General features: G+C 38.5%; 2 protein-coding genes and 4 pseudogenes across 7 annotated transcripts; 2 read left to right on the forward strand and 4 right to left on the reverse strand.

Annotated features, from left to right (window-relative positions):
• The first annotated feature begins 8,741 nt into the window (after nt 1-8,741).
• SMAP1 (small ArfGAP 1) lies at nt 8,742-259,781 on the forward strand. 6 transcript variants are annotated; one of them, XM_086707184.1, is made up of 15 exons: nt 8,742-9,289; nt 29,987-30,070; nt 31,645-31,930; nt 34,966-35,069; nt 37,378-37,490; nt 106,588-106,721; nt 130,380-130,465; nt 137,998-138,073; nt 150,265-150,345; nt 176,380-176,460; nt 226,489-226,579; nt 250,571-250,698; nt 255,429-255,600; nt 256,435-256,748; nt 258,824-259,781. In XM_086707184.1, exons 5-15 carry the CDS (start codon nt 37,394-37,396, stop codon nt 258,956-258,958), a joined length of 1,395 nt encoding a protein of 464 aa, XP_086563310.1. In that variant the 5' UTR covers nt 8,742-9,289; nt 29,987-30,070; nt 31,645-31,930; nt 34,966-35,069; nt 37,378-37,393; the 3' UTR covers nt 258,959-259,781. The 6 variants fall into 6 exon arrangements, with proteins under 6 accessions (XP_086563310.1, XP_086563314.1, XP_025781182.1 ...); XM_025925397.2 differs by lacking the exons at nt 8,742-9,289; nt 29,987-30,070; nt 31,645-31,930; nt 34,966-35,069; nt 37,378-37,490 and adding an exon at nt 57,546-57,913; XM_086707186.1 differs by lacking the exons at nt 8,742-9,289; nt 29,987-30,070; nt 31,645-31,930; nt 34,966-35,069; nt 37,378-37,490 and adding an exon at nt 122,146-122,266 and having other exon boundaries at nt 106,587-106,721.
• On the reverse strand, nt 88,689-89,055 carry LOC112862152 (elongin-C pseudogene; annotated as a pseudogene).
• LOC147581020 (heterogeneous nuclear ribonucleoprotein A1-like) lies at nt 95,366-96,707 on the reverse strand (annotated as a pseudogene).
• Nucleotides 122,275-122,448, reverse strand: LOC112863030 (U2 spliceosomal RNA; annotated as a pseudogene).
• Nucleotides 255,764-351,956, reverse strand: B3GAT2 (beta-1,3-glucuronyltransferase 2). Its single transcript, XM_025925755.2, has 4 exons — nt 351,101-351,956; nt 286,596-286,740; nt 260,440-260,588; nt 255,764-260,354 (listed from the first exon to the last, which is right to left on the reverse strand). Exons 1-4 carry the CDS (start codon nt 351,707-351,709, stop codon nt 260,268-260,270), a joined length of 990 nt encoding a protein of 329 aa, XP_025781540.1. The 5' UTR covers nt 351,710-351,956; the 3' UTR covers nt 255,764-260,267.
• Nucleotides 351,957-397,637: 45,681 nt separating this feature from the next.
• On the forward strand, nt 397,638-423,686 carry LOC112862201 (large ribosomal subunit protein uL1 pseudogene; annotated as a pseudogene).
• Nucleotides 423,687-576,716: the final 153,030 nt, after the last annotated feature.

The following is a 576,716-nucleotide window of genomic DNA, read 5'->3' on the forward strand; positions in this document are numbered from 1 at the left end:
CAAAGTGTTGTATTAAGATAACAGAATCCTTAACCTCTGTTAATAGTAACATGTTTCATGACAGCTGTCAAATATATAGGTAAGATTTGATGGCATGAAAACATTTATGGTCTTTATGTCCATCAAACATTAAATGGAAAAACCTGAAGTCTTCAAAAAATGATACAGCAGCAATGGATATGCATCACTCACATCTCCTATGAGAAGCAGAGTTGACTGAGAACCCCAGCTACTACCCCATGGAATCCAACACTGTGTTCCTACTGAGGACACACTTTCCCCAGGCTGTTCTCAGCCAATGAATGAGTATGCTGGCCCACGCCCCTGGTGGGTGGCATTGACTCAAACACTCCCCATTAACCTGCCCAGTACTTTGTTCAGACCATGCTTTCTTCAGACCATCTGAGACTCTTCCTACCCAATCCTCCTTTCCTTCTCTCTCCCCTTCACAAGAGTCAGACTCTGCCTACTTTTCCCCTTTATAATTCAAAACATCTCCCCAATAAATCTCTCACATCTAATCCCATCTTATCATTTGTTTCTCAGAGAACCCAAACTAACATGGATGATTTTAAAAGAACAGCTTATAGAAGAGCAATTTATAGGCAGGATTTTTTTTCTAGTACAATCATAGTCTAATCACTTAAATTTTACATTGTAGATTTCTGGGAAATTATAGGTTGTATTTTTATATAGAAGGCACCATGGAGCCTTGTACCTATTAGGTGTTTTGGTAGAATTAAGTTATGCCCATCCTTTTTTCTTATTTTGATGTCAGTTGCTGTGACCTACTAGTCAAAATATAATATTGCCTATTATTAAACTTGAAGAACCAGGGGCACCTGGGTGGCTCAGTCAGTTAAGTGTCTGACGTTGGCTCGGGTCATGATCTCATGGTCTGTGGGTTCCAGCCCCACATTGGGCTCTGTGCTGACAGCTCAGAGCCTGGAGCCTGCTTTGGATTCTGTGTCTCTCTCTCTGCCCCTCCCCTGCTAACACTCTTTCTCTCTCTCACAAAAATAAAATAACTTTTAAAATGTTTGGAAGCCATAAAAAAAAAAAACAGACTGTAAACTGGGGGCTAATACTCAATTTCACAGAAAAATAAAACAAACTTTTAATTAAAAAAATAAAATAATTTTTAAAAAAATGAAAATAAAAAAATAAACTTGAAGAACCAGCCTAAAGCCATTTTCTGCAAGTAAATAACAAATGTTCATTAGATGGATAGAATAGTTTACAATGAGAGAACTTAGTAAAAGTAATTGTTAGTGTTGTATCAAGAATTTTAATGATAATTTCAGAACAGGACAGTAATTTTTATAAGTACAAGATAAGAATGGCAATGGAGTGTTAGTTAACCAATACGGATTGATCAATTTGGGAAGAAAAGCAAAATGAAGAATGCCCGAGTTCATTCCTTCATTCTGTTGATTGTCTCATTTAATCAGTGATTATTTGTCTACCATGTTCCAGATACTCTGCTAGGCTCTGTATATTTGGTGACGAATGAAACAGAGCCCTTGCCATCCTGGCATAAAATCTGATGGATTTGATCTGCACATGAGAACAGTTCCAAAAGACAACTGATTGAAGACCGTGCATTGCAAGTGACTGTATTTCACCCCAACAAAGCCAAAGGGAACTTCCTGTGTTTGATGAAGATACCACTTTCTGGATTTTGTTACTAGACGACTGTTTAGAGACCTAAGTTTTCACCTTTTTAACTCTAAACTGATTCTGTGAGCTATGAATCAAGTCAGATATCCATTCTGTGATCAGTTGTGCTCTGACCTTGCCAAATATCAGACATTGACGTAGACACTGACCAAGAAGATGTGGAGTGAACAGAGTGATATAATTAAAATTCCTGGACATGTAAAGATTCTTCAAGCCATTTCTGGCTCCAGAAAAGCATTTTTGGTAGGCATCCCTCTGCACAACCACTGGCACTAAAGCTGTCTCTGACTTCCCTAAGCTAGGACTGGCTGCTATGAATGAATTATAAAGATTATTGAATGATCCATACAAATGAGGGTATGTGTGAATATTAGGAAATATTTATGATTATTAGTATTCGGTGTTCTGTGTCCTCTGGGGACCGTGTTCTAAGTCTGTCTCCTTCAGAGCTTTCATTTCTAGAAATAGATAACTCTCTTCTGACCCTCCCATTGACTTTGGTCTTGGTCTAACATATGCTGCTTTTCATCTCCCTCTCCTTAGTGGGAGCAGTACTGTGTATTCTCTCTAAACCACCTTTTCTCTTATGATCACCCAAATCTGGATGGAAAATTTAAAAGGCAGCCTTCTGGGGGTCAGTCAGTTAAGCGTCTGACTTCAGCTCAGGTCATGATCTCGCAGTTCATGGGTTCGAGCCACAACTCAGGCTCTGTGCTGACAGCTCAGATCATGGAGCCCATTTCAGATTCTGTGTCTCCCTGTCTGCCACTCCCCCACTCACACTCTGTCTCTCTCTCATAAATAAATAAACATTAAAAAAATGTATAAAAGGCAGGCTTCTCTGTTATTCAAAGTTTTCAGATAACGTAAGAGAACCTACTGTGTTTCTGTGACGGTTGAACTTTTTGTTCTTAAAACCCTCAAAAGGTCTTTGGAGGCCCCTAAGTTGTTTAGGACCCCAAGGAACTTTTGTTTATGTTTGTAACATATATTGATATTTACTATATTAGGAATGAAAACTGAGCAGTCCTTAAAATATTTAATTAGTTTTGAAATAACCCCACAATTGGGGCACCTGACTGGCTCAGTGGAGCATGTGACTCTTGATCTCAAAGTCATGAGTTCCAGCCCCACATGGGGTATAGAGATTACTTAAAAATAAAAAATAAATTAAAAAAAAAACATAATAAACTCATTACATGTTAGCATATAATAGCATTTTTTTGGAAAAATAAAATTTTTACAAAACCAAAAAAAATTAAGAAGGATGGTATTGTTTCCTATTTTTGTAATTCTCTTTAATGTCTAACAGTAGAAGGCAGCTGTATTTTCATATCATCTTCTGCATTCAATCTGTTGGGGTATTGGTTTTTTGTTTTTTAATTTTAACAATTATTTATTATTGAGAGACAGAGAGACACAGAGCATGAGCAGAGGAGGGGTAGAGAGAGGGCAAGACACAGAATCTGAAGTAGGCTCCAGGCTCTGAGCTGTCAGCACAGAGCCCAGCCGACACGGGGCTCAAACTCACAAACTGAGATCATGACCTGAGCCGAAAGCGGTCGCTTAACCGACTGAGCCACCCAGGTGCTCCTGGGGTATTGTTTTGATTGAGGTCTATCTAAGAAAAAAGCTGGCTTCACACAGGTACATAGTTAGAAAAGGGAGGATCTCGCAGATCCCCTAAAAGGGTCTTGGGGACCCCTAGAGTCCTTGGACCACACACTTTGAAGAGCTGCTGAACCAATTTAAGTAGAAAGAAGGTACTAAATGCAGACTCTTTGGAAGGACGAGCAGAATAGGCCAAGCCTCTAAAACCAATATCAGAACCACACAATAGCACTGGCTGGAGAAAGGAACTGCTGTCTGAAATCCAGGTCAACTGCACATCTTGCAGGCAGCAACCTGCCACCACCACTGCTACGGACCTTGGAACCCCTGAGGCTGCTGCTGACCACACTGGCAAACCAAAGTCCTAGTAGAGTTTTTTCCCCCTCATCTAACCTATATCTGCATCACTGTCTTATGTGAGTGGACACTAAAGTCAGATGTTTACCCTAGTGGAGGATAGGACATGTACTTTTATCGAATTCTGTGTGGGTAAGGGAGGCTCCACATGGGGAACTATCAGGTGTAGAGATGATGTTCAAAAAATTTTGTACAGATGTTATTGTTGACCACTATCCTCTGAGAAAACTAGTTAGGAATCAGTTTTATTGGGGTATAGAAGTGTAAAATACTTAAAGTATAATGTAGATGTGTAAACATAAGGTTTGAGTGATCCCTAAAACATGCTGAATGGCTATTCCTGTTCATTTGAAGAATGTTTCCATAAAGTTTGGTCATTTGAGCCTATTAATTTCTTTTTATGCCACTTATATAGTCTTTGTTTAATGAAATGAACATTAGTTATGTGAAAGTTGCTTAAAATTCAGTAACAGCCCATATTCATTTAAAATACAGTCTAGGGGCACCTGAATGGCTCAGTCGGTTAAGCGTCCAGCTTCGGTTCAGGTCATGATCTCGCGGTTCTTGGGTTCGAGCCCTGCGTTGGTTACAGTCCTGTGCTGTACAGCTCGAAGCCTGGAGCCTGCTTTGGATTCTGTGTCTCCCTCTCTTTCTACCCCTCCCCTGCTCACACTCGGTCTCTTTGTGTCTCTCAAAAATGAATAAACATTAAGAAAGAAAGAAAGAAAGAAAGAAAGAAAGAAAGAAAGGGAAAATAAATAGAGAATTTGGGGTGCCTGGGTGGCTCAGTCGGTTAAGCATCCAACTCTTGATTTCAGCTCAGGTCACAATCTCATGGTTCATGGTTTCAAACCTCACGCCGAGCTCTGTGCTGACAGTGAGGGGCCTGCTTGGGATTCTCTCTCTCTCCCCCTTTCTCTCCCCCTCCCCTCAAAATAAATAAATAAAAACTTAAAACACAGTCTAGATATATTTAGGCCCTGTATTTCTAACTTAGACGTGGAATGTGAATCTTGTCTACCTACAGCCTTGAAACCGCAAGTACTCCTAATTAGGTGTTGCCAGTACAAAGGAATCATGGACAGATTGAGAAGGGAATTTTTGTTATGCAGGTGTGAGAAGGGGATGAAAATCAAAGGAGCTTGTGGAAGCACCTTAGAATATTGGAAGCTGAAAACATACAATGGAGAAAACTAGGAGAGTGTCTGCAGGGTTGTCTGTCTTTGGACCATTTGGAAAAATCTGAATTTATAAACTGAGATATTATAGACTGGACTGTAACCATTATCTTAAAACATTGCCTATTTCTAAGCACAGAAGATCAGTGTAGTTAAGTTGGCACCTACAACTTTACAGATAATTAAAAGTTTGGATTCTTTGGGTTTATCAGAAGAGCTATTTTTTTTCAACGTTTATTTATTTTTGGGACAGGGAGAGACAGAGCATGAACGGGGGAGGGTCAGAGAGAGAGGGAGACAGAGAATCGGAAACAGGCTCCAGGCTCTGAGCCATCAGCCCAGAGCCTGACGCGGGGCTCGAACTCACGGACCGCAAGATCGTGACCTGGCTGAAGTCGGACGCTTAACCGACTGCGCCACCCAGGCGCCCCAGAAGAGCTCCTCTTTTGTCTCTTCCCTAAGTCAATGACTCAGGTGGATCCCTTATTTTTAAAAAAGCTTATATAAGATTTTATTGTGATAGTATCCTCTCATTTTCTGCTGGTCAGAAATGTCAGAACTTCTGAGTGGGTTGTCTCCCATCAAATCCGAACACTTGATTACATGACCCTCTGCCATTGTCCACACCCACACACTAAATGTTTCAACTGGGCAAAACAACCCTGATCTTTTTACTTCACAGTTTTATATAGATAGGTTAACGCTGATTAGAATGCCCCCTGCCTTTCTCTACAAACACATACCTTTTCTCTCTTCCTCTGGTCCTTTGCTGGAATGAGGCAAGGTATAAATTACATAAGTGAAATGACCTTCTCTACTTCAAAAAAAAAAAAAAAAAGATTCCTGTCAGACCTTAATGTTTTTCCATGTGATGAATCCCAGCCACCTCTCATCAAGCCTGCCCCTGCAGCAGCTCCTCATCCCTACTGTAGATGCCACTGGGGGCACACACAACACTGCCCTGCAGGTATGGACTGTAGTGTTTGTGGTGACTTGGCCCTTGTCCTCCTTCCCAATCTGTGTTTTTCTGTTCTGAAGGTTCTGAGAGTAAGTTAAATTCTGCCAATTAGATGCACTTGATGAGATTTGAAAGGGCATGTGAGGCAGGGCTGTCATCCCGTTGCTAGCTTTTTAGGTGGCAGGCTCAGCCACTCAGACTTCAGATTGTCCTGGAGTGCTGCTGCACTAGGCCCTAGCCTTGTAAGTTCAAGAGGCATCGCAACATCTGTGACTCCGGATTCCTGGGTCACTACTACGTTGGCGTATTGTACTGAACAGTTCCAGATAGAGACTTCTCATTCCCCACCTTCCCCACTGTGGCTGAGGTGATGGCCACCCCCTGCCATAAGCCATTTTGGCCACCTTTTTCTTGAAATTGTTCCTAGAAATTCGTTCTGGAGTCTACCCACCTAGCCCTTCCACTGTCCTCACTTGAATACCTTCCCACTTAGAGTAACTGGAGAGGTTTCTGTTTCCTAAGTTGAATCCTGACTGTCAAGCTGTTTATCTGTCAATAGACCACTTATGTCCTGTTTTGTTCCTAGATTCTGTACTTCCTTTTCTCTATATATCTGAAGCTACTTGACCGCCACCCACATGGCAATCCCTACTGCAGCTGACTAATAGGAGTTCCAGAATGACAGAGAAACAAGGTAGAAATTATTAAAGAGGCAATACAAGACTATTTAGCAGAATCAAAGAATATATTACCAGACTAAAGAGGCCCACCAATACTAATTCCAAGTCATAATGAAATTATAGACTACTAAGGATGGTCAAAAATCTTCCAAAGAAGAGGTGGGGTGAGGGGGGGGGGGAGTCCAAAGAAAAGAACAAATGGTACCAAACTTTCCAGCAGGACACTGGAAAATAGTGAAGCAATCTGATCCAATTTTTTTGAGGGTAAAGTTTTTTCATTTAGAATTCAGTACAGAATTTCATTTAGAATTCAAATGTGAGCATAAAATATATACAATTAAGTATGAATAGACTAAAAATAGTTTCAGACAGCAAAGTCTAGGGAAAAAAGCTTTACTCCCATATACCCCATCTTAGGAAGCTGCTGGTGGATGTGTTTTAGCAAAAGATGGTATAAAAATTGAATAAAATAGATGGGATCCAGGAAGCAAGGCATTCAACACAAGTGGTTCAGTAAAGGAAGATTCCAGGGCACAGCTGAGTAATAGCCCAGAGAACAACCAGCCTGGACAAGAGTAAGAGGTGGGAGGTGTGTGGAAGGAAGATATGGGAGAGAGAGGGAAGTGGAAAGATGTATTATTTAATGTGCTTGAGCATTAGAAAACTCATTGATAAGCATTTGACAAATGTTGGAGAATTTAGGAAACATCAACAGGAACATAGGAAACTATGCAAACAAAAAAAAATGAGATAATTTTTAAATTATCAACTCTAGGGAAAACAAAACTTTGTACAAGAAAAAATGTGTACCTGCAGTAGTACACTGCCTGTTTCAGAAGGTAGCTCAGAATGTATATGATTATTACATAATCACAACAGTTTTTAAAACATTATTTGTTGAATTTTTTCAAGTCATGACTTACCTGTAAGGAGAGGAGCAGGGAGAAGTGGGCAAAAGATGGTAGTGTTAGAGAACTCAATCTACAACTCTGTATTAAGAAGCCATTATCAAGAGGTAATGGCTAAAATCGATTACTCCAGAAATAACAGTGTATGTATATCATTTAGAAATATGGAGGTAAACACCAGGAGAACCAACTGAAAGAGCTGAAAGTGGTAGCCCTAGGAGGTGAATTGGCTAGGCAGGAACTGCTGTTTTTCATTAGAAGCTCTACTTCATTAGAAGCTCTATTTTGTAAAATAAATGAATATATTAGTTATTATTCTAAGAATGTATATGGGTTTATTGGGAAAATTTAGAAAACAAAGTATGAAGAAGAAAACAAAATGATCTATGAAACCTCTATACCTGCTTAACCTTTGGTGAATTGTCCTTCAATTGTCTTAAGTATGTAGATATGTTTTTTATGTAGGCGTTATTCTAACAATTTCATAGCCAAAATTATATTTCACTATTTTAATCTTCACTCTCTTAGTCACAAGTGATATTAAACACTTCTCCCTATGTTTATCAGCCTTTTGCATTTCCTCTATTAATTGCTTTTACTTGTCTCTTGTTCATTTTCTTTTGGATATTGGTCTTTCTATTATCAATTTGTATGAGACTTTTGCTTTTCAATTCTGCTTGGTTAGGCTGAAATTTTTATTTTTATGGGGTCACTTAAAAAAAATTTTTTTGGTATAATTTGGCCTCTATGATCTTAACTTATTAATATCCCTTAACAAATTCCTTTGGCGGTTCTTGCCTATGATGAAGTTCCAAGTTCTGTGTCCTTCCTGGTCTGGCCTTTGACATCTGTTCAGGCCTGTCTTCCACAAGCCCCTTCCATTCCAGTCAAGACCTACCACTCAAAGCCTCTCAAACAGGCTTTTCAATATCTCTACACCTTGACTGATAAACATGCTTTCTGCCTGAAATGACTTTTCTTTCCTCAAAAACATCTTTTGAGCTATACCTCACCTTCTTGACTATCTTTTCTGCGTTATTTCCACATTCAACTATTACAGACATACTAACTTGTTTTAGAATTAATTTTCAATTCTGTCTCCTCCATTAGTCTGTGGGCTTCCTTACCTATCTTTGTTTAGCTTTGAACCCCAGTTGCAGTACAGTGCTAGGTATTTAATAAACAATAAATGCCAGCTCAGTGTTGAATAATTCATTATTTGTGGTAGGCAGAATTCCATAATGACCTCAAGATTCCCTCCCCGTGGTGTATGTGAACTGTATAATCCCCTCCCCTTCCAGTGCAGGTAGGACCTGTGAATATGATGAGATAGTCATTCTCTTTTTGTTTTTGTTTTGTTTTAGAAAGAGAAAGAGAGAGCATGAGCCGGGGAGAGGGGCAGAGGGAGAAAGAATCTCAAGCAGGCTCCAAGCTCAGCACAGAGCCTGACACAGGGCTCAGTCCCAACCATGACCCTTGGATCATGACCTGAGCCAAAATGAAAAGTCAGACACTCAACCAACTGAGCCACTCAGGTCCCCCAAGATAGTCATTCTCTTGGTTAGTTTACATTATAGGACAAAGGTGTTGGAATAGTTGTTCTAGTGGTCGTGTTGCCTTTGTAAGACTCCACTGTAGCCAACTTGAGGAAGATTCTCCTGCTGGCTGTGAAGAAGATGCTCTGTTGTGAAAGTGCCATGAGCTAGAACCTGAAGGCAGCTTTTAGGAGCTGAGAGTGATCCCAGTTGACAGCCAGCAAGAAAACACGGACCTGAGTTCTGCCACCATAGGCTCTGAATTCTGCCAACCACCTGAATGAGGATGGAAGAGGATTCTGAGACTCTGATAAGATCCCAGCCCCAGCAGACAACTTGATTTCAGTCCGATGAGACCCTGAGGACAGGGCCTAACTGACAGGTAGGTGCCCAGCCTAGTCCAAGGAAGCTGTAGATAAGTTTGTGCTGCTTTAAGTGACTAAATTTGTTGTAATTTCTTATGCACCAGTAGAAAACTGATAGAGCCTTCAAGCTGCTATTACTAGGGCATTGGCCTTGAATTGCAGGAGAAATGACTGAGTGGGCTTTAAGACCTTATAGTTTGGACAACCTGGATCCTTATTTTGATTGTTTGTACACAAAATCCTTCTGAAAGACCTGCCCTGCCAAACTCTCACCATTGCGTCTCTTAAGAGAAACAAAGCCCTATGACCAGCAGGCATTTTTCTCTGTGCCAACCTCCTATTGATCAACAACAAAATTTACTTACTGCTCTTGGGTTCCTTCTTGCCATGCTCTGTCTACATATAATATCATTCCTGTTATTTTGCAGTGAATCTCCCTTCACTATGGAACCACATATGTGTGAACTACCACCTGCTGTTTTTTGTGACAACTTTTGTATGCTGCATTAAGCCCGCTTGACTGAATCCTCAATAGCCCACAGCCTGGTTCTTGTTCATGGCCCAGAAGATAGATCTGATTCTTTTGCAGACTCCCCTCTAATAACAGTTAACCTGGCCCAATATTCTAGATTTGGGCTGGGTGGGTCCCTCAGGTGTGATAAAATGATTAATCTAAGTCATTGAAAGAACATTTAAATATATAATGCTATTTGCTTTAATTTAGAAAATATAATGAGAAGCATCTTTATAACTTTGAATTGCTATAAAAAGTGTCCACAATTCTTTTAGGTATTGATTTATTAAATAAAAATGCACTTATGAAAGATGAAGTTAGGGCAGGCCAAGTTAATGTGCTGCTTGAGGGAAGACAGAAGGGCTGGAAGGGCTGGGAAGGGCCAAGTTGTGAGGAATTTAACCTAGTAACAGACTTGGTCTCAAAATATCTGAGACTGGGCCTGGTGTTAACATCATTTTTATAAGGATATAAGCTGAGCCACAAGGCAATTGCCCTCTGTTTTCTGTAAATGAACCAAGAACTTCAGGCTATATAAGAGACCTCATTTACCTTTCAGAAACACTAAATTCACTTAAACTACCCATGTTATTTGTGTTTAATTTTTTAAGGAAATCTAAAAATAGTGTACTAGAAATGGGAATCTATAGGGGTGCCTGGGTGGCTCAGTCAAGTAACAGATGACTCTTAATATCAGCTCAGGTCATACTGTCATGGTTCATGAGATGGAATCCCATACAGAGCCTGCTTGGGATTCTCTCTCCCTCTCTCTGCCCCTCCCCCTGCTTAAATAAATAAACATTAAAAAAAGAAAAAATATAGGAATCTATAAGTACAGCAAGTGCCAAAACAACAGAATAAAGTTTCTTTACCATGTTCAGATGCTTTCCAAAATTTTAGAATAATTAAAATGTAAAAGGCAAAAATAGTTTTAGAAGAGAATAATGCTGACATTTTCAGATACCCTGCCAAAGCAAAGCTCCTCTTCTGGCGTGTAACAGCCTGACTTCAGCGATCACCAGTGGGGGATTGAGCTCCTGCTGACTTCCTGCCAGGCCCCTCCACCCCCACATGCCATCCCCACTGCAGGCAACCGAGCAGGCCTTGTCACCACACCAGGGTCAAGTCACTAAAAAGATGCTTAGGCGAGAAATGTCATAGCTATTTCAGTAATTGAAATATGAAGTATTTCCTGTTTTCCCCTTCACAAGGTGAGTACTAGGGAAGTTTTTCAGGACACGTGCAGAACCAATTCAAGACCTACATATCATGATTTAATTTAAACCCCCTTAGAGAACCTGCTTTTCTCCAAACTTTTTCATCCTACACTTAGTAACATTCCTACACTAGAATCACTCCCAAAAGGCTCTCTGAATACATACTTGTCACAGTTAAAGATAATAAGTGCACGTTAAGATGTGTATAACTCATTAGAATGTGTTAATTACTTTTGGTATATTCATTGCCACTTGGCATTAAGCAATCTCCTGTGGAAAGATACCAGCTATCATCTTTATTATTGTGGCTTAAGCTTTTATTATGGAAATTTAAAAAATACACAAAAGTAGAAAGAATGATACAATGTGTCCCCCATGTATGTACCCATCACCCAAGTTTAACAATTATTAATATTTATCAACAGTTATTAATTTTGTTTCATTATCCCCTTATCCACACTTTTTCTCTCCTCAGATATTTTATGGCAAACAACTTTCGACTAGATGTGTAATATTTTGTAGAGTGAAGTTAAGCAAATTTCAGAGAATAAGTCCCTTACTGGACAGCCTGTCTAGCTGTTGGTGGGTGACGTTAGCAGAGGTTGTCAGCGGGAAGGAGGTACTAACTAGTCGAGGAGTAGGGTACTGAAAGGTCAATGAGGTTTTTTAAATTGATATTTTCTGAGAAAGAAACAATTGATCTTTTTTTTTTTTAATTTTTTTTTTTTTCAACGTTTATTTATTTTTGGGACAGAGAGAGACAGAGCATGAACGGGGGAGGGGCAGAGAGAGAGGGAGACACAGAATCGGAAACAGGCTCCAGGCTCTGAGCCATCAGCCCAGAGCCTGACGCGGGGCTCGAACTCACGGACCGCGAGATCGTGACCTGGCTGAAGTCGGACGCTTAACCGACTGCGCCACCCAGGCGCCCCACAACCTATTCTTAAAGACCAAGGACAGTGATTTCACAAATTTTAGGAAATATTAAAAAGTTTCACCATCTTTTACATTCAGGAAAATTATTGTTTCAGTTCTCTTTGATTATATAGTATATTTCCATTTCTTTTCCTTTGGAGAAGTGGCAGTTAAACTCTTTGGAACTGTTAACTATTCCTTAAACAAATCTCTATTTCCAAATATTCACCGTACAGTCAGTCCTTCAAATAGTCCCTTGTCTATCTTTAAATGTAAATGTAACCCAAGTGACTAAGTCCTCCTTATACTAGCATGTTTGGGAAAGGGGGGCTATTCCAGGACATTGTGTTCCTAACTGCAGAGGTGACCTCCTTGCCACTTGGCCACTCAGTGCCTGTCTGTGGCTCATAGTCCTGCCCATACCTCCATCACCCATGCTTCCTCTCAGAGGGATGCTGATGTTGCCAGTCATGACATGATGCAGGGTGCAAGGAGAGGGCCATACTTCCCTGTACTTCTGACACAGAGGTACACACTTTCTCACACCATCCTCTCAAGGTTTGAGGGGACTGAGATTGTGTTGCGGGCAGCACAAGACAGGGTACACTAACATGATAAGGTAAGCTATTATGGAAAAATCCACTGGTTTGTTTTTTTTTTTTTTTTTTTTTTTTATGTTATTGGTTTCCTTCAATCCTTGTACCCTCAACAGAGAAGTATACATTCTCTATCCCTTTCATCAATCCAGTAAGAAAAGGCCAGTCTTGTGTTTTAAGGCCCAAGTTCTTTTTACTCTCTGACTCCACCAGGGAATCTATTGTGATTCGGATTCTTTGAGGGAGGCTAAACTAGGCTGCCTCTGAAGGAAAGGGGAGGAGGGCTCAGGCTTTGGCCTAAGGAGGGAGTGTGGCCCATTTGTACCCTACCCCAAGCAGCACCCCTGCTGGAAACACCTTTGAGGGGATGGAGTGGAGATATCTGGGGACCAAATGCCAAGTGCCCCAGCCTGGAGAGCTGTATTCATTTCCTAGGGCTGCCACATCAAAGTATCACAAACTGCCTTGCCTGGCTTAAAACAGCAGGAATTTATGCTCTCACCATTGTGGAGGCCAGAAGTCTGAAAATCAAGGTGTCAGCAGAGTCATGCTCCCTCTGAAACCTGTAGAGGCGAATCCTTCCTTGCCTCTTTCTAGCTTCTGATGGAATGCGGGCAGTCCATGGCATTCCTTGGTTTGCAGGCACACAACTGCAATCTCTGCCGTTGTAGTCACATGGCATTCTCATTGTGTGTCTCTGTTTTCACATGACCATCTTCTCATAAGGACACCAGTCATATTGGAGTAGGGGCTCACCCTACTTCAGTATGACCTCATCTTAACAAATTACATCTGCAATGACCCTCTTTCCAAATAAGGTCATATTTTGAGGTATTGGTCTTAGGACCTCAACATATCTTTTTTGGGGAGAGACACAATTCAACCCATAACAAGAACCATGGTACAAGATACCTGTACGAAGCCTGCTATGGAGGAGGCAGCCACCAGCCCTTGAATAGGCCAAGCAAGCTTGAATAATGAGTGTTTTCAGCATCGACCAACCAAAGACCAGAGGCCATCCCCACATTTTCTAAGTTGTGTAAGCATTTAGAGACTCTTACACAACCTGAAGAGGGTAAGGAAAACTCCCTCGCTCCACCTCCACCATCCCAAATAATATGACTGCTTGTACTCCCTGGGAGGACAGATACACTGATTCTGCACTTCAGTTCATGGAAACATATTCAGATGATTGCACTTGACATCATGGTTCTTAATGCTCCCTGGGCTATCCCTACCTCCAGCCATTTCTCACTGGCTGCTTTTTCTCTCCTAATGCCTCACTCTTTCATTTTCTGTCCACAGTTGCTATTGTTCTACCTTTAGAATACTCTTTTATTTTCCATTTGAAACCTTTGTGGACCGTACACACATAAGCAAAAAAAACAAAGGTCATTTCCTAGTCAAAAGGAACCACCTACTCCTAGTTGGCAGGCTTAATAATAAAACATTTTGCAGTGACAATTTCTCTTCAATACATCCTATATAAAATTTGTAAAAAGATCTTATTACCCTGGCTGACCCTATAAGCAGCAGGGAAGAGACAGAAAAACATGTTCCTCTCCTCATAGAGTCAGTCCCTAGGTGTTGAGAATATGAGAGGCTGGATTTTTTTCTTCCAGTTATAAAAATCAAACAAATTTCTGCTCAAGTTCATTTGAGATATCACCACTCTGATTTTTCCTTAGTTTTAAAACTAGAATCTGTCTACAATTTAAGTCCCATAAATAGCAACCTCCTACTCAGAGACAAAATGGAAACCTCTGTACACTGCTCTGTAATCAAAGCATCTTCACACAATTGCGCATAGAAGTCCAAGAAATAAGGCAACGACAGGCAAACTATATTTATAAAAGCATTTAAATGTTATGTAAAAGCATTTTAGTTATATTTGATAATATAAGTAATTATCAATAAAATTGCCAAACCACTGTATTTATTGAATACTTTTTAAAAATTCCCCTTTGAAACAATGAAAAGGTGGGGCTGTAGTTAACTGCCCTCACCTTCCCTTAATAGAATATCATTAAGACAGTTCTAACAGTCTGAATACAGGATCATTTTACAAAGAAGAATTAAATTTGTTTTTTTAAATACATATATGTAGGGCACCTGGGTGGTTCAGTCGAATGAGCTTCCAACTTTGTCTCAGTTCACGATCTCAGGGTTCATGAATTCAAGCCCCACATCCAGCTCTCTGCTGTCCACACAGAGCCCGCTTCAGATCCTCTGTCTCCCTCTCTCTCTCTCTCTCTCTCTGCCCCGCTTGTGCTATCTCTCTCTCAAAAAAAATATTTAAAATACATATATGTACATATAATTTTTCTTCATGGCTGTGCATATTTGTGATCCAATGCCTGAATATACCCACAGCCAGCCCAGGGAAAATTACTGCATTTCACTGACTTATTTACCTAAAGCTTTGTTAGCCATAACCTATTAAAATGTAAAAGAGGGAAGAGGGGTGGTGGGGACCAGAGAATGCTGCCTGGATTCTATTGTTTAAGAACCGAGAGCAGTGCCTGGAGTGTACTGTTGCAGGGTAGAACGAGAGTGGGGCAGATGCATTTGAGGAAGGGTGTTGGGATGAGGGTAAGATGTTTATCTTAGAATCATGGCTTCTAGACCCTGACCACAGGTCTTAGATCTTGGAAGTACGTAGAGGTATCTAATGTTCAGCCGAGTAAACAAGTGCAGAGACTAATAAGTGACCTAGATGAGCTCACCCTCTCACTAGCTCTAGGGCCAGTACTTAGCTTTCTAGACCTCCAAGTCAGTGCTTGCAACCCTCCCTTCTACCCTCCTCCCATCCCACCCTTCTACTTCATTGCTTCTTTTAAAACTAAATTTAAAATGACTTAGAAAAGGAAGTTTCCAGTTTGAATTCGTTTTGAGGTTTATATGTTAGATCACTAATGTATTTTCCTCTGTATTAAGCCATTTCAAAGTATGATGTATAATGTAGATGAAACTGATAGTCCAGCAAATATCTTTTTAACTTTAGAAACAGTTGCATTTGCAGAGATTCTCAGCAAGCCTATTTGCCTCTTAACTGCTTCTAGAATTTAAAGGGGCACAGTCAAGAACAGCGTTATATGATTACTTGCCTAAATATGTTATCCTGGCCTCTGGCATCTGGGTAACACTATTAGTATTTCAACTCCCTCTTTGCCCCGGCAGCTATCAGCTTGAATTCATTTCCCCACACAATCCATTACCCTCTGAAAGACATTTAGCAATACATCATACTCTCACACCAAGAAATACGAGCATTGACAGTTTAATAGCCAGTTACAAATCATTTCCATAAAGTTTATGAGTTATTTCTTGGGTTTAAAAGTATTGATACAAACTAAATTACATACTGGTAATTTTTTTTTTTTTATGAAACCATCCATTTTCCTTTATTTACTCCCAAGCAAAGCAAAACAAAGCAAAACAAAACAAAACAGCATACTTGTTACATTTTTCTTAAGTCAAACCAGGGTGTTAACAGGGTGAAGAGTCAATATACAAGGTATTCAATGAAAATTAATCGAGGCCACTCTAAAAAATATCACTTGTGCAAACCAAACCCATTTGTCATTCATATTCTTGAGAATAAGTAACGTGAAACTCAATGATCAACTCTTTACCACCTGAAATTTTTATAGTGACTAGTGCAGTCATTTTGACTCCTCACTTTCAGCTTCCCAGCATCCATACTAAGGTTAGAATTATTCAGAACTGGCGGATGATCATGTGGTGTAATAATATGGTTGGTTTTTAGAGTGGCACATTCATCACCTTTCCCATAATGGCTGCTTTTCCTTGAAACTGTTCTCTCACCTGGGACAAGCCCATCACCTGTATATAGAGAGCACCCTGGTGTCTCCTGTCAACATCAAGGTGGTGATATTAAAGATGGACAAACCTCCCTCCAACTCACTCTCACAAAGGCCCTTGGCCATTGTATCGATTGTCCTTGTGAACCCGACATCATGTCTGTATCATGGGACAACACCCCTTGTACGCTGAGCCCAGGGCCTGGAGCAAAGCCAAAGCCAGACTGGGGTCCCCTTCAGCAGAGGTGTCTGGATGGTGGGAAGCTCCACACCTTCTCACAGAGCCTGTGGCTACCCTTCCACCTTTCCTGGAGCTACCACCAGCTCTAGTTAAATTGATCAGAAGTTAAAACTGGACACTGCCTATGTATTACAAATCCCAGATGTTATCCAGAGCAGAGGAGAATAATTAGGAAATTAAACAATTTATGAACTAATTGCTTCAGAGGCTCTTGAGAAGTAGCTGTAGCTAAATAAGAACGTGGACAGTGCATGAATTCTCCATTCAGTTCCTGCAAGCTAGGAATTCAGGTTCATCAAGTCCTTTTGGAAGGTAAGATTTCTGGTCAAGGTGGAAAATCTTACTTAAGGAAATGAATAATCCCAATTATAGAAGAATCAAAGAACTTGGAATAAACCAAAGAATTACTGTCTCCAGTCCTCTTATCTCATGGATAAGAAAACTCAAGCTTAGAGAGAGTAAGTGTGGGAAACACAAGATCACATGGTCTCCTACCCTCTCATGTAAGACTAAAGTAACTCAACCAACCAAAGCAGCCTCTCTTGATTCAACCTCCTTCATCAGGGTACCCATTGCCAAGGGCACCTGAGAGGTGGCAAATAGTTATCCACCAAGAAACTGTCTGGCCCATGTCCCAGGAATCTTTCAGAAATTGTACTGGGTTCTAGTTTACTGACTTTCTCCCTATTATGAAATAGCCCTTTCCATTTCTTTTTTATTTTTTTTAAAATAATTTATTGTCAAGTTAGCTAACATACAGTGTATACAGTGTAGTCTTGGCTTCAGGAGTAGATTCCCATGATTCATCACTTACATACAATACCCATTGCTCATCCCAACAAGTGCCCTGCTCAATTCCCATCACCCACTTTCCCTGCCTCCCCTCCTACCCACCCCCACTCCACTCCCCATCAACCCTCAGTTTTTTCTGTATTTAGGAGTCTCTTAGGGTTTGTCTCCCTCTCCTTAACTTATTGTTTCTTCCCTTCCCCTATGGTCTTCTGTTAGGTTTCCCAAATTCCACAGATGAGTAAAAACATATGATATCTGTTTTTCTCTGACTGACTTATTTCACTTAGCATGATACCGTCCAATTCCATCCATGTTGTTGCAAATGGCAAGATTTCATTCTTTTTCATCACTGAGGAGTATTCCATTGTATATATACATACCACATCTTCTTTATCCATTCATCAGTTGATGGACATTTGGTCTCTTTCCATAATTTGGCTATTGTTGATAGCACTGCTATAAACATTGGGGTACATGTGTCCCTAAGAATCAGCACTCCTGTATGCTTTGAATAAATTCCTAGTTGTGAGAAATAGCCATTTTCAAATGAAATATGGATATATATATTTATGTGCCAAACTATACATAGAATGGCTTACTGTTTCTGCACATAGCATTCTGCAGAATGCTTTCACTGCCATTCATTAATATGTTTGGTAGGATCATATCAAATTTGAAAAGAAAATTACCAGTCTGAACCAACACCTTGATTAACTCCAAGCAGAATTAAATGTCAATTTGTGAGAGTGCTAACATTATCTTGAAAACAAAATACACTAAAATTATTATAAAAATAAAAATAGACCACTACTTTTACTTGGTTTGTACCCACTTTTGTTCTTGGAATTACAAAAATGAACACATTTGATAATTTCCCCCTAATAGGAGTATGTATATGTATGCATATATAATACATTCAAACAGATAAATACACACATTTACACATATACACACATTAGGTAAAGAAAAGTTAGATTTTTTTTAATGTTTATTTTTGAGAGAGAGAGTATGAATGGGGAAGGGGCAGAGAGAGGGGGAGATACAGAATCCAAAGCTGTTTTCAGGCTTTGAGCTGTCAGCACAGAACCTGATGCAGGGCTCGAACTCAAGGACTGCAAGATCATGACCTGAGCCAAAGTTGGACACTCAACCAACTGAGCCACCCAGGCGTCCCCCAGAAAACTTAGATTCTTAAAGCTGAGCAGGGAATTACTCCTAGGAAATAGTACCCCCAACATTCCCACCCCACTCCCATGCATTGACTCCTATATCCATCAGCATACACTGGGATCTGCTGAGGTAATAAATAACCCTTGGGTTGGGGGCCCAAGGGTCTTTTTAAGATGTGAACAATCACAAACATTTTTAGCCAGGATTATTTCTTTGATAGTATAACTGCCTCAAAAACTTAGTTGGTCCCTTCCCTCTTCCTTTGGTTGGGATAGGGACACTCAGCTGATGTGGTTCAAGTGCTCAGCAGGGTAAAGGAAACTTGGTCATTGTGGTCTGTGTGTTCAGAAGAGGTAGAGCCAAAGATCTTGCCTGAATGTTTGGAAAGCTGATTACATATGGAGGGATTGAGCAGATAAGTAAATATATTGAGGATAATAGGAGCCATGTTTCTTACTGTTAGAGAAAAGAGGTGCAAATATGGTACAGGGGAAGACCAGAATAAATGCTAGAGTATCAAACTGGAATTGGAGATAGAGGTACCAGTATGAACATTTGATTTTCAAGGTAGGTGTGTAGATAGTTGATAGGTATTTGTGTACATGTTTTCTTCTGTGTGTATATTCATGCATATATCACTTAGCTTTTTCTGCTGAGAAGGCCTAGAAGTATTGATATTTCTGTAGAAATGAGCATATGAAACTCCCAGATTTTGGTTTCTCAATACTATTTTCAATTCAAGAAACTAGGGTTGTTAAATAAGTGACCGATAGGGCTGGAGCAAGGAAAGTACAAAATAAGCCTAGAATATCTAGTTTTGTCATAAAGTAAGTATGTGTTCAAAGAATAATAAGCAGAAGGCCATAGGAGCCAGCTTCAAAGATCTCCCAATGGTCAAATATGAAAGATTTTGAGGCTAAATGGTGATCCATTTATACTATGGCAATGTATACTACTGCCTCTAATAATTTGGAAGGCAAATGATGTGCCTCTAGACTTGCAGTTTTAGGGGAGGGGATGAGTTAATATTTGCTGCATTTCACAAATTATTTCAAGATAGATGAGTTCAGACATAACTTTGTTAGTTTACAGGCAGGAACAAAAGGGAATAGAGAATCTAGAAATTTGGAACTTGCAGCATTGAAAGAGGCACCTGCAGCTTAACTCCAAGTAATAAAAGATGAAAACTAAGAAGTGGCTTGAGTTTGCAGCAAGGATCAAACCAAGAATATGGCTGTCAAATTCATGGTTTGCATCAATGAATGGATGAGGTACCCAGTAAGTCCTTTCAGTTGGAAAGAGAGCTCAGGGAAAACACACTAGAGAATGTGTCACTCTAGAATTCTTCAGTCCTTATCAACCACATTGACCTTATTACATTCACCATCTCTCTGTTCTCTCTCACCACAACACACACACACACAAACACACGCACACACACAAACACACACCGTTACTTTTTCTGTACCCCTTGAGAAAGTAAATGGCAGACATGATGCCTGTTATCCCTAATACTTTGTTAATCTATGTGAATTCCACGGCTAACATCATACTTAATGGTGAAAGGCTGAATGCTTTCCCTCTAAGATCAGGAATAAGACAAGGATGTCTGCTCTTGCCACTTCTATTCAGCATTGCTCTGGAAGTTCCAGACAGAACAACTAAACAGGAAAAAAAAAAAAAAGATAAAGTAAAAAAAAAAAAGTCATCCAAATTGGAAAGTAAGACATAAAATAATCTCTACTTGCTGATAATATGATCATGTACATAGAAAAGATGAAGGGATCTACTAAAAAGATATGAGAATTAATAAATGAGTTTGGCAAAGTTGAAGGATAAAAGATCAATATACAGAAATCAATTGTATTTTTATATATTAGCAATGAAAAAATCAAGATGACAATAAAAAACAATTTAATTTATAATATCATCAAAGAGAATGTGATACCTATGAAGAAATTTCTTAAAGGAGATGAAAACTGTATTCTGAGAACTACAAAACATTGTTGATAGAAATTAAGGAAGACCGAAATAAATGGAAAGACATTCCCTGTTTATGCATTGGAAGACTATGTTGTTAAAGTGGCAATACTCCCCAAATCGATCTATAAATTCAATACAAACTCTTCAAAACATCATCTTCCTTTTCTGAATAAATTGACAAGCTGATTCCAAAATTCCAATGGAAATGCAAGAGACCCAGACAAGCCAAAAAATTAAACAAAACAAACTTGGAGGATTCATGCTTCCCCTCCTGATTTTAAAACTGACTCAAGCTACAGGAATCAAGACTGTGGTAGTGGCATAAGAATAGACATATAGATCAAAGAAATAGCACTGAGAGTCCAAAAAAAAAAACCCTTCACATGGTCAATTGATTTTTTGATAATGGTAGCAAGGCAATTCAATGGAGAAAGATAATCTTTTCAACAAATGCTGCTGGGGGAACTGGGTGTTCACATGCAAAGGAATAAAGTTGCACCTGTCCTGGGGCACCTGGGTAGCTCAGTCGGTTGAACGTTGGACTTCACCTCAGGTCCTGATCTGGCGGTTTGTGAGTTTGAGCCCTGTGTCAGGCTCTGTGCTGACAGCTCGGAGTCTGGAGCCTGCTTCAGATTCTGTGTCTCCCTCTCTCTCTTCCCCTCCCCTGCTCATGCTCTCTCTCTGTCTCTCAAAAACAAATAAATGTTAAAAAAATTTTTTAAGTTGCACCTGTCCCTTACACCATAAACAAAAAATTAACTAAAATTGATCATAGACCTAAATGTAAGAGCTAAAACCATAAGTCTCCTAGGAGAGAGCATAGGCATACATTTTCATGATCCAGAGTTAGGCAATGAATGTTTTCTTAGATATGATACCAAAAGCACATGTGATAAAAGAAAAAATAAACTGGTCTTCATCCAAATTAAAAATCCTTGTGTTTCCAAGGACAACACCATGAAAGTGAAAGACATCCCACAGAATGGGAGAAAATATTCACAATTCACATATCTGACAAGGGACTTATGTCTAGAATATATGAAGAACACATACTACTTAATAATAAAAATGCAAATAGGTGCAAAGGATCTGAATCTATACAAATGATGAATGAGTATGTCAGAAGATGCTCAATGTTATTAGCCATTAAGGAAATGCACATCAAAACCACATGCAATGCTGCTTCACATACAGTCTGATAGCTATAATGAAAAAGAAAAAAGAAAAAAAGGGAAAAGACCATTGCAACTGTCGGTGAGTATGTAGAGAAATCAGAGCCCTCATTCAGTGCTTTGGGAATAGATAGCCACTTTGAGAGAATGTTTGGCAGTTCCCCAAAATGTTGAACATAAAGGTACCATATGACTGAGCAATTCCATTCCTAGGTGCATAGCCAAGAGAAATGAAAACATGCCCACACAAAAACTTGTACATAAATAGTCATAGCAGCATTATTCATAAATTTGTTACGTTTGGGATTTCTGCTAATTAGACTAACATATGTGGTGCTTTGGTTTGCTTTAACTGATTTCCAGGTAGGTAGACTATTTCTGTATATGTTTACCACTTTTTTGGTTTGTTTTCTCATTTATGTCTTTGACCACTTTTCCATTTTATTTCTTTTGGAGGCTATTTTTCTTACTGACCTGTATGTAAAGCAAGTCTTACCAAAAACAAGTTGCATTTGACAGGAGGGGTGAGGAGGTCTGAGGTTTAGGGATCCACTGTAGAACTTGGCCCAGAGTGAATAGTGAACAATTAGGAACAAATAAGAATGTCTGCTCTCACCACTTGTATTTTACAATATAAATATTGGGAACAATGCTTCTTCTCAAAAGAGTGGGAACAACCCAAATTCCAATTTGATGAATGGATAAATAAACTGTGGTATATGCACACAATGCAATATTATTACACAGCAATAAAAGGAATGAAATATTGATACTTGCTACAGTATGGGTGAACCCTGAAAACATTATAAACACTACATGAAAGAAGCCGATAACATGAAAGAAGCTGATAACAAAAGATCACTTATTGTAGAGTTCCATTTATATGAAATGTCTAGAAAAAATGTACAGAGATAAAATGTGTATCAGTGTTTGCCTAAGGGTAGGAGGGAGAAAGGTGGATGGGGTGTGTTGTTAACATCTTGGGGCAATGAAAATGCTCTAAATTGATCATGGTGATGGTTGCACAACTCTTAATATACTAAACACCGTTGAATTGCATACATTAAATGTGTAAATTGTGTGGTTGTAAATTACATCTTCATAAGCAGTTTTTTTAGTGTGCATGTATTAAAGTGGAAGACTAAAAAACTGAAATTTCCAACCAATTAGGGTTTAAGACGTGGCATTTCTTTTCTGTTTTTACATTGAGGGTAGATGAAGTACTGTGTTCAGAATTACCTAGATTATTTTTTCTGTCTAAAGTTATGTTCATTTGAAATACAAATAGGTTCATTTGTTTCTGTTTATATTCAATTTTAGAGTTATACCTACATTTAATTTTATTTTTTAATAATTAAAACATTTATGTTTCCAAAATAAAAACTATACATGTTATGCTTAGACAAGCATTGATCCTTCCCTTATTCTTCCCATTTTGTTCCCACCCAAGCCCCATATATGACCAATTTCATTAGTTTCTTATTATCTTTCCTAAGGTTCTTTTTTTCTTTAAGATTTTATTATTTTTTAAAGATTTTTTTAGGTTTATTTGCCTATCTTCAGAGAGAGAGGGAGGGAGGGAGGGCCAGCGAGAGAGGGAGAGAGAATCCAAAGCAAGCTCCACCCCATCAGTGCAGAGCCCACCCTGGGGCTCGAATTCACGAACGCTGAGATCACAACCTGAGCTGAAGTCAAGAGTCAGATGCTCAACCAACTGAGCCACCCGGGTGCCCCAAAGATTTTATTTTTAAATAATCTCCACACCCAGATAAAGGGCTCAAATCCAGAATCCCGAGATGAAGAGTTGCACGCTCTACCGACTGAGCCAGCCAGGAGCCCCTGGCAGAAGATTTTTGAGAAAAACCAAGTAAAAAATGAAGCATTAAAAACTTAAAACAGGGGCGCCTGTGTGGCGCAGTCGGTTAAGCGTCCGACTTCAGCCAGGTCACGATCTCGCGGTCCGTGAGTTCGAGCCCCGCGTCGGGCTCTGGGCTGATGGCTCCGAGCCTGGAGCCTGTTTCCGATTCTGTGTCTCCCTCTCTCTCTCTGCCCCTCCCCCGTTCATGCTCTGTCTCTCTCTGTCCCAAAAATAAATAAACGTTGAAAAAAAAAAATTAAAAAAAAAAAAAAAAACTTAAAACATAACAGCATTAGGTGATATAACTAATGTAAAATGGATTGACTTGCTTATTAAAAGATAAAAATCTCAGTTTGGATTACAAAGCAAACCTAAATATAATCACCAAAAGGAGATACACATAAAAAAGTGACTCAGAGCTTTAAGGTAAAAGAATGGTGAGAGATATATCAAATTCACACAAAAAGAAAATAGAAGCCCCACTATTAATATCAGACAAGGTTGAATTTTATAGGAAAAAGCATTTAAACTAGACAAGGAAGATCATTTTACAATAAATAAAAGGGTTCAATAGAAATGCACTATGGATTGGCCAAGGAATTTCACTTTTAGTTAAGATGTATGTGAAGGTTATGACTACAGTATTGTTTATAATAACAAAAGACAAGAATACAGCTCCCCCACACCGACAATTTCTATCATTAGGATTGGTTGAATAAATTATAGTATAGAATATTATCTAACCCTGGAAAATAGTGCATTTCTAAGGAACAGCATCAAAGATATATTGTTAAGTAAAAAAAAAGCAAGATACAGAACAGTATGTACAACATGCTTTCATTTGAAGTTATATTGTGTATGCCTAGACAACTTCTGGGAGATCTATTTATTGCCTTTGGGGAGGATGATTAGGGAATTGGAGCTGATTTGAGATGTAAATATATATAATATATATATAATATATATAATATATGAATATTTAAATATTCAAGTAGGGTAAGAAGGTATGTAGGTACATCTATATATTAGAAGGTTTATACCTACATATCTTCTTACACTACTTGATTTTTCCTGTATGTATTATCTTTTTACTTAAAAAAAGAGCTAATTTTAAAAGTTTTAAGAGATGAAAATCATTTCCAGGCCCCAAATTCTATTGTATCATCATACTGCATAACACTGTTCAATAGAGAATCTCCAAGAATACAGTATAAATTGAAGTATTAATGGTAGAAAATGGTTGTTTATGTTATTTGGAACTTACATACTGCTGAATATTTTGTAAACCATGTGTTTAATTTTGTCACGAGAGGATTGTATGTCGTAGAATGTGCCATAGAATAAGTCTGGTTATTTCTTTCCACAATGAAATGAATAGTCTACAAAGTCCAGTTTCTTGAAATAAGTGGAAAAGTTTTAGGTGAATTCTACCTTCCCTAAGGTAGAGAAGGCATCATGGTAAAAAAGTACATTGCTGTTTTTTTTATTGGACTAAGGTTTGAATCCTTCTTACCACTTATTTTCTGTGTGACCTTGAGTGAATCATGTTGTCTCTTGCAATCTAAGATTCCTCTTACATAAAAGGGGGATCACTTCTTCTCCGCTGATCTTATGAGGGATTGCAGGGATCCAGGAAGATAATGGGTATGAGGAAATTAATCAAGCCTAAGGGATTATTAATAATTTCACTACTCAGCATACGTAGACCATGTATTGAAAACATCCTAAAAGGAGTAGCCAGGTATTCAACTGTCAGTTTACTAGAGTTTTCTGAGAAGACAGATTAACTGAAACAGCCACAGTGTGCTGGCTCGGAACACAGGAGGCTACAGTGCTCACTGAAGTGTGGAAACTGATACCATAATGAAACATGAGAGAGGAAGCTGTTGATCAGATACCTGATTTTTAGGACCATGGAGTGGTACAGAAATACTCAGGGTAAGATTTGAAGTACTTGAGTTACTGGGACCTCAGTGACTCACAGTTGCGGCGAATATACCACTACATCTTGCTTTAGGAAAATTGTTATTTCCAAGTGTGATACAAGAAGAGTAGGGAGAGATGGCCTAAATCAAAAGACAATTCTAGGGGTGCCTGGGAGGCTCAGTCGGTTGAGCATCTGACTTTGGCTCAGGTCATGATCTCAGGGTTTGTGAATTTCAGCCCTGCATCAGGCTTGTTGCTGTCAACCGGAGCCTGGGTTGGATCCTCTGGCCTCCTTTCTTTCTTCCCCTCCCCAGCTTGTGCATGCACTCCTGCATGTGCGCTGTCACTCTCTCTCAAGAATAAATTAAAAAAACATTAAAAATTTTCAAAAGGTAACTTTAATAATTCAGATTAATGATTAGGAATGCTCTTTCCACATGTGATCCCACACAAAAGGAACAAAGGGCATTTTACTTTAATAAGGTCAAGGCTGCAGGTGGATCAGCTCTGGGTGTTTAGTGCAGGTGTCATTCAGAGGCAGGACGAGGAGCACAGTGTATGCATTCCCCTGCAATTTGCAGCTGTACAGTCACACATAAACCTGTATCTCCAAAGATTAACTAAAATTCTTATGCATTAAAAAGGTATTAGTATGGGGGCGCCTGGGTGGCGCAGTCGGTTAAGCGTCCGACTTCAGCCAGGTCACGATCTCGCGGTCCGTGAGTTCGAGCCCCGCGTCGGGCTCTGGGCTGATGGCTCAGAGCCTGGAGCCTGTTTCCGATTCTGTGTCTCCCTCTCTCTCTGCCCCTCCCCCGTTCATGCTCTGTCTCTCTCTGTCCCAAAAATAAATAAACGTTGAAAAAAAAAAAAAAAAAAAAAAAAGGTATTAGTATGGCGAAAAGGTATTGCTTAATAATTCAGTGCATACATTAACCTAAGAAGGGTTTAAAAGTCATTTATTGGTATGAACAATTCACTGCCAGCCCATTTTCAACTGGCAATTTTATTACCATTTTATGTCAAAGGTTATCATTTCTCTCTTTCATATTTTCTTTTATATCTGCTTTAATATTTTTTATGGGACAGATTTAATAATAAATTGTGAGATATTTCTTAATTACGTCTTTACCTCTGAGTTTTTTCACTCTTCTGCTGCTCCTTGTCCCTGGAGCACATAACAGATTTCATCAACAACAAGAAATTAGAGGTCTTAAAATAAAAAGTACTTGTCTGATATAGGCATAGTGATACTACAACAGGAATGTATGTTAAATAGAAAGTGGGGACTGGATATTAGTAACCAATGAGCTTAAAATGCACAATAGATTGAGAGATGCTTTAAAAAAACCCAAGAGGCAAAATAGGTTTAGGTTCCATATGTGAAAATAAAGTTCTTGGAGCCCAGGAAAGTAGTAATTCTGTTTTCTGCTGATCAAACCACAGCTGAGATAAAGAGTTCAATTTGGGAAAACATAATCTAGAAAAAATATGGAGGAGGGCCACCAGAATAGAAGGAATCTGGAAATAGGCATGCGAGGAAGCACAGAAGGTATTTGGGAGGATTGGCCTGAGGAAGAGAACAAAAGAAGGACACAGGACAATGCTCTGAAAATAGACAAAGAGCTACTAAGTGAAAGAAAGTGTGAATTTATTATATTTATCCACAGAACTAGAATTCTTATGCAGAAACCAGAGGGAAGTGCATTATGGGTTAAATTATTTAAAGTTATGTTTTAACAGATAGACCTATTTAAAAATGGAATATGCTCTTAGGACATAGCTATTTCCCCACCATTCAAGTAGAAGATAAACAGGCACCAATTAGGGACACTATAGAGCAGTGCTATCCAATGGAACATTGTACAGGATTACAAATGTCCTAGATATGTCCTATCAAAACAGTAGTACTAGACCACATGGGCCAAAGAGCCCTTGAAATATGACTAGTGTGACCAAGGAACTGAATTATTTTAAGTAATTATATAACTCAAATTTAAACAGCCATATGGGCATAGTGGCTACCATATTGGAAGATACAGATATAGAGTCTAGAAGAAATTCCTGCATCAGGCTGCAATTTGGAATATACCACCTCTAAGAGTTCTAAACTTACCTCCTAATGCCTCCTCTCATCCTGCTTCCTTCCCCCCACTCCTCATACCCCACTCAAATAATACTAACTTGCTTATATTTCCTTGAATATATGGTGCTATTTCATGTTTGTGAATGGTATATTTTTATGGAATGCTCTCCTCCAACATAATCTGCTTTTCCTTATTCTTCCTTACATTATCAGTTATTCTTCTTTTGTAGAATTTTCCTGATACCCCAAAACTTCTGTCCTCTGATATTGGCATGTATATCTTTTTAAGTGCATCAGACAATATTCCAATTGTATTTCTTTTTTTTTTTTTTTTTTTTTGAGATTTTATTTTTAAAATCCAACGTGGGCTCAAACTCATGACCCTGAGATCAAGAGTCACATGCTCTACCGACTGAGCCAACCAGGTGCCCTGACTCTGAGTTTCTAAGGTTTAGGGCAATTTTGGGTCTCCAACATGTAGCATAACTGGCTTCCATTAGTAGTTCCACAGAAATGGAGGATGCGCATGCCTGATACTCCAACTGACACATGTATTTACAAAATGATACCTAAGAAATCTCCATACAACGGGAGATGTTACAACTTAAAATTCATAGCTAAGAATAAAGAAGTCAAGGTTTTAAGATAATTTGTCCAGTATAACACACAAAAAGTAGAACAAATTGGCAAATGATTGCATATTAAACTCACCTCACTGCTCCATTCCTGAATATCACTGTGTCAAGTTAAATTCAGTTACTTTGGAAGAATTTTAATTAAAGCTCTTAGATTCGCAAGGGATCTCAAGATATATCCTGCCTTTTAGCAGGAGATCCAAAAAGGCTAAATAAATTTCCCAAATTTACTCAGCTAGGAAGTATCAGAGTTGGCTTTAAAACGAGTTCTCCTATTTATTAAGAATTTATATCTCTGAGATATAATACTAATTGTTATTTTAAAATTAAATATATGATCAAATTTTCCTGATTCCAAAATAATACTTGTTCTTCATAGAAACATTAGAGAGTACAGAAAAAAAAATAGCAAAGTATGGAGACTAAAGATCATCCATAATCTCCAAATGCAAAGACTGATTCATTCATTCATTCTGTCAATGTTCACTACAAAAGACCACCAGGAACACAGCTGGAATTGAGTAAGTTGGACTTATTACTCATTGCAGTCAGGGAGAATACACATCATGGAGAATCATGGGGTCTCTCAGTAAGACAGTGTCTCAGAGAGAAGATATTACAAGATTTGTGCCTTGGTTAAGTGATTCAGGGAAGGGTCTAAGGAATAAGAGAAGGAGTTTCCTTCTAAACTGGTTCATGTTAGAAAACAAGACAGTTCTGTGATTGGGTATGTCAAATTTTAGTTACAAGAAGGGTACACCCAAATGAGAATGAAATTTATAAAGAAGCAGTCACTTATTTTGTCCAAGAGAGAAAGCATCTGGGAGTAGAACATTGACCTTGTTTTTGTTTTGCCTGTTCTTAGACAAAATTATGAAGTGGCCTTACTTGTCTCATTTCATCATGGTCTCAGGATAAGCTTGAAGTTGTTGATCTCTGAGATGGTTTATGTCTAATGGGAATATAATGTGCCCTACTGTGTCAAGGCCAGCTCTGAATGTCAGGGGCTGCCACTTTTTGTCTTTCTTCTCTATGCATTTATTCAGTCAATAAATATTTATTGAGCACCTACTTAAAATGCAGATAAAGAAGTTAGAATATAGTGGATAAAATATAGCCCACGTTTTCCTGGAGATTATATTCTAATGTGGGCATTTAACTAAGGAAACAAATAAGTATATAACACAAGGTCATGTAATGCTGACTGTCACAGTCAATGCTATGAAGAAACATAAAGCAAGGACAAAATCCCGAGTGGCAGGGTTTCTGTTTTTTTTAAATTTTTTACTAAAAAAAATTTTTTTAGGGGCGCCTGGGTGGCTCAGTTGGTTAAGCGTCCAACTTTGGCCTAGGTCATGATCTCGCGATTTGTGAGTTCAAGCCCCGTGTTGGGCTCTGTGCTTAACCCACTGAGCCACCCAGCCACCTCAGGGGTCCTGTTTTAGATAGCGCGGGCAGAGCAGGCCACTTTTGAAGTGGTCTGATCAAAAGTCTAAACAAAGTGAGGGAATAAACCATGAGATATCTGAGGGAAAAGAATTCCAAGTAGAAGGAATAGCAATTGAAAGTTCCTGGTGGGGAGGGGTATGTTTGCTATGTTTGAGGAGCAGCTGGGAAGCCAGTGGGGTGGTAAAGGAGTGACAATGGGGTCTGTGGGGAGGCGAAAGTTGGGGAAGGAAGTCAGATCCTGTAGGGCTTTGTAAGCAATGATGAAATATTTGGACTTTAAGTGTGATCATTGGAGGATTTTGAGCAGGGAATAACATGATCTTGCCTATATTTGTAAAGGATCACTCTGGCTGTGGGAGGACAGCAGGCGAGAAGCATGATATAAGGCAGGAGACCAACTAAAATACAACTTTATTAGTCCAGGTAAGAGATGATGCACTGTTCAATATGACAGCCACATGTTACATGTAACTACTGAGCACCTGAAATGTCCAGGGTCACCTGGGTGGCTCAGTCAGTTGAGCATTGGACTCTTGGTTTCAGTTCAGATCATGATCTCACGGTTCATGGGTTTGAGCCCCAGAAATTCTCTCTCCCTCTCTCTCTCTCTGCCCCTCCCCTCACCAAATAAATAAATAAAACTTTAAAAAAATATCGCTAGTTCAGATTGGAGGTGCTATAAGTGTAAAATACACATGGGATTAGGAAGACAGCTGAAAAAACAATGTAATATCTCATAACTTTTGTTTATTACACACTGAAATAATAACATTTTGGATATATTTGGTTAGATAAAGTATATAATTAAAACTGATTTCACTTTATTCTTTTCACCCTTTTTTTAAAATAAATTTTTTATGTGAACTCTACACTCCATGTGGGGCTCAAACTCATGACCCCAAGACCAAGAGTTGCATGCTGTACCGACTGAGCCAGCCAGGTGCCCCTCTTTTTACCCTTTTTAATATAACTACTAGAAAATTCAGAATTATTCTTGTGGCTTCCACTATATTTCTATTAAATAGCACTGGTCTGGAGGCGAGGGTGAAGGTGATGTATTTCCAGGGTGATGTTGGCATTGCTTGCTGATAGATTGGAAGAGGGGTATGAGAGAAAGAAAGGAATCAAGGATGATTCTATGGCTTGAACTTGAGTATCTGGGTTAATGGAGATGCCATTTGCTGAGCTAGGGAACACTGGAGCAGAATCACATTTGGGGGATAGGAGATTGAGAGTTCAATTTTGGATATGCTAAGTTTAGTGTGTCTATTAGGAATCCATGTGGAGGTATCTAGTTGGCAGTTTAAAGGAAAGGACAGGACTGAGGATATAAATATGGGAGACATAAACGTTTGGATGCTATTTAGTCTTGGGACTGGATGAGATCACCTTAGAAATAAGAATGGTGGAGAAAAGAAGCAACCCAAGAACTGTGCCTAGGAGCACTAGGGGGAAAAAAAGAATCTGTTGGGGAAAAAGTCCATGAGAGTGTAATATCTCAGAAGTCAAATTGTGGGGGGCCGGGCCCCGGTGCCAGGCTGAGACCGGGTCGAGCAATGTTCCCCGTTGACTCAAGCCAACCCGGTGGTTCCCCCTCCCATTCCCCCACTTTCAAGGGCATACGAAAGCCTTGTCAAGGCTGAGAGAGTTAATTCCTGAAGCCTGTGGTCTGCAGGTGTTGGCAGTAATGCTACCTCCCTTTTTCTACCCCGAGTCAGATAGAAACAAACATGGGAATTGTGTTTTGCTAGCAATCTTATCAACAAGGTCTTGTGACCCGTCTAGAAAATGCACAAGAAACACAGAACTAAATGTTTTGGTTGGCAGCGATTATGTGAAACCTGTTTATTCTTAGAATGACCTAACCCATAAGAGTCTGGTTATAAAAGACTGTGTACAGCAACAATAAAGCCATCACTTGGGCCATCAGCCCAGGGGACCCTCCTGTTCCCAAACTTTCTCTTCTCTCTTTTTTTCTTGCATTCCCCTACCCTCAGGACCCTGACCTCGGTGTTTGTCGCGCCGGTCGCAACATCAAATGAAGAAAGTGTTTCAAGAATTTGGAAGTGATCGGTTCTATCAAATGCAGCTAAGAGATTCAATTTGTGAAGGACTCAGGATTGACCATTGGATTTTAAAATGTGGATCAGAACATTGTCAGTACTGTGGTAGAGATGAGTCCTAATATGAATGAGTACATGAGAGATGGGACTTGGAGAAGAAGACATAGTGATTCAAGTCCATCCTTGAGTTTTGCTGCAAAGAGGAACAAAGAAATTAGAGGTAACTGTAGGGCAATGTGGAGTCTAGTAGAGACAGGGATGGGATCTGGTAACAAGTGGAGAGGTTGCCTTAGGTAGGAACCCACATTGTACTTCCATTTCCAACAGAAGGGAAATCAAAGAACACAGCATGGAGGCAGGTGAGTTGAAAACAGTTTGGTGAGGGCATTTGGAAGTTCTCTTCTGATTGATTTAACTTTCTTTTTTTTTTTTTTTTAATTTTTTTCAACGTTTTTTATTTATTTTTGGGACAGAGAGAGACAGAGCATGAACGGGGGAGGGGCAGAGAGAGAGGGAGACACAGAATCGGAAACAGGCTCCAGGCTCTGAGCCATCAGCCCAGAGCCTGACGCGGGGCTCAAACCCACAGACCGCGAGATCGTGACCTGGCTGAAGTCAGACGCTTAACCGACTGCGCCACCCAGGCGCCCCGATTTAACTTTCTTAGTGAAGTAAGAAACAAGCTATCTTCTGACAAGGGCAGGGAGACTGTTGAAAGAATGAGGAAAGAAAATGTGTAAAATAGTCACCTTGAAGAGTTGGAGAGTGGATATTACTAAAGAAAATTATAGCTCTTGGGTCACTATGACTTTCCCAAACTTTCATAAGATGCAATGATTTCAGTATCCATGTACATAATTCTTCCAATACTCTGGCCTTGCTCTGGCCTTGTTCCTTGCTCTCTTCTCTTCCAATGATCTTCTCCTCTAGCACTCTATCTTTTCCTCCACTTACTCCCATGATACCCTAGACCTTATCATTTACATGAAAGGGCCACCCTCCCATAATTTCAATTTCAAGCTCTCCACTTTCTGACCACCACTTTCCAACTTTCTAGCTTATTTCCTTTAGTACCCCAATCCCAGCAATCCTCCACTCCATCCCTACCTTTTCACTATCCTTCTTTTATCTATCCTTCACTGCCCTCCTATTCCAACTCCCTCATTTGGCTCAGGTACCTTTGTCAATCATACGCATCCCCTTGACTATTGCTTCCAGTCCCTTGCCCTGAATGTGCCTTGTCACTGCTCAGGAACAGCGCTCTAGCAATTCTACCCACCTCCACCCCCAGTTCCCTCAAATTGTCTTTCTCTTCTTTTCTTTTATTATACAATACATGCTGTGATTTCTCCCATCTTAAACAACACCATTTTTAAAATCCCACATTTTCCATTAACTACTATGCTTTCTCTCTTTCCTGTATAGAAAAAAAAAAAAGTTCTTAAAAGAGTTACCTCTATCACTGATTTCACATCGTTCCTTCCATTTTCTCTTAGAACCTCCCTGGCCTAACTTTACCACCACCCCACTAAAACTCTTTTTTGCAAAGTCTAGTTATTTATTCTCAGTTCTTATTTTACTCTGTCAGAGATTTCATCTTCTTTCATCCTTTTCTTCACCTGGCTTCAGGAGATCAGAGTTTTCTGATTTTTTTTTTCTATATCACTGGCTAGCCCTTCTGAATACCAAAATGCTCAGACCTTGGACTTCTCTTTTCTATCTCCATTCACTCCATTCGTCATCTGATTCAGCCTCATGGCATTAAATGCCACACGTATGCTTATGACTCCCAGATCAATATTGTCTTTGGCCAAGATCTGTTTCTGAATTCTAAGCTTGTATATAACTGCCTACACAACATACCCACTTGAGTGTCTAACTGGCATCTCATATCTAGAATATCCCAAACTGACATTTTATCATCTCTGCTAAACTTAAACCACCCTGTCTTCTTCGTCTATGGTTAATGGCAACTCCACTTTTCCAGTTGTTCAGGCCAAAAGCCTTGAAGTGATCCTTGACTTTTCTCTGTCTTGCATCTCACAATCAATGTGTTAGAAAATGTGCCCATTTCTTACCATCTTAGGCCACCCTAGGTCTCCCCTGACTGCTGCTAACTGAGTGGTTTCATATGTCGTTCACTTTTGGTCTGCAACACAGTATTTGCAAAGCCATAAGTATGTGGAAGAGAATGGTGGATGTAAGAGGATAAGGAGAAGTTTCCTAAGCAAAAGAAAATAAAACCAGGGAAGAATAAAATGACTGGTAGCCATTTTTGAAGGACTACTAGTAGTTCATCATAGCTAAAGCAAAGGATATAAGAGATAGGCCTGGAAAAATACACAGGGGCCAGATTATGAAAGGCCTTCTATTATTTACTAGGCAGTGTGGACCTTATTTTGCAGGCAATGAGGAGTCAATGAAAAGTCTTAAGTAGGAGGGAGCATAAGCTGATTTGTGTTGCAAAGATCACTATTACAGCAAAGGGGAAGAGAAGGTAGACAGGACATAGCTGGGGTAAGGGGTGGAGGGTAGACAGTCAAAAAGAAGAACTTATGGAATAGCCTAGGAGAAAGATGACAAGGACCTGAAATAAGGTAGGTTTTGTGGAGATTGAGAAAGAGAAGACAAAGCTGAGAAACCTTAAACATATAGAATCTTTTAGATCTGGTATATGATTGAATATGGGGAATGGAGGGAATCAAAGGCCATGCCCAGTTTTCTGCCTTGAGTGTATTTGGATGGTGGTGCCATCATCTGAGAGAGGAGACCAGAGCAACAAGTATAGAGGAAAAATGATGAATTTCTGTTGGACCAGGTGCTAGGTCCAGGGACATCTCACTGAAAACATTCAGGAAGTTGTAAGTTTTATAGGTCAGGAGCTCTGGAGAGAGGTTTGGGCAGTAGATGTGAATTTAGGAGTTATTTGAACACAGCACTTTGTTCTAGTCTGAGCATTGTGAATTGCTCAGTGATGGTACACTATGGGAGAAGAAAAATAATCTAAGGATAATATTAAGTATGTGCACAGAAAAAGAAGCCCCTGAACATTCAGAATGGTTGGAAGTAGATGAGAAACAAGAGGGGGTGGTGTCTCAGAAATTCAGGGAGAAAAAGAAAAAAAATCAGGGAGGGATTTCAAGAAGGGGAGTTATCATTAAGAAGTAAGATGAGGACTGTCTTAGTCAGTCCAGACTGCTAAAACAAAATACCACAGACTGGGCGTCTTTAACAACTGATTTTTATTTCTTACAGTTTTGGAGGCTGGGAAGTCCAAGATCAAGGTGCTGGCTGATTCAGTTCCTGATGAGGATGCTTTTACTTACTTGCTGTCTTCTTGCTGTGTTTTTATATTTGAGGTGGGTTGGGGGAGAGTGAGAGAGAGAGGGTGAATGAGTGAGCTCTGGTCTCTCCTCTGCTTCTCATAAGAACACTAGTCCTATCATAGAGGACCCAACCTCATGACCTCATCTTAACCTAATTACCTCCCAAAGGCCCCACCTCTAAAAAACATCACATTGAGGGGTAGGGCTTAAACATATGAATTTGGGGGAGACACAAACATTAAGTCCATAACAAGAATTAAAGGAGTCCCTTAGAGCCAATACTATACTGTCTTAATGATTACAGTTTTGTAGTAGAGGCTAAAGTTGGGATTGTGATGCCTCCCACTTTGGTTTTCTTTTTCAATATTACTTTGGCTATTCAGGGTCTTTTGTGGCTCCATACAAATTTTAGGATTGTTTGTTTAGCTTTGAGAAGAATGCTGGTGCAATTTTCATAGTGATTGCATTGAATATGTAGGTTGCTTTGGGTAGTATTGACATTTTAACAATATTTATTCTTCCAATCCATGAGCATGGAATGTTTTTCCATATCTTTGTGTCCTCTTCAATTTCCTTCATAAGTTTTCTATAGTTTTCAGCATACAGATCTCTTATATGTTTGGTTAGGTTTATTCCTAGGTATTTTATGATTCTTGCATGTCTGGCCTGGTGGAGGACAAATATCAGGAGGCCTGTGTGGCCGGAATGGAGCACATGTTGGGCACAGCAGCTTGTGAGGAGTTCAGAGAAGTAACAAAATTTGTACAGCAACAAAAGGAGAAATGGTGGTGGTGGAGACCAGCCTGACAACAGTAGAGATACTGACAATTGGCCAGAATCTGGACATATTTTTAAAGTACACTGATTGTTGATGGGAGTGATGTACGAGGAGTGTGTGAAGATGGGAGGTGGGAAAGAAAGAGAAGATCAGGAATGACTCCAAAGTTTTGGCTTGAGGAACCAGAAGCATGAAGTTGCCACCAATGGACAGGAGAAAAACTGCAGGAAGGGAAGGGGTGTGTTAATGGGTATGTGGGTGGAGATCAGGGATCTGGCTTTGGACATGTCCACTTTGGGGACTCTACTAAACAATCCCACAGTGAAGCTGAGTAAACAACTGGATATGTGAGTCTGGGCACTGGGATGAAGATCTACATTTGGGAGTTTTCAGCATATAGATGGTATTTGAAGCCACAAAGCTAGCTTAAACTATCAAGGGAGTAAGTGTGGCCAGAGAAGAGAGGATGGCCAAGAACTAAGCCTTCTAACGTAAAGAAGTCAGAGAAAAAGGAGAAACCAGTTAAAGGATTCAGAAGGATAAAAACAAGGACTATCTGGTGTCCTACAGGTGAGGAAAGTACATCAAGGAAAAGCATGATTACCTGTGCCAGGTGGTGCTGCTGGATCAATAAAACGACTGGATTTACTTGTCATTTGCAATGACATGGTTGGAGCTAGAAAGTATTACGCTTAGTGAAATAAGTCAGTCAGGGAAAGACAAATACCACATGATTTCACCCAAATATGGAATTTAAGATATAAAACAAAAGAGCAAAGGGAAAAAGAGAGAGAGAGAGAGAGAGAGGAAAACCAAGGAACAGACTCTTAACTATAGAGAACAAGTTGATGGTTACAAGAGGGGAGGTAAGTGTGGGGATGGGTGAAATAGGTGATGAGGAGTAAGAGTGCACTTGTGATGGACATTGAGTAATGTATAGAATTGTTGAATCACTATGTTGTACACCTGAAACTAATATAACACTGTATGTTAACTAACTGGAATTTAAGTAAAAACTGAAAAAATTTAAAAAACATTAAGGAGTCCCTTAGAGAGGTGCCTGGGTGGCTCAGTCAATTGAGCGTCGATCCCAGGGTCATAGGATTGAGCCCCACCCACGTCAGGTGCTGCACTGAGCATGGAGCCTGCTTGGGATTTATTCTCTCTCTCTCTCTCTCTCTCTCTGTCTCTCTCCCTCTGCCCCCTATTCGTGTGCTCTCTCTCTCTCTCTCTAAAATAAAAAATAATTAAACTAAACTAAACTAAACTAAACTAAACTAAACTAAACTAAAAAGGAGTCCCTTAGATTTGACAGTCAAGAAGCACTTGCTGGCCTTCATCAGAACAAAAGTTGGTGAAGCTGTGAGTGTAGAAGTCTGAGAGCAGATAAAGGGAAAAGTCTGAAAGCCAAGACAATGATCTCATTCTAATTTCCCAGTAACTGACTTCAAAGGGAAGGAGAAAAAGAGGAATGTTTTTGGAGAGGGGTGCAGAACTGTTTTAACATGGAGAGATTTGAGCATGCTCAGTAAAGAATAATTTGATACTTTTAAAATACTGCAGAGAAAGGAGATGACAAATGGAGCAAAGTCGTTCAGGGAATGGAAGAGGATTGCACCAAGAGAAAGAAGAGTTGGACAGGAAGCAAGACTTCTGCTGGGATTACAGAAGAGGAAGTAAGTTTGGGGGCAGATAAAGTAACATGCAAATGTTAGCAGGGTCAGCTTCCTGGGTGTGTGACCTGAGCAGTTGCCTAGAGCTCGCTCTCAGAAGGAACCCTGTTCTTCATTTAATCTCTGCCTTGAGCACTTTGAAATTCTTAATAGTGTTCTCTTTGAACTTGTATGTCATATGTGAAATTCAGTGGTACAAAGAAGCATGAGAAGATCTGCCTGGCGACCGTGTGCACACACTCAAGTTTAAGCCCACAGATGTGGGAGGCAGCAGGCAAGTCACAGGCATACCTGACACAGACCTGGAGAACTACTGAAGGGTGTCTGGGGCTGAGAACTGGGTCCAAATTCGGTGGTGATTGTGGCAGTAGCAGCAGAAGCAACTGTAGCCCAGGAAAAGAGGAGGGCATGGAGGCAGCATCCGTGCCTGCAGTAGGAGGCAGGCTTGCATCTGTCCCAGGACCCCAGCTCCACAGGATCTACACAAATATGAACTTTTTACATGAGCAGTGGGACAGGAGCTGTTGGTGTGCAGGCAGCAAACTTGGTAAAATTATGTCAATTCAAAATGGAAGTTTAGGGGCGCCTGGGTGGCGCAGTCGGTTAAGCGTCCGACTTCAGCCAGGTCACGATCTCGCGGTCCGTGAGTTCGAGCCCCGCGTCGCGTCGGACTCTGGGCTGATGGCTCGGAGCCTGTTTCCGATTCTGTGTCTCCCTCTCTCTCTACCCCTCGCCCGTTCATGCTCTGTCTCTCTCTGTCCCAAAAATAAATAAACATTGAAAAAAAACAAAAAACAAAATGGAAGTTTACACATGGGCATTGCAATCATGCATGTCAGAGAGTTATTAGACTATTTCAGAGTTCAGAAATCCTGGTATTGAAAACTACTCAACACAGTCAAGCAAAGGCCTGTTAAATTGCCATTGTATAAATTTACATTTATAATTAAATTCAGACTTGACAGGAAACTGATTTGTATGAAGAGTTAAATCTTTTTAGAAAAGTTGTTTAGAACATCATGTAGCTGTACTAAAATTTATACTTCAGAATAATTTATCGGAAATTTATCTCAAATGTTGTCATAACCTATAAAACACTCTTAAGAGCTCCAATAATAGTTGCTTCAGCAGAAAGATCCTTCTCAAAATTAAAAATTATCAAAAATTATTTTCAATCTTGCATTTGAAAAGAGCTACTGATGTTGCTTCCAGTTAATATCAATTGAAAATGAAGTTGTTAAAAGTAAAAAGTGTGCCAACCTAATAAATGAACTTGAAGAAAAGTGAGCCAGAATAGTCTTGTGATTAGGATGTCATGTTAATAAAATACTGTTATTTATTGTATTATATAAAAGTATGAAACCAAAAGTTTTTTTTTTCAATTTGAAAGTTTATGTTTTATTCATATATCACTATGGATAAAGCTTTATATTTTAGTACCCATAACTGCACTTTTTTCTTTTTTCTTGCTTTTTAAAATAAGGGGCCCCAGGGCACCTGGGTGGCTCAGTCTGTTACGCATCTGACTTCAGCTCAGGTCATGAGCTCACGGTTCACGAGTTCGAGCCCTGCATTGGGCTGTCTGCCATCAGTATGGAGCCCACTTTGGATCCTGTTTTCCCTTCTGTCTCTGACACTCCCTGGCTTGTGTGCTCCCTCTTTCTGTCTCAAAAGTACATAAACATTAAAAAAATAAAATAAAATAAGGGGTCCTGTTTTTCACTTGGCATTAAGCTCTGCAAAACATGTAGCTGAACCTGGGTGTAAGGATGGGATGTTGAGGAAGCCTAGGCCTGATATACTCAGTTTCTTTTTTTTTTTTTTTTTTTCCTTCTAGAAAGTTGGAGGCAAGAAAATGAAAACTGTAGGGAATAGGAAGTTGTGTTCTGAGGGTTGCCTTCGAGGAAGAGTTTAAAGATCTAAAATGTGGTATAATTAAGCTCTTAATTTCAGCTCAGGTCATAATCTCACAGTTTGTGAGTTCAAGCTCTGCATCAGGCTCTGCGCTGACATTGTGGAGCCTGCTTGGGATTCTCTCTCTCTCCCTCACTCTTTTCCTCTCCCCCACTCTCTCTCTCTCTCTCTCAAAAAATAAATAAATAAATAAATAAATAAATAAATAAATAAATAAACAAACAAACATTAAAGAATATAAAGATTTAAGATGTAATGGGGGAATCAGTAAGGGAATATAGCATATTGTCTGGGGGTTTTAAAATACTTTCAACATAATAAGTTCTATAAGCTTTTGAAAATTACTACATCTATAATATGCATTTTATGACAAATCATAAAGAAAATTACGTTGGTGGATTATCCTATTTCTGCCAAAACATTTGTTAGGTTTAATATCATGTTGTGAAGAAAAGTCAAATACAGTTAGCCTGACTTGATATGAAATAAATGGTGTGCTAAGGTCTCAACTGCTATAGATGATAGAGAATGAATGTAAAAATGTCATATAAACTGTAAAGCGTTATAAGTACTATAGTTGTTAAATTTAGTTCTAGTAAATGATCTATAAAATGTGAATTTTTAAAAATGTAGTTTTGTTTATAAAAGTGTAATTTTCCATATTAGAAAACCTGGCATATGGCCTCTGTGGAAAATGTGAAAACTTTGTTATATGGAGAAAAAAATTACGGGTCCTTCTTTCAAAGTCTATTACTGTTATCATTTTGATATTTTTTTTCCAGATTTTTTTCTCAGCAATAATTAGAATCTAAGTGTGATCATATAGTTACATGTTATATAAATTTTTCATAAAAATTGTTTTGATATTTGCATGATTGTCCATTATGTGGCTCTGTCATATGTGACTTATCCATTTACTTATTGTTGGACATTTAGGTAGTTTCCAATGTTTTTGTAATTTTATATAACTACATGAAGATTCTTCACTGAACTCCTTTCCAGTTAAAATATTTCTAAAATTAAATGAACATCTTCCATTTCTCTGCCTGTACCCCCCCCCTTCTTAACAAACACAAATATGTGAGTCATTGATGTATTTGAATCTTGTTACTAAGGCCATTCATTGTGCATTAAGAAAGTATCCTTAGAAGGTGAAAAAACACTAAGCTTAACCCCATAGGAAATTATCTTTATGAATTTATTCTCTGTTTTATGGCCACACAATAGCAATGCTTGAGAATTTCTTAGCAGGGAGGAAAGGCAAAAATTCAGATATTGTGTGATAGTTGGGTTAATTATTGCAGAAGAGAACACAGGCTGGAAACAGGATGAGGATCCCTGCCAGGTGTAATTAGCTGTTTTCTATCACCTCTAAACTATTTAAATGGAAATGGGTTATTTGGAATCACATTTAGATTTTCTCCAAAATGACTATTCTAACTAGGAATATTTCACTTGTCCTCTGTTCAGTTCAGTCTGTTTATTTTGTGGTCAGGAGACTTGAAGGAGTTAAAGCACTTTGCAAATGCCTTCCTGTGTTTGGGATTATTTTCCTCCCCCAACAGGATCTGGCTTATTAGAGCCTCAGATATGTCTAAAGAAAATTCTATGTTAGATGCATCGCTGAAATGCTTGCTGTCTCACTAGGAGCCCCCATGAAAATGGCATGGTGGAGTAAACTTATTTTTGTCTCTTCTCATGAGTTTTCCACAAAACAGCTGGCCTTTTCTAAAAGGAGGTTGACAAACAATTTACGAGGTTTGAGAAGGGACTAATTAGTATTGTAGGTTGATTAGGGATCACATCTATTTTTATTTAAAAAGTCACACACAGAGAAGCATTTGTTAGGTGGCTTGCTATAAAATTACTTTTCACTAACCACAGCATTACTGTGTGGCTATTGCATTGGAACAAAGCCCATGATTCTTGATCACTGTTTGAAATTGGGCTTATTCGTAATCGGTGTCCCTCAACTACATGATTTTACACAGCTTTACGGGTTGAAGCAAGAGGTAGCAGGAACCCTGACTTCGGTCTTAATTAATTTTTCAAAGTAGAGACTAGGACTAATGTGCCTTTGCAGGCCTTTCCCATGGGGGTGAACAGAGATGACCGGTACAACACAAGAGTCCTGCATTTGAGGGAACAGTGACCAAAGGGGCCCCTCCCCACCACCCTGTCCCATCCTGACCTCTGAAGAGGAGGCCCTTTCAATGCCAGGCCAACACTGGGCCAATCCGTACCTCACAAAACATGCATAATGAATAACACAAAAGAACGCCGAGAGATGGCCTTTTTAGGGTTGAACTCTCTAACTTTAAATCTCATTACTATGCTTCTCTCACTGTCCTCCAGCTAGATTAAGTCTTCTGGTTAGTCTGAATTAACTTGGAATTCCTAAAGAATCAGGATCTCTCTTTTCTCTTTACACTTGTCAAACCTCAGACTCAGGCTACTTTTCCCTACACCACTCTCCTTTCTCTGGCTCTTTTCACCGCCCCCCCCCCAGCGCCTCACCCCCCCCAATGCGGTTTTGGTTTGGATGTCAGCTTCCCTGACCACACCTCGCCTCACTAGAGCCCAACAAACAAACAAGCAAACAAACAAACAGAAGACCACAAATATAATAGCAGCAATGACAAACAAATTTAGAGACTGTTGACTGTTTTCCCACAGCATTCTGCTCCTAAGCTTTAAATGATTCCTATACTTTGTTAGAATCACCTATTTACTGGGGGGTGTCTCCTCTGTTAACTGGTAGCATTCTTATTTGTTTATTTATTTATTTACTTACTTACTTATTTAAATTCAAGTTAGTTAAAATAAGTATAGTATTGGTTTGAGGAGTAGAACCAAGTGATTCATCACTTCCATATAACACCTAGTGCTCATCTCAACAAGTGCCCTCCTTAACGCCCATCACCCATTTTGCCCATCCCCCCACCCAACACTCTACCAGCAACCCTCAGTTTGTTCTCTGTATTTAAGAGTCTCTTATGGTTTGCCTCTCTCTCTGTCTTTATCTTATTTTCATTCCCTTCCCCTATGTTCATCTGTTTTGTCTCTTAAATTCCACATATGAGTGAAATCATATGGTATTTGTCTTTCTGTGACTGACTTGTTTCGCTTAGTGTAATATACTCTAGCGCCATCCATGTTGTTGCAAATGGCAACATTTCATTAGTTTTGATTGCTGAGTAATATTCCATATATGTATACATACCACATCTTCTTTATCCATTCTTCAATCAAAGGACATTTGGGCTCTTCCCAAAATTTGGCAATTGTCGATAGCAGTACTATAAACATTGGGGTGCATGTGCCTCTTCAAATCAGCATTTTTGTATCCTGTGGATAAATACCTAGTAGTGCAATTGCTGGGTCATAGGGTAGCTCTATCTTTAATTTTTTGAGGAATGTACATACTGTTCTCCAGAGTGGCTCTACCAGTTTGCTCTCCCACCAACAGTGCAAAAGCATTACCCTTTCTCTGCATGCTTGCCAACATCTGTTTCTTCCTGAGTTGTTAATTTTAGCCATTCTGACAGGTGTGAGGTGGTATCTCATTGTGGTTTTGACTTGTATTTCCCTGTGATGAGTGACGTGAGCATCTTTTCATGTGTTTATTAGCCATCTGGATGTGTTCTTTGGAAAAGTGTCTGTTCATGTCTTTTGCCCATTTCTTCACTGGATTATTTGAGTTTTGGGTGTTGAGTTTGATAAGTTCTTTATAGATTTTGGACACTAACCCATTATCCTATATCCATTTGCAAATATCTTCTCCCATTCCATTGGTTGCCTTTTAGTTTTGTTGATTGTTTCCTTTGCTGTTCAGAAGATTTTTATCTTGATAAGGTCCCAATAGTTCATTCTGGCTTTTGTTTCCCTTGCCTCCAAAGACATGTCTAGTAAGAAGTTGCTGCAGCCAAGGTCAAAGAGGTTGTTGCCTGTGTTCTCCTGTAGGATTTTTATGGTTTCCTGTCTCACATTTAGGTCTTTCATCCACTTTGAGTTTATTTTTGTGTATGGTGTAAGCAAGTGGTCCAGGTTCATTCTTCTGCATGTCACCCTCCATTTTTTCCATCACCATTTGCTGAAGAGACTGTCTTTTTTCCATTGGATAGTCTTTCCTGCTTTGTCAAAGATTAGTTGGCCCTACACTTATAGGTCCATTTCTGGGTTCTCTATTCTGTTCCATAGATCTATGTGTCTGTTTTTGTGCCAGTACCATACTGTCTTGATGATAACAGCTTTGTAACACAGCTTGAATCTGGAACTGTGATACCTCCAGCTTTGGTTTTCTTTTCCTACATTACTTTGGTTATTCAGGGTTTTTTCTGATTCCATACAAATTTTAGAATTGTTTTTTCTAGCTCTTTGAAGAATGGTGTTTGTTTGTTTGTTTGTTTGTTTTTCTGTTTTTTTGTTTTTTGTTTTTGACAGGGATTGCATTGAATGAGTAGATTGCTTTGGATAGTATAAACATTTTAACAATATTTGTTCTTCCAATCCATAAGCATGGGATGTTTTTTCATTTCTTTGTGTAGTCTTCAATTTCTTTCATAAGCTTTCTGTAGTTTTCAGCATACAGATATTTTACCATGTTTGTTAGGTTTATTCCTAGGTATCATATGGGTTTTGGTGCAATTGTAAATGTGATCAATTTCTTGATTTCTTCTTCTGTTGCTTCATTATTGGTGTATAGAAATTCAAGTGATTTCTGTACATTGATTCTGTATCTTGCAATTTTGCTAAATTCATGGGTCAGTTCTCGAAGTTTTTTGGTGGAGTCTCTCACATTTTCCACATAGTGTGTCATGTCCTCTGCAAAGAGTGAGAGTTTGACTTCTTCCTTGCTGATTTGGATGCCTTTTATTTCTTTTTGTTGTCTGATTGCTGCGGCTAGGACTTCCATTACTATGTTGAACAGTAGTGGTAAGAGTGGACATCCCTGCCGTATTCCTGACTTTAGGAGGAAAGCTCTCAGGTTTTTCCCATTAAGGCTGATATTAGCTGTGGGTCTTTCATATATGGCTTTTATGATCTTGAGGTATGTTCTTTCTAGCCCTATCTTTCTTTTTATCAAGAAAGGATGTTGTATATTGTCAAATGTTTTTTCTGCATCTAATGAAGGGATCATGTGGTTCTTATCCTTTCTTTTGTTAATGTGATGTATCATGTTGATTGATTTGCAAATATTGAACCAGCCGTGCAGCCCAGGAATAAATCTGACTTGATCATGGTGAATTATTCTTTCAGTGTATTGTTGGATTAAATTTGCTAGTATCTTCTTGAGAATTTTACATCCATGTTCTTCAGGAAAATTGGTCTGTAATTCTCTTTTATACTGGGGTCTTTGTCTGGTTTTGGAATCAGTGTAATTCTGGCTTCATAGAATGAATTTGGAAGTTTTCCTTCCATTTCTATTTTTTGGAAAATCTTCAATAGAATAGGTATTAACTCTTCCTTAAATGTTTGGCAGAATTCCTTTGGGAAGCCATCTGGCCCTGGAGATTTTTGATTACTTATTCAATTTCTTAACTGATTATGGGTCTGTTCAAGTTTTTGTTTCTTCCTGTTTCAGTTTCGGTATTTTATATGTTTCTAGGGATTTATCCATTTCTTCCAGATTGCCCAATTTGTTGGCATATAATTGCTGATAATATTCTCTTATTATTATTTGTATTTCTTTGCTGTTGGTTGTGATCTCTCCTCTTTCATTCCTGATTTTATTTATTTAGGTCCTTTCTTTTTTCCTTTTGCTAAATCTGGTTAGGGGGTTATCAATTTCATTAATTCTTTCAAAGAACCAGCTACTGGTTTCATTGATCTGTTCTACTTTTTTTTTGGTTTTGATAGCGTTGATTTCTGCTCTAATCTTTATTATTTCCTGTCTTCTGCTGGTTTGGGCTTTATTTGCTGTTCTTTTTTCCAGCTCCTTTATTTTATTTATTTATTTTTTAATTTTTTTTAATGTTTATTTATTTTAAGAGAGATAAAGAGAGACTGAGTGCAAGCGAGGGAGGGGCAGAGAGAGGGGGAGACACAGAATCCAAAGCAGGCTCCAGGCTCCAAGCTGTCAGCACAGAGCCTGATGCGGGGCTCGAACTCACGAACCCATAAGATTATGACCTGAGCTGAAGTCGGATGCTCAACCGACCGAGCCACCCAGGCGCCCCTTTCCAGCTCCTTTAGATTTAAAGTTAGGATGTGTATTTGAGACATTTCTTCCTTTGTTAGGAAGGCCTGCGTTGCTATATTCTTCTCTCTTATGACCACTGTTGCTGTATCCCAAAGGTTTTAGATTGTCATATTTTCATTTTCATTGGGTTTCCATGTACTTTTTAATTTCCTCTTTAATTTCATCCTTAACTCATACATTCTTTAGTAAAGATGTTCTTTAATCTCCAAGTATTTGTGGTTTTTCCAAGTTTTTTCTTGTGGTTGATTTCAAGTTTCATTGCATTGTGGTCTGAAAATATGTATGGTACGATATCGATCTCTTTGTACTTGTTGAGGCCTGATACATGACCCGGTATGTGATCTATTCTGGAGAATGTTCCATGTGCACTGGAGAAGAATGTGTATTCTGTCGCTTTAGTATGAAATGTTCTGAGTATATCTGTTCGGCCCATCTGGTCCAGTGTGTCATTCAAAGCCATTGTTTCCTTGTTGATTTTCTGCTTAGATGACCTGTCCATTGTTGTAAGTGAGGTGTTAAAGTCCCCTACTATTATTGTATTATTATCAGGGTCTTTCTTTGTGTTTGTGATTGAGTTTTATATTTGGATTCTCTCAAGCTGGGGGCATAAATATTTACAATTCTTAGATCTTTGGTGGATAGACTGATTACTTATGATATAATACCCTTCTTCATCTCTTGTTACAGTCTTTGTTTTAAAATCTATATTGTCCGATATAAATATGGCTACTCCAGGCTTCTCTTGATGTCCATTAGAATGATAGATGGTTCTCCATCCCTTTACTTTCAATCTGGAAGTGAGTTTGAGTCTAAAATGAGTCTCTTTTAGGCACATAGAGATGGGTCTTGTTTTTATTTTTGTTTTTGTTTTTAATCCATTCTGATACCCTATATCTTTTTATTGGAGCATTTAGTCCATGATTGAAAGATATTTAGAGTGATTATTGAAAGATATGAATTTAGTTCCATTGTGCTGCCTGTAGAGTTGGTGTTTCTGGTGATGTTCTCTGATCCTTTCTAGTCTTTGTTGCTTTTGGTCTTTTTTGTTTTGTATTGTTTTCAATCTACTCAAAGAGTTGCCCTTAAAATTTCTTGCAAGTCTAGTTTAGTGGCCACTAACTCTGTTAGTTTTTGTTTATCTGGGAAACTCTTTATTTCCCTTTCTATTCTGAATGACAGCCTTGCTGGATAAAGAATTCTTGGCTACATATTTTTTCAATTCAGCACATTGAATATATCTTGCCGCTTCTTTCCGGCCTGCCAAATTTCCTCAGACAGATCTGCTACAAACCTGATCTATCTTCCCTTGTAGGTTAAGGATGTTTTTCTGTTGCTGCTTTCATGATTTCTTTCCTTGTCTGTCTATTTTGTGAATTTAACTAGGATATGACTTGGTGATGGTTGGTTTTTGTTGAATCTAATGAGAGTTCTCTGTGCTTCTTGGATTTTGATGTCTGTGTCCTTCCTCAGATTAGGAAAGTTTTCAGCTATAATTTGCTCACATAGGGGCGCCTGGGTGGCACAGTCGGTTGAGCGTCCGACTTCAGCCAGGTCACGATCTTGTGGTCCGTGAGTTCAAGCCCCGCGTCAGGCTCTGGGCTGATGGCTCAGAGCCTGGAGCCTGTTTCCGATTCTGTGTCTCCCTCTCTCTCTGCCCCTCTCCCGTTCATGCTTTGTCTCTCTCTGTCCCAAAAATAAATAAATGTTGAAAAAAAAATTTAAAAAAAAAATAATAATTTGCTCACATAAACCTTCCACCCCTTTTTTCTCTCTTCATCTTCTGGGACTCCTTTATATGAATGTTATTCCTCTTTAATAAGTTGCTGAGTTCTCTAAGTCTTGTATCATGATCCTTTGCCTTTGTTTCCCTCCTTTTTTTCTGCTGCATTATTTTCCATAATTTTATCTTCTATCTCACTGATTTGCTGCTCTGCTTCCTCCGTCCTTGCCATTATAGAGATTGCATCTCATTTATAGCATTTCTAATTTTGGCCTGACTAGATTTTAGTTCTTTTGTGTCTGCAGAAAGGAATTCTCTGGTGTCTTCTATGCTTTTTTTCAACCCCAGCAGTCATACTTATCATTGTGGTTTTAATTTTTTTTTAACATTTATTCCTTTTTTGAGAGACAGAGAGAGACAGTGTGAGTGGAGGAAGGACAGAGAGAGGGAGATACAGAATCCAAAGAAGGCTCCCAGGCTCCTAGCTGTCAGCATAGAGCCTGATGTAGGGCTTGAACTCACGAACCGTGAGATCATGACCTGAGCCGAAGTTGGATGCTTAACTAACTGAGTCACTCAGGCGCCCCTATAATCGTGATTTTAAATTCTAGTTCAAACATCTTACTTCTATCTATGTCAATTAAATCTCTGGCCATCATTTTGAAGATGCAGATTTCTAAATGAAGCCAGGTTCTCCCAATGGAAATGGCCAGTGAGGCACTGGAGATATAGACTTGAAGCTGATGTGAGAGATCTGAAGTCCATTGGGTGTCTCCTCCTAGGGGCCTGACATGGCTGCTGAATCCCAGGGTCTTGGCAGTCTGGGTTCAGTGAACCTGCATGGGGAGGAAAATAGGCAGATAACCTGAGAGGCAAAGGACAAAAGGAAAGTGTTGCTTCAGAACCTCTAGGCAAAGGAGTTAGTGGAACTCCCAGTACAAAGTGTCAAGGCAGAGATATGGAATCTCTGGGGAGCTGATTGAATGGAAAATGAGGCTCCAGGAGAGATGGGAGTTTTGAAGAGCATGACAGAAATTAGAACTTGGAAAAGATTCCCTGATCCAAGGGGAAAGCAGCTGTCAAGGCTGTCAAGGCTGTCAAGGCCTGTAGAGTGGCAGGCACAAGGATGGACCCTCCACAGTTCCTTGCAGTAGAAATGATAGTGAAGTTGTGAGATGCAGAGCCCCTGACACAAACACATGTGCTTTAGGAGAGAACAGCAAGGGGCTGAGGACTCAACACTGCCAAAGAAGGAAAGGACCAAAATGGAGTTTTCTTAAGGCTTAACAAGGAGAGTTTGGATGTAGTTATACAGAAGTGCCAAGAGTGATGTTTCCAGAAAGAAGGGGAAGTCCTCAGCAGAGAATGAGGAATAATGGGAACAAATGAAACCAAATTATGCTCAACTTCCCAGTGGACCTATATTATATAATGTTACCCAATTCCTTTTCTCCATCTTCTTTCTATTGAGGTATAATTTATTTACAATAAAATGCAGAGGTTTTAGGGACATAGTTCAATGAATTTTGACAACTGTATATATCTGTATAAAATCATCACCCCGGTTAAGATACCAAACATTTATATCACCCTAGAAAGTTCCCCTGTGCACCTTTTCAGTAAATCTCCACCCTACTCCCTTCCCACACAAATATGGTTCTGCTTTCTATGATCATATATTGGTTTTGTGTCTCCTCTAGAACTTCATATAAATAGAATCATACAGTCTGTATTTTTTTGTATCAGGCTTCTTTTACTCCACATAATATTTTTAGATTTATCCAGTTTGTTTTGTAGATAGTAGTTTCTTTTAATTGCTGAGTAGTTTTACACTATGTAAATACACAATTATTTGTCTATCCATTTTCTTGTTTATGGACAGTTGGGTTGATTCCAGGTTTTGGATATCATGAATTAAGCTGTTATGAACATTCTTAGGTGAGTTTTTTTGTGACTGTATTTTTTTTCATTTTTCCTGGAGTGGAACTGCTGGGTCATAGGAGAAATGTATGTTTAACTTCATAGAACAAATAGGTTTGTAAAATGATTATAACATTCCATATTCCCACCAGCAATAAAGTAATATTAAGTGTCAGTTGCTCTTTAATATTTGGTATTGGTATTGTTGATCTTTTTAATTTTAGTCATTCTAATGGGTGTGAAGTGGTATCTCATTGGTTTTTTTTTACATTCCCCAATAACAAATGATAATGAGCATCTTTTTTTATCTCATTGGTTATTTATGTATCTTCTTTTTGCCATTTTATTTTATTATTTAAAAAAATAAATGTTTTACTTTGGAGTGATTTTAGGTTTATAGAGAAGTTGCAGAGGGTCTTTTGCCATTTTAAATGAGTTGTCTTTTTATCATTGATTTGTAGGAGTTCCTTATATATTCTCTAGGTCTTTTGTATTTATCATGTATTACAAATATTTTCTCCAAATCTATAGTTTGCTTTTTATTTTCTTCTTAAAATATATTTTCTAAATTTTATATTTTCTCCAGGTTTTTGAGATATAATTGATATATAACATTGTGTAAGTTTAAAGTTTACAATGCTTTTTCATATGGATAGTGTATCTTGTGTCCTACGAAATCTCTGTCTACCCTAAGGTAGTAAAGGATAAATAATATTTTTAAATGATTTATAATAAATCTATCCTTATTTCCTTTCCCTTTTTTTCCTAAAATGATGCTACTTTTGGTTTAAAATTACTAAGATAATACACACTGTTTTGGTAAGAAGGTCAAGAATGAGAACAGCAGAAAATTCCACATAAAAAGTGTCTCATCCCAGCAAAGTTACAAAACCTCAAAGGCCTAGAAGAAAAGGACTAAGTTCCTTTAAAGGGTAGCGAAGTTCTTTGAGAACATATTCCTTCCACTTCTATCAAATGGCACACGACTCATTATCAATAATTTTGGTGCTCTACATAAATCAGTTTTAGTTTGACTTTTTATATCTAACAAACAAAAGAGTAATGCGTTAGAAGACTTCCTGGTGGTTAAAGTATCTAAAGGGAAACTAAAGAGGCAGCTTCAGAAAGACAGCAGCTGAAGTAGCTGTGAGGATCAAGGGAGCAGGATCCAATAGATGAACAGATCTCAGTAGGGATGAACCATCTCCAACTGTTCTTGTCTTTGTGCCACTCAGTTCAAGCTCAACTTTCTAGGGGAAAGTATCTGAATGGCCTAATTTGGGCACACGCCCAGGGGACCTTGGCTAAAAGTCCCTCCTTCAAAACTGGATTCAATAGAGGAAGGAGATAGTTCCCCAGAGAAAAAATGGGGCACTGCTACTAAAGAAGGCGAATGGATTCTAGGAGGACAAAAACAATACATGCCCACAACATGCCTTAAAAAGGCAGAACATATATCTTTCAATTTGTGTTTGTGTCTTCTGCTTTAAGCAGGATGAAACTGCCTTTATTCGCTCATCTTTGAGTCTTCCCTCAAATAACTGGGCTTGGTTGAGTTAAAATATATTACTGCCAACGCCAAATTTGTGAAAGCAAAGCCCATCCCAGGTTAGTTTTGTTGTGGTGTTGTTTTAAATCTTGAAGTGCAATGTGTACTTCTGATGACTTAGAATTTTTCTTTCTAAATTGAGATGCAGAAACTCTGTGGACTCTAAAATTAAGTGGGGGAAAAGGGATAACACTAAATAAGATATAACTTGGTCAAGATTGGAAGTGAGTTAGGATTGAAAGTGATACAAACAATTTTTATGCATCAGATTCCATTTTTAAAAAATCACTTAAAAAGTTACGTTTCTTAATTTTGCTCTTAGACATTATATGTTTTTACAGACAAGTTCCTACATTCACTCTTTTTGCTCATTCATGCATTCTGCAAACTTAATTAAGGTCTTGCCGTGTGCATTAGCAGCAGAGGCTCTGGAGATCGGTGATGAGATTGTGAAAGAACCTGATTTATGAAGATACATGATAAACTATGATAGGATTGAGGGATGGGATTGGCTGTTTTGTTCACTAATTTTTATCTTTAGTACCTAGCACAGTGCCTGAAAAATAGAAGGAACTTAAAAGTATGCTGCTGAATGGAAGACTAAATGAATGGAGGGAACAGTCAACTGGTGGTGTTGGAAGTACAGAAGATAATAGGATGGTACAAGTTCAGGCAGATTTTCTTAGAGTTGTTTAACTCTGCTTCAACAAAATTTTGCTTCAACAAAACTCTTAGAAGAATGAAGGCTTGAGTTGCCAAAGTCCAAACTTGAGGACTGGCTATCCCTCTATGTTTCCATCAGGCTCTGCATTTAGTTACAGATGGAAGTTGGTTATCTTATCTCCAACAAAGACTGCAAGAGTGGGATGTGTCCTTCTGGCTCTTTGTAATCAGGCTTTTTGTGACTGGGGATGCTGGTTGCCCATATGACATTAAAATTTTTTCAGTTTCTCTGTACTGGGGGTAAAAATATGAGCAGAATTTGAATTTGAAAATTACTTCTTCCTACATTGAGTGGTGTGATGTTGTATGTTCTTCTATAATAGACACTCGCTCAACACTGTATATTTGAAATAACTCCCTTCTGGAGGAAGGTAGAGAAGAAGTGTGTGGAAGTTATATATCTTTGACAGAAACCACACTCTCCCTACACTGAGGAGAGTCCACTGGTACCTAAGCATTGATCACGAGTACTTCACACAGCAGTTGGGCAGGGTTTTTAGGAACCACAAACCTATTAACATTCCCTGATCTAACTTTTGAAAACAAACGAAAATAAAATCTATGTCTGTCCTGGGTTTCCTCTCTTTGCATGTTGTAAGTTGTATTTGTTTATATATCTCCATGTTTGTGTATTCTCTTGCTTTAACATACTTGGTCTCTCTTTAACTCTCACCATTTAACTTGTCCTACTCAGTTTTCCATCCCAGGGGGGTAGCATGGCTTATGAAAAGAGCAGGGCCTTAATGCCAAAAAGCAAAAAGACCTAGCCTCAAATGCCAGTTATGCTCTTTCATATCTAGGAAACTTTCAACAAAGTATTCAACATCTTTGAGCCACAGTTTCTGTGCTGTTCAGTTATATTTCCGTTTCCTCTTTCTGGGTGCATGGTAGGATTATACTTCTGGTTCCCTTAATATTAGCACATGTCATGTACTTGTCAGTGGATTGAGAATAGAAGTAGACATGTGTTATTCCTGGGGAGAAGGCCGTAAGAAACTAATCTTGTTGCCTTTCTGCTGAAACATGACAGAGACTCTATCAGTCTGATCCTTGAGTGAGGGCCACATGGAGTAGAACACCAACCCAATGGATACATAGCATGACCAAGAAATAAACTTCTATTGATTGAGGTCATTAAAATTTGGGGGTTGTTTGTTACTCAACATGAATTATCCCATCTGGCTGATGTCTCCTAATATGAATAATGATTATAAGATTTACCTCAAAGAGAATTACCAACCCACATTAGAGGATTAAAATGCAGTGGCTTGGGGCGCCTGGGTGGCTCAGTTGTTTATGTGTCCAACTTTGGCTCAGGTTGTGATACAGCTTGGAGCCTGGACCATGCTTCGGATTCTGTGTCTCCCTCTCTCTGCCCCTCCTCCGCTTGTGCTTTGTCTCTCTCCCTCTCAAAAATAAACATTAAAAAAAATTAAAATAAAAAAAGCAGTAGCTCTTATTACTATTACCCCCCCTTCTGCCAGCTGTCTGTATCTACCATTCTTATCAGACATTCCACTTACACACTCATACATGGCTCACTCTTGTCCATTTCGCTCCACCCCCATAATTCTCTTTCACTCTACCCATAATTGTCCTTCATTGCCCTCTGCCCACCCCTCTACCCCCCCACCCCCGCTTACCAACTCCTTCTCTTAGTCTTCTGTGGAATACCAGCTCCAATTTGGTCAAACTCTCTAAACCTGTTTCTTGTCTTTTTTTCTCCAAATGGGACAGATTTTTTAATTTAATTTTTAAAATTTTTTAATTTATTGTGTGAGAGAGAGAAATCGTGAGCAGGGGAGGGGCAGAGAAGGGGGGAAAGAGAGAGAATTCCAAGCAGGCTCTGAACTGTCAGCACAGAGCCGACATGGCACTTGAACCCATGAACTGTGAGATCATGACCTGAGCCAAAACCAAGAGTCAGACGCTTAAAACACTGAGCCATCCAGGCACCCCTGGAAACAGAATTTTAGAGTTAAAAGGGACTTCACTTCTCTAAGAATCTGTAGAAACAGACATTCAACCTCACTCTTCAGCCATCAAACATCCATAAACACCTTACCATCTGGAGTTCATTGATAGAAGTTACTTCTTCCCGAAGAGCTAGGTACTCTAGGTCACTAGGTACTCTGCCCCCCTCTTTTTTTTTTTTTTTTTTTTTTTTTTTTTTTTAGCTCTTAGCATTCATTTCCTAAGGGCACCAAATTATCTTTGGCCTCAAAGGAACCTGTAGTCATTTAGCTGTTCTGACTTCACCTCTCCCACACACAGTTTGGACATTTACCTTACACTATACAGTTAACTGTAGCCATGCTTTCTATCCCTGTACCTATATTTTCTTCTCTCTGGCCTTTCTAACCATCCTCATCCCTCCCTCAACATTTTACTGAAACACCAGATAGTTGCAGTCCCTGGGAAGTATCACCAGCTGATTTCTCTTCTCTTGCTCCTGGGCTAAAGGAAAACAATGAACTGTACAGACCCATGACTGTGTGTTATCTAAAACTGAAATAATTGACTTTTCTGGACATTTGGCTTTAGTGCTCATGCTTACTTCTCAGAAACCTCTCCTACCATGGCCTCTGGTTCTCTTCCTGGCCACACTTTACCTCTCTTTTCAAAGGTTCACCTTTCTCTGTCCACTCATCGTTTAGCTGGAAATCCCCAGAGTTTTGTCCTCGGGACTCTTTGTTTTTGTCTACATGTCTACATGTCTCTAAAGGAGTCTCATTTTTACCCTATGGCTTCTATGACCATTTAAATGTAGGTGATTTTCAAATGACTTTCACTAGCACTAACTTCTCTCTAGAGCTTTAGAAGTAGATATGCAATGTCGTATTAGACATATGGAGGTGGATATCACATGGACATGTCCTTAAGTAAACACCTTTCCCCCTCTAACCACAAAAGTGTACTATCCCTTCTGTCTTGGTCTGAGTTAATGGCATCACCATTTACCTGTCTCCCAACTTAGAAACCTTGGTGTTATTCTCACCTCCTTTCTCTCAACCCCCACATGCAGTCAGCTGCCAAATCTTGCTGCTTCTAATTTTAAAACATCATTTGACTTTGTCTCTTCTAAACTCTATGCTACTGGCTTAAAATAGGCCTTTGGCATGTCTTCTTTGGACTTACTGCAACAGCCCTGTCTATAATTTGTTTCCCTGATCCCTGACAGTATTTCTCCCCTCCCATATCCTCCAGCCTGCCATTATAGTTATAGAAAACAAAGCTAACCAAGTCTTTTCTCTGTGTCAAAGCTTCTTCTGGCTCCATATGCCCACAGGGTAAAGTTCAAACTAGATAGCCTGGCTGTAAATTTCTTAACCTCCTGACTCCATTCTACCTCTCCTCCTTGTTTCCTTTCCTGTCTTCATGTTCTCTGTGCACATCCTATTCTCACTGCTTCCAGCACAAAACCATGCTTTCAGAAGTCTATGTTTAAACGCATATATGTATTACATTTATGTAATATATGTGTACATATACACATACATATATGTAAGTATATTTAAATACACGTAATATATTTATATGTAAATGTATGAATATTTATATGTAAATACATGTGATATATATTACATATAGAAAATATATGTAATATATATATATTTCAAGATATTTCTTTTCCTCCTCTTCATCTGTATTCACTTGAAAAATTCCTACATGTGTTAACATCTAGTTTAAGCATCATGTACTCTGTGAAGTCCTTCTCAGTTCTTCCAGGCTATTGGTGCTCTTCCCAGAGCATTTTATATTTGCTGCAGACTTTACTTTGCGGCTTTTAATTTTTCTATTTACGTGTTTGCATCTTACATTAGACTGTAATCTTCTGATTGTCAGAGAACTTTACAGAAGTTGCTCAGTAAATATTGATGAATTAATGCAACATTGTTTTTCTCCCAAGGTGTTTTTGGTATCAGTGTCTTCTTTTTCATTCTTTCTATTACATATTTAATAAATAGTCAACTCAAACTTAGATTTTTAATAGCCTCCAGGATGACCATCTAGACAAGCACTGTTTAGTGATGTAGCCACTAGCTACATGTGGTGATTGAGCACTTGAAATGTAGTTAGTTCAAGTTGAAGCAAACTGTAAGTGTAGGATACACATTGGATTTTGAAAACAGTAGGAAAACAAGAATGTAAAGTATCTCAGTAATAATTTTTAATTTTATTTTGACAATTACTCATATGTTGAAATGATAGTATTTTGGATATATTGGATTAAATAAAATATACCATTAAAGTAAAAATTTCCTGTTTCTTTTTTTTTCTATTTTTAAATGTGGCTACTAGAAAACTTAAAAGTATATATATGTGGTGTGCATTATATTTCCATTAGACATTGCTGTGCCCCTTTAATCATGTGAATCATTTCTTGGTGATAAGCCTGTGTCTGTTTTTTTTTGTTTGTTTGTTTTTGTTTTTTCCTTAATCCTTGCAGTGGTAAGCAGAATTTCCAGGCAGGAGAAAAATGGTGTCTGTTAACTGGTATTGTTGGACTAACCTTCCCCAAACATCCCTTTTTTTAATGCTACCATCCTACTTGAAGAATCTGCAGGTTTTCTGTTGTCAGCGGCATCAAGGCCATATTGCTTTGTCTGGTTCCCCAAACAATTAATTCTGTTGCACCTCACTCACCCAGACTTCTCTCTCACTCATCTTAAGTAGTACCCTTGACCTTTAGTCTGTGTTCCAAGATCCTTGAAGTCTGTGCTTTTGTGCATGCTTCTCTTGCTCAGTATTTTCTTCCTTGGCCCCCATTTAAATCAAGCCAGACTTTAAGATATGACTTAAAAGTTCTACCTCCCACATAATGTTTTTTCTGTTTATTGGAACTGACTCTGATATCCTACTAGTTATTATTTGTCAGAGACACACAGTTTAAGTTCTAATTTGTTCAGTTACTCAGCATCTTCACTGATATCACCATTCAATTGAATTACACAAGAATTTTTGAGATCTTGTGCCAAGAACAGGGATAAGTGAGTATGAGGGTCACCTTTATGCAGGGCCTATGGTAGGAATTGGCCCTGTGGAAAACTATAGGACACAGGCCCCATCTCATTGCCTTTCTTAGCATCTGTTCCTCCATAGGCAAGAGCCACGTTTATTCTGATTGCAAAAGCTTCATATTAGAAATTGGTCATATGCCATGATATGCCAAAATAGTCAAATAGCCTCACACAGGGTTCAAATCCCATGAGTCAGTCCTGATTGGGGAGCTCCGGGTTCTAATTAAGTGTCTTCTTTCCCTAGTTTTTCACACATTAAAGAACACTGTTTATACAGCTTCTTGTTAAAGTAATATCGCCCAGTGTTTGCCTCCTTGTGAAAGGCCTTTACTTTCCTTATGAAAGGCCTTGTTTTCACGTGTTTTAGACTCTGGATCCAGACTGCTTTGGATTTGAATCTCAACTCCTCCACTGGGTAGCTCTGTAACCCGGGCAAGTTATTTAACTCTTCCATACCTCATTTTCCACATCTGTATAATGAGAATAACGTTATCACAGGGTTGTGATAAGGGTTAGAGTTCATAGTTCTTGGCACAGAGTAACCACTCAATGTCAGCCCTTAACATATGTCACTACCAAACTATTTCTCTGGGACTGTTTTCACTATTTTATTCCACTAGTGTCTCCAATTTCTAGGATAGTGCCTGTTTCAAAACTGCAGGTGAATAAACATGGAATGAATAAATGAATGCACTCAATCACTTTTATTTATGCATTTCCAACGTTGCGCCAGCAAGCGCAAAGGCAAGAAAGCAAGTCAAAGTCACCTCCTTGTAAAGGTCTTCCTTCACCGGGTTTCACCTGAGGGCACTCTGGTACAGTGTGATCTCCAAGGTGGGGAAGCCCACAGCGGGCAGCACTAAATACCTTCCCGCAATCACCTTTGGCGAAGGGCCCAGCGCAGAGATCCCCTCCCGGCCAGTTTCCCGGGGAAGTTCGGCGCATGCGCAGCTCGCCCGGCGCCTGGGTTCCTTCCTGCGGCGCCACCCGGAAGCTTCAGCTCCGTCTCCCCCCTCCCCCTCCCCCTCCTTGTGCCTCGCCGGCTCTGGCTGTGCGTGCGGGGCTGGCCCGGCGAGGAGGCGGGACACGTCGGCGCTGCCACCCGCCGCCGCCGCTCCTCCTTCTGTTCCAGCTGCCGCTGCCGCCGCTTCCTTGGCTGAGTCCGCCCGCGGTCCGGTGGCTCCAGGTGTGTTCACCCCGCCCAGCTGCCAGAGCCCGCCGCCGCCGTAGCTGCCCCGGCTCCTCGCCCCGCTTCCGAGATGGCGACGCGCTCCTGCCGGGAGAAGGCTCAGAAGCTGAATGAGCAGCACCAGCTCATCTTGTCCAAGCTGCTGAGGGAGGAGGACAACAAGTACTGCGCCGACTGCGAGGCCAAAGGTAGCGCGGACGTCGCCGCCCCTAGTCGGGGCCTCCTGCGGCCGGTGACCTTCCCCGTCGCCACGGCGCCCGGGGCCCGAGCGGACGCCGCGGCTGCGCCCGGCCGGCCCCGGCCCTGAAGGGAGGGCGGGCGCAGGCTGGAGTCGCCCCTCACCTCCGCCAGAGGCGGTGGCGAGGTCAGGCCCGTGGGCGCCGGCACTGGCCCCAACCCCTTCTCCTCCCTGGCCCCGGGGCAGAGCCGTGCCCGTGTCGCGATGCTCAGACCCCCCCCCAGAGGGCCGGGGCCAGAGCCGGGCTGGGAGCGCGGAACGGGGCGACGGCCTGGCCAGGGCTTAGGGTTAAAGGGTTGCCCTCCACCCGCCTCAGCTCGCAGGTACATCCGTGGGTGGGGCCACCCTTAGTCTCGGTCCCCGCCTCGACCCTTCCCCCGTGACCACGTCGTGCCTCCCGGGGCTCCGAGGCTCGGTATCTCAGGTGGAGCCCTACCTGCCTGTCCACCTGACAGCTTTGTACCGGGCTTTTGCTTCTTCACGAGAAAGAGTATGGTGGTCCTTTTTTGCTGGTTTGGAGTTTTACTGAGTGAAACCATTGCGGAGGGGTCTTTAGTAGTAGTAGTAGTGATAACTGTTTTTTTAAATCTAGATATTAGCCAGAATGAAGAGGAATTTCATTACGTGAGTCCCGTGGACAGTGTGCTTATTATGTTCCTGAAGCTTTTAATAATTATATGGTGTCTGACCAGTTGCTTTGGGAGAACATGTGGACATTGGTTTGTGTGACCCATAGACGTTGAAGGTGCATTTTTTAAAGATCCAGAGGTGAAAAAAACCCCCTAATTTTAGTTTGTTCCGTTGGAGGGCTTCTGCCTCAGCTTTTGAAATAGATACACTATTTTTAGCCTATATGTTTGGGTTTGGCGATCTGATTTATATTTAATGTCTTCTAAGTAATCTCATGAGAAAAAGGTTTCAGATTTTTAAAAGGAAACCTGTCATGTGTTCAGGAAAAGATCTTGCTTATTTGTAAATTGGTTTATTTGGTGAGAAATAGGTAGTTCTCCAAAGCAGAAGTCAGACTTTGAGAATGTCATTTAAGATTTCTGTTATTTGACTTAGACTTTTCCTGAAGCTTTACTGTTCTTACTCAATATTGTGTAAATGAGGCACGTCTCAGTGGGCTGATAATGTTTGATTAGACTAAGCCACATGGCATCAGGAAGTCACTTCACTACCATACTATCATAACAGGTACTGGATCACTGGAAGGTCATGTGGGAATACTGTAACTGACCATGTGTTGAAGCACTTTTCATATAGTACCTTGACTCACCCAAGCTGATATTTATTCTGTGTAACTTTTCAGGTGATGAATTAAAAATGCCTGATTATTGTAGTAAAACTTGTTTACCTCATATTGATTATGTGTGTGGATTTTTGGGGAATACTCTTTTGTATTGAGGCTCAATTACTCATCACTGCACTAGTAAAACGCTGAAAAATGGGGCCTTTAAAAGGCCAGAAAAAGAAATGAGCTGCATTTTGGGTAGTAAGTTACATGCTTAAAAAGAGATCCTAGTATATTTTAAAATCTATTCATTAAATATTAAATAGTAACAGTTTTAGTAAGTACCTTCATTAGGTATAGAAATAATTGAAAAATAATGTTTGTTTAAATTTTTGTCCCCCAAAAAGTACTTTATAAAATCAGGTATTCACTAATGCTTCCCAAAATAATTTATAGGTTTTTAAAAAGCCATTATTTGCCACATGGTAACATTTCCATTTCCATCTTTTGAAGTAAGGAGAGGAGAATCATGTACTTTTAAAATTAGGGCAAAAATTTTATTTTAATCTGAGGAAAAGGGAGCATTAGTTTTGCTTGCTATTTGTATTGCCACTGAGGTCCATAGATATATATTGCATGAATGTTTTATTTTGGTTTTGTTTGGTCTTCTGTTTCTGGGTTTGTTTTTGAGAAATGGAGAAGATTGGAGAGAAGAGAATAGTATCAAGAGTTTGAGGATGCAATGTGAAGGGCATGAATTCCAGTCATGATTTAGAAAGACCATTACTCTTTCCATGTTGTTACTAAATCTTGAATGATACTAAATTGATCTTCTAAAAATTTATTTTATTTTATTTTAAATGTTTATTTATTTATGAGAGAGACAGAGTGTGAGCGGGGGAGGGGCAGAGAGAGAGGGAGACACAGAATCCGAAGCAGACTCCAGGCTCTGAGCTGTCAGCACAGAGCCCGAAGGGGAGCTTGAACTCAGGAACCGTGAGATCATGACCTGAGCCAAAGTCAGACGCTTAACCGACTGAGCCACCCAGGCGCCCCAACTTCTAAAATTTTTTTTAATGTTTATTCATTTTTGAGGGAGAGAGAGAGACAGAGCGAGACAGAGCGTGAGCAGTGGAGGGGCAGAGAGAGAGAGAGGGAGACACACAACTGAAAGCGGGCTGCAGGCTGTCAGCACAGAGCCTGACACGGGGCTTGAACTCACGAACTGTGAGATCATGACCTGAGTGGAAGTTGGAGACTTATCCGACAGAGCCACCCAGACACCTCTTAAATTGATCTTCTGAATTATTTCACTGTTTTATCTTGATCTTCCAGGAAAAAACATCACAGTTAAGTTTAATTAGTTTAATTAGATTTGATCTCATAGTTGTATTACTTGAAAAATTTGACATGATTGGACCACTGATATAATTAAATATATTTTGTACAAGTTTTGAGTCTTTGGTATGGTTGAACCCCATTAAAGAGCTCTTTAGTAGGGTTCTTGGCTTGTTAAATGATTTTGGATTCATTATTATACATGCCAGACAACATAGTAAATGCAGATAGTGAAATTCTGGTTAAGTGTATTTTTAAAAGATATGCTAAGGGTCTTATTCTACACCTTAGCTATTATACAGAGTTCCATACTGTATGTATATATATATATATGTGTGTGTGTGTGTGTGTATATGTATATATATATGTGTATATATATATATATATATATATATATAAATGTTTTCCTCACTAATAAACTACATCAAGCTTTTCATGTATTTTGAAGCTATTTCCTAGTTAACTCAGTTTTCTTTCAAAAAATACTTCCTCCACTGCTCTTTGAGAACAAGTACCAAAGGCTAAATTTAAAGTGTAGGGCTAAAGATTACCCCATTCTGTTGACTTGTAATAGTTGGCAGAGTTATATCAATTGGATTTTGACATTTTCTTATTGAGTCACCAGTGTGTGTTTCCTGAGTTGACATTATTTAAGAAGTAAGGAGGGAGAGAAGGATGGCATAGGTGCCAGTTTCCTGCTCTTGATTCTACACTTACTAGATCTGTTGAGCAACTAGAAAAAAAAACCAGGCAGGGGCTGGACTTCCTCTCCCTGGCCTCATTGGTGACTCTCTGGGAGTTTTAATACAGTTCTATTGGTTATTAGTTGGTGGCGATTTATGGAGCAGTGAGGATTTAGAGCCTCTTGCCAATCTAAAGTTTAGTTTTTAGTATTAGTTTCATCCACGGTTAGTACTAGTTTTGATTCTGAACGTGTATCAATTGGCATGAATATGTTGCCTCTTGCCCAGTAAGTTTTGGGGTAGTAAGAAACAAGCTTTTTTGAACACTTAGAGATTGTTTTGTTTCATCTGTCTGGTATTAAGAGGTTAAGTTCCTTGCCCAGATCAAGCACTTATTTCTTCATTCCACAGATCGTGACTTGAGGGGACACTGCTAAACACTGTATCGGATTATGGAGCTAAAATATTTGTGAGACCTAAGGAGACCTAAGGAGTTTGTTCAGAGAGGACTGCATTTTTGCAAATGAGTAATTCCAAAACAGTGTACTAAGTGTTATAATAGTGGTTATAAGAGGTGCCTCCCTCTCTACTTATTTTGGGCTGCTGTCCCATCTCATGTGACTTTTGGTTGTCTTCACGGTTCCTAGAATGCTGCCTCAAGGCCCTTGCACATGCTGTTCTTTCTGCCTGTGAAGTTCTCTAACAGTTTTTTGCTTGATCAGTTTTACATATCATCCCCTTTCTGCTTAAATGTTTCTTGAAGGGAAGTGCTTCTCTCTGATTTTCTATATTAGATTAGACTTTCCTTTATACGTGTAAGACACATCCTGAATGTTTTATTACACTTAAGTACAGTTGTAATTAAACATTATTTGGGTATTTATTGGGTAATCTATATCCCTGTTGGATTATAACTATAAGAGAGAAGAGACCTTGTTTATCTTGTTTAGGCTTGTATCCCCTGCCCTCTACACAATGGGTGACATGTGGTAGGTCTAGTGTAACTCAACAAGTATCTTTTGAATGAATGAATGTGAATGAGTACAGAGCCAAGGGCAGGCAGCAGGGTATGTGGAAATAGTTCACATATAGGCAGAGTGACCCTGTTGGAAAATATTTACAGGAGTCTTGTTTGAGCTAGGTTCAGAAGATGGAGTGGGATTTTAGCAGATGGAGAAGGAATTAAAGGAGACAGCTGCACACACAAGGTGCATAAGATGTATTTAAAATAACATAAGAGGTTTCCATGTGGACTTTTTTGGGTAAGCTTTCTTTAAGCATGGTCAGATTTGATGGTCGCGGGTCAGGAAGAACTGAAATGGTGAGAGATTCCAGGCATGTCACTTAATTATCACAGTAGTCCAAGCAAGAGTGTAAGGACCTGAACTCACTTAATGTTGGGGTATAGGGCAGGAAACAGAACAGCTGTAGCTATTTTAAGGAATAGGGTGTTTACATTGGAGAGGCTGAAGGAGCAAAAATTGGGAACCACTACTGGACTTCTGGCTTCAAGGCTACACACTATTACCACTGCTACTGTTACCACCACTGCCATGGCTTCTCACCCGTGGAGCTGGTGAGCCAGCGGATGGGGGAATACGACTGTGGTTACTGCAACCCTTCAATGTCTTGTTAGACATTTTTTCACTTGCCCTTACTATAGGAAGATGGTCTTTGCTGAACTTGTGCCTTCCACGTGCAAATAACTGGCAGACTAATGTCCAACACTTTGCCTTCAAGGGAGTCTTCTAGCTTTCTAACCTTTTCAAAAAGTAGAAACATGAAGTGAAGGTTGTGAGACCCAGTCCAAGAGTCTACTACAGGCAGTGAGGATGGAGAACATTTTTCATTAAGTGTGTAATGTTTAAGAGTTCTTATGTAAACTTATTTTAAAGTAATTCATATTAAAAAGTAAAATTCACTTGAGAAACTGATGTTTATAATGATGTTGATGCTTATAGGATAAATTCATACAAACAAAATCTTTGATTGTAATTCACCTAAAGAGACCTGCAAATCTGAAAGTTCCCTCAAAATGCTAACCTTCAGGTTTGATTGGTCCGTTGTTGTCATAATTCTGCTGATCTTGAGATTTTCTCTGATGATTATGTGTAGAGCCTGGTGTCAGAGCCAGGATAGAAACCACTGGTCTCTCTCTGACTCATCAGAGCACAAGCAGGGAAGGAGCAGAGAGAGATGGAGACACAGAATCAGAAACAGGCTCCAGGCTCTGAGCTGTCAGCACAGAGCCTGATGCGGTCTCCAACTTGGAACTGCGAGATCATGACCTGAGCCGAAGTTGGACGTTTAACCGACTGAGCCACCCAGGTGCCCCTATCTTGGTGTTTTAAACCACAGAAACAGGGGCGCCTGGGTGGCGCAGTCGGTTAAGCGTCCGACTTCAGCCAGGTCACGATCTCGCGGTCCGGGAGTTCGAGCCCCGCGTCGGGCTCTGGGCTGATGGCTCAGAGCCTGGAGCCTGTTTCCGATTCTGTGTCTCCCTCTCTCTCTGCCCCTCCCCCGTTCATGCTCTGTCTCTCTCTGTCCCAAAAATAAATAAACGTTGAAAAAAAAAAATTAAAAAAAATAAATAAATAAATAAACCACAGAAACAACTTGATGGACTTGAAAGAGCACTGACCTGGATTAAGTTAGTAAAGCTAGGTTTGAGTCCAGCTTTTGCCTCTTGACTTACTTGGTGACCAGTTGTCCCTGTTCTCATTGAACCTTACTACAAAGATTTATTTCAGCTCTGATGTGATCTGTGTTCTTTTTTGAAACCTATGTTTCATATCACTTCTAAGTCAGTATTTACTATTGATGATTTCAAAAAAATTGTTTTTTTTAAAATTAATTAATAATTTAATTTTGGATCTTACAGAACTTTGGATCTTGATCAAACCTGTATACTTTTAAAGCTTTTCACTGATGATTTAGGTCTTTCTGAGCCAATTACCTGGTATTATCTTTAATTATCTCAAGCTGTATCATATAACCCACAGGAATATTCCTCACAGATTGAGGAATCCTTTTGTTTGGAACTTTTTCCCTAATGCTTTCATGGATTAGAGTAAGATCAAAGAAACTATCACCTGTTCTAGTCATCTACTACAGCCATACTTTAGGACTGTATAGCCATACATAACCATACATTTAGTCATACATAGTACCATATGGAAATGATTTAAAAAATTTCACTAAAAAGAGCTTAGAGGCATGTGGGTAGCTCAGTTGATTGAGTGTCTGACTCTTGATTTCAGCTCCGGTCATGATTCCAGGGTGGTGGGATTGAGCCCCACATTGGGCTCTGTGCTGTTGGAAATATGTACTAATTTCATGCTCGTGTCCATTTTGAGTGGTAAATATGAGGACTTTGAGAGTCTAAAGGGCAGAGAATTATAAGCCTTCCAGTAATTCTCCATTCTCTGTGCATCCTCCCCTTTCCCCCAACAATTTTTCTTTTTTTTGCCTCCATTTCACAAGAGATCCAGGTGATTGCTTTTAGGAGTGATTGATGATAGACTTTCATATGTCTATCACTGATCTTTTGTAAAGAGTGCATTTCAAGGACCAATGATCAGCTAAACCCAAATCTTAAAAAGAAAATAAAGGGAATTTAAAACTTCTCTGGGAAATTATATTTAGGATAACTTTATCTTCCAATACAGGAACATTCATTAAAAATTATGGTTTAGTCTGGATGTTTTTTAATTGATGTATTTCTACTCTTGAAAGCTGCTTTTAATGTAGGGTGGTGATGGTGCATCATGCCAAAAAACTAGCAGAAGTATGATTTTTGAAGTGAAATGATCATTACTAGTATATTAATTTCCTAATGCTGCTATCAAAAATTATCACAAACCTGGTGGCTTAAACAACACAAATTATCATTTTACAGTTCTGGAGGTTAGAATCCAAAATGAGTCTTCTTGAGCTAAGATCAAATGTGTTCCTTTTGAGGCACTAGGGGAGAATCTGTTTCCTTATCTTTTCTAGCTTCTGGAAGTCACCTGTGATGTTTGCCTCATGGCCCCTTCTGCCATCTTCAGTGTGTCATCTTCAGATCTCTTTCTGCCTTTTTGTGTTTGCATCAATACATCTTCTCTGGCTTTTGTAAGGACCCTTATGATTACATTGGGTTTATCTGGATAATCTAGGATAATACTATCTCAGTGTCCTTAACTTAAACACACCTGCAAAGTCTGCTAGGCATTATGATAATTTATAAGGAGCAAATAAAATACAGTCTAAAGTTTGTCATATTATTAGCCAAAAGAATGCCCCATAAGTACTTTTAGCTCCAAGGAGCTGTACAACTTTTTGATTCTGTGACATTGGAATTTTTTGTTGTGAGACCTGTGGCTCACTTCCTAGGACTTGAAAATCATTGTTTGGGGGAAATCCCTGATTTTAATGGCTTCCTATTGTGCCAAAATGAGTTATTGCTCTATTAATATGCCCTTTATAAACAAAGAAGGGTTTTCTCGAGTTTATGTCTTCTCTTTTTTTTTTTTTTTAATGTTTTTATTTATTTTTGAGACAGAGAGAGACAGATTATGAACAGGGGAGGGGCAGAGAGAGAGAGGGAGACACAGAATCTGAAGCAGGCTCCAGGCTCTGAGCTGTCAGCACAGAGCCCGACGTGGGGCTCGAACTCACGGAGTGTGAGATCATGACCTGGGCCGAAGTCGGACGCCCAACCGACTGAGCCACCCAGGCGCCCCTATGTCTTCTCTTAATAATTCTTTTGTTTTTGACCTCAGGAGAGTGATCCTTTTACTGAGATTAGCTTGCTCCAATCTAGGGTTCATGATAGTAGGATATATATTTGAATAGCTAAATCAGAACAAAACTGTGGATTATTTTTAATGGCAAACAGTGGAGCATGAACTTGATCAGGAGCCTTCACCACTACACCATATCTTTGTCAAAAACCAAAACACTGCACACGGGGTAAAACAAAGGAGAAAGATGAGTTTATTATAAGGCTTTTTACCTGCAAGTCAGGAAACTCAAGGCTGTGGGAGCAGTGAGTTCGGAGTTGCTCACGGACTAAGGGATTTTTATGGGATAAATACAGAAGTTACTTGGTTGCCTAGTGGTCTTGTTTCTTATTTGGATTTGGGTAGCTTGGTTAGGAACAAGGAAGTTCATAGATGGCCTGAACAGACTTGGTGTTTGATGATTGGCTGGTGTCCTTTACTTATTTCTGAGAGAAGAGCTGTAAGTTTCTGTAACATTAGGTTAAGTTTCCTTTATGCATTGGTGTTGACTGTGTCCAATTTGTCCTTGACATAAGTGACTTCATTTTGGTTTGGTTCTACACCTTCTAGAGTTAAGAGTATGAAATCATATCTTATATAGATAAAATTTAAAATCAGATTTGACTGGGCTTTAAAACGCCTTAATAGTTTATATGATTTTTATGTCTTCAACTGTGTATAATTATTCTTATGGAAACAAGAATTTCATTACTTCAAAATAATTGGGCTTCATTAAAGAAAAGAAACAGGAAAGTTTCTGCATTTCAAACTGTTCTACTTAAAGTTAAATATTGTCCCTAGTGGCGAATGGCCATAGGTGAATACTCAGGTTATTTCTCCTTGACAGCATTCCTTTTTATAATTTTAATATTAAATTTGTGTAATCTTAATAAATGTTGATATATTTATTAATAGAGCTATATATGATGACTATTATATGATAATAATGTATATGAAGCATTTATAGAGTTTGATATATAGTAGGTAGTCAATAAATGTTGCATTTGTATCTTAAGTCTTGTATAAGACCTATAAACATTTTTGTTTTCTTTTTTCCTCCAATTATTTTATTATTATTATTATTTTTTTAATGTAAGTATTTTTTTTCTTTTTTCTAAGTGTTTTAGTTCTGGTTTAGTTAACATACAGTGTTATGTTAGTTTCAAGTGTACAGTGTAGTGATTCAGTAATTCTGTACATTACTTGGTGTTCACCATGATAAAGGTATTCTTTAATTCCCATCACCTATTTTCACCCTCCTGTAACCATCAGTTTGTTCTCTATAGTTAAGTGACTGTTTCTTAGTTTGTTCTTTTTCCATTTGCTTGTTTGTTTTGTTTCTTAAATTCCACACATGAGTGAAATCATATGCTGTTTTTCTTTCTCTGACTTATTTCCCTTAGCATTATAGCATGTATAACATATATCTAGCTCCTCCAATTACTTTTTAAGAGAATTGTTCAAGGTTTCAGATGTAAGAAAACTCCTTCCTCCTCCATATTTTCCCTAAGTTTTATTGTTGTGAAATTTTTCTGAATTTTGTGTTTTGTTTTTTTTTTTAACTTAGAAGTTGTAATTGACTATGAGGGTTAACTTTTGGTTGTAATTATTGTAGGAAGTAAAAACAAACAAACAGCTATCCAAATATTTGATAGAGACACATTCTGTTCTTTGTAATGTGGTTTCCTTTTCTATTTGCATTAAATTGTTATTTTTTACAAGCAAAGGTTACTAGTCTCTTGTTGTAATTACTCTCTCCATATTGTGAGATTACAAATGATTTTTTTCATTGTGGAAATTTTGCTCAGCTATTGTGCAGAAGCAGCTTCCCTTCTATTGTTTATTTACTGAAAATTAGTTGTTACTTGGGATTTGTTTTTTAGCAGGGACAGTGATTTTACTTCCGTAGATGAGACAAGGCTATCAGGTGACTGCCTTCTTTTTTGGCCTTTTATCACTTGTCCCAAATTTATGGCAATTATACTTTGACTGGTTTTAACTTAGTTGGTAAAATATGCCTGTAAACAACAGGAAACAATAGTTTTTGCCTAAAATAAATGTTTGTCTAGCTTTCAAAAAAATAGTTGAGGGGACTTCCAGTTTCTAGTCTGGCTTTAAGACTGGAAGGAGCTTCAAGTCTCCACTCCATCCTAACAAGTAAAAAGCTCAGCAAACTGCAAAATCAGCATCTCTTCTTAGATCTTAAGTGAAGTCACAGGGCAAACTGCTGTCCCCAAAATAGGAGAGACAGGCGAATATAGAGAATCACAATTCAATTATAACTCTGTGGAAACCAGTACTGAGGTAGGAAAACTATTGACAAATTGCTGGAGTCTCACTGTGGACAAATATAAGAGTCAGAAACTCCAGGAGGACACAGTTACGGGTAAGGTCCCACACTTTGGTGAGTTTTACCACCAGGAGCTCAACACAGTGAATATGGGATAAAAACCTATGCTTCTGGCAGGGGAAGGAGAAAAGGAACCATCTTGAAATACACCAGAGCATTCAGTTCTTACTTAGCAAGGTCTGCCTTCTGGAGAAACTGTTTAACTAGAGCTTAACCGACTTGGGGAAGGGAAATATCTAACTCCAGCCACCTGTAGCCTTTCTCAGGAGAGAAGGGAAATGCCAGTTTCAGTCTACTCTAGCCATCCTGTCCCATGGGGGAAGGGGACAGCTGTGGTAGGGGGGCTGAGATTTGTGAAGCTCACAGTACAGACAGAGGCTCACTGAAAGAGTGAGATGTAATCATAGAACTATGGAATGCTTCCCACCACATTACTAAAACTGTCTACAGCAGTTAATTTTATCTAGCACATCATATCCAGCTGTCAAGAAAAAATTACAAGGCAGGGTGCCTGGATGGCTCAGTTGGTTGAGTGTCCGACTTTGGCCCAGGTCATGATCTCAAGGTTCATGAGTTTGAGCCCCATGTTGGGCTTTGTGCTGACAGCTCAGAGCCTGGAGCCTGCTTCAGATTCTGTGTCTCCCTCTTTGTGCCCCTCCCCAGCTTGTGCTCTGTCTCTTTATCTCTCAAAAATAAATAAAAACATGAAAAAAATAAAAAAAAATTACAAGGTGTACTAGGAGGCACAAAAAATAGTTGAGGTTCTTAAATTTCACAGTGAAATTGTTTCACATATCAGAAGTATGGTTACAGGCTACGAGCTCACCTTGTGACACCTAAATATAGTTGGAAAAACATGTAAAAATACTTTCATACATTAAATGAATGTGTAAAGCATATGTAAATGGCTAAAGTTACACTATGTTCAGTTTGAATAAACTTGTTCACATCAAATCTATTCCAACCTCTTCCAGTTTAAAAGGTTCTGAAGTTTTGTAGACGAGAGTATCAGTCCCAAATAATACTGTTACCCAGAGCTAAGGGACAGATCTGTAAACTTTTGCTGCTCAACTGAACTATAATCTTTATAGTAGATCTCAAATACTCACATTCAAATTATTTTTAGAATTCACATGAATTAAGGAGCATTATACTCATCAGTGACATTTCATATATATATGTGTCCCTTGAAAATAGTTTACATGGAGGTTGTAATTACTCTTTATATTAAACCTTGGCTTAATATTTCTTTACCAAATCAATGATTTGAAAAAGTTGGGAGGGGGATCCTTCTAAGTTAAAAGAAACAAGAGATACAGCTAATCACAGTCTATGGTCCTCGAGAGGATGTTTTTGGAAAAAGATATTTACAAGAAAATTTTGTGGTGAAGCACTGTTGTGGGAAATAGAACACATTATTAGATGGCATTGAAAACTTATTGTTAATTTGGTAGGTGTGATAATATTGTGGTTATGGGGAGAAAATTTATATTTTTTAGAGATTCATACTGAAAAAGATAGAGGTGGTATCTTGATGTCTGAAATTACTTTCCTGTACCTCAACATAAAAAATGAAAATATGGCTAAAATGGCAAAATCTTAACAATTGTTGAATCTGGGCAGTGGATATGTGGGTGTTTGCCGTGCTATTCTTGTTTTCTGTTCTCTGTTTGAAAATTTTTGATAATAAATATTAAAACAAGATTTTAGTTTTTAAGAAATAAACTCAAGGTACCAAATAAGTACATAAAAAATGTTCAGCTCTCCTTGGTTGCAGGTTTTTCTTTTTTTCCATTTGGAAGGATAGCACTAATTAACTAGTCTTGACTGATAGTATGTTTCTAGATATTTATATAATTCTGTATCAAATGATATCAACATATATCAAGTATTCTGAACATGCTCAGAGTCTGCATAAACACACCAAGAGAATAAAAGAAGTTAAAAAAAAATCAAACTATGATTACAAAAACAGTGTGATTAAGGAATAATTACATAAACTTTTGGCTCTTCATGGTAGACCCTTAGTGATTTTAGGTTGCTGGTCAGAAAAAGGATTATCATGGAGCTGTTTTAGTGCTGTGTAGCTGTTAAAAAAGCATTTGAAAATGCAGTAGTGAATGCTCTAATTTTACTTCTCCATCATCCTGTTTTTTAAGAATATGTTAAAGAGAACTGCCACAAACCATCACAGTACACCAGAACTTCTAATGCTAATCACTATCTTGGATTTTATCCAGGGGTTACTTAAAGAAGTATTCATTTCACAGGTACTTTATGAACACCTATTATGTGTAAGGCACAACTGCTAATTGCTGTATTAATTGAAGCAGTGTAAGGTATGTGAATCCTTACAAGGCTTCTGTTTAGGACTTTCCATTGTAGGACATAGAAACAGAAGTAGAATCAGGTGCTTATGAAAGCCCTAGAAGGGGTAGAAAAGTAGGCTCCATGCTGATGGAGCCTCTAGGACTGACTCCCAGATCACAGCAGAACTGACCTTCCAGGGAACCATTAACTCAGAGCCTGTCACTGAACTGTTGAGTCTAAGAAAACACCAAATTAGCTGTAGCCCAGGGATTAGAAAGCTACATCTGCCTTACAATACCGGTAAACTGGTAAGTAGGTACTGGAATGTGGGTCTGTCATCATCTGTGTCAAAATTGCTTCACACCCACGAAGTGGGAGACTAGACATTCTATGATCTTGTCTTCCTGCAGAAAATAGCTAAAAAGGGCAGGAGAGTAGTTACCGCACTTTTGCTTTCAAATATTGCATAAGTGCATCTAATTGATGGAAACGTTCTCAGTCAGAACTTTATAAAAGAATCTGAGAAATAGAGTTTTTTAGCTTTTCATCCTCTGAAACCAGGAAGGCACACCAGAAATAGGGTGGAATAGAGGTTGTGTGAGCAAATCAGCAATATCTACCATGGTTTCTGTCTTAGCTAGTTGCATCAGAATGAATAGAATGTATGTAGCTTGAGAAGGAAAGAACTAGAAAGTCCTCCAGCAGCCATTTATTTTTTCTTTGTCTTTGGCTCTGTCTCTGGGTCTATAACACATGATTCTTTTTGCCTGCTTCATTCTTTACTAACTGCTTTCCCTTATTCATATGCTTGCCTATACCTCATTAGTTCCTAAGTCTATATGACCTGTTATTTGGCTTCCTAGAGGCGGTTGTCTTTTTCTTTGGGTCATATACCATATTCCTGGGTGAGATGAACGGGCCCAGCCTGGGCCATGTGCCTACCTCTGATCATTGTAACATGGAGGTGATGTGGTTTGAAGTAGTGGGGTTCAGAGCTAATGGGCAAGAAAGAATTCTTGAGACATCTTTGGGAAAAGGTGGTTTTATTAAAGCATGGGGACAGGACCTATGGGCAGAAAGAGCAATACTGGGGTTGTGAGGAGTGACTGATTATACAAGATTTTCTATCCTGTGGACAGGAGGGTGATATTAGGGCTTTAGGAAATTGAGTCTATAGGTTTCTGGAGATGGCATTTTTTCTTTCAAATCATTAAGACAGTTGCAAACTGATGGAGACTCTGCCCTGCATGATCTTGATCTCTATCAGTTAACCATTTGTTTTTCCTTTTGTTCTTGGGCAGCCTGAGGAATGCCTGAGGAATGGGGGGTAGTGATTGTGGGGTGTTAGCTTGTGCTTTGCCCTCAGCTTGCCTTTTGCTCCCTCATCATTTCCCCCCTGAACAATTTTGACCCTTAAATCTCTAAGGTTGTTGAAGGCAGAAGGTCTCATGTTCTGTGTAGCTTCTTTCTGCTGAGTAGGGGCGTAGAGATGTCCCTACTTTTGGCTTGACATTGATCATCTGGGGAGTTTATATATATGAGTTACCAAAGGCAGAGGCAGCTGAATCCATTGTGGACAGTAAGTATCTCTGTGGGTGGTAAGGATCATCGATGTGAAATCATTGTAGTGATGGAGTCTTGGCACCAAGTAGAGACATTGAAAAAGCCAGCATACTAGGTAGGATTAATATGGCTATAAGGAATAAGTCCAACAGAGAGACCCCTAACAGTTGACCATAACCCCCCCTCCCCCCAAACCAGTAACTTAACCAATCATTTAAAGAGAGAGAAGGATTTTATAGAGCCTCAGTTTGGGTATCTGGACATTTTTGTGATAATCTGGAGTATATATACATCACTCTCTTAATAATGGCATATGTACCACCTTGTGGTGCTGTTAAAACATCTAATGCCATTCTATTTTGTAGAACTGTTTCATGCATTTGAGTTTATTTTTGAGAGAGAGGGAGGGAGGGAAGGAACGTGTGTGTGCATGTGAATAGGGAAGGGACAGAGGCAGAGGGAGAGAGAGAATCTTAAGCAGGCTCCATGCCCAGGTTGGAGCCCGATGCAGGGCTTGATCTAATGGCTGTGAGATCATGACCTGAGCCGAAATCAAGAGTCAGATGCTTAACTGACTGAGTGACCCAATTGCCCCTGCATTTATTTCAGTGTTTAATAATGTAATGCTGTTTTGAGAGTCATTTGAGGCCTTAATTGTGTAACAGGTGTTATTAGCCATCATATAGACTCTGTCTATATGATGTAAGCGTCAGATAATTAATAGGAGACACTTTTATAGAAACAAAAGAAAAATATACATTAATGGTTAGAGCAAATTATAAACCCAGTGTTTGAGTCTCGAATGCTGCCCATGAAAAGATTTTTGGGTGTCAGGCTTGAAGGATCCTCAGATGGAGTGGGAACAGGCAGCTGGAATCAGATGGGTTTTTCTGGTTTGTAATTCAAATGTATCTGGTGATCCTTTTGAAAGGCCCATTGTAAGAAGGAACTGTCAGTATAAATTGGGGAAAAAAGAATGAAAAAGTACTACCATCACTTTCCTTTGAAGAGAAATTTGAGGTCTTCCATAGGTTCACAGAACAAGAAGGGCTGTTAGTTTGCTTATTGGTTTCCTGTGAATGACTTGCAGGTTTTATTCTAGATATATGAGCCTGTGAAGAGTGTCCCTCTAATGTTATTGCAGTGGGTATACATAATATGACCTGGTAGAGGCCTTTCCTTTTGGAGTAAATCCCCTGCTGTATTAGACTTTCAATCCTTTAAATAAACCATGTCTTCTGGGTTTTTATAGGGTGGGTTGCCAGTAGCTGTCACATTAGGTATAGGGAGGATATGGTTTACATATTCATTTAGAGATTTATGAATTAACCCACCCTCAAGTTAATAATTTAATAAAGAACTATAGTCTTTATTGATTGGTCTACAGTGAGAAAAGACATTTCATATACAGTTGTTGGGAATCCATCCCACTTTCCACTTATTCAAATAATCATATGCTGGTGGGGTCTTATTATTATCCCCACAGAATAACAAGCAAGAAGATTGTCAGTACATGAGCTGTTTCTCTCAAGTTTACCTCAAGTTGTCCAGCATCAGTTTTTAGAGCTTCTAGGAAAAAGCAGTTTTAGTTTTTAATGACTTTAAAAGTTAAGAGAATGGAAGAAGATTGGAAACCTTAGTTGGAGAGCTATAGCCAAATACTTGAGGAAACGAGAAGAATTTAGGTTATACTGTAGTTTATAATAAATAGTATTAAAATTTAGTATCTACAAAGATGTGTTATTGAAACATAGTTTTCCCCTATAATTACCCTCATTTCCAGAGATACCCAAATCAAGACTAATTTGTTTATAAAACACGTCCAGTTTAATTGCTTAGATAAGCTCAGGAAGAATAGCGATTGACCATGTAGATCTTTTAAAATTTGTTTTGCTGCACCTTTTCATAAGGAATCTATATTGAACTTTAGTAGCCTATCTAGGCCAGAAGCCAAGCCAGATACTTGCCATCACACATGCCTACAGTACCTGTAGACTTGGGCAAATTTCTCTTCTTGAGGTCTCCCAAATATCTTGAGCTTCCTGCACTTGCCAGGAAGTGACATTCTTTACTCACCTGGGAACTCTGTAAGCAAGGTATTAGGCCAACATTTCCAAGGGGCTTTATGCTTCCATGTGTCATAAAGTCAGCTTCAGTTCCTTAAAGCTGTTTGGTCATATCCAAGTCTATGCATGTCTCTCAAAAATGACATTCCAGTCAAAGCCTAGGTAAAATAACCAATGTTTCCAATGGTGTCCTGTTGCAAGGAGAACAGATTCTTCTTGAACTTCTGCAAATGACTATGATTGCCATAGAAGAAAGAATACTCACTGAGAGTTTTCTGAATTTCAGGGGGCTTAGGTAGACAGAAAAGTTAAATGCTTCAGTTTGTTTACAAATGAATACTTTATCACATTTCTGTAAATCATAGATATTTTAAGAGAAAATGTCCTTAATCCAGAAGAGCAAACATTAGAGAACCAGCAGTGTTTCAGACAAGAGTCACAGAAGTTATAATCATCTTCAGTTCATTTAATTTCATGTTAGTAATTCTTGTTCAGTTTGAACACAGCTTTTAATTAGTTCTGGAAATTATTACCCATTTCAGTTTTATGATTTTAAAAATATAAAAAACCTGTATTTGTTCAAAAAAAGACCTTTTTATGAGTTTCCTTGAAGATGAAACTTATTTTGAAATGACAAATGATAATTGATAAGGAAATTCATTTATTTCTGTGACACAGAAAATTTCAGTAATCAAAATGTTAAGCGATGGTCTTACACCAGAACACATTAAAACTCAGGAATTTCATTTATGAATGTATGTATGTATGTATGTATCTATCTATTTATGTATCTATTTGTATAGTTATAGCATTTACCCAAGCAATACAACCTAGGGCTTGTCATGATTTGTTTGATAGTTCTTTCCAAGTAACTTAACATACCAAATAAAAAGTCCTAATTGGTCAAAAAGATTTTATTTACAATTTAAATCTTGAGGAAATTTGTTGAAGAACCTGAGAAAGTTTAAAGCACATGCCTGAGTAGGATTATAGATCATTACCAAACTTTAAAAGTTCAAATTATTTAATCAAGTGACAATAAGAGATTCCAAAGGCAAATATGTAGGGTTATATAGTTGTTAGCAAAACTTAGCCCCTTTAATATTGAGAAGTTTAAACCTTAATAAATCAAAGACCTCATAAAAACAAAACATAGAAACTGGGTTTTTTTGTTTTTTATTTTTGGCAGATAAAGACGAAGAGAAAAAAAATCTTTGTTTACATTTTCTTATCAAGAGCAGACCAACAATCCAAGAAAAATGTCTTTTCAACCAAGAGAAAGCAAGCAGACTTTCGGTCTAATGCCAATACTTGTAAAATCCATTCATTTCAACCTTAGTCCATCCTTACCACAAGTGAAATTCCTTTCCAAAGATTTCCCTTCACAAACCTTCTAGAAATTTCCTTTACATTAGTTTTCATCCTAAGCCTTTTCCCTCCAAACAACCAGTCTCATTTGAGGACAAAATTATTTTCTTTTACCTTCAACAAAAATGTATTCCCGTTTCTTAGATCTTTCTTACACATACAGAGTTGCTTCCCTTATTTCCATCAGTCTTACATTTTGCAGAATTTTAAGTCTTAGAAACCTTAGTCTCCAGTGAAAACTAAGCAGTAACCAACCAGTTCTGAACTGTTATACTGTAATTCTTGAGATGGTAAATTTCTGAATCAGTTAAGCACAAAGCATGTTTTTTCCGACTGATTTAAATATCTTTAGTTTCTCTGCAGTAAGAAGCCAAAAACACAAACCTATGTTCATTTAGTATTTTATCTTATTTAGAAAAGACCTAGATGTCCAATGAATTCAATACAATTTATCATCTAAGCAAAACGTTAAAGTTTCAGGTTAGCAAAGACTTTGATAGCTATCTTCATAATTATCCACAAAAACTTTGAGACAGACAAAATTAACCATCATTTTAAGTCATCCTTTTGCTAACAAATTGCAGCAGAGATATCACAAGCTTATTTGACATTCAGTAAACCTAGGTAGAATAAAAGTTTCAACTAGTTTAAATACAAATAATATTCTACCTGGGTCTACTTAAAAGTCAATCCATTTTTTCCCCTTTCTTGATTTTTATCTGGAGTACTGGTGGGGAATTCTGAAGTGGGCGATGTTAAGTCCAAAAGTGTGCTCTTTGCTCCTTGACATTGAGGGTGGGAGGAAGACCCAATGGTGCTGGAAGCACAAGGATGGTCAAGGAGCCATTTATGCAAGCTGCATCCAAGGTGGTTCAGAAACAGGAGGAGGAGGAGGGGAAGGCTGAAGGAGGTGAGGTGCTCCCATGAAGGCTGGAGGCCGATGAAAGTCCAGAGGGCAGAGAAGGGGGTTTCCCAGTCTTCCCAGGCAGATAAGCAGATGCAAGTTTTTTCCAGCAACAAATGGAATTTAGGGCAGACCATGTCAGGCCTGAGAAGACAGGGAACTTCCCTGAAACAAAAGGAGTTTCGGTAGCTGCTTGGGAATATTCCTTAAAGTCCCTGTCCCAAGGTAGACTAACCACAGTTGGCTCCAATTTTAGCTATTAGCCTCAGAAATGAATGAGGGAGAAGCCCCCCATATACCGCTAATTTAATCTGGGTCTATTCGGTGGAGCAGTGAGAGATAGTGTCCCCTTCCTTAGGGATGGCCTGTGTTTCCTGCAGCAACCTGGGTTTTATTAGGAGGAGGCCTGTTTAGACAATTGTAATCCAGTATGTCAGGATGGAGTTTATCAGCTTGGTTCTGCAAGAGTTCCTTAGGTCTGGGCCCTGATTTAGAACCCTAAAGCCCTGGACCTAGGGTACCTCTGTCTATTTGCCCTGTTTCCTGCAGGAGAGATATAATTGATAGATCCTACTGAGGCCATGCAGTGTTACAGGAGATCAGTCCTTTCTTAAATTTTGCAATCTGAATTGTTTCCAGTGGGTTAAAAGGCATTCCAAGGGGGAGTCCTTAGGAACGGAAGAAGCCTAGAGAAGGTCTGTTACCAAAAATCCCCACTGACTCCCTGGTGGCGTCCCATGCAGGATATGTCAGAGGTTGCCGGTGTCACGAGCCACCGGAGGTGTCCCTTGAATAACAAATCATTATTGGTCATTGTTCCACTGTAAAGGCCCTGTAGGTGGAATTACTGGTGTCCCTTCACTTCTCCATTGCATTGTAGAATACAAGTGGGTACTGGTGAATGGACCAAAATACCATGCTGTGCCGTACCATTCAGGCTGTGCCAGGAAGGCTGTGAAGAACCCATCGTTTTTAACCTATGGAAAACTTTAGAAAAGTTTTACAAGGGGGAGTTACCTAATTTTATAATTTAAGTAGTCAGTAGGGGACATTCATGGAAAACAGTAAAGATAAGTAGTCTTTTCCAGCCAACTCCTCTAGGAACTGGTGCCTGATTTGGCTTTAATTCAGTTGGGTACTGGTTTTGGCCATTTTCAAGTGGAGGTCTTGCAGCCAGAAGTGGCTAGACCAGGGATGTGGAAGGGATCACATTAGACCAATGAGGATGTAACCTCACACGGGAGTCTGAAGATTGCCAGTTGTTCTGGTGACTTAGGTGGCTGTCCTGTTCTCAAGACAGGAATAAGGACAGGAATAAAGAGAGGACATCAATGTTCTGGGTCTTATTTCCATTCTGGCCAAGGTACTAACTTCCAGCCAAAAAACAGACTTCCTCGTCCCTGTATAGTAGCCGTGGGCTAAGAAGATTGCAGCCTGAATAATCGACATGAAATGTTCCAATAAGATGATACTCCTTGGCATGCCTGGATGGCTCAGTTGGTTAAGTGGCCGACTCTTGATTTTGGCTCAGCTCACGATCTCACAGGTCTTGATTTTGAACCCCACCCTGGGCTTTGCACTGACAGCACGGAGCCTGCTTGGGATTCTCTCTCTCTGCCCCTCCCCTGCTTGTGTTCTATCTTTCTGTCTGTCATAAATATGTAAATAAATAAACAGTAAAAGAGAAAAAAAAAAAAAAAAGGCCATACTCCTTGAAAAGCCCCTGAAATGAAAGTAAAGGGAGAGGAAAGGAAGTACTCACTAAGTTCGCACCGAGGCTCAGAGTCCAGATGAAAAGACTCAAAGCCTCACTTTGGGTGCCAAAATGATGTGGTTTGAAGTGTTGGGGTTTGGATCTAATGGTTAAGAAAGAATTGAGATGTCTTTGGTGCAGAAAGGTGGTTTTATTAAACAATGGCAACAACACCATGAACAGAAAGAGCTGCACTGGGTTTGTGAGGAGTGACTGATTATATAAGAATCTATCCCGTGGAGGGGAGGGTGATGTTAGGGCTCCAGGAAATTGAGTCTGTAGGTTTCTGGAGATTGCTTTTTTCTTTTAAATCATTAAGACAGTTGTAAACTGATGGAGTCTCTGGCCTGCATAATCTTGATCACTATCAGTTAACCATTTGTTTTTCCCTTTCCTTTGTTCTTGGCCATCCAGGAGTGCCTGAGGAATATCATAGATACCCACCTTGGTGGGTAGTGGTTGTAAAGTGTTAGCTTGTGCTTTGCCCTCAGGTTGCCTTTTGCTCCCTCATCAGAGGCAGGAGAGCTGCAGGAACAGCAAGTAGGAGTTCCTTTTCCGTGGCTAAGAGCAGACGAGTTCTCTAAGAAGGAAGAGTAGTTTATATAGTTAAAATATTTATGCACAATTTAGAGGGAATTTTGATTCAAAACACAGATGAAATGGTTAGTTTGGGACAGGAGAAAAAAATCAGGAAAAATACAGATCAGTTTATATGGAAGGAGAGTAAGAGGGATCTGGAATCTAAGGGACAGTTAGGTGGTGAAGTCATTTGCTGAGAATAAGGATAGTGGGACTTTGTAGGGGGATTTAAATCTATTCTCTGCATAGAAAACTTGCTAATAGTATGAATTTTAAAATAATTTAAAAGTATTTTAAACTAATCTGTTCCCTTATTGATGGGCATTTGCTTTCTAACATGGTTATGAAGAGTCCTGTTGTCAAAACTTTGTGTACACAAAATTATTTCTTCACAATAAGATCTTCTGTGTAAAAAGTGTATGTTAGAGTATGCTGATTAAAGTGTGTTTGAGTTGTATTGCCAGGAATCTTGGGGCTAGTTTACCTTCCCACCAGTAGTGTACAAAGACTGGCTGACCCTGTACACACAACCTGTCACTGGGTGTTCATGTTTTTGAAAAGTTTTCTTAACATGATTGGTGAAAATTTTATGACACTTTAATTTCTTAAAATTAATCATTTTAATGGGCTTATTGGTCATTTTTATTTTATGATTTGTCCCCTTCATTTTGGGAGCAGGGGTTGACTGCCTTTTCCAGATTTTTCTCTTGATCAGTCATTAGGCCACAACACAAAATTCGCGGCAACATTCATACCTGTGAGTATAGTGGTAGGCCACACCATTCACTCCTAGATTCTATAAGCAATGAATGAATCTTAAGATTCATTAAGTGATGGTGGAGTACTTTGGGAAGATTTTCAGGCCCGTATCTACGTTTTTTTCTTTTTGGTAACCATAAAATTATAGACAGTTTAGAGATAGAAGAGACCTGTCATGTGCCTAGTCTGATCTCCTAGTAGAGCAATGAAACCTATCATGAGAGATTAGAGGACTTGCTCAAAACTTTGCAACAATGAGAGAACTTGGGAGTGAACCTGTTCCTGGGCTATTGCCTTCTGAATCCATAAATGAATGTGTTACTCTTCAGTTTTATAAAAGGTAACTCTCAGCTTTTTAATTTTTTCATTTTCTTTACATTCACAATCTATACAGTGAGAAGGGTTGTAAGTTATGCATTTTTATGCTTAACCAAACCCTATCTGTGTAATAATAGGATGTTAAGAAAAAAATTTGGACATCACAGAAACAGTTACATATTAATTATTTAGCCATTTTTTTTAAACAGTGATTTGGCAATAAATATAAACATATTTCAAAACTTAGAATGTTGGTTGGTGTCTGCAGTGTTATCTAAAAGCAAATACTATCTCGTGAGATAAATCTGTAAATAGTGCTGAGAATAAGCTTAAAAAAGAGGGATTTTTGTAAATATTGGATATCTTTGTGCTTGAGAGGGAAATTTTGCAAATACAAAGTACTAGAATATTTGTGAAAGAGCAAACAAAATAATGGAAAGCTGTAATATGCTTGCTCAAACTTGAATTTTTAAGCTGAATTTTTTAATGATGCCATATCGCCTGAATAAAGTAAGAAATAGGTTTGACAAGGCTTAAACTTTAGTAGGACAGTCAGGTGAAGCATGGATTGTTCTTAAAATTAAGCTTCATTTCATTTTTCCCTTTTATTTTATACCATCCTGATGACTAGTGAATCCTTAAATTATTACCACCATTTAATTTCTTTGCCACAGTAAATTAACATTTGAAAAATGGCAGGGGAATGCTTTTTTGTTTTTGTAGTTTTTGTGGATTTTAAAGTTTTCCAGTGTCCTTGTAATATTTTGAACTAATGTACATATTCTTTCTTCGAAAGTTTTAAGATAAAAACAGTTATATACTATATAATAACGTTTCCTCCACAGTATTCTTCCTCTAGTTGACTGTGGGTTGGCAGATTCCTTGCTCTGCTGTTATCCTTGAAAGGACATTACTTTGGTAGCTAAAAAGCATGGGCTTTGAAGGCTCAGTGTTTTGGGTTAAAATCTCAGCTCTCCCATTGCTGCCTCTGTGATTTCATTTTTTTCTTTATCTCCCTCCCTCTCCTCTCTTTCTCCCCTGTCTCCGTCGTTCCTTATAGTGGGAGTGTGGTATTTAAACTTTCTAAGCTTCAGTGTCATTATGTGTAAAATGGCCATACCTGTTGTCACAGGATTATGAGAGTTAACTGAATTTATGAAGTAACGTCTGGCCAAAATAAGGGTTGATAAATGATAAGGGTATGATAATTATGTCAGGTCTTGTTTTTTTAAAGCAGTTATAGTCATTTATTCATTTTATTACTTTGCAGGAAACATTTGTGAATTATATTTTGTTTGGTAAATAATGTAATTGAGCAGATTCTGAGCACAAGAGTACTTCATGGAAAGTTCAGGAAAAGAAGGTAGTTATCTTTATCTTTTTTAACCCTTTATGTGCTGGTCCACTAGAGCAGACATTAGAGGTATACAACAGAAGCCCAGCCCTGCCCTGCCATTTAGGAGTCTTTACTTTGAGGAGAAAGGCAGGCCATAAGCACAAATACTATAAATATAAATACATATGTAATGTGTATTTATACTATATATATGTATATAGTCTGGATATCTGAGTGGAGGGGGTAGTGCAAACATTGAGTGTTATAGAGGTTCAGAGAAAGTAAAAATCACCAAGAGCAGGAATTGGGGAAGGCTTTTAACAAAAAAGGTAGTTCTTGAAAAGGATAAGCGTGGCTAAGTTATTCTAGGTAGGAAGAAGCTGGAAGCAGGCTTGTCCATATACTTACTTAGTGCACATGCTTTTTATGTTCCTAGAAGCAGGTATAGGTACCAGGCAGAAATGTAGGAGAGTGGATAGACAAGGGAGTGATTATTGTTTTGGGAGTCATTTGCCTGGAAATGTTTACCACAGCCATGAATGGATTAGACACAGATCAGAGGGTCAGTGACCAAGACATGGGGAGGCAGCAGTCAGAAGTGGAATCACTGAGGGAACTCAATAGTGGCCTGCAAGACTGCAAGGAAAACCAGAACAGAGAAGCTTCAGGACAAGGGGGCTTTCAGAAGTTGGTACGTAACAGGGAGAAAGGAAAAATTAATTGTAATAGGCATGTAAAGGGGCTAGAAAAGGTCTCTTTCTCTCTCTTTTTTGTTGTTTCTGGATATTTTCTTTGTTCTTAGAAAAGGGCATTTAATTTTGGTAGACATTAAAACTATTTCCGAAGCACTTTATGAAAGTGTGTGTTGTGAAACTCTTCAGAGCTTGTTTTCCACCCTTTGTACAGTAAGAGTCGAGAAAAGTGAATCTTCAGTATGTTGGCACTGTTTCTCAAGTTTTTCTCAGGAAACAGTTACCTTTTTTTTTTTTAAACATTGATGAGGGAGCAAAAGGCAAGCTGATGGCAGAGCATAAGCTAACCTCCCACTCCCACAGGTGGGGATATGTGTGACGTTCCTTAGGGACTCGTGGACGCCCAAGAACAAAGGAAAAGGAAAATCAAATGGTTAGAGATCACAATCATGCAGGACAGAGTCTCCATCAGTTTGCAACTGTCTTAATGATTTAAAAGAAAAAAGTAGTCTCCAGAAACCTAGACTCAATTTTCTGGAGCCCTAACATCACCTTCCCTTCCACAGGATAGAAAATCTTACATAATCAGTCACTTTTCACAACCCCAGTGCAGCTCTTTCTGCCCACGGGTCCTGTTCCCATTGTTTAATAAAACTATCTTTTTGTCCCGAAGAAGTCTCAAGAATTCTTAGCTGGTGACTCTGAACCCCACTACTTAAAAATTACATCAGCACCGTTGCCACATTTCATTGTTTGTTTTGGTTTTGGCATTTAGTTTACTTTTGAAACAAATGCTTTGTTTTTTTCATGGAATTTTGATAACTTTTATATTCTATGAAGAAAATTCTTTAGAATTTATTTTGTGGCCTAAGGAATATTGTAGTATATATGTAAATGGCCTTGAAAATGAGGCTTGACTGACATTTTGTCACGGTTATTTTGTTTTATTTGAAGGATTATAGTTAACTCTTGGATCAACTGATAAAATTGACAAAAACTTGTTTCTGGGGTGACCTCTCAGTTTCTTTTTGAAAAATATGTTTATTTTTAGCAGATTTTCTCCCTTACCTCCAAGAAGTACAATTCCTTTTGTGTAAGTTAATATACTAATGTCTTTTGATTCAGTGCTATTGGACTTTTGGAACATTTGAAATTGGTGTTGAGGTGTTTATTATGTATATCTGCCCTCTGCTGGTGAAAATGCATTATTGCTCTTAATAGCTTCAGTAATTTATTTGAATGAAGCAATACTCTATATCAACAGTGACCATAAAATTACATTTGGAAAAAAATACATTTATCATTTGAAAGGAATATTTTTTTTTAGGATAGTCCTATGTAATGAATTATTCTGCCTAAAAGGCCAGTAGTGTCGTGGGTGAGAAATGCATACCCACTACACTAATGATTATTTTTACATCGTTTGCGTTTGTATTCTTTTTTGAAATTTTTTGAAAGTTCTAGACCTATTCTGTCTAATGTGGTAGCCAATAGCCATATTTGGCTATTTAACTGAGGTTACATTTTCAGTTCCTTATTCCCACTAGCCACATTCAAGGCTTAATAGCCACCTGTGGCTAGTAGCTACCATGTTGGACAGTGCAGATTAAAGAATGTTTCCATATCACAGTTCAATCAACAGTGTATTCTAATGTTTTAAATTTAAATAACAAGGATTATTATTTTAATGAAGTAGTTCTTACAGTTGCAATGAATTTCTTTCTTTGCCATGTACCTTTGGATGTGTAATGATAGTGATACTGGTTTTGATTTGCATTTCCCTAATAGCTAATGCTTTCAAACATCTTCTCACATGCTTATTTTGCCATCTGTATGTTCTCTTCAGTGAAATAAATCTATGTTTTTTATTTCTAATAGAGTTTTTTTTTACTGTTGAGTTTTTTTATACACTTAAGACTTTTTTTTTAAATTTTTTTTTTTAACGTTTATTTATTTTTGAGACAGAGACAGAGCATGAACGGGGGAGGGTCAGAGAGAGGGAGACACAGAATCTGAAACAGGCTCCAGGCTGTCAGCACAGAGCCCGACACGGGGCTCAAACCCACAGACCGCGAAATCATGACCTGAGCTGAAGTTTGCCGCTTAACCGACTGAGCCACCCAGGCGCCCCAAGACTTTTTTTTTTAAGTTTATTTATTTTGAGAGAGATAGAGACAGCGCGAGTGGGGGAAGAGCAGAGAGGGAGGGAGAATCCCACACAGGCTTCAAGCTGGCAGCACAGAGCTGTACAGGGGGCTTGAACTCAGGAAACCCCAAAATGATGACTTGAGCTGAAACCCAAGAGTGGGATGCTTAACCTACTGAACCACCCACATGCCCTTCCCCCCCCATTGTCAAGATACTATTGAGTTTTGAAAGTTCTTTATATATTTTAGATACTAGTTTATTGTTAGATATGCATATATTTTCTCATATTCTGTAGCATGTGTTTACATCCTTTTCACATGGTCTGTTACAGTTTTGATAAGGTCCAGTTTATTAATTTTCCCTTTTATGGATTATGTTTTATGGCAAGTCTGAGTACTATTAACCCAAATTCTGAAGCTTTCCTCCTATGCTGTTTCCTAAAAATTTTACGATTTTATATTTATGGCCATGATTCATTTTGAGTTGTTTTTGTATATGATTCAAGTTATGAATCAAAGTTAATTTTTTTGCATATGGGTTTTCAGCTGTTCCAGCACCATTTCTTGAAAAGATTATCTTTGAATCTCCTTTGCACCTTTCTCAAAAAACTGTATGTCTCTGGGAGTAATTCTGGATTTTGTTATGCTCCATTGATTTGTTTACTTTTATGCTAATATTACAATATCCATGTTACTGTAACTTTATAATAAGTCTTGAAGTCAGATAGTGTAAGTCTCTAACTTTGTTATTCTTTTTCAAAGTTGTTGTTGCTATTCTAGGTTCCCTGAATTAACATATGAATTTTAAAACCAGTTTGTCAGTTTCTAGAAAGTAATCATCTGGGCTTTTAATTGGAATTGCTTTGAATATGTAAATTCATTTGGGAGAAAATTGACATCTCTAACAGTATAGAGGCTTTCAGTCCATGAGCATATATATCTCTCCATTTATTTAGATTTTATTTCTTTCAGCAATATTTTGAAAATTTCAGGATACAGGTCTTTTCTCAGATTTATTTATTTTTATAAATTAAAAAATTTTTACTGTTTATTTAGTGTTTAGACAAAGAGACAGAGTGCCAGTGGGGGAGGAGCAGAGAGAGACAGAGACACAGAATCTGAAGCTGTCCACACAGAACCCAACACAGGGCTCAAACTCACTAGCTGTGACATCATGACCTGAGCCGAAGTTGGACGCTTAACTAAGCCACCCAGGTGCCCCTTGTCAGATTTATTTTTAAGTAGTTTTTATTTTTAAATGTTATTGTAAATGGATTTTTTAGCATTTCAATTTTTGATTATTGTTGGAATATAGAAATACAGTAGGTTTTTGCATTTTTATGTTGTATTCTGCAACCTTGCTAACCTCATGTATTTGTTTTAGTAACTTTAAAAAAAAAATAGATTCAGATCTCCTACCTAGCTGATTTGTTATCCTCAAATAAAGACAATTTTTACTTCCTCTCCAATTTGGATGCCTTTACTTTTCTTTTTCCTACCTTATTTCACTAGCTAGAATTTTTAGTAAAGTAGGAGTGGTGACAGTGGACTGACTTCCTTGTCTTGTTCATGATGTTAAAGGAGAAAGCATGCGCACTTTCGCCCTTAAATATGTGTTGACCAAAGGTTTTTCACAGATTTTCTTTTGTGGAATTGAGGAAGTTCCCCTCTATTTTTAGTTGTCAAGACTTTTGAATATCAGAAAGGGATGTTGAATATTATCAATACTTTATCTGCATATATTGAGATCATAGTTTTGTTGTTCTTTAGTATAGGGAATTACGTTTAATTTTGATTGAATGTTAAACTAACCTGCATTCCTGGGACAAACCACACTTGGTCATGATGTATTATCTTTTTCATATATTCCTGGATTTGGTTTGCTAAAACTTTATTAAGAATTTTTGCAAATATCTGTGAAGGGTATTGATCTTTAAGTTTCATTTCTTATGATGTCCTTGTCTGGTTTTGGTATCAGGGTTATGTTGGCCTCATAGAATGGATTGGGAATTACCTCCTACCATTTTATCCCCCCGCCCCCCCCACCCGCCCAGTTTCCTGAATACTTGTGTAGAATTTGTATCATTCCTTAATTGTTTGGTAGATTTCCCTAGTGAAACCATCTGGGCCTAGAAGTTTTGCTGGAAGGTTTTTAACTATAGATTCAATTTCTTTAATAGATACTGGGTTATTCAGGTTTTTTCTTGTGGAAGGAGCTCATTTGTGTCTTTCAAAGAATTGGTGAATTTCTTAGCATAAAGTTGTTCATAATATTTACTTGTTATCTTTCTAGTATCTGTAGAATCTGTAGTGATGCCACTTCTCTTATTCCTGTTATTGGTCATTTGTGTTTTATCTCTTTTTCCTAATCATTTGGGTTAAAAGATTTATCAATTTTAATAATATTCTCAAGGAATCAACTTGTATTTTCATTGACCTTGGTTTCCTTTTTTGTTTCATTGATTGCTGTTGTCTTTAAGTCACCTTTGCTTTTGAAAGGTATTTTAGCAGGTAAACAGTTCTCAGTGGACAATATTTTACTTTCAGTACTTTTAAGATATTGTTTCACTGTCTTCTAGCTAGCATTATTTCTGATGAGAAAATTGTCATCATTGTATTTGTTCCTTTGTACATTATGCATTTCTTTCCCCCAGTTGCTTTTAAGATGTTTCTATTCATTTGTAGTTTTAAGCATTTGTTTTAATGTACCTTGGGTGATTTTCATGTTTATTGTCTTTAGGTTTTTTTGAGGTTTATGGTTTTCAAATAATTTGGAAACATTTTTGCAACAAATTAAACGAAAATTAAAACATTTGATTATAATTTTTCATGCTATAAAATATTTCATGTTTCAAAGATAATCTAATTCTGTTTTCTCTTGTTGAACACATGTTAATTATAGCTTTCTATTCTCAAAGTGATAAAGAATTTGGCTTAATATTTGCATTTTTTCTTTATGCTAAACATGCAACCAAGAATAATATATACCACAGTGTTATTTGTTAAAAATCTTAATATATCAATGTTTTATTGTTTTATTACTGATATCAAAGATAATGGGATTCCTGGGTGGCTCAGTTGGTTAAGCATCTGACTCGATTTCAGCTCAGGTTGTGATCTCAGGATCATGAGTTCAAGCCCTGCATTGGGCTCTGTGCTGGGTGTGGAGCCTACTTAAAAAAACCAAAGAAATAGGGCACCTGGGTGGCTCAGTCGGTTAAGCATCTGACTTTGGCTCAGATCATGATCTCACAGTTCGTGGGTTCAAGCCCCTTGTTGGGCTCTGTGCTGACATCTCAGAGCCTGGAGCCTGCTTCCGATTCTGTGTTTCCCACTTTCTCTGCCTGCCCCCCTCCTCCCCCCCCCCCCCGCTCTCACTCTGTCTTTCTCAAAAATAAATAACATTAAAAAATTAAAAAAAGACAAAAGAAACCAAACCACCTCCCCCCACAAAGATATTAAATGGGCTTATTTAGCCATCTTTATTATTTGTGAACTTGAAAGAAAGTAATTGAACTCTGTAGCTAATTCAGAATATCATTTTAGCCAATAGTTTCTGCCTTCACCATATCAAAGGCTTTTTAAAAGTAACAGTTCTGTATAGAGTCACTAGTTATTTAAATTATTTTTTCCACATTAAGCTGAAAATTGGTATTAATTGAGCCAGCATCTAAAGAAAGTGAAGAGGAAACAAGTTACTTTTCTTTTTTCTTCTTTCAAGTTTATTTATTTATTTTTGAGAGAAAGCACACATGCAGGGAAGGGACAGAGAGAGGGGGAGAGAGAGAATCCCAAACAGGCTCTGCACTATCACTGTAGAACCCAAGGTGGGGCTCCAACTCACAAACTGTGAGATCATGACTTGAGTGGAAACCAAGAGTCGGATGCTTACCTGACTGAGTCACCCAGACACCCCACAAGTTACTTATTTTTTTAATTATTTATTTATTTTGAGAGGGAGAGAGAGAGTGTGCAAGGAGGTGAGAAACAGAGGGAGAGAGACACAATCCCAAACGGCCTCAGCACTGTCAGTGCAGAGCCTGACTCCTGGCTTGAACTCATTATCCGTGAGATCATGACCTGAGCTGAAATCGAGTAGGATGCTTAACTGACTGAGCCACATGGGTTCCCCCAAATAACTTTTTGTACAAAAAGTAGTTTTGTGTAGTTAGCAATAAGCACAAACTCTGAATAAGTTGAGTATTGATTGTATGTTTTTTCTTAAGCTGTGATTTCATTCATTTCACTGGGCTGTTCAAAACTGTTTAGCGGCTCTTCTTGCTAATAGTATAAAATCAAATTTAGAAGTCAAGTGTCTCTGCAATGTCTTCAGGCTGTATTTTCACTTATGCTGTCCTCCCTTGTTTTCTGTTAGGTACTGTTGATCAAAGATACTGTGAGTTCCCACCTCTACATGTGTGCTTGGTTTTTGTTGTCAGGGCCTTTGCACTTACACAAAGAAAACTTTGCTGTTTTCTTTCTAACTGGCTCCTTGCTTTAGGAATTTATTTGTTATTTACTTATCTATCTATGTATGTGTTTGTTAATTAATTATAACTTATTTAACAATTTGGGAGGTTCACAGCCATCAGCAGTTCCAGTAAAATTTCAGTTGGGAATTTTGGAATCTCCATGGAGTTGTCAGTGTAGTGAACCTTGTAGGTAAAATACATGCATACTTTTGATAGCACATGTGAAAGAATCTGTCTAAAATTGTCTTAATTACTTTTGTTCTCTGCAAACTGAGCTGGGTCACTCAACATGGCTTTACTGTTTCAGATGTTAGTGCATGCTCTCTTTTGACAATAAATTCATGACCACCTGAAGATACCAATTTGACACTCATGGCATCCGTCAGGCCTTCACAGCCACCATAGGTTTTCTCTTCTCCATCCATTATGTTCTTATGAAATTCTACTTTACTTCCACAGGAACCTGGTGAGGCGGGGATGCACAGTCTGTTGCCCGCTTTCGCCTATAGAAAGTGCCTAGGGCTCTGTTTAAATGCCACTTTATCAGTGTTGTCTTCCCTGACCACTGTACTTAAAATAGTATCCATTCTTTTTTTTAAGCACTTCTTATCCTCCTTACCCACTTAATTTTTTTCCTCCATAGACTTTATCTTAAAATCTGACATCTTATACATTTTATAACTTGTTTGTTTCTCTGTCTTGCTCCACTGGGATATATAGTTCTTGAAGGAAGAGACTAAATCTGCTTTAGTTCCCAGCTCGATCCCTAGCATCTAGAAAGTTCTTGGCACATAGTAAGCATTCAGCACATATTTGATGGCAGTAACTCAGTGAATGAGTGAATGAACAATTAACCTTCTGAGTCTTTTCTGCTCATCCAAATCTCATCTATATTTCCAGGCCCATTTCCAAGTTACACTTCATTCACGAAACTGTCTTTGAATGAAGCTGCCTCCCAACTACTTCAGCTCATCATGATATTTTCCTCCTTTAAACTCATGGCATTTTCATATCACTGTAAGAATTTTCTAATAGATATAGTTGCACATGATTGGAGTAGTCTCTAAAATTGGGACAATTTTATTACTTGAAATGTTTACAGAGTGACAGACTGGCCTTGTTGGTGGGGGGGGGACAGGAATTCATATATATAGTTCTCTTTGTGCTAAGTGCTTGTTTAATTTTGAGGGACCCTAAGAGATAGATGAATTCACCCTATTTTGTAGTTATGGAAACTGATATTTAGAGACGTCATATGTTTTGTCTATAGTTCCATAGTCATAAATGTCTGATAGGTGTTTCAAAACCAGGTCTTTTTTTGTAAAAGAGCTTTTATGCTGCCTCATTGAGTAACTTCTTCATGAACTCAAGGTCTATTATAATTGTGTGAAGTTTGGTATTTTTACTATTGAATGAAGGCCTGAATGGCATAGAATTACAGCATTTGGTTAGGAAGAGAAAATGTTTGAATAATTGTATAATTAGAAACAGAGAAGGGAACCAAAAGGGAAACACAGGCACCAAACTTTATCATTCTGTTCATATCTTGGCTTGGTGATTGGTCAAGAATTTGACAACAAAGTTGGTTGATCTTATTTTGATTTAAGACTCATTTATTGCTATGGCTTATTCTTCGATTTTTGTTTTTAGATGATCTAAGTGATCTTACTTAAAAATTAAAATGAGGGGCGCCTGGGTGGCGCAGTCGGTTAAGCGTCCGACTTCAGCCAGGTCACGATCTCGCGGTCCGTGAGTTCGAGCCCCGCGTCGGGCTCTGGGCTGATGGCTCAGAGCCTGGAGCCTGTTTCCGATTCTGTGTCTCCCTCTCTCTCTGCCCCTCGCCTGTTCATGCTCTGTCTCTCTCTGTCCCAAAAATAAAAATAAAAACGTTGAAAAAAAAATTTAAAAAAAAAAAAAATTAAAATTAAAAATCTATTAAGCCAAAATCTAGAGGGTAATAACTACCATGTATAATTGGGAGGTATGTTAATTAAAGTTAATACTTATCAAGAACTTATCTGTGTCAGATACTGTTATTTTGTGTACATTACCTCATTTAATGTTTTCTGTGACCATTGTCAAATATCTGTTTTCTGCACCATTTCACAAATAAAGAAGCTAAAAGCTTAGGAAGTGTGTCCCAGCCCACAGTGAAATGGTGGAGTCAGCAGTGGCCTCAAACTTTTTGTCTCTGAGACACATTGAGGAAAAAGCATTTTGCATGGTGCCTCAATATATATATACATACATACAACTGAAAGAAATGTTTCTTGAATAACATTTATTCTTACTATAGTATTGCACATTCTGTTTTGTTATGTTTACTTCAGAATAGCTATAACATATATATGGTCATTATCTGCAGTCTGAAAATCTCTGCTATGTTCACTTCCTGACTGTACAATAGTAACCCACTTTTGGTTTCTTTACTTGCTTGTATCCTCTTTATTATAACTACCAACTTATATTTTGATAGCAGAAACAAAAAAAATTAAGTCTTGTAGTGAAAAAAGGTTACTTCCCCCCACTTAGGCTTTTCATTTTAAGCTAAAACTGATGAACTAATTTCTTGTTTTTAGTGGAGATCGTGTTTATTGATATTGCATTTTTTGAACTTGCCTTTTCTCACGGTTTCATGTGGACCAGATATATACCATAGTAAACTGTTTCTGAAAGAAACTTTTATCTAGCTGCACAGAGGGTGATTTGGTAAACTACTATAGGATCTGTGTAAAATAGAGATTAAAGTGGGTTCATATTATTGTTTAGATTGTACTGTCATTCCATTTATTTTCTGGACACTTGAAATATTCACATATTTTTAAAAAATTATGTAACCCTACTTGTATTTAATAAGTGCTTTTGTATTAATGAACAAATGGAAATAAATTAACTCTTTCTCATACTGCCATATGGTACCCCCATTAATCAAAATTAAGATACCTATCCACGATTTTCTGAATTATTTTATGTGATGAGTATTTCTAGAATTTTGGCATGAATGTGTATCTAATAATAATGGGACCTAGAATTCAGGAATGAAAGAAAAAAATAGAATAATTGAGTTGCTAATAAATAGGCCTAGGGTATATTAAATAAACCAGTGTTTAATATAGTTTCTAGAATTTAACATTGGGAATTAGAATAATATTAGAATAAAATGTAGGATTAAGAATTGTTGGGGAGGAAACATTTTCTTTACCCTTCAGAATTCTTCTGGCTGGTCTAAGAATTAAATTGACATGAGAGATAGATTAACAGGAGAAAATAAAATTTAATTCATATGTGTGGAAGCCATTGAGAGTATGGTCTTATTTTCTTCTTACTTTTGCCTTGACCAGAAGAAAATAAAACACTTATTTTTAAAAGTGAATTATTTTGGCATTTAAAACAGACATTTAAAACTTAGTATTAAAAATGCATAAATCTAACACATTTTCAAGTGGTACTTTTAGGTGAATTTGTTTCTAGTTACACTGTTTAATAGAACTATGGCATTTTTTTCTTTAGTATATTGGGGAGACATATTTGGGCATTAATTCTCATTTTTCTTAGGTATTTTTACCTAAAGGTCTTTTTTTTTTCTTTGTTTTTAGAGAGTGCATATGTGCATGCACGCGTGCGTGCACATGCACACAAGTTGGGGAGGGGCAGAAGAAGAGGGAGAGAGAGAATTTAAACAGGTTCCATGCCCAGCATGGAGCCTGATGTAGGGTTCCATCTCACCACTGACCATGAAATCATGACCTGAGCCAAAATCAAGAGTCAGACAATTAACTAACTGAGCCACCCAGGTGCTCCTACCTAAAGGTCTTAGAAGACTATAAATGCATGAGGATTCCAGAAAAAATATGTTAAATTTTAAGTTTAATGTATTATTTTCGTGCTGTTGATTGGGAAATAAAAAGTTATATGACTTGCTGATTTTTCTCAGAGCAGATTTTGTTAAATGACAAAAACAGAATATTTTATTAATTGTTCCCTTCTCCACACAAGCTGTGTTTCCTGTATTTTTATTTTTTTCTTGGTCATTGGTACTAGGGTAAATATATATAAAGTTTTCTCCCATTTCAACTTAAAGACTTTCTTTGTTCAGTGGTCATTAGGCATATCATTATATACAGCCCTACTTCAGTCTTAACTTGTAAGGAAATTCTTGAGTATAAGTTGATTCCCTTTGCCGCATTTACTTTTTGCCCACAAGCCTAGACTAATCTTGTATTTCTGATAACCATGATCCATTTTTCTAGTGGCATTTTTCTCACAAGGCTCAGAATTAGAAAATTTCCTTTTTGTCTTGGCTGTGGAATATATGTGAAAATCTCTTTTTGAGATTTGCAAAAACTTATACTGCTAGAAACTTTAGAAAGAAACGGACAAATTAACAAAACAAGACAATAAAATCCAAAATGTAATAATTCTTCTTAAGTGGTTAGGAGAAATCTTAAAAAAAATTTCAGTATTACTAGAAGTTGGGCTAGGGAAGTAGGTGAAGCTGACCATGAAGGGCCTTGTTAAGTGATGCTTAGGGGAGTTAAACTTTATCTGATGGTTTGTAAGTCTGAAAAGCAGTGTTTATATCCAGGAGGTTATTTCAGAGGACATTGTAGTAGTCTAGGACTCTAGATGTTGAGATCTTGAACTGGGGCAGAGGCCCAGCTGGAATGAGATTAGTCATGGATTTGAAAAAAATTCAAAAAATAAAATGATTAGGGTGTTTGCTTGATGGAATGGTTATGGATGATGCAAGAAAGAGGAGTTAAGAATGACTTCTTTATTTCTCTCCTTAAGTCATTAGCTGGGTAGTGTTATTACCAGCTGAGTTGGAGGAATCAGGAAGAGCTGTGTGAAAAGGAGGGTAAGAGGGAAGAGTTAAGTGGAGAGGTGAATTTCATCTTGGGCATGTTTAATTGGTGATGGTGTGGTGTCCAGATTGGTTATTAAGAATTTGATGCTTAGCGGGGTGCCTGGGTGGCTTAGTTGGTTGAACACCTGACAATGTCAGCTCAGGTCATGATCTCACAGTTCGTGAGTTCAGTTTGTGAGTTCGAGCCATGCATCAGTCTCTGTGCTGACAGCTTGGAGCCTGTCTGCCTCTCTCTGCTCCTCCCCCACTCACGCTCCATGTCTCCCTCTCAAAAATGAATAAGCATTAAAAAAAAAAATAAAAGAATGTGATGTTTAGAGAAGAGATATGCCACATTTTCTCAATTATAAAAAATACTTTCTTGTATTTCTGATATTGAGAAGTCCCATAATCTATGTACCTTTAATGTGTTATTTCTCCTTAAAAACTATTATTTTATATCATATATAATCAGTGGAATGGGAAGTGCAGATTTTGGCCTTTTAATAATAGTAGGTGATATTAGCAGGAAAAGTGTGGGATACAGGGAAAAGGCCATACTAGTCTTACAAAAATGATTTGAAAGTACAGAGTGCTTTCATGTGGATTTTGTCATTTGAGGTTCATAGTGGTCATTTGATTATGGAAGATGGTGGTATTTTCACTTTCAGATGAAGAACCTGACGTTCAAAGAAGTGTAAATACATGGGGCGCCTGGGTGGCGCAGTCGGTTAAGCGTCCGACTTCAGCCAGGTCACGATCTCGCGGTCCGTGAGTTCGAGCCCCGCGTCAGGCTCTGGGCTGATGGCTCAGAGCCTGGAGCCTGTTTCCGATTCTGTGTCTCCCTCTCTCTCTGCCCCTCCCCCGTTCATGCTCTGTCTCTCTCTGTCCCAAAAATAAATAAACGTTGAAAAAAAAAATTAAAAAAAAAAAAAAAAGAAGTGTAAATACAGAGATAATTTTTTCTTAATTATTTTTATTATAGTTGTCTATGGAATGATAATTTATTATTCATTTCTACAAATGAAAGCATATAATAAGATGAAGGAAACTATTCATGCAGTACTCTCCCTCACCCTTTTTCCACTCTTCAAATGTTAACATTTTACCACATTTGTTTTCTTTTTCCTGTATGTATACTTTAATTTTTTTCCTAGACTCTTTGAGATATGCTCCTGTATTCCTAAATACATCAGTGTTTATCTTCTAAAAACAAGGACTTTCTTACATAACGACAGTACAGTTACCAAAATGGGAAATTACCTTGATACTATTATCTGATCTATAGATATTACTCTGATTTCACCAGTTGTCCCAATAATGCGAGGAATAACTTTTTGATTTGTCAGATTCAACAAATACGAATGAAAAGAGTGTTAGGAAAATAAGCAAGCTTTTAGATTGATGTTAGAGCATTTGTAAACAGTCTGCTTTCCTAAGATAATTAATGGACATAAGTCTTTGAGTATAGTTCCCTCCTCTGTATCCTGCAGTTAGACTTTGAAGTTTGGAGAGATTAGGGGGTAGACTACTTTTTGTTTTTGCCTTACAACCTCTTCCCATGCCTGATGGAATAGTAGCCCATGCTCCAAACTTTCTTTGGTGGAATCTTAGCAGTATTTTTCTTATTTAGCTTTATCTATTTCTCTCTTGTCTTTGTTTCATACTTACTAAGCATGTGCTGGGCACTGAATTAAAGTGCTGGAAGTCTGTAGATGTAGTGATTATGATGGTTTATTCTCAAATAGTTTGAGCAACAGCCATTTACAAATATTTCATAGTAAATGTTTTATTACTATATTTGATGTAGGGGTGTAAAAGTAGCCCTTCATAGACCCTAAAAAACAAACAAAACCTCATTGGTAATTCTTTTTTTTTTTTTTTTTTTTTTTTTTTTTAAAAAAGACACATTTATTCAGCGTCATGATCAGACTATTACATTTAGCAATCAACAGCATGGGTGCAAAAAAAAAAATCTACATTAAAACCCTTTGTTGGAATGCTTTACACTTTCCACAGAACAGAAACTAAAATAACCTGTTATACAATTAGTCACAAATACAGTCCTCGAGTTTTTTGCCCATACACATGAGTATTGTCTAAAACATGTCTTCTTTGTAGCAGCTAGGCCCTGCCACCACTGTGCTTGGCTGAGTTCACAAATCTGTTGTAACCTGTAGTTTCCCTGTCACTTCTCTGGCTCTCCTCTCCTGCTAAGCTTTGTTTCCTGGCAGTAATTAAAACCTTCTGCCACTGCCATAGCTACTGCTGCTGCTGGAACCGCCATAGCCACCTTGGTTTCGTGGTTTGGCAAAGTATTGGCCTCCACCACCATAGGGGCCAGATCTTCTGCCTCCAAAATTTCCTCCTTTCATGGGTCCAAAATTTGAAGATTGATTGTTGTAATTGCCAAAATCATTATAGCTTCCACCACCTCCAAAGTTGCTTCCATCGTTACCAAATCCGTTATAGCCATCCCCACTGCCACCATATCCACCACCACCTCGACTGCCGCCAAAGCCACCTCGCCCACTGAAGTTTCCTCCACGGCCAGAGTTGTCATTCCCACCAAAACCACCTCCACGACCACCACCGAAGTTCCCAGAACCACTTCGACCTCTTTGGCTGGAAGAAGCACTAGCCATCTCTTGCTTAGATAAAGCTTTCCTTACTTCACAGTTGTGGCCGTTCACAGTATGGTATTTTTGAATGACAATCTTGTCTACAGAGTCATGGTCATCAAAGGTCACAAAAGCAAAGCCTCTGTTTTTGCCACTGCCTCGGTCAGTCATGATTTCAATCACTTCAATTTTCCCATACTGTTCAAAATAATCTCTTAGATGATGTTCTTCAGTGTCTTCTTTAATGCCACCGACAAAAATCTTTTTCGCAGTTAAGTGGGCACCAGGTCTTTGAGAATCTTCTCTCGAGACAGCCCTCTTTGGTTCCACAACTCTTCCATCCACCTTGTGTGGCCTTGCATTCATGGCTGCATCCACCTCTTCCACAGTGGCATAGGTGACAAACCCAAAGCCTCTGGAGCGCTTGGTGTTTGGATCTCTCATTACCACACAGTCCGTAAGCGTTCCCCATTGCTCAAAATGGCTCCTCAGACTCTCATCGGTTGTTTCAAAGCTCAAACCTCCAATGAAAAGCTTCCGCAGCTGTTCAGGCTCTTTGGGAGACTCTGACTTAGACATGACGGCGGTGGGAGGGGAGACTTTCACGATGCTTACTCGGCGGCGTCCACGGGCAGAAAGGAGTAATCTCAAACCTCATTGGTAATTCTTAAAAAAAAATTTTTTTTAAATGTTTACTTATTTTTGAGGGGCACCTGAGTAGCTCCGTCAGTTAAGCATCCAACTCTTGATTTCAGGTCAGGTCAGGTCATGATCCCACAGTTAATGGGTTTCAGCCCCGCATCGGGCTTTGTGCTGGCAGTGCAGAGCCTGCTTGGAATTCTCTCTTTTCTTCTTTCTCTTGCCTCTCCCCTGTTCTTCCATGCTCTCTTAAATAAACTAAATAAATAAATAAGAATAAATGTTTATTTATTTTTGAGAGAGAGACAGAGTGTGAGCAGGGGAGGGGCAGAGAGAGAGGGAGACACAGAATCTGAAACAAGCTCCAGGCTCTGAGCTGTCAGCACAGAGCCCAACGCGACTTGAACTCATGAACGGTGAGATCATGACCTGAGTCAAAGTGGGAAACTTAACATACTGAGCCACCCAGAAACCCTTCATTGGTAATTCTTAAACATGTCTTAAACATTTCTTAAGGTATGCCTAAACGTGAGGAAGGCATATCCACTTCCTCAGGTCCTTTGTATTTATTGTTCCTATTGCCTTAATTCCTCTTGCCCAGATAGCTGCATGGTGTGTTCCCCTACTTTCTTCAGATCTGTGGTGAAATACAAATTTTCCTGACCAAATAACAATTACCTTTCCCTTCCTTCTTTCCATTTTTCCTTTATTTTTCTCCATAATACTCACTGCCATTGACATACTGTTACTTTTACATGTTTGTGTACAGCTTTCTGTTAGAATATAAGCTCCATGAGGGCAGGAGCTTATCGGTTTTATCACTGAATCTCCAGAGTCTTAAACAGTAGTGCCTTGAAATAGTAAGCATTCAGTAAATATTTGTTGGTTAAATACATGTGCTGCTATTCTGACTGTAACAGACTTAAGGAAAAAAAAACATTTCTGAGGGAATTAAATGTTATAACTTTTTTAAAAAAATTTTTTTTTTCAACGTTTTTTATTTATTTTTGGGACAGAGAGAGACAGAGCATGAACGGGGAAGGGGCAGAGAGAGAGGGAGACACAGAATGGGAAGCAGGCTCCAGGCTCTGAGCCATCAGCCCAGAGCCCCACGCGGGGCTCGAACTCACGGACCGCAAGATCGTGACCTGGCTGAAGTCGGACGCTTAACCGACTGCGCCACCCAGGCGCCCCGATTTTTTTTTTTAATAAAACAAAAATATTCTTTTCTTACCATTTAATGTCAGTTTTGTTTCAGACGAATTGTAGAAGAAATTAATTACCTCTGTTGTTGCAGGTGATCTTTGCACTTACAGGGCTTTTTTTGTTTGAGGTTGTTTTTTGTTTTGTTTCCGTTTTTGTTTTTGTTTTGTTTTTAAGATAGGAAATTTCTGTGAGCTCAGTTTTTAGTAATCATAATCGCTTGGCCGCTATCAATGCTTCATATTCCAGCTTCCAGGAAGTGATTGATTAAAACAGCATGATCCTTCTAATCAGCATTGTAGTGATTCTTTGAAGCTTGTAAAGCCACTTAGGAACTGTGATTATCAAATGTCATCCCTACATGTCATCTTTAACAGTACTGATGCTACTTTATAGGAAAACATGAATTTGAGGTAGGTTAACCATAGGTGACTAGGTCATACCAAAATATGTTACTTTCAGATTTTAATAAAAGGAATATTTTAAAGAACATTTTATTTCCTTCTTAGTAAAACATTGTATGTTAAATAGTTAATATTTAAAAAAAATTATTCTGTTGAGTGTATTTGCTGAAAGAAATGGTTTGACACTTGTTGAAATACTACTTATGGAACTTCTCTTTAAACTTTTTGGTTTTATGCTGAAACCTTTTTAATAGCACCTGCATCCATGACTTCTTGCCTGACATTTCTGTGTTTCTGCCAGGGCTCTATATCCTGAGATCATCAACTAGTATATTCTCAACTTCAACTTCTACTTCTACTACTGGCTGCCATTCTTTTTTTCTGGTAAAGTAAGGGAAAAGCAATAAAAATAATGTGTGATGTTCATGTCTACATTTAAAGAAATGTACACAGGATTTTTAAAAAAAATTTTTAATGTTTATTTTTGAGAGAGAGAGAGAGAGACAGAGAGATACAGAGCACAAGTGGCAGACGGGCAGAGAGGGAGACACAGAAACCAGAACCAAAGCAGACTTCAGGTTTTGAGCTGTCAGCACAGAGCCTGTCGTGGGGTTCGAACTCATGAACTGTGAGATCATTACCTGAGCCAAAATCAGACATCCAACCGACTGAGTCATGCAGGCACCCCTACACAGGTTTTTTTTTTTTTTTAAAACAGCCTTATTGTGATATAATTTGCATACTATAAAGTTCACTTATTTTAAGTGTCTAATTCAGTGATTTTTTTAATGTTTTAACAGAGTTCTGCAACTATCACCATAATAAAATTTTAGAACATACCGTTATTCCCAAAAGATCCCTCTTCATGCTTATTTGTAGTGATTCCCCTCCCTGCAACATACATGTACAGGTTCTTTTGCAAGGTTGTAGTTCACCTGTTTACAAGGTAGAAAACATGTTTTCATGGGCTGTTGCTTGGTTTTCTTTCTGATCAGCAAGACCTAGCTGACCATGAACAATGAAAGGCTAATCAGAACTTTTGGGTAAAGAACAAAAGGCCTTGTGATAGCAAAAGAGAGAGCTTCTTCCTTGTTTCATGTTTGATTGTGGACAATATTTTGATGCAGGCTATTCTCTTTAATATCTTTTTTCTTTTATTTTTTAAAGTTTTATTTATTTATTTTGAGAGAGAGAGAGAGCAAGCAAGCAGGGGAGGGGTAAAGAGAGGGAGAGAGAATCCCACGATGTGGTGCTGAAACTCAGGAACCATGAGATCATGACCTGAGCCGAAGTCAAGAATCAGGTGCTTAACCCTCTGAGCCACGTCACCCTGGAGCCTCTCCTTTTTTTTTTTTTTTTTTTCTTTTCCAGTTTATTTATTTATTTTGAGAGAGAGATACAGAGAGTGAGAGAGTGGGGGAGGAGAAGAGAGAGGGAGAGACAGAATCCCAAGCAGGCTCTGCCTTGTCAGGGCAGAGCCCAGCGCGGGCGGGGCTCAAACTCAAAAACTATGAGATCCTGACCTGAGCTAAGATCAAGAGTCAGACTCTTAACCAGCTGAGCCACCCAGGCATCCCATCTTTAGGATCCTTTTTTTATTATTAAAAAAAAATTTTTTTTAATGTTTTACTTATTTTTGACAGAGAGAGAGACAGAGCATGAGCAGGGGAGGGGAGGGTCAGAGAGAGAGGGAGACACAGAATCTGAAGCAGGCTCCAGGCTCTGAGCTGTCAGCACAGAAGCCGATGCAGGGCTCGAACTCACAGACCGCAAGATCATGACCTGAGCCAAAGTCGGACGCTCAACTGACTGAGCCACCCAGGTGCCCGTAGGATCCTTTTATTGTGTGTCCCTTTCCCTAGGCATCCACTACTGTGATAGTGTGTTATGAAAATACTCTTTACAGCTCAGTTGATTTTTGCCCTCCCTCTCCCCTGTCTTCCCCCTTGATCAAAATTCTCTGTCCTTTGCAATTTCCTTCTTCAACAGATCAAACCAAACCCAGTTCTACTGCCTGTAATCTTGGGGATCATGGGGAAAGAAATAAAGTTAATTATAATAATGTGGGAAGCATTGATACTTCTGGAGAGTTGAAAAGATTATTTGCATCTTTAGTCTATATTATTGGCCTCCACAGTAAGTGAGTTGGCATTTCAAAAAGTTGACACAATGAAGTAAAAGCAGTCTGCCAGTGTAAAGGAGTTTTGTTTGGAAGGTTGGAAATATCATAGTAGGAGATGGAGAGTTTCCATAGTTGCATATTGAGATATGTCCGTGGCATCGTCTTGGCTCTTTCTCCCCCCTTTCTAGCATTTAAAACCCTAAACTTCTTACTTCTGAAAATGGTGTGGTAATATTTCCTACCTCACATTTATTAGGATTTCGTCAGACAGTATATTTGGAAATATGGTGAACGATGTCTTGAATATTCAGTATGGTGGTGGTTTCCTTTAAAAGAACCTTCTAGCAATTTTGGCAGCAGTAACTCAGGTGGCTCAAGGCCTTAGCTATCATTTGTAAGCTAGAGGCTGCCTACATTTTTATACCAGATGTTGTGCTGCATCCAGAAATCAATAAAATGATCCTTTTCTTAAAGAGATCACGGTTTCTCAGAAAAGATAGCTAAAACAATTAACTGCAAAACATTGTGATAAATGTTAAAAAATTTGGGGGGGGAGTTGGAGAAGGCTTTATAGAAGAACCAGTCTTAGAAAGAAATTACATTTAGCAGTTAATGTTGTACTCTCCGTTCCTTATCTTGTTTTATTTTCTATTTATATAAAGAAAATTCAAAGTAGTTTTTCTGTTTGCTAGTCTATCATGGTAATCAGAAACTTAAGAGAAGTTCCTTCTCAGATGAGAATGCAGTTTCATCTTATTTCTCAAATGGTACAAAAGCTACAAGACAAGTTTATTCAGTATATTCACTGATGATGGATATGAGTTAAGGTGCTAATATTAGTGAGGCCAAATAACATCTTCTGTTTACTGGAGCTTTTAGTGTGATTGTGGTTATGAGATGAATAATATTAGTTTAGTTGATGCTAGCTTATTTGTGTTGCTTTTAGTGAGATAGTGATATGGATAACTCAAAATAACCCAATATTTGAATTTTAAATAAACTTTTGATTTTTTTCTCAGCAGATTTGATTCCTAGTATGTTAAAATAAATTTTCACAATTTGAGTCATATTCTCAGTAAGAGTAGTGAAAACAGATAAAGAAATATGCTGAATGCTTGAGTTAAAGCCTTGTCAAGAATATTCTAAAATCTTGCTATTCTAAATGTGCTTTGTGTATGGCAACATGGGCATCACTGGTTGTTTCTTAGGAATGCAGGATGTCAGATGCCATTCCAGGGCTACAGAATTAGAATCTGCATTTTCATAATATCCCTAGGTTTGTGTATGCACATTAGAGTCTGAGAGATACTGATCTAGAACTGACTTTGCCTTTCCTTAGCTTAGTTTGAGATACAGCTGTTACAATAATTAAACCTTCCAGGTAATTACCTATTTTTATTTCTCTATTTATCTTAGATTTTTGTGTAAACTTCAGAACAAATAGCTGGAAGTATTGTAAGTGATGGAGAATGGGGAGGCAACTCTAGCTAGAACAGTCATGAGAGTCCTCTGTAAGCAGGTAGTGTGTGAATTGAGGCCTGTACAGCAAAGTGGGCCAGACGTGTGAAGACCCAAGGAAGAAACATTTGGGCAGAAGCAACAACAAATGCGCAAGCATGAAGGCCAGACAGGGCATGTATAAATAGTATGTGAGTAGGAGTGCTATGGTGAACTTGAAAGTGCTATTAGAAGCCTTCTTCAGAGTCAGGGTAAACCACTGAGCCTGCCATATAAGGCCTCCTGCTATCATCTCCTGAAGCTGTCCCCAAATACTTTTAATACTCTAGTCTCCAGTCATACCAAAGTCTTCTACCATACCTCACCTTTGTTAACCTTTGCCAAGAATGTGTCTTGGTATATTCTGTGCCTCCTGCCTACTAGTCAGCGTTTAAATTTTTAGATCAGGCTTTGTCACGTATGTGAGACCTGCATGCCTTCCAGCAGACTTTGTCTCCTTAGTTGGAGACATTGCCCCTTATGTATATCGCCTTATGCTAAAATTGATACTCCATGTTATAATTAAGATTTATCCATGTTGAGGGGCGCCTGGGTGGCGCAGTCGGTTAAGCGTCCGACTTCAGCCAGGTCACGATCTCGCGGTCCGTGAGTTCGAGCCCCGCGTCAGGCTCTGGGCTGATGGCTCAGAGCCTGGAGCCTGTTTCCGATTCTGTGTCTCCCTCTCTCTCTGCCCCTCCCCCGTTCATGCTCTGTCTCTCTCTGTCCCAAAAATAAATAAACGTTGAAAAAAAAAAATTAAAAAAAAAAAAAGATTTATCCATGTTGATACATGCAGGTTATTCATTTTCAAATTGTATGGTGAGATAATCATACTAGTGAACATATAAGTTATTTCCAGTTATTTAGAAACCATGCTGCTATAAATTTTTTGGTACAAGCTTCTTAAATATACATGTATTAGTTTCTTTGTGTGTTTTTCAAACATATTCAGCCATGACCCAGAGAAACATTTTACAGCATGACTTGATTTATGTGTGTACGTGTGTCTGTATACACATATATGTAATCGATTTTTTTTTTTTTAATTTTTTTTTTTCCAACGTTTTTATTTATTTTTGGGATAGAGAGAGACAGAGCATGAACGGGGGAGGGGCAGAGAGAGAGGGAGACACAGAACCGGAAACAGGCTCCAGGCTCTGAGCCATCAGCCCAGAGCCCGACGCGGGCCTTGAACTCACGGACCGCGAGACCATGACCTGGCTGAAGTCGGACGCTTAACCGACTGCGCCACCCAGGCGCCCCTGTAATCGATTTTTTAAAAAAGTTGAACAAAACTATATTTACCCTTTGTGTGATGAACTTAAATCTTTCTTCCTTCTCTTCTAAAAATAAGTACTTATTGAGATTAATGAGTTGTGACGTGCCATATAAAATAGCTGCTGTAGGGTATGTTATATGTGAGTGTGTATGTGTACTAAATATGCCATATTACATATATAGCTTGGTAAACCTATGTGTATGTGTATCTAAGCATGTGTGAATAGATTGCCTTGTAGAAGGGTTTATTCATCTAGAACTTTTATTGGATTTCACCAAATTGTTTTTTAAGTGGTTATACCTATTTATACTTGGCTTGGCCTCCTCACTCTGGGAACTTAGCTTTTTCCCTTTGTGTCTATGGTCTTACAATAGCATTTACTTGGCAGAGTTGGTAAGTACTCATTGAATAGTTTGGTGAATGAAAATTAGGATTTCATACCAGTACTTGAATGACTGCCATGCTGAACAGTTATTATTTTATCAATTTTAGGTAAATTTTACAAGTCCAGTGTTATAGAGTGAATAACCCAATTGTAATTTTGGTTAGGCTTTTAAAAGTCTATTTTTGGTAGTCCCTGGGTGGCTCAGTCAGTTAAGCTTCTGACTTCAGCTCAAGTCATGATCTCACAGCTCAGAGTTCGAACCCCATGTTGGGCTCTGTGCTGATAGCTCAGAGCCTGGAGCCTGCTTTGGTTTCTGTGTCTCTCTCTTTTTCTGCCCCTCCCCCACCCACTGTTGCTCTCTCTCTCTCTCTCAAAAATTAATAAACATTAAAAAATTTTTAAAAAGTCTATTTTTGAAGGTCCCTGACTATATTAGTTAAAATGTGATAACTGTATTCCAAAGAAAGATGCATTGACAAAATTGCATTATTATTTCAATTGGTAAAAAACGATTGGGGCTAACATTTCCAGTAAGTGATAGCTGTTTATTTTTTCCTTGCAGGAATCAATAAAATGGTTTTTTATAGTTGTATGAAGCTGTGTAAAACCTGAACATCAGTTAACATTTAATTATATCTCGCTTTTTGTTCAATAGTAAATGGCCATTTTTTTCTATTACTGCTAGCATGATTCTTGTACAGTGCTTTTATACATTTGATCCCTTTGTCATCTTTGGTTATTGTAGAATGCACCACTCTGTTTGGTGCTACAACTTTTTACCTGTATGGACAGTTACTATCACATTGTGCAATTGATGCTTTCTAATTCATTCAGTCATAACATTTGCTGCATCAAAAAAAATTGTGCTATAGAGAAAAGTCTCCATTTATATTTGGCTGTGAGTCTAACATATTCTGAGGGGAATCATTCTATTTTAAGAACAAAAATGAACGAAGCCACACTTGGAGAGTGTTGAAAATCTTTTCCCATCAGCTCTGGACTCACTGCAGTTTTGGGAGTTGTCTTTTTCTAGAGGAGGAAAGTATTGCATTTTGATTTTCAAAGTTTCTTAGTATGACAATAACTTGCACTTCAGTAGTGCTTTAAAACTTTCAAAGTATTTTCCATACAAGACTCACCTAAGAATGAGGCAGCCAATGTTGACTATACTTAACATATGAGAACCTTGTTGAGAACCTTGTTACTAGTCCAGGAAAGTTTATGCAGTTCACTGGTGGCAGAGTAGGTTGAATACGGGTCTTTTGGTTTCTAATTCATTTCGATGCTGTTAGCCATCAAACATTTAAATAGAATATATCCTAGATGTTTCTCAGGTTATAGGTATCATTTCTGAAATTTAAAAGCAGGATATTTTGGCATAAATTGTACATGCGTAAACTACCTCTTAAGGAATTTTCGAGAGGAATGTGTGTAGTTTTACTGCATTGTAATTACTGAGTTTGGTGTTATTTTGTAGATTTAACTTTCACCTTTAGATAAAAAGTATGCACTTAAAACAGAAGTCTAGGGGCGCCTGGGTGGCGCAGTCGGTTAAGCGTCCGACTTTAGCCAGGTCACGATCTCGCGGTCCGTGAGTTCGAGCCCCGCGTCAGGCTCTGGGCTGATGGCTCGGAGCCTGGAGCCTGTTTCCGATTCTGTGTCTCCCTCTCTCTCTGCCCCTCCCCCGTTCATGCTCTGTCTCTCTCTGTCCCAAAGATAATAAACGTTAAAAAAAAAAAAAAAAAAAAAATTAAAAAAAAAAAAAAAACAGAAGTCTAACGTTTTAAAAAGCTTGGTTTTTATTGATACCTCTTACTGTATATAGTTTTTTCATAATCAAGTGATTTATAAAAATCAATTAAGTATATGTTTCTGAATAGTTGACATAATTGCCAGATACTACTTTTATTTTTCCATTTTTACTTTAATTATATAAGCAATATATGAAAATAATCATAAGTATATTTAAAATTATTGAGAAAATACATTCAAAGATATAAAGAATAGTATAGCTAGGGCTTTGTATTCTTGTATCCTTAATGTAAATTTCTGTACAATTTTTTTCAGAATTTTTTAACCATGATCCAAAGAACTGATATTTCATAACATACCTTAGTTCATATATAACCTTTCTTAAATCAGGGTTATATTTGGGATTTATCCATTTATAGACTTCTTGAGGCAGATGTTATTGTCCCTCATTCTTTCTAACAGTTGATTAAAAAGTTTTCCCAATGTGTTGAATGTAAAATGGGGGTTGTTGTAGTTTTAAAGGGCATTTTCCCTAACTGCTAGTGAGATCATGCATATTTTTATACGTTTATTGTCCATATATTTCTTCTTATGTGAATTACCCATTCATATCTTTTTGTATGTTTTTCTTTTATGTTGGTTGTCTATTTCTTACTAATTTCTACATTTCATTGAAAACTCCTTAATTTATATTTGTTGGCAGTCTTTTTTTTTTTTTTTTTTTTATTGAGAGAGAGAGAGAGAGAGAGAGAGAGAGAGAGAGAACAAGTTGGGAGGGCCAGAGAGAGAGTAAAAACAAGCTGGGAGGGCCAGAGAGAGAGGGGGACAAAGGATCTGAAGCAGGCTCTGTGCTGACAGCAGAGAGCCTAGTGTGGGCTTGAACTCACAAACTGTGAGATCATGACCTGAGCAATACTTTACACACTTAATAAAGAACTTACTTTATACTGTGGGACATTACTGGTCCTGGTTTAACTATGCTAGTGAAAACACTATTCACATAAATTAGTTTTAAATTCTTAGGTTTGGGAAAGTTTCTAGAAAAGCAAAATTAGTAAACTCATTAAGGTTCTTGAAGGTTGATTTATAACCTTGCAGCCAGTGCCATTGTAAACTTTGAGCATGTAGAATTTTGTAAGGCTCCATTGTAATTGTATAAAAATCAGAGTGTCTCACTTAAATGCTGTCATAATATTTATTTTAGTTTTTAATATTTATCTTTGTTTTTTCTCCTTAATTAGGTCCTCGATGGGCTTCCTGGAATATTGGTGTGTTTATTTGCATCAGATGTGCTGGAATCCATAGAAATCTTGGGGTTCATATATCCAGGGTCAAGTCAGTCAACTTAGACCAATGGACACCAGAACAGATACAGGTAAACATTTCCTTCCTGAGAGATTATTTAAAATATTTAAAATGAGGGGTGCCTGAGTGACTCAGTTGGTTAAGTGTCAGACTTCGGCTCAGGTCATGATCTCCAGGTTCTGTGCTGACAGCTCAGAGCCTGGAGCCTGCTTCAGATTCTGTGTCTCCCTCTCTCTCTGCCCCTCCTCTGCTTGCACTGTCTCTCTCTCTCTCAACAATAAATAAGCATTAAAATTTTTTTAAAAAAATATTTAAAATGAATTTAAAATCTTTAATCCTTCTTATATCCAAGGGTTAACATTGCAAAGTAGTATATTAAAATGATATGTGCCACATATACAATTTGGATGTTACTTGAATTGTCCACTCACAAATGTTTATTTCTTTTTGGGTATGTAGTGAACTCAGTTTTTAGTCTATTCTTACCTAAAATGTTGATTTTGAAGTCTTTAAAAAATGAATTCCTTTTCTTTGTGTTGATGAAATTAGCTGGTATAATTCCATACTCTGTTTTGTTATTCTGTCAGTAGAGGGAGCCTGGGTAAAGATAAAGAATAAACCACCTCTTGCCTAAGAACTAACTTGAAAGATTTCCCTTCTGTACAGAAATGTTCTTGATTTTCAAACAGGGCCCAATAGTTGGAAGATAGCCCAGTTAGCAAATGTTCTAATGACTGATTTGGATTGTTTTGAGTGGTTTAGCATTGTTAGAGATAAATCTGTAATTTGAAGGGCTTGCCATTTTTATAGTGTGACAGTCTTAAATTCTCAAAATCTTTCTAATACTTAAGGATAACTGCTAAAATAAAAATATTTATTTCTACTGGTTTTAATTTGTAATTCACAGTGAATTTATACTACTTTTTCTTATACCCTTTTTGAACTAGCCAAATATACAAATATATATTGTTGAACTTCAGTGATCTCCTACATGCCTCCAATCAGAAAACACCAAAAAGAACACAAAAATTGGCACGGATAGGGTGAGGTAAGGGTGAAAGAATAGAATACAATACTGAGGGGAGTAGATCATATAAAAAAATAAAGATTTGGTTAAAAAAAGTAAAACTTTTGTACTAAAGACCTGTTTATGCCAAAGTATATTCTAGATAGAACCAAGATTTAAATATTTAAAAGAAATTAAATCTTAGAAGTATTTGGAAAAAATAACAGATCTTTAGGCTGTAAAGTCAAACAGAATTCATTTAGTTCACTCTTAAGGTTTTGAGGTTTTTGCTGGCTAGGGCATAAAGGAAATATGACACTTTATGTATTTTCATGATCCTTGAGGAGAAAAATTATTTGTTCTATCAAGGAAGCATAGCTTTTTGAACATTGCATATAAGGCACTGTTCTTGATAGCATGTCTATAGTAACTTTGGTAACAGATTTCAAATGTTTTTTCTTAAGTTGTCTTCAAGAAAATGTGAAGTGTAGCTTGAAAATGCAACTTGGTGTTTGTATTGGGTTATGGAGGTACAAAACATTCAAGACCCAAGGTATATTGCCTTTTAATGGTTCATTTCACACTAAGGATAAAACATGAAATCCATGGACAATTCAGTTCTCCAGAAATAATATTTGTCTCAAGTAAGCTGTTAAAAGGGGTTGAATGGCAGTTTATTTGAGGTAGACAGCTGTTCTTTTCCTGTAGCTTAGAGCAGAACTTCCCAGTCAGAGGGCTACAGTTCACTCATTTTCTGTGGAATAAGTTACCGTTAACAACAGCAAGATACTGAATTATTAAAAATGGAAGGCTTTTGAAAACAATTATTAAGTAATACACAATTTTTGAAATTGTATTTGGACACAATTTGAATGATTTTCAACTGTCAGTTTCTTGAAATAAGAATTATTCTTTTGGAATGCAAGACTTTCGATGAGTATCACCAGAGAATGCTCTGTATGACTTCATATACCACACTGCTCCTCTTAAAGATCAGATCTTCTGTGATAAGAAATAAGGTTAGGATGCGCTCAATTAAAAATTAAATAAGTAGACAATGAAGTTTTAGTTTTAAAAAAAAGTATGGAGAAAAAAGTATAGAGAAGGTTAATCACACAGACAAATGAGCATGACATCTAATATTCTTGTGGTGGGCCTTGTAAGTACTTGTTCTTTAAAAATCATTCTGGGACTGCTGTTCTATAAAAATCCCCCAAGGTTCCATTCTAAAGAGCACAACCTTTATCTTAACCTAGAAAATTTTAAGGCAACTGATTCTAAAAAGGCAGTAGAACAAAGTGATTTAGAAAGTTGTCTCTAGATAGTTAGGTTGCCACAGTTAGACCTGGATGAGCTTGACAGGATACTTCACCTCAGGGTGCCTCAATTTCTTCATTTATGAAATGGGATAGTGAGAGTATCTACTTCTGTAGGTTGTTGTGAGGATCAAATAAGTTAATATGAGGAAAGCATTTAGAACAGCACTTGATACATTTTAAATACTCGATGTTAGCTTATCAGTTATTAGTAGTATTCATTCATTTGTTCATTAGGTAAAACCCTCAGTACTGCTGCCTTGAGTATCTTTCTGATCCACGCAACATAGCTTCTTAGTAAATCCACTGTGATGAATTGGCTGTTAAATGTACTACTGAGTAAATAAATAAATTGACTCGTGTGGTATTATTGAGTATAAATTACTTTTTTGAGAATATTTGTGAAGTATAATTAATTCATTTTTAGTAATATTGCATGTTAAGGCATTTTGAGATGATTAGGTGATCATATTGGTTGTCTGTTGAGGTTGCTCCTATTCAAATTTAAGTTTATCCTTTTGCCTGTAATGGTAGGTATGTTCCATTTAATCCACTTCTATTTATACCTATGCATTTTATTTTTTTTACTTAAAACATTGAAGTATAATTATAGAGACAATAATTTACAGATATAAGTGAGTTTTATGTGTCTTGGCAAACGTCTATACTGTGTCACCAACACCCCAATGAAGATATACAGAGCATTTCCATTATCCTAGAGAATTTACTTGTGCCAATTTAGGGGCAACTACTGCATTGACGTCTGTACCTTTAGGTTGCTACACGCTGAGATTTTTATCTTTTGGATAAGGAAGAGTGAAGATCACAGTGTGTTTTAGTTTTCCTTATTCATATGACATTTTATAAGAATTTCTTTGATTTAAAAAAGAAACAAAACTTAAGAGATTATTATTTGTAGAGAGAATTACTCTACTGCATATAGTTCTACCCTGTGTCTTCCCTTACCACCCCCCTGCCCCGCCAACATTTCATGAAAATTATACTTCTAGTTTTCAAAGATGGTACTTAGTTTTGGGTAGTTATATATATTTTTAGATCTTTAATAGTAAATGTGGAAACATGATTTAATCTCTGAGCCCAGTCAGACTATAAGTAAAAATGTTCTTTTTTGTATCTCTGTAAAATGTAACTATGTAATAAGTTTTACTTCAAAGCTTCTTATCAACTGATATTATACGTATACCATATTTATGTCAGTTTTTTATATACATGTTGTGAGTGTGTGAACCAAGTTTTAGGACATCTGTCATATATCATAGCTGTGTTAAAATAGCTATATGCTTATTTTTGAAAGAAAATAATTTATCTACCAAAACTTATTTTGATTTTTATTAGTATGGAAATAGAGTTACTCACCTTACATTTTAATCAAAATTCTTTTTTGAAATGTGGTTCATGGTCAGATTAAATGTCTTTAATTTTGAGTTTATTGTCAGGCACTTTTCAAATTTTTGGAAAGGACTATGTACTTTTATAAATACCTTTAAAAAAATTTTTTTTAATGTTTATTTATTTTTGACAGAGAGAGAGAGAGAGACAGAACATGAGCAGGGGAGGGGCAGAGAGAGAGGGAGACACAGAATCCAAAGCAGGCTGTAGGCTCTGAGCTGTCAGCACAGAGCCTGACGCAGGGCTCGAACTCACAGACTGTGAAATCATGACCTGAGCCGAAGTCGGATGCTCAACCGACTGAGCCACCCAGACACCCTTATAGCCTTTACTTTTTATTATGTACTGGTTTGTTAACCCCAAGTATTACCATTTTCCTACATTATTTAAATTTTTTAATTATTCATTTTTCAGTGCCTTATTGAAGGAGTTAAAATGAAGAATACCTTATTTTTATTACAGAGGAACATTACTTGTGCTCTTGTTTCTTAGCTTTGTGCAGAGTCTTGTAAATGGTACTAATGAAACATCTTAGTGAGATTTTGTCCCTATGGCAAAGTATACTCCATATATTTGGTATTTATCGTGATAACATTTGGACCACTTTTAATACTTTATCTGTAAATCTTTTAGTAATATTCTCTCTCAGGTTGTTTACTACTGACTAGTGTCATTTATTGGTATGGTACTTAGTATTTTCTTGGGAACACCAAGGCCACATAACTGAAATTTATCGTTTATAAAGTATATCATGGGGAACTTCACATTTGAAATTGCCAGTCTCCATAGATACATGATTTATCCTTAGTGAACTTGCCTTCGACATTTGTAGGCATTTTTACCCCATCTTAATATCTTTACCATTTTTACTTTAGCTTTGACTATATTTTGGCTGGAAGGAAAGGTCTTTATTTTTTAAATGTTTTATTTATTTTTGAGAGAGAGAGAGCGAGCAATCGCAGAGTGTGAGGGGGGAAGGGCAGAGAGAGAGGGAAACAGAATCTGTAGCAGGCTCCAGGCTCCATGCTGTCAGCACAGAGCCTGACCTGGGCTCGAACCCATGGACAGTGAGATCGTGACTTGGGCTGAAGTGGGAGGCTTAACCGATTAAGCCACTCACGGGCCCTGAAGGAAAGGTCTTTAAATCCAACTGTTTTCACATCGTTGTTTCCGATTGTAACAAAAGAATAGAAGCTTTCTTTCCTCTCATTCCATCCACCCCTAGTGTTTTTGCTTTAACTTGCAGCTTTTTGTTTTCTTGTTTTAGGGACAGAATAGTAGGGGGTTGGCTGCTAGTTTCTCTGCCTTTATTTTCATTTGCAGCTTTCCTTCCTGCTTTTCCACCTAAGAATTATACTTATTTGGAGGCATATTTAAATTCTTTCTTTTTCTTTGAAATGTATTACTCACACCCTTCTGCCGTAAAAAAGTCTTCCTAAAATACCATCTTCCCCTCAACACACAGCTCTTGGCTTGTTCAGCCACTGAACATTTATTAAGTACTCACAGTGTGCCAGGCACTGTATTCTAGTGACTAGCTCTAATCTTCCTTTAGCAGTTGAATTTCTCAAGCAAGATCTTTACCCACTATTTCATTTCTTTACCTTACTTCTGCTTCTTTTAACTCATTTCTAGTCCCATCATTCTGCTAAGTATGTACTCCTAGAGAATACTAGTTTACCCCTAATGGCCAAATCCAACTCTCCTCCCTACTCCTTGGTCTTCCTGCTTCACTTGATACTACCCCCTGCCTTCTTGAACCTTTTTCTTTGTAAAAGAAGTTGAAGTTACTATTCTACATCTTTTATTTGGTTTATTTAGTCTCCTTTTTTTTTTATTTTTTATTTTTTTTTTTTTACTATTTCTTTTTCTGTTTTTTTCCCCCTTTTGGACATTTTCTACAGTTTTGTCTTTAGCCCTATTGTTCTTTAGTCTTTCTCCATAGGATAACCCATTTACTCTCACGGATTCACCTGTTATTTTTTTATGCAGATGGTTCTCCCCTGTCTTTCCAGTAGTGACTTCTATAGTGAATGTCAGTTATTTTTTACATTGCCTGTTAGAGACCTTTGGTATTCATGGATTTATCATTCTTAAGAAGCCTTGGATATCTTTGATATGAAGTGATTGGTAACTTTCCCAGGCATCCATTTTAATTGTATTAATTGTATATTCTATGAGGCTGGAGTTGGCCAATTCAGTTGATTCCATAGCACTGGAATTTCACATGGCTTTACATATCTGTTCATCTTTGTGTATTAAGTAATTCTTGTGACATAATTAACAATTTTGTTGCTTTATGAAAAATGCTTTGCTATGAAACAAAGGAAGCTGGCTATTAATGCGATGATAGAAATGAAGAGAAATGAATAGATATGACCAGGCATTTTTTTTTTTTGTCAGATAACATTATGTGTTTGAGTAGAATAAAGAACAGAATATCAAAATTAACTGTTGCTCTATAGCAGTATCAATAAAACCTCTATATGTTTCATATGGAAACAGGAAAAAAAGATTTATGAAATTGTTTCAGTGTTTCAATGTAGGAAATTTTGGCTACAGTCATAGTTATTAATGGGTAGCATTTATAAATGTTAAGATTGGAAGATGCCTACTAATCAGCAGCTTGACACATTTAAAATTTAAATAATAATCTGATTGTTCAGACTGGTTTCTTAGTTAATGTCATTATTCTGATTAATCTTAAAAGCTTGTGGTGTCCTTTGATTCTTACTTCTCTCTTTTGTGTGCCTCTGTATTCCATCAGTTCTTAATTCTTTTGTTGGCTTCTGTTGCTTTCCATTCTCATTTCTCCTGCAATGTCCACAGCTCTAGCTTATTCCTGATCTTCCTATTCACTGTCACCTCCCCATCAGTTTTACCTACCACATTCAGAATAATCTTTCTGGAACATTGCTTTGGTCGTTTGACTTCTCTTCTGAGAGATTTGTATTGGTTCTCCTCTGAGAATCATAAAAGTTTTATTTTCCTTAAATTGGTAATCATATACTTCTGCCATCTGGCTTCATTGTGTGTCTGTGACCTTTCTCCAGATGCTCAACAGCAGATCTCTTTGGCTGTGTAGAGACAGCTGTTCCAGTTGAATTCTTCTGGTGGTGTGTATGTTTCTTTTTTGTTTTGGTTCTGCTGTTGTTGGAAATGTTTTTTGCATATTCCTTTTTTCAAACCAAATCTCCATTCTTTAAAACCCAATAAATCCCTACTGTAATAAAGCTTCTACTAAATATGACTTGTGCCTAATTATCTACTACCATATATTGTTATTTACCTTTGTGCATGTCTGTTGGGTTAATTGTAACCTTCCAGTAGTTAGAAACTGTATCGTATGTGTATTTGTAGTCCTTGTGATGGCCTCCAGAATGCTGGGAACACAGTATGTGCTTAATTTTTGTAATAGCACACTGAGAACAATCTTTGGTTTGATATAATTCTGTGAGATAATGTTTGCTATAGTTAGCACTGAATGGGGTAAATGGAGAAAATGAAAAAAAAATCAAGCATATGCTCTCAATTTGTCCTATATTATTTATACAGTCTCTCTTTTTTTTTTTTTCATTACCTCTGTCCTTTTCTTCCCATGTTCCTATATACTTTTAAATTCTCCACATACAGTAGCTGTAGGGAGTATAACTTAAGCTAGTGTGTGGAAGTTCCAAGGTAATATATGCAGGTACTTGAAAGGCAGTACTTTCTAGTATTTCAGGCCATCCAAAACTGAAACTGATTGCCTTGAAAAGTAATGATTTTGCCATTATTGGAATGGTTTGTGCAGAGGCTGGGCAACCACTTGGAAATCTGTAGCTGGGATTCAAGCACTGAATGGGCAAATGAGAAATAATTTAGATGACTCTGAAGTCTCTTCCATTCTTGATCTTGAGATTCTTTGATTGTATGTTCAGTCTCTTTGGTTACCACAGAAATTGAAATAACACTTTAATTATTTGCGTTTGAATAAGAATGGTATATTACAGTTAGAGATGTGATTCAACTTTTTCCTAAAAGTCAAATTCTACCTTCGAGGATAAAAATTCCTGCACTCTGGGATAAATCATAAGAAGGTGGAATGATTCTCAGATTAAGTCAGAAAGACAAGTTCTAGAAGTGTTTTGAACAAACAGTTTTGTTCTTTATGCTTTCATAAGAAAAAAATCACTAGCTAAATGGATATAGATTTCTATTTTAACCTTGTTATTCTTAGAAATACCTGCTGTCAGGTAACTTGGTAGCTTTTAGTTTAATTTAGTAATAGATGTGTGATAGTATTGACCTGCTTGTCTTAATTAATTAATTAATTAATATTTTATTTTTTAATCTTTATTTTTTTTACATTGTAATATCATTTATTTTTTTCAATATGAAGTTTATTGTCAAATTGGTTTCCATACAACACCCAGTGCTCATCCCAAAAGGTGCCCTCCTCACTACCCATCACCCACTCTCTCCTACCTCCCACCCCCCATCAACCCTCAGTTTGTTTCAGTTTTTAAGAGTCTCTTATGCTTTGGCTCTCTCCCACTCTAACCTCATTTTTTTTTTCTTCCCCTCCCCCATGGGTTTCTGTTAAGTTTCTAAGGATCCACATAAGAGTGAAAACATATGGTATTTGTCTTTCTCTGTATGGCTTATTTCACTTACCATAACACTCTCCAGTTCCATCCACGTTGCTACAAAGGGCCATGTTTCATTCTTTCTCATTGCCACGTAGTACTCCATTGTGTATATAAACCACAATTTCTTTATCCATTCATCAGTTGATGGACATATAGGCTTTTTCCACAATTTGGCTATTGTTGAGAGTGCTGCTATAAACATTGGGGTACAAGTGCCCCTATGCATCAGTACTCCTGTATCCCTTGGGTAAATTCCTAGCAGTGCTATTGCTGTGTCATAGGGTAGGTCTACTTTTAATTTTTTGAGGAACCTCCACACTGTTTTCCAGAGCGGCTGCACCAGTTTGCATTCCCACCAACAGTGCAAGAGGGTTCCCGTTTCTCCACATCCTCTCCAACATCTATAGTCTCCTGATTTGTTCATTTTAGCCACTCTGACTGGTGTGAGGTGATATCTGAGTGTGGTTTTGATTTGTATTTCCCTGATGAGGAGCGACATTGAGCATCTTTTCATGTGCCTGTTGGCCATCTGGATGTCTTCTTTAGAGAAGTGTCTATTCATGTTTTCTGCCCATTTCTTCACTGGATTACTTGTTTTTTGGGTGTGGAGTTTGGTGAGCTCTTTATAGATTTTGGATACTAGCCCTTTGTCTGATATGTCATTTGCAAATATCTTTTCCCATTCCGTCGGTTGCCCTTTAGTTTTGTTGGTTGTTTGCTGTGCAGAAGGTTTTTATCTTCATGAAGTTCCAATAGTTCATGTTTGCTTTTAATTCCCTTGCCTTTGGGGATGGGTCAAGTAAGAAATTGCTGCGGCTGAGGTCAGAGAGGTTTTTTCCTGCTTTCTCCTCTAGGGTTTTGATGGTTTCCTGTCTCACATTCAGGTCCTTTATCCATTTTGAGTTTGTTTTTGTGAATGGTGTAAGAAAGTGGTCTAGTTTCATTCTTCTGCATGGTGCTGTCCAGTTCTCCCAGCAGCATTTGTTAAAGAGACTGTCTTTTTTCCATTGGATGTTCTTTCCTGCTTTGTCAAAGATTAGTTGGCCATACGTTTGTGGGTCCAGTTCTGGGGTTTCTATTCTGTTCCATTGGTCTATGTGTCTGTTTTTGTGCCAATACCATTCTGTCTTGATGATTACAGCTTTATAGTAGAGGCTAAAGTCTGGGATTGTGATGCCTTCTGCTTTGGTCTTCTTCAAAATTACTTGGCTATTCGGGGCCTTTTGTGGTTCCATAAGAATTTTAGGATTGCTTGATCTAGCTTCGAGAAGAATGCTGGTGCAATTTTGATTGGGATTGCATTGAATGTGTAGATAGCTTTAAGTAGTATTGACATTTTAACAATATTTATTCTTCCAACCCATGAGCACAGAATGTTTTTCCATTTCTTTATATCTTCTTCAATTTCCTTCATAAGCTTTCTATAGTTTTCATCATACAGATCTTTTACATCTTTGGTTAGGTTTATTCCTAGGTATTTTATGCTTCTTGGTGCAATTGTGAATGGGATCAGTTTTCTTTATTTGTCATTCTGTTGCTTCATTGTTAGTGTATAAGAATACAACTGATTTCTGTACATTGATTTTGTATCCTGCAACTTTGCTGAATTCATGTATCAGTTCTAGCAGACTTTTGGTGGAGTCTATCGGATTTTCCATGTATAATATCATGTCATATTTTATTTATTTTTGATAGAGGGAGACAGAGCACAAGTTGGGGAGGGGCAGAGAGAGAAGGAGACACAGAATCTGAAGCAGGCTCCAGGCTCCGAGCTGTCAGCACAGAGCCCCACACAGGGCTCGAACTCACAACCTGGGAGATCATGACCTGATCAACTGACTGAGCCACCCAGGCGCCCTTGCTTGTGTTAATTTAAACTTTTGATCTTTCTTAGAAAAAAATTGTCCTTAGTAAGTTAAAATTACAGATTTTCCGTAATACTCATCAGTAAGCTTTATTGTGTTCTGTGGCCTCAGGTTGAATTCCTAATCAGTCTAAATACAGTGACAATAGGTGAAAGAGAATTGGTAGGTATTTAAATATTTCTCTGTATCTAAAAAAGTAATTAAAATTACAGGTACTTCCTTTGTTTTGTTTTTTAAATTTATTTGTTTTGAGAGACATAATGAGCATGGGAGGGGCAGAAGGAGAGGGAGAGAGAGAATCCCAAGCAGGCTCTGCACTTGATATGGAAAAATTATAAGATGGCCGACAGGACTGATGGGGGAATTCCAGTCCCCACCCAAAGACTCTCCTTCTTGGTTCTTTTCCTGCCCCTGCTTGCCTCGGGTACCAAAATGTGCCACTAATGCGGGAAGTAACAGACTATAAATTAATTGCCCGCCATGCTTATGCTCTGGGGTCAGACCTCTGGAGAGTGATCTCCTCTCAGCTGGCTGCTGTGAAATAAACCCCCTGCCTTCCAGGATCAACGAGTGCCTTGGTTCTTCCGCGGGGTGATCCAGACTAGGTTCCATAACACTCTGACAACACAAGTCCAACTTGAGACTTGATTTCACCAACTGAACCTTGAGATCATAACCCGAGCTGAAATCAAGAGACGGATGCTTAACCAACTGAGCTACCAAGGCACACATAAAATTATAGGCACTTGTTATATTGGTCATATTGTGCTCATGTTCAACAGTAAAATTGGGATGTAAAGGATTATAAAGAGTAGGGGATGAAAGTGGCCAAATAGATTGAAGAAGTTTTCTCCTTTTTGACCCTCTGACACAGTATATTTCATTTAATGTTATGATACATTTTATACTTTAAAAGCATGTTTGTGTAATAAGATTGCAGTTGATAGAAGTACAGCATTCCTGTGAGGTATCTCTGCCATCCTTAAAAAAGAAAACTGGAGCTAGAATATTGATAGGCAGTTGAATATTGATAGGCAGCAAATTCAACTTGAATTGTGCAGTTGTGCAGGTTTGTTTTAATTTATAACACCATTTTTAAGTCAGTAAAGGAAGGTGAGATAAGTTACTATGTTTTCCATGGGAATTCTGCAGAGGAACAAGATGCATTACATAAAATATAATATTATGATTAATTTTACCTGTTTTTATTTTTGTTAATGAGACTAAATGAAAATTTAAAAGGATAAGACTTACTTGCTCAGATTATCTTTTTGTTGCACAGCGGTGGTATACATGTAAGATAGTTGTTATGCATTGGTGTGTAGCCACTGCAGCCTTCCTGTGCTTAATGTTTGCGTGGTATGTCGTCTTTTGTGCTTTTATGTTTAACTGATCTATATTGTTAAATATAAATAGGTTTCCTTTAGACAAGAAATGCCCTGGGGTATGCTCTTCCAGTATGCAGTTTCACCTTTTTTTTTTTATTTCAATGACTTAAAAAAATTTTTTTTTTAACATTTATTTACTTTTGAGAGACAGAACACGAGTGGGAGAGGGGCAGAGAGAGAATGAGACACAGAATCTGAAGCAGGCTCTAGGCTCTGAGCTGTCAGCACAGAGCCAGAAGAGGGGCTCAAACTCACAAACCATGAGATCATGACCTGAACCGAAGTTGGACACTTAACCCACTGAGCCACCCAGGGGCCCCTTACAGTGACTTTTTAAAATTAGTTTTTCAGTGTTCTGTCTCCTTGTTTGAGTATTTTTCTTTAGTGACTCTCTTACATGTATGTTGCATCAGGGTGCCTAGGTGGCTCAGTCGGTTGAGCGTCCGACTTTGGCTCCGGTCATGATCTCCAGGTTCTGTGCTGACAGCTCAGAGCCTGGAGCCTGCTTCAGATTCTGTCCCTCTTTCTCTCTCTGCCCCTCCCCCCAACTCGTGGTCTGTCTGTCTCTCTCTCTCTCAAAAAATAAATAAAACATTTAAAAAAAAAGTTAACATGTGTGTCAGATCTTGATTGCTTAACTCCAGTATTCATCACTTTCTCTTGGATTCTTCTCATTACTTTTTTTTTTATTAAACTTTTTTTCCTTTTTCCTCTCTAGTTTTTATCGGCCATTATTTTATTGTGTTTATTTGTTCTCATGTTCCATTTATTTCATATTTATTTCTGAAATATTTTCCTTTTATTTCTAATTCCTGTTTTTATTTTAATTCTGATATTTTGAATTTCTGATTTAGTTGTTCTTTCATAACTTCATATGTCTTTTAACTCATTTTACATGTTCTTTCATATCTTGCATATGTTTTTTGGCTTGTTTTGAATTAGTAGGTGTACAGTGTTGATCTGTTTTCTGAGTGTATTTGTTCTAGTGTGGATTCGTTGTAGAGATGTTATTCTGCTTCTTATTCTCTTTTTCTTCTGATACCTGTATGAGATTTGACCTTGATTCTTTTCTGTTGATCATTTTTATGTAGTATTGGTTTTCTTTACTTTTAAAAGGAATTTAATTTTTTTTTTAAATGTCTTTATTTTTGAGACAGAGACAGAGCATGAGCACAGGAGGGGCAGAGAGAGAGGGAGACACAGAATCTGAAGCAGACTCCAAGCTCTGAGCTGTCAGCACAGAGCCCGATGTGGGGCTCGAACTCACGGACTGTGAGATCATGACCTGAGCTGAAGTCGGACGCTTAACCGACTGAGACACTCAGGCGCTCCACTTTTAAAAGGAATTGAGATTCAAGATAGCTTTTCTAACTGCACGGACCTCTCTTCATTGGTTTTTGTGTAATGTTTAAAAATAAGGCTACTTGTTTTCTGAGATTTTTTTTTTGCTCTGTTCCCTTTTCCCACTTTTATCTCAAGCTTTTCTTCTTTTATTTCCATTTTTTTAGTCCATTTCAATTTTGAATCCTTTCCCAGGACTTTCTCCTCAGGGTGGGGCTTTCTTCTAGAAGGGAAATTTGGTGGTTATGTCATGAGAATTCATAGGGGCTAGATTGTTTCCCCCCATTTCAAGCTTATTGTAGACCTTTTGCACATATTTGCTATTGGATTGGGTAAAACTTTTCAGTTTCATGTGCATTCTTCAGACTGGTTCACTGTAATTTCCAGTTTGTATGTCTTCACTGTTTTAGTGTTCTGTTTCCAGATCCACTCAGCTCCCCATTAGTGGCAGACATCTTGCAGGGCAGTGGTTGTTAGTGCCTTGTCTCTACCAGATAGTGTTATCGGGTTTGTGGTGATACTCTATCACCAGGTTTTGTTGTAAATATTTTCCATGGGTTTTTGGTTTTTCTGTCTAGTTATTCTTTTTTTGTTGTTTGTTTTTGGTGAGAAGTTTCTGGGAGCTTTAAAACTGTGAGAATTACAGAATTCCTATGACAAGCAATATTTTATAGAATAAAATTCCAGGTTAATAAAGCTAATTTGAAGAGCTCCATGATTTCACTACATCTGACCTGCTATGTATTAGAACATTATTTAATCTCTCCACGTTTTGACCCATGGCCTCATGTGCATTCTTTTAAAGTTGATTGAGATTCACTTGTATTGATTCCCTGCCAGGATCATGAAATGTGTCCTCAAAGAAGAGCCGAGCAAGGGGGCAGCTTACAGTGTTCGGTTTATGTGTTTCCTGTATGTGCAAAGTGAGATGAAGAAAGAAATGTGATACTGTCTGCAACAAAATTTAATCTGTGAAGTTTAATAAGAGGTTTGCATTTTTAAACAGTACATTTGAGAAAAAGTCACATGTATTCTGAATTTGTGCAAGATTATGCCCTGTATTTTCCTCTTGATTTTTACATTGATTTTGAGGTTTTAAGCTTAAAAAGTCAGTAGTAGTTTTTAGAATTATCTTCCTAGTAACTGTCTGTAGTTCTTTGGGTCGAAGCAGTGAACAAGATGTTACTTAGATATTAGACATTACTAAGATATTACTTAGTGCAAGTCTTCATCAATTCAACTCTATTCATTTTACAGTGCCTAGTCTAGATAGAACTGAGAGAATAAAACTAAAGGAATACTAAACTATTTGAAGAAAAAGGCTTGTATCTCCATATAGAGTGCTATATTTGGTAGGAAATTGTTATGTGGCAGTGAATGAATATCTGTATGAATAGATCATTTTAAAACATTGTTATTCATTGCATATAATATTTTAGAGGTGTAGTCACTGCTCTTCCTTGCTTTGTGTGACTATAATAATGATAGAAGATGGCACACATAGTCAGGCTGGGACTCTGTAGATGTGGGTTCTAGTTTTGGCTTTGTTAACTAAATGGTGGGTAATCTTTAGAAAATCACTTAGTAGTGACTCCTTTCTCTTTAAAAAAAAAAATCATCAGTATCCAGTGCTATGCTAAGTTCTAAACATATTTTAAGGATGTCTCATTACTATTTTTATAGTGACCTTTATTTGTTTATGAATTTCTGGAAGCATACTACAGAGTACACAGGGTCTCCTGGGCAGAAAGATGGAGAAAGCATATTGTATTTGAGAAAGTGAAGTAGTTTCCTGTGACCAGAGTATTGGGTGCTGTTATATATGTCATAGGAGATGAATGCAAAAGTTTCAGTGGGGAGTTAGTTGGTTTGGTCTTGATCCTATCACTGATAGGGGGAGGGGATAGGGATACATCAGGGAATTCTTAAAATATAAATTGAAGAGTGATGTTTAATGGTATGTTCCATTTAAGAACCTACATCTGATGGACTTGTTCCTGCAATGGCCAAGGCAGTGAGTGACTAGATCTTGAACTAAATTGGTGGTAATGGGGGAGGGAGGGGAAGGCTGTAACAAATAAAAAAGAGTTAGAGTCACTAAGGCTTCTGACAGAAGAGGGGAGAGTCCAGGATGATTCTTGAGCTGGGCCTTAAGTACCTAGGATGAAAGTAGTGGTTTATTCCTAGACTTCAAATGGTATGGATTTCATAGTAAGTACAGATTACTAAAGACTGTGATGTGAAGCTTTTCCAACTTTGTTATAATGGTGTTTAATTTTATTGCTTTAAAAAATACATTCTCTGAATTTGTAAGAACTAGCAAATGAAAATTGGTACCTCTAATTCAACATCATCATTTAAAATTTTTAATTTTTAAATATGTGTGGTTTACTTACTTTGTACCTAGAAACAACAATTAAAACAGAAAGAGAACAATTCCCCTAAAACACAATTTTATGAAACCTGGAGGAATGGACTCTGTATTAAATATTTACAAAGAGTTCCTGAGACCAAAAATGGTGGCCCTTCTTTTCCAGCAGCTGGAATCCAAAAGATCTTGAAACCAGTCCTGAAAAGCTTGCTCCTATGCAAGAAATCCTGGTGGCTTTTGAGAGGAAGATAGAGAACTATTCTGGAAAATTTCAAGTGGTAGTAGAGGTGAGTCACTGACATGAAGAATTTATCCAGGGACTACAAATACTCATTTCCTCTTTTTTTATTAACATTAAGAAAAATATATACATTCAGATAAGGCAGTTTGAAAATCTTAGTCTTTGTGTTCTGAAAACTTTAATGAATAGAATATACACTTGATCTTAGCCAAAAGGCCGAGAAGCGATTTAATGAATAGAATATAGAACAAGTAGTATTCCCTTGCTCACATAAAGTTATATGTTGAAATTTTAAGAAGCAAAAGCAGATACATTCAATGATTTTAATCTTTAGCAACAGTTCTGTTTCTTTAAGAAGATGATACTGAGAAAAGGTATCATAAGTAAATCATAAGTAAATCACAAGTATATTTATACTTGGAGCGTAGGATATACTTGCATGGGATTCTTAAAAATGTATTAATTTCATTTGGTTCATAACCTCTTTGATCACTAGAACACTTTGTTTTCCTAGTAGGAGTGGATGCTCTCATTCATGCTGCTTGGATACCCTAGCTAAGCTTCTCTGAATAATATTTTATTTAGAAACAATGCAGGATTAATGTAGCCCCCTTCAAATTATTCATTGTTTTGGGGAATGAGAATTATATGGACATGGCACAAACTTCAAAGGGTACAAAGGGTGTAAAAGTAGTTTTCCTCTCGTTTCTATTCCTCAGTCATCCAATTTTCCTCTGTAGGAACAACCGTATTTATTAGTTTGTTGTGTAGTTTTCCTGAAGTATTTTATGCATCTATATAAACATCTAGGTAGTACACATTTTTAGCTGTTTTCATATCTTACACAATAACCTTTAATCTTGTAGGTGAGACTCTTCCCCACCCCTCAGACAATTCAGAAGAGTTTTAATTTATATCGCTTTACCTTTCTTCCTCTAGATTTGGTGTAATGTAGCACCTTTCCATTACACACTAACTTTTAAGATTGTATTGATTATTTTAATATTTTGCATTTTGGCCATTGGGAATTTAGAAGATCCAGTTGACACATTGTAACCTTATCATTTGAAATAGAGCAATTAGCAATCTTAGTCTTTTGTTTTGTAGCTGCTGTTCTTTTCTCCACTTATTCCATTTTTTTTAAAGTAGCCAGTAAACTCCAAAAGGTCAGTCAGTACACACATAAACATTTATGAAAACTATGCAGAGAGCTTCCTGTATTAATACATTAGTGTGAATTCTAGCTTAACTATAAATGGCTTTTGACCTGGTAATTCTTAGTATCTGAGGGAGAAAGTCCAGGAAGCATAGGGACAGATAGGAGGTAGGTTGAGAAAAGAGAAAGAATGCACAAGGTGAAAGAGAGGGGACGTCCAAAGAGCTATAGTTCTTAAACACAGCCACTGAACCTGGACTTGACTGTATTTGGTTTTGCTGAGCTAACAACAGATAGAAGTCATACCCTGAAGTAGTTGTATCACTTAGTTGGATTCCAGAGTGCTCTGCTTTCCAATATTTTGGAAGACTGAAGAAAGGAAAAAAATTAGCAAGTTTTATTCTTTTTTTTTTTTTTTTTTTAAATTTTTTTTTGAACGTTTATTTATTTTTGGGACAGAGAGAGACAGAGCATGAACGGGGGAGGGGCAGAGAGAGAGGGAGACACAGAATCGAAACAGGCTCCAGGCTCCGAGCCATCAGCCCAGAGCCCGACGCGGGGCTCGAACTCGCGGACCGCGAGATCGTGACCTGGCTGAAGTCGGACGCTTAACCGACTGCACCACCCAGGCGCCCCTAGCAAGTTTTATTCTTAGGAGAATGAATCATTAACTTGGAATTTTAGGTGGCCTGTCATTTATCTTGCCATTTACTATTATTTCCTGATATTGATAAAGATGTGGAGGCACATTTTGTTTCTGTCTGTTCCTGTTACTTCTTACCTTCACACTTATTTCAAGGCTCTTTTTTTCACTAAAACTGATTTTGTGGGGGGCTTAATTTTTTTTTTTCCATTGGAGATACCCCTGTTGACATGAAATAGTGATTTTTTAAAAATATAATTTATTGTCAAGGTAGCTAAGATACAGTGTATATAGTGTGCTCTTGGGTTTCAGTGATAGATTCCCATGATTCATCGCTTACAAGCAACACCCAGTGCTCATCCCAACAAGTGCCCTCCTCAGTGCCTATCACCCGTTTTCCCCTCTCCCCCACTCCTCCTCATCAACTGTCAGTTTGTTCTCTGTATTTAAGAGTCTCTTATGGTTTGTCTCCCTCTCTGTTTGAAACTATTTTTTCTCCTTCCCTTCCCCCATGATCTTCTGTTAAGTTTCTCAAGTTCCACATATGAATGAAAACGTATGATATCTGTCTTTCTCTAACTTATGTCACTGAGTGTAATACCCTCCATTTCGATCCACCTTGTTGCAAATGGCAAGAGTTTATTCTTTCTCATTGCCAAGTGTGTGTGTGTATGTGTATACACACCACATCTTCTTTATTCATTCATCAGTTGATGGACATTTGGGCTCTTTCCATAATTTGGCTGTTGTTGATAGCGCTGCTATAAACATTGGGGTACATGTGCCCCTATGAATCAGCACCCCTGTATCCTTTGGATAAATTCCTATTAGTGCTATTGCTGGGTCATAGGGTAGTTCTATTTTTAATTTTTTGAGGAACCTCCACACTGTATCTAGAGTGGCTGCACCAGTTTGCATTCCCACCAGCAGTGCAAGAGGGTTCTCATTTCTCCACATCCTTGCCAGCATCTGTTGTTTCCTGAGTTGTTAAGTTTAGCCACTCTGATGGTGTGAGGTGGTATCTCAATGTGGTTCTGATTTGTAAGAAATAGTGATTTTTTTAAAAAAAACGTTTTTACAGTAGTGTTACATAAAAATAAAATTTCCTAGTACATTTGTTTGCCTACTCCTTGACTCTGCTTATTGTCCTTATATCTGTTCCTGCTTGTTGTATTTGTTAACTTTTTTCAGTTATTTTTATTTTTTATCAAAGTACAGTTGACATATAATGTTACATTAATTTCAGGGGTATAGCATAGTGATTTGACAGCTCTGTAAGTTATGCAGTGCTCACTGCAAACGGAGATACCATATGTTACAAGTTTACTTTTTGTATGTTTTAGTTTACTAAATTATACAAATCCCATAAGTAAATGCCAATTTAAACTTTAAATTGACAACCTCAGTTTACTTCAGTCTCTGTAAAACATTAAAAAACTTAGAACTCTTTGGAATATAGATTTTTATTGTTTTTAGTGCAAAAACTAGGATTGGGTGAAATGTTTTCTACTTAGAAAGTTTCAGAAATAGAAATATTTTATCTATGTTAGATTGTGAAGAAGTATGTTAGCCTGTAGATGTTTTTCAGCATTCCAGTTCAAACAGTAATTTTTGAAATTGAATCTCAGATAACTTGTGAGTCTTTGGGTAGGTGGTGTTCTTTGTATTGGCTTATATGGAGAAACTGAAAACAAAGATTATGGATTGACAAAGACAAAATACTTTTAACAGTAGGTTTTGAGTTTTAAGTTTATTTATTTTAGGGGGGGGAGGGACAGAGAGAGAGGGAAAGAGAATCGCAACCAGGCTCTGCACTGTAAGTGCGGAGCCTGATGCGGGGTTTGAACTCGTGAACTGTTAAGATCATGACCTGAGCTGAAATCAAGAGTTGGACGCTTAACCAACTGAGCCACCCAGGAGCCCCTGAGATTCTTATGTGGGATTTATTATACTATTTTCAGGTGAAACCTTCCTTTGCAATGATAATGGTAGTGATTTTGAATGAAGATTATTTAAGCAAAAAGTACAATATAAAATTCATCTTTCTAGAAACATACAGTGTATAAAATGAGGACATATTGAATTTCAAATGAATAGGAAATAACATTAATTTTTAAATATATACTACCTAAATGGCGTTTATTATAACTGAAAAACACATTTAACTTACTCTTCAATATATATATTTTTAAAAGTAATAATGCATATTGACTTTTTATTTAATATATTCTTATAATCATTTCTTTGTCAATAATTTCAGTATATTTTCTGCCCCTTGGCTATTTGACTTTTTTAAAAATCAATTTTGAGGCAAAAAATGGTTTATTAAGTAAATACCTACTTAAAAATATTTTTAAGGCACCTGAGTGGCTCAGTTGTTAAGCATCTGACATCAGCTCAGGTCATGATCTCACAGTTCATGGGTTTGAGTCCCACATCAGGTGAGCAGAGCCCCGCTTCTGGTGAGCTTGAGCCCTGCTTTGGATAAAACGTGAGCCCCGGGTGAGCCTCACTTCTCTCTGTCTCTGTTTCTGTCTCTGTCCTCCCTTTCCCCCACCTCTCTCTCCCCCCTTTCCTCTCTCTCTCCCCCCTTTTCTCTCTCTCTTCCCCCTTTCCTCTCTCTCTCTCTCTGTCTTTCTCTCTCTCTCTCTCTCCCCCTTCTCCCCCCCCTCCTTCTCCTTCTCTCCCTCTCTCTTTCCCTCCCTTCCTCCCTCCCTCCCTCTTTCTCTCTCCCTCTCTCTGCCCCTCGCTCACTTGCTCCCTCTCTCTCTCAAAAAACTTTTTTTAACCAAACTTGTAGAAAATTTGATTTAAATAATTAAGAGTCCTCTTCTTCCATTTTTCATGTTTGAAATGTGCGAGAGAGAGAGAAGGAATGACAGAATTACATGCTTTCTGTAAAGCCAAAGAATTTTCAAATTTGGTAAATTTAAAATTTTTTAATGGTCTATTTGACATCCTTACAAGTATTCCTCCTTTTGGAGAAGTGAAAGTAAGTTTGGAAGTTTAAGTTTTTCAGGATGGTGTATAGTATTAGATCTGGCTTGATTGGAAACTACATGGTAGAAGTTAAGGTAGCTAGTTCATTAACCATAACTTAATTCTCATTGTAGTTAAATAATAAAATATTATTATTATTATTTATTATTTTTTTAAAGAAGTGTATGCCCTTTATCATCCCTCCTTTCCCCTTTTTTGCAACCAGTCCACTCATTTGAGCTCTGGGATACTGAATCATAAATTGCCAAAGAATAAGCAACTAAAATTTTGCTTTCTACCAGTACATTTTGCTAAAGCTTTTTGGTTGAGAGAACCCAAAAGAAAAGCAGTAATATTTTAATAACAGGAATGATGTTTTAATAATGGAGGCAATACCTAAAGTATTTTTCTATCTTGTGGTGAAATTTCCTGGACACTTATTTCGATTAGCTGGTGCCTGGTGGTAAGGATTTTCAGCCTTGTAACTGATTCATTGTATTACTCAGTAGAGAAATCATATAACCTCTTTGTGCCTCAGTTTCTTTATCTGTAAAATGAAAACTGAGCTCTAAAGCAAAGAGCTTGGTGTTTGTAAGTCTTGCAGGATGTAGTCCCCAGTTCCATTGGATATAGCCTGAGATATCAAAACTACTACTGATGGCTGATGTTTCTATCAGGAGTTGAATACTCGTGGCGACTAATAATCTTGGGTCTGTTACTTAACATCTTGCCACTTCTGTTTCCTTTCCTGCCAAAGTAGGGTAATAATGTCTAAATCAGGGTTTTTTGAAATTTAAAATGGCGTATATATGTATATATATGCAATTTCTATAATATATATGCAATTTATAGTAATATATATAATTTATGTATAAAAATAAAGTATTGAGGCTAAAGCTCGTTATTGTAGTTGTTAGGCTATTTTCATTATTTTCTTCTGATTACTAGACACAGTTTGCTCTGTAGGACCAATAGAATAAATTTTCATAAGTGCTCTATATGGCCCTTAAATGTAGTGTTTTGAAACTGAAGACAGCTAGTTTGTACCATATTCCTATCAACTCCCCCAATGCCAGCTCCTGTTGTTTTTTTCCCCTTGCTTTAACCATCTCCAAATTGCTTAACCTTTTCATTTTCACTGATCCTTTTGTTGCTGACCTTCCTTTCTCACTACTCTGTTCTACTTTTTAGAAACCTAGAAACTATCTGAGCCACTAATATCATCTTACAAAATGATCTTTCTACATCTGTGACGTCATTGAATCCTTGTTTCTTCTAATCCCAACTAACATATACACCACATGCACCTGTACCCTTTCACACTTTTGGCCGTGGTCTTCTATAGAAATGGCTCATTATTTCACATTACTTGTCCTTTTCAGATTTTTATACCTTGTTTTTTCTCACCTGCATCCCTAGAACAACATTAAATAATTTGGTGTAATATACATATATATACACCTTGTTCCTAATTACTTTTTATTTTGTCAAAATTTTAATAACCTACATTAAATAAAGAGAATATTTTATATAAAATGTGTACAATCATATTCATTGAAAGTAAGATATTTCTATAAAAAGCATCTCTGTTTTATGGACTAATAAGAAAAAACTATAATTTACAAGATACCATCAGTTTTAAGATGTATTTCATTTCATTAATGTTGAAATATGAAGAAAAATGTAACTTAGGATCAATGAGATACGACATATATAGTAGATACTGTTTTTAATCTTACTAAATTTTTTGTTAGAATTTCCATGTATTCTTGTTTGCTTGATGGAAACTTTTAAATTTTCTTACTTTTATAGTTTCTGTGAGTTACTTTTTGCTTTATTGCAGATATTGTGAAAAGTATGAGACAATTTTTCTTGCTTTAGTTCTTCCTAAATGTTTAATGCTTTTATGATTACATAACTTGGATCACCTTTACTTAATAAATTCCCACCATGACACAAAGATGAAACATCATTTGAATACTTGAGAGGGCAAACATTTTTTCTTTCAAGAAGAGAGAGCTATACGAAAAGTTTCTAAGCTTTTCTCCCCACACACAGAATTTACATGTTAGCTCTCCTCATATTCATGCTAGTATATGTCATGATGTAATAGAGCCTCTGACCTTGTACTGTCAGTTCACTTTACACAGTTTTCCCCCTTACCTTATATACCTTTGGTTTTATTTTGTCTTAGCTATGTAAAAAAAACCTCATTTCTTTTTCAGTTTTTCTATCCATTATATTTCCCAGCCCCCTATTAATTACTTCACTTTCTTATGATCTCTCTTATTATCTTGTTTACTCTGAGAGAGTATGTTGAGGTGGGTGGGATAGGTATCCAGAAATGAGTGTATATTAGTATTTTGCATACCTTACAACTCAGTTGGGATAAAAAAGTCACTGTATTTTTTTATTTGAAGGAAGATGGTTCTGTGTCCACTTGAGGGCTACAACTCAAGGTCGATGTCTGGAAATCTGTTAGACCTGGCTGTCTTCTTGGAGCTGTGGAGTGTGTCTAGGAGATCAGAAGGAAAAAGAAGGGATTATACAAACTGATCTTTCTACCAATTAAAACATTTTAAGGAACCCAAGCTCTATGTAAATGATGTAAAATAGTAATAGAATAGTATTTTGTTTGTAAATGTTAATTTAGTTTCTAATGTAATAGAATGTCCAGGAAGTATTGTTTGGCTAATCCTTACTCACAGAAGATACTGAAACTTAGTTAAACTGGTTGAAGTGATTGTCAGATTATTTTATGCCTCCTGAGTAGTTCTTATTTTTGGGGCTTGTAGATTTTAGGGAGACTTTGGGCCATCACGTGCAGGTTTTTTGTAGGGAGGGGATCCATAGCTTTCAGCAGAATCTTAAAGAGTTTAACCCCAAGGAAATAAACCCTCTTTAGAGTTTTAGGTTAGCACTATTTCTTTTTTATCTACTCTCCATTGTGATTTTGATTGTAAATCATGAAAACCCAGGAGTATTTTGAAACTCAAAACAAAGAAAATTTGGTCTTGAGCTGTTACCGTTGGAAATGGCAGTATTGTTCAAGTGGTGTATTTAAAACAATAATAAAACTGCCCATGAACTACCAGGAAATTACTTTTAGGAAGATGGTATTATTTTCACAGAAAAAGACATTAGAAAACTATGGGTCCACATAAGTTGAGTAAATGTGAGGAATTAAACATATATTTTGAACTTTAGTAATTTCATAGTTGTGATTTAAATTATTTTCCTTAGAAAATATATCTTGCAAATAATAAATGTTACCTGGTATTTGTTTGTATATATGTGTGTAGGTATGTATATGTATGTGTATATGGGAATTACTTTTTTTATATGAGTAATGAAAATACTTGATTTTTCTTTTTATTTTAGTGCATGCAAGATATGGGAAATACTAAAGCAAGACTACTCTATGAAGCCAATCTTCCAGAGAATTTTCGAAGACCACAGACAGATCAGTATCCTTTAAACTTTATTTATTGTGGGTTTAAAAAAAAATTAACTGATTTTTATACTTCATATTTTAACTGTATTTAGAAAGTTGTGAACTTTACCATGATGTTATTTCTTTAATTAATTAATTAATTTATTTATTTATTTAAAATATTTTGTTACGTATTTTGAAAGAGAGAAAGAGTGTGCACGCATGAGTTGGGGAGAGGGCAGAGAGGGAGAGAATTCCAAGTAGGCTCTGTACTGTCAGATCCTGGAGATCAGAGAGACCATGTAGAATAATACTAGTATAGCCTTGAAATGAGCAATGATGAAGTTATAAATTAGTGCATTAAGAATGGACAAGAAGGAATTGGGAAGATTGCAAAGAAATTGGGAAAGCAGGAGCAATTGGATTAGATGAAAACTGGCTCTGTTTCTGAAGAAGATACTGGGATGACCCCAGATATTAAAGCTTGCCTGAGGTTCTATGGTGAAGTAAAACATATTCCCAGACAGAAAGTATTCAGTACCAGATGAAGGTTGAAGGGTCAGAAAGGAAAGGTGATAAGCCATGCTTCATGGCTTTGGACAGGTTGAGGTGTCTGTTGGACATATACATGGAGATCCCCATTTAGTAGCTGGAAACATGGGTCTGGACCTTAGAAGAAAGCAGGAAATTCAGTGCAGATTATAGAGTAATTTAGCATGTAGGTAATACGAAAGTGTTGAGTGAAGTTGTGTTTACCCAGGGCAGTGGTCCTATATTCTTTTTTGTGTGTTTTATTAAAAATCTTGGGAATGCTGTTTTCTTTCTCCTCTGAAAAATGGAGGCCTAGGGCAGAACCCTGGAATAGAGCATGGCAGAAGGAAATAGAGTAGAGCAAAGAAGTAATGTCCTGGGTTTTTACCAGTTGCTTGCTAGTTGTATTTATTTCTCTTCTCTTTGGTTCTCACCCCACAGGCTGAGTTGACGCTCAAATGGAAGAATTTTCTTTCTGTGGAAGTTTGTTTGTGTGTGTGTTGGGGTCAGTTTGGTTTGAGTTGGTTTTTTTGGACTTCTCTTGAAGATTACAGGGTAAATTCTTGAAGTTCTTGAAGTTTTTGATAGTATCCTTTATTTGGTATCTTGTGGGTGAAAGTGGCTTCCAAGTTATTTAATATATCATCATGATTCTGTATTGTTTTCAAAGAAGTCTTGAAGGTATTTCAGAAAGGACTGGATGTAGTTTTTTGGTATTCTCTTACATTGAACTGTTTTTTTTTTTAATTAATTTATTTTGAGAGTGAGAGAGAGGAGGGTAGGGGCAGAAAGAGAGGAGAGAGATGTGCAGAACCCAGTGTGGGGCTCATTCTCACGCACTGTGACATCGTGACTTGAACCAAAATCAAGAGTTGGATGCCAACTCCTGAGCCACCCAGGCACACCTCACATTGAAATGTTCCATCCACTGTTTCATATATGTTGGTAGCAATACTATTTCTTCTCAAATAATTACCATCAATTTTATGATGAACCTTATAGAAATAAAGGATTAATGAGGTAGTGAGTTATTAATTCTGTTATTATTTTTGCTGATATATTTTTAAATGTTTGGTACTTACCTAAAAATTTCAGGAGAGATAAGATTTTTACAGTGAATTGATTGATGTTTGGTATCATTACATCCTCGACCTTTGACACACTGAAGATACAATGTTGTGAACAGCAGCTGATGTAGCTTTACTGCTTAAAAAATGTTAGCGGTGTGCTAGGCACTAGCTTGGCATTTTATGTACATTATCTTTTTTTTAATTCTGAAAATAACTCAGTGAACTAGAGCATAGTATTTTCCTTTTTGAGGGTGTGGAAAGGTGGGATGCTCAAAGAGTTATTAAGAAATTTCTCAAAGCTTCCAGACTTTTCCTCCTGTAGACGGGCACTTGAATATTTTTAAATGATGATAGTCTAAGTAAAATCAGTGTTGCCACTTTTGAGTCTTGATGGCCTTCAACAATAGATAGGCTTATGGTTTGGGACTCTTTGCAGCTAGATCATAAGATTTAGATAATAGATTTTAACTTCTAAGTAGCTGGTGTGATTCATTTCGGGCTTTTGGATTATGTATATTTTTGCTAACGTGTGCTCAAGCATGCTTATATGATTTTTCAAACTAAATTTACTTCTTCTAAAGCATTTAAAAATTATGGTCATATTTATATGAGGTGTTGACTTACTGTTCACAAAAAGATAATCTAATGGTGTCAGAAACTACTTAAAGAGGGATTTTGTCGAAACAGATTTGATGACACAAAGATGACCACTACGAGTTTAAGATGACATGCCCTGGGCCATGAGACCAGTCCCTATATCCAATATAATACTGTGGCCTTAAAATTGTTTTTACCTTAAATATTATAGCAACATCACTTTATTCCCTTTTTTAAATTATGAAACATTGTGATTTTATTAGGGATACTAGTAACAAAACTAGTCCCTGTTCTTTATTTCACGAATCATTCTAAATTTCATTGTTCTTAGAAAAGCCTAAAATTGCTGCATTTTTATTGATTTAAACATTGTTGCCTTACCCCTAGAGGCAAATGGAACCAAACTGAGTAAAACTCACATAATATGGGCCTTACTGAATTCTTACAAACTTTGTCACTTTTTAAAAGCTTTACAATTTACAAAGTTATGCAAAAGCTGCTGTGAAAGTACAATTTCTCATGTGGGATGTGGTTAATTATAGGCTGCATGTACCAGTGCATGACAAATGATAAAGCTTTACATTAAGCTTTTCATTATTAGGATATTTCATCTTATCTAAAAACTTTAATTACTTCAGTTCCATGAGGTCTATTGTGCACCAAAGCTAATCAGCAGTTCTTCTCCTTTGAGCATTTCAAGATTTTACTGCTGTCAGTGGGAATGTGTCTGGAATTGGAAGATTTTGTTCTTGGGAGTAAATATTAATTTGTCTTTTAAAATGGTATCTTTAAGAAAAGGAAAACAATCTCAAATTACAAATAAATACATGTTAAAATACAAAGTAATGTTAAACTTCTGTGGGGCTTGTATAGTATCATTTGTTAGTTTCGAGGACAGGAACAATTAAGGGTGCTGTACTGAATGTTTTGTAACTATAGGCATGGGGAAGACTCTGGGGTATTTGTTTTTGTTTGTTTATTAAATCCGAAGTCAACCACTTAAACTTGAATTGTTAATATATTCCTTTCCCTGATTTCCTGAAAATATTGTTGTTCTATTTCTATTTTTTTTTGGTTATATTATTGATCTGTCAGTATAACTAAATCCTTATGTCTCAAATGACACGTAGAGAATAGAAAATGAAGATGAGTATTGATTGTTCTCCAAATTCATTTGTCCTTTTATTGTTTCTCAGTTCATCTATTTAAACTTGATGACGTGCAAATCATCTTAGCCCTGAACGTGGTAGTTGTTGTTCATTTCTTCCTCAACTGTGATAATAAGAGCTAAAAATTAAATAGCACTCACTATGTGCCATACACTGTGCTTAGTTCTCTATACACACTAGCTTGTTTAATTCTTATAATAATCCTGTGAGATGAGACTTTAGTGTTATCTCCAGTTTAAAGGTGAGGAAACTGAGATACAAAGTTATATAACAACAAAACCTAACTTCATTTATTGAATTCTTACTGTCTTTTAGGTGCTGCAAAATGCTTTATATATATTATTCCCATAACTCTCAACAACTTTGTGAGTTGAGTATTATTATCTGTTTTTTTTTTTTTTTTTTTTTATTATACCTAGGTATGGGTTCAGCAGATTAGCTGACTTCAAGGTAACAATAACAAGTGCCTACTGGTACCAGAAATGAGGGTGTATGTTGGAGACCATCTTCTTTGAGCCTTAGTACTAGAGTCCACATATAAGGCAAAACTATTGTCAAAATGTCCACTGAAAATTCCTTAAGATGTCTGTAATGATAATTTGTAGACACAGAGACTCTCTATAACTCCAACTTGTTTTGCCCTCATGGGCAAAATTGGGATACAATTCAGGAATCAGTAACTGCAGGCTTATGAGCCAACTCCTCTTTCTGTAAGTAAAGTTTTATTCTCATGCCCATTAATCTATGTATTTTCAAGGCTGCTTTGGAGCTACAAAGGCAGAGTTGAATAATTGGAGCATAGACCAACTATCCTTCAAAGCCTAAAATATTTACTGTCTGGCCCTCTAAGAAAAAGTTTGCTGATCCTGGGAATAAATCATTGTTTCTTTAGGTGAATTAACAATGAAGAATTGGCATACATTTGGGACCTTGTACAAATATACATAAAGACCCTATGATATGTTCTTGCTTTAAGAGGTACATAGGAATGGATAGCAACTGAGGACATAAAAATCATGTTTCTTAAATCATGGTCCTTTCTCAGATGACTCCCAAGGAAGTTAAAAAATGCACTTTGTGGTGGGCTTTGATTGGTTTCTGAAAAGTAATATTTAAGGGGTGCCTGGTTGAGTATCCAACTTCAGCTCAGGTCATGATCTCGTGGTTTATGGGTTCGAGCCCTGCGTTGGGCTCTGTGCTGACAGCTCAGAGCTTGGAACCTGCTTCAGATTCCATGTCTCCATCTCTCTGCCCCTCCCCTGCTCATACTCTGTCTGTCTCTCTCTCAAAAATAAATAAATGTTAAAAGAAAGTAGTATTTAATAATAGGAAGACCCAAGTGAGTTCTTCTGCTCTAGTGATTATTTTAACTTAATTAATTTAATCTTAATATCCTTGGAAAACAACTCAACTTTCATCTCAGAATTTTAGGAATTGCTTACTTTTTAGATAATTTGTGAGAAGGTTTCTTATAAGCAGAACCAGATTCACCTAAGTTTGCATTATTTATATAAAATATATTAAATATAAATTAAGATTTCACTGATATCTGTTATTTCTGCAAATTTACAGCAACATGTATTTTCACTAGATGTTTGTATTGTTTTTCACTCCAAAAAATTGTAAACTTAAAATATTTGTCTTTTTCAAATTTAGTATTTATAAAACCATCATAGTTTTCAGTATTTTAGTTTTACTGTTGGTTAAACTATTTTATAAGCTCTGTTTCTAACCTTAATGAGTTTTCTCTCTAATAGTAATTTTTAAAATCATAAACAGTGATCTTTGTCACTGACATTTCATAGATAAGAGTACTAAATCTTTTCAAGCTTTAAGTTAGTATACTCTAAACAATATCTAAAATGAGTGTTGTTTCTGTCTTTAAGAAGGAAAAATATTAGTATTATCCTCCTCTCTGATATTTAAATATAAACATTTTAATATAAGAATTTAGATTTCTAAAAATTTTCTGTAGTTAAAAGAATAGCTGGATATATATACTGTATTGTATGCTATATAATACATATTTAACTGTAAATATAATTGCTGCTAAAATATTTATACAAATTTATAAATATATATATGAATAATAAATATATTCCATATCATCTGAAATGAAAATGACCTCAGTCTAAGTGAAGTCTATTTTCTCTTTTTGTGGAGGTAAGTAGTTGTCACTAACAGTGAAAATTGCTCAGTATATCCACATTCATACACCTAATCCAAAGGGCCAGATTTTTGATTGTTTCATTTTTTCCTGTTAGATAAACAGAAAAATGTAATATTGAACTTGTATTTACAGTCATGAGCTAACTTAACATTTAGCTGACTTACATGTGAAATAGTTGGAGTAAAATAACATTGCATTTTATGAAAATCTTGGCATATTGGCTGCTAAAATTTTCACATAGCTAAATAAGCAGCCCGATCACATCTTTTACTTAAAAGGGTCTCCCAGGCTACTTTGAAAATACCATCAGGGCACCTGGGTGACTCAGTCGGCTGAGCGTCCTCGGCTCAGGTCATGATCTCACAGTTCGTGAGTTCGAGCCCCGCATCGAGCTCTGTGCTCTCAGCTCAGAGCCTGGAGCCTGTTTTGGATTCTGTGTCTGCCTCTCTCTCTGCTGCTCCCCTGCTCACGCTCTGTCTCTCCCTCTCTCTCAAAAATAAGTAAACATAAAAAAAGTTTAAAAGAAAATACCATCCAAATTTGACAGTCTCTAGATTTTAAAAGTATTTATTAGCATTAACACAAACTAACTGAATGGTTCACAGATGAACTGGTAATGATCAGGAACATTCTGAAAGGTAAATGCCAGATATTCCTGGTTTTGAATCACAGCTCTCTCTTGTACTATAAGAATCCCAGAGAACTTTTTAAACTTTCTACGCCACACTTGTAGTTGTGGAATGGCACCTACCTTACAGGTTGCGAAGAGGAGAAGCAGAGATAAAGATCACATAAAGTGCCCTTCACAAACTGTCTTTAAAAATGGCTTTCAGTCATTCAGTTTACTTAATAAATTAAATGTTTAGATCTCCTGTCTTGCCTTCCCTGGCCCTCTTTGAGTGCTTTCATAATGCCTCAACTTTTTAATATCCACTGTATATTGGTCTGTCATCTATTATCTGTTGCCTCAACTGTCAATTTAAAAGGCGTTTATTAACTTCAAATAAGGAGTTATTGACTGAAAATGTATTGTTTTACTGCTTCAGGTAACTTATCTTTTGAATAGAAGGATGTCTTACTGGGGATCTACAGAGAGATTGTATTTCAGTGTAATTCATTTCCTTTGTAATTCTGTGTATTTTATTTTATACAATTAAAAGCACCGTCCCAGAAAGAGTTCGCAGGCTTTGCCTGACGACCATAGGGGTTCGTGGTACTAAAAAGGTTATGAATCTCTGTCTGATGGAAGAATTCCCATTTTAGTGAAATTCAGTAAAGCAGTGATTGAGAGGTAAGAGAAGTCATCAATATCAGATAACTCAAAACTCTCAAATCCCACTAGAAGTGGATCACTCTATGTATAAGGCTAGTCCAGCCAACTTCAGAAAATTAAACAGTACTAACTTTGGTTGTAGTTTCTTGACTTCCCCATTCCTCAGCTTTGAAAGAAAAAAAATGGCCCCCATTCTTCTAATATACAGGGAATCCTCTATAATGCAACTAGGAGAAGCCTGTGGGAAAGAACAGAAGTATTGAAATCACAGTTGTTTAGTTTTTCCCAGTTGCTAATTATTCATCTGTGATGCAGAAATAATGTACACACGACTGGCTTATGGAAGGATTGAAGGAAACAAAGTAGGGACAATACATAGCACAGTGTCTGGTAGGTTATGGGCACCACATGGCTATTAGTTTCCTTATACTGAGAGTTTAAAATGAACTTTAATTGAGTTTGGTTGAAGGTGGAGGTTTGGGGAGTGTGGTGGTATTGAGAAATGTAGTTACTTTTTTCCCTAGAATTGGGTTGGGTGGTTTTGTTGAATGGAGAAAACTTCCTGAAAGGGATAGACTTTGGTTGGCAGAAAGAAAAGTAGGTTACAGAGTTTAGTTGCAGAAACAGTGTGAGAGGAAGGCATGGACTGGGGAGGAGGAAAATTGAATTTAGTGTGTAGGCTTTGTGGAAAGGAATGAATAAGGGGATTGTACGTGCCACTGAACTCATGCTTTTCCTTAAGTTATCTGTTTTCAGAGCAGTGGAATTTTTCATCAGAGATAAATATGAAAAGAAGAAATACTACGATAAAAATGCAATAGCTATTACAAATGTAAGTAAAATCTTCATCTCTATTACCAATTGATGTTTGTTGAATGGATCTCAAACTTTTTAACATACAATGCAGCTTAATTTTTTTTATTGTAAAAATATACTTACAGACTTTTAAAAATTTGAATATTGGAATTTTTTGTCACATGTTTATGAACTCTCACAAAGCAGAACTCTTGATTCAGAAAAGAACACATTCTAAGTCTAGTAACTGTTAAATGTCATTTATTAAGTTAATTTATGAAATTTTTAAAAAGATAAGATCACTAACTGAAAAAGAGGGGAGAGAAAATTATTTCACTCAATTCTGGAAATAAATGAAAAAGAAACAAGGCACTTTATCCTCCCTTTACACCTTTAGTGAATGTGTCCAGACATATGTATATTATGACATGGCATTTTAATTGATTACTATCAAGTATTTTGATACCTAATAGTTGAAACCTTACTGTAATGATCAAAGTATTGTATCATTGTTTCTTTTTAGTTTTTTTCTGATTAATTTTTCTCATTCCAGTTAATTACAGTTTAAGGCTAATTGTCTTTATTGTTATAGACATTTTTTGGCCTTTAATTCCTAGATTAATAAGCAAGCTATAAAAGATTAATCTTGTGGTTAAGTCATCTATGTATCAAACAATTTGGAGACAATAATTTCATTTTGTATACAAACTGGGTTTTTCTTTTCAGTCCATACAGAGAAGCAATATACTAAAAAATTAATCAAATACTAACAAAATAAGGATATTTTGATCATGAAAAAGTCTTGTTAAAAATGTTTAAAATATCATTAATGTGTATTTTGAAACAAAGACACCCTTGTGTAAGAGTTTGGGCTGCATTGAATACAGGAGAGGAAGTCTTTTGAAAGAATGGTAAAAAATTGACAGTATTGAGAATGATATTTATAATGTCCATAAAACAGTCTAATTGTAGCACTATGGGGGAAGGAAAATGGGCTAAGTTTAAGACATAAGTAATATACGTTCATATGAAATTTTAAGAAATCATTTTAGTTTATTTTATAAAACATGGCTTTACATTAAATACCCTTTTAAAAAAACTAAACAGTTTTGTTCTTTTTTATTATATCTATATTGATAGTATTTTTTTTTATTTTTATTTTTTCAACGTTTATTTATTTTTGGGACAGAGAGAGACAGAGCATGAATGGGGGAGGGGCAGAGAGAGAGGGAGACACAGAATCGGAAACAGGATCCAGGCTCCGAGCCATCGGCCCAGAGCCCGACGCGGGGCTCGAACTCACGGACCGCGAGATCGTGACCTGGCTGAAGTCGGACGCTTAACCGACTGCGCCACCCAGGCGCCCCGATAGTATTTTTTTATCTTGACAACAGTTTGGAAAAGAGTTTTATGTAGTAGTGTATAGGAAAATAGTTTTATCTTTGGATGATAGCTGTTGCTGTGGAATTCTGCCCCCCCCACCCCCAAGTGTGATAATGGTATTATGTTCAGTTAAGAGGATTTCTTCATTCATTAACAGATATGTACTGGGATAAAATATTTAGGAATTGAGTGCCAGGATATCTATAATTCTTTTTTTTTAATATATACTTTTTAATGTTTATTTTTGAGAGAGAGAGACATCGTGAACGGGGAGGGGCAGAAAGAGAGAGAGGGGGAGACATAGAATCTGAAACAGGCTCCAGGCTCTGAGCTGTCAGCACAGATCCTGACGCGGGGCTCGAATTCTGAACAGCAAGATCATAACCTGAGTCGAAGTTCGATGCTTAACCGAATGAGCCACCCAGGTGCCCCTCTGTAATTCTTTTTTAAAAGTTTGTTAAAATTTCCTGCACCTGAGAACACTATTGTATTAAAAAGGGGTCATACACAGTCCAAAGCTTGGCACTTCAGGTGTATGCTGTGTGTGCTCTTCTGTTGTGTTTTGGCTGCTCTTTCCCACTGGTCAGTCCTCTGCAGAACTCCTTGCCTGCAGTGAGGGAGTGTTTGGACATTTAACTAAGTGTGCTTTGATTTGTTTGTTGAAGTAACCTTGGATAAAAAAAGGAGTGGGGAAGCCTGATCCCAAAAAAAGAAAAAAGGAAAAGGGAACAACAAAAAAACCCAAATACATAGAGAATCAAAAAACTAAGTCTGATTCCAAGTAAAGAGAAAGAAAAAATAGAAAAAAAAAAAAAAAGCAGAAGAGAAAAAAGAAAAGAATGCAAAAGCCTGATTCCAAAAGAGAGAGAGAGAGAAGGAAATGAAACAAAGTAAACAAATGAGGAACTATGAGCCTGATTTCAAACAAAAAAAGAAGCAGGAAAACAACAACAAAAAGAGTTGTCTGTGGGTGCTTGAGGTTGCTGGCTGTGCTGGACTGGAGAAGAGGCCGGCTGCATTGGCTACGAGTCATCTCGCCCTAATACATAAGCAGTTGCCAGGCACAGAGGGCGGGGTTTGGTGTAAGTGGGTCCTGCCTCCACTGGGGGCTGCTGTGTTGTTTTCTGAAGTACCACTGTGTTGGTGTTGAGGGGAATGTGGTGCCACCCCAATGTCTCATGCTGAGACCAGGGGTTTCAACCTCCACTGTTCAGGCAGCCTTCACAGAATAGAGAGGGAAGTCAGCTTGCCCTGTGTCAAAAAACTCCTGTGCGTTTTTTTTCTTTGGCATGCGGCTGGGATTCAAATCCCAAAGTATTGAAGGACCCCCAGCATGGTGTGGATCTGTTCCCCTCTTCTGGAGTAGAGCCTCTCTGCCCTGTTGATGAAAGGCCTTTGGCTGGCACCTACAGGGTCTTTTGTCTTGGGGAGGTAATAAACTCTCTTCCATAAGTAGTCCAGGAAGGGGACTATTCTCTCCCAGTGCATCCCAGAGATCGGAAATCACTATACTATGCTATTCACTCTGGGGCCAGCTCCCTCCTCCCCAGGAAGACAAACCACAGCTTCTCTCCAGAGAAAGTCATGGACTTGCAAAACATCAGAGTTTCAGTTCCAAAGGCTATTTGCAAAAAAGAACTTGGATCCTATTTCTCGCTCTCCATCCAGTCCATGGTCCAGAGAGGTTTTCCTCTTCTGCTAACTCGAAGCCACACTATCTCCTATCTCAACCCCTGTCTCTTTCTCTCCCTTTGTCTCTTCATAGAAAGTGTTCTCTCCCCTCTGTGGCACTGCTGTCTTTCTCTCCCCCAATTCACATCTACATACCTTATACCTGCCAAGTGTCTCCCTCAAACTGTGGAGACCCTTCTGCCACTCTGCAGACCAATTTCCTGGATGTTCCAAGTAATTTGACCTCAATACAGCTGTGTTTGAGGGACAAGTAAAGCCCAGGATCCTCCTACTTCTCCACCGTCTTAACTTCTCTCTCTCTTAACTCATTTTTTAAATGGTTCATTGAAACCTGGCAGCTGAGTGTATGTGTGCCTTTCTGTGGAGAGAGAGAACAAGCATGACATAATGTTAACATTTGATAAATATTGGCAAAGTTTATAGAGATATTCATTCCCTATTTTTTATATTTTTTGTAGGCTTCAGAATGAAAAATTTAAGGTGAAGGATTGTGTATTCTTGAGTTTATATTATTCATGTAGTGAAAATTTAGAAAAGTTTACAAAATTCACATTCAACCCAAGGGTTGAATCTATTCATTTATATGCAAAATGATAATTTTTTAAAAGTTTATATTCTAGTAAGTTTAAAATATTCCTGTTTCACAGTAATCAATCTGTAAGTAACTAATCTTATATGTCACTAAGAATTACATTACATATTTATATCCATTGTCTTTAGGTAATGGATTAAACATTCATTCAAATAGTTTCTTATCACTTGTGGTCACAGTCTCCTAGTATACTAAACCAAAAGAGCATGTACCTTTGCTTTTAGAGAGAGTTAATTTCATAGTGAGGATGAGATTAGGTTAAAAAAACACAAGACAAAGTATAAGTTATCTTATATCTAAGGTACTTGAGCATTAGTGCATTTAAGGAATATCTAAGGAAGGACAGTTTGAATACTAACTGTGCTAGTTATACTCTTATAAAGAGATGTCATGAGTGACTATGAAGCTTGATATGACTGTTACCCTGATATTAAGTGGCTCCAAATTGCTTTACCTTTACAGCTTTTGTGTCTGATTTTTATAGTTTTTTGGTCTTCTCTTGTTTTAGCTGGTATTTTTTAGTGTTGCTGTTATTATTTTCTTATTTTAAACAAGAGTAAGGGCCTGAAGATTGATGCTGGTTCTCTGTGTAAGGCAGTCATTTAATTTCTTAACCCTTTTAAAAAAAAAAATTTATTTTTTAATTAAAAAAAATATTTTTTAAATATTCATTTTTTGAGATAGAGCAAGCTGGGGAGGGGCAGAGAGAGAAGGAGAGAGAAATCCCAAGGAGGTTCCTCCCTGCTAGCACATAGCCAGATGTGGGGCTTGAACTCAGACTGTGAGATCATGACCTGAGCTGAAACAAAGAGTCAGATGTTTAACCAACTTAAGCCACCCAAGCACACCATTTCTTAACTCTTAAAAAAATAAACTGATACATTTCTTGCCCTTCTGAAACATAAATATTTTAGAGCATTGTGGCAAAATACAGTACAATAAACTATAGGAAAACAGTGCCAAAGGGTTTTGTCATTATTCTATGATACTGCCCCCTCTGCCTGCCAGGCTATTTAATGAGTCTGTGAACTAAGCCCCATAGGAATCCATCATGTAGAGTATGAGAAGCTAAGATGGTACTTCCTTCATACCCAGAGATTTATTTGTAGTCGTAAAAACTGGCTTCAGCTAGCTGTTAATAAATGTGGCATCTGGTCATATATACATGGTGCTTCTGAGAAAGCAGGAAGGGATATATGTGCTGCTTTGTGGAGGGAGCTTATGGTAATTAGGGTATATGGTTTGAGTGCTGTTTGGTACCATAAGTGTGAATTAAGGAAGGAAGGTTAAAGGGAAAATGCAAAGTTTAGATAAGACAAAAACAAAGGAAAATATGTCCCAAGTAGAAATTTTTTGGTACTACAGTCAGTATTGTTTTGTAGCCTTAAAGAGAAAAAAATATATTTTATTTTACTTTATTTTGTACCTTTTTTTATTAAAAAATTTTTTTTAATGTTTATTTATTTTTGAGAGAGAGAGACAGACCGTGAGCAGGGGAGGAGCAGAGAGAGAGGGAGATGCAGAATTCGAAGCAGGCTCCAGGCTCTGAGCTGTCCGTACAGAGCCTGACACGGGACTCAAAACTCACGAACTGTGAGATCATGACCTGAGCTGAAGTCATATGCTTAACTGACTGAGCCACCCAGGTGCCCTATTTTTAAAGTAACTGCATGGTGCTGGGCACCAGTGTGGGTGGGCATAGCATAGCAACCCTCACTCATATCGACCCTCAGTACTTCCCTTCCTCACTCCTGAGATCTGTGCTAGCCTCTCATTTTGAAACTAGTTATAGAATTCAGAGATTGGCTATTGAAGTTCCCTTGGATTGTTCTTCCTTTATTTGTTCATTTCATCATTCAACAAACAAGCATTGAATGTATACTATCTGCAAGGCACTGAGATTGAAATGACAATCTTTGTATAATGCTAGCTTACTCTCAAATATTATCCATATGTAATGTACCCGTACAATGAGCTATATTCTAAAGCACAAAGTAGTATCTGTTATAATAGAAGAATAAAAGTGCTATGGGAACACAAAACTTAGGTAGCATTAGTTAATTTTCACTGGGAGAATTTTTAAAGGAGGTATGTTTGAAATTATCCTGCACAGAAAAGTAGGATTTCAGCAAAGAGAAAATGGGCTGAGTGTTAATGCAGAAAGGATATCTCAGGTTGAAGGGACATTTTATCTCATCTGTGCCAAAGTAAGATAAGGAGGAAAGTGAGTTCAGGTATATTATTTGGTATTTGGGTTTGGTGAGTAGTCCATGAAACTGTCTTGTCTAGTGAGTGTAAAAGGGGACTATACAGCATGGGTAGATGACGAGAAAATAAATGTATGAGGAAATAACTCTTGAAAGGCAAATAGTGATTGTATGGAAGATTTGAGTGCCAGACTTCTGTTTTTGAGTAAGACATGGTTATTGTATTAATTTTCTCTTGTTACTTAACAGATTTCTGGAAATTTAGTGACTTCAAACAGTACAGATTTGTTTTCATACAGTTTTCTGTTAGCTTAGAGTCTGGGCATGGGTTAGCTCAATTCTCAGCTCAGGATGTCACCAAGCTGAAATTAAAGAGTTGGCCAGGGTTGTGGTCTTGTTTGAGGCTCATTGTCTTCCAAGCCCACTATTGTTGTCAGAATTCATTTCTTTGTGGTTGTATGACTAAGGTCCTATGTTCTTGCTGTCAGATGGGGACCACTCTCTGTTCCTGGGGGCCATCCTCTGATTCTTAACAGTTAACCCCATATTATGCATAGCAGCTTATTTCTTCAAGACCATTGAAGAATTTCTCTCACACTTCAATTCTCCTATTTTAGGAAGGGCCCTGCCCCCTTTTAGTGGCTCACCTGATCAGGCTAGGCACACCCAGAATAGTCTCCCCTTTGATTAATCCATCATTAACTATTGGGATCTTAATTACCTCTGCAAATTTCTAACCTTTGTTATGTAACATTCTAGTCAAAAGAGTCCATCATAATCACAGTCCTGCCCATACTTAAGAGAAGGGCATTATATAAGGTATGTATACCAGGGGGTAGGAGTTGGGGTGGCCATCCTAGAATTCTTACCACAGTGGTACACAATGAATCTGACCTCCATGCTTGTTACTTAATTGATTGAGTGATAGGAGAATTTGAAAAACTTTGAGTAAAGAAATCTGTTCTTTCTTCCTCTCCCCTTCTCCTCCCTAACCAGTAGTGAATCACAACTGGAAGCACAGTGATTGAGTTGCTAGAAGATCTAGCAGGTCTTGAGTAGATGGGGCTGAACTCTGCCATATTAATTGCTCTTTTTCATCAGCTTTTCTCTCTCCCTCCTGCCTCTCCCTCACTCTCTTCCCCTCCCTTTTCCACCCTCCCTCTCACTCCCCCACATATATTTTTATATTCACATTATTTATTTGCCATCATAATGATCAGAAACAAAAAGAAAGTCTAGTAGAGCAGTAAAATGTGTAGATAACTGTAGCTATTTAATACTGACTGCTTGACTTCCTTGGTTTTGTCTTGGAGAATAGTTAATAATCTTTGGGAGTTGGTGACTTTAAGATGAGCACTTGCTTGTTGTCATTTCAGTTTATCTTACATATTGCTCACCTCCTTTACCACTTCTTATCTCTCGGAAGCAATCTCTTGAACTCAATTTGAATTTGAATTTGTAGCACACAAAGATTTTAATTCTCCTGTCTGAATTTCACATGAAGTTACTTTTGTAATCAATTGCCATATAATTGAATATTATATAAGAGTTTAAAAACAAAAGTTCACTTGTTTTGTTATGTATGTGTATGTATATAAAGACTAATAGTTAATACAACAGAAGTAAAATTAAATTCATTATTTCAACTTAGAAATTATTATAGAAGTAATGTTTCTCTATTACTATAAAAGTGAGTTAGCACTAGTAATTTTTTAAGCTCTGTTTGTAATTGATGATTATATAGTTATTTAAGATACATGAGTAATTTCAAGGCTGTGAGTTGCAATGAATTTTAGATGTTTTCTATTAGGGATGAGAAACTTAGGTGAATAATAAGGTAGTGAATTAGTATTAGTATAAAATAGCAGTTTCAAGTTGGCTTTCTTTGTTAATTCTTTTCATTATAATTTTAGTTTCCTCATCTGTGGAATAGAAACGATCATGGTCTCTGTATTTCATAGTACTGTAAGAGTTAAATAAGATAAGGCATGCTGCATTTTTAAAAGGGTACCTGGCACACAAATTTAGGATGCTTAATAAATATAACCTATTGTAATGATTATATTGGAGGAAGGTGATAGGAGGTTGGAAGTGACAAATGACTTGAAGCAGGTAGATAATTAAGAAATTTGAATGCGAAAACTTAACTATAAGACTTTAGATCACTGGCACAATTTTGACTTAGAGTTCTTTGATTAATCCCTCCATGCTTTAGTCCGCCCTTTAATTATGGTCTGCCAGTGACTTGATGTGGCAATTAAAGGACTTGTATTTTGAAAGTTTTCCAAAATCGACATTTCAAGTTAGTGTATTTCAAGTTAGTATATTAAAATTTTCAAGTTAGTATATTATGCAAAGATTTTCAAGTTAGTATATTAAAATTTAGGCTGCTTCTACATATTTGGTGGCTATCATTACTTAGTTAAGTTTTATCAAAATCTCTTAAGTGGCCTATTGATGAGTTTAATTGATGTTGTCTTTTGTATGATTTATTTATTGGTTCAATAAGTGTATTTTCAGGTTTTGTGTCAATTATATGGACATTGGGAATCATACTTTTAAGATGATTTCTGGACTCCTGAAACACCTGAGCTTTGCAGTATATTGAGAGCTCATGAGATAGCCATTTGAGAATTGTTATGATAAAATCTCCACTTGGAAAATATATCCAAGAGTTTCCAACGTGAGTTTGAAACAGTATATTGCTAGTGATTAAGCCATAGGGCATTTCCCAGTGGTCTTATGCTTTTCAGTATTTTGGAACACTGGATTTTATTTTATTTTGTTGAAAGAGGTGGTAAGTGTAAAAAAATGGATCAAGAAAATAATGTGATCTTTTCTTGAAAAGGTAAACATTTTGCCTTATGGCCTTCAAATATCATATTGGCATTTTTATAATACTTCATACCTTTCCAAATGTATTTGCTCACCTTATTCTGACAGGTGGGAGTTGGAAACCTGTTTTGCCTGATCAGTTTTTCTTTTGTAGGAGGTGAGTTTATGCAGTTGTATTGCTTTAGGAGTTTCTTCACATACAGCTTACTTTGGTGGTGGCCTAGAGAGAACCTCTGGGCTTAAGAATAATTAAAAGAAAGACTCTAAATCATTTATTCCTGAAGGATATTTTTACTAGGTTCCCACTGTGTATTCTCTCATGGATGGAGGGATTGAACAGGAGAAGGGTAAGGAATAGAGGGACATTCAGTCATAACAACTGAATTTACTGACACTGCCAATTTCCAGCAAAATTTTCTAAGGTCCAAGTCTTGTTCATTCTCTCTATAAAAATACCACAATCCAGTGAAATGGTGCTAATGTGTAGTTAAAAAATAAATTCTGTTTTGACAGTAAATGTAGATAACTTAATATGAGATTTCAGAATAGTATGTTAGCAAGCAGCAAACTTACAAAGGACAACAATAACTGCTGAGATCGAGCCTCTTTTTGGTTCATCCTCTGAGATGCTCCCTTTCTCTTTTTTTGGTTTCCTTTAACATTCAGAAATATTTATATAATGTAATGTGTAGGAACTATATAAAGCTTCTAATTAAGGATATTGAGTGATCCGATTTGCATTTGAGAATGTCATAGTTTGGAGAAGAGTAAGACTTGGGACAAGGAGGCCAGTTAGGACTAATCTAGGTGACAGATGATGCTACTTTCCTATTAGGGTGCTTAGTGATGATGGCAAGAAGTAGTTTTAAGAGATTTGGAACACTTGAGAATATCTAGTTTTCTTTGCCTCTGTATTTCCCCCCCCTGACACTCCCCCCCCCCTTTTTTTTGTTCTCCCTCATCTATCTCTATGTTCTTTGGTGTCTCTTGCTTCTGATTGTCAATATTTGACCTCTGTTTCCTCATTCCTTGCTCATATAATGTATTTTAACCCTGCTCATTGAAGAGAAAAGAAAAGAAAAAAAAAAAGAGAGAGAGAGAGAGCCAAACCATAAAAGACCCTTAAAAACTGAGAATAAACTGAGGATTGATGGGGGGGGGGGGGTGGGAGGGAGGGGAAGATGGGTGATTGGGCATTGAGGAGGGCACCTGTTGGGATGAGCACTGGGTGTTGTATGGAAACCAATTTGACAATAAATTTCATTAAAAAATTTTTTAAAAAGTGAACTTTATTGAAGATAAAATTTATGTGTAGTAAAAGACAGATAATTTAAGATAGAGTTCATTGACTTTTGAAATATATATACCTTTCTGTAACCACCATAGAGGGCATATGTAATCTTTCCTTTCTAAAAGGTTCCTTACTGCCTCTTATTTCCCACCCCTGGCCCAGGTAACCATTGATGTACTTTTTTTCACTTTACATTATATTTGTCTTTGCTGGAGTTTCATATGAATGGTATCATATGTATGTACTCTTTGGTGTGTGATGTCTTTCTTTTGGTATATTTCTGAAATTCATCCCTGTTTTTGTGAGTACTATTAGACCATTCTTTTTTTATTGGCAAATAATAATTCATTTTATGGGTATACCACAGTTTGTTTATTTGTTTACCTGTTAATTTGTCCATTGATATTTCAAGTGTCTTTCCTACTGAAAAACTCTCTCTGTGTCTTTCTAGCTGAAACATAGTATTAAAGCTTTTTTAGGAGGGAGCATTAAAATGCTTTCTTAAGTTACTGCTATTTATTTTAATGTTTTATTTTTGAGAGAGAGATTGAGAGAGAGAGAGAGTGCAAGTGGGGTAGGGGCAGAGAGAGAAGGAGACACAGAATCTGAAGCAGGCTCCAGGCTCCAAGCTGTCAGCAGAGAGCCCAATGCAGGGCTCAAGTTCAGGAACTGTGAAATTGTGACCTAAGCAGAAGTCGGGTACTTAGCCGACTGAGCCACCCAAGTGCCCCTAATTACTGTTATTTATTAAATAGTTTTATATTCCTACTTCTGAGTTTTAAAAGTGGCCAAATCAGTCAGAAGGAGAACAAACACTTTTATAACGAATTACCTTGAATTAGTAACCCTTGACATGCTAAATATATACTATTTCTCTTTTATATTTTTGTATTTAGCTATTACAGGAGTTTGGGGGCAAAGAGGTCTTTATGGTACAGGCTATCATCTTAAGTGCATTTGTGTGCTTTTTTATCTGTTATTTTCTACATAAAGTGGCAATTAAAGATATCTAGCAAGTAAATGTCCAATAGGATAAAGTAGCTTTGAAGCCAGGGTTTAAGGTGCCTTTTATCTTTTAAAATCTTTTCTTCTGTGTGTAATTTCCATTAGTAGTTACTAAATGGTTAGTTTGCACAATTACAACAGAGCCAACAAGCAGTGTTCAAGGAAAAAAAAACCCTAAAGTTTATGGTCTTGGGTTGTGATTCAAGAATTACAACCGTAACTTAATAACAAGCAAATTGAATGAGGACTTATCTCCCAATGTTATTTTGACATTATGTAATAACCTTTCTGTAATAGCACCTTTTATTTTAAACAGTTCCTTAGAGGCACTGTTGATATGATAGGGCAATATATACAGATGTCAGTTTTATGGCTCCAGAGATCTACTATGCATTTGGTAAACATATTTCAGTTACATTTTGGCAGTAAAGAGAGCAGGAAGATAATGCTTCCATTAAAGTGATCAACTATGCATGTAGAAATTGGGTAGGAAGATGTGTGAAAAGGCTTTCAGATGAAATGCATTTTCATATATAAATTGCCTCTGCTGCATATGTAACTGTCTCATAATGCTTTAGGGTAATTCAGCAAATACAGCACTGGAAATGGTGTTTGTACATACTGATCTTAAAGAAGGAAGTGTATAAATTGCTTTATGATAAGTCCTGCTGCTGCTTAGCTGTTATATTGCATTAACCCACTCTTTTATCCCAGACTTTTTTCTTTTCTTAAACAGCTGATTAAAACTAATTAACTTACTATTTCAGCACTGTTTTATTTTCCATTCTTAAAATAGTTATTACAAGTAAAAGCAGAAGTTCATTTGTGTTTTTCTGCTACGTGAAACAATGTGTCTTCATCCTCAGAGCATTAGTATTTCAAAAGTAATGTTGAGTAAAAGTTTACTATCTGAGAAGCTTAATTATTTTTCAGATACTTATGGTATGATCATACCTGAGTACATATTAAATTTTGTATCATAGCGAACTCTGTTTTAAATCACACATTATTCTGTAATAAATACTTACATTTTTAGAAACTTCACATGGGAATTTTAAAAAAAGCAAAAATATTCTCTTCTTGATGCATTATTTCTCTTGGTTAACATACTTCTAAGTGCTTTTATATCTCAGAAATAGGTAGGTTTTGTTTTTTCCTGTGCCTGTCAGTTCTATTACCTTCTTTTCATTTTGTTCTTCTGACTTTTCATCTGCATTCCACAGATTTCCTCCTCTGATGCTCCTCTTCAGCCTTTGGTGTCCTCTCCTTCTCTACAATCTGCTGTTGAGAAAAACAAATTGGAGGTATGGTAGTGTTCTAGCCAGCTGCATTATGTAGTGTTCAGTGGTAAATAAGCTTTCTTTTGCTGTGTGTCATAATTTGGGAGTGGTGTAATAGTTGTTTATATTTTGAGTGGTCTCCAGTATTAAATATATTAAATATAACAATTTCTAGAATATTTTCCTATGCCACCAGTAGGATTAAAGAAGTTTGATCCGTTTCATTTCAAAATGACAGATTTATTGGTACTATAGATATAGCTCAACATTTAAGAACTAATTTTTTTGTTGTTGTTTGCATTACTACTTTATACTTCTAGGATTTTTTTTATAGTTGCTGTTGAATTCTTTGATCTATTAAAAAAGTCTTTCATTGAAAATGTTTTCTTTAGAAGATTCTATTGTTTTAAGCATTTGAAGAAAGTGTCAAGTTTCTTTTTTTAAGCAATAGTAGCCATCATTCAGATACAGTAATGTAGATAATATAGAGTTATGACTATGGAATCATCAGTGATAAACGTTAGAATATGTTTGTGGTAGGCATGGTTAGAGTGAATGGTAATGATTCCTAATGAGGAAAACATAACTTTACAGAAGTTTCTTATGCAGTATCATTTTTGTGCTGTGATTGACATTCACTCACTATGCTCTTTAATACAGGAGGCATACTTTTGAAATATCTTTAATTCTTAATAAACATTAGCTATAAGGATTAGGATGCATTCTAAGTAGAGAAAGCATCTTGTGAAAAAAACCCTGTGGGCAGAGTGGGTTGTTTAGAGATTTGTAAGTAGATGGCATAGCTAGAACATGCATAGGATAGGGAGAGAAGTGAGAGAGCAGCTCACTTCTGAGCCTTCTGAATGATTTTGGTCTTCACTCTGAAGGCCCTGATACTACAATGATGAACTTTAAGGGTGGAAAAGGTAACAGGATCTGATTTTCTTGTCTTCACATTGTTCCTCATATCTGTGGAGAATAAATTATGTGTTGATGGGTGTGGAAAAAGCTTGAGAACTTGCTTTAATCCATGAATAAAATGATGATGGGAGCATGTGCTAAAATGGAGGGAAAGAGAATAAAAAGGCGAGTGTAGTTTTAAGAGATTCTGAGAAGATGGAATCCATGGGATTTAGTAATGAATAGATTGTGACGGTACTTTGGGAAGCCTTGATGGCTTCCAGTTTCTGGCTTGAGTATCTCAGTACATGATGGTTCTATCCGGGGAGAAAGGGATACAAGCTGAGGGTGAGGAACAGGTTTGTGGAGAACAGAGGCAAGGGGATGAATTAGAAGTTGGATATGACTGTGGGACATCCAGGTATCTAGTAGGTAGTTGAATATATAGGTCTATAGCCCAGAGGAAAGATCTAGGCTGGGGGAAGTGGGAATAGATAGAGAGGGATTGAGAGGATGATTAAGATTATAAAGCAGCCCAGGGAGAGTGTGTTGAGTGATAAGAGGAAAGTTCTGAGAATAGAAAGCTGGGTACACTTGAACTTAAGAGTTAGCAAAGGGAATTCACAAGGAGTCTGTAGGGGACAGTTTTAGAGCATGAAGTACATGGTTGGAGTGTTGTAGGTACTTACTAGGTCAGCACACAGACCCAGGAAAGAAGCACTCTAGGAGTATGGATGTTACCATGAGAAAGTGGAAGAATGTCAGAGGCAAATTTTGCCTTTTCAAAATTTGCTCTGAAACTATGCTTTCATGTAAGAAAAAGAGTGGAAATCCTGAATATACCTTTGTACTGTGGTTCCTACCTGCAAGTCTTAGAAAGCAGTGGACATTGGTGTTTCAAGATGGTGGCATAGGAAGACCTGGAACTCCCCTTTTCCCACGACACAACAAATCTACAACTACACATAGAACAATTTTCTCCAAAAAAGACACTAAAACTAGCTGAACAGCTCCTTCACAACAAAGGACAAAAAGGCCGCATTGAGATAGGTAGGTGAGGCAGAGACATGGAGCCACCCCTGGTGCTGTGATCCACAGGTGAAAGGGATCTCACAAATATGAAGAACATCCCTGAGGAGTGAGGAGTGAGTCCTATATCAGACACCCCAACCCTTAGGACCTGCACTGGGGAGATGAGTCCGCAAAACATCTGGCTTTGGAAACCAACAGGTCTTATGTCCAGGATACCCAGAAAACTGTAGGAAAGTATGACTCTACTCTTAAAGGGCATATGAACAGTGACTCACTTGTCCTAGAACCCAGTGCAAAAGGAGCAAGTTGAAAAAGAAGCTCCTAGACCATATGTGAAAGAGATTTATTGCCTAATTTTAAAGTGTCTGTTAGAAGGACAGGGGTCAGTTGGATCTCTCTTTGAAGACAGGTACTAGGCAGAACCATTTTTGTACTACCTCTACCTTGCCAGTGCTGCTCGCCCTGCTCTTCTACACCCCCACAGTCCCACCCTACCAAATTGGATGGGTTGGTTCTTCCTGGGCTGGTGCTGTCCTGTGACCCTGCTAAAGCCAAGAAACGCATGCATTTCACACAGGGGTCACCCCTTGAATGCCTGGCTCTGGTGGCCAGTGGGCCTTGCATTTTTGATCCTTACGGAACTGAAACAAATTGGAGGCACAATTTGTGGCAGGCTATCCCCCGCCCACCCCCCCCACCCCCCCATACATAGGGCACTACACAAACAGCTGACTGAAACATGCTCTCGGTCTTCCTATGACCACTCCTTCAATACTAGGAGAGGTCACTATTTTTCCTAATAGAAACGAACTGAGAATTAGGCAAATGAGGAAATGGGAATATGCTCCAAAAAAAGAATATGGTAACATTTTAGGGGGAAAAAAATCTTAATGGCGATAAGTAATTTACCTGATAAAGAATTCAAAGTAATAGTCATAAAGATGTTCATTGATATTGGGAGAATAATGGATGAAGGCAGAGAATTTCAACAAAGAGATAGAAAATATTAGAAAATACCAAATGGAAGTCACAGAGCTGAGCCAAGGAATTAACATGACAGAATAGTAGGGGGACCCAGTGCTTGCTTTGTCCCTCGAAAGCTAGATAAATATCAAATCAATCTGAACACCCGGGAAACCGATCTGAGGAATCACAAAACAAACTGCACAACTAGAGGGAGAGAAGAGTTCATATCATGGAAGGTAGTAGGTGTAGAGACTTGATGTGGTGGAGAAAAGAATTGCCAGTACTGTGGAGGTGAGGGAGCCCTGATCGGGGAAAAAGGGGAGAGAGAGCAAGAGTGCAAGCAGGGTTCAGGGCATTGCACAAGAAAAACACTTCCCCGAAACTATTGACAGGGAAAATGAGAAGGGCTGATTACTGCAAGTTTTTACAAGCAGCAGAGCTCAAACTCTGAAGTTTTAGAAATCCGAGCCATCACTGGGGTGGAGCCTGACAGGTGTACAGGGGCTCCTGTGTAGAAGGAGGGCAGAAGCCCAAGAGCAGGCAGTGTGGTCTGAGGATCCCCTGGGTTGCTCTGGGAGAGTATAGTTCCCCTTCTTGGAGTGCACTTGGGAAAGGTGGCACTGCCTGTCAGGGGACAAAATAGCCGGTGGGTGCCATTGATCTGCTCCATTTATTAGCATAGAACAGAGGCATCTGCTGAGGGCAGCTAACCTGGATGCTGACTTTTTCTGTGCTATACGATGAATTCCAAGCCCCTGCACGTTGTTGGGACTGCCCTTTTGGGACAAACTGGCACCAGCCACAGGGTGATAAGACCCTCCCCCAGATGATGCATGGGTCTGTGCCATCCCAGGTTACTAAAATCTGGAGTTTTGAAACTCAGCTCATGTACCAGAGATAAAACACAGGAGCACTGCACCACTGGGTGGGCAGATGGCTAGAGTGAAAGCAGGAATCTGAGGGATGCTTGGGACACACAAGGGGAGATTGTTCACTCATCTGTGAAGGCTTCCTAAACAGCAGCGGGCATAAACTTCCCTCTCTGGGGACAAGAGAGTTGGCTGACACCATTTTTACCCCTGCCCATGAGCACAGATGGATTTCAGTGAGCAGGACAGCGCCCATAGTGGAGGCTTGAGCCGCTTACACCAAACCTTGTCCCCCTGAGCTGTGTAGGTGCTTTTTTAACCTGAGCAAGTATGCCTGAGACTCAGAGCAGCAGGCCTCTCCCCCAGAAGACTAGCATAACTGCCTTCCTCTGCCCCCCCACTGCACACACCCAGTCTACTGACCATGGAGTGCTGCAAAGCTTTAGCTCTAGGCAAAATAGAACCTAGCCTCTTTTAACAAGCAGACCAAAACACACCTACTTAAAAATCACCACACACACAGTGGACAAGGTCCAAACACTCCCCATTGTAAGCAAGGAGAAACTCTGCAGAGGACTGACCCAAAGGAAAGAATAGCCAAAACACAATAGCACGGTGTACACAGCATACACCAGAACAACTTCCTGAAGCACCAGGCCCTGGACAGTATATGACCTCTTCTTAACATAGCCATTACTCTCAGGAACAGGAAGCATAACAGGCTTTCCTAAAACACAGAAGACAGAGACCTGGACAAAATGTCATGATGGAGGAATTCATCCCCAAAGAAAGAACAAGAAGAACAAGATCATGGCCAGGGATCTAATCAAAATAGATATAAGTAATATGCCTAAACTAGAATTTAAAACAACAATCATAAGGATAGTAGCTGGGCCAGAGGAAAGCATAAAAGACAGAGATAAAAGACTTATAAACTAGTCTGGCCGAAATAAAAAAAAAATGCTATAGCCAAGAAACAGAGGAATCAAAGAGTTATATAGAAGATAAAAATATGGAAAATAAATGAAGATGAAAAGAAGGAAGGAAAAATACTGGATAACATTCATATCATAGGAGTCCCAGAAGAAGAAGAGGGGGGAAAAAAGAGAAAGTGTATTTGAGGAAATTATAGCTGAAAATTTCCCTAATCTGGGGAAGGAAACAGATTTCCAAATCCAGGAGGCACAGACAACTCCCATAAAAATCAATAAAAGGAGACTAAGACCAAGAAATATCGTAGTAAAATTTACAAAATACAGAGATAAGGAAAGAATTCTGAAAGCAGTAAAGGGAAAGCAATCCCTAAACTACAAGGGAAGACAAATAAGGTTAGCAGCAGATCTCTTCATAGAAACTTGGCAGGCCAGAAGGGAGTGGCATGACATATTCAGCATACTGAATGGGAAAAATATGCAGCCAAAAAGACTTTATCCAGCAAGCCTGTCATTCAGAATAGAGGAGAGATAAAGAATTTTCCGGACAAACAAAAACTGAAGGAGTTTGTGAGCACTAAACCAGCACTGTAAGAAATATTAAAGGGGACTCTTTGAGTGGGAAAGTCCAAAAGCAACAAAGACTAGGAAAGAACACAGAAAATATCCAGAAACACTGACTTTACATGTACTACAATGACACTGAATTCATATGTATCAGGAGTCAATCTGAATGTAAATGGACTAAATGCTCCAATCAAAAGACATAAGAATGGATAAAAAAATAAGACCCATCTATATGCTGCCTACAGGAGATTCATTTTAGACCCAAAGACACCTCCAGATTGAAAGTGAGGGGATGGACAATCATTTATCATGCTAATGGACCTCAAAAGAAAGCCGGATTAGACATACATATAGAAGACAAACTAGAATTTATTTTTTTTATTAAATTAAAATTTAATAATTTAAAATTATTAATGACCGAGCCATCAGCCCAGAGCCTGACGCGGGGCTCGAACTCCCGGACCGCGAGATCGTGACCTGGCTGAAGTCGGACGCTCAACAGACTGCGCCACCCAGGCGCCCCTAGAATTTAAACCAAAGACTGTAATAAGATGAAGAAAGGCACTATATCATAATAAAGGGGTCTATCCAACAAGAATTAAATCTAATTACAACTAATCTAATTGTAGATATTTATGCCCCCAACTTGGAAGCACCCAAATATATGTCATTTAATAACAAACATAAAGAAACTCACTGATAATAATACAATAATAGTAGGACACTTTATCACCTCACAGTAATGGACAAATAATCTAAGCAGAAAATCAGCAAGGAAACAATGCCTTTAAATGACACACTGGATCAGATGGCCTCAATAGATATATCAAGAACATTACATTAGCAGCAGGATACACATTCTTCTTGAGTGCGCATTCACCAGAGTAGATCACATACTGGGTTACAAATCAGACCTCAATAAGGACAAAAAGATTGAGATCATACCATGCGTATTTTCAGAACACAATACTATCAAACATGAAGACACCCACAAGAAAACACTTGGAAAAACCACAAATACATGGAGGTTAAAGAATATTCTACTAAAGAATGAATGTGTTAACCATGAAATTAAAGAAGAAAATTTTAAAAGTACATGGAAACAAATGAAAATGAAAACATAAGAGTCCAAAACCTTTGAGATGAAGTAAAAGCAGTCATAAGAGAGAAGTATATGGCAACATAAGTTTTTATGTCAAAAAACAAGAAAAGTCTCAAATACACAATCTAACCTTACACCTTTAAAAGAGCTAGAAAAAGAAAAGCAAGTAAAGCCTAAAGCCAGCAGAAGAAAGGAAATAATATAGATTAGAGCAGAAATAAATGTTGTAGAAACAACAAAACAGTAGAACAGATCAACAAAACTAGGAGCTGGTTTTTTGAAAAAAATTAATAGAATTCAAAAAGAAAAGAGAAAGGACCCCAAAAAATAAAATCACAAATGAAAGAGAGCTCACAACCAACACCACAGTAATACAAACAATATTAAGAGAATATTATAAAAAATGATATGCCAATAAATTGGGCAATCTGAATGAAATGGATAAATTCCTAGAAACATAAAAACTGTCAATACTGAAACAGGAAGAAATAGAAAATTTGAACAGACTCATACCCAGCAAAGAAATGGAATCTGTGATCAAAAATCTCCCAGCAAACAAAAGTCCAGGGCCAGATGGCTTCCCAGGGGAATTCTCCCAAACATTTAAAGAAGAGTTAATACCTATTCTTCTCAAATTGTTCCAAAAAATTAAAATGGAAGGAAAACTTCCAAACTCATTCTACAAGGCCAGCATTACCTTGATTCCAAAACCAGACAAAGACCCCAATAAAAAGGAAAATTACAGGTCAATTTCCCTGATGCATGGTGCAGAAATTCTCAACAAGCTACTAGGAAAATCGAATCCAGTAGTACATTAAAAGAATTATTCACCACAACCAAGTGTGATTTATTCCTGGTCTGCAAGGATGGTTCAGTATTCACAAATCAGTCAGTATGGTACACCACATTAGTAAAAAAAAAAAAGAGTAAGAACCATATGATCCTCTCAATAGATACAGAAAAAGCATTTGACAAAATACAGCATTGATTCTTGATAAAAACTCTCAACAAAGTAGGGATAGAGGAAACATACCTCAATATCATAAAGGCTATATACAAAAGACCCACAGCTAATATCATTCTCAATGGGGAAAAACTGAGAACTTTTCTCCTGTGGTCAGGAACAAGACAGGGATTTCCACTGTCACCATTGTCATTTAACTTGGTATTGGAAGTGCTAGCCGCAGCAGTTAGACAACAGAAAGAAAGAAAATCCATCCACATCGTCAAGGAAGAAGTCAAACTTTCACTATTCACAGATGACATGATACTCTATGTAAAAATTCTGAAAGGCCACCAAAAAGTTGCTAGAACTAATACATGAAGTCTGCAAAGACACAAGGATACAAAATCAACATACAGAAATTGGTTGCATTTCTATATACCAATAATGAAGCAGTAGAAAGAGAAATCAAGGAATCAGTCCCATTTACAATTGCACCAAAAACCATAAGATACCTAACAATAAACCTAATCAAAGAGGTAAAAAGATCTGTACTCTGAAAACTGTAGAACACTTATGAATGAAATTGAAGAAGACACGAAGAAATGGAAAAACATTCCATGCTCATGGATTAGAAGAACAAACATTGTTAAAATGTCTGTATTACCCAAAGCAATCTGCACATTTAATGCAATCCCCATCAAAATACCACCAACATTTTTCACAGAGATGGAACACACAATCCTAAAATTTGTATGGGACTACAGGAGACCCCAAATAGACAAAATCAATCTTGAAAAAGAAAAGCAGAGCTGGAGGCATTACAATTCCGACTTCAAGCTATATTACAAAGCTATAGTCATCAAGACAGTATGGACTGGCACAAAAAATAGACACATAGATCAGTGGAGTAGAATAGAAAACCCAGAAATGGACCCACAACTATCTGGCCAACTCATTTTCAACAAAGCAGGAAAGAATATCCAATGGAAAAAACACAGTTTGTTCAACAAAGGGTGTTGGGAAAACTGGACAGTGACATGCAGAAAAATGAAACTGGACCACTTTCTTACACCATTCACAAAAATAAACTCAAAATGGATGAAAGACCTACATGTGAGACAGGAAACCATCAAACTCCTAGAAGAGAACACAGGCAGCAACCTCTTTGACCTCAGCTGCAGCAGTTTCTTAATAGACATGTTGCTGAAGGCAAGGGAAACAAAAGCAAACATGAACTCTTGGCGTTTTATCAAGATAAAAAGCTTCACACAACGAAGGAAACAGTCAAATAAAAGGTAGCCTACAGAATGGGAGAAGATATTTGCAAATGACGTATCTGATAAAGGGTTAGTATTCAAAATGTATAAAGAACTTACCAAACTCAACACCAAAGAAACAGACAATCCAGTTAAGAAATGGGCAGAAGACACGAGTCAACTTTTTTCCAAAGATATCCAGGAAGGTGTTGTTAACAACACAGGAAGCAACAGATGTTGTCAAGGATTCAGAGAAAGGGGAACCATCTTGCATTGTTGGTGGGAATGCAAACTGGTGCAGCCCCTTTGGAAAACATTATGAAGGTTCCTCAGAAAGTTAAAAATAGAACTGTCATACAACCCAGCAATTGCAGTAGTAGGTATTTACCCAAAGGATACAAAAATACAGATTTGAAGGAGCGCGTGCACCCTGATGTGTATAGCAACATACCAACAATAACCTAATTATGGACAGAGCCCAAATGTCCATCAACTGTTGAATGGATAAAGAAGGTATCTTGTGTATACACACACACACACACACACACACACACACACACACACACACACACACTGGAATATTACTCAGCCATCAAAATGAATAAAATCTTGCCATTTGCAATGATGTAAATGGAGCTAGAATGTATTATGCTAAGTGAAACAAGTCTGTCAGAGAAAGACAAATACCATATGATTCCAGTCATATGTAGAATGTAAGAAACAAGACAGATGAACATAGGGGAAAGAGGGGAAAAAAAGAGAGCGAGGCAAACCATAAGAGACTCTTAATGGTTTATAGAGAACATACTTAGGGTTGATAGAAGGGAAGTCAGGGGATGGGCTAGATGGGTGATGGGTATTAAGGAATATAGTTGTTGTGATGAGCACTGCATGTTATATATAAGTGATGAAATAATAAATTCTACTCACTAAGCCAATTACACTGTATGTTAACTAACTAGAATTTTAATTAAAACTTGAAGTAAGTAGGAAAAAAGGAAGTCACAAAGCTGAAGAGTACAATAACAACTAAAAAATATACTAGAGGGAATCAACAACAGAATAGGGTAAAGCAGAAGAATGGATCAAGGATCAGTGACCTGGCAGACAAGAGAGTGGAACTTGGCCAAAAGCAGCAAAAAGAAATGTTTTTTTAAATGAAAATAACTTAAAGGCCTTATGGGACAACATCAGTTACCCTCACCACCGAATAACAGTCACATTTTGAAGGTCACAGAAAGAGGAGAGCTAAAGGGACAGAAAACTTATTTGGAGAAATAATGGCTGAAAACCTTGCTAAACCTGGGAGGAAAACTACCCATACAGATTCAGGAAGCCCAGGGAGTTCCAAGTAAAAGTCTAAGCCCAAGAGATCTCTGGCAACACATAGGAATTAAAATGTTAAATTAAACTGTTAAAACCTAAAGAAAGACTCATGGGAAGATGGTGGAGTAGGAAGATCCTGAGCTCATCTCCCATGGAAACACGAAGGCTGGATGTACGTATAAAGCAACTCTCTGAGAATGACCTGAATACTAGCATAATGGCTATTATACAACTAAAGATATCTGTAAAAGACTTGTCAAAAGAGTAAGAAAGACAGGGACATAGTTAGATTGGAAAACAAACTCCCCCCCGCCCTCAGTGCAGTAATGCAGAAGTTGGGGGGGATATCAAGGTACCAGGGTTCTCACTGATATGTGAGGGGGGAGGGAGGGGTTAAGCCCCATATTGGGCATCCTTTGCCCCAGGGATCAGCACCAGGAAGTTGAATCCCGATAATATCTAGCTTTTCAAATCACTGGGGCTTAACTGTGTGAGGGCTAGAGGGCTATGGAGAATGGAAACTCTGTTTTTAAAGGGCCTGTGAACAGTTTCACTTATTTGGAGACCCAGCATAGAGACAGCAGTTTGAAAAGTGCCTGGAACATACATGAAGGAGATTGACTAATTTTAGCGCCTGTGCCAGAGGGGCAGGGATCTGTAGGAAATTTCTGCAGCCAGAGAAGCACTGGAGGGCACCATTTTCTTGCTTTCCTTTAGGTGTCAGATACTTATTCTGACACTCTCCATCACCCTTGCTAGCAAACACTCATTTCACCTTCAGGTTCCCCTGTAGCCTGACATATATATCCCTGCAGGCATCCTTCCAGTGGTTACCATCCTACCACATCTTGGCAGGCAGCCTCAGTCAGGACCAGTGCCCCACTAGAAGCACCTTCAACCCTCCCACTCCCACCCAGGGGGAAGCCTTGGCTGGGATTGACACTACTCCATAGTGACTCATGCCCCATAGAATAGGGGACGGCCCTGCCCACCAGCATGGCTGCAACAGTTGTCGCTAGGCTTTACAGCAGCCACCCTGGGGATTAACTGCACCTACCAGCATGCCTGCAGCAACCACAGCCAGGCCTCTTAGCCAACCAGGCTGGAGGCTGACTCTACCCCTCCACTGTGCCCATAGCAGTAACAGCCAGGCATTACAGCCAGTCCCACCCACCAGTGTGCTCCTAGCATTCATGACCCAGGCACAACAGGGGGGTACATGCAGCCACACAGAGGATACCCCTGAACCACCTGGTTCTAGTGACTGGGAAGCTTGTGTTTCTGGGCCCCAAAAGATACTTTCTACATAAGGCCACCACCTTCAAGACAGAAATGTAGCTGACCTTACTAATATATAAAAACAGACACAGAGAATCAGACAAATTGAACAGAGGAATATGTTCTGAATGAAAGAATAAGACAAAACCTCAAAAAGAGCTAAACAAAAAGGAGTTAAGCAGTCTGCCTAATGGAGTTCAAAGTAATAATCATAAAGATGATCACTAAACTGGAAAGAAAAATGCATGAACTCACTGAGAAATTTCATTAAAAAGATAGAACTACAAAAAAGATTTAGAACTGAAGAATACTGTACTGGGGAATCAGCAGCAGATTAGAGGATGCAGAACAGATCAGTAAGCTGCAGGACAGGGTAGTGGAAATCATTCAAGCTGAATGGCAAGAAGAAAAAAGAATTTAAAATATGAGGATACATGGGGGTGTCTGGGTGGCTCAATGAGTTAAGCATCTGGCTTTGCCTTAGGTCATGATCTCACAGTTTATGAGTTCAAGCCCCACATTGGGCTCTCTGCTGTCAGCACAGAGCCTGCTTCAGATCCACTGTCTCCCTCTCTCTCTGCTCCTCCCCTGCACTCATGTATGCGTTCTCTCTCAAAACTAAATAAACATTAAAAAAAAACAAAAAAAAAAACACCCAGGATAAGTGAAGGAGCCTCTAGGACAACATCAAGCATACTAAATTCAAAGGAGAAGAGAGAGAAGAGGCAGAAAACTTATTTGAAGAAATAATAGCTGAAAACTTAACAAATCTGGGGAAGCAAACAGACATCCAGGTCCATGGAACACAGAGAGCCCCAAGGAAGATGAACCTGAAGAGGTTCACACCAAAACACAAAGTAATTAAAATGGCAAATGTTAGGTAGGAACTTCAAACCACCAAGAGAAAAGCAGTTAGTTATATACAACAGAATACCCATAAGACTGTCAACTAATTTCTCAGCAGAAAGTTTGTAGACCAGAAGGGAGTGACATGATATATTCAAGCATGAAAGAAAACAACTTACAGCTAAGAATACTCTACCCAGCTAGGTTATTACTCAGAATTGAAGGAAACCCTAAAGAGTTTCCCAGATAAACAAAGGTTAAAGGAGTTTACCACCACTGAATCAGCCTTATGAGAAATGATAAAGGGAACTCCTTAAGTGGAAGGAAAAGGCCATAACTAGAAGAAAATTAGGAAAACATTTCACAGGTAAAACAAACATAGTAAAAAGTAGTGAGTTAATCACTTATAAAGCAAGTATAGAGATTAAAACAGAAAAGGATTATAATCAGTTATATTTATAAAAATTAGCCAAGGGATACACAAAATAAAAAGATGTAAAACATGACATCATATTTGTAAAATGTGTAGGTGGGAGAAAAATTTAGTGCTTTTAGAATGTGCTCACATGTAAGTGACCATCAATGTAATATAGACTGCTATATATGTAAGATTGTTATATATGAACTCATTGGTAACCAGAAATCAAAAACTAATACTGACAAAATAGAAAAGAATCCAAGTATAACACTAAAAAATGCCTTCAAACCACAAGTAGAGAGAGCAAGAGGAGAAGAAGAAAGGAACAGAGAATTGCAAAAACAACCAGGAAGCAGTTAACAAAATGGGAATAAGAATATGCCTATTAATAATAAATGTAAATGTAAGTGGACTAAATGTTGCAATCAAAAGTCCCATTCAAGGTGGCTGAATGGATGAAAAATCAAGATCTGTCTATATGCAACCTACAAGAGATTCATTTTAGATATAGGGATACATAGTGAAAGGATGGAAAAAGATGTTTCGTACAAATGGAAACCAAAAGAAAGCAGAGAGGGCTATACTCAGACAAAACAGACTTTAAAACAGAATGAAAAAAGACAAAGGCATTAAATAATGGTAAATGGAACAGTGTAGCAGGAAGTTACAATATTTGTAAATATTTATGCATGCAACATAGGAGCACCTAAGTATATAAAATAAATATTAACAGACCTAAAAGTAGAGATTGACAGCAATACAATAATAGTAGTGGACTTTGATACCTTACTTATATCATTACATGGATCATCCAGAAAAAAAGTCCATAAGGAAGCATTGTCCTTAAACAGCACATTAGACCAGATATATTTATTAGATAAACACAGAACATTCCATCCAAAAGTAGCAGAATACACATTCTTCTCAAGAGCATGTGGAACATATTTCAGTATAGATCATATCTCAGACCATGAAAAAGTCTCAGTTTAAGAAGATTGAAGTAATACCAAGCATTTTTTATACCACAATGGTATGAAACTAGAAATAAATCACAAAATGAAAATTGAGAAAAGCATAAATATATGGAGATTAGAGAACACACTACTGAACAGCCAGTGAATCTGTGAGGAAATCAAAAGATAAATTAAAAAATACCTTGAGAGAAATGAAAATGAAGCATAGCAAAATCTGTGGGATTCAGGAAAAGCTGTTCTTTTTTTTTTTTTTTAATGAAATTTATTGTCAAATTGGTTTCCATACAACACCCAGTGCTCATCCCTGGAAAAGCAGTTCTAAGAGGGAAGTTCATAGTGATACAAGCCTACCTTAAGAAGTAAGAAAAATCCCAAATAAACAATCTAACTTTATACCCAAAGGAACTAGATAAAGGGGAACAAATGAAGCTCAGAGTTGGTAGAAGGAATGGAATAATAAAGATTGGACTGCAAAAAAGAAAATATAGACTGAAAGGAAAAGGAAAAGATCAATGAAACTAAGAACTGGTTATTTCAAAAAATAAATGAAATTGATAATCCTTTAGCCAGACTCATCAAGGAAGAAAAAAAGAGAAATAAATAAAATCAGAAATGAAAGAAGGGAAGTAACAACTGATACCAAAGATAATACAAAAGATTATAAGAGACTGCTATGAACAATTCTGTTCCAACAGATTGGACATCCTGAAAGAAATGGATAAAATTCCTAGAAATATAGAATCTATTAGGAATGAATCATGAAGAAATAGAAAATCCGAATAGACCATTTAGTAACAAGGAGTTTGGATCCATAATCAAAAACCTCCCAACCAACAAAATTCCAGGACGAGATGGCTTCACTGGTAAATTGTACCTCAAACTCTTCCAAAAAAATTGAAGAGTGGAGAATGTTTCCCGGTTAATTTCATGAAGCCAGTATTACCCTAATACCAAAACCAGAGAAGCATACCACAAAAAAAAAAAAAAAAAAAAAAAAAAAGAAAAGAAAATTACAGGCCAATACCCTAATGAACACATATGAAAAAAAAACTTCAACAAAATGTTAGCAAACCTAATTCAACAAAGCATTAAAAAGATCATACACCATGATCAAATGGTGTTTATTGAAGGGATATAAGGATGGTTCAACATCCTCAAATCAGTCAATATGATCTACCATGTGTAACAAATTAAGGATAAAAATCATGATCATCTCAACAGATGCAGAAAAAGGATTTAACAGATTTCAAACTCCATTTATGGTAAAAACTCTCAACAAAGCAAGTATGGCGGGAATGTACCTCAACATAATAAAGGCCATGTATGACAAACCAAAAGGTAACATCATACTCAACAATGAGAAGCTAAGAGTTTTTTCTCTAATATCAGGGAGAAGACAAGAGTGCCCACTCTCACCACTTCTACCCAGCATAGTATTAGTTAGGTAGTTAGGCAAGAAAAAGATATAAAAGGCATCCAAATTAGAAGTAAAGTTGTCATTATTTGTGGATAAAATTTTATATATAGAAAACCCTAAAGATTCCACCAAAAAGCTGTCAGAACTAAGAAACAACTTCAGTAAACTTGGCAGGATGCAAAATCAGTATACAAAAATCTGTTGTTTTTGTGCACTAACAAAAAGAAATTAAGAAACCAATCTCATTTACAGTTGCATCAAAAATGATAAAATACCTGGGAATAAATTTAACTGAGGCAGTGGAAGACCTTTACATTGGAAAGTACAAGATACTGATGAAAGAAACAGAAGAAGACACAAGTAAATGGAAAGGATTATATGTTCATAGATTGAAAGAATTAGTATTGTTTAAATGTCTGTATTATCCAAAGCAATTTATAGGTTTCAGTGCAATCCTTATCAAAATCGCAGTCACATTTTTCATAGAAATAGAATGAACATTTCTGAAATTTGGTTTTTTTTCTTAATATATGAAGTTTATTGTCAAAGTGGTTTCCATACAACACCCAGTGCTCATCCCAAAAGATGCCCTCTTCAATACCCATCACCCACCCTCACCTCCCTCCCACCCCCCATCAACCCTCAGTTTATTCTCAGTTTTTAAGAGTCTCTTATGCTTTGGCTTTCTCCCACTCTAACCTCCTTTTTTTTTTTTTCCTTCCCCTCCCCCATGGGTTTCTCAGGATTCACATAAGAGTGAAACATATGGTATCTGTCTTTCTCTGTGTGGCTTATTTCACTTAGCATCACACTCTCCAGGTCCATCCACATTGCTACAAAGGGCCATATTTCATTCTTTCTCATTGCCACGTACTACTCCATTGTGTATATAAACCACAATTTCTTTATCCATTCATCAGTTGATGGACATTTAGGCTCTTTCCATAATTTGGCTTTTGTTGAGAGTGCTGCTATAAACATTGGGGTACAGGTGCCCCTATGCATCAGTACTCCTGTATTCCTTGAGTAAATTCCTAGCAGTGCTACTGCTGTGTCATAGGGTAGGTCTACTTTTAATTTTTTGAGGAACCTCCACACTGTTTTCCAGAGCGGCTGCACCAATTTGCATTCCCACCAACAGTGCAAGAGGGTTCCCGTTTCTCCACATCCTCTCCAGCATCTATAGTCTCCTGATTTGTTCATTTTAGCCACTCTGACTGGCGTGAGGTGATATCTGAGTGTGGTTTTGATTTGTATTTCCCTGAGGAGGAGCGACATTGAGCATCTTTTCATGTGCCTGTTGGCCATCTGGATGTCTTCTTTAGAGAAGTGTCTGTTCATGTTTTCTGCCCATTTCTTCCCTGGGTTACTTGTTTTTTGGGTGTGGAGTTTGGTGAGCTCTTTATAGATTTTGGATACTAGCCCTTTGTCTGATATGTCATTTGCAAATATCTTTTCCCATTCCGTTGGTTGCTTTTTAGTTTTGTGGATTGTTTCCTTTGCTGTGCAGAAGGTTTTTATCTACATGAGGTCCCAATAGTTCATTTTTTGCTTTTAATTCCCTTGACTTTGGGGATGGGTCAAGTAAGAAATTGCTGCGGCTGAGGTGAGAGAGGTCTTTTCCTGCTTTCTCCTCTAGGGTTTTGATGGTCCTGTCTCACATTCAGGTCCTTTATCCATTTTGAGTTTGTTTTTGTGAATGGTGTAAGAAAGTGGTCTAGTTTCATTCTTCTGCATGTTGCTGTCCAGTTCTCCCAGCACCATTTGTTAAAGAGGCTGTCTTTTTTACATTGGATATTCTTTCCTGCTTTGTCAAAGATTAGTGGACCGTACTTTTGTGGGTCTAGTTCTGGGGTTTCTATTCTATTCCATTGGTCTATGTGTCTGTTTTTGTGCCAATACCATGCTGTCTTGATGATTACAGCTTTGTAGTAGAGGCTAAAGTCTGGGATTGTGATGCCTCCTGCTGTAGTCTTCTTCAAAATTACTTTGGCTATTCGGGGCCTTTTGTGGTTCCATAAGAATTTTAGGATTGCTTGATCTAGCTTCGAGAAGAATGATGGTGCAATTTTGATTAGGATTGCATTGAATGTGTAGCTAGCTTTGGGCAGTATTGACATTTTAACAATATTTATTCTTCCAACCCATGAGCACGGAATGTTTTTCCATTTCTTTATATCTTCTTCAATTTCCTTCATAAGTTTTCTATAGTTTTCATCATACAGATCTTTTACATCTTTGGTTAGGTTTATTCCTAGGTATTTTATGCTTCTTGGTGCAGTTGTGAATGGGATCAGTTTTCTTTATTTGTCTTTCTGTTGCTTCATTATTATTCATTATTATTCTGTTATTCATTATTCATTATTATTCTGTTCTTCATTATTATAAGAATGCAGCTGATTTCTATACATTGATTTTGTATCCTGCAACTTTGCTGAATTCATGTATCAGTTCTAGCAGACTTTTGGTGGAGTCTATCGGATTTTCCACGTATAATATGTCATCTGCAAAAAGTGAAAGCTTAACTTCATCTTTGCCAATTTTGATGGCTTTGATTTCCTTTTGTTGTCTGATTGCTGATGCTAGAACTTCCAAGACTATGTTAAACAACAGCGGTGAGAGTGGACATCCCTGTCGTGTTCCTGATCTCAGGGAAAGAGCCCTCAGTTTTTCCCCATTGAGGATGATATTAGCTGTGGGCTTTTCATAAATGGCTTTTATGATGCTTAAGTATGTTCCTTCTATCCCGACTTTCTCGAGGGTTTTTATTAAGAAAGGATGCTGAATTTTGTCAAATGCTTTTTCTGCATCGATTGACAGGATCATATGGTTCTTTTCTTTTATTAATGTGATGTATCACATTGATTGATTTGCGAATGTTGAACCAGCCCTGCAGCCCAGGAATGAATCCCAATTGATCATGGTGAATAATTCTTTTTATATGCTGTTGAATTCGACTTGCTAGTATGTTATTGAGAATTTTTGCATCCATATTCATCAGGGATATTGGCCTCTGGTTCTCTTTTTTTACTGGGTCTCTGTCTGGTTTAGGAATCAAAGTAATACTGGCTTCATAGAATGAGTCTGGAAGTTTTCCTTCTCTTTCTATTTTTTGGAACAGCTTGAGAAGGATGGGTATTATCTCTGCTTTAAATGTCTGGTAGAACTCCCCTGGGAAGCCATCTGGTCCTGGACTCTTATTTGTTGGGAGATTTTTGATAACTGATTCATTTTCTTCACTGGTTATGGGTCTATTCAAGCTTTCTATTTCCTCCTGTTTGAGTTTTGGAATTGTGTGGGTGTTTAGGAATTTGTCCATTTCTTCCAGGTTGTCCAGTTTGTTGGCATATAATTTTTCATAGTATTCCCTGATAATTGCTTGTATTTCTGAGGGATTGGTTGTAATAATTCCATTTTCATTCATGATTTTATCTATTTGGGTCATCTCCCTTTTCTTTTTGAGAAGCATGGCTAGAGGTTTATCAATTTTGTGTATTTTTACAAAAAAAATAACTGTTGGTTTCATTGATCTGCTCTATAGTATTTTTAGATTCTATATTGTTTATTTCTGCTCTGATCTTTATTATTTCTCTTCTGCTGGGTTTGGGGTGTCTTTGCTGTTCTGCTTCTATTTCCTTCAGGTGTGCTGTTAGATTTTGTATTTGGGATTTTTCATGTTTCTTGAGATAGGCCTGGATGCAATGTATTTTCCTCTCAGGACTGCCTTCACTGCATCCCAAAGCATTTGGATTGTTGTATTTTCATTTTCCTTTGTTTCCATATATTTTTTAATTTCTTCTCTAATTGTCTGGTAGACCCATTCATTCTTTAGTAGGGTGTTCTTTAACCTCCAGTGCTTTTGGAAGTTTTCCAGACTTTTTCCTGTGGTTGATTTCAAGCTTCATAGCATTGTGGTCTGAAAGTATGCATGGTATGATCTCAATTCTTGTATACTTATGAAGGACTGTTTTGTGACCCAGTATATGATCTATCTTGGAGAATGTTCCATGTGCACTCGAGAAGAAAGTATATTCTGTTGCTTTGGGATGCAGAGTTCTAAATATATCTGTCAAGTCCATCTGATCCAATATGTCATTCAGGGCCCTTGTTTCTTTATTGACCGTATGTCTAGATGATCTATCCATTGTTGTAAGTGGAGTATTAAAGTCCCCTGCAGTTACCACATTCTTATCAATAAGGTTGCTTATGTTTGTGAGTAATTGTTTTCTATATTTGGGGGCTCCCGTATTTGGTGCATAGACATTTATAATTGTTAGCTCTTCCTGATGGATAGACCCTGTCATTATGTTATAATGCCCTTCTTCATCTCTTGTTACAGCCTTTAATTTAAAGTCTAGTTTGTCTGATATAAGTATGGCTACTCCAGCTTTCTTTTGACTTCCAGTAGCATGATGGATAGTTCTCCATCCCCTCACTTTCAATCTGAAGGTGTCCTCAGGTCTAAAATGAGTCTCTTGTAGACAGCAAATAGATGGGTCTTGTTTTTTTTATCCATTGTGATACCCTGTGTCTTTTGGTTGGCGCATTTAGTCCATTTACATTCAGTGTTATTATAGAAAGATAGGGGTTTAGAGTCATTGTGATGTCTGTAGGTTTCATGCTTGTAGTGGTGTCTCTGGTACTTGGTCTCACAGGATCCCCCTTAGGATCTCTTCTACGGCTGGTTTAGTGGTGATGAATTCCTTCAGTTTTTGTTTGTTTGGGAAGACCTTTATCTCTCCTTCTATTCTGAATGACAGTTTTGCTGGATAAAGGATTCTCGGCTGCATATTTTTTCTGTTCAGCACATTGAAGATTTCCTGCCATTCCTTTCTGGCCTGCCAAGTTTCAGTAGAGAGATCCATCATGAGTCTTATTGGTCTCCCTTTATATGTTAGAGCGTGTTCATTCCTAGCTGCTTTCAGAATTTTCTCTTTATCCTTGTATTTTGCCATTTTCACTATGATATGTCATGCAGAAGATCGATTCAAGTTATGTCTGAAGGGAGTTCTCTGTGCCTCTTGGATTTCCTCTTGGAAATCCAAGGCACTCTTGGAGTGCCTTTTTCCTTCCCCAGATCAGGGAAGTTCTCAGCTATGATTTCTTCCAGTACACCTTCAGCACCTTTCCCTCTCTCTTCCTCCTCTGGAATACCAATTATGCATAGATTATTTCTGTTTAGTGTATCACTTAGTTCTCTAATTTTCCCCTCATACTCCTGGATTTTTTTTATCTCTCTTTTGTTTTCTCAGCTTCCTCATTTTCCATAATTTTATCTTCTAGTTCACCTATTCTCTCCTCTGTCTCTTCAATCTGAGTTGTGGTCACCTCCATTTTATTTTGCTGCTTATTTATAGCATTTTTTAGCTCCTCCTGGCTGTTTCTTTGTCCCTTGATCTCTGTAGCAATAGATTCTCTGCTGTCCTTTATACTGTTTTAAAGCCCAGCAATTAATTTTATGACTATTATTTTAAATTCACTTTCTGTTATAGTGTTTAAATAGTTTCTGGTCAGTTCGTTAGCTGTCGCTACTTCCTGGAGTTTCTTTTGAGGGGAATTCTTCTGTTTCATCATTTTGGATAGTCTCTGGAGTGGTGTGGAACTGCAGGGCACTTCCCCTGTGCTGTGTTGAATAACTTGCGTTGGTGGGCGGGGCCACAGTCAGACCTGATGTCTGCCCCCAGCCCACCGCTGGGGCCACAGTCAGACTGGTGTGTACCTTCTCTTCCCCTCTCCCCTCTTCCTTAGTGCGGGATTCACTGTGGGGTGGTGTGGCCCCTGCCTGGGCTACTTGCACAGTGCCAGGCTTGTGGGTCTGGGGATCTGGCATATTAGCTGCGGTGGATCGGCAAGGTGTACAGGGGCGGGAGGGGCAGGCTCAGCTCGCTTTTCCTTCGAGATCCACTTGGGGAGGGGCCCTGTGGCACCGGGAGGGAGGCAGACCTGTTGGAAGGATGGATCCACAGAAGCACAGTGTTGGGTGTTTGTGCATTGCCAGCAAGTTCCCTGACAGGAACTGGTTCCCTTTGGGATTTTGGCTGGGGATGGGCGAGGGAGATGGCACTGGCGAATGCCTTTGTTCCCCGCCAAGCTGAGTCTGTCATCTGAGGTTCAACAACTCTCCCTCCCGTTGTCCTGTAGTCCTCCCGCTCTCCGAGCAGAGCTGTTAACTTAAAAACTTCCAGATGGTAAGTCCCGCTTGTTGTCAAAACACATTCCGTCTGGCCCCTCTGCTTTTGCAAGGCAGACTCGGGGGCTCTGCTTTGCCAGCAGGCTGCCCCTCTGCCCCGGCTCCCTCCCTCCAGTCCGTGGGGCGCGCACCGCCTCTCTGCCCTTCCTACCCTCCTCCATGGGCCTGTTGTCTACACTTGGCTCCGGAGAATCCGTTCTGCTAGTCTTCTGGTGGTTTTCTAGGTTATTTAGGCAGGTGTGGGTGGAACCTAAGTGATCAGCAGGACGTGGTGAGCTCAGAGTCCTCCTACGCCGCCATCTTCTCCGAATATTTCTGAAATTTGTATGGAACCACAAAAAATCCTGAGTAGCCAAAGGAATCTTGAGAAACAGGAACAAAGCTGAAGGCCTCACATTTCAAACTATATTACAAAGGTATGACCATCAAAACAGTATGATATTGGCATAAAAGCAGATACCTAGATTGCTGCAACGGAATAGACAGCACAGAAATAAACCTGCATATATATGGTCAATTAATTTATCCCCAAGGACGCGAGAATATCAATGGAGAAAGCACAGTGCCTTCAATAAATGGTTTGGAAAAACTGGACCAGTATCTTATTCTGTATACAAAAATTAATTCAGTATGGATTAAAGGCTTGAATGCAAGATTTGAAATCATAAAACTACTAGAAGAAAACATAGGCAGTTAAGTTCCCTGAGATCAGTCTTAGTGATGGTTTTTGTTTTTTTGTTTTTGTTTTTTTTTTTTTTTTTGCATCTTCAAAAGGTAGGGCAACAAATCAAAAATAAAGGGTACTACATCTAACTAAGAAGGTGTTGAACAAGAAAGGAAACTGTCAGTGAAAGGAAAAGGCAGCCTATTGGATGTGAGAAGATATTTGGAAACCATATATGTAATAAGGGGTTAATATTCAAAGTATGTAAGGAACTCACACAATTCAATAACAAGAAAAAAATCCCATAAAAATGTACATTTTTCCAAAGAAAACATACACATGACCCACTAGCCCATGAAAAGATGTCCAGCATCACTAATCATCAGGGAACTGCAAATCAAAACCACAGTGAGATAGCATTGTTAGAATGGCTATTATCAAAAAGGCAAAAAATTTACAAATGTTAGGGCATAGAGAAAAAGGATCTTTTATGCCCTGTTAGTAAGAATGTAAATTTGTGTAGCCATTCTGGAAAATAGTGTGTCGGTTCCTCAAAAAACTAAAAATAAAACTGTCGTATAATCTAGCAGTTCTACTTCTGGATATCTGAAGAAACTGAAAACACTAATTTGAAAAGATATGATTATTGCATTATTATTGACAATAACCAAGATATGGAAACAACCAAAGTGTCCATCTGTGGATGAATGGTTAAAGAAGATGTTGTTAAGGGGTGCCTGAGTGGATCAGTTGGTTGAGTGTCCCAATTCTTGATTTTGGCTCTTGTCCTGATCCCAGGATTTTAGTATTGAGCCCTGTGTTGGGCTCCACACTGAGTGTGGAGCCTGCTTAAGATTCTCTCTCTCTCTGCTCTTTCCCTGATCTGCATATGCTCTTCAAAATAAAAAAAAAAAAAGAAAAATGTGGTTTATATATATATAACAGACACAATTCAGGCATATGAAAAATGAAATCTTGCCATTTGTGACAACATGGATGAATCTTTATGGTATTATGCTAAGTAAAATAAGTCAGGCAGAGTAAGATGAATACCTTATAATTTCATCTGTATGTGAAATCTAAAAAGCAAAAGAAAGAACAAAAACAAAACTTATAGATGGAACGAGTATATTGGTGGTTGCCAGCGTTGGGGTTGGGGGGGCATTGGAGAAGATCAAGAGATATAAACTTTCAGTTATAAAGTAAGTAATTTATGGGTAGCAATGTATAGAATGGTAACTAGAGCAACAGTACTGTATTTCATTTATGTAACTTTATGTGGTGACAGGAGGAAACTAGACTTCTAGTAATGATCAATTCACAGTGCATGTAAATATTGAATCATTATGTTGTACACCAGAAATTAATGTTATATGTAAATTGTACCTCAATTTTAAAAAAGGGCATTGGTCTAATTCAGTAGTTTCCAAAGTCTAATGTCAATAGCATTAGATATTAGAGAGAACCCCAGGGCAGTTTATTTATGCCTATTTGTGCTTTTTTTGTTATACTTTCAACATTTTTTTTATGTGTGTTTTATAATGTGCATAATATAGTGCTATATATACTTTGTAAATAAATATATACATATGGTAGAGTATATATGCTTGCAACTTTTTAAGGTAGGAGTACATAATAAAAGTTTTTGAAGACCGTATCTTTGATTAAATCACTCAAGTGTCATTTGAGTATAATGAACCCACTGTGTGCTTATCTTTACCTTCTAGGAACTGAACATTTATTTCAGTTATTTTTACACAGAAAGTGTTTCACTGTATCATTTGTACATATAGCAACCAAGTTTCAGGAACTATTTTATAATACCAAACACTGCGGTACTTTGTTCTTGCTGAGAAAATAGTTTAAAACAAATTAGGTTTTCACAGTACTCTTTGATCTTTTAGCAGCTTTTGATTCTAGAGATGGGAGTCATTTGTGGATCAAACTATATGATCTGAATTTAGAGCCCATGTTTTTAATGTTGCTTCAAAGCTTGTGTCATAATACCCCTGCTGGAATCAGATTGGATAACAGCCATATTTTAGCAGCTGAAATTCCAGGGTTAAAGAGAACTGAATTGTGCTCTCTCTTTATTAAACATAGGTAAATAATCTAATTCAGTTTTGGTGATTTCGTATGTGCTTACCAGTCATAGTGATTAGAAAGACAAGCTGCTTCTCCACTCTTTTGATTGTACCTTCCTTGAGAAATTAACAATCTTGTGAATTTATAGAATAATTCATTCCCAACATATTAGTGACAATCACTGATTGCTTTCTTCACCAAACATTTCATAATAGATAAAGGATTTTTGCATATTTCATTTATTCTTCACTTATTAACGGGAATAAGGTTACTCACCTCATAGAATTGTTGGAAGGATTAAATGAGTAAAAACACTGTCTCACACATAGTAAGGGTTCAGGAAATATTAACCATTGTTCTATGGAAGAATAGTACTAAGTACCAGTGCTCACTGGATGGCAATGAACAGTGACTTGAGAGTTGGGGTCTTCCCTAGGTCCTCCTGCTGATGAGCTGTGTGGCTTTATCCCTTTCCTAATTTTTGTTCTTCATTTGTAAAATGATTATAATGACATTCTTTTCAGACACTTATTGATTAAATTAAATTAGAAAATAAGGTGCTTATCACAGTGTCTGGCCCATAGGAACTTTTATTAAACCCTTATGTTATAGCCTAGGAATTGCCAGTATTTTCTCAATTACAAATAGTAAAAATTCTGCTGTTGAGAGAGGTGGTTCAAATACCATTTTAAAGGCACAGGTACAAACAGGCCCATAGGCATTTTGACTAAATGTGCTTATGTGCTTCTTACTCTGCCTTTCTTGAGGTTCATCAGTGTATCTTTAACCATTTACTGAAAGGAAACTCAGATACTAACTAATACTCATTTGTTGTGATTCAGTTACAGGTTTCTAGATATCTCTTCCCTTTAAATGCCTTATGAACGCTCATTGTTTGATCATTATTTTAAAGTTTATTTATTTATTTTGAGAGAGTGCTCGAGAGTTGGGGAGGGGCAGAGAGAGAGGGAGAGAGGGAATCCCAAGCAGGCTGTGTACTGTCAGCACAGAGCCAGACTTGGGGCTCAAACCCATGAACCGTGAGATCATGCCATGAGTCGAAATCAAGAGTCAGACTCTTAACTGACTGACCCAGGCACCCCGAATCACTGTTTATTCTTTTATTTCATTTTCCTTTTTTGGCGGGTTTGGGGCCCTTAAGTTTTAATATTATATCCTGTTTTATCCTTCTTGGAATTGCAGATTGTGTACATCATAGTAGCATTACATTTTACCTAGACTGGATTGGGTTAAATACACTAACTGGTCAGTTTGCTCTGTTATCAGGGATATCCTTAACATTTTTTTAAATGAGAAAATTATTATTGTATTTGTCTTTTTAAAAATCACATTATGTAATGGACTAAACATATTTTGTCATAATTTTATTTATTTATTTTTAATGTTTATTTTATTTTTGAGAGAGAGAGAGAGAGAGAGAGAGAGAGAGAGAGAGAGAGAGAGAGACAGAGCATGAGCAGGCGAAGGGCAGGGAGAGAGGGAGACACAGAATCTGAAGCAGGCTCCAGGCTCTGAGTGGTTAGCACAGAGCCTGACTTGGAGCTTGAACTCACTGACTGTGAGGTCTTGACCTGAGCTGAAGTTGGACCCTTAACCAACTGAGCCACCCAAGCGCTCCTGTTTTGTGATAGTTTTAAATAGGTGCCTGGGTAGCTCAGTTGGTTAAGCGTCTGACTTCAGCTCAGGTTATGATCTCACAGTTTGTGGATTTGAGCCCCACATCGGGCTCTATGCTGACAGCTCAGAGCCTGGAGCCTGCTTCAGATTCCGTGTCTCCCTCTCTCTCTGCCCCTTCTCTGCTTGCGCTCAGTCTCTCTTTCTCTCATAAATAAAGATTAAAAAAAATTTTTTTAAATTATTTTTTCCCTTTTTGCCTCACATTTACATGTTGTAATGTCTTCATCTGTGTGAAGATCTGTGATCTTGCTCAAAGTTCAACATTATGGTTGGTATTAGGAAGCCTAATCTCTAAGATGGAGTGAGAATTTATTGAAAAAAAGTCTCATTTGTTTAAAACAAACTGAAATTTTGAAGAAGTTCTAAATACTTTCACCTCTGTCTTAAATTTCTTAAAACATGTTGTATTATCAACATGTAATCTCAATGAGAGTATGTAGTTGCTGTGTTTACTTTTATATTTCAGTATCACTGGATATTGTCATTTTTGAATCCTTCCTTAAATAATTACTGAAACGAATAAAATAAAAATGTGTTAACAGCTGACATTTCCTTAAAAGTGAACTTATCAAAACTTTGGTCTATGTTTTAGAAAGAAAAGGAAAAAAAAAAGGAAGAGAAAAAGAAAGAAAAGGAACCAGAAAAGCCTGCAAAACCTCTTACAACTGAAAAGGTAAAATTCCTTTAAAAAAAAACCTATTAAGATAACCATCCTATTTTTGTATTCTTACGTGAATGTCTTTGGGATATTTACAATATGTGAATTATCATTCTGTCAGTAAGTATGTTTTGAATGAATATGTGTGCTAAGCATGTCCTTCTAGATTGTCCTATATAAGTTTTAGTTATATATGTACGAGTATAGATCATGTGAGGTCCTCAAGGTCATTCTCTTTTAATGACATAAAGAATGGTGTTTTTAGTTTTCATGCACAGACTTCAGTGAAAGTTTAGAGAATGAAGAGTTCATACCTGAAGGGGCCTTCAGAAAATACTCCATTCATAGGGGTAAGCATTTGAGGTAGATTTTGAATTGTAGGTAGAATTAAAGTGGAAGGCAAGAATATATCCTTTGGAGAGAACACCTGAGGACAGGCATAGAAAATGAAAGTAGACAAAATATATTTAGAAAAAACGTAGTGGAGTTTGAAGAAAGATGATGTTTATGTAAAGAAAGTAGTGAAAAATAAGACCAGTGTGGTAGGTTGAGCTCAAATTGTAGAAGACTTTAAAGTCTAGGTTGATTATTTCTTAGAGGAAAGGCTGTGGGCATCATTTCCAAGTTTGTAAAGCAGAGATAAACCTAATTCAGAACGGTTCTTTTGGAACATTATTTTGGCAGCAGTGTACAAGATAGATGTGACTAGGCAAGGTAGAGGTAAAGAGAACATTAGCTTTTTATTATTACTTTTTTTTTTTTTTTTGGAGAGAGAACATGCATGCTTGCGTGCATGCAAGTAGTGGAGGAACAGAGGGAGAGAGAATCTTAAGCAGGCTTCGTGCCCATTGCGGAGCCCAACTTGGGGGTTGATCTCATGATCTAAGCTGATACCAAGAATTGGATGCTTAACTGACTTAGCTGACTTAACTGACTTAGCTGATACCAAGAATTGGATGCTTAACATCCAGGCACCCCAGAACATTAGCTTTTTTTTTTTTTTAATTTTTTAAATCTTTTTTATTTTAGAGAAAGAGAGAGTGTGAGCAGGGAAGGAACAGAGAGAGAGGGAGACACAGAATCCCAAGCAGGGTCCAGTCTCTGAGCTGTCAGCATAGAGTCTGACATGGGACTCAAACTCACGAACTGTGAGTTCATGACCTGAGCCGAAGTCTGAAGCTTAACTGACTGAGCCACCCAGGTGCCCCCAGAGCATTATCTTTTTAAAAGGCTTTGGTTACATAATTATGGTAGCTTGACTTTGAATGTGTTTGATCATGAAAATATGGAAGCATGGTAAAGGAGTTGTCAGTAGAGGGAACATCCTTGATAGTAGTTGAAATTTTAAAAATTGACCTAATGCATGCATAAATTACATATACAAGATGCATGCATTTAAAGCATACAATGCAGATACATACTGGTTCTTTCTCTGCTATTTATTTATTTATTTATTTATTTATTTATTTATTTATAATTTTATTTATTTTTGAGAGAGAGAGAGAGTGTGTATGAGGGAAAGAATCACAAGCAGGCTCCGCGCTGTCAGCATGGAACCAAATGTGATGCTCAAACCCGTGGACCTCAAGATTATGACCTGAACCAAAATCAAAGAGTTGGTTGCTTAACTGACTAAGCCACCCAGGCACCCCTCATTTATTAAAGCAATCTCTACCTTCAAAGGGTTGCAAACATGACTTTAGCACTTAAAATGTACCAAATATCCCAAGACTCTTCAGTCCTTCATATAGCAAACTCTCCACTATCTAACCCCTTCCTAGAGGTCTCCATTCTTTATACCAGTTAAGACTTGTCCATTGTTGCCTAAACATACTTTCCATTTCTGTTCACTAAGTTTCTCTGCCAAGAATGTCCTTTCCTTTCCCCACCTTTTACCTAAAGTTTACTCATTCTACCTTTTCCATGAAGCTCCTCCAAATATCTCAACTAGACAGCATTTTTTCCTTCCTCAAAATACTGGCAACGTCATACATTTGATTTTATTACTTCCTATTTATATTATTGTTTAATCGTATTTTCAGATAACTTTTCTTATATAGCACAGATGCATAGATGTTTCTTGAGATTATGCATCATTCAGGTGGGGACCAAGTCTTATGTTTCTTTGTTTTTTAACAGTTCTTGTGTGTAGTAGATATTTAGGATAAATATATGTACATTGATTCGTTGATGTTTTTCATCTTTTAGTGTCTTGATTGCAAGGTCATGCAGAACAGTTAATAAACTGCAGCTTATTACTAAAATTAATTTATTAAATACTAAGATTGTAAGAACTTTGCTAAATGGAATTCTTTGCAATAATTATTTGGAATACTTTTCAGTTAAAGTTAATTTTTTTTAATATCACTTTGTTTTAATGATAGTTTAATGAATTAAAATCTTACCTTTCATCAAATTAAGTTTAGATGTTAAATATTACATTTTTTTGAAAGTTGTAATTAAGTTGGTAATTATAACTTGGTTACTTAAGTAGCTTTAATTCTCCTCTGGTAACTTTCTCTATAGCATGCATCAGTAAGCCCTAAGTGAAATGTCTTACAATTTCCTGTTTCATTAGAAAGGAATTTTAAAATCACTAGTAGATGTTATCTTTTGTTTCCAGAAATTGGAAATTATCAAATAGTTTTTGTGATACTTGACAAGATATATCTACTTTTAAAATACCATATATTTATTTTCTCTCTTAAAAAAAAAACCTTACCATTGAAATATAGTGAGCATTTTGATGTAGTAAACTTACATGTTTCATAGGCTTGTTTGTAAATATTTGCCTTCTGTTGCTTCCTGTGAAAAACGGTCACAGCAGTTACCTAAGAACTGAGTCTGTGGGTTGGGAGCTTGAGAAGAGCAGTTCAGAGTGTGTGAACAGTGAGAATCTAGGGTGATTCCTATATTATTTCCTTTTGATACTTAGGTTTTATTAAACTCAGTTCACACATCTTCTGTTATTCTTACTCAACCTACATTAGGACTTCTGCTGTTGATGATGGGAGCCTTGCTGAAAGAATAATCACGTAGAGGGAAACACTATAGTTCCTATCAAAATTTTGCAGTTAAGATAATGCAGAGTGTATAGGAAGGAAGATATATTTTGTTTTTTAATGTTTATTTATTTTTTTGAGTGAGTGCAAACAGGGGAGGACACAGGAAGAAAAGGGGACAGAGTATCTGAAGCGGGCTCCGTGCTGACAGCAGAGAGCCCGATGTGGGTCACAAACTCATGAATTGTGAGATCATAACCTGAGCTGAAGCTGGGCGCTGAATCACCTGAGCCACCCAGGTGCCCCAAGGAAGATACATTGAGAAGTGTTACTATTTGGAAGGGTGTCTGAGTGCTCAGTCAGTTAAGCCTCTGACTCTTGGTTTCAGCTCAGGTCATGATCTCACAGTTCGTGAGTTTGAGCCCCATGGCAAACTTGGGGTTTGCCTCCTCTGCTCCTGTGCTCTCTGTCTCTCTCTTTTTCTGTCTCTCTCAAAATAAATAAATGAAACTTAAAAAAAAAGAAACCAGTGTAACAGTGAGGGAACTGAAAGGAAAATAGTACAAATAAAGAAGATTTATAGCATCTAGGCATTTTCATATGTGTATTTTCATATGTAATAGCATTTTTCTTTGTATTCTCTGTGAACTGATATTTTAAGCAGGCATATATAATCTGCAGAGGAGAAATTAGTAGTAATATTGATGAAAGTAATAGCAATAGTGGAATAAAATCATCAATATAAAGTAATAGTTGGCTTTATTAACTATCTCCTATATTCCAGGAACTTACAGGTGTACAATTTATGTGTACAGTGTGTGTGTAAAGTGACCACCCATGTATTCATGGTATAAATCAGGAAGTAGATCATGGCCAGCACCCCAGAAACTGCCCCACTCAATACCATTCCCAATAAAAAAAAAAACTTCCCTTCTCCACAGAGGTGGTAATTTCTTTGCATTTTAGAAATAGTTTTTTACCTTCTCTGCATGTATTTCTAAATAGTGTGGTTTTTTATTTTTTAAACATATGAATGAAGTGATATCACAAATACTCTTTTGTATTTTCCTTTTTTTAATTAGCATTTTATTTATAAGGGTCAGTCATATTGTATTTAGTTACAGTTTGTTCAGTTAATTGTTTTAGTATTTACATATATATTTATATATATAAGTGTTTATATATATTATTTATATATATAAAGTATGTATATATACTTATACTTTATATATATATATAAATACTTTATAAAGTATATAAAGTATTTATATATATATAATATATATAAATACTAAAACAACTGAACTGAATATATATATATATATATATTACTTGTTTTATTTATCCATTCCACTGTTGATAAACATTTGGATTATATCCAGGCTTTAGCTGTTACAAATAGTGCTGCTGTGAACACTTTTGTACTTGGATCCAAGCATACATTTCTTTAGGATATTCTTAGGAATACAATTGTTGGGTCGTGACCTATCTTGAACTTTTCTATAGGATTAAATGGTTTTTCAAATTGTATACCAAATGTTTTCTGGTCTTGCCACATTTTTTTTTTTTTTAATTTTATTTATTATTCAGAGACAGAGACAGAGTATGAGGTTGGGAGGGGCAGAGAGGGAGACACAGAATCTGAAGCAGGCTCCAGGCTCTGAGCTATCAACACAGAACCCGATGTGGGGCTCGAACCCACAAACTGTGAGATCATGACCTGAGCTGAAGTTGGAAGGTTAACCGACTGAGCCACCCAGGTGCCCACCACATTCTTTACAATGTGTGGTGTTTTCAGAGATTTTACAATTTGCAGTCTGGTGAGAATGTAATCGTCTCCCATTGTATTTTTAATGTCAGTCCATGTGTATGTATCACATGTAGAGGATACTCATCTTTTTCCAGTTAGATGTTTGTAAATATCTTATCTTTGTAACTTTACAATGGACTGGTACAAATGAATGAGAAAAAGGTAAGCAATCCAACTGAAAAATAGGCAAAAGATCTGAACCAGAGCCCCCAACAAAAGAGGAAATCCAAACAAGATAATTAACATATGAAAAAGGCCATTGTATAATGTATGAGCTCTTCTTTATCCATTCATCAGTCAGTGTACATTTCAGCACTTTCCATAGTTTGGCTATTGTTGAGTGTTTTGCTGTAAACACTGACGTGCATGTAACTCCGAATCTGTATTTTTTTATCCTTTGGGTAAATACCTAACAGTGCAGTTGCTGGATCACAGGGTAGTTCTATTTTTAGTTTCTTGAGGAACCTCCATACTGTTTTCTAGAGTGGCTGTTCCAGTTTGTATTCCCACCGACAATGCAAGGGAGTTCCTCTTTATCCACATCCTTGCCAACACCTGCTGTTTCTTGTTTTGTTTAATTTTAGATTTTCTGACTGGTGTGAGGTAGTATCTCATCCTAGTTTTGATTTGTATTTCCCTGATGATAAGGGATGTTGAGCATCTTTTCAAGTGTCTGTTAGACAGCTGGATGTCTTCTCTAGAAAAGGGACTGTTCATATCTACTGCCCATCTATTTACTAAGTTACTTGTTTTTTTGTGGTTGAGTTTAATAAGTTCTTCATAGGTTTTAGATATATATTAACCCTTTATCAGAAATGTCATTTGCAAATACCTTCTCCCATTCTGTAGGCTGTCTTTTAGTTTTGTTGATTGTTTCCTTCCCTGTGCAGAGCTTTTTATCTTGATGAAATCCCAGTAGTTTCTGTTTGCTTTTGTATCCCTTGCCTTTAGCAACATGTCTAGTAAGAAGTTGCACTGCCTGAGGCCAGAGAGGTTTTTGCCTGTGTTCTCCTCTAGGATTTTGATGGTGTCCTGTCTCACATTTAGGTCTTTCATTCATTTTGAATTTATTTTTGTGTATGGTGTAAGAAAATGGTCCCGTTTCATTCTTCTGCATGTCTCTGTCCAGTTTTCCCAACGCCCTTTGTTGAACAGACTGTCTTTTCCATTGGATATTCTTTCTTGCTTTGTCAAAGATTAGTTGACTGTATAGTTGTGGGTCCATTTCTGGGTTCTCTATTCTGTTCTATTGATCTCTGTGTCTGTTTTTGTGCCAGTACCATACTGTCTTGATCTCTACAGCTTTGTAATATAGCTTGAAATCCAGAATCACGATGCCTCCAGTGTTTTCATTTTCAGGATTGATTTGGCTATTCAGTGTCTTCTGTGGTTCCATACAAATTTTAGGATTGTTTTTCTAGCTCTGCGAAAAATGCTGGTGGTATTTTGATAGGGATTGCATTAAATGTGTAGATTGCTTTGGGTAGCATAGACATTTTATCAATGTTCTTCCAGTCCTTGACGATGGAATGTTTTACCATTTCTTTGTGTCCTCTTTAATTTCTTACATCATTGTTTTATAGTTTTCAGAGTATAGATCTTTTATCTGTTTAGTTTTATTCCTAGGTGTCTTCCTGTTTTTGGTGCAGTTTAAATGGGATCGATTACTTTATTTCTTTTTCTGCTCTTTGTTATTGGTGTATAGAAATGCAACACATTTCTGCACATTGATTTTATATCCTGTGACTTTTCTGAATTCATGTATTAGTTCTAGCAATTTTTTGGCGGAGTCTTTCAGACTTTTAGAGTGTCACGTCATCTGCAAATAGTGAAAGTTTGACTTCTTCCTTGACAATTTGGATGGCTTTTATTCCTTTTTGTTTGACTGCTGAGGCTAAGACTTCCAGTTCTGTGTTAAATAGTAATGGTGAGAGTGGACACCCTTGTGTTGTTCCTGACCATGTGGGAAAGGCTCTCAGTTTTTCCCCATTGAGGATGATATTAGTTGTGGGTCTTTCATATATGGCCTTTATGATGCTGAGGTATGTTCCATGTATCCCTACTTTGTTGAGAATTTTTATCCAGAATGGATGCTGTATTTTGTAATATGCTTTTCCTGCATCTATTGAGGGGATCATATGGTTCTTATCCTTTCTTTTATTAATGTGGTATATCACACTGATTGATTTGTGAATATAGAACTAGATCCACAGCCCAGAAATAAATCTCACTTGATCATGATGAATAATTCTTTTGAGGTACTGCTGGGTTTGATTTGCTAGTATCTTGTTGAGAAATTTTGCATCCATGTTCATCAGGGATGTTGGTCTGTAATTCTCCTTTTTAGTGGGGTCTTTGGTTTTGAAATCAAGGTATGCTGGTTTTGTAGAATGAGTTTGGAAGTTTTCTTCTATTTCTGTTTTTTGGAACAGTTCGAGAAGAATAGGCATTAAGTCTTCTTTAAATGTCTAGTAGAATTACCCTGGAAATCATCTGGCCCAGGACTCTTGATTTTTGGGAGATATTTGATTACTGATTAAATTTTTTTTGCTGGTTATGGGTCCTTTATTAAAATTACTTTATTTTTATTTTATGTATTAATTTATCTAATTTTTATTGGAGAGTATAAGTTGGGGAGAAGGGAAGAGGGAGTGGGCAGAGAGAGAGAGTTAGAGTGAGTCTTAAGGAGGCTCCACATGGGGCTTATTCCTATGACCCTGGAATCATGACCTGAGCTGAAATCAGGAGTCAGACACTCAACCCACTGACCCACTCAGGCACCACTATTTCTTTATTAAGTACAGTATTACCTATTCAGTAGAAAAAAAAATATGCAAACAAGCAAAACATTTAAATAATATGTAATTTCTCATAGACCCTCTATCTAAAGATGACTGTTGTAAACAACTTGTGTGATAATTTTTTTTTTTAATGTTCATTTATTTTTGAGAGAGAGAGCAAGAGCAAGCAGGGGAGGGGCAGAGAGAGGGGGGGACAGAGTATTGGAAGCGTGCTCACTGCTGACAGCAGAGAACCTCACATGAGGCTTGAACTCATGAACCCCGAGATCATGACCTGAGCCGAAGTCAGACATTTAACTGACTGAGCCATCCTGGCACCCCCAATTTGTGTTACAGTTTTCTATGCTTGTGTGCATATTACTTATTGGTGTATCCCTTGGTGGGGTACTTTAGTTTAAAAGACATTATTGGCAATGGCATGTGGTCCCCAAAATATGTTATAATTTTTTTTTAATGTCTTTTTATTTTTTTATTCTTTTAATTTACATCCAAGTTAGTATATAGTGCAACAATGATTTCAGGAGTAAATTGCTTAATGCCCCTTACCCATTTAGCCCATCCCCCCTCCCACAACTCCTCCAGTAACCCTCTGTTTGTTCTCCAGAACTCACGAACTGTAAGATCATGACCTGAGCCGAAGTTGATGCTTAACCAACTGAGCCACCCACGTGCCCCTTGAGTTTATTTTTGTGTATGGTGTAAGAAAGTGGTTCAGGTTCATTTTTCTGCATGTTGCTGTCCAGTTTCCCCAGCACCACTTGCTGAAGAGACTGTCTTTATTCCATTGGATATTCTTTCCCACTTTGTCAAAGATCAGTTGGCCATAAGTTTGTGAGTCCATTTCTGGGTTCTCTATTCTGTTCCATTGATCTGAGCGTCTGTTTTTGTGCCAGTACCATACTGTCTTGATGATTACAACTTTTTAATACAGCTTGAAGTCTGGGATTGTGATGCGTCCTGCTTTGGTTTTCTTTTTCAAGATTGCTTTGGCTGTTTGGGGTCTTTTCTGGTTCCATACATATTTTAGGATTGTTTGTTCTAGCTCTGTGAAGAATGCTGGTGTTATTTTGATAGGGATTGCATTGAATGTGTAGATTGCTTTGGGTAGTATTGACATTTTAACAGTATTTGTTCTTCCTATCCAGGAGCATGGAATCTTTTTCCATTTTTTTGTGTCCTCTTCAATTTCCTTCATAAACTTTCTATAGTTTTCAGCATATAGATTTTTCACCTCTTTGGTTAGGTTTATTCCTAAATATTTTATGTTTTTTGGTGCAATTGTAAATGGGATCGATTCCTTGATTTCTATTTCTGTCGCTTCATTGTTGGTGTATAGGAATGCAACCGATTTCTGTGCATTGATTTTATATCCTGCAACTTTGCTGAATTCATGGATCAGTTCTAGTAGGTTTTTGGTGGAATCCTTTGGGTTTTCCATATAAAGTATCATGTCATCTGTGAAGAGTGAAAGTTTGACCTCCACGTGGCCAGTTTGGATGCCTTTTATTTCTTTGTGTTGTCTGATTGCTGAGGCTAAGACTTCCGATACTATGTTGCATAACAGTGGTGAGAGTGGACATCCCTGTCATGTTCCTGACCTTAGGGGGAAATCTCTCAGTTTTTCCCCATTGAGATGATGTTAGCATTGGGTCTTTCATATATGACTTTAATGATCTTGAGGTATGCTCCTTCTATCCCTACTTTCTTGAGGGTTTTTATAAAGAAAGGATGTTGTATTTTTTCAAATGCTTTCTCTGCATCTATTGAGAGGATCATGTGGTTCTTGTCCTTTCTTTTATTGATGTGATGAATCACATTGATTGTTTTGTGGATATTGAACCAGCCTTGCATCCCAGGCATACATCCCACTTGGTCGTGTTGAATAATTTTTTTAATGTATTGTTGAATCTGATTGGCTAATACCTTGTTGAGGATTTTTGCATCCATGTTCATCAGGGAAATTGGTCTATAGTTCTCCTTTTTAGTGGGGACTCTGTCTGGTTTTGGAATCAAGGTAATGCTGGCTTCATAGAAAGAGTTTGGAAGTTTTCCTTCCATTTCTATTTTTTTTTTTTTAATTTTTTTTTTTTCAACGTTTATTTATTTTTGGGACAGAGAGAGACAGAGCATGAACGGGGGAGGGGCAGAGAGAGAGGGAGACACAGAATCGGAAACAGGCTCCAGGCTCTGAGCCATCAGCCCAGAAGCCCGACGCGGGGCTCGAACTCACGGACCGCGAGATCGTGACCTGGCTGAAGTCGGACGCTTAACCGACTGTGCCACCCAGGCGCCCCTCCATTTCTATTTTTTGCAACAGCTTCAAGAGAATAGATGTTAACACTTCCTTAAATGGTAGAATTCCCCTGGAAAGCCATCTGGCCTTGGGCTCTTGTTTTTTGGGAGATTATTGATTACTAATTTAATTTCTTTACTGGTTATGGGTCTGTTCAAATTTTCTGTTTCTTCCTGTTTCAGTTTTGGTAGTTTATATGTTTCTAGGAATTTGTCCATTTCTTCCAGATTGCCCATTTATTGGCATATAATTGTTCATAATATTCTCTTATTTTTATCTCTGTTGTGTTGGTTGTGATCTCTCCTCTTTCATTTGTGATTTTATTGGATCCTTTCCTTTTTCTTTTTGATCAAACTGGCTAGTGGTGTATCAATTTTGTTAATTCTTTCAAAGAACCAACTCTTGGTTTCATTGATCTGTTCTGCTGGTTTTTGGGGTTTTTTGTTTGTTTGTTTGTTTGTTTTGGTTTTGGTTTTGATAGCATTGATTTCTGCTCTAATCTTATTATTTTCTGTCTGCTGTTTTTGGGTTTTGTTTTCTGTTTTCTCCAGCTCTTTAAGGTGTAAGGTTAGGTTGTGTATCTGAGATCTTTCTTCCTTCTTTAGGAAGGCCTGGATTGCTATATACTTTCCTCTTATGACTGCCTTTGCTGTGTTCCAGAGGTTTTGGGCTGTGGTGTTATCATTTTCATTGGCTTCCATGCACTTTTTAATTTCCTCCTTAACTTCTTGGTCCAGTGTGTCATTCAAAATCATTGTTTCCTTGTTTATTTTCTGATTAGATGATCTGTCCATTGCTGCAAGGGGGGTGTTGAAGTCCCCTACTATTATGGTATTACTACCAATGAATTGATTTATGTTTGTTATCAACTGATTTATGTATTTGGGTGTTGCCACATTTGGAGCATAAATATTTACAATTGTTAAGTCTTCTTGGTGGATAGACCCCTTGATTATGATATAATGCCCTTCTTCATCTCTTGTTAGTCTTTATTTTGAAGTCTAGATTGTCTGATACAAGTATGGCTACTCTGGCTTTCTTTTGTTGACCATTAGCATGATAGATGGTTCTCCATCCCCTTTCTTTCAATCTGAAGGTGTCTCTAGGTCTAAAGTGGGTCTCTTGTAAACAGCATATAGATGGATCTTGTTTTCTTATCCATTCTGCTACTCTGTGTCTTTTGATTGGAGCTTTTAGTCCATTGACATTTAGAGTACTGAAAGACATGAATTTATTGCCATTATGTTGCTTGTAGAGTTGGAGTTTCTGGTGGTATTTCTGGTCCTTTCTAGTCTGTGTTGCTTTTGGTATGTATGTATGTATGTATGTATGTATGTATGTATGTATGTATGTATTTTCTTTCTTTTCTTTCTTTCATTCTCTTTCTTTTTCTTTCTCTTTCTTCCTTCCTTCCTTTCTTCCTGCCTTCCTTCTTCCTTCCTTCCTTCCTTCCTTCCTTCCTTCCTTCCTTCCTTCTTCCTTCCTCTCTTTCTTTCTTTCTTTCTTTCTTTCTTTCTTTCTTTCTTTCTTTCTTTCTTTCTTTCTTTCCCCCCTCCCTTCTCCTCCCCTCTCCTTTCCTCTTTTCTCCCCTCAGAGAGTCCCCCTTAAAATTTCTTGCAGGGCTGGTTTAGTGGTCACAAATTCCTTTACTTTTTGTTTGTCTGGGAAACTTTTAATCTCTCCTTCTATTTTGAATGACAGCCTTGCTGGATAAAGAATTCTTGGCTGCATATTTTTCTGTTTCAGCAGATTGAATATATCCTGCCATCTCTTTCTGGCCTGCCAAATTTCTGTGGGTAGATCTGCTGCAAACCTGATCTGACTTCCCTTATAGGTTAAGGACTTCTTTTCCTTTGCTGCTTTCATGATTCTTTCCTTGCCTGAGTATTTTGTGTATTTGACTATGATATGCCTTGTTGATGGTTGGTTTTTGTTGAATCTACTGGGAGTCCTTTGTGCTTCCTGGATTTTGATGTCTGTGTCTTTCCCCAGTTTAGGAAAGTTTTCTGCTATGATTTACTCACATAGCCCTTCTACCCCTTTTTTTCTCTCTTCCTCTTCTGGGACCCCAATGATTCTGATGTTACTTTTTAATGAGTCACTGATTTCTCTAATTCTTCAGTCATGCTCTTTTACTTTGTCTCCCTTTTTTTTTTCTGCTTCATTATTCTCCATAAGTTTGCCCTTTGTATCGCTCGTTTGCTGCTCTGCCTCATCTATCCTTGCTGCTGTGGCATCCATTAGAGATTGCAGCTCAGTTATAGCATTTTTTATTTCATCCTGACTAGTTTTTACTTCTTTTATCTCTGCAGAAAGGGATTCTAATCTGTTTTCGAAACCAGCTAGTATTCTCATTATCGTCATTCTAAATTCTTGTTTAGACATCTTGCTTATAGCTTGTTGGTTAAGTCCCTGGCTGTCATTTCTCCCTGCTCTTTCTTTTGGGGTGAATTCCTTCGTTTTGTCATTTTGAAGGAAGAAAAGGAATTAATGAGATTAATTAATTAAATTAATTAATTAATTAATTAATTAATTAAAATTAATTAAAAAATTTTTTTAATTAAAATTAAAAAGTCATAAACAGCATACACACAAAAAAATCAAATAAAGGATTTATTAGAGAAAAAGGGGGGGAGGAAAATGTTTGAAAATTTGAAAAAATGAATACAATGAAATAAATTAAATACAATTAAATTAAAATTAATTAAAAAAATTTTTTAATTAAAATTAAAAAGTCATAAACAGCATACACACAAAAAAAATCAAATAAAGGATTTATTAGAGAAAAAGGGGGGGAGGAAAATGTTTGAAAATTTGAAAAAATGAATACAATGAAATAGAATAAAATGAAATGATGGAAGTAAAATAGAATTTGAAAAATTTACAAAAACTAAAAAGTATAGTAGAAAAAAATTAAATTTTTAAAATAAAAATTGAAAGTAAAAATAAACTTTTTCTCTTTCTGTATTCAAGAAAAAGAAATGAGGGGCGCCTGGGTGGCTCAGTCGATTAAGCAGCCGACTTCTGCTCGGGTCATGATCTCGCGGTCTGTGAGTTCGAGCCCCGCGTCGGGCTCTGTGCAGACAGCTCAGAGCCTGGAGCCTGTTTCAGATTCTGTGTCTCCCTCTCTCTGACCCTGCCCCGTTCATGCTCTGTCTCTCTCTGTCTCAAAAATAAATAAACGTTAAAAAAAATTTTTTTTAAAAAAGAAAAAGAAATGAAAAAGAACAAAAAAAGAAAATTGAATAGATGGACCAGCGAACAGACTGAAATACGATTGAAATTACATCGTTTTCCCCTAGAAGTCAAACTATGAAGCATTTGTAGTCCATAAACTAAGCAGGCATAAAGACTTGTGGTGTTCCTGAAGAGCTAGGTTGGCGCAGTTGGGTGGGGCTTAGTGCAGCATCTCTGTTCTCCATTAGATGGCACCACTTAGCTTACTGGGGTGAATTGTTGTGGTGCTTGTCGGTGTATATGTACCTGAGCAGGAGGGGTGAAAATGGCATCACCCAGCTACTACTAGTCTCTAGTATCGCAACTCTGTTCTCCCCAGTCTGTAATCGCACACCTGTCCTTTGTCTCCGGCTTCCATCCACTGCCTGCTTTTATACTGTCTGTGACCAAGCCGTCAAATTGCCAGGCAGCACCTCCCTCCTGAGTTTTATCCCAGATGCGGCTGTTTTTCCCGACTCCTTATGTCTGAGGGACTGCTACTTTGACCTGTTCTGCCCCCCTGTGGGAGGGTCTCACCGAGCAATGGCCGGGTGCTGGCAGCACCCAGGAACGTTCGTGGGACCATGCTGCTCCCTATGCCCAGAGACTGAGGCTGGGTGCCAGCCCACCCCAGAAAAAGTTCATGTGATCTTGTAGCAGCAGTGTTTCAGGGATTATGGAAAATCACAACACTCATCTGTCACCAGACTTCACCCTTAACGACCTTGTCCCAGCACCAGTGAATTTGGTTATTCTCTTGGGTCCCCTGGAGCCTTTGCCCATGGGGGTGCTACACAGCCTCTACTAAATGTCCCCCACCCGCCCCAGCAGGGGAACCACCTTTCACTGTGTGGCCTGAGGACCCCTGGACTTCACTCAGCTCCTGGTATTTTGTCCTTCTCACCAGAGCACCGCCAGGTATGGAGCTGTGGAGTTTCAGACTCTGCGCTCCCCTGGTTTATAGAGTCTTAATGGAATGTAAACCCTCTCCTTTCTCCTTTCTCCCTTTTTAGTTCAGTCCCTGTGGCTGTTTCCACTTTTCCACTTTGTCTCCAGCTGCTTTTGGGGAGAGGTGCTTTTCCCATATTTCCCCTCCATCTCCGTCCTCTCTCTGCCTGCAGAAGCAGCTCCCTGCCCTCTGCGGCTTCTCTCTCCCCAAGTTCACCTCTCTGCACTGTGTACCTGCTGAATTCTGTGGTTCAGGTTGTGCAGATTGTTGTGTTAATCCTCAGATCAGCTTTCTAGGTATGCAGGATGGTTTAGTGTTGGTCTGGCTGTATGTCTTGGACACGAGACACACAAAAAACTTCCATGCTCTTCCACCATCTTGGCTCCTCCTACCTATAATTTTTTAATATTAGACTTAAAAAATATTTCTTGTGCAGATATTTGCCACTGGTTTCTTGAAAATCATGAAAGAAAAGTCTGTTCACACTGTTTGTCAATGTAGAATTAAAAAATCTCAGGAAGGAAAGTTCTCTAGAGAAGCAGTAATATGGGAAAGAGAAGGCTCCTGCTTTTGGTAATACTAGCATTAAAAAGTTTATCTCAAGATATGAGAAGTATTTGACTCTTAAGAAGATGATACAGATGAATAGTTATTTTTTAAATTAGTTGGTAAAGGAACAAACCAGCAAAGTTGCTTCTTTGGACCACATCTTTTGTGTTAATAAAACTTAAAAATACATTTTTACTTGCTCAATAGAAGTGATTTAATCTTCCAATATATGCAAAAACTACAGTTGCAAATCTGTTTTACTTGAAATTTCAATACAGCTATGTAAAAGTAAGCAACAGTTGTAAATCAAATAAATTGTTCTTAGTAAAACATTAAAGCTAAATTAAGTGGCTCATTGCCAGATGCTATATTGATAGGTTATGTTTTTAGCAATCTAACAGAGGCATTTACACAGCCACCAAGCTCTCAAATGTAATTTAGGCTAAATAAACCTTTAATGTGATACATGAGTGCATTTGAGAATAAGATATTTCCAATAATTAATGCTTTTATGGAAATCATGGATACATATGGTGTAGGTGAATAAGCATAGCAGATGTCTCACAAAGCATTATTATGAGTGGGTTTGGAAGATTCCTTTTATTTTCCACAGATCATTTTATTCCCTGCTTAAAGCTCAACATTAAAGAGTAGTTTGATGGTAATATTTTGTTTGTAGATTTAAAAAACAGTAATAGGTGCAGTATCACTATACATTAGGCTTAGGAAGCATTACAGTGCAGTTTCTACTGTAAGTTTTATTAAAGTATAGATTGCTAGTTGCTATTGACAACTTCCTATATTTCTTTAGCTATTAAGTACCTTTTTAAAAATTAATATTTTTTCATTGAAAAAGAAAAGATCACGGTGCTGTGCCTAAGTAAAAAGAAATCATATTTTCTGTGTAATAAATTTATAGTTACTATTCTTTAACCAAGAGACAGGGTAGATAAAAAACTTACTGGATTTTTAATAGCCTCTCCCTTCTTCTTCCCCGTAGTATCCATACCATTTATATTTTTAATAAGTTAAAAAACATGCATAAGGATAAAGAAGAAAATAATATCACCACACATCTGACTATTTAGAAAAAATTATCACTAATGTTTTGATGTTTATCCTTCCTGTTTCCCTTGGAATATATGTGTATCTACATAACATCATACTGTACATATTATTTTGTAATCTACTCTGTTCCTCTTTCATTTAACAGTGTCTTGTTAAATCTTGAATATCCTTTTTTCTTGACAAATACACTTTTTTTTTTTATCTTTAATAACATTTCATTGAACGGATACATCGTAATTCCTTTGAGTACAGTAAGATTCTTTTAAAAATGTATCTCTTGGGTGCCTGAGTGGCTCAGTCAATATAGCGTCTGACTTTGGCTTAGGTCATGATCTCACAGTTCGTGGGTTCGAGCCCTGCGTCAGGCACTGTGCTGACAGCTCAGAGCCTGGAGCCTGTTTCGGATTCTGTGTCTCCCTCTCTTTCTCTGCCCCTCCCCTGCTTGTACTCTGTCTGTCTCTCTCAAAAATAAATAAACATTAAAAATATATATATTAAAAAAGAATGTATCTCTTGAGTTGGGGCACCTGGGTGGCACAGTCTGTTAAGCATCCGACTTCAGCTCAGGTCATGATCTCATGGTTTGTGAGTTCAAGCCCTGTGTCAGGTTCTGTACTGATAGCTCAGAACCTGGAGCCCACCTTGGATTCTGTGTCTCCCTTTCTGTCTCCTCTTCCCCTGCCCATTGCTGTCTCTCTCCTTCAAAAATAAATAAATATTAGAAAAGAATGTATCTCTATAGTAATGGAAATATGTATATATAATCAATGTACAACTATGTGATAACTTCTTAAGATCAATTTTTAAAACTGGAATTGCTAAATCAAGGAATATGGACTTGTAAAAAGTCTTTTGAAAAATATTAACAAACCCCTTGAAAACAAAGGTGGAAGAATCTAGTCTTGGTTAGAAGACTTTAATTTGATTCTCATTTCTGCTGTTTTCTAAATATCTGAACATTCTGAGCTCAGTTTCCTCAAATGTATCCATTAATTCAATGGACAGTTTATTTTATTTTATTAAAAATTTTTTTTAATGTTTTTATTTATTTTTGAGAGACAGAGGCAGGACATGAACAGGGGAGGGACATAGAGAGAGAAACAGAGAGACAGAATCCGAAGCAGGCTCGAGGCTCTGAGCTGTCAGCACAGAGCCTGATGTGGGGCATTAACCCACAAGCTATGAAATCATTTCCTGAGCCAAAGTGGGGCACTTAACCGACTGAGCCACCCAGGCGTTCCAATTTACTGTGTGATTTTTAGTACCTACCACATACCAAACACTATTTTAGGAACTGGAGATAAAGTGGTAAGTGGATGTCCTGTGTCTTATAGAATTGTCCTAACAATCCAGAATGTCTTTAGACATTGCTGGATGTCCCCTGAGGACAAATTGCTCCTCCTTTCAGAATCACTAATTCACATTCTGGATCCATGAAACTGGGTCTTGATGCCATTTGTCATCTTCTGGAATATTACTTTTGTAGTAGTTGTAATTATTTGTCTAGTACAAGATCTAAACTTGTAATGCCCTGGATATACTAGTGCATACTTTCTCTGGTATACTTTTTTTTTTCAATTAAAAAATAGTTGTATAAGTATATATTTCTTACTTAATTTGAAGATCATTTCTTTACATTCATTTTTTTTCTTCTTTACCTTATTTGTTTTTAAACATTCTTAGATTGCAAGCTTTTTTTTTTTTTAGTTTTTTTAATGTTTATTTATTTATGAGAGAGAGACAGAGCACAAGCAGGGGAGGGCAAAGGGAGAGGGAGACACAGAATCTGAAGTAGGCTCCAGGCTCCAAGCTGTCAGCACAGAGTCCACAGAGTCCAGTGTAGGGCTTGAACTCACAAACCATGAGATCTACCTGAGCCGAAGTTGGATGCTCAACCGACTGAGCCACCCAGGTCCCCCTTCTTTGCCTTATTTATTCCTTAATTCATCTGGCATTTGACTTAAAGCAGTATAGTCTGGCTAGAAAGTAAAAAATGTGCAATGATGAAGGGACAAGGTATTTCTCCACTCACATGGGAGGCATTCATGTACTAATTTTTAAAGGGTATCCACTTATAATATAGTAAAGGAACCCCTGGCGTTGGGGTTTCCTGCTTTCCCTGTTTTGTGGCCTGTCAAAAGATGGCTGTTCTATATTCACATCTCTTTTAGAGTTCATTCCTGCCTTGGTTTATGGCCTTCTCCTACCAGCCTGGCTCCCATTATTATTATTACTACTACTATTATTATATTTAATATTATTAGCTGTGGATCTAGAGAAATAGATACTTTTTTCTGGTAGCAATGGTAAACAATCTTGAGGTATTACTCCACAAATACCCTGAGTGGTTTTTATTTGTAGTTTACGAAAACAAGTCTCATCATTTCATAGTTCCTACATGGTATGAACATCTTTAGGATCTGATGAGGACATTGGCAACAGTGAATATTAATAACCTTATAGAGATGACTATGCAGTCTTTGTTTATTCCCTCTGTACCCAGTACTCTCCAGACCTTTCATCATTTGAAACTACGTTTTAGCGTGATAGGCTGTACAGCTTTGATCAAATATCATTAGAACCTTGAGGTGTGCACTGTATTTTACATCCTGTTTCTTCATTTCACCTGAATTCCTGTTCTCTGGGTGTGCCATCTGACTTCTTAATCCCACCCACAGTCAGCCCCTCTCTCTTGTAAAGCATGCCAGCCAAGTGGCAGTTCTGTTCTGGCTACTGTGATATTCTATGTGATTTATGTGTAAGGTTGATAAAAAATAATCTTACAAGGGATTTGGGGTGACAGTTTGGTTACTTTCAAGTATATTAAATGCTATCACTATTTTGCATCCAGATATTTGTGTGTGTGTGTGTGTGTGTGTGTGTGTGTGTGTGTGTGTGTGCGCGCGCACGTGTGGTGAGGGGTGGAGGGAGGGAGAGATTTAGAAAGTTATCTTGAAAAATTTCTGGGAGGAACTATTTGGATTGAAGGTGTAGCAACTATCACTAGGATCCCTGCAGTGTATAGTCACACTGAAGGGTTGGAAGAAATATAAAAATGATGAAAGCTGAGTTTACCATCAAGAATTTTAAAATTGAGAAAGAGCAAGTGATTGAAAGGGGAATGATATGAAAAATAACATTAGCAAAAGGTTGATACAGTGCAACAGGAGAGGTGTCGAGTTACAGAAGTGAGAGGTAACATGTTGGGATTAGTAGGAAAGTCTTCATGGCAGTGTTTACATTTGACATGCGCTTTGGAAGATTCTTAAGAAAGAAGAGGAAAGGGTAATAAGCAGAGGGAATAGCATGAAAAAAATTACAAATTGTAAGGCATATTTTGGCAATAATAAATAATCCGGTTTAAGTAGAGCGTAGGCCAATAATGGAGTATAAGACAAAGATAATATTGAGAAAACCTTAAGTTTCTTGATAAACAGGATAAACAGTGGATCACTTTTGATTTTGAATTGGAAAGTATATTGATTTGAGCAATTATTTAATAAGATGATATCCTGGCTGCAGATTGTAAGATGTACTGAAGGAAGGAACAGCAAATCTGATCTGCATTTTGATACAAACTAGCAAACCGAGGAAAAAACTTTTGACCTGTAGGAGATAATTAGAAATCTGAACACTATAAGGTATTTAGTGTATAATAGAGAATGACTCTTGTTTTTTAGTATAGGTGATGGCATTTGATTGTTTTTTTTAAAAGACTACCTTTTAGAGATATATAATCAGGTTAATCTACTTTTATAAAGAAAACACTCCACATTCAAACCTCAATAATCTCTGGCTATTTCTCCTCTTGAGATGTTAGCCCATTTACCTTAATAACGATTTCCCGGAATTTATTAGGGGCTGCAAAATGGTGATATCCTAATTCTGTTATTTCTTTTTCATTTAGTAGTTGAAATACTTCTACTGGTTTTGGTTACCTGGTAGTATAATTCATACAGGAAAGGAAGCTTCATTCTTTCCCTTAATCTAACAGTTTTCAAAATAATGAGTTGATTCATTATTATCCTTCAGTTGTGCACAACTGAACAATTATGTATTCATTAATTAAACATATAGGGTGTGGTCTATCCATTGACGTTATTATCCTTTGATGAGAAGCCTTCAAGTTGGCTCTTGAACTTTTTTTGTGTGTGATGCTACTGTAAGTAGTATGATATTTTCCTTGATATTTGGTATGATAATTGTTTTAAGCTCATTGTGTACATTGCCTACCCCAGACCTGTAATCAACAGTTTTACTAGGGAGTCCTGGTTCCCTTTAGTGGAAAGGGTATTTAATTACCACACTGTAGGTCCTAGAGGTGTTCGTTGTCAGTGTGTGTGTGTGTGTGTGTGTGTGTGTGTGTGTGTGTATGTGTGTGTACATACAGTTTCTCAAATTTAAATTGTTTACTCTCTCCACTTATCATGTTTCTCAAATTTAAATTGTTTACTCTCTCCACTTATCATTTTATAGAAAAAAAGTTGTGACTAGTGATAGCAAATGAAGAATAGATTGTGGATTTGAATTCAGAACTCCATAGTTTACTGTTTTCTTAGTTTAAAAAAAAAAATGGGTCCCCAAACTGAATAGCCAACACTGACTTTGTTAGATTTGTGACCTGTTGCTTAAGAACCATAGGCAGCAGGTATTTATTTCCATTAACATTTCTCCATTATTTTCACTTTCCTCCCTTTGTAAATCCTATTTTTAAATATGCTAGTACATTAAAAATTGATAGGGTATACTCAAATCTTTTTATAATGAAAGCCTATTGCTGTGGTTTTCATTTTATGATGTTTTGCCACATACAAACATATTTGCAGGGGCGCCTGGGTGGCGCAGTCGGTTAAGCGGCCGACTTCAGCCAGGTCACAATCTCGCGTTCCGTGAGTTCGAGCCCCGCGTCAGGCTCTGGGCTGATGGCTCAGAGCCTGGAGCCTGTTTCCGATTCTGTGTCTCCCTCTCTCTCTGCCCCTCCCCCGTTCATGCTCTGTCTCTCTCTGTCCCAAAAATAAATAAACGTTGAAAAAAAAAAATTAAAAAAACAAAAAACAAACATATTTGCAAACAAAACAGTATACAAGAAGGTGTTACAATAGAGATTTCTTTTAGGAATTGGCATCCAGGGGATATTCTTGGCTTTTGGGGTAAGATGTTGAGGTAGAGGTTTGTTTATCAGACCTGCTTTCTCCAGTTTTCTCTTTCTTCCTGCCTTTAAGAGGAAGAAGAAAAGCTGGGCTGGAGGATACTAGATCTGTGGTAGTGGAAGTGTGTCCCCAAAGAATGTTGGCATTCTTCAAACTGTGTTGGAATATTTACTACTGAAGTATAATACGTGATAGTCTTTTATTTTCCAGTTTGTGGAAGAACCATGCTAATAACATTTTCCACTTACAAATTTTTCTACCATGTTATTTTTTAAAATAGTTTTATTGAGATATAATTTACATATTATAAAATTCTTCTATTCATATGTATAATTAAGTGGTATTTACTATATTATTAGAGTTGCACAGCCATAACCATTGTCCAGTTTTAGAACACCTTCATCACCCCCAAACACCCCTTAGCTATTAGCGGTCATCTATGGCAACCACTAATCTTTCTGTCTCTGTGGATTTCTATTATGGATATTTTATATAAATGATATAACATGTGGTATTTTGTGTCTGGCTTCTTTCATTAGCATCTTGTTTTTAATGTCATAGCATGTGACAGTAGCTTATTTTCTTGCAGTGTATTTTGTTGCAATTATGGAGCAAAGAAGTGGTTGTTCTCTCATCAACAAAATTATGAGCTGTCAGAGGTATAAAAAATACCATGTTTTATTTATTTTGTTTTGTTTTGTTTTGTTTTTATTTTTAATATGAAATTTATTGTCATATGGGTTTCCATACAACACCCAGTGCTCATCCCAACAGGTGCTCTGCTCAATACCCATCACCCACCCTCCCCTCCCTCCCACCCCCCATCAACCCTCAGTTTATTCTCAGTTTTTAAGAGTCTCTTATGGTTTGGCTCCCTCCCTCTCTAACCTCTTTTTTTTTTTCCCCCTTCCCCTCCCCCATAGTCTTCTGTTAAGTTTCTCAGGATCCACATAAGAGTGAAAACATATGGTATCTGTCTTTCTCTGTATGACTTATTTCACTTAACACTCTCCAGTGCCATCCACGTTGCTACAAAAGGCCATATTTCATTCTTTCTCATTGCCACACAGTATTCCATTGTGTATATAAACCACAATTTCTTTATCCATTCATCAGCTGATGGACACTTAGGCTCTTTCCATAATGTGGCTATTGTTGAAAGTGCTGCTATAAACATTGGGGTACAAGTGCTCTTATGCCTCAGCACTCCTGTATCCCTTAGGTAAATTCCTAGCAGTGCTATTGCTGGCTCATAGGGTAGATCTGTTTTTAAATTTTTTGAGGAACCTCCACACTGTTTTCCAGAGCAGCTGCACCAGTTTGCATTCCCACCAACAGTGCAAGAGGGTTCCCATTTCTCCACATCCTCTCCAGCATTTATAGTCTCCTGATTTGTTCATTTTAGCTACTCTGACTGGCATGAGGTGATATCTGAGTGTGGTTTTGATTTGTATTTCCCTGATGAGGAGCGATGTTGAGCATCTTTTCATGTGCCCGTTGGCCATCTGGATGTCTTCTTTAGAGAAGTGTCTATTCATGTTTTCTGCCCATTTCTTCACTGGATTACTTGTTTTTTGGGTGTGGAGTTTGGTGAGCTCTTTATAGATTTTGGATACTAGCCCTTTGTCTGATATGTCATTTGCAAATATCTTTTCCCATTCTGTCAGTTGCCGTTTAGTTTTGTTGACTGTTTCCTTTGCAGTGCAGAAGCTTTTTATCTTGATGAGGTCCCAATAGTTCATGTTTGCTTTTAATTCCCTTGCCTTTGGAGATGTGTCAAGTAAGAAATTGCTGCAGCTGAGGTCAGAGAGGTTTTTTTCCTGCTTTCTCCTCTAGGGTTTTGATGGTTTCCTGTCTCACATTCAGGTCGTTTATCCATTTTGAGTTTATTTTTGTGAATGGTGTAAGAAAGTGGTCTAGTTTCATTCTTCTGCATGTTGCTGTCCAGTTCTCCCAGCAGCATTTGTTAAAGAGGCTGTCTTTTTTCCATTGGATATTCCTTCCTGCTTTGTCAAAGATTAGTTGGCCATACTTTTGTGGGTCCAATTCTGGAGTCTCTATTCCATCGGCCTGTGTGTCTGTTTTTGTGCGAAAAAATACCATGTTTTAATGATGCAAGAGGAGCAAGAACCAGAAGTAGCCATTTATTAGGGAGCCATTTGAAATCTGGAATCAGTATTTACAAGACCCATAAGTTCCATGTCCATAGATGTTTCATTCAAAGAATATTGCCCATTTAAGGTCTGTATACTGTCAAAACCAGAATCATGTGGACTGTGTTTCAATTCGTACTGAAATTTTTAATGTAGCTTTGTATTCTCTCTTTATATGTCTCTAAAGAAAGCATAAAATGACTTGAAAAATATAAAAAAATTAAAAGGGTTGCTTAGAGCCAGATGGTAAATGATGGGAACTGTTTATCCTGAAAAACTGATAATTAAGTTGATTGTTAAATGGACGTATCTGTGATTCAATCTTTATTGGAACAGAATATATTGAAGCCTATCAGAATAATAGTAATATTTCTAAGATTTTGAAATAGGGTACCACATAATTATTTTTTAAAACTGAATTTTGCTAATAAGAAAGGAACATTCTGCTGAGTTGGCATTAGTATGCCTCTACTTAAGATCATTTTAGAAAGACTTGTCTTAGCTCCTGGTTTCAGGCATGGGGCTGGTTGTAGAAACCCCTGTTGTTCTGTATTCCCTACCCATAGGGCTTTGTGTGGGGCAGTGACCTCAGTTTGTCTCTCTGCTTTGTCTTTACATTTGATTTCTGTTCCAGGAAAAGATGTTCACCTCAGTCCTGAGCCTGACTAATCTGTGGGTTTTCTCACATAATACTTTTTCATGTGTTTGAAGCTGAAGAGATGTGATTAAGGATGAAATTTTGGAGCCATGTTAGCTACAGAATGTTATAAGTGAAAACATAAAAAACTAAGAATGTCTTCCTTTGATTAAGTAAATGTGATATACTAAGATATACACCAAATTTTCATTTACCATAGACAAGCAGTATCTACTGGATATATCAATAGGAAGAAAAAAAGTATATATCAACAGAGATATTGTTTATAAATTTTCATATCCTGTTTCTATACAGTAAAATGTAAGGAAATAGTCATAATTGATGTTATGAGAACTATAAAGAGGAAGAAGGGAGAAAAAACGATTTGATTTGATTGTGATAGGTATGGTATGTCTTGGTACAGAGACTAGAGAAAGATTGTGAAACTTTATGTATTATTCAAAGTAATTTTGAGCCAGTGAGAGAACTTCTGTCTAGGACAGTGGTGTGTGTGTGTGTGTGTGTGTGTGTGTGTTCACCCTTTCAGATATATATTCCTTTCACATACATATATATACATACATTTTCCCCATTTAATTTTACAGAGTTAGTTTACTTTTTTATAAATAGGTATTATTTAGAAGCCTGTTTTCACCACTATAGCAGAATTCTTAAGCAGTTAAATCACTAGGCTCTTCTTTTTATTTAAAAAAAATTTTTTTTAATATTAATTTATTTTTGAAAGAGAGACAGAGCTGAGTGGGGGAGGGGCAGAGAGAGGGAGACACAGAATCCAAAGCAGGCTCCAGGCTCCAAGCTGTCAGCAACAGAGCCCACCGCGGGGCTTGAACTCACACACCCAGAGATCATGACCTGAGCCAAAGTCAGATGCTTAATCGACTGAGCCACCCAGGCTCCCCTAGACTCTCATTCTTTTTAATAGGCTAAACTATCACACTTAGGAGAGCTAATCAATACAACCAGAAACTGTGGTTCAGTGGAGTAATCAATAGCTGCTGAAGTTGGTCTTTGTAGATTCTAAAGTTTGACTTCTTCCTCTCAGTAAAACTGGTGTTAGAAAATGTCACTCCAGGTAGCACTTGAAGTTGCTGTTGGGATTTTTTTTTTTCATTTGTTTTCAAGGTGTTCAATTTTTTATTTTATTTATTTTTTTAAAGTTTGTTTTTTTACAGAGAGAGAGTGAGCGAGCATGAGTGGGGGAGGGGCAGAGAGAGGGAGACATAGAATCTGAAGCAGGCTCCAGGCTCTGAGCTGTCAGTACAGAGCCTGATGTGGGGCTCGAACTCATGGACCGAGATCATGACCTGAACCGAAGTCGGACATTCAACTGACTGAGCCACCCAGGCGCCCCTCAAGGTGTCCTATTTTTTAAAGAGAAATTTAAGAGAATTTTTCAAAACTTCTGTTGTTATGTTATTATGTTCTTATATTATGTATCTGAAAGGGATATTTTGTAACTTCATAGAGATTTTATTTTAGAAGTTAGTTTTTAAAAGTTTCCTAACCCTTTTATAACCTTTGAAATATAACATGTAGATCTTAAATTTATAGCTTAAAAGTTTATACACTTGTGTAACCAGTGCACAGATCACTATGCAAAACATTACTAATACTTTTGTACTCTCTAATCATCACTTTCCCAAAGTTAATCACTATTTAGATTTCTGAATATAGGTACGTTTTGTATCCTTTTCTGGTTCATGTAAATAATCATACAGCATCTTTCTGTGTCTGGTTTCTTTTGATTATGGTTGTGTCTGTGAGTTTCATCCATGATACTGTATGTTCTTTTCTTACTGCTAAGTATTAATTGTCTACATTTGCCATACTTAATTTTTCCATTCTGCTGATGGTTGACATGGGTAGTTTTTGGTTTAGGACTTTGATAAATAAAGCTGCTGTGAACATTCTTGTACATGCCTTTGGTAAACATATACGTAAAGCTTATTGGGTGTATACCTGAGAGTGGAAATGCTGGATCATAGGGTATGTATATGTCTAGTTTTAAAAGTTTTCCAAAGTTATTGTATCAATTTATATCATCTTCAACATCGTGTAACAGTTACAATTGCTTTGCATTCTTCACAAAATTTGGTATTGTCATTTAAAAAGAATCTGATGGATATGGAAACTAGTATTTTTATTATTGGTGCTAATTAAGTATATATAATGCCCTGGCAGTTGAGAGGTTATCTTTAAATTAGTAAATAATTTAACTAGCTTGAGACAGTTGTGACTACTACATGTCTACGACTACATTTGCTCTCTTCTTACTGTTTTACCTAGTTGAAAAAAGAAAGAATTGAGGCATGAAAATAAGAATCACTGTCTTACAGAAAGCATTAACAAGATGGTAGTGACCTTATTTTGTTAGTTAAAAACTGTAGAAGAAAATGCCCTCAAGCCTAAAAGAAAAAGGAACCAGCTGAAGTTATAATAGCTTTTTAATACTTACTCATTATTAAAGTAACTGTGATGATAAGGAGTGTATAACTTGTTGCAGAAAACCATATTTTAGGTTCTATTACAGGCTTATAGTAAATTGGCAACATTTTTTTTTCTTTCATGGAATTTCTAAAATGTTTGTGCAGTCATTTAAAGCTTTATTGCAAGTGAGGCAATAAAAGGGGAAGAAATCCAATTACTTTATGTGCAAAGCTTTCATTTCCTATTTAATGAAAGAAAGAAAGACTTCTGTTCAGTAAGCATGTGAGCTTTACAGTCCCTCACAGTAAATTAGAAATTTCCTTAAATAGATGATAAGAAAAATATTTCCTAAGTAAATGCTTTGATGAAAGGTAGTTTCACTAAGTTAAAGACTTTACTTAAGAATGTCGGAGCCAAGGTGAAAAGGGTCAGCAATTAGATTTGATTGGTCATGAAATTAATAAAAATAGGAAGTGCTTACTTGATGATTAACTATTACAGGCACTGTTTTAAGCTCTTTATATATATATTATTTCATAGGCTTCACTACAACTCCATAAGATTGATACTATTACTGTCCTCATTTAGTGATGAGAACCTGAGAGACTTAGTAATTTATTTATGGTCACACAGCTATTAAGTAGCCAAGGCAATATTTGAATCTGGACATTCTGCCTTCAGAATATGTACTCTTACTCAGTATGCCTTAATCAATATATACTCCTAATCAATATGTACCCTTAACCAATATGGTCTCTCAGTATATTAGTATTATAGCCAAAAGTGAAGCTAGAAAGAAGGGAGAAAGTCCAGGGGTTAAGTAATTTCCTACTAAGTGGCAAGCACTGTGTTGGGCATTTATGTGGGCTAATTAATTGTCACAGTAGCCCTAGGTAGCTTTAACATAGTTATCACACAAAATAGAAACATAAGATTCAGAGAGTGAAATTTACCCATGGGCCCATATCTCATAATTGGTAGAACAGATCTTTCTAAAATAGAGACCACTGATAGGAATTCATATTTTCACATGAATGTCTGCTGTGGATTAATTTAAACAGCTGCTAATATCTATTGGGAAGTAGCAAGCTGTTTATATCTTTAGCACAAAATATTTAACATGAGTGTTCTTGAAGTGAGTCAACACACCATCTATGCTAAATAATGGCAGCATGGTATACTAAAAAGAAGATGGCCTTTGGAGTCAGAAGGACCTTAGTGTTTATGATTAAAAGTTTAGTTTTAAAATGGCAATTCAAAGTCATAATTTTTTTTGAGAGAGAGGGGGTGTAAGTGAGTGAGGGGCAGAGAGAGAGGAGGAGAGAGAGAATCCCACGAGGGGCAGAGAGAGAGAGAGAGAGAGAGAGAGAGGAGTGGGGCTCACCTGAAGCAGGGCTTGTGCTCATCTGAAGCAGAGCTTGGGCTCACCTGACTCAGGGCTCAAGCTCACAGGATGCGGGGCTTGAACTCACGAACCATGAGATTATGACCTGAGCCAAAGTCTGATGCTTACCTGACTGAGCCACCCAGGTGCCCCAAGGTCATAATTTATAAGCATTTTTGGATGGGCCACTCATCTACCTATTCCTGAAGATATACCCAGATTATTCAACAAATGTATTGAGTGATATGTGACAGAAACAGTAATAGGCTCTTGGTATATAGCATTGAACAAATATTAGACATAAATCCCTGCCCTTTGGAACTTACAGTCCAGTCATGTTTATGTAGTTGTGATTTGCTCTTGGAAAATTGTGATCTTTTTGATATTGTCTCCTTGCTCTCCATCTGGTAACCTGATAGGTTAGGGCCTGTCTGCCTGATAAATTTCATTTCTGAGAGCCTCTAGGAACACAGGCATTGGTTCCCATTTGCACTAGCTTTCTCCAGGACCATCAATCTTCTTTATCTTTGCGTGGGTGTTCTAGGTTGAATATGCATTTATTGACCATCTTTTATGGGGGTGCAAATTGGGGGTGCAAAGGTGACATCAGGAAAAAATATGTATACTCTGGGAGTTTATAGTTTGGGAGAAAGACAAGGAGCAGAGAGAGAAGAGAGAACCCTTAGTGTCCTTCATGTGGTTCCTCCCCAAGCCCTCCCTTTGTTCTTTTCCTCCATAGAAACTAGTCAGAACCTACAAGCAGGAGTATAAAGCTTCATTGTGTTAAGTTCCTTAACTTCACTCATTCCCTTTTCTAGACCCATGGCGATCCCTCAAGTATTCATTGAAGGGATAAAAGAAAGAAGGTGTATTTCCAGATATATGTATATTTTGTTTTCTGGTTCATCTGGTTTTAGTTGATCTTTCAATGATGTTTTCATATCTTCCCTCTTTTCTGATGTTTTGACATGCACACTAGTATGTAGGAAGTTCTTATTGAAAAATTTTCACTATCCAGTCATTGCAGTTGAGTCATCATATGTGAAGATCTCAAATAGATGATGTTGGAAAACTGGTTTAATTATATTCAGAGCCACTATCAAATGAGAATTTGATAGAGGTGAGCTGGTTAACAATCAAAGAGGAGAAAATTGCTAAAGAGGTGCCTCAAAATAGAATTATTCAAAAAGTCCTCCTGACTTCACAACTTCCACAGTCTCATTCTACTCACTTCCTTGTGATCTCCCTACTTTTCCCTTAGGAAGAGGTACTCTTGTACCTAAATCAAGTACTGATTCAATCCAATTATTGTCTCATTCCATGCCCTCCATTGAGCAAAAATAACTGCTGACTGGTCTCACTTTCAGTTCCTGGCTACAAATCTCAAAAGGGCATTGAATGTTGCCTTGCAGTGCAATTACCCTTTCCTTTTTTCTAGTATGTTTGCTCTGTGGTTTTCCAGAGTTTTTTCATGCTTTCTCTTCTCTTTATAAACATAACACACAGTCCTTTTCAGTAACGTTTTTGTTTCATGTTTGATCAAGAAAATAGTCCCTCATTTTCTCACCACTGAAACAGTCAGCTTGCATCTGTGCCCTGCCTTTTCTGAAGTGAACAGGTCCTACCCCTCTAAGAGATCAACTATTCCAACTGGGGTCTAGATATTTTACTACAACTTCATTTTTATGTATCCCCCCTCCCTATTTCCTTGGTGTTTTCCTTTTTTACTGTATCTTATTATCTCCATTATTATGGCCTCTATTTATCACTGTTTTTGAAAGGGTCATTTCTGGTATTTGTTTACATTTTCTTACTCAAGGTTTTCTTCTCATTGCATTCTACTCCAGTTTTTGTTTGTTCTCTCTCCTGATACTCCCCCAGTTAAGCTCACCAGTTACCTTCATGTTATCACATCCAGTGGATTTTTCTCTTATCTTTCTTCTTATTAGTTTTCTGTACAGATGGCCATTCCCTATTTCTTGAAGCATTTTCTTGTCTTAATTTCATGAACCCCATTCCCTTGGGTTTATTCTCATTTCACTGCCTGTTCCTACTAAGTGTCTTCTATTGGCTTCATCTCCTTTGCTAGACCCCGAAATGTAAGTCCCAAGTTTTGTACTGGGCTCCCTTCATTTGTACTTTCTTTGCCTAAATGCCCTCAATCATTCCCATGATGTTAATGGTCAAGAATACACTGATGTCCTCCAAATCCAAATCTAAGCTTGACCCAGCCTCAGAACTCTAGACTTGTATATTCAGCAGCCTTCCTATCATCCCTGCATATAAATGCCTTAGACTGATGATGTCCAAAACAGATTTTGTTTATTAAAAAAATTTTTTTGGTGTTTATTTATTTATTTTGAGACAGAGAGCAAGCAGGGCAGGGGCAGAGAGAGAATCCCAAGCAGACTCTGCACTGTCAGCACAGAGCCCAATGTGGGGCTCAATCTCCTAGCTGTAAGATCATGACCAGAGCTAATATCAAGAGTCTGATGCTCAACCCCCTGAGTCACCCAGCGACCCCCAAAATAGAATTCTTGATCCTCTATCTGCTCCCTCCCCATCTCAGGAAACCACATCACTAGTCAGCTCACTGAGTTGCTTTAAGGCAAAAATCTGCATTGACTTGGTTTCTTCTTTCCCTTATCACCTCTGACACATCACTTCCAGCAGTAAATCCTAATAACTATACCTCTCCCCATCTTCCCTGTTACTATCCTACATCAAGCCACAATTATCTTTCCTCTGCAATAGTGTCCTAAATATTTTCTCTTTTTCTCTGATTTGTTTTTTTAGAGGTTAAATCAGTCATGTTACTTCATTGCTTCACATCTTCCAATGACTTCCTGTTGCACTTAGAGTGACATTGAGCTCCATAGACCTTGTTCTACAGTCATACAGTGAAGTCTGATGCCCCTGCCTGTGTGTCTAGATTTACCTCTTTATACTCTCTCCCTTATTTACTTTGCTCTAGCCATCTCTTTTTGTATGTGTTTCCGGAACAAATCAGACTTATTGTGACCTGAAGACCTTTGCACTATTTGTGCTGCCTACAGTGCTTTTCCCCCATCTTCTCAAGGGTGCCTTCCTTGTTCTTGTCTTTACTTCAATAGCGCCAGAGAGAGGCCCACCCTGCACAACTGATTTAAAGTAGCCTTCAGTTGTTCTTCATTACAACACCCTATTTTAAGTTGCCCAGTGGCACTTAACACTTCCGTTTTGAGATGATGTGTTTTATTGTATATTTCTCCCCTGTACACCCCCCCAACCCCTGACTTCCCCAAAATGCCAAGTGTAGAATGTCAGAACCTGCAACATTGCTGAGCATGTAGAGGCTTAATTATTGAATAAATGACTGTCAGTGGAGTAAGCAGTCCATGTAGAAAATGATGATTGGCAAAAATGATCCTCTTTATGATTGTGCTGTTAGGAAAGTTGAACGTGAAGACTGACAAAATTTAGGGGAGTAGAAACTGAAGGGTAATTGCTACATAAGACCAAATTCTTGGCTGTTTACTTTGCTTGTAATGCATACAGCTCTATCAGGTCACTTTACTCTATGGAGTGAGTATTGAATGAATACAGGCCAGAGGTGATGAATCATCCTTAAGAGGTTTAAAACAAGTAATACAACCACTGAGCCTGTAGTAGGATGTATAAACAGCTTAGTATTCAGGGTATTTTTTTCCCCTCCAGCTGGTACTTTTAATAACCTATTTTAAGGAAGTTTTTTAAAAATAAGGAAAGAACAGGGGCACCTGGTGGCTCAGTCAGTTGAGCATCTGACTCTTGATTTTGGCTCAGGTCACAACCCCAGGGTTGTGGGATTGAGCCCCATGTTGGGCTCCACATTGAGTGAAGAACCTGCTTAAGATTCTCTCTCTCTCCTTCTGCCTCTCTCCCCTGCTTGCATGCTCTCTCTCTAAAATAAAAAAAAAATTAGGAGCATCCGGGTGGCTCAGTCGGTTAAGTGTCCAGCTTCGGCTCAGGTCATGATCTCACAGTTGGTGAGTTTAAGCCTGGCGTTGGGCTCTGTGCTGACAACTCAGAGCCTGGAGCATGCTTCAGATTCTGTGTCTCTTTCTGTCTCTGCCTCTTCCCCGCCCCTGCTCACACACACTGTCTCTCAAAAATAAATAAACATTAAAAAATTTTTTTAATTTTAAATAAAAATTTTTTAATTTTAAAAATCAAAATATAGAAGGTATTTTTATTTATTTTTATTTTTTTTAACATTTATTTATTTTTGAGACGGGGAGAGACAGCATGAACGGGGGAGGGTCAGAGAGAGAGAGAGGGAGACACAGAATCCAAAGCAGGCTCCAGGCTCTGAGCTGTCAGCACAGAGCCTGACGCGGGGCTCGAACTCACGGACCGTGAGATCATGACCTGAGCCGAAGTCGGATGTCCAACCGACTGAGCCACCCAGGCGCCCCTAGAAGGTATTTTTAAAGTCAACATCTATTGCTTTTATAGCAAAAGTTCTTGGTGGATGAATTATTAATAAATCTTTGTAATTCTAAGAGCATTAGTTAATACAGTGCTGATAGCTAAACTGATTAATACTTTCATGATATATCTTAGAATATCTGTATGGGCCTTGCCATTTAGAAAGATATTTCTCTGCACTAAAGATTCTGGTGCAGTAGCTGATAGGCTGTATGAAAATGTATACACTTGCCCTTGGTGAGGCCCAATAGCACCCATACTCATACAGGCAGTTATATAGAGAGGAGTTATTTAGGGCTCACTTCAGACATTATTTATAGTCTCTTAATGTTTTAGAGCTGGTAAGGACATAAGCAATCTAATCCAACCACCTTATTCTTCAGATGAAGAAATGGGGACAGAGTGTGATTATACAGTGTGTAAGTGATGGCAGGATTCAAATCCCATAGCTCCTGTCCTGAATCTTTGCCAGTGATAATGTTAGCAGTGGGAGTGTCTGCATTGTGTGAATGGATGCTTCAGTCTTCGGATTCCCCATGAGAAGATATACATGGGGATCTGTGCTCTAATAAGACAACCAGAAGGAAAGTAGCAAATACAAAGCAGTTTATAAAAGCAAAAGTACACTCTCGAGGTGGGGGAGTGGGTAGGTTCCAAGAGGAAGGACAAGCCCCTGGTTGTTTTGGGATTGGATATTATTGGGTCTTTCTGCACGGTGAGGAGCTGTGACATACAGTAGGGTGGTCTCTAATGGAGGCTGCTTCCAGTCTTTTGGGGAACTCCTCCCACAGGTTGGGATGGGGAGTTTTGACCCTACAAGCTTCCTACCAAAACCTCCTGGTAGCCTTTTTCTTTTGGGGAGAAGGTGGGGGGTGGGGGTGGGGGCTGTACCTGCATTGCAAATGTATTATAATGACTGTAGGGATTACCTTGGGCAGAGTGGAAGAGGAGAGCACAAACTATGCACCTGTGGCTCTTGATCTGTTAGCCCCAGGTCTTGGAAGCCACCACGTCAAGATGTTGTGCCCTGGGGCTTTTACCATCCCTGCCTCCAGCTCATGTCTCTGTCATTTCCCTGATGGACTTGGACTTTGCCTTCTTTCCATTGCTTATTCTGCCTAACAATAACTTCTTTTTAATAGTTGTCTTTAATCAATAATAATGCACCTGGAACAAGCAGTAAGTATGCATATCCAGTGATGGGTGCAGTCAGTTGGCTATTTGTGATTACCCAAATCCTGCAGGAAATACTTTGCAGCTTTCATTTTTGTCTTTGACTTTAGAAATTAATAATTTTTCATATAAGTAGTCTGTTCTTTAGTTGTTGGTAAAATATCTGATAACTTGTGTAATACATTCAGTTGTCTTGAAAATTTTTCATTGTGCTCTTCCCTCTCTGGTATCACTAAGCTGAGGGCCCATATTTCTCTGGCAGAACCAGAAGATATAAGCTTGGAGTTACATACCTTTTCTTTAGTTTAAAAAGAAGCCATGAAGCTAGAAGTAAAGTATTGGAAGATAGCACTGTATTATTCTGAAATAGCTACAACTAAGTGCCAGAGAGAGAATTTCTGTTCAAAAGAGAGAGACCAGGTTGGGTTGGAAACTAATGCAGGGGAGAGGAAGGAGATAGGTAATTAATAGTAGTAGTGTTTGTAGCGGGGGTGCTAGTTAGTAGTCGTAACTATAGTAGCAGTACAGCATGTTAATTCACTGTGCTTTTTCTGAAAGCGCACAGTCTCCAAACCTGTATATGTTAACATGACTCTTAGATTGATTATTATTAGCTAATAACAGTCAAAAAGAAAAACATGGATTAACTACATGTGAACTCCTGAATGCAAGTTGTTGTTGTGGTTGTGTTGGTTGTAGTAACACCAAATTACATCTTTGGATGGAATTCCTACCAAATTACTAGAATAATTAAAACACGAGTTTAGACGTATTAAGTATCAAATAATGTTACCTTGCTCATAACTATATAAAATGGCATTGTGAAATAAAGTAGCTATAAAGTATTTGTTCTGCAAACTGAGGATTGATGGGGGGTGGGAGGGAGGGAAGGGTGGGTGATGGGTATTGAGGAGGGCACCTTTTGGGATGAGCACTGGGTGTTGTATGGAAACCAATTTGACAATAAATTTCATATTTAAAAAAATAAAAAAATGAAAAGTTCATATAAAAAAATAAAGTGTTCTTTTACTAAGAATGATTTCATTTATTAGATATTTTACTTTATGAAAACCAAGAACTTTAAATAAGCATCCTCTGTGTTTGAGAATTGAGTGAGTGTGTTTTCACTGTAGACTTATTGCACCATATTAATGCAAACAGTGAAAGAATGAAATTTTCTACGAGGTTTCTTGTGATCTAGTAATAAGTTGCTGTGATTTCTAGAGTTCACAGCTGGCTATGAAGAAAACCTTGAAACAGTATAAGGTGTCTGATCAAGCAAGCTGACAATGCATAGTAGCACTCAAATATGTTTGGCAATGCTGTGTTCTACACTTGATCTTAGTCAAAAGGCCGAGAAGCAATGGCAATGCTGTGTTCTGATCATAGAACCTGATAAGATGGTATGTAGAGCCTTCAGCTTCTGAGATAATAGGAAGGAAGGAGAGAGAGAAGAATTAAATTGTAATAGTAACATTAAAACTTCAAATGTTTATATTTTTTTATTTTTACAGTTTGCAAAGCACTTTTGTAGTTTTTATCTTATTTTACCTTCACCTTTCATCCTTTTATGTTTTTTCTTTCTTTATGTAGTTTTGAGTTTCTGACCTATATCATTTCCTTTCACTCTACAGAACTTCTTTTGACATTTCTGGAAAGGCAGGTGTATTGGTAACAAATTCCCTCCATTCTTGTTTGTCTTAGAGTCTTTATGTCTCCTTTTCTTTGGAAGGGTAGTTTTGTAGGCTGCAGAATTCTAGGTTTGTGAGTTTTTTTCTTTCAACATTATTCTGATCTTTTGTTGTTTGCATGGTTTCACAAAGAAATTGGGTGTAATTCTTATTTTGTTCTTCAGTAGGTAAATTTCTGCCGCCCCCCCCCCCCCCCCCGCCCCGCAGCTGGCTTCTTTCAGAATTTTTTGTTTCTCTTTGATTTTCTGTAGTTTGGAAATTGTATGATAGGTGGAGGGTTTTTTGTTGTTTGTTAGCATTTATCCTACTTAGTTCTCTGACCTTCCAGGATCTGTGGTTTGGTGTTCAACATTAATTTGAGTAAATTTTCAGTGATTATGGCTTCAGACATTTTTTCTGTTCCTTTTTCTCTTTCTTCCCCTTCTGATATTCCAAACATATCTTACACTTTTTATATTTGTCCCACTGGGATATTGTTTCCTTTTTCTTTTTCAGTCTTTTTCTCTTTGTTTTTCCACTTTGGAAATGTCTATTAACATATCCTTGAGCTCAGAGATTCTTTCGTAAGCCATGTCCAGTCTACTAATGAGTCCATCAGAGGCATTCTTCATTTATATTATAGTGGTTTTGATCTATAGCACTGATTCTTTGTTGGAATTTCCTGTTCTCTGCTTACATTACCCATCTGTTCTTGCGTGTTGTCTACTTTTTCTGTTAGAGCCCTTAGCATATTAATCATAGTTGTTTTAAATTCAGTCTGATAATTTCAACATCTCTGCTGTATCTGAGTCTGGTTCTGATGCTTGGTCTGTCTTTTCAAACTCTTTTGTGCCTTTTTGTATGCTTTGTAATTTTTTTGTTGAAAGATGAGTATAATGTACACATGGGGTGAAAGGAACTTTGGCAAAAAGGGCTTTAGTAATGTGGTGGTGAAGTGTGCAAAGAAGGGAAGCATTCAGTAGTCCTGTGATTAGGTCTTGTCTTTTAGTGAGCCTGTGTCCCTAGGCAATGAACTTTCCAAATGCCCATTTCCCTCTACTTCAGATGGAACAGGATGGCTGGTAGGGGCTGAATTTGAGTATTTCCCTATCTCCTGGCCAAGCTATGTTCTAATAAAACTACAATTGGTTGAGGTCTCCATTTCCCCACCCTGTGACAAAACCAAAGGGAGTTTTTCTCCAGTCTTCACTAAGAGAATCTTGGTAGTGCTTTTGTTGTTGTTATTGTTGTTTAATTTTTTTAATGTTTATTTATTTTTGAGAGAGAGACAGAGTGTAAGCAGGGGAGGGGCGGAGAGCGAGAGGGAAACACAGAATGTGAAGCAGGTTCCACGCTCTGAGCTGTCAGCACAGAGCCCCATGCGGGGCTCAAATTCGTGAACTGTGAGATTGTAACCTGACCCGAAGTCGGACACTTAACCTACTGAGCCACCCAGGTGCCCCTTGGTAGTGCTTTTGAACCTAAAACTCACAAAAATGTGAGGGCCTCCATATAACTGGATCCCTCTGCAGTTTTTGACTCTCAGATTGTGAGTCTTTAGCACTTGGTCAATTACATAGGATTCAGGTTTTTCTACCCTGAATAGTGCTGGGTTTCTGCTCCAGTAAATTGAAATTCTCTTCATTCTCTTGTCTGTCTCTCCAGTTTTAGGAGCTGCTGTTTGCCTTGCGATATCACTTCTCTGATGTAATCTAAAAAGTTGTTAATTTTTCAGTTTCAGCTTTTTATTTGTTAGGGTCAAATAGTGACACTCAGGCTGCTTATTTGTCAGATCAGAAATTTCCTGAAACTGTTGTTTTATTTACCTTAATTATTATTTTAGCAGTCATAAGGTGAATTTAATGGTTGTTATTATTATTATTTTACAAATCAGAAACTGAGGCTCAGAGACAGGTCCAGCTGTATAACTTGCAGGGCCTTGTTAAAAAAAAAAAAAAGAAAAAAGTACCATTTACTAAATAAAATACAAGGCTTTTTTTCTTCCACATTCTCTCAACTTGTCAGCATGTCTTTTATTTGTTAAATAACAACTCATGTTAAATAACATGAGTTCAACATGAGTTTGAGCCCCACATCAGGGATGTAATTTACCTTAAAAAATAATTAATAAAATAGTGTTGCTCTAAGTAAATAAAAATTAAAAATTTACATCATTAACATGAATTTTATCATTCATCTTTATATTGTAATGCACATTTTTACTGCATTCATAAGAGCATTTACTTCATATGTGGAATCATCAAATTTCCACACTTTGTATTTCTTAGCTTGTGCACACATGTGTATTTTGTTCTTACCAGAATAATGAGAATACTGAACAAAACTATACTGTTTTTATTTTACTTCTCAATAATGCACATATTCCATGAACATTCTCTATTTTTATTTTTTAATTTTTATTTATTTTTATTTTATTTTTTTAATGTTTATCTTTGAAAGAGAGAGACAGAGTGCGAGTGGGGAGGGGCAGAGAGAGAGGGAGACACAGAATCCGAAGCAGGCTCCACACACTGAGCTATCAGCACAGAGCCTGACATGGGGCTGGAACTCACGAACTGCAAGATCATGACCTGAGCTGAAGTCTGACGCTCAACCGACTGAGCCACCCAAGTGCTCTGAACATTCTCTATTTTTAATTAACTGATAAATGAGGAAAGAGTGAAGGAAGAATACTATCCATTGTTCTGCCCTTCTCTTTACTTCTTTGTCATCATTTTCACTATAAATGGTTGGTTGGTACAGGGAAGTGACATAAGTAAGAAAGACTAGGAGATTTTGGTCTTTATTATTTCCTTTTTTTTTTTTAAGTTTATTTGTTTTGATAGAAAGTGGGGGTGGGGGGCACAGGCAGATAGAGGGAGAGAGAAAGAATCCCAAGCAGGCTCTGTGCTGCCAGTGTGGAGCCTGATGTTGGGTTCAAACGCATAAATCATGGGATACATGACCTGAGCTGAAACCAAGGGTCAGATATTTAACCAACTGAGCCACCCAGGCACCTCCCCCCCCCCCCCCCCGGCCTTTCTTATTTCTTATAATATGTTGCCGCCTTCTACTTTCTAAGTTCTTGTTGAAACAGAAAGCATGGCTTCTTAGGGCTGGCGATACCCTGCTGACCCGGTTGTAGACCTAATATGCTTATGTTAGGAAATCTGTGCTCATGGAACATCATGACCACTGTATGAAAATGGGCAGCAAGGGCACATATTGCACATATCTGCTGTGCTTATGCTTATGTTTCATTGTCTCATTGGATTTACAAAATCAAGTTAAAGATAAAATGAAGAAGTTCAAGGTGCAATAGCTATTAAACCCTTTGTGGGGCTCTGTGGGACTGCACATGTTACACCCATGAAGCTGACCCTGTTCAGAGATAATGTGACTTGTTCAAAGTCACACAGCTGGGAAGTGTCCAAGCTAGGTTTAAACTTAGATATTTGGCCAGTGTTCTTCTTTCCTTTTTCTGTATTCGTTGTTGTTGTTATGATTATTTTATTATTATTTTTATTTATTTATGTATTTATTTATTCATTTATTTATTTATTTATTTTACAAATTCTTATTTTGAGGGCTGACTTTCAGTGAGTTGCTACAAGGGAGCTGCTCAGCTACATATAAAACCCTGGCCTAGAAGCAGGTTGTCTGTGAATGGTTTAGCACCAGGTTCCTCACGAATGTGTGTTGTGTGATGGGCAAGGGGGTGGCCTCTTTCCAACTGTACCCCAATTTTTTTCTTTCAGTTATAGTTTGCTAATAAGTAGTAGTTTTAAAAACCTACCCTTTTTCCTTCTCTGTAAACCTCCAGATTGTATAAGGCAAAAATAACAATAGTAAGATGAATGTTAAAGACATAGATACAGATACAGCCTGCTCCTTCTGTTGGGTTAACCGACTGTTTTTCCAGCCCTGCTAATTCATTACTGAGAGGCTGACTGGACATTTGCATGCAGTCCACAGTCTTATAGAACTTTGATAGTTCATTCTGTCCTCAAGGAATTTATCACTGCTAGAAGGAGAGGAACCCCTTTACACCTGAGTCCAGCAGTACTGTAGCTAATTCCTGTCTCCAGACAAAGGCTCTAAGTAGAATTGTGATGAGTATTTCAAACTAGATACCTCTAAGAGTGAAACCAGGCACTGTTAACAGTTAAATTGGAATAACTGGCATTAACTGCAGTTGTCCTGAGCAAACTGAAACATATAATCACCCATCTCATAATGCATTATTCAGACACATGCTGAGCTGAGCCTAAGCATGACATTCCTGTGAGATTCTAGAAGACTTCCTTTATTTCTTTTTAACACCATCATTGTGCTAATCCACATTGAACCACATTGTTGAACCAGTTATGTTTGAGTCTTTTTGCTTGTCTAGAATATAAGCCTCTGAAGATTAGGAACTAAGTCTTACTCATCTTTGTATCTCCAGTGCTTTACAGATCCTGGCACATAACTGTAAAAGCTACCACCATAATCACCATCAGCTGCCATTTATAAAGCACATATTATGTGTCCCCCACTATGACAGGGACTCTGTCTATATTATTTTACTTAATCCTCACAAAAATCCTTCAAAATAACTATCATTTTGCCAATGTAGGCATTCAATCTTTGTGTTTAAATAATGGGAAATCTTGCAGACCTAATGTATAAAGCACTATAGCTCATTTTTGGAGAAACTGTACAAACTAAGATAGGAACTAGAAGATTAGAGATAGGCAAATGTCCAGGTTCTTAGAAGGAAAATGTGTGTGGATTATGAATGCTTACTTATATCATTGAGCTTGACATGAATTCTATTCAAAATTCAATGGGATTTTATTTATTTTGAGAAAGAGAGGGAGGGAAGAGGGCGGGGCAGAGAGAGGAGAGAGAGAATCCCAAGCTGACTCTGCCCTGTCAGCCCAGAGCCCAGTGTGGGGTTTGGACCCATGAACTATGAGACCATAACCTGAGCCGAAATCAAGAGGACACTCAACTGACTGAGCCACCCAGGCACCCTCAAATGGGATTGTTTTTTAATGCCTTCCTTCTTTTTTCAGAGTGTTAACATCACTTACTGGGTGCTTACATGGGTTTCCTAAGAATAGCTTATTGTTTGAGATTCTTAGATATCTTTCTGGGAATGATATAGACAGGTAGGCCTGACAAGCAGATTGTACATAGATTGTGAGCTGGATGGACAGCTTTACCAGAGAAATCGAGTTAATAGAATTGATGTCAGTGTCAAGGGAGTTAGCTGCATTCTTCAGGGCTCAGTCCTGGGCTTTGTTCTTTTCAGCATTTTTATTAACTGAGCACATCAATGTGATGTTCAAATTTTCAAATAACCAAGCGACAAAGATTAGTTAAGACACTGCTTGACAGAACAATTCCTCAGATAAACGCAAAAATTCCAACAAGTTGGACAAAAGTATAATTCTGAAATAAGTGCATCCAGACCTCAACTGTCCTAAATATAATAGCACAGAGGAAAATATCAGGGAATTTTAGATGTATGAGGGCTTGGTGTGAATTCGTGGTCTGCTGTGGCTGCCGAGAGGGTCCAGGCTGCACTTAGAGTCATTTCTCACTTGTTTTCTGCATGACTGTGTCATGGAAAATAGAGATAAATAAGTAGATGTTACAAGCCACTTGAAGAGGAAACTTTCTGATATACCATTGTCTGAATATGGAGTATGCTGTATTACAGTATCCAGTGATTCCCTGATACTGGAAAACTTTCTTACAGAGACTGGCCATGTAAGATAAATGTTACAGTGGTGTTTTAGACATCACATAATGAACTGACCAAATGTCTTTTAAGTCCCCATCCTATTCTGAAATTTATATAAATCTTTGGTATTTCTCCAGCTCAGTCAGATATTGTTTGGGATCGTGATGTCCCTAGACTATATAGAGAGCCATTTACCAGAAGATGTCCATATGATTCGGGAAGTAAAATGTACATTACAGTTCTAAATTGAACCCCAAAAATACAACTTAAGAAAGAGTATTAAATTCAGAAACAGAATATACTAAGTATTGATAAGTTTAATGTGAAAAAAATTTATAAGTACATTATAAAGAATGATAAGAAAAAAGGAAACTTTAACAAGATTCTGAGTAAGGACAACAAAATGAGACACTGGAAATAAATAGATTATGTACAAGATTATTTCCTGCACAAAAGAATTTTAAACAGATTGTATATAATTTGGTTGTGATAGCATGCACATATAAACACATATGTAGTCATTATTACAATATCTCCTAGGAATTAAGACTGAGTGATTTTTATTAATGTATTGATTTTAGACAATTGAATGACTACTGGGTAAACAACAAAGATGATTCAATCTTTGCATTTTTTGCCAACTTTATAGTAGAATATATGATGATGTACAACCCAATAGCTTTCAAGTAACTTGTCATTCATAGATTTTTACTAGAAATTTAGTAAAAGTGAAATTCTACTATAAAGATTTCAACAGGCACCCAGATGAGAGTACTGTTCTCAGAATTGTATGTTATTGAGTAACTTGTTAGAAAATCTATCTCAGATTTCAAGTTGTAATGAGGGAGTAGATTAATGTTAATCCTCCTGTCAGCACCAAAAGCATTGTCTTGGCTCTTGACACTTAGGCAGTAAAGACTTAGAGATTGGTGCCCTAAGTGAAAGTAGAGAGCAGTTTCATTAAAGCACAGTATGCTCTCTAAGGGAAAGCATGCAGGTTCTGTGAGGTGGAACCAGCCCCTTGGTTGTTTTGGGGTTGGATATGTATTACGTTTTTCTGGACTGGGAGGACCTGTGACTTATAGTGGGGTGGTGCTGAGTGCTCCTTAATTGACAGCTAAGATTATATAACCACTTTCTTACTACACATGCCCATTCTCATAATGTATCTAAAAAGCCCATAAGGGCGGAGTCTTAACCACAAAACACATGTATGTAAATGGATTTATCACTAGCTAAAGGTCAAGCTGGGGACACGTTTTTCCTGAACTATGCATGTACTTTCTTAGGGACAGTTTTTCTAGGCTGTTATATCCTATTCTGTGGGGAACATGACCCCATAGACCATAAAGGTTTTCTTGACCGTAAAGGCGTTTCTCAGGGGGTTTCTTCTCATTATCTGGCTTCTACCGAACACTCCTAAAACCATGCTCTGATCGTGGCATAGCCAACACACCCCTATGCTTACAATGGTAGTGATCAAATTTTCTTTCTCAGTACAGTTCATATGCATAACACATTTCCCTAGGAGTAATTGCTTTGGCTACCGTCTTTGAAAATTGGTGGCCTATCTAATTACTAGAGCTAGTTGGTTGTTCGGTAATTCCTACCTATTGGACTCCTTCCCATCTTTCCTACAGACTTCAGAGTAAATACTACTTCCTTTTTAAAGTGCTAATCATCCCATGACCACCATCATGAGCATAAGACACATCTTACACCTTTCATATGCTCTTTATACTCTACCTTGTGTTGAAGTTATTTGTGTACTTGCCTTGTCCCTTCTATTAGATTGTGGTTCCTTTCTTTGTAGCTTCTCTTTGTGTCATTGGAAAAATAGTATCCATGTACAATAAGCATTGGGTAATTTTGAATCTAATTTGTGATACATAGAAATTATTAAGGAAAAGGCATCATGGTATGGGGGAAGGAGCCCTATCACGATTTTAGCCCCTGCCACTCTGGTGACTATGGAGTCTTTGGGCAAATCATATCACTTTAATATCCTTAACTTTAAAATGAGAGAGTTGGGGCGCCTGGGTGGCGCAGTCGGTTAAGCGTCCGACTTCAGCCAGGTCACGATCTCGCGGTCCGTGAGTTCGAGCCCCGCATCAGGCTCTGGGCTGATGGCTCGGAGCCTGGAGCCTGTTTCCGATTCTGTGTCTCCCTCTCTCTCTGCCCCTCCCCCGTTCATGCTCTGTTTCTCTCTGTCCCACAAATAAATAAACGTTGAAAAAAAAAATTAAAAAAATAAAAAATAAAAAAATAAAATGAGAGAGTTGAACATACTATATTTTATGTCCCTTCTGCTTGTATGATTTTATAAATGTAAAGGGAAACTGATTATAGATAAACTAGTTAAGGCATAATTTGAGTTGTAGTTAGTTTTAAAGAAAAGTTTTTAATTACTTATAGAACCTAGAAAATTGTATAGCTTCCGTATTCTTATAATATGTATTAATGCTATTATCTACATTAATAGATAAATTATTGGTCACTAAAGCATAGTAAATCACTTTCTAGGAGCTCAGCTGTTATTTCTGTTATTTAAAAAGGTGGTAAGTGTAGGAGTTGGAAATTAAGTCTTTTTTTAATGCATTTATAACCTGTGGAGTAGTGTTATAAGTTCTAAAAAAATAGGCTGGTGAAGCTTCTGCTAATAAAGGTTTTGATCATTTGAATGAGACATCTGCTTAATATGAGTCTAAGGAACTTATAAAATTTCTTTATCTAAGTAGATCAGTATTCTTGCTTGTTAGAAAATTTTGTTTAATAAATTTTAAGTTGCCTAATTTTATTCATTGACAGTTGACTGCATTTCTCACTTATTAAAAGGCAAATTCCATATGTGATGTTTTTAGTAGCAGGAGAATTTACAGTGGATTGATTCTGTACATACTGATTGATATGTCTAAGGTAAATGTGAAATAATCAAAGCAGTGACAGTTACATGAAGGAAAAGGGGGTTGGCAAGGTCTTGATTTACTATTATCACCCTTTATTATATCCTTGCCCCCAAATCCTAACAAGATAATAGCATTATTATTCTTTTTTTAAAAATGCTTATTTATTTTGAAAAAGAAAAAAAGAGAATCCCAAGCAGGCTTTGTGCTATCAGTGCAGAGTCTGAGGCAGGACTCGATCTCATGAGCCTAGAAATAATGACCTGAGCCAAAATCAAAAGTTGGATGCTTTAACCAACTGAGATACCCAGGTGCCCCAATAGCATTTTTATTCTTAAATCTTCTAAAATTTGGCTTCAGGAAATTACATGCTTTATATGATAGCTACATTTCAAATATTTTAATAATATCATCTTGTTATTCTTTGCAAAGTACAACAGAATTGGTATGCTGTAGAACAAAAGGACAAATTAATAATTTGTGTATTAATATTTTTAAGATTTATTTATTATCTTTGTTACCTGAAAATACTTGATAAATAGTACTTAGTGTTAAATGTAAGTTTAGTATAAATAGTGTTATAATGTAAAGCTGGTAGAAATCAGATACATTCTTAAAGATTTTTTTCATTTTAGAACAGATTGTCAGGAAGGCATAATCATTTATACACCTGTTTGTTAACCAAAATGTTTAACTGGAATACATTTTGGGAATCCACTTATAGTTCTTCTCTAACATTAGTCTGGTGAGATAGATAGATATACATATGTATGTATATACATATAAATTCTTTTATATAAAGAGAGTGAAAAATAGGTTTTGCTGTAGAAACTAAGTAGACTTCAGAGTGGCAATGAAGTTGGTGTTTTTAGGATAAACATAGGGTGCTTTTGCTTCTTTCTTGATAAATCCTGGCTATCTAAAAGCCATCACATTGCCTTGTTAATGTGAATGTTGTAATGAGGGAGAAGGAAAAAACTATTCCTAACTTCCTATCTTACTTCTTGAGATTTGTTCTTGATAATTTTAAATGTTTCATTTTTGAAATGCTAGATTATGCTTTATGGTGAAGAAAGGAGATTTATTTATTTTGACACTCTCTTCCTAGTTCAGTGTCTGAGGCCTTCCGTAATCTTCCTCTAAAGTCAAAAACTGAGTGTCTTGTCAGCTTTTAGAATGTGTGTCAAGGAGCCGTAGCAGTGGACATGATATTAAATCATGGCTATAAGTAGAGCCTCCTTGAAATAGGGTTTGCCTCTCAATTTATTGGTGATGTTATTGGGCTTAAATATACATTATCATGGAATAAAATGCAAGACCTAGGTATTATTAGTTTGTGTTTTTTGAAAGATTGAGTCTTTTAGAGGACTGTATAATTTAGAGGATTTTTTAGAGGTTTTTTTTTAAACCCTTTTAATAGCACTATATAAGCAAAAATGTTTTTGTCCTTCAAGTCTGTATTTCTTAGATATTATAATTCATCCAAGGAAAATGAATACTTTATTTCTATCAGTTTACACAAAGATCTATAAACATAATTATAAGTATAAATGAGAATTAATTTTCAGTTATTTTCAGAAAGTCACTCAGAGACATTGAATATAAAATTAATATATTTTATGGATATGTAGCTCTGAAAGATTAAATATTATCCTGGCTATGGGTGCCTGGGTGGCTCAGTTGGTTAAGCATCTGACTTCGGCTCAGCTCGTGATCTCGCAGTTTGTGAATTCAAGCCCCACGTCAAGCTCTGTGCTGACAGCTCAGAGCCTGGAGCCTACTTCTGATTCTGTGGCTCCCTACCTCTCTGCTTCTCCCCTGTCCGTGCTCTGTCTCTCTCTCAAAAATAAACAAACATTAAAAAAAAAATTAAATATTATCCTGGCTATAATTTCAAGATTTCTTTTTTTTTTTTTTTTTAATTTTTTTTTTTTAACATTTATTTTTGAGACAGAGAGAGACAGAGCATGAACGGGGGAGGGTCAGAGAGAGGGAGACACAGAATCTGAAACAGGCTCCAGGCTCTGAGCTGTCAGCACAGAGCCCAACGCGGGGCTCGAACTCACGGACCACGAGATCATGACCTGAGCCGAAGTCGGCTGCTTAACCGACTGAGCCACCCAGGCGCCCCGCAAGATTTCTTATCTATGGATATTGATACTTTGGTGTACCCTTGAATTTTCTCTTAATAGGTTTCAAAATTTTAAAAATTAGGTTAATTTCTTTTTTGTTGCTGTTGTTTATTTGAGAGTGAGAGAGAAAGAGAGAGCACAGCAGGGAAGGGCAAAGAGAGGGAGAGAGAGAATCCCAAGCAGGCTCCTCGCCATCCGTGTGGAGCCTGATGTGGGGCTTGAACCCATGAACCATGAGATCATGACCTGAGCCAAAACCAAGAGTTGGATGCTTAACCAACTGAACCACCCAGGCACCCCCCACCTTTTTTTAAGTTTAGAAATGAGGTTAATTTCTTAAGTTTACATTTATGAACAGAGTATCATCTGCGTTCAATCTTTGTAGGTCTCACTAATCTATATAAGGCAGTACTTGGATTACTATGAAGATATAAAAGAGTGATCTCAAATTATCTCTGCCACATATCAGTGTTTCATGATACTGCTTCAGCATAATTTTAAAATGAAGAAATACCAGATAGGTTTTTTTTAATTAAAAAAAATTTTTTTTTAATGTTTATTTTTGACAGAGAGAGAGACAGATCATGATTTGGGTAGGGGCAGAGAGAGAAGGAGACACAGAATCGAAAGCAGGCTCCAGGCTCTAAGCTGTCAGCACAGAGCCCAACACGGGACTCGAACTCATGGACCGCGAGATCATGACCTGAGCAGAAGTTGGATGCTCAACCAACTGAGCCACCCAGGCACCCCTAATTTTTTTTTTAACATTTATTTATTTTTTGAGAGACAGAGACAGAGCGTGGGCAGGGGAGGGGCAGAGAGAGAGGGAGATACAGAATCCAAAGCAGGCTCCAGGCTCTGAGCTGTCAGCACAGAGCCCAATGCAAGGCTCAAACTCACAAACCATGAGATTATGACCTGAGTCAAAGTTGGACGGTTAACTGACTGAGCCACCCAGGTGCCCTATACAAGATAGTTTTTAAAGTGATCGACCCTTTTGCCTTTTTAACTTGTGGGACAACCTATGAGATGCCAACTGTAAGAGTTGTTGAAATCCATCTGGAGTAACCACTTCTATTTAGAGTAGTTGGTAAGGTTTAGGGCGTAGACATTCCTTACTCATATAGGTTGACCCGCTGTAGGAGCAAAGGAGCAGACAATATTTAGAGCAGTGTTTCTCAGCTTGTGATTCTGGTAAGAAATACGTGTTACATTATGGTCCGGGCTGCGTGTGTTCACATATGTACACAAATATACAAAATAATTCATGAATACTTTACTGTGTACAGTGCACTCTTGTTTTCTGTTTCACCTTTTTAAATGCCAAAAACCCTTCTAGTTGTTATCCATAAATTTGGTGTCAAAACCCAATAGTAGGCCATGTCTGCAGTTTAATAATCTGTATTTAGGATATGCCCCTTATTTTTACCTTTATGTTTCTCTTTACCCTGCACAACTCTACACATATTCAGTATTATATAGTTTTCTGTGGAGATGGGTTGATAAACACCCATTTAAATTATGATTCAATTGCAATCAAAAGACGAAAATTCTTGGGACACATATAGATGTGTGACATCTGGAAGGAAAAGATATTTTCCAAACTTTTTTCAGTAGTTCTGAGGATGGGAGTCAGGATTACCAGAGGATCTCTTTTTTGTTTGATTTGGCTTTTCCCTGCTTTCTAAACAATGAGTAATTGCATACTCAGCAATTTTTGTTATTTTTTAAAAAACTTTTTAAAAAACATTTGTTTATTTTTGAGAGAGAGTAAGAAGCAGGAGAGGAGCAGAGAGAGAGAGGGATACAGAGGATCTGAAGTGGGCTCTGCCCTGCAGCCAAGAGCCAAATGTGGGGCTTGAACTCACAAAACTGTGAGATCATGACCTGAGCTGAAGTCAGATGCTTAACCTACTGAACTACCCAGGCACCCCATACTCAGCAATATTTTAAAAGGTAGTTCTAATTTGGTGGGAAAATAACTCATAAACCAAAAAAGAAGTCATTTTGGCCTGAAAAAAAATGCCACATTATTAGAATGTAGAAAGTAAATAGGAAGGAGTCCCTCACAGGTTTATTCCATGCTTCTTTGCAGGGAAGAAGTTTCAGGGAAATAATCAAAGAAACAATTGTAAATTGAGGGACAAAAAATAAGCTTTAGTTACTACTCTTTCCCTATTTGGCATGTAATATCTGAACCTCAATTAATCTGCAAAGTGAATGAGTTTGGCTAGATTATTTAAGTTTATTTTCAACTTTAAGGCTTTCTGATTTTCAGTTAAATCAGGAATTAGATTTTTATGTACCTGCTAAGCATAAGACATGTATATCTCAACATCTAGAGTATTCCAGACAGAGGGGTATGAGTGAAGATCAATGAAGACCTACATGAGGAAGCTGCTAGAACCTACTTGGGAGTATTTGAAGTTTGAGTGCTTTCTGGCCACTTAATCCTCAGGTTTTCTTGAAGTGTTGAGTGCTTATACATTCAATGCAAGTTGTCCAGGAAGAAAAAAAGGGAAGGAAGGAAGTTCTAGCAGTTTAAGTATTTAGTTGGAAGGAGTTGCCTCCTTGGTTACTATAAACTATGCTTTCTTTCAAATTACTTTGCTATATACAAGGTAAGTCTTACCAATATTGGAAGGGAAAAATAAAAAAGAATGTGAAATGGATTATGTTAAACCTCTGAGAATTATGTATTATTACAGGCTGATAATTCTGTGTTTGAGAAGCTTATTAAAGCATTGATACTTGGGATGGTAGGTTACTTAAGTATATAATATAATAAATAATTCTGAAGAGACAGTAGTGACTAAAAACAAGTTAAGTGTAGATATATGTTCTTAGAAATTATATATCTGTCTAGCTAACAAAAATGCACTCATGGAACAAGTTATGAATTCTTTAGGTAGTTGCAGAAGAAATGATTTTATGGGGATAGTTTGAGAAATAAATGTGAGTGAATGAATAAATGTTTTACTTTCTTGGTTTAAGAGAGGTAGGCTGTATATTTAATGGAATATTATTCAGCCAAAAAATAGAATGAAATCTTGCCATTTGTGATAATTTGGATGAACCTTGAGGGCATTATGCTATGTGTAATATATAAGTCAGAGAAAAACACCTGTCATGTAATCTCACTTATATGTAGAATCTAAAAAAACAAACAAACAAACAAACAAGATCCTGGATCAGATCTTGGAACAGATCATGTAACAGATGGGTAGTTGCTAGAGGCAGGGGTGGGGGTGGAAGGTGGACAGAATGGGTGAAGAGGGTTAAAAGGTACAAACTTCCACTTATAAAATAAATAATTCCTATGGGTGTAATGTACAGAATGGTAACTATAGTTAATAATACCGTATTATTTATTTGAAAGTCGCCAAGAGAGTAGGTCTTAAAAGTTTTCATCTTAAGAAAGAAAATTCTGTAACTGTATATGGTGTTGGATGTTAACTACATTTACTATGGTAATCATTTCATAATGTATACAAATATGGAATCATTTTATGTTGTGCACCTGAAACTAATATAATGTTATATGCCAATTATATCTACATTTAAAAAAAGTGGAAAAAGAGGCTTTTGAGTTGAGAATGTAGTAGATATATGTCTGTCCTACACAACATTTCTGTGTAAATGAGAAAGATAAAGTTTAGAATGTGTAACTGACTTCGGCTTCTGAGAACTGGAAGAACATTACATTTAAAATGTAGCTGATAGTGTAGAGTCAGGAGAAAATATATCAGGTAGTATTTCATCAGGCTTTTCTTGGTACAGAGGTGTCTCACATGTCGGCACTGTGAAGGAGGGGAATAACAGTGTGCTCATGAAGATTCTGAGGCCTGTCCAGCATCTGCTAATAGAGTGCATTAACAGTAGCTAGCAAATGATAGGAAATGCAATTCTTTTTCAAAAAGGTGTAATTTTGGGGCGCCTGGGTGGCTCAGTTAAGCATGCGACTTTGGCTCAGGTCATGATCTCGCAGTCCGTGAGTTCAAACCCCATGTGGGACTCTGTGCTGACAGCTCTGAGCCTGGAGCCTGCTTTGAATTCTGTGTCTCCGTGCCTCTCTCTCTCTCTCTCTCTCTCTCTCTCTCGCTCTCTTGCTCTCGCTCTCGCTCTCTTGCTCTCGCTCTCTCTCGCTCTCCCTCTCTCTCTCTCTCTCTCTCTCTCTGCCCCGCTCGCGCTTTGTGTGTGTCTCTCTCTCTCAAAAATGAACATTAAAAAAATTGTTTTTAAAGTGTAATTTCATACAAAGGATTTGAACGATTAAGAATAATTACATTAAGATTGAAAGTGTATATTTACTATTTGGGATCCTAATATGTAAGGTTTGTCATTTCAGGCTCAGTGATCATGCTTACTTTTTTTATGCAATAAGAAATTCTCTGGGCTTCATTACTCTATGCTTCATATACTTCATTACACAATATCAAAAATATGCATGATTAATTGGGGCTTAAAAGGCTTGTTCAACTTATTTAAGAAAAATTTGTAAATCTGATTATTTGTTTTAAAGCTGCAGAAGAAAGAAGATCAGCAGTTGGAGCCTAAAAAAAGTACCAGCCCTAAAAAAACTGCAGAGCCCACTGTTGATCTTTTAGGACTTGGTAAGTAGTAAAAGATACAAACCACCTTAAGAGTTACAAAATAATTGAGGTCTTTACTTGAAATGAATATAATAGCTTTATCATTAGTGTGCCAAAATATACCTGTTAACTGAATTTGAAAATGGTATGATCAGTGTATTCAGTTCCCACAAAAAGGGAAGTCTTTAATAAGAGAGCTAGTATCTGTCAGCACTGTCTCGGCTGAAATACAAGTAATGAGTTCCTTGGGGAAGGAAGAGATATCAAAGAAATCTTCAAAGGCTTAGTACACTGACATTTCAACATTTAAAATAAAGAGTAAGGATTCTTTTTCTCCTCTTTCCCTCTCACCCCCACTTCTCTTTATTTAGTTTTGTTGGGGGATTCCCTTAGCATAATGATTATGGGGTAGCCTTATTATAATATATGCAGGTTTAAAATAAAATTTAATTTTGGTTAACTGAAGTGATGCTCTTTATACCTAGATCTAGTGGGTACATTCATTTCATATATTTGATGACAATAAGAAGTGCTCATTTTAATTGAATGTCGTATTTATTCTTATGACTGACAGATACATGTTGTCTGCCTGGTAAGTAAGCAGGCTTCCCTTCAAGGAATGCTAACATTGTACTTATCTACAAATACTGTCAGCTCTTTTGATATCTTTCTTCTCTTCCTACAAAAATAGCTTTAAATAAATGGTTATTTTTAGTAATATCTGAGCCTTCAGCAGTAATTAATGTAAAAGATTTTTTTTTTAGTTTGGAGAAAGATTAACAACAAAAAAAGAAGGATACTTAGTTGAACTTCATTCACTACTTTTCTAAAACTTGAGCTTTGTTCTTAGTAAATTGTTTTCTCTTTTAAAAATTACAATTGAATGTTTTATTCATTTCTTAGGAAACTGGTATAGTGTGCAAATAAATATATCCCAATAGGTAAAAATTTTCTGTGATGGTGAAAGTAAGTAGTATGTATAACTGTAATTTTGAAAATAGGGCTTCAGTCCAGGGGCTCTGAAATAATTATGTTGAATTCTAGTCTGTATAATTTATGTATTTTATTTTCTTTTCTGTAAATGAGAGAAAAGAAAAAAAGACTTAATTCCAAGGTAAGGAAATATCTGACTAAAACTATATGCATCTTTGTCTTCATTGTAGAATTTCCTTTCCAGTCTAAGTGCCTGGTTTATAACTTAGAAATGTAAAATATAAGGGGCGCCTGGGTGGCTCAGTCGGTTAAGCGTCCGACTTCAGCCAGGTCACGATCTCACGGTCCGGGAGTTCGAGCCCCGCATCAGGCTCTGGGCTGATGGCTCAGAGCCTGGAGCCTGTTTCCGACTCTGTGTGTCCCTCTCTCTCTGCCCCTCCCCCGTTCATGCTCTGTCTCTCTCTGTCCCAAAAATAAATAAAACGTTGAAAAAAAAAATTTAAAAAAAAAAAAAAAAGAAATGTAAAATATAAGCTAGACCCGACCCTTATCCTACAGATTCATTCATTGATTGACCAAATATTTATTAAGTGTCTCCTGTGTTTCCAGGCACCATTGTAGGCACTAGGGAGGTAGCTATGAAAGAAAACTGATAAAAGTACTAGACCTTTTGGAGCATTCATTCTGTTTGGGGAAACAGGGAATAACAGTTAAGTAAAGTATATTATGGGTCTTCTGTGGTAAGTTGTATAGATAAAGCAACAGTGAGCAGTTGTAATTCTAAATAGGGTGGCCAGGGCATGGAGGGTGCTGAGTCTTACTGGAGCAAAGACCTGAAGGAGTTGTGGATGTCTGGATGTGTGGGGCAGGAACATTCCAGCAGGAGAGAAGATCATGTGCAGAGGCTCTGCAGTAGTGGCTTACTTATCATGTGCAGGGACCAGCAAGGGTGACTGTATAGCCAGAGTGGAATAGTGACAGGGGAGAGGAATGTGTGGAGTAGGTTGTAACAAGACTGTGGCTTTTACTCCCAGTGTCCTGGAAATATATTGGAGACATTTCAGCAAAAATGTACATACATTGACCTAAGATTTTAAGAATTATTGTAACTACCATGTTAAGAATAAATTAAAAAAAAAAAAAAAAAAAGAATACATTGTAGCAGGGCAAGGCTGGAAGCAGGGAAACCAGTAAGACTGTTAGAATAATACACATGAGAGATGACACTGGCTTAGAGTAGGTGGTGGCATCGGAAGTTAAAATGTTATGGAACCAGGCTGGTATGCTGGCGGAAAAACCAAGCAGGACTTGGAGATCTTGGTGGATTGGAGATTTATTTAACACTGGCGGGCTCAGAGGAGACTGTTTCTCCAAAGATCTGAGCGCCGAATGCAAGTGGGAAGGGTAATTTTTAGTAGTCAGCTTCCATATCTGTGGGGGTTTTCACGCACACAGCCAACAAAGGAAAAAGAATCCTGAGGAGGGGTCTCTAAGCTAGAGACCAGAGCTTGTTTTAGCTTCAACCGCCATTTTTGGTGCAGTATTTATTCACTTCTCCAACATTCTCCCCTTTGATGCCTTTAAAAAAAAAAAAAAAAAAAAAAAAAAAACCTTTTAGCAGGCATCACCTTTTAGTTTTACAGGTTGGTACCCTTGGAAGGCTAAGATACATGCAGTAGTTTGGTGAGCAACAGTGTTTTTAATAAAACATACCATGGCATTCAGTATACAGGGGCCAATGGATACAAGTAAAATTATGTAGAGGAGGGGCCCCACCAGGGTAGGAAGCCAGGATGCCCAATCTGTGAGATCCCATCCTTTCTATTGATTGATACTTTCCTGTTGTGTACGTTGAATTCTTTCCTTCAGTTCCTTAACCTTAGTTGTAACTATTCCCTTCTTTTTCTGAAGTGAGGAGGTCGAGGGCTTGCCTATTTTGGAGGATCACTGCCGCCAGAGAGTTTATTTGGTTTTGTAAGGTTACCAGAGAATCTGCCACCTGTTCCATGTCTTCATTTAGCTCTTGAGATAGTCTGTGGAATAGTCCTATGGATGAACCTCTGCCCCCTATTCCGGTTCCTATTCCTGTCGCAATTCCTGCTCCTATCAGAATGGGTAGCAGAACTGCCCGTTTAGCCCAGGACTTGGGGCTAAAGGCTATTAGGAGCTGATCTTCAGTGTATACGGATATCTATGGGGTTACGAAGATGGAATAACATATCTGAGTCCAGTTGGCCTCTAAGCATCGGTAGGCCGAGTTAGAACACAGATAGAATACCCCAGGGGTTGAACATAGGGTTGTATTCCTCGTTAAGGTTATATTTCTTTCGCATAGAGAGGTACCATTCATACCTTCAAGGACTGTACAGATTAGATTGTTGGCATTTGTGAGACGTATCTCAGTGGCCAGGGGTCCAGTTAAGACAGAGGTGTTGGTTTTGAGATTTTCAGGAGCTTCCCTGGTCAAAGGGATCGGAGTGGCTAAGTAAGCCCTCCGGCTGAGGGGCAAGCACATCCAGCAGGTTTGGGTGTGATTATCTATTTTCTGGAGGACTTGGAGAGTAGTGTTGGCCCAATGCTGGAGTGGGGAATTGGTAAGCATTTGATTGAGGGCTGACAGGTTCAAACCCTGGTAGGCTGCCAGGGGAGTGGTCACCCTTATGGCTTGTATTACCCTATCCTGGGTATCCTTTATAACTTTTTGAAGGGCCCTGTCTTGCACCCCCTCCCCCGTTCGAGATCCCCCATTGAGGAAGGTAAGTGTAGCAAGCTGGCTTCCCTCTCTGGAGGCCCTTATTGTGATATGGGTTCCTGACACTTTGGGTTATCTCTACAGTCCAATACTTAGTCCATGGGGCACTTGGTAACTGACAGAGAGTGGGTGTTTTTCCTTTGTAGCAATCTTTGTGGAGGGAGGTGAAGGTGCTGAATGCCCTTGACCCCCTTATTGTCATGTAACAATCCTGGGGGCAAAAGTGGGTAAGTGGCAGTTGTGAGGTTGAGAGAGGTTATCATAATATACAGGCAATACTTAATAATCCTCCCATCCAGAGGAGGTATGTGAGATCCAGCATTCATCTTTTGTCCCATGTCCAGCTTGTTGGTACAGTCTCTATCAGCCCAACAGTAAGAAGCAAGATTAGGGCTATGACACCAGTGAGGGGCAAGGGCTGGCAGAGTTGCATCCAAACCCCTGGGAATCCACATGTTGAGTCCTCAAGCTTCTGTGTGCACAGGCCACCCAGCTTCTGGGGTGTGGCTGGAGCAGGGCTGGAGATCTCAGGGATCAGTGTCTTTTTGAGGGTCAGTTTAAGTGGGTTGACTGGATCTGGATCACTTTGCCAGGTTGAGGGTTCCTCTGAGTTGGCCTTCTCAGCTCTGGAGCAATGGACCCATGGAGTGATACCTGAAACTGAATCCTCTATTTGGTTGTATGTCTGTAGAGTCCACCTCCAAGTCTTCAAAAGGGGCGGGTTTCTGGTAGCTGTCAGATCAGGTTTAGGGAAGATAGGGTTTGCATATTTAGAGGTCTATCCTGTTTTCCAGTTGTTTAAATAATTATATGTTTATGGGGTCTTATTATTATCCCCATAGAATAACAAGCACAGAAGATTGCCTATACATGAAATACTGTGACAATTTCCTGAAGTTTACCTCAAGTTGTCTAGTTTAGGCAAACAACAAACATTTAAAGGCAATCATAACTAGAATTTAACATCCATAATGGTGCATTGTTGAAACACAGTTTTTTGCTCTAAATATCCCCCCTCTCCAGAGATAGCCAAATTGAGACCAATGCATTTGTAGAACAAATCCAGTCTTAACAAATCTAGCCTAATTATTTACATAAGCTCAGCAAGAATAGCGATTGATCATGAGGATCTTTTAAAGTTTGCTTTGCTGGAACCTTTCATAAGGAATCTTGGGTTGAACTTTTAGTAGCCTCTCCAGGCCAGAAGCCAAGCCAAATACTTGCCGTCAGACAGGCCTACAATACTTACAGAATTGGGCAAATTCCTCTTCATGAAGTCCCCAAGATATCCTGAGGTTCCTGCACCTGCCAGGAAGTAACCTTCTTTACTCACCTGGTGAGGCTGCTGGGAACTCTGTAAGCAAGGTATCAGGCCAACCTTCCCAAGGGGTTTTATGGCTCCATGTTTCATAAAGCCAACCTTAGTTCCTTAAAGCTGTCTGGTCATATCTGAGTCTATGAATGCCACTCTCAAATATGACATTCCAGTCAAAGTCTTGGTAAAATAACCAGTATTTCCAATGGTGACCTGTTACAAGACGAACAGATTCTTATTGAATTTATGCAAACAATTGTAATTGCCATGAAAGAAAGAATACTCACTGAGTTTTTGAATTTCAGAGGAGTTATATACAGAGAAAATTTGTAAACTGAAGCATTTACAAATGAATACTTTATGACATTTCTGTATATCATAGATATCTCAAGAGAGAGTTTTCTTAATCTGGAAGAGCAAACGTTAGAGAACCAGCAATATTTTCAACAAGAATCACAAAACTATAATCTTCCTCAGTTCATTTAATCCCATGTTCCTATTTCTTGTTCAATTTGAATGCAGCTTTGCAGTTCTGGAAATTCTTACCCATTTTAGTATTAATCTTAGAGATGTCGAATACCCGTATTTGTCCCCAAAGTCCTTTTGACAAATCTCCTTGAAGAAGAAACACGTTTTGTGAGAGAATAAGAACAATTATAAATGACAAAATCTCAGAAATAGACATTGTTAAAGATCTGATGAGAGTTCACTATGATGCAATTGACAAAGAAATTTGGTTATTTCTGTGACACATAACACTTCAGGTAATCAGAATATTAAGTGATTACCTTATACCAAAACATTAAAACTTTAGGAATTGCATATAAATTTGGACAGTTACAGCATTTACCTGTGCAATACAACCTAAGGTTTACCATTATACGACAGTGCTTTTCCAAGGAACTTATTAGCATCCCAAATAAAAGGGTCTAATTGGTCAAAAAGACTTCATTTACCATTTAAATCCTGGAAGCTTGTTAAAAGCTTAGGAAGTTATAAGTACATCCTAAAAAGGATTACAGATCATTAAAAATCTTAAAACTGTATTTATTCAACCAAGGTGGCAATAAATGATCCTAAAGGTGAATGTATAGCATTATATAGTTGTTACAAAAACCTAGCTCCTTTAACATTGAGAAGCTTTAACTAAGTAATCAAAGACCTGATAAAGATGAAACCTAAAACTTTGGTTTTCCTGGAAGACAAACCTTTGTTTGCATCGTCTTATCAAGAGCAGATCGGGGCGCCTGGGTGGCGCAGTCGGTTAAGCGTCCAACTTCAGCCAGGTCACGATCTCGTGGTCCGTGAGTTCGAGCCCCGCGTCAGGCTCTGGGCTGATGGCTCAGAGCCTGGAGCCTGTTTCCGATTCTGTGTCTCCCTCTCTCTCTGCCCCTCCCCCCGTTCATGCTCTGTCTCTCTCTGTCCCAAAAATAAATAAACGTTGAAAAAAAAAAAATTAAAAAAAAAAAAAAAGAGCAGATGAACAATCCAACAAAACATTGTCATTTGAGCAGGGAGAAGAGCAGAATTTCAACCTTATATCAGTGTATTTTTAAAATTCCATTTATCTCAACCTTCTACAACTTTCTTTTGCTTTCATATTTTGTCCCAAAGCCATTTCTTTTCAAATAACCAGTCTCATTTAAGACAAAATTACTTTCTTTTACCCTCAACAAAACTGTATTTCCATTCTTTATATCTTTTTTATATACCTCCTATTTCCCTACATACAGAGTTGCTTTCTTTATTTTCATCAGTCTTACATTTAGTAGAATTTTAACTCTTAGGAAACCTTAGTCTCCAATTGAGGACTTAGTAACCAATTGAGAGGTATTTACATCAGAATTTTTTTAGATGGTAAATTTGTGAACCAATTAAGTACAAAGCATGTTTTCTAGTAGGTCGGAATAGCCTTGATTTCTCAGCAATAAGATGTTAAAAACACATATCTATATGCAATATTCAAAGCTTTAGCATCCCATCCTATTTGGAAAGTTTCAGGTTCCAAGGACCTTCAAAGTTATCTTAACAATTACCCATGAAAACTTTGAGACAGACAAAATTAATTATCATTAACAAATTGCAACATAGATAACATGAGATTGTTTGACTTTTGCTGATAAGTTTAAAGACAGGTGCAATAAACTTAAAAGTTTAAACATTGAATATGTTTCACCTGCGTCCGCCTAAAAGTCAATCAGTTTTTCCCCATTGTCAATTTTCATCTGGGGCACCAGTGGAGATATCTGAAATGGTGGTCCAAGGGTAAAGCACTTTGCTCCTTTGACTTGGAGGGTGGGAGGAGGAACCAGTGGTGCCTGAGACACTGAGGATGGTATAGGACCACACCCACGTTGGTGCGGAAGCATGAGGGGATGGTGGGGGGGGGGGGGGGCGGGAGGCAGAAGCAGCAACTGCTTGGGAACATTCCTTGAAGTCCCTGTCCCGAGGTACACTAACCACCGTTGGCTCCAATTAGGGCTGTTAACCTGGGAAATGAAGGAGAATCCCTCACACCTGTTAGGCAGAGGAACAGGGAGGGAGAGTCAGTGTCCCTTTTAGTTTGATTCTATCTCGGCCAAACCAATAAGGTCCCCTTCTCCAGGTTCCTCCTGATTTCGGCTGGGTTTTTGGGACTTTCCCTGGTTGGGACACTTATTCTTTTTGATGTCCTTTCCCCTTGCAGTAGGTTCATTGAACCCTTGCTAAGGAGGCTCTGGGCCTACCCCTTTGCTTCTGGGTATATTTATGGCCTTCTCACCTCCCCTACTCTGATCCCCCTGAGAGCCTCTTGATAACAGCGGATGTGGACTGGCATCTGGAGAGTGCCTGCACCTGGCCGAGGGTGCAATCTGGCCTTCAGTCCTTGTGGGGGAGGGTTCTCTGGCCTGGAAAGGGAAGAGAAATGCGCGGCTGTGGTGGCAGCAACCTGGTAGTGGTGGAGATCCAACCAGGGGAGGAGTTTCAAGCTCAGGGAAGGGGGAAGGGAGCCTGATGAGTCCTGAAGAGGGGAACATTAGCGGAGCGGTGGGTTGCTTCTTTGGCTCCCGGGGTGAGTCTCCGGATAAAGCTCCTAAAACCTTTGCCTGGTTCTCCTTGCTCCATCCTGACCCCATAATGCTCCCGTGAGGCAGAGTCACAAAGACAGAGAGACAGGGCACCCCCTCCAATGAGGAGACCAGCCAGATGCCTGCCTGGCCATGTCCCGAAGGAACCCAGGTGACGCTCAGCCCCATAGGTCCCAGCCCTGCAACCCATGATCAGAAACCACTCTGATATTGCCATAGACCGAGTGCCATCCATGATGGAATAGCAGACGGGCCCACTCAGACTCTGTGGGCCCGTGGGGTCCCCAAGGGCACCTGCCCGTGGAGCCACAGAATTGAACTCTGCAGCAAGCTGGACCGAGTTGCACATTCACATACACACCAGAGGTTATCATATTCCCTCCCATAGAATTCCTACCTGGGAGACTTATGAAGCCTCGGGGAGTGATCAGGTCCCCCTTCCACATTTGTGAGTGGGCCTCACTAGATTGGGCCCCAGCCTTACTGCTTCCAATGCAGGGTCCAGGTCCTCACCTGCCAAGTCTCCTCGAGTCCGGTGGGAATGGTGGAGCGGGCCGGCCGGAGGCAACCGAGAAGAAGACTGCTGAAATTCAGACAGGGCATGTACTCTTCCTTGCCATCCCTCATTCCCTCACTGCCTTGCCATTCTCCCAAACCGGTGGCAGCTATGGGCCAGCATGGTTGGGTTTCCTGGTCAGGGAACCAAATTTGTTACGGAACCAGGCTGGTATGCCGGCAGAAAAACCAAACGGCACTCAGAGATCTTGGTGGATCGGAGATTTATTTAACACCAGAGGGCTCAGAGGAGACCGTTTCTCGAAAGATCTGAGCGCCGAATGCAAGCAGGGAAGGGTAATTTATAGTTGTCAGTTTCCATATCTGTGGGGGTTTTCATGCGCACAGCGAACAAAGGAAAAAGAATCCTGAGGAGGGGTCTCTAAGCTAGAGACAAGAGCTTGTTTTAGCCTCAACTGCCATTTTTGGTGCAGTACTTTATTCACTTCTCCAAAAAGTAGCAATCAGGTTCTGGATATATTTTGAAGATGGAGCCAATATGATTTGCTGAAATTATAGGATGTTTACCTTTTGGAATGAACCTGTAGGACAGGAAAATCTGCTGATTCAGGACAGAAAAATTGCTACAGCAATGTCTTGAATAGCCATTGGGATCTAGTGGACAAATGGGGTGACTGGCCTTAAATACTCAACTATGGCTGCAGTACTGTTGTATAGTAAATAACCTCCAGAGCTCAGCAGTGTACATCAGTACGATTTTTCTTCCTCTCCAGGTCTGTGCGTCAACTAGGGCATCTCTGCTAGAACTTCATTTGATGTGTTTCCCATCTTCCTGGTGACTGCTGGGGACTGCTTACCAACTCTTGCACTGCACATATCGTGTCTCCATTTTTCAAGATCCTATAAGTGTTTCCCCGTCCTCTGCCACCCAGTCTCAAAGCCAGTACCACAGATTTTGGGGTTTGGTGATGGCAGCACCCCTCTTCTGGTATCACTTTCTGTGATAGCCGCCCTTGCCACACAGCAAACAACTCCAAAATCTCCTTGGTTTCTATCAGTTAACATTTATTTCTCTCACTCATGGTCTGTGAGTTTCCTGAGACAGCTCTGTTTTCGACAGTGGAGAGCTTCAGTAAATGGTGTCTTTAGGGGAGAGCCAAGGTTCATTTAGGCCAGGAAAGTGAGGGAATGTTTGAAGAAGAAGTTAAGGATATATATGTAGGGGATTTTGCTGGTGACTGACAGTTTTAGATCATATACTGGAAGAGTTCCAAAGGTGGCAGCGATAGGAGATAAGGTCAGAAAGAGGGATATTTTGCTGATGGATTTTTTTTTGTAGCAGAAAATGACGGGTGTCCTACTCAGAATACAAACACCTCTTCAGTCTTGCTGGTTTATCAACTTCTTAAGTTCTTTTTAAAAATACTTTCTTTTTTTTTTAAAGCTTTGTTATGCATGGCATTTGATGAGTTTGTGAAACTCTAGGAGACCACAGAGAATCAAAGGTCTCTTCTAGCTCAAAACAGTGATTCTAAATCAGGATTGATTATTGGTATCTACTTTGGGCAGCAGACTATTTTTCTGCTGCCCAAGGTAAGCATGCCACTCTCCCCTCATGGACTCTGGTTTTCCCTTGTTAATTGAAACATGGTGGGGGAGTAGAAGCAGGTGTCTTGAAGTATGATTTATGGTCATGGAGACATGACAGTATATGCTCATGTGAATGAGACTGGAACAGGCATTAACTTGAAGCACTTGCAGAAAATACACAGAAAACCCTCACATAGTTTAGTTACACACCCACAGAGGGTCCATGAATCCTAAAGTTTATTGTTTGTATTCAGGATCACTTTTAATCTCATAATAGGGTAATCATTAAGATCATTTTTTAGTAATTTGATCTTCCTTTTGAATGACACTTTGGTGAGTCCATGTTCTTCTTTTCAACTTACTGACTCAAGCTAAACCTATTTTCTTCAGCTCACCTTTCCTGATCTACTCTCCGTCCCAAGGTCAAACATAAAATGCTCTCTATCTGCTTTATAGCAAGGGTTAGTGAAATTTTTATGAAAAGGGCCAAATATTTTGGCTTTGTAAGCTACATGGTCTCCACAACCACTTTGTAATATGTAAGTAGCTATAAGCACATATATAAACAATTGAGCATGACTGTGTTCAGAAATATTTAAAAATAGGCAGTGGGCTGTAGTTTGCTGATCTCTGCCTTATATTCTTGATTGTACCTGCAAGAACTGCTTCATATTTAGGTATTCTAGTTTGAAGCCTGTACAAATATGATTTATTCAGTGTTTTACTCTCTAATACCAGAAGGGGGTCAGATACTTGGTTATCACTTACCTACTAGTCTTGGAAATTACCTAATGTCTTAATTAAGGTTCCTTTTCACTAAGGGCCAGACTGAAAATCCCTGAATGCTCTAGACTCGAAGCAGACTGCAGTCTCAGAAACATCTTGACTTGAATGTGTACCCCTATGTTAGAAGAGAATTTAAATCAGTTTCTAGAGCATGTGGGGGTGGTGTTCTTCACGGTCTCTACCTATGTAGTTATTCTAGGACTGGGAATTACGCAGTTATGCTAGTCTCCATTTTTAAATTTTTTTTATTTTTTAAATTTATTTGTGTGTGTGTGTGTGTGTGTGTGTGTGTGTGTGTGTGTGTGTGTATTGCTGCTTAGTTTTACATGATAGAAACGGACAGACTGCTTAGCTGTTGGTTAGGATAATCCCCCCCAGACTAATACTTCCATCCAGTAGCGCTTTTTGCTTTTTTCTTTTTTTTGTAGAAAACCCCATCTGAGAATAGAATCCTCAAGGTTGAGCAAATGCTCTAAGCGTAATGCTTGAGAAGAATCATAAATTGCTGGTGTTAAACGTGACCTTACAGGTTTCAGTTCAGTCTGCCACCAGAGGTAGAAAGCCCTCCTGCAGGGTTTCTATCTTGTGGTTGTCCATGCACTGCATGTGCCCTGCAGCATAGCTGGCCCCCCTTGCCAGGAGGCTTTGAACAGCAGGCCTGTCAGGCACAGAGGGGTATGTGTGGCTGGGGTGGACCATGGAAGGTATCTGAGAGAATCGGGTCCTCAGTGCTCTAAAAGGCGTCATGCAAAGAATCAGTATGATCTTGGTCATGAAAATCTAGCCCAGGGTATATTTAAATATTTTTAAATATATTTAAATAAAATTATGCTTACTCATTTTAATCTGGGGAAATTTCTGCCTAAACATTTCATAGTTTTATTTTAAATAATTTTAAATTCCAAAGTGTATAGAGGAATAGATACAGGTTCCCTCAATTTTTCTTAATTGGAAAGGAAATAGCTTTGGGCAAGTTTTAAAGTTTTCTCACTCATGCTTGTGTTTCAGGAAATACACACTTTAACTTATTTTCACAATGGCCAAGTGTAAATGAGTTGACAGTGCTAGTTAGATGTAGTTATGAATACATAACCTTCTTCCTTCCTTCCTTCCTTCCTTCCTTCCTTCCTTCCTTCCTTCCTTCCTTCCTTCCTTTATTGAGAGAGAGAGAGAGAGAGAGAATGGGGAGGGGCAGAGAGAGAGGGAGAGAGAGAGAATCCCAAGCAGGCTCTGCACTGTCGGTGTGGAGCCTGACACAGGGCTTGGACCCACAAACCATGAGATCATGACCTGAGCCAAAACCAAGAGTCAGACGCTCAACCAACTGAGCCATCCAGGCAGCTCCCCCTACTTAATTTTCTAGTAACATATACATTCAAATTTTATATGATGAGTGAGATGAATATATTCTCTTGTTTTCTAAGTTTTTTGCTTCTAAAAGCCTTTCTTGGAAAGAAACCAACTAAAGGATAAACCCCCCACAAAAGCACTCTACTTACTTGTCAAGTAGAAAATTCCTACAGGGAAATTTCTCTTCTTCAAAGTTCATATGCTGTGAAATAAAACAAATTTGGAAATGTGCTGACTAAATGCCAGACATAGCAGCTGTGGCCCTGGAAAACCACCAGTGTCCTGTGAACTGTGCATTGACCAGATCAGGAGGATGTTTTTCCAGAGAGAAGGGCAGAAGGAAGGAATATTCTAGCATAAGTACCCTAAATAATTTTGTGGTCTGTTAGGTTTTTTAGATATGGTTTTAAACCTAATGAAAACATGTATTGCTTCTTCTCAGAAGAGTATGTTCAGGGAACTATTGTAAACTGTTATATTACCCTTTCAAAAGGAAGGAATTGTTTTATTTTTGTGTAACCATACTTCTGGAGGAAACAAAATGCAGGTAGATGAATATATTGCTGTAAGAAGACTGGCATTAAGCAGATCCTTGCAAGTGGTCCTGAGTCCATGCTGGGGAGAAGTGAAAGATAAATCACCTAAGGCTGGTGAGCTATCATTTCCATTTTATAGGTGAAGAAACTGAGGCACAGAGAGGTTAAGTTGCCTAAAGTCACATAGCTAGTAGGTTACAGAGCCAGGCCCATGTTCTTAACTATTACACTGCGTTGAGCTGTGACACAGAATAAAACTCAAAGACTACCAGGTGACCTTGTGCCACACAAAACAGATATTGGATTCTTATCATATTGATAGCTGGTGGCATTGTGTCAGAAGAACAGCACTGGATTTAGAGGCAGTAACCTGCAGTTTGTGTGGGCTCTGGTGTTTTCATCTAGGAAATGGAAATAAGAACCTCTGTGGTTGATGGATGGAATCTAAATGAAGAAATAAATGTGAAGCATGTAGCACAGTAACTTGTATGCAGGGCTGTGCTGAGACTGTAGCCTGAATACCAGGTCAGGGGAGATGAGTAAGAGATAGCTCAGGCCTTTGAAGGGGATGTGCAGAGGAGGGACTCAAATTATACTATGTAACTAGGACTCCTCCAGACTGTTGTCACACAGCATGGTCTTTGACTGAGAGAAGATTTGCAGCTCCTTGAAAAGCACTAAGGAGGGGCCCCTGGGTGGCTCAGTTGGTTAGGTGTCCAACTTCAGCTTAGGTCATGATCTCACGGTCTGAGGGTTTGAGTCCCGCGTCGGGCTCTGTGATGACAGCTCAGAGCCTGGAGCCTGCTTCGGATTCTGTGTCTCCCTCTCTCTCTGCCCCTCCCCTGCTCATGCCCTGTCTCTCTTTGTCTCAAAAATAAATAAAAACATTAAAAAAAATTAAAGCACTAAGGAAATTGGGTGGCCTCGAAGAAATCTAGTCTGTCACCATGTTTTAAGCATTTAGAAAGAAATTTGTCTTATACAATTTGTTGGGTTTTTTTAATTTTATTTTTGAGAGAGAGAACATGTGCAGGGGAGGGGCAGAGACAGAAGGAGACAGAGAATCAATCCCAAGCAGTTTCCACATTGCCAGCACAGAACCCGATATGGGGCTCAAACCCACGAACCATGTGATCAGGACCTGAGCCCATATCAGGAGTCAGATGCTTAACCGACTGACCGACTGAACCATCCAGGTGCCCCTACAATTTGGTTTTAAATTTACTTACATGCATGCATACATATATATGTGTGTATATATATATATATATATATATATATATATATACACACACACATAAATACATATACATATATATATACATACATACGTAAAACGGACAACAAATAGAGCAAGAGAGTTAAGATCATCTTTTAAGGCCACTTCAATCATTTTAGTAAAGTAGTCTAAATACCACCTTTTTAGCAGTAAGAAAATTAACTAAAAAATAAAAATAAATAGCTCCACTTAACTCTCAGGCACATTTTTTTTAAGGCATTTGAAAACAATTTGAAGCTTGACAATTTTAATATGCTTTCAATGGACATTTGTGACTTGAATTTCACAAAGTAACGCACATGGGAGTTTATTTCATTTCATAAAGCAATTCATGTGTTTTAATACAAAGGAATTCCAAATAACACTTTTATTAAGGAAAGAGCTTTAAATGGTTTCTTGTGTAGAAAATAAAAAAGGTTCTTTGAGTAACATGAAAATTTATAAAGCTTTAAGAAGGAATTTTGCCATTAAGAAGAACATTACTGCATCTCATGGAAGCAGCCTTCTTTAATCAGTGCTATTTCCACTTTAAATTCATTCCTTCCTAGGATGACGCCTCAGTAGTTACTGATGAAGAATTAGACTTGGCAGTTTTCATTGTAGCAAGGGTGTACTCAAGGCTGAATATTCATGCTCAGTCAAAAATGGTAATGAAAAACCTAACATCCGTTTACTTATTATATTCTTATCTGCCTTAAACTAGATTAGTAATACATAAAATCTCATGTTGCTCTTTGACATTTTTTATTATTTGTGCAAATAGATTATGACCAGCTAATACATCTGACATTCAAGTAAAGGATGAATTTAATTAATATTTACTGAGCACCAGCAGAGTTCATGGAACTCTAGTAAATACCAGAAAATGCAGCTTCTCTGTGTGTATAGTAATACAAGTTGGGGATGAGGTTGCAGTCTGGAAACTGGAAGATAGGGAATTACTGCTGAGGGAAGAGTGGGATTATGTAAGAGAACTGGTTGTGAGAATTCAGTTTGAAATCTGGAATAATGCTAAAATTCCCAATTTAAATTTTACTTTCCTGAATTCAGAGGTTAATTTCTTGCTGCTGCTTGTCAGGAGGAGGAGCAAATGAGTTGTTTCAGTTTTGGGTTTTGTTGTTGTTGTTGTTGTTTGTCCTTTGGAGATTTATTTCAAGTAAGATCCGGTGTGTTATGGAGGTCATCTTTGGAGCACCTGCCAGGTGCTATGATAGCACACTTGGAACAGATCTGTAGTTGAGAGTAAGATGTGCTTCCTGCTCACTAGGCAGTGGGTGGCGGAGACTGGCCTGTGTGTGGGTAGTTGTGTGTGGTGCTGTGTGGCAGTGATGCACTGGCCTCTGGACAGTGTGACTCTGGAGGACATATATCTGCTTTGGAGATAGAATTCCAACCTCACTGTCATTGGTGAACTGGAGAGAGGAAGCCCCTGGGATTGGGCTTTGTGTTAAGCATCAAATTAAGGAGGTGGCTCTACTGTGTCTTCCTGGTGAGATGACAGGAGGGAGTGGACAAGGGGTCTGGACTGTGAACATGGTAACAGGGTGCGGTAATGACGTCTTGTAGCATACTGGGATTGCCTGTCAACTTGAGTATATTCAGATGCCTTTAAAAACTAAAAATATTGAGGTATTTGGGAAGGCTGCCACTTTTGTAGCCCCTGGATTTGGGTGGAAAAGTCAGTAGGCCTGGCTGACCAGATGTGGGTGACAGGTCTACAATGGAAGTAGTGTTGGGTCGTAAGGTAACACTACCTTACTGAGTCATTAGTTGCCTCAGAAAAGGAGCTTGTGTCGAATACAGTGAGTGGACCTGGTAGTAGTGAAGCCAGCCCTGCCCTGCAGGCACTTTTATTAGTGATGTAGGGCAACTTCTGTTTTAACGCTAGATGGGGAAAGGGCACCTATTTCTGCTTAGGGGCTCCAGAAAAAACTTCTCAAACTGGTTATGGCAGTTGAGTTTTCTAGGTACACCACCAGAATTCTGTTGAAATCCTAGGCCTAATGTGTACAAAAATCTCTTAAGGTGATATGATTAAACTGAGATACTTTATAAAAAGCATTGATCAGAGTACCTGGCATAAAAATATTAGTTTTTAAAATGTGTCATTAAAATGTAAAGTGTTATATTCTTATTTCCTATAGTTTATAAATTATCATTCAGAGGTACTGGGAATGAGCCAAAAAGAAGACACTAAATATTGTCTTACTTTTTTTTTTTTTAAACCTTTACTCATTTGGATTATTGGTGTTAGATGAGTTCTGGTATAGCCACAGTTAATAGAATCAGCAGTCTCATTTCACCATATTGAGGATTTCTAGATGACAGAGACTGGCCTTCATGACTTTGTCATATATGAAATGTTACCTTTTTTCGAAGTGTCTATCAGTGTCATGATGCAAAGCAGGCCAGTAAATGCATGCTGGGCATGCCTTATGTTCATGTGAGATGTAGCACTGATTTTAACAACTTTTTTTTTTTTTTTTTTAGCTCAAAACATTTTAACATTTTCTTGTATATTTATGGTACGTGTGCATTTTAAAAGTCATCTACAAACTCAGTTTTCAGATAAAACACTGGTTTTAAACTTTTAAGTTAACGTTGAAAAAAAAATAGTTACCCACAAGCAGTTAACTGTGGGCTTGATCCCTTCCTTGCCTTCGAGATTGAAATTCCTTCTTCATTTTACTGCATTGTCCTAATTTCTTCAGTTTGCTCATTGCCTTTTCAAGGGGTCCTTTGTGCTTCATTATCGTTTTTTATGATGTTGTCCCCAGCTAAATTTCTTCCCATTTGCCTTAGGCTTTTCTTGTACTCTGGATCTCCCATTATTTTTATTGTCCACCAACGACTGTTTCTGCATACTGATTAAAGGGGGCTTCTCCCTCCTCCTGCTGCCGGCTGCTCCCACCACCATTTCTAGCTGAGCAAGGAACACAACACTCACTCTGAGGTGCGTGTCTGTGGTGAATTCTGATTAGTTTGCACAGACATCCACTTCTCTTCCGCTTTTGTGGCCTCTGAGCTTTTATTCAGTCAGCAAAGACTGTGCTGTTAGTGGACCCTTGATCAAAAGGATTCATTGAACTCACTGTGATACGTGAATACTTTGTTGAACCAGGCTGACTGTACCCCACACTTGCTTCTCTCAGCCTACTTTGCTCATTGATGACCACAACCACCTGTATCCTTGCCTGTAAATTGAGAAGATACTGCGCTTGGTAGGACAGAGGAGTGGGGAGATGAAGAGGAACTGTGCATGTGGTGCTGAATGGTTTTTGAACCTTTTATGTCACTGCTTTTCTTAGTGCACATAATTATAAACTATATAAAAGTTGGCTTTTAACTTTCAGAATTTTAAGTGACCTGTTTATAATTAGGTACAGTTGTAATTCCATGACTTTTGATGAAATGTGGTTTCATCACTAGAAAAGAGAACTCACTAGCCTAGGGGTCAGAAGACTGTTGTAGTGGAGATTTTGCTGCTTAACTAGGGAAGTGACATTGAACAAGTCTTTTTTTTTTTTTTCAACGTTTATTTATTTTTGGGACAGAGAGAGACAGAGCATGAACGGGGGAGGGGCAGAGAGAGAGGGAGACACAGAATCGGAAACAGGCTCCAGGCTCTGAGCCATCAGCCCAGAGCCCGACGCGGGGCTCGAACTCACGGACCGCGAGATCGTGATCTGGCTGAAGTCAGACGCTCAACCGACTGCGCCACCCAGGCGCCCCTGAACAAGTCTTTAAAGGTGTGTGTGCCCTGGTTTCTGTAACTGGAGATAATGGAAGGAGATGCCTTCCCTGTCTCTCACAGAGACAAAAATGGTAACATGTATAAACATTCTTCTAAAACGTCCAGGAAGGGGCGCCTGGGTGGCTCACTCAGTTAAGCCTCCAACTTTGGCTCAGATCGTGATCATTGTGAGTTCCAGCCCCCGCATTCAGCTCTGCTTTCAGAGTGGAGACTGCTTTGGATTTTCTGTCTCCCTCTTTCTCTGCCCCTCCCCCATGAACGAGCAAGCACATGCACGGAGTACCACCAGCCCCGTCCCCCGCCTCAAAAATAAACATTAAAAAAAAAAAGTCTAGGAAATGTGATATTTCTAATGATGGTAATATGACAAATAGTCTTTAACTGTCCTTTTTAAAATTTTTTTAATTATTTATTTTTGAGAAACAGACAAAGCGTGAGCGGGGGAGGGGCAGACAGAGAAGGAGATACAGAATCTGAAGCAGGCTCCAGGCTCTGAGTAAGCCATCAGCACAGAGCCTGATGTGGGGCTGGAACCCACAAACTGTGAGATCGTGACCTGAGCCGAAGTCGGACGCTCAACCAACTGAGCCACCCAGGTGCCCCTTTAACTCTCCTTTTTAAATACTGAAAAGCAAAAATACAGCCGTTATAATCAAACAGTCCTTTTTAAAGAATGCTGTTAGGGGCGCCTGGATTGCTGTTTGTTGGGCGTCCGACTTCCACTCAGGTCATGATCTCAGGTTCCTGGGTTTGAGCCCCTCATCAGGCTCTTTGCTGATGGCTTAGAGTCTGGAGACTGCTTCAGATTCTGTGTCTCCCTTTCTCTCTGCCCCAACCCTGCTCACGTTCTCTCTCTCTCAAAAATAAAATAAACATTAAAAAAAATTTTTAAAGAATACGTTTAGCAAGCTAAACACAGTATAGTAAGTCAGATTAGCAAACGTTGAAATCCACTGGGAAAACCCTTTGGGAACTTGTATTTACTGATTGTGCAAGGCTGAGAAGTTTTTGTTTAGGCTAAGGATTTTTCAACAATTCTGTGAATGCTTAGCTTTTGTAGTAACAGCAACAACAAAAACTGATGGGGGTAAAACCTCTGATATTAGGGGATTATATGATAAGAAAACTGGGGTAGAGAGAAAAGAAGACAGTTGTGTTGTAGATGTGAAGGCAGAGAAGAGTCACTGTGTCTGTCACAAGGCTGGATAGGAAACCTTGGTCAGACCTGGGAGAGAAAGTTTCTTATCTTAGGTTTTTGGAGTTAATACACGTATCTTCTTTATTCACTTGGAAAATGGCAACCTTTCCATAAAGATCACATTCCTAAGCAGATGCTTCCTCTGTCTCATTCTAAAGGATTCCAAAGTTCCTTGAACTTCTGTTATGAGTTGACTTTCATGGCAGCTCCACTATGGTAGGTGGTTACAAAGAGAGCCTGACTTTGTTGTTGGTGTAGAATGCCTTTCTGAGACTTCAAAAGGTCAGATTTTAAATATACATATATATTTTTAATGGAATGAGAAAATGAAGCTCTTTATAGTGTGGTAGTAGAACATGAAGTCATGTTACCTTGCAGTGAAGAAAATGAGCTATGTAGGCTTTATATTAAGGACAGTAGGTATTTACTGCTTCTGTAATGATGAAAGTCTGGAAACTACCTAAATGCCCAGTAGTGCAGGATTGAATAAGTAAGTTATCTTAAGTTCATGTAATATGGAATGCAGTCCATTCTCACCTACACATACACCATTTGATCTAAAGAAAATGACTTTGATATATATACGTTGTTTTAAACATATGTTTAGAAGCATAGAAAATGTAGGGACTTTTTTTATTGTGATAAAAATACACAACATAATTTACCATATTAGCCAGTTTTACACATACAGTTTAGTGGCATTAAGTACATTTATTCACATTATTTTGCAGCCATTACCATCATCCATGGTAGTGAACTTTTAGTTTATTCATTTTTGCATTATTTGCATCTTTTACAAGAATGTATTGATCTTATTATAAAAATTGACTTAGATTATAACCCAAGGCTTTGCACTAGCTCTGTGACCATGGACAAGTTTAATGTTTTTACCATTTGCAAATGAGGATAATTAATAGTACCTCTCATAGCATCATTATAAAGACTAAAGAAGTGTACGTATATGTTGATGTATTTGTATTTTTTTAGGGTGACATGAAATAAGCACTATACTGAGTGTTGGCTGTTATTTTTGTTGGTTACATATGTGATCCTAAGGGTGTGAAGGGTAAAACGAGACTTCAAAACCACATAACGTGCCACATGTTGTTTTATAATTTAGACTCTGAATAGGGTTTAGACTTGAAAGTATAAATAAAGTAATATTCTTAAAAACAGACATACATTTCTGAAAGATGTACAGTTTATAAAAGTAATGAATACAGGAGCGCCTGGGTGCCTCAGTTGGTTGAGCGTCCAACTTCGGCTTAGGTCATGATCTCACGGTTCGTGAGTTTGAGCCCCGCGTCTGTCTCTGTACTGACAGCTCTGAGCCTGGAGCCTGTTTAGGATTCTGTCTCCCTCTTTCTGCCCCTCTCCCACTCGTGCTCTCTCTCTCTCTCTGTCTCAAAAGTAAATAAACGTTAAAAAAAAAAAAAAAGTAATGAATACAGATCATTTGCCTACAATTGGTGAACCTCTCGGTTCTCATACAGTGTATGCTGGCACAATGGCGTTCTGTAAACGAGGTTGACATGTCCTGTGGTAAAAGTCGAGTCAGGATATTTTCTCACCAAAAAATAAAAGATAGTACTTTCTCAAGTTTAAGGTATTTTTTTCATAAATTTGTCCTAATTGTTAGTGATTGCTATTACTTGTAAAAGCAAAAAATTTTAACTGAAAAACTGGAAATACATATTTATACTCAGGCTTTTGCTTTTTTACCTTTGTTCCTCTTGATTGTAGTTTGTTCTAAAGGACATATGCTTCTGTCTGTGAATTTAAACTGCATATATATATATAGTTATAGTTATATGGTTTTATTTCCTGCTAATAAAATGCTTCCTTGTTCATGATACAATTAAATATGTCTGTTTGATGGGGTTGTGTCCCTGTCCCCAGCTCTGCAGCTCATGGATGATGGTACCACTGGCTCACATGTCCTTGTTGAGTTTCTTAACTGAGATGTTGTAGATACCACAAAGATGATGTTCCTTTAATTGTGTTTTTAATGTAGAATACCTTGTCCTTTTAAAATATTTTGTTTCTGGTTCATATTTACATGATGTAAATGGAATGTGGAATGGACTGGAAAACATGAAATAGCTCTTTAAAGATGCCTGACTTCAAAATGAATGTTGCCATTTGTGGTTAGAAATGAAAACAAAAAACTTTCATGAGTCGTATTTGAATTCTTTTAGGTCATAGTTGTATCTTAGCTTAAAATTCTGTATATTATAAATTAGTATTATCTGTGCATTGTTTTATTGCTTCCCCTTTAAATTGTCCATGGTGCTTAATAGAGATAGAACATACAACACACACAAACACAAACACACATATATATATAGAGAGAGAGTAAACCTATATTTTTTTTGGGTTCTGATAATATATCAGTGAAAGTGATTTAAAAATATTTGCAGTTGATCTCTTACAAACTAATCTTATGTGGGCTTTACAGTCTTTTAGAAATTAAGTAGTAAAAAATATTTCATTGACCCATTTATTCACTGAAATTAGTAATATGTGACTTACTGAGGCTTAAACTGGGAAATAAAATATAACAGTTTCTATAGTTATATTTTAAAAAAGAAAAGAAACCTGGGAGTTTCTGTGGTTTGTGGTAGAAATACCTAGTATGTGGAAGACCTTCCATTAGATTTGCCAAATATTGGAAACCTGCTCTGTGCAAGACATCTCACTCAACCTTAAAGAAATTTTGAAAGATGACTAATTTGCCTTTGAGGCAAAGAGAGATCAAAAAGATTGTAAATTATTAAAATAGAAGCTTGATTAGGACATGAGTCTCAAGATGATAAGGTTTTTGGGGGTGACAGTGGGGTTAATGGGGTCCAGACCGATGGCCAAGAAAGAATTCTTAAAGATGCTGTTGGTGCAAAACGGTGATTTTATTAAAGCATGGGGACGAGCGTGGGCAGGAAGAGCTGCCCTGGGATGATGAGGAGACATTGGTTATATAGTTAGGAGTTGGGGGAGGTAAAGTCAAGGGGAAGTTTCCAGTGAGATTTTCATATGCTAAAGAAGACTTCCAGGATATTGGAGGCCTAGCTATTATCAAGCAAGGTTGTTTTCCCTGTGGCAAAGCATTAGCATTAAGACAGTGGGGAGTCCTGGAGAAACATTTTACTCTGCCTGCCTCAAGTATTTGTCAATGGACTGCAAGTTACAAGGAAATTTAGTTCTGCCATTTCCTTCTGTCTTTGTTTCCCACATCACTATGGAGGGATGATGTTGGGGCTCCAGGAAACAGAGTCTATAGGTTTCTGGAGATTAGGCTATTGATAAGATTGCCTTTTTCCTATAGTTTACTAAGATATTCATGAATAGATGGAGACTCAGGTCTTGTAGGACTATGATCTCTATCAGTTAACCATTTGTTTTTCCCCTTTCCTTTGTTCTCAGGCAGCCAAGAGGAATATCACACATATCCCAACTGTGTGTGGGGGGGTGGGGGGGGCAGGGTTGTGGCCTGTCAGCGTGCCTCATGCTCCCTCATCACAAGAGATTGGAGTGGGGACACTCTTAAGTGTTAACTTGGTTGTGGCCACAGGAAAGTGTGTGAGGTGTCCCAATCCCTGGACTGCGCTCACAAACTCTCTACTCCAACCCACTCCAAGTCTCACCTTTTATATTTTGTAAATTCTGCACTAATGTAAAAAGGAGAGACAAACTTTGAAAAAAGTTTTTTGAATGGTAGGTTAAGTAAGAAGCTGATATAGGATATTGTCACTCTGTCGGAGTTCCCTTCCGGGTACAGCTCAGTGGCTTGGTACTGCCATCACTGAACGTGGCCATGCTTGAGTATACAGTGAGTTTATTTCAAAGTTTTATGGATACTTCCTACAGAATCAGTTTACACAGTGTATGTTTTTCCTTTCTATGTAGTTTTTTCCCTTATTGTAACTTTTTTTAACGCTTATTTTTGAGAGAGAGAGAGAGAGAGAGTGTGTGTGTGTGTGTGTGTGTGTGTGTGTGTGAGCAGGGGAGGGGCAGAGAGAAAGGGAGACACAGAATCCAAAGCAGGTTTCAGGCTCTGAGCTGTCAGCACAGAGCCCAATGTGGGTCTCAAACCAAGAACCACGAGGTCATGACCTTAGCCGAAGTTAGACTCTTAACCAACTGAGCCGCCCAGGTGCACCGCCCCCGCATTGTAACTTAAGAATTCAACGTTACAAACATTTTATTTTTTTTTTTTATTTTTTTTTTTCAACGTTTATTTATTTTTGGGACAGAGAGAGACAGAGCATGAACGGGGGAGGGGCAGAGAGAGAGGGAGACACAGAATCGGAAACAGGCTCCAGGTCTGAGCCATCAGCCCAGAGCCTGATGCGGGGCTCGAACTCACAGACCGCGAGATCGTGACCTGGCTGAAGTCGGACGCTTAACCGACTGCGCCACCCAGGCGCCCCTACGTTACAAACATTTTAAATCATCAGAATTTATTTCCAGCATAGGTAAACATGATATGAAGTGATGTCGTCTATCACACACACATGCAGGCATTCTTACTTATAAGAACATGGTATGAAATGCCAGTTTAGTCAGTTATCTCAAAAGTAGTGTCTGTCTCATAAGGTTATGGGGATTAAATGAATTAATGTATGTACTCAGAGCAGTGCCTGGCATATAAAGAGCATCAGGATGCAGAATAACGTGAATAGTGTAATACCATTTGTTAAAACAGGGTTTGGATATATTGTACCTAGAAACTGGTGACTAAAGGATATTTTTGAGAGAATAAACAAAACTAGAAATAGTTTCTTTGGGAAAGAGGAGAGAACCTGGGGGGTAAAAGGGGGACATAAATCTTGTCAACCTTTTAACTGTTTTTAACCATATATTAATTTAAAAAATAATGTCATGTTTTAAGTAATTTAAGAGCATCTACTTTGGGATGAGAATCTGTGTTCTTTTCAGATGGCCCTGCCGAGGCACCAGTGACCAATGGGAACACAACCACGGTGCCATCCCTGAATGATGATCTGGACATCTTTGGACCAATGATTTCTAATCCCTTACCTGCAACGGTCATACCCGCAGCTCAGGTATGTAGTAAGAACATGGTTTTACATCATCACTGCTTACTTCCTTTTTGAAAAGCCTCAAAAGTTCAATTTTGAAAGAATTGTCTCTGAGCAGTCTCTGATTTGAAAGCTTACTGTTCTTTAGGCCAGGGGTTGACAAACTAAGCCTGCAGCTTGATTTTGCAAACAAAGTTTTATTGGAACACAGGCATTCCATTTATTTACATATTGCCTGTGGGTGCTTTTACATCACAAAAGCATACTAAATAGTTGCAACACTCTTTGACCCAAAAGGCCTAAATATTCACTGTTTGAAGTGTGCTGACTCTGGCTTTAGGCAAACAGTGGTGTTTAGAGTGAATAAGTGGGAAAATTAAGACTATTTCAACCTTGCCAGAGATTAACTCGGTAACTTCAGAGGTTTTAAAGTTAACCATAGGTGTATAAATATTGATTATATAAGCTAGTAGTTCTATTTTTATGCTCTATTGAGCCATCCTCAAGATAGTTTATTTCTGGTTGCAGAAAAATCAAGAATAAGAAATTGTAGCAAATTAAGTACTCCTATTCTTTCTTATGAAGATAGTTGTTTTAAGTTAGCCTTAAAATTGTTTTATTATTGAAGTATAGTGGACATACAATGTTTCTACTTTTAAATTTTTTAAAAAATTATTTAGGGCAATATTAATGATCAGGATTTTTTTTCACATTGATGATAAAGAAATTTTGAATTCTGTTCCTGACGTTACATTTTGCCTTTATTCCTTTTTTTAAAATTGTAAGTTGTTTAATACTTTAAATATTTTTTCAGCTTTATTGAGGTATAATTGACAAATAAGATGGTAAATATTTAAAGTGTATATTTCACTTCCACCATCAAGTTAATTAACACACCCATCACCTCACATATTTACTTTTTTTGGTGAGAACTTTAGTTTTTTTCTTTACAAGTTTCAGTTACACAATACAGTATAATCAACTGTAGTCATATTAGATGTCCTCAGACCTTACTTGTTGTATAACTGAAAGTTTGTATCAACCTCTATTTTTTGTCCACTCCCAAGCTCTGGTAACCACCATCTATGAATTCAACTTTTCTTTTTAATTCCACATACAAGTGATCCCATCAAGTATTTATCTTTTTTGAAGGTGAATATATTAACTTTTAGGAATATAGGTTACTCTTAAGCATACAACTTTAAAATTCTATTTTAAATTTATACTTTATAAATGAACAACAGTGTGTTTTGGTACAGCATAATTTTTGAGGTAAAATATTTCTTTTTCTCTAGAAAAACTGAGCCAAATGAAAATTGTTTGGGTGGAAAGTTTTAATAAGAACTTATGTCTTATTAAGAAGACTAATTGCTTATACTTTTATTATGCATTCTTTTGTTATGATAGTCGTAATTACCACTAGAATTGAGCAAATAAATGTCTTAGAAATTAGCTTATCAAAATTGCAGCATTAATGTTTCAGAAAAGATAGCTTTGTTTTTTGGCTTTGTTCCTTCTCCCCTACCCCAAAACATAAAATGAGGGACTGTTACTACTATTGTTTCAATTAACATTAATTACCTTGTGAATTTGTGCAGGCATGGGTACGCATGTGATAATAAAAATTGTCTAATGCTAATGTTTTGGCTTCAGAAAGAAGCATTAGGTTATTTGACAATCTGAGCACGAAAAGCAGTTTCTTTTGGTCTAGCATTCTAGTGAGGCTGTTTTATCTGCTAAACTTCTTTGGATTCCATTGGAGTATGTGAGTTGCTTTGCAACCACGCAGAGAATTAGACCCTACATCTGAGGCTTCAGTGTACTTCATGTGTTCTTTTCGGTATCAAAGCAAGTGGAACAATGCAGACTTCATTTAACTCTTAAGTAGCACCATGACCACAATACGGGGTGCGGCTTCTACCTTTATGAGGGATTGATTGGTCTGGCCTTCATGCTTTGTGCATTCTGCATCAGCCACTAAGAGTTACAGAGTTGATTTTTAAAATCCCATCTGATTCTTTTTTTAGAACATTGATTTTGGACCAAAACTGTGCCAGTTGTATTTGAGCCCTATAAAATATTGGGTGAGCAGAGTTATCTTTCATTGAACTACATGCAAAGATTAAAACCCAGACATGTTTTCAAAATGTCTTTGAAAATGGGGAGGGGGAAAGGCAGGTTAAATTACACATTTTATACATATACTCTAGCTATGTAACTTACTAATTTTGGTGAGTTTCTATTATGTAAAATTTGACAGAAATAGGAATTACTCTGAACCCTGTACTCTTTCAGTCCTGATTTTACTCATAGTAAAAATTATATTAAAAGATTTCCCACTCATGTGAAGACGAGAGAGATTTACCTGTTTGGCTGTGTAGTCTTCTGAAGGAGGTTGGAAATACTCATCTGACCAGAATGCACATGTATATTGGGGGTTCCCAGGGAATCATTCCAGAGTCCTCAAAGGTGACTTACAGAAGCCATCCCTTTCCTTCTATCTCTAATACACATAAACCAACAGTACCTAGACCTGTACAGGTGCTGCCTTGACCTTGGATCAGCCTTAGGATCCCAACAGCCAGAGAGAACCTTTGGTTTAGGGATTCTGCAGCCTCTCAAAGTGTAAATTGACAGACAAAAGTTGTTCTCCTTTAATCCGGGAGTTACACTGCTGTCAAATAGAGCACCAAAAAATAAAAAATGGACCTAGGAGTGATTACTAGTCATGCTATGTGGTTTGGCTGTTTTTAGACTATGACCACGTTGAGGTAGATGTTCCATTTTACGTACCTTCATCAGAAGAATACACGTTTAGAGCATGTGGATATTAGGCTGCTCTAGTATGAGACTGTGGTTTCATTTTCTGTGGTTTTAGTCGCTTACAGTTTGGAAGCAGATGATCTTTCTTCTGATATATCACCAGGTGATCAGTAGTAGCTTAACACTTGTCACCGTGCCTCACTTGTCATTTACCTCACTTTATCTCATCACGTAGGCATTTATCATCTCACATCATAAGAAGAGTACAGCATATTTTGAGAGACCACATTCACATAACTTTTATTATAGTACATTAATTGTTCTACTTTATGCTCTCTGTGCCTAATTTATAAATCAAACTTTGTCATAGGTGTGGATGTATAGGAAAAAAAACCATACGTTTCGGTACTATCCATGGTTTCAGGCATCCCCAGGGTACTTGGAATGTACCTTGGAAAGTGTATGGGGGTGTGGTGAGGGGGACTACTATAATAGGTTTCCCAGCCATTGTGGATTTTCCTGTAGTTTCATCTCTTCCACAGGGAATAGACCTCAGGATTTTGAGCAGGTTCTTAGACTGAACAGAAACTAAACATTATGAAAAGATTACTTAGTGAGATGGTTGCTTCATTACCTAACAACTTAAATATTGTGTGCTTAATTCTGCCATTGTGCAGAGCACTTCTAGTGGTCATCAAGCAACTCTGTAAGGTTAGAAGTCCTATCTCCAAGTTTACAGACGAGAGTGGAGATTAAGTGACAGTCTCAGGGCACAGTGTAGCAAGCAGTGGGACCAGATTTCTAGTCCTGGCAGGCTGGCTCCAGTGCACTTGCTCTTAGTCTCTGAGAGTTTCTGCTGCATCGCTGGTAGTTAGGTAATATTTTATTCCAGTGCATTCCCATATTTGGTATTCCACTGTGTCCAAGTCCTTACACATTTCAGACTTTCTGCAAAATGCAGTGACTTTTCTATCTCAAAATGCTTGCTTAATTTGTCATAATAGATTCAACTATTGTTCTCCTTAAATTTGTGAATACAATGCTTGGATGGTAATTTATTGCTAGTTTTTTTTAGCCAAGATGTTAAATGTTTGATTTTTTAAAAAACTAAGGCAAATTTGTTTACAGGATCTTTAACTTCTACCTACTACTCACCTTATTCTGTAGTTTGAGAAGACCCTTACCCAGTTTCTACCATTCTTCTTAGAATTCTTTGAAAGTCTTCATATCTAAAACAATTTCATGTAAACAAATGTGAATGTGATTGAATAAATGGCTGCAGAGATCATTAAAGTGAAGTTATTAGCTGTGGTTGTATAATCTGTGTGCAGATATAGGTTAAGTGAACATTTTTCTTTTGTATTAAATCTGAATGTTTATTTCTTTTTTCCAAAAGTGGAATGAAGATATGGTTGAGAGTATAGGTGAAGTTTTGCTGTACTTCATTTCTGGATAGACTAGAAACATTCTACTATGAGGTTAAAACTGATCTAGATTATGTTTACAAAAATATGATGCAGCTTTTGAAAAACAAAGGCTTTTCTTTTTTTTTCAAAGACAAAATCAGCCTTTGCAAGACCCTCTTGCTGTCTGCTGTAGTTCTTTATTGTAAGGGATACCAGTTCCTTGAAATAGTTGAAGTGGATCCCCAGCATCTCCCACGAATGGTGGTCCTCACACAGCAGCCACATACTATTGTTGAACCCACTGTGGTCAGGATGTGATGGGCAAAAATGCAGTGTCAGTTTAGCAGGTAAACACAGTTTATTATGAAAGAGCTTTGATCTAGTTCTCTCACATTAACAGATTTAAAATAGGAAACATTGTACCTTTATCCTAGATGTTGGTTTTGTGTGGGTTTGTGAATGATCCTGATGTCACCATATTACCTTCTACAGTTGTGTAATTTCTAATTCCTTTAGATTTTAAGGAAGGGATGAACTATGTGTTAGTATGCAGAATTTGACAGCTTGTTTTGGTATTTGTCTCAGGGGACACCCTCTATACCTGCGGCTGCCACTCTGTCTACAGTAATATCTGGGGATCTGGATCTCTTCACTGAGCAAGCTACAAAGTCAGAAGAGGTAGCAAAGAAACAACTCTCCAAAGATTCCATCTTATCTCTGTATGGCACAGGAACCATTCAGCAGCAGAGCACCCCTGGTAATTCATTTCCACATCTGCTTTCAGTGAATTGCGGTAACATTACTAGAAGTATACCCTTTGTATAATATTATTTCTTCCTATTTTTCCATGTACCAGGTGCTTCTTTGCAATTTGTGCAACTACAAAACTGGTATGAAGCATTAGAATTAAAAAGCATACACAGGATTCACAAAACTTTATTTAGAAGTAACACGCTGTTCACATATCACTTAATATTGTTTCACAAGCTTACAGGACATGGATTATTTTTGAAGAATTATTTTGATTTGCATGAAGTTTACAACTTTGTGTACAGTATGGTATTTTCTCTGTAAGTAAACAATAAGCAATCTGAATTATCACATGAATTCCAAAACTGAGTTTTTAATAATTATAATGAAAGACTAGCACAGTCAGATCTATTGTTTACATAGTTTGAATCTGTCAAATGCACTCCTTCTGAAATAATGAGCTGGAATTCTAGGACACTTGCTTCCATTAAAGCCAGACACCATCAGCTCTCAGTTGTGTATCTGATAGTGGGAGACAAGCCGTGCAAGTCAGCACAAATAGCACATAATCTCATGCTGTGGAGTTTATATGGCTATTGCATAAGATATATGTAGCCTAAATTTGCTCAGGTTTGTAACTGATTTGTGTGCATTTTGGAAGTAACCAGCTCTGAGGTTGTGAGTCGGTCTGAACAGTAGGAGCATATTGGAATTAAAATTTTTGCTGTGGGTTCTTCAGAAAGATGGTGATCCTTTTTCTGTGATCATAGAGGTGAGTGCAACTGTATACAGGAGCCCTGCTTTCTTCATTCATTTTCTTTTCATGGTTCTTAAAATGCAGGTGTGTTTATGGGACCCACAAATATACCATTTACCTCACAAGCACCGACTGCATTTCAAGGTTTTCCACCAATGGGCGTGCCTGTGCCTGCACCTGCAGCTCCTGGCCTCCTAGGAAATGTGATGGGACAGAGTACAAGCATGATGGTGGGCATGCCCATGCCCAATGGGTTTATGGGAAACGCACAAACTGGTGTGATGCCACTTCCCCCAAATGTGGTTGGCCCCCACGGAGGAATGGTGGGACAGATGGGCGCGCCCCAGAGTAAGTTTGGCCTGCCGCAAGCTCAGCAGCCCCAGTGGAACCTCTCACAGGTAGGCGGTCATTTACTCTCCAGCGTCTCCAAAATCAAAGAAATGGGATTCATTTTCTGAATGGTTTATTTAAAAATAACAACATGGCAGAAAAATCTGAGTAAGGATAATGTATCAGATGGGACTTGTCTATAGGTATCATGAAGTTACATCAAACAGACAAGTGAGCTGTCACTGACCCTATATTTAGAGTATTCTGTAAAGCAGTGTTAAGCATTTTTTCATTTCAGATTATAATACTGGTGAACATCCTGTTTGTAACAGCTGGAAATTATCTTGGGCATCTTGAGAGACTTCCTCTCTGCTACCTGTGAAATTAGCACCAAGCTTCAACCCAGCTCCCTGGTGGGGCATTTTTATAGTCCACTTAGACCTGCCTATGTTCACTACTAAGTTGGGGGCAGGGAGTGGTTTCCAGTCTCAAAGCACTATTTTGTAAGGGATCTAGGCTGTTCTTCATGTCATATGCCTACTTCCCCTGCTTTATAAAAGTTTGTTTAAAAACCTTTGTACAGTTGAGTTTCCTTTTTACTTATGGACAAGTCCATATCTGTCTCAGACATCCCCTTACATTATGAAATCCCATTTCTACTTGTAAAACTTTTTTCAAATCAGTCTATTTTAGTGCTCCACTCTGACTTTTCTGCATAGACAAAGACCCTTAGATTTAGCTTCATGCTCCAGCCTCTCTTTCCCTTACAGTTCCTATTTGGTGTTCTTCTAGCACGGGGGGAATCTTGGTTTCTGTTCAGCTGTTTTACCTTGAGAGCATTCAGAGAATAGTGTATACTGATAGTTAACATTACTAAAAATCACTGTACATCCTGTGAATGCTTTTACTATCACATTTTAAAGATTTTTTTAAGTACTCCCCACACCCAGCATGGGGTTTGAACCTAAACCCCGAGATCAAGAGTCACATGCTGTACCAACTGTGCCAGCCAGGAGCCCCTACTGTCATTGTGACATTGGTGTCCACCCTCTGGGAACCTTAAGTACCAAATGTCAGTAACAGCTTTTGTGTAGCCAAAATACTGAAGTACACTCAGCTCAAAGTTAAGGTGCTAGATGAACCAGTAAGGAGTTAACATTGGCCTTTACTTTCAGGCATGCTGAGGGGTGCTGCTGTTTTCCAGCACCCCTCAGTGGAATCTGTTGGCCAACGAGGTGGTTTACAACCTTTAGTTGGTATGAAGACGTGGACACTATGCCTCATCAGCAATGTGGTGAACATTAGTGTCTTTGCAAGACCACTAAAGAACTTTATTAAGAATACATTCCAACCCTGAGCACAGATTTTTGAATCCACTCTGTACTTTGTGATAAATCTTGCCTTTCCTTTCCTTATCATCAGTCTTAGAAGAAGAGAAGTACCATAGTGAAAGGGTTAGGATGCTTATATACATATATGATTCCAGTCTGGAAGAAAAACACAGGTCGTCTTATACCTTATATAATGAAAATTAATTTTAGATGTTTAGTGGTTAAGCAAAAGAAAATGTATGCTTTACAGCCTTTTTTTAATACTTAGGAAGTATTTAGAACCATTTAAGATTTTAATGAAGACAGAATAATACCTGTCATAAACAGTATATAGTTTTGGAGTATTTGACTTTCTAAAATTTACTCAGTCCTTATAGTTAAAGCACAACATCCTGATATAGTTGAAAGTTAGAATAGTGGACTCAAATACAAATTCAAAGATTGCTTTGGTGTTTTTTCAGTTGTGGTTAATCTTTGGGGGACAAGAAATGGAGTCTTGAAAATGAATAAATAGGATTGAGATCACTTTATGGACAATGCTAAAAAAAAAAGTGGAAGGAAAGAACAAGAAGGAAACAAAATAGCTATTTGCTTTCTCTAGGGAAATAATTGTTTGGTAGTCTATTTATACCCCTGTGCTTTGACTAATTTTCATATTGATGAAAAATACTTCTATAATTGCTATTAAACTTCATTATCTCTTTGACTAAATTAACCTCAAAGGCAGCTTCTAATAAATGTCTAACTGTGGCCAAGAAACAAGAATTAAAAGTGAAGTAAACGTCCTAAAATAAGCCTTTTATGTTTCACAGATGAATCAGCAAATGGCCGGCATGAGTATCAGCAGTACAAACCCCGCAGTGGGTTTTGGCCAGCCCCCCAGCACAACAGCGGGCTGGTCTGGAAGCTCATCGGGTCAGACTCTCAGCACACAGCTGTGGAAATGAAAACTGCACTGCAAGTTTCATCCAGAACTACCACCTGACATTCCTTGCTAAAACGCATCTAGTTCCCCTGTTTATTCATGTACATATTTTTTTTTCTTTTTCCCCATTTGTTCATATTAAGAATTATCTGACTGACCGTGTTGGTCTGTACAGATTAAATTTGATGTGAAAAGCAGGTTGAGAAACGATTTTATGTCAAGGGCAGCTTTGCTCATTTCCCATGATTTCGTAAACCACATTATTTGAGAAGCTGCTCAGTCAACTTGCATAATCAGTTTTACTCTCGATAAAAGTATAGCTCTAATGTTTGCATATAAGGGAAGTAGTTATCATGTTAGTAATACCTCTAACAGTATAAACCCCACCCCCAAATTAGCCAGTAATCCTGTAGGAAGGTACTGTATGATCAAATGTTTAATCATATAAATAGAATGTAAATGTGTCACTGAGCACTGTTTTCTAGTGTATCAAAGTTCTTTTATTTCATCATTCACTTCACTGTGCTGTTGTTATGATGTGCTTAACAGGGAACGTGGCTAGTGAAAGGAAGATAAACCTGGATGTTACTACAAAACTTAGTTTAACGAATGTTTAAAGAACTCAAATTTTATCTGCCTCTCTTGTAATTTGGATCTCTTCTTATGTACATAGTGCTAATAACATGAAGACCTTTCTCTGCACTATATGCAAACAGGGTAACTAAACAAAGCCACTTTCAATCCTTGAAGGTATATCCAGGTTTATGACAGTAATTGTGTTTACATTTTATGGTGCCTAGTATTGACAAAATGTTATATCCCTATATTAAACAGATAAATCCATAGACCTTTTTATTTTTGTGGGTTTTATTTCCTACAATGTATACTGCCACCAACCATATGAAAATTACTTAATATTGCACAGTGAGGAATTGGGAACATTTAGTCAACAAAATACCTCTCCTTTGTTTCTGAAACCAGTTCCACCAATTATAAGGCCAAATGGGAAAAAAAAAAAAAAAAAAGTACACAAGATACTCACAGTGTATCCCGCAGTGTCACTAGCTGTACTGTACAAAGAACTTCCAGTTTCGTTGTAGGGAAAACATGCAGAACAAATGAAGACAAAAAACACACACTTTATACCATCCAGTCAGCCGTGTTAACTGGCAAGCTCTGCTTAAACAGATGTCCATCAGATGACAGTAAAGGCTGCTGTACTGAAGTAAAGTGAACAATACCTGAATGTTTGGCAGCCTGACCTCCAAACGTCCTCTCCCACGTCCACCAGCCAGGCAAACTGCACCAGTTGCTGCTTCAGTTTCTTCAATTTACACCTCAATTTTCACCGTGTCCAGGTGGTACTTTGGCTCGTTGGCTAGATTAACCTTCTCTGTCCGAGTGTGCCACACGAGAACCTAGAGGGGAGGGAAATCTTTTGGGTAGCCGTGCTTCTTAACGCTGACACTCAACAAGGTCAAGCAGCACAAGTGAAATGAATACCTTGGTGCAGTTATTTGCTTTTGGTTCCAGCTCTTCAACTGTTGTTATCTGTTTTAGAAAATCAGATTCTTGCATCCCTGGCTGGGATCCACGACGCTTAAATACGGCTTTTGGATTGGACAAGATGACTTGAAGACTGACAGCAAATCCTTTGTGAAAAGTGAGAAAAAAAAAAAAAGACTTTAAAATAAAATAATTGGCGTACTTCTCTTTTTTCTGTAAAATTTTGGACACATCAGAAATTCTTCTACATGCCAAGTATGTGCCAGGTCTTGGCTCTCAGAGTTGAATAGTAGGAGCATTACGTGTAGAAAGCAACCGGGGCACTGTGGTACATTCAGTGCCATGACAGAGGTGTACGCACAGGGGCGGGGGGGACAAGAGCCACTGTAAAATACAAAGTCTAGGCTGTTGACAAGAAGCTGCTCGTTCATAGAGGTCATCACAGCCCGGCCTTCGACACTCTGGGAATTGAGAACTAAACGGAAACATAGCTGCAGAGCATACAGACTTACCCTAACTGTCCTCGGGGTGTAAGCCTGCCTGGGTATCCTGCCTGTTCTTTAACACCTTTATGTGTGCTCTCCTCAGAACCAGCACTGCTGAGATTTACTTTTGAGTTTAGAAGACTGAGGAGTACAAGTCAGTTAGCTAGAATATGAAAAATCTGTAATCATTTGGTTTAAATTTCTAATTTGGTTCAATCCGACAAGGGTGGGGTGGGGTGGGAGGTTTGGAAGTCAGTACAGGAGGTGTCCAGCCATTTGATAAATTTGGTTTTGGGGTTTAATTTTTTGAGGGAAACATTACTCTCAATTGCCTTCAATGGTTTGGTTGTGAAAAATCATTACTATTGAATCTGGTTCAGGAAACCCTATGTTAAAGGCTTAGTCATTAAACACACTGCAAGCTTTCTCAGCAAGCAACTGCTGTTAACCTTTGTGGTTGTTTTGAAAGTCTGAGGTCCTGGACCTCTGCTCTTTATGACTAAGCTAACAATGAAGTTAGATACCCTCCCAGAGTCAAAGCTGCGAGGCCCGATCTCCAGGAACGTTCCTTAGCAACTTTTCGCCCTTTTCTACATTAACTGAATTGATTTATGCTTCTTTTTGCAAAAGCATAGTTAGCAAAGTAAGTTCCAAATGATACTAGGCAGTAAGTAATTGGGGAGTTGTGAGAAAACCACAACCAGTATTCTCATCACTCCACATGCCAGACTGGGCCACTTCCATGTTCTAGACCCTGCCCTCTTCACAGGAAAGTCTCCCACTAAGCTAGCTCCCCACAAACACAACTTGGCTCAGCACCTGCTGAGTGAGGCAGAACAAGTAAAACAATCATGAAGCATTAGCCTGAGGACTGGCCCAGTATCTCCCACCAGTCCTGGAGGGTGGCGGCACATTCTAGCAGAAAGATCACTGAATTTAGAGTTAACAAGCCTTTTGATTTTGCCTAGATCCTTGTACTTGGGACACTGGTTAAGTCACTGAAACTTTCTTGATCCTAAAGCTTTCCCATTTCCTCATCTGCCAAGAGGGGTGTGACACCTTGTCAGCTCAGTGTGTCATGTAAAATTAGCAAATGGAAAGACCCCACTAACTGCACAGCACTGTTCATGAGGTACTATGGTATATACATAAAAATACCATTAGAAACATGAAGGGCAGGTGGCACTGGCTGTCATCTATGGCCAGAGAACAGGGTTTACAGGGAAAGGGCCTGTGAAAGTGGTGGCAGAACCAGGCCACTAGCATTTCACACCACTTGGCTAAGGAGCCTGAAGCCTTCCCCAGACAGCCAAAACAGCCACAGACCTCTTCAGCAAAAAGCCAGAAGTTCAGATTCACACATAAAAAGTAACCTTTCTAACTGGTGATTTTTGTGCTCTAGGAAGCCTTGCCTTTTTTTTTTTTTTTTCCCATGTACTTAAAAATAAGTTTCATACTTTTTCTACAGTTGAGGGTCTGCCCTTCTCCATCACTGAAGCTCCTGGTATATTTTTCACATGGCTTCAAGGTACTAATTGTATTTCCCCTTTCTTATAATTAAAAAAAAAGAGAATCCGGGGCGCCTGGGTGGCTCCGTTGAGCGTCCGACTTCAGCTCAGGTCATGGTCTTGCAGTTCGTGAGTTCGAGCCCCGCGTCAGGCTCTGTGCTGACAGCTCAGAGCCTGGAGCCTGCTTCGGATTCTGTATCTCTCTCTCTCCCCCTCCCCTGCTCATTCTCTGCCTCTCTCCGTCTCTCAAAAATAAATGTTAAAAAATTAAAAAAAAAATAGGATCCAAACCATACAGAAGTCGTTCTGAAAATGTGAAGCCAGTTTGATTTCCTTCATTTTCCCAGAAGTCATTTTTTTCTTTTAAAAAAAAAATTTTTTTTTAATGTTTATTTATTTTTGAGAGAGACAGAGACAGAATGCAAGTGGGTTAGGGGCAGAGAGAGAGGGAGACGCAGAATCAGAGGCAGGCTTCAGGCTCTGAGCTGTCAGCACAGAGCCCCACACGGGGCTCGGTCTCACGAGCCGTGAGATCATGACCTGAGCCAAAGTTGGATGCTCAACCGACTGAACCATCCAGGCGCCCCTTCCCTGAAGTCTTTAACACATTCATCATGGTGACCACTCAGAGATTCAGATTAAGTGTAGTTTCTTGCTTTCCTTGGCTCGGGAATACCTTCTAGCTCTTAGAGTTACACAGCACAATCTACCAACTTAAGCAAAGCTGCCAGCCAGCTGTGAAGCTAGACACTGTTTTGCTGTGGGGCCCTTTCCTGGCCTCACTGGAGAACAGGGTGCACCTGGCAGGCCAGCACCCTGGAGAGAGATTTTCCCGGGTGGCTCACTGCAGCAGCAAAGTGATTTTCTATGATCTAATACAAAAGGGGGAGGGAGGCAATTCAGAGGCTTTTCAATCTCCTACTTTGCCCATATGCCCCTGCTGGGTGAGCTCTTTAAAGGAAGCTGGTCACAGCCAGCCCCAGGGACTACACACTACCCAGGCCCACACTCTGGGTTGCCTTTCAGGGAATCATGACGTGCTATGAAGCTGGGGAATTAGAGAGTTCTCCCTATGAGAGAAGGACAAGGAGTTTTTAAGCTCCTCAAACCACTGTTTCCAACCCAAGATGGAGATCTTGGGTTTTCTTAATTTCCAAGTATTTATGCCTCAAGTATTTCATGTGCCTTCCTTTTTTCTAGTGAAATTAATTTAGCTTTAAAGATGTTTGCAGTAGTTTTTGAGATACTGGGAGCCTTACAAAAAAACATGGGACTAGGATTCTCTGTCCTGGTCAGCTGTATAAAAAATAAAATGCAAATGAAAACTAGCGATTCACTGTGAATGGCTTGTTCAAGTGAAGTAGAGATAGGGTCCCTAATGTAAGTATGTATGTATCCCCTATGTATGTACGTGTGTGCGTGTATATGTGCATGTGTGTGTAATAAATGTGTTAGACATACATAAACGTAATCTAACAAATACTTATTTTTTCTAATACCTAGCAACATAAAATTCAAAATGCCTGAGCTACAAAAATTACCATGTGTACAAAGAAGCAGGAAAATACAACCCCAAATATACCCTATATGTTCAAAAAGGGGAAAGATTGAGCATGCTAAGGAGAGTTATGGAAGATACAAAAAAAAAAAAACCCCAATGTGATCTCACTGTTGTGAAAAATATACTGGCTGAGATTAGCAGCTGATAAATCATTGCAGAATAAAAGACTAGTAAACTTGAAGAATGAACAATAGAAACTACCAAAAGGACACACAGAATGGAAAATATCAAGACAGACAGACATATCAAGACACACACACACACACACACACACCCCAAAGAAACTGAATGAAAGGTTTGGAAAGAGGGATAGGAAAAAAAAAATGAAAAAACTGAAAACTTACTAAATTTGGAAATCAGTAAGGATATGTAACACTTGACCTGACATAAGATGCACCACCAAACAATACAGAATCCACAATCTTCAAGTACACATGGGACATTATCAAGATAGGCCACATAGCCTGGGCCAGAAATCAAGTCTCAATAAAGATGAATTCAAATTGTACAAAGTGTTTCTCTGACCACAACAGAATTAAAATAGAAATCAATAACATGAAGCTATCTGGAAATCTCCAAATATTTGGATACCAAACAATGTAATTCGAAATAGACTATGGGTCTAAGAAACCAAAAGGGAAATGAAAAAGTGGTTAAATGAATGAAAACAGTGGGATGCATCTAAAACAGTACTTAGATGGAAAATTTTTTAACAGCTATAAACAAATTTGTTAGATAGGAAGGGTAAGTTCCTACACCTTTTTATACTTAAAAAAAAAGGAGCAAATAAAAGCCAAAATGAATAGAAAAATGTACTAATAAACCTATGAGCTAAAATCAATGAAATAGAAAATAGAGAAGATCAGTGAAATAAAAAGCATGTCCTTTGAGAAAAGTCAAGAAAATTGATAAATATCTACCCATACCTATCAGAAGGGGGAAAAAAGTCATAAGTTACCAATACTGGGAATATTGGTATGTATTCTACAAATATAAAATGATAATAAAGGAGTATTAGAAAAAAACATGGCAGAAAATTTGACAACTTACATAAAAATGGACAAATTCCTTGAAAGAAACAGCTATCAAAGTTCAGTCATGAAGAAATAATCTATGTAGCCCCATATCAATAAAGAAATTAAATTTATAGTTCAAAATTGCCCACACCATCCCCCCCCAACCCAAACCAAAATAAAACTGAGAAAACAAACTAACAAAAAACCTCCAGGCCCAAATAGTTTCACTGATGGTATCTACCAAATGTTTAAGGAAGAAGTATTAACTATTTGTATAGAAAATAAAAAAGGAAGGAACGTTTCAAATCCTCTCAAGCCAGCCTTTCCCTAATACCAAAACCAAACAAGTATTAGGTAAAAAATAAAAAAGATTACAAGACAAGGTAAGATAAGAAAACTACAGGTCTAACAACCTTCATGAACACAGAAAAATTCTTAAAAGTTTTAGCCATTTGAATCCAACTATAAATCATGACCAAATGAGGTTCAAATGAGGTTTATTCCAAGACTGCAATGTTGCTTTAACATTTCAAAATCAATCAGTGTAATTCACCAACTTAAGATGTTATAAAAAAGAAAAATCTATTGTAATAAATGTAGAAAACGCACTTGACAAAATCCAACATCAAGATTTTTTAAAATTTTTTTTTTTATTTTTTTTTTTTAACGTTTTTATTTATTTTTTTGGGACAGAGAGAGACAGAGCATGAACGGGGGAGGGGCAGAGAGAGAGGGAGACACAGAATCAGAAACAGGCTCCAGGCTCCGAGCCATCAGCCCAGAGCCCGACGCGGGGCTCGAACTCACGGACCGCGAGATCGTGACCTGGCTGAAGTCGGACGCTTAACTGACTGCGCCACCCAGGCGCCCCAACATCAAGATTTTTGAAAAGCCACTCAGCAAACTAATAAAAGTGAACTTCCTCAACTTGGTAAAGGACATCTACAAAAAACCTATTGCCGATATTATATATACTTCATGGTGAAAGACAGTGTTAAAACCCCTGAAGATTGCAATGAGGCAAGGTTGTCGCTGTCAACTTTTACTCAACAGTGTACTGGAGGTCCTAGCCATTGCAATAAGGAAAAAACAAACCAAAACCAGACAAACTGGAAAAAGAAAAAGCAAGTCCAGAAAATCTCTTCCTCTTTCAGCCATAAACACATCAGTAATGCTTATCAGTTCCTTCTGTTGTGTATCAACTTCCTCTTACCTCCACATACTTGTCCCACTGGTATAATCTTTTCTAATTACACATAATCTAATCTTAAAAGCAAGGGTGTTACAAACCAAACTTATTTCGAATTCTCACAGGATAGATTTTGGCAACATTACAGTTCAGCCACAATAAAGATACTAATGGCCTTTTTTCCTCCTGACGGTCAGCTCTGGCTAGTGATACTGGAATACTGTGCTCTTGACACACTTCTACTACTGGCAACAGGTCTGGTAATTTCAAAAGTTGGTCTCTACTCACTTAAAATAAAAAGAGACTATCAATTTCCAAATTAAAATGTATACACACACAGTTGTCTCAGGAATTGCTGAAGAAAGATGTGCAATGTGGCACCTCCTTCTAATTCTCCCTGAGGCGACCCCCCTCTCCTTTCATCTCTCTTCTTAGCAGAGCACATCCAGTCTTTTGCAGAGTGTGTGTGTCAATCTTCCGCACCCACCCACCCCCTTTAATGAGATATAATTCATACATGCCAAAATTTGCTCTTAAAGGATATGTGTGATTAAATGGCTTTTAGTAGATTCATAACTCTGGGCACTTTTTTTTAGTTTACTTATTGGTTTTGAGGGCAGACGAGGTAGGGGCAGAGAGAGAGGGGGAGAGAGAATCCCAAGCAGGCTCCGTGCCATCAGCACAGAGCCTGACAAAGGGCTTGAACTTACCAACCGAGAGATCACGACCTGAGCCAAAACCAAGAGCCAGACGCATAACTGACCAAGCCACACAGGCACCCCTGGGCACTTTTTTTTAAAAAAAAAACTATCTTTCTCTATTGAATGGCCTTGGCACCCTTGGCAAAAATCAACTGACCACAATGTGAGGGCTTATTTATGGTCAATTCTCTTCTATTGATTCATAAGCTTATCTTTATGCCAGTGCCACACTATTACTGTACCTTTATATACTCAGTTTTCAAATCAGGAAGCATAAATCTTCCAACTTTGCTGTTTTACAAAATTGTTTTGGCTATTTGGAGTTCCTTGCTTTCCCATGTTAATTTTAGGATGACCTTGTCAATTTCTGAAAAAAGGGCAGCCAAAATCTTGATAGGAATTACCCCAAATCTACAGATTAATTTGGGGAATATTGCACCACTGGAGTAATATTATATCTTCTAATCCATAACACTGTCTCCTAATCCAGGAACATAAAATGTCTGTATACTTATTTAGTTCAATTTTTCTAAATGTTTTAGTTTCCAATATACAATTCTCATACTTTTTTTTATTACTAAGTATTTTATTATTTCTGACACTGTTGTGAATAAAACTGTTTACTGGTTTCCTTTTTCAGATTGTTCATTGCCAGTGTATAAAGGGGGCATCTGGGTGCCTCATTTGGGAAAGGTCTGACTCCTGATTTCGGTTCAGGTCAGTATCTCGTGGTTAGTAACATTGAGCCCCACATTGGGCTGTGTGCTGACAGCATGGAACATGCTTGGGATTCTCTCTCTCCCTCTCTCTGCCCCCCCCCCCCCCCCACTGCTCATGTGCTCTCTCTCTCTCAAATAAGTAAAACTTAAAAAAAATGCATTTCATTTTCATATGTTAATCTTATATCCTGCAACCTTGCTGATTTACTAGCACTGATAGCTGTGTATGTATTCTTGAGGATTTTGTACATAAAAGATCATGCTATTGATTATTTAAGATATTTTACTTCTTCCTTTCCAACCTAGATGACTTTTATTACTTTTTCTCAATAATTACCCTAGCTACCACCTGTATTACAATGGTGAATACAACTGTCAAGAGGGATCACCTTTGTCATGATCTTTATGGGAAAAGCTTTCAGTCTTCAGCTGTTTAAAACATTAGCTTTTTCATAGATGCCCTACATCAAATAAAAGATGTTCTTTCCCATTCCTCACTTACTGATCTGCCTAGTGTTTTTATCATGAAATGACATTGAATTTTGTCAGGTGCTTCTTCTGCATCTATTGTTTTGATCAGGTGGTTTTTGTGGTTTGTTCTACTGATCATGGTACATTACATTGACTGACTTTTGTATATGAACTAACCTTACACTCCAGTGATAAATCTCACCTGGTTATGGCGTATAATTCTTTTTATATGTTGCTGGATTAACTCCACCAGTATTTTGTTTAGGATTTTTGCATCTATATTCATAAGGGATATTGGTAAGTTTTTTGCTTTGTGATGTCCAGTTTTGGGATCAGGGTAACAATGGTCTAATAGAAAGACTTCAAATATGTTCCCTTCTTACTATTTTTTGGAAATGTTTGTGAATGATCAGTCTTAATTATTTTTTAAATGCTTGTTAGAATTCACCAGTAAATCTGGAACTGGGCTTTTCTCTATATAGGTTTCATTGATTACTAATTCAATCTATTTCTTACAGGTCTATTCAGATTTTCTATTTCCTTTTGAATCAGTTGTTTTTTTTTGTTTTTTGTTTATTTATTTATTTTGAGAGAGAGTGCATGTGTGTGTGGGAAGAGGGGCAGAGAGAGAGGAGAGAGAGAATCCGAAGCAGGCTCAGCACTGTTAGTACAGAGCCTGATGCGGGGCCCAATCCCATGAACCATGAGATCACAACCTAAGCCGAAGTCAAGAGTAGAATGCTTAACCAACTGAGCCACCCAGATGGCTTTTCAAAGCCCCTATGGAATGAAATATTATCTAAGATTTTTCTTTCTAATTTTTTGATTAGCTTATTGTTTGCCATAACTATTACCATTGCTTCAGGAATCTGCAATGACAATCAACATTTTGTGTTTACTTTTGTTTTTATTTAGTTTTTGTTTGAGGTTTTTGTTTTCCTATTTTTTATTTTTTAAAAATGCTCCCAGGAAAAGGCTGTTTGTACTGGGTGAGATCTGAGTGAAGTCAGATAAAGACAAGCTTGGAGAATGGGATTTTCTAAAGACCTGTTAGGTCAAATAATGGAAATTCTCTTAGAATGAAGCTTTGAATAAGTTCCAACCCTGTTCTTCCCTCCCAGTGACTGCTAGGATAAGTAGCTGTTGATTTTCAGCCTGACTCCAAGGCCACCGTGGAACTAGGGAGAAAGGGACAGGAATAGGGCAAGGTGACACAATGTAATACTGTTATTACCAACATTTAACCATTTTTCTTGAACAAATACTCCTCAGAGTGATGCACACTTTGGGTTAACTTCCACAGTTGTGAGAAAGTTGATTTTGATAATCACTGTTTTTATAGAAGATAATATTCAGAGGTCCTTACTCTGTCATTACCAATGATGTTCCTGCCTTTCTCTTTTTCAAACTCCCGATCCCACTGTGACCATTTCAGGAGAATAAGTTAGGAAGCAGCAGCCACAGTAATGTAGGGCATGAAGGTTAAAAATGGAAAACTGCTGAGGAATCAAAAAATGCCTTGAGACAAATGAGAATGGAAATACAACATACCAGAACTTATGAGATACAGCAAAAGCAGTTCTAAGGGGAAGGTTCTTAGTGATAAATGCCTACACAAAAAACAAAGATCTCAAAAAACCTTTTTTCCTTAAAGAACTAGAAAAAGAAAAAAAAATCACCAAAAGTTAGAAGAAGTAAGTAAATAGCAAAGATCAGAACAGAAATAAATGAAATAGAGACTAAAAAGTTAATAGAAATGATAAATGAAACTAAGAGCTGGCTCTTTGAAAAGATAAACAAAACTGACAAACCTTCAGCTGGAATCACCAAGAAAGAGTGGGCTCAAATAAAATTATAAATAAAAGAGAAGGCTGTGGCTCAGTCAGTTATGTCGGACTGTCGCTCAGGTCATGATCTTACAGTTTGTGAGTTCAAGCCCTGCACTGGACTCTGTTCTGACAGCTCAGAGCCTGGAGCCTGCTTCAGATTCTGTGTCTTCCTCTCTCTCTGCCCCTCCCCCACCCACACTCTGTCTCTCTCAAAAATTCAACATGTTAAAAAAATTATTTTTAATAAAAGGCATTACTATTAACAAGACAGAAATGGAAAGGATAAGAAACTACTATGAACAAATACAGACTAACAAATTGGACAACCCAGAAAAAATGGATATTCTCCAGAAACATACAACCTACCAAGAATCATAAAGAAATAGAAAATCTGAATAGACCAATGACTAGTAAGGAGACTGGATCAGTAATCAAAAAACTCTCAACCAAATAGAAGACCAGATGGCTTCAATGATGAATTTTACCAAACATTCAAATGCTTCCAAACATTTTATGAGGCCAGCAATACCTTAATTCCATAACCTGACAAGGTTACCACAAGAAAATTATAGGTATCTTTGATGAACATAGATGCAAAAATCCTCAACAAAATGTTAGCTAACTGAATTCAATAATAAAAAAGAATCAAGTGATCAAATGGGATTTACTCCAGGGACGCAAGGATGATTCAATATCTGCAAATCTATCAGCGTGATCTACCAGACTAACAAAATGAAGGATGAAAATTATATGATCATCTCAATAGACACAGAAAAAGCATTTGACAAAATTCAATATCCTCTTGTGATAAAAACTCTCAACAAAGTGCATACAGATGAAATGTACCCCAACATAATAAAGGCCAGATAGGACAAGCCCACAGCTGACATCATACTTAATAGTGAAGAGCTGGAAGTTTTCTCCCTAAGGTCAGGAACAAGACAAGGATGCCCACTCTCACCATTTTTATTCAATATAGTACCGGAAGTTCTAGCCACAGTGATCAGACAAGAAATAAAAGTCATTGAAATTGGAAAAGAAGAAGTAAAACTACCAATATTTGCAGATGACATGATACCAAATATAGAAAAATGTTAAGACTCCACCAAAAACTGTTAGAATAAGTGAGTTCAGTAAATCGCAGGATACAAAATCAATATACAAAAATTTTCTCATTTCTATACACTAGCAATGAACCATCAGACAGAGAACTTAAGAAAACAATCTCATTTACAATTGCATCAGAAAGAATAAAATGCCTGGGAGAAATTTAACCAAGGAGGTAAAAGACTGACATGATGATACAAACTGAAAACACAAATAAATGGGAAATTATTCCATACTAGGGATTGGAAGAATATTGTCAAAATCTCCAAACTACCCAAAGCAATCCAGAATCAATGCAATCCCTATCAAAATTCCAGTGACATTTTTCACAGAAAAGAAACAACTCTAAAATTTGTGTGGAACCACAAAAGACCCTGAATAGGGGGTGCCTGGGTGGCTCAGTCAGTTAAGCGTCTGACTTCGGCTCAGGTCATGATCTCGTGTTCCGTGAGTTCAAGCCCCGCGTCAGGCTCTGTGCTGACAGCTCAGAGCCTGGAGCCTGTTTCAGATTCTGTGTCTCCCTCTCTCTGACCCTCCCCCATTCATGCTCTGTCTCTCTCTGTCTCAAAAATAAACGTTAAAAAAAAAATTAAAAAAAAAAAAAGACCCTGAATAGGCAAAGCAACTTTGAGAAAGAAGAGTAAAGCTGGAGGCATCATGTTCTGTGATTTCAATCCACGTTACAAAGCTGTAGTAATCAAAACAATAAGGTATTTGCATGAAACAGATACATAGATAAATGAAACAGAATAAATAGCCCAGAAACAAACCCGTGCATTTAGGGTCAGTTAATTTAAGACAAAGGACCAAGAATATATACAATGAGGAAAGCACAGACTCTTAAATGGTCTTGGGAAAACTGAACAGCCACATGCAAAAGAATGACACTCAACCACTATCTTACACCATACACAAAAATCCACTCCAAATGGATTAAAGACTTGAATATAAGATCTGAATCCATAAAACTCCTAGACAAAAATATATGTGGTAAGCTCCTTGACAGCAATCTTGGTGATGACTTTTTGGATCTAATACCAAAAGTAAAGGCAACAAAAGCAAAAATAAACAAGTGGGACTATATCGAAATAAAAGGCTTCAGCCCAGTAGAGGAAACCATTAGCATGATAAAAAGGTGACCTACCCAAATGGGAGAAAATATTTGCAAATCACGTATGTACAGGGGCAAATGTCCCAAAATATATAAAGAACTCATATAACTCAACAGCAAAAACAACAATCTGATTAAAAAATGAGCAGAGGACCTGAATACACATTTTTCTAAAGAAGATAAACAACAGCCAACAGACACATGAAAAGATATTCATCACTCATCATCAGGGAAATACAAATCAAAACCACAATGAGGTATCACCTATGTTAGAATGGCTCATATCAAAAAGACAAGTAATGACAAGTTTTGGCAAGAACATGGAGAAAAGGGGACCCATGCACACTGTTGGCAGGAGTGTAAATTGGTACAGCCACTATGAAAAACAACATGGAAGCTCCTCAAAAAATTAAAAATACCATATGATCCAGCAATACCATTTCTGGGTATTTAAAAAGAAAATGAGGGGCGCCTGGGTGGCTCAGTCGGTTAAGCATCCGACTTCGGCTCAGGTCATGATCTCGTGGTCCGTGAGTTCGAGCCCCACATCGGGCTCTGTGCTGACTGCTCAGAGCCTGGAGCCTGTTTCAGATCCTGTGTCTCCCTCTCTCTCTGACCCTCCCCTGTTCATGCTCTGTCTCTCTCTGTCTCAAAATAAATAAACGTTAAAAAAAAAATTTGTTTTAAAGAAAATGAAAAACTAACTCAAAAAAGATATATGTACCCCCCACTGTGTTCATTGTAGTATTATGTACAACAGCCAAGGCATGGAGGCAACCTAAGTGTCCACTGATAGATGGATGAGAAGATGTGTTACGCATATACACAACATAATATTATTCGGCCATAAAAAAGAAAGAAATCTTGCCTTTTGTGACAACATGGATGAATCTTTTTTAATTTTTTTTTAATGTTTATTTATTTTTGAGAGAGACAGAGACAGAATGTGAGTGGATTAGGGGCAGAGTGAGAGGGAGACACAGAATCCAAAGCAGGCTCCAGGCTCCGAGCAGTCAGCACAGAGCCCAACATGGGGCTCAAACTCACGAGCTGTGAGATCATGATCTGAGCAGAAGTCGGACGCTCAACCGACTGAGCCACCCAGGCGCCCCAACATGGATGCATCTTGAATGCACTAGGCTAAATGCAGTAAGTCAGAGAAAGACAAATGCCAAACGATTTCACTTATATGCAAAATCTAAAAAAGAAAATCAAACTCACAGATACAGGGAACAGACTGATGCTTGCCAGAAGTAGGGGGGTGGAGGGTGGTCAAAAGTACCAACTCTCAGTTACAAAATAAATAATTCCTGGGTGTGTAAAGTATAGCCTGATGACTACAGTTAATACTATATTTTATATTTGAAAGTTAAGAGAGTTCTCATCGCAAGAAAAGCATTTTTAACTATATGTGGTGATGGATGTTAACTAGAGTTCCTGTGGTGATCATTTTGCAATATATAAAATATCAAATCATGTTGTACACCTAAAACTAGTGTGGTATATGACAAGTATGTATCAATTTAAAAAATGGAAAACTGCTGAGTGATTTTTCATAATCTTGTACCTTCTAGCCTTGGCATCTGTGAACTATCCAACTGAAAAACAGATGTGTTAATAGTAGTGTTTGAGGAATCATTTTCATTACGCTTAAATTACTTAAATCAGATATAGAAAGCAGAAAATAGGGCTGTATAAAAGGAATGTTGTCTTTCCTCCTTGACTATCATCTCTAAATTGCCACTATATCATGTCAGTCTTTAAGCAGAGATTTTCAAGGTCCTAAGACTGAATACTCGAGTGATATGTGTGCTTCCAAGGGGCAGACAGAGCTACAACTTTCCACATTTACTTCCAATTATACCTTACAATGATTTTCTTCTAGTGCAGGAAAGAAACGAAAAAGCATGGCCTGGCTGTAAATGGATCTGTTAATCTGCTTCAGAATACTGACTGACACTTTGTTTGCTTCAGGGTAAACCCCTCCCCGCTTTTTGTTGTTGTTGTTGTTTAATTTTTAAAACTCCTCAAAAGCCAGTCACTGTTCTTGTGGAAAAAAATAAAACACTCTTCATTTGTAAGCCGTATTCTTTACTTAATCTATAAACAATTCATTTAAATCTTTACTCTGAAAACAAACCATCACAGAAACCTAAATCTTCTAAGGAAACCGTCAGGATGCTGAATCAGGACGAAAAGAGTGAAAGATAAGTTAACAAGGCTTAATTAACTGGACACTAAAAATATCCACGACGGAGATTTTCGTAAGCTGGTGGCAGAGAAGTATGGCACGCTTCATACTGAGGTTCAGAAGATAAAGTGGTTCTATTGGCTCAACAGCCAAAAAGACTGTGATGGGAAGTGAAGTGCTGTATGTACTGAGAATGGCAGACTCAGAAGGGTTGACAATGTCTAAGTAAGAATCATGGTCTCATGCTTTATTCTAGCTATGACGTCTTCCGCTTCCCATTATTCATGAGCACTACTGCATGTGTCACTAAGTCACGCTACAACCCAGGAAATACAGCAAAACTGGAGAAGGGATCTGTGTTCCTATTTCTGAAACCCCAGCACTTACAAGTAAATCATTTTTTAAAACGTTTATTTATTGGGGCACCTGGGTGGCTTAGTTGGTTAAGCGTTGACTTTGGCTCAGGTCATGATCTCACACTTGGTGAGATCGAGCCCTGCGTTGGGCTCTGTGCTGACAGCTTGGAGCCTGGAGCTGGCTTTGGATTCTGTGTGTGTGTCTCTCTCTCTCTGCCCCTCCCCTGCTCAAAAATTTTTTAAATAAAAAAATAAAAATAAAAAGTGTATTTATTTATTTAGAGAGAGAGAGAAAGTGCAAGGGTGGGAGGGGCAGAGAGAGAGGCAGAGAGAGAGAGAGAATCCCAAGCAGGCTTCCACACTGTCAGTGCAGTGCCCTACGTGGGGCTTGGACCCAACAAACCGTGAGATCATGACCTGAGCTGAAACCAAGAGTCAGACGCTTAACGGACTGAGCCACCCAGGCATCCCTGCAAGTAAATCATGTTTAAAGTAACAGAAAATAACAAGTTGGCAAGGCCATGGAAAAACTGGAATTCTTGTGCACTGCTGGCGGGAATGTAAAATGATGCAACCGTTGTGGAAAGTATAGTGGTTCCTCAAAAAAAAAAAAAAAAAAAAAGTCAAACCTACAATTATATTATGGTCCAGCAATTCCACTTCTAGGCGTATACTAAAAAGAATTCAAAGCAGTGACTTCATTTGCGCAGTTATTTGTGCACTCACGTTCATAGCATTATGCATATGATCCAAGAGGTAGAAGCTCAAATGTCCATCAAAGGATGAATGGATAAAGAAAACATGGTCTCTATATGCAATGAAATAGTAGTCAGCTTTAAAAAGGCATGAAATTCTGACACATTCTATCACGTGGATGAACCATAAAGACATCATGCTAAGGGAAATAAAAAGGACTAATGTTACATAACTCCACTTACATAAGCTACCTGGAATAGTCCAATACATAGTGATAGAAAGTAGATGGTTGTTACCAGGAACTGGGCAGGGGTCAGGGGTGAGCAGGGAGTTAGTGTTCGATGGGTACAAAGTTGTAACTGTGATGATGAAAAAGTGATGGAGCTGGATAGTGGTGATCGCTGCACAACAGTGTGAATGTACCACTAAATACCACTGTATACTTAAAAATAGTTAAAATGGTAAATTTCATGTTATGTACATTCTACCACAATAAAAAAAAACAGATTAAACTTACATTCCAAGTGAAAACAGGCAGTCTTTTATATTGGTGGTGATGCTTTTTAGTTGTTATAATTGTATTGTTTTTCAAGTTTATTTATTTTGAGACAGAGACAGCACGAATGGGGGAGGGGCACGAAGCAAGGGCGAGAGAGAGAATTCTGAGAAGGCTTTGTGCTGCCAGTGCAGAGCCCGATGCAGAGCTCGAACTCACGAAGCCCTGAGATCACGACCTGACCCAAAACCAAGAGTCAACTAAGCCACCCATGTGCCCCTCAGCTGTTATAATTTTAAAATCTCCTCCCCTATGCTCAAATTCTCTTCTTGCTTGACCAATAGAAGTGCTTTCTATGGAAATAATTTTACTGAACATTCTCACACTTTTTCAGTATGGGGCTAGCCCACATCCAACCTCCAGACTAGATCGATGGGTGGCATAGCAGGGGCCATGGCTACTAAAAGACTATTGTGAGTTACAGGAAGAAACAGGAAAGTAGCTTCTGACCACCCACACCAGCTGTTCTTCTAGCTGCACTTTATAATCACTTCAGACTTCAAAAAGTCACACGAGGTGCCACACCCACAGATTATGGTTTCATTGGTCAGGGACAAAGCCCATGTATGGACATCTTGTCAAAGCTCCCCAGGGAATTGTGATGTGTAGCCAGTAGGTTGAGACCTACCGAATTAGTCACTCCTTAGAAAGCTCTCCGGAGTACAGTTCAACAACCCCTTTTTAAAAATCTCACCGTTAAGAAATAATGGGAATTAGGGCTCAGAGGAATAAGAAACTGTTCAACTTTTACTTTTGATAATCCTTAAACTAGAAAAAAAGACAAGTTAAAATTCATGAATTCAGCAAACATTTATTCAAGCTACTGCTGTCAGGATGGTGCCCCACCTGCAGGTGCTGGCAGAAGAGAGGAACCCTGTCCCAGCAGAGCTCATGGCCAGCAGGGGAAGCCAGGACAGGCAGGACACTGACAGTAGCACCACCTTGAGGACAATTGCATAAAGGGAACATGTGGGAACAGCATGTATGCTGGATGGAAAAGTGGGAAGAACGTCCTAGAGAAAGCTATCCATCTATCATTAATGAGTCTGGAGAGGTGACTAGAAATTAGCGAGGCAATCCCTTGGAAGATAAAGTGACATTCCCTCTTCTGGAGGCAGTGTGTGCCACTCTCGATTATGCCAGGCCCGTGAGCATGTGGCAATGCCTGGTTGACCCTGGGGGTTGGCCGTGGTCAAGGGATCTGAAATGAGGGGGACTGAAGTGCAGCACGTCTGGGTTGGGTCATATGGCTGCTCAAGGGGCCCGGGAAGAAAGCCAGTTAAGGCCAGTTTCTCAAGTCACTGGAGAGACCTGTATGCGACTCACAACAACCAACCACGTGCCAAGGAAAGCTGGCATGCATGTCAGCCCCAGGTTAGCCATGCAGAGCAACAATCCTTAATGCTTATTTATAGTAATAAACTGTCTGCCTCTTAACAAGTTCCAAATGAAAATTCTATCTATAGGTGTTCTCTCTCCCACAAGCTCTTAGGAAAGTCAAGGTGGTGAAAAAGGGCATTTCTCCCTCCTTGTGACCTGATTAGAAAGTGTGAGAATCATTCTCTGAAATCCTCCCCATGTGCCATCAGTAATTATGAAATGATTTTTCATCTGGGAAATTATGAAAATGAGCATATATCTACTTCTCAACAACCTTTTTAAAAAAGTTTGTTTTGAGACAGTGAGTGAGCATGAGCAGGGGGGCGGGGGGGCGGGGGGGCGGCAGAGAGGATCCCAAGCAGGCTCCGCACTCTTAGTACAAAGCCTGACACGCGGCTGGATCTCAAGAACCATGAGGTTGTGACCTGAGCCGAGATCAAGAGTCAGAAGCTTAACCGACTGAGCCACCCAGGTGACCCCCTTCTCAAAACTTTCTAATGATCTTTTGTTTTGTTTTGTTTTTCTCTTATTGATCAGTTTCTTTTTGGAATATTTCATCTAAATCAAGGGCCAGTGTTTATCTCCACATGCCATCGTGCACACCTAGTTAGTTCACTGAATGATAATGAGCACAGGTCCACCAGCCAAGAAAGAAATGAAACCCATCATGAGCCCAAGCAAAGAGTTTGCATGTTCTTAAGTATTACCTTCAAGAATGATCTGAAATAGCTATATGCAGTGAAAATTCAAACTTTCACAGAACAGCAGGAACTTCTGCAGTTATCTGTTCTCATCTCAACTTCACCATAACCCAGAAGGCAGGTGGTCTGATCCCTAATCTATAGGTGGGGAAACTGAGCTAGCACAGCCTGCTGTGTGCAGTGGAGCCTGGGCAGCAGCGACGCCCCTCCCCCACAGCTGCCTGCAGAGATGTAGCCACTACCATATTCAGCCACACACAGCACTGAGTTGAGTCCCCTGGACAAACGCATGAGCTGAACTCTGAACTCTGATGACACAGGAACACATAGACCAATCTTGCTTCCTGATGAAGAGACGGATCATTCAAGTGTCTACAGTGTTGTACCAAGTGCTTTGCATTGAATATCCTATTCTGTGAGGAAGTCCATTCTGCTGTTCTGCAGCTGAAGACAACAGAGGCTCAGAGAACAAGAAGTGGGTCACTGGGCTGTAAGCGGGTGAAATGGAATTCAAAGCCAAGTGGGAGCGCCTTCTCCAGAGACACACTAACCTGAGTTTGATCACTGTGCAACTTTGGATGTGTTACTTAGTATGTCCAGGCCTCAATTTCCTTATATTTAGAGGAGGATAATGATACAAGCACATCCCTTGCAGAACTGAGTGAAGGTTAAATAAGAATGCACACAGGGTGCCGAAGAATGCCTGATGCCTGGCAAATGCTCAGTAAACAATAATCATTAAGTCTTCTGGGTTTCCCAGATACAAGGGAAGCTTCTGATTTTCAAAATTCTTAGTTCTGAATGAAAACTTTACTTACTGAAATTCTGCAGGACACCACTCCACTTCCCCCAAGCCCCACTAGAACCTGGCTGCCCCAACATCAGGTACCCTAGAGAAAGACCCTGCTTATGAGCACACAGATGCACAGGTGCTCCTTACCCACACACCCACCTTAACCCAACACAGACATAGTACATGGACACAGAACCAAACATGTTGTTGGGGCCATTAAAAGTCTCTAGAATGCACCTCGTTCTGGAAATAGCTAAGAAATGGGCAACAGGCGACCTTTTACCCTCACACTTTACCACCATCCCTGTAGTGTTGTAAGTTCTCAGGACAGAATGACAGTGCCCCTGCAGCTGCAATTCTGTCCCAGAGAGCCCTCACACCACTCTAGTGACAGTCACACTGCAACAACCTAAGGACAAGGTCCCAAGTCCCCAAATCCTGCACTGAAAGGCGCCGTATTGTCACTCTACTGAGAACACTAACTTTATCTCCCTTATACAAAACAGTCATGCATTGAAAACAGCACACTTAATTTACAAATGGCTTCAAAGTGGCAACAAGGTTATTGCCTCCCTTTTCTTGCATTATTTATATTTATGAAGCTAAGTCAAATGTTGCCAATTTTGGCTATGCTCATTCGGCTTTGATGATGATTACCTGATCCCAACTAGGCTGAAGTTTACCACTACATTATCTACCAAGAAACGGTTTGCCAAGTGAATTGAACCAGGCAAAATTCCTTGTCAACAAACATCAAGAGAAAGAAAGCCCTGTACAACTGTTACTTCCCAAGAGCCCAACTCCAACCCTCTGTAAGGACAGCACATACACAATGAATCCAGGGCCTGAAAACTTGGCAAAGAATAGGATTTTCTTTTTCCCTAATGCGCAGATTCCTATTTTTATTATTATTTTCCTAGTTTTTAAAACTGGTATTCTGGTTAACAGAATGTTCTAATTACCTGAAATCACCATATATCTCTGCATATATGTTACAACTCAAAGCAAATTACAAATTACACCAATTAAAATCAAAATTAAATTTAATATATCCATTATCACCATACCATACAACAGTGTTAAAAATACCTAAAATTCTGCTAATTCATGGGCAGAATCTGAAATGGCTTGTTAAAATTTCATAAATATCTGGGGCACCTGGGTAGCTCAGTCGGTTAAGCATCTGACTTCAGCTCAGGTCATGATCTCATGGTTCATGAGTTTGAGCCCCACAATGGGCTCTGTGCTGAAAGTTCAGAGCCTGGAGCCTGCTTTGGATTCTGTGTCTCTCTCTTTCTCTGGCCCTCCCCTGCTCGCACTCTGTCTCTCTCAAAAATCAATAAACATTAAAAAAAATTCATAAATAGCTAATATCTATTTATAAGGCCTTCTGTCACTCCCCAAACCCCTCCCTCAGACCCCATACCCTCACCTGGATGGCCACCCAACATTCATTCATTCTGCACCTGCCATCACATGGTTCTCAAGTCACACTCCCAATCCCATCAGCCCCTAACTCAAAAATTTCACAAATCCTCCAACATCCACAGAAATGAAGACAAATTTCTATTTCAGCAATCGATCCTCACAATCTGACCTGTTTGCCTCTCCCCTAAGAGCTACACACACCCAGGGGTTTGCTGTCCCCTAAACTTGCCCTGACCCAGGTGAGGCCTGCCTCGAAGACCCCTCTCAAGGGCTACCTCCTCCATGACCCTTGCCCAAAGTGCCCTCAATGGCAGTTCTCCTGTCTCTTAAAATGTAAACCTAAAACATTCCATTCACACCTCATTTTTGTATGTCATGATACAGTAAGTTACATATGTGTCATACTTATTCTCTCTGCTGATACAAAACTACTTGGGGGCAGGGGCCGTGTATCCCTTACAGGCTCCACACAGTCCCACATTGAATCAGTGTTTGCAGAGTTTAGTCCATGGTGTTCCTCCCGCACCATTAATATTTGGCAGACGGCCAGCCTCCAATAACCAGCCCCTCCACCTTCCTAGGTCTTGGTTTCCTTACTTACCTCACCTCCTTATTAGGAATTAGAGGTGATTCTGCCATGGTGAACTTGTCTATCTAAAGGTCCCAATCCCAACCATCCCCCCAACTTCCTCTCTTTTGGGAATTCAACACAGCTCTTTTCTCTCACAATTTCAACTTCTCTTCTTACATTAAAGGGAAACATAAAAGCAGTTCTCCTACCCCTTGAAACTGCTACCATCTCTCTTCCCTTCTCAATCCTGCCATATTTCTCGAAAGAGTTGTTTCTGGCCCTCTTCGTGCTGCTTACCACCCCTCCCCCCGCACCCACCATTCACCCTACTTCCCCTACAGGTCTCTTCTAAATCATGGATCAGATTTTCATTTTAAGAATGGCCCTTTACATCTCTAGAGACCTAGAAACTACTATATACTAGAAATGGTGATAAACCACAAAGGGACGGAGAAGCTAGGTGTCAACAGAAAAAGTATAAACACAGTGGGCCACATACAACCTCAATCCTTAGAATCAGAACTTGTCAAAACTCACACCACCTAGAGCCAGACCTCAGAAAGCCTCCCACCCATCCTGTTCCTTACACAGATCTGCTTGCAGGCCTCCCAGCTACTTCTTTCTATGACATCCTCTGTGATCACTCTCCTGCCCAAGTGCAACCTCCTTAATCCTTTCAGGGACTGAACTTCCTCCTCCTCTTTGTTCTACTGGACGTCTAACTTTCCTCAGGCAATTCTGACAAACCTTTACTCCTCTTGAATTCAGGCCACCTATTCTCCCATATATCCCCTGTTCCAGGGAACAGCCTACAAGGTCCTAATTGCTACCAACCATCTCCATGACACCATCTATGTGCTTCTGGCTCTCACATTCTCACAATCACCAAGCACCCTCCTCTTTCACATCCATGACACAAGGCATCCAACAATCAAATTCAGGACTCATCCACCTCTTCCCACTGGTGACTGCTGCCACTGGTCCACCTCCCCACCCTCAGGATGGGCCCTGCTCCCTTCCCTGGCCTCCACCCCCCTACAGCCACTTTATTTTTTTTTATTTTATTTTATTTTTTTTAATTTTTTTTTTTCAACGTTTATTTATTTTTGGGACAGAGAGAGACAGAGCATGAACGGGGGGGGGGGGGGGGGGGGCAGAGAGAGAGGGAGACACAGAATCGGAAACAGGCTCCAGGCTCTGAGCCATCAGCCCAGAGCCCGACGCGGGGCTCGAACTCACGGACCGCGAGATCGTGACCTGGCTGAAGTCGGACGCTTAACCGACTGCGCCACCCAGGCGCCCCCTTACAGCCACTTTAAATGACTGCTCCCTGGGATGTCACCCATGGGTGCTCATCTAATCCAGAACTTCAACACACCCATGTCCACAGGACTCCAGGCTAGGAAACTGACAGTCCTCCTAGACTTCTCATCCCTCTCTGTAATGCATATGGGAGAAGCTATTGTATCACTTCACAATCACATCTCGTTTTTAGGAGGCATGAAATCATCCACAGAGGAAACTGTAAGTGACCCTGAGACACCACCTAATGTACCCTTTGCTTTTGTAGATGAAAGCATTAGGAAAACAGAGATGTGGTACACACTCTTCTTTATGCTATGAAAGTTATCCTTTTTGAGCTTGTGGGATGATAGAAAAAAAAAAATCGATCTGGTCTTTGTGCCTAGTTCTCATCGTGCAGCTTATAAAAGCCTTAGCGTTTCCTGAGTGTTGGGAGTGACTTTGTTATGCTAATGAGGTGGCTGCTGTGGGTCCCTGGACAGCTCCGGAGTGGGGGCTGGTTACTGGAGAAACCCAATACACAATCAGAAGGTTGGAAAGTTGGGCCACACTGCCGACCTCTGGGGACAGAAGCTAGAGACGGAGTTCAATTGTGTGGTGGCCACTGATCCAATCAATCATGTCTACATAATGAAACTCCAACTAAATACTCTGAACACACAGGTTCAGTGGAGCTTCCCAAGCTGTGCACACATTCATGTGCTGGGAGGGGGATACATCCTGATTCCACAAGGAAAAGGCACAGAAACTCTACGTTCTCTGCCAGACTTCACCCCATGTGTCTCTTCATGTGGCTGGTCCTAATTTGTATCTTCTGTAATAAGACTGTGGTAGAAATAGAGCACGATCCTGAATTCTAGGAGCCCTTCTAGTAAATTGGCAAACCTGAGAGAAAAACAAATTTATAGTCAGTCAGGAGTGCAGTTGTCCTGGGGACCCCCAGAGTGTTGCTGGTTAAGTAAGGGCAACTGTGTGGGGTCGGAGCTAACTCTGGGTGGTGAGTGGTGAAGCTGAAAAACAGCGCACATGGCTGGATTTTTACCGGAATAGAGTCCCTACTGCATGCCAGGCACTCAACTGGGAACGGAATATACTCTCATCAAAGGAGCACAGTGCCCGCCTGCCACCTCTCAGAGTTAAGCATGAAGTGCATGCACACGTTGAGAATTCAAAACGAATCTCAGCCTTAAGTTCTGAATTTGAACAAGTCTACACCTCCTGGCAAGGCTCGAGATTACTTTAAGCTCAGTTCTTTCAGGCAATGGCTCTTATTGACACGTCCCTGGAAGTGGCCAATGTCGGTCTGTCACTTGAAAGTAACTCCCTGACTTCAAAAAAGAGCTAAAACCTCTGTGTGGGCTGCCTTGCCTTTCGTGTAAGAACCAGCCCGTGGTCAGATGCCCGAGGTGCAGGAGCTGAGCCCGAGGCTCAGACAAGCAGACATATTCTAGGTTTCACAGGCTTGGCAGAGCAACGTGGCCCCTAACCCACTGCAGAAGCCATCTGCGTGCGGCTTCCAGGGCAAGGACTGCCTCCAACATGCTGTTCCACCTTGTGGGTGGCTCTTCAACTTTTTTGTTTTTTGTTTTTCAGTAGCAATCATTACCAAGTTGTTTTTTTTTTTTTTTTTTTTAACTATTCCCCAGGGCAATAGAAATAATCTTTACTTCTCTATTAACATCGTACATGTAATTCCAAAACTACGTTTCCTCATCTGGGAGCAAAAATAGCAACTATGAAGTCCAAAACGGCAAAATAAAGACAGACACCGAATCTGTCTCCCTGAATGACATGAAAACTTACAGTTCCGATGTCTGATACTCAAATAAACTTCTCGTGGTGGGCAATGCTGTGACTTCCCAGAAATATAGGCAGGACAGACCCTGAGGGGCTTCTACAAATGTGCTCACCCCTCAAAGCAAGACAGTTGGGGAAATGTTCCCTGTTGGTTAAGTTTCAATTCTTAATCAGTTTGTGAAAATCCAGGAGGGACCCAGGCTCCAGCGCTGTCCTTTCCCTCAGCCACCACAGACCATTTTCTACAGGACTTCCCTGACCTTCTAGAGTGCAGCAGGAAACTGGGCTTCCTGCTTCTCTCTCCTTCTAGACTGTGAGCGCTTACAACTCAGAAATGAAGTGGGAAGCACCATTTGTACATGAAGGTCCAAAAGGTCTTTTCCCTCTTCCCACAGAGAGTACATGAATCTTAAGTGAAATGCAAACGAAGCTGTGAATTTTCAAGTTTTAAAATGAGAACTCCCTCCAAATCAGAATTATTATACTATCAACTAAATCACACTCCCTTAAGGCGTCCAAAAATACTAATAATTTACTGAAAACTAATTTGCAAAGCAAGTTCACGTATGAAGAAAATTTAGTGTGGCAAAAGTTGTTTTCTTCGAGACAGAAATCTTATTCCTATTTTGAAACAAGGATAATTAGGAAACATGCAAATCATTCATATTTTATGATACTTCTTATATGATGCTTTGAAAATATACTGAAATGCTTAGAAAAAGCCAAACATCAGTCATGTCATGGAGCAAAGTCTCCCAGAGCAGTGAAAAGGTATCAAATAGTTTGTCACAGGCCAGGCCTAATGTATAAATCCCATGCGCCTTTCTTGAATTTTAAATATATCTATTTGGATCCAAATTCTGAGGGGAATCAATGCAGATGTTCAGTGGGTCTACTGGATACTTGTTCATCTATGTAAAGTTCTTATAACAAAATCCAGGAAGACTTACCCAAGTTGCCCTCACCTTGAAGTTACCATGCAGGGTTATAAACAGAGATCTTGTGTGTTAGGGGACAGGTCTGCCCAGCCTGTGGTGAAGCAAGGCTCTGGGAAAAGTAAGGACCAAACACCTGTCAGCAGGCTGCTTTAGCAGCCATGAACCCTCACTTAGAATCCAGGGGCCCAGGCTTCTCTCTGAGCTCTTTGATGGAAGCCAGGAGAAGGAAGAGTACATTAACAAAGACCTCAGCGGTCATTCATGCTACATCTCATTCCACACGCAGGGAAACTAAGTCCCAGGGAAGCAAAAGACTTGAGCAGAAAACTTAGAGAACACTAGGCAAAGTTACACTTCTTATCAGCAAGAGACCAGATTCTCAGAAGACACATTATGGTCAGCCTTCTCTTTTCAGAGCCACGAACTCACACTTGCCTGAGGAAAGGCCTCTTTTGGGAATTCTCAGGACCTTCTAAATATGGCTGACCTACTCTCCATCTGTCTTCAGGAAAATGCTTTGGCTGAGAGGCCAGCTCAGCTCCCAGGCTGCAAGAACTGAAGACCAAAGGGCAAGGCCAGGGCTGGAGAGGGGAGCCCGGGACAGGGTGACGAGGGAAGGGTAAGAACTCCAAGCTGTCCTTGGGGTCTGAGACCATGGCACACATTTACACAAAACTGGCCCTCAGGAAATGTTTGTTAAATGCGGAGTAAAAATATCCTAGTTTGTCACCTCCCGTGACAAAGCTGCCACCGTGCCATACGCAAGAACTTTCCCCAATAACTCTTACTCCTGGTATCCTTCATGATCTTGCTCCCTCAATTTTATAGTGTCGTCAGAATAAAAATGATGAATCCAGTTCAGAACACAGCCCTCATCCCATCGGCATTGTGAGCGTGGAGGTCTCGACTGCATTTGGGAAATACACACAAAAGACCGGCTAAGCACAGGGGGACAGACAGACAGAGCTGTGTTCCAGAGCTGAAGATTGATGGGATTAATTTTGAAGCTTTTCTGCCTCCATCTTCTAGGTTAGATGTCAGTGATGAATCTTGCCTCTACGCCTCATGTTTTAAACTGCATCCTTCCAGTTACCAGAGGCATCATTTTATATAACCCACAGAAATTGAGTCACTTTATGGTAACATAGCACTTTAGGACTTGTCGACTACTACAGGTCTTAATTCAGTTGGCCGGTCAGAGAATAAAACTTTAAAAGACAGTTATGCTCAGTTAATAAGTGTTTGAAAAGCCAGCAATCCAATTTTATGTTCCAGCTATTAAATGTATCAGTAACTACCAAATTTATCAATAAGCATGACAAGGATTAGCTTGTGAATTTCACATCACTGTTACATTTATCAGTAAGCACATGAGGTACTGACACTAACTGGCATTAGTTAGCACTGAAAGGTACAGGTAGTGGCCCAGCCTAGGTCTCACCACTGACCTGACACCCAGCCCAGCAAAGGCACAAACATTTGTTGGACGAAGGGACAGCTGCACAGCTGACAAAAATGGGACAGAATGAGCATTTTCCAATTGCCCACAAAACCCATTTCTGCTTCAATTAATCAAAACGCCTGTCTTGAAAGTTTACTCAGATAGTTCATCTGCTGAATAGAATACGATCTGGGGTTTTAACCGAAGTGGTCTTTCAAAGCTTCCTTCCTCCAGGACACGGTTATAAACAGCGGCACCGGCAAGAATGATCAGGGAGGAGCAAGCGTCACCATCCACACTCCTCACCTGCCATGTCGATGGCAAAAGGCCTGTCTGCTCTCCAGCCGGTGTACCAACCAACGACTTTGCCGTTTTCCACCAACGGACGTTCATAGCGTCGCCCGCCAACCAGGCCCACTGGCCAGACAGAGACCTTGCGTGTAGTTCGCATCTATAAGAAGGGGAAAGAGATGTGGTTTAAGTTTCCTTAGGGAAAATAACTCGAAGGGAGGAAAGAAATGTGAGCCACGCAGGAGAATAGGGGTGGGGAGGCAGAGACTGGAGACTCAAAAGTTGAAGGTTTCCGGACAGAACCCTGCTGCTGGCAGACTGCTGCCCAGTTGGCTGCTGCTGAGCTGCTTGGCACCATCGGCCGTCCTCGGTCACAAACTCAGCTGGCGGCTCAAGGCTTAAGAGAAACAAAGTGGGTGTCAATATCTGAACGGCACTTTTTTGAAGCTAAGCTATACCATCAAAAGTATTTTCTATTGGTTTCAAGGTTGGATCTGCATACCTTGCGTCTTCCGAACTGAGGGTGACTTCCCTTTAGGAAACTCAGTAGCAGCAAAAATTTCACTCAGAGAAGCCAGAGGAGTTGTCTTCCTTGAATTTTTTATTGTTATCAACACAAATCTTGGCTGGGGGCATTAACAATGGCATCCAGGGGCACCTGGGTGGCTCAGTTGCTTGAGCGTCTGACTTCGGCTCAGGTCATGATCTCACAGTTTGTGGGTTCGAGCCCCGCATCGGGCTCTGTGCTGACAGCTCGAAGCCTGGAGCCTGCTTCGGATTCTGTCTCCCTCTCTTTCGGCCCCTCCCCCACTCTGACGCCCCATCTCTCTCTCAAAAGTAAATAAACATTAAAAAAAGTAATAATGAGGGGCGCCTGGGTGGCGCAGTCGGTTAAGCATCCGACTTCAGCCAGGTCACGATCTCGCGGTCTGTGAGTTCGAGCCCCGCGTCAGGCTCTGGGCTGATGGCTCAGAGCCTGGAGCCTGTTTCCGATTCTGTGTCTCCCTCTCTCTCTGCCCCTCCCCCGTTCATGCTCTGTCTCTCTGTGTCCCAAAAATAAATAAACGTTGAAAAAAAAAATGTATAAAAAAAAAAGTAATAATGGGGGCGCCTGGGTGGCTCAGTTGGTTAAGCGTCTGACTTCGGCTCAGGTCATGATCTCACGGTCCGTGAGTTTGAGCCCCACGTCAGGCTCTGTGCTGACAGCTCACAGCCTGGAGCCTGCTTCAGATTCAGTGTCTCCCTCTCTCTCTGACCCTCCCCCATTCATGCTCTGTCTGTCTCAAAAATAAATAAACATTAATAAAAATAAATTTAAAAAAAAAGTAATAATGGCATTCAGATACAGAACAGATACCAGGCATTCTCCAGAGTGACAAAAAGAAAAACATACCCTACATCATGCCTTTCCAGGGAAACTGGGTCCAGCTAGAAAGGAGCACACCTCACGCACGCAGCTGGAGAGGCTGGCCCTCTTCCCACACACCCTGTTGTATCTGGTGAAGTTTTCATCAGACCACGTTCAACTCAAACTTATTTACTGGATTTCTGTAAGGGCAAAGACATGTTCGCAACAAAGCTTCCTGGCACTGGGCAGGCAGCGTTTTTGGGCAAACCACGGCCACCGCCAGAGGACGTGTTGAACAAGCCGTAAGCAGCCCACATGACACCTCTGTGCAAACTAGAAGGTTCCCATTTCCTGAGCACACACACGTGCAGGGGCTGGCAGCTTGGCCATTAAAGTCCAGGCTGGTTTCAGCTCACTCACCCTCTCAGCTGGGGGTGTCCTGGGGCGTGATGTACACAGCTGCCTTCGGAGGGCCTGTTGTCATTACAAGTTCAACACCAAAGCTTTACCTTATATTTACTATACAACTGAGCCATGATCAGTTAACCAATGGTTAAAATAATGATTACCAATCAAGGATTTTTTTTTTTTTATGAAAGGAAAATTATATACTTGGGAAATATTTTCAAGTACAATTCAAGTGAAAGTCATAGTAACCAGAAGCTCCCATTTGCCAGGAATTCCAATTTTATTTATTAATCTCTCACCTCACTCCAAAAAAAAAAAAAAATTTAAGAGTGTGAAACATTCCAGGTAATAAAAATCTCACTGCATCAGTCGTCCACAAATCTGGAATTAGTTTTACGGTCTATTACTTTCTCAATAAATTAATCACCACTGCCTTGTGCTCATACTAACTTATATGAGGATTTTTAAAAAGTTCTACTGAAGTAGAACTGACTGCAGGAAAGAGTGAATAGTTCTGAGTTACTAAGATTGCTTATAAGGCCGGCCCTCGGCTGGCATCTGGGAACTTGGCTTTTGAAACAGTCCTTATGCTGATAAAGTTGTTTTGTCTGCCTAGGCACCGAACACCTGTTTTCCTTTGGGGACCCTGAAACACTTGGGAGGGCAAGAGGTGCCTATGTGACCAGCCCCCATTAAAACCCCTAAACATTACATGGGTTTCCCAGGGCATTAACATTGCACACCTGTGGTTATAGTTTTGCTGCCGGAGGGAAGATGTGCTTGCGGGGTCCCTCATGGGAGGGAGAGAACGTAGGAAGTCTGCACATGGATTCCTCCAGACCCTTCTTCCTGGTGTCTTTCTCCCTCCTTGATCTGGCCACATATCCATACCGCGTCACTGTAATAACTCTAAGCCACAAGTACAACTATATGCTGGATGCTATGAGTCCTAGTAAATCACCAGACATGGGGGTGGTCTTGGGGGACCCCTGAGAGATGTATTTTTTTTAAAATGTTTATTGTTGAGAGACAGAGAAACAGAGTAAGCAGGGGAGGGGCATAGAGATACACACACAGAATCTGAAGCAGGCTCCAGGCTCTGAGCTGTCAGCACAGAGCCCGTCGTGAGGCTGGAACCCAGGAACTGCGAGATTGTGACCCTAGCCAAAGTCAGACGTTTAACCAACTGAGCCACCCAGGCGCCCCTAAAATGTATTTTTACAGCGTACAACTTGATACAGTTTGATACATGTATATAGCCACGAAACCATCACCGCAATGAAGATATCCATTATCCTGCAGAGTTCCCTTGGGCTCATTTTTAAATCCATCCCTACCATCACTCTCCACATCCCCAGTGCCCCTATCTGTGCATTCCCCACACCACTGGTCTCCTGTCACTATGCATTAGTTTGCATCTCACAGACTCATGTATGAATGGAATCATACAGCATATACTTTTTAAAAAATAATCTTTAGGGGCGCCTGGGTGGCTCAGTTGGTTAAGCGTCCGACTTCGGCTCAGGTCACGATCTCACAGTTTGTGAGTTCGAGCCCCCCATTGGGCTCTGTACTGACAGCTCAGAGCCTGGAGGGAGCCTGCTTTAGATTTTGTGTCTCATTCCCTCTCTGCCCCTCCCCCACTTGTACTCTCTCTCTCAAAAATAAAAAAAAAAAATGTAAAAAAATTTTTAAAAATCTTTAAAAAAATGTTTATTCACTTTTGAGAACATGTGAGTGGGGGAGGGGCAAAGAGAGGGGGAGAGAGGATCTAAATCGGGCTCTGCGCTTAGAGCAGTGAGCCCCATGTGGGGCTTGAATTCACACATGAACTGTGAGATCCTGACCTGAACCAAAGCCGGCCACCCAGGTGTCCCCAGCATATATTCTTTTTATTTAGCTTCTTTCACTCTGCGAAACTATATAACAATTCATCCATGCTATAATGTGTTTCAATAGTTAACTCCTTTATATTACTGAAGTACTTTGTTGCATGGATGTGCCACAGTTTTTGTTTTGTTTTGTTTTTTCCATTTGCCTGTGGATGGACAGTTGGGTTGTTTCAAACTTCTGGCTATACAGACAAAGCTGCTATGAACATCTGTGTACAAGTCTATATGCATTTCATTTTGTTTTCTAAATATTTTTGAGAGAGAGAGAATGCGCACACACACATGAGCGGGGGAGGGGCAGAGAGAGAGGAAGACACAGAATCCGAAGCAGGCTCCAGGCTCCGAGCTGTCAGCACAGAGCCTGACATGGGACTTGAACTCACAACCTGTGAGATCATTACCTGAGCTGAAGTCAGACACAACCAACTGAGCCACCCAGGTGCCCCCATTTTTTGTTTTTGATAGATACCTGAGTGGAATGGCTGGATCACATGGTACACGTACATTTAACTTTTTATGAAACTGCCAACTTATTTTCCAAAGTGGTTGTGCCATTTTTCATTCTCACTAGCCACGTGAGAGTCCCCATTACTGCACATGCTCAGCTCAGCAACACTTGGTGTGGTCGATGTTTTGCTTTAGCCATTTTAACAGGTACGAGTAGTATTTCATTGTGCTTCTAATTTGCATTTTTCTAGTGACCAATTATGTTGACTATCTTTTCATGTGCTTGTCATCCATAATCTCTTTGAAGAAATATTTATGCAAACCTTTTGACTATTTTTAAAATTATTTCCTTACTATTGAGTTTTGAGAGTTATTTATATATTCTGCATACAAAACCCTTCACAGATACCTGATTTACAAATATTTTATCCCAGTCCGTAGCTTATCATAATGTTCCCTCATAATAATGTGTTTTGAAAAACAGAACTTTTAATGTTGATGAAGTCCAATTCATCAATTTGTTCACAGATCATGCTTTTGATGTTGTATCTAAAATATCTTTGCCTAACTCAAGCTCACAAGAGTTTTCTTCTCTCTCCAAGTATTAGAGTTGTAGGTTTTACATTTAGGTTATGATTTTGAGTTGATTTGTGTGTATGGTGTGACAGACAGACTGAGGTGATTTTCCTTCTCCTTGCGGATGGATATCCAACTGTTCCAATTGTAACGTGCACATGGGTATGTGACTGTCCTGGAACAACTCCATGGTCTTTGGACCTTTGTCAAAAGTCAGTTGCCATATACGGGTGGGCTTATTTATGGACCTATTCCTCTGACCCACTGGTCTGCTTGGGTGATCCTGATGCTAATATACTGTCCTGATTTACTATGGCTTTATAATAACTCCAGTAATCAAGTAGCATTAGCTCTCTTTGTTCTTCTTCCAAGTTTTGACTGTTCTAACTCCTTTTCCTTTCCATAGGAGTTTCACAGGCACATTGTTCATTTCGGCAAAATGTGATTGGGGTTGCATTAAATCTATAGCTCAATTTGGTGAGAACGAACAGCTTAACAGAATGGAGTCTTCTAACACATGAACATAATACAGCTCTTCATTTACTTAGATCTTTTCCATGTAAAAATTTTTTTAAAAAAATGTATTTATTTACTTTGATAGAGTGAGCACATGTGAGCCAGCGGGGGAGGGGCAGAGAGAGGAGACAGAGAATCCCAAGGCTTTGTGCTGTCAGCGCAGGGCCTGATGCCAGGGCTCAAACTCACAAACCATAAGATTCTGACCTTAGCTGAAATCAAGAGTCAGATGCTTAACCGACTGAGCCACCCAGGCGCTCCAGATCTTTAATCTTTCTCAGCAATGTTTTCACGATTTAATTTTTGAATCAATAGCAACATTTAATGCTTTTGTGTCCTAGGTCTTCTCCATATGGGGAAAAAAATCCAGAAAATTTACTAAAATCTTCACAGAAATACAGCCCTCTCCCCGACTCACTCCACCTTCAAATTCCTGTTCCCTCACACACTGCAGAAAATATAAACATTTCTATTTTTTGTTTTATATATCAAACATGCCAAATATACAAAGAAATCAAATTAAATGTAACCTGTGTTTTTCTTCAATTGATACAATGGCTATTTATTGTAAAGGCACTAAAAATAGGACTGTTCGTTTTTGATATTTCCTTAAAGTGTTTATGATTTTTCAGCCCCTAAACTGCTCTTGCCCAGAGCAGTAAATTTTCAAATATGGTAAACATTGGTAAAAAGACCCCATCTCAGACTTGTGTGTCTTCTTGAAAATGGATAGGTTGAGGGGTCCCTGGATGGCTCAGTTGGTTAAGCATCCAACTTTGGCTCAGGTCATGATCTCACAGTTTCTGAGTTTAAGCCCAGTGTCGGGCTCTGTGCTGACAGCTCAGAGCCTGGAGCCTGCTTCAGATTTTGTGTTTCTCTCTCTCTCTGCCCACCCCCACTTGTGTTCTCTCAGAAATAAATGTTTAAAAATTTAAAAAAAAGAAAAGAAAATGCATAGGTTATGCTCTGCATACATCAGATGCCAGAAAATTCTTAAGTGTGTAAGCACTTAACTGAAATGTGGGCCACGTGTAATGAGTTAAGCAGTGTGTGCCTGAGCAGGGCAAGGGACAAAGCTCACAATCAGGAGAGGAGGAGAGACAATAAAAGAGAAGTCAAAACTGTTTTTAAAATAGGAAGAGGGTGCCTGGGTGGCTCAGTTAGTTAAGTGTCTGATTCTCAATATCAGCTCAGGTCATGATCCCAGGGTTGTGAGATCAAGTCCCCCCATCAGGCTCTGCACTGAGTGTGGAGCCCGCTTGGGATTCTCTCTCTCCCTCTGCTCCTCTCCCCTTCTCTCTCAAATAAAAATAAAATAGGAAGACAGAAATCACCATTAAAGAGAATACTCCTCTCCCCTTCTCTCTCTCAAATAAAAATAGAATAGGAAGACAGAAATCACCATTAAAGAGAATAAACCATAACTGTGAGACCACCAGTAAGGGGATTAAACATGACCCCAGTGCATTTTATGGCAGGCTTTTCACTTCCACTGGGCCATGGAAGACATGTAGGATTTGGCCCATAGACTGAGGAATAGCCTCAGGTTCCAAGTAATGAGATGAACCAAAGAAGCAAAACTTCACATTTCTGTGCCAGTTTCTCGCTAGAAAATGAAGGTTTACCTTAGCACATTCCAAGCTAACACTTACCTCTGTTTGATTTTTTTTTTTTTTTTTAAGAGAACGGGGTGTTAAAAGGTGCAAGAGTGACTATTTGAATGCAGGTGAAAAGGCAGGATTATATTGCCAAGTATGCTAAATTTAAAAAAAGTTTTGTCATTTGAGTAAAATACTTTGGAAAGATCCAGATGCCCTTGCCACGTGTGCACTGTTCTGAGAGTCAACATGAAATGCTTCATCAGACACGCAGCCCCCCGGCACACCACCACTGTGCTACATAGAGTGTGCCAGACATTTCAAAGGAAAATAGCACATCTATTTACAGAACTTCCTCATTTCACCCCTGGGATCTATCCTTTGTTCCGTGTCCTTTTCACTCAATCTATGCTCTTGAAGGATTCCTTGGCAGCCACCTTCTTTTCTGAGGAGGGGGGGAAATGTAACAATGACTATTAAAAGCAAAAGCACTTTTTAAAGAAAATTTTTTAATATTTATTTATTTGTGAGTGACACAGAGACAGACTGAGAGGCACAGAGCAGGAGCAGGGGGAGGGGCAGAGAGAGAGAGGGAGACACAGAATCTGAAGCAGGTTCAGGCTCTGAACTCTCAGCACAGAGCCCGACATGGGGCTCAAACTCACTAACTGCACAGAGCCTGATGAGGGGCTTGAACTCAAAAACTACAAGATCATGATCTGAGCCTAAGTCAGACACCCAACCGACTGAGCTACCCAGGCGCCCCAAAAGCACTTTTGTAGAACTAAAATATTCTCAGTGTTTAAAAGCTTTGTTACTTCCTTAACACAAAATAGTGGTTACATAACAGACACATCTTCAAGTGCCTGGTATGAGCTCCAACCTAAAACAGAGGACTACAGCATTAAGATATTAAGATATTAAGCTATCAATTAGATATTAAGATAAAGAGAAAGCAATTCATATATTTATAACCGTTACATTATGACAAATAGGTCTGGTCCCCAAAGCATTGTCTTCCTATTTATTCAATACCAAAGTCATAATCTGTCATTTATTCCTCCCACTATGACCCCAATTAAATAGGACTTACAGAGCAATGTTAACCAGCCAAAATTATGGGCAGAGTAATTTCCATAGACCCAATGGCTACAAAGGACACAAAAGACACATCTGGTGCATCTTCACACTCTTCCAGGCTAAATGCCATTTAAACTATCCCAGGGCAGCTGGTGCTTGTTTACCTTTATCTTCTCCAGAAAAGGAGGGAGGCAGGTAAATATAGCCCACGCCTGTGTCTGGTGACCCTCACCAACAATCTGCTGGTGGTTTTTAGCCAACTATTTTTTCTGCAGCTTTAAGCTGCATCCTTTTGGTCCCACCTTTGGGGTATGGCTGACAGTCAACTACAGGGACTGGAACACTTCAGAAGATCACACGTAGGTGATCATCAAAATGCCCTCAGAGTAAAACAGAAAAGTTAAACAAATGCCTTTAGCTTCCTTTAAGACATACCACTGAGGTGAAATCTTGTTTTATTTTGTCCAAAGGGAAGTGAATAAAGTTCTTGATCTTAAATTTAAAACACTATAGGCAACCTCAAGGAGTAGAATTACAATAAAGAACGTTACATGCTGTATCCTGCTTTTTTAACTAACAATTTCAATGAGAGAGAAAAACACGTGGAATTGTGGCAGGATCCAATGAACTAAAGACACAAAGGAAAGAGCAGAAAAAATGTAAGGAAAGAATACAGAAATAATGACCTGGAGCCAAGGTCACTGTCCATAAACATCTGACATTTTCCAACAGAGAAACTACATTACATAATCCAAAATACCCATAAATTTCCTTTGTAACAACTTCGAAAATTAATGTCCTATCTGTACTTTCTCTTTCTTGCATCTGCCCCTGATGACTTTAGCAATCATTTCCCAACTAACTGATACTTGGCTCGATGCTATTCATTCCACAGTATCCCTCACATAACTTTATATTGCCTTGGATCTTTTTTTGCCTATTTTGATTTCTGAAAACCCCTATTTCCACAGCATGAACTTTTGAGGTGCATAAGCTAATTACTTAATGTATATGAAAATTCTAGAAAGCATAAGTAAGTGTTCCTAATGTTACATTATAAACCCATCTCGTATGTCACTGGGTTAAAGAACAAATCTAACATTTCTTTCATACTTGCTGTATTTTTTCACTAAACACCTATCACATAATGTATGTCCAGTGCTGTGCTAGGCCCTGAGCAAGGATTACAAGGTCCTTGCCTACCAAGCCAACATTCCAGAAGAGAAAAGTCAATGATACATTGAATTGAAAAATTAGTTACTTAATTTCTATGCTGATGAAGGCTGTAAGGGAAGTGTACAGTGTGACAGGAGCAGGCTGCAGACGATCTGACATGATCTGGGAGCTGCTATAGTTTCCTTGAGGACATCAGCATGAGCTAAGCCTAAAGCCTGAAGTATTAACCACAGTGGAAAGGAATACCAAAAATGTTCCAAGCAGAAGGGAATTCGGGTACATGGGCCCCTGAGAAGAAAGTTCCACTGCATTCCTTAATTAAAAAAAAAAAAAAAAGGTAGGGGTGCCTGGGTGGCTGAGTCGGTTAAGCATCCGACCTCAGATCAGGTCATGATCTCACGGCTCGTGGGTTCAAGCCCTGCGTCAGGCTCTGTGCTGACAGCTCAGAGCCTGGAGCCTCCTTCAGATTCTTTGTCTCCCTCTTTCTCTGTCCCTCTGCTGCTTGTGCCCGATCTCTAAAATAAACATCAAAAAAAAATTTTTTTTAATGAATAAAAAGATCTTTTGGGGATGGTGGATGAAAGGAGTCAAATTTCTCACCGTTGGAGAAAGAATTTACAGCCAAGCAGAAGAGAAGGCTAGAATGATCCACTTGGTTATGGATTAGAGCTGGGGACATCAATATGAACTCATGTTTAATTGAACATTGAGATAGTTATACAGATACAGATATATGTATACACACGGGTTAGTACCAGACACACATTTTCTTGCTTTATCAACTGACAGGGCCCAGAAACAATGACACTCCAGTAACAATGAGCCCACCTGGTGCCCAGGTCTTGGCTTCTAATACTATACTTTAATAAAAGGAACCAGAGGTACTTGGAGAAGTAGCTGATTCTAGGTCTGGGGAAGAAAATATTCAAGAAATATCCCATGGTATCTTTAGAGCCAAAAAGTAAGGAAGTTTCCCCAAACAAAAATAAATAAAAAGCTGTACACTGATGGGTACATGTAAAAGGCACAGTCAACTGAAAATGTTCTAATTGGTCAAAGCTGAAAACAATGTGAGCAACAAAATTAAGGAATAATGGATTACACCCTAAAGTGTAAATACTAAATACTAATATCACTTGAATTATGCAAATAATTGAATTAATAAGTTAATGGGCAATAGATAAATCTCCCATTCAGAAGCATTCCAAAAATTTTATGTCAATAGCCCTCCCAGGAGATGGAACAAAACTCCCCACTCCTGTATGTGCTGCACACAGGAACTTCCTCCCAAAAGAACAGCCTGGAAGAATGGTTGGAGTGGGGAACACGCTTTACAATAAAGAGGTCTGATGAAACCTACCTCAGCTGAATGATCAAGGTTAACAACAACACTGATAAATTATGTATTTTTATGATGTACTGAATGGGACTTTACATGTGTGGTCTTTTCTAATACCATTCTCCAATAAAAGGAAACAGGGTTCCTTGGAGAAATGGCTGATTCTAGGAGTGGGGCAGAACATACACAAGGTGATCCTGAGCATCTGGGAGCACCAGAACATAAGGAAGTGTTCAAAAACAAACAAAAACTTCAAGCAAACCCACATTGATGGAGGTATGTCAAAAGGACATAGCCAACTGAAAAAGCTCCCGATGGCCAGAACCAAAACACCTTGTGTTATAAAATAATGTTGATTCTCTGTACCCTTGACTTGATGTTATCAAAGTAGCACTTTCCCCCTGTGGTCTTCTTCCCAAAACCCCATAACTCCACAATCTAATCATGGAAAAAAAATCAGTCAAATGCCAATAGAGTAGCATGCTATAATACACCTAGCCAGTGCTCCTCAAAACTGTCAAGATCATCAATAACAAGGAAAATCTGAGCAACTGTCATAATCAAGAAGAACCTAGAAAGACAGGACAACTAAATGTAATGTGGTATCTAGGATGGGACTCTAAAACAGAAAGAGGCCACTAGACAAAAATCAAGGACATTTAAATAAAGAATATACTTTAGTTAATACTGTTTCATTAGTTGTAATGCTTGTACTATATTAATGTAAAATGTTAATAAAAGAGGAAACTGGGTATGTAGTATAGGGGAACTTTCTAGTATCTCCTCAGTTTTTCTATAAATCAAAAACAGGTCTGTTTTTTTTTTGGAGAAAGAAGGAAGATGAGGGAGTGGGAGCATTCTGAGCTCACCATCTCCCAGGGACAAGCCAGGGCAACAACTACATATACCACAGCTCACTCTGAAAATGACCTGAAGACTGAGAGAACAGATCTTCCACACCTTAAGTCATGAGAAGGCCACACTGAATAGCAGAGGAGGAGCAGAGATGCAGCTGAGAACCAACCCACCAGCATGGCTACCGACGAGCAGGAGGGAGCAGTGAAGGGATTGAGCCCCACACCAGGGATGCCTGGCCCTGAGGACCTGCACTGGGAAGATAAGTCATCATACAGTCTGGCTTTAAAATTCAGCAGGGTTCAGAGTGCCTGGGTGGCTCAGTCAGTTAAGTGTCTGACTTTGGCTTAAATCATGATCTCATGGTTCATGAGTTCAAGCCCTGCTGACAGCTCAGAGCCTGGAGACTGCTTCAGATTCTGTGTCTTCCTTTCTCTACCCTTCCCCTGCTCATGCTGTCTCTTTCTCTCGCTCTCTCAAAAATAAATAAACATTGAAAAAATTTTAAAAATCAGTAGGGCTGAACTCCCAGAGAGACAGAGGAGCTAAAGGAAACCAAGTCTCTGCTTTAAAGAGCCAGCAGACTGTATCACCCAAGAAGGGTCCGAGCACAGAAGTAGAAGTTTGAGAAGCACCTGGGTTACGCATGAAGGAGATTTACTAATTTTAGTATCTGTGTCACACAGGTGGGGATCTGCAGGAACTTTCTTCAGGCCACATAACCCAGTGCTTGTGGGAGCCAGTCCTGACATTACCTGCCATGCTAGCACCATTTGCCCTGCCCTGGCACTCCCCTTCAGACACGCCTCACCCAATCTGCCTACCCAGGCAGGCACCCCTCAAAGCGGCTCCCACCCCACCACACCCAGCAAGCACCCTCAGATGGGACCGGTGTCTTCCCAAAGAACTACTGCACAGAATGGGGAATAGCTAACCCCACTCAACAGCATACACACAGTACTTGCAACTGGGCCTCTCAGCAAGCTGTGCTGAAGGAAAGTAGTGCCCATCAGTGCACCCACAGCAGTTGTGGCTGATCACTACAGACAGCAAAGGCCGAGGGCTCTGCCACCCACCAGTGCACCTCCAGATGCTGCAGCAGGGCTGCAGGGGACATGTAGGGGATAGGCAGTACCCACCAGTACACCTGCAACAGTCACAGCTCAGACACACCAGAAGGCTGCAAGCAGCCCACACAAGGGACGCCACTGCAGCATCTGGTTCTGGTAACCAGGGGTACTGCTCTACAAGGCACCACAGGATGCCTTCTACATGAGGCTACCACTTTCAAGACCAGGAATTTAGCTAACCTACCTAATACATGCAAACAAACATAGAGAGTCAGACAAAATGAGGAGACAGAGAATATGTTCCAAATCAAAGATGAAGACAAACCACAAAAAAAGCTAAACTAAATGAAGAAAAGCAATCTACCTGATAAGAGTTCAAATAATAGTCATAAGGATACTAGACTTGAAAGGAAAATGGATGAAATCAGTGAGAATTTCAAAAAAGAGAAAAAAAATTTTTTTTTATTAATTTTTTTAAATTTTATTTTCCATTTTTTAAAATTCACATCCAAATTAGTTAGCATATAGTGAAACAATGATTTGGGGAGTAGATTCCTTAATGCCCCTTACCCATTTAGCCCATCCCCCTTCCCACAACCCCTCCAGTAACCCTCAGTTTGTTCTCCATACTTATGAGTCTCTTCTGTTTTGTCCCCTCCCTGTTTTTATATCATTTTTGTTTCCCTTCCTTATGTTCATCTGTTTTGTCTCTTAAAGTCCTCATATGAGTGAAGTTATATGATTTTGGTCTTTCTCTGACTAATTTCACTTAGCATAATACCCTCCAGTTCCATCCATGTAGTTGCAAATGGCAAGATTTCATTCTTTTTGATTGCCAAATAATACTCCATTGTGTATGTATGTGTGTATATATATACATATACACACATACATACACACACCACATTTTCTTTACCCATTCATCCATCGATGGATATTTGGGCTCTTTCCATACTTTGGCTATTGTTGATAGTGCTGCTATAAACATGGGGTGCATGTGTCCCTTTGAAACAAAACACCTGTATCCCATGGATAAATGCCTACTAGTGCAAATGCTGGGTCATAGGGTAGTTCTATTTTTAATTTTTTGAGGAACCTCCACACTGTTTTCCAGAGTGGCTGCACCAGCTTGCATTCCCACCAACAATGCAAAAGAGATTCTCTTTTTCTGCATCCTTGCCAACATCTGTTGTTGCCTGAGTTAATGTTAGCCATTCTGACAGGTGTGAGGTGGTATCTCATTGTGGTTTTGATTTGTATTTCCCTGATGATGAGTGATGTTGAGCATTTTTTCATGTGTCCATTGGCCGTCTGGATGTCTTCTTTGGAGACGTGTCTATTCATGTCTTTTGCCCATTTCTTCACTGGAATATTTGTTTTTTGGTGTTGAGTTGGATAAGTTCTTTACAGATTTTGGATACTAACTCTTTATTTGATATCCCCTCCCATTCTGTCGGTTGCCTTTTAGTTTTGTTGAATGTTTCCTTCGCTGTGCAGAAGCTTTTTATTTTGATGAGGTCCCAGTAATTCATTTTTGCTTTTGTTTTCCTTGCCTCCAGAGACATGTTGAGTAAGAAGTTGCTGCAAGCAAGATCAAAGAGGTTTTTGCCTGCTTTCTCCTCGAGGATTTTGATGGCCTCCTGTCTTACATTGAGGTCTTTCATCCATTTTGAGTTTATTTTTGTGTATGGTGTAAGAAAGTGGCCCAGGTTCATTCTTCTGCATGTCGCTGTCCACTTTTCCCAGCAACACTTGCTGAAGAGACTGTCTTTATTCCATTGGATATTCTTTCCTGCTTTGTCAAAGATTAGTTGGTCATACGTTTGTGGGTCCATTTCTGGGTTCTCTATTCTGTCCCATTGATCTGAGTGTCAGTTCTTGTGCCAGTACCACACTGTCTTGATGATTACAGCTTTGTAGTCTAGCTTGAAATCTGGGATTGTGATGCCTCCTGCTTTGGTTTTCTTTTTCAAGATTGCTTTGGCTATTTGGGGTCTTTTCTGGTCCCATACAAATTTTAGGATTATTTATTCTAGCTCTGTGAAGAATGCTGGTGTTACTTTGATAGGGATTGCATTGGATATGTAGATTGCTTTGGGTAGTATTGACATTTTAACAATATTTGTTCTTCCAATCCAGGAGCATGGAATCTTTTTCCATTTTTTTGTGTCTTCAATTTCTTTCATCAGCTGCCTATAGTTTTCAGTGTATCGATTTTTCACCTCTTTGCTTAGATTTATTGCTAGGTATTTTATGGTTTTTTTGTGCAACTGTAAATGGGATCAATTCCTTGATTTCTTTGTCGCTTCATTGTTGGTGTATAGGAATGCAACTGATTTCTGTAAATTGATTTATATCCTGCAACTTTGTTGAATTCATGAATCAATTCTAGCAGTTTTTTGATGGAATCTTTTGGGTTTTCCATATAGATAATCATGTCATCTGCGAAGAGTGAAAGTTTGACCCCCCTCCTGGCCACTTTGGATGCCTTTTATTTCTTTGTGTTGTCTGATTGCAGAGGCTAAGACTTCCAATACTATGGTGAATAACAGTGGTGAGAGTGGACATCCCTGTCTTGTTCCTGACTTTAGGGGAAAAGCTCTCAGTTTTTCCCCATTGAGGATGATATTAACATTGGGTCGTTCATATATGGCTTTTATGATCTCGAGGTATGATGCTTCTATCCCTACTTTCTTGAGGGTTTTGTCAAGAAAGGATGCTGTATTTTGTCAAATGCTTTCTCTGCATCTATTGAGAGGATCATATGGTTCTTGTCCTTTCTTTTATTGATGTGATGAATCACGTTAATTGTTTTGTGGATATTGAACCAGCCCTGCATCCCAGGTATAAATCCCACTTGGTTGTGTGAATAATTTTTTTAAAGTACTGTTGGGTCCAGTTGGCTAATATCTTGTTGAGGATTTTTGCATCCATGTTCATCAGGGAAATTGGTCTATAGTTCTACTTTTAGCGTGGTCTCTGCCTGGTTTTGGAATCAAGGTAATGCTGGCTTCATAGAAAGAGTTTGGAAGTTTTCCTTCCATTTCTATTTTTTGGAACAATTTTAAGAGAATAGGTATTAACTCTTCCTTAAATGTTTGGTAGAATACCCCTGGAAAGCCATCTGGCCCTGGACTCTTGTTTTTTGGCAGATATTTGATTACTAATTAGATTTCCTTAGAGAAAAAATATTTTTCAAAAGTCAGAGTTTAAGAATACATTTACTGAAATAAAAAATACACTAGAGGGAATAAACTTCGGGATTAGAGAGTGAAGAAAAATGGATCAGTAATCTGGAAGATAGGGTAGTTAAAAGCAACAAAGCTAAAGAGGAAAAAAAATTTTTTTTCAAATGAGGATGGGTCAAGGGACATCTAGGACAGTATCAAACATAATAACATTTGCATTCATATGAAGAAAAGGATAGAATGGGGAAGAAATTTGTTTGAAGAAATAATAACTAAAAACTTCCTAATCTGAGGAAGGAAATAGACATCCAGGTCCAAGAAGCACAGACAGCCAGCCCCAAACAAGATGAACCCAAGGAGGTCCACACCAAAACACATAATAACTAAAACAGGAAAAAGTAATGATAAAGAGAGATTCTAAAAAGTAGCAAGAGAAAAGCAAACAGTTACATATAAGGGAAAGCCCATAAGACTATCAACTGATTTTTCAGCAGAAACTTTGCAGGTCAGAAGAGAGTGGCAGGATATATTCAAAGTGCTGAAGAGAAAAAAACCAACACCCAAGAATACTCTGTATCTTGCAAGGTTATCATTAAGAACTGAAGGAGAGATGGTTTCCCAAACAAAAGTTTAAAAACTTCATCACCACTGAACTGGCCTTACAAGAAATGTTAAAGGGATGTCTTGAAATGGGAAAGAAAAGACTGTAACTAAAAGAAAATTACAAAAGGAAGAAAATTGCTATAGAGAACAAACTGATGGTTACCAGAGGGGAAGTTGTGAGGGAGGATGGGTGAAATAGGTGATGGGGATTAAGTAGTGCACTTGTCATGATGAGCACTGGGGGTTGTGTGAAATTATTGAATTACTGTATTATACACTTGAAACTAATATAACACTGTTAACTCAAATTAATATAAAAACTTTTTAAAAAGAAAGAAAATTAACTGGTAAAAGCAAACACACAGAAGGTCACTTATAAAACTACTATTAAAGTGAAAACATGAAAGTACTATCAATTATATCTACAAAAAAATTGTCAATGGCTACACTTACAAAAAGACAAAATATGGCATCCCATACACAAAATGAGAAGAATGAACATGTAAAACTTTTAAGAATGTGTTCAAAAAGTTATATACAAACCTCATGGTAACCATAAATCAAAACCTTATAAAAGACACATAAAAATAAAGAAAAAGAATTCAGGTTTAACACTAAAAAAGTCATCAATCACAAGGAAAGAGAACAGGAGAAGAAGAAAGGAAAAAAGAATTACCAAAAGAAAAAAAAGAAGAGTAAAAAATGGGGTACCTGGGTGGCTCAGTTGGTTAAGCATCTGACACTTGATTTCAGCTCAGGTCATGATCTCATGGTTCATAGGATCAGGCTCTGGACTGACAGTGTGGAACCTGCTTGGGATCCTCTCTCTCCCCCTCTCTCTGCCCCCTCCCCTGCTCATGCTGTCTGCCTGTCTGTCTGTCTCTATCTCTCTCTCAAAACAAACATTTCAAAAAGAAATGAAAAGAAAAACGAAAACAAAATGGCAATAAATACATATCTATCAATACTTACTATAAAGTAAACAGACTAAATGCCACAATCAAAAGATGGGTGACTGAATGGATAACAAAACAGGATGTCTCTCTACATGCTGCCTACAAGTGACTCACTTTAAATCTAAACATACATACAGACTGAAAGCAAAAAAAAAAAAAAAAAAAAAAAGGAAAAAGACCATCCATGTAAATGGAAACAAAAATAATAATAATCTGAGGTAGCAATGCTTTATCAAATGTACTTTAAAACAAAGCTGTAACACTCTCAACAATAGCCAAATTATGGAAAGAGCCTAAATGTCCATCAACTGATGAATGGATAAAGAAATTGTGGTTTATATACACAATGGAGTACTACGTGGCAATGAGAAAGAATGAAATATGGCCCTTTGTAGCAACGTGGATGGAACTGGAGAGTGTGATGCTAAGTGAAATAAGCCATACAGAGAAAGACAGATACCATATGGTTTCACTCTTATGTGGATCCTGAGAAACTTAGCAGAAACTCATGGGGGAGGGGAAGAAAAAAAAAAGAGGTTAGAGTGGGAGAGAGCCAAAGCATAACAGACTCTTAAAAACTGAGAACAAACTGAGGGTTGATGGGGGGTGGGAAGGAGGGGAGGGTGGGTGATGGGTATTGAGGAGGGCACCTTTTGGGATGAGCACTGGGTGTTGTATGGAAACCAATTTGACAATAAATTTCATATATTGAAAATAAAAAAATAAAATAAAATTAAAATAAATAAAATAAAATAAAATAAAATAAAAATAAAATAAAATAAAATAAAAATAAAATTAAAAAAAGCTGTAACAAGAGAAAAAGGGCAGTATATAATGATAAAAGGACCAACCCAACAAGAAGACATGTTCATAAATATCTATACATCCAGTATAGAAGCACATCAAAATATTAAGCAAATGTTAACAGATTTAGAAGGAACTGGTAGTCATACAGTAACAGTAGAGGCTTTAACACCAAACCTGTATCAATGGATAGATCGCCCAGGCAGAAAATAAGTAAGGTGGCTTTGAATAACATATTAGACCAGATGGACTTAACAGATATATACAGAACATCCCATTCAAATTTTTTCTTGGGATTATTTCAAGTTTCATAGTGTTGTGGTCTGAAAATATGCATGGTATGATCTTGATCTTTTTGTACCTGTTGAGAGCTGATTTGTGACCTAGTATGTGATCTATCCTGGAGAATTTTCCACGTGCACTTGAGAAAAATGTGTATTCTGCTGCTTTAAGATGAAACGTTCTGAATATATTTGTTAAGTTCATCTGTTCCAGTGTATCATTCAAAGCCACTGTTTCCTTTTTGATTTTCTGCTTAGATGATCTGTCCATTGCTGTAAGTGAGGTATTAAAGTCTCCTACTATTATGGTATTATCAATGAATTGATTTATGTTTGTGATCAACTGATTTATATACTTGGGTTCTTTCAAATTGGGGGCATAAATATTTATAATTCTTAGATCTTCTTGATGGATAAACCCCTTAGTTATTCCCTTCTTTATCTCTTGTTACAGTCTTTGTTTTAAAAAACAGAGAGGGAGGCAACCCATAAGAGACTCTTAACTACAGAGAACAAACTGAAGGTTGCTAGAGGGGAGGTGGGGGGAGGGAAGGGCTAAATGAGTGATGGGCATTAAGGAAGGCACGTGTTGCAATGAGCACTAGGTGTTATATGTAAGCAATGAATCACTGGGTTCTACTCCTGAAACCAATACTACACTATATGTTACCTAACTTGAACTTAAATAAATTAATGTTTAAAAAGAAAAAAAGAAAAATTCAACATCTGAAAAAGTTTTTTAAAAAAACATTCTATCCAAGAGCTCACCAAACTCCACACCCGAAAAACAAATAATCCAGTGAAGAAACGAGCAGAAAGCATGAATAGACACTTCTCTAAAGAAGACATCCAGATGGCCAACAGGCACATGAAAAGATGCTCAATGTCGCTCCTCATCAGGGAAATACAAATCAAAACCACACTCAGATATCACCTCACACCAGTCAGAGTGGCCAAAATGAATAAATCAGGAGACTATAGATGCTGGAGAGGATGTGGAGAAATGGGAACCCTCTTGCACTGTTGGTGGGAATGCAAACTGGTGCAGCCGCTCTGGAAAACAGTGTGGAGGTTCCTCAAAAAATTAAAAATAGACCTACCCTATGACCCAGCAGTAGCACTGCTAGGAATTTACCCAAGGGATACAGGAGTACTGATGCATAGGGGCACTTGTACCCCAATGTTTATAGCAGCACTCCCAACAATAGCTAAATTATGGAAAGAGCCTAAATGTCCATCAACTGATGAATGGATAAAGAAATTGTGGTTTATATACACAATGGAGTACTACGTGGCAATGAGAAAGAAAGAAATATGGGCTTTTGTAGCAACATGGATGGGACGGGAGAGTGTTATGCTAAGTGAAAAAAGTCATACAGAGAAGGACAGTTTCCATATGTTTTCACTCCCATGTGGACCCTGAGAAACTTAACAGAAGACCAGGGGGGAGGGGAAGAAAAAAAAAGTGGTTAGAGAGGGAGGAAGCCAAAGCATAAGAGACTCCTAAAAACTGAGAACTGAGGATTTATGGGGGGTGGGGAGGGGGGGGTGCGTGGGTGATGGGTATTGAGGGCATCTGTTGGGATGAGCACTGGGTGTTGTATGGGAACCAATTTGGCAATAAATTTCATAATAAAAAAAAAAGAAAGAAAAAAAACATTCTATCCAAAAAGAGCAGAATATACATTCTTATTAAGTGCACATGTAACATTCTTCAGGATAGACCACACGTTAGGCCACAAAACAAGTCTCAATAAATTTAAGAAGACTGAAATTACATTATGCATCTCTTCCAACCACAATGGTATAAAATCAGAAATTAATTATAATAAAAGAACTAGAAGAAACATAAATGGGGAGGCTAAATAACATGATACTAAACAACCAATGGCTCAACAAAGAAATCATAGAGAAACATAAAAAATACCTGGGACAAGTGGAAATGGAAACACATAACTTCTAAATCTTTGGGACATAGCAAAAGCAGTTCTAAGAGAAAATTTACAGCAATGCAGACCTATGTTAAAAAAAAAAACAAAATCTTAAATAAGCAATCTAAACTTACCACTAAAAGGAGCTCGAAAAAGAACAGAGCCAAGTTGGTAGAAGGAAAGAAATAATAAAGATCAGAGAAGAAATAAATGGGGATTAAAAAAATAGAAAAGATCAATGAAAGGTCCCAGTCGGTTAAGCGTCCGACTTTGGCTTAGGTCACCATATCATTGTTCGTGAGTTTGAGCTCCACGTCGGGCTCTGTGCTGACAGCTCAGAGTCTGGAGCCTGCTTCAGATTCTGTGTCTCCCTCTCTCTCTCTTCCCTATTCCATTCACGCTCTGCCTCTTCCCCCTCTCTCAAAAATAAATAAACATTTAAAAAAAAAGATCAATGAAACTAAGAGGTAGGTCTTTGAAAACATAAAATTGATAAACCTTTAGTCAGACTCAGGGGAAAAAAAGACTCAAATGAAATCACAAATGAAAGAAAATAAACACATTCCAAATACATGAAAGAAATACAAGGAATTATGAGATTACTACAAAAATTATATGCCAACAAATTAAACAACCTAGAAGTAATGGATAAATTTCTAGACAAACACAATAATCTATGATAATCCATAATCAGGAAGAAATAGAAAATCTGAACAGACCAATTACTAGTAACAAAATTGAATCAATAAACTCCCAATAAACACAAGTCCAAGACCCAATGGCTTCACAAGTGAATGCAACCAAAGACTGAAGATGACTTAATAACTATCCTTCTTAATTATTCCAGAAAATAGAAGAGGAAAGAATGCTTCCAAATTCATTCTATGAGATCAGCATTACCCAGATACAAAAACCAGAAAAAGATACTACAAAAAAAGAAAATTACAGACCAGTATATCTGATAAACTTAGATGGAAAAATCATCAACAAAATGTTAACTAACCAAATACATTCAAAATGGGAGGCCTAGGTGGCTCCGACGGTTAAGCATCTGACTTCGGCTCAGGTCATGATCTGCCAGTTCATGAGTTCAAGCCCTGCATCGGGCTCTGTGCTGACAGTTCAGAGCCTGGAGCATGTTTCAGATTCTGTCTCTCTCTCTCTCTCTCTCTCTCTCTCTCTGTCCCTCCCCCACTTGCACTCTGCTCTCTCTCAAAAAAAAAAAATAAATAAACATTTAAAAAGTACATTAAAGGTATCATTCATCACAATCAAGTGAGATTTATTGGAGGATGCAAAGAGGTGTCAATATATGCAGACTGGTAAACATGATACACCACATTAATGAAAAATCATACAGATGCAGAAAAACCATTTGACAAAACTCAGCATCTCTTCATGACAAAAACTCTCAACAAAGTGGGTATAGAAGAAACATACTTCAACATCATAAAGACCACACCTTAGAAACCCACAGCTCACATCAGACTCAAGGGTGAAAAGATGAAAGCTTTTCCTCTAAGATTAGGAACAAGGTAAGAATTCCCATCTCCACTTTATTCAATATAGTACTGAAGTCCTAACCACAGCAATCAGATGAAATAAAAGGAATCTGAACTGGTAAGAATAAGTAAAACCATCACTATTTGTGGATAACATGAGACTATATATAGAAAATCCTGAAGACCTCATTAAAAAAACTGTTAGAATGAATAAATGAATTCCTTAAAGTTTCAGGATACAAAAATCAATAAATGGAAATCTGTTGCATTTCTATACAGCAATAACAAAGTAGCAGTAAAAGAAATTAACAAAACCATACCATTCACAATTACATCAACAAGAATAAAATACCTAGGAATAAACTTAACCAAAGAGGTAAAAGACCATACTCTGAAAACTATGATATTGTTGAAAGAAATAAAAGATGACATAAACAAATGGAAAGATGTACCATGTTCATGGACTGGAAGAATTGTTAAAATGTCCATATGACCCAAAGCAAACTACAGATTCGATGAGATCCCCATCAAGACAACAATAGTAGGGGTGCCTGGGTGGCTCAGTTGGTTAAGCACCAACTTCAGTTCAGGTCATAGTCTTGTGGTTCATGGGTTCGAGTCCTGCATTGGGCTCTGTGCTGACAGCTCAGATCCTGGAGTCTGCTTTGGATGCTGTGTCTCCCTTTCTCTCTCTGCCCCTCCCCCGCTTACGCTCTGTCTCTCTCTGGCTCTCAAAAATAAATGAATGTTAAAAAATGTTTTAAAAAATATTATTTTTCACAGAACTAGAAAAATTAATCCTAGAATCTGTATGGAACCACAAAAGACCCCAAACAGTCAAAGCAATCTTAAGAAAGAACAAAGTTGGAGGTATCATAAGCCCAGATTTCAAACTATGCTACAAAATTACAGTAATCAAAACAGTATGGTACTAGCAAAAAAAAAAAAAAAAAAAACAAAAAAAACAAAACAAAAAAAAACCCAACCAACCAAACAAAACAGACACACTGATCAATGGAATACAATAAAGGGCCCAGAAATAAACTCATATTTATACTGTCAATCTATGACAAAGGAAGCAAGAATATAGAATGGGGAAAAGACAGTCTCTTCAACAGATGGTGCTGGGAAAACTGGACAGTTACATGGAAAGGAATAAAAGTAGACCAATTTTTTACACCATAAATAAAAATAGTCAATATGGATTAAAGACCTAAATGTGAGACTTGAAAACATAAAACAGAAAAAGCAGGTGGTAATCTAGTGGACATCACCCTTGTAACATTTTTCTGGCTATGTCTACCCAAGTGAGGAAATCAAAAACAAATATAAACAGTGGGGACTATATCAAACTAAAAAGCTTTTGCACAGTGAAGGAAACCATAGACAAGATGAAAAGGCAACTAGTGAATGGGAGACTATATTTGCAAATGATATATCCAATAGGGGGTTAATATCTAAGATATATAAAGAACTCCTACAATACCAAAAATAAACTGAACAATCTCATTTAAAAATGAGCAGAGGATCTGAATTGATATTTTTCCAAAGTCAACATAGATGGGAGACACATGAAAAGATGCTCAACATCACTAATCATCAGGGAAATGCAAATCAAAACCACAATGAGATATCACCTCACACTCATCAGAAGGGCTAGTATCAAAAAGACAAGAAATAAGTTTTGGTGAGGACATGGAGAAAAGGAACTCTTGTGCATGGTCAGTGGGAATGTAAACTGGTGCAGCCACTGTGGAAAATAGCACAGATGTTCCTCAAAAAACTAAAAATAGAAGTACCACACAATCCAGTAATTCCACTTCTTATTTACTTGAAAAAAATTAAAAAGACTAATTAGGAAAGATATATACACCTCTATATTTACTGCAGCATTAATTACAATAGTCAAGATATGGAAGCAACTTAAGTGTCCATCAAGACATGAATTAAGAAGATGTGGTATATATACACAATGGAATATCACCCAATGGGAAAAAAGAAATCTTGTCATTTCTTGCCATCCAATATGGAAGGACCTAGCAGGTGATATCTAAGTGTAGTAAGTCAAATAAAGACAAATACTTTAGGATTTCACTTATATGTATACTCTAAGAACCACTCAACCAAATAAAAAACACAGACTCATAAATACAGAGAAAAAAATGGTAGGTTCTAGAGGGCAAGGGAGTAGGGAGATGGGTGATATAGGTGAAGGGGATTAAGATACAAACTTCCAAAGTAAATAAGTCACAGAAATGAAAAATACAGCATAGGGAATATAGCCAATAATACTGTATCAACACTGAACTGTAACAGATGGAACTACACTTATCATGGTGAGCATTTTATGTTTAAAGTTTTTGAATCACTATGCTGAACACCTGAAACTGATCTGTCAACTATAGTTCAATTAAAATTAAAAATAAACAAAACTGATCTAAGAACAAAGTCTATTTAAAAAAATGTTTTTCAAAAGTTTTTAAGGTAATCATTCCTTTCCATCCACCCCTGTCAGATATGGTGCAGACTTACTCTGTAGCCTGGGATCAATTTTTCTCTCATTTTTTTTGTACTCTTATTTATTGTGCAGACCAGGGGAGCATGTGGCCAAATGTGGTCCTGCAGGAAAATTTGGTTTGGCTTGCACAGAGATTTTGTGTTTTAAACTGAGACATGTTCAAATCCAAATATTTCTGGCCTCTCTAAAAATTTGGCAAACTGGGCTAGAATTACATATGCCAACAGTGGCACCAAGGGGCTATGTCCCTTCAGCAGTGCCAGCCCTCCCCGGTTGTCCATAGTCCCTGCCCCCAACCATGCCATCACCTCCTCAATGCTGAGTGTCTCAGGGTCAATCACCATTATTACCAGTTGATTCTGTCACAGGAGATATTCTTATCTCGAAAGTGGGAAACAAAAACATGCCAAATGGGCCATACCTTTTAAGAAATAGGGAGGCAACACTGTTGTATGGAAATAAGAAATGTTTCTATATATTTAATATGTAAAGTATGTATATAAAAGACACCACTAGAAATATAGGTACCACAAGAAATACATGAAACAGGAACATAATTAAAAACCTTAATATATGAAAGCAAATCAGGTTGTAGTTTCAGCTCTTTAAGCTTTAATACAAATTAAGTAACTGCTTTCACATGGCCAGCTTAAGTATACTACGTGCTTGAAAGCATATGAATTCATGAATCAGTATGGACTGTCTGGGAGTAGCTAGCTTGGGCTCTGCTTATTACAAAGCTACAATAGTCATTGGGTGCCTGGGTAGTTCAGTCAGTTAACCGTCTGACTCTTGATTTTGGCTCAGGTCCTGATTTCACAGTTTTGTTGAGTTCAAGCCCCATGTCAGACTCTGTGCTGACAGCATGGAGCCTACTTGGGGTTCTCTCTCTTTCTCTCTGCCCCACCCCCACTCACACTGTTTCTCTCTCAAAAAATGTAAATAAACATTAAAAAAAATAAAGCTACACTAATCAAGACAATGTGATATTAGTGCAAAGACAGACATGGAGATAAATGAAAGAGATCAGAGTTCAGAAGGAGTTCTTACCACACATGGCTAGTTTTTTTTTTTTTTTTTTACTTAGATGTCAAGGCAATTCAATGGAGATGACACTTTTTTTTTTAAACACATAATGCTTGAAGAATTGGGCATCTATGCTGAAAGAAAGAAAAGAAAAAAGAAAAGAAAAAGGGAGGAAGACAAGAAAGCAAAGCAAGCAAGCAGGAGGGAGTGAAGAACTTCAATCCCCATGTCTCACAAATTCATAAAAATTAACTCAGGGGCACCTGAGGCTCAGTGGGTTAAGCATCGGACTTCAGCTTAGGTCATGATCTCGCAGTTCATGAGTTCAAGCTCTGCATCAGGCTCTGTGCTGACAACTCAGGGCCTGGAGCCTGCTTCGGATTCCGTGTCTCCGTCTCCCTCTCTCCCTACCCCTCCCCCACTCACACTCAGTCTCTCTCAAAAATAAACATTAAAAAATTTTTTTAATTAACTCAAAAATTGAAACATGAACCTATATACAAAATCTAAATTTATACAACTTGTAGAACAAAATACAAGAGAAAAATCTTTGAAGTCTTAAGGTAGGCAAAGATTCCTCAGGTAATACCTATAAATATGAGCTTTAAGTTCAGTTTCTCAATTTTTTAAGTCAAAATTAAAATTGTCTATTCTCTCAAAAGATAATGTTAATTTTTTTTAAAGCAAGTCACAGACTGGAAGAAAATATCCCAGTACATACACCTGACAAAAAAACTTAGATTCAGAATATACAGAATTCTTACAGCTCAATAAAAAAGCCCAAGGGATGAATAGCATTAACCACTATTAATATTAAATGATTAAAAAATGGGTCAAAATATTTGAACAGACATTTCATCAAAGAAAAATGAATGACCAATTAGCACATGAAAAGATGTTCTATATCATCAGTCATTAAAAATAAAATCAGCAGGGGCGCCTGGGTGGCGCAGTCGGTTAAGCGTCCGACTTCAGCCAGGTCACGATCTCGCGGCCCGTGAGTTCGAGCCCCGCGCCGGGCTCTGGGCGGATGGCTCAGAGCCTGGACCCTGTTTCGGATTCTGTGTCTCCCTCTCTCTCTGCCCCTCCCCCGTTCATGCTCTGTCTCTCTCTGTCCCAAAAATAAATAAAAACGTTGAAAAAAAATTAAAAATAAAATAAAATCAGCAAATTAAATCCAGCAATTAAAGTCACAATAAGATTTTTAAAAAATCACAATAAGATACCATTATACACCCACTAGGATAGCTAAAATTAAAAGCTGACAATACCAAGTGATGATAAAGATGTACAGTAACTGGGCTTCTTATACATTCCTGGTGGGAGGATAAAATGGTATGACCATTTTGGAAACCAATTTGGCAGTTTCTTACAAAGTTAAAAAATATACTTATCATATGACCCTGCAATTGCATATGAACCTGCACCCAGGGTGCCTGGGTGGCTCAGTTGGTTAAGCCTCGGATTCTTGATTTTAGCTCAAATCATGATCTCAAAGTTCATGAGTTTGAGCCCCACATTGGGTTCTCTGTCAGCCCGGAGCCCACTTCAGATCCTCTGCCCCCCTCCCTCTCTTCCCCCCTCCTCTGCCCCCCTCCCTCTCTTCCCTCTCTTCCAAAAAGAGCGCATGTGTGCACTCTCTCTCAAAATAAATAAACTTAAAAAAAAATCCTGCACCTGAATGTTCACAGTAGCTTCATTCATAACAGCAATAAGCTTGAAACAGCCCAAACATACATCAACTTGTAAACAGATAAACAATTTGTGATATATCCATTCCATACATTACTACTCAGCAACAAAAAGTAATGAACTAGGTCAGTTAAGCATCCAACTCTCTGCTCTAGTTTGCTGAGAACTATGACTATGTGAAAAGTTCCAATTCCTTCATTTGTTTCTTAATTTCTCCATATGAAAACTAGCTACTGATCTCCCTTTATTCTTGGGGAGAACAGTTGTGGTGGTGGGGGAAGGTTGTTAAAGTTCTGGGATTTTTTTTAAGTTTATATATTAATTTTGAGAGAGAGTAGGTGAGCAGGGAGGGGCAGAGAGAGAGGGACATAGAGAATCCCAAGTAGGCTCTGCACCATCAGCACGGAGCCCAATATGGGGCTCAGTCTCACAAACCAAGATCATAACCTTAACCGAAACACACACACACACACACACACACACACACACACACACACACACACACAAATTATTCTTTTAAGTTTTGAGAAAAACACATATTCCCATTTCTTTCCCAGGCAATAAGATGTAACCTCTATTTTCACAGAAGTGGGAAATAATACTCTTTGCTTTATTACTCTTCAACCCTGTCATCTTGTCTCCTTTTCCATTTAAGATCCTTCTACCTCAAGGTTTCTTTCCTAGTATTTAATTAATATCTAACATTACTTCAAAAAAAAGAATTTAAAGCTATTTATAGAGATACACACATAAAAGAAAATTAAAGAGGTGAATGATAATCAATAGCTTTCCTATATACCAGCGAATATCATGGAAACTGGCATTATCACACCAAGAGCAAATATGGAAATGTTAGGCATAAACTTACTGAGAATAATTCAGGAACCATATGAAGAACATTAAAAAAACTTTATTAGGGAACAGAAATGATGTGAATGAGTGCAGAGAATGACCGTGGCAGGTAATGTTGGCTGCCTACTCAAAATCTACTCTCTTCTTCCTTGATGGCTGAGCTTCAGTTTGGTTCAGATGGTGACCAGCTGACATGACTGCAAAGATGGTGACCTTCTCCCATGCCAGGGATATATTCTCACTTGTCAGCAGTTAGTTTGAGTACTGGAGGTTCTGGTCATCAGAGGACCTGTGCTTAGCTGCTTCTGGGAGAGGTTCCCTCACTCCTAAGGGCCTCCTAAGTTTCCTTTTCACCTCAGCACATAGCCATCTTTAGATGTGATGGTGGGAAATGTAGCAGTCATTTTGCAACCAGGAGAAGGACAGCCTGAAGATGAAACTGACACCATGGAGGCATCTGGGTGGCTGTCAGTTGAGCGTCCAACTCTCAATTTTGGCTCAGATCATGATCCCAGGGTAATGGGATTGAGTCCTGTGTCAGGCTCTGTGCTGAGAGTAGAGCCTGCTTGGGTTTCTCTCTCTCCCTCTCTCTCTCTCCCTCTGCTCCCCTTCTCTCTCTCCCTCCCTCCCTCTCTCTCTCAAAAAACAAAAACAAAACAAAACAAAACAAAACAAAACAAAAACCCTGACATTCTGAGGATGGCAGCTAGGACCTAGATGGGAAAGATTCTGGACCCTTGATGACATCGCAGAGTTGCTAAGTCAGACAACCCTGAAATCTACTTTATATCTGGACTTCCTGATATGAGAATGTGGCTCCCTGTTCACTACAGCCTGTCCTCTTCCTAGGCTCACTGGAAGAATCCATGTCTCAGTATTCCTTACAGTTAGGATGGAGTCATATGGCAGATTTTGGACTGTGGAACATACACAGAATTCATGTAAGTCAGATCCAAGTCTGGTCCTTAGAAACAACCTGTGTGGATGAATTCTACCAGACATTTAAAGAAGAGTTAATACCTGTTCTCCTCAAACTATTCCAAAAAAATAGAGGAAGGAAGAAAGATATGAGGCCAGCATTACCATGATATCAAAATTGGACAAGTCAATTAAAAAAAAAAATAAAGAAAACTACAAACATTCCTGATGAACATAGATGCAAAATCCACCAAAAAACATTGGCAAATGTCATTCAACAATACATAATTCACCACAATCCAGTGAGATTTATGCTAAGGATGGAAGGATTATTCAATACTCACAAAATCAACATATTCACCACATTAACACAATGAAAGATAAAATTTATATGATCATCTCAATAGAAGTAGAAACACTATTTGACAAAATTCAGCATCTGTTCATGATAAAAACTCTCAACAAAGTGGGTTTAGAGGGAACATGTGTTCAACATACTAAAGGCCATACATGAAAAACCCAATACTAACATCATACTCAATGGTGAAAACTAAAAGGTTTTCCTCTAAGATTAGGAACAAGACAAAGATGTTCATTCTTACCACTGTTATTCAACATAGAACTGGAAGCTGTAACTACGGCAATCAGGAAAAAATGCATTGAAAATAGTAAAGAAGGCACTGAAAATAAAAAAAAAAAGGCACCTGGGTGGCTCAGTCCGTTAAGTATCCAGACTCTTTGTTTTGGCTCAGGTCATGATCTCATAGTTTGTGAGTTCAAGCCCTGCATTGGGCTCCACACTGACAGTGCAGAGCCTGCTTGGAATTCTCTCTCTTCCTCTCTCTCTATGCCTCCCCTGCTCAGGCTCAAGAAAGAAAAAGAGGGAAAGAGAGAGAGAGAGAAAGAGAGAGTGTTTGCAGATGACATGATAGTATGTATAAACAACTCTAAAGACTCTACCAAAAAACCATCAGAATAAATAAATTCAGTAAAGTTACAGGATATAAAATTAATACACAGAAATCTGTTGTGCTTCTATATATTAATAATGAAGAAGCAGAAAGAGAAATTAAAAAAACACTTACACTTAAAATTGCACCAAAAATAGTAAAATAACTAGAAATAAATGTAACCAAGGAGATAAAAGACCTATACTATGAAAACTATAAAACGTCAATGAAAGATATTGAAAAGGACACAAAGAGAAAGATATTCCATGCTTATGGACTGGAAGAATATTGTTGAAATATTTGTACTAACCATAGTAACCTGCAGATTCAATGCAATCCCTATCAAGATTACCAACAGTATTTTTCACAGAACTAGAAAAACAGCACTAAAATTTGTATGGGACCACAGAAAACCGTGAATAGCCAAAATAATCTTAGAAAGACCAAAGTTGTTGCTATCACAATCCCATATTTCAAACTATACTACAAAGCTTTAGTATTCAAAACAGTGTGGTAATGGCACAAACACACACACATAAATCAATGGAACAGAGTGCACACCCTAGAAACAAACCTATACGTATCTGTGTGGTCAATTAATCTATGACAAAGGAGGCAAGAATATACAATGTGGAAAAGACAGTCTCTGCAACAAATGATGTTGGGAAAACTGGACAGCTACATGCAAAATAATGAAACTAAACCACTTTCTTAACACTGTATGCAAAAACAAATTCAAAATGGATTACAGATTTAAATGTGAAACTTGAAACCATAAAACTGCTAAAAGAAAACATAAGCAGTAATCTCTTTGACATCATCCTTAGCAACATTTGTCTAAATAGGCCTTTTTAGGCAAGGGAAACAAAAGCAAAAATAAACTATTGGGACTACACCAAAATAAAAAGCTTCTGATCAGCAAGGAAACCATCAACAAAACAAAAAGGCAACCTAGCGAATGGGAGAAGATATTTGCAAATGATATATCCAGTAAGGGGATGATACCCAAAGTATATAAAGAACTCATACAATTCAACACCAAAAAAACCAAACAATCCAATTAAAAAATGGTCAAAGGACCTGAATATTTTTCCAAAGAAGACATACAGATGGGAAACAGACACATGAAAAAATGCTCAATATCACTAATCACTGGGGAGATGCAAATCAAAATCACAATGAGATACCACTTCATATTTGTCAGAATGGCTAGTATCAAAAAGACAAAAATAACAAATGTTGGTGAGGATATGGAGAAAAGGGAGCCCTTATGCAGTGTTGGTAGGAATGTAAATTAGTACAGCCACGTGGAAAACAGTATGAAGGTTACTCAAAAACTTAAAAATAGAGATACCATATATAATCCAGTAATTCCATTATTGGGTATTCCAAAGAAAATGAAAAGACTAATTTGAAAAGATAATATGCAGCCTTATGTGTCCTGCAGTTTGATTTCCAAAAGCCAAGATGCAGAATCAATCCAAGTATCCATCAATAGATGAGTGGATAAAAATGTGGTATATACATACAATGGATTATTATTCAGTAAGATTTCATTCTTTCTTATGGCCATTTGTGGCAACATGGATGGACCTAGAAGGTACAGCGTTACGTGAAATAAGTCAGACTGGGAAAGACAAATGTCATATGATTTCACTTATATGTGAAATCTAGAAAATAAAAAGCAGAACAGATCCATAAATACAGAAAAGTAATGGTTTCAATAGAGGAATGGTGTGGGGAGATGGGCAAGATTCATGAAGGGGAGTGGGAGATACAGGCTTCCAATTATGGAATGAATAGACCATGGGGATAGAAGAACAGCATAGGGAATACAGTCAATGGTATTGTAACAGCATTGTATGGTGACAGATGGTAAACACATTTGTGATGAGCATAGAAAAATGTGCAGACTTATCAACCACTATGTTGTACACCTGAAACTAAAGTAACATTGTGTGTCTACCATATTTCAGTAAAAATAAAAATTAAAAAAAAAAAGGAGCTGGAAACTGTATTGCCTTAGTATGCAACAACTCTTAAAAACAGGCAATCGACCAGCCCTTTTCCCTTACTAAAGTGACTTAAAAGAAGCCATGTGTTCTTTCCCAAATGTACAAGACTGATCTAAGTAGCAGGAAACCAACCAATTTCTAAGGAGAAAACCACAGAAAAGGTTTTCTGTGTTTATTTCATTTCATGATAACATCTTACATTTAGAACATGTTCTGAAGAGCAGGGGACTTTTGCCTTTTAAATATATTTTAACATTTTTTCTTAAAAAAAAAAAAAAAGAAGCCATGTGTTACAGTTAGTGTAATGACAAGATGAAAGAACTGGGATGTCAAAATCACCAACTCTGTCCAGAAGAGTCACCAACCCCCAGCAAACTTTGTAGGGCCAATCAACAAGCTTCTACTCTATTATGCTTAACAGATGTTGGGCTCTGCCTGCTGCAGCAGCCAGTATTATTCTGCTAGTAAAGTGAGATTATATGCTTATTGCTTAAGCCAATTTTTTACTGTTTAGGTTGGGGTTTTGTAACTTGTACCTGAAAGCTTCCTGTTTGTTACATATGCCATGTTCTTGGACCAGACGTCTCAAAAGTATGTAGGAATCTTCACATTTATGCCTAAAGTAAAGATCCCTGACAGTAGCTTTCTTAGCCATAACTATTACAGGCTGTCGGTTTGGTTCAGTGCTATAAAATCTTTAACTGCAGAATCAGGGAGAAGTATGGTATGGATTTAAGAAGATAAATCTAAGGCATCTAACGAATGCATGTGCCTGAATGAAGGAGGGTCAGGAGCATCAGGGACATATTCCCCAGGGAGTAAGTCCTAGGAGCTGGATACTGGTCATATATGTGCAAGATTCACATTTACAGGGACCTAATTCACAAGAAAGTGGGAACTTTCCATTTTGGCAGTCTTTGACTCAATAGTCCCTTTGAGCAGCAGAACTGGACTTTTAATTTTTTCGTCAGTTGATAATGCATTAGAGTGCTATGGTGACTGAAGTAACCTCATGGCAAATTCTATGAGCATTTATGAGAGTTCCAATTTGAAAAAATAAAGTTTCATAGTAAGAAGTAATAGATAAGAAATGTACACAACAATAAACATAGATCTTTAAATCATGGTACAACATGGAGAAATACAAAAAAATATACTTCACAATGTCATTTATATACACTAAAGTACTGCACACAAAACGCTCCACATTTCACATGGATACACACAAATGAAACAACCCACAGCATACGTGTTAGAATAGATGCCTGATTATAAGAGTAAAAGAAATAAACAGAACAAGGAAGAAAACTTGCAATGATGGCAACAGCAGGTTAGGACTGGTAAGTATGATTAACTCTATCTCTGTACCTGAAATCTAAGAGAAAGAAAAATACATTTTCAGGATTTCCTGGTAGAAAATATACTCAGAAAGTGACAAATGAATAAAAGACGAACAGGGAGAGAAATGTCTAAAATTACAGAAAGAATTAAACACTCCCATGAAATAATAAAAGAAAATTTGATAGAGCTTTTCCTAAGAGTAGTAAGTAGACTCTGTAGCCTCGGTAAAAGGTTTACAAAGTTATCATGACCAAACTTTAATCAAAAATAAAGATTTAGGTGCCTCACTGGCTTGGTAGAGCATGCGACTCTTTATCTCAGGGTCATGAGTTCCAGCCCCATGATGGGTATACGGATTACTTAAAAATAAAATTCACCTCCCCCAAAATAAACATATAAGTGAACCTTGAAAAAAAACCTTACTAAGAAAGCCCAATTCTTTCTCTTTCTCATACCCACACGCAAGCACATGGATGCACACATGTGCGCGCGCGCGCGCACACACACACACACACAATGTGGAGGCTGTTTACTCAGTACAAGACATAGCATGGTTTATTTAAATAAAGTTTGTTTACACATTAAGCTCTTAACTTGGGAGAACGGTATCAAAGGCAAAATGGACAAAGAAACAAGAACCAACTATACAGTACTTACAACAAAGTTTAAATATGAGAACAGAGATAGGATAAAAGTAGAAGAATACAAAAAGGTATATCCTGCAACCAGTAAGCATGTGAAAGTTACTGTAGGTATATTAATAACAAAGTAGTTTTCAAGATAAACAGATTATCAGAGATAATGAGGAACATTTCAAAATGATAAAAGGGTCTATTCATCAAATACAAAAATCTAAAGGTGTATGCACCAAATAACCTAGCTTCAAAATACATGAAGCCAAAAATAGGTAAATCTAAAAGGAGAAAGGAAATTTGGGGACAATGGCCAAGTAGGAGGATCCTGAGCTCACCTCTTCCCACCAACACAAGCTAACAGTTATAATTATGCAACTTACCCAACTCAAAGACTGGCAGAATGGACCTTCCACAATCAACGAGAGAGGAGGCCACAGGGGAAAGGGTAGGAGGAGTGAAAACACAGTTTGGAATTAAATCTCTGGCAGGACTAACCACAAATGAGAGGGATGTCATAAGCACAGAGAAGCAAAAGGAACAGACTCTACACCAGGAATCCTTGGCACTAGGGAACTGCACTGGGAAGATGAATCCCCGTAACATCTGGCTCTGAAAACCAGTGGGGCTTAACTTCAGGAGCTAGAAAAATCAGCAGGCTTAACTCTAGGAAAGCCAGAGGGTAACATGAAACTGAGTTCCTGCCTCTAAAGAGCCAACAAAATATAAAACTTGGCCCAAGACATAACACAGAAACTGCAGTTTGAAATGTACCTGGGGTATATGTGAAGGAGATTTATTGACTCATCTTAGAACATGTACTAGAGAAGCAGGGATCTTTAAAAGATTTCTTTGCAGGGGCGGGGGGTGGGGTGGGGGAGTGATGGCAGGGGCCATTTCTCTTCCCCTTCCTCCAGCCTAGATAGCCTGACACTTGCAAGAGGCAAGACTGACTCCATCTATCTTGCTACCTCCTCATGCCCCATCTATGTTCCCTACAGACTGCCCCATCCAACCTACCTTCCTGAGCAGGCACCTCTTCAAAGCTGATCCTACCTACCATACCCAGCAAGGACCAGTATCACTCTGAAGTCATTCCTGCCTTGAGGAGTGGAAGAGATAACCCCACACAGTAGCATGCCCACAGCTCCAGTAGCCCAGCCTCTTAGCTGATAGCACGGGGAGCAAACCATGCCCTTCAGTGCATCTACACCTGTGGCAGAGAAGCTAACTGCAAACAGCTAGGCTGATAGCCACCCCCACCCACAAATGAGAACCTCTCAGTTGACCAAGCAGGGAACAGGCTCTGCCCTTTGGTGTACCCACAACTACACTGGAGAGGCTGACTGCAGACAGCTAGGCTGACTATTGGCCCCATTTACCAACAAGCCTATGGTGGCCTCAGTCCTCATGACAGCTTGGGGAACAAACCATGACCAATGTGCCCACAGCAGGCAAAGCAGGTCACTGAAGCCTGCTGGGCTAAAGGTAATGGCAGCTCATCCACAACAGAAGGGAGCACACAGCCCACACAAGGACCATCAACAGAGTTCCTATTTCTGGTAACCAGGGGCAATTGAGCTACAGGTACCACAAGACCTCTCCTACTCAAGACCACTCCTCTAAAGACTAGGGAATCTAACTAACCTACATGATACATAGAAACAAACACAGAGAATTAGACAAAATGAGCAGACAGAAAAATATGTCCCAAATGGAAAAAAATAAAAATAAAAAAACAAGACAAAAATCAAAGTAAAAGAGGTAAATTAAACTAAGATAAGCAAAGTACCTGGTAAAGAATTGAAACCAATGGTCATTAAGATACTCGCTGAATTTGAGAAAAGTGGATGAGCTCAGTAAGAATGTCAACAAAGAAAATATTAAAAAAAAAAAAATGAACCGTCAGAAGAACTGAAAAATTCATTAATGAAATGAAAAGGAATCATTTAGATGCCTTAGATTTAGGGGATGCAAAATGGATCAGCATTCTGAAAGTCAGGAAAATGGAAATCAACCAAACAGCAAAAAGAGTAACAAAAATGAGACAATGTTAAAGGAACTCAGCAATATCATCAAATGTAATAAAACTTGCATCATAGGGATCCCAGAAAGAGGAGAGAGAGAGAAGGGGGCAGAAAACTAATCTGAAGAAATAATAGTCGGAAATTTCCCTAACCTGGGTAAAGAGTCCCTAACAAGATAAATCCCCAAAGGCCCACATTAAGATGAATCATTGAAATGATAAAAAGTAATGATGGAAAATTATAAAAACAGCAAGAGAAAACTGTTATATACAAGGGAAGCCACATAAGACTATTGCTGATTTTTCTGTAGAAACTTTGCAGGCCAGAAAGAAGTGACTAGATATATTCAAAGTGCTGAAGGAAAAAACTTACACCAAGAATAAGATACCCAGCAAGGCTTTTATTCAGAATAGGAGAGATAAAGACAAACCAAAGTTAAGGGAGTTCATTACTGCTAACTAGCCTTATGAGAAATGTTAAAGGGAACTCTACGAGAGGAAATAAAGACCATAACTTGAAGAAAATTATGAAAGGGAAAAATTTACAGGTAAAAGCAAACAAATAGTAAAAGTAGTAAATTAATCACTCATGAAAACAGTAGAGATTAAAACACAAAAGGAGTAAAATCAATTATATCTACAAAAATTAGTCAAGGGATACACAAAATTGAAAATGTAAAATATGACATTATATACATAAAATGTGGGGGGGTTAAAAATTTAGTGCTTTTGGAATGTGTTCAAACTTAAATGACCATCAATGTAATACACACTGCTATACAATAAGATGTCATATAAGAACCCAATGGTAACCACAAAATCAAAAACCTATAATAGATACACAAAAAAATAAAGAGAAGAAGAATCCAAGCATAACACTAAAAAAAGTCATCAAATGATATGGAAATAGAGCAGGAGAAGAAAGGATCAGACAAGAATTACAGAAATATCCAAACAATAGTTAACAAAATGGCAATAAATACATACCTATCAATAATTAGTTTAAATATAAATGAACTAAATGCTCCAAAGAACAAAGGGGGACTAAAAAAATTTTTTTAAAAACCAAAACCAAAAAAATTCATTTATATGCTGCCTAGAAGAAACTCATTTCAGACCTACAGACACATACAAACTGAAAGTGAAGGGACAGAAAAACATATACCATGCAAATAGAAATGAATAAAAAGCCAATACGTATATTGGACAAAATAGCCTTTAAAACAAAGACTATATATGTAGCAAGAGAAAAAAGAAAGGCACTACATAATGATAAAGGTATCAGTCCAATAGGAAGATATAACAATCATAACTTTCCATGCACCCAATTTAAGAGCACCTAAACATATAAAGCAAATATAAACAAACATAAAGAAAGAAACTGACAGTAATACAATAATAGTAAGTGGCCTGAACACCCTACTTACATTAATGGATAGATCACCCAGACAGAAAAATAGGGAAATGAGTTTGAGTAACACACCAGACCAGATGGACTTATCAGATACATACAGAACATTCTACCCCCAAAAAAGCAGAATACGCATTCTTTTCAAGTGTACATGTAACATTCTCTAGGATAGATCACATTAGGCCACAAAAAATGTCTAAATAATTTAAAAAGACTTAAATCACATCGTGCATTGCTCCAATTGCAACAGTATGAAACCAGAAATGGATTTTAAGAAAAAATACTTGGAAAAAGCACAAACACATGGAGGCTAAACAGCATGCTACTAAACAATGACTAAGTCAACCACAAAATCAAAGAGGAGATCAAAAGACACACAGAGACAAATGAAAACACAATGGTATAGGGGGACCTGGTGGCTCAGTAACGTAAGCACCCAACTCTTAATTTCGGATCAGGTCATGATCTCATGGTTTGTGAGTTCAACCCCCATGTTAGGCTCTGTGCTGACAGTGTAGAGCCCACTTGGGATTCTCTCTCTTCTCTCTTTGCCCCTCCCCTGCTCTCACACACTTGCACTGTCTCTCCCACTCTCAAAAACAAACAAACAAACAAACAAACAAACAAACTCATGCACACAATGGTCCAAAATCTTGTAGACATAACAAGGCAGTTCTAACAGGGAAATTTATAGTAATACAGTCCTACCTCAAGAAACAAAATCTCAAACAACCTAACCTTATATCTAAAAAACATAGACAAAAAAATACTAAAAGCCCAAAGTCAGTAGAAGGAAGGAAATAATAAAAATTAGAGCAGGAAAAAATGAAATAGAAAAAAATCAGTGAAGCCAAAAGCTGGTTATTTGAAAAGATAAAATTGATAAAACTGTAGCTAGATATCACTAAAAAAGAGAGATAACTCATATAAAAACAAAATAAGATATACCAACACCACAGAAACATAAAGGATAAGAGGTTATGAAAAGTTATATGCCAACAAATTGGACAACCTAGAAGAAATGGATAAATTTCTTAAAACACACAATCTCTGAAAACTGAATCAGGAAGAAACAGACTGACTACTAGTAATGAAATTGAACTGGTACTCAAAAACTTCCAACAAACAAAAGCTGAGGACTAGATAGATTCACAGGTGAATTCTACCAAACATTTAAAGAAAAATTAATATCAGGATGCCTGGGTGGCTAAGTCGGTTGAGTGTCTACCTTTAGCTCAGGTCATGATCTCACGGTTCATGGGTTCAAGCCCCATAGTAGGCTTGCTGCTGTAAGCGCAGAACCCACTTAGAATCTTCTGTCCCCTTCTCTCTTTGCCCCTCCCCAGCTTGTGCTCTCTCAAATATAAATATTTAAAAAATTAAAGGAAGAAAAATTAATACCTATTCTTCTCAAACTATTCCAAAAAGAAACAGGAAGGAAAACCCAAATTCATTCTATAAGACCAACAATACCCTGGTAACAAAACCAGACAAAGACACTACACAAAAAAGAAAACTACAGACCAATATCCCTAATAAACATAGACGCAAAAATCCTCAACAATATTATTAGCAATCCAAATTCAACAATGTCATTTTTTAGAGAGACACAATGCACATGCATGAGGGAGGGACAGAGTGAGAGGCAGAGAGAATATTCCAGGCAGGCTCTGAGCCATCAGCACGGAACCCAATGTGGGGCCTTGATCCCACAAACCATGAGATCCTGACCTAAGCCAAAACCAAGAGTCAGATGCTCAACCTACTGAGTCACCCAGGTGTCCCCAAATTCAACAATATGTTAAAAACAATCATTCACCACAATCAAGTGGAATTTACTCCAGGAACCCAAGGGTGGTTCACTATTCACAAATCAATCACTGTTATATATCGCATTAACAAGAGTAAGGATAAAAACCATATGATCTTATCAATAGATGCAGAAAACACATTTGACAAAATTCAACATCCCCTCATGATCAACACTCAACAAAATGGGTCTAAAGGGAATATACCTCAACAAAATAAAGGCCATATATAACAAATTCACAGGAAACATCATACTCCATGAGGAAAAACAAAGTTTTTTCTCTAGGGACAGGAATAAGACAAGGATATCCACTTTTATTCAACATGTTACTGAAAATCCTAGCTGCAGCATTTAAACCAGAAAAAGAAATAAAAGGCATCCAAATTGATAAGGAAGAAATAAAACTGTCACTATTTGCATATGACATGATACCATCTAGAGAAACATCCTAAAGATGCCACCAAAAATCTGTTAGAACTGGGGCACGTGGGTGGCTCAGTTGGTTAAGTGTCTGCCTCTTGATTTCAGCTCAGGTCATGATCTCACAGCTTCATGGGTTTGTGCCCCATATTGGGCTCAGCACACTGACCACATGGAGCCTGCTTGGGATTCTCCCTCTCCTCTCTGCCCCTTCCCTGCTCATGCTCTCTCTCTCAAAATAAATAAGTAAACTTAAAAAAAAAAACTATTAGAACTAGTAAATGATTCAGTAAAATTGCAGGATAGAAGCTTCAGGATACAAAATTAAGACAGAAATCTACTGCATTTTTATACATTTATAATGAAAAAGAAAGAAGAAATTGTCCTATCAAAAATAATAAAATACTAGGAATATATTAAATCATGAGGTGAAAAACTTGTGCCCTGAAAACTGTAAGACATACAAAAAAATTAGTATCATTAAAAAATTAGTATCATTTAAATGTTCATACTACCCAAAACAATGTACACATTTAATGCAATCCCTATCAAAATACCCAACAGCATTTTTCACAGAACTACAATAAACCTAAAATTTGTATGGAACTACAAAAGACCCCCAAACAGCCAAAGCAATCTCAACAAAAGAGAACAAAACTGGAGGGATCACAATGCCAAATTCAAACTATACTACAAAGAAATAAACAAAACAATACGGCACTGACACAAAGACAGATACAAATATCAACGGAACTTAATAGAGCCCCCATTAATCTACAACAAAGGAGGCAAGAATATACAGTGTCAGAAAAAAAAGTCTCTTCAATAAACAGTGCTGGGGAAAACTGGACAGCAACATACAAAAGAATGAAACTAGACCTCTTTCTTACACCATACACAGAAATAAACCTAAAATGGATTAAATACCTAAAAACAAGTCCTGAAACCATAAAACATCTAGAAGAAAACATAGGCAGAATCTCTTAGGCATCACCCTTAGCAACATTTGTTTAGACAGACCTCATTAGGCAAAGGAACCAGAAGCAAAAATAAACTATTGGGACTACTCCAAAATATAATGCTTTTGCAAAGTAAAGGAAACCATCAACAAAACAAAAAGGCAACCTAGTGGATGGGAGAAAATATTTGCAAATGATATATCTAATAAGTGGTTAATATCCAAAATATATATATAAAAAAAAAGTCAAACAAACAACAGAACACCAAAAATAAACCAAACAGTCCAATTAAAATATGGGCAGAGGACCTGAAGAGATATTTTTCCAAAGAAGACCCATAGATGGCAATCAGACACATGAAATGATGTTCAATCATCAGCTAATCATCAGGGAAATGCAAATCAAAACCACAATGAGATATTACCTTACACTATTCAGAATGGTTAATATTAAGGGTTGGCAAGGATGTGGAGAAAAAAGAACCCATGTGCACTTTGGTGGGAATGTAAGTTGGTGCAGCCACTGTGGAAAACAGAATGGAGGCTCCTCAAAAAATGAAAAATAGAAATACCATATGATCCAGTAATCCCACTACTAGGTATTTACCCAAAGAAAGCAGGCATATATTTGAAAGGATATAGGCACCCCTATATTTATTGCAGCATTATTTATAACAGTGAAGGTATGGAAGCAATCCAAGTGTCCATTGATAGATAAATGGCTAAAGAAGAGGTGACAGGTATATGTATCCAATGGAGTCCTGGCCACAAAAACGAATGAGATCTTGCTATTTTTGACAACATGGATGGACCTAGAGGATAACGGGCTAAGTGAGATAAGACAAAGACCAATACCATATGATTTCACATATACGTGGAATCTAAAAAACAAAATGATCAAAGAAAGCAGACTATTTAATACAGAGAATGAACTAGTGGTTGCCAGAGTGGGGGTGGTGAGAAGATGGGTGAAAATAGATAAAGAGGATTAAGAGGTATGAACTCTCAGTTATAAAATAAATAAGTCACAAAGATGAAAATTACAACATAATATAGTTAATAACATTTTAATAATGTTTGGAAACAGATGAGGTCTACACTTACACTGGTGAGCACTGAGTAATGTACAGAATTGTTAATCGCCATCTTGTACACCTGAAACTAATGTAACAGTGTGTCAACTATACTCAAATTTTTAAAAGGAGTTTTATACCTGACACTGATATAATACTGTATGTTAATTGTACTTTGATTAAAGAAAGAAATAATTCAAAGTCATAATCAGGAATTTTAACATAGCACTCTTTGTATTGATAGAGCACACTAAATATCATAAGAGATCGAAAGAACTTCAGCAACACTCAGGTGACATATAGAGAACTCTATACCCAACAACTTTAGAATAAACATCCTTTTTAGGTACACATGGAACAAGCCCCCAAACGACAGAATGCTAGAATATAAAACAAATCCCAATAACTCTCAACTGGGTAAAACTACATTGTGTTTTCAAGCCACTAAAAATTAATCTAGATATCAGAACCAAAGATTAAAAAAAAACTCTAAGAACTTAGAAACTAAACAATTGGTAATATTATAGAAAAATATGAAAAAATAAATCAATAGAAGTTTGAAATTATTTTGAAGGGAACAATATGAAAATACAACATCAAATCTGTGAGATGCAATTCAGATTTCTCAGATTGAATTATATAGCTTCAAGCATATTTTAGAAAGATAAAAAATTAAAAATCTAAGTTTTTCTCTCAATGAACTAAAAAAAAGAGAAAATGAAATACAAAAGAAAATAAAAGAGCCAAACAAAACAATAGATTAGAAACTGACAATACAGAAAAAAACAAGTGAAAAGTTAGATCTATGAACCCAACTCTCAGCATTCAAAACTCAATTCTACCACTAACTAGTTCTGTGGTCTCAGGAAAGTTTGTAAGGTTCTGTAAACCTGTTTCTGCACACATAAATGTGCACAACAACATAGTAGCATCTCAGAGGGTGTTCTGAAGATTAAAGGAGTTAAAACACTTAAAGCACTTATGCTTCTGGTATATTACTAAGTGCTATATTAGAGTCCACTGTCAATGATATCACTTGTTGTTCAGGGGCAAAGATGTTCCAACCTTGGCATAGATATTGGGACCTGTCAGTAGGAAAACTCTTCTTTGATGTTTAAGAAGACATCTATTTTTCCAAGAAAAACTGTACTAGGTAAATTCTACAAACCCAGGCCTGGAATAAGGGGAGCCCTTCCTTTCGTGTTTCAGACATTAGAAGTTTAACCTCTGATGCATGTTTGAGGTCAGCCTGGATATAAATGTGAATAAGAAACAAGTCATTTAAAATCATGCCTAGAAATGTCGCAACAGATTGTTCTATGGAACACAACTCAGAAAACCCTGAATTATTTCATTTGTGTGTGTCCTTGTGAAACGCATAACATTCTGTGAATGGTATTTTAAGTATACATAAATGGTATTGCAGAACAGATTTTTCCCCATTTTTCTATGACCTATCATATTTTTAAGATCTTTTTATGTAGCTCTGTGTACCTAAAGTTTCCCTCAGTTCCATTAGTAGTATATAAGTAGCATTTTTTTCAGATCTAGGACAGAAACCAAAACTAATTTATTACCTAACAGGTAGCATCAAAAGAATAAAATTAAGAATAAGCTTAACCAAGTAAGCAAAATATTTGTACAATGAATACTACAAAACATTGCTGAAAGGAATTAAAAACATAAATGGAATGACATCCCATGTCCACAGACTGAAATACAATATTGTCAAAATGCCAAATACTACCGCCCAAAATTTGCAGATTTAATGCAACCCCTATAAAAATCCCAACAGTTTTTTTTTTGCAGAAATAGAAAAATCCTTCCTAAAATTAATTTGGAATCTCAAGGGACCCCAAGTAGCCCAAACAATCTTGAAAGAGAATAAAGTTGAAAGGCTGTTTAAAACATTTCCTACAAAACAATAGCAATCAAACTAGTGGTATTGGCATACAGATATAGACTAATGGAAAAGAGAGTCCCGAAATAAACCCTCACATGTATAGTCAATTCATTTTTGACAAAAGTGCCAAGATCATTCAAAGAGGGAAGGACAGTCTTTTCCACAAATGGTGTTGGGAAAAACTATATACTCACACGCAGAATTAAGTTGAACCTCTACCTAACACTATGTACAAAAATTAACTCAAAACAGATTAACATTAATTATCTAAATATTAGAGCTAAAATTATGCAACTACTAGAAGAAAACATAGGGGAAAAGCTTTATGACAATAAATTTGGTGACAACTTATTGGCTAGGACACAGGCAACAAAAGAAAAAATATAATAAACTTTGTCAAAATTTAAAACTTTAGGGCAAAGGACACAAAATAAAAAGGCAACACTAAGAATGGGAGAACATATTTGAAAATCACGTATCTGATATAGGATTAACATACATAATTTATCAAGAACTCCTAAAACTCAACAAAACCCACAAATCAACTGAATTAAAAATGGGCAAAGAACTTGAATAGACAGTTCTCCAAAAAATATACACAAATGGTGAACAAGCACATGAAAAGATGGTCAACATCGCTAATCATTAGGAAAACACAAATCAAAACCACAATGAGATACCACTTCATGCCCATTGGATGGCTATTATAAAAACAAAAGAAAAAAACAGAAAATAACAGGCATTAACTAGGATTTAGAGTAATTCAAACCTGCATTTCCTCTGTTGGTGGGAATGTAAAATGGTGCTGCTGTTATCTAAAACAGTATATAAGTTCCTCAAAAAATTAAACATGGACTTGTCATATGATCCAGCAGTTCCATTTTTGTCTATATATATATATAAAAGGATTGAAAGCAGAAACGAATATCCATACAACAACGTTCCAAGAAGCACTCACAATCGCCAACCCCCCCCACAAAAAAAGACATGAAATTTTGATACATTGTACAATGTGGATGAACCTTGACCATTTTATGCTAAGTGAAATAAGTGAGACACAAAAGGACAAATTTTGTATGATTTTTACCTTATATAAGGTATCTAGAATAGTCCAATTCATAGGGAAAGTAGATTATAGTTTACCAGGGAGGGAGAAAAGGGGACTTATTATTTAATGGGTACAGAGTTTCAGTCTGGAATGACACAGACTGTCATTCTGGAATGTCACAGAATGTCCGGAGATGGACAGAGGCGATGGTTGCTTATAAAGCGAATGTACCTAATGCCACTGAACAGTACACTTAAAAATAGTTAAAACGGTAAATTTTATGTATATTCAATTTTTGCTTCTTTCCCATTTCCCTTCACATTTAGGGATAAGAGATAACAAGAAACCAAGAATAGGCATTTACTTTTAAATGTCACTGGATTTACAAGAGCCAACCAAATGAACACCTAGATTTGAAACTACAGGACAATCAACTGATTTTCAGAGGAAACCCAGGATTGCTATAAAAACCTTATTATCACCCCCAGAAACCACAAGCACCAACCGCCCAACTTCTTAACAGTTGTTTGTGTTTTTATTTTTTTAATGTTTATTTTTGAGAGAGACACAGACACAGAGCACAAATAGGGGAGGACAGAGAGAGAGGGAGACACAGAATCTGAGGTAGGCTCCAGGCCCTGAGCTATCCCCAGAGCCCAATGCAGAACTTGAACTCATGAACCCTGAAATGACCTGAGCCGAAGTCTATGTTTAACCAACTGAGCCACGCAGGCACCCCACATTTCTGTTGTTCAAATCCTCAAACAGAGAAATCAACCCGAGGCCTGACAGACTCCACAACTAAAGGGAGAGAAAAGGCCACATCAAAAAAAGTAGGAAGTGCAGAGCTGTGTACTTTAGGGAAGAAAGGTATCCCAGGTGCTACAGAGGGAAGGGAGCCATGGTCATAGAAAAGGGTGAGAGGGAGAGGAGCACACAGGGTAACACACAAGGAGATGTTTCCCCAAAGCCATTGGCTAAGAGGGGTTAAATTTCATGAGTTCTTGCAACCAGTGGGTCTTAAAGCCTGGAGATTTAGAAGTCAATGGGCTTGCTGAGATAGCCCTCATTAGGCAAATAACCTGGGAGCACATGGTATAGAAACAGCCATTTGAAGAATTCCTGGGGCACTGAGTGGAAAGATTATTTGCTCTTCTCAGACCATGTCCCTAAGAGGCAGATTCAGAGACCCCTCTCTGGGAACAAAGGAGTTGGCTGGTGCCATTTCCTTCCTCTGCCCCTCAGCACACAGAGCCACCTGCAGGAAGCAGCACAGAGCAGACACTGGCTGCCTAACTTGCTTACACTAAGCCTGACCCCCTGTGCTCAGGTAGGAAAGACCTTCTCAGTCATGTTTTCCTCAGTCATAGCACGGTAGGGTGGGGAGGGCTTCCCGCAGAAGACCAGCACAAACCCCTGCCCACACTATGTCTCCCAACCAGAGAGTTCTGCATGGCCTCAGTCCTTGTGGAAGTCATGTCACTTCTCATTTCACAAGCACACCGGAGCATGCCTACTTAAAACTCACCACATAAAAAAAATTTTTTTAAAGGCAGGGGGCACCTGGGTGGCTCAGTTGGTTAAGCATCTGACTCTTGGTTTAGGCTTGGGTCATGATCTCACGGTTTCGTGAGTTCAAGTCCCACATTGGGCTCCAAGCTGACAGTGTGGAGCCTGCTTGGGATTCTCTGTCTCCCTCTCTCTGCCCCTCCCCCATTTGCACAATCTCTGTCTTTCTCAAAATAAATAAATAAACTTAAAAAAAAAAAACTCACCACATTCAGGCCAGGGACCAAACACTGCCCACAGCAGGCAAGGAGAGCCTCTGCAGAAGACTGGCCTGAAGGATAGGTAGAGTAGCCAAAACACAACAACAGAGTGCATGCAGCACACACCAGCGACATTTCTTCAAGCACCAGGCCCTGGGTGCTACATGACCTCTTCTTGATAAGGCCATTACTTTCAGGAGCAAGAGACATAACTGGCTTTCTAACACACAGAAAAAGGCAGAGACCTGGACAAAATGCCAACAGAGTAATTTATCCCAAATGAAAGAACAAGATAAGCCACAGCCAGAGTTCTAAGAGAAACAGATACAAGTAACATGTCCGATGGAGAATGTAAAGAAACAATCATAAGGATACTCACTGGACTTGAAAAAAGAATAGAGAGTATCAGTAAGACCATTACCACAAAGATAAAAGAGGTAAAAAAGAATCAGAGATGAAGAATGCAGTGAATGATACTGGAAACAGACTTGATGCAATGAACAGCAGAGTGGGAGTATCAGAGGAATGAATTAGTGACCTAGAAGACACAACATAAAAGAATGAAGCTGAACAAAAGAGAGATAGAATTATGCAACATAAGAATAGACTTAGGGAATTCAGTGACTTCATCAAGCATAATAGTTTTCATATTATAGGAGTCACAGAAGAAGGAGAGAGAGAAAGGGGGCAGAAAATTTACTTCAAGAAATAGTAGCATAAAACTTACCTAATCTGGGAAGGAAACAGACATTCAGATCCAGGAGGCACAGAGAAGTCCCACCAAAAATCAAGGAAAGCAGGCCAACACCAAGACATATTGCAATTAAATTTGCAAAACATAGTGATAAAAAAATCTTATAAAGCAGCAAGAGAAAAGAAATCCTTAACTTACAAGGGAAAACCCCTAAGTTTTTCTCAAGAGAAAAACTGCCAGGAGATTTCTCAAGAGAAACTTGGCAAGCCAGAAGGAAGTGGCATGATACATTCAAAGTGCTGACTGGGAAAAATCTGCAGGCAAGAATATTCTATCCAGCAAGGCTCATTCAGAATAAAGGGAGAGATAAAGAGTTCCCCAGAAAAATAATAAAGAAGTTCATGACCACTAAACCAGGCCCCCCCCCAAAAAAAAACATTAAAGATAACTTTTTTTGAGTACAAAGGAGACCAAAAGTGACAAAGACAAGAAAGGATCAGACAAAATCTCCAGAAACAACAAAACAATAAAATGGCAATAAATACATATCCATCAATACTCGATTATAAATGGACTAAATACTTCAATCAAAAGACACAGGGTGTCAGAATGGATTAATAAAAAAAAACAAACAAGATCCATCTACATGCTGCCTTTAAGAGACTCATTTTAAACCTAAAGACACTTGCAGATTGAAATCTAGGGGGTGGAGAAATATTTATCATGCAAATGGATGTCAAAAGAAAGCTGGAGTAACAATTCTCATATTGGACAAACTAGACTTTAAAATAAAGACACAAAAGCACTACATAATCATAGACAACCCAACAAGATCCAACTGTAAATATTTATGCACCCAACATGAAGGCACCCAAATATACAAATCAATAACAAACATAAAGCAACTAATTGATAATAACACAATAATAGTAGTGGACTTTAACACCCCACTTAAATCAATGGGCATCTAAACAGAAAATCAACAAGGAAAAAGGAAACAATGGCTTTGAATGACACAACTGGACCAGAAGGACTTAACAGATCTATTCAGAACATCCAACCTAAAACAGCAGAAAACATATCCTTTTGAAGTGTACATGAAACATTCTCCAGAACAGATCATACATTAGATCACAAAATAGGCCTCAACAAATACAAAGAGTGAAATCATATCATGCACCATTTCTTACAATGCTATGAAAATACAAGTTAACCACAAGAAAAAAAATTGGAAAGACCACAAATACATGGAGGCTAAACAACAGGCTACTAAACAATGAATGAGTCAACCAGAAAATCAAAGAAGAAATAAAAAAAATACATGGAAACAAGTGAAAATGCAAACACAGTGATCCAAAACCTTTGGGATACAGAAAAAGTTGTCTTCAAAGGGAAGTGGATAGCAATCTGGTCCTACCTCAGGAAGCAAAAATCTCAAACAACTTAACCTTCCACTTAAAGGAACTAGAAAAATAACTACAAACAAAGCCCAAAGCCAGCAGAAGGAAGGAAATAATAAAAATTAGAGCAGAAATACATGATATAGAAACAAAAAAACCCAATAGAACAGATGAATGAAACCAGTAGCTGGTTCTTTCAAAAAATTAATAAAGTGATAAACCCCTAGCCAGACTTATTGAAAAGAGAAAGAACACAAATAAATAAAATCACAAATAAGAAAGGAGAGATCACAAACACCACCACAGAAATACAAACACATAAGAGAATATCATCAAAAGCTATATGTCAACAAACTGGCAATCTGGAAGAAATGGATAAATTCTAAGAAACATATAAACCACCAAAAGTGAAAAAGAGATAGAAAACTTGAACAGACTGACAACCAGCAAAGAAATTGTATCAGTAACCAAAAAACTCCCAAAAAACAAGTCCAGAGCCAGATGGATTCACAGGCAAATTCTACCAAGCATTTAAAGAAGAGTTAATACCTATTCTTCTCAAATTATTCCAAAAAATAAAAAAAGGAAAACTTCCAAATCCATTATATGAGGCCAGCATTACCCTGATACCAAAACCAGATGAAAACTCCACTTAAAAAAGAAAGCTACAGGCCAATATCCCTGATGAACATGGAAGCAAAAATGCTCATTAAAATACTAGCAAACCAAATCCAACAATAAAAAAAAAAAATATTCACCACAATCAACTGGGATTTATTCCTGTGTTGCAAGGGTGGTTCAATATCTGCAAATCAATCAATGTTATATATCACATTAATAAAGAATAAGAACCATATAATCATTTCAACAGATGAAGGAGAAGCATTTGACAAAGTAAAACATCCATTCATAATAAAAATCGTCAATAAAGTAGGTTAGAGAGAACATACTTCAACATAATAAAGGCCACATATGAAAAACCTACAGCTAATATTATCCCCAGTGGGGAAAAAAAGCTTTTCCTCTACAGTCAGGAAGAAGACAGTGATGTCCAATCTCACCACTGTTATTAACATATTAATAAAGTTCTAGCCATGCAATCAGACAATAAAAAGTATCCAAATCAGCAAGGAAGATGTCAAACTTTCACTATTTGCAGATGACATGATACAGATGACATGATACTCTATACAGAAAACCCAAAAGACTCCACCCCAAAACTGCTAGAACTGATAAACAAATTCAGTAAGGTAGCAGGATACAAAATTCACGTACAGAAATCTTGCATTTCTATACACCAATATTGAAGCAGCAGAAAGAGAAATTAAGAAATCAATCCCATTTACAATTGCACCAAAATAACAAGATACCTAGGAATAAACCTAACTAAAGAGGTGAAAGATCTATATTCTGAAAACTATAAAACAATGATAAAAGTAATTGAAGATGACAAAAAGAAATGGAAAGACTTTTCATGCTCATGGATTGGAATATTGTTAAAATGTCTGTACCACCCAAAGCAATCTACACATTTAATGCAATCCATATCAAAACACCATCAGCATTTTTCACAGAGCCAGAACAAACAATCCTAAAATCTGTATGGAACCACAAAAGACTCCAAAGACCAAAGCAATCTTCAAAAAAAGCAGCAAAGCTGGAGGAATAACAATTCTGGACTTCAAGTTATATCACAAAGCTATAGTGTCAAGACAGTATGGTACTGGCACAGAAACAGACACATAGATCAATGGAACAAGATAGAAAACCCAGAAATGAACCCACAACTATATGGTCAATTAACCTTTGACAAAGCAGGAAAGAATATCCAATGGGGAAGAGTCTCTTCAACAACATTGGGAAAACTGGACAGCAACATGCACAAGAATGAAACTGGATCACTTTATTACACCAACACAGAAATAAATTCAAAGCGGATTAAAGACCAAAGTGTGATAGAGGAAATCATGAAAATCCAAGAAAAGAACACAGGCAGTAACCTCTTTGACAATGGCCATAGCAACTTCTAGGTATGTCTCCTGAGGCAAGGGAAACAAAAGCAAAAATAAGCTATTGGGACTACATCAAAATAAAAACCTTTTGCATAATGAAGGAAACAATCAACAAAGTAAAAGGCAACCTTTGGAATGGGAGACAATATTTGCAAATAATAGATCTGACAAAGGGTTAGTATCCAAAACATGTAAAGAACTTATAAAACTCAACACCATTAAAAATGGGCAGAAGAATAGTTATTTTTCCAAAGATGACATACTGATGGCCAACAGACACATGAAAAGATGCTCTACATCACTTATGATCAGGAAATACAAATCAAAACCACAATGATATATCACTTCACACCTGTCAGAATGGCTAAAATGAACACAAGAAATAAGAGGTGTTGGCGAGGATGTAGAGAAAGGGGAACACTCTTGCACCGTCAGTGGGAATGCAAACTGGTCTAGCACTCTGGAAAACAGTATGGAGGTTCCTCAAAAAGTTAAAAATAGATCTACCTATATACTCAGCAATGGCACTGAGTATTTACCCAAAAAATACAAAAATACTAATTCACAGGGATACATGCACCCCAATGTTTACAGCAGCATTATCGACAATAACCAAATTATGGAAAGAGCCCAAATGTCCATTGACTGATGAATGGATAAATAAGATGTGGTATATATAAATGATGGAATATTAGCCATAAAACAATGAAATCTTGCCATTTGCAATGACATGGATGGAGCTATCTAGTATTATGCTAAGTGAAATAAGTCGGAGAAAGACAAATATATGATTTCACGTATATGTGGAATTTATGAAGCAAATAAATGAATAAAAGGGAAAAAATGAGAGTCAAACCAAGAAACAGACTCTTAACTATAGAGATGGGAACTGGGTTGGGGGGGAGAGGGAGGTGGCTGGGTTCAACAGGTGAAAGGGATTAAGGAATGCACTTGCTGTGATAAGCACCAGGTGATGTATGAAAGTGCTGAATCACTATATTGCACATCTGAAACTAATATTACACTATATGTTAACTAACTGGAATTTAAATAAAAACTTTTTAAAAATCCTTAAATAAAGAGGAAAACAATACCATAAAGTTAAAAATCACAGAGCCTGTCTTTTTAGTGTGCCTAGCAGGAAAGAAAGGTAATAGGCCAACAGTTAAATATAACCATTCAAGAAAAATGAAAACAATTAATAGGACATGAGCCCCAAACACCAGCTCCGATGACTGTGTGTAATAGAACTTTCTGCAAACCAGGCTGCAGCACCCCCACCCCCACCCCAGAAAAAGACTCTCCAGAGAGGTCTCTAGCACTTGCACCAGTGTGAACAGATGTAGCTGAGGAACTTTTCGAAGTTACAAAAATATCCCCAAACTGTCACTTGACCTTCAAAAATGACACTGGCATTTCAATCTTGCAATGCCAAGTTTATTTAGATGATAAACAACACATACACATATAGACCATACTTAAATTCTCATTCCCATTGGACAGCAGCATCTTGAGGCCACCAAGGCTGTCACGATTGGTACAGCCATGGTGGCTTGGGGTTTGTGACATTTTACCTTCTGGAGCCTTTCCACAGCTCCTGGGGCCATCAACTTCTGATAGAAGCAGATGTCCAAATGAATAGGGAAGTTGCCCTATTTGCCCACTTTACAGGTAGATCAATTCATTTAAATCTCACAACAACTATATACATTTGTATCAGACTCTGTAAGGAAGCTGAATACTAGGGTTTTCCTCATTTGTAAAATAGTCATCATAGTTGCCACCTCATAGATACCATTGAAAATTAAACAGCAGTGCACACATCCAAATGTCTAGGGTAGGGCCTATGGCACAGCAAACAATCAGAAAACATTAGTCAAATTCCCCTGAGGTCATGAGGGATGAGGGCTTTGGGCTCACCCAGCCCTGGACTCCACATTCTCCACTTCCTAACTTAGGGTTCTTTTTTACCAAAACTTCACTTTTCAGACTGGGGGGTGCATGGTCCCTGAATATATATAAAGACTCTCCATGGAATATCTGAGCAGATAGCTTTAAGGGAATAAATTCCCAGGCCCTCAGCATTCCCACCTGCTTCCCTACACCTGAATTCTTGGGTAGAGGGGCAGGTTCCTTCCTTCTGCTTTTCTCCCACTTCACAGAAAAGGGCCAACATCTACCCATCCTGAATCATATTAAATGTACTGTCCCAACATGGTCAAACCTCTAGCGCACTGAACAAAGGTAATTAGAAATATTGTCATTATTGAGAAAGTTAAAGTCTCTAAAGAATGGGTAATAAATCCCTTTGGAAGACAAGAGGTTTCTAATTATTTGCTTTCAACAAAATTGAAAGAGACCTAAAGTCATCAATAGATCATCATATATATATATATATATATATATACACATATATATATATACATATATATATATATTTTGCTGAGAGATCACCATATGGTTTTTGGCTTCGAGCTTGAGAGTTCAAAAACTGAAGAACACCACTACAGGAAAAAATGCTTTCCATCTTATTTACTTCTTTACGTAAACAAGGTTGACCTAATGAGAACATAATTATGCTAAACTCCATCTCTTTCTAGCAATCAGTAATATTCATCACTGAACAGTTATCAACAACATAATGCCCCATCCATATCATTAAGAAACCAATTTCCAATAAACATAGCTTTTATGTTTATGAGTTAATTATCCAAATTGGCAACATTTATGGTTTTGTTATTACAACAATTTTATAAAAATGATATGTACTCATATGCATGACATTTATATTGTTTTGATTACTTGTTTACTGTTACTAATTGTAGTGTTGACTCAGTCTTAAGGAATTTTTAAGACTGAGGGTTATAACCATAGGAATTTTTTTTTAAATTTAAATCCCAGGAGCGCCTGGGTGGCTCAGTCAGTTGAGCATAGGAGTTCAGCTCACGTCATCATCTCTCAGGCAGTTTGTGAGTCTGGGCCCTGCACCCGGCTCACTGCTGTCAGCACAGAGCCTGCTTTGTATCCGCTGTCCCTCTCTCTCTGCCCCTCACCCACTTACATGTGTGTGCTCTCTCTCAAAAAAAACCAAACATTAAAAAAAATTTAAATTCCATCTATAATCATTTTTGTTACTGCAGATATGTGTGACTAGAGGCTCAAAAAAGGACTTTGAACCTCAAAATGTTATGCTAAGATAAATTCTAACAGAGAACGGAAACAGAAAAAGGAAAAAAATAAAATTTCCAGATGTTATTGAAAAGTATGTTTTTGATTAAGTAATTTTTCTAATGCTTCTTTTTTGAGAGAGAGAAAGAGCATGAGCGGGGGAAAGATAGAGAGGCAGACACAGAATCCGAAGCAGGCTGCAGGTTCTGAACTGTCAGCACAGAGCCCGACATGGGGCTTGAACCCACAAGCTGTGAGATCATGATCTGAGCCGAAGTCAGATGCTTAACTGACTGAGTCACCCAGGTGCCCCAAAAAGTATATTTATCAAACAATGTTTAATATAAAACTGTTAGAGTATTTATAATATCCATTGTATGTATTAGTTTTCATGAACAAATGTATTTATAATTCACTAAAACTCACATGCTCTGCAACCACTTGAAGTGATTTTAAAAAATTAGACATCAGGGGCGCCTGGGTGGCGCAGTCGGTTAAGCGTCCGACTTCAGCCAGGTCACGATCTCGCGGTCCGTGAGTTCCAGCCCCGCGTCAGGCTCTGGGCTGATGGCTCGGAGCCTGGAGCCTGTTTCCAATTCTGTGTCTCCCTCTCTCTCTGCCCCTCCCCTGTTCATGCTCTGTCTCTCTCTGTCCCAAAAATAAATAAAAAAACGTTGAAAAAAAAAATAAAAAAAAAAAAATTAGACATCAATTTGAAAATATCCTTGAGAGTGTGTAATTTTACTAAACCCTTTTAGGAATTGTATGTACAGAAAATGATAAGGAGCACTGCACCAGACCCCTGGGTGTGACCAGGATTCTTGTAAGAGACTGACCCGGAGGGTGCACGGTCTGTGAAGAAAGAACACGGACAGTCCTCACTGCACTCACAGGCAAGGAGGCAATCAGGGGATCCTGTGGTTTAACACATATACATACACATACACACACCACTCCAACTGCTACATTCCCCAGTCTGGCAGAAAATAAGCTTCAAAATGTTTTTATTTATGAAAATGTAAGAAATGTTTGAAAAAAAGAAACAAGCTCAGTTGAATTACCAGTTGAAGGCCAGCTCAGTGTCCCCAGTTAAGGCTGGTGAGGGCTGGGCACACAAGGTGATGCTGTCAGAAGGGATCCCCTCTGCCTTCTGCAATAGGTGTTGGAAAGAGGAATTCTCCTAACCTTCCCACCCCCAGCAAATGACCTTAAAAATCAAGCTATTGCTTCTAATTGTGTACTTTAAAAATAGATTCATTGCATTCCTCCCTTTAAATTGCCCTTTCCTTTGTAACAGACCATCTCTTTGATTCCATCATTCATGCCAGAAATAATCTGTCCTGCAATATGCTTTGGGCCCAAGCCAGGTACCAGGACTGAAAGTACACAAAAATCACACCCAGGACCTGCCCTGAGCTACATGTAGGCCAACTTCCTAGCTTTCATACACACATTAATCAGCCTCAGACCTCCTAACCCACAGGAGAACAGCCTTCCACCTCCCCTCAAACTAAAATACCCTTTAGATGCTTTTTACTCTCTCACATCCTCCTAGGACTCTTTGTAGACAAGCCCTATTTAACTCTTGTCCCTCTAATCACTGTTGTAACACCCAGTAGTGTAATTAAGACACCCAATTTACGCAGTTCCACTTGGGCACAGACTAATTTGGGAAAGTCAAACACCTGTATGTCCTCCTCCCCTCCAGGCCTCCAGAAACATGGTCCAGATCTCAGCAACAGTATTAAGAGGCATCTAACCAACAAAACAGTGTAGCAGCTATGTGATATACCCCTCAACTGGGGCAGTCACCCACAGAGGAGAGAACAAGGGAAAAAGAACTAACGTTTACAACTTGCCGATAGGTCAGTACTTACAGCACTCACAGGAGGCAGACAGCTCTTGCCAAAACCATGCAAGCACTGAGTGGCAAAGCTGGATTTGAACACGGGGCTGTTTAACTCCCAAGTTTATACCTGAGCTCCCCACCAGCCTCCAGCCTTTCTTAAGTGTGAAGAGGCCTAACACTTAACTGGTTCACACGTACCTTGACACACCTCCTACCCTTTGAAGGGGCAATGCCAGGAATGCTTTGCTACATACACAAATATTCATGGACCTGATCTCTCTCTCCTTTTTAGCAGGAAAGCTCTTAGAATCAGCATAGGGGCCACATTTATCTTTAAGTTACTACTTAAAAGGCTCAATATAATCCTGGACACACAATACAGACTTCAAGAGTGTTATCTGACAATCTGTTCAGAGATCCTTTCTAGGAACAGATCTCTTCTGTGAGGGTTCCTCAGCGTCTAAGCTTCCTATAATTCATTCATTTATTCAACAAATGTTTAATGAGCATTTACTACATGGTAGGCTCTGCTCTGAACACTAAAGATACAACAGTAAACAAAGGAAAATTTCTACCTTTATGGAGTTTAGATTCTAGTGGAAGAAACGGTCAACCGAAAAACATAACACTACATTATATAATGTGAGGTTAGGTACTATATAAAGAATCCACAACAGTGTACAGTACCACTGCCTTGGTACAACTAGATGTACAAATACTTATAGTTTTTCTACTAGTTTACTCCCTTGCCCTTATCAAAGATCTGTTTAAAAAGTTAAAGGTCAAAGATTTGCCTGATGGGTGATCTGAAAACTGGACAGGAAAAAACTAAAACATGCTCCATACACTGCTTTGCACACACTTTTCAATGCCACAGATTTACATTAAAAGAAGAACAAACCAAAAACTGAAGACTTCTTTTCTTCATAAGACAGGCTTGGGGAGGATGGTAACTCTTCTCCTAGAACTAAGTCTCTCACTCAATATGCGGGAGATGGGGACGTGGCTGCCAACTGCTCCAGCTCGTCCCTTGCAGTCAAGGACATCTTTCTGTTCTCTGCATATTCACACACCCTCTTTGCTCAGGTTCTTAACCATGGCTCCCTCCACCTGGAGACCTCTTCCCCATGCCCTGTCACCCACTAGGCCCTATCCATCATCCTACAGGTCTCAGCTCAGATGTCACTTCCTCCACAGTCACTCACACCACCTACTTTCCATTAGCTGTCTCTGTTTTACACTCCCAGGCACCTGCATTTCTCTCAACATGCACAGATCTTAGTGGGTGCATTCAGTCCAGAAACTTGATCTGTGAGGGCTGGGATGCACGCTTTCTGTTCACAGCTGTATTACTCCCTGCCTTAACAAAGCACAGTGCCTAGCACATAGGTGTTCAATTCACATTTGTTAAGTGGACACAGTAGACGTTCAGTTAATGTTTGTTAAGTGGAGGAGAGGGAGTTCTAAGTATATTCAAGTCTCTTCTGAATGCGGTAATGTTTAAGCTCAAGTAGGTAGAAGGAAACTTGCAGAGTGCTATACCATTACTGCTAATACGCAATTATCTTAGATACAGAGATCTCTGTTAATGAAGAACGTTCGGCATATAGCACACTCAGCTTTCATGAGAGAGATGAAGATACAACTTACAAATACCTGCCTTTCAGACTGAAGGAACAAGTCTTAGTTTCTACCTGTAGTAGTAATAGTAACATACATTACTATTTAAAGTTCTCCTTCCATTGCTAGAGGAGATTGATTGGGTGGCTGGGTGGGGGGTGGAGGGACTACTGAGTTTCAAATTCTTTTGAGGAAAAGACCACATAATCTGACTTGTGGGAGAGAATATGATCACGCCCCTCAACACAGACATCTCCAAGGTTTTCCTAACATGCAAAAAGAGTCAACCAATGATTTATTCATTTTGTTTTTAATCCAGGGAAATTCCTAATCCCAGAAAAAAAAAATCAGACAAGAAAATTAAGCCTTCTAGGGGTGCCTGGGTGGCTCAGTCAGGTAAGTATCCAACTCTTGATTCCAGCTCAGATCATGATCTCACAGTTCGTGGGATCCAGCCCTGTGTCGGGCTCTGTGCTAACAGTGCAAAGACTGCTTGGGATTCTCTCTCTGCCCCTCCCCCACTTATGTTCTCTTTCTCTCTCAAAATAAATAAACATTTTTTTAAAAAGAAAATTAAGCCTTCTATCAACAAGGAGCAGTTTGGTGAACCTGACAGTGTGGGCCATCAATAGCCAGTGTCACCAGCACATTGGCTGAAGGTTCTACAAGTACGTTTTTGTGCTCCAGGGAGGAGCTACCTCAGCCTCCGTGGGAGAGCAGCCAGCAAGTAGTTGTCTCCCAAATGAGCTTCAGCTCAAATGGACTCAGGTCCTCAGCTTCTCCCATGTGAAACAAGTCAGTACTGTCCCTAATCCCCATTCCATCCCCAAATTATTCTTCCGTTCAATTCTGCCTGTCCGGAAAAGATATACACTCAGTAGCTATAGTAGCTGATCTATACGTATCAAGTGAGAGGAAAATATTAATTTTAATGTTTTATCTTCTTGCAGAAACAATCAATTCTTTCTTGTTCATAAGAATACATTTGTTAAAAAGCACACATATTATATAATACATATATATATATATATATATACACATACATACACATACATACAAGACTATAGTTCATATACTAAGCAGTTTCCACCTGATTTGAAAAAAACAATTTAAAAATCAAATGGTCTGTAGGGCACCTGAGTGGCTCAGTCAGTTAAGTGTCTGACTTCAGCTCAGGTCATGATCTCTAAGTTCCTGAGTTCAAGTCCCGAGTCTAGCTCTGTGCTGACCGCTCAGAGCCTAGAACCTGCTTCAGATTCTGGGTCTCCCTCTCTCTCTGCTCCTCCCCTGCTCATGCGCTCTCTCTCTCAAAAATAAATAAACATGGGGCGCCTGGGTGGCGCAGTCGGTTAGGCGTCCGACTTCAGCCAGGTCACGATCTCGCGGTCCGTGAGTTCGAGCCCCGCGTCGGGCTCTGGGCTGATGGCTCAGAGTCTGGAGCCTGTTTCCGATTCTGTGTCTCCCTCTCTCTCTGCCCCTCCCCCGTTCATGCTCTGTCTCTCTCTGTCCCAAAAATAAATAAACGTTGAAAAAAAAAATTAAAAAAAAAAAATAAACATTAAAAAATTTTAATAAAAAACAAAAATCAAATGGTCTATAAATGAGACAGTGTGAAATAAAATTTTCTTAAGATCAAATGATATTAGAGAAAAAAGATCAAAAGGGAAAATTATAAGGTGATATGGCCAAGAAGACAGACCTGAGTTTAAGTGTGGCAGGAGACAGCAACAATATTAGAAAACTCCTGTTCATCAAATGCTTTACTTACCACAATGACAAATTTCCATCTGACTGTACATGTTATATGAGATGAGCTTTAGAACAGTCAAAAGTGCAGGCTCTAGAACCAGGGTACTTGGGTTCAAAATCCTGTCTCTCGGGGCGCTTGGGTGGCGCAGTCAGTTAAGCATCCGACTTCAGCCAGGTCACGATCTTGCGGTCCGTGAGTTCGAGCCCCGCGTCAGGCTCTGGGCTGATGGCTCAGAGCCTAGAGCCTGCTTCCGGTTCTGTGTCTCCCTCTCTCTCTGCCCCTCCCCCGTTCATGCTCTCTCTCTGTCCCAAAAATAAATAAACGTTGAAAAAAAAAATTAAAAAAAACAAAACAAAACAAAAACAAAATCCTGTCTCTGAAGAGCTGCATGACCTTTTCAAGTTACTTCCAGATACTTCTACTCAACTATGAAATAGGAATACCAATTATACCAGAGCAAATGACTACATTAGATTCATGCTGCACTTTTAAAAATCTCTGTGGTCTCCAAAGTACTATACTCAGATCTAAATATCAGCAGAAGGATGAAAAAAGAAAATAGGAACAGAATACTACCACCTCAGGGGGTATTGTGAGGAACAAATTTGAGTTAAAACACATAGAACTCTAAGGGTGGTTCCTGGCCCATAGTTAAGTGCTCAATTGATGTCAACTATATTTTGCTTGTATCCATGGTAAAGAGTATGTTAACATTTAAAGGGTGCACAAGAACTATAAGGCATGAACAATGGATTATCTTAGCCTATTTCTGTGAATTGAAAATCTGTTCTAAACCTACCTACCTACCTACCTACCTGTGGACTGGTATAACAATTTTATTTGTGTTTTGAGGGGAGGACTTGAGATCCGTGCAAAACTTATACTTTAACAGCATTGCAAATCAAGTATACAATGTGTTAACTGTACAGACTGAGCAAATATTTCATCAGAGTTCAAAACATTTGAATAGACGTATCTGAACATTATTGAATTCTGTACCAAAAAAAAAAAAAAAAAAGCACTACTTGAATACCACCTGGAATAGTTAATGAACAAGACCACTGACTTTAGTTCTTCTATTTTGCTTTTCTAGCATGCCTTAAAAGCAATTACTATTCCATTACTGTTCACACAAGAGAAAATTTACCAGCTTGTAATTTAGGGGCAAGTGGAGTAGACAGAAGAAAATGGAGTCACCCACTATGGTACCCAAGAAGTAGGAGACAACAGTCTAAATGTTTAAAAGGCACATACTCACTGCACCAAACAATAACCCAGACATGTCTTCATGTCTATTCATAAGAAAGATAATCGGTGAAAAGTAGGTTGGAGGACAAAGAAGGATGGAAAAAGACGATAGGAAGAGGCAGAAGAGAGGAGGTCTTTTAAACCCAAATTGCTATTTCTGGTCCATTAAAATATCAAAATCCAAATGAGAACTGGTCTTCATAGAAAACTCAAAATATAACCATAATTCAAGTACTGTAAACCCAGGGAGAATACAGAAAAATCTTTAGATTTAACACTGACAGCCTAAGAAAACTGGCTGTAGTTTTATACAGTTTTAGAAAATTCTGATGTTTTATCAGACTTACAACATGATTACTAATATGCTTTTAGATGGGGAGAAATGAAACCGAAAGGGTGCCTTTCAGGAAAAACAGTCATTTTATTGCTACATCTAAGAGATTCTTCTAGGTTTTTTCACTTGGAAAAGATAATTACTCTACACTAAGTAACTGTATCAAAGGTAAAAGTAAAAAGTAGATCTTTCATCTCCTTTCAGGAAACACAGGCAGAATTTACTATTTGGGAGGGAAGTGCCAAACGTTGTAAATTTGAGTATCTTTTGCATTGTGGCTCCAATAAGCCGCATATAAAGAGGGGAGCATATTGAGGCTTCAGAAAAGGAACAAGACAGAAAATTAAACCTCAACTCCTCTACCTGATCACAAATAGCTTAATAGCTTAATAGCACCCAACAGAAAAATCGAAACAAAGGGCCTCTTTAGTTCACTGCTTGCCAGAAATGCATCTTCAAGATGCCTTCTCATTAAAGGAGTCCTTTCACGTGCCTCTTAAATGTCTCACAGTCGGCCTGTCTTCTAGTCTTCCCTCATTAAATTTAAAGTTAAAAGTTTTAAAGTTTTTTCTCATGCTTGGAAAGTGCCGTTTTTTAACCTTTCGATTCAATTGATTTCCAAAGGTGAAAGCAACTTCAACCGAGAGCATCAGCTTGAGACTCAGGAGAGACTGGTAGGTTTTCAAGTAAAGAACAGAAATCTGATCAATAGTGTTATTGAAAATATGACTAGAGGGGCGCCTGGGTAGCTCAGTCTGTTAAGCATCTGACTTCAGCTCAGATCATGATCTCACGGTTTGTGGGTTCGAGCCCCGCATCGGGCTCTGTGCTGACAGCCCAGAGCCTGGAACCTGCTTCAGATTCTGTGTGTCTCTCTCTCTGCTCCAATCCCTGCTCACACACACACTCTCTCTCTCTTTCAAAAATAAATAAACATAAAAAAAAAAATGACTGGATACAGAGTTACATTTATCTGCAGACTTTTCTTAAAGTAGCTTAAATCCTTCACAAATAAGCTTTTCCGGAGGGTTAGATGGAGAAAGGTGTTCAGGCAGGCAGGATTACCTGTAATCTGTAGTGTAAAACCCCATCAATGCCACAGGATGTGCGGGGGAGTAGCTGCTGAGATACTGGAAACCTGGAAAAAAAAAAAACCCTTTCCATCTCCTCCAATGGACAGTCCAGTTTCTGGGGCTACTGCTCACACTGAGTTTCATTTGCAAATGGATTTGGATGTTAATGTAGCATTGTGTAATGCAAATATTTCTTTCCTGGCAGCACAGCTCAGTTGAGAGCGGAGGCTGAAAATTAGTTAGCTGTATGGAAGAAGAAAGCAGTACTCCAGCTACCAGGGAGAAATAATTGAACACAGATTGCCTGTTGCGCCTGTAATTTAATTTGGAGACCTTTCATCTTTTAGTTTCCTTCATTTGCAGCCAATGCTTAGTGAGCTAATTTGTACCTGGTTCATTCTCCCCCTTTTATCTTATCTACATTAACATCAACCATGGAAATTAGAAGCACTATGAATAAAAGATGAAGCCTGACTTGGGACATTCTCTCCCTAAGTACCGTGAATTACTTAAAAACGAATTTGTGTGTATGCACAATATAAAGGACTGAAATATGTATGCCTCACCTCTACAGCATCCTTTATCAGTATCCTCCCTTCCCCCAAGGAGCTGCAGTTTTTAGATGTTTAATCTAGTCCTACCTTTTCTCCACAAGAGCAATGTCTAGGCTATAATCCACATGGAATCATTGATCCTAGAACTGGTAGAAGGTAGACCATTCCATTAATGTATGAAACAAAGGAAGCATAAATCCCACTAATCTGAATTTTTAGAGAGTTTACTATTGCTTACCTTGCAAGCAAAAGAATGTGTTGCAAAAAAGGAAAACTGAATGTATCAACATATATGCATGGTGAACAGAGGTCTACTTTGTCCAAAAACACTGTGTGTGGGGGAGGATGAGAGATGGTGGAGAAAGGGACTAGTCTTGAAATTATTGCCTGGGAGTGGTCCCTGGGAGCTACTGCATCTAAATTCAAGTGTATCATGTGTATGACGTGTTTTAAACATTCCTTCTGTCGTATATTTTGTATACTTGGCACCTGTCCATAAAAGAGTTGCACATACTCTTAAGTTAAAATAAGTTTGATTTTTTTTCGTTACTTCCAACTGTGCAAAATTTTAGCGTCTTGTAAAGTTTTTCATGTTTTTCCCTTTATAGTATCCTCTGGGCCAATACTATTTTTTTCTCCTCACCCTCTCCTTTTCATGTTCTCTTTTTCCAATGGACCAATGAAAAAATGTACTGGATTTTTTCCAGTAGCAAGAAGCAACAGATTCTTCTCTTGTTGCTTAATACCCCCCACCAAGCCTTTCTTTCTCTTTGGGAAGTATTAAAGAAAAACTTTGATACTTTGTTCTGAATTGTTTCAATGCCTGTAGTGCCAATTCTTCTGCTCATCTAACACCTTATAGCAATGGGCTAGAACCTGGAGATAAACAGAAAATCACTCCTCCTTCACAGTCCATCTCCCTAAAAGGTTGATTAATAATGATGTGTATTACTTTACTTACACAAGACTACACATAGTTACAGGTAAGGCAACTTCCAAGTTGTAGGAGGTTAAAAAAAAAAAAAAAAGACACACAGAAAAAGACATTGGAGCTCAAAATTATGGTATATTTAATGTAAAGGTATTTGCTTCAGAATACAAACCACCCTATCTTTTGGGAAAAGAGTAAGCAGGATCAAAATAAAAGCCCAACTTGGGGCACCTGACAGGCTCAGTAGGTTAAATGTCAGACTCTTGCTCTCAGTTTAAGTCCTGATCTGATAGAGATCAGGTAGAGAGATTGAGCTCCCCAGGCGGGCTCTGGGCCTACAGCATGGCAGAGTCTGCTTGGGATTCTCTCTCTCTCTCTCTCTTTCTCTGCCCCTTCCTCACTTGTGTGCAAGTTCTCTTTTTCAAAATAAACATTAAAAAAAAAAACACAAAGCCCACCTTAAAAAATCAGATTATATCTTTAATCTTGGTTATAATAAAGACTACACCCTACAATGTCAAACCTATTTCTTCTGAAGAAACATGAAAAGAAAGCCCTACATTGGGAAAAGATGGAAAGCAATCACTGGTCCCTCTATTCATGAAGGAGAGGATGAATAGAAATGAAGGTGGCAACTGCCCTTAAAAAATGGATTAAAAAAAACCCATATAGGCAGAAAAATTAAACTGAAAGAGTACAAAGCAACTCTGTCCTGAGGTTAAAAGAAAGCCAAACAGACGTTAGGATGAAGATGTGGGGCATTTATGTTTAGGAGACATGCAAATTGTCCCATTTACTTAGAGGGGTGGGGTGTGATAGAGTCTAACCAGCAGGAGGTCAAGGAATTTTGGGTAAAGGAAAGCAACAGTCCCATGAAGAGTCAAAGAGTACAGGTTTGTTTGTTTTTTCCAGGTATATTTGTGTACAAGGAAGAAAAGTGAAAACCATGCAATCTGGGCTCTTTAACACAACACACATAGATTGCAAAATACCAGTCTCAAGAAATAACACCTGTCCTAATCCCCTGCTGGCTCTGCGCACCTGAGGCCTTCCAAAGGAAAAGAGAGCATTCTCAGCAGCAGGGGACCAGTGACACCCAGGACATCACAGAGAGGACCAGGATAAAATGGGCAGGTACAAGAGTGGCCTGGCTAACTCGCCGAAGAGAGGCCTTAGAGAAAGGTCGAGAAAAAGAATTGAGCTGTCCACCTGATACTTCGGGCTGCAAAAAGACATAACCACAGGGCAAAACAGTTTCAATCCATTTACCAGAGAGTTTCCTTGAAAAAGAGTAAATCTTTAGAATAGGAAAGGGCTTTTGTGGGGTGCAGTAAGAGATAGAGGTTGGACCCACACACACAGCCCGAAGAAGTCACGGTGTTCACTAACAACTATTTCTGTGCCAAAGGACCAGAAGAGAGAAATTTGTCTCTGGGCTGATTTTTTAGTCACCATCTCCACCTTCCTCCCCATATGGTTCTAGACTCAGAATCACACCTGTGTGCACTGAAAGGCCTCGGGAGTACACCAAGCCTGCCTCCCCACCGAGCTGGGTGCCTCCCCCACCCCCACCAATGTGGGCTCCATCCTCAAGCCAGTCAGAGTCTTGATCCTGGAAATACCCCCGCGCCTCACCTGTGCTACTCCCTGGGCTCAATCTCGGGACCAGGTGGACTGCAAAGCGCCTGGCCACACTCCCTCCCTTGGGCCACTGTGGTCCTCTCCTCCATACTCTACCAGCGCCCCCCCCCCCCCCCCCCCCCCCCCCAGCTAGTGTAAAGAAGCCAGGGCCATTGGAGGTTGCAGGAGGTCCAGGAAACGCGCTCCACCTGTAGTCCCGAAAGGGGCCCTGAGAAGTGAGAACTCACAAGTGCAGCTGCAGCCGGGCCGGCCGAGGCCCCCTCCGGCCCTGTCCCCCCACCCCCGCCCCCAAGCTGAGGCGGGCCGGCCGCTACCTCCTGGAACAGCTCCAGACTGTAGGTGTTGTCGTCGTCGGCGAAAAAGAGCACGCCGGGCTGCGCGCGCTGGTGCTGGTGCCTCTGGCGCAACCAGGCGAGACCCGCGTTGCGCTGCTCCGTGGCGCGCGGCAGTCCCGGCCTCTTGTAGCGCCGCGGCGTGGGCACGTGCAGATGCGTGCTGGGCAGCCCGGCCCGCGCCAGGAAGCGGCTCACCAGCTCGCTGCGCGCCGCCGCGTCCTCCACCAGGATCCAGTGCAGCTGCGCCACCTGGCGGAAAGTGTTGGCCAGGCGGGTCAGCTCGGCTTTCTGCACCGGGCGGCTGTAGGTGGGCGTGATGGCATAGATGGTGGGCAGAGGTGGCTCGGGCCGCGGCTGTGGCTGTGGCCGCGACTCGTTGCGCTTCACCCAGCGGCGCCCGGGGCCGCTGTCGGGACCAACCCTGCGGAGCGGCAGTCGGGCGCCCCCGCGGCCCATCACGTAGGGAGAAAAGTAGGGGCGCGGGGTGAGCGAGGGCGCTGGCCTGCGCGTGTCCACGTCGAGCATGATGATGACGATTAGGATCCAAGGCAGGAGGATGAAGAAGCGGCTGAACAGAACGGACTTCATAGTGCGCTCTTTCCCGGCCTCTCGGACGCCCCGGAGAGGGACGAGTTGGAAGACCCCAGCGCGCAGTTTGGACGGCGGCGGCGCCCGCACTCAGGAAGCCGCGGTGGGCGCGTTCTCCATGGGGTCCGAGGACGCTGCGGGGGGCCGGGAGCCGCGGGGCTCAGCTCCCCCGGCGTGGGGTATCCGCGCGGGTGCGGAGGACCTTGGGCTACAGGGAGTGCAGGTGGGCGGGCGCTGTCCCCCCAATCCCTGTGAGTCAGCCGGCGGGAAGCGGGACTCTGTCCAGCAGCACGCTGCTGGCCCCGGAGTTGCGCCCAGCGCCAGGCAAGCGGTGATCCCCAGCTGCTCTTTCCGAAGAGTGCGAGCTGGGAACCGGCCCCCGGGGCTCCTCGCCACTCCCGTCCCGCGGCGCTGCGGGCAAAGGGACTCCAGCCGTGGGCTCGCAGTGCGCTCTCTGGGGGCACCTCTGAGGGCGGGAGGCGAGCACTGAGGGCTTCGTCACATCCCAGCCGGGTCGGCGAGGACCGCGAGCGGACGCCGGAGATGTTATTCCCCTCGCTCTGTTTCGCGCGCCGCAGCGGAAGCCTGCACTCCCGTCCTTCTCTCTTCTCTTCTCAGAACCTCTCCCGGCTCCGGCAGCAAGATCCCAAAGCAAGGAGAGAAAGAAAAAGCGAGGGGGCGGGGGCGCTGCAGACTCCAGCGTCCTCCCAGTCCTCCTGTGGGAGGACAGCAGCGCTGCTACTGGCGGAGAGGGGCTGCGAGGGGGAGGTCGCGAGGGGGGCCCCCGGCTCTCCGCGGGGTCTGCCGCTGACGGCCCCCAGAGCCAGCTCTGGAGGCGGCCGCTGCACCGCCGGAGGAGCGGGAGGAGGGTCCCGCCGGGCTGCACGACCTCCCGGAAGGGAAGATGCTCGTTGCTCGCCTCCCGTCTCCGCGCGCTCTTCGCTTTCTGAAATACTGCAAGGTTTTCAGAGATCAGCTAGAAAACCCCACTCACGTGCGGAACACTCGGGAGACCTGGGGTGGGGAGTTGAGGGGGGAAAGGCGGGGAGGGTAAAGGATCCCTTCTCTCTGGTCCCCAGCTGCGGGGCTGCTGTGCTGGCGTGTGTCCCCAACAGCGGCAGCGAAAAGCGCTTTCGCTGAAAGGCAGAAATCGATAGAAGCCCCGGGGAGACGGAGGGGTGCCACACGTAGGTGTTCGGCATGTGAGATGGTCCACAAGAAAGAATCAATCCGAACGGTTGCTTCCTGACTGCGGGGAGATCATGGCGGGTGGGGGGATTTCTAAAACTCCAGCTGAGTACGTCTAACTTATTTTTCCTTCAGTAATTTGGAGTCCCATTTCCTCACAGTTCGCTGTCATCAGAATTATTCCGTTTGACCCTCCCGATGATCCTTTTAAAGAGGCCTGGAAAGTAGAATCACCTTCATTTTATGGATGAGAAGCTGAGGATCAGAGTTTAAAGTGATTTATCCGAGGTCAGTGGCAAGTGGCCAAGTGGAAATAGAACGTGGGTCCCCCGAGTCTAGCCAGGGGCTTCCTCGCTGCGCGGCCTGAAGAAATCACTTTGGACACAGCCCGACCGGGAGGGGCTGGCCCTCCGAGATGTAAACACGGTGCGATCGAAATCAAACAGAGCATACGGAGACATACAGAACCATGGCAGTGTCTGGAAAACCACGAGTAAGCAATTGGCGCTTAGTTAGGACTTTTTCTATCTAGTGGACCTACTAGCTGTCTGCAATGTACCGGGAAGAAAGCAGAGGGGCCACGCTTCATAGTCAAGTCCCAGGGAGATGCTTGCAAAATCAGCAGGAAACCCTTTACCCCCGCCAGCCCATGATAAATAATTTCTGAGCCCATCTTCTCTCGGTTGTTTGTCTTGCTCAGTCTGGTTCACAAATCCCTCCAATTGCGCATTCGGTGTGAGGGCGCGCTGTAGAGCTCGGGAGCTGATACCCCATCCTACTCCACCCCCTTCAGCCTTTTTGAGATTCCTGTTTCTTAGTCCTACCCTTGCTGCTCCGACTATCATCAGGCGTTGGCGCGTCCGTGAGTTTCCCTAACTTCCTGCTCAGAGTCTGAAACCTGAGGGTGTTAGAGAGTTTGCTTGCACTCCTGGTCCCCGCATCGCGAGGGCTAGCCTTCAGTTCTGACCCCCCTCTTTCAGCTACAACTCATGCTGTAAACTCGGCAGAATAGTGCGTCCTAACACAGGGAACAATGAATCCATTACATCCCTTCCCTTATTCTCTGCTACCCTAATGGGACTCTGGATATAACACAGCCTCCGGAATATGTGTTCAGATCTGGCCTAGGGTGGCGCAGCCTGAAATCAGTGTCGGTATCCTGGGGCAGTGGGGGGGGGGGGGGGGGGGGGGGGAACTCAGCAAAGGCTTTTCTTAAATACTGGCAAGCAGCACACACACCGGACCACCATTGCAGAGATTACTGAAGTCTCGTTCATTCTGTTGGAATTTTTAATGCAGTAATTAAAGGCAAGAGAAATGCCTTGTGTGTTACCAGGATGGAAGCTCCAGTGGTTACTGAATTGTACTAAAAAAGCTTCACTAATTTCCTTTGCTTGGGAATTCTCAGTTATCCTTACTATACCATAAAACCCATTTCCTAACTGCTTCTTCTCCAGCAACCAGGGCTATTCACAGATGAGACACTTTTAAAATCAGACAAATTTTGGAATATGATATTTTAACTGGTGCTCAGCATTCACAGGTGTCATACAACACAACACTTTAACTAGCACATTCACATCAAGGAGGTCACTTCATCTTTTCTATTGTCTTTAGTCAGCATTTGGATCCAGGTTTACCTCATCCAGTCATCTGTTGGGAGCATCATGGTTCTCACAGGCAGGCAGACCAGGCTGTGGTTTGATTCCCAGCTGAGCCACTTGAGCAACTTTAGAAATTCAGTGAGGGGCGCCTGGGTGGCTCAGTCGGTTGAGCATCCAACTTCAGCTCAGGTCATGATTTCATGGTCTGTGAGTTGGAGCCCTGCATCGGGCTCTGTGCTGACAGCTCAGAGCCTGGAGCCTGTTTCAGATTCTGTGTCTCCCCCTCTCTGCCCCTTCCCTGCCATGCTCTGTCTCTCAAAAATGAATAAACGTTAAAAAAAAAAAGTCAGTGAGCCTCTCAAAGCCTCAGTTTCCTCCTCTGGAAAATGGAGTTAATAAAACACTCCATGGGAACTTGTAAGGATTAAATAGGATAAATAAGATACAGTATTTGGCAGAGGAGCTGGCATTATGCAGGCAATGAACTGTATTTAAATGCAGGTAACACTTGCTCAAAAGATGATCTTAACCCAGGAGATCTTGCAGAATCATCACACAGGAATAAAAATGAGGTCTGTTCTGAACAGGACTGACAGTGCCTCCAACAGGGCTCCCACCTATGGGGAAGGTGTCGACGTGTGTCTAGCCTTACTCAGTTGGAGTAGGGAGGGGAATAAAATCGATTTACCCCAAATACAAGGTACAGCTTATCATGCAATAAGGATGACATGATTCCCAGTAACATTTATTTCAAATGACCGAATATGCCATATTGTTTTACATTTAGAGGCTCAAAACTGTGGACCCACATCTTCTAGGATGAAAGATAAAGATACAGAACTACTAAGAATGTCCATTTGAAGCATAAAACCAGGGTAAAACAGTTTTAAGTACAAAAATGTATCATGCTGTTAAAATATTTAGAGAGTTTATCAGGCACTGGAATGGAAACAACTCCTTTTAGTGGAAGCTTGAAGAAAATGCCATTTTTATGAAGCATAATCACTGGGTAGCTCTAGCACTTTTCCATATAGTCTACAATATTTTTATATAAAACAATTTAAACTTGATCTGTGGCTGATAATGAAGGTTAGTGGAAGTCACTAGAGTAATTAAAATAATTACCTAACTTCAGAGCTTCTGTACATCCTCTCAGTGTTTATTTTCATTTAATCTCTCTAATTATTTGTGTAACAAAGTGAGCATTGCTTCATCTGTACTAATGAAGCCTTAGATTGCTGGCATCAGCCACAGCATTTCATCAGCATTCAGTTGTTGTTCTCACATAAACAAAGGTAAAAAAAATCCCATCTGGGGAGTTAACAAAAACATATCGTATAATCACTAAACATTTACATTTTGCCTTGATGAGTAATATGCAACTGTAACTTCTGTAGCAAAAAGCTTGCAGCACGATTAGCGCACTGTATAGAACTGATCCCATTTGACATTTGAGCCTGGAGTTCTGCTAGTGTGACTAAATCAACCTTCAAATGAGCATCTGGGGACATCTCGAATATTCTTAGTCAAGTAAGAAAGGGATCAAGATCTATACACAATTCTATACACAAAATCTATATACAATTAAGTATTTTTAAATATCTATATGATAATATGGGTGTGCAAATCAGGCTATAAAGAGAATCAGAACTAACTCATGTGCAAGTAATAATGTAGTGTGAGGGTATTGATAATCAATACCCACATGAATGTGGACATAACTTTCTGTTAAAATACCAGACTGTTATGTGAAAAGAGTGACATCAAAATAAATAATTCTAATAGCCCCAAATTCCAGGGATACATGACAATTTCATTGATAACTGTCATAAAAATGACATCCAAACCACAAATTAAATGGCTCATTTGGTTTATTTTCTTGCATCTGGATCCTCTACAAATATCATGTTTGGCCTAGAATAGTTCTAAATTATAATGCTTCCTTAAAATTTTAGACTTTTTCAGATAGTATATATAAAATGTGATGTTAGAAGTAATTTGTTCAGTAAAATCCCATTTGTATATGATGGGTTGGGATCAAGGTTACTAAGTAAAAGTGGTTTTCTAGAAAAGTAGAAGTTGGCAATTTATCCTAACAATTTCATTGAAAAATAATTCTATTCAGTTTGAATAATAGCTGAAATAGCTGAGTGTTCTTCCTTTTCCCTTTATTAATGAATTAGGGTACACAAAATCCAATAAAACATGTATAAAGGCATACTAGCATCTTTTATATCTTTCCCCTCACTATCTTAAAAATTGGCATTCACATTAAAATGATAATTTGTTAGCAATAGAAGTTTACTGTAAAACTACACAATCTACCTTTCATAGTTGTTACAAGAATCAAAGGAGATAATGTAGATGAAAGTATTTTAAACACTATGGTTTGTACATGTAAAATAGAGGAGATTGGCCATGAGCTGATAATTGAAGCTAGGAAATTACACATGGGGTTCCTTATATTATTGGGCCTATTTTTACATGTTTCAGAATTTCCATTATAGAAAGTCAAAATACATAGAATAGATTATTATATATTACAGTTTGTTTACTGGGATCATACTGATGCTACCGTCCAGAAGCTGAGTTGGTAGATTGCCATAACTCATTCAATCAGTCTCTTAGCCCTGAAAATAGGTCAGTTCAGTTAAACAGTTATGTCCTATTTCAGGGGTCAATGGTGTATGTGGAAGTGGGGGGGCATCTAAATTAGGCCTTATATGGTATGAGTAGCAGGCATTTAATGAGGGGCCTTTCCATAGAAACAAGAGAAAAACAAAGGCTAATGACTAAAACAAACTATCAACTCAGGTTTTGAGTCCAGAAGGCAGTCAATCAGGAAGATTTTTAGATGCAGCTTTAGATGGTGGAGTGAGGACAAGCAGTGGCAATCCCCTGAATATTTGTTGTTGCTGTTTGAATGTCTCTGGTGATGGCATCACATGTTATGGTGAACTTTCTGAGTGACCTACAGAGCAGCAGGCATGAAAGTTTTCCATACACGATCTGTTGTGGTGCTTTTTTGAAATTTATATCAAGTCATTCAGTTTCAACATGCCAGGTTTCAAAAAAGAGGGAAATTTTAGTTTTTAGTGATGTCAAGTCAGGAGAGTGGAAAAAAACTAGGAACAAGTATTGACAAAAAGCACAGCAAGAGCCAGTTTACAAAGAGGAAAAAAAAACCCAAGTCAACAAATATGGCAATGTTCAACAACCCACAAGAGTATGTTGTAGTTTATTTTAAAACAGAATTTCCTGCCTAAAATTACCCCCATTTTTATTAAAGATAATTGAAGAAGACTAATTTGTGAAACAAGTTTACTCCCATTAAGTTTGGCTTGATTATTTACACAAGTGCAACAAGAATAGTGAATTATCATATAGACTCTTTTTAAGTCTGCTTTGCTGGAACTTTAATTAAAAATCTCAGATTGAATATTTAAAAGCCTATGGATGTTAATAAGCCAAATCAGGAACTTGCCACCAGACTTTGCCTGCAATACCTATAGATTTGGGTAAATTCCTCTCTTTTGGAGGTCCCCAATATATCTTAATTTTCCTGAAGTGCCAGGAAGTGACCTTCTTACTCACCTGTAAGCACGACACCAGACTGGGATCTCAAGGGACTTTTTAGCATTGGCTCCATAAAGCGAACTTTAGTTCCCTAAATCTGTCTGGCCCTATCTAATTCTATGCATGCCATCCTCAAATATGACATCCCAGCCAAAACCTTGGTAATATAACCATATTTCCAATTATGTCCTGTTATGAGAACAGATTATTATTGAACTTAGGCAAACTAAATTGTCATGAAAAGAACACATAATAAGCATTTCCAAATTCTGAGAGGATCAGGAAGAGAGAAAAGGGAAATGTTTCAGTTCTATTTATAAAATTGCTTTAAGTTACAGTTTAAGAGAAAAGGGAAGATGAAAGAAAAAATTTTTAAGTTTATTTTTTGGGGGGAATGGGTGGGGAGGGGCAGAGAGAGAGAGAGAGAGAGAGAGAGAGGGAGAATCCCAAGCAGGCTTTGTGCTGTCAACACAGAGCCCGGCACAGGACTCAATCCCACGAACTGTGAGATCATGACCTGAACCAAAATCGAGAGTCAGACGCTTGACTGACTGAGCCACTCAGGTGCCCCAAGAAAATGAAAATTTTAAATCTGGCAAACAAAGTATTAAAAAAGTCATATTTTAACAAAAATTAATTATAAAAATATAATGTTTGTTTAGTCCCATGTTTATGCTTGATCTTGGGTTAGCAGTTCTATGAATCAGTCACTCTATTAGATTTCTAGAAATTCTTTTTTTTTTTTTTAAGTTTATTTATTTAAGCAATCTGTATACCCAGCATGGGGCTCAAACTCATGACCCTAAGATCAAGAGCCATATGCTGACTGAGCCAGCCAGGCATCCCAGATTTCCGGAAATTCTTATCTAGTTCAGTGGTTTGATTTTGAAGTCACCAGAAACCTGTATTCCAGGGTACTTGTCCAAGTCTTTTCCATGAATCTCTTTGAAGCAATTTTGATTGCATTTGATTGTAAAAGCTTTCAGAGAAGCATCAGAGTGAAAAATAACTATCAGTGAGTGATGAAAGACTCCAAAATAGCCACGGTTAAAGATCTGGTGGGAGTTCATTATGATGTAATTTACAAGGAAACTTGGTTATTTCTGTGGCATTTAACATTTTAAGATAGTAATTGGAATTATAATTGTTTATGTGGATAACAGGGACATCGACAAATTCTTAGGAATTGTATACAATCTTTGAAATACTTTTATTAGTAGCATATACTCATCCAAATATAACCTAAAGATGATTAAACAGTAATTTTATTTGACAATGTTTCCCATGTATTTTAACATATCAAGTAAGCCTAATTAGTTTCACATTTCTCTTTTTATAAGGGTAGAGAACAAATGTTTTGAATTTTTCCAGGGATCTTGTAAGAAATCCCAAAGTTAGTTTGAAGGCAAAAACACTTTATTCAGAATTTGATTTGGGGAAATTTGTCAAAAATGTTAAAAAGTTTGAACACTTGATTAAGCAGATGATAGATCTCTGTGAAAACTATCCAGTTATCAACCTAACCAAAGTGACAATAAAAGATTTTAAAGGCAAATACAGTTGGTAATATCCTTAAGAAAAAAAAACACAGCGTTTTAAATATTAAGAAGACTCAGTAATCAAAGATCTGATAAAGCTAACATGAAGCACAGGAAGTTCTTTTGATAAGACACACAATCTTTGTCCTAGGCAGATTACTCAGGTAAAAAGAAAACCTTTTATAATCTCTTAAATTAGGAGACCAATAGTCTAAGAAACTTTGTCATTTTAACAGAGAGAGAAGACTAAACGCTGGTTTTGTATCAGTATATTATGGAACTTGTTTTTTATTTTTAATATATTTTTTCAAGTTTATTTATTTTGAGAGAGAGAGAGAAAGCGCAAGTTGGGGAGGGGCAAACAGAGAGAATCCCAAGCAGCCTCCTCCATGTCAGTGCAGAGCCAGATGCAGGGATGGAACCCATGAGCCATGAAATCATGACCTGAGCTGAAGAGGGACGCTCAGCTGACTGAGCCACCTTGGCACCCCTATTGAGCTCATTTTAAACATGTAATAAATAGCGGTGCCTGGGTGGCTCAGTCGGTGAAGCGACTTCGGCTTAGGTCATGATCTCAGAGTCTGTGAGTTCGAGCCCTGCCTTGGGCTCTGTGTTGACAGCTCAGAGCCTGGAGCCTGCTTGGGATTCTGTGTCGCCCCCTTTCTCTGCCCCACGCCCCTCATGCTCCGTCTGTCTCTCTCAAAAATAAATAAACATTAAAATTTTTTTTCTAATTTTTTTTTTAACATTTATTCATTTTTTGAGAGTGAGAAAGAGCATGAGCAGGGGAGGGGCAGAGAGAGAGGGAGACACAGAGTCAGAAGCTGGCTCCAGGCTCTGAGCTGTCAGCACAGAACCCGACACGGGGCTAGAGCTCACCGACTGTGAGATCATAACCTGAGCTGAAGTCGGATGCTTAACTGACTGAGCCACCCAGGTGCCCTGTAAAAAAAATTTTGAAATGTATAAATAAATCCACTTAATCTTAGTCAGGTTTGACTTTGTAACATATAAATTTTTTCCCCCATAAACCTTCTGCAACTTTCTGTAATCATTTACGTACTGTCCTACTTTTTCCATTTCTCAGATGAGTCATTTCTTTTTTATTTATTTATTTTTTAATGTATTTTTTTTGAAACTTATTGTCACATTGGTTTCCATACAACACCCAGTGCTCATCCCAAAAGGTGCCCTCCTCAATACCTATCACCCACCCTCCCCTCCCTCCCACCCCCCATCAACCCTCAGTTTGTTCTCAGTTTTTAAGAGTCTCTTATGCTTTGGCTCTCTCCCACTCTAACCTCTTTTCTTTTTTGAGTCATTTCATTTTAGGACAAAATTAGTCTCTTTTTCCCTTAACGAAAACATGTCTTTCATACATGTTTTCTCTTTTAATAAAAAATACATCTTACTTCCCTTGAAAACTTTGCATACAGAATTGTCTCTTTTAACTCTTAAGGTTGCTGGTAGTTTCATTTACATATATAGATTGTCATATACTAGCATTCTGTAGCAAACTAGCAAATTTTATGAGTATACCATTTCACAATTTATAGGTACCTATTTTTTTCATGATACTATTTTCCAGTGTGACAAAAAAGGACATATTTATTAGAAGACTCAAATATCTTTGTCTTTGTAAAACTTAAGGAGTCAAAAATAGATAAACTTATGTTTACCAATTAATGTTTTAATATTTTATCTTATTTGGGGGGCACCTGGGAGTCACAGTTGGTTAAGCATCCAACTTCGGCTTAGGTCATGATCTCACAGTTCACGAGTTCAAGTCCCCACTCTGGCTCTGTGCTGACAGTTCAGAGCCTGGAGCCAGCTTCGGATTCTGTGTCTCCCTCTCTCTCTGCCCCTTCCCCACTCATGCTCTGTCTCCAAAATAAATAAACATTAAAGAAAAATTAAAAAAAATATATTTTATCTTATTTGGAAAGGATCTAGATATTCAGTGAATATCTATCATTTAACTTAACTTACTATAACTTAAAGGTTTTAACATACCAAAAGATTTTAGAAACTGTTTTTATGCAGACATATTTTACAAAACATAATCATTATTGAAAAAGTTCATTTATAAACTTTTATCCCACTTACATCCATTTAAATCACTTATTTTCCATTTCACTCAATTATTCACCTTAATTATACTTGAATTAGTCATCAAAGTTTCCTGAGACACTAAACAAAGCTATCCATCATCTTAAGTTATTTTTATTGCAGACAAATCAAGCAAATATTTTTTTTAAAAAATCACAGAACCAAAGAACCTAAAAGTTAAAACACGTGGTTTTCTCCAGTTTTTTTTCTGTCATGCTTGACATATCTTAAGCAACTTATTTTTTTACTGTATGTTTTGTTCTTAGGTTGAACGTACACCTTTGTAATCTTAAACATCTAGTAGAGATAACATAACCTTAGTTGACTAGTAAGCTCAGGTAGAAGAATTTGTATGCCTGTACTATATTTAATGTTGATATTTCTGAAGATATGCCTGTTTTTGTTAAACCAACAAACTTAAACTAGCTTTTCTTTACTGAAGATTATCCCAGATCATGTGGACTTGAAAAATATTGGAGTTAGCTTCTATATTTCTGAGAGTTTTATGAATACTTAATTTATAAATAAATGCTTATTTTAGATTAATATAGTAATCATTTTTCTTAAGCCAATTAAATACACCTCTTTTACAAATTAACTTTGCCAATATCATCTGGAGGTAGAAAAAAAGATGACATGTACATAACATATATAGACATAAACATACAGACAGATGCAATAGAAAGCCTATAGTTTTAATTTTAAATTTTAACCATGAGTTAGGTATAAACACAGAAACATACAATTTACTAATTTATATTAGAGGCAATTCTCATTTTTTGCCTTATTAATTTTTTTCTTTCAATCTGATCTTTTCATAGGTAACAATAAGACTTGTTTAGGATTAAGAGATCTCTAAAAAATTATTTTAGATATAAAGGTCCAAATCTTCCAAGGCATATCTATTTCAATGTGACTACAAAGCAGTAAGCCATTTTATGGCTTAAAACCACTAGGCCTTTTAACGGATTAATGGTGATCTCAAAACGCATCCCCAAAGAGGTTACAAAAGATGGGTCCTTCACAAGATCCAGAGTCACTCCCAAAGACAGCCAAAGAAAGAAACACTTAAACAACACCCTCTGAGAACCAGTAACTGTTGGTAAAATGCTAGTCACAAATGGTGTGCAATCCACATTACTGTTCCACCAAATTCTCAGGGTCCCCAATCTGACAATTGCCTGCCTGTAGCCATAGGCCCAAAGTGTATGCCCTGGCAGAGGGAAAGCCAAGCCAAGCTCTCAGTACACAAGATAAGACTAAGAGGAAAGCAATACCTGTCTCTGGTAGGGAACAGGTAGGGTAGGATACTTGCCTGCTATTATTGATAACAATTGTTATTATTGATAGGGATCGATAACCAATGGGTAACCAAAACCAAATTCACAAGAGTCACAATCCAAAGAACTGTTTTGTTTTTTTTAAACAGATAGTTTTCTCCTGTCAATCTGAACCCAGAAAAGAAGGGACAAGGAGAAATTTTTACCTTCTCTCTTGACTAGAACTACAGAGATCTGGGAAAGTTGACTATAGTAAGAATTCTTCTCTGACTTTTGTAGTTTCTCCCAGGACCCCATCCACAGACTGTGGAGAGAGTATTAGTGGGGCATCTCAGCCTCTTACAATCACATCCTATTGTCCAGAAACTGTAGAGAAGGCAAAACTTAGGGTCTCTGGCAGGCTCTGAGAATTCAAGACATAAAACTGATTAACAGGAAAAGCATACCAACTTATTTAATATGTTTTATGTGACACAGGCACCCTCATCAGGGAATGAAGACCCTAGAGAAGTGACAAAACCTATGCTTTTATACTAGGTTGAACACAGAGGCATTGTGGAAAAGGCTAACGGAAGATAAGACTTATTTTAACAAGGTCTGTTTGTATAGAATTTCCTCAGCCTCAAATCTTTGTCTTTGGTGATAAGAATGTTTCTTTTCTCCTGGTATGGTGAGGACGTCTTTCACGTGGGAGTTCTATCTCCTGTTTCCAGGAAGGAAAGGGAAGCCTCAGAGGGCCCTTCTTGTACCTGTTGTCTTTCAAGTGCCTTTATCTTAAAATAATTCTTATGCCAAACTGATACATTTTTCAGTGGCATATTCCACCATCCTTCAGGATTCTATAACAAAAAACAAAGACTGCGTATCTTAAGTAGTAAACATTCATTTGTCACAGTTCTGGTGACTTGTAAATTCAAGATCAAGGTGCTAACAGATTTGGTGTCTGGTGAGAGCCCTCATCTGAGTTGTTGACTGCTGACTTTTCATGGTGTCCTCACAAGGCAGAAAGGATGAGAGAGCTCTTTGAGGTCCCTTTTGTAAGGGCACTAATCCCATTCTAGAGAACTCCACTCTCCTGAACTGAGAGTCCAAAGACTCCATTTCCAAATTACCACCACATTGGAGGTTAGGATTTTATCATTTGAATTTTAGGAGGACACAGACATTTAGTCCATTGCATAGGGTTAAAGAAGTGTTACTGTATCTTCTTAAATAAAAATGTATCTCCTATCTCAAGATAGATCAATCTAGTACCTGTAGGTAAACACACATCATATGAGCACCCTACCTCCAAAATATAAGAAATACATAGAACATTGTCAGTGTTTTAGGTGCCACTTCTAAATGTGGTAGTCCATTGGCTTGAATTAGTTTTTTATTTTTGTAACAAATTAATTTATGAGCCTACAGTTGGACAACTGAAGTGCCTACATTTATTAGTTTCTGTTTTTTGAGTTTCAAACTAAGTAGGGTGTGGCTTGGGCATGTATTCAGTGTTCCAAGTGGAGTATGAATCCCTCAAACAAAGTGAACAGGGCGTTTGTTCCCTCATTCCTTTGCCCATCAGTTTATTGCTTCAGCCTAAGTATTTACCCACACAGATTTAGTAAAAAAAAGGAACTCATTAAGAAGGCTTGATTCTGAAACAGAAATAGCATAAGGGCTGGAAAAATTGAGTCCATTATTTTACAAGAAAAGTGTTTGGAATTCTATCCAAATAAAATGCAATTAAGCCAGCAAAATCATCATTCTCAAACTGTGCTATAATTGCTTAGACTCACACTTCAACTAACTAAAAACAAAAGCCTTCGAATTCCAACTGAAGCCCATGTCCTAATATAATCTCCAAGCCAACTAGGTGTCAAGGCCATCACAGTTGAGGTGCTGTCACTCTCTAGGGTCTGGAAGCACGTGGTCATTTAGAAGGTGGTAGTAAGAAGGCAAAGAAACCCAAGCGTGGGAACGCTGTCTGCCAGGCACAGTTACCTGAGACCCAGGTCAACTCTGTCAAGAGGCTGGCAACACACCCCTCCCCCACTTGGGGAAAAAGAGCTGTCCCAGAATGAGGAGACCTGGGCGAGTCCATATCCTAGATACCCACCCACAGTTTACCTATCTAAACGTATTCCTCACTTGGCAGTTGAGTAGGATCCCAATACTTGCCTCCTGCCATCACTCCTAAAACTAAGAGATGCTGCACAAGAACTAACATGAACCAAGTTTCCGCTTAATGCACTAAAAATACTTTAATGCAACAACCTTGCAAAGCAGGTACAGAGAGTGAGAAATTTTTCTCAGGTCATACAGCCAGTCAGTATAAGAGACTGAATTTGAATTTAGTTGTTGTTGTTTTAATTTCAAAGCCAACATTCTTTCCACTATGGCTGTTTTCCACAAATGTAAAAACTGAATGGATAATAGGAGATGTAGAAGTTATTTCAGAACCTGAAGTCCTTGTGATTACATGAGCTGATATATGTAAAACCCTTAGAACAATAACATGGTAAGTATTCACTAAGCATTGGCTGGCACTATTATGATGATGGTAATGTAGGGTGCACTTTTGGCCTCTGAACATGAAATGAATCATGACAGTTAGAATAGGACTGATTTGCACACATTTTTAAAAATAAGCAATCAAGTGATCATTGTTATGCAAAAACACAAACTGGTAGAAGAAAGAGGTCAGGGTTTGAGGTCAGAAGATCAGGGTCCCAGTTTGGGCCCCTCCCATTTTGCCACTCATAATAGTAAGAACTACCTGGTAGGGAGTGGGTGGGTGGGGGGGTTCCTGAGGATTAACTGCCACAGTGTGTGTGAAATCCTAATTGTAATTGGCACAAGGCTATGAAAATGCTAGTCAGTATTTAGAGAAAGTAATCTCTTTTGGGCCTAAGGATTTATTGATACTCTGTGTTTCCTCTTTGTTGCTGCCAGCATCAGATTCCTGGTAATTGGAGAGACAAAGGGGTATTTGCCAGATGAACTATAACTGATGTAATACGACATACAACTGTAGGTTCAAAGAACTAGTTTTCTTTCTCCTCCCTTTTAACAAGGGCACTTGACAACAGGAGAAAAATATCTCCAATAAAATAAATTTTATTTCATTTATTAACTTTTAATGTTTATTTATTTTTGAGAGAGAGAGAGAGAGAGACAGAGTGTGAGCAGGGGAGGGGCAGAGAGAGAGGGAGACACAGAATCCCAAAGCAGGTTCCACATTCTGAGTCATCAGCACAGAACCTGACATGGGGCTTGAACTCACGAACCATGAGATGGTGACCTGAACCAAAATGGGACACTTTACCAACTGTGTCACCCGGGTGCCCCTCCAATAAAATAAATTTTAAAAAAATTGTTCAGTGTATTGTTTGTTGATGTGGAGTTCTTCAAACAGTCCCTGCATTTGTTAAGTGCTATGTGTATTAGCTAGTATTATTTATTGTTCTTTTTACTTATAGTCAATTTCTATGACTACAGACTGAATGTTTGTGTCCCCCTCCAAATTTATATGTTGAAGCCCAATCCCCAATATGATAATATTTGGAGGTGGGGCCTTAGGGATGTAATTAGATTTGAATGAGGTGATGGAGATGGAGCCCCCATGATGAGATTCGTGCCTTTACGAGGGAATGAAGAGCAAAGAACACTCTTTTCAACATGTGAGCTACAGTAAGTCAGCACCAGAAACTGGCCATGCTGGCACCTTGATCTTGGCTCTCCAACCTCCACGACAGTGAGAAATACATTTCTGTTGTTGGTAAGCCACTTAGTTTCTGGTATTTTATTAAAGCAGCCTGATCGGATAAGGCAAACAATACCAGCGCTCTCTGCCTGCCTCACAGGGTTGATACGGAGGTCATACTTGTTAATGTTATGCAAACATTATTAAAAATAATAATGAAGTAAGTAATAATCTTACATTTCTAACACAAGTAATAAAACCTATGCCTTCTTTAAAGTTTTGAACAGCTATAGACAGATATGTAAGTTATATACAAGAGAAGGAGGAATGGCAGAGGGAAAGTTGGGGTGGGGAAAGAGAGAAGACTGGAGCAGGCACTGAAACTGCCCAGGCTGGTAGGGGAGCCCTCTGCAGTCCACACATGGCTATTGAGCACCTGAAATGCGGCTAGTTAGACCTGAGATACGCTATAAGTGTAAACTGCATACAAGACTTCAACGTCTTAGTACAAAAGAAAGAATTTAAATTAGCTCATTAATTTGCATATTGACGATGGGTTGAAATGATATTTTGGATGTGCTGGGGTAAATGTATTATTATTCATTTTATCCCTTCTTTTCTATTTTTTAATCTACTAATTTAAAATTCATATGTGGCTTGCATCATGTTGCTGTTGGACAGCGCTGTGCTCCAGAAAAGGAGGAAGCGGATAGGACACATGAACGAATGTAGAGGGGAGAGAATGTAGTCAATCATGGAATTAAATAGGTCCACAGAATGTTTGCAGAGAACCAAGTGTTGAGGATTTACCGTAGTGCTTCACTTTGTACCCCCAGTACAGGCACAAAATAGGAATGCTACCACAGTATTTGCCCAGCCTGCTTGGAGCCAGATGCAATGCAATCAAAACTTTAGATCTGGCCCACAAGTCAGCACTTCCTAATAATTCCTAAAATTAGGAACTGTTCCTATGCTCTCCTCTTGTTAGCTGCCCCCGCCACCCTTGAGAAAGACACTGTGAACCAAACTATACCTACTCCACATAGTTTTGAATAAGGCCCCTGTATGATTGGTTTCCTGTCCCTACAACCTAGCACAGAGATGGCACGTTATTATGGTTACTATGTCCCTTTCATAGGTGCTTCACAAATGCCTGTTGAATGAATGACTATTTTAGAAACATTCAGATGAGTTCAACCACTATATAGATGCATCCTATAACTATTAAAATTATAGAAGCTTACTGTCTAAACATTCCATAAACGAGCCAAGTTCACAGGCACACAACAGACCAACTGCTGCTGCTTTGATTTCTGCACAAAAGTAGAGTTCCTGTTACTAAAGAGGACATAACCACCTCGACAGAGACCCCCCTTACCCTCTCTAAAAAAAAAGAGCCAGCCTCTGCTATTAGGCTTAAAGGTGAAATTTTGTCAGTGTTAAGGCCAGGGACCCAACAAAGGCCTAACTCTTGCCTACCTTTGTGATTCCCAAGGGAACAATACACAAGAAGCAACATGCGAACACACGTGTGTTAATACTTGGGCCACCACTGATACTGCCAAGCTGAGTTCTAATGCACAGCTAGGTTGAAATTTTTGAAAAGGACCCCCTTCCCCCTTCCACGTAAACCTAGGGACCTTTAGCATAGGCATATTTGAAGGACATGGCAGGAAGGAGACATAAACCTGCATCGTCCAAGAAAAATCTAGTCCCTTATCCACCAGCTGCATGCGCCAAGTGAGAGTGGGGATGGTTTGCCTACCCAGCAGGGCTGCTCCTCAGGGCTGGATTTCCCTGTGGAGGCAGGAAGCTGAAGGAGGAGAGAGCGGACGGCAGAGACTAATTGTGCCCTTGGGGTGCAGGGCCTGCCCATTAATAATCCGTAGTCCCAGCATGTTCCTGTCTCAGGCCAGCCAGATGCACAACTGCTCCCCCAGAGCGGGCTGAGCTAAGACAGGAGGCCGAGAGGTGCAGCTGTGCCTGAGATGGCTGACATGTTTCCTTCCCAGGTGGGCGAGGAGGCAAAGTGAGCCTGAAAGGGATGTTGTCAGCCTTCCCCAAGGCTCTGACAGAAAGGGTCCGGATCAAGCCTGGGCATCGAGAGGCCAGATACCCACAACCAGCTCCAATGAAGACTTCATTAAGATCCCATATTACCTAATCGCTTCTCTCAACTGTTTTTTTTTCCTGTTTTTTTTTCTTTTTGTCTGTCCCTCTTCCCCTGTCCCTGCTTCTTTTTAGTTGTTTCATTACAAAAATACTCTTACACACATCAGAATTTGCCAGCTTAGTGATGCCATTGTTTTAGCAATAGGTTTTTATTGCTAATATAAAACGTTTATTTAGTAATTATTATGTACCACTGTGCTAAGCACTTTAAACGTGTTATGCCATCAAATCCTCACAGCAATACTACTCCAGCTGGATGCCGGAGCACAGCACAGCACAGGCCTGGCTACATTCAGGACAAGTGTTTTGTTTTCTTTTAAGTTTTTTAATCTTTCTTTCTTCCTTTTCTTTTTTCTTAGAATATATTTGTATTTATTTTATTTATTTATTTGTTTTTTTATGTAATTTATTGTCAAATTGGTTTCCATACAACACCCAGTGCTCATCCCAACAGATGCCCTCCTCAATGCCCATCACCCACTTTCCCCAATGTTTATTTCTGAGACAGAGACAGACAGAGTGGGAGCAGGGGAGAGGCAGAGAGAGAGGGAGACACAGAATCCGAAGCAGGATCCAGGCTCCGAGGTGTCAGCACAGGGCCTGATGTGGGGTCTGAACCCACAGACTGTGAGATCATGACCTGAGCTGAAGTCAGACACTTAACCAACTGAGCCACTCAGGTGCCCCTAGAGTTATTTTCTAAGGATGAATCCATGAAAAAGTAAATGAAAAAATAAATTCTCAAATAACCATCTAAGTTGTGAAGTGAAGAAAGAAAAACCAAGGGAATAAAAAATATATATTTTTTAATGTTTATTTTTGAAGGAAAGAGAGACAGAGCGTGATTGGGGGAGGGGCAGAGAGAGAGGGAGACATAGAATCCGAAGCAGGCTCCAGGCTCTGAGCTGCCAGCACAGAGCTCAATGCAGGGCTCGAACCCACAGACCACGAGATCATGACCCCAGCTGAAGTTGGACGCTCAACTGACTGAGCTTAGGTTTATAAGCTCTTGCTGTGGTGCGTCATTGAATTTGCCCGAATTTTTCCAGGTCAGGCTTCCTGCTTCCATCTTGCCTTTTATTTACTTTTTGCTCCTTTTCTGTTTTCTCTCCTTCTTTTTGTTCTTGTTTTATTTCTCAGGTGAATTTACCCCCGCCCTTTATTATCTTATTTAAAAATTTCCCTACTCTCTTAACACTTTTCTAAAACAGTAGCTGTTAACTGTCAATGATATAAATACAGATGTGGTGACTGTGGTAAGGCCATACACCATCCTCTTCTTCCCCTGTTCTGGCAGTGCCCCTCCCATCCCCTCAATGGCAATGATTCTCAAACTTGAGCATGCGTCGGAACCACCTGGCTGAAGGAGCATTTGCTAAAATAAGGGTGGCTGAGCCGCACCTCCAGAGTTCCTGATTCAGCAGGTCTGTGTGGAGCCTGGGACTTGGCATTTCTAACTAGTTCCCATGTGATGCTGATGCTGCTAGTTCAGTGGCCACAGTTCAGGAGGCACTGCTCTTTGGAGTTCTAACCATGTTCAGAGTAGGTTCTCCCAAACTCCTTCACTGGTTCTTAGGAGACTTGCAGGTTTAAATCTCTGTCTGAGTGGGTTTTTGTTCTTAGGGAACTGTGACATTCCCTGACAATCAACTGTCATTTTAAAACCCCTGGTATCTGGTACACAAAGTCATTGAAGTTTGGGCAAATTGTGTCAATAATGTCATGAGCCAGAAAGCAAAGTCCCATGAGCAGGAAAGAAGTCACTTACAGATATAGACAGATATGGAGGAGAGCCAGTTCAGGTACTCTAGGGTGTTCCTGATTCTGAGCATTATTTTGACAGTGGCCTGATTCCACATTGGTTACTTCCTTTAATGGCAGAGCCATAATAGATGGTCTTGATATGTGGTTCCCTCAGTTTCTTCTCCTCATGAAGGTCCAAGAGAAATTGGCTTGAGTGAGTGCTAAATCTGAATAACTAGCTCAGTTCTGGCTATGCTGGATATTTTTCTGAACTAATTAGGATCTAGACTGGGTCTCCCCAAAACTTCTCAGAAGACTAGGGTATAAAGCAAAGGAAGGCAGGAAGGGCATTAGGATTCTGGGAGACATGAAATTGGGATTCTCCATCTCTTTGGAAGCCTACCAAAGGAAGTGAGAGCACCTGAAGTCCCATCAAGATTAGACCAAGTCTTCAGTTCAGGTGCTTTTTCCTACCAGTAGTTATGTGGATCCTCTTACAAGATCCTCCTTATGATGGGCTTTCTCTAATTGGCTTCTGTTTAACTTGGTTATTTAAACCTCCCACCCAGCCTCAGAAAGTCCAATCAGTCCTCACTAAGGAACTGTTCTTCAGCTCACTTGTGCCCATTGTCCTCCTCCTATTTTATTTTCCCCATAATCCTTGATAATCTTTGTTGTTTGCCTGGCACACCCCACCACCAGTGATGTGGTTCCAGAAGGCTACAGGATTTTCTGTTGTTGCAACAACAGAAAGAGCTCAGTGCACAAAACTGCCCTTACTTCCTATACCAATTGCATATTTGGAGATCCAAGGCCATCCTTAGGTTCAACAATTCACTAGAATAACTAAAAGAACTCACTGAAAGCTGCTATTCTCACAGTTCTGGTTTATTAGATCTAAAGGATACAGATTAAATTCTGCCAAGAGAAGAAGCTCATAGGTAGAATCTGGAACATTCCAAAGGTTGAGCTTCCAGTTGTCCTCTCATGGAATCGTGGACAATGTTACTTTCCTGGCATTGATTTGTGATAATACACATGGAGTATTGCCAACCAGGAGAGCTCACCCAAGCCTTTGTGTTTAGACCCTTTATAGGGGCTCTATGGTAAACCTGGCTAGTCACCCACAAGGCTGACCTCAATCTCAAGCCCCTTGGGGTGTTGAGCTGACACCCTTGACTGAAAGCCCCCATCCTATATCACATTGTTGCTATGGCTCAAAGCCCCCAGGTAAACAAAGACACTTCCATCAGGCAGGCCATTCCAAGGGTTTTGAAACTACCTCTCAGGGTCCAACGGCAAAGGCCAGACATCTCCTTCAACATGGTTAAATCCACTTACCAAGACCAAATCTGTGTCATGGTGTCACTGAAAGCAGCAGTGTTTGGGGGTGGCAAGTCACATAGCTGGCATCCCATCCCATCTCATCCCATTCCATCCCATCTCATCCCAATTTCCTTAAGATGAAACAAAACTCACCCTAGTTTAGGATATGAACTTAACTGGTAACATAGAGTAACTGTACTTCAGGTAACTTCATGAATCAGAAGTTCTACTGAGAGAAAGGATTTTTATGAAAGATAGCCAGATGGAATTCATACATACCATAAAGCAAGCTAGGTCACCTCTGGAGGCATTGCCTGGACCAAGGTCTCATATAGGCATCCTTCTATCTCAGCCACATGAGTGTATACATTATAAAATATATGCTATCTTATGGAGAGAGACTGTGTTATTAACTGTTAGGATCTGTGTGACTAGACATTGCCAGCTACTTGGAACAAATAAATACTCTTATGTACTATATAAAATAGAAAATGAATTCAACATCATGTCACTGGTTACTACAACCTGATCATTTGGGAAGATGCATCGCAGATTGAGTCTGACTAATTAGAACACCAGGGAATTCAACCAATCAGAACACCACAAAGCCCTGATTACTCCTTGGTCATCACACAGATGCCAGCTCTCAAAATTCAGTAACTAAAGAATAGTGGTAATTAACACTACACAGCAATACAGGTCAACTAAAAAGGAGAATTGCCTGAGGTTATGACAAATATGGGGTGCGGGGGAGATTATATGTATCCCCAAATATCTCTATTTGGAGAGAACATGTCAAGGGCAAAATACACTGGCAAGGTTTACAAAAAGACCAAAGAAAACAAAAAACAAACAATAAAAAACCCAAAACAAAACCCAACCCAAATTTGAAAGATTATGAATTTCTCATATAAGAAGACTCAAAGACTCATTAACACTTAAAAATATTTTTAGGGGTGTCTGGGTGGCTCAGTCAGTTAAGCGTCTGACTTCAGCTCAGGTCATGATCACATGGCTTGTGAGTTTGAGCCCCACATAAGGCTTTCTGCTGTCAGTGCAGAGCTAGCTTCGGATCCTCTGTCTCCCTCTCTCTTTGCCCCTCCCCTGAGCTTTCTCTCTCTCTAAAATAAATAAACATTAAAAAATAAATAAAATATTTTTAAGTAAGGACATGATTAGGGTCAATTTTCAAACTGCAGTGAAGAGTAGGAAGTAAAATTCTCTATTGTTCTACTTTCATCCTACCACCCCCTGCCCCTGAGGCTCCACCCCTGTGTACTAAGCTTACTAGTGTCTTTGAGCGCCAGCTGAGAGTGCATCTTCTACCCACCACAACTTGTCTTTGCAGCAGTTTTGGCCATCAGAGAGCTGTAAACGTAAACTGCATTTACTCTCCCTTCCTGTATTTGCTTTTGCCACACTTCCCTTTGCTCGGATGCAATCAGTCTACCCAGAGAGTTATTATAAGGTGAGACCCAGGGAGCCATGCCCATGTTTGCTGTACAGATATGGTTGAAAACCTCATTCACTTCTTTACAGTGTTTTCTCAGTGAAGACCTATAAGAGAAATTTGTCTGTAGTTTCTCAGAACTGGGAATGGTTCAGTTTCTCCTGATTTGTTTTCATCTAAAGGATTATTATAATTGCTATGACCACAAGCAATTACAATTACCTTAAATAATTAATTTAATAAATTAATTACCTTAAAACCTAGTGGTGTAAGATGATAGTTTATTATGCACATGAATCCTGTTGGCCAGGAATTCCAACATGGCAAGGTGAGGTGTCTTGTCTCTGCTCCACAGTGTCTGGGGTCTTAGCAGGAAGACTCAAAGGCCGACAGCTAGAATCTTCTGTAGGCTCATTCCCTCATATGTCTGATGCTGGCTTTAGCTAAAATCTTCACAGGGGCTGTTGGTAGACTTACACATGGCTTCCTCATGTGGCCTGGGGACTCCTCACATATGGTGGCTACGTTCCAACTGTGATCATCCCCAAAGAGAGAGAGCTAGGTAGAAACTGTGTCATCTTTTATGCCTAGCCATGGACATCACATAGCATCACTTCTATTCCTTTACACTTGTTGAAGCGGTCACAAAGTCATTCCCCAGGTTCAAGGGGAAGGGAAGTAGAGCCCACCTCTTGAAAGGGAGCAGTAAGTTTCCAGAGAAACACAAGGAATGGAAATATTGCTATGTCCATTTTTGGAAAATATGATTGGCTACAGAACCCTCTGATACATGGTCTACTTTATATACTAACGACTTTGAAATCCTACAGGAGAATTTGCAGCCACTTCAATGAGGTTCCATGACTTCATGCTGGGCGTTGTATGCATTAACCTCACTCTGGCTTCATAATGGTTTTCCTCTTATTTTCCTTTTGCTTCATTCTCCTCCTCAACTTTTATTTTATCTTACGTCTTTTATGTACCTTCTTGAATCACTGCAAATAATCTTGGGGGAAAACTAAGATATAAGTGAACTAAAATGGACCTCCAGCAAAAGAAATTATTTCTAAGTATCAAATTAATTTCAACAGGAAGAATAAGAACATGACGTACAGGATTCAAATACCAACAAATACTCTCTGTTATTCAAATTTCAACCTTAATTTACATTGACTTAGAATGGAAACCCAGAAGAGCAATTGATTTTTTTCAAGTCAATTTTTTTTTATCTCTACAATGGAATAGCTTTGATTCATCAACTGGAAAAGTATGTTAAATAAGTGAATTCAATTCACAATTTTCTGCAGTTTGGAAATACGAATCTTGAATACTTCTGCAATACTTATTTCATCTGCTTAAAAAGTTTTGTGTTGCACTACTTAAAAATAATATACTTTTTCTGAAAAGGTAGGCTAAGAATTCATTAAGATTCTTGGCATAACTTTTTACAAAGAAGATAATACTATTTAATTTTTCAATGAAGCAATTATGTAGTCTTCCTATCTTTTCCACTAAAGATGAGATACTGTATAATTTCTCCCATGGCATAATTAACATTTTATTTGACACGTCTATATTAGGGATTCCTTATCTATGAAGAGCAATGAGTTTTATTAAATATGTCATCTACCATATCAGATTTGTTATAATCAAGTTTCATTTTGCTTCATTTCTCACTGCACTACTTCTGGGCTGCAAAACCAATTTACTCCCTGTATATAAATTGGTTATTTCATGACAAGGTAGCTACTATAACTATTAAGTGCAAAACCTACCATAGCACAGACTGCAATTGCCAATTTAGCTACACCTAGATTAGGAAGCTAAGATGTGATTATACTGTAAAAAGGATTAATTTAACAGCTTTGTGATTATTTCTCATGGACATCCGTCAGCGTAACTAGGGGTTCACAGCAACAGAATTCTGCAAATTGGAGGAGTTAATGTTCTTAAAAACCACGAAGATTTATATGTGAAACACTGAGTCTTTTGTGACTTTATTGTTAGAATTAGAATTAATTACTTAAGGTTTCACTGATCTTTTGGGGGTAAGTTGGAGGACAATTGAATAGGTTAGTTAGAACAGCAATCACATGACTAATAATCATCATAACGTATCAAGTCACTGTTCCCTTTACACACCTTTCAATTTCCTGCTTTGTTAACTTTGTTTCTGCTGCATTGAAGTGCCCTCCTCCAGCTCCACCCTGTACCCTCTTGCTGGGGTTCTATCCACAGTTCAATGCTTAGATTCCTTACCAAAAATTGCAGGGTCTGGGTCTTTTACACTTCCTCCCACGTAGATTCTCTCCTTCATTCTGTGCTTTGGAGATTGTGCTCATTAGTGTGTCCTTGCATTTTATATGTATCTGTCATTTTCCCACAGCCTCCTCCTAGCTTCCCCTCTTCAGTAAGTTCCTTGTGGGAAGTACTGTGTCTTGTGCATTTTTGTCTCCCCACAGCACTCAGGCCAGGGCTCTGCACATAGAAGGTGGTCAAAATTGTTAATTGAATTATAAATGAAGGTTTGTGTGCCCACAAAGTTGACATAAATGTTTGTAACCCCAAACCATTATGAGATGATTGCTATTACAGACTGTAAGCCCACTGTGTTGCTAAAGGTATGCATGTGTGTGGTGTATGTGTGAGACAGCATTTGGGCTGCATTCTGAGGCTCTTTTAAAAAAAAATTTTTTTAATGTTTATTTATTTTTTGAGAGAGAGAGAGAGAGAGAGAGAGAGAGCAGGGGAGGGGCAGAGACAGAGGGAGACACAGAATCCAAAGCAGGCTCCAGGCTCTGAGCTGTCAGCACATAGCCTGATGCAGAGCTCGAACTCACAGGCTGCCAGATCATGACCTGAGCCGAAGCCTGCCATCCAACTGAGTGAGCCACCCAGGTGGCCCAAAGTCCTGAGGTGCTTAACACTCACATTTGTTTGCTCTCCTTAAATGCTCTCATTCAGTCAACGGCAGTGGTTTTAGAGAATGGATAGAGACTGTTGTCTGAACAGTGCACTTCTGCCTTTAGTGACTTCCATCCTCTCCTCCTGTCTCTGACTTATTTGACTACAAGCTTTGCCTCCTCCTTGTAGACGCCACTTTGAAGCCAACAGGCTTGAGCAATGGAATGTGGAAAGGGCCCTCAGTGAGCACCTAGCTGAATATAAACAGGCCAACAGGTGACCCACCGCAGAATATCCATAGGTTCTAACTATCCAATGGGCTACTTACAACTAGGCACAGTTACCAAAAAAGGAAAGATTTTCTGTCACCATACCTCCTCATCTTCCTGCTTGGAAAACAACCCCACCCACCACCTCATTGCAGACAGCCTCTCCTCTGCTGTCCTGCCTGCCGGTGGTGTAATATCCTTTGTTCTGCCTCAGGTGATTTCTTTCACCACCTGTGCCACTGGCTTGCACCCGATCTTGGTCTCACATTTAGGGGCCCCCGTCCAATTGAGAGACACCCCGTTTAGACACCACACCCTTCTGCCTTGCACCATTTAGGTTCAGAGTGGGATTTCAGACTGCCTGCCAGGATCTAACCTATTGCTTTCTTAGGAAGTCCCTGTTCAGTCTTCAGAGCCCCTGACCCTTCTTACCAAGGGAAGGAATCTCAATTTTGATGATATTCAAAGTGATATTAATGGAACTCATAAATTTTGGAATTAATGATATTAATATCTCAATATTATGATTTCGAAGTAAAAATTAATAAAGAATTTTTCCAGACATGGACCTTATTATTATTAAAATTTTTTTTAATGTTTATTTTTATTTTTGAGAGAGAAAGAGATGGAGTGAGCAGTGGGGGAGACACAGAATCTGAAGCAGGCTTCAAGCTCTGAGCTGTCAGCACAGAGCCTGATGTGGGGCTCGAACTCCCAAACGGTGAGATTGTGACCTAAGCTGAAGTCGGACGCTTAACCGACTAAGCCACCCAAGGGCCCCATTATTATTATTTTTACTCTGCATTAGTTCAGTTTCTAGTGGTTAGGGTTTTACTCTTGAGGCTCTTTTTAGACTGTATGGAAAACAGACAATATAATCTTCTACAGTAAGAGTGTTTTACAGTGACAAGAGTAAAGGTAAATGGTACCCAGTGGGCAAAGTAATGTGTTCATGTCTCTTCCCTTTGCACTCTTATTTGCTAAGACTAGGTCTTTGTGGATTGGAACAGACTGGCTTCTGGAGACGAGAGCGCCAGCCCAAACCAACACTCTGCTTCTGGCATTTTATGATCTATAAAGATTATTGGAAAATTTGTTGGCCTGTTTAATTTTCCTGTTGGAATCTCAGATGCTGGTTTGTAGCTAATGTTAATGGACATTACTACCTTGAGCACAACAGCTCTATTTGGTTTTCTGTGAAATAAAACATTATGCGACAAATGTTTGGCTGTTAAAGACTTAAAGACAAAAGTATAGTTTACGTTAGCAAATGTGAAGGGTTTTATGGCCTATTTTCTGTGCTTACCTCATTCTTGGTACCGGCATAAACTTTCTACTTTATTATATCTATGTTTCTGTTTTTTTAGAACCTATTTTGAATTTATTTGATTTGGTTGTATTCCTTGAATTTTATAAGCAATCAGATCTTTTCTGGGTATAAGGTAGGTTGTACACAAATTTTAGAAAGCAAAAACAGAATAGTTTTTCACATTTAAGAACCATATGAAAATATTTCCAAGAAGGAATAAATATATGATAAAACTTTAATTAATTCTAATTTCATAAAGAGGCAATTCTGGCCAAGCGAATGTATGGTTAGGTCAGAGCTAATCAGAAAATGGCTGTGTTTCAACTATTGTTAAGAATCTTCCCGAAATGATCTTGCTGCCGTTTTAGTCTAGTGAGTGGAATGTACTGAACATAATTGATTTTTTCTTAGGTGGCTAAGGATCTCACAATAGCCCAGGGATAGTGTTGTGAACATTAATTTGGATTAGACCATAATTGGAGACATATAAGATTTAAGAGAGGGGCTGAATTTACACTGACCCCAGGACAAATTGTAAGTCGCTTAAAAAAAAAAAAAAAACAACAGAAAACTAAATCTCTTTTCTCAGTTCGGTTGTCAGTCACTCATTTCTTTTTTCTGACAGTGACTGGTAGCAAACAAAATCCCCCTAACCACTCCCTCACAAAAGAACACAAATATTTAATTAGACTTGATATTGAGGTCACTTTATCTGAGTAATTTAATGAATAATTTTGATTGAGACCTTAGTATTTACATCTTTGGTGCTGTGGCACTACAATTAGGGATGAGATCACTGCTTCCTAAAATGGAATGAAAAACTTGGAATGACTCTCTCAAACTCAATTTGTCTTTGAAAATTCAGTAAAATATTGATTGGGAATTCTTAAATTAAGAAAATTACGTATTTCTGGTAGAAACAATAAAGTTGTGTGAAAGAAGATAAAAAAAAAGTAATCTCCTTTGCTGAAGTACAGGATAATTAGAGCCTAGTGAGAATTTTTAGCCTCGAATAAAAAAAGAAATTTTAACTGAATTACTGGTTGGAGGTAGAAAAGTCATGCCTCACCTATGTGATAGTTGGACATTTAGCATTCTCAATGATTCCCCATATAGGTACACACACATTCAAAATAAAATAAGAAAGCCCTCTTTTAGTGAGGAACTTCTATAGGATGGGACTGGAACCTACCTCAAGGTATACTTTGTATTATGTAAAACTTGGTTTAATAAGCTTGCTTGTTTTTTCTGGTGATCTTCAGTACTTTCTAGGTTTCAGAAGGCAGGGAATTAGATGCAATGAGGGGGACAGAGACAGAATGAGAGAGAGAGAAGAGATGGGTAGAGATGAAAGGGTCTGTTGTGTTGAGAATGTGATCTCACGAGTGTGCGCATGTGTCAGAGGGTGTGCTGTTGGAAGGTTTGACTGGGAAGTCAGCATATTGATAAATGGCAACCATTGTGGCAGAGAAAGGAGCAGAATCTTCAAAGATCTAGTTAGCTAGGAAGATTTACTCACACACTTCGTCAGCACATGTTTTGTAATTTTTTGTGGGTTGCCCAGTTAGGTGGGGTCACAAGAGGAGACAGAGGAGAGACTCAGGAAAACAGTTTATTGCATGCACAGGTTCTAGAAGCAGGAGGCACAGCATATGTAGGGCCACATGGGAAAGCCCTCAGGCTGGTCAGCAGGCAGATGACAGGAGAGGGGAACACTGAAGCCATCACCTTTATTGGAGTTTCCTCAGGAAAGATAAGTCATGGCAAGAACAACAGTTTAGGATTGTCTAGTTTGACTAATTTTGGTGGGCTTTGGGCTAGGAGGATGATCTGGTGCCTGGCCCTGGGATGATTAAGGCAGAGGAATATTGCCTCCTGGGGTATTTGGGCCTGGGGTATTGCCTCCTGGGGTATCTTGGTGAATTACAAGTCAATGGCATGTTCCCAGTTGGGCCCTTTGCTGTCTCTAAGAATTGGCAAACCCTGGGAAGGGCAATAACACCATAGCCAGAAAGTTCTTTAAGATGTCAAAATATCAGAATATACAGAAAATTAAAAGTATTTACAATATAGCTCTGTCATCACTGAGAATCAATATGTAATATGCTGAAACCCAAGTCTATAATGATAGCATGACATTTCAAGCAGAGGTTAAATGCCCATACTCCTTTTCATAACTCAGACAAGTGAAAGACATTTTAGGCAGATCTTTTTCCAAGGTGAGTGTTCCTGTATGTGCCTGTGTGTGCTTAAGTGTTATCATCTCAGGTATAATCTTTGTTTTCCTGAACTGTATTTATCTAAATATAACGTTCTTTTTTAAAAGTTTATTTATTTTGAGAGAGAGAGAGCACGAGTGGATGAGGGGCAGAGAGAGAGAGAGGGAGAGAGAGAATCTCAAGCAGGCTCCAGAATGTCAGTGCAGAGCCCTACCCAAGGCTCCATCCCCCAAACCGTGAGATCATGCGTGACCTGAGCCGAAATCAAGAGCTGGACACTTAAGGGACTGAGCCACACACGCACCCCTAAGTATAACATTATTTTCTTTAAAAAAATTTTTTTTTTACTGTTTACTTTTGAGGGAGAGACAGAGACAGAGCGTGAACAGGGGAGGGGCAGAGAAAGAGAGAGACACAGAATCTGAAACAGGCTCCAGGCTCTGAGCTGTCAGCACAGAGCCCGACGTGGGACTCGAACTCACGAGCTGTGAGATCATGACCTGAGCTGAAGTCGGCCGCTTAACCAACTAAGCCACCCAAGCAAACCATACGTTTGTAATGATAATACATTTATGGGATAGATGTATTTTCCAAGATAAATGGTATATATGTTGTAGGAGTATTATTTTTTCCTGCTTTTATGAAAAATATAAGTATACTACACTTTAAGTAAGTTCTCTGAAAAGAAAGTTTACTACTGTTTTAATGTTCAAGGGAGAAGAAAATATGCATGAAAAAATATGCCTTAACATTCTATAAATTCTACATACCTCTGAGTATGCCTGTGTTTGTAACAAATCATATACAACCATGCCCCCAATTTTTTTTTCAGAGCTTCTCTCCAAAAGGCATTAGGATGTTTACGTTGTGCATAGATAGTAAACTGAGTAAGCAAGCACAAAAAAAAAAAAAAAAAAAAAAAAAAAAAAAGCACCGAGTGATGCCTGGCATAATTTAATCTTTTATTTTAAACATTTGTCTTGATTTTAAAAATTGACATCTTCTCTGGAGAATGTTTCTTTTCACTCATTTCCAGGTGTGTCATTTGAAAGGACTTCATGGGGGTTAATAACAGACAAGAGCTGAGCTGGTGAGTAATGTGTATTTAATCAGAACGCACTCTTTGTTCCCCCAATCCTTCTGCCTTTGTTCAAGTTCTCTGTTCTGCCTGATAAACACTGTGTGCCCTACTTCCTTCTATAAAAGCTACTACTCTACGAAATCTGTTTGATATTTTCCTTTTATATAATGAAACATTGATCATGACAAAGGGGAAAAAAAACCTTCTCCCTTTTTCTTCAACCATTGGAAAAACCTAATTGGATAAATGTATTGTGGCAACTCAGAAGGCAGAGAAGTAGTAAGGTTAGCAGAGTCTGCTCATATTTAGGGTATGTTTTTGACAGCTGCATTTTTTTTTTAATGACAAACATCATTTAGATTGCTAAGAATTGCTCTGGGTTTTCCTGTTAGCTAATTCAGATGAAAGGATATAAATAACATCATATAAGCTATATGAGATAAATAGAAACCAAGAACATATTGCTATGAAAAGAAATGAAATTGAACTATATATACACCAAATTCCCCATAAATATGACATCTCTGAAATATAAGTATGATTATAAATTTAATTCATTTCAAAAATATCTAGTATCTGAACTTACACCTTCAAAATGAACTTTGTCACCTTCAGAACTGTGGCAGCGTGGTCAAAAGACTACTGGCTTTTAAGTCTAAATGAGTTATTTAGGCCTTTATTCTGGCATCACCACTGACTACCAAGCCATGGTACCTACCCGGGTCTCAGTTTCCATAATTATTATTAAAAAAAATTTAGTGTTTATGTATTTTTGAGAGAGAGAGAGAGACAGAGCATGAGCAGTGGAGGGGCAGAGAGAGAGGGAGACACAGAATCAGAACAGGCCCAGGCTCCAAGCTGTCAGCACAGAGCCTGACATGGGGCTCGAACCCACAAACTGTGGGATCATGACCTGAGCTGAAGTTGGACATTCAACCGAATGAGCCACCCAGGTGCCCCAGCTTCCTGAATTTTTAGTGGTGGTGATTATGCCTACTTCTCAGGGGCACTTGAGGCTTAAATGAGAGTGCACTAATCTGTGCTGTCTGGTACTCAACAAGTATTCCTCTCCCATTTAAGAATAAAATGGCTCAAGGGGCACCTGGGTGGCTTAGTCAGTTGAGCGTCCGACTTCAGCTGGGGTCATCATCTCAACAGTCCATGGGTTCCAGCCCCACGTCCACCTCTGTGCTGACAGCTTGGAGCCTGGAGCCTGCTTGGGATTCTGTGTCTCGCTCTCTCTCTGCCCCTCCCCTGCTCACACTCTATAACTCTCTGTCTCAAAAATAAATAAACATTTAAAAAAATGGCTCAAAACACAAGAGCAAGAAAGGATGAGAGACTCTTGCTGTGTCTCCAGAGGCTATACTGCATCTATTTCGGTTAGCCACATTCGAACGCATAGCACCTGCTGAGCGTATTCCTTCTGAATAAAGGTGGATTTGAATTTTGGATGCTTTCTAGAGTAACCAAAACCAATTCTTGTGAATATAGTGAATGATCAAGTTTGGGTAAATATTTTTTGGTAACATAACAGACACAGGCACACAGGCACGCATGTGTGCGTGCGCGCGCACACACACACACACACACACACACACACACGAGAGCACGTGCAAGCACACACTCCATTATATGCATCGCCTGACTATGATGAGACAGACTTTGTGTGTCTTGCAATTTCTAAAGACACTACCAACAATGTTTTGAGCTTCAGCAGCACCGCCTGTCCTCCCCATGATGGCCTCAACTAGTGGTACAACAAGCCAATTGACTTGGCAGTGGCTTCTGGAGAGCAATTTTGCAATGGTTAAATGGAAACAAGAATACCTTCCTGGCCTACCTCACCTTAGAAGTTTAAATGGGGGTCACAAGAACTAATAAATGAGTGAAATATAAAGTGCTACGAAATTTGTAAGTGGTGGGCTGGAAAGGACTTTAGAAGTCTAAGCTCTCCATTTTAGACTTAGAAAGTGACACCCAGGAAAGCATCAGGAACACCAGCGACAAGTGGCAGGAATTACCTGGACTCACTACATTGAAGAATGGGAACACAGACTTTACATTTCCACTTTTCCAGCTGGCAGTGGCCACAGGCCATCAAGAGTCAGTGATTGTGAGTCTTCCTGGTTCATACAGAGATGTTCTACAAAGTTGCTGTTATTAAACTCACTTATAAAAACAGAATGGCCCTCATTTTAAAGAAGAAGGCCATAATAAAAAAAATGTTGCCATTGTTTTCTTACCTTCAGTGTCTCCATGTAATCAGGATTTTTTAAATAGTTTTCAGTAAATGTTTTTCTCCCAGCTTTATTGAGGTATAATTGGAATACAAAAAACTGCACATAATTAACATATATAATTTGGTGAGTTTGAACATATGTATACTTTCATGTTACCATCACCATAATCAAGGTAATAAACATATCCATCACCTCCAGAAGTTTTCTTGTGTCTCCCCCCTTTTGTTTTTGTGGTAAGAACACTTCACATGAGACCCTGTTAACACATTTTTTAAGTGTACAATGTCTATTGTTCTCTATACTATAGTTGTCATCTCTTTGATTCATATCTTCAGCCCATCCCTGAAGTGTTTCTTTGTGTTTTTGTTATACTGCTTTAACTGTATTTCTACCCTGGTGGAATGTAGGCATTGTTGTTACCATCTCTTGAGAGAACACATTTTCTTACACAGACTTCCTGGATTTAGACTAGTTGGATTTTCTGCTACGTTACATCTTTAAATTCACTTCACATTTTTGTTTTGGCTGCCCTTTCCCATGAGGGCTTCTGTTTATATCACATTTCTTTTCTCTGACATGGAAATCAGCAAACACGTCTGCTGCGGACAAAGGTAAAGCATCACAATAATGAAGAAGCTTACATAAAAGGAAAATTGATGAATGCAGCAGCATGTGTTTGTGATTAAATCAAAGGCAGACTCAAGGCTGCCTAGCAATCCAACCCGATTAACTGTTTTCCAAATCTTGATATTGTACAAAGTAATTGACAATGACAGGGACAAGGGAAAATCAGATGGAAAATTGGGTATATCAGTGGCAGATGGTTAACAAGATAAATTGCCCAGTGTCTTCCAGAGTTTCCATATTTCTAGAAATAATTGTTCCTATAACCAAACTTATTTTCACAGACAATAAAATAGTTTTCTGTATACAGAGGGTGGAAAAATATTGAGTTGTTAGTAAGAGGTAATCAACCAATCTTTATCACATGTGAAGATGAAAGGTCAGTTTTCTGTTATTCTGTACAATTAGAACTTCTAAAGTCATTGCCCCAAACTCACAGATTATTCTGCAATTGTATTGAGTCCTTATTGTTCTCAGTAATAATGAGGCTGTAGTTAATAAAAATAATAATAGATTATAAAAGCTAGTATTTATCAGGTGCTAATTATTGTAACAGGCATTATTTCGTATTTGTTAAAATTTCTAATTCTCACAAGTGCATTCAGTAGAAATTATCATCTCCATTTTATATATGAAAAAAACTGAGGCTTAGGGTTGTTGAGTGCTTTGCACATAGGCACATAGGTAGTGTGTGTTGGTGCTTAGACATACTTCAAATCCTCTGCTATTTCCACTCTGCTATGACCCCACTTTATTCTTGCTGACCCTCCATAGGTTTGCGAGGAGATAGGACAGCATGCAACAATTTTTTGGAATTTATTTCTAACATCATGCCAGTATAGTCAGGTAATTAACTTAGCAATATAAAGCCAGTGAATTCCATTATTAAGACAGAGGCCGGAAAAAGACTATGGGATTTAGACTCAAATGACTTGGTCCTGCCATTGATCAGCCACGAAACTTTAGCCAAATCACTTCATTCCACCGAACCTCAGTTTTTATGACCTTTATAAGTAATGTGTTATCAAAGGGTTTTGTGATGATTAAATGAAGTAATATGAACCAAGGAGTTTTTGCAAATTTTTAAAAACTTTATACAAATGTGAGTTATTAGTATTAAGGAGAAAGAAGACTGTTTAGTCTGTCAGAACAAATCATCAATAAGATTGGGAGGCTAGGTGAGGTTTCTAGCTGACACCAAATGAAATAACTGACCTTTCTTTGTAAACTCTTGTTCTCAGTCCCATAACATGGATGTATGGTTGTTCTTTTTCACATCTTTAGAAATTTCATCAATGTCACTTGTCAAGTCCAGTAACCATTCCCTGAGGGAAAGGGCACCAAGGGAGTTATGTTCATGGCTGCCCAAATCAACAGGGAGGAGCTGGGCAGGCACCAAGACATCACACAAAGAGCTGAGATGGAGGGAGCAGTAGACTGGGACTGCACAGGTGGCTGGAGGGGGGCCCTGGAGAGACATTTGGAATCAAGGCTTGACCCACATGGCCATGTCACTCACTGACAGGATGCTTGGGCACAGCCCTGTAGGTAACAGAAACAGAGATGTGCTTCTGGAGTTGAGGAACATGAAATCAGAGGGGACACTGCAAAAGTACCTAGCAGAGCCAACCAAATGTAAGGATGTCCAGGTGCCCAGAATGGACCACATCTTGGTCAAATAAGACAGACTAGACAACACCTTGGTCAAACAATAGCTTTTGTTGTTGTTGTTTACAGAAATATATTCATATCCTCATCTGCTTTAATCATTTTCAAAGACACTACTTTGGGGGACAAAGAGTAGACAATTTAGGTGGTAGGATCAAAGTCTGTATGGATGATAATTTTTATGAATCCTAAGACAACTAAGACATAAAGCAGAAAATAGGCACAGATTTATTGTTACTATGGACACGAACCAAACATTTGCATGGTTCATCCCTTAACTAAGGCCTTTTGCTACCAGTGAGATGTGCCAGACTGGTCATACTTACAGTCCCTCACCTTCCTAAGCATAGCTTAGTGGCAGCAGCTGACAAACCAGGGGCCAAAAAGTCCACAATAAGTGTGATCTACAGGGAACTCTTTATAATTTTACCTTCTTTCCTCTCTCTCTCTCTCTCTCTCTCTCTCTCTTTCTCTCTCTCTCTCTCTCTCTCTCTCCACACACACACACACACACACACACACACACACCCATTCCCTCCAGTTCATTGCTCATGTGCCAGAGAGACAGGTTGTATCAGAAGCAGGGGGCTCATCCTGGCTCATAACTTTTTCTGGGCCACCTCTTGCCTGCCCCTCAGGCATTCAATTCCCTTCTCAGGTGCATCGTTAATCTTTTGCTTTTGTTTCCTCATTCCTGTTCTCTCCCTGAGGTGAAAACATCCCAGCAAATTTGCATATTTGGCTGTCCTCTGGAGGTCTTGGACAGGCTTTAATGACTGTGTTGGAACCATTTTCTTTCCTCTCACTGATCCCATAGATGGAGATGGGGTGGGCGGAGGATTTCACTACTGCCCCCTGAAAGGGAGTAACCAAATCGATAGCCCTGTCGCAGTTTCCATCTGTCAAGGTGACATGCCAACTGGCTAATGTTGAATTATTGATACTCCTTCCCAAAGCGAGTTAACCAAACAATTCAAAATCAGTGAAAAGGGGGCGGTCAATTGCAAATGAGGTTAACTCCATTTTGTCATGTGGACTGGAAGCTGATGGCTGCCTCCAAGCCAAATCTGCTTGATTTATGTTATCGCTGAAGAGAGGTTCTCAGTGCCACAAAGGGAAAGAACACAACAGAACAACAAAATTAGCCTTTTCACCGAGGAGGATTCAGATGACTCTCCAAATGAGCCACATTGACTAGTTAACCTCCTCTCCCCTCCCCAGCAAAATGTGGGTAGCAAAAAACAGAGGGAGTGTTCTTTCATAGTTAAAAGAAATGCCAAGATTTCCTTGACTAACTGAGATCCTTCCATGAATTTGACCTTCAGTTCTAAGGAAAAGGTGATTACTGGAAATACAAAGGTTCACCTCTGACTAAATTCCTACTAATTTTCTACTGGGTATTAAGTTACTAGAGCAATTAATGAACCTGAGATACGACAACCCGTTGATTTTACTGAGCAGTGTCATGGGAGATCACAATACATTCTCTTATGTATTCACTGCCATAAATTATATTCTTTAAGGAGCACGTTAATTATTATGCACTGAGTAAACAGCTGCTTTATTTTATACACAGAGGTGCCAGGAGGTACTTGTCCTGAAAACGTGTATGCCCAGGCTGCCAGAGGTAATAAATGGGCATGTTGCATATTTCCGTTCATTTGGATGGACCTTTTATTCAAGTGCCTGCCAAGACACATGCATAGACCAGAATGTTTAAAGGATTAACTTTCATAAATTTTAAGCATTCCACAGCATTTCACCCGTCCATATTTTTCACTTTCTCCAAGCCCAGTGAACTGTTACAAATACGGCTTTGCAGCACCATCTAGTGGACAGAAAGGGGGGGTAGTGCACAGATAACTAGCTATAAATTTGAAAGTCAAATTTCAGGTATGGCCCAACCCTCTTGTTCCTTGCGGAGAATCCCAGTCAATCCTGAGCTGAGTGAAACAGGAGTAGGATGGCAAGAACTTTGGCTGCAGTGTGGCTATAGGGAAGGGCGGGACTGTTGCCACCAACCAAAGCAGTGCATCAATCTGTGCATTTTGATCAGTGGAGAAATCAGTTATTAACCAACAAAGAACCATCGATTTCCCAGCACAGTCCCAGCGAGAAAACAGTGTAACAGAGTATAGCTGTTACTATGAACAACCAGTGTGTTGGGAAGTTACCCACCAGCAACTCTGCCCTGGCTTCAGTATGCAGATCATTAAAAGATGGGAGATCCTAAACCCTCCAGAATGAGGGCTGAAGGAGACTGAAGAATTTTAAATGAAACACAAAACTAATTTGCATTTTGTAGTTCAAAATGGGGCTAGATATTATTAATTCTCTTTACATAAAAAGAATGTGAAAACTACATATTTATGGTATGTGGGTTCTTCTGCTTAACTGAAAATGAAATTATTAGGACCAAGAAAAAAAATCAATAACCAACAAATATTTATCAAGTGCCTGCTTAGTACCAGGCACTCCTCTAGGGGGAATAAACATTAAAATCCCTGCCCTTTATATTAGTATTTAATACCCTGTGTCATGTGATATAGACACAGGGTGCTGCCACAACTGGAACCAAAGTTTCTCTCACCTTGTATAAATACACTTCAGAGTTATATTAAAATACCATTATGGTAAGAAATATGTTTCTTAAAAGAGAAACAATAACCAAACACATTCAGTTTAGCTGTTCCATTTTCCTCCTATGTTGGTCTATGATGCGATTATCCTTACTAAGAACAGTAAATGTTTGGGCCTTCAACAAAGTTTTCTCATGGCAATTATCCTTTATAGCCAGCCTGGAAGCAATTTCAGATGAATAACTACAAAGTTGTCAGGTCCTTGGACAAAGTACAGGCTCCTAAAAGCTTGCCCCATGGGGTACACTGTCAAAGAGAGAGATTTGGTTTTGGGGTCTGCCTAGTTTTCTCCAGAAGAGAGATTTCACACCGTGTTCTCTGGGAACAAGAACAGTTGTCCAACCAATCAGCCTTGGAAAGAGTTGACATCTATGGAGAATCTGGTAATTTAGGGAAGGCTGAAAAGTGGCGAGAAGAAACATTATGGATAGGACTTAAAAAGCCAGGTATGTGATTTGCAGAAGTGGTCGATAGACTTCTATGTTCCAGACAATGAGAAAATAAGGATGAGTTAGATAATTTCCCTGCATGTGAGGCACTTCTTGTCGAGCAACAGGGAGAAAGAACAGTGTAGTGTGAGGAGTGCCAGTGGTATGAACATGGGGCCTTACAGCAGTTCTCAGACTTGATTGTCTATCAGTCCCTGACGGCCTATTAAGCAGCAGATTGCTGTACTCCATGGCCAGAGGTTCTACTTCAGTAGGTCTGTGGTGGATTCTGAGGATTTGCATTTCTTTTCTTTTTTTTTCTTTACTGAATGTTACACTTTTTTTTTGTTTTATTTTTATTTTTCATTTTATGGTTTATTTTTTAAAATTTACATCCAAGTTAGTTAGCATATAGTGCAACAATGATTTCAGGAGTAGATTCCTTAGTGCCCCCTATGCATTTAGCCCATCCCCCCTCCCACAACCCCTCCAGTAACCCTCAGTCTGTTCTCCATATTTATAAGTCTCTTCTGTTTTGCCCCCATCCCTGTTTTTATATTATTTTTGTTTCCATTCCCTTATATTCATCTGTTTCGTCTCTTAAAGTCCTCATATGAGTGAAGTCATGATTTTTGTTTTTCTCTGACTAATTTCACTTAGCATAATACCCTCCAGTTCCATCCATGCAGTTGCAAATGGCAAGATTTCACTCTTTTTGATTGCCAAGTAATACTCCATTGTATATGTATATATCGCATCTTCCTTATCTTTTTTTTTTTTTTTTTTTTTTTAACCTGCATATAGTACCTTTTATTTCCACACATGAAACATACAATAAAGCTTCCCTGACCTATTGTACATCAAGAATTAACTTTGTCTGCCCCTTCAGACTCCTTCAAAGGACCACCAGGTCTTCTCTTTTTTTTTTTTTTTTTTTTTTTTTTTGTTTATAGCAACTTTATTCATAATTGTCACATTTGCTTTTTTTTTTTTTTATATGAAATTTATTGTCAAATTGGTTTCCATACAACACCCAGTGCTCATCCCAAAAGGTGCCCTCCTCAGTACCCATCACCCACCCTCTCCTCCCTCCCACCCCCCATCAACCCTTAGTTTGTTCTCAGTTCTCAACAGTCTCTTATGCTTTGGCTCTCTCCCACTCTAACCTCTTTTTTTTTTTTTTTTTGTTCCCCTCCCCCATGGGTTTCTCTTAAGTTTCTCAGGATCCACATAAGAGTGAAACCATATGGTATCTGTCTTTCTCTGTATGGCTTATTTCACTTAGCTTCACACTCTCCAGTTCCATCCACGTTGCTACAAAAGGCCATATTTCATTTTTTCTCATTGCCACGTAGTACTCCATTGTGTATATAAACCACAATTTCTTTATCCATTCATCAGTTGATGGACATTTAGGCTCTTTCCATAATTTGGCTATTGTTGAGAGTGCTGCTATGAACATTGGGGTACAAGTGCCCCTATGCATCAGTACTCCTGTGTCCCTTGGATAAATTCCTAGCAGTGCTATTGCTGGGTCATAGGGTAGGTCTATTTTTAATTTTCTGAGGAACCTCCACACTGCTTTCCAGAGCGGCTGCACCAATTTGCATTCCCACCAACAGTGCAAGAGGGTTCCCGTTTCTCCACATCCTCGCCAGCATCTATAGTCTCCTGATTTGTTCATTTTGGCCACTCTGACTGGCGTGAGGTGATATCTGAGTGTGGTTTTGATTTGTATTTCCCTGATAAGGAGCGACGCTGAACATCTTTTCATGTGCCTATTGGCCATCCGGATGTCTTCTTTAGAGAAGTGTCTATTCATGTTTTCTGCCCATTTCTTCACTGGGTTATTTGCTTTTCGGGTGTGGAGTTTGGTGAGCTCTTTATAGATTTTGGATACTAGCCCTTTGTCCGATATGTCATTTGCAAATATCTTTTCCCATTCCGTTGGTTGCCTTTTAGTTTTGTTGCTTGTTTCCTTTGCTGTGCAGAAGCTTTTTATCTTCATAAGGTCCCAGTAATTCACTTTGGCTTTTAATTCCCTTGCCTTTGGGGATGTGTCGAGTAAGAGATTGCTACGGCTGAGGTCAGAGAGGTCTTTTCCTGCTTTCTCCTCTAAGGTTTTGATGGTTTCCTGTCTCACATTCAGGTCCTTTATCCATTTTGAATTTATTTTTGTGAATGGTGTGAGAAAGTGCTCTAGTTTCAACCTTCTGCATGTTGCTGTCCAGTTCTCCCAGCACCATTTGTTAAAGAGACTGTCTTTTTTCCATTGGATGTTCTTTCCTGCTTTGTCAAAGATGAGTTGGCCATACGTTTGTGGGTCTAGTTCCGGGGTTTCTATTCTATTCCATTGGTCTATGTGTCTGTTTTGGTGCCAATACCATGCTGTCTTGATGATGACAGCTTTGTAGTAGAGGCTAAAGTCTGGGATTGTGATGCCTCCTGCTTTGGTCTTCTTCTTCAAAATTACTTTGGCTATTCGGGGCCTTTTGTGGTTCCATAGGAATTTTAGGATTGCTTGTTCTAGTTTCGAGAAGAATGCTGGTGCAATTTTGATTGGGATTGCATTGAATGTGTAGATAGCTTTGGGTAGTACTGACATTTTGACAATATTTATTCTTCCAATCCATGAGCAGGGAATGTCTTTCCATTTCTTTAAATCTTCTTCAATTACCTTCATAAGCTTTCTATAGTTTTCAGCATACAGATCCTTTACATCTTTGGTTAGATTGATTCCTAGGTATTTTATGCTTCTTGGTGCAATTGTGAATGGGATCAGTTTCTTTATTTGTCTTTCTGTTGCTTCATTGTTAGTGTATAAGAATGCAACTGATTTCTGTACATTGATTTTGTATCCTGCAACTTTGCTGAATTCATGTATCAGTTCTAGCAGACTTTTGGTGGAGTCTATCGGATTTTCCATGTATAATATCATGTCATCTGCAAAGAGCGAAAGCTTGACTTCATCTTTGCCAATTTTGACGCCTTTGATTTCCTTTTGTTGTCTGATTGCTGATGCTAGAACTTCCAGCACTATGTTAAACAACAGCGGTGAGAGTGGGCATCCCTGTCGTGTTCCTGATCTCAGGGAAAAAGCTCTCAGTTTTTCCCCGTTGAGGATGATGTTAGCTGTGGGCTTTTCATAAATGGCTTTTATGATCTTTAAGTATGTTCCTTCTATCCCGACTTTCTCAAGAGTTTTTATTAAGAAAGGGTGCTGGATTTTGTCAAAGGCCTTTTCTGCATCGATTGACAGGATCATATGGTTCTTCTCTTTTTTTTTGTTAATGTGATGTATCACGTTGATTGATTTGCGAATGTTGAACCAGCCCTGCATCCCAGGAATGAATCCCACTTGATCATGGTGAATAATTCTTTTTATATGCCGTTGAATTCGATTTGCTAGTATCTTATTGAGAATTTTTGCATCCATATTCATCAGGGATATTGGCCGGTAGTTCTCTTTTTTTACTGGGTCTCTGTCTGGTTTAGGAATCAAAGTAATACTGGCTTCATAGAATGAGTCTGGAAGTTTTCCTTCCCTTTCTATTTCTTGGAATAGCTTGAGAAGGATAGGTATTATCTCTGCTTTAAACGTCTGGTAGAACTCCCCTGGGAAGCCATCTGGTCCTGGACTCTTATTTGTTGGGAGATTTTTGATAACCGATTCAATTTCTTCGCTGGTGATGGGTCTGTTCAAGCTTTCTATTTCCTCCTGATTGAGTTTTGGAAGAGTGTGGGTGTTCAGGAATTTGTCCATTTCTTCTAGGTTGTCCCATTTGTTGGCATATAATTTTTCATAATATTCCCTGATAATTGTTTGTATCTCTGAGGGATTGGTTGTAATAATTCCATTTTCATTCATGATTTTATCTATTTGGGTCATCTCCCTTTTCTTTTTGAGAAGCCTGGCTAGAGGTTTGTCAATTTTGTTTATTTTTTCAAAAAACCAACTCTTGGTTTCGTTGATCTGCTCTACAGTTTTTTTAGATTCTATATTGTTAATTTCTGCTCTGATCTTTATTATTTCTCTTCTTCTGCTGGGTTTAGGCTGCCTTTGCTGTTCTGCTTCTATTTCCTTTAGGTGTGCTGTTAGATTTTGTATTTGGGATTTTTCTTGCTTCTTGAGATAGGCCTGGATTGCAATGTATTTTCCTCTCAGGACTGCCTTCGCTGCGTCCCAAAGCGTTTGGATTGTTGTATTTTCATTTTCGTTTGTTTCCATATATTTTTTAATTTCTTCTCTAATTGCCTGGTTGACCCACTCATTCGTTAGTAGGGTGTTCTTTAACCTCCATGCTTTTGGAGGTTTTCCAGACTTTTTTCTGTGGTTGATTTCAAGCTTCATAGCGTTGTGGTCTGAAAGTATGCATGGTATGATTTCAATTCTTGTAAACTTATGAAGGGCTGTTTTGTGACCCAGTATATGATCTATCTTGGAGAATGTTCCATGTGCACTCGAGAAGAAAGTATATTCTGTTGCTTTGGGATGCAGAGTTCTAAATATATCTGTCAAGTCCATCTGATCCAATGTCTCATTCAGGGCCCTTGTTTCTTTATTGATCGTGTGTCTAGATGATCTATCCATTTCTGTAAGTGGGGTGTTAAAGTCCCCTGTAATTACCACATTCTTATCAATAAGGTTGCTTGTGTTTATGAGTAATTGTTTTATATATTTGGGCGCTCCGGTATTCGGCGCATAGACATTTATAATTGTTAGCTCTTCCTGATGGATAGACCCTGTCACTATTATATAATGTCCTTCTTCATCTCTTGTTACAGCCTTTAATTTAAAGTCTAGTTTGTCTGATATAAGGATGGCTACTCCAGCTTTCTTTTGGATTCCAGTAGCATGATAAATAGTTCTCCATCCCCTCACTCTCAATCTAAAGGTGTCCTCAGGTCTAAAATGAGTCTCTTGTAGACAGCAAATAGATGGGTCTTGTTTTTTTATCCATTCTGATACCCTATGTCTTTTGGTTGGCGCATTTAATCCATTTACATTCAGTGTTATTATAGAAAGATATGGGTTTAGAGTCATTGTGATGTCTGTATGTTTTATGCTTGTAGTGATGTCTCTGGTACTTTGTCTCACAGGGTCCCCCTTAGGATCTCTTGGAGGGCTGGTTTAGTGGTGACAAATTCCTTCAGTTTTTGTTTGTTTGGGAAGACCTTTATCTCTCCTTCTATTCTAAATGACAGACTTGCTGGATAAAGGATTCTCGGCTGCATATTTTTTCTGTCTAGCACACTGAAAATCTCGTGCCAATTCTTTCTGGCCTGCCAAGTTTCAAAAGAGAGATCAGTCACGAGTCTTATAGGTCTCCCTTTATATGTGAGGGCACGTTTACCCCTTGCTGCTTTCAGAATTTTCTCTTTATCCTTGTATTTTGCCAGTTTCACTATGATATGTCGTGCAGAAGATCGATTCAAGTTACGTCTGAAGGGAGTTCTCTGTGCCTCTTGGATATCAATGCCTTTTTCCTTCCCCAGTTCAGGGAAGTTCTCAGCTATTATTTCTTCAAGTACCCCTTCAGCACCTTTCCCTCTCTCTTCCTCCTCTGGGATACCAATGATGCGTATATTATTTCTTTTTAGTGTATCACTTAGTTCTCTAATTTTCCCCTCATATTCCTGGATTTTTTTATCCCTCTTTTTCTCAGCTTCCTCTTTTTCCATAACTTTATCTTCTAGTTCACCTATTCTCTCCTCTGCCTCTTCAATCCGAGCCGTGGTGGTTTCCATTTTGTTATGCATTTCGTTTAAAGCGTTTTTCAGCTCCTCGTGACTGTTCCTTAGTCCCTTGATCTCTGTAGCAAGAGATACTCTGCTGTCAGCTATACTGTTTTCAAGCCCAGCAATTAATTTTATGACTATTATTCTAAATTCACTTTCTGTTATATTATTTAAATCCTTTTTGATCAGCTCATTAGCTGTTGTTATTTCCTGGAGATTCTTCTGAGGGGAATTCTTCCGCTTGGTCATTTTGGATAGTCCCTGGTGTGGTGAGGACCTGCAGGGCACTTCCCCTGTGCTGTGGTGTATAACTGGAGTTGGTGGGCGGAGCCGCAGTCAGACCTGATGTCTGCTCCCAGCCCACCGCTGTGGCCACAGTCAGACTGGTGTGTGCCTTCTCTTCCCCTCTCCTAGGGGCGGGATTCACTGTGGGGTGGGGTGGTCTGTCTGGGCTACTTGCACACTGCCAGGCTTGTGATGCTGGGGATCTGGCGTCTTAGCTGGGGTGGGTAGGCAAGGTGCACAGGGGCAGGAGGGGCAGGCTTAGCTTGCTTCTCCTTAGGTGATCCACTTCAGGAGGGGCCCTGTGGCAGCAGGAGGGAGTCAGATCCGCTGCCGGAGGTTTGGCTCCGCAGAAGCGCAGAGTTGGGTGTTTGCGCGGAGCGAGCAAGTTCCCTGGCAGGAACTGGTTCTCTTTGGGATTTTGGCTGGGGGATGGGCGGGGAAGATGGCGCTGGCGAGCGCCTTTGTTCCCCACCAAACTGAGCTCTGTCGTCCGGGGGCTCAGCAGCTCTCCTTCCCTTTGTCCTCCAGCCTTCCCGCTTTCTGAGCAGAGCTGTTAACTTATGACCTCCCAGACGCTAAGTCGCGCTTGCTGTGGGAACACAGTCCGTCAGGCCCCTCCGCTTTTTGCAAGCCAGACTCGGGGGCTCTGCTTGGCCGGCGAGCCGCCCCTCTGCCCCGGCTCCCTCCCACCAGTCCGTGGAGCGCGCACCGCCTCGCCGCCCTTCCTACCCTCTTCCGTGGGCCTCTCGTCTGCGCTTGGCTCCGGCGACTCCGTTCTGCTCATCCTCTGGTGGTTTTCTGGGTTATTTAGGCAGGTGTAGGTGGAATCTAAGTGATCAGCAGGACGCGCGGTGAGCCCAGCGTCCTCCTACGCCGCCATCTTCCTCCGCACCAGCACATCTTCCTTATCCATTCATCCATCGATGGGCATTTGGGCTCTTTTCCAAACTTCGGCTATTGTTGATAGTGCTGCTATGAACATGGGGGTGTATGTGTCCCTTCGAACCAGCACACCTGTAACCTGTGGATAAATGTCTAGTAGTGCAATTGCTGGGTCATAGGGTAGTTCTATTTTTAGTTTTTTGAGGAAGCTCCATACTGTTTTCCAGAGTGGCTGCACCAGCTTGCATTCCCACCAACAATGCAAAAGAGATTCTGAGGATTTGCATTTCTACCAAGTTTCTGGTGCTGTTTGGGAACCACTATTTTAGAGGTGGTGAATGAACTAGGGAAGGCTTCACGGAGGAGGTGACATCTCTGCTGGGACTTGTAATAAATGTTAGGAGTTTGACAGACAGAGAGGGGTATGAACATTTTAGGCAGAGACTGCTGTGAAAAGGCGGCACATCTGAAGGTTGGTGAGCCCTTCAGGGTCATCAGAGCACTGACTGGGGAAGGGGAAGAGGCCCAAGTAGCAGACTGGGGCAGTTCTGAAGGGCTCTGGGTGCTACGTTCAGAGTCTGAACCTTGTCCCATAAGCAACATGGAGCTATCAGAAGTTTTTCAAGACAGTGAGATATCAGATTTGTTTCCTAGGAAGGAAATTTGTCTACCCTTTGAAGACAGGAGAACCACAAACAGGAAAAGCAATTAGGAAGCTGCTTCGATGGTCCAGGCGATAGACCTGGTGAAGTAAGGGCCTTCACTAAGGCTATGGAAGCAGGAATGAAAAATGGGAGAAAATGAGAAAGAGATTTAGGAAGCAGAATCAATTGTTAATTAGGGACAGTACTGAATGTAAAACGTAAAAGAGGAGCTGAGAATGGGTCTGTAAGGTAATGCTGGGGTGCCTGAGTGGGAAGTCTTGGTAGAAGTGGAGATACTATAAGATAAAGAGCAATTTTTGAAGGAAAATGGCTAATTCAGTTTTGGAAAGATTAAATTTGAAATATTGCCAAAAAAGAAAAAAAGAAGAAAGAAAAAAAAAGAAAAATGAATGAGACTACGGAGGTAGTACCTGTGTTAAAGTGAATGAAACTGGTGGTTTGGTGATGGGGTTGAAGTTAATCTTTGTTAAAGGAAGACTTTTTCAGGGACAATTTTAGTCTTAAGAATTATTATTTAATTTAATTAAAGCTACAGATTCAAAAAATTAATGGCTTAGGCTCAGGAGGTGTTATGTTTGAGACTCTGTTCCACCCCTTACTAACTCTGGGACCTTGGACCAGTGACTTAGCCTTGTACACACCAACTCATTTAATCTTCACCGTAACCTGTAAAGGGGCCACTATTATCCCCAGCTGGGCTTAGTTTCCACATTTCTAGACTAGGAATACGAACAGGGGCTTGTGAGGAATAATTGAGTTTATGTGTGAAAATCACCTAGAAAAGGCTTTGCTCACACAAGACCTTGTATCACTTAGTCCTTAAGCCTTTAGGCGTAACTCATAAATCTTAGCTTTCTGTTTATAAATCTAGAAAAATTTGACAATCATTTATAAAGTAACATGTACAGCTAAAAGTTGGTTCTGGCCACCAGTGAGGATGTGTTTGTGTGTGGTAGTTTTCTGCACACCGACCAAACCATTCTCAGACACCAGTTGGGTGTCCTGCAATTCATCTCAATGCTGACACCATCTAATAGGAGATAGCATCAGATCCCACACGTTAAGGGCTCAGCCCCACAAGAATGCTCCCCCAAGCCCCTTCAGATGCCAGATGGAAGTAATTACCTGTGCTTCTGACTGATCTGCTATGGAGGTCCCAATGACCCCCTCCTTGGGTTTGATTAATTTGCTGGAGCAGCTCACAGAACTCAGAGGAACACTTTACTTACTAGATCACTGGTTTGTTGAAAAAGGGTATAACCCAGGAACAGCCAGATGAAGAGATGCGTAGGTTAAGGCATGGGCAAAGGGTTGCGAGCTTCTACGCCCTCTCCTGGTGCACCGCTCTCCTGGCACCTCCAAGTGTTCACCAACCTGGAAGCTCTCCAAACCTAGTACTTCTGGGCTTCATTCTAGTCACAATTAATTGAAATCACCAGCCTCTGGTGATTGAACTCACTCTCCCCTTTGCCTTTCCACGGAAGTCATTGAGGGTGAGACTGAAAATTCCAAGTCTCTAATCACTTGGTTGGTTCCATGTGACCAGTCATCTTCTTAAGACACCTAGGAGCATTTCAAAAGTCACCTCATTCACATAATAAAAGACACCTTTGAGGTTCTCCTCACTTAAGAAATTCCAAAGGTTTGGGGCGTCTGGGTGACTTGGTCGGTTGAGCATCCGACTTTGGCTCGGGTCATGATCTCCCAGCTTGTGAGTTCCAGCCCTGAGTCGGGCTCTGTGCTGACAGCTCAGAGCCTGGAGCCTGCCTCTGATTCTGTCTCCCTCTCTCTCTGCTCCTCCCCTGTTCACTCTCTCTCTCTCTCAAAAATTAATAAACATTAAAAAAAAAAAAAGAAATTCCAAAGGTTTTAGGAGCTCTGTCCCAGAACCCAGGACCAAGAACAAATATATATTTCTTACTGGAAACCACAATGTCACAACTTAATTTGTCCTATATACTTTAAATTGCATTTATAAATCCAATTCTCCTTATTTTAAGAAATTCAGTTGTCTATAAACATACGATATCAAGTACCTAAGTAATTCTCATAAATCTAAAAAAACTTTTTTTAAAAAAAATATTTTATTTATTTTCGAGAGAGACAGAGAGAGCACAAGCAGGGCAGGGGCAGAGGGAGAAAGACAGAAACACGGAATCCAAAGCAGGCTCCAGGCTCTGAGCTGTCAGCACAGAACCTGAAGCAGGGCTCGAACCCACAAACCATGAGATCAGGACCTGAGCTGAAGTCTGTATCTCAACCGACTCAGCCACCCAGACTCTCCTAAAACTTCAAACTTACAATTATGGGATCTTAAGGAGTGATACAGCAATGGGAATGATAAATGTGGTCTAATTTGAGCACAGACAATAAAAAGGTGCATTATCTGTAGAGAATTTAAAAACAATAATAAAACCAATGAAATGTTTATTAGTTTGCTTTTTATTATTGCTGTGTACTGACATGCTAACAATATCTGTGATAAAACAGTCCTCTGTGCTGGGAGGACCACTCCTATTATCCGTGCCCCATGGTAGATCTACCCTGATCTTAAGTTTTATTGAATATTCCAACACTACTTAAAATCTTAGGGAAATTCTCATTTATTTTTCAAATAAAAACATCAATTTTAAGTTGTCCCTAGGCTTATCTGTTAATTACTCTAATATATCATTAAACGTTATAAATAAAGTACCAAATATTCACTAATTTTTCCCTAAACATAGCTCAAAATATTAATAGTATATGTTTGATTTATATCATCACTTTACACATTTAATTATAAATTTTCCCAGGGTTTTATAATGTAGACTCAATAGTGAAACACTTGTCATAGAAACAGAACAGTGTAGCAGGTTAAGAATATACATTTTTGGGGTAGACTGCCCTGGTTTTCAAGCGTGGCTGTGCCACTGGCCAACTGTGACCTTGGGCTAATTATATAATCTCTCTGTGCCTCAGTTTCCTCAGGTATCAAATGGGGTATTGAAAGTAAGTAGCTACCTCATAAGGTCACTAATTATTATATTAAACTGTTTAGTATATGCGAAAAATTGATTGACTATATAAGCTTGGATCTATTTCTGAACTCTTTATTTCATTTTATTAATTTATCCATTTTTGAGATCAATACCACACTATCTGGATTATGCTAGCTTTATGTTAATTCTTAAATCAGGTAGTACAAGTTCTTCAATGTTCTTTTTCAAAGTGATTTTGGCTGTTCTTCACTTGTGAAGGTATCTGGGCCTAAGTTTTCTTGGTGGGTAGGTTTTTAATTTTAAATTCAATTTCTTCAACAGTTATAGGGATAGTCATGTTTTTGAAAATTCCTTATTGTGTTAATTTTGGTAATGTGGGTCTTTCAGGGAATTTTCCCATTTATAAATTGTCAAATGTATTGTTATAAAATCATTTATAATAGTTCCTTATGATTCTTTTAAAACATTCTAAACTATTTCCTATAGTTAGGCTCCTGCTTTCATTTTGGGTGTTGGTATTGGTAATTTGTATTTTCTTTCTTTTTTCTTGATTGACCTTGTGAGGGATTTATTCATTTTGTTAACCTTTTAAAAGAACCACATTTCTGTTTTGTTGATTTTCCCTATTAATTGTCTATTTTTGGTTTTACTGGTGTTTTCATGTCTGCTTTATCTTTATTATCTCTCTCCTATTTACTTTTGGTTTAATATTTAGCTTTTCTTTTTCTAGTGTTTAAGGAGGAGGCTGAGATCACTGATCTTTAGGCATGTTGTGTTTCAAATATAAGCAAATTAAGCTATAAATTACCCTCTAAGCACTGTTTTAGCTGCATTCCACACATTTTTGTATGTTGTGTTTTAATTTTCATTCAGTTCAAATTATTTTCTTATTGATCTTGTGATTTCTTTGATCTATGGGTCATTTAACAGTGCATCCGATTTCCAATTAGTTTTATTCCTGTGGGCTCTTGACTTGTCCCCTTTGGGCAGTCTTCCTGGGTCCCTCAGCCCATTCGCTTGCAGTTCTTTTGCATTTATTTAAGAAATGGAGGACAGGGCTGATGCTTTAAGAATAATTATTAAGCTGATTATGCAATTCAGATGATATATTTTTGATTGAAAAATTGCCATGTCCTCAACACTGTGACCTTCTTTATCCATAGCTTTTGGGACTAGCTTCACAACTAGAGACAGAGAAGATGTCCTGGTACCTTTATTGTAAATGTTGCCATATATAGGGCTGAAGGCATTTGCATCATGTTCTAGAAAAGGATTTCTATGCTTTATATTGCTGACATACTATTTCCAGCTTTTTTTTTTTTTGATATGGTGACACATAATCTGATATTTTAAGGGACTTAGGCTTTCCTTCCTCCAAGGGGAAGAAATTCTGATATGGGTTAAGACAAGAGGAGTCCCCAGGAACCACCGTGTCTGGTCCCACTAGAGGAATGAGCTTCTATGGTAGTGCCCAGTTGTGGGTCTGGGGAAAGTGGCTGGAAAATAAGCTACTCAGCCTGCCAGTCATCTAGGCCTTTTGATAAAGTCCAGGAGAGTTATCGAAATAGAGTGCAGAACACAGACAGGACAGTGAAGTTCTGGAGGACTTGCCGAAGGGATTTTGCTATAAATATCCCTCAGGATTTTATTGGCTAAAAGCAATGGATGGCTGAAGAGGAGCATGTGGGTTGTCATCATCTCTACCTCCAACATGATTTTTAACAGTTTAACAAACAGTTTAACAAACAACTGGAATAACAGCTTATAAAATAGTAATAGTTATTAAGTACTTTCTGTGCACAGTCACTGTGCTAGGACTTATTCATATCTTACCTTATTTAAGCTAACTACTATTGTTATTATCTCCTTGACATTTGAGGAATAAGTTATTTGCCTCAGGTCATTTGCAAGGACATTTTCTTCAGACATGTTTGCACCCAATACAACTTGTCAAAAAGGGAGAGACTTTCCTCCCCATCTTGGGCATCTGGTCACTATCTATAATAGAGCCAACTTTGTTTCTGGGGCAAGTGGAAGTCAAATATATTTTAAAAGTTCTCACTAGAACAGGCATCACAATGATTGAAACATTTTCTTCCAATAGTGTGGTCTCTTTACACAGCAAAACAAATGATGCAGAAAAACTCAAGACATTCTCGACAAGCACATTGACAATGGGAGCAAGCATACTTCCAAATCCCATTTGTTTCTCCACTGCATACTAATCCAAGAATTTATCAATTTGAATTTATTCCCTGAAGAATAATTCCAGACTGAAGAATTCATTCTTAAACGTTTAGGGGAAAATTTCATATCCTGCATTAATAATCATATGAATTCAGTAGCAATGTCACCAAGAGCCCTCAGAAGATCACTCTGTTCTCTCACATAGAGACAGGTTGATGATGAACTGATAAACAGAACCTTGAGAAATCAAAATGTACAACATAATACTTGTCAGTCAGACATATTTTCAATATGATGGCTCTAATAATGTACCTCCTAAGCATTAATTATAATATTAAATAGACAAGCAAAATATTGGCAAAAGATAGCCAGCTATGCTTATCCAGAGTTTCTCGTTTAAGTTAAAAAAATGTTTTAATGTTTGTTTATTTATGTATTTATTTTATTTATTTTTGAGAGAGAGACAGAGTGTGAGTAAGGGAGGAGCAGAGAGACGGAGCCACAGAATCCCAAGTATGTTCCAGGCTCTGAGCTGGCAGCACAGAACCTGACATGGGGTTCGAACTCACAAACCACAAGATCATGACCTGAGCTGAAGTCTGTTGCTCAACCGACTGAGCCACCCAGGCACCCCAATCTTTATTTATGTGACAAAGAAAGAAACAGAGAGAGAAAGAGAGAGAGAGAGAGAGAGAGAGAGAGAGAGAAAACGTGAATGGGGGAGGGGCAGAGAGAGAGGGAGACACAGAATCCGAAGCAGGCTCCAGGCTCTGAGCTGTCAGCACAGAGCCTGACCTGGGGCTCAAACGCACAAGCTTTGAGATCATGACCTAAGCTGAAGTCAGACGTTTAACTGACTGAGCCACCCAGGCACCCCAGAGTTTCTCCTTTAATAGCAAACTCCTGGATACAGGGTTAACTTTATGGCTACGGGACCTGTGTGGTCACACAGGGCCCAGACTCAGAAGGGCCCTGTACCTGCTTTAAAGCTCTTCTGTCTTCATCATGAAATTCTTAATAATTTTATCTCCAAACTCAGATGGGACAATGGAGCATGCAGGTAGGCAGAGATGTGTACAGTATAATAGGCATGTCTACCATTCCTTGATGCTTATCTGCATGCAGCATTTGTGACGCTCCATGAGCACAGAATTCCAGTGGACCCACTGCACATGGGAGTTCAGGAGATTCAAAGGAATAGGTAAATGTATTATGTATATGACTAAGTGGGAATGCTGACAGCCCCAAGAGGTCACATTTTCCATTTGAACTAGAACTTGCTTCAAGCGTAGAAAGAAGGCAGTGGTATTCTAAAATACATGAATGACCAAGGGACCCAGCCATATCCTTTTTCACTCATGTCACTTCCCTTTTCACTTACAGAGAAATTAATGACAGAGGAAGGGGAAAGATAGGGCAACCCATAGTTCCTTTCCTTAATCATCAATAAGTTGAAAGTAGAGATTGTTGGTAGAAAGTGTGAGTATTAAGAAGTGAAATAAAACAGTTGAGTTAATTTTGTGCAGCATTTTACTGTTTGTAAGAACAAAAAACTTATGTATGTATGAACCACAAAAGATGAATTGTGTAATTTCACTAATTCTGCGTATGAGTTAAATGCTTTTATATTTGCATTTAAACTGGCACCACACAATCTAAAGATGAATAGTAAAATGTATGCTAATAATTTAAAATTTTAATTTTTCTTCACTTAGAATGATATTACATAGCAAATCCATAATAGGTCAAGAGAGAGACTGCAGAAGGAAAAAGCTTTATGTTTTAGTACCTTTAATGGCACACTGAAAAAGGGACCCTACATTTTCATTTTGCACCAGGCCCCTCAGATTACATAACAAGCCCTGCCTGAATTAATTATGTCTCTGCAGCCTGCTAGCAATGGCCAATTTCCTGCTTCTTTACTTTTCCATTCCAGCTGGCCAGTCTGAGTTTTCTCCACTGCCTTTCCCTGCTATCTATCTCCAAGGTGGAGACTTGCCCATGCCTGATCCTGGAATCCTATGAAAGCTTCCTGATTAAGACAAAGTATTGGCTCAATACTGTTAGAAAAGAGACAACAGTCCCAAAATGGAGTTGCTTGTGCTAATCTCTGTGTCAAAAATACTGAGACTTAATACCTAACTTAATTAAAGTTTCAGCCTCCCCCAGGAAGGGAATCTTAAACCAGTCAATCTTGAATTACCTGGTCAGTATTCGTGAGGTAATCTGCCTGGTAGACCTCTGCCATCCCCTCAAGAAAGGTGACCTTGACACAACCAATTAGCATTCAGCTAGTATAACTTCCTTGTCCCACCCTCTTCTGCCTATTAAAGTCTTTTATTTTGTACAGCTCTTCAGAGCTCCTTTCTATTTGCTAGATGGGAGGCTGCCTGATTAATGAATCATCGAATAAAGCTGGTAATATATTTAAAATTTACTCAGTTGATTTTTTTTTTTTTAACAGTATAAAGAACTTGAATGATGCTGGTGCCTAGAGCCAGACCATATGGCTTCTGCCTTCCACTCCCATGGAGTATGAATTCCTTATCCTTGCACCTTCCCCCAGTTGTAGACTTGCTGCTCACACTGACATTTGCTATTTAGGTCTTCTCATCGTTGCCTTACCGCTTGGCTCTGACCTTGAGAAGCAGTGTATATTCCTACTCTACTGATCCCCTGATTCCAGATTCCCTAGTCCACCATAAGCAATGATGGCTTCAAACTTTTAAAAATTACTTTACTTTTGAATACGTCACACATATACATGGCACAAAATTCAAAAGATACAAAAGAGCAGACGATGAAAAGTAAAACCCTCTAAACTTTGCCTCTGACTTACTTGTAATAATCCCTGAAGTCAGTTATTCATATCAGTTTTTCTGTATGTATTTCCAGGGATATTCTGTGTGTATGTGTGTGTGTGTGTGTGTGTGTGTGTGTGTGTGTATAAACATATATGTATATAAATATTTGATACACAAATACATATATAGTCATGTTTTTAAAAACACAAGTGGAACATAATATACTTTTTTTTTAAACTTAAGAATGTAGGGACGCCTGTATAGGGGCTCAGTTGGTTGAGCATTGGACTCTTGGTTTCAGTTCAGAGCATGATCTCATAGTTGTGAGTTTGAGCCCCACATCAGACTCTGCACTGATGGCATGCAGCCTGCTTGAGATTCTCCCTTTCTCTCTGTCCCTCCCCACCTCCTCTCTCTCTCTCTCTCAAAAAACAAAAACAAAAGAAAAACAAAACAAAGATTTTCTCTCCCTCTGTCCCTGTCCCCTACTCATGCTCTTTCTCTCTAAAAAAAAAGAAAAACAAAAATGTATCTTGGAGATTCTTCCATATCAGTACATATTGGGCTCAATTATTCTTTTTAAGGGCTGCATAGTAGTTCATGCAGTCTAAAAGACATTGAAATTGTTTCTAATATTTTGATATTTCAAACAGTGCTGAAATAATTTTCTTTCTTGCTCATAATTTCACACATTCGTGATTATTTATTAGATGTGGCATTGCAGGATCTAAGAGAGTAGAATATTTTCATTTAGAAATATAGTAACAAATTGCTGTCCATTTGGGTTGTGGCCGTTTACAGCCCCACCAGCAAGTATGCAAGCTTGTTACTCCATGCCTTCATGAACGTAGTGGATCTTTGAACTTACTGCCCTTTGCCACTCCGACAGGGGAAAATAGTATCTTTAGCATCTTTACCTGTGAGTGGAGGTGCAGGATCATGAGTACAGATATATTTGAATCCACTGGGTAATGTCAATGTATGGGGCCGACTTCTATAACTTGCCAAAACTTTGTATTGTTAGACCTCTAACTTATTCCAACAGATGAAGGGGAAATAATGTTTCATTGTGGTTTTAATTTGCATTTCCCTAATTATTAATAAGGTTGAAATTTTTTTGCATGTGTTCCTGGGCCATTCCTGGTTCTTCACTGATGAAATGTCAGGTAGTATCTTTTGCCAGTTTCTATTGGGTTGTCTTTTTCGTTTTTTGCACTGATTTTTTTTAAATCCTCTGATATTAGTCCTTTGTGAATTATATGTGTTGCAAAAATTGTTCCTAATTTTCTCATTTGTTTTTCTACTCTCCTTAAGACATCTTTCCATCAACAGAAGTTCCTGATTTTAAATTTGTTTAATACATCAACCCTGAATTTTATGATTTATGTCTTTTATACTTATTTACAAAATCTTCCCCTGCTTTAATGTAATATAAAAATAGAAAATTCTTACACTTTCTAAAAGTTTTACAGTTCTGCCTTTTGTATTGAAGTCTTTAATCTGCTCGGAATTCAATTTTTTATAGTGAGAGGTAGGAATTCCATTTTATATTTACAATATGGGTAACTAATTGGCCCATTACTTTTTATTGTGCAATTTATTGAATAGTCTCCTTTTCCCACTGGTCTGTAATTCTCTTGCTATTATGAATCAAGTTTTCATATATGTGTGGTTCTGCTATGAGCTCTCTGTTCTCTCTTATTGGCCACCTTGTCCATGTCTGTCCCAACCAGCACTCTACTAATTACTATTGTTTCATGACAAGTCTTCATATCTCATTGGACCATATCCTCCACCATATTCTTTTAGTGTTTTGCTCTTCCATATAAATTTGAGAGTCCATAAAATCCTGTTAGGATTTTCAATGTAATTGCAGTTAATCTATAAGTCATCTGGGAAGAGCTGGCATCTTTAAAATTTTGGGTCTTCTTATACAAATTAAATATATATATTTTCTTAAAGGTTTAAAATAAAATCTTACACCTTTTTTCATGATGAACTTTCCTTAGATGCTTTATATTTTGTTACTATTGAAAATGGTATCTTTAAAAAATATTTCTAACTAAATGTGGCTGGTGAATAGAAAAGCAACTGGCTTCTTAATATGGGTTTAGTACCTAGTAAGATTGCTACGTTATTGTATGTTTTCTCTGCAGAGAATTATCATTTGCAAATAATGACAGATTTGTTTCTTCCTTTCTAGTCCTAAATGTTGAATAGAAGTGGTGATAGGTGTATTGTCATCTTATCATTGATCCTAAAGAGAATATTTTCAACATTCCAGGATAAAATTTATGTGCTATTTTTTTGGGGGGGGGTATGTACTATTTAATTTTTTTGATGTTTATTTATTTTTGAGACAGAGAGAGAGAGAGAGAGAGAGAGACAGAGTGTGAGCAGGGGAGAGGCACAGAGAGGGAGACACAGAATCCGAAGCAGGCTCCAGGCTCTGAGCTGTCAGCACAGAGCCTGATGTGGGGCTCAAACCCACGAACTGCGAGATCATGACCTGAGCTGGACAGACGCTCAACCAACTGAGACACACAGGGGCCCCTGGGGGTATATACTCTTAATGGTATTCCAGAAATTCTCTTTATCCCTAGTTTACCAAGGAATTTATATTTAATCTTTAGTTTTTATCATTATGAGAAATGATAAATTTACTATATTTCCAAAACATTACTGTATTTCTAAAATCTTTTCCATTCTTTCCTCTTTTGCCACCACCCTTTTTTGTTGATGATATAGGTTTAGTTTGCATTTACTTATAATACATTTACACCTGTTCTTATTGATTTACTATCTTTGATGGATATTTTTATTCACATCTATAAAAGATGAGGAATTGTCTGTACTACGTTATCTCTCATTATTCATTTCTCTTTTCCTCCCAAGTTGCCTTAGCTATATCATGGTAATATTGTCCATATTAATAGTGTTTAGATTCTGTTCTTCAACCATAATCCCTAGATGTGTTTTAGTTTTATTCCTATGGTTACATTTAGAGTTTATTGTCTGTCTTCGTAGTTTTGTCATCTTTTGTTGGGCTAAAATGTGTCCTCAAATAATTTCTTCAGCAGGTACTCATAGCAGCTATATTTCCTGAGATTTTTTTCCCTGGAAAGTAGTTTGTTGAGTATAAATTCTTGGGTCATATGTTATTTCTTTAGTATTTTGGGGGCTTTTGGAAAATTATAGCGTTTTCTAGGATCTCAGACCAAACTATTTCTTTCCTTTAATAGATGAATTAAAGGTTTTGCCTTGATGTCCAAATAATTCTTTAATTATCTTTGAAGTCCAGAAACATTACCAAGATATGTCACAGGATTGACAGTTTTGTGTCACTTTTTGTGTTTTTTTTGGTGGAACATGGCATGCACTTTTACATGCAGTTTCAAATTTGGCTTTCATTTTGAAAAAGTGTTCTTGAATTATATCTTTAAGGATTTTTCCTGTTTTGTTATTTCAGTTGAAAAAAATACACTTTTGGCTGGGCAGGAGAGAACTATGTTAGATCTCCTTTTTCTGTCTTTTAAATTTATTATTTTGTTTGTAATTACTTTTTATTCTTCATTTCCATGTATTTGCTTCTATTTCTCAACCCTGTTCTCGATTACCTTTTTGGTAGATTTAGCAATGTTTGTTATCTTTTGGGCTGCTCTCAGCGTGGCCTCATTTTTGTAATGATTTTATTTTGCTCATCTTTTTCGAATGCTGCCACTCCTTTTATTGTCTCACCATGCTTTATCTCAGTTCTTGTATCTCTGCTTGAGCTCCCACTTTACAACAACAATTCCTTCCTGATAAATTTATGAATCCATGCTGATATACTTGCTCACAATTCCATCTGTCTCATGGCAACACTTTCAAAATTCCATGTTTCAGGAATTCTCATGTTATAGAATTATACTTATGAATTGCTTTGGTCTTGATTTCTCTTCTTCATTGATATTGGCAGCTGCAAGTCTCCTCTGCACGCAGTATCTCTTCTTCATCTTGTCTCCCTGACCCATTACTTCCTATATTTGTAGCCTATCTATATGATTCTTTCCTCATTCCTACTCTCCCGAATTTTCCTTTGTGCCAACTCAGGTCTGTGTAAGCTCCTGTCACCCTCCCATACACACCCTTCCCTGTTATTCCATGTAAGAGGTGGTTGACTTTGCCTCTCAGATGGTGCTCCTCACCTTATGGAATTGTGCATTCTCCTTTGGTTTGAGCTCTGCAGCCATGGGCATTCAATCTTAGCATCTTTCAGTGCCCATCTTGACCTTCACCACATCTGACTGCTCTTCCTTTAGTACTATAGTTTGGGGTGGTATACACCTTTTAGTTTCACTGAATATAAAATTTGCATTTCTGTGTCTCAGACTCCTTATTGCTTTAAGAAAAGAAAGTAAAAATACTACCTTGACTCAGCCATTTAAAAACTGTGCTATGGGCTTCTTACTTTGTTATTGGAGTGGTCTAATCCTGGGCCTATCTTCTGCTCTGCTCTACTTTCCAGGCTTGTCTCCATTCTTCTGGTTCAGGAAAAATTGCACTCCCAGCCTCCTGACACCTGGGTTGCCATCACTGACTGCTGGATGGGCCTATGAATAATGCCTTTGGGTATTTATCAATAATGATGAATAAGACTTTGCCATTTAGAAGAAGAGAAAATGTGTCAGTACCTTTAGTCACTCTTGAGAAACCTAATTAGATACTGAAATAGTCTTATGGGATCTTAAAGCTCTGTATCTTTATATCTAGCAGTAGAAGAACTTACAGCTTTCTCCTTGAGAAATGCCCAGTTTTCAGCTCCTAGCTCACGTCATCCAGAGGCTCACACTCCAGTGATTTCCTGCACTCAAGGTGTCACATCGTACCTCCACAACTCATAATGGAATCTCTAGTAATTTTCTTTTGTGAATGCATATCGATGAGTCCCTAAGTAGGACTAATACAATGAAGACCAGATTTTTATGACTCTTGTATGCAACCACAGTCTAAATTAAGAAAAGAGAGAGAGAGAGAGAGAGAGAGAGAAGAGTTGCACAGTTGTAGCTGTCAGCTCAGTGCTGTGGGAAGAAAGTTGGCCAGGCTGATAAGGGACTAGTCCATGCATTTTTTTCTGTGCCTTGGTTGTCTATGTGTTTTAGAGGAAATAGGGAAGGAAGGTGCACAGGATACTTTTCTCAGGCTGATGAGTGATATCATGTACTGATGAGCTCAGTCTCTGGGGTCAAGCCCTGGCATCGCCGCCTACTGAAAGCGTGCTTTTGACCAGTTCTTCATTTCTCTGTGCCTTGCTTTTTTCTTCCATTTTTAATTTATTTTTATTTTTAATATTTATTTATTTTGGGGAGAGCACAAGTGGGGGAGGGACAGAGAGAGGGAGACAGATCGAAGCGGGCTCCATGTTGACACGCTGACAGCAGCAAGCCTGATGTAGGGCTCGAACCCACGAACCATGAGATCATGACCTGAGCTGACATCGGACACTCAACCAACTGAGCTGCCCAGGTGCCCCTGCTTTTGTCTTCTCTAAAAAGGGGATAAAGATGACGATAATACCATGTCTTAAGTTTTTTTTTTTGAGGAGTAAAGCCAATAATGTACATAAAGTGTCTGGCAGGTAATTCTTAGTAAATACATATTGTTGATGTTATGATAAAGCTTAACCTTATCTTTTTAATGAAATATTAATAAGGAGGGTCCAATTCTTAATACTGAGACTCAAGAGGAGGATGTATTGGTGAGAGGAACTTGCAAGTGCTGTCACACAGCTGTAAGCAGATCTGATCTCACAGATTTGCAGTGTTTCAGTTGGCTGGCCTTTCTCTGCCAGCCAGTGAAGGCTCCGAGAGCCACACCACCAACAATCAAAAACAACTGCACCTGCATTTGCTCTAACTCTTGTCATTTATGTAGCACTTTCGTACATAGTTTTCTCTTTGCCCTTTCCAACAACTTTGTGACAAGGTCCTTGTCATTCCCATTTTACAAATGAGACCTATGTGACTCACCCCAAGTTGTGCTACTGGTAGGAAGTGGAAGCTATTCTCAGCCTAAGTCTTTCCCTTTCTTCTGTGCTGACTCTACTAAGGTGGCTGTTCAGTTGTTTGGAAATTGACTACAATAACCTCTAAAACATACTCTCCAACATGCTTCTCAAACTTCAGGGTTGGTGAGAGTGGTCTTTAAAAAAAGAAAGCTTTTTGGTTTGATGTAGTCCCCTTTGTTCATTTTTGCTTTTGTTGCCCTTGCCTGAGGAGAGAGATCCATAAATATGTTGCTAAGACTGATCAGAGCGCTTACTATGTTTACTTCTTGTAGTTTTATGGTTTCCAGTCTCACATTTAAGTTTTTAATCCATTTTGAGTTAAATTTTGTGTATGGTGTAAGAAAATGATCTACTTTCATTCTTTTGCATGTAGCTGTCCAGTTTTCCCAACACCATTTATTGAAGAGTCTGTCTTTTCCCAGTTGCATATTCTTGCCTCCTTTGTCAAAGATTACTAAAACTAGTATAATATTTTGTCAGCTACACTTCAATAAAAAATAGGGATTCTTAGAGCCCACCACTAGAGAGTTTGAGGTTTGGGAGAGGGCTGGGAATTCTGCCATCTCAGTGGACCCAGATGTCCATCAGCATATTCTAGTATCCCAGTCTGACCTTCACTACATTTGGCTGCCCTTCCCCTAAGACTGTAGTTTGGGGTTATGCACACCTCTTCATTTCATTAAACACAGAGTCAGGTGATTCTGTTCACAGGTAGCCTAGGAAACTACACTTTCCAGGGACCAAGGATAAGTAAAACAGGATCATTGCCTTCATGGAGTTCACAAACAAGTGTGAGAAATGGACAAGTAAACAATCCAATGTCACAGTGTAATGAGACTGTTAAATTCATCTGGAGAATACTCCCATTTTGATCCTGCCCCTTCTATGTTTTTGCTTGTGTGTAGTTATATACACATATTGCCATATTTGTCATTAGCACAATCTGGGAGAATCTTCTCGAATTCTGTGCTTATGAAGGTCTCATATTAGGCTGCTCTATTTTATGACCCAATTTGTGCTTTAAATTGCATAAAATTTTTATAAACTTAACATAGACCTATATGTGTTTACATGTGAAAATCTTTTTCTCCTTTGTGTATGCACAACATTTTTTATTAGCTACTATGAATAATATGAACTAGTTCCTCATAGTCATCTTGGATGATACCATTTGTTTGATCAGTGATATTACTTATCAAGTGCTTTTGTTTATCTGTATTACTTAATTCTCATAATGATTTGGTGAGGTAGATACAAGAATTATTATCTCTGTTTTACAGAGTGTTGGCTTTATCATTATTGCCCTGCTGGTCAGTGGCAGAGCTGGAAGCAAACCTCAACCTCTGACTCCTAATGCATGGCTCTATTCATGGCACTGCAGAGCAAAACAAATCAGCAAGCTTTGAGTGAAGCTGCAGAGACTGGAAAATGCTTAACCTGGACAGGATTTCTGTAACATAACCATAGGGATCCAGTAATCTTCACTTAGCAGTACTGATCAATGACCTGTTCTGCCCAGTCCTTAAGACTGAGTTTGAATATTGATGGTGGTAAGCAAAGCACATTACAGGACAGAGAGCAGCAAATGCACCAGGCCCATTAAGTATGAGTAAAATGACCACTTTTAAAAGCAGTTTATGTGCCTCACAGGGAAAACACACACATGGATAAAAGGAAACCAAAAACCAACAACTTAGTACCTTGGAAACCCATCAAGAAAACTTACCTGAAGCAAGGATTATTGCCTCTATCAGAGAGAGGCTAGATGTCAGTGTCTGTTTTATCATTTTCTTCTCTTAGCCATTGTGACCTTCCCTTCGTAACATAGTTAATAATTATATGTGTGCTTTGGAAAGTAAGCCAATTCTTTCCTTGCTCCATATGATCATTTTTATTTGGAATCTTTGATGTACATAAAATACTAGAGATAGTTAAAAACAAGTTTGTATGGATTGGTTAGCAACACCCAGTTATTAATGGATAGACTCATTAGGGAAATTAAAGATATAGTCCCAGAATAAATGGTGTCCAAAGCTGGCAAGAAGCCCTGTTTGAATATTCATATTACCACCCAAACAGCTGGAGATAGAGAGTGCATGATTCACTGGCTTTAGTGGTGGCTTCATAGTGAATAAAGTAGTTTTATGAAAATCAATAGAGTGACTAAAATTACCAAGTGCATTACTTCAAAGATATTAAGCATCATAAATCAAACATGTCAGCTGAAGAATAATGATGATGTTATATACGAACAAGAAAGCATGCTATCAGCTGAGGAAGTGGTCAGAATCTTATCCTAGGGCTTCTGAGGAAACTAGTTGCTTTTTGTTTGTTTGTTCATTTGCATCCCTCTTAAGGCAGTTTATTACAGTCTTACAAAGCAAAATATACAATTTTGTAATCACTGACAGACAGTTGGAAGGGAGAAAAAAATCCAACCATGCTGAAAGATTTGGCTGGAATTGTCTCCACTCAATGAACAGAGATTGGCCTGGCTGAGAGTGCATTTGTCAACACCATGTACTCTCAGGCAGCACGATAGAGCTGAGGATGTTCCAGAACTGCTAAGTAGCAAAGTGCCTGACATGCTAATTAATTCGAGACTTGGAATGCCAGGGTTGCAGGGTCTGCAGAAAACATTTAGTGTGACCATTCCCGTGATGCTCTCAACTCTTCTACAACCCCAATTCCTGCATGTTTGGGCCCATGAATCCCTCTCCAGCAAGGTAGTCCATTCCGATCTGAGGAAAGCAGCCATTCCATTCATGACTGGAAGGAAGTTCTGAAACAGTTCAGTTCCATTGTAGCCACATAGCATCATCTCAAGTAGTGAAGACTGCCTTCATGTAGGCAGCTCCTGAATCTTCCCTTCTCCACAGTAAACACCATTAGTTTCTCCAGCTGTTCCTCTGCTTTCATGCTTTCCAACCCTTCACTTTTCTGTTTGGGCCTTGCCAGACACATTCTGGTATTCATGTCCTTTTTGAAGGGTGGTGCCCAAACATGAAATATGGTCAGTCTGACCACTACGGAGTACAGTTGAACTAATTCCTTCCTCACTCTTGGTATTTCATTTTCTGTGAATAGTGAACAACTTTGGCTTCTAAACCCTACAGATGATTCCTACTGATGAAATTATACCAAATTATTCATCCAATATTTATTGAGCACTCATTATGTGTTAAGCACTGTGCTAGGTGCTGGGAATTCATACATCTGCCTGCAAGGCCTGTAGAACATAACAGGACAGATTACTATAAATATGGTTAATGAGATAATGGTGTGAAAAAGGCTATGGCAGGGAAAAGAGTAGGACTTTAGTTAGACAAAGAGGGGTACCTAAACCAGCCTGGGGTGGTAGTGGTGATGGTGACTGTGAGACTAGAGAGGAACAGGGGGTTAGGTGGGGCTTCTGGGAAGCCTGGAGCTGGGCCTGGCTTCTGATGAATGATGGGAGTAAGCAGGGGGCAGGGGGGGAGGGGAGAATGGCATTCCAGGCAAGGAGATTAGCAAGTGCCAAGACTCAGAAGTGAAAGAGAAAAATAAATATCTGTACAGGACTCCAAGTATTTAAATGTTAATGGTGGGGAGTGCTGAGAGATGAAAGAAGAGGCTTGAAAGGAATAAAACATACTCCTGCCAAGGGGTTTGGATTTTATTCTGAGCATAATGAGAAAGCCTCTAGGGGAGCAGAAATGGAAAACTCCCAGACTCCTGTGTTACTGCAGCAGAGATAAGACTCAGAGCACAGACATTGGGTCTGGGTGACATGGCTTCCTGTGGAGTTTCCTCAGACAGCTTTATACGGTAATATAAATTGTTTTAGGTGCTGACCTCATTGGACATATGAAAGGCAGTGAGTCCATAGTTCTTTGGTCCTCTAGCCCTGTGGTCTTTTCCTTCTACATAAGCTGCTGAGACCATAATGCTGGTATGCCTTTATGAGGTAAAAGGAAGTAAGTAGGAACCATGTTTGCCCATATGTAATGGACATTATCTGTATCTTTTGTACTGCTTGTGGGAACAAATCAAAGTAAAAATAACTTCAAACTCAATCCAAGCTTTCATTCTTGCCCATTTATAACTCTGGACTTTACTGTATAGTATGGCCTAATCCAAAAGGGAAATGACAGATCTGGTTTCCTGGATTGGAGACTGTAAATTTATAGTGGCATCTAGCCATGAGACTGTGTGATATTGTTCAGCAAAAATCAATGGCCCAGATTAGGATGACAAGAAGGTAGATGCTTTTCTGGATAGCAGAGAAGGACCAGGGAGGCAAAGATGTTGAGAATATTGATGAACATAGTAGGCTGAAAAAAAAGCGTCCTACAAAACATATTCACTTCCTAATCCCCCAAATCTGTACATATTATGTTATATGGCAAAAATGTGGGTAAGTGTCTTGAAATGAGATGTTTATCTTAGATTATCCAGGTGGGCCCTGGTGTCATCACATGTATCTTTATAAGACAGGGGCAGAGGAAACTTTGATATGAACGCAGGAGAGAAGACAGTATGAAGATGAAGGCAGAGATTGGAGTTATATAGCTACAAGTCAAGAAAGGCCTGGAGCACCAGAAACAAGGAGAGAAGCACTGAGCAGATGCTCTTCCAGAGCCTCTGGAGGGAGTGTGGCACCTTGATTTCAGATTTCTGCCTCCGAAACTGTGAGATAATAAATTTCTCTTCTTCTAAGACTCCAAGTTTGTAGTATTTGTTATAGCAACCACAGGAAACTAATACAATGAGAGGGTAGCTGAAGCAGGGGACATGGAGCCTCAGTTAGACACAGAAGATGGCAGAGGTAAGGAGATGTTGCTATACTGGGAAGAATTGGAGGCCTTTATGAGGTGCTGGGAATATAGGAGCAAGACAGAGAGAAATTTGGATGGAGAGGTGGTTGTAGTCAGGAAGAATTTAAATTTCAGAGATGGAATTGAGGAGATGAAGGAAGTGAAAGACTAGGGTTGTGACTGGGTTATCCACACAAACATTGCAATCTCCCAAGGTGATGACAGGTCTTGTGCAAAGAGGAAGACTGTGAATCAGATGCCAGAGTTCACAAGGAATCAAGAAGAAGTGAAGGGAGATAACAGGTGAAGGGTGGGAAGATGCAGAGGGTTCAGGGTGATAGAGCCAGAAGGCAGGTGCCCTAATGGAATCTGTTTGGAATTTTATTCAAGATAGATAAATCATGGTCTGGGAGAGATACTGGAGCAAAGAAAATGCCCGCCCTGTTTTTTGAGTCCAAGGTACATGAGGTGTTGGAAAGTGAGCAGTAGTACTAGAGGGATCTCCTGGAGCAGGGAGTCTGTGTCCTCTGGAGAAATCTAGGAGACCCAGGACATAAAGAGAACATTCATGAAGTGACTGATGATGGATGGGTATTTGTTAACATGTAATGTGATATATCAATTGACTCAACATATATCAGCACTTGAAAACTACGACCAAGTCAGGATATGCCTGATGACGCAGTAATAAAGATGCAACATTTCAGAAATTTGCACATGTGCTCAGGTGATACACATGCTTCAGTATATCCCTGTATTAGCCAGCTCTAGGCCTGCTGGAGAATGATGAATGAGCTCCTTCAGTAAGTTTAGTAATGGGCTCATTTTAGTTAGCTTGTGAATATCAAATTTTAGGAAACTTCAATAACTAATTTAGCAAGTTACTCTAAGTAACATTTTGCAGAATATTAAAAGGAAGGTCTATGGAATTGCTTGTCATTTATTTGTCTCTGAGCATCAAAGAAATGACCTGCAATTTGGGAAGACTTTAAAGACTCTCAGGAGGTCTTTTGTAATTCACAGTAATTCTCCAGACTGAATATGCTTAAATTAATTTGCACTCTTTTGCTTGGTCACTTAACCTGTTACAAGTCACAAAATTGTATTTATGCCTATTCCTCATTTCTCTGTCTTGTCCACAAATATGTCATGAGAGACTTTATTAAAGATTCCTCAGACACCATCAGCTTGAGCTAATGTGTTACTATCTTAATAATATCTAATATTAAGCGCTTTAGATAACTGTCATTTAATTCTCTGGACATCCTTATTAGGGAGGTATTTTAGTATCACTGTGTCATGGATGGGGATAGTGTGAAGCTGAGGGGGGAGATAAGTAACATGCAGAAGGTCAACTAGCAAACAGAAGAGCAGGGATTCAGTCCTAGGCAGGGCTTCAGAAACCTTGTCCTTCCTCATTTTGCTGAGGAGCTTTACACTTCCTGAAGGGTACGAATGGGAATGTGTGTCTTCAGATAAAAAAGTGCTCTGTTCTTCCGTTAAGCCCAAAGGCGTTCTACTGGAGACCCAGGTACTACAGCGTTGATTGCTGCCTGCAGCCTGGCCCACAGCTGAGTAGCTCCTCAGGCTGTGTTGGTCCCTGAAGTCTCTAAAAGTGCCTCTCTTCTCCCTGAGTGTGATTCGCATCCTGAGCCCTGAGTGCTCCAAGCCCAGGTGCCAGGACTGACACCTCCATTTGGGAAAACTAGTGGGTCTCCCACCAACTGAGAGAGTGGGACTTTCTTCTTGTTGCCATCTTGGTTCTGGGGCTAGGAAAAGTCACATGGTCTCTTCTTCTGCAGAGGGAGCTGTTTTTATGCTCCTGTTCTCTAGGGCTGAGTCTTCTCTCTTCTTGTCTTCTACTTATTCCACTTCTACCAGTGTCCCCCTCCCTGTTCCTATCTTTCTCAGGCTCTTTCTTTTTCTTTGTCTATTCACTACCCTTCTCCTAATCTAGATTCATCCCACCCTTCTCCAGGACTCTTCTTACCCAGAGGCAAGATTTGACTATATATTCTTTCCTTATCAATCTAGTAACCCAATCTGCAAAAGAAATATGATCAGCCAGTCAATAATTGTTCTTATTCTGAATCCATACCAGTTCCTAGTGATCCAAGCTTCCTTTCCTAAGCCTTCCTAAACCATCTTTTTGGGAACTAATCCTAGAGTCTATTTGCAGTTTATAAGATTAATATCTGTAGATATTAATCTATATAACCCATAGGAATATAGTATATAAATCTACTTATAATGTATGTAAAAATCATAAAGATTATATAAATCTATAAATAAAATAGAAATATATAAACCTATAGAATTTCTAGTTTTGAAAAATATTAGAACAGTATTTGCCTATTGTCAGAGCTCCAGCCTAGGCAGTGGATCAGGGACCTTGTCTGCAAGTTCTTTCCATGTTCCGGGATGTTACTCACTAAGGTCTGAGACTTAAACCCATCTAGACCAGACAGAAGCTCTCTGAAAATCTCTCTGTCTCAAGCTTCCAATCCCTCTTACAACATTTATTCTATCCTTGTTGGGTCTGAAGATCATTCTCATGGACGGAGAAGCCTAAAGTAGACTGAGTGTTGAGGGCTGACATTTGGTCATCCAGCAGTACTGCATGGTGCATTCCAAAGAGATAATTTGCATTTAACTCCTGGAGGCTATCTAAATTAACCCTTTTCGTTTATAGCTGAGGTAACTGATAATAACCAGAAATAAAATCCAGGTTTCTTGACCCCCAGTTTATACACTTTTTTTTTTTAATTAGATTTTACTAACAGGTTCTCAAATTTTCTAAACAGATCAAACAGATTAGATACATTTGAGACTCTAGATCTTTAAAAAAAAATTTTTTTTAATGTTTATTTAGTTTTGAGAGAGAGAGAGAGAGCTGGGGAGGGGCAGAGAAAGAGGGAGACACAGAATCCGAAGCAGGCTCAAGGCTCTGAGCTGTCAGCACAGAACCCGACAAGGGGCTCTAACTCATCAGCCACAAGATCATGAGCTGAGCTGAAGTTAGTCGCTTAATCAACTGAGCCTCCCAGGCACCCCAAGACTCTAGATCTTTAAGGCATATTCTAGTTATTTCTCATTAAAAGAGCTTTTCATACCAAATCTATCTCATGCTATGTAGAAATATAAATGCAACATTCAAAGATTGAGGAAAATAGTAAAGATAGCGTGTTAGCATAGATTTTGGCATAATTGGGGTCCTAGCTCTATCAGGAGACAATGGTCCCATTCTTTGAACTTATGAAGTAAATTGATAGGATAACTGTTGAAAAATCCATTCTTTAAAATTCAACTTGAAATACAAACATAGCTAAATACAGATATAACAATTTGTTATTTTATTCTAAAATCATATACCTTAAAAAATGTGATCTTCCGTAAAACGCTTCTATCAGCAAATGGGAGAGGTAAAGACTTTCTCAGTGGATGTGCCCTGGGATTGATGTAAAACATGGACAAGTAACAAATGATAGGGGTACTGATTTCCCAACACAGACATTTTCTTGTTGTCTTTCACAAGAGGAGCATTCAGGTTCATCTGAGGCTGATCCTTGTAGTGGGCCTAGAGGCATGTTCAGGAAGATGAAATCATGTTGGATAATGTACATACAAGGCTATGACTGAAGAACCAGGAGAGAAAGGCTCTCCTCACCACTCATGGGTTCAAATCTACCTTTTTCTTTGAAATCTATGAGTAAACATTCCATTATGGTTAAATTTTCTTCTTTAATATTTACTGGCTCTTCAAATAATGGAAGAAAATAATAGGCTAGATGAAGAAATAAGCGGTGATTACTGTGGCAGGTAGAATATCTGTGAGGTATGTTCTCCATTGCTGAGATGGAGGGGCACCATACAGCAAGGACATGAGAGTAGCCTGTAGGAGGTGAGAGTGTTCCTTGGTGGATAGCCAATAAGACTGGGAACCTCAGTCCTACAACTACAGGGAAATTAATTCTGCCAATGACCTGAGGGAGCTTGTAAGAAACCATTTCCTAGTTGGGATTCTAGATGAAGACATATCTAGCTGACACCTTGATTTGAGCCTTATGAGACCCCGACCAGAGGACCCAACTAAAATGTGCCAGACTACTGACCCCTGGAAATGATGAGAAAATAAACCTGTGTTGTTGTAAGTTGCTAAGTTTGTAACTTGTTACACAGCAATAGAAAATAAATTCAAAGGGCACCTGGGTGGCTCAGTCGGTTAAGCGTCCGACTCCGGCTCAGGTCATGATCTTGCGGTCTGTGAGTTTGAGCCCTGCGTTGGGCTCTGTGCTGACAGTTCAGAGCCTGGAGCCTGTTTCAGATTCTGTGTCTCCCTCTCTCTCTGACCCTCCCCTGTTCATGCTGTCTCTGTCTGTCTCAAAAATAAATAAATGTTAAAATAGAAAAAATTAAAAAAAAAGAAAATAAATTCAAGTGTGTTCTAGGATTTTTCCTAAAATTATTTGGATTTTACTTAGGTGCATTTAATATTACTCTGAACCCACCAGGTGGATGAGGCATCCTTAAAACATCTGTTACAGTAGAAAGCCAACTTGGGATTTAAATCCCAATTTGGGATTTAAATTTGGTGTGGAAAACCTAAAAAAGCTTTAGCTGTTACTATTGGACCAGCATAGTGATTATGCACATGAACATTGGAATCTGAATCCACCACTCTGCTACTTAAGGGACATTGGTTAAACTACTTAAGCTTTTTTTTCGAAATTGAAAGACAAATATTTCTCTTGTATACTTGATGTGCAGTTTAGTGAAATGCTGTGTTTTAGCAGTGTCCAGCACGGAGCAAATATTTAATGAATAGTCACTATTATTATTATTCTAATCAAAAAAGGAAAGGCTGTGAGGATGGTAAAGGGCCATGACAGCAAGAAAGAGAAAAAAAGCAAAGCATGTACAGGGAAAAATGCATTTATATGTAAGCTTTTCCTGCAGGTCACCAGCTATCACAAGTACTCAGCAGCCAGATTTTATTCACGTGGAAACCTTCAGAGAGCCTGGAGATAGAGTGAGTGCCATTTTTTTTCCCACAGTGAAATAGATTGCATCCCTAGGTTATGTGTCAGTCACCTAAGGCCTATTCAGATTCTGTTCCCGTTTTGAATTTAATGCTCTGCCTATCTCCCTGAACCCGAGGCCACTCAAAAGTGAAGCTGAAACTACAGATGATCAAAAAGTGGCGTATACAGATAAAAGGGAAGTCACAAGATATGTCTTTCAAACCTGACTCCATTGGCGGTCTCTGTTTGCCAGGGCTGAGGAGAATGAATGGCTCCATTTTGCAAGGCTTTGGACATCATCTCTAACAATGAAAGCATGTCTATTTATAAGAGACTTAAAAAATGCAAAAAGAGAGAAGAAAGAAAAACTTGCTACCTCTATCCTTTTTTCCCTAAATTTAATGGGCTTAACGCATTCTATTTTTCCATACATTGGAACAGGAAGCAACATGGAAAGTTAAATCTGTTAACATTTAATGTCCATATATTTTAACATATAATGGAATTATAAAATGGAAGACATTTGAATGAGATTTAGTGAATTTAGTGGTAAATTTCCAAATAGAATGTGAAAGTGTTTTTTTTTTTTTTAATTTTTGCAAACTTTCTAAGATGTCAAATTAATCTTTTCTGGCCTTCAAAGCCCTTCATTTTGTTTCAACAGTAGGTACACTATGGGTGTTATCTATAGGGATATTAAATGTTTGTCTTCTCTAACAACAACAAACATAGGAAAGAAAAATACAACTTTAAATTTTTAATATAACACAAAGTATTTATTACTTAGTGTCTGTCTTTATATAATAAAAAAATTAAGAATTGAGTAACCCTCAAGGACTAGCTCTTTTCTTATTCTTTTTGTACCTTCCCCACAGCCTTATCTAGGTCCAGTAAGTTTTCAAGGAAGGAATGAATTGTTTCAGACTCTAGTCCCTAAGAAGTAGTCTGGTCTGATGGAAAAAGAACTGGATTGAGATCCAAAGCCCAGCTGCCACCAAAGCGTGGCCTTGGCAAAGTCACTTTCCCTCTGGGCTGTAGTTTCCTTGTGTGAAAAACAAGATGGTTGATCTGTTCCCTTTCAGCTCTGACATATGGGAATTTAATGAAGCAAAGAAAATTCCCTGAAGTAGGACAATAGTGCTTTTTATGAATATGTAAGAGATTAAACAGCTACACAATGAGGCAGATTTTTGGAGTATGTACATGTGTAGAAGGATGCATTTAGGCTGACTCTCAATCTTTTTGACAAAATCTGCTTCAGAGATGTTGAAGAGGTATTGAAAATGCCCCATTTAAAATGTCTTTTCTTCTTCTTGAAAAGGTTATGTGTTATCTACTGGTAATCATTTTAGAAGGTATTACTTACATGGAACATATATTTCTGGGAGTATATGTGTGTGTGTGCGTGTGTGTCATCACACCCTTGTGTTGTTGTAATTACAACCAAAGGAATCATCACCATCACACTCCTGTGACAGCAACTCACAGAGCTTTAACATTTTTTGTGTTTTATGTCTGAAAAGGAGGGATGTGGAAGAGTGGAAACGACTCATTTCCAGCTGCTTTTGTCCTCAGGTATAAAGCATAACAAGTTTCAAGAGCAAAGGAGGAATGTAAAGGGTAAGAATAAAAGGAATCGCTCTTTGAAAACTAATGGCAAGTGATAAAAATAAGTTACTAAAAGACAGAGCACCTTTTGATACAGAGCAAGCTTTGATTCTGACAGTGCTGGCTCTTGCTGGAACAAGCACAGAGAAATGAGAGCCTTGGCTATTTCAACCCTTAGACACCTACCCCAGAAAATCCTGCTGGAACCAATTACCAAGCATTTTATAGATTCCTGCCATAAGCTCTGCCAAAGATGCCATCTGCTCAGACCCACCTAGCACTGACCTGTTGGTTTCCTAACCTGCACGTGTACTGGTAGGATGCAGCTGCCTAATACAGCCTGCCTGCCTCCAACCCATGCCCGGAGTTAGTCTTACAACGAGATGGCTTAGATAGCTAATGGGTTAGACAGACAGCAGTGCATCCTGAAAATGAGGTCATACAAGCCGCCAGCCTTCCAGTCTCTCTTGGGTAATGAGCCGCTGGGAAATGCATTGAATGGGACCACCTTTAAGAAGACACAGAGAAATACATCATCTATTTACCACCAGGCTTATACCTGACCATGGAGAAAGCTTTCAAAATGAAAAATTATAAAACATAATGTGTGAAACAGAACTGTAATTCTCTTGTTAGTTGGAATCAGGTCACTGGAAAGAGAGCACAAGTTGCTTCTTAGACAAATGGCTTGAATGTAAAAGGGAGTGAGAATCTGGGATGTTCCAACTCATACCTTTTCCCACATACCCTGGTTCTTTTAGAGCTTTTTGTTTGCTGAGAAAGATGGGAATGACTCCTCTGAGACATTCAGAAGCAAGGAAGGGTGATAAAAAGCACTTTGGGGTGGAAACAGGAGACTTGGGTGGGCCTGTTGGTGTACTTATTACTAGTGCTTTCACTTGGAGCTAGTTTCTTAGCTTTGATGCTTCTCAGCACCCTGATCTGTAAAACAAAGGTGAGAATACCTTTCCTGTCCACCTCATGGTGTTTTGAAAATTGAAGAGAGAATGTCTATAAAGATCTAAACACTCTTCCTTACAACACACACTGAATGTTATTAGTACTGCAAAGTCATTTGTGTGTTATCATACTTGTATTGCTCTGTGAAAGATTCTTAAAATATCCAGACTCAAAGATCAGCACACAGAGACTGTGTTGACATTAATAAAAGCTCAGGTCAAACAAAAATCATTTCCTTGCCTTAATCCAAACTTCCAGCTCTCTTTTCTGGTTATTGTGGCACAAGGCAACATGAGCAGCAGTTTCCTGAAGTGCCCTGTTCTAGGCAGTGCTGGAAGTCCTGCATGGGAACCAGCATAAGTGTGGGAAGTTTTTGGAGACGGTGGAGTTGCAGTTCATCTTGAAGAACTATGACCCATGGAAGGACCAACACTTCTTGGGCACCATCAGGCTTGAGTCCACACCCCACCTCAAGGTCTCTGTATGTGTTTGGGGAAACCAGCAGCACTGTGATGAGGCCAAGGCTGTGGATATTCCCCACATGGACATTGAGCTGCTGAAGAAACTCAAGAATAAAAAATTAGTCAAGAAGCTGGCCAAGAAGTATGATGCCTTTCTGGCTTCAGAATCTCTGATCAGGCAGATCCCATGAATCCTGTATCCTGGCCTGAATAAGGCTGGCAATTTCCCTTCCTTGCTGACCTACGTGGTGGCCAGAGTTGATGAAGTGAAGCCCATGATCTAATTCCAGATGAAGAAGGTGCTGTGTCTGGCAGTGGCTGTTGGCCACGTATGAAGATGGCAGATGATGAGCTTGTGTACAATACCTACTTGGCTGTCAATTTCCTGGTATCATTGCTCAGGAAGAATCGGCAGAATGTCTGGGCTTTATACGTCAAGAGCACCATGGGCAAGCCCTGGCACCTGTACTAACGCACAGCTTAATAAACCCTTGTGCTACCATTAAAAACAATAACAATTGTCACTTACAGTGTTCATATTATGTTTACTTAAAAAACTTTTTCAGTCTCAGATCACTTTTTTTTTTTTTTTAGATAACAACAACAACAATGACAACAACACCCACCACCACCAAACTTCCAGGTGGCTGGGATTCATGCACCCTTGAGTCCCTGTATGGGATAGGAACTGTATTCCGTGTGCTCACGGGTCATTTAAAGCTTCTGCTTCAAAGCACTTTCAACAATAGTCAAATTATGGAAAGAGCCTAAATGTCCATCAAGTGATGAATGGCTAAAGAAGTTGTGGTTTATATATACAATGGAATACTACTTGGCAATGAGAAAGAATGAAATATGGCCTTTTGTAGCAACGTGGATGGAACTGGAGAGTGTTATGCTAAGTGAAATAAGTCATACAGAGAAAGACAGATACCATATGTTTTCACTCTTATGTGGATCCTGAGAAACTTAACAAAAACCCATGGGGGAGGGGAAGGGGAAAAAAAAAGTTAGAGAGGAGGGAGGCAAACCATAAGAGACTCTTAAAAACTGAGAACAAACTGAGGGTTGATGGGGGTGGGAGGGAGGGGAAAGTGGGTGATGGGCATTGAGGAGGGCACCTGTTGGGATGAGCACTGGGTGTTGTATGGAAACCAATTTGATAATAAATTTCATATTAAAAAAATAAAGTTTCTGCTTCATATGTCCATATTTTGTACATTGACTTTTGAGATTTAGCTGGCAGTTGTCTTCAACCTCAGCCAGTAAGTTAATAGGAAAATACTCCAGGCTTTTTAGGATTTCTTAGGGTTGTAATAATTGTCCCTTATCCATGACCTCTGGTCTCACAAACACATTTTTATTTTCAAAATTACCCACGCAGCTTAATTTGGAGTGTCACACAAACATGCATTTTATTTTATTTTATTTTTTTTTAATTTTTTTTTTAACGTTTATTTATTTTTGAGACAGAGAGAGACAGAGCATGAACGGGGGAGGGGCAGAGAGAGAGGGAGACACAGAACTGGAAGCAGGCTCCAGGCTCTGAGCCATCAGCCCAGAGCTCGACGCGGGGCTCGAACCCACGGACTGTGAGATCGTGACCTGGCTGAAGTCGGACGCTTAACCGACTGAGCCACCCAGGCGCCCCACAAACATGCATTTTAGATAGACATTTATGGAGACAGTAGTATGAAATATGTAGTATTAACAGTAGTATGAAATATGAGTATCTTAACTCATTTTTGAGTCATGAAACATTTGCAAAATGCTTAGATCCCTGAAAAATAAATTGACGTGTCCTATATAACTGATTCAAGTACTAAGTGTAGAAATTCTGACTTGGAACATTGTGTCAAATAAAAGTCTCAGCCACGTTTATAAAACATTAAGACTTGGGGGATAGAAAACAAAACTACAGGGTGCCTGGGTAGCTCAGTTGGTTAAGCATCCAATTCTTGATTTCAACTTAGGTCATGATCTCATGGTTCATGACTTCAAGCTCCACATCGGGCTCTGCACTGACAGTGAGGAGCCTGCTTGGGATTCTCTCTCTCCTTCTCTTTGCCCTGATGGTCTCTCTCTCTCTCTTTCTCTCTGTCACTCAAAATAAATAAACTTAAAAAAATTTAAAAAGAGAAAGCAGTACTATAATTGTTTCAGAGGAAACTCACCATCTTTGAAGATAATTCTTTGAAACTAGAATTTAAATTTTCACACTAATAATTGAAAACAAGTCTATCCTATGAAAATAGAAAATAAGTATATGTAATTCCAAAGCCACAGGCTTGAAAATACATGCTAGGAAAAAAAGTTGTTTCTGTTTTATTACAGATTCTTAGGTTGGGTGTAATCAACATTTGTTTTATTGACACTTTTGCAATTTAATTGCCGCTATAGTCACTCTCCAAAGACTAAGCAATTGGCCCTCTGTATTATTAAAATAGCTAATCTACATCCCAGCTTTGTCATCCTTTCTTGCCAATATGCTTAATAACATTTCTCCCTAAAGGAGCATTTGCATACTCGTGGTATGTAAAATACGAGAATTGGCATATAGAGCTATAATTGAGGAAAAATATTACTTTGCCCCCCGTCTTTGGAAGGGCCCCATTTGAGTGTAACTTGTATTATTCTCTAGAATTATCCCCAATCACCCTCTGTGCCATCTGGAAAGCAGGAACTCCTGCTTTCCAATAGGTGCACTGATGAATGTAGGTTCTTGGAAATTATCAGAGTCTCAGATAATTAAAGGGAGTCTTCTCTCTGCCCCTTTGCTCATCTAAAAAGTAGAGCTTAGTTGTAAATTCTAGGACCCAAGGGGCTCCTTACAGCACTCACAGGCACATGCTACTAACCCCTATGTCCTACCAATGATGGGACAAAGTAGTCTCCTGGGTATAAAATGAGAAATCAGAGTTATGAGAGAATTCTGATCTTCTTTTAGGTTGTGAGCAATTAGGCCATCTACACATTTAAGGAGGCAAGAGATCTCAATTTATAACTGCAGAACTGGAGGGAAGCTTAAAGATTAAAGTCTAACTCCTTATATTAAACAAAGTAACTGAGGCTCCAAGACATCAGATGGCCTGCTCAAGGCCACAGAGAGGACATCTAGTGTTAGTGGCTTTTTTTTTTCCAGGTAATTATTTATATTTCCTATCTCGGAGACTTCACTGACAAGTTTCCATAAAGGAGGAAAAACATTCTATTATAAACCCATCAAAGCCAACCAACCAACTAACTAACCAACCAACCAACCAACTAACCAACCAACCAACCAACCAACTAACCTGCCTAGAGTTCCTTGTTTCTATGTGTGTGGGAACATAATATACGTGCCTCCATAGTCTCAGAGTGGCCATGTGGAGAAAGAAGGGGCTATACCTAAGAATTTATGTGTGTATCATCAGCACTGTATGGAGTATTGAATTTCCTCAGGAGTATTCATTATTCCTTGAGAATCAATTTTTGGGAAAATGAATAAAGTTTTACGCCATAAGAAGGCCAACGGGATTAAAACAAGCTCTGGTCTCTAGCTTGGAGAACCCTCTTCCAGGTTCTTCTTGCCCTGTTCGCCACACGTGTGAAAACCTGCCACAGATATGGAAGCTGACAACTGTAAATTACCCTTCCCCCTTCATTCGGAGCTCAGATCTTTGGAGAAACAGTCTCCTCTGAGTCCACCAGTGTTAAATAAATCTCTGATCCACCGAGATCTCCGAGTGCCTCTTGGTTTTTCTGCCAGAGTTCCAGCCTGGTTCTGTAACATATTTGTTCCCTGACTGGGAAACTCAACCATGCTGGCCCAATGTTGCCACCGGTTTGGGAGAATGGCGAGGGGGTGATGGAACAAGGAATCGCAAGGGAGTAGGCGCGCCCTGCCTGAATTTCGGCAGTCTCCAGTTCAGTCGCCTCAGGCCAGCCCTGCTCCACCGTTCCTGCTGGACTTGAGGAGACCTGGCAGGTGAGGACCTGGACCCGACATTGGAACCTGTAAGGCTGGGGCCCAATCTAGTCAGGCCCACTCAAGAGTGGAAGGGGGACCTGATCACTCCCCAGAGACCTCAGTAGTCTCACAGGTAGGAATTCTGTGGGAGGGAATGTAATAACCTCTGGTGTGTATGTGAGTGTGAATGTGAAATTTGGCCTAGCTTGCCTGCTGAGTTCGATTCTGTGGCTCCATGGGCAGGCACCCTTAAGGTCCCCAAAAGCCCATGGAGTCTGAGTGGGCCTGTCTGCGATTCTGTGGTGAATGGCACACAGTCCATGGTGGCATCGGAATAGTTTCCAATAGTAAGTCACAAAGCTGAGACCATGACAGCTAAGCATCACCTAAGTTCCTTCGGGACACAGCCAGATGGACATCTTACTGGTTACCTCATTACAGGGGGCACCCCTATCCCTCTGTCTGTCTTTGCAACTCCACCTCACAGGAACATTATGGGGTCGAGACAGAGCAAAGAAGGGTTTTTTGGGAGACTGTGGAATTAAGATAACCCCTGGCTCGTTAAGGACCTTATGTGAATTAGAATGGCCCACTTTTGGTGTAGGAGGACCCTCTGAGGGAAACTTGGATGTCCCAATTGTCCACTGCATCTGGCATGTTGTCTCCAGAGACCCAGGTTACCTTGATCAATTTCCATACATCAACTCCTGGCTTGAAATTGCCCAAAATCCTCCACCTTGGGTGCGATTCATCTATAGCAAGCAGAGTCAGGCAAAGGTTTTAGCTACCTTATCCGAAGACTCACCCAGGGAACCAAAGAAGCAACCCACTGCTCCCCTAGTGTTTACAGGAGACCCAGAGGAAGATCCCATCTTTCCGCCACCTTCTGACTCACCAGGCTCCCTCCCCTCTGCCCCTGAGCTTGAAACTCCTCCCCTGTCTGTCTCTCCTCTGACCCTGGATGCCGCCCATCTCTCCTCCCCTCCCAGACCCAGAGGACCCAGAGAAACCTCCTCGACAAGGACCAGTGACCAGATTGCGCCCTTGGCCAGGCACAGGCACTCTCCAGATGCTGGTCCACAACCGCTGTACAAAGAGGCTCTCCTCTGGGGATCAGAGCAGGGGCTGAGAAGCCCATGAATATGCCCAGCAGCAAGGGGATTCCCCCAGGGATTATTATGAGAGGCTATGCAAGGCTTACACCCTGTTTGCTCCAGAGGCACAAGAGAGCCATGACTAAAGGACAAGGAAGGTCTAGCCACCAAAGAGGGGGAGGCCCAGAACCTCCTTAGCAAGGGGTCAGTGAGACTACTGCAAGGAGAAAGGACATTAAAAGAATAAATGTCCCAACCAGGGAAAGTCCCAGAAACCCAGCCGATATCAGTAGGAATCTCGAGAAAGGGACCTTATTGGTCTGGCCGAGATAGAATCAGACTGAAGGGGACACTGAGTTGCTCCCTCTTCCTCTGCCTAATAGATGTGAGGGATTTCCCTCATTTCCCAGGTTAACAGCTATAATTGGAGCCAACTGTGGTTAGTCTACCTCGGGATGGGGACTTTAAGGAATGTTCCCAAGCAGTTGCTGCCACTCCATTTGTTTTGGGGAAATTCTGAGTCTTCACTGGCCTGATGTGGACTCCATATTTCCACTTTGGTGGAAAAAACATGGTGTCTGCTCCTCTGAGTTAAGGTTTTGAATTAGGTTTTCCTTCTCTGCCTTCTACTGGCACCTTGCCTCTTCTGCCTTCCCCTCCCTCTGCTGTTTCTGCACCAACTTGGGTGTGGTCTATATAATTGGTTCCTATACCCTCCTCAGTGCCTCAGGCACCATTGGCTCCTCCTCCCATCCTCAAGGTAAAGGAGTAAAGTGCACCCTCTTGGACATCTAGGTCTTTTCCAAATAGAATGAATTGCTAAAGCTTTGATTACTGAACATAGGTTTGTGTTTTTTAACTTCTTATTGCAGAGAAATTAAGGCTATTTGGACCTATTGGAAAACACGCTTTGTACTGTAGTTGGTTCATGAATTTGCCATCTAAAAAAATTCTAGTGTAAACACCTCTCAGTTGGTTACTAAGTCCTCAATTGGAGACTAAGGTTTCCTAACAGTTAAAATTCTGCCAAGTGTACTTAAGACTGGTGGAAATAAGGAAAGCAACCCTGTATGTAGGAAGGTAGGAGGTATATAGAGAGATATAAGGAATGGAAATACATTTTTGTTGAGAGTAGAAGAAAGTAATTTTGTCCTAAAGGAGACTGGTTATTTGGAGAGAAATGGCTTTGGGACAAAGTTTGAAGGCAAACTTTGGGACAAAGTTGGAAGGTTGTGGAGGGTTCATGAAGGGAAATCTTTGGAAAGGAATTTTATGTGTGCTCAGGAAGGACTAAGGTTGAGATGAATGGAATTTTAAAAGTACACTGTATAGGTTGAAATTCTGCTCTTCTCTCTCTCAAATGACGAAAGTTTTCTTGGACTGTTGATCTGCGCTTGATAAGACCATGCAAACAAATGTTTGTCTTTCAGGAAAACCAAAGTTTTAGGTTTCATCTTTATCAGGTCTTTGATTACTTAGTTAAAGCTTCTCAATGTTAAAGGAGCTAGGGTTTCATAACAACTATATAATGCTATACATTCACCTTTAGGATCATTTATTGCCACCTTGGCTGAATAAATACAGTTTTAAGATTTTTAATGATCTGTAATCCTTTTTAGGATGTACTTATAACTTCCTAAGCTTTTAACAAGCTTCCAGGATTTAAATGGTAAATGAAGTCTTTTTGACCAATTAGACCCTTTTATTTGGGATGCTAAGTTCCTTGGAAAAGCACTGTCGTACAATGGTAAACCTTAGGTTGTATTGCATAGGTAAATGCTGTAACTGTCCAAATTTATATGCAATTCCTAAAGTTTTAATGTTTTGGTATAAGGTAATCACTTAATATTCTGATTACCTGAAGTGTTATGTGTCACAGAAATAACCAAATTTCTTTGTCAATTGCATCATAGTGAACTCTCATCAGATCTTTAACAATGTCTATTTCTGAGATTTTGTCATTTATAATTGTTCTTATTCTCTCACAAAACGTGTTTCTTCTTCAAGGAGATTTGTCAAAAGGACTTTGGGGACAAATACGGGTATTCGACATCTCTAAGATTAATACTAAAATGGGTAAGAATTTCCAGAACTGCAAAGCTGCATTCAAATTGAACAAGAAATAGGAACATGGGATTAAATGAACTGAGGAAGATTATAGTTTTGTGATTCTTGTTGAAAATATTGCTGATTCTCTAATGTTTGCTCTTCCAGATTAAGAAAACTCTCTCTTGAGATATCTATGATATACAGAAATGTCATAAAGTATTCATTTGTAAATGCTTCAGTTTACAAATTTTCTCTGTATATAACTCCTCTGAAATTCAAAAACTCAGTGAGTATTCTTTCTTTTGTGGCAATTACAATTGTTTGCATAAATTCAATAAGAATCTGTTCGTCTTGTAACAGGTCACCATTGGAAATACTGGTTATTTTACCAAGACTTTGACTGGAATGTCATATTTGAGAGTGGCATTCATAGACTCAGATATGACCAGACAGCTTTAAGGAACTAAGGTTGGCTTTATGAAACATGGAGCCATAAAGCCCCTTGGGAAGGTTGGCCTGATACCTTGCTTACAGAGTTCCCAGCAGCCTCACCAGGTGAGTAAAGAAGGTTACTTCCTGGCAGGTGCAGGAACCTCAGGATATCTTGGGGACCTCATGAAGAGGAATTTGCCCAATTCTATAGGTATTGTAGGCCTGTCTGACAGCAAGTATTTGGCTTGGCTTCTGGCCTGGAGACGCTACTAAAAGTTCAACCCAAGATTCCTTATGAAAGGTTCCAGCAAAGCAAACTTTAAAAGATCCTCATGATCAATCACTATTCTTGCTGAGCTTATGTAAATAGTTAGGCCAGATTTGTTAAGACTGGATTTGTTCTACAAATGCATTGGTCTCAATTTGGCTATCTCTGGAGAGGGGGGATTTTTAGAGCAAAAAACTCTGTTTCAACAATGCACCATTATGGATGTTAAATTCTAGTTATGATTGCCTTTAAATGTTTGCTGTTTGCCTAAACTAGACAACTTGAGGTAAACTTCAGGAAATTGTCACAGTATTTCATGTATAGGCAATCTTCTGTGCTTGTTATTCTATGGGGATAATAATAAGACCCCATGGACGTATAATTATTTAAACAACTGGAAAATAGGATAGACCTCTAAATATGCAAACCGTATCTTCCCTAAACTTGATCTGACGGTTACCAGAAACCCGCCCCTTTCAAAGACTTGGAGGTGGACTTTACAGACATACAACCAAAATAGAGGGTTCAGTTTCAGGTATCACCCCATGGGTCCATTGCTCCAGAGCTGAGAAGGCCAACTCAGAGGAACCCTCAACCTGGCGAAGTGATCCAGATCCAGTCAACCTGCTTAAACTGACCCTCAAAAAGACACTGGTTCCTGAGATCTCCAGCCCTGCTCCAGCCACACCCTGGAAGCTGGGTGGCCTGTGCATGGCAGAAGCTTGAGGACTCAACATGTGGATTCCCAGGGGTTTGGATGCAATTCTGCCAGCCCTTGCCCCTCACTGGTGTCATGGCCCTGATCTTGCTTCTTGCTGTTAGGCTGATAGAGACTGCACCATAAAGCTGGACATGGAACGGAGGGCAGACTCCCTGGTAACCTGACAAAGCCAAATAAACTCCCTGGTAGCAGTGTTCCTCCAAAATAGGCAAGCCCTTGACCTCCTCACTTCAGAAAAAGGAGGGATTTGTATCTTTCTGGGGGAGGAATGTTGCTATTTCCTCCCTGACAATCAGGAATCGTCAGGACTAAGGTTAAGGAACTCAAGGAAGGAATTGAACGTAGACAACAGGAAAATATCAATTAATGGAGAGGATGGGATCTCACAGACTGGGCATTCTGGCTCCCTGCCCTGGCAGGGCTCCTCCTTTCCATAATTTTACTTGAGACCATCGGCCCCTGTATACTAAATACCCTGGTACGTTTTATTGAAAACACTGTTGCTCAGCAAACTGCAGCACATATCTTAGCCCTCCCTCTGAGGGTAACAACCCCTAGAGCTAAAAAGTGATGCCTAATAAAAGATCTTTATAAAGGCATCAAAGGGGGGAATGTTGGGAAAATGAATAAAGTTTTACACCATAAGAAAGCTGATGAGACTAAAACAAGCTCTGGTCTCTAGCTTGGAGATCCCTCTTCTGGGTTCCTCTTGCCCTGTTTGCCATGTGCGCAAAAACCTGCCACAGATACGGAAGCTGGCAACTATAAATTACCCTTCCCCCCTCATTCGGAGGTCAGATCTTTGGAGAAATGGTCTCCTCTGAGCCCACTGGTGTTAAATAAATCTCTGATCCACCAAGATCTCTGAGTGCTGCTTGGTTTTTCCGCCAGCGTTCCAGCCTGGTTCCGTAACACAATGAACAACATGTAGTTATAGATAGCCAGTGGAGTAAGTTTTCATATGATTTTGAGATCCTATTTTGCAACTTCTACTTACAGCTTTCATTCATGTATGTGTACTCCTAACATTGCTATAAAATTTTGCATTTCTACAGCTCAACAGGGTCTTATGTTAAAACTTATTATAACTAGGAATATAGAATTTTTAACAGAATAGTACTTACAGTAACTACAATAATAGTTGAATAAAATCAGTAAGAAATTTGAATCTGCACATTTTGAAGGTCAAAGTAACAGTTGGTGTTTAAGTCACCTATAATGCCATTGTCATAATGCTACTATTTGTCATTTTTGCACGTTTTGGGTTGTACCCAAAAACAAAATGAAACAAACCAAATTGTGTTTCTTCTGGGTATATTCTTTTCTGCCCATCCCTTGTACTTCAAATGATCACAAAATAACCAATCTGCTTTTCTTAGGCACTAGTTTTTTAAAGACATGTTAGTATCCCATAGAGGCACTATAGTGACAAAAACAATTTACCTCCCTTTTACATCAGTCTTCTTACATGAATTGTGAAACATTTTGTAAATGAGTTTAAATACTGGTACTTACTTTCCAAGTGGTACCCCTAAGCTGGCATCAGCCTATTTGTTCTGTAGCCTTAAGTTTCCCTAACTTTAAAGGTAAGACCAATAATAAATTTGGAAGAAAGCTATGCTCACCACTATACCACCAACACAAGACCAATAATAAATTTGAATAATAAAATGTCATTGAGGAACCCAGACTGATAAACAAGTAACTAATTAATTCCTAGCTTAAAATCATGCCCCTACCGTGAACAAATTGTGAATAAACAAACTGCATATGTACCTTGGCTTTCAAAAATCAGCTTTGATGAGTTGTTTTTTGGGAAAGCTATAATACTCTGACCATCTCTCAAACATTGCCTTTTTGGATTAAGGCTACATTCATGTGAAGTGTCTAAAGTTAGAAAGCCTTGAAATAGAGGTTTTTATAATGCACTACATATACAAGGGCCAAAAGCCACCTTAGCAAAACCATTCTGGTAAAAATAACTACCATAAACACTTTTTCGAATACCATTGCTTAGGCATTTTCATTATGGAAGTGTCTTGACTGATGCATAATTATAAATACTTCATTACTATTGTAAAGAAACCCTAGAGAGAAGGAAGATGCTTCTCTTTCTTTCTTTTTGTGTATAATTTTTTTCTATCACACAAGCCTGTATGGATTGAATAATTTAATCTGATATATTCTTGTTTCAGAGTGATTAATTTATGGAGAAATCAATAAATCCAAAATAGTCTGTCTTGAACAGCTGTCTGAGCATATGGAGGAATATGAGAGAACACTCTGCTGGTGGTTGAGGGGCTGAAGGGAAGAGGAACAGGAAAGAGACATAGTACCACTCTGGAAGGAATTTATATCTTGTTAATTCTTGTAGGAATTCTGGGACTCTCACTGCTACCCTCCGTTTCCCCCAAACAAACAATGCTTTAAACCCTCTTTCCTCTCTTCTTGAATTTCTATATTTACTAGATAAAGGTATTTTTTTACACCGTCGGTGTAAAAGCACATCACAATTTAATTTAAAGCTATGTAAGAGATAATTATTTAAGACTTAGAAGGCTTTGAATGCTGATTGCTCCGTTATCTTTGAAGTTTCTTTGTCTTAGTTTAAAGAGGAAATGTTGATTCATGGATTCAGGCTGTAGAGATGTCAATGCTGGGGGGTGAGGTGATGATATGCATAATGTGTTATTGTACATTTCCAGTTTCCTGGTGAAATTGACTGTGATATGGTTGAAATTCTTAGGGTGCTTAGAATCATTTAATTCAGTCAGTTCACAAGATGAAAACAAAAGTTGCTGCTGGGTGGGGAGGAAGTGATAAACCACACTTAGGGTCAAGAATCATGATGGAAGAAGGGCATGTGGGTGGCTCAGCTGGTTGAGCATCTGACTCTTGATTTCAGCTCACGTCATGATCTTATAGTTTGTGGGTTTCAGCCCCACGTCAGGCTATGCGCCGACAATGTGGAATCCGCTTGGGATTCTCTCTCTCTCCCTCTCTCTCTGCCCCTCCCCCACCCACTCTCATGTGCTCTTTCTCAAAATAAATAAATCAACTTAAAAAAAAGGAATCATGATAGAAGATACATTCACTTGTGAGGTTTGGGTTGATCTACACTTCTTGAAAATATTGACCACTAGCTATCAGAAAGTATAATAGTGAATCCGTTTCTCCCACTTTGGATCACAGTCTTTCTTATGACACTATATTGGGATAACTGGAACTTGAAAGGACTGAATTTCTATGTCTGGCTTATTGTATATATATTACATCTAAAATAATTGGTGAAATGTGCTACCATTCTTCGACTGAAAGGCTCTAAATATTTTATATATTCTACATTTGAAATGGAAGGACCCACATGAGTTCTCAGAAAACAAATCCTGGAACATTTCCAAAAAGTGATAATAACAACATTATGTGATCATTATAGTCATTTGTAAATATAAGTATGATAAATGCAACAGCTGCTTGAATGAACTTAGGACTGTTACATTTTAGTAATGAGGGAAATGGTTCATTGCAGCAGTTGGAATAATGTAAGCTCTGCTTGGCTGTGACCTGTTAATTGATCAGAAAATCTAAGCAGAGTAAATCTAAATAATATCTTCCTACACAGTAATTTAAAAACCACTTACTTGTTTCCCATACTGTCTCTGATTATTGATTTCAATATATAACAGGATGTGAGACCATTTAAATGACTTTCCATTAGGTATCATTAGCTGCATATAAGGTGCTAGGGTTCATCCAGAGACATTATTCTCTGGAGAGTATCTTGATGCCATAGCTGCTAGAGTGCACTTTCAAATGACATTCAGCCTTTTTTGCAACTTCTGTTTGTAACTTTATTCATATGAATGCATCATTATTCATTGTATTATTACAGCAATTTTGATATACTAGTTTGGCTGGAACTTTATTATAATTTGCATGTGATATATAACTTACAGAACATTGTAACAGTAAATATATTGTACACATTAAAACTAGTGGAAAGTATGAGTCAGAATTTTGTGTAATTTGAAAGGCCCAAGAAAAAACGGCCCCCATTTTGTTTTCATAGTCAGTCAGTAAGCTATATCAATGCTCATCCTGAACATTAGCACCTACAGTGCTAACAATTGCAGACACTGCTGAGAACAAAGACTATGAACGTGCACTCACCAATGAGAATGGGCAGGTGAAGTGTCTTCTAATTAAGCAACTAGATTCTTTTAGTCCCTCTGGGTCCAAAATGTGAAGTTGTCCTCAGTTTTGTGTCCTGAGGCAAGTGGATGGAAAGATGATGGATTAGTCATTATTCTGAATCATCTCTATTCCTGTACTTCTACTCTCCATTTAAAACATGAGCAGTGAGGGGCGCCTGGGTGGCGCAGTCGGTTAAGCGTCCGACTTCAACCAGGTCACGGATCTCACGGTCCGTGAGTTCGAGCCCCGCGTCGGGCTCTGGGCTGATGGCTCAGAGCCTGGAGCCTGTTTCCGATTCTGTGTCTCCCTCTCTCTCTGCCCCTCGCCCGTTCATGCTCTGTCTCTCTCTGTCCCAAAAATAAATAAACGTTGAAAAAAAAAAAAAAAAACAAAACATGAGCAGTGATGACTTCTCTAGATTGGAGAAAGTAATATTGCTTGAGGATAATTATGTGTTTTTACTTTAAATAGGATATCATGACCCCATATCGCATTGTTTTTTTTTACAGCAGTAAGTGAACACATGCTTCCATCACTGTGAAAACAGGGAGGGTGTATAGATAGATACCTTAATTAGAATCATATATTCCTTTAGTATTGAGTTTCTTTTGTTCTGTGCATGCCAACTCTTGGCTCTGGGTTGGCCTAAATCCTGTTGTTCACAGGAAGTGCTTCCTGTGGCTTCTGAAATGCAGGCTCTTGTCTGGTGCTCTACATGTACTATGATTTAATTCTCACAGCAATCTTATGAGGTATGTGTCATTGTGATCTTGTCAATATTGTAAATGAAAATTGATACATCAATTTAGGTCGCTCATCTTTTCATATTAAGAGCAATTTGTCTTTCTTTTTTTTTTTGTGAATTGCCTGCTCAGGTTCTTTCCTTTTTTATTCTGGGTTGAGGTTTTTCTTTTCAGTTTGTGGGAGTTCTTAATATGTTAAGAAGATTAGTTTTGTATGTTATGTTTGTGGCAAATATTTTCTCAATTTATTTATCTCTTGAGTTGGCTTCTTATTTTCTTTTGCTACGCAGATGTGCTTTTTTGGGGGGACTATGCAACAAAATATATCAATCTTTTATTGTATGGCACCAGGGACTTCCTTTAATGTAAAGTTAAAACATATGAAAAGACACCTGTGCAGAAGATGAATAAAAATCATAGATTTTAACCTGCTCCAATGTGCATTATATTTTCCCCAAAGAAATTGATTTCTGCACAGTGTGTGACTTAAAACTGCCAAGAAGGGTAATGCCCTCGGTCTTGGCTACAAAGTAGGATTTAAGCCTGTAGAGTTATAAAGCCAAAAGATATTTATCATGGATTTTTGGAAGGTGCTCCTCCCCTCCCTGGGAGCCATTCTGCATTATGGCTAAGCTTTCAGCCAAATGTTCATTTTGGGGAGCAAAAGATGTAGGAGAACAAAAATAGGCAGTTTAAAGAGGAATCCGCCAGCAGAAATTGAACCTTATTTTCTTTAACAAAAATCTTTGTTGAAAAACCAAGATTCCTCTCCAGATAGTAGTAATGATAACTATAAAAAGTGCTTTGCATATACTTAAAATGTAATCTTCATAACAACTTGATGAAGTAGATAACATTAGAATCTTTACTCTGCAGATAATATGAGACTTAGAAATATTCAGTAAACTTACCCAAGTTTACTCAGCTAGTAGTGAGAGACAAAGTTGAGAGTCTGACACAAATTTCATCTGATTTCAAAGAATAGGATCTTAAATACAGTCCTCTTTGGTCATAGAGAAGCTAGCTTAATTTTTCAAGGCCAAGTTGCCTTTAACCAGGTAATTTAGCTTTGAGGGAAAAGCATGACTATTTCTTTAAATACCAGTGACACCAAAATTTTCCAAGATTTGTTTCTTCATTAATCTTCAAATAGTAATAAAAAAAGGTGCTATTTGGGAATGCCAGCTGGTGCAGCCACTCTGGAAGACAGTATGGAGTTTCCTCAAAAAACTAAAAATAGAACTACCCTACGACCCAGCAATTGCACCACTAGGCATTTATCCACGGGATACAGCTGTGCTGGTTCGAAGGGACACATGCACCCCCATGTTTATAGCAGCACTATCAACAATAGCTAAAGTATGGAAAGAGCCCAAATGTCCTTCGATGGATGAATGGATAAAGAAAATGTGTATATATATACAATGGAGTATTACTCGGCAATCAAAAAGAATGAAATCTTGCCATTTGCAACTACGTGGATGGAACTGGAGGGTATTATGCTAAGTGAAATTAGTCAGTTAGAGAAAGACAAAAATCCTATTACTTCACTCATATGAGGACTTTAAGAGACAAAACAGATGAACATAAGGGAAGGGAAACAAAAAGAATATAAAAACAGGGAGGGGGACAAAACAGAAGAGACTCATAAATATGTAGAACAAACAGGGTTACTGGAGGGGTTGTGGGAGGGGGGATGGGCTAAATGGGTAAGGGGCAGTAAGGAATCTACTCCTGAAATCATTGTTGTACTATATGCTAACTAATTTGGCTGTAAATTTTAAAAAAATAAAAAAAAAAAGAAAAAAATTTTTAAAAAAGGTGCTATGGCAACATCATATTCAAGTTTGGGTTACTGTGAGCTGTGGGGAAAGCTACTGTTTTATTCATCTTTATGTTCCTAACATCTAGTGCAGTGCCTGGCATATATAGTCAATGATGCCTGCTGAATGAATGTGTGAATTAATACATTCTCTCCTCATTATCCTCTTACTTTTTTTTGTTTCTTTCATATCCTCCTACTTACATAATTGATTTGGTTTTTAATTTATTTTTTGACTAGCTAATACATTTACATGGTTCAAAATTTGAAAGACACAGGAAGAGTATGCAGTAGCTCCTTTGCTCCCCACAGCTATGTTCCATCTACCCAGCTCCCCCCTCCATAGGCAATCATATTATTGGTTTCTTATGTATTTATGCATAAATTTCAAGCATATTTAAGCGAAAATCAATATATATCCCTTTAACACAGTTTGATTCTTTTTAAAAAATGTTGTTTATTTATTTATTAGAGAGAGAAAGAGTGAGCAGGGGAGGGGCAGAGAGATCAAGAGAGAGAGAATCGCAAGCAGGCTTTGTGCTGTCAACACTGAGCCCAGATGCAGGGCTTGATCCCACAAACCATGTGATCATGACCTGAGCCAAAATCAAGAGTCCGATGCTTAACCGACTGAGCCACTGAAGTGCCCCACACCATCTGATTATTATTTTTTTAATTTTTTAAGTTTATTTATTTATTTTGAGAGAGAGAGAGCATGAGCAGGGGAGGGGCAGAGAGAGAGGGAAAGAAAGAGAATCCCAAACAGGCTCCACACTGTCAGCCAGAGCCCAATGTGGGGCTTGAACTCATGATCTGCGAGATCACGACCTGAGCCAAAACCAAGAGCCAAAGGCTTGACCCACCAAGCCACCCAGATGCCTCCACACTCTGATTCTTAAAAACACATATATTATAAAATATGTAAAGGCCTTTAAAAAATTTGAATCGTGTTTGAAAAGTAGAAAGAGAAAAAAAGATCTAATATCTAGATAATCCATTAGAAACATTTTGGAGTATTTTTTCATCTGTGGAATTGTTAGCTACCTTTAGTTACTCTGTTTCATGCTGCTTATTCCTAACTTTAAGTCTAACCCCTTGTTAACTAGGAATGGCTAAACAGCACATTCTGGTAAGGTTTCGGCTGGATTGCTTCTGATTCTGGCTGCTGCTGTAGAGGGGGCATCTTATGGTCACACGTAGGAGGTCACTATAAAATGGTGACTTCTAGGGACTGAAGGTTCTTGTTTTCTGACACAAACCACAGCAGGATAAGGACATGGAAGACACAGTTAAGTATTTTGCTGCAGGCACCTTGAGGGGGACTTTTGCAGAATTTATTCATATTTGCAGAGATTAAATCTGGAAGGATGAACAGAGATTTGAACAGTTGTATGCAGAGACTGAGAACACTGTATGGTTAGCCTGTCAGCTCTAATAAATGACAATTCTGAGTTTATGTGGAGGGGCATGTGTCAGTGGGGATATAAGCTGGTATGAAATGGAGAGATGATCAGTGGTGAACTTTGCACAATGACAGAAACTGAGCATACTGACCCAAATTGAATCTTTAGTTTTTTTGTTTGTTTTTTTTTAAACTAAGGGTTACTTCAAGCTAGGGGTTTTATTAGTGCTCTAATTGGAGGGACTGGTAATTTGCATCTACCCCCTGTATAAATATGTTGGGATAGTAGATGTGCACAGTGTGCGCGCGCGCACGCGCGTGTGTGTGTGTGTAAGCCCACACATCCAGAATTTTAGTACATTTGACATTTTCTATGGGTTCAACAAATTATCAGCCCATCCCTTATTTTTGTTTGGTTTGTTGTTTTTAAGATCAGGATTAAAAATATATTCATGTGTGGTTCAGAAATGTGTCTGGATCATGGGAATTTAAACACAATTGTGATTAACATGAGCCCAGCACAGACAGACCGGGTAAGCTGCAGTCCTTATAAATTGGTGTCTGAAGACAGTAGTGTTCTCTGGAAATGCCACAAACCGCACAGGCATTCTCCAAGGTTCTGTCTGGTAAAGCCTCTCTCTTGACTTTCAGCTTCAGTGAATTGAGACTAATATGTTCAGTGAAAAGAGCTAAGACATTCTTACTGTAAGTCAGAGTGTAGAAAATACCTCTGCAGTACATTCACAACATGAATGTTACAAAGTAATTTCGTCCACTCCCCCTAACCATTGCCCCAGCTTCTCTCAGTGCACTGCGGTGGTTGACTTATTCCTTTGTCTGCCACGTTAACCTATTAGCAATGTGGTGAAGGCTGGGACCCCAGGGCCTTAAAAAGTGTCTGGCACATAGTACATGTTCACGAAATATTTGTTGAGTAAATATTGAATACATTTGCATTTTCTAAAAAGGAAATAGGTACAGAGAAGATGAAGTATGAAATTGCTCTAGTGACCTCACATAAATGATAATCTTTCTCTAGTGACCTCACATAAATGATAATCTTTCTAGTACTCCCCTCACCACTCTTCACTATCTGTCCTTTGATCTTTTAAAATGAGATCCTTCCAGGGCTTCTGGTTTACTGTCTTGACTTACTTCAACCTGTTCTAATAATCTTTGGTAGATTAATATTTCTAAGGAACAGATGTAATCACATTACTATCCTGCATAAAAAGGTTTCCTTCATCATGCCACTCAGAGCCTCTGCAATATATCCCCCACTGTTTCTGCTTTCCTGCTCTCTGCAAAACTCGGATCCTGTGGTCCAGTTAGGCTGGGCTACCTCCCCATTTTCCAGGCAAGTATCACACCTTCCTGCATGCATACCTGTCGCTTCCTTCACTGTGCCTAGCGAAGTCCCATAGTGTCTGCCACATGAAATCCATCAACCCATTTGTGATGTCTGTCATCATCACTACCTCCTCCCCACCGCGTGTGATCTCTTCCTCCTCTGCCTTATGTTGCAGCTTCTTATACACTTACCTAGTTCTCCTCATTCTTGAATTACTGGAATCTAAGGACTGAGATTTGCTTATCTTCCATCGTCTACAACAGTGTTTTCCAAATTCCTAGAGATAAGAATAAATGTGGGGTTCTTGTTATCTGGAAATTCTGATTCAGTAAGTTTGGATTGGGCTTCAAGGACTTAAAAAAAAAGTGTTATGGATGATTCTTAATATCAGATAAGTTTGGGAAACTTCTCTAGAGCCCTGAGCAGAGTGCCTTTCACATATGAGTGCTCAGTAAATATCTGTTAAGTAAATTCAACTCCCCGTGTAAGAGGAGTAGGCAGTCCCATATATATAAGAAAACATTATCAGGTTTATACTTGACTTTGAACGCTCAGTAATATTGCAGGAGTAGTTTAATGAGACCCTTAAGGAAAATGATAATTTGAATGTGGGAACAATAATTAAATTTTGGACAAACATCTTTTTTTCTGTGTTGTATATGGGCACAATCATACAAAACTGAGTAGGTACAAAGCATCTTATTTAAAATTTCATTCAGAAATGTTCAAATAAAGTTGCTTATTTCCTTGTAAGATTAATAGCAACAATGGAAATAATTAAACTGCTCATTTTCTAAAGGGAATCTTGGGCTCTCATTTATTAGCCCATGGTATACCTAATCACTCCACCTCCTTAAAATATGTAGCTTAAGAAGCAGAAGCAATTTACCACCCAGAATATCACTTCATGGTATGTGGGGAAAGAATTGAAGACAAGTTTAGAAAGAAGACACCCTGAACACATTGCCATTTAATTTTGATATATTAGATTTTCCTCTTCCTTCTTTTGTACATCCACTTGACCTTTTTTTCCCTGTTAGATATCTTTTCCTTATAGCAGGAGTCTTCACACTGTCTTCTGTTGTTGTGTGCTTTGATTTCTACTTGCCCCTACCAACTGCCCAACCTTCTCCCTATAATTGAAATTATTGTGAGAGGGACTCTGATAGGTCCATCTAATCTCCATTTTCTTGTTTTGTTGATTTAGGAAGAACTTTCATACCAGTCTTCTTTCTAGGTGATTGGGAGACTTACAGACTATTTGCCCTTTCCTTAGCATTTTTGTGGCCCAAACATCTTCGTGAAGGCACCAAGTCATATGATTTAGAATGTAGCGCTACATATGTGTGCAATTACCAAGGGCCATTGTTCTTAACAAGAGCCATTTGGTGGTGGCGGTTGGGGGGGGTACAATTAGAAGGCATGGAGGTGGGGAGAACTCTGAGGCTTGGTTATTCTGGGATGATGATCAACTATATTTCATTCCTTCTTAGTTATAAATAATAATTTAAAGGGCATTTTCTTGGCAAATACATTTCTCTATTATTGTAGTATATATACACATATAAATTTTTTCCTAAAGACACATACATCCTTAAAGTACTTATAATCATTATCTAAAAATGATGTTAAGTAAGTAATAATATTACCAACCCCATGGGTACCTAGACATAAGTAGGGCAGACATCCATGAAATGTTCTGGATTTTACTGTTGCCTTTCTCTTCCTTATCCCTTCCTGACCTTTCCCTATGACTTGCAGGACCCTCTCACATTAATGTTTGCAAATTCAAGGGAGAATAATTAGTGGAATGTCAACAAGTGCATTTGAGCTAAATGCTTCAAAGACAGGAGACAGCGACAGTTATGTGAGAGGGAGGGGAGAAGCGTGGAGCTAATGTTGTTTGACAACAGCAGCTGGACCATGCTGCGGAAGGGATCGTGTCTACCGCCAGCCACCATCTTCTGGAAATCTGGTTGTACCTGGTCCAAACCCAATTCTGCAGACATTGTGAGGCCCATGGTTTTGGCTTAGTTCTTTTAATTCTCTCTAGGCCTCTTCCCTTCTATAGGGTCCACACGTGCTGCCTTAGTCTTGGCCACACTAGCTTGGGTGCAAAGCCCAGTCCTGTTTCAGTTATTTGTTTTTTAAAATTCTCTGATTTCAAACATTGCACAGATTTTAGTAACTCTCCTGAGAAAGAGAGAATTTAGTTTGCAAGGAGGGGTTTAATTAGGGAGTGCTCAGCCTCCCACCATCTCCTTGGTTCTCCCTTTCCCCCTCCTCTTTGGTGAAACTGGAAAAAAAACTTTTTTTTCTTCCCCATCACACATGTTCTTTGCACATTCCAGCTCCCTTAAGGGGTATGTCAATATGTCTCCCTGTGAGCTAGGGATGGTTTTACCTTAGAACTGGGATTTGAAATCAGCTTCAACCTTCAGGGATTAGTCAAAGTATTCCTTTCCTCCTAAGGCATTCTAACTTGATATTAAATGATGTTATGAGCAAATGTTTAAGAAGGATGAGGCAGCAGCACAGGGGATGAGACCCTGTAAAAGGATATTGAAGTTAGAGTAAAATGAGCACTGAAAAATGTTAAGAATCAGTGACTCAAACTATTCAATAAAATATATAGATATAAAGAAGTTTGATATTAAGGATATGGGGAGGAAGGGGTGTGTTTTTCATTTTATTAGCCTCTCAGCTAATTCCACAGACTAACTTTGCTCCTTCTCATCTTCTCAGTCTTCTCTGAACCTATCCTCTCAGCAACTTCTTAAAACTGGGAGGCTATCTGCCTAGGCAACAATCTAAATTTGAGAAATCAAATAATTTTCTATATTGTAATATAGGTAAAGTTTTAATCTTTTTAAGATGATAGTGAGTAACTAGGAACTTTGAAATGGTGCACAATTCAGGCATTAAAGAAGACTTGTTCTAGAAATATAAGTTGAACAGAACCGGTAACAGATGGCTCAGCATCAGTGGAAGGTATTAAATGCATCTTTAATTGGTATTAAATACCTCCCTCTCCTGCAGGGAGCAGAGGAGAAAAGAGATTCACAAACACTGAAATGACTTGATTGTCTGAGCACAGCCATGTGCCTTTTCGTTGATCAAGATGGCATATGTTTTTCTCATCATTAAATGCCCACCAAATCGTGTTGAAGCCTGAAAGAAGCTTATAAACCCAAACCAGGGAATGTGTAGGAATTACAGGTGGGTGGAGAAACCAACTTGGTCTTCTGGTCCTCGCACTGTCACAGATGGTGTGACCTTTGGTAAAACGGTGAGCCGGTCTCTGATACTCTAGGCTTTTCATCTACAAGTTGGTAAAATCCCTGCTTATCCCTCTCAGGGGGCCAGTGAGCACTGGGGGTGGTCAAATACTATGGGCTCTTTAGTTTACAAAACTTTTCTCTTAAAATATGGCCATCATGGATAATCAAACTTCTGAAAAGCTGTTATATAAAAGGCAAATTCAGTAGCCCAAGCAGGTGAACTCTGTGTTGCTTCAAGTTAATGTAAAATGATGTTTTAGTCATAGATGTTCAAAATGACTTTATGGTCACATATTTGAGATCAAACAGAAACGTTTTAGAAATAAAATGAGCTAGATTTTCAGAGGTTGGTGAATGTTACAACTTTTCTCTTTATTTTATTTTTTAATTATTTCCTTACTCAACTTTTCCTTTTCAGTATTTTTTCCCTGGCTGCCGGCCCTCAAGATCTCCTTTTTAGCTTTTTATTTTTTACTTTATTTTTTATTAAAAAAAAATTTTTTTTTCAACGTTTATTTATTTTTGGGACAGAGAGAGACAGAGCATGAACGGGGGAGGGGCAGAGAGAGGGAGACACAGAATCGGAAACAGGCTCCAGGCTCTGAGCCGTCAGCCCAGAGCCTGACGCGGGGCTCGAACTCCCGGACCGCGAGATCGTGACCTGGCTGAAGTCGGACGCCCAACTGACTGCGCCACCCAGGCGCCCCAGTACTTTATTTTTTATTTAAATTCAAGTTAGTTAGCATACAGTGTAGTATTGGTTTCAGGAGTAGAATTCAGTGATTCATCACTTACATATGACACCCGGTGCTCATCACAAGTGCCCTCCTTAATGCCCATCACCCATTTAGCCCATCCCCCTGCCCATCTCCCCTTTAGCAACCCCCAGTTTATTCTCTGTATTTAAGAGTCTCTTATGGTTTGCCTCCCTCTCTGTTTTTCTCTTATTTTTCCTTCCTTCCCCTATGTTCATCTGTTGTGTTTCTTAAATGCCACATATGAGTGAAATCATATATTTGTCTTTCTCTGACTTATTTCATTTAGCATATTACACTCTAGTTCCATCCACATTGTTGCAAATGGCAAGATTTCATTCTTTTGGATTGCTGAGTAATATTCCATTGTATGTATATATCATATCTTCTTTATTCACTCATCAGTCACTTTGGAGAATAGTATGGAGTTTCCCTAAAAAAATAAAAAATAAAACTACCCTACCACCCAGCAATTACACTACTAGGTATTTATCCAAAGGATAGAAAAATGCTGATTTGAAGGGGCAAGTGTACCCCAATGTTTATAGCAGAGCTATCAACAATAGCCAAATTATGGGAAGAGTCCTTTTTTACCTTTTTAAAAGAAGTGGGAGCAATTGACAATGGGGGCTATAGATCAAATGGTTAGAAAGGAACTAGGATTGTTTCTTCTTGCCTTGGTAAAATCACAATCTCAGATAAAATATATTGAGTCACTGTAATAATTACAGTGTTTTTTAAAAATCTAGTCCTCTGATTATCTGAATAAAACCAGAAAAAAAATCTCATAGATGTTTTTAGGTAAGAAATTCTCAGCAGAGACATTTCATTTAAGTATAATTAACAATAATTGGGAGAAAAGTAAATGGTAAGAATGATTAATTTATTCTCATTGTATTTCAGTTTTTCTAAGACGGTTACTGAGCAAGAACTGTGCAATTTGCTTTTATTAAAAAAGAATGGACATAATCTACCTTTTGTCATTTAAAGCTGTGCTTGATAGTGTATCTGGAAATGAACAGTATGTCACTGACCAGATGCTGGCAGCAAAATAGCATTTCTACAAGTCTGCAAATATTAAACCACAGACTAGAAAATGATCTTGAAATTCTAGGGTTATTATTTCTCATAAAAATTATGAAAAGGAATTACATTAGCATCTTATTTAAATGCAAACCAAAGAGTTTAGTAACACCTGCCAAGACACAGGATTACAAAGGGAAGCATTTTCACTTACGGGCTTATTATTTTGTTCTGTAGACCCAATCTTGGGTGGCTCTTCAACACTATTCATTCAGAGACATTCTTTCAAAAAATCAAGCAAAACTGGAGGTACATAGGATAGTCTATAAGAACTGCTCAGAAACATTTAAATAATATCACTTTATTAGGTCCCACCAGAAGATAATGAAATGTTTTCACCAAAATAGAAACACTTGGGCTCTGACCCAAGTTTGGTCCTTCATTATATCATGCTTTTTAATGAGGGTAATACATGTTCTCAGAGCCCTTCAGTTCCTATATAAGTATACACAAAGAATAAACTGTCAAATTATGGAGCAGCAGATGATGCAGAGTATAAAAATATCTGAACACCATCATTAAGCAAAAGATGCTATATATTTAAGTGAATATACCATGTATTTATTAGGTGTATTATGTTTAGCTTCCAGTTCTTAAAGAGCTGGCTGGGCTTTAAGTAGGGCTTAATATAGTAACAGTTAGACATGGAACTTAGGACATTTGGGGGCCATTATTATTTTTTTGATAACGATTTTCACTGAAGTTTAAAATACATATGCTTAAATATAAGCAAGATTCCTCATGAACTAAATACACCAGGAGCATACTATCTCATATGGAAGATAATAATTTTACATGCCACACTCTTTCCTATGACTTCAAGAAATACTAGGAAAATTCTTGGCTATTTCCTCAACTCATTTGTAAGGAACACGTGTATCCTAGTTAGGTGGGGTCCCACCTGATACAATAGCTATTTAAAATTTGTGTTTCTATGATAGTTGATTGAGAAGATACAGGTTAAGTGTGCTTTATGTTTAAGGGTGAAATTTTCAGAATCATTGACAGTGGATAATAATAGAATACAAAAGCTTGAAGAAGGTTTAGGTATTATCTAGGGCAACACTCCTCTCCCCTCTTTCTCCTCCTCACACACACTTTATTACACATTTTTTTTTCCAGATGAGCACACTGACACTCCCAGGGATTAAAGGGATTAAGTGATTTTATCAAGATTACGGAGGTTGTCAGAAGTAGTGCTGAAACTAGTACCAAGGTCTTCTCATTTTGAGGCCAAGCCCTTTCCTTACGACTCTCTGTTCCAGTAATGCAGCTCACAGCATACACAGGAGCACTTCTCGGCAGGGTTTTTGCACGAATCGCACATGCTCATTTATGCTATTCCCCAGAGCGTGCAAAGCCATTTCCAGAGATGTTGCATTTCCTTTTTTCATGGAGTGTAGTTCAGATATTAGAAGTCATGTGGGATCATCATAGGAATTACTCGGCTGCGTGGTCCTCTAGCGCTTTACTTTTCTTCCCTCCTTAAGCAGTGCTTCTCAAACTCTCTGGTTATTATTATTGTTGTTAATTTTTAAATTGCCAATGTTCTTGTCACATTTGTAAGCTCTTTGACATTTGAACTTGTTTATATCCTCTTTAAGGAGACAAGACCACCAATCATGCACTTGGCTATGCAGCAACTTCAACTTGCTATAAAAGTGTCTGAATGTTTGCCCTCAACTTCTGCACTTAACAAGTAGGGGAAAGCAACAAATAGTTTGCAAACCAGCCCTGGCCCGGGACCACACTTTGAGTACCACCGGTCTAAGAGAGGCACCTGTAAATAAGGTATCCCCAAATAATACAGCAGGGACTCCAGCATTCTCTATTGCACCAAGTTACTCCCCACCCTCACTCTGTGTGTAGCAGATAGCATTAATTTCTCCCTGAAAAAGCAGGAGCTATCCCAAACCCCAGACTATCTTTCTAGAGAACTAAATAAACTTCTAAATATACTCTCTTGGCTTTTAAGAGGAGGTGTCCTTTCTCAAATCTAATTTGATAGAGTGATTAAGAACATTTTCTCTGGAGCCAGCCTCCCAAGATTTAGGCCCTAATGTTTTTTTCTCTACAAGCTGTACAATTTTCAGCTGTGAGATCTTGTACTTGCATTTCTTTATCTGTAAAGGACTTAAAATAGCATCCAGTGGTAAGTAGTTAATAAGTGTTGGCTATTATAATATCCAAAACTAACCCTGCTCTCTGAGCTCTGGATCTGCTTCCTTCCCTTTCCTCAGGGACCTGATGCCATCAATAACAGCCTTTTTCCCTGGTAACTTCAGTCTGCCATGCCTGTGATCTTGTATTCCTTACATTCACTTTTAATGCGTTCCCAATCCTTTTATAAAAAGGACTTTCTTTTAGAAAAGAAAATCCAAACTTTGTCTTTTACTTCCTTACTTCTCATTCAATATTTTTCGTCTCTCATTCATTTAAAAATTCAGTGTTAGGGAGATACAGTGTGTGGTAAGAGAACTTGTTGGTAACTAAAGTAGATTTAGAGGGAAAGGAAAACTTCCTGGAGGAGGTGACATCTAAATGAAGGATAAGTGGGAGTAAGCTATGCTAAGGAGTAGAAAGAATATTCTAGGTTGATGAAACACAATGGAGTCTTTGAAGAACTAAAACACAATTCGGTATGGATGAGACAAAAAGGAGACTGTGAGTGGAGAGAGATGGGGCTGGAAAGGCAAGTAGGGGCCTGTATGACAAATTATGACAAGAATTGCACTTGAAATTGAGGACACTGGGGAGGCAGATACTGGGAGTGCTATTACAGATGCTTATTTTAAAATAAGATCACTCTGATTCATGAAGGAAAGTTCATAGAAAGTTTTAAGGCCAGTGAAATGATCAGATTTTCCTTTTAGAAATATCCCCAGATTAGAAGGAGCAGAGGAGGATATAAAAGTGTAGAGAACCAGGGAGGCATTGATGGTTTTAAGGGAAAGTGTCAAGATAATATTTGTGTGACTGTGGTTCAGTGCTTCAGAAGAAGATCCCTATTTTAGAAACAGAGAAAAAGGGTCAGGAATTGAGGAGACAGTGGAGACTTGGGATCAAGGTGAGATCGTAGTCAGCCACATGGACTGCCATGTCCTCTGAGCATGGCATTGGCTGGTGCTATAGTCAGCCACTGAAACTGGATGCTTGCTTCAAGAGCCTGATTTTTCAGTATGTCAGGAACTCCCAGCTTTGCTATTCAGTGCAGCACAGGAGAAGCCAGATACTTACAGGGTGTGGGACCTCAGATGACCCCTCTGGGATGGGGATGGGGGATAGTGCTTGAGAAATTCTCAACAGCCTCACTAATCAGAGGAATATGCACCATTAATATCTTCAGCTCCACTCTGAAGGTTACTGGGACATCCTGACTTCTTGTGAAGACAAAGATGTGTGAATGATCCACTATGTGAAGAACGCTCTGATAACTTTTTAGAGTGATTAAACATCCAACTTCTTGTCATTGAAGATGAGTATCAGAGCTACAAATATGCTTTGGAACTCAAGGAGCTAAGGAGTGAGTACGAGAAGCAGAATCTATGGATGCAGTTGAAAGAGTGAGGTTGATTTGGGAATTGGAGGAAGTCAAAATAAACTAAGACAAGAGACAGGCAATTTTGAAAAGTTTGGGTAGAAGCTGAAAAGCTGAACCAGGAGGAAAAGCAATACTGGAAAGAACATGAGGAATTTAAATCATAACAGCTAGAAGTGGGCTGTGGAGGAAGAAAATCAACTGTATTAGGCACAGATCTAGTTGGACATGCTCGAGAAAACCAACCTCTTTGATGAGATGCTTGGCATCTGGTCTGATGGTCTCTTGGGCATCAGCAGTAGATTCAGGCTTCTCCTCCCCAGTGATGTAGTTAGCTGGAATGAGATTAACATGCTTGGAGGCAGACAACTTTGTTGTTCAGGACTTGTTCAATAAAATGGGATTCAAATTTCAGAGATATTGACTTGTTCCATATAGACATCGCTCTTATTTGGAGTTTTTGACACGGAACTGCCTTGAACCATTCTAGAGACTCAAAATTTTTCTTGGACACACATTTGACTGTATGATTGAGACTGTCCTGGCAGTCCTCAGTGGCACAAAGCAGTGGTTGAGAAAGGTGAGCTTGGTCATTGTTTACCCTATACAACTGATGAGGACAGAGACATGACTGGTACCCAAAGAAGAAGAGATGAGTCCTGTCTCAAAAGAATGCTGTTGAAGCCATTTGTTGTTTCTCATCGCTTCTTATATCTCTGATCTTTCATTGGGAGCATTTTTATTGTGCCTGAAGAAGAACTCTTAGTATTTTATTTGCTGATGACAAATTTTCTGGTTTCATTTGTCTGAAAACATTTTAATTTTACATTCATTTGTGAAAGATATTTTTACAGTATATAGAATTATAGGTTCACAGCTATTTTCTCTTAGCACTTAAATACATCATTTTATGTTCTTCTGGCATCTATTGCCAGTTCTTATATTAAGAGCTGAACTGTCAGGCTAATTGTGGCTTTTTAAAAGATAATCAGTCTTTTGTCTTTGGCTGCTTTTAGGATTTTTTCTTTGTCTTTGGCAGTTTTATTATGATGTGTTGAAACAAAAACCTTTTTCTGTTTTTCCTGTTTCAGATTTATAGTTCTTCTTGAGTTTTTGGCTTGGTGTTTTTAGTCAGTTTTAGAAAGTTCTCTTTACCACCTCTTCAAATACTGTTTTTAACTCACTGTCTTCTCTCCTAATAGGACCCATTTACAAATCCCCACTGTGTCTTTTATGTCTCTTCCCTCTCCTGTAATTTTTCATCCTTCTTGAGTTTTTATAGTTTATTTTGAATAATTTCTTCTTACTTATTTTCCAGTTCATTAATTCCTTTTTCAACTGTGCTCAATCTTCTACCAAACCCATTCACTGAATTCTTCATTTTAGTTTTGTATTTTGAAGGCTAGAATGCTCATTTCTTTTTCTTTTTGTATAGTTTCCAGAACTCCACAAAAATTCCCAGTTTTATCTTTCATCTCTTTCAATATAAAACCTTAGTTATTTTTAAAAATTTAATTGTTGAGAGAGAGAGAGAGAGAGAGAGGGAGAGAGAGAGAATATGTGAGCAGGAGAGGGGCAGAGAGAGGGAGAGAGAGAGAATCTCAAGCAGGTTCTGCATTGTCAGCACAGAGCCTGATGCTGGGCTCAAACTCACAAACTGTGAGATCATGACCTGAGCCAAAAATCAAGAGCTGGACAATTAAATGACTGTGCCACCCAGGCACCCCTTAAACCTTAGCTATTTTAGGGGCACCTGGGTGGCTCAGTCGGTTAAGTGGCCGACTTCTGTTCAGGTCATGATCTCATGGTTTGTGAGTTTGAGACTGGCATCTGGCCTGTGCTGACAGCTCAGAGTCTGGAGCCTGATATGGATTCTGTGTCTCCCTTTCACTTTCTGCCCCTCCCCACCTTGTACTCTCTCTCTCTCAAAAATAAAGGAAGAAAGAAAACAACCTTAGTTATTTTAAAGTCTATATCTGATAACAAAAATATTTGATTGGAGCCTCTGTGGGTGCAAATATTCCCCCCGCTTTTTTTTTCTTGCAGATTCCAATCATGTTGTGTTATTTCCTTGTGTACCATGTTATTTAAAAAAAATTATTGAAGTATAATACTCAAGCAGAAAAGTGTACACATATATGTGCAGCATGTTAAATTTCTACAAACTAAATACATCTATGTAACTTAAATGTAGATTAAGAATCATATCATTACCAACATCCAGAAACCCTCTTTGAACTTTTCTAGAAATGATTTCTTCCTTCTCTCTTTCTCCATCCACCCAAGAATAACTACTATTCTGTTGTCTCATGGCACAGATGAGTTTTTCCTGATTTTTGTACTGTATCTGAATGAAATGATGAAGTATATATTTTTTGTGGGTTTTGCTTTTCTTTTCATTTATGTTTGGGAGCTTCATCAGTTTTATTGCCTATAGTAGCTGCCACTTATCCATTTCCACTGTTGTTTAGTATTCTATTGTGTGATTATGTCATAATTTATTTAGCATTCAATTGTTTATAGTTTTCAATTTGGGTCTTTAACAAGGAGTGTGGCTAAGAATATTCATATATATATCTATATATAGAGAGAATATTCATCTATCTCTATCTATATAGATAGATATCTATAGATAGATATCTATATAGATAGATAGATATCTATATAGATAGATAGATATCTAGATAGATAGATAGATATCTCTATCTATAGATAGATATCTATATAGATAGAGATAGATAGATAGATATAGATAGATGAATATATGTACTGCATACATAGTTACTTTGATTGCTAGGTCCTGTATTAGCAAAATCATTAAAAATTTGACACTTAGGATGTTATAAGTGTCATTCTCCAGAGAAAATTTGCATTTTCTTCCTCCTAGAACAACCTTAATCTAAGAATTGGAATGATGCTAGGCTGAGGTGCTGTTCCTGTAAGGGCCTGTCCATAACTGGGTCAGTCTGGTATTTAGAGTGCTTGGCCTTTGGGTCCTAACTCAAAGTTAACCTCCCACACCTGATCCCACAGAACTCGCCTTTCTAAAACTCTTTCTCTTTTTTTTGCTTTTTATTCTTTGACTGGCTCATTTCTGGTTGCCTACTACTTCTCTGGTTACCATGTCTCAGCTTTCTCTTTCAATGCCTTCCCTTAAATATTTTTTTTCCTTAAAACCTCAATCACATGTGTTTTCTGTGGGTGAGCCATGTTCATGACTTCAACTGCCATCAACATGCTCATGCCTTCAACATCCTTTCTCCTAAACTCCAGAGCAGTACTTTCTCCTGCTTCTTGTATATTTCCAGTAGGTGTCCTATGGAGTTTCAAACTCAATGTGTCCAAAACAGAACTCATTATTTCTGTCAACTCTTCTAATTACAGACTCCATTTCAGGAAATGGTCCCACTATCTTCTTAACTGTCCAAATCAGGGAGTCATCTTAAACTCTTCTTTCTTTCTCATTTCCCTTGTTCCATCAGTCTCCAATTCTATAGATTTTGGCTTTAAATCCACATGAAACTTTATGTTTGAGCTCAAATACTATGTGTTTGCCTATGAGATTCACAAAAACAACAAAACAAATAAGAAGATACTTGGGACATATTCAGACTGCAAGGATGGGAGTTTGTGAGAGTTTTTGTAGGCATGGGATTGCTCACATTATACTGTACCTCTCAGAATGCTGCTCTTTAGTATCTAGTCAAAGGACCAGACACTTTCCTTATCCTCCTGCCCACATACTCTATTAAAATACATACCCATCTCCTAGGCATACATTATTCTTATTGTCTACCCCATTCGAGTCACCAACTCAATGAAAAGCATATTTTAAAGCCTGAAAACAACAATTTATACATAACTTGTAGATCTACGTGCAGAAGGTAGCCTGTGTGTTGATAAATTCTTCCTATATTTCTCTCTTCTTTTCCTAAATTCTTTTTTTAATTGAGGTATAGTTGATGCATAATGTTATATTAGTTTCAGGTGTACAACATAGTCATCTGACAATTCTATACATTAAGCTATGCTCACTATAGTTACCATTTGCCACCATACAAAGTTACTATAATATAATCGACTATAATATATTCCCCATGCTGTACTTTTCACCCTCATAGCTTATTTATTTTATAACTGGAATTTTGTATCTCTTTATCCCCTTCACCTATTTAGTCCATCCTCCTATAACCCCTTCCCCTCTGGCAACCCCAGGTTGCTCTCTGTATTTATGATTCTGTTTTTATTGATGTGTGTTTGTTTCAGTTATTTTTTTTTTAGATTCCACATATAAGTGAAATCATAGATATTTGTCTTTCTCTGACTTATTTCACTTACATAATATCCTCTGAGTGAATCCATGTTGCCACAAATGACAAGATCCCATTCTATTTTATGGCTGAGTAATATTCCCATATATATATATATATATATATATATATATATATATATATACACACCTCTTCTTTATCCATCCATCTATCAGTGGCCACTTAAGTTGCTTCCATATCTTAGCTATTGTTAGTAATGCTGAAGTAGATATAGGGGGGCAAATATTATTTTGAAATAGCATTTTCATTTTCTTTGAATAAATACCCAGTAGAGGAAGCACTGGAGTATATGCTATTTCTATTTTTAGTAAAAAACTAAAAGAGAAACCTCTATACTGTTTTCCATAGTGGCTCTACCAATTTACATCCCCACCAACAATATACCAGTGTTCCTCTTTCTCCACATCCTTGCCAATATTTGTTATTTCTTCTATTTTTGATATTAGCCACTCTGACAGGTATAAGGTAATATCTCATTATGGTTAAAGTCATTGACTTTAATTTCCCTGATAATTAGTGATGTTCAGCATCTTTTCATGTACCTGTTGACCATCTGTATGTATTTTTTGGAAAATATCTTTTCAGGTCCTCTGCCCATTAAAAAAAATTTTTTTTTCAACGTTTATTTATTTTTGGGACAGAGAGAGACAGAGCATGAACAGGGGAGGGGCAGAGAGAGAGGGAGACACAGAATCGGAAACAGGCTCCAGGCTCTGAGCCATCAGCCCAGAGCCTGACGCGGGGCTCGAACTCACGGACCGCGAGATCGTGACCTGGCTGAAGTCGGACGCTTAACCGACTGCGCCACCCAGGCGCCCCTGCCCATTTTTTAATTAGATTGTTTGCTCTTCAGGTATTAAGTTATATAAGTTCTTCATATATTTTGGACATTAACATCTTATCAGGTGTATGATTTGCAAATATGTTGCAGTATAGTGAGGTTGCCTTTTTGTTTTGCTGATGGTTTCTTTCACTGTGCAAAAGCTTTCTTTTTTTTGGTGTAAGCTTACTTTTGCTTTTTGTCTCCCTTGCCTGAGAGACATATCCATTAATATGTTGCTAAGGCTGATGTCCAAGAGATTATTAGCTCTGTTTTGTTTAAGGTGTTTTATGGCTCCAGGTCTCATATTTAGGTTTTAAATCCATTTTGAGTTTATTTTTGTGTATGACGTAAGACAGTGGTCCAGTTTAATTCTTTTGCATATAGCTGTCTGGGTGTCCCAATACCATTTATTGAAGAGACTGTTTTCCCTATTGTTTTTGCCTCCTTTGTTGTAGATTAATTGACCATATAAGTGTGGGTTTATATCTAGGCTCTCCTGTTCCATGGATCTATGTTCTATTTTTGTGCCAATACCATACTGCTTTGATTACTATAGCTTCGTAGTATATCTTAAAATCTGAGATTGTGATACCTCCAGTTTTGTTTTTCTTTCTCAAGAGTGCTTTGACTACTTGGGATCTTTTGTGGTTCCATACAAATTTTAGGATTATTTGTTATAGTTCTGTGAAAAATATTGTTGGTATTTTGATAGGGTTTGCATTGAATCCATACACAGCTTTAGGTAGTATGCTTTGGGTAATATCCAATTTTGACAATATTTATTCTTCTAATCCATGAGCGTGGTATATCTTTCCATTTGCTTGTGTCATCATTGTCTTATAGGTTTTTAGACTACAGATCTTTCGTCTCCTTGGTTTAATTTATTCTTAGTATTTTATTATTTTTGTTGTAATTGTAAATGGGATTGTTTTCTTAGTTTCTCTTTCTCCTACTTTGTTATTAGCCTATAGAAATGCAACAGATTTCTGTATATTAATTTTTTATCCTGCAACTTTACTGAATTCATTTATTAGTTCCAATAGTTTTTGGTGGAGTCTTTAGGATTTTCTATATATAGTATCATGTCATACGTAAATAGTGACAGTTTTATTTTTTCATTATCAATTTGGATGCATTTTATTTCCTTTTCTTGTCAGACTGTTGCAGCTAGGACTTCCAGAATTATGTTGAGTAAAAGTGGTGAGAGTGGACAAACTTATCTTCTTCCTGATCTTAGAGGAAGAGCTCTGAGTTTTTCACCATTGGGTATGATGTGAGCTGTGTGTTTGTCATAAACGGACTTTCTTATGTTGAGGTATGTTCCCTTTAAACTCAGTTTGTTAAGACTTTTACAATGGAAATATTTTGAATTTTGTCAAATGATTTTTGTGCATGTAATGGGATGATAATATGGTTTTTAACCCTCATTTTGTTAATATGATCTATCAAGTTTATTGATTTGCTGATATTGAACCACCCTTGCATCCCTGGAATACATCCCTCTTAATGGTAATGAGTGATTTTTATAATGTGTTGTTGAATGCCATTTACCAATATTATGTTGAGGATTTTTGAATCTATGTTCATTAGATATTGGCCATTATTATTATTATTATTATTATTATTATTATTATTTTGTCTTTATCTGGTTTTGGTAATCAGGGTAATGCTGGCCTTATAGAATGAATTTGGAAGGCTTCCTTCCTCTTCTATTTTTTGGAATAGTTTGAGGAGAATAGGTATTAATTCTGTAAATGTTCTGTAGCATTCACCTGTGAAACCATCTGGTCCTGGATGTTTATTTGTTGAGAGTTTTTGATTACTGATTCAATTTTGCTACTAGTAATCAGTCTGTTCAGACTTTCTATTTCTTTTTCATTCAATTTTGGAAGGTTATATGTTTCTAGGAATTTATCCATTTCTTTCAGGTTGTCCAATTTGTAGGCATGTAATTTTTTGTAGTAGTCTCTTATAATCCTTTGTATTTGTGTGGTGGTGTTACTTCTCCTCTTTTATTTCTGATTTTATTTTTCTGAGTCCTCTTTTTTTCTTGATGAGTTTGGCTAAAGGCTCATCAATTTTATTATCTTTTCAAAGAACCAGCTGTTGGTTTGCTCTTTCCTATTCCTTTTTTTTTTTAAGTCTATTTTTAATGTATTTCTGCCCTGGTATTTATCAATTCTTTCCTTTTACTAACTTCGGGCTTTGCTTGTTCTTCTTCTAGTTTCTTTAGGTGTATGATTAGATTGCTAATTTGAGATTTTTCTTGTTTCTTGAAGTAGACCTATATTACTATAAAATTGCCTCTTAGAATTGCTTTCACCGAGTCCCATAGATTTTGGACCATTGTGTTTTAATTTTTGTTAGTTTCCATGTATTTTATGATTTTCTCTTTGATTTATTCATTGGCCCATTGGTTTATTTAGTACCATGTTGTTTAGCCTCTATGCGTTTGTGTCTTTTTTCAGTTTCTGTTTTGTTTAGTTCTTTTTCTGAGGTTTTGTGGTGTTCTTTTGTTTTGAGCATATTCCTCTTTGTTTGAGTTTCTGTGTTTGTGACTATAAACTTGGCAAAATAGCTACTTCCCCTAAATTTGAAGGAGTGGCCTTGTGTAGGGATATCCCCTGTGTAGACCACGTGAGCCTGGCAACTTTGGCTGTCTTTCTGGGGCTATAGCAGGCATGGGTTGGATTTGGGGGCACTTTGAACTGTGGCCACCCTTGTGGGATGGCTGGAGGAAAACTGGGCACAGGCTGTGGGGTATCCCAGGGCTCTCCATGCATAGAGTGCCATGGTAGGACAGCTGAAGCTGAAATGAGTGCAACTAGGGGATCCTAGGGTATTTTGTGCAAGGGGTTCCTTGGTGGGACAGTTGGAGCTGAAGTGGGAAAAGGCCAGGAGATCCGTGGGTGCTCCATGCAGGGGGTACCCTGGTGAGTCATCTGGAGCTGACGTGGGTGAGATCCTAGTGTGTCCTAGAATGCTTTGTGGAATGTGTCTATGTGGCCTTGGTGAGATGACTGAACCTGCAGCTGTCCAGGGCAGTCTTGCTGTGTGTTGTACTAGGGCTGCCTCAGTGGGAAGGCTGGGGCTGGTGTGGACTCTGGCCAGGGGGTTACTAGGGCAGCTAGCCTGTTAGGGCATCCTGACGCTCCTCCTGTCTGCACTATCAAGGTGGAGAAGGAACACATGACTCTTTGACCCAGGAGAGAATTCCAGCAGCGGCTCTACCATTTGGCAGAGTTGTAGGGCTGGTTTTTTATATTCTATTTGCTCTTTTAAACCAAGGGCTGTGACCCAGGGCATAAGACCTCGTGTAGGATAGGGGCTAGAGCTCACCCAAGTGGTAGGCCAGCTAGGGGGCCCAGACCCTGCTCCCATCTGTGCTGTGAAGGTGGATGGGGAATATAAACAGTGGTGCTGGCCAGCCCCTCTGATCCGGAGTTCCAATAGGAAGCCAGCCATTTGGTGGAGGGCTAGTTCCTTTATATTCTAGTTGTCCTTTTACACTGTGGCTTTTTTTCTGTATCCCAAGGCAGACAAATCAGTTCCTGGTCCCTCAGTACCATCTCTCCCCACAATTCACAGTATAGGGGGTGGGGGTTCTCATCATTACTATGTCTCTATCTTCCTGCCATTCTCTGCGTGGTCCCTCTAGGCTTTGTTGTGCAGAAGCTGTTCAGTTAGCTCTCAGTTCTTCTTCAGTAGGAATTGCTTTCTATATGGGTGTGGATTTGCTGTGTTCATGGAAGAGGTAAGTTCAGGATCTTCCTACGTTGCAATCTTGGACCCTTTCCCTATAGTAAACAGATATTTCTAAATTCTTATGTTGTTTATACCACAGCATTTATTATAAATTATATTGTTTTTGTTGCTTATATTTTTATTTTTTTTATTTTTTTTATTTAGTTTTTTATTTATATATGAAATTTATTGTCAAATTGGTTTCCATACAACACCCAGTGCTCATCCCAAAAGGTGCCCTCCTCAATACCCATCACCCACCCTACCCTCCCTCCCACCCCCCATAAACCCTCAGTTTGTTCTCAGTTTTTAAGACTCTCTTATGCTTTGGCTCTCTCCCACTCTAACCTCTTTTTTTTTTTTTTTCTTCCCCTCCCCCATGGGTTCCTGTTAAGTTTCTCAGGATCCACATAAGAGTGAAACCATATGGTATCTGTCTTTCTCTGTATGGCTTATTTCACTTAGCATCACACTCTCCAGTTCCATCCACGTTGCTACAAAAGGCCATATTTCATTTTTTCTCATTGCCACGTAGTACTCCATTGTGTATATAAACCACAATTTCTTTATCCATTCATCAGTTGATGGACATTTAGGCTCTTTCCATAATTTGGCTATTGTTGAGAGTGCTGCTATGAACATTGGGGTACAAGTGCCCCTATGCATCAGTACTCCTGTGTCCCTTGGATAAATTCCTAGCAGTGCTATTGCTGGGTCATAGGGTAGGTCTATTTTTAATTTTCTGAGGAACCTCCACACTGCTTTCCAGAGCGGCTGCACCAATTTGCATTCCCACCAACAGTGCAAGAGGGTTCCCGTGTCTCCACATCCTCTCCAGCATCTATAGTCTCCTGATTTGTTCATTTTGGCCACTCTGACTGGCGTGAGCTGATACCTGAGTGTGGTTTTGATTTGTATTTCCCTGATAAGGAGCGACGCTGAACATCTTTTCATGTGCCTGTTGGCCATCCGGATGTCTTCTTTAGAGAAGTGTCTATTCATGTCTTCTGCCCATTTCTTCACTGGGTTATTTGCTTTTCGGGTGTGGAGTTTGGTGAGCTCTTTATAGATTTTGGAGACTAGCCCTTTGTCCGATATGTCATTTGCAAATATCTTTTCCCATTCCGTTGGTTGCCTTTTAGTTTTGTTGGTTGTTTCCTTTGCTGTGCAGAAGCTTTTTATCTTCATAAGGTCCCAGTAATTCACTTTGGCTTTTAATTCCCTTGCCTTTGGGGATGTATCGAGTAAGAGATTGCTACGGCTGAGGTCAGAGAGGTCTTTTCCTGCTTTCTCCTCTAAGGTTTTGATGGTTTCCTGTCTCACATTCAGGTCCTTTATCCATTTTGAGTTTATTTTTGTGAATGGTGTGAGAAAGTGCTCTAGTTTCAACCTTCTGCATGTTGCTGTCCAGTTCTCCCAGCACCATTTGTTAAAGAGACTGTCTTTTTTCCATTGGATGTTCTTTCCTGCTTTGTCAAAGATGAGTTGGCCATACGTTTGTGGGTCTAGTTCTGGGGTTTCTATTCTATTCCATTGGTCTATGTGTCTGTTTTTGTGCCAATACCATGCTGTCTTGATGATGACAGCTTTGTAGTAGAGGCTAAAGTCTGGGATTGTGATGCCTCCTGCTTTGGTCTTCTTCTTCAAAATTACTTTGGCTATTTGGGGCCTTTTGTGGTTCCATATGAATTCTAGGATTGCTTGTTCTAGTTTCGAGAAGAATGCTGGTGCAATTTTGATTGGGATTGCATTGAATGTGTAGATAGCTTTGGGTAGTATTGACATTTTGACAATATTTATTCTTCCAATCCATGAGCAGGGAATGTCTTTCCATTTCTTTAAATCTTCTTCAATTACCTTCATAAGCTTTCTATAGTTTTCAGCATACAGATCCTTTACATCTTTGGTTAGATTGATTCCTAGGTATTTTATGCTTCTTGGTGCAATTGTGAATGGGATCAGTTTCTTTATTTGTCTTTCTGTTGCTTCATTGTTAGTGTATAAGAATGCAACTGATTTCTGTACATTGATTTTGTATCCTGCAACTTTGCTGAATTCATGTATCAGTTCTAGCAGACTTTTGGTGGAGTCTATCGGATTTTCCATGTATAATATCATGTCATCTGCAAAAAGCGAAAGCTTGACTTCATCTTTGCCAATTTTGACGCCTTTGATTTCCTTTTGTTGTCTGATTGCTGATGCTAGAACTTCCAGCACTATGTTAAACAACAGCGGTGAGAGTGGGCATCCCTGTCGTGTTCCTGATCTCAGGGAAAAAGCTCTCAGTTTTTCCCCGTTGAGGATGATGTTAGCTGTGGGCTTTTCATAAATGGCTTTTATGATCTTTAAGTATGTTCCTTCTATCCCGACTTTCTCAAGGGTTTTTATTAAGAAAGGGTGCTGGATTTTGTCAAAGGCCTTTTCTGCATCGATTGACAGGATCATATGGTTTTTCTCTTTTTTTTGTTAATGTGATGTATCATGTTGATTGATTTGCGAATGTTGAACCAGCCCTGCATCCCAGGAATGAATCCCACTTGATCATGGTGAATAATTCTTTTTATATGCCGTTGAATTCCATTTGCTAGTATCTTATTGAGAATTTTTGCATCCATATTCATCAGGGATATTGGCCTTTAGTTCTCTTTTTTTACTGGGTCTCTGTCTGGTTTAGGAATCAAAGTAATGCTGGCTTCATAGAATGAGTCTGGAAGTTTTCCTTCCCTTTCTATTTCTTGGAATAGCTTGAGAAGGATAGGTATTATCTCTGCTTTAAACGTCTGGTAGAACTCCCCTGGGAAGCCATCTGGTCCTGGACTCTTATTTGTTGGGAGATTTTTGATAACCGATTCAATTTCTTCGCTGGTTATGGGTCTGTTCAAGCTTTCTATTTCCTCCTGATTGAGTTTTGGAAGAGTGTGGGTGTTCAGGAATTTGTCCATTTCTTCCAGGTTGTCCAATTTGTTGGCATATAATTTTTCATAGTATTCCCTGATAATTGTTTGTATCTCTGAGGGATTGGTTGTAATAATTCCATTTTCATTCATGATTTTATCTATTTGGGTCATCTCCCTTTTCTTTTTGAGAAGCCTGGCTAGAGGTTTGTCAATTTTGTTTATTTTTTCAAAAAACCAACTCTTGGTTTCGTTGATCTGCTCTACAGTTTTTTTAGATTCTATATTGTTTATTTCTGCTCTGATCTTTATGATTTCTCTTCTTCTGCTGGGTTTAGGCTGCCTTTGCTGTTCTGCTTCTATTTCCTTTAGGTGTGCTGTTAGATTTTGTATTTGGGATTTTTCTTGTTTCTTGAGATAGGCCTGGATTGCAATGTATTTTCCTCTCAGGACTGCCTTCGCTGCGTCCCAAAGCGTTTGGATTGTTGTATTTTCATTTTCGTTTGTTTCCATATATTTTTTAATTTCTTCTCGAATTGCCTGGTTGACCCACTCATTCGTTAGTAGGGTGTTCTTTAACCTCCATGCTTTTGGAGGTTTTCCAGACTTTTTTCTGTGGTTGATTTCAAGCTTCATAGCATTGTGGTCTGAAAGTATGCATGGTATGATTTCAATTCTTGTAAACTTATGAAGGGCTATTTTGTGACCCAGTATATGATCTATCTTGGAGAATGTTCCATGTGCACTCGAGAAGAGAGTATATTCTGTTGCTTTGGGATGCAGAGTTCTAAATATATCTGTCAAGTCCATCTGATCCAATGTCTCATTCAGGGCCCTTGTTTCTTTATTGACCGTGTGTCTAGATGATCTATCCATTTCTGTAAGTGGGGTGTTAAAGTCCCCTGCAATTACCACATTCTTATCAATAAGGTTGCTTATGTTTATGAGTAATTGTTTTATATATTTGGGCGCTCCGGTATTCGGCGCATAGACATTTATAATTGTTAGCTCTTCCTGATGGATAGACCCTGTCACTATTATATAATGTCCTTCTTCATCTCTTGTTACAGCCTTTAATTTAAAGTCTAGTTTGTCTGATATAAGTATGGCTACTCCAGCTTTCTTTTGGCTTCCAGTCACATGATAAATAGTTCTCCATCCCCTCACTCTCAATCTAAAGGTGTCCTCAGGTCTAAAATGAGTCTCTTGTAGACAGCAAATAGATGGGTCTTGTTTTTTTATCCATTCTGATACCCTATGTCTTTTGGTTGGCGCATTTAATCCATTTACATTCAGTGTTATTATAGAAAGATATGGGTTTAGAGTCATTGTGATGTCTGTATGTTTTATGCTTGTAGTGATGTCTCTGGTACTTTGTCTCACAGGGTCCCCCTTAGGATCTCTTGTAGGGCTGGTTTAGTGGTGACAAATTCCTTCAGTTTTTGTTTGTTTGGGAAGACCTTTATCTCTCCTTCTATTCTAAATGACAGACTTGCTGGATAAAGGATTCTCGGCTGCATATTTTTTCTTTCTAGCACACTGAAAATCTCGTGCCAATTCTTTCTGGCCTGCCAAGTTTCAAAAGAGAGATCAGTCACGAGTCTTATAGGTCTCCCTTTATATGTGAGGGCACGTTTACCCCTTGCTGCTTTCAGAATTTTCTCTTTATCCTTGTATTTTGCCAGTTTCACTATGATATGTCGTGCAGAAGATCGATTCAAGTTACGTCTGAAGGGAGTTCTCTGTGCCTCTTGGATTTCAATGCCTTTTTCCTTCCCCAGTTCAGGGAAGTTCTCAGCTATTATTTCTTCAAGTACCCCTTCAGCACCTTTCCCTCTCTCTTCCTCCTCTGGGATACCAATTATGCATAGATTATTTCTTTTTAGTGTATCACTTAGTTCTCTAATTTTCCCCTCATACTCCTGGATTTTTTTATCTCTCTTTTTCTCAGCTTCCTCTTTTTCCATAACTTTATCTTCTAGTTCACCTATTCTCTCCTCTGCCTCTTCAATCCGAGCCGTGGTGGTTTCCATTTTGTTATGCATTTCGTTTAAAGCGTTTTTCAGCTCCTCGTGACTGTTCCTTAGTCCCTTGATCTCTGTAGCAAGAGATTCTCTGCTGTCAGCTATACTGTTTTCAAGCCCAGCGATTAATTTGATGACTATTATTCTAAATTCACTTTCTGTTCTATTATTTAAATCCTTTTTGATCAGCTCATTAGCTGTTGTTATTTCCTGGAGATTCTTCTGAGGGGAATTCTTCCGCTTGGTCATTTTGGATAGTCCCTGGCGTGGTGAGGACCTGCAGGGCACTTCCCCTGTGCTGTGGTGTATAACTGGAGTTCGTGGGCGGAGCCGCAGTCAGACCTGATGTCTGCCCCCAGCCCACCGTTGGGGCCACAGTCAGACTGGTGCGTGCCTTCTCTTCCCCTCTCCTAGGGGCGGGATTCACTGTGGGGTGGGGTGGTCTGTCTGGGCTACTTGCACACTGCCAGGCTTGTGATGCTGGGGATCTGGCGTCTTAGCTGGGGTGGGTAGGCAAGGGGCACAGGGGCAGGAGGGGCAGGCTTAGCTTGCTTCTCCTTAGGTGATCCACTTCAGGAGGGGCCCTGTGGCAGCAGGAGGGTGTCAGATCCGCTGCCGGAGGTTTGGCTCCGCAGAAGCGCAGAGTTGGGTGTTTGCGCGGAGCGAGCAAGTTCCCTGGCAGGAACTGGTTCTCTTTGGGATTTTGGCTGGGGGATGGGCGGGGGAGATGGCGCTGGCGAGCGCCTTTGTTCCCCACCAAACTGAGCTCTGTCGTCCGGGGGCTCAGCAGCTCTCCTTCCCTTTGTCCTCCAGCCTTCCCGCTTTCTGAGCAGAGCTGTTAACTTATGACATCCCAGACGCTAAGTCGCGCTTGCTGTTGGAACACAGTCCGTCAGGCCCCTCTGCTTTTTGCAAGCCAGACTCGGGGGCTCTGCTTGGCGGGCGAGCCGCCCCTCCGCCCCGGCTCCCTCCCGCCAGTCCGTGGAGCGCGCACCGCCTAGCTGCCCTTCCTACCCTCTTCCGTGGGCCTCTCGTCTGCGCTTGGCTCCGGCGACTCCATTCTGCTAATCCTCTGGTGGTTTTCTGGGTTATTTAGGCAGGTGTAGGTGGAATCTAAGTGATCAGCAGGACGCGCGGTGAGCCCAGCGTCCTCCTACGCCGCCATCTTCCCTCTCTCCTCTGTTGCTTATATTTTTAAATGCATTGATTTTGTCTCCACAGCTTGAGTTAGCTTTCTGAGGGTGGCGGAGGTAAGGCCAGTGTTTTCCAGTCCTTTGTATTCCTTGGTGCCTGGCATGGGCCCGGACTGTATTGGGAGCCTGGTAACCATTTGTTATTTGACAGAATTAATCAATTTATGAAAAATAGAAATCACTCAAAACCAGTAGGATTTTGACTCTGATTCATAAAAGAAGAAAAAACTTGTTCATATAGAAAACTTGTCTTCTCTGCCTCTCTAAATAAGTACCAACGAATATGTCTTGACCTCTTAGCAAAGACAAGTATTATACACAATTCATGGTCCTTAAGAACTTGTAAATGGGGATAGAGGACAGTTACACATCAAAATAATTACTGATGTAAAATCAGTGGCTTCTAATATACTCGCATTTGTATAGGATGACTTACAGCTTCCAATTCCTTTCATATATCAACAAGAAAATGATTATATCCGGGGTGATATCATCACATAAGCCTGTAGTGACATGGTTGCCTTTAAAAGATTCTTTTAAGGTTCACATACAAGAAAAGACATATTATTGATTACCTTAATGTAAGTAAGCAATCAGATATCCACTGAAAATAGCTTCTTTAAAGAGATTCCTATGGAGGAATAACAGGTCATGTGGAATTTGTGTTAGGCTCATGGGCAGCATGGTACCAAGGTAAGAAACCTGGATAAGGAATCAGAGTGCCGGGGCCATCTCTCACTTCTGTCAATTGCTGTTATGATCTTGAAGAAATCATTTAATATCTCTGCATCTTAGTTTTCTTATCTGTAGAACAAGACTATTAATACCATCCCTGGCAAATTTTTAATCTTATTCATCTAATATAACACATATAAAACAATTTTATAATTAGCTAAGTACTGTACCACTGCAAACAAATCCTTACTGGGAGACTAAATCAGTAGCAGGGATGTGTTTATGAGGAAGAACGCTGCAGCCAAGTGGTCTGGGTGTTAACCCCAACTCTCCCACTTCACAGCTGTGTGGACTCAGCAACTTTCTCATTTTCTCATCTGTGAAACAGGATTATAATGATAGCATCTACCTCACACAATTGTGGAGATTAAAGAAAATAACACATAAAAATTACTAGCACTGCCTCATACATAGTAAGATACACATTGCCATTAGCTATTATTATTGCTAATTATTTAACACATGATGAAAAATAACAGGTTGTTTGAGATGTTATCAATATGATGAGAAACACCTGGTTGAAGAATGAAATAACGCATTAAACAATCATTTTCTATTCTATAGGTTACATTTTTAGGGATATTGGCAAGGTCCCTGTCCTCCTGGACTGATGTATAAATAGGATGGGGAGAGAAAACGAATAAACAAAGAAATAAATACATTAGGAAATGACTAAGATGATGGATTCAGAAGGTGCTATAAACGTAATGAACAGTGTGTCAAAGCCGCCATAGTCATGTGGTCAGGGAGGGCTGCTTGGAGGAGGGGATATTCATGCTAATGTCTGAAGGATGAGAAAGAACCTATCATAGGGAGAGCGTGTGAAGAGAATGCTGAGACAAAATCCTAAGGAGGGTAGGGGCTTGAAGACTTGGGGATGGAAAGGGGTGGACTGGCTGGAACATAGTGTGGATGGGAGAAAGTATTCAATAAAGTTGGAAAGAGGGGTTAGGTCATATGAAGCCGTTTAGGTCATGACAAGGGGTTGGATTTTATTCCATGAGTATCAAGAAAACTTTGAAGCAGTTTGTTTAGGATGGGGATCAAAGAAAGCAATATAGAATATTTAATTATATATGCCAAAGGCCTTTCCAGATAAGTGTAAGTAATAAACAATTAATCTACAATAAATTATTTTGTTCAATTAGCAGATTTGGGTGGATTTAGACCAGTTTTCAAAATAAATCTAACTATTTGCCATTAGGACCTTAATTAAACATAGTATTTAACACCAGTACTCTAGATTTAGATGACTTTTTGCTTTGGGGAATCAATGCATTTTAAATCCATATTATTGGTTTAGGTGGAAACCACCACATTGTTTATGCCATCCTAGGACATTTAATCTCACTGCAGTGTGCCCTGCAGTGAAGATTAGTAACTTCTTATTTTTTAGACTTAAAAGGGAGGGGTTGCTCTTGGTTGTGAATAACAGAAAAATAGACAAATAGAACCTTAAACACATATTGGCTTATTTGTTATTATATTTTGTTTGCTTCATGCAACAAGTCCACAGTAGGTGGTGGTTCAGAGGCTCAAGTTATATCAGAGTCCACTTCTTTGCAATTCCTTGATTTCCTCCCTTATGGTCCCTAGATAGTTGCTGCAGCTTCTAGCAACATATTTAGACCCCAGGCCAGAAGAAAGGGGTGAGAGAAAAGGGTGGTGCTTGTATCAGGAAATCAGACTCTCTTAGACATGCACGGAAGTCTACTTGTACCTCTTTCGCTTGAACTTTTTCATGGGGTTACCTTTATTAGAGTAGGTGAAGTTTTAGTTTTTAGCAGCTATGGTAGAGAAAGAAAAGGAAATGAGGTTGAAATGGGTTTGAGTGAGCCAACCTATGTTATTTTTCACAGCAGGGTTATCTCAGAACTTTAGTTCCCCCTAGCAGTAACAAGATCTATAGCACATAGTGAACTGCGGCAAACTCCTGGCATGAAAAATTACACCTGGAAATGGTTATCTTGGGAGATAGTTAAATAAATTTTCCAGCTGACTATGAAATTTGGAAGTGAAGGTAAACATCTGCATCAGGTAGTAAATAGAATTTTAGGATTGACTAACTTCCATAATTGATCCCAGATTTCAGTGATTAGAGTCTCACACACAGCCATCCATTTAAATGATCTTTGTACTTGAAAGGGTGAGATAGTTGGCTTCACTTAGCTATATAATAAAGCATCCTGATGTAGAAATGCAATTGCTTCTGAGTGAGTTGGGCTCTTTGGCTGAACCCCGGCTTGTGTATTTTCATGTAACTTTAGGGTATTGTCCCTGTGATTTATTCTTGGATGGAAAAGAGGATGCAGACTCCAGATTTTATAGTATCTGGAAATACCTTTAAAAGGGAAAGGAAAAGCAGTTAGGTGGCTAGAACTATAACAATTATAAATCCTAGGTGATGTACTTATAGAACAATGAAAGTGATTTGGCAGGAAGCTAATAAATTTAATCAATTTAAAACAAAACAAAACAAAACAAAACCCACCCTAATCACTGATTAGTCAGTGTGTGCAGTGGAATGCGTGAAATGAGATGTTAGCCCGACCTCCACCACTTGCTTGCTGTGTTCTCTCGGCAAGTTTCCTTAACTGTAAAGCAAGGAAGGCAAGGATAACAAAAGGTATTGTACTGGACAGTTGACATTTGGCTACACAGCAGCCAAATACCCCTTAAATTCGAAGGGATTCCCCAAATAGGTGGGTGGCCTGGGGAAAATACTTCTTCCACAAAAGGGAAAATATTTCCTCTTTTCATCTTGTAGAAGCCAGAACCCCAGGCAGTGAATAGATTTTGCTGAAAATCATCATGAATTGCTTCCTAAGAGCACAGCCAATTCTTGAGAGAGAGGCCCAAAGACCAGTTAGACAATAGTTTTGAAAGGGGTTGAGGTATAGTCTAGAATCCAGGTGGGCCAGTGTCCAGGGACCAGGGGCAGCTGCTACATAGGCGGTTTGGATGGTAGAGCCTTGACCGTGTCTTCCCCTGCTTGGTTCCTGTTTGTTCCTGGTTCCCTGGGCTTTAGGTAGAGTCTTCTCAAATTTCTACTTGCCATCTAAGTTTCTTTCTTTCATTATTTTTATTAATATATAATTTCATGTAACACATAACATTATATGTTTCAGGTGTACAGCCTACTGATTTGCTATGTATATACATTGCAAAATAATCACCACAGTAAGTCTAGTTAACATCTATCACTACAGTTACGAAAATTTTTGTGACTGTGATGAGAACTTTTTTTCACTTACCATTTTTTAGTATATTTTATTTTCAATCCCAGTGTAGTTAGCCTACAGTGTTATATTAGTTTCGTCTACAATATACTGATTGCAACAGTTCCGTGTACAACTCAGTGCTCATCAAGATTAGAGTAGTCTTCATTTCCTTCCCCCATTTCACTCATACTCCCACAAACCTCCCCTCTGGTAACTATCTGCTCTCTATAGTGAAGAGTCTGTTTTATGATTCATCTCTCTTTTTTTCTTTTGCTTATTTGTTTTCTTAAATTCCCCATATGAGTGAGATCATATGGCGTTTGGCGTTTGTCTTTCTCTTACTAGTTTATTTCATTTACCATAATACTCTCTAGATCCATCCATGTTGTTGCTAGGGGCAAGATTTTGTCCTTTTTATGGTTAATAATATTCCAGTGTGTGTGTGCATGTGTGTGCATGTGTGTGTGTGTGTGTGTGTGTGTGTGTGTGTATAGTACCTCTTCTTTATCCATTTGTTTATTGATGGGCATTTGAGTGGCTTCAATAGTTTGGCTCTTGTAAACAATGCTGCAATAAACATACGGGTGCATGAATCCCTTCAAATTACTGTTTTCATGTTCTTTGGGGAAATACCCTGTAGTGTGATTCCTGGATCATAGAGTAGTTCTGTTTTTAATTTTTTGAAAAGATCCATACTGTTTTCCACAGTGGCTGCACTAGTTTACATTCCCACCAACAGTGCAAGGGGGTTCCTTTTTTCCCCCACATCCTTGCTAACACTTTTTATTTTTTGAGTCTTTGATTTTAGCCATTCTGACATGTGTGAGGTGGTATCTCACTGTGGTTTTGATTTACATTTCCCTGATGATGAGTGATGTTGAGCAGCTTTTTTTAGGAGAACTTTTAAGATCTATTCTCTTGGAAACTTTGAAATATACAGCCCAGTATTATTAACTATGGTCATCATGCTGTACTAGAGTGAGAGTCTGATATTTGTAACAGGAAACTCTAATTAGCACTAGTGGGGGCAGTGGTGTAAGGGGTATGGTGCATGTCACTCAGACCCTCTGTCAAGGAAGGCCTGTGTCCTGCTTTCTGCTTGTGCTGCAGAGAGATGCTCAGCAGCAGGGAGTTGCTTGTGTTGGAAGGTTGCCAAATCCCTACTTCATTGTGTGCTATGCACCATTCATACATCCTTAAGTGTTTAAAAATCCATCCCTTTGGGATGTTCATTTTTACAAGCATTTAAAATGCTGCTTGGGAATCTTTAGTCACTTCATTAAAAGACTCCTTCGGGGTGTGCCTCAGTTGGCTGGGTTAACTAGTGGCAACAAATAGTGACACTTTAGAATGCTTTTTACTACCAGGAAGTTCATCTTTGCTGCGTGTAAAGCTGTTATCTCTTCAGGCAATAGACTAGTACTGTTCTTGAAAGTATCAAATATGAAATTATGTCTCCTTCCAGATTAGCCATAGCTAGAGAAAATACATCCTATTTATTTTTACTGAATTTGAATAAAGAACTAATCTTGGTACAGTTTTGGTAGTCAATACCTATTTGGTGATTCATTTAATCTCAAAATTATGGGGAAGGGACAAGTAGCATATATTGAACTCCTATAATATATCAGGCACTGTGCTGGGCACTTAAAAATGTTTTTATTTATTTATTCTGAAAGAGAGAGAGAGAGAAATGAGTGGGGGAGGGCTGAGAGAGAGGAAGAGAGAGAATCCCAAGCAGGTTCCACACTGTCAGCACAGAGCCTGAAGCAGGGCTCGACCCCATGACCATGAGATCATGACATGAGCTGAAATCAAGAGTCAGATGCTTAACCAAATGAGTGACCCAGGCGGCCCCTCCTGTCCCCACGCTCTCCTGGCACTTTCATATATTCTTCACTATATAATGTTCCCTTGAACATTATATAGCATTATCTTCACTTTATAGACAATTATCTGAGATTCAGTTTGTTTAAAACATAAAATTAGCTTATGGGTTGCCTGTGTGGCTCAGTTGGTTAAGCATCTGACTTTGGCTCAAGTCATGATCTCACAGTTTATAAGTTCCAACTCCGCGTCAGGCTCTATGCTGACAGTGTGGAGCCTGCTTGGAATTCTCTCTCTGTGTCCCTCCCCTGCTTGCTCTCTCTCTCAAAATAAATAAACATTAAAAAAAATTAGCTCGAGATCCCCCAGCTAAGAAATAATGGCAAAGGGATGTCACGTTTGTCTGATTCTAAGACCCATGTCTCCTCATTCACATGATCATTGAATATTCAGTTGCTACCTAGCTTGTAACAGAGATATAGTTAAATAATGAACAAGTAAGCATCTCTTCTCCCAAAGAACTCATTGACTGGAAGGCAAAGACAGACTCAACAACCAACAATATATATACAATACAGTGTGAGTGATCCATGCTGGAAGCATATAGAGGTACAGGGGAGGGGTTTAGCTGAAATGGTGGACAAGGAGGGCTAATGAGTGAAGTCTGTGCTATGTTTAGGAGGAAGATTATGTTAGGGGTCAGCCAGGTACAGCAGGGAGAGAGATGGATCTATCTATCCATCCATCCATCCATCCATCCATCTAATCTATCGTTATGGACCGAGTATTTGTGTTCCCTCCAAACTCATATGTTAACGCCCTAACTCCAACTGTGGCTATATTTGGAGATATGTCGTCTAAGGAGGTGATGAGGTCAAATGAATTCATAACAGTAGAGCCCTGATCTGATAGAATTATCAGATGCATAGCTGGAGTGGACTACATTGGATCATGTAATTAAAAAGTCTTATTTTCCAGATGAAGAGACTAAGTCCCATAGCTATTAAACAGTTTGTTTAATGTTGCTCAGTAATTAATGACTGAGACACACCAGAAGCCATGTTTCCCTAACTCAACCCCATACTTTCTGGGTCACAGTGGAGTAGACCTAGAAAGAGGGTTTGACGTCCCCATCCAGGCCACATCTACTTCCACTCTAAAATGCACTTTTCCCTCTCTGCATAACAGTTAGAAATAGAATAGATTCATTTCTACAAAGCTTAATGGAAATTGATATTCTTTTTGCTGGAGATGTTTATGGTGGAGATCTATATCTATATCTATATCTATATGATTTCTGAATATTAAATCAGTATTTTTAAGTAAGAGATACTTGTTATTTTTTTTACTCCTTCCATCAGTTTTTTTGAATATGTAATTTTTACTGTAGGCAGTTTTTTTTTCAAAAGATATTACTAACATCTTATTTTTCTTAGAGTCATAGATTTTAACAGCAGGGTCTACACTTAGATCATTTTAATTATTCATTTGCATTGCATGTGACGTGCTGCTTTATGTCAAACCAGTACTTTCAGAAACTGTTTACTTGATGTCTCTTATTTCATGTGCTATTTCCTGATTATGAAGAGAAGAAGGAAAATAAATTACATTTGTTGTAAAATCTGCTGAACTGACCAAAGGCAATTTCAGATCTATAAACCTTTAGTCATAGCCTCTTAACAATGCAAAAGATTAGTTTGGGGAAAGATGAAACATTTGAAGGTCAAGGAAACCCCCGTTCTCGGGGGGGTGGTGGTGCTTTTCCCCTGCCCAACTTGTGTGGTGTGCTTATTTGTCAATTTGGTTGACTTCAGTGTGTGCCAACAAGTCACATTCTTCTGGCAATCAGTAGCTAATATGTAACATGAAGAGGTATCATTAAGCTTTACTAATTTTGTAAGGATCATTTAAATAAATAGACATCAAGTAACTAAAAGCCAGTAAAGAAGATGGTAGTTTAAGAAGGAAGAGAGGGGCGCCTGGGTGGCGCAGTCGGTAAAGCGTCCGACTTCAGCCAGGTCACGATCTCGCGGTCTGTGAGTTCGAGCCCCGCGTCAGGCTCTGGGCTGATGGCTCAGAGCCTGGAGCCTGTTTCCGATTCTGTGTCTCCCTCTCTCTCTGCCCCTCCCCCATTCATGCTCTGTCTCTCTCTGTCCCAAAAATAAATAAACGTTGAAAAAAATTTAAAAAAAAAAAAAAAAAAAAAAAAGAAGGAAGAGATCCATCAAGTATGGACCAGAGAGAAAAGATTTGAGTTCCAAAGTGAGATGTATTAAGGGATACAGAATTTTCCTGGCCCCTGCAGGCCCTTTGGTTATAGCTGATCAAATCTGTCAAAGCAGAGGGAGAGAGAGAGGGGGAAACTGAAAAGGATGACTAAAAAGGAAAAATGAAGTGAGCAAATTAGCCTCTCTTGGCTGTTCACACTGGGTGTCCCCTTGCCAACTGTGTCCACATCCTGTACCTCATCATACCTACCAGACCCCTAAGTGATTGTTTAGCGTCTGTCTTTCCCTGACTGTGTTCAAATCTCTGCCCCTCACTAGCATGTTATTTTGGACAAGAGACTTAACACTGGTTTGCCTCCGCAGTCTCCCTACCTGTAATGGGGGGATAATGAGAGATTTACCTCATAGGGCTAGTGTTTGTAGAAACTTAGAACACCACCTGGCTCAGGGTTAGCCCAGCAAGGATAAGGATTGCTTCTGTCTTGTTTCTCACTTTATTTCTAATGTTTTAGCACCAGGCTTGGCTCATTGTAAGGCCTTGATAGTTGTTTTCCACCATCTGGCCCTAGCCCCAGCAGCCCTCTACAACCTCCAGTCTCAACTATCTCCTATGTACATCTCAGGAGCTGGTCATCTCAGTTTTCTTCTGTGGAACCTCTGTCTTCAACTCAGGGCCTTTGAAGTGGATGGTGTTCTTTGGTTGAAGTGGGCCTCAGAGGTGGGCTGGATTCTCTCCAGATACCTCCCCTGGGGGCCTCTCCTGGTCAGAGGAAGGTGGTGGGTCATGCCCACCTTGTCCAGAGAGGACCATTTTTCTAAGAAACTGGGAGCTTCTATCTACCTCATGAATATCCTTCTGTACGAAGTACTTTTTCTAATTGAAAAACAATTTTTTTTAAATTTAAATGACATAGTAGTAAGTCAAATTGCATAGCAGTAATTATGATGAAAGGAAAGTTTCTTGCTCATTTGTCCTGCTCCACATTCCAATTTATAGAAGTAACCATGTTTTAAACGATTTTCTGTTTTAGTCATTCCCTATAACAGCACATTAAGTATATGTCTCTCTTGATTTTCCGTTTTTGACTTTAGGCAATATTTTCTGATTCCTCTCTGCTTCCTATCACCTTACTCCAGTGTTTTGTAGGTTTATTTTTTAAATGCTCTTCTGTCTTCTGAATAACGTTCCTGTCAGAGTCCTTTCTTTCTGATGGTTTACCGTGGTCTTTCTTTTATGTTAATGCTGATGTCAGATGATTCTCACTTCTGGTGTGTCACACGTGCTTCCTGACAGTGGGGGAGATCTCTGGCAAGTAGGGCATCACTCTGGGCACACTGTGTCCTCAGATTTTGAGGGAGTAGACTGCACCCACCGATAGACTGGTTGAAAACTTCAGGCTGTCCAAATGCCACAAAGAGGACAGCATTCCTTTGACCCCAAAGCACTCACACCTGAAGCCTTAAGATTATCCAGGAGGTTAATTCAACTTCTTTGGGAAGGAGCCCTCTATTTTGCCTAAAGGGTAAAATGCTCTCACCGCATTTTAGTGCTGGAGTGGGAATGAAGACTGAGGGTCAGGCTGGGAAATCTGGAGTGCATAGCAGTTCCTACAGCAACTTTTAATGAACCCCTCCTCCCACCCCACCCCATCTCTCACTCTTGTTATGCACCAATAGAAAACTCATACACGTTCCAAGATTTACTTGTGGTCCAGAATCCAATGTAAAGAATTGAGAGTGATGGGATGAATAGCTGAGATGCAAAATAAGTTTAGGCTAGTTTAGTGTATTATTACTAGATAGGACCCTAACAACAATCTGTGAAATATGAGATTTGCAGGTATAGGCCAAGGAATAAGTAAACTTGAATATGTTGAAAAGAGGAAAGTTTCAAATCATTATAAATGGAAGCTTAAAGATACAAGCATGATGAGTTATCACATTGAGGCTTAAGTTAAAAAATTAGATTGGGATCAACAGAATATTACATAACCATTACTGACAAGCATCACCTTCAACTCTGGAGCTATAAGAAACACAGAGCCCACTTAGTCAGACCCTTTATTGTACAAAGAGAAAGATGAGACATAAAAAGGTTAGTGACGCCAACCTTTAAGCCACTTCTTAATCCCACTAAGCCCATTAGACTGTAAATGTAGACAGCCTGGAATCATTTTACAACCTCTCTGCTCCAGCCTTCCTTGTTAGACATTTGATTCATTTCCAAGGATGAAAGTGTAAATGTGCTTTCAGGATGTTGACTGTTCAATAATTTATTGAGGCTGTAAACACATTTCAGCACATTTAGGAAACAGATTTTCCTTATTTTTTTCTATAGCATAGTCTCTAAACAATTTCTGGTCAATTAAAACCTCTTGTGACCAATGGTATTATCATTTCCATCTTTTATAATTTTCAGAAAGATCTATCCGAAAAGGAATTTATCACCATGCATTCATATCTAAGAATTACCTTTCTACTATTTTTGTCCATGTTGCAAATTTTGCCAAAACCATTTCCTTTTGTCAGCCAGAGCTCTAATATCATTTCTTTTATAAAATATTATGTCATCCATCATTATTAATGTCACCTATCTCCTCTTTGTCATGTTTATATCTTTCTTGTATACACAGCTCTTTGATATTTTGAATCCTCCCTGTTACCATTTCCTTATTTTAACTATCTCTCTGTAATACCAAGGATATAACACATTTTTGTTTTTCTTTGAGAGAGATATCTCATAGGAATCAATCTTAACATATTTTTCTAGCAATGGTTAGTATAATAGGAATTTCATTTGGGAGTTTACTTTTTTCCTCTTAACTCAGTCTGACTTTTCTTTTTATTCTTCCTTTCCCATTTGCCTACAGATATATTCCTGATATCTAGGTTCTATTTTTCTATATTTTTTTATAGAAATATACATCATTTATATAAATTTTACATCATTTATATAAATAAAGTCCATAAAATTATTTCCTAGGCTAATCACAGGATTTCAAGATTGGAGGAATGATAAAGGTTATCCAGCTCATAACTTATTGGAAACTTACATTTCCTTGATATATCTACCAAATGTTTATTCCAACTATGTTTGAACAATCACCATCTCCCAAGTTGGTTTCCTACACGCAAAGCTTGATTTTAGAAAAATTTTCCTTAATTTGGGTCAAATCTGTATTATACCAAGTTTTCTCCTTTCTTTGCCCCCTCAGTAAGTATCCTTTCCTCTATATTTAACATATCTGACGAATAATGATACTGTTTGCAAATCTTTTTCTTTTGGCTCTTGTAAAGGGCTCCTTTACTATTTCAAAAATTCACCTACTACTTCTCCCTCTTTCAATGAACATGGTTTTTAATTTGCATCATTAAACTGTAAACTATGTAATATTTCTTAAAAATTAGAAAGGTTATAAAACCAAAATCATATAAACATATCCATTCAAGTCATATTTCTTGAAAGAAGTGATTGTATGGCAAGAATGAATTAAAGTTTGTTATGGGAAGACAGTCTCATATAAACTGCATGATTTTCCCCGCCAGACACTGTATTAGTGTTTTGTTGCTCTCACAATAAATTAGCACAGAGTCGCCTGGGTGACTCACTTGGTTGAGCATCTGACTTTGGTTTATGGGTTTGAGCCCTGCATCAGGCTCCACACTGTCAGCATGGAGCCTGCTTGGGATTCTGCCTTTCTGCTCCTCCCTCCTTGCTCGCTTGCTCTCTCTCTCTCTCTCTCTCTCAAAATAACAGATAAACTTAAGAAAATAAATTAGCACAAACTTAGAAGCTTAACACAAATTCATTAACTTACAGTTCTGTAGTCAGAAATCTGCTATGGGTCTTACTAGGCTAAAATCAAGATATCATCAGGGATGTGTTCCTTTTTGTAGGCTGTGGGTAAGATCTGAATCCTTGACTTTTCAGCTTGTAGAGGTTGCCTCTAAATTTCTTCTAGAATTTTCGTGGTTTCATGTCTTATATTCTGAGTTAATTTTTGTGTATGGTGTAAGGTAGTGGTCCAGTTTCATTCTTTTGCATGTAGCTATCTAGTTTTCCCAATATCATTTATTGAGGAGACTTGTCCTTTCTCCATCGTATATTCTTGCCTCCTCTGACAGAGATTAATTAATGTGCGTGTGTGGGTTTATTTCTGAGATATTTTCTTCCATTGATCTATGTGTCTATTTTTATTCCAATACCATACTGTTTTGATTATTATCAATTTGTGGTATAGTTTGAAATCAGGGAGTGTCATATCTCCAGCTTTGTTTTTTTCTCAATATTGTTTTGACTCTTCAGGGTCTTATGTGGTTCCATATAAATTTTACAACTATTTGTTCTAGTTCTGTGAAAAATGCCATTGGAATTTTGATAAGGAGTGCATTGAATCTGTAGATTGTTTTGGGTAGTATGGATATTTAAACAATTCTTCTGATCCATGAGCATAGAATATGTTTCAATTTATTTATGTCATTTTCAATTCCTTTCCTCAATGTCTTATAGTTTACAGAGTACAGGTCTTTCACCTTCTTGTTTAAATTTATTCCTAGGAATTTTATTCTTTTTGATATAATTATAAATGGAATTTAAAAATTTCTCTTTCTGATACCTCATTGTTAGTCTATAGAAATGCAATGGATTTCTGTATGTTAATTTTGTATCCTGTGACTTTACTGAATTCATTTATTAGTTCTAATAGTTTTCTTTGGTGCAGTCTTTAGGGGTTTCTATGTATAGTATCATGTCATCTGCAAATAGTGAAAGTTTTACTTCTTTCTTACCAATTTGGATGCATTTTATTTCTTTTACTTGCCTAAATGCCATGGCTAAGACTTGCAATACTATATTGAATAAAAGTGGTGAGAGTGGACATCCTTGTCTTGTTTCTGGTCTTAAAGGAAAAGCTTTTAGTTTTTAGATATTAGCTGTGAGTTTGTCATATATGGCCTTTATTATGTTGAGGTATGTCACCTCTGTATTCACTTTGTTGATAGTTTTAATCACAAATAGATGTTATGTTTTGTCAAATACTTTTCTCATATCTATGGTGAAGATATGATTTTTGTCTTTTATTTTGGTAATGTGGTATATTATATTGAGTGATTTATAATCATATTGACTATTTTTGCATTCCTGAAATAAATTCCACTTGAACATGATGTATATTTCTTCTAATCTATTGCTGAATATGGTTTGCTAATATTATGTTGAGGATTTTTGCATCTATGTTCAATAGATATATTGGCCTTTTCTTGATAATATTGGTAATTGGTAATTACCAATTTGATATTGGGGTTTTTTTTCTTTCTTTCCTTTTTTTTTTTTTTTGTGGTGCTCTTATTTTGCTTTGCTGTAAAGGTAACACTGGCCTAGTAAAAAGAGTTTAGAAGCATTAACCTCCTCTTCAAGTTTTTGAAAGAGTTTGAGAAGGATAAGTATTAAATCTTTGAATATTTGTAGAATTCACCAGTGAAACTTGGTGATCTTGAACTTTTGTTTTTTTGTTTGATAACTGATTCTGTCTTCTTACTAGTAATCAGTCTATTCAGATTTTCTATTTCTTCATGATTAAGTATTGGAAAATTGTTAGCCTCTAGAAATTTATCCATTTCTTCTAAGTTACTTAATTAGTTGGTGTATAATTGTTCATAGTAGTCTCTTACGATCTTTTGTATTTCTGTGGTATCAGATGTTACTTCTCTTTCATTTCTGATTTTATTTATTTGGGCCTTTTTTCTTATGTTCTTAGTGAATGTGGCTACAAGTTTTTAGTTTTATTTATCTTTTCAAAGAACCAGCTCATAGCTTCATTGAGGTTTTTTTTTCTATTATATGCTTAGTCTTTATTTCTGCTCTTATCTTTAATTTTTTTTTTTCAACGTTTATTTATTTTTGGGACAGAGAGAGACAGAGCATGAACGGGGGAGGAGCAGAGAGAGAGGGAGACACAGAATCGGAAACAGGCTCCAGGCTCCGAGCCATCAGCCCAGAGCCTGACGCGGGGCTCGAACTCACGGACTGCGAGATCGTGACCTGGCTGAAGTCGGACGCTTAACCGACTGCGCCACCCAGGCGCCCCTATTTCTGCTCTTATCTTTATTATTTCCTTCCTTCTACTAACTTTGGTCTCCATTTGTTATTCTTTTTCTAGTTTCTTTAGGTGTAAAGTTGAATTGTTTATTTGGTGTTTCTCTTGCTTGTTGAAGCAGGCCTGTACTGTTATGAAGTTCCCTCTTAGAACTACTTTTGGTGCATCTCATAGATTTTGCTATGTTGTATTTCTGTTTTAATTTATCTCTAGGTACTTTTTGACTTCTCCTTCCATTTCTTCTATGACCCAGTAGTTGTTCAGTAACATGTTGTTTAATGTCCACATATTTGTAATTTTTCCTGTTTTTTTTTTTTGTGATTCATTTCCTGTTACATACCATTGTGATAAGATGAAATGCTCAATATAATTTTAATTTTTGTACATGTATTGAATTTTATTTTATGGCCTCACATGTGATCTATCTTGGAAAATGTTCCATGTGTACTAGGGAAGAATATGCATTCTGCTTTTGGATGGAATGTTCTGTATATGTCTGTTAGTTCACCTGGCCTTATATGTCATTAAAGGCTATGTTTCCTTGTTTGCTTTCTGTCTGGATGATCTATCACCAATGTAAGTAAGGTGTTAAATTCCCTACTATTTTTGTATTGCTATCAATATCTCCCTTTATATTTATTAATAGTTGCTTTATGTATATTGATGCTTCTATGTTGGGTGCATATTTATAAATGTTATATCTTCTTGCTGGATTGACCTCTTTATCATTATGTAATGACCGTTTTATCTTTTATTACATCTTTTTTAAACGTTTATCTTGTCTGAGTATAGCTACACCAGCTCTCTTTTCATTTCCATTTTCATGAAATTTCTTCTTCTATTTCTTTATTTTCAGTCTGTATGTGTCCTCCCTTTTTTTTTAAGTTTATTTCTTTTCAGAGCTGGGGGAGGAGCAGAGAGAGAGAGAGAGAGAGAGAGAGAGAGAGAGAGAATCCCAAGCACTGAAGTGCAGAGCCCAATGCAGGGCTTGGTCCCACAAACTGTAAGATCATGACCTGAGCCCAAATCAAGAGTCAGATTCTCAATAGACTGAGCCATCCAGGTGCCCCTGTGTGTTCTTATTTCTAAAGCAAGTCTCTTGTAGGCAGTATAAAGATGTGTCTTGGGGTTTTTTTAATCCACTCAGCCATTCTATGTCTTTTGATTGTAGAATTTATTTCATTTACATTTAAAATAATTGTTGATAGGTATATACTTATCACCACTCTATTAATTGTTTTCTGGCTGTTTTTGTAGTTCCTCTCTGTTCCTTTCTTCTTCTTTAGCTTTCTTCCCCTATGGTTTGATAACTTTGTGTGGTGTATGTCTAGATTCCTTTCTCTTTTTCTTTTGTGTACTTACTGTAAGTTTTTGCTTGTGATTACCCTGAGGTTCACATATACTGTCCTATGTATATAGCAGCCTACTTTAAATTAATAGTTTTAAGTTTAAGTTTGAACACATTCTAAAACTACATTTTTACCTACAAGTTTTGTGTTGTTGATGTCACATTTTACATCTTTTTATTTTATGTATCTCTTAATTATTCTAGTTTTAGTTCATTTTGCTACTTTTGTCTTTTAACCTTTTATAGTAGCTTTATAAGAGGTTAATCCACACCTTTTACTATATATTTACCTTTTCCAATGAGATTTTTACTTTCATATGTTCCCTTATCATTAATTACTGCCATTTATTTTCACCTTCAAAGAGTTCCTTTAACATTTCTTGTTAAGCCTGTTTAGTAATGATGAACTTCTTTAACTTTTGGTTGTCTGAAAAACTCTTTATCTCTCCTTCAATTCTTTTTTTTTTAATGTTCATTTATTTATTTTGAGAGAGACAGAAAGCATGAGTGGAGAAGGGACAGAGGGAGAGGGAGAAAGAATGCCAATCAGGCTCCACACTACCAGTGCAGAACCCAATGGGGGGCTTGAACTTATGACCATGAGATCACAACCTGAGCTGAAATCAAGAGTTGGATGCTTAACCGACTAAGCCACCCAGGTGCCCCTCTCCTGCAATTCTGAATGATAATTTTGCCAGCTAGAGTATTGGTTGGAAGTATTTTCCTTTTTCCACTTTGAATATGTAACTGGCTTCCTAAGTTTCTGCTGAAGAACTCTGATAGCCTTATGGAGTTTCCTTTGTAACTCACAATTTGTTTTTTCTCTTGATTTTCTCTTTAACTTTTGACATTTTAATTGTAATGTGTCTTGATGTGGATCTCTTTGGGTTCATCTTATTCCTGAACTTAGATGTCTATTTTCTTCTCCAGCTTAGGGAAGCTTTCAGCTATTATTTTTTCAAATAAGATTCTGCTCCTTTCTTTCTCTTCTTGTTTTGGAACTCCTACAATATGAATGTTACTCTGCTTGATGTTGTCCTATAGGTCCCTTAAATAATCATTTTAAAAAATTCTTTAAAAAATTCTTTTCTTTTTGCTGCTCTGTCTGGGTGGATGCTATTGCTTTGTCTTCCAGCTTGCTGATCTGTTCTTCTACTTCATACTGTTTGCTGTTGAACCCTCTACTGTATTTTTCAGTTGTAATATTCATCAGTTCTGTAACTTTTGTTTGGTACTTTCTTATATTTTCTGTCACTTTATTGAAGTCTGCACTGTGTTCATCCATTCTTTTCCTGAGTCCAGTGAGCATCTTAATTCCTTATTTTCTTTTTCTTTATCCTTTACCCTTTGTGCTCACTGCCCTGGGCTTGCACTTACCAAATTGTTAGAAATTTAATCCTTACCTTCTGCTCTGAATTCTTTATCAGATAGATTACTTTTCTCTGTTATCATTAAGGTCTTTTTCTGAGGTTTGTCTTGGTCTTTTGTTTGGACATGTTTCTCTGTTTCCTCATTTTGCTTGACTCTCTGTGTTTGTTTTTATATATCAGGTGAAACAGCTACCTTTCTTAGTCTTGAAGGTTAGTCTTGGAGTCTTATGTAGGTGATGAACCTTCTTATTCAACTTTGTTGTAGTTCTTGGTTGTCTTGGAACCTTTGTGATTATCTAAACTTCCTGATTTATTCTTGATATGTCTTTGTTGTTGAGGGTGTGCCAAGACCTGTCAGTGATCCAAGGGGAGGAATAGTTTCAGGCTGATTGGAAGCCAGACCCTCAGACAGCAGCTTTTAAAATATGCAAATATATACAGTTCTGTGAGCCTGCAACTGTAATCTCTGTTATCCTCCAGACCAGATCTGGAGGTGCCCATGGGTGACAGTTACAAAAATTGGGGCTCCAGATGAGTTTGGAGGTTCCTTTCTGGGAAGTCTCATTGAACTATAGGCCAAAGGAGTCCACAGAATGGTGTCTCCCTCCTTATATTCGCTGGAGCACTTCCTTAGCCTTTAGATGAATGGGAAATCTGAAGCCTGTGCCTAAGCCTGATGCTCCAGACTAAGTTAATAGGCTTCTTTTCACAGGAAAATTGGAGTTGTGTTTCAGTGTGCTCTTTGTGCAGTGTTCTGGGGGAGGGGTGGCCTGTGAAGAACTGTCATTTTGATTGTTAAGTTCCCAGGGAGCCCAGAATGCCAGCCTCCTTGGCCACCAGGGCCAGGCAATCAAAGGGCATCCCCTGTGTGGACTGTCCCCACCTGTTGGTTTACCCACACAGCTGGATAGTGTAAGAGGTGGGGCATGCTCATGGCTTCACAAAGGTAAAGGGAAAATGTTTTGACTGTGTAAAGCCACAGCTGCAGTAGGAATGCAGTGGGAGAGTGCCTTGTCTGTGTGCACATGCCAGCTTTAAGCTGGGAATAGGAAAATGTAACTACCACTGGTACTCATCAACTGCCTATACTCACTGACTTTACTAGGTAGTGGGAGAATGCTGCAACCATTTGTGCTCACCTGCCCCAGCTAAGGAGCAGGGGAGTGCTGTAACTACCTGTGCTCTCCTGCTTCAACAAGGCAGTGGACCACCACTGCTGGCCCTGGCCTGTCTTAGCAATGTGGCAAAAAGGTGCTGCCACTGAGTTTGTTCACCTGTAATAGCAGGGTAGGTGCAGAGTACAAAAATGGTGTTCACCAGTGCCTGTCTCTGGGGAGAGTTTCAGTTGTCCCTTGCCTCTCCAGCAGATGCTTTTATATTAGCAAATGAATTTCTTTTACATATAGTTTAGGTGCTGTTCAAATGATGTTTTTTTTTTTTTTCTTTCCTTTCGTTTTCTTTTATTTTCTTTTCTCTTTTCTTTGGGTCTCAGTGTGAGTGAGATTGTATGCAAGCCCTTTAAAGGGGGAATCTCAGTTTCCTATAGCCCTTTGGGTCCCTTGGATGTTAGTGTTGTTGGTTTTCTAAGCCATTCTAAGTCATTTTGGGGGCTCATCTGTCTGGTGAAGATCCCAGGGGTCAGGGTTCCTCATGTGGGGCAACAACCCCTTGCTTCTCTGATAGTAGCACTATACTACTGGTATAGGCTGGTGAGCCTCTCCCTGTTGTGTGTTGTATGTGGGGGTGCAGTTTGGTGAGACTAAAAAATGTGATGTGGTCTTTTATCACTTGTTGTGGAGAAGCAGTTCATCTAGTTTTCATGTATTTTTCAGAGGAAAATGATCCATAGTAGCTATAGATTTGGTATGTCTGTGGGAGGAGGTGAGTTCAGGATCTTCCTACACTACCATCTTGCAGATAAACATCTTTTTAATTCTCTGAACCAGTAGCTACAGAGTACTTACTGTTTAAAAGGTATTATGTTAAATATTATGAAAGATGCTAAGAGAAATGAAAATTGTGTTGTATAAACCATCTCTACCAGACAGAAATCTTGCATGTCTTCTGTAATAATACCTCTTCCTTCTTTCCTGCACTCGGTGGCCATACACTTTTGGACTTAGATGAAATGTCACATTACAGGCAGTGGTCCTGGCACTCACTGAGGGATGCATAGGATCTGAGCAATCACTGAAGAGTTGATTGATGCAACTCCAAGTTCAGGGCAGCTAGCCTCCGGTGGGATAAACCTTGCTCACACACAAAAAAAGGGAGATTGTGGGTTGACTAATTATCTCCCCTTCCTTTTTCTGGATTTGGATGATTCTTAGGGTCAGTTCCTCCTCACAACTTTCTGGGGAAGTTCTGCATGCTGAGTGAACTTGAGCCTGTGGAGTAACCTCTATATTTCTCAGTAACTAGTTGTGAAGCAACAGTCAGTGCAGTACAAAGTGCAACACTTTGTATCATATTATCCTTTCTTTTCCTTTATCCTTTACCCTTTGCACTCACTGCCCTGGGCTTGCACTTCCCAAATTGCTAAAAACCTAATCCTTACCCTCTGCTCTGTTTTCTAGAAGACAAGGGCTAAGGCACTATCTAATTAGGCTTTCTCCAAATGTCAGGAAATTAGAGAGACAAATGTTCCCAAACTCATGAAGCTTTTTCTATTAAATAAAAGCCTTAAAATAATGGTAAGAGTCTTAAACATAAACTATAAACATAAACTACAGATAAACAAAGAAACACACTGAGGGAAAGTTTCAAAAGAAACACCATAAAATTGCTTTACTTTTTACAGGGTTTGCTCTTTTGCTGAACTTCATTAGTTATCAGTCACTACTTAACCTTGACTTTTTGTGAAGGACGAATCCTTTATAATACCTCCTGTTATTTAAAAAAAAAAAAGGACAAAAAACACCCTCACGTCTGCAGGCAGCATTCTTCTTTTGAAATTCTTATTTTTCTAAACAATGAAAAAAGCCTGAATTTAGAGCTCACTCTAAATCCTCAGATTTGAGTTCTGGCTTTTTGACTTCCTGGCTATAAAAAATGTAGGAATTGCCTTCTGCAAGGTGAGGAAACCTAGACTCAGGGAGAATGAAACAGTGTAAGATGACACCAAAATTTGGACTTTTTGCCTAGTATCAAATAAACAGCTTTTATAAGATTTTCCTTACAAAGCCTGTCCCAGTGTCTATGTCACCCACATATGCTTCCTTTTACTGGTTGGTTATCAGCTCACATTCAGCATCTCTCTTGTCTCCCTAACCAGGTTGTAGGGGTTTGTGGGCAGGTTCTCTCTTGGTGTTTTTGATTTTCCCACATGGCCCAGCAGGGTGTCTTTTATAGAATAGGGACTTGACAATGGTCAACTCATTATTGGAGATAACTGGCAATGATCACTTATGTAGCAAATACCGAATGTTAACTGAGAAATTTTATTTTGTCTTGTTTTTAAGTCAACTCCACACCCAACATGGGGCTTGAACTCATGACCCCGAGATCAAGAGTCACTTGCTCTACTCACTGAGCCAGCCAGGTCCCCCAAATGAGAAATTTTTAATATCCTTTCTGTATCTAGACATTGACCAGTGGGTGAAATCAAGAATATAATGATATTCTCTGTACCCTGACTTTGACATTTTTCTATTCAGTTATTAAAGTCCTCTGGACATGACCAAAAGGGGGAGCATAGGATATAACTCCATGCCCAGAAGAACATTCAGGTGCATGTTCAGATGCATGTTCAGATGTACCTGTACCCAGTGGTAAGTGAAAGCAGAAGAGCTACATGGTTTGCATGATGGATGGTAGATGTTCTTCTTCCTGGTTATGTTACACAAACACTTCTAGAAGACTTATTCCTTTAGCTTTACAAAAGTTGGCCCAATAGCCTGAACTGAATATGTTTTTTCTATTTTTATTTCTCAAAAGTAGCAATTTAAATTGTATTATTCGTAGGTGATATTTACTTTGGTTAAAGCATGCATCTTAAAGCAGACAATTTTCTTTTAGTCAAAGGGAGATTGATAGATAGTTTTAAAAATAGATCAGCCTATTGTACATGTCAAGCTATAAAAATAGAAGCCAGGTCTATGCTTGACAGATTCCAAAGATAGTCTTTAGTATGATTAGCTAATACTCACAGTACTGCAGGTCTCTTTAATATTAATGAACCACTAATGTCAATGTGAGAAAGTCTGCAAAGAGCATGGAAGTTTTTAATATAATTACCTAGGCAGGCTGCAGTAAGATTTACATTTGGGATTTTGCAGTAATTAGAGAAATACTCATGAATAAGCATATGCTAAAATACATCCATTTTACAGAATACAGTGTTGTGTGTATGCTACAAGAAGAAAGATAGGTGGCTGTTACAAATCAAGAGTTGTTACTTTCCCTGAACTTGCTTCTTGGTCAATACATTGAAAACATATCTATCTATACAACAAGGCATCCAATATCTTCTGTATATCAAGTGCCCAGATGTGTTGAAATTCTTTGCTCTCTGCACTGCATCCTTGGATGTCCCTTTAAACCATGTGGCAGGATAAGTTATTTGTATTACAATGTGTATTCACTTCTGATGAAGACTCATGAAGACTGTAGTTTACTTGGGTTTGATGGTCTCTTCATTTCTCTGTTACTCCCTTTCTTATATATCACGGTTGTTTGCAGGTCTACTTCAGAAGTTGCTTGAAGACAGTGTCTTCCTTCATTTTGAGGAAGCCTAAACTTTGAGTTTTGGCTAGGAGTCCCTGAGGAGGGAGGGGATGGGCAAGCCACAAGCCTAGGTCAGATACCTTCTGAATAACTATACTGTATGCACCATCACAACATCATTCTTTATTATCATGTCATATTTGCTTATCTCTCTTCCCACTGGACTATATAAATGTTTAGTTGTTGAATAAATGAATGAATATTAATATGGCTCTTCCTTCAAGAATTTTTAGTTTCTAGAACTTTTTAAATTATCTTTGTTATGACATGGAAAAGGAAAATTATATGAGCTCCTCTCCAATGTTTAGAAGTGGTAGGTAGGTATACTGAGAACTTCCAAGAAAAGAGAAGTAGTATTCATCTAAAAATATTTACACAGTAGCACTGTTAGTGTTCCTACAATAAATGAAATCCAAAAATTCAGTTGAGAAATTATTTTGGCTCATGTGCAGCCAGGTCTGAATTTACAACTATTTCTAAAATTTTAGTTACTTTTTTCATGACTATAAATATAGTATTTGTTAATTTTAAGAAAGTTATAATATATGGGAAAGTATTAAAAATGACCATAGTGTCACCATGTGATAATTATGCTTATTTTCTGTTCTTTTAAGGTTTTTTCAGTGTTATGTGTGAGTATACGTGTGTATACACACATATATTTTTACAAAAATACAGTTTTACTTCATATATTTCTTTCAGACCTAGTGTCTATTCTTAATTTACTGTGGTCATCTTTCCTTGTGAATGGGTAAGTTTATTTGTACATAATAGTTATAATGTTTAAATATTATTCCTTTATATGGATGTATAATATTTATTATTGTAAATGTATTTATAAATTTATATATTTATTTGCATATTTGTAAAATTATTATCTTAAATAATTATAAAGAATATATAAATAATTGAAATAATTAAAAAAATAAAATAATAAAATTATCTTAAAATAGTTTTTTTTTAATTTAGAGTTGTGGTCTTTTGGTCATAAGGATACATGTCCTAAGTTTTGATGTATAGTGCCAAAAGTTTGTGTAGAAAAACTGTGCCAGTGTATACTCACTCCCAAATGGCATGCATAAGCTTACCCATTTCCTCACCTAATTAGTCTTACCTGAGGTAATTATTCTTTTGCATCATTTTCAAATTGTTAAGTGAAAAATGGCACTTCTCAGTTTAATTTGCATTTATTTGCTTACTAGTGAGGTTGAACTTCTTTGGTCAAGTTTTTTTTGGTCATATGTAGGCTAAATTTTTGGTTTAACCACAGAGTTGGTTAACTTCTGACCAATGTTGGTTAAAGAAACAGAACTTTGCCAGTCTCCCTGTACCTCTACTAGTTGAAGCCTTCACTCCCATCATAACTTTTATAATAACTAGTACCTTGCTGTTTTTGTAGTTGTGCCACTTTCTCTGGACATTCCTGAGCAACAGAGGCTTGTTTGCTTGTATTTGAACAGTATATGAACAAAATACAGCTGCATATTTTCTTCTATGGCTAGCTTGTTATGCTTAGCACTGTGTGTGTTGGTTCACTGGTAGAACCACCTATGAAAGTGGTTCTTGGTTGTAAGGATTCTCTACCAGCTTAGCAAAAACTTACCTGGAACTGCACTGCCGTTGTGACTCTTCCTACCCAAAACTTCCTTCACCCTTTCCTTTCATACAGTCAAACCTGCATTGTAATCTGAAGGCTCTCTCAACTTTTATTGATTTCCTTGGGCTGCTATAACAAATTACCACAAAATTGGTGGACTAAAACAACAGAAATTTACTTTTTGTAGTTCTGGAGGCCAGAAATATGAAATCAAGATTTATATTTCTACCCAGATTTGGAAATAGAACCTCCATGATTCCAGTGGGCCTCTTCCTGAGGAGAAACTTAAGAGGGGTGGGTTAGGTGTCTTAAGGATACGTTAAGGCCCTGATACTGTAGTTGGCTTCAAGGCCACATCTGGTACTCATCCTCCCCTCCTCCTCTAACCATTCTAAATTTCCATCATCTGCAGCTGCCACCTCAACAGGTCTTGGTGGCTTACCTTTGGAAGGTGAGATTCAAACCTTCATTTTCCTTCTCTTCTCTTCTCTTCTCTTCTCTTCTCTTCTCTTCTCTTCCCTTCCCTTCCCTTCCCTTCCCTTCCCTTCCCTTCCCTTTCCTCCTGAGAGAGAGAGAGAGAGAGAGAGAGAGAGAATGAATGGGGGGAGGGGCAGAGAGAGAGAGAGAGAGAGAGAGAGAGAGAGAATCTTAAGCAGGCTCCACACTCAACTCAGAGCCTAATATGGAGCTTGATCCCAAAACCCTGGGATCATGACCTGAGCCAAAATCTAGAGTCAGACGCTGAACTGACTGAGCCACCCAAGCACCCCAAATCTTCATTCTTAAGGGTCCTTGGTAATCACACCCTTCTCAGACGGGTTGTTGCACATGTGCACTCTGTACAATGGAACAAGGAAGAATTAGCTTTTGATTCTCAAACCCGTGTATTCTTCCTGTGGACACAGGAGTACCGTATTGAGGTCTCTGATTTAATGTATATGCTGCATTATGGAAGATGGCACCCCATATGTCAGCCTTGTCTCTGAGCTGGTACTTCGGGCTTGCTCTTAGAAAGTCATTCTTGCACTATCTTTGCTTCTGTAAGGTCTGGCATGTGATATAACCACTGGTCCTGGGCATATGCTTCTGTTCCCCTGTGAAGAAGGTAAGGGAGTGTGGTAGTCTCCATTTACCCCTCTGTCCAGATCCATTTTCTGTTCTGCCATGCCTTGCTCCATATCCTAGGAGGTTTACCCTTTGAGATGGTATCACCAGGCTGGATTCAGGCAATGGAGATACGGTGGGTGAAGAGAAGTATGAAATTGAAGGGAAAGTGGAGAAAAACAGTTAGGACATTTTTTTTTTTTCTGCCAGACTTTCCTGCTTTGGTATAATTATGTCTGACTGTGTCCCTTTATGTGCTTCCGTAGCTCCTTCTCTCATCGGAATCCACAGTCTCAGTATTTCCTAGGAGGGGTAACAGCTCCTCTCAACATTTCTTTAAGCTTGCCTCAAGTTGGATACTATGTTGTGTGGATTCCAAGCCTGTGGACCAGGTATCGTGTAAGCCTCCAAATCGTGGTGCTTGCTGTGGTTCCGAGGACAGAAAAGGCAAAATCCTACATGGAATAGGTATTTATCACTGTGAAGGTGAACCACTGGCATTTCCAGGATGGAAGGGGTCCAAACTTGTCACAAGTGGCCTATTGGGGTCTTTGAGAGATAAACCATATTGGGGATTCAAACTGGCTTCTGTTGGGCTGGTGGGCATTCAGAAGCAGCAAGAACTAGTTTGGCTTTGGTAAGTGGAAATCTGTGCTTCTGGGTCTATGTGCTTCTTGCACTCCATTCATGTACCCATCATAGCCAGGGTGGCCAATGATGAAAACTGTCTAATGGCAACTGGTTGGGTCATTTTGTCCTCTTGGTTATTTACTGCCTCTTCTGTGGTGGGTGCTTTCTCGTAGCATTACCATGTGACACAAAAACCTCCATACTTCGTGTCCAGTGCCATATGGCAACCCTCATGCCTCTTCTCCAGGCCTCCTTGCCTGATGAATGTATTAAATATGGTTCTTTGGGATGAGCAAATATAACAAAGAAAATTCCAGTTTTATACAAAGTTGAATAGCTCTAGAGACTATTAAAAATATAATAATGTAGGTTGGTAAGTTTAATTAAAGTTGTGATTACTTAAAAGTTAGAAACATCAAGGGGCGCCTGGGTGGTGCAGTCGGTTAAGCGTCCGACTTCAGCCAGGTCACGATCTCGCGGTCCGTGAGTTCGAGCCCTGCGTCAGGCTCTGGGCTGATGCCTCAGAGCCTGGAGCCTGTTTCCGATTCTGTGTCTCCCTCTCTCTCTGCCCCTCCCCCGCTCATGCTCTGTCTCTCTCTGTCCCAAAAATAAATAAACGTTGAAAAAAGTTAGAAACATATTTTTTATTGTTAGAAAACACTGCGAGCCTTCTGTCAATGGAAGAATGATTCTGAGAGAGAGAAGGAGGCCGAGAACTGTTTCCTGGTGGTTACCAGGCCTGAGTCCTCATTCTAGCTAGACACTGCCAACACAGACACAGGGATGAACAAGACAAAACCAGGGTACAAAGCCATATAGGTGTATGAAGCTAAAGAGGATATGACCTGAATTTGAGGCAAAGAACTCTCAGTAGTAGCTGACAAACGAAAGCAAGACGGATTAGCCCAGTATTTTAAACCTCTATCTTCCCACCAGCTAGAATAGGAGCCTTCTGGGCCTTTGGAGTAAGAAAGCTTCTGGTTTGAGGAATATGCCATAAGGGACCCTGCTAAGGGCCATATGAAAAGGCACAGTTGGAGCAAACAGCCTGCTGACAGTTGAGATTTGAATTTCAAATGCAGGAACTTCTGAAAGAAAAACAGTCTTAGTGCAACATAAATTGCTTCCAAACACTCAAAGACACAGCAGAAAGGGCAACAGAAAACCACATGAGGCAAAACAATTTTGATAAACTTATGGAATCTGCTCTCTTTTTTTGCATCCCTCAGTGCCCCACCTCCTTCTGGCCCCAAGTAACCAAAGAAGCAGTAAAATTAATTGAAACTGTGCAGGAAGTTCCAAGAAACTCTGAGGAAGCAGGTATATTTGAAAACTAGATTCTATGACTGAATCAACAGTCTCTAGGGGAAATATCCCCTAGAGAGAGAGAAATTCATGATGGAGTGTGAAGTCAGGCAGTCAATCAGTATATATTTAACTTGTAAAGATGGAAGATGTTGTCCTGTTAACCAGCTTCTAAGCTCTTCCTAAAGGCTCAATAAGGTGCATGTATAGCAGTTAATCACCACAGGTTTTGTCATCAAGCAGTCTGCAATAGATTTCGGACACCTCAACTGAAAGAACCTTCACTTCATGCCCTGAAAAAGCCCATTGGAGTATCTACCACAGTGTGGCTGGGGCATGAGAAGTGCCAAATGTGTATGTGTCACATGCTCAGAAACCACCAGAAGGTTAATTCTTTTCATAGCAAGGAAAATACAATTTTGTGAGCCACATCTGAGGAACTGAATAAAATGAGTTGGAGGGTGGGTTTTAGAATAAATTTGAAATGCACAGGGAGATCGCTGTTTTACTATGCCTGTTTTCTTTGCATTTATGTATCCCTACTGGTGACCCAGTCAAAGAGCAAATGTTGGATTCCTACATTTCAGGCTGCAGACATATTATTCTATCAGTGGGAAATAAGATTCTCACAGCCCTATTACAGGAAGCCAAATTGCTTCATCCCCAGAAGCCAGAGGATTTCACTAGCTAGCAGTGGGGAGCCCATACAAAGCTGTAATTTGCAATCTGAATCTAATTTCAAACCTCATCTAAAAAATGAAAATTAATATGTTGAAGAAACTCCATGTATTACTTAGCTAGCTTCCCCCCCAAATTCCTTAGAATTTATGGGTAATCGATTTTTTTTGAAGAAAATTAGTTGGGGTTTAATCACTGTTTCTTAGATTCTTTGATTTTGAGTATACTAACTATGGCAAATATGGGTGAAGGTTCACTGTCCATATTAAGAAACAATTCATCACATTATCGAAAGAAATGAGTACCTTTCAAATTTTGCCAGCTTAAGAAAAAATTTTGCCTATTAATAAAAGTGAAAAATATATGTGGATTCAGCCTTAAAATAGACTGGTAGGAAGTGCTGCACCAAAGTGAGAGTGAATATAGGGGCTGTCACTCCCATAGATGGAGAGAACGACGTGCATGAGAAAGGTCACACAGACTCAAGCTTTGGCTCTGCTCACCCGCACCAACCCCTTTCTAAAACTGAATTAATGAGCTGGCTACTGTCTCCAGCTTTCTGTCCATAACAAGTTCACAGTGGAACAAAGGAAAAGAGCAAGGGAATTTCACAACTGAGAAATGTCCTCCCATAACTTGAAAGGTGCTCTGTAGGCAAGACACGATAAAGATATTATTAGACACATCTCCCTTCAGTGGGGGAGCTCGGAAATGAAGGTATAGGGTTAACCTCAAAAAGAAAATGGCAAACAATACCAAAATCTTTTCAATTTCTCCATTTCCTATTGGCTTTCTGGAGTTCTTAACAAATGATGAGAATCGGCCAAGTTGTGTTTTTCCTTCCTTTACTTCTTCCCAGCCTCTGCCAAACATAAAAGCTGAGAAATGATCACAAGTTGGACAGAAGGCAAGGAATTGAGTCTGAATAATTTACCAGCTGTTATTCAGTTCTGGATAAGTAGAGCCTGAAGGACACATACATGGTAGAGGTCTTGTGGGGCCTGAAGCTTACATAATTGCGGAGGGTGGGGGAAGAGCATGTTTTATGAAAAAGAAGACCCATTTATGAAATCAATAATAGGTACAAAAGTGTACAATTGTTCAGAATAAGAAATCACAAGGAATTATAAATTTTTAAAACTTGAGAAATAGTTCCACATCTAGGATGTGTTATTTCTTGTTTCAATTACTGAGCTAGATTTTTTCTATCCACACCATCACTGGAGAGGCTATTATCAGGACCAGGTACAAAATCTGTGAGGTACAGTGCAAAATGAAATTCCATGGATGCTTGGTCAAAAATTAAGAATTGCAAGATGGAGACGGCAAAGCATTAAACCAACCACTGGGCTCAACTGAGTGTGCAGTCCTATGTGACTGCATACATCATATGTCCATAAAGCAGGCCCTATGAGAACTGCAAAATACAGGGAAGAAAACAAATAATGCAGTATTTTTATTAATTATGGACCCCTTCTGTGATAGGTTTTTCCTACATTTTTTTGGCTGTATATACTTTGATTGACACTTCATGTGATCACTATTTTGTGGTATCTTTTTCAAGGGGGTAGACTTAAAAGATAATTCTTTCTTTTAGAATATTTGATTGAAATTTGTCTTTTTTTAAGTTGATTTATTTTGAAAGAGCGAGTGTGGGATTGGCAGAGAGAGAGGGAGAGAGAGAGAATTCTAAGCAGGCCCCACACTGTCAGCACAGAGCCCCATGTAGGGCTTGAACCCAGGAATTTGTCTTTTTTTAATTGTAAGCTTAGAAAAATTTCTTTCAGCATCATAACTCATTATTGTTCATGTTTTTAGGATTGTTGTCAATTTTGGGAAAACTATTGTTAAGTTTCTTTCTCGCAGGAGCAGTGAGATTTATTTTGCACAGATAGACTTTGTGCCACCTGCATGCTTCTGGTGCCAGGCTCTCTAGAACATGTTCACTTTACAGTATAACCCCTGGGGGAGTTGGCAAAAGAGTTGGTGTTGAAGTCATTCCTTCATTAGAACTGCTAGCAATAACATTAAAGTGATATCTCAAGCGAATTGAGTCCCAAATTCAAGTTCCTTTTGGCTTATTCCAAAGACACAGATGGCCCCAACACCAACAGACAGGAGGAAAAATGTGACTTAGTTTGGGGATGGGTGAAAGTCAAGGTGGAAAGAGATAGTGCCCATAGCTGATTATCATTAAAATATCTCGCTTTTGCAAATTTTATAATAATGTGTGACATGCAAAGGGCCCATGCAAGCTTAACTCTCATTAGTCTCTTAGTAAATCTACTTCTGATGGTAAAATGCAACACACTGGCATCTGGCAATCTACCCAGATAGAGTAAAATATGATGCCAGCCACAAAGCAGAGCTATGGAGCTGGCTATAATATAAGCTGGACAAATGGTGGTCATTATCTTTGTTAGAAGACAGGTGACTTTTACATTCCACATGGCAAGGGCTCCTGGCTAGACTTCCATGGTTTTTTTAGGTGCATGTTACCATTTAGATATTGAAACAGACAGCAGTGGCCTGATGGGCAGTGATACTGTAGAGTAAGATGGATGAAAAGAGCTTACTCACAATTATTTGAAGTAAATGGCCACTTCTGAACAGATCATTTGGCATTTACTCCTAGAAATGTGCTTGCAGATTTATTACAAAAAGTGTTTCCCAGAAAACTAAAGTTCTATTCTGAAAAGAAATATTTTACTCATTTCTCTAAAGGACTGGAAATATAAAAACCAAGGATTGCACCTTGGAAAAAGACTTAATTTGGCAATGCCCCTTCATGTCATTTAGATATCAGGTACCAAGCCTTTCTTAGAGCTTAATAGCGGATGTGCTTCTCAAACATTGGCTTTATAATCCAGGTTTGAGAGAGAAACAAGACAATAGGCTATAGACAAAGAAAAGAGACTGTAATGATAGGCTGCCATGTTGAAAGTGTCTGTAGAGTCAACTTTCAATTCTTTGTGCCAGAGAAAGGAGCAGTAACATGGACAACTGAACATGGAGTAATCTGCTCAGCTGGTCAGGGGTGTCACCTCCCTCTCTGGGGCAAATTCCATGGTCTCCCTTTCACCCTTATCCTTTTTGATCTCCTAGTACCTCTGAGACTGATGAACTCTTCTTGAACTCCTCTCTTTCTTTGACTTTGCCTCCTCCACACTCACCTTAATTCCTCTGATAGTCAATTTTCTGTTCCCTCCACCTTCTGTTCTCTGTGTTCTCACCATGCTCTTTTACTCTCTCTCAACCTTATGGATACTTTCTGTGGATTCTTTCATTCTAGCCTTCATTCCTTCCTCTTCTAGTCTCACCTGATGGACCCAGTGGCTTTTACAGCTTCAGCATGCCCAAGATCATCCTTCTCTTTCTGTCTCCCCAGTCTTCCTTGTTACTCTTGTCACTGCCTTGGGTCATATCTACTCTTCCAACTTCTATTCCTAAAATCTCCTTCTAAGCTGTCCTTTTCCTCTCCATCTCCAATAGCATTATTTTAGGTTAGAACCTCATCATTGCTTCACTGATTAAAATAATCTCCTAATTATTCTTTTTTCAACCCCTATCCTTTTAATCTATTTATCTCAATAGGATAAGATTAAATTATTATGATCTTCTAAACATTTCCTCTAATTACAATTAGAATATTACTCTCTACTCTCAAACACCTTCCATAGCTCCCCACTGACATCCTTCGTAAAGTACAAAATTCCTTGGTACAACATTTGGGATTTTCCCTAATTTGACTTTCATACATCTTTCCAGCATTATTTCATACAACTCTTTCTCATTCATCCTTTGCTTTAGTAGAGGAGGAATAAAAGGAAAATGTACAACACAGAGTCTCTATGTGGATAAATGAGAGCTGACCAAACTTTGTATTTTCCTCAAAGCACCAACAAATGTTTTGATGAGAGATTTAATGAGAAAGGACATGTAGCTAGGTTAATGGCTAAGGAAATGAACAGAGGGACTGGGCCAGTAATGAGCACAGATGCTCCTAAATGGAACAAGCTGGATACATAGGCTGGCCTCACCCAATGGAATGGGTAAAGCCCTTGGAAAAAGCAACTCTTCAGTTAGTGAGGCAGGTTTTGCAAATGTCCCTCAGCACTGCTCTTGGAACACCAAAATCTCATAAAAATTATTATTGGCAGACTGACAATTTCTACCTTTCTTCCAGAAAGCCAGGGAAATGCTCCAGAATACCTAACCTGACATGCTTTCCCTAGATCTATTATCTCTTTCTTTGCACTGATATTTTATGTCATCTTTTGTGAAAAGCTAATTTTAAGGCAGTTTTCTCCACATTACTTTTTCTCAGAAGAAGGTCTGATTATTTGGGGACATAAAAGGAAGTGAGGAAAATGCATTAGGCAAAACTAAGGCTAAGATATTAGAAAAAAGTGGCACTGTGATAAGACAGAGACAAAAATCACCTTGTTTACATGTTTTTATTAACGTCTTGGAAGAGATGTGACAAGACAATATATATTCTTGTTCTTAAATACCCAAATGCTATTTTGCTTTACCTGACCTATTTATACCAATTACACATTTGTAATAAAGCTTACTTCTAAGAAACTTATGTTGAGATCATATTCTATCCTTTCACCCATTACATACACAAACACAAGACCACACATATTCACAACATATATGAAGAAATAAGATGAAGTCAGCATTTAAAGCTCATTCAAAATGATTTTTTTTTACATTTAAGGTTTTTTTTTTATTTTAATGGCAATGTAGTTAACACATAGTGTTATATCAGTTTCAGGTATATATTTTTAATTCACAATGAATCCTCTTCGTTTAATCATATTGGCTTTGAATAAAATGAAAAGTGAAAACAATGGATACATGTAAGAAACGAAGTACCAAGAGTTTTTACTTTAGGAGAGGGAATTTTGGTGTAGTTTGTGTTTTAATTGAATAGAAGAAATTTTATCACTCTGAAAAGCCATGTATATACCATCAAAATTAAAATACGCAAACTTTCAGGTATAAGATAAATAACTCATAGGGATATAACGTACAGCATAGGCACTATGATTAATAATATTGTAACAACTTTGTTTAAAGACATATGGTAACTAGATCTATTGGGGTGATAATTTTGTAATGTATAAAAGTATTAAATCACTATGTTATATACCTGAAATATAATATTATATGTCAATTATAGTTTAATAGAAAAAAGGAGAAAAAAACAAAAAATTAAAGTATGTGGTGACTAATTGAATTAAAATAAAGGTCATTAAAAGTTGCACAGATTTAGGGGCACCTGGGTGGCTCAGTCGGTTAAGCTTCTGACTTCGGCCTAGGTCACGATCTCTCCATTCCCAAGTTCGAGTCTGGCGTGGGGCTCTATCCTGACAGCTCAGAGTCTGAAGCCTGCTTCAGATTCTGTGTCTCCCTGTCTCTTTGCCCCTCCCACACTCTGACTCTGTCTCTCTCTCAGAAATAAATAAACATTAAACAAATTAAAATTTCACAGATTTAATCATTTAGACATCTTAAAATTATTTTCAAAATTAATTATTTTCAAAAGTAAGAACACTAAAGTAATGCATAATTATGTAGCCTTTTTAACCAAAGAAAATTAGTTTACTAACATTAATTAAGTCTCTTACTGCCATTAGAAGTAAATTAAAAATATTATAAATTGGTTTTTACAAATGGCTAAATTGAGACAGACAGATATTAAGTGAATTTCCCAGGATTATAGTCAAGTCAGTGGAAATTGGAACCTGTGGATTTTAATTTATATTTGTATGGTTGTAATGATTATTAAAGTGTGCTCTCCTACACATGCCAGTTAATGATATTGGTTATAAAAAGAAAATATACAAGATCTCTCACTCTTTTGAGAATCATGTTTCTTCTGATTAACTTTTACAAAATGTTAAGAACAAAATTAATACATTTCTCATGCAAAGTAATAAAAATATTTCAAAAATCATTTGGGTACATAAAATAAAAATAGCTTTGTGATAAGAATAGAAAACACTGATTCATATAAAAAACAGGTGAAATTTAAGGTAAACATCAAGGAAAACCATGACCCATTTCCTTTTGATTCCCCCAGTCCCTGCGTATTATCAGCTCATGGTTTGCATCTTGGCTTCTAATTCTTTTATAATTTCTGATCACTTAGGGATCCCCTTTTTGTCTTTCTACTTAAGCAATGCTTCGGGATATTATTATTTTTAAGAGACTTTTTTTAAGAGCAGTGTTAAGTTTACAACAAAATTGAAAATGAGGTACAGGGATTTCTCATATACTACTCTGCCCCCAGACATGCACAGCCTCCCCCATTATCATTATCACTCACCAGAACCAAACATTTCCTTGTAAGGATAAAACTACACTGACACATTGTAACCACTCAAAGTCCTTAGTTTACCTTAGGGCTCACTCTTGGTGTTGTATACTCTAAGGGCTTGGGCAAATGTATAATGACATATATCCATCATTATTATATCATACAGAGTAGTTACACTAAAAATTATCTGTGCTCTGCCTATTCATCTTTCCCTCCATCCCCATCTCCCCACTACTGACAACCACTGATCTGTTGTCTTCATAGTTTTGCCTTTTCCAGAATGTCATATAGTTGGAATGATACAGTATGGTTTGGTTTCTTTTACCTAGAAATATGCATTTAAGTTTCCTCTTTTTCATAGCTTGATAGCTTATTGCTTTTTAGCACTGAATAATATCCCATTGTTTGAGTGTAACAGTTTATTCATTCACCTACTAAAGGACATGTTTTGGTTGTTTCCAAGTTTTGACAATTATGAATAAAGCTGCTACAAACATACTTGCGCATGTTTTTGTGTGGACATTAGTTTTTGACTCCTTTGGGTAAATACCAAAGAACGTGATTGCTAGATTATATGCTAAGGGTGTGCTTATTTTTGTCAGAAACCATCAAACTTTTCCAAAGGGCTGTATCATTTTTCCAAAGTTGCTGTACATTACCACCAGCAATGTATGAGAGTGTCTGTTGCTCTACATTCTCTCCAGCACTCGGTGTTGTCAATGTTCCAGATTTTGGCCAGTCTAACAGGTGAGTAGTGGTATCTCATTGTTATTTAAATTTTTATTTCCCTCAAAACTTATGATGTGGAGCATCTTTTTATATGCTTATTTGCCATCTGTGTATCTCCTTTAGTGAGGTTTCTGTTAAGGTCTTTGGCCCATTTTTCAATAAAGTTGTTTGTTTTATTTCTTTCTTTATTTTTATTATATGAAATTTATTGTCAAATTAGTTTCCATACAACATCCAGTGCTCATCCCAAAAGATGCCCTCTTCAATGCCCACCACCTACCCTCCCCTCCCTCCCACCCCCCATCAACCCTCAGTTTGTTCTCAGTTTTTAAGAGTCTCTTATGCTTTGGCCCTCTCTCTCCCACTCTAACCTCTTTTTTTCCTTCTTTTTTCCCTTCCCCTCCCCCATGGGTTTCTGTTAAGTTTCTCAGGATCCACATAAGAGTTGTTTGTTTTCTTATTGTTGTGTTTTTTTCTAAATTTTGGAGAACAGTCCTTTATCAGATGTGTCTTTTGCAAATATTTTCTCCCATTCTGCAGCTTATCTTTTTATCCTCTTGACAGTATCTTTTGAAGAGCAGAATTTTCTAATGTTAATGAAATCCAGTTTATCAACTGTTTCTTTCATGGCTTTGATGTTGTACATAAAACAGTATCACCATACCCAAGGTCATCCAGACTTTCTCCTCTGTTGTCTTCTAAGAATTTTATAGTTTTGCATTGTACATTTAGGTCTATGGTCTATTTGGATTATTTTTGTGAAGGGTGTAAAGTCCGTGTCTAGAATTGGTTTGTTTGTTTGTTTGTTTTTTGGAATTTGGATATCCAATTTTTCCAGCACCATTTGTTGAAGAGATTCTCTCAGCTCCATTGTATTGCCTTTGCTCCTATGTCAAAGATCAGCTGATTCTCTTTATGGGGTCTATGTCTTGGCTCTCTATTCTGTTCCATTGCTCTATTTGTTTAGTCTTTCACCAATACCATACCACCTTGATTACTGTAGCTTTATGGTAAGTCTTAAAGTCAGGAAGTGAAAGTCTTCCAACTTTGTTCTTCAATATTGTATTGGCTATCTTGTGTCTTTTGCATCTCCATATAAACTTTAGAATCTGTTTGTGAATATCCAGAACACAAATTGCTGGGATTTCAACTGGGATTGCATTGATAATATAGATCAAATTAGGAAGAACAGACATCTTGACAATATTGAGACTTTGTATTCTTAAACATGGGATATATTTTCATTTATTTAGCTCTTTGATTTCATTCACTGATACTGATTTTTATCCAGAATTTTAGGGTATGCATTCACACAGTCTGCCATATTGCCAGAGGTTTCCTAATTTTTCTATATTTCTTGACTTCTGACGTTGTAAAGGAGAAATAAGCTATACTCCCTTTCCTTGGTATTCAGAGATGGAGACAGATAATATCTGTCTTAGCCAGAAGGTCAGTCAGTACTCTCAGAGCTTATTTCTAGAAGGTGAGAAGATGTGGGCGTTGGCAGACTCTGAAACAAAATAGGAGAGAGGAAGTGGACTAGAGGAGCAGGGAACCAGGAAGGTGTTGACATTCCCTCAAGGAGAAGTCATTTAGACCATAGAAGCAAAGTAATACTTCTCTGAATACACCTGAAGCTACACACTGACACCCCATGTTGCTTAGTAATAAACCCAAGGTATAAGACAAGGGAAGGAAGTTGAGTACATCTTATCTTAGATTTGTAAAATATTTAAACTTTCAAATCCACACATTCAGGTCACAAATGTAGAAAATTTCAGGGTGAATTTACCTTATGTATTTTTACAAGTTAAGTTTATCTTTAAACTTCTAAATAGTGTTGAGCGGAATTAGAAAGCTTTTGGATATCTGAACACTTTTACTTTGGCATACAGATCTACAACAAAAATGATGCCATCCTTTTGTCAATGATGGCTGACATTAATAATGTTCTTTCTGCAATATGTAAATCTATGCTATTTTTGAATTATGTCTCTCTTCTTAATGTGCTTTGTCAAAACCACAATTATTTATCATAATAGTTTATCATACAAAACAAGAGGTGATTTTACAACATCCACTTTCCTTGTTCTCTTTAGCCCTGTTTTATGATGTGATAACAATTTAACAACATTTAAACTTGTTACGGTTTTGGAGAAGTCTCAAAGAAGAGATCTATCCCATGATGCTTTACTTAAAGGCCCAATTTTGCATAGAGGTCAAGAGAGCACCAAGATTTTTAAAATACTTTTCTTTCCCTGGGGTGGGCAGTATAATATAACATTAAATCAATTAAATCCAATCCACCAGGCTATCAGACCATTAAAAGCCACCATTAAAGCCACTAGGACTTTATTTGCATTCCTCAGTACTATTTCCCTGGAAACTCAGAAGACACACAGCCTTTGTTCATCCTCTCACTTCAGATCATGTCCATCTGGGTACCCATTTTCATAACACCCTGGACCTTTGCCTCTTGGCACTTAAGCATAGTTGCAATGATATGCTTATGAAATTAACGTCTAACTGTACATCTAGACTAAGAGATCCACTACGGCAGAGACAGTGGTCTGTTTTGCCTTCAGTTGTGTCTCTAGCATCTAATCTGGTGCCATGCTCTTAGTAGATATTTTTTGAACAAATATATTTTTTGAATGAATATATTATATAATTATGGACTGGGTGTACTATACCATGCAATAATTCTTATAATGGAAAAAAAAAAACTTCTGATAATCTTCAGGACTGGCACAAATAGAAGTGCAGTAAGTTTCAAGATAAAAAGTTATTGACTATCACACAAACTTTGTAGTTGATTTGAGATCCCTTCTGGGAACCAATTTGGCAAGGGAAATGATTGTCTACTGTTTATTTCTTCTTATGTATTAATTTTATTCTATGTTGTGTCTTTATTTTCTTTCCTCTGTCTTCTAAAATCTATTATTTGATTTTTTTATAAAGATAACTATGCAATGAGTTCATGCAAATACCATTTTAAATTACTAAATTTTTGGTGAACAAATATAGAAACAGAAACTCCAGGGGAAATCTATTATACATTCTATTTTGATCTGTGTATGGAACTTTTTATTCTTTTAACACCTAAAACATTACAGGGACTATTTGTAATTGTGTTTAACAATTCTACCTCTGCACAATAATTTTCTTTAAGAGACATTTACAGTTTCTCCCTATCAACAAATTGTGACATTTAGTTGACAGAAGTCTGTTTGATGAAACATAGTTTAATTTAGTACCTATCCCTAGTATTTATGTTTGAACCTTGGATTTATTGTGGCATTGGGGTCCCTTATCACTATCAATAAGAACCTGTACAGTTTTATTTTAAAATGTTTTCTTAAGGACTGAGAACAACTGAGGGCTGATGGGCATGGAGGAGGGCACTTGTTGGGATGAGCACTGGGTGTTGTATGGAAACCAATTTGACAATAAATCATATTTAAAAAAATAATAAACTAAAATGTTTTCAAAGGAGTTTCAAAATCTGGATACATTTAAAGAGAAATATGGGATCTTTAATGAAAGAAACATACTGTTTATAACATGCTGTACAGATGAAAACGACATCCATTTCAACTGATAAAAATATACCATGGGAGGGGTTTTGGTCCAAGGATTTAACCAAGATGATCATATATGAGGAAAATGAAACAAAAATGACTGGAAACAACAAAAAAATATTTTGAAAGCTGATACTTCTACTTCCTCGAGACAATCAACTTCACTCTCCTCTGATTCTCAAAAATATCACACTATAAGGAAAGATGCAAGGAAGTTAATTTGCTCAAAGTTAAATTTTAAAAAATTATTTATGCCTGTTACATGGGTGGAGCACAATATATATTTCTTGAACGAAATGATTTTATTAAAGGAATGAAGTTATCCCTGGTTGCTACTTTTTTCCATGTTTCCGACAACACTAATCAAATCACTTAAGTGGGGCTAGGGTTGAGGACTTTTATTCTGAAGGCCTTTGTAGTTGTCAGTCCTTTCAACAGATGGGACTAGATCATCAGCTGGAGTTACAACAGGCTGTCCTTCTTAGGTACTTTCTCTTGTGGTTCATCACTTTGAGAGTTTACTTGGTCTGGTTTGAAGAGATCTGAAGTTTGTATAAACCCCAAAGTTACCCTAATTTCATTGTTAAAGTTGAACAGGATAGAGGATGGTCTCTGTGGCCTGGATGAAGAAATGAGGGATTACTGTTTGGATTTCTGTGGGGCTGGCTAAGCCACTCTCAAATCTTTGGGTGCACAGCAGCCTTAGTCTCAGAGGTAAGTTTGCTCCAGGGCTCCCTGTAGGTCGGGAAATAGCAGGGGAGTTTCAGGTGTGACAACTGTGGGTTAAAGGGGGTATTTCTTAGGTCAAAGAATTCTTTTTAAGGCAATTGTCTAACTTCTCTTTATAAAAGGAAGGAAAACTAGAGAATTACACAGATCTCATAAGGATTGGCTGATGATAATTTCATATAGTTTGGAAGTGCTTTTATCTGATAAGAGTTCAAGAGGCAAGATGTCTAATTGCAAGATTTTTTGTTGTTATTAATGATTAATATGTTGACTAATAAAAGAATTTTTAAAATGGACTTTAAAAGGAAAACATGCTTCTACTGTAGTATTTTAAACAGAGACCCTTGGCTTTGCAAATGATCTGAAGAGTAGCAAAAATAATATTATTCTGAAAAAGAATGGATTTTATACAAAAGAAGAATTACTTGGGAAAGAATAGCAGCACAGAACTTCCATGTTACACCCACAAGACCCCTCTGCTTCATGAAAACAGCTGGACTTTCTTTCATTGGTGGATCTTGGACTGGAGAAGTATTTATTATGCAATTAATTAAGGAGGACAAGGTTTCTAAAAGTTTTACTGAGGTGTCTTAAATTTCATTAATTTAGGCAAACATTTATTGAATGCTCATCATGTGCTAGCAATTTGTTAGCTGCTGAGGACTCAAGACAAATATGATATTGTCTGTGCTGGAAAGCAGTAATCCATTGACTTAAAAGCTCATAAAAAGAATATGTGATGCCTGGTGCATACTTACACAGTGTAAATTGAAACTTTTTTTTTCTACAGTGAGCATTAAATTTTAAATTCTAAAAAAGAAATCAATACTACCTTACAAAAAATAATATTTCTCCTCTATAGAAAAAACTAACAGGAAGTATGACAGCTCTAGAAATCTTGGGTGACAGAGATCTAGAAACTCCAGAACCCGAAGTTGGGAGTGAACAGCTCTGTGTGACAGTGATGTTTTCAAGTAGAGTTGGAGTTGCCAACATTGGTTCTGGCTCTCTCCTTGTCCCAGGAGTTCATGCAGAAGCTGATACCTGATGTTTCAGGGTAGAAATATAGATTGGCTTCCAAAAAAGGAAGAACTTGCATTTGATGACATCCTCTCATAATTTGCCATTCTAGACCCTTGGATTAGGAAGAGTGTTGGGTGTTGTGAAGCTCCAGTGTACTGGGGAACCAAATGAGTGTGGGAGAAGTCAGCTGTCAGATATATTTGGCAGTAAGTATTGTTAATTTGGTTTTCACAGATACTCTATTACCCTGTATACCTTGCAAAATTAGATAAATCAAAGCAGTGAAATAATATTTTTTGTTAAATGAAACCTTTAAAATACCTTTATCACAGACCAAAAAGGTTAAAATTCATACTGGGCTTCTAATTTAAGAGTAGAAAGAAGGCTTCTTAGAAAGTGGGGGTAACTAGGTAGTAAGATCGTCTTATAAAATGAAAATCAAATTACCATAGTGTGAGTTCCTAAACATTCAGGATGTCCTGGGGAGGTTTGATAATGAATTATTATGTCCTAACTTATATTATGTAATAAGGAAACATTATATAAAAAATTTAAAAAATCAAATAGAGGTTTCAAAGTATTTTAAATGATTTTTTAGTTACAAAATGAATTTCTGAATCTAGATAAGTCAGAATAGCACAAGTTTGTGGTTTTAAGAAGCCCCTAAAAGAGGTATGATCTCGGCAATATTGTACCCTTAGTAAATATAACTAACACACTGAAGAATGAGAACAGTCCTAAATGAGATATTTCCCCCTCAGATATAGTATAATCAGATTCTCACTCGTGTGTGTCATTGCTTGTGCCAGCCTACTACATGGCCCACAGTGGATTTTTAGGAAAGGAAGTTATTATTAAATGAAAACATTTGCTGTCTCTATACTTATGATTTTTATTTAGTCTCTTGGGAAAGTATAATTTATTTCTAGATCTTATAATATGCTTATCTACTAATCTATGCTCAGCCCCCTTCAATTCTTTTAATCATTTGGTTTGGAGGTGCATTGTTGACACAAAGGCAGATGGTTTATCCCAACTGCTCTTTCTTCCCTACAACTAAATAATAAAAGAAAATTAACAGTGCCTGGTATGTGAGGTTATTTGAAAACCAAAAAGCCCTGTTATTTCTGTGACTCATGTGAATCAAACACCTAGTTTGATGGATGGGAATCTCAGTCCCTTGTTCTTGGTGACTCAGGGACCACTCTGGGATTTTAGAGCTGGAGGAAATCATAAATATCATACAGACTAGTGGTTCCCCAAACTGGCTCTGTTTTAGAGTCACCAGAGGAGCTTGTTAAAAACTCATACCAGGACTTTAGATCTAGCAAAGTAGAGTTCCAAGGCTTTGGAGTGGCAATTTCCCTTGGTGATTCTGGTTTGGGGATCAGTGGTCTGGTCTTACATCTCTACTTCACAGAAGTCTAGAGAGACTGTGGGTTGTGTGTCATGAATAAAATACATTTAATTGAATTAAATGACTTGTCCAAGGATTTGGTGGTAACAGAACAGGGACCAGAATGCATGTGTGCTTGATTCCAGTTTTCTTTTTACATCACCCACCATTGCTATGGCCAACATCATTAGAGAGCACATAATTTGTATCATTTGTGAATAAAAAGGTGCCCAGAAGTGCACATGCACAGATAGGTATACACATCCAAGACCTTTTGAGATTTCTAACTGCCTTTGATACACCTTTCTCCAATTCTTTCCCTCAACATTTTAATCACCTTACAGAGTTCTCTCAACTCCATCTTCTCTTTGGCTATTTAACTCAATTTCCTCTTAGTGCATTCAAAGGCCATTCATATGTTTTCCCTCTTTCTCTACCAAGATTTTTTGGTACTTTACCAGTAAAGTAGGACTGGTAATTATGTTATTTCACTACCTTCTATTCTGCTCCTGTCTTCCAGTTTGGTGACTAGACATTTAGGTTTAGGTCCCCTGTATTTATTTTTCAAGTAGTTTACCTTTTCCCTTATTATTTCCATGCCTTTATATGTTTTCATTGGCCTTTGAGATATTTCTTACACTTCATTTTGTAGTTCACTAGTTTGGTTCTCCATAGGGATCTTCTTTGTCTTTCAATTCATCTACTGAATGTTTTAGTCCTTAAATATCTATGTCTCTATAATAATTATATATCTAGCAAATATACTTATTAGAAGGAATTAGTTCATGTGATTATGGAGGCTGAGAAGTCCAAGATCTGCAGATGGCAAGATGGAGAACAAGGATAGCTGATGGTATAGTTCCAGCCTGAATATGAAGGCCTGATCACCAGGAGAGCCAATGTGTAAGTTCCAGTGAGAGTCTGAAGACAGAAAAAGACTGATGTCCCAGCTTAAAGGTAGTAAGGCAGAGAGAGAATTCTTCCTTCCTTACTCAGTCTTTCATTCTATTCGGCCTTCACAGCATTGGATGAGGCCCACTCACACTGAGGAAGGCAATTTGCTTTACTCAGTCCACTGCTTAAAATATTAATTGCCTTCAGAAACACCCTCACAGAAATATCCAGGAATAATGTCTAACCAAATATCTAGGTACTCCATGACCAGTCAGATGATGAATACAATTATCCTTACAAGTACCATTAACTTGACACCAATTTGCATCTTCTTAACCTATGCTCAATCTCCAAATAAAGACAACAACAAGGCCATAATTCTGCCTAACACATCACAACTATACAGACTAGAAACACACTAGCCACTTTTCAGAAGACGCTACTCCCTAACCTTCCCTGTCACTTTACTAAGGTTGAAAATAGGGAATACTTACAACTGTTCTTTAAGCATAGAATTTTATTCTTTCACCACAGTGTAGTGCCAGTAATAGACATGTTATTACTGTTTACAGCAAACACAGTGACCAGTGATTATATACTACATATATATATGTGTATACACACACACACACACACACACACACACACACACACACATATAGATATAGTTCTATTTAATGGTATTTTTCTAACACAAAGATCTTTGTCCTCGTGTCTTAGACCTCATTCCTGTGCTTTCTGTATTATTTCTACCTATGTTAGTGAAGTTTATCACAAAGCTGCATTGAACACATTCTTACTAAAAGGTATTCCTGAAAGACAAATATCATATGATTTCACATTTATGTGGAATCTAAAAAGCAAAACAAACAAACAAAACAAAACAGAGACAGACTCATAGATTCAGAGAACACACCAGTGATTGTCAAAGGGGGCGGGGTGGGTGTGGGAAGGTGGCCAAAATAGCTGAAGGGGAATAAGATGTACAAACTTCCAGATAAAAAAATAAATAAATCACAGGTATATAAAATACAGCATAGGGAATCCAGTAAATAATATTGTAATAATGTTGTATGACGACAGATGGTGGCTAGACCTATTGTGGTGATCATTTCGTAATGTATAAAAATATTAAATCACTATCTTATACACCTGAATATAACATAATATTGTAGGACAATTATACATCAATAAAAGAAGACATTCCTGTATAAAAATCAGTTTGCCAAGATAATAAGGTACTGCTTAATAATCATAGAATCCTCATTAAAAAGTCATCTTTGACATGTCCCAATATAAAACAAAGCCATTATATCTGACATAAACTCAACTTTCTGCCTTATCACCCAATTAGCATATTCTTGGATTTAATTTGGGATTTCCAGGCAGGAACTGGGGAAATGTTGGTGGCAGTTGTACATTCAAAGCTTCCCAAATTATCCTTTAAAATATAAAAGAATGAAGTAAAGTCAAGCTGCTGCTAGAAATATTTATATAACACTACTCATTTTTGAAATTAAAATAAATGTCTCTTCTATAATATGGACCTTAGTTATGGATTTTTATAGCTATTTGACATCACTTTAATTTACAAAATAAACTATGTTTCCCTGTATTTGGATTTGTGTTTTCAGACTGTTGTAGTCAGGGAGCCCCTAGAGCAGAGTCTGAGAAAAAGCCTTGTTTAGGTAGTTAATGTGGGAAGTGAGCTTGGAAGTGAAATGGGAAAGCCCTGAGTCAGCACTGCTGTGGGTGGCTAAGGCTTGATGCCACCCAGTCCTTTTGGCAGCATGCAGGACACTTATCAGTATTTCCACCTGCGGAAAGGATGGGAGAAGCATTTGTTCATCCCAGCCCCCCACTGGTTGAGGCTTGCCCATGGGGCATTAAGTCCCCTGCGGGTTCCTCATGAGCATGTGTGGGGCTGAGTGGGCCCCGTTAGAACCAGACACGGGGTGCATGCTGGAGAAGAGGTACTGGTTAGGTGGAAGTGGGCAGAGTCCCTGAGGAAATGTCCTCATGATTGTGGCTGCACTCAGAGGAGGCTGAGGAGGCTATGGGGCCAGATTCCAGAGTGTCCAACATGGGCTACCAGTATGTAGTTGAGAAAAAAATCCAGATCAAACAGCACAAAAATTATTCATAAGGAAAACATAAGGAAGACTGAACACTTTCCCTGACTGCTCATATCTGTATTTCTATACATGGTATAAAGACAACTTATCAGAGTTGGAGAGATCATTGAGTCACTTAATTAAATATAATAAATCTGATGTTTTAACATTGGCTAGGGTGATTAATTCTGTATTCCCAAATCTAGCCTCACTTGGAACACACCCCTGGGGCACTTTATTCTTACATTTATAAATTATGAACTCAATGAACCTAATATTTTGCTGATAATGGTTGTATAATACATTAAGGCTTGCTTGCTTTAAACAGACATTCTTTTTTTTTTAAATTTTTTTTTTTTCAACGTTTATTTATTTTTTTTTTTTTTGGGACAGAGAGAGACAGAGCATGAACGTGGGAGGGGCAGAGAGAGAGGGAGACACAGAATCGGAAACAGGCTCCAGGCTCTGAGCCATCAGCCCAGAGCCTGACGCGGGGCTCAAACTCACGGACCGCGAGATCGTGACCTGGCTGAAATCAGACGCTTAACCGACTGCGCCTACCCAGGCGCCCCCAGACATTCTTTTTAATAGCAATTAGGATGGGGGAAAATGTCCTTTGTTATGGTCCATCTTTATTTTCAGACTTCCTTATAGTTTAGCTTAGTAAGTATAGGGTCATTAATATGAATGCAAATCTGTCACAAATTTGAACAAAACAATTATAAAGATGCAAAAAGGAATGAAAGCTGGACTGAAAAGATATGGTAAGTGAGGAAAATGAGCATTTTTCAAGATACACAGAAACGGTGGATTTAGAGAAGAGGGTACAGAAAGAAATCCTTGCATTGACACATCAGGAAGGTTATTCTGTGGTGTTCGGACTTTTCTGCCATTCAAAGCGCTCAATGGCTTCCTGTCTTTTTGAAGAACAAGATCAAAGTGAGTCATCCAAGGACCTCCACAAGCCAACCCCAGTCTATCTTTTCAAACCTGTTTCCCAGAGCTCACTTGCAGGAATGGTCTACTCCAACCCTATCTAATCTGAGCACTTTACAAATACTAGCTCGTTGAATCTGCACACATGTCTATGAGGTACTGTAAACACCTGCCCCAGATCATCAGCTAGGGAGTGGTGGAGCCAGGATTCAAACCCAGCCTGGCTCCTCAGCCTGCGCTCTTCACCATCACATCTCTGGCTGCCCAACTGCCCTCCAAACTTGCCTTGATATTACTTTACTGCAGCTTTGCTTTCTCTGATGGAGAATGTGCTCTTTTCTTCTTTCTACCCTTGAAATCCAACTCATCCTGTAAGGCTGAAACCAAGTTCTGCTGTCTTTCACAGAGCCTCCCATGGCTACACGGGTCCCAGTCATCTCATCTTTGGATTTACAGCATTCTTTTAATTGGCGGAATTCATTTGGCACCTGTCGCCTACTGTCTTCACTGAAAATTCTCTGCGTGTGTATGAACATTTTTCCCTAATTCAGGCATTCCCTCATTGGAGATAGGCCAGAATCTTATTTTCCACTTAAAAAGAAGTAGTTTCACTTTGTGGTAGGCTTGAATATCACGAGAGCAGGACCCCAGATGGACATAGGCATGGTTACTTTTTGGGTTACCTTATAGCACCTACTACTACTTACGCTTTGTGCATAGTTAGTGCTCGAAATTCGTTGACTTGAATTAAAGTTGAGAACTGTGATGATTTGAACTGTCATGGTTTCACTTCTATTATTAAAATGAAAGTTTAATATATATTCCATATTCAAAATAAATGCAGATTGGCAATTTTAATACTATATACGACAGGTAATTTTAAAAAAAAATTTTTTTCTTTTAACGTTTTATTTATTTTTGAGACAGAGAGAGACAGAGCATGAACGGGGGAGGGGCAGAGAGAGAGGGAGACACAGAATCGGAAGCAGGCTCCAGGCTCTGAGCCATCAGCCCAGAGCCCAAGGCGGGGCTCGAACTCACGGACCGCGAGATTGTGACCTGAGCTGAAGTCGGACGCTTAACCGACTGAGCCACCCAGGCGCCCCAATACAACAGGTAATTTTTTTTTTATATATGAAATTTATTGTCAAATTGGTTTCCATACAACACCCAGTGCTCATCCCAAAAGGTGCCCTCCTCAATACCCATCACCCACCCTCTCCTCCCTCCCACCCCCCATCAACCCTTAGTTTGTTCTCAGTTCTCAACAGTCTCTTATGCTTTGGCTCTCTCCCACTCTAACCTCTTTTTTTTTTTTTTCCTTCCCCTCCCCCATGGGTTCCTGTTAAGTTTCTCAGGATCCACATAAGAGTGAAACCATATGGTATCTGTCTTTCTCTGTATGGCTTATTTCACTTAGCATCACACTCTCCAGTTCCATCCACGTTGCTACAAAAGGCCATATTTCATTTTTTCTCATTGCCACGTAGTATTCCATTGTGTATATAAACCACAATTTCTTTATCCATTCATCAGTTGATGGACATTTAGGCTCTTTCCATAATTTGGCTATTGTTGAGAGTGCTGCTATGAACATTGGGGTACAAGTGCCCCTATGCATCAGTACTCCTGTGTCCCTTGGATAAATTCCTAGCAGTGCTATTGCTGGGTCATAGGGTAGGTCTATTTTTAATTTTCTGAGGAACCTCCACACTGCTTTCCAGAGCGGCTGCACCAATTTGCATTCCCACCAACAGTGCAAGAGGGTTCCCGTTTCTCCACATCCTCTCCAGCATCTATAGTCTCCTGATTTGTTCATTTTGGCCACTCTGACTGGCATGAGGTGATACCTGAGTGTGGTTTTGATTTGTATTTCCCTGATAAGGAGCGACGCTGAACATCTTTTCATGTGCCTGTTGGCCATCCGGATGTCTTCTTTAGAGAAGTGTCTATTCATGTTTTCTGCCCATTTCTTCACTGGGTTATTTGCTTTTCGGGTGTGGAGTTTGGTGAGCTCTTTATAGATTTTGGATACTAGCCCTTTGTCCGATATGTCATTTGCAAATATCTTTTCCCATTCTGTTGGTTGCCTTTTAGTTTTGTTGGTTGTTTCCTTTGCTGTGCAGAAGCTTTTTATCTTCATAAGGTCCCAGTAATTCACTTTGGCTTTTAATTCCCTTGCCTTTGGGGATGTGTCGAGTAAGAGATTGCTACGGCTGAGGTCAGAGAGGTCTTTTCCTGCTTTCTCCTCTAAGGTTTTGATGGTTTCCTGTCTCACATTCAGGTCCTTTATCCATTTTGAGTTTATTTTTGTGAATGGTGTGAGAAAGTGGTCTAGTTTCAACCTTCTGCATGTTGCTGTCTAGTTCTCCCAGCACCATTTGTTAAAGAGACTGTCTTTTTTCCATTGGATGTTCTTTCCTGCTTTGTCAAAGATTAGTTGGCCATACGTTTGTGGGTCTAGTTCTGGGGTTTCTATTCTATTCCATTGGTCTATGTGTCTGTTTTTGTGCCAATACCATGCTTACAACAGGTAATTTTAAAAGTGCTCAGCACTGAAATGTGGCACTACAAAGGTTTGCCTATTCTTTTACATGTAGAAATTGCACTTTCACAGTGAACTTCCAGCGGCCACCCTAATAGTATTAATTACAAATATGAGGACATAAATATAAATTAAACACACACATACATTCTTATACACAGACTTCCAGTGTTTTTCAGAGGGGGAAAATAGAGAGAGTCGAAATAGACAAAGATGGCATCTTTTGCTCATTTCCTGCCTCACACACTTGGTCCAAAAGCCAAAAATGTGTATGTGTGTCTAAAGCCTGGCATGTTGGTAGGTCTAGTTTGCTTCTCTTTGCTCTTGAAATCAGCAATTCCCAGGGTGAGGAAAGGCAGGTGACCGTGGGAAGTTGGCAGTGGATTTGGGAGGACAGTTTTCTCACATCGAATTGACACTCTGAGTCTTAGCCCCTTCCCGTCTTTATAAAGCTGAAATGTATTTATTGCATCCCATCTGTTGAACATAACAATGGAATTAATAGCTATCGGTTCTTCTCTGCATGGGAGAGACCACAGCATGTGTTCCATATCCTTTGTTTCTCACTCACAGTCCCTTTCTCCTTCACTAGAGAGCCCTTTGGGTGGAGGGAGGCCTGCTGAGGCACCTCAGTTAGGCTCAACCAATCCACAGACCCTGTGTGACAGCGAGTCAGCTATCATTTTGCTAGGAAATGGCTCTTTCTAGGGTAGTATCCAGACTCCACAAGTAAATATGTGGTAAAGGTTCTTTTCTTTAACTGTTGTTTGATTATATCCCTGTTATTCTATCTCTGTTAGTAATTTCTCTCTAATTATATCACCTTAGATAAAATAAACACCCCTGAACACAGGGTCTGAGCTTATCAATTTTTCCCACGTGTCCTTGGTGGGAAAGGCTCTCATAGAGAGAAAACAGCCTTGCAGATGTGTAGGGTGGAACATGTAATTCCCAACAATGAATTTCAAGACTACTACTAATTGAATAAGAAAATTTATTTACTGGGGCGCCTGGGTGGCACAGTCGGTTAAGCGTCCGACTTCAGCCAGGTCACGATCTCGCGCTCCGTGAGTTCGAGCCCCGCGTCGGGCTCTGGGCTGATGGCTCGGAGCCTGGAGCCTGTTTCCGATTCTGTGTCTCCCTCTCTCTCTGCCCCTCCCTCGTTCATGCTCTGTCTCTCTCTGTCCCAAAAATAAATAAACGTTGAAAAAAAAAATTAAAAAAAAAAGAAAATTTATTTACTAACTTTCCACATACTTGATAACTTGCAGGAAATTAAATTATCTTGAAAGTTTAAAAAAATTTTATTTTGGGCAGTATAATTTTTTGTTTGTTTGTTTTTGGTCAAGATTGTTGACCTTAGGAAGGAGTGCTCCTCAGCTATTCTAACTAAGAGGATGTGACAAGAAACACGTTTTCTACTTGCCACCAGGAATGTGTGTTTGTGGTGGGGTGGGGTGGTGAGGGTGCGAACTTATTTAATCATTTCCCTTGATTATTTAAAATTATAATTATTTTGTATAAAATTTAACTTTACATAAAGAAATTTTCCTGGTAGCAACAGGCATACCTATTAAAAAATGAAGGGGGTGCCTGGTTGGCTCAGTCCGTTGTGTCCGACTCTTGGTTTCAGCTCAGGTCATGATCTCATGGTTCTTGAGATTGAGCCCTGCACTGGGCTCTGCACTGGCAGCACAGAGTCTGCTTGGGATTCTCTCTCTCCCTCTCTCTCTGCCCTCCCCTGCTTTCTCTCTCTCTGTCTCTCAAAATAAATAAATGCACTTTTTTTTTTTTTTAAAAGGAAGACTAATCCTATCATTCAGGCTTCTCAAACTATTTACTCTTGATGTGAATCACCTGGGATCTTGTTTCAGGGCAGATCTGGAGTCAGTGGGTTCAGTAAGGAGCCTGTGATTGTGCATTTCTAACAAGCTCCAGGAGAGGCTACTGCTGCTGGCTCTGTCTCTGTACCTTGAGAAATAAGAAGCTACCCTCAAGGCAGCCTAAGTCTTTACTTTTTAAAACACTTCATTGTTACGGCAGCATTAATACTTTTGTTTCTTTTAGCCCATCTAGGATGGGCTTTGCATGGGCGATAACAGTCTATCCTCCTAGGGTTAGTGTGAGAATTCAATGATACAAGCCCTTGCTACTCCAAGCATGATCTGTAAGCCAGTAGCAGCAGCAGAGTCACCTGGGAATTTATTAGAATTGCAGAAACTCAGGCCCTGGATTGACTGACTCATCTGCATTTTAATAAGATGCTGAGGTGGCTGTGTGCACATTAAAGTTTGAGAAGCATGGATGTAATCTGGATGGAGTAATCGGTGCATAGTAAGTGCTCAATGGATGTTGGCCATAACCCCTTGAGTTCTTAAACCCATATACGTTACTTATATTTTTCTTCCCATTTAACAGGTGAGGAGACTCAAACACAGTGAGTAACAGGGCTAGGATTGAAACCTAGATCTTTTGATTCCAAAGCCTGTGTCATTAATATTACAAACCTTTTCTCAAAAGGAAAGTGAATTTCTTGAGTAGTAAAGCCCTTGGTGCCTCTCACCTCTCCTTCAACTCTCCTTTATCTTTCAGTGCTCAGGTACCTCACTGTTGAAAGTCCAATGTGCTTTTCCCCAATCAGAGTACCACCTGTTCCTTGTCCCGAATAGTTATATTCCAATAAGGTTCAAATGAAGGTTATGTGCTATGTTAATCTTCCCAGAGGCATTTACTTCAATCAGGGTTTTCTGAATGTAATCTTTTTGCTCAAGAAAAGTACTTCTGTGGGGAAGAAGTATAGATTTTGTAGGATTGGTGTGTGTGTGTGTGTGTGTGTGTGTGTGTGTGTGTGTGTGTGGTGACAATGGCTGTGGACTGTGGAGATCTCTCCTGGCATCCCTTAATCCCAGCTCTTGGTAGACACCTGCTCCATTCATGTGTAAGACTTGTGTGAGACTCACAGAAGTCCAGATTTTGGAGAGATGTTTCTATTAGGAAAAATCAAATCACAAATGAAAGTGGGAGGGCAAAGAGAAGACAGGTAATAAGAATATCTGGACTGCGGCTCTGAGGTTCAACCAGCAAAGTCCAGAACATGGAAGGAACATGATTTGGGGGCCAGAGGTGTAGGTGAACAGTTGTATCACAAAGACCACTTGTCTTACCCTGATTATGCCACTTTTAAATTTAAGTTGGATTTTTGTTTCTGATTTTGCTTTCAAGTTGTTAGCAACAGTCTAATAGGCTGTAGGTTTAGCTATGTGTCTTAATCTTAATTGCTTTATATGTAAACTTGAGGTGCTTTTCAACTTGCTCCTGTTTCTCACCTTGTGGACACATATGGATTTAATTTATTTTTTGCATATTTGCTAATAGGAATCGATTGAGCTTGCTTATTCTCTTTAGGTCTGTTTTGACTTGCTAGCTTCATTTAAAATTGGGGCTTTTATTTAAAATTTTTGTTTATGCTATAGTTTTGTCTCTTGGATCAAGACCACTCCTCAGATAATGAATTCAGAACTCTGGAGCAAAGCAGGTAGGTGTCCAATTGCTTTTCATTCTTTTTCCCATTTTTATTTATATTTTGATTTGTGTATGTAGGGTTTCCAAGTGTATCATGGTGTTGGCGATAGCATAATTTTGGGAAGAAGGTAATATTTTGCAGGTATGCTTGGATAGGTGTGAGGCATGAAAAATAATTTTCTTGCCCCATTCTAGATCAATTTGGAGAGTCATTTATTCAGGACTAAAATGTAATAGCAGAGAAAGCCTGCCATCAGTAAATATGACAGACTCAGGCAAATCTGGTATTCTGGTTCCAAGGATTTTTTTGTGATTTTCTACACCATCATAATGAAGAAATAGAACTAGTTCTTTTTCGGTGTGCCCTTGAATTCTGAATTAAAGAACTCAGAGGTTGATATTTCTTCTCCTGACATCTCTCCTGCTTCAGCTCCCATAGGTACCTGTTCTCTTGTAAACGTATACATGTACTTGTATGTACACATGCACTGCTTTATCGTTAATAAAAGTTATTTTATAGACACTTTGAATTTGGATGTCTATGGCAATTACTCTAATTACATAGCACATTGCACCCATCACCTGATGAAATGTGAAAAGTAATGGTCTGTCATGTGGCATCAATATTACACAGTATACACTTACACTGTGTGTGTCTGTGTTTATTTGTGGTGGGCTGAATCTCAATTTGTAAACTCAGGTGGGCAAGAAATGTAACTTTATGTTTGGATTTTGAGGTTTCGGTCTGCTGGGAGTGGGCAGAAAAGTCCTTATGTTAGCTTTTCATGGAGTTACATCTCCCCTGTACAATGTTCCTGGTGTTGCTCCATAATTCCAAGATCCTACATAGTTTTAAGATGTTGAGACGGTAGACAGGGAATGGTTGCTGGTGCCCATATTTCCACTGAAGTCCTGGTGTCCTTGTCCTCTTCAGATCCCACTTTCTGCTATTTGGTGTTATTCTTTGGTCATGGAAACCCTTCCCTGGCCTGTCTATGGTCCTGTCTTCCTAGACATACAGCACAGCTGATATCTCTGCATTCTGGGCGTCTCTTTTTGTTCTTGGGAATCATGCTCCTTTTTTGTCCTTCCAACCTTGAGGAATCTTCTCCTAGTCTTAGAGAAATCCATATTTTTTCATGTTTATGCCCGTTCAATCCCCTCCTCTCAGACCTTTGGGAATGAAAGCTGCATTTACGCTGGAGAGGCCATTCATGACCTTCCCTAAGGAACTTAGCATGACCTGAATGGGAGGGGAAGGGAATTGGTGACAAAGGGGCAGACACAGAGAGCTATCTCGAATAGAGGCAGTATCCTCTATTCCTTTGAGTACACCTCAAAGTATCATTTATTTATATATGGGATTTTTTAATGTATATTTCATTTTGTAAGAACTATTCCAAAACACTGTGCTGATAGCCTTTCCTTCAAGCTGCAGAGTGTGCAAGCAGTGAGGAACCAACAAGTGTTCATCCACTCCCTGTCACTTATTAAATAGCCCATTTGGTAGAAGAGATACAAATTGTAAGCTATGCAGTGAAATTACCTTTCTCTGATAAGTTTCTAAGGACAATTAATTTTAGGTGCCTGGCAAGTATACTGTGCAAAGAAGTGGATTGTTAAGTGGTTATGTAGGGCCAAGTTTTTTTTTTCCTTCTAATAAAGCACTGAAAATCTTACCTTTTAAATATACTCCTTGGTTAATGTAAATTATATCTGCAGCATGACAAATATTTTCCAAAAACAAAGAATTTTCATGGAGGGAAATTAAATCAGAAGTAAACGGATGGGTGTGAAATCCTTTCATTGCTATAATAATAAGATAATTTATGTAATACCTCAAGCATCCAAATCTTTTAATGGCTTTTTTGAAATATAAAAGGCTGAAGAAAATCAGTTATGCCTGTTGCCTCCTTCACTGAGTGTTTATTTGAAAAACTCCTTGTTCAGTTAATGTTCTCTTGAAAAATAATAGAAGCTCTGTATGGAATGGAGAGACAAATTGTTTAGTGGTTTTCTTAGTGGTTTTCTCCTCAGAAGTTTCTGTAATAGTTATGGGGGAAATGTTTTCTCAGTGATAAAGTTAACCCTCTTTTTCGTCCAGTATTCTGATAATAGCTTATGATGTTATATCGTACCTCAAATTTTTAGCACTACTTCAAAACAGATGCTCAAACTTTCATCAGATTTGATTTTTTTTTTCTTTTAGATTGACCACTTCCCGGACACACGTCACCTCACTGCTGGATAGTCATGGTAGCCTTATAGAGCAGACCTTCTCAAACAATCTGTGGTGAAGGGCAAGTTTCTAAATCTGAACTCTCTAGTCCTATACTAATTTCCTTACAGAATAGAAACAAGGAGCTGGAAGACTGGCACTGATGTGTGGACCACACTTGGGGGGTTTCTGGGGTCCTGTTCTAGAGTCTACTATCTCTGCCCATTCGCCATGCCATCCTGGTTATATTCCTAAAATATGCTGAAATGAAATCCCTACTCATCATCCCATAGCTCAAAATTCTGCAACTTCTGACAACATTCAGCCTGTGTCCCAGCCACAGGCTGTGGTTCTCTCCTTTGCTCTCTCAACCTCTCTGTGGTTCTCTTCCTTTGCTAGAAAGTCGTTCCTCAGCACACAGCTAGAAAGCAACCTCTGTTCGCTACACTTGGCTGCATTATATCCAGATTGCCTATAACATACTGAACCACAAATACTGCTCTCTGCTTCATTTTTTTAAAATGGATTGCATATGGATTAATGAGTAACTAATGAATTTGGTGGGCAAGAAACATGGAATGTTTTTAGTCAAGGGATGGGGGGGCAGGGAGCAAGCCACCATATATACAACAGACAGGGGTGGTGGAGTAAGGGGGATAGTAGGGACAAGGATTCTTAACCTTGGGGTCTTTAGGACTGCATACATGATAGTCTTAGGGGAGAGTTTAGCCCTGATTTGAAGAGGGTGTGTGTGTGTGTGTGTGTGTGTGTGTGTGTGTGTGTGTGCACGTGCGCACAGAGAGGAGGAGATTTATGGAGAATTATATGGAGATCATACAACTTGTGCATAGTTTTAATTGATTTTTTATTGAGAAAATTGTTGATTCACATCTGGATGTAAGCAATAATACAGAGAGAGATCCCATATACCCTTTATACAGCTTCTCTCCTTGGGCAGATGCTACAGAGCTATACTCCAGTATCACAACCAGGATATTGGCATTGATTCAAACCACTAATCTTCTGCAGATTTCCCTAGTTTAATGTGTACTCATTTTTGTGTATGTGTCTATGTAAGTTTATCTAATGTGTAGGTTTGTGTGCCCACAGCCACAGGGAAAATACAGAACAGTTCCATCAGCACAAGGACTGCCTCATTGCCCTTTTGGAGCTCCCTTGCTCCATTCCTCCAGCTTTACCCTGGCAGCCATTCATCTGTCTGCCATTCCTAAATTTTGTCATTTCAAAAATGTCACATAGGGGCGCCTGGGTGATTCAGTCGGTTGAGCATCCGACTTGGGTTCAGGTTATGATCTCACGGTTCATGAGTTTGAGCCCTGTGTCGGACTCTGTGCTGACAGCTCAGAGACTGGAGCCTGCTTTGGATTCCATGTCTCCCTCTCTCTCTCTGCCCCTCCCCCACTCACACTCTGTCTCTCTCTGTCTCTCAAAAATAAATAAACATTAAATAATTTTTAAAAATAAAACAAATGTCACATAAATGGAAGCATATATCATGCAACTTTTCAGGATTGGCTTTTTTCACTTAGCGTAAGTCTCTGGAGGTTTATACCAGTTGTATACATCAATAGTTCCTTTTTATTGCTAAGTAGTATTCCGTGGTATGATTGCATCAGTTTGTTTAACCATTCACCTACTGAAGGACATCTGGGCTGATTCCAGTTTTTGGCAATTACAAATAGAGTTGCTATGAGCATTCATGTCCAGGTCCTTGTGTGAGCATAAGTTTTATTTCCCTGGGATAAATGCCCAAGAGCGCAACTTCTGGGTCATTTGGTAGCTGCACGTATTGTTTAACCTTTTAAACTCATTATTTAAAAGTTTTCCTACTCCACATTTTTGTATTATGACACAAAGTGCAGTTTCTTGATCAGTTACAGCTCTGATATTAATCCCTGAATAAAATCGTCTTTCCTTAGTCTTTTTGCCTTGTTTAAAATCATCTTAAAACTCATATCTGATTTTATACTTACATCACGTCTATAAGCTCAGTAACATTTTACAGAAAACTGAGACACAGAGACATTAAGTAACTTGGGTCATACAGAGAATTAATAGCATGGTCTGAAACAAATCCCAAGACCCCTAAAGTAGAATTTTTTAAACTATATGTGGTGACACATTAATGGGTCATGAAATCAACTCAGCCAGTCACAACCAGAATGTTTTTATAAAGAAACAGACTAGTCTAGAATACAAAATATCATAGTGCATTGCACATAGTGGTAATATGTATTGTGCAACTTTTTGCATATATATGTATGTATAAATTGGATGATGGTTTAAAATACTTTCCTTACAGCTTAGTTCTTTCCATTAAAATGCCTATATAATTACTTTGTATTTTCCCTGTGCCTAGGGAACATACAAGGACATACAAAAATCCAATTAGTCTAGAGGTTTAACTAATAATTATTAGTTAATATTGATGTGAAGGAAGGTTTGAAAGGAAATTGTCTCTTATCTATAGGAATTTGTGAAAATGTTTTTGTCACTTTATGGAACTTTATTTTTTTCATCACTTAAGGCAAAACTCATATACAAACCCTTCCAGATTCTAGAAAAAAAGGGAGCACTACCCAACTCATTTAATAAAATCAGCTTAATTTTGATAACAAAACCTTACAAAAGCAGTACAAGAAGTTAGAAGGGAGAGGACTTCCCCAAGTCCCCACATTTAGAAACAGTTGGAGCCATGATCCAACTCCAAATTTTCTGATGCTTAATAATATGCTTTCCCTGAGATCTTACCCTGATCCTCTGTAGGGTATTTTCAAAGTAGCATATGGTGGTTAGGTCGATTTTGTTATGAGCAGTCTGCATATGCCAGGGCTTTTGTACAGAGATTATATAAGCTGTTAGGAGGACCAGGAAAGAAAGACTGAGTGTCTGCAAATATTGGAAGGGCTGTTATGTAGGAAAGGGAGAAAACGTTTCTATCTTACAAGGCAAGGCAGAATTAGGATTAGAGTTTGGCATTTAGAATGAGGGAAACTTGTTCATCCCAAGGAAAATATTTCTAGGTAAGCTTCCCAGAAATAAAATAATTGCCTAACATGGTCTTGAACTATGCCAATAAAGAAGTACTCATTAACCCCCTAGAAAGCTATCTATCCTAGCTGCTGGAGACAAATTCTTCAATTGGACCAAATATTTGTTAAGATCTTTTTCCAAATCCAAGTTCCTAAGAATCTACTGTTAAATGAATTTCTCCCCTGTTAGTCATTTATCTCTGCAAATTCTACCCACGCACCATATTTCCTTGCAATCTGTTTAAAATTAAAGAAATGATTTTGAATTGAAAACTTAACTACCATGATTTTATCTCAAGTAGACATAATTTATCAAAAACCGAGCTTAAGGAATACGCATTTTTTTTCTCCTGGTTTTTTGAATTGGGTCATAAATCAATTAACTCATATTATGGAGCAGAATAGAATGGGTTGAAATATGAAATTCAGTGTTATCAATGTGAAATAGAGACTTGTCTGATCATAACCCTCAAGAAGTAGGTAGGGGCAGATATTACTCAATTGGAAATTCTGACAGAGAGAGGAAAAGTGATTTGCTAGGCCATGGAGCTAATAAGTGATCACACAGCTATTATACAGTCACACAGCTAAAGAGTCCTGCACTTGTTAATGCTCTTTGGTGACTCCATGAATAAATATTAAACTTTCCATGGGAGAAAATGCATGAAGATAAATTTCTGACTTCTAACAAGAGCATTTTCAAAGGGTTATAAGTCCAATTGTGAGTTATTATTTACACAGTAAAACTCATTATTTCCTACTTTGCTTACTAATATGTTATTTTAAAAAAAGCAGAAGATGCTGCCTCCTTCTGTGGGGCTTCTTTTCCTCAGGAACTAAAGGAAGCTTCCTTTATAGATAGACAATTATATTCCGAAAGCAAAACATTCTAAATCATAAGATTTTACCTTTTGATCTTACATTTCAAACCTTCTACAATAGATATTGATTTGGGTCAAGTACCGTCAGGAAAAAATGTGAGTATAATTAAGATGCAAAAGTAATTAAATCCCTCTCTTTTTACACTGTAGTGTCAACCAGGCAATACTTATATTTCCTGTGCTCTCACATGGTTTCCACTATACCTTACTGTGTTTGAGACCCAGATCTTGTCCACTGCACCAGAGAAGAATGGACGTTGGTTCCAACGCCTGGCAGATGTTGTTCATAACATCTCTGGGCCTATAGTAATGAAAAGAGGTTTGGTTAGTTTCTGATGTAGAAAATTCTAGAGGTTTGGTTTGAACTGACAAGGCATGGAGGTGCAGAAGTTGATAATGTGGGAGTGACTTCTGTACCTAAGCGAACCATCTAAAAGAGAATAGGCTGGCGAGGTTACTTACGGTGAGAACTATATTTTGTGCCTTTGGATGGACTTCTCATTCTGCTGCTTGCTGAATGGCCCCTAGGACATTTTTTAAATGTGCACAAATGAAGAAGAAGATGGCAAGGAGGAGGGCCCAACCTGAACATCAAGCCTCTGCTAGTACTGCTGTGTGAGCCTGCCTCTCTAATAAACTAACTACTGCTGGTGTTATTTCAGGTCTGGGCCACTGCAGATTGCTTGCAACCCTACAGAGCATGGGGAGAATTTTCAGAAGTTGTTCTTTGGGGCTTAAGTCTGTGAGAGGTTTAAGAAATCCCGCATGTTGGGGCACCTGGGTAGCTCAGTTGGTTAAGCCTTGGACTCTTGATTTTAGCTCAGGTCATGATCTCATGGTTCATGGGATTGAGCCCCACAGGGGGCTTTGTGCTGACAATGCAAAGCCTGCTTAGGATTTTCTCTTTCCTTCTCTCTCTCTTCCCTTCTTCCGCTCAATCAATCCCTCTCTCTAATCAAACAAACAAACAAACAAACAAACAAATAAACATTAAAAAAATCCCACATGTTGCCAGCAACTCCAAGAAGCTACTAGGACAGACTCTGAGTGGCATAGTGTAATGAGAATTGAGTTCAAGAAATCATTGCTGAGGGCTTTGCTCTTACGTGTGCACCAAGTGTTTATATTAGAACTATAAGGAGAAGAGTACATTCTACTTGTTAGGGTGAAGGGGTAGCTTAGCTCTTCTGCTCTTATTGCACCTCCAGACAAAGCTCTAGTAGCAATTTCTGGGTCTTACTTTTCAGTGGAGGAATTTTGTGATTAAAGAAGGAGCAAAAGTAGATGCTTATATTAAATTCTTTGTCTTTACCCAGAAATTTTATATAATTTTTAAAAGTTCCATTTAATTTTTAAACATTCTTGATTTTGTCATCTCTATTTTATTCTACTGAATTATTTTTTAAAAATTACAATTAAAAATTATAGATTCACATATAGTTGTAAGAAAGAATACAGGGAGACCCCCAGTTTTCTCCAACAATAACATCTTGCAGAATTATAGTACAATATCACAATAGGATATTGACATTGATACGTCAAAATATACAACGTTTCCTTCACCACAAAGATCACTCATGTTGCCCTTTTACTAGCCATACCTACTTCCTTACCACCTCATCTCCTCCTTGGCTCCTGGAAAACACTACTCTGTTCTTGATTTCTGTAATTTTGTCACTTTCAAGAAGTTTACATAAATGGAATCATATGTTATGCAACCTTTGGGATTGGCTTTTTCACTCTTTAATTCTCTGAGAATTCACCCAGGTTGTTGCATGTTTCAGCAGTTTATTTGTTTTTATTGCTGAATAGTATTCCATGATATGGATGTTCCACAGTTTGTTTACCCATTCACCTGTGGAAAGACATCTGGATTTACTCTAGGTTTTGGCTATCATGAGCAAATCTGCTATGAGCATTTGTGGCAACTTTCGTATAAGGACAAGTTGTTTCTTCTATTTTTTTTGTCAGTTTTGCTATACGTTTGGCAGTTTTATTTTTCTTTCCAAGTTCTTTGATACATTTACTGTTTTCAATTTCACAGATTTCCGTTTTACCTTGTTTTTCTTTTCTTCTATTTGCATTGGGTTTGTTTTGCTTTCCTTTTTTTCCAGTTTCTTGAGGTGGGAGTTTAAAGGATTGCTTTGAGATATTTGTTCCTTTTAGTATCTTCGGTTAGTGCTGTAACTGTCCTTTTTACCACTCCTTTACCTATGTCACATATATTTTGATATATATTTTCATTTTCATTCAATATAATTTAAAAATATTCCTTTAAGACTTCCTCCTTTACCCATGATTATTTTCTTTTAATGCTTATTTATTTGAGAAAGAGAGAGAGAGAGAGACTATGAGATGGGGAGGGGCAGAGAGAGAGGGAGACAGGGAATCCCAACCAGGCTCTGCACAGCCAGCGCAGAGCTCAACACAGAGCTTGAACTCACAAACTGTGAGATCATGACCCGAGCCAAAATCAAGAGTTGGATGCTTAACCGACTGAGCCATGAAGGGGACCCATTAACCAAGGATTATTAAGAAATATGTTGGTTACTTTCCAAGTGCTTGGAGATTTTCTTACTATCTGTTTGTTATTGATTTCTAAATTCATTCCATTGTGGTTGGAAGACACACTCTATATGATTTCAATAATTTTAAATTTGTTGGGGGTTTTTATGGCCCTAGGGTATGGTTCATATTATATATATATGGTCTATATTAACCTACGTTCTATGAGCACTTGAAAATATGTATTCTGCTCTTGTTGGGTGTGGTGTTCTATATATGTTGATTAGATTGTGTTGGATGATAAGTTCAGTTCTATATCCTTGCTGATTTCTGTCTAATTGTTCTATTAATTGTTGTGAGGGAGAATTGAAGTCTTCTACTACAAGTATGAGTTATCTATTTCTCCTTTAGTTCTATCAGTTTTTACTTTACTATTTTCGCATTTTTTTTGTTTGGTGCATACACTTTTTTATTACTTTATTTATGTATTTATTAAAGTGTAGTTGAAACACAATTTGACATTAGTTTCAGGCATACAATATGGTGATTTGACAACTCTATACATTATACTATGTTCACCATCTGTCACAATATAATGCTATTACAATACCATTGACTATATTCTCTATGCTGTATCTTTCATCCTCATGACTTATGCATTCTATAACTGGAAGTCTGTACCTCCCACTTCCTTTCACTCCCTTTTGCCCATTCCCCCATTCTTCTACCCTCTGTCAACCACTAGTTTTTGTATGAATTATGGGCCTGTTTCTACTTTTTTGTTTGTTGTTTGGTTTTGTAGATTCCACATATAAGTGGAGTCATATGTTATTTGTCTTTTTCTGACTTATTTTACTTAGCATAATACCTTCTAGGTCCATCCATGTTGTTGCAAATGGCAAGATCTCATTCTTTTTTATGGTTGAGTAATTTTCCATTGTATATATACCACACCTTCTTTATCCATTCACCTATCAATGGACACTGAGGTTGCTTCTACATAATAGGAGGTCAGCATTAAATCAAAGCATGACAAAAAAAGAAAATACAGGCCATTATCCCTACTGAACATAGATGCAAAAATCCTCAACAAAATATTATCAAACCTACATTCAACAATACATTAAGAGGATCATTTACCACAATCAACTGGGATTTACTCCAGGGATGCAAGGATGGTTCAATGTCCGCAAATCAATCAATGTGATACAACACAATTAACACAAAAGATAAAATCATCTCAATAGATGCCGAAAAACTATTGATCAAATTCAACATCCATTCATGACAAAAACTTTCAACAAAGTGGGTTTAGATGGGATATACCTTAACATAATAAAGGCCATATATTACAAACCCACAGGTAATATCATCCTCAGTGGGGAAAAAAAAAACACAAGAGTTTTTTTTGCTAAGATCAGGAAAAAGACAAGGATGTCCACTATTACCACTTTTATTCAGGATAGTATTGGAGGTTTTAGCTATAGCAATCAGACAAGAAAAAGAAGTAAAAGGCATCCAAATTGGTAGGGAAGAAGCAAAACTGTCACTATTTGCAGATGACATCATACTATAAATAGAAAACCCTAAAGACTCCACCAAAAAACTATTAGAACTAATAAATGAATTCAATAAAGTTGTAGGATACAAGACAAATATACAAAAATTTGTCACATTTCTAAACACTAATAATGAAGTAACTGAAAGATAAATTAAGAAAACAATTCCATTTACAATTGCATCACAAAGATTAAAATACACAGAAATAAATTTAGCTAAGAAAGTGAAACACTTGTACTCTGAACACTATAAGACATTGATGAAAAAAACTGAAGATAACACAAACAAATAGAAAGATATACCATGCTCATGGCCTGGAAGAATTAATGTTGTTAAAATGTCCATACTATCCAGAGCAATCTACAGATTCAATGCAATCCCTATCAAAATTCTAATGGCAATTTTCAGAGAACTAGAAAAAATAATCCTAAAATTTGTATGGAACCAAATAAGACCCCAAAAAGCCAAAGAAATCTTGAGAAAAACAAAGTTGGAGGTATCACAACCCCAGATTTCAAAATATACTACATCGTTATAATAATCAAGACACTATGGTACTGGCGCGCGCGCGCGCGCACACACACACACACACACACACACACACACACACACACACATCAAGAGAACAGAATAGAGAGCCCAGACATAAACTCATTAAATTATGTAGGCCACTTACATTTATAGTAATTATTATAGTTAAATAATTTTTACCACTGGTATATGAACATTTAAGACTTTTTATGTCTTCCTAGTGGATTGAACTCTTTTATCATTATATTATGGTCCTCTCGATCTCTAATAAATTTCTTTACTCTGATGTCTACTTTATCTAATACTAATAAAACTACTTCTGCTTTCCTTGATTAATGTTTATATAACATACACCCCCCACCTTTCTCTAGTTTCAACCCACCTATATTTATATTTGAAGTTTCACGTAGATAGCACATAACTGAGTCATGTTTTTAAATACACTCTGCCAATTTCTCTTTTAATTGGTGTATTTAGACAATTTATATTTTATGTAATTATTGTTATGTTAGGGTTTATCATTTTAATATTTTGTTTTCTGTTTCTTTAATTTCTCTGCTTTACTCCTCCTTCTTGTGGGTTATAAAAACATAATTTAAAATTCCATTTTGATTTATCAGCAGTGTTTTTGTTTCTACTGATACCACAGGTTGGGGAGTTGTTATTGGCTAGCTGAGACAAAAGTTCTGGAGCCTGACCTAGCCTTCTCTGCCACTATCCTGGTAGGGGGTGTTTCAATGTCTCATAATGGCAGTAAAAATGTTGAAGTCTAGGCTCCCCACCTGGTTGTTGCTGGCATGGTGGGAGTGATGCTCCAGTTTCCCTGTTGTGTTTGGCAGGAATAGTGCAGTAATTATCTAATGGTTTTCTGTCTGGCTAGACTTCCTCTTTACTGGCCTTTTGCTGGAGAGAGCAGGCTTCTGTAGGAGCTTACCCCCCTCCTACTCCTGCCCCATACTCATCAGCATCTCTGGGTGCTAGATTCGTTAACTCTAAAACTGGGATATATAAAGCTAAAAGAAAACTCAGGAGGCTTACCACCACATTAATCCTTGGTTCCTGAGGTTCCTAGACAGTTTGCCTTCTCTCTACATTTCACGGTCTTATGTTTATTTTATACAATGACCAAAGCTATAGTTGTAATTAGAAGAAGGAATAGGGAAAAGTATGTCTATACCATCTTCCTGGATGTCCATACTTTTATATTTTTGACAATATATTATTACATAATGATTTTATAATTTTATCTTACATTGTATTTGAAATTCTTGGAGGGCAAAATCTCTTTTTCCCCTTGGTGACTTTCACTCATTGCCATTTGTTTCCTTATGTTGGGTGATCCCGATTTGAGCTGAGACTAGGACTTACAGTGAAGATGTTTATCTCCTTAGAGAATTTTCTTTTGCTTCTACTAGATGCCAAAATATGCTACCTGGGATGATTTTAGCATTCACTCAGTCTGTATTTTAATTTGGTTTAATTTAGCCTCAGGTTCACCTCTTCCTCATTACCTCTGTCTCAGGCTTAGTCTCCTGATTGCAGTACCAATACAGGCATCTTTCCTTCCTTTTTTTCTTAAAGATTTTTGGAGGGGAACCGGGGTGGCTCAGTTGGCTGGGTGTCCAACTTTGGCTCAGGTCATGATCTCACGGTTTGTGGGTTTGAGCCCTATGTCAGGCTCTGTGCTGACAGCAGGGAGCCTGCTTGGGATTCTCTGTCTCCCTCTTTCTGTCCCTCCCCTGCTCTCACTCTCTCTCTCGCTCTCTCTCAAAAATAAACATTAAAAAAAACATTTAAAAAAATAAAAAGATTTTTTAATGTTTATTTTTGAGAGAGAGAGAGAGAGAGAGAGAGAGAGAGAGAAGTGCACATATGAGTGGAGGGAGTCAGAGAGAGAGAGGAGGGAGAGAATCCCAAGCAGGCTGTCCATTATCATTGTGAGCCTGATGAAGGGCTTAATCCCCCGAACTGTGAGATCATAACCTGGGCTGAAATCAAGAGTTAGAGGGGTACCTGGGTGGCTCAGTCAGTTAGGCATCTGACTTTGGCTCTGGTCATGATCTCACGGTTAGTGGGTTCAAGCCCCGCGTCAGACTCTGTGCTGACAGCTCAGAGCCTGGACCCTGCTTTGGATTCTGTGTCTCCCTCTCTCTCTACCCTTCCCTACTTGTGCTCTGTCTCTGTCTCTCTCAAAAATAAACAAACATTAAAAAAAAAAGAGTTAGAAGCTAAACTGACCAAGCCATCTGGTTCCCAGCATCTTTCCTTCTAAAGTTTGTTTTATATACAAACATATAAAACCTGCCTTCTTTCTTCCCATGTATCTAAGTGTGTGTGTATATGTGCTCAGGTTTTAGTTCATGGGTTATTTTTAGAGGTAGGGAACCATCTTGCAGAGTTTTCTTACTTTCTTTGAGCCTAGAAAGTCAATAAAATTATATTTTATGAAATTCAGCTCTTTTGTAGAAAAAGAGCTGTACTGCCAGAATCTGAAGCTATATTTCTTACCTTTTTCAGACAAACCAACCAACCCCCACTCACGCTTATTCTCAAAAGACCATTGAGAACATCTCACAATATTAGAGCTGCTTTTTTTTCCAAACCATATTCTGTGGAGATTTAATATCGTGTGACATAAGTGGTAATAGATTTTCTTCAAAAAAAGTTTAAACATTTCATGGTAAAAATTTTGGATAAATCATGTATACTGTGTCTTCTGCTCTTAGGAATACACAGTGCATATTATCATGTTAAAGCTTCTGAGAATTTGTGCAATAAATAGAACTTTAATATTGTGATTAACCCTTTATTTCCCAAATTACGTAAATGTGGAATCTCACATCTTAATTAATAATTAATTGGGACTGTTTATTCACATCCCACAGAACACTAGAGTTTTGTGAAACAGCTTGGTTAGGGCCGACTTAGAGTCTCTGCTTGGAAGCAGTGCATTGAGAATGAGGAGATATGGGTGCTTAGTCCTGGCTTTGTTGAGCTGCAGGACATTGGGTGAGTGTATAACCTGCTTGAACCCATTTCTTTCTTTAAAAAGAGGTTGAAGGAAATGGTTTCTAGAGTGTTTTCGAGCTCTATCATTATTTTTGCTCAATCAACGCCTCCTCTATGGTCTAAGGATGAGAGCTGTGGAATAGTACTAGAAGTGTGTGCTCCCAGCGCATGCGTAGCTGGGTCAGTTAAGCGCTGACTATTGATTTCAGCTCAGGTCACGGATCTTACTGTTCATGAGTTGTAGCTTGGCATTTGGCTCTGGGCTCGCAGTGTAGAGCCTGCTTCAGATCCTCTGTCTCCCTCTCTCTGCCCCTCCCCCACACGTACTAGCTCCCTCTCCCTCTCAAAAATAAATAAACATTAAAAAAAAAAGTGCGCACTCGATGCTTTCCAAGCTTACTATGTTGCTCACCTTCCCTGCACTCTGTTCTCATGCTTTACACTACAGAAGACCTGCCTTTATCGGAATTTCTTTCTATCACCCACACACGCCCCCCCTCCCCCGCCCCCGCCACCTTGTGCCTGAGTTGAATACTCCTCTTCAGAGCTAGTTTTCAGTTTTTTCAATCACTATCACAACCAGCTAGACCAATGATGTGAGTGCAATGGGAAGAACCCACATATGATTGGAGCTTGCCTGCCTGTGTTCATAAGATAGACTGACCTTGAGCAACAGGAATTCATTCAGTCTCTGCTCTACTTTCCTAGATTTATTGTCTTAAAGTGAGAAGAACACTCACTGAATCTGGAGGCAGAAGGCTGGGTTTGAGGGTCAGTTGAATGATTTTGGGTCCCCATTTTAGCCTGAGACTCTCAGTTGGTTTCCTCTCTCTAAAGCACTAGTGATGCTAATTGTTGCATCTATAATACAGAGCTCGTGTGGATCCTGGGTGATAATAAACCAGGAACTGGGCTGTATACTACAAAAACTGGAAAGGGAAGGTGTTATGAAAGGCGAATGATGAGTTTTGTGATTGAGGTTACTTGCAATTTACAGAATAGTAGGTTGAAACAATAACTTGAGATGCACATGCTGAGGCTATTTATGAAAAAAATTTCAGGAGATAATGAAGTTTGAAAATTCAATTCTAGACTTTCTCTCTGCCTTTCCTCTCCTGTTGTGTTTTTATGTAAGAAGGAAAAGGCATAGGAAACTAATTAAAAAAAACAGTCATGGGGCTTTCCACGTAAATAAAGATTAAAGAAAAAATGCAGCCAATTTAGGTGAAGACATATTCAAATGCCAAAGTTTATTTTTAGTCAAAAATCCCTTTATCCTTATTCAACTCATAAAAATGAAAACCGATAACCTAGAAGTGAAAGTTTATGTATCCTTCTATTTTGTCTCAGAAGTCATTCAGTTCTAATTCCTTTGTGAATTCATATAATCTTTTGCCAATGAATTAATGAATAACATTCTTCTAAGTGGTTTCCTTTGAGAATGAATTTTTGTGTGTATAGCTTATTAAATCCTTTTTAATATCTATGATTTTACCATATTAATAAAAGCATCAAACTTATGCCCTTGAGATGTAGAAGAAAAGTTATAAGATTATCATTTCAATATTCAATAACCTTTCTTGCAAAAGCACCATGCTATGATATTCTTTCCTATAAAACCGGTAAGCGATACAAATCTACTTTATCAGGCTGGCTTGGTGGGCAAATATACCTTTGTCACTGCTGTCTGACATTCTCACCATTTTAAGAAACAGGACTACAGAAAAATGAAGGGAACCTACTCTAAAAGGAATGAGTTACAGCTTGGAACATTTCATGTTGATATGATTTGGATGTCGGATTAAAAGTTTGGATAGACCCTGCACTGTGTGATGTGGCTCAGCATCACTGAAGTACAGGACATAAACTATCAAGAAGACGACGGCCATGTCCTCTCCCCATCCCATGGCCCATTTCCCTTCTGGGCTCCCTGGTATGTAGGATTAATATTTTACATTCTTTGAGGATGGAACTTCAGGACCAAATGCTTGACGTGAAAGTCATGCTAGAGGATACTAAGAAACACCTTCTCTCTGACTCAAATGTCCCATTTTCTCTCATTGCCTGCCTAATTCCCACTTAACCTTCTGGGTTTTGGCTTACATGCCACCTATAAAGGAAAGCAATTCTAGACCCTGTAATTCTAGACCCTGTAAAAGGGGAGTCAGGTCCCCTTTTCTGTGCTCCAAGGCACCATGCAGAAAACTTATGCAAGGTTATTCAATTTCTCTTAAATTAACTTTTTTATTTTCCCCTCAATTCCCGCTCAAGCACAATCAGCACTGCCCAGAACTTTCTATAGTGATGGAAATGTTATAATCTATGCTATCCAGTGTGGTAACAGCCACTAGTCACATGTGGCTATTAAGCACTCAAAATATGGCAAATGTGACTCAGAAACTGGTTTTAATTTTATTTCATTTTAACTATATTTATTCAAATTATTTAAACTTAGATTATAAAGTAGATATCAATTATAAATACTTTATTCAAATTATTTATTATAATTAAAATTTAAATAGCCACATGGTGGCTTTTGGCTATCGTATTGGACAGCATTGAAATAGACTGTAAGCCTCTTGGTGGCTGGGATTCCAACTCATTTGCCTTTGTATTTACAGTACTGGAGGATGGAATCCCAACACTTTCTATGCACTCAAGAAGTACCTGCTGACAATTAAATGAATGTCAGCGTTCTATACTTATTTCACTATCACATTTTGTTTGATAGCTGAGACCCAGAAACCTGATATGGCTTTATCACTTAACATTTATGTCAAGGTGACCTAATTTCTCTGTGCCTCAGTTTCCTTATCTTTAAAATGAGGTATCGGGGCGCCTGGGTGGCTCAGTCGGTTGAGCGGCCGACTTCGGCTCAGGTCATGATCTCGCGGTCCGTGAGTTCGAGCCCCGCGTCGGGCTCTGTGCTGACCGCTCAGAGCCTGGAGCCTGTTTCAGATTCTGTGTCTCCCTCTCTCTGACCCTCCCCCGTTCATGCTCTGTCTCTCTCTGTCTCAAAAATAAATAAACGTTAAAAAAAAATTTTTTTTAAAAAAATAAAAAAAAATAAAATGAGGTATCAATAGTATATACCTCATAGGGTTGCAATGAGCATGAAATGAATTTATCACTTAGTAGTGTTGAGTACCCCAGATGGCAGATAGTAAGTTCTACTACGTGGTAGCTATCATTATATTGATTTTGCAGTGTTGTCTTTTATTAAGATAAGGAATGGGATAAAGAAACAAATAAGAAAATGAGGCAAAAAACCACTACCTTAGTAGCATGTATTGAATTTTGTGCAAGATCATTTAAACTAAACACTTTAAGGATATTTATGCATATATTATTTTATTTGAGATTCTTAACCATCAAAAGGGCTAAACAGAGGGAAGCAAACCACAAGACTTAACTATAGACAACAAGCTGAGGGTTGCTGGAGGGATGTGGGTGGGGGGTGGGCTAAATTGGTGATGGGCATTAAGGAGTACACTTGTGATGAGCACTGGGTGTTATATGCAAGTGATGAATCACTAAATTCTACTCCTGAAACCAATATTACACCATATATTAACTAACCAGAATTTATCCAAAAAACTTTTTTTAACGTTTATGTATTGTTGAGAGAGAGAGAGAGAGAGAGAGAGAGAGAGAGAACACAAGTGGGGGAGGGGCAGAGAGAGAGGGATACACAGAATCTGAAGCAGGCTCCAGGCTCTGAGCTGTCAGCACAGAGCCTGAAGCGGGGCTCAAACTCACAAACCCGTGAGATCATGATGTGATCCAAAGTCAGATGCTTAACCAAATGAGCCACCCACGTCCCCAACTAACTAGAATTTAAATAAAAATGTGAAACATGAAATAAAAGGGGGCTACCATTCTGATGTGCTTCATATGGGATTAACTACAGTGCCTTGTTGAGACAGCACAATAAACAATGGCAATAAAATGGAGTAACTTTAGAATACAGATGAAGTGACAAGTTTTAAGACAACAACCTTACTATCATTTATAATATAAATTCAATGCAATTTTGACAAAATGTATCTTATAAAGAATACCAGTAAGGATGCTGACAAGAAGGACTTTATCTAAGAGCAGTCTTCCATTGATGTCACTCTGAGCCAGCATGGTTGACAACCAGGCTGGGTCTCTCTGCAATGACAAATCACTCTTTTCTCTCCTAGTTTGACATCTTTTTCAATACACAGTTGATGAGTAAAATTTAAAAATGTCTTAATCCTGAAAATGATTTTATTCTTTATATTCAGATTGTTATTCTGATTTATTGATATATCTATTTTTACTTGGGGAAGGAGAATCAGATGGTGGCTCTTGGCTATGGAAACTCAGATCATGCCCTCCCCATGTGGGGGGAATCTTCAGGCATTACTGTCTACTTTTTAGGATAATAAAACTAAATCTCTGGGTGCCTGGGTAGCTTAGTCGGTTGAGCAGCTGACTCTTGATTTCAGCTCAGGTCATGATCCCAGGATCGTGGGATCAAGCCCTGTGTGGGGCTCCACACGGAGCATGGAGCCTACTTGAGATTCTCCGTCTCTCTCTCCCTCTCTGCCTCTCTCCCCAGCTCCCACTCTCTCTCTCTCTCAAAAACAAATAAACAAATAAATAAAGCTAAATCTCAGAGAGATGCTATTTGCTCAAAGCCACATGGTTCATAGTAAATAATAGAAATGGAAGTAGAGCCTGGGTTTTGTGACTTCTAGTTCCACCAGTTTCCAATGAGTTTCGAGTTTAGAAGACACAGGAAGAAAAGAAAGAAGGAATAGAAGGAATACCCAGGGGTGTCTGGGTGGCTCAGTCAGTTAAGAGTTTGACTTTTGGTGTCAGCTCAGGTCATGATCTCATGGTTCATGAGTTCGAGCCTCATATGAGGACCCTGCTTGGGATTCTCTCTCTCCCTCTCTCTGCCCCTCCCCTGCTCGTGCTCTTTCTCTCGCTCTCTTTCTCAAAATAAATAAATAAAACTTAAAAAAAAAAGAAGAAGGAATACCCATAACTAGGTGCTATTTATTTCTCTGGAATTTAGCCTTTTACTAATCCTAATGACATTCTTGGTGTAAGCAACTGATCCTCTCCTCGGGAGAATGCACATAAAAATATTTTTGCTAACAATTTTGGGTAACAATAGTCTCTGAAATTCACTGATGGACCCTTATTTAAAAATTCTTAGTGTGGAGGGGCGCCTGGGTGGCTCAGTCGGTTAAGCGTCCGACTTCAGCTCAGGTCACGATCTCGCGGTCTGTGACTTCAAGCCCCGCGTCGGGCTCTGGGCTGATGGCCCAGAGCCTGGAGCCTGCTTCCGATTCTGTGTCTCCCTCTCTCTCTGCCCCTCCTCCGTTCATGCTCTGTCTCTCTCTGTCTCAAAAATAAATAAAACGTTAAAAAAAATTCTTAGTGTGGAAAGAATCTAATTTCATTTTAAGGCATTATAAATAATGCCTCAGAATCTCTGCACACATAGTCATTGCTCTTCTGAAACACCTGCTGGAAAAGGGCATACCCTCATAGGATGAGGATAGATTCTGAACAGCTCGTATCATTCTCTGTTATTGAAAACAGTATCTGTATATTGTGTATCTTCTTCTACTTTCATATTTGATGTGGTCATGACAAGCTATGAAGTTAGAATATAATGCCTTTTTTTTCTTTAATAAGGAAGCATTATTGCATGTTCCTCCCTACCAATAACCTTCAAATTTAGGTAATGTTACCAATTTTACTACCAAGGTATGTATTTCAGAGGTATTTGCTTCCCAGGAAGTAACATACTATATTCTGATTCCAAGAAGTAAAGGTGGAAGATGTATTAGCAATTTGGTGCTTTCAAGTTTATAAAATTGTACTAGAATAAAAGCAAGACAAGAAAATATTTGAGATGCTTTTAATAATGCTGATATTTTAATAATTTAAATAAGTTGCTAAAAGGAATAGAGAAATTGTGTTAGGTAACGAGAGATCATTTTAAGCACGGATATTAATGTTAAACATGCAGTCCACTAACTGCAAGTTGCTGGTGGGAACAGTATAAAAATTTAAAGAGATATAATGAAGGTTTTATGTCTGGTTTAAGACCTCATTTTTATTTCTCATTGGGAAAATATGAAACCAGTTCTTAGAACAGTAATTTTAAATTGTGTAACTTAAGAATGAAATAGACTTAAGGAAACAAGGGTAAAGAAACGTGTCTTCAATATTTCTTTAGAAAATACAGTAAGCCTTGTATTTATTTATTTTATATCCTCCAAAATATATAGAAAATAGCTTCAGGACAATTTGGATAAAATGTATTTTATCTGTTATTGGAGTTACTTTTTATTCATTTTAAAGGTACTATTGGAGTCTTCTGAAGAATTTCATTTTCACTAATAAACTCAGACTATCTCCCTTGAAGCACAAGCTATTTTCATGCTAAGAGGGAAGGAGTGAACATTCATGTATTTTCTCACACAACAACATTCCTATGGTAATATAATGCAACAACAGTGTTGCCCATCGTTAGAAAAAAAAATCTATAACCAGGATTGTCCATTATTTCTAAGGAAGGCCATACTCTGTCTACCCCTGATCATGGTCTCCCTTTTATAGGCTGATTTTATCCTCAGCAAACAACTTCTAAGAGTACTCATGAAACAGATGGAATTACATGTGAAAATACCTGGTAGGGATTTAATTGTAATGATTTTTTTCCTGCAAAAGAATAAGGGGAAAACTATATCTCTTTACACCAGTTTTTCTCAGAGCCTGATACATTCAGTACAATTATTAGCTCAGTTCAACACCTGTTTGTTGAGCACTTTTTATACAGCAGGCCCTGTTCTGGGGAAACCAAGATGAATATGACCCAGGATCTGCCTTCAGAAACCTCACTGGAAAAGGACAAGAACTGATTCATAAGGATATGATTTTGATACAATGCAGCTGATGCTTTGAGAGATGTGTGCAAAGAGTATGCCAAACATGAGAAGACACTAAGCACAGCCTGGAGAGATAGGAATGCTTAGTCAGTCAAAGAAAAGGATGCAGTGTGGTGTGTGACGATGTTCCCAGAACATGTGCCTGCATGAGCAAAAAGCAAGAGGCTAGAAACAGCACAGTGCAATTGAGAATCGCTGGGATAAGAAGCTATGTGGCTGAAGAGACAAATGGGGTCCATGTTGCATTCCAAGGAAGACCTCATACACCATGCTAACTAACGAGCCTGGACTTTAACCTATATCCTTATCTGTTTATAAGAAACAAACATGTAGGAGAAGTCTGGGGAAGAATGAGAGCTTTGGAGGTCATGAACATGTAGGTAGAAACTGTAAAATGAATGTGACCACTCAAGGAGTGTCTGTAAAAGAGTAGACTGGAGAGAGAATCCTGGAGAACCCCAACAAGTAAAAGAGTCCTTAAAAAAGGATAAAAAAAATGGAATAGGAGGACAACAGGATACCATCATGTCATAGAAGCTGTGAGGAGCACCAGAAAAGTCCAGTCAGATTAAACCAGAAATTGCATGTCACCATTAGGAGAGAGAGAGTAAAACACTGATGGATTAGTGGGAACAAGAGCCAGATTGTAGTCAGTTGAGAAGAAAGTGGGAATTAAGTGTAGTCAACTCACATGAAATTTGGATAAGTATAAATGGACCAAGTGGCTTCAGAGAGTTTATTTTGTTTCCTCTTCAGGAGAGCCCCAAGTATATTTAAAGGCTGATGGTGGGTGTTTGTGGAAATGAAGAAGGAATATCACTAGGGTCATGATCGTATAAATTTACAAGGGACTGGGATAAAGATTCTATTCTGATGAATTGTCTTTCAGTGAGAAAAGGGACAAGTCTTTCCCTGAGATTGAATACAAGAAAGCAGGAGATATTGGGACAACTTTAAAAACATTTAAGTAAAAAAATTTTTTGAGCAGATAATACTATCCTATGGTTCAAAATTTGAAAGTTATACAATGAAAAATGTTCTCCGCATTCCTGCTTTTCATTCATTACCTTCTTAGAAAACACTTTAGTGAACACCTGCAGTATGCAGGTACTGTTTCCTATGCTGGAGACTCAACAGTAAACAAAACAGAGAAGTTCCTGCTGACATGGTGCTTCTATGTGTGTGTGTGTGTGTGTGTGTGTGTGTGTGAGAGAGAGAGAGAGAGAGAGAGAGAGAGAGAAGGAGGAGGAGGAGGAGGAGGAGACTGATAATAAATAAAACAAAAAGGTGTATAATATAATATAATATAATATAATATAATATAATATTAGTATGATCTAATATAATATAATGTATCAAAGTTCTCTGATGAAAATAAAGCAGGTAATAATTATGGGGAGGTAGGCAAATTTTGTATTTATGCAGCGTGATCCAGGAAAGCTCTCTGAGAAATGGGTTGGAGTAGAGTACTGAATGTGGTACAGAATGTGCTGAGTGGTTATCTTATGGAAGAGTGTCCCAGGTAGTGGGGGCAGGAAGTAGAAAGGCCCTGATCAGGAACATGGTGGCATGTTTGAGGAACTATGAGAGGAGTCTAAGTGGAGCTAAGGAAAGAAGTGGGAGAGACAAGTATTGGTTCTTTAGAGGTGATAGGAGGTCTACAGCTTTGTAGACTGCAGATTTTATCCTGAGTGGTTTGCTTCAAAATGCGGTTATGAAGTAAATGCAAGACATGAAAAGATCTTATTAAAATGCAGCACTGGGTGTTGTATGTAAGCGATGAATCAAGGGAACCTATCCCTGAAACCAAGAACACACTATATACTCTGTATGTTAGCTAACTCAACAATAAATTATATTTTTAAAAATGCAGATTCTGATTTAGTGGGTATCAGGTGGAGCTTGAGATTCTGTATTTCCAACAAGCTCCCAGGCAATGTGGTTATTGCTGGTCTGTAGACCACACTTGGAGGTAATGGTCTAGAATTAATAATGAGGACACTTATTCTACCCCAGACCCTATGGACTTAGAGGTGTAGGAGAACAAACAGCTACTGCTTGTGAGGTGGGAATACAAAACGGGGTGGCAGGTTTCAGTCAGAGTAAGAAGTTGCAGGAACATTCTATGAAGAGACTAAAGATATATGCAATTTGGTAATATATTGCTGAGTTCCTGAGGTCACAGTGTAAGTATTCGGGGTAAGTGTGTGAGACTGGATCGATGAAGGGATGTACAGAATTTATGACAAAGGTAGACAAATAATGAGGATGACCTGGCACTTTGAACTGCTCCTGGTGATGGAGATAAACACAGATGTGAGGAGGGATGGATTTACTCCTGATGTTCTCTAAGGGGAAAATGTACCACAAGTTCCAATTTTAGTCTTCTTTATAAGATTATAAATTTATAATGCCTTTATAAGAGGCAGTCTGGGGGTCTCCCCTCCTTTTAATGGCAGGATCCAGTCCTGGGATGACGTGGCATTAACTGGAGCAGACACAGCTTGGAGGGTCCTATTTACATTCCTCCATGGCCATCTGGTTTCTCCCCTCAAAGCAACCAATATTACTAGTCTCCTGTGTACCCTTTCAGAGCTATTTTATATAGATAAAAAAGTCAATAGGAATATAAAATATTTCAATAACACAATTAACAAGCTTGATCTAATGGACATAGAAAGAATATTACACTTAACAGCTGTGGAATACACATTTCACTCCTTTCAAGGACTCATGAAACATTTACGCAGATTGATCCATACTGGTCCATGAAGCAAGTCTCAACAAATTTCAAAGGATTGTTATCATAGAGACTGTACTTTCTGACCATATTACAATTATGTTAGAATTTAATAACAAAGAGAAAAAGTCCTGAGGAAATCTAAAATATCTTTTCTATCACTAAAACTTTAGCTATTATTGTTAAAAACAAAAACAAAAGTCTGTATGTTTGAAATTTAAGCAACACAGTTCTAAATAACTTATGATCAATATAGATCATAACAAATCAGGGAATATTTAGAACCAAATGACTTGGAAATTCTTTTATTAAAACTTATTGGATGCAGTTAAGGCAGTGCTCAGAGGAAAGTTTTTAGCCTTAAGTACTTCTATTAGAGAAGAAAAATAAAAATAAATTAATCATCTATATTCAAAAGTTAAGGGAAAAAACCCCAAAGCAACAAAATTAACCAAGAGAAAGTAGAAAGAATAATAAGGAGTATGAATTTAGTGAAATATAACACCAACATGTAATAGAGAGGCCCAGCAAAGACAAAAGGTGATTATTTGAAGAGTACATTTGAGAAATCTAGGTGAATTTAATAAAAAAGGAAAAGACAAACATTAGGAAAAAAAGGACATATTTACAGAGCTACAGAACAAAATGATAAGAGGAGGATATCATAAGTAGCATCGTTTATAACAGACTTGGACATATTCCTAGAAAAATATAATTGACCAAGGAAGAAATAATGGAGTTGCTTATTCTATGCCCCATGCCACCAAACTGAGACTTAACTACAGTTTTGGCTTTTCCAGAAATGGAATCTTAAACCAGTCAATCAGAAATCACCTGATCAACACTAGTTAATAATCTTCCTAATGACCCCTGCCACCCTCTAAAGGAAATTAACTTTGCAATAACCAACCTGTTTTTTTTTTTTTTTCCAGTATGACTTTATTGTCATTTAAAAGACTTTCATTTTGGGATGCCTGGCTGGGTTAGTCAGAAGAGTGTGCGGCTCTTGATCTTGGGGTCATTAGTTTGAGCCTCATGTTGGATGTAGAGATTACTAATAAAATCTTTTTAAAAAGTCTTTCATATTGTACAGCTCTTTGGGCTCTTTTGCTAGACTGGATGCTGCCTCATTTGAATTGTTTTTTGCTCAAACACAAACACTTAATATTTTTAAAAATGTTTTTAATGTTTATTTATTTTTTAGAGAAAGAGAGACAGAGAGCAAGCAGGGGAGTAGCAGAGACAGAAAGAGACACAGAATCTGAAGTAGGCTCCAGGCTCCAACCTGTCAGCACAGAGCCCGATGTGGGGCTCAAACTCACAAACTGCGAAATCATGATCTAGCCAAAGTCAGACACTTAACCAACTGAGCCACTCCGGTGCCCCACACATAAGATTTTTAATATCCCTGTTTATCTTGTAACATATTCTTATATCCAATAAATTACTTACTTTTAGTTAAGTCTTCCTACCCAAAATGTATAGGCACAGATTGTTTTTCCAATATATTCTAGCAGATACTCAAAGAACAAGTAATTGCTTTCTTACACAAACTATTCCAGAATACAGAGAAAGAAGAACACTTGACAAATCACTGTAGGAATTTGGTTGTCATGATCTTGATATCAAACCTAACGAGGACAGTTTGGGAAAGGAAAATCTAACTTGTGAACTTAGAAGAAAAAATCTTGAGCAAATATTCACAACATGAGTGTATAAATACGTATAGTGTATAAATAGGTAGATAAGGAAGGAGGGGAATGTGTCTTAGAAAGAAGACGAGAAAGAAGACAAGGGAAAGATGTCAAAAGCACAGGATCAGGAAAGTTAGTGGGTTGATACTAAAAATAAGCTTCACTTCCTTTATAATTTTGACACTTCTTGCTCTAACATTACAAAGTGTTTGAAGGAAATACCTCAAACTTTTAAATTTGTTTATTCACACATTTATTAAGCCCCTTCTGTGTACAAGGTATACTGGGGGCGCCTGGGTGGCGCAGTCGGTTAAGCGTCCGACTTCAACCAGGTCACGATCTCACGGTCCGTGAGTTCGAGCCCCGCGTCGGGCTCTGGGCTGATGGCTCAGAGCCTGGAGCCTGTTTCCGATTCTGTGTCTCCCTCTCTCTCTGCCCCTCGCCCGTTCATGCTCTGTCTCTCTCTGTCCCAAAAATAAATAAACGTTGAAAAAAAAAAAAAAAAAAAAAAAAAAAACAAGGTATACTGAACTAGGAAATTACAGGGTATGCTCTGAGGGTTCTGTGAGGAACGCAGTGGCATCTCCCCAAATTCCTCTATAAAACACACAGGAGAACTAGGATTAAAAAAATGGGCCACAGACAATCATTGCAAAACTAGGCAACAGTATTTCCACAAACCCCAAATTATGAGCATGTAATGACAAATCACCAACAGTTACAAGACCTCCTGGGTATTAGCACCTTCCAAGAGAAGGCAGAAAGAAGCAATGAGATGTCTGACAAACCTGATGACTTCCAATAAGCAAACACACACATTTACCTGAAAAACTCAGACAGCCAAGCTGGGAATAGCAACTGGAACTGAGGGGGATTTTCATGATCCAAAAGTGTCTGTGGTGAGGCATGGTCTGTGATAAAGACTGAAGGAGCCTGAATAGACCGAGCGGTGTTCATTCTCAAAGCTACCAAACAAAGGTCCCTCCTGGACAAAGCTGGGCGATAGTCCAAACAGAAAAAACTGCTGAGACGAGAATCTAAATTGAACAGGTCATGGACAATAGAGACCATAGAAATATAAAGTCCAGATCAAAGTGTTAAGGGAGAATAGAAACAGAAGATCTTAGAATTTAAGTGTTCATGTTGTTGAATACTTTACAAAACAACCAGGAGAGGGTGGCCTAGACACGTTAAATTGGAAAAATTATCTAAGCCAAGCCTCCTTTATAAAAGTTCAGAAAATCTAATTCTATGTCAAAATGAGCAACAGAAAAGGATAGAGTTCAAATTACATTTAAATGTATTACAGGATTAAAAGAGAGAATAAAGAATAGACTCTATAGGTAATGAAGGAATATGGGATAAACGTTCTTGCAAAAATAAAAACTTAATATTTCAAAATGAGGTAAAAGAAGATACAAGAGGCGCCTGGGTGGCTCAGTCGATTAAGCATCTGACTTCAACTCAAATCATGATCTTGCGGTTCGTGGGTTCGGGGCCTCAGGTTGGGCTCTGTGCTGACAGCTCAGAGCTTAAAGCCTGCTTTGGATTTTGTCTCCCTCTCTGTCTCTCTACCCCTCCCCTGCTTGTTCTCTCTCTCTCTCAAAAATAAATAAACTTAGAAAAAACTTAAAAAAAAAAGATATAAGATATGAGAGATGAATCAGAATGAAGAAAACTCAGTAATAAGGTGGTAAAACTCAAGAAAGAATAAGACAAAAAAGAAAACATCATTTCAGAAATCAACTAACTACAAGTATAACAAAAGAACAAATATACGCAATAGGTAATATCTCACAATAAAGAGAGGATAAAAAGAAGGAAAAAACTGAAGATCAAAAAGAAATGAAGATGCCAGGGGCTGGGGTTGGGGCTGGGAGTGCATGGTACACTGGGTATTTAGCGCTTGATGGATACAGGGTTTCATTTTTGTAAGATGAAAAGAGTTCTGGAGGAGGATGCTAGTGATGGTTACACAGCAACGTGAATGTACTTAATGCCACTTAGGCTTAAAAATGGTTAAGATGGTAAATTTTATGTTATGTGTATTTTATCACAATAAAAAAACTGAAAGGAAAAGAAAAAAGTTAAAGAAATGAAGAGTATCAGCAAGCATGTGGTTTATTCAAAAGACAGAGAGGACCCTGTGTGTGTGTGCATGTGTGTGTATCTGAGAATACCAACTCAGAACAAATATCTGAGCAACAGACCTAGTGATTTAAGAGGGCAAGAAAAGTAGATTATCAGCTTTTCAATAACAGTGCCTTACCCTGAAGAAAACAGAGTAACATATTGGAGATGTTGAGGGAAATAAACTGTGACCCAGGATTATATATACAACTAAACTGACTTAAGAGTGAAGGCAGCAAATTGCCATCAACATGCAGAAACTTGGGGAATGTTGTTTTCATGAGCTTTTCCTGGGGGGTACACTGGAGCTTCAGACAATCAAAGTAACTGGAGAGACATTGCCATAGAAGTTGATAGTGAGCATTAAGTATTTATTTGTATGGAGAAAAAGCAAAGAGCAAAACGAATAGAATGTAGTACGTAATGGCTCTTTGCTCTGACAATATAGATATGGTAATATTCTAAAAAATGAGAGAATGGGAATAGCACATGTAAAACATTTAAAATGGTTTTTCAGTAATTATAGTGGTAATAGTTTTGGTATTGTAATTCTGAGAATGTTTTGAGACATGGAAAAAACATTCATTTGTCCCCATTGTCTTTGAGATCTAGGACTCTTGTGGACAAAAGGAGACTTGGATGAAACAAGAGGGGTTTTTTTGTTTTTTTTTTTTGTTTGTTTGTTTTTTAACCACAAATACTGATCTAATTGGATGAAAGAAGAGTTTAATATGGAATTTGAATTGGAAGGATCAGTAGGAAAACATGAGGGACTTTATCTTTAAATAATAAATATACATATTTACATTTATAGCTTTACATATTACATAATTATGTTTGTCATATAAGTAACTATATATTATACATATAATTATATAGAGTTATTATGAGTATAATGGACCAATCCAGGAAAGAGATATATATTCTCTAGGAAAGAATAATAGATATAATGATATCTAAGTTGCCAAGTTCCCTCCTTATTCATTTAGTCCTAGGGGTAGTAGCTGCTTCCTGAAGTTGCTACCTTTGTACACTTAAGAGTTCTCATTTACACCTTTTAGTAGTTAACCATCTTTACCTAGTTAACAATTCTTTAAATTTTACCAGCCCCAATGACTAGTATGTTTTCTGTCTGCTGATTGGACACTGGCTGATGCAGGCAGTGTTTATACCCGAGACTACGGAATAGAATCACACATTTACATGCACTGTGGTGAACTGCTGGAGGTTTGTGAGGAAGCCAACGATGCTCTTAAAACATTGTGTCAGAAAGTTAAATGTGGCTGACTCTTTGGAAGAGGGAAAGCCAGGAGGTAAGATATGCCAGTAAAAGGTAAAAAGAGTGACTCAGGGTGTTGGCAGAGAAGATAAAAAGGAGGGGAGAGAGAGCTAAGAAAATCTAAGGGAAGAACAGGATTTAGGACTGCTTAGAGAGAAAAGTGAAGGACATGCTGAAAATTTTAAACTGTAGGATTTCAATGTGTCGAAATGATCATTTTAGGCCAAGGATATTGATAAGGACACCGGGAAATGGATCTTGTTGGGAGAAAGGTGGTGATTTGGGTCTGAGACATTTTAGGTTTTAAGTGATAATGAGATATGTGGGTGAAAATGTCTGGAAGGAAGTTGAGTATAAAGGTCTGAAACTCTGGGAGACATCATCATCAGAGCTCTAAACTAAGATTAATTATTCACTTACTGCTCAGAGGCACATTCAGTCTCTAATATCTGGGTGTTGGTATTCAGAACCGACTCAGCACATTCATGGTCTCAGCCTCTGGGACCACACAGTCAAGTGGGATGCCTCCATTAACTTACTCCCTGTAGAGCTGACACTGAGGACCTGAGGGCCTCTCAAATGTAAGCAATAAGGTTAGAAGTTGAATTCGGGCATTCTGAAGTACTTCTGTTTTACCATACCAGGCTGCCTGTCTAGACACATTAGGCACTTAATGCCCTCCTTCCTTTTCCCACTAACTGAAGTGAAATCTCAGCTCCTTACTGAGATGATTTCTGCAACAGGTGAGGTGGTTTGCTCGCCATGGAAATTTGAGTGTTAACAGACATCAAAGCCTTCCTCTAAAGGGTGATGCTACCGTGGTGGAATTTTGAATGCCAGTCAAGTCCTGATAGGCCTGAAGCTGTACTACACCAGAGAGTATCAGCTTCCTCCAAGGTCTGAGCACCGCTCTGCCTGTGTACTGGGCATTCTCTTGGACTCAAACCAAATAAAAGAGAATTAGTCAAGTGGAGAGATGCCTGAGTACATCAGAATACATTTCAACTCCACTTTCACTCATGAAAAGCTAAAATTTTGCTGACAAGGAAACAAGAGACCCTGGTGTGTTTGTGATTATCTAGCCAGCTGTTTTCTTATTTTATCAGATATTGAAAATGTAATGAAAAGGAATAGAAAATATATTTGTGTCTTGGAGGTAGAGAGACCAAATATTGTTTCTTTGGCTGCTTACGGGCACAGATATTACAATGAGGCAGACTGGTTTAAATCTTGACCCTACTGCCTACTAGTTTGTGACCTTGGGAAAGTAATCTAACCTTTCCATGCCATAGTCTCCTCACCAATGAAATGTGGATACTTCTTATGACTGTTCTTAATATATCTAAAGTGCTTACAACAATGTCTGGCCCCTAGTAAACAGTATGTAAGTATTAATACTATTAATGTTGCAAAGCTTATTACATCCCACATACCTGACTCATTTGGTTATTCCCAATTTGCCCGTCTGAGCCCCTGGGCTAGTGCCTGCATAGATGATGGTCCTACTCTCAAGGAATTTCACTTTAGTTGGAAAGGCAAGAGTTATGGCTTTGAAGAGATAACACACAGTGAGCATAAGTAAAAATGCCAATTGTGTAATCGAGTCCATGCTTGCTGGGAGAGTGGGGGATGGATGGGTTCTAATGCTGGAGAAGACCCAGGACTGTGACTGTTAGAAAGCAGGTATGCATGTGGAGGGGACAGATATGGAGTGTAGAGAGAAAGTGAGCAGTAAGGAGGCTGCTCTGGACTAAACTTTTATGCACCAGGAGCATTGTGATAAAGAAAAGAGGAGGTCAGTGAAGCAGGTGGGACCTGTGTGAGAAAGGGAAGGGAAGAGACACTTGTGACAGACATTAGCCAAGAAGGCCAGTCCCTAAACCTTTCTTGATATAAGGCTGTGCATTTAGGAAGAATAACTGAGTTCTCAGGCCCAGGTAGCAGGTGGAATAATGGTACCACTTACCAAAATAGAAACACCATGAGGCAGGAGCTGGCTTTGAGAGGACAACACATTTACAGCTTCCCAGATGTGTTTTTTGGGAGGACTGGACAAGACACTACATGCAAATCACTTAGCACAGTGCCTGGCCAGAGTCAGTGCTCAATATATGGCAGCTAATATCATCTATGCACTCTGGAGGTTGAACTGCCCTAATTTAAGTGTAATGCTAAGACATGCCGGCCATGAATGTACGTAGAAATGTGCATATTTTCTCACTCTTGTTTGTACATTTGGGTTCTTTTTCCTGAAAGAAACAAAATACATTCTTATAGCTGCAAGATTTAACTTAAACTCTCCCCATGATTTTAGCTAGGATTAGAAAAATGGTTAAAAAAAGACGGTAAGTGAGGACTTCCAAGAGACCTAAGGGAAGGAAATTAGTCAACATTCTGTCACTTTTCCCTCTGATTACAAGTCTCCCTTAGAGCCATTTTTTCCCCACATAGAATGAAGGAAAAGGAAAATCTTGACAGCCTTTGGTTCAGAAACAGTTGATGATATTGTTAAAAGAAGTACGTTTCATTATGCGCTATAAAACTTGCTAAGCGTGCTGATAGCATTTATAGAGTCATGTGGGGAGAGGCCTGAGGAGTCCTGGTTGCATTGGAATTCAGTGTATACAGTGCAATGAGTTTAATTTGTGAAAAATAAATTTAATAATTTGTTGCCTTATGTCTTCTTTCTAGGAAGACAACGCAGTCCTTCGCATTTTACTTACAAAAGCATTTACTTAAAAGCTGCATGAGCACTGAAAGCAAGCATTGACACTCCAGCTTCACACCTCTGATGACAAAATTACAAACTATGGTGGGGAGGATGAGGTGTAAAGGAGCAGGAAATTAGTGCTATTTGTTTTAGGATGTTTTCATTGAGATCTGGTACCCCTTTTTTTAAAAAGTGTGTGTTTGTCTTCTTTCACTGTCAAGGCAAACTGAAATTCTAGGCTCAAAGAACACTAGAGCCGAGAGGTGGCTTGGCAACCCTCCATTTTACAGATGGGGACATTGAGGGGGTTATGTGTTCCAGGCCATAGCAGAGCCCAGAATCCTGACCAGAACCTGGACCATGATGCCTGCTTGCCTGCTGACCCCTGCTGCCTGCCTTCCTTCCCCACCTCGCTGATGTCACAGAATGCTCATTACTGGTAACCAGGAGGGGATTCTTTAAAGCATTAAAAGGCTTCAGAATTGGAGGGGCTTTTGAGAGCACCAGCCTCAACCCTGTAAGCTCTGGAGCTAGCTCAATGTCGAGGATAAGAGTGAGTAAGATAAGGAGGGCCTGGACCTAGCTTCCCTGACCAAATTCTGGGCCATTTGTATTTTTTTAAACCACTCCAGACCACTGAACGGATGATTCAGAGATTTCCTGTCAAAGTAACCACAACAGAGCTCATCCTTCTTAAGACTTGTGTACTTCATGCTTCTACTTCTTCTGCTTTTCTGGGCCTAGAGGTCTCCTCAGCAGACTAGAGGGATAGATGGGGCAAATGGTCTATAGTCTCTTCTAGCCCTAACATGGCATTTTGGTGACTCTGGATACAGTCCATGACTGAATTCCCTAGACTCCTTTGATAAACCTTTTGCAGCATCTAGATGAATTGTTTCTCTTTCAAACAACCCGTGACATTTCCTGCCTCTGCACCTTTGCAAAGTCGTTTCCTTTATTCTTGCCTTATCCTAATGGACTTGATTATGCTCCCTCTGGAATGTGGGTGCCAAAGAAGGAAAGACCTGTCCTGTTTGCTGCAGTAGGTCCTTGTCTTGGAACAGTGCCTGGCACATAGCAGATACTCAATAGTAAATCCAAAATATTATAGGTGCTGCTTGGTTCCCATCTTTTGAAGCCTTTTTAAAGCAGAATTAGGAGTCCTTGATCCTCACCTGTGGGATCAATCCTATCTTAGACTCTGCTCGGTTGTGATCCAAACACAAGAGTTGTCAGGACTTTTGCCGGGAAAAGATACAACATGGCATAAAATTAATTTTGCTGCTACTTGGGCTCTGTCTTTGGGCCTTATCTCTGGACATTGGTGTCTCACTTTTTTACTGGCCTTCAGAGCGCATCTGAGTCTGATGATGAATCTAGCACCCTTCCCCACTATGTGGAGGTGTGTTGAATCTTATTAGCTTTGTGCTTGAAAGGCCATGCCATCCTTCCATATATCAAGTTCTGCTTGCCAGGCTGACCTTCCTTTTCCTTCTGGCAGCTGCAACTGACTCTGTCCTCACAGTGCCTACCCTATCCCGGAGGTAGATGACTCTTGGTCTCTATCCTTCCCTATCTTGCATTGGTAAGTCAGGTACTTCATGATCCATGTCATGTTCTATGTGGGAGTCACTCTCTTGGTACCTGGCACATCAGTGTCTGTTAAGATGTTTGCCTTGTCCTGCCCATGAGCCAGGACTCTCTCCCTAAACTCTAGGCTGCTGACATGTGTCCTAAAGGGCACTGACTGCTTAATTTATTGGTGTTGCCGCCTTAAGATTCCTCTCTTGGTGCTGTGTCTCCTGTGGAGTCACCTGCTACCTGCATTTGGGTTGGCAAAGCCAACCACTGGCCTAGATGGCCTCTGGGGTGTTTTATCATCGACTCCAGTCAGCAGAGTCCACTGACTACACTGGTCTTTCTGCCTGAGATGAGTCCATGTCTCAATGAAGTTCATGTTCAGAGAAGAGTGGTGGTTTCCTCATCTAGGTTAAGAGCTAGCATTCTGGTGTGAGTGCCTAGACACCAGGTGTGTGGCTTAGGCAAGTTACTCAGCTCTAAGCCTCAATTTCTTCATCTGAAAGGTGGGGGAGGAATGCAGGCAATAACACTATTTTGTCTTGTATGGTCATGATGAAGACTAAATTAGAAGTAAGTGTAACCAGAAAGTGTTGTAGCCCATTGGGCTCCCCTGCTGCCTCAGCCCTCTGAACTACTCTATCCTATGAGCCCCCATAATACTTATTCTCTATACTCTCATTTTGTATTTAAAGATACTATATTGTAACTGTAATTTTCATTTTTAGATCCATGTCTTACATTTCCAACTATAGCATCAGTTCTTTTAGGTAAAAATCTGTGCCTGGCACCACCTTGTATCTCCCAAGCCTAGCCCAATGCCCTGCATATACCAGATACATGGTAAACGCTTATTTTTATTCCTAGTATGGATAATCATCTCATTTATTCTAAAAATCAAACATTACTGCCCCACAAACTCTGATGAATTTGCTCAGCCCAGAGTTCATTTCCCCTGTTGATGGTGCACTGGCAAGGATGAATGCCAAGGCAGACAAAAACAATTATTAACCATCCTAGGGATTATGTAGGTGGCAGGTGTCCTGGAATGATGTTCCTTAAATGATGTTCTTAGACTTATTTGCAGTAGTGGTTAGAAATAACAATGGTCATACTAAAAATCTGCTTTCCAATTAGCTCAGGAAAAAGAGATGGCATTTGGGACTCAGCCAGTAGGAAACTAAAAGACTAAAAGACCACAGTATTTCAGAATCCTGCTTCACTTGTAATGGTGGCTCCTTTCCTCACTAGATAGTTTCGGATTTGGCCATTTAATTGATTGGTAAATTTCCTGACACCATGTACTTTGACTTTAATTACTATTGACCAGTAATGGAGTGAAAGGTGGCACAAGTATCATTAGTAAGTTCAAGGTCACGTCATCTTTCTTAGAGAGAAGAATTTAATACCATTAATAACTTAAAATTTGGGAGCAGCTTTTTGAAAAAAAAATTATTTGGGTTCTGAGTTGAAAAGCAAAGGCATTTGTGCTCAGACACTGTAACATATCTACAGTGACAGGATTCAAGGAGAGGGGTGAATCACACAAGTGAAATTATTGTGGGATATTCCAGCATTTAGATTGGAGGCTGCAGGGAGAGGCTGTGAATGAGGATCTGAACTTGGAGGAACAACACCTGGGTTCCAATTCTTCACCTTTCTCAACTGCAAAGGTGGCATTGTCTCTTTCTTCTATAAAATGGGGGAACACCTATTTTCCTGTCCTGCTTTCTCAAAAAGTTGTAAAGATCATATGTGGTAATATTTGTGAAAGATCCTCATGGGTTTAAAGATGCTGAGCAAGCATAAGTCAAACAAAATGGCTACAGACCCAGACCTGGTAGTCCTGGACCTGGTGGTCTTCCCAGTGCCTGGCATGGTAGCCTGGACAGAGCAGGCAGTAGGGTGCAGGGTGTGCCGTGCTGGTGAGTGCTATCATTTCACTGGAGACAGAGACTGGCTGAGCTGAAGGAGGGCAGGAAATTCTTATGAGGTAAACTTTGCTTTTCCTTTAGATTGAATTTGAAAATTCTGACCTAGAGATCTAGAGGCTTTTGTTCCAATTCATGAGGAAAGGGTCCAGAAGGAAGCACAGTCAGGTACAAGACTTCTATCTGAGTAACTCTCCTTAAGAGAAGAAATCTCTAGATGCACTAAGAAACAAATACTTGCTTTTCTGCAGGTAAGTCTTCTTTTGGAAGGAGAGAACTGAGAAAAATGGACTTAAAATTACAAAGGGAATACTGTTCAGCAAAGAGGGGAGAGGGTGGTTTTTCTCAAGGAAAGAAAAATGTCACAGTAGAGAGAGAAAGGGAAGAGTTTTATGTGTGTTCCAGGGTTGGAGGTAACATAGCCCATTACCAGCAGAGGCCTGGGTAGACTTCTGGATATTTTTAAGAAAAAGAAAGGCAATTACCTTTCTGAGATGACTTAAGGGCATTTCTCTTCAAGGCCTCTTCAATTTCTTTGCTGAGTCTATAAACTTTGTGAGGGAAAACAGAAATGTATGTCCACTTCAAGAATAATGTGACAAGTTATCTTTTACAGTAAACTCTCGCTTTTTAGAAATTTTTATTTTTTAGTGCTGAGAATTCTAAGAAACAAAGAATAATATTAAAATTTGAAAGTAATAGGTTATGAAAATACTTCAGTAACTAATTTGTTAAACTGTTATATAGTTTCCCATTAGGTTAGTTGTCTTAAGTGTTAGCTTCTAGGAATGTAGCTCCCAAATGCTATCTCTAAAGAGGGTAGAAATGATGAAAAGCCAAAAGCCAAATATCTCTGAGACACACATAATTTCAAACTTGAAGCAATCCATTGTCCAAATCACAGGGCCTTAGAAGGAAATTGCCAACATCAGACTGTCCACATTTCTCCAAGAGAAAGCAATAGAGTTCAAAAGAGACATATAAATAACTGACCCACACAATAGCCTCAGAGAGTTTCAAAGAGGCTTCCTTAGAGACAGATGCTTATAACATTTTTTCAGAATAATTCAACTTTCGTAGCATTAGTAACATTAGCCTTTAAGAAGTACTTCCCAACTACCAAACTTTGGGGGAAAGAACCCACTTATCCACCGGCAAGAAACAGCTCACACTAGAATGATCCATTAATCCCTGAACTAGGTCTATAAATTAAATGGCTTATAGAGAAAAGAATTAAAGAATTTACATTCTTCGTCAAAAACTTAAAATAACTCCTGTTATTTCTCTGTTTCAAATAAAGATTCATAGGCAGATACAAACAGTAATGATTTTTAAATTAAAAAGTTTTATGAGATTTTCAAGTAAACGAATAAAGCCAGAGGGTCAGGCTTTTCCTCTGAATAAAAAAAAAAAGTAGAGTGGAAAGGAGAATATAAAAGCTAAGCAGGAGGGAAGAAAAATATTTTGAGGCATGCCCACTAAAAAATATTTACAGAGTATAGTAAAACTATTTAATCTCAACTTTTTATTACTGAGAGAATGGTTCCCTAAGAAAATTAAATAGCATAAAGAAGATTCCAGGTAGGATCCAGAACTTAATTATGAGACTAAGTCATGCTTGTCATTAACAGCATAGTTTGCAAACCAAAAATGTCTCACCTGATGAGAATGTGTTTGTTTATAACAGAAAGGTTGGGAACAATCCTACTTAACAATGCTTTGGTAAATCATCAGTTGGAGTTAAATGTTTTTAATAATAATTATAATCTTTTAGTGAGAAACATAAGAGAAAAATTTAAATTGATTCTCCCTCTCAATGTATATATGAAAAAATGGGGTTTCTTTATAATAGGATGTTTGGCAGGGGATTACAACTAGTTGGCTAAAAGGGTCTAGGATCATGTTTTAAAATTTCCTGTTCAGGCTTCTTTTCTCTATCATAATGCTTAACTGAAGACAGTCATAGAATCATAGAATTTAACTCAGTTTGGGAAGAGGCCTGAAAATTTGTGTTTTTGGTATCCTTTTCACTGAAGTATAACATATATACTGAAAAGTGCACACGTCTTAAGTATACAGTAAGCACATCCACTCCAGCAGAGAAAGGAAGCATTACCCAAACTGCAGGAAACCTCTTGCACCCCTTGATGTCAGAGCCCACACTGGACAACCCAGATATTCTATATCCAACTGAGGAATGAGCAAACTGAGATCCACATTGGATAAATGATTTAATTAGCCCAAAAGCAAATTACTAGTGAGAACATGAAACAAGTTCTTATGCTGCTGACTTCAGTGCTTTTCCACTAAGTTAATTCCATCTAATTTAACTAACAATCTGAAGCCTAACACAGTGTAAAACCGCAGTAAGAGTGCCACGAACATTTGTTGAATGAATTAATGAAATCATTCCTGAAGTTCCTCCTGTTTCATACATTATTTCTGTGTCCTTGGTGTGTTTTTCTTGGTCTCTCACGCACAGTGCAAGGTCTCATCATATCTTGTTGATGAGCCTGAGCTGTCTGAGTATTTCTGAATGAGATGCTAGGAAGTGGTATGTGTGGGTGCTATTGCCCTTTATAGGACTTTTCTCTAGGAAGGTTGAATGTGAGTCCATTTCATTGGGTGAACTCCTATGTCCATATTTGAAGAACTTGACTCTGGGGTGATTTTATCTTGATAGAAAGGAATCCTTCAAAACCCCAGAAAATGAAAACTTCTAGTGTTTTAGAAGCAGTTGTGACAGAGGGAGTTGGGTGACCAACTCCTCATGCAGAGGTTCGTTAAATCCTATTTTCATTTCTACATCTCATTTCCATTGCCTTCTAGGGGTGACCAAAAGTTGATCTATTTTTTAACGTCACCTTGCAATAACAATTCTAACTAATAGGAGTAATTAGATACTTTTCAATCTTCAAAAATTAAGTTGGTCTGGTTCTAAACAATTGTGGTTGCTATTTTTTCAACTTTATTGTGACTTAGCTTACATATAATAAAAGTCCCCTACATAAGTGTACACTTGATGAATATTGGTAATTAAAAGTCTGATGAATTTGGGGAATTGTATTCAGGATATAGTAGTGTTCCATCACTCTAAAAAATTCTCTTGTGTCCCTTCACAAGTGATACTCTGATCCAACTTGCAGTCCCAGACAACTGCTGATCTGCTTTCTCTCATTGTGCTTTCTACCTTTTCTAAGAATTGTATATAATGAAATCAAATAATATGTACTCTTTTGTGTTTGTTTTCTTTCACTTAAGATGTTTTTGAGATTTGTTCATCTTGTTGCATATATTAATATTCCTTTTTCATGCTGAGCAGTATTCCATTATATGGATATATCACACTTTGTTTATTCATTCCATGTTAGGTTGTTCTGGTTTTGGGCAATTGTGGGAAATGCTGCTGTGAACATTTGGTATGTTTTCATGTGGACACACATTTTCATTTCTTTTGGATAAATGTCTAAAAGTAGGATCAATGGATCACATATTTAACTTTATAAGATATGTTATACTGATCCAAGGTGGTGGTACCATTTTGCTTTCCACCAGCAATGTTGAAGAGTTGTCATTGTACTACATCATCATCAACACTTGCTACTGTTAGAATTTTTAATTTAGGCTGTTATAGTGGTGTGCGGTGTTATCATGGTTTAATTTGAGTTTTATCTCATCATGGTTTTAATCTGATGGCTTGTGATGTTGAGAATCTTTTCATGTACTTATTTGCACTTGTTTATCTTCTTTTGGAAAGTGTCTATTCAAATCATTTTTGTCTATTAATGGGTTGTTTGCCTTATTATTGAGTTGAAGGTCTTTTTTTATATTTAGATAAAGCCTTTGTCAAATGTATTTTGGGAATATTTTTCCTAATCTAAATTTGCCTTTTTTGTTTCCCTCAACTGTGTCTAAGAATAAAAGTTTTAATTTTGATAAAACACATTTTGTCAGTTTTTTCTTTTACAGGTCATGTTTATAGTGTTCTATTTAAGAAATCTTTGATGTGGGTCACAATTTTTTTGCTTGTTTTCTTCTAGATGCTTTATGGTTTTACTTATGTTTAGGTCTATGATCAATTTTGAGTTAATTTTCATGTATGATGTAATATACAGATTGAGGCTAAGTTTTTATACAGATATCCAGTTGTTCCAGCACAAGTTAAAGGCTACTTTTCCCCCATGGAATTACCTTGTCTTAGGAAAGGAATTGGCATATTATAGAAATAGAAAGGAGGTCAGTACAGCCTGAATGTAGTGAAAGAGGAGGAGAATGTTACGCAGCAATGTTGGAGAGAAAAATAGGGGCCAAACTTTGTAAGATCTTCTAGGTATTGCTAAGAAATTTGGATTTCATTCTGATAGTAATATGATTGCTTCAAGCATTTTAAACATGGGCACTGGATGATCTGATTTATATTTTAAAAAGATAATTCTTCACTTATCTGAACCAATTCAGTGAAACCATGCTGATGAAGGTCACTGCTGACCATGCAGTAGTAAGCTAAATGTGAGGGAGTTTAATTATTTATTCAGTGGGGCAAAATTTGACCCCATAGTTCAGCAGCTCTTAAATTTCCAACCATACATTTGCCTTTCCCCCTCTCTTTGCAGGAGTCTGTTCAAAACCAGAGCTAATGCATTTTTTTGAATGCTAGTTTATATACTGTTACTGCCAGAAATTTTTGCCAGGGATACTGAAAATGCTACCTGGTGCTTTATGTCCTTTTGGCTTCTCTTCCTTTTGCTATTTCCTTATTGTCAAGGTAAACACTGTGCTAATACCAACAGAAAAAAGCTTAGTAAGACTTTTTAGTTATTAGAGATTGCATACCCCTTGGTGATTACTACTAGCTTAATTTAAACTATGTGAAATTAACTAAACATGAGGAATCTAGGATAGCATTGTCATAATAAAATTTATAATGCATTGTGTTCATCCATTATACTTGAGGATGATTGAATTAGCTTAAATATAAAGAAATATTTTGATCCAGAAAAGTTTTGTTCTTAGAGAAGGTTATAAGAGAAATTGTAGAGATCCTAATCACAGAATTGGTTTATTTTGGCACAATTTTGTTGAAGGACAGTTAACTGGTTATGTTATATCTAGATTATCTTTTCTATTTAATTCCAAAAGGCTTTTAAAAATATTTTTAATTTATTTTATTTTTAAGGGGATTTATTTATTCATTTTTAATTTATTTTTAAAAATTTACATGCAAGTTAGTTAGAATATAGTGCACTAATAATTTCAGGAGTAGAATCCAGTGATTCATCCCTTACACATAACACCAGTGCTCATCCCAACAGTGTCTTCATTAATGCGCCTTGCCCATTTAGCCCATGCCCTCTACCACAACCGCTCTAGCAACCCTCTGTTCTCTATATTTAAGAGTATCTGAGGTTTTGTCTCCCTTCCTGTTTTTATATTATTTTTGCTTCCCTTCCCTTATGTTTATCTGTTTTGTGTCTTAATCCACATATGAGTGAAGTAATATGATATTTGTCTTTCTCTAATTTTGCTTAGCATAATTCACTCTAGTTCTATCCACACTGTTGCAAATAACAAGATTTCATTCTTTTTGATTGTTGAATAATACTCCATTGTGTATGTGTGTGTGTGTATGTGTGTGCGTGACACACACATACACACACACGCACACACTACTTCATCTGTATCCATTCACCCATCGATGGACATTTGGGCTCTTTCCATATTTTGGCTATTGTCGATAGTGCTGCTATAAATATTGGGGTGCATGTGCCCCTTTGAAACAGCACACCTATATCCTTTGGATAAATATCTAGTAGTGCAATTGCTGGGCCATAGGGTGGTTCTATTTTTAATTTTTTGAGAAACTTCCATACTGTTTTCCAGAGTGTTGCACCAGTTTGTATTTCCACCAGCAGTGCAAAAGGGTTCCTCTTTCTCAACATCCTTGCCAACATCTGTTGTTACCTGAGTTGTTAATATTAGCCATTCTGACTTGTGTGAGATGGTATCTCATTGTGGTTTTGATTTGTATTTCCCTGATGATAAGTGATTTGGGGCATTTTTTCATGTGTCTGTTAGCCATCTGGATGTCTTCTTTGGAGAAGTGTCTATTTATGTCTTTTGCCTATTTCTTAACTGGATTATCTGGGTTTTTTGGATGAGTTTGATAAGTTCTTCATAGATTTTGGATACTAATCCTTTTTATCTCATGTCATTTGCAAATATTTTCTCCCATTCTGTTGGTCGCCTTTTTGTTTTGCTGATTGTTTCCTTCTCTGTGCAGAAGCTTTTTATCTTGCTGAGGTCCCAATAGTGCATTTTTGCTTTTGTTTCCCTTGCCTCCAGAGATGTGTTGAGTAAGAAGTTGCTGTGGCTGAGGTCACAGAGGTTTTTTCCTGCTTTCTCCTTGAGGATTTTGATGGCTTCCTGTCTTAGATTTAGGTCTTTCATTTTCAGTTTATTTTTGTGTATGATGTACGAAAGTGGTCCAGGTTCAATTTTCTGCATGTTGCTATCCAGTTTTCCCAACACTATTTGCTGAAGAGACTATCTTTATTGTATATTCTTTCCTGCTTTGTCAAATATTAGTTGGCCATACGTTTGTGGGTCCATTCCTGGGTTCTCTATTCTATTCCATTGATCTAAGTGTCTGTTTTTGTGCCAGTTCCATACTGTCCTGATGATTATAGCTTTGCAATACATCCTGAAGTCCGGAATTGTGATGCCTCTAGGTTTGGTTTTCTTTTTCAGGATTGCTTTGGCTATTCGGGGTCTTTTCTTGTTCCATACAAGTTTTAGAATTGTTTTTTCTAGCTCTGTGAAGAATGATGGTGTTATTTTGATAGGTATTGCATTGAATATGTAGATTGCTTTGGGTAGTATCGACATTTTAACAATATTTGTTCTTCCAATTCATGAGCATGGAATATTTTTCCTTTATTGTGTGTGTGTCTTCTTCAATTTCTTTCACAACCTTTCTATAGTTTTCAGCACTTACAGCAATGAACAGAACATCTAAGCAGAAAATCAAAGGAAACAATAATTTTGAATGACACAGTGGACTGGATAGACTTAACAGATATATTCAGAACATTTCATACTAAAGCAGAGGAATACACATTCTTCTCAAGTGCACATGGAACATTATCGAGAATAGATCACATACTGGGAAACAAATCAGCCTCAACAAGTACAAAAAGATTGAGATCATACCATGCATATTTTCAGACCACAATTCTATGAAACTCAAAATCAATGACAAGAAAAAATTTGGAAGCACAACAAATACTTGGAGATTAAAGAACATCCTATTAAGGAATTAATGGGTTAACCAAGAAGTTAAAGAGGAAATAAAAATGTACATGGAAGCCAATGAAAATGGTAACACCTCAGCCCAAAACCTCTGGATGCAGCAAAGGTGGTCATAAGAGGGAAGTATATAGCAATCATAAATAGGATCCTAAAGAAACAATCCTAAAGAAGGAATAAAAGCCTTAGATACACAACCTAAACTTACACCTTAAAGAACTAGAAAAAGAACAGAAAATAAAACCCCAAACCAGAAGAAGATGAGAAATAATAAAGATTAGAGCAGAAATCAATGCTATTGAAACCAACCAACCAACCAACCAAACTAACAAACAAAAACAAAACAAAACAAAAAAAACCCAGTAGAACAGATCAATGAAACCAGGAGCTGGTTTTTTTTTTTTTTTGAAAGAATTAACAAAATTGATAACCCTCTAGCCACTTTGATCAAAAAGAAAAAGGAAAGAACCCAAATAAATAAAACCAAGAATGAAGGAGGAGAGATCACAACCAACACAGCAGAAATACAAACAATAATAAGAGAATATTACGAGCAATTACATGCCAATAAATTGAGCAATCTGGAAGATATGGAAAATTTTCTAGAAACATATAAACTAAAAAAACTGAAACAGGAAGAAATAGAAAATTTTAACAGACCCATAACCAGTAAAGAAATTAAATTAGTAATTAAAAATCTCCCAAAAGCAAGAGTCCAGGGCCAGATGGCTTTCCAGGGGAATTCTATCACACATTTCAAGAAGATTTAACACCTATTCTTTTGAAGCTATTCCAAAAAATAGAAATGGAAGGAAAACTTCCAAACTCATCTATGAGGCCAGCATTACCTTGATTCCAAAACCAGACAAAGACCCTACTAAAAAAGGGAATTACAGACCAATTTCCCTGATGAACATGAATGCAAAAATTCTCAACAAGATACTAGCCAACTGGATCCAACAATACATTAAAAGAATTATTCACCATGATCAAGTGGGATTTATACCTGGGATTCAGGGCTGGTTTAATATCTGCAAATCAATCAATGTGATATATCACATTGATAAAAGAAAGGACAAAAACCACATGATCCTCTCAATAAATGCAGAGAAAGTATTAACAAAATACAGCATACTTTCATGGTAAAAACCCTCAGGAAAGTAGGGATAGAAGGATCATACTTCAAGATCATAAAAGCCATATATGAAAGATCCACTGCTGATATCATCTGCAATGGGGAAAAACTAAAAGCTTCCTCCCTAAGGTCAGGAACACGACAGGGATGTCCACTCTTGCCACTGTTTTTCAACATAGTATTGGAAGTCCTAGCCTCAGCAACCAGACAAGACAAGGAAATAAAAGGCATCCAAATTGGCAAGGAGGAAGTCAAACATTCACTCTTCACAGACAACACAATACTTTATATGGAAAACCCAAAAGATTCCACCAAAAAACTGCTAGAACTGTCCATGAATTCAGCAAAGTCACAGGATATAAAATCAATGCACAGAAATCAGTTGCATTTCTATACACCAATAATGAAGCAACAGAAAGAGAAATCAAGGAATCTATCCCATTTATAATTGCACCCAAAACGATAAAATACCAAAAAGATTTTTATTTAAAATATATATTTGTGCTTAAACTAGTTTTAGTATATGCTTTAACTTTCAGAACACTAAATATATTAAAGTTAAGAGATAAAAAATGAAGGTTAAATCAAGTTGAATATATAGGTTACTATTGTTTTCTCTTCTAATGAGTTCCATATGATTAATATCAGCTATTTGGCTGATCAATTCTACAGATAAGTTTCAAATTTGCATCAGAACTATATAATTTGTCTAATATTGTAAGAATGTTGGTTAGGAAGACAGACACTTTATTAAGTAAAATGTTGGTATTAGTCTTGATAATCTTGACGTTCCTTAAATTTGATTTCTTGATATTACCTCCACATTAACCAAATTTCACTTTAAAGATTATTTTAGGTGTTTAAATATAGAATTCAGCTTTAGTCTTTTGAAGTTTTAACATTTACATAGCCTTGCTAGAATGGAGTTAGCAAACTTTTTAAAATAATTATTATTTTTTAATTTGAGCATAGTTGATATAAAATGTTACATTGGTTTTAGGTGTATAACATAGTGATTCAACTTATCTATACATCATGCAATGCTCACCACAGTGTACCTACCATCTCTCACCATATGATGCTATTACGGTATATTGATTATATTCCCTATTCCCTATGCTGTGCTCTTTTATTCTGGAGTTGGGAAAATTTTTAATTTTAAGAGACGTAGAGAAGCTTCCACTTCTGTTAGATTAGATATTATATAAATTCTCCCACTAATAGCATGTAGAAATTATAAGATGAATATCTTCAAAACAAGGAGAAAATTGAAACTAGAGTGATAAGCTAGAACTAATGTCCTGCTTTTCCTGGACTGTCTGTAATACAAGAAATGGAGGCCAGAGTTTTGACAACTTCATGAAGGAAGAGGAGATAAGACCTTTTGTCTAACAAGATGTGCAAATAACTAACACTCATGCATAAAGGTAGGACGCTCGAAGGTCTAGACTTTCAGTGAATGTTTGAAGTAGGAAAAAAAATCATATCTTGGTGAAATCAGTCAAAAGGAAGCTTTAAAAATCTTAGTCCTTGGCTTCATGTAGGGAAAAATTATTGCCTCAAAATCAATAACCAGCCTATCTGAACATGAGCTCAGGGTTTGAAATCATAAAACTGCACAGTTCAAGAAAAACCATGCTAACAATTTAATTTATAGTACTTCAGGTGGGTAGTGTACCAGATTGGTAGAGCACCTACCAGAAGTAAATACATATTGATTTGGCGAAAGTCATTCCCAAATTGTTTCTATTAAATTAAGCTCAACCAAATAAAAACACACAAGAAAACAAACTACAGTAAGCAGAGTCATCAAAAACAGCCAACAATGAATTAGATAGACTTGACCTAGGATCTGACACAGGATCTAGAATGTTGAAATTATTTAATGCAGAATATAAAATAAATATGATTAAAATGTTTCCATACATAAAAAAAGAATATTGTAGGGGTGGCTGAATGGCTCAGTTGGTTAAACATCTGATTCTTGATTTCAGCTCAGGTCATGATCTCATGATTCTTGAGTTTGAGCCCCACAGTGTGCTGTTAGCACAGAGTCTGCTTGAGATACTCTGTCTCCCTCTCTTTCTCTGCCCCTCCCAGACTCATTGTCTCTCAAAAATAAGTAAATATTTAAAAAAAAGAAAGTTGTATACATGACTAAGGACTAAGACTGAGCATATTTTAGGAATTACATAACTTTGGAAAGGAACTAAATAGAATTTATAGAACTAAGACATATTTATTTAATTTAAAATTCCATGGATGGGCTAAACATCAAAGCAGACACAGCAAAAGAGTAATTAATAAACTGGAGAAAAGATCTGAAGAATTATGCAGAATTTAACACAGAGAGATTAAATAAATATGGAGGACAGGTTAAGAGATATGGAGGACAGAATGAAAAGGTCTAACACATGCCAAATGGGAGTTCCAGAGTACTGAAAAAGAGAGAAAGTTTATTTTGAAATGTTAATATTTTTTATAATGAGAATTTTCCACAATTGAGGAAAGACACAGATTCTCAGATTTAGGAAAACAACAAATCCCAAGCAGAACAATACAAAACTAATATTAACCCAGTCACACTGTAGTCACACTGTAGTCAAAGTGAGATCATCAATGACAAGATAAAAAGTAACTTGTTGAAACAGGCAGGAACCTATCTTCAAATAAAAGTTAGATTGATGTCACAGCAGCAACAATGGAAGCCAGAGATTACAAACACATCTTCAATGTGCTGAAAGAAAATAGAAGTTTATCTAAAATTAGAAACTTAAACTTTAAAATTTTTTTTTCCTATTTAACTTTATTTTTTTATTTTTTAAAATTTACATCCAAATTAGTTAGTATACAGTGAAGCAATGATTTCAGTAGATTCCTTAATGCCCCTAACCCATTTAGCCCATCCCCCCTCCCACAACCCCTCCAGCAACCCTCAGTTTGTTCTCCATATTTATGAGTCTTTTTTGTTTTGTCCCCCTCCCTGTTTTTATATTATTTTTGTTTCCCTTCTCTTATGTTCATCTGTTTTCTCTCTTAAAGTCCTCATATGAGTGAAGTCATATGATTTTTTTCTTTCTCTAATTTCACTTAGCATAATATCCTCCAGTTCCATCCACATAGTTGCAAATGGCAAGATTTCATTCTTTTTGATTGCTACACAATACTCCATTGTGTGTGTGTGTGTATCACATTTTCTTTATCCATTCATCCATCGATAGACATTTGGGTTCTTTCCATACTTTGGCTATTACTGATAGTGCTGCTATAAACATGGGGGTGCATGTGTCCCTTCGAAACAGCACACCTGTATTCCTTGGATAAATGCCTAGTAGTGCAATTGCTGGGTCGTAGGGTAGTTCTATTTTTAGTTTTTTGAGAAACCTCCATACTGTTTTCCAGAGTGGCTGAACCAGCTTGCATTCCCACCAACAATGCAAAAGAAATGCTCTTTCTCTGCATCCTCACAAACATCTGTTGTTGCCTGAGTTGTTAATGTTATCCATTCTGACAGGTGTAAGGTGGTATCTCCTTGTGGTTTTGGTTTGTATTTCCCTGATAATGAGTGATGTGGAGCATTTTTTCATGTGTCGGTTGGCCATCTGTATGTCTTCTTTGGAGAAGTGTCTTTAAGACTGAGGATTCAATAAAGACATTTTCAGGCAGGAGTTGACCACCAACAGACTTCACTAAAGGAATTTCAAAAGCATGTACTCAGGACAGAAGAATCGAAAAGAATCCAAAGCAGGTTCCAGGCTCTGAGCTGTCTACACAGAGCCCGACATGGGGCTTGAACTCACAAATGGTGAGATCATGACCTGAACCGAAGTTGGACACTCAACTGATGGAGGCAACCAGGTGCCCTTTAAGCTGAAAAGGGAGTTATAATGTATTGAATTGTCTTTCTCCCCAAAAAGATATGTTGGAGTCCTTATCCACAGTACCTCATAATGTCACTTTATTTGGAGATAGGATCTTTACAGAGGTGATCAAATTTAAATGAGGTCATTAGAATGGCTCTAATCCAATATGACTGATGCCCTTACAAAGAAGAGAAAGCACATAGTATTACAGATAGCACATAGAAGGAAAACCATGTGAAATTGGAGGCAGTGATCATAGGATGTTTCTACAAGCCAAAGAATGCGAAAGATTGCCAGTAAACCACTAGAAGCACGAAAGACAAACAACAGATTCTTCTGCACAGGCCTCTGAAGGAACCAACCCCACAGGTCCCCTGATCTTGGACTTCTAGTTTCTAGAACTGTGAGACAATATACTCTGGTTGTTTAGGTCACCCAGTTTGTGGTTATTATAGCAGCCGCAGCAAATGAATACAGAAATTGTTTAGAATAAAATTTCCAATGTAACAAAAGTTCTAACAACTTTATATATTTGTAAAGATAAAATTCTATATTTTAAGCAAACTATGTATGTTAAAATTTTTCTGGTAAGTCATTAAAAATTAAAATATTTATCTTTTACATCAGTAGAGAATAAATAAAATAAAAAATGAATTACCATTGGATATATGGCTGATTCCACATCTGGGACAAGAAATGTTCAAGATAATCTTGGAACATTTTCATACCAGAGAGCAAGAAAACCCTCAAAGACTATTACTAACAGACTCACAAACTAGCCTGATTATACTGCATTGGCCACAAAACAAAAATTTATACACCAATAAAGATAGCCACAATGGATTAAAACTTATGAAATATATTTAAATCTAGAAGTTCAAAACGATACTAATTATTTATGATTTATAAATAAATAAATAAATAAATAAATAAATAAATCATTAGTTACTTTTGGAGGGTTCTAAAGAATGATCTATTTTGGAAATTAAAATATATCAAAAAATAATCTTAGGATCTGCTGGGAAAATGATGGAGTAGGAGGATTCTAGTCTCACCTCATCCCATGAATACACCTAGATAACACCTACCTCAGTGTAACAACCCAGAAAATGACTCAAAGACAGGCACAACAGACTTTCCATGGCAAAACATAGAGAAGAGGCCACATTGAAGACGCTAGGAAGGGCAGAGATATGGTTGGGAATAAAAGTGACCTATGGGAGGGAAGACAGGTGCAGAGAGCAGAAATAAATGAAATAGAAACTAAAACCAAAAACAAACAGCAACAACAAAACAATAGAACAGATCAATGAAACCAGGATACTTTTTAAAATTTATTTTGAGAGAGAGAGAAAACATGAGTGGGGAAGGGGCAGAGAGAGAGAGGGAGAAAGAGATAATCCCAAGCAGGCTCCATGCTGCCAGTGCAGAGCCTGATGTGGGGCTCGATCCCATGAACTCTGAGATCATGACCGGGGCTGAAATTAATAATAAGACATTTAACTGACTGAGCCACCCAGGCACCCTGAAACCAGGATTCTTTAAAAACATCAACAGAACTGATAAACTTTTAGCCAGATGCATCAAAATTTTTTTAAAAAGGAGATGACTCAAATAAAATCAGAAATGAAAGAGGAGAAATAGCAACTGACACCACAGAAATAGAAAAGATTATAAGAAAATATTATGGAAGATTATATGCCAACAAACTGGACAACCTAGAATAAATGGATAAATTACTGGAAACTATAACCTACCAAAACTGAATCAGGAAGAAATAGAAAATTCAAAGATTGCTTACCAGCAATAAAATTGAATCAGTAACAAAAAATCTTTAAATACACAAACAAAAGTCCAGAACAAGAAGGATTTACAGGTGAATTCTACCAAGCATGTATAGAAGAGTTAATACTTAATCTTATCAAACTATTTCAAAAACCAGAAGAGGAAGGAAACCTCCAAATTCATTCTATGAGGCCAGTGTTACCCTGCTTCCAAAACCAGATAAAGAACCTACAAAAAAAAAAAAAAAACTATATCAGATGTATCTGATGAACATCGATACAAAAATCCTCAACAAAACAACAGCAAACCAAATCCAACAATACATTAAAAAAAATTCACCATGATCAAATGGGATTTATTCCCAGGATGCAAGAGTGGTTCAATATTTGCAAAGCAATCAATGTGATACATCACATCAATAAGAGAAAGGATAAAAATCATATGATCATTTCAATAGATGCAGAAAAAGCACTTGACAAAGTACAATATCCATTGATGATAAAAACCCCTCACAAAGTAGGTTTAGAGGGAACATATCTCAACATAATAAAGGCCATATAAACAAACCCACAGCTAACATTATACTTAATGGAGAAAAACTGAAAGGTTTTCCTACAAGATCAGGAGCAAGACAAGGATGTCCACCCTCACCACTGTTATCCAACATAGTACTGGAAGTCCTAGCGACAGCAATCAGACAACAAAAAGAAATAAAAGGCATCCAAATAGGTAAGAAAAAAGTAAAACACTATTTGCAGATGATGAGTTACTGTATATAGAAAACCCTACAGGCTTGACCAAAAAACTTCTAGAACTGTACATGAATTCAGTAGAGTCATAGGGTACAAAATCAATGTATAGCAATCTGATTCATTTCTATACACTAATAATGAAGCAGCAGAAAGAGAAATTAAGAAAAACAATCACATTTACAATTGTACCAAAATAATAAAACATCTCAATAATCTTAAGAGGTGAAAGACCTGTACCCTGATAACTTAAAACACGATGAAGGAATTTCAAGGCAACACCAATAAATGGAAAGTTATTCCATGCTCATGGGTTGGAAGGAAAAATACTGTTAAAATGTCTATACTATCCAAAGCAATCTAGAGATTTAATGCAATCCCTATCAAAATACCAACAGCGCTTTTCACAGAATTAGAAAAACCAATCCTAATATTTGTATGAAACTGCAAAAGACCTTGGATAGCCAAAGCAATCTTGAAAAAGAAAAACAAAACTGGAGGTATCACAATTCCAGATTTTAAGTTATATTTCAGAACAGTAGTAATCAAAACAGTATGGTACTGGCATAAAAATAGATACATAGATCAATGGAACAGAACAGAAACCCCCAAAATAATCCCACAATTATATGTTTGATTAATCTTCAACAAAGGAGGTAAGAATATGCAATGGGAAAAAGACAATCTCTTCAACAAATGGTCCTGGGAAAACAAGACAGCTACTTGCAAAAGAATGAAGGTAAACCACCTTCTTACAGCATACACAAAAATACACTCAAAATGGATTAAAGACCTAAATGTGAGACCTGAAACCACAAAGATCCAGGCAGTAATTTATCTGACATCAGCCATAGCAACATTTTTCTAGGTATGTCTTCTGAGGCAAAGAAAATAAAGGCAAAAACAAATTATTGGGACTACATCAGAATAAAGTTTCTGCACAATGAATAAAACAACCAAAAAAACTAAAAGGCAAGCTACTGAATGGAAGAGGATATTTGCAAATGACAATTATGATAAAGGGTTAGTACCCAAAATATAGAAAGAAATGATACAACTCAATACCCAAAACCCAAATAATCCAATTAAAAAATGGGCAGAAGCCATGAACAGACATTTCTCCAAAGAAGACACACAGATGGCCAAAAGACACATGAAAAGATGCTCATCAGTCATCATCAGGGAAATATAAATCAGAACTACAATGTGATATCACCCCACTCCTGTCAGAATGGCTAAAATAAAAATCCCAAGAAACAACAAGTGTTGGTGAGGATGTGGAGAAAAAGAAACTCTTGCATTGCCGGTGGGAATGCAAACTGATGCAGCCACTATGGGAAACAGTAGGAAGTTTTTCAAAAAATTAAAAGTAGAATTACTATATGATCCAGCAATTCCACTACTGGGTATTTACCCAAAAAACATGAAAACACTAATTTGAAATGAAATATGCACCCCCTATGCTTACTGCAGCATTATTTAAAACAGCCAAATTATGGAAGCAACCCAAGTGTCCATAAATAGATGAATGAATAAAGAAGATGTGATATATACACATGTATACACACACAAAATAGAATATTATGCAGCTGAAAAAAAGAATGAAATCTTACCATTTGAAATAACACGGATGGATTTAGAGGGTATAATGGTAAGTGAAATAAGCCATCTAGAAAGACAAATACCATATGATCTCACTCATATGTGGATTTAAGAAACAAAAAAACATAGGACACCTGAGTGGCTCAGTCGGTTCATCATCTGACTCTTGATTTCAGCTCAGGTCATGATTTCACAGTGCATGGGATCAAACCTCATTTCAGGCTCCATGCTGCTAGCTTGTAGTTTGCTTGGGATTCTCTCTCTCCCTCTCTCTCTCTGCCCCTCCCCTGCCGGTGCACTTTCTCTCTCTAAATAAATAAATAAACGATTAAAAAAAACCAATCTTTTATTTTTTTTTTTAATATATGAAATTTATTGTCAAATTGGTTTCCATACAACACCCAGTGCTCATCCCAAAACGTGCCCTCCTCAGTACCCATCACCCACCCTCTCCTCCCTCCCACCCCCCATCAACCCTTAGTTTGTTCTCAGTTCTCAACAGTCTCTTATGCTTTGGCTCTCTCCCACTCTAACCTCTTTTTTTTTTTTTTTTTGTTCCCCTCCCCCATGGGTTTTTCTTAAGTTTCTCAGGATCCACATAAGAGTGAAACCATATGGTATCTGTCTTTCTCTGTATGGCTTATTTCACTTAGCATCACACTCTCCAGTTCCATCCACGTTGCTACAAAAGGCCATATTTCATTTTTTCTCATTGCCACGTAGTATTCCATTGTGTATATAAACCACAATTTCTTTATCCATTCATCAGTTGATGGACATTTAGGCTCTTTCCATAATTTGGCTATTGTTGAGAGTGCTACTATGAACATTGGGGTACAAGTGCCCCTATGCATCAGTACTCCTGTGTCCCTTGGATAAATTCCTAGCAGTGCTATTGCTGGGTCATAGGGTAGGTCTATTTTTAATTTTCTGAGGAACCTCCACACTGCTTTCCAGAGCGGCTGCACCAATTTGCATTCCCACCAACAGTGCAAGAGGGTTCCTGTTTCTCCACATCCTCTCCAGCATCTATAGTCTCCTGATTTGTTCATTTTGGCCACTCTGACTGGCGTGAGGTGATACCTGAGTGTGGTTTTGATTTGTATTTCCCTGATAAGGAGCGACGCTGAACATCTTTTCATGTGCCTGTTGGCCATCCGGATGTCTTCTTTAGAGAAGTGTCTATTCATGTTTTCTGCCCATTTCTTCACTGGGTTATTTGCTTTTCGGGTGTGGAGTTTGGTGAGCTCTTTATAGATTTTGGATACTAGCCCTTTGTCCGATATGTCATTTGCAAATATCTTTTCCCATTCCGTTGGTTGCCTTTTAGTTTTGTTGGTTGTTTCCTTTGCTGTGCAGAAGCTTTTTATCTTCATAAGGTCCCAGTAATTCACTTTTGCTTTTAATTCCCTTGCCTTTGGGGATGTGTCGAGGAAGAGATTGCTACGGCTGAGGTCAGAGAGGTCTTTTCCTGCTTTCTCCTCTAAGGTTTTGATGGTTTCCTGTCTCACATTCAGGTCCTTTATCCATTTTGAGTTTATTTTTGTGAATGGTGTGAGAAAGTGGTCTAGTTTCAACCTTCTGCATGTTGCTGTCCAGTTCTCCCAGCACCATTTGTTAAAGAGACTGTCTTTTTTCCATTGGATGTTCTTTCCTGCTTTGTCAAAGATTAGTTGGCCATACGTTTGTGGGTCTAGTTCTGGGGTTTCTATTCTATTCCATTGGTCTATGTGTCTGTTTTTGTGCCAAAAAAAACAATCTTTTAAAAAAAATGTTTATTTATTCCTGAGAGAGAGAGAGAGAAATAGAGAGATATAAAACATGAGCAGGGGAGGGGCAGAGCGAGAGGGACACAGAATCTGAAGCAGGCTCCAGGCTCTGAGCTGTCAGCACAGAGCCCGATGCCGGGCTCGAACTGGAGCTGTGAGATCGTGACCTGAGCTGAAGTCCGTGCTTAACCAAGTGAGCCACCTAGGCGCCGCAATAAACATTTTTTTTTTTTTTTAAAGAAACAAAACAAATGAGCAAAGGAAAAGAGACAAAGCAAAAGCCAACTCTTAACTATAGAGAATAAACTGATGGTTACCAGAGGGGAGGTGGGTAGTGGGGGAATGGGTGAAATAGCTGAAGGGCATTAAAAGTACACTTCTGGTGATGAGCACTGAGTAATACAGAGAATTCAACAATATACACTCTCAGGTATGTATTGTACAACTGAAAATAATATAATACTGTATGTTAATTATACTGGAATTAAAAATAATCCTAGATTTCCCAAAAGATATTTTGAGTCCTCATTCTATGCAACTATATGTCTTGAGAGTTTCTCCTTATAGACCTATTCCAGAAAAGAAATGTAGAACTTTCAAAAAAAAATTCAAATATCACCATTTTAAGCACTCCTGATGAATTAATAGATTTAGATGATAATCACCAATTATCAGACAAGACCATAAAAAAGAGAGAAATAAAATATTATATATGTCTTAGTGGAATTACAAGATACCATCTATGAGATCGAGTTAAAAAAAATCTAACCTAAAATTGATCGAGGTTCTGGTCTAGTTAATAATTTTTAGGAAATACAAGGAGAGAAAAATGTGTTTAATACCACCGTATGAATACAATTAACAAAGTCAGACTATAGGAAACCATAGGACAGATGACCCAGCACATTCAACACATTAAAATGAAATGAAATAAAATGAGATGAAAAAATTAAGTTAAATAGATGGAGGGAAAACATACAGATTAGAAGAGACTTAGAAGACATGGTAATCAAGAGGTATAGACGTTATTTAAATATTTAATTTTTTTAAGTAAAAAAGGTATAAAATCATCGGAGAAATAGGAACATTGAGTGAACAGTTTACAATACTTAATATTCACTTTAAAATTTTAAAGATACGGGGCGCCTGGGTGGTGCAGTCGGTTAAGCGTCCGACTTCAGCCAGGTCACGATCTCGCGGTCCGTGAGTTCGAGCCCCGCGTCGGGCTCTGGGCTGATGGCTCAGAGCCTGGAGCCTGTTTCCGATTCTGTGTCTCCCTCTCTCTCTGACCCTCCCCCGTTCATGCTCTGTCTCTCTCTGTCCCAAAAATAAATAAACGTTGAAAAAAAAATTAAAAAAAATAAAAATAAAAATAAAATAAAATTTTAAAGATGCAATAATGATGTTCTGGGTATGTCAAAAGAAGAGCACTTTAAAATAATCTGTGATGGTGGTGGTGGATGTGGTGCTGTTTGGGGGGAATGAATAAAATTCTAGAGAATAATTGGCCATGTCCTGGTAATTATCAAAGCTGGGTTATTGGTATATTAGGTTATTTATTCTTTCTAGTTTTATAAATGTTTGAAAATTCTGTGACACAAAAGTTAAACACAATAATAACCCCTACTTCACAGGGTGATAAAGAATTATTCTATTTACTAGCACAGGTGTTCTCATGTAATTAATATCCAGTTTTTTAAAAGTCTCAATCAATTATAAATAAGACAGAAAAAAAGAGAATTGTAGCAAATTTAGGGGAAACAAGAAGCACAAAATAAGAAAATTTCAAATTCACTAATAGTTAAAAGCCAGCGTTAAAGTTTATATGGAAGAGTAGGAGTGCAAGAGCATAAAGACAACTTGAAAAGGAAAATAAATATATTTGTTTAGATAACAAAACGGTGGAACAGAAGAGAGAAGAAACATTCCCATGTATCTTAAAGATGATAAATGTCATTGTAGACTGGCAAGAAAATGATGAACAATTCCATAAAGGATGGAGTATTTAGGGAATTAATTTGGAACAATAAAATAAAATCAGATTCCAGATCCCTATTTCATATAAAAAATAAACTCCAAGTGGATTAGATACCTGAAAGGAATAATAACATATGATAGGATAGGATAGGATATTATACTGTAAATTCTGGGTAGTAAAGGATTTTTTAAAGAAGACCAAAAAAGCCCAAAACCAAAAAGGAGAAATACTGATTAGATTTGACAATTGTATCTATTACCAAAATGAAAAAGGATTATACTTACATACTACTGATAACTGAATCAATAACATGGCTAACTCCATCAATTAAAAAAGACCAATTATGTGTAAGTAAAATTGGCAAAAGAGTTGAACTAGCAACTCCTAGAAGACAAAACCTCAAAAATAGTTCAGCAAATTCAACATAAAACAATGAGATGCCATTCACACATGTGAGATTAACAAAAATCTCAATTCCAAGTGTCATTGAGGAGGCTGAGTAACACTGACCAGCAAATCTACTTCTAGGCATTTACCTATAGAAGAGAGGATATACAGAAACTCTACCACATTTACAGAAGGGCCACATACAAGAACATTCATAGCATCATTGTTTATGTGAACAAAATACTGAAAACAAATGTCCACCATAAGCAAAACTGATGAAGAACAATTGTGTATAATTACGTGATAGATTACTATCAAGCAATCAAAATTAATTACTATCACAAATATCAACATGAATGAATCTCATAAATATAATGTTGAGGAAAGAAATGAAATCACAGACTAAATATACATCATGGTAATATTTATATAAAGTTTAAGCACTTCCATAAATATATGTAACAAAATTATAAAGAAATGTATTGGAATGTCAAATGTAAAATTCAGGGGGCACCTGGGTGGCTCAGTCAGTTAAGCGTCTGACTTCAGCTCAGGTCATGATCTCGCAGTCTGTGAGTTCAAGCCCCGCGTCAGGTCCTGTGCTGACAGCTCGGAGCCTGGAGCCTGCTTCAGATTCTGTGTCTCCCTCTCTCTCTGCCCCTCTCCCACTCATGCTCTGTCTCTCCCACTCTCAAAAATGAGTGAATGTTTAAAAAAAATTAAAAAAAAAACCCAAATGTAAAATTCAGAATAGTAGTTATGGGTTGGAGAGATGTGGGTACGTTCATAACAAGCAATAAATGGGTTGGCAGTATTTTGTTTCTTAATCTGAGTGGTGGGTGCATGGGTATTTATTATAGTACATTTACAGATTATAAATTTTATTATTGAAATTAAATTTAGTAAGATTAATAATCTATTAATAAATTATTAGTAAAACAGAAAAATATGAATATATTCATTGAATTTCTTAAAAGTGCTAGGCACTTCTTGACACTGGAAGGGAGTATCATGTTGAACAAGAAAGACAAAGTTTTTAGCTTTATAGACCTTAAAATCTACCTGGGAAGATAAATACTAAACAAATAGTTACCACTCTAGATGACTTGCCATTCTCAAACATATGGTTTTTTAGGAATTTCTGCTTTCTCTTTACCTTGCCTGCTCTTTTCTTGACCCATTGCTTACCATGTAGGTTTCCACAATCACAAAGCTTTCCCTAATATCTCCCTGCAGTATTGATCCTGCCTTCCTCTCTTAGATCACTGTGCTCTCTTTTTTAACCTCTGTATTGCAATTATTGGTTTACTTTTCTGTTCCTGCCAGTGGTTTGTGAACTCTTTAAAAGTGGGAACCATTTTCTACCTAACCACCACCCTGATACATGATAAATGTTGAAAAACTGTTTACATGTGAAAAGTAAAGTACTAAGGCAATTATGTAGATAATACAAGATTAAAATGAAAGCAGTAAACTAAATCCTTTGCCTCAAAAATTAAAATCCTGTTGGGCAAAAATTTATTTTAACATGGCAGATATAAACACAATAATACCACTAGACCACTAAAGGTTTTTAAATTGTATAAAAAATTATTTTATCCTATTCACTTTTCAGTGTTTTCTTTATCAAAATGGTGACTTTTCCTTGTGCATGAAACTTCTTTTATATGCCATCAAAATAAGTAGGTTATTCAACAGAGAAATTTTGGTGAAAACATTCCCATTCAAGGACAGTTTTTTCTATATTTGATTCATGCAAAATTTTATTATTGACCAATTTCCAGGAAAATACTTGTCTTTTATAAGTATATCCATAAGAAAAAACACTAGTATTTTTTTAAGCTAGTGTTTTCTTTGAGTTGATATATAAGGACTTCTCTGAGTTGCTTTATATGTATAAATATTGATATCTTGTAGCAATTTTTGTTATAAATTTGATTACTACCTTTGATAGTATGCTACCGCAGTGTAATATAAATTTTTTTTTCTCAAACTACTCCCAAGGATTAAGTCTTAGTAAATAAAATTTTCAGAAAATCTATTAATCACTTATTATCAGAGTCCTTGTGATTCAAAGGATACCAATATGTTATCTTTTTATGTTTGCTTGCATGTGATAGCAGCTTGAAACTGAGATGACAGCTTAGGAATTACATGCATTTTGGTCAGAACATATTAGAAAAGATACATTGTCTGCTGCCTTATGACAAAAATCTTTTTCAAGATTTCCTACACCAAATAATCTCCAATCACATACAAATTTCAGAAGAGAGTGAATCAAATACCTTAAAAGCATAAAAACACAGGTGAATTTAATTTTCCATTATCCCCATTAACTAGAATCTGGCTTTTGCCCTAAGACTTACTCTCACAAAGACATATCCTATTTCTATTACCAGGGCCTCGTTGGCTTTTATTAGAGCACCTCATCAACACAGAGAGAAAGATAGTAATTTGGTACTGTAATTCAAAAGATTTTTTCTAAGACTTCTTTGAGATAATATCAGAAAGTCCCCTTGATATCTACCTTAAAAGAAAATTGGATCTTAAATTTAACTCTATAGAAACACATCTTTTGAAGTATCACAAATAAAGCAGGTTTCCTGCCTGGGGACACTTGCCTCTTGCTCTAGAGTATTGCACTTATGATACTATGGAAAATGGAACATCGCTACATTTATTTGTCTCAAAATTTGCCCTAAGAAGGGTGCCCACTATCTCCAGTATTATTTCATGTTGAATTGGGAGTGTTGGACAATGCATCCAGACATAACAAAAGAAGTAGAGGCACAAAAATTAGGAAAAATAAAGAAATAAAACTATCTGTATTTGCAATTTATGAGATAGTATTCTTGGAAAACCTGAGAGAATCAAAAATAAAATTAACACACACATAAATTCTGTGAAGTAACAGGATGCAATTTTAACCTACAAAAATCAATAACCATTTAGAAGACATAATGGAAAAAAAACCTCCATTTATAACAACAAAAAATATAAAACACTTAGGTACAAACTTAAAAAGAAATGTGCAAAATCCATGTGAGGAAAACTTTAAAATATACCTGCAAAGCACAGTAGAAGATTTTAATAAATCGAAAGATATTCTTCATTTTTGAATAGAATGAATAAACATAAGAGTTAATTCTCCCTAGGTTATTATGTAAATTAAATGTGTTTGCTAGAGGAGCATTGGTGGGGGGGGGTGGGCTAAATGGGTGATGGGCATTAAGGAGGGCACTTACTGGGATGAGCACTGGGTGTTATATGTAAGTGATGAATCACTAAATTCTACTCCTGAAATCATCATTACATTATATGTTAACTTGTATTTAAATAAAATTTAAAAATTAGGGGCGCCTGGGTGGCGCAGTCGGTTAAGCGTCCGACTTCAGCCAGGTCACGATCTCGCGGTCTGTGAGTTCGAGCCCCGCTTCCGGCTCTGGGCTGATGGCTCAGAGCCTGGAGCCTGTTTCCGATTCTGTGTCTCCCTCTCTCTCTGCCCCTCCCCGTTCATGCTCTGTCTCTCTCTGTCCCAAAAATAAATCAACGTTGAAAAAAAAAAATTTAAAAAAATTAAAAAAAGTTTTTTCTAGTTTTTTTTTTAATGTGATCCAATAAACATCCAACAAATTTTATTGCTAAAGCTAGAGAATTTCATTCTAAAGTTTACACTTAAAAATATACAAGAGAAGCTAGGAAAATTCTGAAAAAGCAGAATAATTAGTTTTACCAATTATAAACATATACACATTTGTATAATTAAAATAGAGGGTACCATTGCAGAAAAGATAAGTAAAAAAATAACATAGCAATTTTAGAAATAGACCCAAATACATATAAAAATTCAACATATGGAGACTTCCTGAGGAGATGGTGGAGTAAGAGGACCTACAATCACCTCATCCCATTAACAACTAGGTAACACTCACATCAGTTTAAGTAACCTAGAAAACTACCTGAAGACTGGGAGAACAAACCCTACAACTAAATTCAGGGAAGGGGCCACACTGAAGAAAGTAAGAAGGGTGGAGATGCAGTGGTGAGCTATACCCTGTGGATCTGGCCATTGGAGGGGAGGAGCTGGTGGTGCAGAGAAGATCAAGAAACAGTATCACACATAGGAGCCTGCATGGGGAAGATGAAACCCCAGAGTATTAGGCTTTGAAAATTAGAAGAGATGAATTTCATGGGTTCTTACAAAAAGGGGGACTTAGGGACACCTGGGTGGCTCAGTCAGTTAAGCCTCTGACTTCTGTCAGGTCATGATCTCACAGTTGGTGGGTTTGAGCCCCGCATCAGGCTCTGTGCTGACAGCTCAGAGCCTGAAGCCTGCTTTGGATTCTGTGTCTTCCTCTCTCTCTGCCCCTCCCCTTCTTGTGCTCTGTCTCTCTCTCTCTCTCTCTCTCTCTCAAAAATAAACAAACATTAAAAAAAACATTTAAAAAGTGGGACTTAAAGCCTGGAACTTTATTATTTTTTTAAAAAATTTTTTGATGTTTATTTATTTTCAAGAGAAAGAGAGACAGACACGAGCAGGAGAGGGACAGAGAGAGAGGAAGACACAGAATCTGAAGCAGGCTCCAGGCTCTGAGCTGTCAGCAGAGAGCCCTACGCAGGGCTCAAACTCACGAACTATAAGATCATGTCCTGAGCCAAAACTGGACACTTAACCAACTGAACCACCCAGGTGCCCCAAAGCCTGGAACTTTAAAAATCAGTGGCTTGGCTCTGGGAGAGCCCAGAGAGTGACAGGAAATTTAGTCCCTGCCCTTAAAAATATAGCATGACAAACAGCTCATGGAGATATAGTGTAGAAGGGGTAGTTTGAAAAATGCCTGGGGCATATGAGAGGGATAGTTACTTACTAAACCCAGGGTCCACTGAAGGATTTCTCGAGGAACAAAGGAAGTAGCAGGCACCATTCCCCTCCCCTGCCTCCCCCCTGCAGGAACCAGTCCAACACCAGATTTCAGTATCTAACTGACTTATACCATGCTTCTCCCCCCGCAGTTTGGTGGATCTACACCTTCCAGCCAGGCCTGCCTCAGCTCTGGCACTGCAGTTGTCCCCATTCTCCCCGTCATCTCCCCCCAACCCCACCAATCCAAGACCAGTGCAAACCTACCCATACTGTATCATATGACTGGGTGTTTTGCAAGGCTTTGGTCCCAGCAGCTGTAGCTGGTCACCTCATGGGGAGGACAGTGCACCTTGTTAAAACTGCATCCCTCATCATGCACTCTGCACAGTGGCCCCCAACCATGATATTGGCAGCAGCTGTGTATCCCCTGTGGAATAGGAAAAGCGCTACCATCCCAGACTATGAGTCTGGAGTTCTCTCTTGTCCAGCAATAGAGTGCATGCAGAATTGAATACAAGAGAGGCTAATGTCCAGGAGGAGACAAGGGCTCCGAACAGGGGTTCTGTCTCCATATTTATTGAGCTCACAAGATATTACACACATGAACATGGAAAAAACAATCAGACAGTAATCATTAACTTGCATGTGTAAAAAGCAAAGGGTCTGGGGGGCAAGTGGAGTTTGTGATCAAGGTACATTGGCACCAGATGTAAAGCAACTTCCTGCAGGTGATATAATAAGTTTCTCGTGATCCCATTTCAATATCTTGCTAACTAGCCTCAGACACTTTGACCCTGTGGTGGCGGTTTTCCTCCCTAAGTTTTTTCCTAACTCATTTATGTAAGTAGAACCTATTTCCCCATAAGCCACCTTGCTAAAAGTGCTTGCTAAAAGCCCCACCCACCACTTCAGGAGCAAGAGACATAGATGACTTTCCTAAGACACAGAAATACACACAAAGTTAGG

Source organism: Puma concolor, chromosome B2, assembly GCF_028749965.1.
Source record: "Puma concolor isolate L17-30 chromosome B2, mPumCon1.1.hap2, whole genome shotgun sequence".
Taxonomy (NCBI): domain Eukaryota; kingdom Metazoa; phylum Chordata; class Mammalia; order Carnivora; family Felidae; genus Puma; species Puma concolor.

Coding starts and splice junctions, on each gene's coding strand:
- SMAP1 (XM_025925397.2), top strand. CDS start 57,796: ATGGCGACGCGCTCCTGCCGGGAGAAGGCTCAGAAGCTGAATGAGCAG. Junction 106,722..130,379: donor GGACACCAGAACAGATACAG/GTAAACATTTCC, acceptor TTTTTATTTTAG/TGCATGCAAGATATGGGAAA. Junction 138,074..150,264: donor ATGCAATAGCTATTACAAAT/GTAAGTAAAATC, acceptor TGCATTCCACAG/ATTTCCTCCTCTGATGCTCC.
- B3GAT2 (XM_025925755.2), bottom strand. CDS start 351,709: ATGAAGTCCGTTCTGTTCAGCCGCTTCTTCATCCTCCTGCCTTGGATC. Junction 286,741..351,100: donor GTCTGGAGCTGTTCCAGGAG/GTAGCGGCCGGC, acceptor CCCTTCTTATAG/ATGCGAACTACACGCAAGGT. Junction 260,589..286,595: donor TTTTGCCATCGACATGGCAG/GTGAGGAGTGTG, acceptor CTTTTCACAAAG/GATTTGCTGTCAGTCTTCAA.